Source organism: Peromyscus leucopus, chromosome 7 (genome assembly GCF_004664715.2).
Source record: "Peromyscus leucopus breed LL Stock chromosome 7, UCI_PerLeu_2.1, whole genome shotgun sequence".
In the NCBI taxonomy this organism is placed as follows: Eukaryota; Metazoa; Chordata; class Mammalia; order Rodentia; family Cricetidae; genus Peromyscus; species Peromyscus leucopus.
In genome coordinates, this window is record NC_051069.1 from 32714231 (window position 1) to 33290946 (window position 576716).

Sequence of the window (576716 nt, forward strand, 5' to 3'; positions counted from 1 at the left end):
CACACACAGTCACAGATACACATACATACAACACATAAAAATTAATAAAAAAAAAATCAAGAGGCAGGTGGATCTTTGTGAGTTAGAGGCTAGCCTGGTCTGCAGAGAGAGTTCCAGGACAGTCAGAGGTACACAGAGAAACCCTGTCTCAAAAATCAAGAAACCCACCAAACCAAAACACAAAAAAATCAAGACATTTATAAACCCCAGTGTAACCAATGGTTTCCTGAGCTGGCTGTGGTCAAACTGAAGTCTAGACTGCCATTTACTAAGATCCATCGTTGACTGAAGCCTGTTTAATAAGTGCCAATGAACAGAAGAGCGTGGCTGTCATAAAATTAAGAACACTGTTTGAAGCACAGAGCATTGTATTCATACAAAACAACTTCTTGACTTATAATAGGACTGTATTTCTGATAAATTATCAATTAACTGAAAACATTAGAAATTTCTAGTGCATTTGCATCTAACCTACAGAACACGAGAGCATAGTAACGTAGTAGACTAGAGAGGGGGAGCTGTTTTTTATCACAGTTGTGTGGCTGATTGGGACCGGGGCTCCCTGCAACACCTCAGAGTCATGACAGAGGACAGGTCATCTTTTCCGAAGTCCTGGGGAAAGAACAGGTGCAAAGTAGGATTTCTACTGAGTTTGTGTTGCCAAAGTCAAAAACCCTAAGATGATCCATTGTTGAGTTATAGACCAACTGTACACCTTAACTATTCTGTGAAAGAGTGGCAAGGAAAAAAAAACAAAAACAAAAACAAAAAACGGAGACCTGGACATGGTGGCACATGCCTATAATGTCAGCACTTAGGAGGTGAAGCAGGAGAATCAGTTCACGGTCATTCTTGGTTACTTAATGAGTTTGAGGCCAAGGTGAGTGAGCTGCATAAGACTCTGTTTGTGGTGCGTGGGGGAGGAAAGAAAGAATTACAGCGTTTTTGGATGTAGCTCAACAGTAGAATGATTGCCTACCAAAGCCCTGAGTTCAAGTCCCTCCCTGTACCACCACAACCATACACACATACAAAACTGCAAAATTAAGGCAGTGAGATATCTCAACGGGTATAGGTCTGGAGTCCTGAGTTCAAGCCATCCCTGGAAACTACATAAAGGTATAAGGAGACAACCAGTTCTACAGAATTGTCCTCTGACCTGCATGTGTGTGACATGGCATTCATTTGGATATATACACACACTCATATAATAAATAAATAATAAATAAATAAATAAATACATTTTAAAATTTATTTTTTATATTTATTGGGGTTTTGCCTGCATGTATGTCTGTGTGATGGTGCCAGATCCCCTGGCACTGGAGTTACAGACAGTTGTGAGCTGCCATGGGGGTGCTGGGAATCAAACCCAGGTCCTTTGGAAGAGCAGCCAGTACTCTTAACCACTGAGCCACCTGTCCAGCCTCTTCAGACAAATACATTTTAAAAAAGAAGCAGGGAGCCAGGACGGTGGTGGTGCATGCCTTTAATCCCAGCACTGGGGAAGCAGAGCCAGGTGGATCTCTGTGAGTTCGAGGCCAGCCTGGTCTATAGAGCGAGATCTAGGACAGGCACCAATACTACACAGAGAAACCGTGTCTCACAAAACCAAAAACCAAGCCAAACCAAAGCAAGCAAGCAAGCAAGCAAATAAACAAACAAAACCCAACCCAAATCAACCAACCAACAAACAGAAAGTGCAGGGTTGAACCCAGGTGCTGGGCACAGCTTCTGTTAGCGCTAATAGCGAGTTATGATTTCCAAGTCTTTAGGTCAATTCTTCACCCAGGCCCACTTTGTGGGTGCACAGGATCCCTATTAAGGACTCAAAATGAATGGTTACTGACAAAGGAAAGCTATTTGGGGTCCACATAGAGGTAGCTAGTTCCTAAATGACAGTTTCCACAATATTTCCTAATTCTCTGACTCCCTAGGTCATAATTACTTACTAACGCAATCCTAGAGCTCTTTGGGTAACCGGGGAAATAACGTTTTTGGAAAGATGAGACGTTTCCGGTGACTTCGTTGGAGGATGGACAGGATGTTATGACTAGAAATCTGGCTGGAAGGTAGCACAGCGCCAGACCTGTGTGGTGACAAACTTTTCCCTTGACTGAGCCGTGGTCAGAACCTTCCAAGTCCTCCTTTTGTTTCTTCTCAACCTTGGGTGCTGGGTTGGCTCACTTACTTCAACAAGAATCTTCCCGAGTCACTTCAGTGACCCAGCCCACTCTGGATCTCATTATCCATCCTACCACTCTGGTCTACTCTTAAGAAATACCCTGTCCGTCAGTTTTAGCAAAGAATTGGGCCATTCTTAGTGTTTCCACCCCCCGGCCTCCCCTCCCTGCTTCGTGGCTGTGAATCCTTGCTTTCCTTCTTGTATTGGTAGTTGATTTCCATCTCTCTCCTCTCCTACAAAACCCCATCGTAATGACCACCGATAGGGCTTTAGGACATACTGCTGTCCACTTAGGCACATTGACTATTTTAAGCTGAAATGATGTAAAGAAAAAGCCCAAGGCCCCCATGATCTTCCCCTGCGGCAGGTCCTGAGAGAGTTGTCCTCCCTAACCAGAGGAGAAAGGATTAGGGGATCAGTCGCAGCCAACAGCCTCACTCAGCCTGACCTTCCAGTTCACTCCCTCCTCCCCAAGACTTTCCACTCCTCATTAAGTCCACTGTAAAAACACTCGGGGTTGAATCATTTCTTCGAGTCTTCATTTCCTTACCAATGTTCTGATGTCAGAGAAGACATTAAATTTATATGCTTTTCTCTCGATCATCTGTCTTTTGTTACAGGGACCTGACCTGGCTGGAAACCTGGAGGGGTAGAAGGAAAGCTTTTTGTCGTCTTCTCCTCTTTCTTTGAAGAGTCATCCTTTCCACCTCCAACAAGGGTTACGAATGACTTTTTTCTTTTGCAATAACATGCTGAGGGGATTAGGTCATTCTTGGTACCCAGGCCAAGGGGAGCCAGTGGGGTTTAAAGCAGGAGTGCTTTATGTTTCAGTTTGAAAAGCCAGCATGTGTGCTGTTAGTGGTGTCACAGATGCTACCCAGGGCAGGTCTGGTGTCTTGGAGACCAGCTGCAATATATCCAAGGGTGACAAGGAACAGTGAACAGTTTTTGAGCCTATTAAATTTTCTTTGTGTCTTAATTATCTCAACAACAATAGAAGACCTGGGAAGATGATCAAACACGTTTGCAATGTTCATATAGATATTCTAAAAAATAAGTTATGCCTGGGGCTGGAGACATGGCTCGTTGGGCAGGAGCACTTGCTTCTCTGGCAGAGGACAGTTCCTAGCACCCACTTTGGGTGGTTCACCATCACCTGTGACCACATAACCAGGGCTCCAAAGGCTTCTCCTGGTTTTTGTGGGCACCTGTACTCCTATGCATGTGTATACACACACACACACACACACTTAAAAATAACATGAACCTTCAAAAAATTTTTTCGTTATCCCTGTAAAAATGCCAACCCTGCTTTACAAATGCCTCCTTACTATAGGTGTTATGGTCAAGGCTAAAGACCCCAGTGAATGTCCCTGGCTCCTCGCTAAGCATGTTTTTCCTGTTTCTTAGCCAGCCCCCTCCATACTAGACCAAATCCTGAACATGCTTTCTCCAACATCCTGAGCTTTCTCACTTTCTCTGTTTTCCATTCCTAACTTAAAAGGCTTTTTCTTGATCTCCCCTCCTCCCTTTCAGCTTACCTGCCTTGTTTTCTCTCTCAAGATTTAATAAAATTGTCCTCGAGCTTCCTTCTGAGTCCGTTTTAAAATTCTTTTATTAATGAGACTAAGAACGCAAAGGGAGACCTCGGTTTCCCAGGCAACAGATACTTTAGGCCCGCAGACCAGGTATGGGATTGTGAAAGAAGATGATTGCCTGCAGTAGATTTCTACTTCCAGCGTAACATTCCCCGGCTGCAGCCCAGGTGACTGCTTTCAAGAAATAATGTGTGCAACCGAAGCCCAAAGGGTTATTTTAGTAACTCACAGTAAATGGACCCGGTTTACAGGCTGGTGAACAGCATTTGGCTCCTAGGGTGACAGGCGGCCAACGTGGGGCTGTCAGGCTTTGTCCTCCTCCCAAACCGAGTAAGCCAACCGTCAGTGTCCACCTCCCGGAGCCCCATGTGCGTTTCTATTCAAACCCTTCTCTAGAAAACCAAGCTAGAAAGCTCACTTTGCATAGTTCACAAAATTGTACCCCACTCAGAGGAAGGAACGGAGAGAGGGCCCGGGTGATAGACAGGCTAGGGTATCCTCGGAGGCTGGGGAGATGGCCATCTGCTAAGAACCAGCCGTCTCTCCAGGGACCCGCTAGGGTCATCTGCTGGGTGTTTGCTTTGGCCAGCATCTGCCAAGAGGGAGCAGGGTCGGCTCTCCCCGGAGACCCAGAGCACAGCAGCCCGGCTTCCCCCACGCTGCCTGTAGCCTGCGGCTCCGGGCTGCCTGGCCACCGCTGCAGTTTTATAGACCAGCAAGGCGGAGCCCAGAGCCACCCGCGAGGGCGGCCACCCGGGCTGGGCTAGGCTCCTCCCAAACAAAGAAGTCGCAGAGCTGCAGGGCTTCTGCGCGGGCGGAAGGCGCCAGGCTGGGTGATTGAAACCACATGTGCCGGAGGTCTGCGACAGCTGGGGGCAGACACCAGGGACTGGCGGCGGGCTGCTGCTGATGTGGCCTCTTGCATTTCTTTTGTCCCTTGGGTTTCTAGCTAGACCCGCTGAGAGCACTAGATAGACCACAAGCATTCTGGCAGGAACTCCTTCCCCATAACAAAATGATTAGAAACCCCCAAGGCCCGGGGTCTCTGATTCCAAGAAGCTGTGAAAGAGGCCCTAATTCTCCTCCCAGGACACAGCAAAGGGGATGAATTTTACTTGTGGTTCTGAAATAAATTAATCGACGTTAGCCACTCACACACTCACGCACGTTCACACACACACACACACACACACACACGCACGCACGCACGCACGCACGCACGCACGCACGCACGCACGCGCGCGCGCGCACGTTAAGCCTTTTTGAAGGTTTCAAACTCATTGGACAAATGCATTGTTGTTGTTGTTGTTGTTGTTGTTGTTGTTGTTGTTGTTATAACACTTAGAGGCCTTCCTTGACCAACTCCCTTCAAGCCTCTCAAATAAGTGTAGCCTTGGCTGCCCTGGAACTCTCTGTAGACCAGACTGGCCTCAAACTCAGAAATCTGCCCGTCTCTGCTTCTCGGAGAACTGGAATTTAAGGCGTGAACCACCACCGCCTGGCAATTCTTTTTTAGATTTTATGTGTATGAGTGTTTTGCCTGCATGTATATCTGTGCACCACATTTGTGCTTGGTGCCCAAGGAGGTGGTAAGCCTCCATGTGGGATCTGGGAATTGAACTCGGGTCCTATGCAACAAGAAGTGCTCTTAACCACTGAGCCAACTCTCCAGCCCGTAACTGTTATTACTTTTATAAATACTTTCTACACTTTTTCTGTATGGTCACTATTAGGTTTCAAACCTGGGACAAGTGCCTATTTACCAAAGTGCACACTGGCCCCCAGGTTCTCCCTGCATCCCTCAGTCCCTACCAGTTATGCCTCCTGGAATGCCTGGAGCTGGCATATCCCACCCTCTACTATACTCCCCCTTCCTCTTCCCCTCTCCTCATGGCTTAGGGTCATGTCCACTCTGGACTCTCCCAGACGTCCCTGCCTCTGGCTCTGCTCTCCCATATATCCACGCTACACTTTTCTCCTCCACCATACCTAGGAGTAGTCATGATTCTTTCTTTTTCCTTCTCTTTTCTTCATTCAGTCACACGTTCCTATGTATGTACTCAGATGAAAGCAAGCCTGTACATTTAACTAAACAGGCATCAGTAAGTGTGCTGTTTGCAGTCCACACCAATTCATAGTAAATTTTAAAAGTATTTATTTTTATTTTTGCCTGTATGTGTACATGCACATGTATCATGTGCGTGCCTCTGGGAAGTCAGAAGAGGGGGTCAAGGGTCCTGCATTTGGAGTTACAGATGGTCATGAGCACCCCGAGGGTGCTGAGAACTGACCCTGGGTCCTCTGCAAGAGCAGCAAATGCTGTTATAACCATGGAGACTTCTCTCCAGCCCCAGAATCTTGAGAGATTCTGAACGCTTTTCCACACTGTAATGAAGACTTTCAACTCTGTGATGGGGTTTCTCATTTATCATGAGAAGGAGGGGCAGATGGGATAGAGGGATGAGCTATGGGGTCTCTATGGGACCAAAATAGCAATATCTCTTTCCACCAGCCTCACTCAGAAGGAATCACCTCAGGGAAGAGGTTCAAAAAGTGATTGTACTATCAGATGTCAAAAATAAAAGAATGCGGGCTGACAGTAACTTAGAGGGCCTAGGTCCTACAGTTGGCTTTGCTATTTGGCAACTTGTACAGTCTTGCTGTCAATTCTCCCTTATGGGGAATCGATTTCCACATCTGCCGTTCAGAGGGAGTGGGTACAATCTCCAGGCAAGCTTCCAGAACCCTGGGAATCCTGAGTAAACCAGGTAGGAACAGCTGGGGAAGATGGTCTTGAAAAGATGGATTTTCTTTTCTTTTCTTTTTTTCTTTGTTTTTTTTCGAGACAGGGTTTCTCTGTGTAGCTTTGCGCCTTTTCCTGGAGCTCACTTGGTAGTCCAGGCTGGCCTCGAACTCACAGAGATCCGCCTGGCTCTGCCTCCCGAGTGCTGGGATTAAAGGCGTGCACCGCCACCACCGCCCGGCGAAAAGATGGATTTTCTTTTCTCTCTTTTTTTTTCTTTTATTCTTTTCTCCTCTCATCTCTTCTTTGAAGAGCATGTCATCATAGCCTAGGCTATCCTCAAACTTACTATATAGTTGAGGATAGCACTGAACCCTCATGGATCTCTTTTTTAAAACAAGCTGTGCTGGCTAGTTTTACGTCAACTTGACACAAGCCAGCGGGGAGCCTCAGTTGAGAAAAATTCCTCCATTAGATTGGGCTGCAGGCAAGTTTGTAGAACATTTTCTTAATTAGCGATTGATGTGGGAGGGTCTAGATGTGAGAGGGCCCAGCCCATGGTGGGTGATGCCATCCCTGGGCTGGTGGTTCTAGGTTATATAAGAAAGCAGGCTGAACAAGCCATGGGGAGCAAGCCAGTAAATAGCACCCCTTCATGGCCTCTGTATCAGCTCCTGCCTCAGGTTTCTGACCTGTTTGAGTTCCTTCTCTGGCTTCTTCCCCTGATGGACTATGACGTGGAAATATAAGCCAAATAAACCCTTTCTTCCCCATCTTGCTTTGGGTCATGGTGTTTCATCACAGCAATCGCAATCCTGCATGAGACCCAGCACCAGCAGCTTACTGTTGCACATGTATCCATGATTTCCTTTCCCCACCTGTGCCTCTGCATGGGTGCAGGGGAGACACATCAAGAACCAAGTGGAGGGGCTGGAGAGATGGATAAGTGATTGAGAGTATCAGATCTCTGCTGTGAATATGTGTCCCTCTCATTGGTTGATACATAAAGCTGTTTTGGCCAATAGGCAGGGCACATCTATGCATGCAGGTGAAACACTCATACACATACAATAAAAATAAGTCTGCTAAAGCCACTGGTGCTCTTCACGGTCCCTTCTGTGAGCCCGGCCTCTCACCTAGGTGGGCTCTGCAGGGTTCCAGCACTTCTAACCCCCACTCCCTAGTTTTTAAGCAAGCTGCCCAAGGCCAAGATCCACATCTCACTGTCATTATGTGGTGGAAGGACATTGGTTGTAGACTCAAAGCACATGGACCTCAGTCCTGATTGTCCCCCCTGCGAGATGAGAAAATATGGCCAGTCTTTTTCCCCGACCCCCACTGTCCACCTTTGTTAAGCAGTAGAAACAGTTCCCTTTCTACCTCATCACTCTGATGGTTCAAGGTTTGTCTCCATCACACAGTCTGACTATAGTCCCGTGCCCAAGCTTTCCAGGGCTGGAGCTCCTAGGACTAAGCCGCTTGTGGCTAGTAAGCACTTGAAATGTGGCCACCTGAATTGAGAGACACCATAAAAATAAAATAGACGCAATAAGAAAAGTAGTATAAGAGATCCTGTTATTATGAGTTGAAATATCTTCAACACTTAAAGTTAGAAGATGTAGGATTAAGTTAATACACCTGTTGATTAGCAGCTTTTCATTTTCCCAGCCCATCAGTTCCTTGCACTCACCATTCTCTGCTTCTGAGTCTGACTATTTTAGAATCCTTATGTAAGTAATATAAGCATAGTCACTGATGTTGTCGTTTAATGACAGACAGGTTTATTCCACTTACCATCACATCTGCAAGTTCATTCTGCATATTTTATATTTTTATGTCTGAATGATATTCTGTACAAAAGAATCATGTAAGCTATGTGTGGTCTATCTATAATCTTAGCACTTAGGTGAGGCAGGTATATTAGGAGTTCAAGGCTTGTCTCAGTTATACAGTGAGATTGAGGACAGCCTGGGCTATGAGAGCTCCCTCTCCCAACACACACACACACACACACACACACACACACACACACATGGATCATGCACTAATAGCATGGTTATGGAGAATAAATGAGATTCCCCAAGAAAAGTGCTTAGTGCTTGACCAATGTGTGCACTCAGTCGATGCTGGCTCTTGTATTTTCTTATTCCTCTATATTAAGAGCCTTAAGTTTTTGAAAAGCAGACACAGGCCACACACAAATATGCTCTCAGCTCACAAGGAGTAGGCCTACCCACTCTTTACACCTACTCTCCCTCAAATCTCCATCAGTTCTTTTTTTCTCATGGACGTGAACCATGAAGATTGGTTCCAGATCCCGTTTTCCTCCACACTTAGCCTGATGTTTCATCATCTCCATGCACACGGATGCTGATAACTTCCTAATCTACTCTACCATGCAGACCTCTTTCCTGTTAGAGCCGGGACATCCAGCTAGAGCATCTCTCTCGGAATATCTCAGGCACCTCACACTGGTGCTGTGCCACCTGCATTCTGAACCTGATGGAAGGTATCTGTTCTGACTCTAGTACCACCCACTTGGTCCGTTTTCTGACCTGGTTTCCTGAGTCAGAACTAGGGACTAATGCTTGACTCATTTCTTCCTTTCTTTCAGTCCTGGCCCTGGTCCTGCAGATTCTGTATCCTGGACACCTCTGACTCTCACCTTTCTCCACCCCATTGCCCTGCTGATTGCAGACTTAGATCTGTTGAGTTACCTCTAGTTAGACTTGGTTCTATATTTTCCATCCATTTCACTCATGTATTATAAAATGCTTCTTTTCAGCTGGGCAGTGGTGGCACACGCCTTTAATCCCAGCACTCGGAAGGCAGAGGCAGGAGGATCTCTGTGAGTTTGTAGGCCAGCCTGGTCTATAGAGTAAGTTCCAGGACAACCAGGGATACACAGAGAAACCCTGTCTCGAAAAACCAAAACCAAATAAATGATAAAAAATAAAAAGAAATAAAATGCCTTTTTTCTTTCAGGTTTCAGCTTTAACCCAGTTCCTGTGTTAGTTTCCCTGGCTGCTTACTCTCATTCATTTATTCATGAATTCCAAAGGTGTTTTTTGAACATCTAACTTTTGAAGCACTTTACTAGCTATGAGGTGTACAAGGATAAATAATATACTGTCACCTTCCTAGTTGAGAAATACGTACTACTATAGGACAGATAGATGAATCCACAATTACAGTATAATACATCAAGTGCCTATAAGAGGTATAATGGATACAGAGCTGATCTTCTTTCTCCTGGCCCTACCTACCAAAGTGGGGGGAGAATCTTGTTAATTAAGTTATACCCAGATAGAGAAGTCTATCGGGAACCAAATGTGTAACCCTGCCCATGGCCACTTTTGCTTACTTCATGGACTCTTCATTTCTAGCGTGTTTATTAATGAACAGCAACTGTAGCATATCTTTTGTCTGCTGGAAGTTTTCTAACTTTAGTACCACCCGCTTTGCCCCTTTTCTCAGCTCACTCCTGATTTAAGTGTAAATAGCTTTCTCCTGCCTCTTCCCCTTCCAGAATGTTCTTCCTAATTAATGCCCAGCAGATTGCTTCGCCTATAATACCACCCTGATGGTAGCCCTTAAAAGTCTGCTGATTGAGGCATTTAAATCCCTTCCAGTTCAATTTCAAATTATAACCACCATATAATGGTTGGAATGAGGCCCTGATGACTTCATTGAATATCAGAGCCCTGAAAATGAGATAATGTTATGAAAAATATTAATAATTGCACGGGGCTGTAAGTACACATTATTGTTTTTTTTTTTTTTTTGTCTCTTTTTTTTTCTTTTTCAGAGCTGAGGATCGAACCCAGGGCCTTGTGCTTGCTAGGCAAGCGCTCTACCACTGAGCTAAATCCCCAACCCCCACATTATTGTTTTTGTTTTACTGTAACCCCAGCTTTGAAGAGAAAGTCTGTCTGCAGCCCAGCTCTCTATTCTTTGGTTTATCATTTTCTCAACGGTTCTCTTATTCAAAGCGAACGCTCCAATCTTACAAAGTTACTTTACTCAACCTCTGAACATGTCTTCTTAGAGGCAGATCTAACATTTTCTGGGCCCGTCCTTCCACCTAGAATGCTCTTGGCTCCCACTTCCTCTCTCTACGCTCATGCAAACTTGACACACCTCTCTAGCTAACACAGTCCCACTGGTCGGCAAAGCCTTCTTCAGACCACACCAGCGACTGGCAGTTTTCCCATCTGACTTCACCCCAGTAGCCCTGCAATACAAAACACGAGGCACAGACGCTCTATTGATAGATCTGCATCGCTTTTCACGTGCAGGGATTGCACTGTGTGCTCTCAGGGTCCTTACATTGGAGTCTTAACTTCCGAATGTGGCTGCATGTATCGACAATCTCTTGCTATTATTACTATTTTGAGACAGGTGAGCCTAGAACTGGCTGCACTCCTAATGTTTCAGCCTGAGTTCTGGGATTGGTTGCAAGCACTATATCCTGGTGATTTCTTTCAGATATAAGCTCTTTTAATATGAGGTTATTAGGGTGGTATTCTAGTCATGAAAACAAGGTAATGTTTATGAAACTCTTAATTACAGCACAGGCCTGGATGTGCTCACTATCGTTATTTGTTTCACTACCTGGCTCGGAAGAGAAAGTCTGTCTGCAGCGCAGCCCTCTGCCCTTATGATTTCCATTCACTTTCTCAAGCTCTTCTCTTCCACAGAGGGAATGCTCCAGTGTCACAGACAAATACATAGAACTGATTGGGACACCAAAAGGTGCAGAGAAGATCATGCAAAGACCTGAAAGAAGGCGCATACAGACTGTGGGAGAAACCATCCTAACACTTGGATCCCACACTTGAAGCTTCCACGACTGTGAGAATCTAAACTTCTGTTCTTTAAGTCACTCAGTCAAGGCCACTTTGATATGACAACCCAGACAAATGTACCCCCTCGAGGTCATCTAATTCTGATTCGCTTTATAGCTCAGATTAGGAAAACATTTGCCAAGTACCTGGTCTTCTTTTCCTTTGAACTCCATATTGCCTCCTGTATATGTTCATGTTGCCTGTAACGTATGCCCCAGCCAAACTCTGCAGGAAAAGATCTTAAGCACAGAGGTTGTGTAAGAAATGCCTGATGGGGAGACATGTTGAAAGATGTTTTAGTCACTGGGCCAATATGAAGTACCCTCAAAAACAGTTCATTATTATTTTTGTAAAGGTTTCTTTCTTCCTTCCCTCCCTTTCTCCCTCCCTCCTCTCTCCCTTCTTCCTCCCTTCCTTCCTTCCTTTCTTCCTTCCTTCCTTCCTTCCTTCCTTCCTTCCTTCCTTCCTTCCTTCCTTCCTTCCTTCCTTCCTTTCCTCTTCCTAGGAATCATGATCTCTTGCCATGAACCATATCTGGCTGAGAGACTACAGTGCATTGACATTGAGTGTAATTGACATTAAGCATCACTCTGGACTGCCTTCCATGGTGCTCCCAAGGTTTCAGGGCTTGCGTGGCAGTGAGCAATGACATTCAAGCTTGCCAGTCATCTGGAACACTGAACTCTCCTCTCCCCGGGCACAAACAGCCTGCAGGGTTGGAGCAAATCAGAGTTTCAGATGTGTCTCTGTGGGATAGGCCCAAGCGAAACTTTTATCTGATCTTTTTCTCTGAACTTCCTTTTCTCCCCTATCAGCAGCTCTGAGCCCTGTTACCAGGACCGTATCCACCCCCAGGGATATACCTCTCTCACTTAATATTTGGGCCACAAATAGAAAATACAAAATCCTCATTCCCTGTGCCCTTTAATAAAACTAAGGCAGACTGGAGCATATATGGGAAATTTTACTATGAACTGATTGGGGACCCCCCCCACACACACACACAGAGAGAGAGAGAGAGAGAGAGAGAGAGAGAGAGAGAGAGAGAGAGAGAGAGCATAAAACTAATTATGACGTATTGACTTTTAAATAACTAGTCCACTTAACTTGCTTGTTAAACACCAATGTTTTGCATTTGCAGGCTGGAGAGATTTTGCTTTGATTCTCTGGCTTTTCTTTCTTTGGTTCTTTTCTGACCCTTTTGGAGAAGCAATGGCATTAGACACCTATCACAATGCTGACCTTCCCACCCAAACCTGAAGCTGAAGGCCAGTCCAAGATAAACAAGGAGCCTTCACTTCTCAGCCCTTGTTCCCCGTGGCAAAGCAGGAGGTATGCAAATTTTGGCCCTCACAGCCTCCTCCACCAAGGAGGGCTCCTTAGGATGGCTTTTTTTCACCCCATCCTTACAGCACTTTTTTTTTTTTTTGGGTGTGGTTTTTTGAGACAGGGTTTCTCTGTGTAGTTTCGGTGCCTGTCCTGGAGTTTGCTCTGTAGACCAGGATGGCCTCGAACTCACAGAGATACGCCTGCCTCTGCCTCCCGAGGGCTGGGATTAAAGGCGTGTGCCGCCGCCGCCGCCGCCGCCGCCGCCGCCGCCGCCGCCGCCGCCGCCGCCGCCACCACCACCACCACCACCCGGCCATCTCTCTATTATAATAAACTCTCCACATGGATGCATCTGCCCAGCCTGCTGCAGCATGTGTCCCTGCACACGAGGGATACCCTCGGGGGTGTTCCTTCCCCCCGTAAGTTTTTTTTTTAACACCCCCATAGTCCTCTCGGCCACGGCCGCTGCAGCAATCCAAATCAGACTGAATTAGACTGGTTGAATGAGAAAAAGCCCAGGTTTAATGGGTAAAGCATTCCTGGGTGATTCTCCAGCCCCCCCTTCCCTCCCAGAGGAGACAGGGACGAGAGACAGGAAAACCAAGGTTCTGTTTTCTGGGATGCAGCTTAAATACCCTGTGGGAGTGGTCTTGAGCCTCTCTGGGGGAGGAGCTGTGTTTAGAGGGCTTTGAAGGGGCAGGTTTGGGCAAAGAGATGGGAGAGGGGAGTTGAGGTGGCTCTTCCACCAGAATATTCCAGACTCTTTGGATATAGGATGCCAGGGTGGCAGGGGTTGAGGTGGAGCTCCCACCCAAACACTACCCCCGCTCCCCTCCCCCCAATAATTCATAACAATGGACACTTAGAATTAAGGGATGGTTATGGCTTTGGAATCAGGGGGATCAGGTTAGAGCTCCAATTCTATTACAAGCTAACCTGTGTAAATGAAATCTTTCCACCTTTCTGGTTCTCTTAATCACTTAATTTTTCACTAGAAGACTCCCAACTCATCGTTGGAAGCACTAGAGATCACTGACAGGAATTTCTGACAAGCTGTGATAGACGCTTACATAGAGAGAATGGGAGAGATGAGTATGTAATTGCTATATTTGTTTGGTGGTGAAAAGTATTTAAAAAAATATGGGACTTCTTGGAAACAAATAACAGAAAAAGACTTGATCGTTAAAAAAAATGTGTAAAAAATGTGTTGAGTATTAGATTAACTAATATTTAAGTCCTTTCTAACTGACCCTCCAGAATCCCTGTGCTGTCGTTATATGAGAACGGGTCGTGAAGTCAGAGCAGACAGGGCTAGTGATGGGTGAGACAAGTTTGGAGGAGGAAAAGGGTATTTACCTGATGGCGACTGTTTGTGACATGCCGTCTGTTTTCTCATTTATTACTTAACAGCCCTTTAAACTGAAGTCATCAGTGTCCTGACAATGGGGAACTCAGCTCAGAGAGGCAGTTTTCCACAGCTTAGAACCGACAGAACTAGAATCTTGTTGTATTTCTGGGTCTGCTGCTCGCGATCTTTCACAGTGGTGTGGGAGCTGGCCTCCAAGATGGCTTCCTGGCATTCACGACTGTCTGTAACTACTTCCTCCACCAAGGAAGCCCGGCCCGTTTAGTCAGTAGTACTTCTTTCTTCAGAAATGATGGTGTTGAACTTCCAAAGCTGGGTCATATAACACATGGTGGCCTCTACCCTGTTCTTTTGGACTGTTCCTTTTGTGGGGAGTCAGACATCCCAGCACAAAGAAAACAAACCCGTCACGGAGAGTCTCACGTACCTCCTGCATAAATGAGCGAGCATTCTTTGGGAAGCAGCAGACTGAGGAGGGTTTAAGTTCCCTGCCCCAGTTCACCCGCTGAAGTCGCAGTCCCAACTGTAACTATATTTGAAAATGGAGCCTCTAAGGAAGTAACTGAGGGGTAAATGAAATCCTAAGGAGGGAGCTTGTCCCAGTCAAACAAATGCCTGTATAAGAAGAGCAGACGAGGAGCTCTCTCTCCCGGCATCATGGAAGAGGTGAGAGAACACAGAGGGAAGGCAGTTGTCTACAAGCTGGAGGGCGGGCTCTCACCACACAGCAAATTTGCTAGCACCTTGATATCAACATAGAGCTTATAGAACTCTGGGAAAACAAGTGTCTGTTCTTTAAGCCACCTAGCCTGGGGTGCTTTGCTGTGACAGTCTGAGCAGACTAATACCCAAGCAGACCCTTTAGTCCCAAACAAGCTTCCAGATGAACGGCGGCACCTGACCTTGACCACACCCTCAGATGATCCTAAGCCAGAACCCACTCAGCTAAGCCCCTTCTGAGTTTCCGATCCACAGAAACTGCGACCTGATCAGTGTTTGCTGGTTTAAACCACTGTCTTGGGGTGTAACTTTTATATGCAGCAATATTTAACTGATGGAGGAAATGAGGGAGGGACATTTACCACAAGAAAGAAAACCAGAAAAGGCACGGCTTATAGCTTGAAGACATCACTCAAAATGTTTCTCAGACATGCTCTATCCCATGGATAGAGAGACTGACAAACAATGCTTCCTATTGGCTATGTGTTAGAGAAACGCCCAGGTATACTACTCCCTCTCACAGATGAAAAACCAATAAATGATATTCCTTTTCTCCCAAAAAGTTTTGTGAAGAATCCCCAACAGCATGAATGGGACCAAAGGGAAAGTCTCCTTGGATATCTCGCTCAGATAGTTTCATCCTGGGACTTCGGTTTTCTACTCTGCTAATACATTTTTATTGAGATTTCTATTAAGTGGCTGAGGCTCATGACCAGCTTTCGGAGAGGAAACCCTCAAGGACGCATCTATTCATGGGGGAATGGAGGGGTTACAATGTTCTGTGGCTGGCATGAATTCATTAGCTGGCTCTGGCTCCCAAAAATAAAATTCAGAAGAACCTGGGGAGATAACTTGTCACAGAGTATTCATAGCAGAGTGGGGTGTTCTGAACATCCCCAGGACATCACTTCAAATAATTCAAGTCCAAGAGAATCCCAGAATGTCAAACCTAGAACCCATTTTCAACCACCTCTTTATAGGGAATAAAGGATTAGGCCGAGAAGCTATGCTGTTCTCCCACATGTTTATGGTCTAAAATAATAAAGTACAGTGGACAGTGGTGGCGCTCGCCTTTAATCCCAGCATTCGGGAGGCAGAGCCAGGCGGACCTCTGTGAGTTCAAGGCCAACCTGGGCTACCAAGTGAGTTCCAGGAAAGGCGCAAAGGTACACAAGAGAAACCCTGTCTTGAAAAACCAAAAAAAGAAAAGAAAAAGAAAAAGAAAAAGAAAAGAAAGAGAGAGAGAAAGGAAGAAAGAAAGGAAGAAAGAAAGAAAGAAAGAAAGAAAGAAAGAAAGAAAGAAAGAAAGAAAGAAAGAAAGAAAGAAAGAAAGAAAGAAAGAAACCCTGTCAAGCCGGGCGGTGGTAGCACACACCTTTAATCCCAGCACTTGGGAGGCAGAGCCAGGCAGATCTCTGTGACTTCAAGGCCAGCCTGTTTTACATAGTGAGATCCAGGACAGGCACTAAAACAATACAGAGAAACCCTGTCTAAGAAAGGAAGAAGGAGAAGGAGAAGGAGAAACTCTGTCTTGAAAATAAAATGAAAGCACAGCCTAGGACTCTCATTATTTATGTTCTTTTTGCTGGTTGTCTGATGGCTTTCATCTTTTTTTTATATTTTACTCCCCCATCCCAACGCGTGCGTGCATGCGTGTGTGTGTGTGTGTGTGTGTGTGTGTGTGTGTGTGTGCGCGCGCGCATGCTGGAGTGTAGATGTGTCGGAGGATAACTTGGGGGAGTCCATTCTTTCCTTCCACCGTGTGAACTCCAGTGATCGCACACAGATCATTAAGTCTGGCGGCAAGGGCTTTATCCACTGAGCCACCTCTCACTGTCCTTGTGTGCTTTTGTGAGTAGGGAATCTCACTATGTAGCGCAGACTGGCCTTGAACTTTGTGTGGCCCCGGCTTAATATCCTCTTGCCTTAGCCTCTCAAGTGCTGGTGTTATGGACATGTGCCTCTCCACTGGGCTTGGTTGTCTGGTCTTTGTATTTCAGAGCATTCTGTTACCCTCTGGTGGAGGAGGATGGTGAGGGGCATTTTCTGCCGGGACCCAGCAGTTCTGCTCAACCGCCCTTCCTAGTTAAGTGCCTTGGTCTCTACTTCTTCCTACTTGGTCTCTTTTGCACAAATCTCCCAGGTCTGCTCTCTCAGGCTTTCGCATAGATCACTCAGCCTGCATTCAAAGTACACTGCTTGGTTCCAGTACTGATGTCCAGCCAGCTTTTGGCAGGACAGGAAGAAGGTGTAATGGAAAGTACCACAGCCGGCAGGGTTAGAGTGGGACTCTCGCATCAGCCATCGGGCCACTGTGGGATCGTAGGCAAGTCACGTAGTGCTTCCCAGCCTCTAAGTGCCCTTCCAATTATAGCCTGCTGTCTCATCAATCAAAGAAAGCAATCCCTTCTAATGAGTTAGCTAGCTACTGTTCAGGGTGCCTAGATAATACAATGCTGCAGTCTTGGTAAAACGCTTCTCTCTTAGACAAATGCTTAAGAGCAATAACAATGGTAGAGACTTCAGGCTCTGGAGGTGCAGGTTTACATGTGTGTGTATGTATGTATGCTACTGGGGATTGAATGGGGGCGGTGGTGGTGGGATCTCCTGGATGCGAGGCACATGCTGTGCCATTGAGCTACATGCTCAGCATTATCACATACATTCCTTTTAAAAACTATTGTCTTTAATCAGTATACAGACAAAAGGTTTTGTTCTGGCATTTTCATCCATATATGTCTTTGTGCTTTGCTCCTGGTTTATCCCCTCCCCCACGGCCCCCTCCTCGTCCTCTGTCCATCTCTTTCTGTTTCTTCCCCTCAAATAGCCCCCCCCCCTTTCTACTTTCATGTCACCTGTACTCCAATGGTCTTTATTTCTTTGGATCTCCCCCACTTTAAGACCTCTTCTAACACTCCCTGGGCCTGCTTTTCATTTTCAAAAACCTGAACGGCCCATGTCAACATACATGAGAGAGCAGAGAGTACTTATCCGGATCTGCTTCAGCCTTTAAAAACATAATTTGAGGTCGTGTCTCATAATCCATCTGCCTGAGCTTTCCTAGCATCTGAATTAAAGGTGGCTGTGGAAGACTTGTCTGTCGCTTTCCGCTTCTAGAAACTAGACTTGGCCCCAGAGCATTCTGTCTTGGTCTGAGGGCTTTGTAGCTCTGGTGGAGCCATCTCTTGCTGAGGCCTCACTGCTCTTCTCCTCCTCCTCCTCCTCCTCCTCCTCTTCTTCTTCTTCTTTTTTTTTTTTTTTTTTTTTTTTTTTGAGACAGGGTGTCTCTGTGTAGCTTTGTGCCTTTCCTGGAACTCACTCTGTAGCCCAGGCTGGCCTCGAACTCACGGAGATCCACCTGGCTCTGCCTCTCCTGAGTGCTGGGATTAAAGGAGTGCGCCACCACCGCCCAGCCTCACTGCCTTCTCTTAAAAGAACTCTTCACTTGTTTCTCACGTGCATCTTGCTGTTGGGTGAACAGCTCTAAATTCGCAATAAATCATGAAGCCAAGAGCCAAAACGGATATTTACAGCCCCTCGATTCAATTGTTCTTCTCATATTTTGCTCAATGAAGCGCAGGGGATTTGGTATGAGGCAGATCTGGTTCTGAAATCTGCCTTATCCCTTCCAGTTGTTAGAACCCAGCAAGTGGCTTCATCCCTCCTACCCCAGGGCGAGTCCTTACATGGTGTTAGCAATACAGAGGTAGCATCAGCATTAAAGAAGATGGTACACCAAGGGCCTTACACTGTGAGTATTAGTGGTGACTATCAGAGGTCCGTGACTAATTCACTGAGCCTCCTTGTAGGAGCCCAGATATCCTGTGAGGAGCCGGGATAGAAATAAAAGACAGTCTGCAGAAGTTTGTGAAGCAGTTGCTTTGCAGGCTTAGTTCTAAGACATTTGGAAAAGGCGGGGAGGACTCAACATCCACCAAAATGTTAAAGAGAGGAATTCGTTTCAATTTGGATGTGCACGCGTGCTATTAAAATAATGATCAAAACAGTTTCTGGGTGGTCTTTCCAAAACCCATTCTCCCAGAGAATTAGATCTTTACCTTCCACGCAAAGGCATCAGCGTGTGGCTTCTCCCAGAATCTGTGCAGACCAGATTACCAAAGAACAGCATGAGAGCCTACAGGCCACCGGGAAGTGGGAGCCCCAGACTGTCAAGAAGAGAGCTTGCACCTGACACTAAGGGGAGCTAGGAAAATGGAGGCAGGGGTTTGAGAAGGGTAAATGCTGTCCCCGTGGATCACTGTGCTGTAGGAGTCATGATGGCCTCCAGGCAGGTGTGGGAAGCGTCTACATGAGTTTCACATCCAAATGAGAACAGATCCCTTGTTGGGATGACGTCAACAGATGCATCAGTCAGAGTGCTACATCGGTTTTAAATCATGTTGACTCTTCTTCACAGCTTCGATCTGGAGATAATTTCCTCACACTTAACAGAATAGGGGACCAGTGACCAACAATGACAAGGTGCTGAGGTAAGTGTTGGCTGAGATGGTGGTGAGATGCCCAGGTGTGCAGGGAGCACACAAGAGGGCGGTTTCAGAGCACAGCTGTGATGTCATGAGTCTGCAAGGCTGCGATGTCTTCCTTTGCCACACACTCAGCCTGTCGGTGGTAATGGCTGCTTTCAAATTTGTTCTTTGGTGTCTAGCTCAAAAGGATGAATTTGCCAGTCTTTCTTACATCTACCAGATTTGTGATAAGATCTCCTTCCTGATGGGGATGAACTTAATTTTGCAAAGGGAACACTTTTCTATATTGTTATTATTGTTAGGAATTCTTTTTTAAATGTTTGGAGAACTGGATTGACAGCTGGGGAGCCTGCATGGGACCACACTAGGTCTTCTGAATGTGGGTGAAAGTTATGTGGCTTGATGTGTTTGTGGGTCCCCTGGCAATGGGACCAGGACCTATCCCGGGTACAGGAACTGACTTTTTAGAGCCCATTCCCTATGGTGCCATGCCTTACTCAGCCTTGATGCAGGGGGGAGGGGCTAGGTCCGGCCCCACCTTGGTATGCCAGCCTGTTGACTACCCAAGGGAGGCCTTACCCTCTAAGTGGAGGGGATGGGATGGAATGGGAGTAGGTGGTGGGGGGAGTGGGAGAAGAGGAAGGAGGGGAACAGGGGTTGGTACATAAAAGGAAAGAAAATTTTTTAAAAATAAAAAATTATAAAAGAAAAAAAGAAAAAAAATGTTTGGAGAACTAAGAGGTAGAAATTGATGCAAAGAATTTTTTTTTTGCAATAATCCAATTATACTCCATGAATTTAGTGCCTTTCCTAGGGAGGTAAATTATTGATGAGGAGAGGTCATTTTGTTGCATGTTTTTGCTACACTTTTTGTGACTTCCCAGAGGTCAGCTCCCATGACCACCGTGGATTTCATGAGAAAATCAGAGTGCACAGCCGCAGCGTAACTTGGGAGCAGAGGCTGAATGATGTGGAATGATTCTGCACAGTTCACGTCAGAGGAACGTCTTTGACTTATTGATTTCCTAAGGTGAGTAGAGCGTCTTGATCCTGTTTCATGCCTCTTCTTTTTGACCCCCCCTACCCCCCTCCTCTTACTCTACCAAACAGTTGAGGTTAAGTTTCCTTTCCTCCACTAGCAACACCACACAAGGGTCAAGGGGAGGCAGTTACAGAGTTCAGGTGAAAGGCTCCACTGGCATTTGCAAAAACTGCGCTCTAAATCTCCGATTGCGAATGACTTATCATCTGTCTGGGGAGATACCACTAAGATAGGTGGAACAAGTAATTTAACCCATTAAATATTTATCATACCTTTGCCATGTGCCAGACTCCTCGTGCTCAGCCTGCATGTAAGACACTGATTTCTTTCTTTCTATCTGTCTTTCTTATACCAAATGGCTGGATCTCATTCTTCAGCGCAGCTGGCTTCCGAAAGCGGTTTTCAGAGTACAGATCATCCGGAAACTCATTCTGCATGTGAACTGTTGGCTTCAGTCTTGCTAGGAACGGGTGTCAGCAGCCTGTGACCCTGTAGGCGCTAGGATGTCTGCAAGGTCACGTCTGGGAGTGAAGTGCCGCGCAAGGAGGGGGTTTTGGCACCTGAATGCTCCCAAAGCTGTGCAGAATGTGTGGCTATGGAGCCGGGGTGGGGAGCCGTTGTGCTGGCAAATTGAGAGTTGCAAAGAACAGGGACCCTGATGCGGAGAGGCTCACAGTTTAGTGGGACGATAGTAATCCAGGTGCCACTGGATGCCACAGGACAGCTCTACCCAGGAGGAAGTTTGCAGAGGAAGCTAGGGCTCCCACTAGAGTTGAGCAGGATTCCAGAGAGTTCTGGGAGAAACCACACAGAAGGAAAGATGAACAAAAGGGCCAGAGGCAGGGAAGGGCAAGAAGAGCAGACAACAGCCTGCTCTTCACACGGGCTTGAAGGTATTCAAGTATTCATTCAACAAACATTTCCCCAGTGTCCGCTTTTACAGCTGATCATTGATGATTTATAGTTCAGTGACTTCCAAGGAAGGATTTGGGGCGGTTTAAAACACATCCCAAACAGGAAGATAAGTAATGTAAATAGAACATAGAGCCATTAAGAGGTTCTGGGGAATAGTTTCTCAGGCACCTGGGATGAATTAATTGAAAGCTGGCTGGGAGCAAGGTACTGCAGAGGTGCTGGGGGTTTTATTGAGTGAGAGGAAGTAGCTTAAGAGCCCACAGGGAGAACGGAAGTGTACATAAGTAACCGCATGTAGGCAAAGAGCTTTGGAACTTTCCAGATAGGCAAGATCGGTCTGAGCCATGGAGAGCAGAACCAGGGCCGGGAGGGGAGAAAGTTTGAGTTCAGAAGGAAGAAGAGGTCGGCGTGGCAGTTGAAGCAGGAAGGAGTATCAGTGGGATAAAAAAACGGCCCTAAAGTTCTCAAGGCAAAGCAGCAAGCCAGATGAAGGGTAGACCCAGTCAGTGGGAATAGAGTGAATTCTTGATGAAAAAAGCCACAGCCATCCTGAGAGGGCCTTACCTCCAGTTGTAGGAATTTCAGTCCAGCTCGATAGTTAGCAAAGCTCACTGTGGGTGTTTTGGTGGGGGTGGAGGGTGGGGTAGGGGAAAACAAGGGAAAATTACAATATAGGGAGATTCATTTCGCAGACACACCTAGGATGAAGTGGAAAGAGAGGTGTGTAGGGAGACCTCTTAGGACACTGAGACTGGTCTGGACACTCGGAGAGAAAGAAGCATGGTCTGAGCAGGATACAGCAGGAACAGGAGAACGGAAGACAGCTGGGACAGACACTTTGTGTTGTCGTCTACAGCTTGCTACTTCAAGTGTGGTATTACAACCCGAAGCACAAGCCTCGTCTGGGAGCGTGTGAGACTGCAGAGCCTCTGGCACCGTGCAGACTCAGCTGAATTTGAACCTGCATTTTTACTGAAGCCCTAGGTGATGCAGAGGAGAGTACACAGTCCCCTCTGGCCACTGGGGACTGACAGCCTACTGTGCGTGCAAGGAGCAGGGGAGAGCATCCCCTGCCGCCAAGTGTAGGTGTAAGGGCTTGGTGGGCGTCAGGACAGTTTGTACTGGGAAGGCAGACTAATGGCTGACTGATGAGTTCCGAGACCAATAATAGCTGGAAGGGATAAGGGTATTTATGCTTAATTTTGTATCTTTATGCCAAACTACTGCTCAGTAAAGCCATGTCAGTCACATTGTATGGCATACAGAATTCTGTCAGAGAAATGACAATTTTGTCCAAAACTTACATTTCTTTTCTATTTTTTTTTTTTTTTTTTGATTTTTCAAGACTGGGTTTCACTGTGTAGCTCTGTAGCCCAGGATGGCCTTGAACTCACAGAGATCTGCCTGCCTCTGCCTCCCAAATGCTGGGATTAAAGGTGTGCGCCGCCGCCGCCGCCGCCGCCGCCGCCGCCGCCGCCGCCGCTCGGCCAAAGCTTACACGTCTAACAATAAAATCCAAATCGTCCTATCCGTTGTTTCTTTGCTAACACTGACAGTGATGTGGTAACACATTCTGCCCTGTTTTCATGTTTGCTCTGAAATAATTCCAGGCAAACAAATATTAAAGTGCCAATTAAGAACTGTGCTTGAGCTGAGGGTGGAGTTCAGGTGGTAGCTATGGCATTTCCTAGCATATATGAAGGCCTGCGTTTGATCCCTACCATAATAACCAAGCTCCGAGGTGGGCACTCAGGAGCTGGAAGCAGGAGGAGTCAGAGTTCAAGGTCACTCACAGCTACGTGTTGAAGTCCAGGCCAACGGGAATACCTGAAACTCTATCCCAAAATTCTGTGTTTACATGTGTGCTTAACTGCAATTGATAACTTGCTTCCTCTGGCCATTTCAGTTGTTTGTTCGCTGTCCTCCACCGACTCCCCTAGGTTTCAGTATCTCAGTTAAGACGTTAAAGTTAGAAGTAACTCACTGATTTCATTTTTCATGAACAAAAAGCTGATCTGGATAAGAGTACATCTCAGCACTACCCTTGGAGCATTGACTCTTTGATTCCTCACGTCATTCTTGCTTGGACATCTGTCTCTTCTGAGAAGAGAAGACTTTATTTTCCTGTTCCCAGGATCAAACACAGTGTCAGCTATTTAATATAATAACTGCACAATAAATCTGGATGACTAAATGAAGTCATATTTGCAATAACGGGCTTTTAAAACATGATAATAAATTCCTTAAAAGTTAATAAAAGTGACCTCAGGATCCTTGGACTTGGAAGCCAACCAGGGAATTTTTTCGAATGATTTATTTACTTTTATTTTATGTGAGTTGGTGTTTTTCCTGCATGTATGTCTGTGTGAGGGTGTTGGATCCCCTGGAGCTAGAGTTACAGGCAGCTGTGAGCTGCCATGTGGTTGCTGAGAATTGAACCCAGGTCCTCTGGAAGAGCAGCCAGTGCTCTCAATCACTGAGCCATCTCTCCAGCCCCAACCAGGGAATTTTGTGACATGAATATATTATCATTTGGCTGAGAAAGAGAGGATGTCATAACAGAAGGGTCATGACTGCTGCAAAGTTCTAGAAAAAGCAACTATAAAAATGTGATGTTGACAACATCGCTCAATGCTGTGCATGAGACAGGGTGTACTAACAAAAACCAACACCTCCTCAAAAATAGAGGCAGCTTCTCTCTTTTTTACTAATCTGATGAGAGGACCGCCCAAAGTTCCCAGAGCAACTTCTGGTCTGTCACCAGCCTCTGGAGGACATGACATCTTCCAGGAGGGCATGACCTAAGCAAGGATCTAACCTTGGTATAAACAGGCTGCTAAAAACAGCTGGACTGTAGCAAGTTGTCTGCAGCCCAGCTCTGTGTATGACAAATCTGAAACCTTGAGCAGGCCAGTTTTCTCTCAGAGCCTTAGTTTATTCACCTGTAAACTAAGAATAAAACTCACCTAACTTCTCATCCTTATAAAGCCCCCTCGATGTGTGCAAACACAACATCTGGTACCTTACCCACCCCTGCCTTTCACTATACCTCACCCTAGTCCTAGATGTGCTGCTCATCAATAACAAAGCGCTGACTGTTATTCTGTGTTCTAGCAGGTGCCCAGAGGTCCACAGCAGTGTCCATGGTGATAATCTGGAAGTCCTGATTCCCTGTGGCCTCCGCAGCCAGCAAGTCTTTCTCCTTTTAGTAGCATTATTTGATGTTTCCTACCTTGTTAGAAATCCAGACATCCACCGTTGTGGGTAATGTTTTATTTCTCTTATTCAACAGTGATTTGTTGTTTTTGTTTTCAGCACTGGGGATCAAACCCAGGGCTTTGCCGGTGGCCAGCAAGCACTCCACCCCTGGATCATCCCCAGTCCTTATTTCCCGAAACAGGATCTCAGGATGTAGTCAGTACAGGATAGGCTGACTCTCCCCGACCTCGTGTACCTCTAAATGCCAAGTGCTGGAATCACAGGTGTGTACCACCACCACTACCCAGTTTCCTCTTTTTACTCAACCTCGGGCCTCTGGGGATTTTAAAACTCTCCCCTTAGTCTTTTGTCATCCTAGAAACCCATGAGCACAGACTCTACCTAGATCCCATGCTACCTGGTGCTCTCAAATCCATGGAAATGGAGGAGATGCGAAGGGTAGAACATGCTCCCAGCCGATGCTCACACTGGACTGTTTAACACTGCTTAGCTGTCTTTCTGCTTTCCAGGCTCTGCTACAGCTTTGCTACTCCCTATATGCATCAAAGGGTCTTGAATTACATTTAGGGAGAAATGGAAGAAGCCATTAAGAGGCATGAAGTCTGACTTCCTTACCACAAACCCGTATGTTATTTGCTACACGCCCAGATTCTGATAGAACATCTTGCCTAGTCCCAGGCCAGTGGGAAGCTGCTGCTGCTGCTGTTTTACTAAATTAGCACGATGTGCCCATCAAACCACCACCACCGCCTCCTCCTCCTCCTTCTTTAGACTTATTCATTTTACTTTATGTGTGTTTTGCCTATGTGTATGTATGTGTACCACATGAGTGCTTGGTGCCCTCAAAGGTCAGAAGATGGCATCAGATTCTGGGTCACTGCAGTTATTAGTGGTTGTAAACCATCATGTGGGTGTTAGGAATTGAACTGGGGTCCCTTGCAGGGACAACAGGTGTTTTTAACTCCAGAGCCACATTTCCTGTCCCTCAAAATGCCTTCTAATAATTTATGTATTTTTTTATCTTATGTACATTAGTGTTTTGCCTGCATGTATGTCTGTGTGAGGGTGTTGGATTCCACGGAACAGGAGTTACAGACAATTGTGAGCTGCTATGTGGGTGCTGGGCATTGAACCCAGGTCCTCTGGAAGGGCAGCGGTGCTCTCAACCACTGAGCCATCTCTGCAGCTCCAAACTGCCTTCTGAAGAGCTATGTTCATACCTGCAGAATGGCACTGCTGTTGGCTTTGCTTAGAGAAGCTTCTTGTCGTGGTCACTGGAGAGGCTCCTAACTGGCCAACATGTTAAGAAACAGTAACTACTGAACGCATAGCCACAAGCAGGACATCAATGTCACTGCCTCCGAGGCTTAGGGAACACTGTGGAGGAAGGAGCAGAAAGAAGGCAAGAGCTGAGAGGAGGTGGCATGTGTGGAATGAAGTGATGACTTCCAGCCACGGCATGGCTGTTGTGCCCGTGAACCTACAGTGGCTCTGATTCTGACACAAGATCTGAACAGGACTGGTCTCCCTACCACTGTTTGTGGAAGAGTGGAGAGCTCACGGGGGCCTACAGTGTGTAAATCTACTACTGTGTATTAATCTACTCCTACTATGTGTAAATCGCACTGAGGATTTATGTACAGTTAGTGGTGGATGAGGGAGAAGGAGAGACACTTTCTTCAGTGGTATAGCCTCTGATAAGTTGCCCGTGTTCCTGTAAGCAACTCCTCAATTCTAAGCAATTGTCTTAGCTGCTGTTCTATTGTTGTGAGGAGACTCCATGAACAAGGCAACTTGGAAGAGAAAGCATAATTAATTGGGATCTCCTTATAGTTTCCGAGGTTAGTCCATGATCATCATGTCAGGAACTATGGCAGCAGGCAGGCAGATGTGGGGCTGGTGCAGTAGCTGAGAGCTCACATCTGATCTGCAAGTTGCAGGCAGAAAGAGAGAGAGAGAGACTGGTCTTGGCTTGGGCTTTTCCATGTTCAAAGCCCACTCCCGGTGACACACCTTCTCCAACAGGGCCATACTACTCCACAAATGCCATACCTCCTAATCCTCCCTGAACACTTCTGCTAACTGGGAACCAAACATTCAATGGGACCATTCCCATTCAAACCATCACAGCAACTCTAAACACACACACACACACACACACACACACACACACACACACACACAAGAAGGGTTAATTGCGAAGAGGAAAGTGATTAGTGGGAAGAGGACAAGAGGGATGGATATGATGAAAGTATGTTATGTACATGTAAGAAAATGCCACAATGAAACCCATTATTATGTATAATTAATATATGCTAATATTATTTGTAAGTGTGACCCTTCCATTCGTCCCACTTTCCAGCTTCCTGTCATGCTTTGGACCCTGACTGCAATGACATCAACAGGCCAGGCAAGATGTGCCTCCTTGTGCAAAAACACCGAGTCTGCAAATGGCTTGTTCTTGCCTTGAGGGCCCGAAGGGGGAGCAGCTGGGCCCACATTCTGCAAAATAGGTTTTTGGATATAAGAAGGTTTTTCAGAGTTACTGCCCGCCTCCCCAGGCACCAGGTGCCTCTTCTCCAACTTCGTCTCTTTGCCCAATGCCAGGGTTCCACTCTCTTCAGCGGGGTTGACTATAAATGGTCATCAAGGGGAGGCAGCCAGAATGCCAAGAGCTATGAGCCTGACAGAACTTGTGTATCAGCCTGACAGCTTCAATAGCCCAGAGTCTGCGAGGAATCCCAAATAGCCATGGTTCCTTCCTCCTCAACCACAGGCTGCCTGCCTGCCTCCTGGCCTTGTTTAAACAGGACAAGAGCAGGCTGTGTTTGCACTCAGAGGCCAGTGACCTTTCCCCAGTGTGGGAGAACAGGTCAGGAAGACTAGCTTGCTGCTTTCCTGCTTTTAGGTCTGACTTTCAGAAACGGGACGGTAGGGTTTCCTTATCTGCTAAGTCAGACCTGTTCCCGGCTGAGAGGGACGCCTGGGTCCGAGGGCAGTGATCATTACATCTCACATTACTGTGTGCCAGGCTTGGTGCTAAGCACTTGGGGGATAATGGCATATAGCATTTAGCCTAGTACTTGGTACACAGGAAGTACTCAATAAATGATAGCTACTGTCATCAATAATATTTTTAAACATCTTTTTAAATTATTTAATTTAGATTTATTTATTTAATTGTTTTATGTGTCTGAGTATTTTGCCTGCATATATGTATGTATGTATGTATGTATGTATGTATGTGTACCATAGATGGTCCTATTGCCTGTGGAAGTCAGAATTGGGGGTCAGGTGTCGGGTGTTCAATTCCCTGGAACTGGAGTTAGAGTTGTCAACCGCTGTATGAGTCCTGTGGAAGAGCAGCCTGCGCTTGTAGCCACTGAACCATCTCCCCAGTCCATCAACAATCTTTTTAAAAATTTAAAAATTACATTATTATGCATATATGTGTGTGCGCTTGCACACTTGTGTGCCATGGTACACACGGAGGTCAGAGGACAACCTGTGGGAGGTGGTTCTCTCCTTCCACCATGTGGGTCCTGGGGCTCAAACTCAGGTTGCCAGGCTTGGTGGCAAGGACCTTACCCATTGAACTATCTTGCAACCCTCAATATTTATTAAATTTTAACTTAATTAATTATGGGTTTCTTTTTTGTTTTTTGTTTTTTTTTTTTGAGACAGGGTCTAACTATGTAGACCTAGGTGGTCTGAAAATCAGAGATCTGTGTGTTTCTACCTCCCATGTGCTAATTTAAAGGCAGACGCCAGTATGCCTGCCTGGTTCCCTCATCAATTACCTTACAGATCATTCAATGAGATATTTTTATCCTTGTTTTGTTGCCTTTTTTTTTTTTTTTTTTCCAAGACAGGGTTTCTCTGTGTAGTTTTTGGTGCCTGTCCTGGATCTCACTCTGTAGACCAGGCTGGCCTTGAACCCACAGAAGTCCAGCTAGCTCTGCCTCCCAAGTGCTGGGATTAAAGGCGTGCGCCACCAGCACCAGGCATCCCTTTATTTTTGACAGCTGATAAAAACACGATGCTCTGAAAGCAGAAGCATATAAACCCTTCATACCTATAGTTTATTTTATTTTTAATTATATGTATATGTGTGTCTATGCACATGTATGTATGCATGCACACACCTACAGTGTCCAGAAGAGGGCATCAGATTCCCTGGAGCTGGGGCTGAAGGCAATTGTGTACAATGTGGATGCTGGGGTCTGAACTCAGGTCTTTTGCAAAAGCAGTGTGTGATTTCAACTGCTGAGCCATCTCTCCAGCTCCAGAAAGTTCTTTTTAAAACTGATAGCAGGCTGCCAACTTGCTGAGGTCAGCAACGAAATCGGGGCTGGGGAAACCTTCTCCTTCAGCAGCGCCAGCTCTGAAAAACAGTTTGGCTGAAAACTTCGGCCCTCCCATGGCTCCTTCCTCCGCCCCGCCCCCACCCCACCCTATGCCATGCCCGCTGTGTGTTTTGTGCACTTTCCTTAGAAAGCACACAATATAGAGGGAGGTCCACAATATGGCTCAGACAGTGCTGTAACTTCATACTGACATTGGGGCCAGGGTACCTTGGCCTCAGTAGACAGCACCCAGGGGCAGCCATCAGATGGACCCTCTCCATCTACAGTGGATTTGGATGTCTTCTTTCAGGAGTTTTCTCTGAGACTCTTTCTTTCCAGAAGTGGAAATAAATCATGGAGCTGGTTGAGCTACTTGGCTCAGAGGCAGGGCTGTTGGAATCTGGAACTTGGGGGCTGACTCAGCTGCCCTGCACTGCCCTGGTAGGTACGACAGCTGGCCATCTGTTAGTAGTCAGTACCCTCCAAAGTCCACTCCTTCTCTCCAAGTACTCCTCTTCCAGGGAGCCTTCTGGGATGAGCTCAGGTCCAGGGATACTTCCTTCCGGTCCTGCCCCACCTCTGTGAAATTTACAAGGTTCACAAACTGCTAACTGTGCTCCCATTTACAATTTTTTGGTGCTGATGCTGTGCCACACTTTTTAACATTGTGTTCCCCTCTGATTTGTGTGTCCCATTGGACCTGGAGTCTTTTAAGAACATAAAGTCCTGGGTCTCTTCATCGCCCCAAACCCCAATCCCTGCCCTGCCCCTCCCCTGCCCCTCCCCTGCCCCTCCCTTGCCCCTCCCCTGCCCTCCCCTGCTCCTGCACTTGTTAGGTTGAACAGAATCTACTGTGGGCTATGCTTCCTCCATGCATCCTCCAGGACCAGGCATACGAGATGGTAATGGGGAACTCCCTGGTCTTCAGAGACCTTTACTGTGAAGGCCCACCACAAGAAAGGGATGGGCAGCATGGAAGTCTGGCTGCCCAAAAGATCATGTGTCTAATGTTTGCACTCTGAAAATGAGCTGCTGGACCCCTGCTGGGGAATATCCGTACAGCCCTGGGGCTCCCGGGGCACAGCTGGACTTCAGAGGTCCAGGGGGAGGTACAAAGTGAATATATTCTCTTTGGCTATGAGGGACTCCGGGACCCCCAGGGGAACCCACTGGCCTCATATATATTTATGTGAACTTAAGATGCTAATGAGTGCTGCGGAGCCAAGCGCCCCACTGGGTTTTGTGAGCAATTGGGTCTACTCTTCACATCAGCTTCTTTGTGTGCAGGGCTGTAGGTTCAAATTGCAGATCTGAGCTTGGAAGCGCAGCTGACATGGACACCTGCCAGGCCTAAGAGTGGAGTCAGAGGGGCTCCAGCAGGAAGCAGAGCCAAATGCACCGCAACGATGGCCTGGCTGAGATCAGCGTGTCCATCTCCCAGGGTCCAAGAGGCAGTGCCTGACATCTATTAGATAGGGAGTTTGGACCCCATTGCTAGGGGATCCCCGCCCCCTCATCCTTTCCAACCATTGAACCCTGTGGAAGCCCCTCCCTAACAGGCCAGTTTTGCTAACCTCGAAGCCTTGTTTTTCTTGTTCTCTGACATGGGGCCCGAAAGATCAGTACACGGTCACCTCAGAGACCATCTCCCTAGTGCAGCCTGATGCCACCCTCGTTCCAGGTCAGCGGTCAATTCCAGTCTGTTCATCATCAGACAGAGACTCTGTGCCAGGCACCAGGCAAAGTGAGACGAATGAGTCAAACTTTCTCCTCCCAAATATATGGTGTGGGGACATTCACTAGTTACGGTGTTTGCTGAAATAGAGCGATGAGCCAGAGTCTTCTTTAGGAAAGAAGCACAGCAAACAGCAACCACCCTGCTTGGGAATGACGAGTAAGGTTTCCCAGGAGGCCTAACTCCCGAGCTTGGCCCCAGAGGTCAACTAATCATCTTCTAGGTATAAAAAGAGGGGGAAGGAAGCTTGGGAGATGACTCAATTAGTGTCTGCTGTGCGAGGATAAGAACCTGAGTTCCAATCCCCAATAACCACATAAAAAGCTGAGCATGATGGTGTGTGCCGTAAATCCCAGTCCTGGGGAAGCAGGAAAACAGGATCTGGAAGCTCACTGGTTAGCTACTCCAGCTGAATTGGTGAGCTCCAGGTTCAGGGAGAGACTATGTCTCAAAACAGAAGACCCAGAGCAACCGAAGAAGACATTGACATCAACCTCTGAACTATATGCAAGTGCCTGCGTGTGTGTGTGTGTGTGTGTGTGTGTGTGTGTGTGTGTGTGTGTGTGTATACATGCACCCCCCCCACGCACACACAGAGGCAGGCACACATGCATGCACATATGCACGCACGCATGCATGCACGCACGCACTCATATATGTAAAAGAGTGGGCAGAGGGATTAAAGAGCATTCTCAGCAGAGGGGAGAACATGCTTGAGGACCAGACTTGAAAGGGTCTGGCTTGTGTGGTGGACAGCAAGTACTGACTGAGTAAGCCAGAACTGTACCTCCAACTCTGGAGGCAACAAGTAGTCAAGGTCTGCACCGAGACCATGGGCAGCCTGATCACTGAGCCGAGAGGACTTGGGCCCAGGGCACGGAGAGTGGTTGTGGACTCTTGGACTAAGTCAAGTGAAAGAAAGAGCTATTTAAGGAGGGGAGGCACGTGGCCACAGCAACTACTAAACAACTTGGATAATAAGGCCAAAATAATAAACAAAATAATAATCAACTACATCCACTCTTAACTTTTTACTACACATATCCTTCCAGCCTTTAAATTTAAAAAAATATTTTATTTCTCATATGAAATAACAGGTTTCCTTCATCCCTTTCAGCATTGTTAAGATAGAGAGAGATACTGGACCTCTAGTCCTGAGGTCTTCTTATTAATCAGCATTGGATCACGAGTAGTTATCCAAGTCGCAATATTTCTCTTTTAGTTGTTTTCCTGGAAGCACAGGGGTCAGGACTAGCTGTCCCTGAACCGCTTTCCTATCTGGGGGTTTTCAGTTCACGCTGGGTATTTTGTTTTGCTGCTTTTTGTATATAAGCTTTTGGGTCATGTAAGGCTTTCTCTGTGATTTTTTTTCTTTTATCAATGCTGTAGATCCTCATACATGATTGGTAAGTTTCTTCCCCTACTACACCTCCAGCCTAGTGACATTAAGTAAGATCATGTCCTTCGCATAAGTTTCTAGCAATGGAATCAATGGGCCAAAATTATGTTTTTTAAATTGCCAAATCAGACTTTTAAACTTTAAAAAGGTTTGACATCTCTCCCCTCAGTGAATAAATGCATCCATATTCCCGGAGTGCCAGTCCAAAGGGCCATGTCTCCTCACCATTTTGCATGTCAGTTCTTCAGGGAGCATGATCAATGTGTCCCCTCACCCTCCCACCCCCCGGATCTGGGCCAGGAGCTTCAAAGTTCACTGTGTTTCCCTAAAACTTCTCTAGAATAATTATCAATAAGGCAGGCATGATTTACTTTTCCCTACGGAGACAGAGTGGTAGGTTTTCACCACTCAAGAATAAACCCCACGTCTCTCTATGGAGGACACCTAGTGTCTTTCTGTGGGGCACAGGTTAGTGTCAGTTGCAGACTGCTTCATGCTGGGGGACATCACATAACAACCCAGCTTCTCTGGGGGAAATCCATGGTTCTAGCCTGCTCTTCTTTCTTTCTTCTTTTATTTTATTTTAAACTTTTAGTTAGGGGGTAGGGTGGTCGTGTGCACATCGTTTTACCTGAAGAGGCCAGAGGTGTGAGATCCCTCTGGAGCTGGAGTTATGGGTGGTTGTATGTGACTTGACGTGGGTGCTGGGAATCGAACTCAGGGCCTCTGGAAGCACAACACATGCTCTTCACAGTTGAGCCATCTCTTTAGTCCCTTCAGCCTACTCTTGATGTGTCTTTATGGGAGCCAGACTGTAACAGTGATGCTAGTAGTTTTATGTGAACGTGTTCACACACATAAGTACACGTGGAATGACCTTTCTTTCATACATGCCAGATGGGAGGCTGTGCATACTAACCACAAGGGAACCATCGCATGCCTGGCTGGTTACATGTTATTGTGTGATCTCATTTGGAGACTTGAGTGACTAAGGGGAAGCGCATAGGCTTGGCGCAGTCTGATGTATGGTAGTTTGAGACCGGTCAAGCTGTGTGACTGCTCAGAGCCTCGGCTTCCACCTGTGTTACACCGGAAAACACATACTTGTTTCCCAGACACAAACACTGAGGCTCAGGGACACGACACCTGCCCAAGACCACAGAGCTAACACACAAATGGCGCCATCCTTCCCCTCCCGCCCCAACATACTAAATTCCAAGCTTAGAATCTAAGCCTTCCTCCTCCTCCCTTCTTTTTGGTTTCTTCTGTACTGAATGCTGAGCCTGCATTCATACATGCGAGGCAAGCGCTCTGTCGCTGACCTACACCCCCAGCCCAGCATGTAAACATGTATGAAGCTTCAGCTTTTCACCTGAAGTAGCGCCCGAAGCCCCGCCCTCTGCACATTCTCCTTGCACGTATTCGAGTGCTCCCTCCCCCACATTTGCCACCTCACATGACCTTCTTCTTGTCCCACTCCAGGGACGGGAAGTAGACGGACATCACTTTTGTCATAGTACGCACAATAGGAAATTGTGATTGTTTCCATCTTTTCTACTAGCAGAGATAAGATGGCCAACCGGAAGGGATGACATGGGCCAAGATGGTCGGGACAAGCCGCATTCATTCCTCTGTGAATATGGCTCCTTTTCCATCTGTATGCAACAGCACTGTCTCCTGAAATGCGATATTTCACATCCCTGACATTGGGTCTCCTTGAGCTGTTTTGGTAAGCACTGAGAAAATAAACATGATCTCCCCCTTGCTGCCTCCTCCGGAAGAGGTGTGTGGTCTCTGGGGAGACGGCACAGTGCACAGTCTCATCCTTGTGCTTACTTCTTCTGAAGAATGCCCTCTGGCTACAGGCAGCACCCAAAGCCCTTTGGAGTCTCATTCTGTTGAAGGCCCCTGAGAGTCGCCTTTAATCTGGAAATTAGGGACAAGTTTAGGATTTTTTTAAAAACTGGCTCCCGAGAGTTATTTAATTCAGACCTCCTTACTCAATCCCACATTCCCCCCCTTGGCTGGAGCCATCTGGTTTGTGTTCATTGTGAAAGACGATCGCAGGACGTTACCCTTTTGAGAGTGCAGGCAGGGGAAGAGGGCACAGGGTTCTTTCTGTACTGCAGTAGCTTTTCCTTTGGCTTCCATGCCGCGCAAAGGTGGATGGAAATGTTTTCACTTTGGCTGGATTCCGATTTGCTTGGGGGCACTGCATTTGTCAACAAAGACTGCAAGCCTGCAAGTCTTCTGGGAGCAGAACTTGATGGGCCACATACATCAAAGAGAACTTCAAAGGGAGCCGTTTGTCATCTGGATCCAGAGTAAGTCACTCTGAAGGGTCACATCCTGGTTTCTGTCTTCAGGTGGAAAATTTAAGGTTCATAAAATTTTTGGCTCCACCAGCAGTGAGTTACCTAAGAAAGATCATTTAGTGATCCTGACAGTAGGGTATAAATGGGTGCAGCTGGTCCAGGGTGAAATAGCATCACATGGCAGCATCACATAGTCTCATAGTGTCACGGGGAAGAAAAATATGCCATGCGTGTGCATGGAAAAATGGAAGAATATCAGTAAAATCCTTAGAATGGTGCCTGGCGCACAATGCACACTTAATAAATGCTAGCTGTTATACACAAAAAACTATTCATACATGGCCTGCTGCCTTCCTATGCTGGTTGAAACGGCAGTCTTTTGAAGAATGAATTTAATAAAAGAAATGCTGATGTGCCATTTTGTTTACATCAATAGCTAGCAATATTTTAACAGCGAGTTTCTGATTTTGTGCCCACATTTTACATTTTATTTATTTATTTATTTATTTATTTATTTATTTATTTATTTATTTATTTATTTTGAGACAGGGTTTCTCTGTGTAGCCCTGGATGTCCTGGAACTCACACTGTAGACCAGGTTGACCTCAAACTTAGAGGTCTGCCTGCTTGCCTCCAGAGTGTTGGGATTAAAGGTGTGCACCACTACACACAGCCTTCTGCCCTGAAATATAAGTCTGAGAAACACTAACCCAGGCATGACTCTACTTCAAATAAAATTTTATTTAGTCAGTAACTAGATTCCTTTTTGAACAATGGAAGACCAGGTGGGTTTTTCCACAGGTATTCGCAAGGAATAGATGAGTCTGGGAGGTGAAAGAGACACTGATGGTCAGCAAACTAGATGTTCTGTGGAGTTCTGTCCAAGGCCAAGACAGAACTACTGGAATCCCAGCTGCTGAGACTACCCCCGACCCCCATCTCCCTGAGAAGTATCTACTCTCATTCACAATGTCTGTTCTCTCTTGCCCCCTCAGCTCCTGCAGGGATGGAGAGAATTGGAAGCCGCATCTCCCCCAGGGCAGCTCCACAGTAGCAGCCAGGCGCATGAATGGACTAAACAGCATTTGGGAGAAGACAGCGTAAGCGCCTTCTTGGCTCTGTATCACACACACGAGAATCACCGTGCTGGGTGTCATTCGGATGCTTCCTCTGTGGCAAGGTTGTGAGACCCCCTAAGGTCAAGCCCTTCCTCGAGGCTGAGGACGAGTGAGTGGGTCATTCACTTGTTCCTCGTCCAGTGAGCTTGAAGTGTCAGACCCTTGGAGGATACAGAGAGATGGCCCTGAGCCTTCAGAGAGCTCCCAGCCCAGCAGGTGAAAAAAGCCATGTTTGTGAATAGCTACATTTGCAATGAGGGAGTTTAGTCAGCTATCTTTGGCAGAGCGGGGAGAGGGAGCCCCCGGGGAAAGACGGCATTCAGGCTAGTTAGGCTGTCTTAGAGCAAGCCCGGGCTTTGAATTCAGAGCCCTCTCTTGAAAGCCTCAGCGCTTTGGGGGTGTTTTTCCTTCTTTTGGTGCAGCACATATTTGGGGTTTGAAGTGACGGAACGGAGCCTGTGGGAGGGCGAGAAGGGGACATCACCACAGTACCCTCTATGTTGTCAAAAGCTGTCTGCAGCACATATACCACGACTGTGGCCATCTTCACCAGAACAACGGTGACGACCCTCGGGAGGCCCACACAAGATTCAGTCTACGGACACCCCTTCATAGAAGGGGGGAGGGGCGGTATCGGAGCTCCTCAGGACTCCAGCCACTCTCGCTCCTCCCAGCTGTCTGCAATTCTGCCCCAGCTGCATGTGGTCTGGAAGGTGCTAGAGGACACAGAATGTGGAAAGTGAACTGAAAGGGAAGATCCCATCTACGCCGTTTTAAGCGGGGAGGTCCTCCCTTATGCTGGGGTGGGACTTTTCAGTGTTTGGGGATCACCTACATTCCTGCATGTCACCCTCCACCCACATGCCTCTAAGCAAGTCCTGTAATCTCATTGGCTCACTCAGCTGGACTTGGGTGACATCTTTTCTTTGGTCTGGCATTGGTGCCATATCTCAGGAGAATGGACATTTGTTCACATCTCCCTAGGACAAGTGAAGCGGTGTCCTGTTACCTGGGTGTCTGCTGGGAGGCCCTGGTGTGACATCCTGCCTCCCCTGAGTGAGGATCCTGAAAGAGGAGAATGGGAGCTAGGGCACTAGCCTCCTTGGGCTACATTCTCCTTAACCTTGGTCCTAAGAACTTGGTAAATTTATCCTTGAACTGAGATGAAAGGTTCATGGGGGATCCAAGGAAGTCAAGGGAGACTGGAAATGTGGTCTGTGGCCCTGCGATGAAAATAAAACAGAAGCCCAGTCTCAACCCTAAAGGAAGGGCTGGAGAGATGGCTCAGCAGTTAAGAGTTCTTGCTGCCCTGCGAAAGACCTAGGTTCTATTCTCAGTACCCACGTGACAGCTTACAACCATCTATAACTCCAGTTCCTGGGGATCAGGTACCCTCTTTCGGCTTCCATAAATACTATACACACACATGCCGCACATATATCCATGTAAACACCCATACACATAAAGCAACAGCAAGAGAGGCTGACAGGTGCTACAAAACCAGGACTATAGCTGAGCCTCAGTTTACCTTTCCCCAAGGCTCAGGCAGGATCAGAGATAGGCTTTCACCCACCTTCCTGAATGGTTTCTCATCCTTCTCATGAATATGAGAACCTCAGTGAACATGTTGGTGCACACCTTTGATCCCAGCACTTGGGAGTCAGAGGCTGGTAGATCTGAATTCAAGACCAGCCTGGTTTACATGATGAGTTCCAGGACAGCCAGAACTACATAGTGAGATCTTCTCTCAAAAAGACTTCAAACCCCAAAACTAAAAAGATGAGAAACCAACCAACCAACCAACCAACCAATTAAACAAACAGAAAAAGACAAGAACCTCAAAAATCCATTCCTCAGATGCCATGCTTTTTGGATGAATGTGTTTACAACAACTCCATTGTGGTGATGGTTTCGTGGATGTATACACACATCCAAACTTATCCAACTGTGTATTTGAAATACAAGAAGTATATCATATGCCTATTATATCTCCATGAAGCTGTTTTACAAAACCACTGAATTATTATCAAATGTCTTCCACAGATGGATACCCTAAGTGATTCTGCTACACATTAGGCTCCAGAGAAGAACCCTCATTTCTAAGTCACTCTTTGAAGGAGGCCAAACATGCCAGTGTGATAAAGATGCTTGAACACTGGACATCCAAGTCTGCACTTTCTCCCTCGAGGATTCCCACTGCCCCTCATTCCTTCACTCGAGCGCTTTTCTCGTTTCACTCAGAGAGACCCAAGCTCATGCCTAGCTTTCTGTCCCTAACCGAGCACACCCAGAAAAATGGCTTCTCTGAGCTTCACCAGTTGCTCTTCTGAAAAATGCTGCTACTTCAGAATTCTGAATGACATTAACTCGGTCTGCATTTCGGGTGCTGGCATATAACATGACCCGCATTAATGACGGCTAGCACTATGTTGTGAAAACCAGGGAGAAAAGGGTCAAGGAGAATGAAAGGAGAGGGAAGAAGACAGACATAAAAAAGTCTTCTTTAGCTATTTAAGGGCTTTCCGACTTGGGAGGCAAAGGCAGGTGGATCTCTGAGTTTGAGGGCACTCTGGTCTACACAGGGAGTTCCAGGACAGCCAGAGCTACTTAGTGAGTCTGGGAAAACAAACAAACAAACTTCAAGGGTTCCTGGGTAGGACGGGGATGGGAGGCCATGAGGAAACAGAAAGAATGTGAGCTTCTGAAGCTTCCCAGCCTTGTGTCACTGGGCAAGTCACTCAAGCTACTCCGTGCCTCAGTTTCCATATTTTGTCAAAGGTCCATGGATACTACACACTTCAGGAAGAAGTTATTTTACACGAGGTGACACACACATGAACATGGCAGGCACAGGGCCTGTCATAGATAAAGGGTTAAAATCCCTCTTAACTTGCAAAGTGATGAACGTGTGTGTCCTCAGTGGCAGTTGCGGGAAAGGAGACTCCCACACGGAGAAGGAAGTCATTCCTCATGCTGAGAGCTGTCTTAAGGACTGTTGGCAAGTCCCTAGATCGTTCTTGTGTGCTCAAACGGAGGACAGAGCAGTCTCTGAAAGAGACTTCTGTTGGGTAGAAGGTGGGACAGGCAGTCTTGGAAGAGTTCTCAGCAAGGCTTCCTTTGACACACATCGGTGAGGTAGATGGCCTGGTCCCTGTCCCCGACATGACATCTCTACCACTTCTCAAGGACTAACCCTGTGGTACAGCAGCTTTGACTCTGACTCTCAGGTGGGATCCCTCCCGATGGTACCTACTGGAGAGACGCGCTCTAAGGATCAAGTGAAATCGTACGTTGAGAGCTTTGTGGTCTCGTCTGATGACTTCAGCTCTGAATCATAGTGCTATGAGCCATGTGGCCAGAGCACCTGTGTTCCCACCATGTATACATAGAGTATTTCTGTCAGCCATTGCCTTAGGCCAGGGGTGTAGAGGAAAAGATAGAAATGAAGTCAACTCTGTGGTAGAAACTGACACTAAGGGGTTGGGGATTTAGCTCAGTGGTAGAGCGCTTGCTTAGCAAGTATAAGACCCTGGGTTCGGTCCCCAGCTCCTGAAAAAAAAAAAAAAAAGATTGACACTAGACAAAAGTGCCTTACTGTAGACATGTTTGTGAGGGTCTCCCTCTCCACTGGAGTTCCCGTGTTGAAATCTCAGCTCTGTGTGTGATGATTTGGGGCAAGATCCTTGGAAGGTAATTATGTCCTGAGGGGTGCAGTGCCTTCTTTCCACCATGTGAGTGAGAGCACGCGCACACACACACACACACACACACACACACACACACACACACACACACCCCAGCAACTGTCAGTCCACAAGACGGCCCCCCCCAGACACTGAATCTGCCAGGAACTTGATCTTGGATTTCTCAGCCTGTAAAACACCGAGAAAAACATTTTTGTTCTTTATGAGCTACCAATCTACGGCAGTTTGTTACAGCAGCCAGAATGGGCTAAGACACACATGGACAGGCGCGGAAAAAAGACATTCGGGAGTGTGGTAAATGTCAGGGAGAAAATACAGCAGGGCGAAGTGGCGGCGGTGTCTAAGCAAGAGGCGTCCTGGTTAGAGTGCAGAGGGAGTTCAGGGAAGGTCTCAGTGAGGCAATATGTGCCCTCAAACCCGAAAGGCAGAGAGCCAGCCTTGGAGCCATCTGGGGGAAGAACATTCTTGAAGGGGCGGGGTGTGGAGAGACCCTGAGGCAGGAGCCGCTGTGGCGTCTTGGGGTCAGAGGTCTTGGGGCGGGGACCACACAGGTCGGGGGCACCTGGGAGATGGGTTAGTCTCTATGGGGGGTCTCAGAGAGTAAAGGCAGGGCAGAGGCAGGGATGCTACCAGCACCCAGGTGAGGACGGGCTGTGGCTCCAACCTCAACAGCGAGAGCCCTGGCTCTCACCTGGAGTGGAAAGAAGCCATTGGGCTGTGGCTCTGCTGTAAAAGAACACTCGAGGGCTCTGAAGCTGCAGTGTGGGAAGGGACCTCGCAATTCCCCCTTCCCGTCTTTCCTCCCTCAGGACGGGCACAAAAACCCAGAATGAGAGTCCCTTCTGGCGTAGTCAGTTTGCATTGCTATAACAAAACAGTAATGCTGGTTAGTACGTAAACAAAGGAAGTTTGTTTATAAGTGAATAATATCCTGTAAGTCCAAGCTTGAGCAGCTCCTCGGGTTATGGTCTCATGACAGGTTGTATCTTTGTGGGAGTGAGTGTGTGTGTGTGTGTGTGTGTGTGTGTGTGAGAGAGAGAGAGAGAGAGAGAGAGAGAGAGAGAGAGAGAGAGAGAGAGAGAGAGAGCTCTTAGCTAGGCAGGAAGCAGGGTCACTCTAATAACACGTCTCTACTTCAGGAATCAGCCAGCATCCTTCAACAACTACCTTCTTCCCTTCCAAGGACAGCAGCCATTTAAAAGTCCCATCACCTCTGAACATCGACCAAGCATCTAGCACCCCAACCTTTGGGGGAAAACCACATTGATGGCACAGTGTCTCCCAACGTTCCCCAACGTGGCCTGAGGTGCCCCTGGCCCCAGTCTGTGAACTACAAATGTGTACTATTTCCAGAGCGAGACCAGGATGTCACAACAGCCTCCACTCCCACAGAGTCCTCCCCTCTACCCTCTGCTCCAGGCTCTCTGATGCGCCACCCCCACCCTGCACCCCCCCCACCCTGCACCACCCCCGTGCAGTGCCCTGACGACATGCCTGTGCTCCCCCTCACACTACTCACTCTCCCTCCACTGCTAGCAAAGGAACCTTCTGTCTTCTTAACTGTCCTTTTGCAAAACCCCTAGTCCCGTCCTTGTCTGTTCCGAACATTTTAGCTCTGTCTGGCACTGTTCAACGTTTTTTATTTTCCTCTGTCAACCTGGTCCCCTGACCCCACTAAAATGAGCAGAGTCTTGAGTCACGTGTGATTCCGTATCCACCCGTAGGACCCAACACAGAGAGTCACTACCTGATTGAAAAAAAAAAAAAAAAATGTCTCCTCTTAGAAGATTCACCTCCGGCCAAAGGCAAAAACATGCATGGAAAAAGTTGTCATGCAAACCACAGCGAGGTCAGTGACATTCTCCCTCCTCTGAGAGAGGTGACAGCTTGACTTCTTGGTGTCAGGATGCATATCATTGCAAACATCAGCTTGGTCTCAAGCAGCTCTGACTGAGCGATGAACACATCTGTCTCGGAGCCTGCCAGTCACCCCCCCTCCCCCCTCCCGCTCCCCAAGGCTGTCCTCCTTTCTAGCTGCCCACTGGGCATGTGACTTGGAACCAGAGAGGAAGTTGACAAACGTGAGTTATTGCTTGTTTCAGTCCAAGTCAGCTCTGCAATAGGAGAACACAAAGACTTTTCCCCACCTTTGGTCAGTACCTGTTCTGCTCACATGGGATGGTCAAACTAGATTTCGGAGCGCAGTAAAAGGAAAGATGACCAGGGGCCAGTGAGAGGGCTCAGTAGGTAAAGGTACTTGCAGGAAAGCCTGAAGACCCACGTTCCATCCCAGGACCCACCTGGTAGACAGAGAGAACCAACCCCTGCAGGCTGTCCTCAGACCTCACACTGTTCTCTCTAGTGTGCCCCATGGCGTATATACACAGTAAGTTCATAAATGGTTTTGTTTCTTTTAAGATAAACAGAAGATGACACCCACTGTCACTGTGGAGACTTGAACAACTATTCTGATCCATGTTTGGTCAGAACCCAGAGAAATTATTGAAGTCCTTATTATTGGAATCCAATTCTGTTACCTCTGCTTATACCCAAGACAGGCTGGGTCATTGTTGATAGCTTGTTTCTTGTTATAATTTAGCCAGATGTGCAGTAAAGGGGAACACGTGTAGGCTTGGGTAGCTCTTCCAGAGCCTCATCACTCCATCAATTAATAACGGCTGGCATCCACTGGGTCCCAAGCATGGTTGCTATGGATGCTTTTCATTCCATGTTTTTCTTCCCATCTCTATGCCTGCTGTATATATGGCTTATCTGCTGTCAGCTGTCATGGTCCAGCCTCTACCCACATCCAAGGATATAGGCTTGGGGGCCAAGGAACTGTAACACTTTTCAAAGACCAGCATGCTTTCAAAGTAAGAGTAGAAAAAAACGTAACCATTGCTCACTTCACCTCCCACAACACTAGGGATCCCGAGCATTTCTTTCCAACTGGGTCAAATGGGGGACTCCTTCCTTCCTCTGTTTGTGGACCTATGGTCTTGGTTTTATGGCCACCGAAATGCTCATATAATCTCCATGTGCACCTCTAGTTCCTCAGTGCTCATTACAGGTGCTGTGAGTATTTCTCTAGAACTTCTCAGATGTCTTTTTTTTTTCTTTCCTCTCTTTTCCTTTTTTTTGGGGGGGGTGGTGGGTGGAGACAGGGTTTCCCTGTGTAGCTTTGGAGCCTTTCCTGGAACTCACTCTGTAGCGCAGGCTGGCCTCGAACTCACAGAGATCTGCCTGCCTCTGCCTCCTGAATGCTGGGATTAAAGGCTTGCACCACCAACGCCCAGCCTTTTTTCTTTTTTAAACTTCGTGGGAAACTTGAGAAAATGCAGATCCTTGATGCAGGCGAAGCATGTGTTGGTCTTCATGTCGATCAAGTTTGCTTGGAGAACCAGTCCTGCAGTTTGAGGCCCCCTCATTCTGAGCGGCTTTCTCAAGGCTGTCCAGGTTGGAGTCCTGAAAATACCACACCCTACCTCCTGAGAACTCCCATAGTCCTAAGCAGACTGGAGAAGCTGATGACTCTCTACCCATTAAACAGGAGGCCTGTGGGAAGCAGCGGGGAAGCCTGAAGCTTGCCTTTCGAAGGAAGCTCTCTGAAGGGCAGGGAAGCCTGAAGCTTGCCTTTCGAAGGAAGCTCTCTGAAGGGCCCTTTGACGCGCTGGGGTGGAGAGGAGACATCGGAAGACGGGAGCAGCTGCCCATGGTCTTGTGAAGCAGCTGCCACACAATGATCCGGGAGCTGGGAGATTTAGCTTCTTGTTTTGATTCCACCGCTCACTGTGTATTGCATCAGGACAACTGATGACAACTGACCTCGCCGATCCATCTCTGCAAAATGGGTGCTGACGCTATCTGCCTCACAGTCACAAGGATCACAGGAGTGACCGAAGGAATGTACACATTCTTAAAGCCCACCCCTGCTTTTGACGATCACCGCCTGACTTGTGTGTCTTCTGCTTGCTCTGCCTCAGTGAAACCCTGGTAGGGTTAGTGACAAGTGAGGAGGAGGACTATGGGGGAGGAAGGGGCTGGGGAGATGGCTAAGTGAGCAAAGGGCTTGTTGGGCAGCCATGAGGCTCTGAGTGTGGAGTTCCATCACCCAGGTGGAAGCTGGATGTTGCCACGGGTATCTGTATTCCCTGCACGGGTATCTGTAATCCCTGTGCTGGGGGATGGAGACAGGTAGAGTGAAGGGGCTGTCTAGTATTATAAGTACAGGGTATGTGACCTTCACAGATCTCTCCCCCACCCCAGCCCCGCTTCATCTCTCCTTGCCTGGTACCCCATCCCCCACCCCCATCCCTAAGAGCAGTGGATCATTTGGATCCTGGAGAGAGGAAAGGGACAAGAAGATGATTAGGCTACCATGTCAGTGTTCAGGGGACAGTCACTCGGATTCCTTGGGGCTGGGGAATTTCAGAGCTCTGGGAACAGGGTGTGAGAGGCAGTGGGGCAGAGAAGGTGGCCTGGTTTCTGGCCTCTTCTCGGTGGAGAGTGGAGGGAGGCAGGGCAGAGCCTGCTGCTCCCGGCTGTTGGCTGCAGGATGGAAGATAGAACTCCCCCAGAGGAAAGCAGATGGGGACCAGGCCTCAGAGAACAACCCAGACTCCACCAGCCTGGCTCCAGAATGCGTTCTGAGTGGGAACTCTAGGCCTGTGGGAATCTGGGACACCAGCCTAGTTGTCTTTTGTAGGGAGAAAAAAAAAACATCACACTTGCTGTTTGGGTCAGTGGCAAAAAAGCAGGTTTTTCTTCTCACCTTGCGGTTTTCTTGTCATTGTCTCCCCCCACCCCCCTGCACCCCGCAACTTAAAAAAGGAAGTATAATTCAACACGTCTTGGGTCTGAGTGTTGGGCTCTTTGGAGTCTAATTTTGGTGAGTCCATGACCAGCTGACAACAAAGGAACTGTGTGTGGCTTTGTGTGAGGCCGGACCCCAGACTGTGTACCCGTCAGTGGTACCACTATGTAAGGATGCAGACGACGACGGTGGGTGATACAATGATGATCCAAAGACCATATCTCCGAGCCGTCTCGTTTGTACAAGTGCAATGTCTGGTGTTTAACCAGAGACAGAATTGCCCGTCCTTATGCAGCACACTACCCAAGCTGTCTCCTCGTTCTTTTCTTCCTATCTTGAATTGTTTGCGTGTGGTGGGAGGCAGACACGCACACGTGTGTGAAGGCCAGGCACCAACCTCAGATGTCTTTCTCGAACACCTTCTGCCTTACTTTTTGAGACGTGGTCTGCCAGTGAGTTCACTGTTGGGGCTGGCTGGCTGGCAAGCCCTGAGGCTCCCCCTGCCTCCGCCTCCCAGCCCCGGAGTTAGAGACGCACTGCCTGCCACACCGGCTTTGGCATGGGTGCTGGGAGTCCACACCAAGCTTCCTCATGCTTGCAGCGCAAGCACTTCCCCTCCTGAGTCATCTTCCCAGCCTCTTTGTGCTGTGGGATGGTCTGTATGTCAAATTGCTCTGACTGGTCAATAAATAAAACACTGATTGGCCCATGGCCAGGCAGGAAGTATAGGTGGGACTAACAGAGAGGAGAAAGGAGGGAACAGGAAGACAGAGGGAGTCACTGCCAGCTGCTGCCATGACAAGCAGCATGTGAAGATGCCGGTAAGCCACGAGCCACGTGGCAAGGTATAGATTTATGGAAATGGGTTAATTTATGATATAAGAACAGTTAGCAAGAAGCCTGCCACGGCCATACAGTTTGTAAGCAATGTTAAGTCTCTGTGTTTACTTGGTTGGGTCTGAGCGGCTGTGGGACTGGCGGGTGACAAAGATTTGTCCTGACTGTGGGCAAGGCAGGAAAACTAGCTACATCTTTGTTCTTGTCCTTCCGAATCAACAATCGGAAGCAGAAAGCACGCTACCACCACGTGTACTCAATCAACAGTCCAGTGTAACCTGCAAATGTAACCTGCACATCTCGCTTTCTAACTGCAAAGAATAACCACCTCAGAGGTTGTTATACAGTCGACTACCTGCGTGCATCCCTAATACCATGGCTGGAGACAGCAGTTTCTCAATAAAGCTTTACCTGATGCTGAAAACAGAAACGAACCAACTAGTAGCTGGACCAGTCCACACAGACAGACACTATGGAACACGCAGTAGAGCTTATGGGAAAAGAAGATTTTTAGGCCATGCATGCTACTGCTTCAGAGACCTGCAGGCAGGAAGCTAAACGGCCAAGGAAGGGCCATCTTGACCACAGCTACGTAACACACAAAATTATTCTCCCAGAGAAACAGCAGACAGATGGGGCACAGATGGGTCTATGAGCCTTGTGAGGTCCTAGAGCAGGACGATATCCCCTAAAGGACACTAAGGGACTTGCCAGCGGGATAAGGGAAGAGCAGTGGCCGCTATAGGCTGGCTCTAATGGCCTGGTGTCAACTGACTTCAAGCAGGCCACCCACCAAATATCGCATGGGCTGACACTCCTTGAGCAAAGACAGTCATGATAATGACAACAGACATTCATTAACTGCTGATTATGTAGCAGGCAGGGAGCTAAAACTCGAAATGCATTACTTCATTTAGTTTTCAGACACACACACACACATGCAAAATGCTATGACATTGTCACTACATGCAATGGCTGCTGAGAAAACTGAGGTTAGGGAGGTGAAGTAATTTGCTCAAAGTCATACAATTATGAAGTGCTCCTGGTCAGCATCAAGCGACGATCTGGGACCCCAAGGGTCCGGCTCTCACAGCAGTTGTTCCATGGCTGGTCCACGTGGAAGCTTTATGTGCCTTCCCTCTGCTCTTCCCTTGAAGAGTGATTGCAAATAATTGGAATTGTCATCGGAAGTAATGAGAAGCGACAGGGGATGGGTTAGAAGGCACAGGGCTCCAAGTCTGAACGATCCCCCTCAAACCCAAGCCTAAATTTAAACAATGAAGTCACAAAACAATTTCCCTCTTAGGGATTTGATTTTTTTTTTCCTGCTCCCTTCCATCACCCAGAAGAGAAATCAGAATATGCCAGTGGCTGAAGCTCTGTTCTGTACAATGGATAAGTTTGAGAACAGAAAATTCCTTCTTGGCTTAATCCTGTTTGTTTTCCATGTAGAGGAAATCACCTGTGAACCTAGCTGAGGAGTCCACCAATCTCAATGGACACAGTCCAGTTTACTGATACCTTTCTTCTTCATGTTTCTTTATTTAACATCCCGTGAGGGATGAGGCGATGGAGGTGGCAGGTAGGGATGAAGAATGACGCCATACGTTTCAGTAGGCAAGGACACAGAGGATGCTGGGAAATTCAATCCCTCCAGGAAGCACCTGGCAGGATGCCAAGGACACACACTGATTAATCCAGCCTTTCTGATGTGGATGGGTCACCCTACCAGCCTGCCAGCTGCCTTTTTAGCACCAACCTTGACAATGTGGAAATGTAGTGGGAGACTGGAGATCATCGGGTCCCTGAAGGTACAAGAGGAGACCCTGCCTCCCACACAGACACAATCAGATGACTTCTCAGAACTCCTAGGGGCCCCCTCATATTCCCCATGCTCACTCTCTCCTACGTATTTCTGAATGTCTCCCCCACTGCTCAGTGCTTAGGTGGTAGAAACTGGCCTTCCATATTATAGGAATCTCGGAGCCCAGCTCAGGGATGGTACTCAATTCTGTAATTGTCTGTGAAGGAGGGGATATGAATAAAGAAGGCTCTGTGATGGATGTGAGTATCAAAGATGCCAAAAGGAAACTGATGGGCTCCTATCGCCATCCTTGAGGACAGTGTTCAGAGAGACCCTCTGCTGACATCAGGTCAGTTTAGCTGTTCACTCCGCTGTTTCTAAGCTCCTCCTCCCTTCTCCCCTCCTCCCCCCTCCATCCTCATCCTCTTTCTTCTCTTCAGTTAGCTTTCCTGACCCGACCTCTTTAGACCCGCTTTGCCATCCTTTCAGAAAAGCCTCCAGGAACGGAGGAACTATTCTGAGGAGAACAGTTCCATTTTCTCCTCCCAGGAGGGGCCCAAAGGAAAGCTTTCTTCCCTGGCTTCTCCTGAGACAAAGCAGTTTTCAGCCTTATCACAGCCAGACGTTGGCTGGGGCTGCACAGGCTGATCCAACCGTCTGCCACTCACAAAATAAAGGTTCATTTCATCATCCGTCCCCATTTTGGTCTGTAGGGTGCCAAAGGAAATAAACTTTTATGTTTTCAGAATCCAGACAGTTGGAGTTCAGAGAACCAAACCTTTTTTTTTTTTTCTTTCTTTCTGGAAGGGAGTTAAGGGTCTGCATTCTTTCTTTAGGAGACAAGAAAGTCAGAACTGCTAAAAGCAGGATTTAACTAGAAAGTGCACCACACAAGCAGGTCATACAATTCCCAAACCTTCACACCTATAGCCACAGGATCTTGTGTTAATATAGGAGGCTCCTGTGCCTGACCCAAAGTGGGGCACACACCTCACCGAGAAGCCTCCAAGGAGTTGGGAAGAGGATGCAATGGGATGCACACAGGATGTGTACAGCAACTCACTTATAAACAATAGTTGGTAATCCAAACAAACCATTTGAACAGGGCAGGGAGAGGGGGTGGGTGATACATGGCCCACCACCTAGACCCTCTCATTTGGTAGTGCTAAGCCTTGTAGAATCGCTCAGTGTCTCCCGGTAAAAGGGAAGCTCACCCACCGCCTTGGGAATCTCCAGTCCCCGGTCCGTGTCTCTGTTCATCTGTTTCCTAGGGGTATTCATGCAAGTTCATTTTGACTTCTCAGAGCCTTGGTTTATTTATTGTAAGATACAGGCATCAGACATTTACTATCAAAGAACAAGAGGATGGCATATGGCATGAAAGCAGACTTTGCATGAGCCCTTGTACTTGTCCCTTTAAGATACTGGTCACTTTGAGTGGCCAGACCCCATATAGCCTGAAGAAATCAGGCCACTTCCCCCTGCAGCTCTCTCTTTGGGACAGAGAAACCATGTGCTGATGGAGGGTTTAGCAACCCTTCATTTATGGTCTTGCCTGTACCTGGCTCTTCTATGCTCCTTGCTCTGTAGGGTGCGCCAGACTAAATCATGTGGTATGAGGCTTCCTGTTAAGGCTGATGGGGGCATTTCTCCAAAGCTCTCCTCTGGGCCTCCGCTCATCACTGACCTCTCTCTCTCTCTCTCTCTCTCTCTCTCTCTCTCTCTCTCTCTCTCTCTCTCTTAGGTTAAGCTATCCCTCCAGTGGTGCCTCTCTTCTCTGAGTTTGAAAGGGAAGCCCCTCTCACCTTTAAGTCACTTCTCTGACCCAGTGCACTGTCCCATTCTAGCCACTTCCCACCTCGGGGCCCAGTGATGGCTCTCGTGGCTGGGAGACTTCTGTTGAGTTCATTCCTGAAGGATAACTTCACATCAGCTCTTTCCCTGAACCCACCCACCAACTGCCACTGCCCTCTTCTTCCCAACCTGTCAGAAACTCCCAAGCCTTGTCCAGATGTTGGGAACTGAGCCAAGGGTGGTGGCTCACACCTGTAACCCAGCACCCGAGAGGCTCCCGAAGGATGGTTGTAAGTTTGAGGCCAGACTGGGCTACGCAGGTAAGGCCTTGTCTCAAAGGAACAACCACCAAAAAAAAAAAAAAAAAAATTTGGAATTCCAACTAGTATTATGACTTATGGAATCCTCTCTCAATTGTAGCACAAGTAGACTAATAATAGAGTATTACATTAGCAAACACAAACACAAATTCTAATCTAGGCAAGGAACCCATTGCGCTCTACACCTTCCTGGCAGAGCTTTATTTACACTTTATTATGTATAAACCATGGATAAAGAAAAAAAAGTGGGGGCAGGAAAGAAGTGAACAAGACAGCGTGGGGTAAAAGAACTTGCCACCAAGCCAAGCCTGATGCCCTGAGTTCAACCCCTGAAACCCATATGGTAGATGGAGCAAACCAACTCTTGTGGCCTGTCCTGTGAGCTCTGCATGCTCACCATGGTCACCCACATTCTCTCTCTCTCTCTCTCTCTCTCTCTCTCTCTCTCTCTCTCTCTCTCTCTCACACACACACACACACACACACACACACACACACACATGCTGTTGTTTTTTAAGCAGAGGGGTTTAATGCTTATAAGTAATTTTGTACAATAAACCCTCAAAACTGGTCTTTCCTGGGTGCTCCTTCTTTGGGTTGTTTGTAGGCAATGCTGTTTAGGATGAAGTCCTTTTGGTAAGTATTTGGGTTGTGAAGTCCCCAGGCACAAGGATCTGGTCACCACTCTGACCTTGAAAGACATTCTCTGGCTCACAGAACTTCAGGGCAATTGTGGGATGAATGTCTCAGACTGCTTTGTCCCTGGTACTTAATTGACTCTTAAAGGTATTTAATCATGGCCACCAATTGCTACACAAGGGCAGTACCTGAGAACAAAACAAAAAACCAAGCAAGTGTGGTGGTAAAGCCACATCCTTTCCAGAATTAAAAACCTCGGAGAATAGTAGGGAATAGTCCTGTGTGAAAACCCAGGGATGAGCTGAGTCTAACGTTTTTGTTTTAGAGCAATGTGAGGAGGAAACTGAAGACTTGTGTGTGTTTGTGTGTGTGTGTGTGTGTGTGTGTGTGTGTGTGTAAAACAAGCCTGGAATAACACAGCAAACTTAAGAAGGAATGGGAGTCACTGACATCCCTTCCTGTTCCTTGTGTGCACACAACCACATGTTTGGAACTTCAGACGTGAATTCTTCCTTTTCTGAACACATTAAACACGACACTTAAAGTTTCCAAGATTCCAGTTATGACGGCTAAATTGAAATGTTTCGACATCTGCCCTATTTTTCAAGCAGTTTCTCAACCCAAAAAGCCATGCCAATTACTCAGCATTTAGCTCATCTGACGGAGACACTGGGAGGCCAACTGTGATCTTGAAGCTTTAACGGCACAAGATGAAAGAGGAGGAAAGACATTTTCTACCTCTCAGACATGTGACAGGACACATCATGGTGTCTGGGTTCTGGTGCTGCCTCTTCTACTAAGCTAGTTAGTTGGGTAACCTTAGCCAACTCTCTCTGAACTTCAGTCCCCTCTTCATCATAAAAGACCAGGTAGATTTAGATAAAGGATGAATTTGGATTCCAAGGAAGGCTACCCGGAAGTCAATGATCCCCTAGATCATTGGAAAATCTGATGTATGTACATGTATCTTCCTCTAAGTCAGCGTTTCTCAACCTTCCTAATGATGCAACCCTTTAATACAGGTCCTCATGTTGTGGTGACCCCCAACCATAAAATTACTTTTGTTTCTACTATGTAACAGTAATTTGGCTACTGTTATGATTCATAATGTAAATGTCTGATATGTGGGATACAAAGGGGTCATGACCCACAGATTGAGAACTGCTGCTCTAAGAAATGGTTTTCTTAGATTCTCTGAGGAGTCTGAGCTCAAACTTTGTTTTCATTTGTTTCGAGACAGGGTTTCTTTGTGTAGCTTTGGAGCCTATCCTGGATCTCCCTCTGTAGACCAGGCTGGCCTCGAACTCACAGAGATCTGCCTGCCTCTGCCTCCCAAGTACTGGGATTAAAAGTGTGCACCACCACTGCCCAGCCTGAGTTCAAACTTTTAAGAATCAGGAATTTGGGTAGTAGCTTAGATTCCCCCCCCCCCACACACACATAGCTGTGACAATCTTTGTGTCTATGTTTTAAGACACCTGTCCGATAGTTCACCATCATTAGGTACTTTGATGAAATCCATCCATCCATGTGTTGCACAGCCGAGCATAAGCCATAAATAAGTTAGGACAAGACACGAGTCCACTGGGATCATAGCGCTATTGTGACCACCATCACTAATGCAGGAAGAGGAGGGAAAGACGTGTGGTCCCACTCAGATCTGTCATTGCACTACACACCCATGAAGGCTTACATGCTTGCGAGCCTTCCTCAAGTTCCTTGCTGGAGAACCCAGCTCCTCCCCTGTCCTCTCTGAATGAAGTGTTTGTGCTCAGCATCAAAAGCAATGGGCACTGGGCTAAGGATGTAGCTCAGTAGGAAGAGAGCTCGCCTAACATACGCTGCGTGTACACACACACACACACACACACACACACACACACACACACACAGAGACAGAGACAGAGACAGAGACAGAGACAGAGACAGAGCATGCAACCACAATGGCTCTTTTACATGCTAACCTAAAAGTTAAGTTTTTAAAATGACAAGAAAAACAAATGAGAACTACTAAAGACTTAGAGGCAACAAAAGGTCAGAGAATCATAGGAAAAAAAATTGAACTAGAGGGGCTGGAGAGATGGCTCAGAGGTTAAGAGCACCGACTGCTCTTCCAGAGGTCCTGAGTTCAATTCCCAGCAACCACATGGTGGCTCACAACCATCCGTAATGAGATCTGGTGCCCTCTTCTGGTGTGCCGACATACAAACAGAACACTGTATACATAATAAATAAATAAATCTTAAAAAAAAGTTGAATTAGAGACCCTCCATCCCACTTCTCTTTTTACACATAAGAGGGATGGAGCCAGAACCCAGAGAGCTCGCCACTTCCTGATCCAGACTCTTTGCACAGCAGAGTGTAGGATGGGAGATGTGGATCACGTGGGATCCAAACATGACCACTATTACAACAAAGCCAGGTGAGACATGAAGGGGGAAAAACCAAAACAAACCAGACTTGAATAGCAAGAGATGGCTCGGGATGGTATCAGAGGGCCCAGGGCCTCTCTTCTCCGCTCCTTAGAGATCACTGCCTATTCGTATATTCACATCGAAGAGGTGGGGTACCTGGCCTCACTCACTAGCGGGGTTCAAAGAAAGCAAGAATTCAACTGGCCCACCCTTGCTCAGACTATTAAAGTCTCCCATCCCGCCCAGCTCTCCTGCTTTTTGGTGCATTTTCTACAAAAAAGAGATTCTAATGCAGCCACCCATGAGAGGAAACAGCATGAACCCACCCCCCTTTTAAAGAACCAGTAGGATAAGAGAGGTGTGTTTTTTGTTTTTTTGTTTTTTCAGGCAAGTCTGGATTTTAATTTTGGCTTTGGTGAAGAGTCCTCCACACCCCCAGGCTCAAAGCCATTTTGCAAAGCGGAGCGGATCCATCCAGCACACCGGCTTTCCTCCTGTGCCCCCGATATCATTTGGAGAGGGGTTCCCTTCAAATCACTCCCTTTTGATGCCTGTCTCCGACCTGAGTAGTTTAAGCAACTTAGATCCAGGACATCCTGAGTCTGAGTTTGCTAACAGCCAGATGAGGCAAAGGGCAGGTATAGAAGAAGATTCGGTAGTGAGAATTCCAAGTCAGTCTTCCTCCTATCTCTTCCCCCTGGCCTTTACTGTGCAAGATGAACTCAAGAAAGAAGTCCAGTGGGGAATCAGCTCAGCAGCTTATTTTCCTCGCTAAAGATGCGATCACACCTAGTAAGAGCTCAACAAAGAAGGAACAAAGACTGGAGGAATGGCCCGGAGGCTGAGAGCACTTGTTGCTCTTGCAGAGGTCTGGGCTGGGTTCCCAGCACCCATGTGGCAGCTCACATCACTCCAGCTCCAGGGGATCAGAAGCCCTCTTCTGACCTCCATGGGCACCAGGTACATACATGGTACACACATACACATGCAGGCAAAACACTCATACACACACACACCATGAGTAATCTAAAGTACTATTTAAAAGCAAAAAAAGAAGAAACAGTAAATAGGTCATCATATCCTCGGATCTCTGTCTCAGTCAGACCCTCCTTCCTCAGCCGCCTCCGGCCACTTGAACCACGTCCCTCCTCACTTTGCGTGGCACACCACGCACAACAGCCTGCCTTCAAATCCCACCTCTGCTCATTATGAACTCGTGGCTCTGACGGAGTTAACCGGACCTCCGCACACCTTGATTTCGTCTGCAACGTGAGTTTAGGCCTAACGGGTGTCCAGTAGGGCTGGCGTGGAGAACAGAGGCATTAACAAAAATCACCCACAGTAAAGTGCTCAGGATATAAAGGACTCGAATGGTGAGTTGGCTCTCACAAGGCAACTCTGAGTTTGACTCCATTGCACCTCTGAGGATTGGTGGCCTGGAGGTGTGACTCTGGAAGGCTGACAAAGGTGCCACCTAGCTATGCCAGCTGTGCTGCAACAATTGGCCAGTATCTCAAAGAGCTTCGAGAAGAGCCCCTCCCCTCTCCTCCTCGGGCCTCAGCTCTCCTCTGCCTATACCTTAGTGCGTCCAGCCTGGGGGCGGTACATAGGCATGCCAACCAGTGTGTAAGTTTTCAGAGAATGTTGCAAGCTCTGCTCACCATGCCAGGGGGCTCTCTAGATCTCCCTCACCTCTGCTGGCTCTTCTGGGCTCCAGCCTCTGTCCAACTCCCGGAGATACTGGCCCTGGAGCTTGGAAACACCCTAAAAAACCATCTCATTTTCTTGGGGGAGAGCTAAGGAAACAAAGCCCTAGGCAGTAAACTGCCCAGGGTCACCTGGCTAGTCAGTTCAGGCCCACTGTTAGTTCCCCTCCACCCTGGGGTCCGGCACACCTGGCCTACTCTTCAGATTTCTGAACTCCTGTTAACTTTGGGTTTGAACTCCAGGTGGACAAGATCCTCGCTTCCTGACACACGCCTGGACTTCGTTCACTTGTCATGCTGTCTTCCCGGCCCGGTCCCTCCCAGGTTCACAGACCCCCTCCAGCTCTTTCCACACATCCCTTCTGTGCCCTGGCCCCCAAAGCTGTCTGAGTCCAGCCCAGGCATACCAGCCTGTGCCTTAGGGCATCCCTGCCTCAGGAGACCCGCCTGGTAGCCACCGCCTAAGTAAAGACCACCCAGCCAGGCCCTTTCTGCCCAGGAGCCAGGTTCAGGAGGGGCCAGTCTGCTCTTTCCTTCGGTCGCCTCCTTTGCTGCATCGGTTTCAAGGACTCCAGGCTCCCTTCGCCCAGGCTCGACTTCACATTCCTGTCCTCCCTTTGCTCTGCTTCTCTGGCTTTTCCTTTCTCTCCTTCCCGGGGTCGCATTCAGCCTGCATCTCCCGGGGTCACCTGGCTTCTTGGTGTTCCTTGCACCCTGCCCTGTTTCCCTCTCTACCCTTTCTCCTTCCATCTCTCCTCCCTCTCCTTCCCTCTTCCCCTTCAACACATCTGTTTCTAATCTGAGCGCTCAGAGGCGCCTGTTTGAAACAAAAAGCTCCCCCCACCCTCAAAACCTGGCACAGAAAACCCTGGATGAACCTTTCCTCCCCAGCTCTCCACTTTCCCCTGGTACTCCTGAAACCAAACCACGCGCTGAAAAGTACCCTCCACACCAAACGGTTCTCCGCCAAACTCCACCAGGAAACGCCCCCACCCCGTAGCTGGCTGGAGGGCCCAGATGTGTGAGACATTTCGATGGCCGACTGGGCGGTCCTCCGCTGCCAGATGCGCCCCTCGGTGGCGCGGAGGCAGGGCGGCACTCCGGGACTGCAGGGACCACGGTGCTGAAGGCGGGTCTCCACCCAAACGCAGGGTGGCGTTTGCCCAGGGCCATCCAAACTCCCGCCCTCCCCAAGGCACTCACCTAGCCAGAGGAAGAAGAGGGACATCCCGATCCCCGGACACGGGCGCTTCCCGGCTCAGCGCTGCCCGGCTGCAGGGAGACCGAGCGCAGCCGACGGACCTTCTGCTAGCAGGGCGCGGCGCCTCGGGGTGCGCGCGGGGGGCTGCAGCCATGTGCGGGCGCCGGCCCCGCGCCCGGGTCCCTTGCGCTCTGCGCTCCCGGGGCACCGAGGGCTTCTAGCCCTGGCTCCAGCAGCTGGCGCCGGGACGGGGGCCGGGCCCAGGGTCAGGGAGGAGAAGGCGAGGCGGCAAGGCGCTACCGCTTCGTGGAACACTTTTCCCTGTTTGGAAAGAAAACCGACTGGAGAAAGAGAAAAAAAAAATTGAGCTGGAACCACACGGCTGCCTCCTACCGCAGCCCCTCCCTCCATCCCTCCCCTCGCCCTCCCTTCCCTTCGCTCCCGCCCTCCCTCTCTGCGTTTGGGGTTAGCTGCTGGGGCTGCTTTACCTCCCACCCGGGAGGGAGGGCCGCGGCCCGGGGTGATCGAGGGGGGCGCTCGGTGCCAATTGATGCGGTACAGGAGAGAAGCTGCAGCAGTTCGGCCAAGAGCCGGTGGATGCGGCCTTCTCAATTCTGTCTTTTCTCTCCTACATCTCTCTACTCTTTTGTATATTTTTCTCCCTCACAATGCTCTATGCGCTCTCTCTCTCTCTCTCTCTCTCTCTCTCTCTCTCTCTCTCTCTCTCTCTCTCTCTCACACACACACACACACACACACACATACACACACACCACACACATTTACATTTTTAGCGGGGGGCGGGGCGGGGGGGGGGGGACAAGGTCTCACTATATAGCTCTTTGTTGGCCTGGAAGTCTATCTATGTAGACCAGGGTGGCCTCGAACTCACAATGCTAAGAAAGAGCTATCTGCCTCTGAGCACACCACCATACCAGGTTTAGTTCACATTCTTGCTTCTCCCAGTTTCCTCCTTGCGTCCTCTCCCTTCAGGTTTCCCCAGCCTCTCATTTCTCCTCTCCTATCCCTCCCAGGTCTGGTTAGGTTGGTGTGACGTCACCAGGGTCACCATGTAAATAGTGGGTTTGTGCAATACTGGGTCATTAAAACAGTTTTTCTGGCCTTCCTGTTTGGACCCTTTGCCGCCACATAATGGCCCTTGTCTTTGCTATTTACAGTCACCTGCTGTTAAGTCTGCACAGGGCTGAGCCAGCCATTCTCCCAGAGAAGTGGGAGTGTGGGGTTCAGGGAAAGGGTGGTGTTTTAAGAAGCATCATGGTGCCGGGCAGTGGTGGCGCACGCCTTCAATCCGAGCACTCGGGAGGCAGAGCCAGGTGGATCTTTGTGAGTTCGAGGCCAGCCTGGTCTACAGAGCGAGATCCAGGAAAGGCGCAAAGCTACACAGAGAAACCCTGTCTCAAAAAACCAAAAAAAAAAAAAAAAAAAAAAAAAAAAGAAGAAGAAGCATGGTGATGCAGACCTATATCCTAGCACTTAGGAGGCTGAGGCAGGAGGATAGCCAAGAGTTCACATCCACCCTGGGCTATTTAGTGAGTTTCCCAGCCAGCCTGAACTAGGTGTAACTAGCCTTGCGGGGATAAAGAAATGACAGACACGTGAATCCTGCAAACTGGTGGTCAGGCTATTAAAACAATGAATCCCCAAAAGCTGGAATTCCCCCAGGAATCTCATGTTGGGAGAAGAAAAAAGTCTAATGCCTAGGACAGCGGGAGAGAAAACTTTTCTCCTGGAAAGGAATTTATTATTTGTCAGACCACCCGACTGGAGACCCAGAAACGCAGTGATGGGCAGGCCCACACCTTTGATGGGAACTGCTTAGATATGAACAACTCAGGCTCTGTTAAGTATCAGCTCCAGAACACAGACGATGGATGGGGGCCGAGTGCCACTGTGTCTCTGTCCCTCTCTCTTCCCAGTGAGATTGCACCGAGTAAAGTCTCCCTTTCTGTCCCAGGATCACTGCATCGGAGGTGGGCAGAGGGCAAGAGGACCAGAGAAGGAAAGGGTGGAGGAGGCTGCTGCTCCCCTCTCCAGGGCTCAGAGCTCTTCCCTGCCACTTTACTTTTTGCTGAAAACCCTGGACCAGTTCGCTCTAGTTCCAGCCCATTCACGTCCCTGGAGAACTGGCCGAGGGTGCTGCCACTCACCTTCCGTTCCACCATGGGGCCAGAGCCTAAGCAGCACTCAGCTGAGCAATGGGCGTGCCCCGCTGCGGGCTGCCAGGCTGCCCCTTTTCCATCCCTCCTTTCTGGCTCCCTTAGGCCCCTAGGACCGGCTTAGCTCTTGGCAGTTGTACTGAAAGCCAGCCCCACTTCACAGATGAGGAAAGCGGAGTCCAGGAGAGACCGCACAACTTACTTAGAAACGTTGTCAAAAGCCTGGGTTCTTCTTGGGGTTTGGGGATATTAGCCCCAAGCCTTCCTTCCCCGTGACCCCACCCCCTTCTTCTCCTTTCCCACATTCTGTCCTGAGAATCCAAGCCAGGCTCCATGTGTGGACATTTTTATTCTGTTTTAGAGGTTAGAAAACCATTTCTTGGGAGGATAAAATATCCACCCCTAGCTTGGAAAATGCTAAAACCCCTCCATTCCAAAAATCGATAACTTAAATATATTACTTTTCTAACAATTTTTTTTATTGATTCTTTGGGAATTTCACATCATGCGCTCCAGTACCACTCATTTCCTAGTCCCTCCCATAGCTACCCCTCACCCCTCCATGGCACCCCCATGAAAGAAAATTTAAAAAGTTCAAACCAAACCAAAACAAACGAAAAGCCCCACTTCGCCTCTCCATCTTTCCCACCTCTTCAGCGTTTCTTCATCCATCTGAGCGGCACCAGGAGCAGCGGTGTGTCACGCAGTAGACTCTTTGGTCCTCTCAGCTTTTACTTGTAAATGTTCATTGCAGCGAGTTGTGGGTCTGGTTTCAAGGCTCTGGCTTCTGGCACATCATCAATACTGGACCCTCACCAGAACTCTATTCAGATGTCTGTTGTCCTGAGCCACGGAGCTCCTGTGGCTATGGTTCCGCAGGACCGGTCCCTTCACACACTCCAGCAGGTCATAGATGGGGTAGATGTTTTGGTGGGCCCTGGATTTGGGTCTGGGTGGTTGTTCATTTGGTCAGTCTGGGGCCACTGGGACTGTCTACCTCTGTCAAGGGCAAGAGCCAGCTCTTCTACCCCCAAGCCATCAGGGCCAGCCTTCCCATGCCTGTGGTGAGAGGTGGGGCCATCTCTCCTGAGTGTGGGGCCAGCTCTCCTGTGAGGGGCAGAGTAATCTCTTCTGCTCCAGTGGCCAGTGAGGGGCAAGGCCAGCTTTCCCAGGGCCAGCAAAGTGTGGTGCCGGCTCAGAACAGCCCTCGGATTTCAACACACATGGTTCCTATGGTCCCCTGCGGTGACGTGGGCCACGGAGATCAACACAGACCCCAGCTGCAGGAGAACCATGGGTCTTCAGCAGCAGATGGGCCCGGATACCACCATGGCCCCTGTGGCAGTGCAGACCACCAAGATCAGTATGGTCCCTGAAGCAGCATGGCTCTAGGACACCAATGTGGTCTCAGGTGGCTGACCAGACCTCAGGTATCCACATAGCCTTTGGGGATAACAGGAGCCATGGACATCAACTGAGACCCTGGATGCTGTAGAACCATGGACCCAGACATGACCCTGGGCAGCAGCTTAGGCATAGATGTCACCATGGCCCCAGGGGGCAGCACAGTCCACTCAGATCGGAATGGCCCCAGTGGCAGTCTGGCTCTTGGACACCAACATGGCCCCAGGTGGCAGCCCAGGACCTGGTCATCCACATGACCTTTGATGGTAACAGCAGCCATGGACATCAGCACAGACCCTTGCTGTTGTAGGGTCATGGACTCAGACTTGGTTTTTGGCTGCAGCTTGGGGCCCCAATGTCACCATGGCCCAGGGTGGCAGCACAGGCCACTTAAATCAGTACGGCTCTGGTGGCAGTATGGCCCTCAGACACCAACATGGTCTCAGATGGCTGACCAGACCCTGGGCATTTATGTGGCCTTCGGTGGTAACTGGAGCCACGGAGCCATGGACATTATGAAATATTTAAAAGGTTTCTTTGATTCTGGTGGTGGTGTCTGAGACAGAGTCTGACTGGATGATAGCCTTAGTTGGCCTGGAACTCACAATGTAGTCCAGGCTGGCCTCAAATTCGTAGACAGCCCCTGCATTTGCCTCCAGAGTGCTGGGATTAAAGGTATATGGCACCATAGCAGGCAAATTTTTCGTTTTTAACCATTTATCTAATAGGGTATATCCACAACTATAACTGCATATGAATGTGTTGAAAAGTGAATTCTTTATGAAGGCTGGGGCAGGCAGGAAGGAGATGATAGGAAAGACACTTCCTTGTTATTTCTGATTCACAGTTTTTAAAAATGCTTGACATTATTTCAGACACACCAAAAAGTAGTAAAAACAGCACAAAAGTCCCTGGGTGCCCTTTACTCGACTCCTCCTCTTTATTGCCTTTTAGGAAAGGTGCATTTTGTATGCTTCTAAAGCACCATTTCTGTTCCACTGCCACCCTTCTCGTGGCTGCTGCTCTGGGCGGAGGGATGTGTACCTGAGGACAGACATGTGTAAGTCTAGCAGATGTGTGTGTAGATCCACATCACCCAAGCTGGGGGCATCAAGATGCCTTGGGCCCTCAGTTGTTAGTCATCGGCTGGGATAATTAGATCATACTGAGATGTGATCTTAAACACTCCCTTTTCCCCGGGTCTGAATCTTGTGGCTGCTAGGAAGCTGATGCATCTTTCTTGGGTGGGGATCTTCCACTCCAGGATATGACTGTCCTAAATCCAAAGTAGAACTTCTGGGAACGGTTTATAATAGTTTTCCGCTGCCTACCTATGCTAGGTCCTTTGGGCGAATGCAAGGTTGCATGTGACACTCTTACCTTTAGTGGACCGTCAAGTCCCGTGGGAGAGACTACTTCACCATGAGAAATGGTTCAACAACAACACAAGGAAGTAATGCCGTTAAGGTTCCAAGTTAACTCTGACAACGAAAATAAATGTTGGGCATTCCCAGAAAGGCAAGCATGTTATGGAGTAGGGTGGCTGGAGAACGATGCCTCCGTCTCAAGGACGACTAGAACTGAGATAGAGAGGACCTGGCGAGGACCCTGGGTGGGCATTCCTGCTCAAACACGTGGAGCCTACATATTTAGGACACACTGATTGAAAAGAAAAAATGAAAACGAAAATTACACGTTGAAGGAAAACGCCTAGGACCGTGGGACTGAAGTAAGATTATGAATGCCTCTGACTGTGAAGGGTCCTGGAATACGTTCAGCACCTTCTCATCAAAACCATGTTAACAGGAAATACCTTGAGGACCACAAGGTTGGTGAGCAATGGAGAACCTTAGCATCTCCCTCATGACCATCCATTTTCCCACTCCAGGTTTTCATGTGAACATTAGACATTGTCTCAGTGTTTTGGTTTTCTGTTTGTTTGTTTGTTTGTTTGTTTGTTTGGTTGGTTTTGATTTTGTTTCTTTTGAGTCAGAGTCACATGCAGCTCAGGCTGGCCTTAAACTTGATACATAGCTAGGAAGATTTTCAGCTTCTGACCTTCTTGCCTTCACTTCCTGAGTGCTTATATTACAAGTATGCACTCTCACAGCCCAGCTGTCTCTAGATTTTGTAAAGAGATATGAGTATACAGCTTCAAGAGTCGATTAGCTGGAGATATGTCTCCTGCAAGAATCCCAGGGATCAATCCACCATTCCACATGAAGCAGGCATGGTGGTCCACACCTGCAATCCCAGCTCCAGGAGCAAGAGACAGGATTAGAAGTTCAAGATCATCCTCAGCTGCATAACAAGTTTGAGGCCAGTGTGGGCTACATGAGATCCTGCCCTCTAAGAAGAAGGAGGAAGAGAAAGAGGGAAGGAGGAGGAAGAAGATGGAAGGAGGAGGAAAACAAAGAAGAAGGAAGAAAAGAAGGATAAAAACAAAGGAGGGACACACATATTGTTTAGCTGTTGGTGGTGGCATGTGCTTGTAATCTCTGTATGGAGGAGATTGCTGTGAGTTCAAGGCTGGGCTACAGAGTGAGACCCTACCTTAAAACAAAGCAGAGACACACGTATTTTACTCTTATTCTTGCTCTCTGGGACGTCAGAGAGTTCCATCCTACCTCTTCTCTAGGAAAGTCCTGGATCCTGAATGGGGATGGGGGTGCGTGATGCCTTGGAGGTGACCCTGGAGCTAGTTAGAACGTATTGCATGTAAAGCATGATAGTGGGAACACAGGAGAACAAACAGAAGGTACGTGGAAGAAAGATTGGACAGGACCAAGTGTCTAACAGTCACCGTGGATGAGAGAGAATGGGGAAGACAGAAGAGGCATCCAAAGTGACGGGAGGGGATCTAATACAGTGTTCTATATGCCAAGCGTGTTTCGTTTGGAGACAGGGTCTTGCTGCATGGTCCTGGCTGGTTCAGAATATGTTATATCACACAGGGTGGCTTTAAACTCATGGCAGTCCTCCTTTCTCTGCCTCCCGTGTGCTGGGATTGCAGGTGTCAGCCACCATCCCAGGCTTTCTATGTGTAAGATAAATGGCAGCCATCTATGGGCTTCACACTATCACACTACAGTGAGGAGGCTGGGATTGGAGAATGAAGCCAACTGTACTGCATGCCATGGGCAGTAAACAATTAATTAAGGCAAGATGTAAAGTCAGGAGAGCCAAGCCTCTTAGACCCCACTGCCTTTGAATTGGACCTGACAAACTGGGGAAGTTGAGTAAGTCAACTTGTCAGGCTAAAAAAGATAAATGACTCAATTACTTCGAGAGATGATAACGTTGAAGGACGACAGTCATCATCAGTCCATCTGTCATCTATGTTCTGTTTTCTTTTTCAATCAATAATTCAGAGTTGAAGGTATAACTCCATGGCAAAACATATGCCCACGGAAAACAAAATAACAACAGCAACCTCCCCTCCCAGCAAATCCATTAGGTACCTAGTATGGGTCCAAGCACTAAAAATCAATGGTGACCAAAGCAAAGTGGTCCTTGCTCTGAAGAGTTTGGAGTGAATTAAGGGAGATGATGCAAAAAAAAAAAAAAAAAAAAAAAACAAAAAACAAAAAACAAAAAACAAACAAACAAACAAACAAAAAAAAACAATCCATGGAATGAGAGAGTGGAGCTCACTGTGGAGCTCACAGCTCACTTAGTACATGGATGCCAAGGACAAAAGTCTGGGACAAAAGCCTGTAAATTCCTTTCCATCCACAGAAGCCACCAGGCGAACTGAGCTGAGTGCATACGAGTGCCTCCGGAAGTCATGCAGGAAGAAGCAGTCTGCCTCCAGGAGCTTTCTTTTATGGGTCCCCTGCGGGCAGCACCGTTAGCTCTCTGGGATCCACAGCCCTGCACACGCCACCCAGCAGGATAAAGTACACAGGCTGGGATACAAAACCAAGCAAGGTTATGCCATGTACAGGACTCTTGTGCACTGTGGTGTCAATTCCTATGGGTACCACTCAAGGTTGGCCTGTCTGCCACGGTGCCAACTGGCTAGGTAAACTTTGCCTGAAGCCTTCATTCGATCTGTTGTGGAGGAATTAGCTGGATGGGGCTTTGCGAGTCTTGAATTCTTACTCGGTTTGGTAAAGATCCTCATACAAATTATTTGAGGTTATCCTCATTGATTTATTCCATAAAGATACCTGGAAGAAATCCTGATACCCTAGTGGATCACCAAATGCATCCACAAACCCAGAGAAGTGTGGACTGCTATTTACAAGTTGTCAGAGTTGAAAGGTATCACACTATTGATAACTCTCATTGGGCCGGTTTGGAGAAGGCACAGTACTTTTAAGCTCCACCGTTATTACTAATATAGTGATGTTTGTAAAATTCATACCTGATAAACGATTTAGGCTGATTGAAAAAAAAAGAAAGAAAGAAAAGAATGTCTACAAACCGAGGGGGAGAGGAACACAGTGGAAAGTCAAAAACCTCTGATTTTTCCCATCCTGCTGTGAACTGGGGACCACGTTCCTCCCGCCCAGTACTGAGGACGACACTCAGAGCATTGCACATGCCGGACCAATGGGCTGCAGCTGAGATGTCTGCAGCACAAATGTATCTTTCAGTGCCGTTGGGCTCCTGGATCCACCTGGGTGGTGTCCTCACAGACGAGGTCCAAGCTCCTGAGGATGTTTGGGGGGATGGAGCTGCATGTGATGGGAAGGATTCTGGGCTGCAGGTTTGGTAGTCATGAGTCGGCCCCTGATCCGCCGCACCTTCCCGTCCCCTGCCTGGCATCGCCGTAATGACTTTGCGGTGAAGGCGCCTGCTGCAGTGTCTAACACATGCGGGACTTGGTAAATATTTGTTCCAACTAAAGCTGGAGTGGAGTTCATAGAATTCCATTCTGTGCAGTAAAAAGAGCCAATTTCTGTCTCATTTCCTTTTTCTACTCAAACAAGTTATCTTTATATATTCTTTCCTGTCCTACGAAGATGCTTCCTCGACTTGGCTGTTCAGTGTGTTTCTTTTTATGGCTGGACAGTAAGAGGCCCCAGCTGGCTTTTAAGGTTCTTCCAGGATAACTTTAATGGAGGCTGTGCCTGAGGGCCCCGTGTGCTAAGGGAAGCTAAGTAACGAAGTGTTCTCCTCACCTTGGGAGAGAAAGTGGCTGTTTTCTCCCTGAAGGGCCAGGACAAGGAAGAGGTAAGAGTGTCTGGATCGAGTTCTAGCCCCACAACTCGTGGAGGAAGTCCCAACCTCCCACCTGTGGGGTCAACTGAAGAGGTAGGAACTTGGCGGGGCTGCTGTTTCTTGGAGGATATTTGCCCACGAATAAAAGATCTTAACCCATCTCTGCAGCGACACCCAGGATTCAAGGTCTGTCCCTCTACCTGGTGGGGCTTTGAGGGGGGTGTGGGCTACTCAAGAGGAGCAGATTCACAGCTGGAGCCCTTGCAATCTGCTCCTCCTTCTTCCCTGGGAGCAGTGTGCTCTGGGGCTTTCCAGAATTTCCATCCTTCCTCTTTTAGTTCTTCGGGAACTGAAGGCGCTTCTGATGGTCCAAAGTGCATCTGAGAGTTGTCTTCATTATCGGTACGACTGGATTGGGATCACTATGGAAACACACCTCTGGGTTTGTTTGAGACTGTCTTTCCCTAAAGGTTAACCTGAAGATGAAAGACTTCCCTGAACGTGGGTATCACCATCTAATAAACTGAGGCCCCAGGCTGAATAAAAGGGAGACTGTTAGCTGAGTACCAGTATTCTCTTTCTGCTTCCAATGACCTGACTCATGCTCCTTCCAACATGCCTTCCCTGCCGTGATGGAGTCTACCCTCAATCTGTGAGCCAAAGCAAACCTTTCCTTAGCTGCTTTCGGCAGGGATTTCATAACAGTAGTGAGAAAAGCGTCTATTCTATGGGTTCTCAACCTGTGGGGTGCGGCCCCTTTGGGGTCAAACGACCCTTTCAGAGGGGTCACGTATCAGATATCCTGCGTATCAGATGTTTACATTCCAATTCATAACAGTTGCAAAATCACAGTGATGAAGTAGCAGCGAAATAATTTTATGGGTGGGAGTCACTGCACCGTGAGAAACTGTATTAAAGGGTTGCAGTGTCAGGAAGGTTGAGAACCATGGCTCTGATTCATTGTCCCGAACTGGAGTTCCTACCTGCATGATTTCATAGCAGCGTTTCTCATCTGGCTGTTGAGAAGACTGCTAGAGTCTATGTGGAGGTGTCCCAGCACGGGCATCTTGGTGCTCAGGTTAGCTCCCTTCTTTCTTCCTCCACAGAAGTGCAGCAGTCTCCGTCCTGACTGCGGCTCCTGCTAGCTGAGGGTCCTTTCACGTCTCAGAAAAGAGGATGGCACCTCCTCCTTACTTTACAAACGGGTAGAGTCTGGTGACTCCTAAGAGACACACAGCAAAAGGGATAGAAAAGAATATTCCTAAACAAGGCATGGTGGTGCATTCTATAATCCCTGGAGGCTCATGAGTTCAAGGCTAGCCTGGGCTACAAAGAGAAATCCAATCTTAAAAATAATTATTTATTTTTTAAAAAGTGTTTGCCTGTCCTGGATCTCACTCTATAGACCAGGCTGGCCTTGAACTCTCAGAGATCCACCTGCCTCTGCCTCCCGAGTGCTGGGATCAAAGGCGTGAGCCACTGCCACCCGGCTTTAAAAAGTGTTTTAGGGCTGGAGAGATGGCTCAGCGGTTAAGAGCACTGGCTGCTCTTCCAGAAAACCTGGGTTCAATTTCCAGCACCCCCATGGCAGCTCACAATTGTCTGTAACTCCAGTTCCAGAGGATCCAACACCCTCACACAGACATACATACAGGCAAAACACCAATGCATGTGAAATTAAAAATGAATAAATAAATAAAAAATTTAAAAAGTGTTTTGAAAGAATATCCTGATGTTTCTTTTCTTCTCATTGTTCTCCATCTTGGAGCTGACAGTAAAGGGAAAGGAAGGGTTCATTCCAGCTGAGCGTGCTCAGAATTGCCCCCAGGACGTCGCGGGAGAGAGAGCACTGGGGGTCAGATTCTGAGGGTGACGGGAATATCAGCGAGACCTGACCTACCGCCCTGACGTCGCTGTGAAGGACAGTAGCTCAGAGGGGACAGCTGCAGTCCCAGGGCCACACAGCTAGCTGGCAGCGTGGAGGCACCGAGAACCTTTGACTCCTAACTGCATGCTCTTGCCACCGTCCCCCACTGACCTGCTGTGCATTCCGAGTGGCATCTCCTCCAAGGCAAAGGCCACCTGGAGGGTGAGCGGAACCATGCCCACCCTCATTCTGTCACTGAACTGTGACCCGGTTGACTTTCCCTCCGCCAAGAGTCTAACATCATTTCCCTCTGTTGCTATGGAGGCACCTGGCAGAGAACAAAAATGACCAAACCAGGAGACAGAAAAGGTCTTTCTCTTCCCAGCTGTGGCGGGGAAGATCAGTGAGGTTCCTGCCAGCATGAGGGCCTGAAAAATGAGTTCCAGCCGGAATCCGCAGTCCCTCTACGGCCATGCAGCTGTTCAGCTGGCTGGCCTAGGAGTGCTTTTCCATCTTTCCATCCAACTTCCTCATTTTTAGCTGGAGAGCCACCCAAGGGAAGTTCTAGCTCAGGATTAGGGTCCAGTCGGAGGCACAGCCAAGTCTGCAATCAAGCTGCCTAGTCATGAGTCCTTTTCTCTTCCTGGAGTGTGGACAGATATCTCATGGAATGGCTCCATCTTTTCCCAGTGGACCAGGAATGAGAATAGAAAACTAGCTGGTGGCCACTGGCAGAATCAGGTGTGATAGAGGACCTGGGTTGTTTTCTTTTTTCTCTCCCTGGTAATGGATGAGCCTTAACTGAAACCATCCAACGAGACTCAGGAGAACACAGCCCATGCAGAGCCTGGATAGGTCTTGGTGTCCAGCCTGTGAGGAGCTCATGGTTTGTGGCTGAGATGCTCTGAGCTGTCAGCAGCTGCTTGCAGCTGCTCACTGACAAGACTGATGTGTGCGGTGGCCACGCTCAGGAGGTGGGAGATGGGGAGGAACATTTCCCAAGCCCAGCAAGCGGGGAGACTCGTGACTCAGAACCAGGCTCTTGCATCTTCCCCAGCAATTCCAGGAGGTGGGGGAAGGTGAGTGACAGCTGTGGCCCAAGCCAACAGTGTTCCACGGACAGCCGATGGTGGTGGGTGGACGTCAGCCAGCCGAAATGGGCGCTTCCAGGCATCACCCTCACTGAGCCAGCTTGAACAAATTATGAGTCTCTGTGTCTCACTTACCTCTCCGAGGAAAATAAGGAAGCTACGGCCTTGTAAACCTCAGTTCTTTATGAAAGTGAGCTAAACATGCCAAGGAGCCCGCACGGAACCTAGATGGGGGCCACCGTTCTTTCTCGTGTTACTCAGCTGCAGTAGAGAATCACTCAGCCCACAAGCATTTGATGTGGACCTGTGATAGACACAGCAGATCAACAGAGAAAACGGAGCCAGGGTTCAGGACTCAGAGCTGACCTCTCCTCCTACCCAGGGGCTGCACACGCAGATGCAGATAGACACTATTTACTGGCTATGGTGGGACTTGAACTAGGCAAGGTTGGGAGAGTTTCCAGGCTCACCTTAAGAGCCCAAGCCTTCCCACTATTCCAAAACACGTTGTGGGAATTTAAATGTCTGGCCAGGTGGCACAATTACAGCTCTAGAGACAATCGGATGTAATTACGTCTTAGCTCACAGAGTACTTCTGACGTCTTTTAAAGATCCAATCTGAATTGTCTCTCTGAAGCTAAGGAAGAAGGACTCTCCACAGACTTCCTTCATTCTACAACTCTACTGTTTGGAAAGGGCACCTCTCTCTCCCCCAGGGCCAGCTCAACCCTCCCACAACTCTCCAAATTCATCTTCATTCACACAGACTCACAGCTTACCTATGTGCACATGTGTGGTTCCCCAGAGGCATGGGGAGGTGTGGTCTTATCTGTGCAGTGAATTCACGCTCGTCGTGAAGCCATGAACCTTCTGGAGGAAATTCTGTGCTTTGGATTCATTGTTCCTCAGCACACTTATGCTGCTTTCCTTGGGAACCAGTGGATCTTTGGAGGTTTCTGGACGGACTCAGCGTTGGTAGGTCAAGAGGCTTCATTGAGGTCATTTTCTAAGCCACGCAGTGGCGGCACATGCCTTTAATCCCAGCACTTGGCAGGCAGATCTCTGAGAGTTCAAGGCCAGTCTGGTCTACAAGAGTTCCAGGACAGCTAGGGGTGTTACACAGAGAAACTCTGTCTCAACAAAACAAAATAAAACAAAACAAAACAAAAAGAAGTCCATTTTCTAAACCCTATGAATAAGTCAACCTGAATAATTATGAATTTTGAAAAATCATCCATCTGTATCCTCATTAAGATCACACACACACACACACACACACACACACACACACGTGATAAACAGGTGTTGGCATAATTAAGACCCACATGTACTATTGGTGAGAATGTAAAATGGTACAGCCATTATGGAAGAAAATATTGAATTTCCTTTAAAAATTGAAAATGGATTTCTAAATTTATTCCTCCAATAACTGAAAAATGGGATTTCAAAGAGATATTTCCATATCCATGTTCAAAACAGCACTGCTTACAATAGCCCCAAAGCAGAAGTAATTCAAATGTCTATCAACTGATGAATGGATTCACAAAATGTGTTTAACTATATAATGGAATAAATGTATTTTAAATGTCCTGGGGATTGGGGATTTAGCTCAGTGGTAGAGCGCTTGCTAGGCTCTGGGTTCCAGTCCTCAGCTCCAGGAAAATAAACAAACAAACAAACAAATAAATGGAAACAATGTCCTGTTACTAGTTATCATTGTAGCTCTGGTGGTTGAACCCAGGGCTGCTTGCATGTCGGGAAGCACTCTAGTAACACTGAGCCCCATACATCCCATCCTAACAACACCCCAGTTGTTACAATAGAACATTATTCAGCATTACAAAGGAAGAAAGGTCTGAGGCATGTGGCAACATGGATGAACCTTGAAGTCATTATGTCAAAGGATATAAGCCATTCCCCAAAGGATGAGTGCTATACGATTCCATTTCTAAGAAGCACGGAGAATAATTGTGAGGGATAGAGAGCAGAATGCTGGCTTCTGGAGACTGAGCTGCAGAGACTTCGGGGTTCTTGTCTATGATGGTTACCCTCAATTGTCAGCTTGATGGGATTAGAATCACCATGGAAACACACCTCTGGTTGTGTCTGTGAGGGCATTTCCAGAAAGGTTCAACTGGGAAGAAAAGACCCACTGTGAATGTGGGCAGCAGCATCCAGTGCAGACAGGGAGCTGTGCCAATTGTCATCCCTTTCCCGTGTGGCAGTGTGACCAGCTGCCTTCCATCTCTGATCCCATGCTTTCCTCACCATGGTGGACTGTTTCCCTTCTTAATCTGTGAGCCAAGATAAAACCTTTCTCCCCCGACTTGCTTCTTGTCAGGATTTTGCTCACGGTAATGAGGAAGTAACGAATACAATGTTTAGGAGGCACAGAGTTTCCGTTCAGAAAAAAGAAAGTTCTGGCAAATGATGATAGTGACCATCGCACAAAAATACGAAGGTGCTTACTGTCATTGAATCACAAGCTTATTTAGTTTGGGCTAAGGGTCTGACAGTGGTAGAGGGTATGTCTGAGACTCTGAGGTCAGTCCTCAACTGCCACAAAAAAGAAAAATCTCAACTGGAAATTTTTGTGTATTTTGTATACCACAATAAGAAGCCACAATCTAAGCTTGGCATGGCAGGTCACAGCTGTGATCACAGCATGTGAGAGGTGGAGGTCATCCTTAACTACACAGTGAATTTGAAACCAGTTTGAGTTACACCAGATGCCATTTTAGAACACTATGCTGACAGGAGCAACCACAGCCCCCCAAATGTATCTACACTGCATTCTTGAAAAAACCAGAACCCTGCTTCTAAACCATCCAGGCCAGATAGGCATCATGAAGGTCAGGCTGGTCTACTGCTTTCTATGTAGCCAAGGATGATATTGATCTTCTAACCCTCCATGATTCTGCCTCCCCCTTTCCCAGTCTTTTTGTTTGTTTGTTTGTTTGTTTTGTTTTTCAAGACAGAGTTTCTCTTCATAGTTTTGGTGCCTGTCCTGGATCTCGCTCTGTAGACCAGGCTGGCCTTGAACTCACAGAGATCCTCCTGGCTCTGCCTCCCGAGTGCTGGGATTAAAGGCGTGTGCCACCACCGCCCGACCCCTCCCCAGTTTTGAGATGTCAGTCCTGCACCATCATGCCCAGTGTGTGTGATACCAGAAGTGGGTCCCAGGGCTTCATGTGTGGTAAGCAAGCAGTCTACAAACTGAGCTAATCCCCAGCCTATATTATGGTAGAATTGAAAGAGCAAGATGTCAAGTCGGAAGAGCCAGATTCAAGTCTTTTTCCTTCTGCTTGTTAGTGGTTCAATCTTGTTCTTACTGGATTTAATTTTCCTTGTCAGTTGGCTGAGTATTATATTATCTACATAGATATCGTCACCCAGCAGATGCAAAAATCCAACTAGACAGTTCTTGTGGATGTGCTTAGCAAACCACAGTCCACTCACTAGATACAGAAGGTTCTTTGAGAAAATGATGAGGTTCTCTCTGGGACTTTCTGTCATCGTTTCCGACTTCTCTTGCCAAGCAGTCTCTCCTATCACACCTACATCCCATCTTACAAGGTTTCGGTTATTTCAGATTGAAATAACCTTTCTGCTGGGAGGTTTCCAGGTCCCAGATTTAGCCAGCCCTCCATCTGGTAGGTATCAAAGGGGACAGCAGGAACCCTCAGCAAACAGTGTGGAAACACAAACTTTTGGGGCCAAGGACAGAATTCTTTTCCAGGTCTGCTTTGGTTTGCAAATTCCTGGCTGTCATAGCAACCCCAAAAGCAAAGGAGGGCTGTTCAGTGTCGCCTTTGACTGCAGCCTGGCCTTGGGTGTGCTCAGGTTGGCTGTCTTGTACAATGATGATCACGCTAGGCCTCTAGATTCTTTCAGGCTGCTCGTTTCCTGGGCCTGGTGTTGCTCATCGTCCCATCTGCCAGATCACCAGAGGGGAGGGAGTCTCCAAGGGGCCTCTGAGAGATGCCATTAGCTCCTACCAGTGGACACAAATGCTTGCTTCCATTGTGCAGATGTGCGAAGATGGCTTGGGGAGTGGGTGGCTGACAGCATTTCCATGGTAACCTTAAGTATCCTCATGCAGTCATCAGCTGGGCTCTGCTGACCTAGTGAAACCCTGGCAACCAGTACTGTTTATCCCCTTGGGTGAGACACCGAGACGCATAGAAGAAGACCTCATCAGTTTCACAATGAAGACATGCCTGTGAAATTGCAGTGAGTGCTCAGCTAATTAACAAGCATATCTACAAAGGTGTGCAGTATCATTTTGATTAATTGCTACATTAGTGATTAGGAGAATTTTTTTTAACATATCGGAGAAAAATTTACAGGTAAGTTTTCCCTTTTTGCAAGAAGTCCTGATTTCATACAATGATTACCAATCAATTATTCTTGGATCAAATTTCAATGATAATGATAATGATTGCAATATTTCTCAGCAAAGGGATTTTTTTTTTTTTTTTGGACAAGGTTTCTCTGTGTAGCCCCGGCTGTCCCGCAACTCACTCTGTAGACCAGGCTGGCCTCAAATTCACAGAAACCTGCTTGCTTCTGCCTCCCAAGTGCTGGCATTAAAAGTGTGTGCCACTTTTGTCCAGCTTAAAGGCATGTTTTATTTATTGTTTGTGACAGTCTCGCTGTTTAGCCCAGGCTGGCCTGTTCCTTGCCATTCTCCAGACTTAGACTCCTGAGTACTGAACTTACAGCCGGCAGACTATCTCAGTCTGTTAACTGTGACGTGGAATGGAGCCTCGGGCGGCTTCTGAAGTCCTTAGAATGTTCCTGCTCACTGCATATGCGTTTTTTCTTCCTCCTCCCTCTCTTGCATTTCCTTCCTTCCTTTTCTGTCTCCCTTCTCCTCAGTCCTTTTTCCTCTTCCCATCCATCCCTCTGTCCTTGTTACTCCGCCCGCCCTCTTCTCCTTCCTTCGTCTCTAGCTCCTTGTTTAACTGGCCATTCCTTCTTCTTTCTCCCTGTCTTCCTCTTTGTTTCTGTCCATGGGACCCCCTCCCACGCCTGCCTGCCTGCCTTCCTTTCTTCTCTTTCCGCCAAGGGGTGCATTGCTGATTGACACCGAGGCAGCATGACGTCATCGAGAAGCTGTGTGAACTAAGGTGGCCTGTGTTCTTGTTGTAGGAGCCTGGACACATTGCTAACTGTCTGGTCCCTGGATTGTAAAATGAGGTAATACCATTTGTTTCCAAGGGTTCTTAGGAAATTAAAGTCTATTAGTATAAAAGCATAACATCAAATGCTGGCCGTTATTGTTTCTGCTAATAGCAGTTTCTCTCCTCACTCCAGGAGGTTTCACATGAGAGCGTTTGCCACCACGTCCCATCACTGCGGCGTTTCTACCGAAAGTGTGCCAGAGTGACGCCTATAGTTCTAGCTCTTTCCAAAAGTTCATATTTAATTCGTGAAGAACTTGTGTGTGTGTGTGTGTGTGTGTGTGTGTGTGTGTGTGGTGTTTGTGTGTGTGTGGTGTGGTGTAGTGTGTGTATATGTGGAGTGTGTGTGGTGTGGTGTGTGTGTGGTGTGGTGTGTGTGTGGTGTGGTGTGTGTGTGGTGTGTGTGTGGTGTGTGTGTGGTGTTTGTGTGTGTGTGGTGTGGTGTAGTGTGTGTATGTGTGGAGTGTGTGTGGTGTGGTGTGTGTGTGTGGTGTGTGTGTATGTGTGTGTGGTGTGTGGTGTGTGTGTGGTCTGTGTATGGTGTGTGTATGTGTGTGTGTGGTCTGTGTGTGGAGTGTGTGTATGTGTGTGTGTATGTATGTGGTGTGGTGGGGGGGGTCTGTGTGTAGAGTGTGTGTGTAGTGTGGTGTGTGGTATGATGTCTTGCTTGGTGTCTTCCTCTACCACTCTCCTACTCGTTCCCTTGAGAGAAGGTCTCTCACTGAACCTGAAATTCAGTTTCATCTGATTCGTTGGCCACTGCACTCCTAGAATCTGCCTGTGTCCAGATATATGCAGTTATGCCTGGATCTTACCACTGAGCCATCTCCCCAGACCTCCTACATTTGAGTTCTATTGATCATCATTATTATTAATCTGGGAATTGTTTTTGTGACAGGGTCTCATGTAGCTATGGCTGGTCTCAAACATTCTATGTTGCTAAGGCTGGCCTTGAACTCCCGATTCTCTTGCTTCCACCTCCCAAGCACTAGGTTTACAGGCAAGTATCACCCACAACTGGCTTATATTTGAAATTTATGGATCGTTTATTAGGGTCAAAGATGAAAACAATCTAAAGAATATTCTCCTGGAAAACTTTTCCTAGAAAATAAAAAAGAGAGGCAGGGAAGTCAAAGCCCTTTCACAACCACAGACGTGACAGTCAAGTCTCTCCCCGCGGATGAGCCAGGGACAGGGTCGGTGGGCTGTGGTACAAACCATGCTCCGGACCTCCTGCTCCCAGCAGCCCTTTCCTGCCCCCAGCAGCCCTTTCCTGCTCCCAGCAGCCCTTTCCTGCTCCCAGCAGCCCTTTCCTGCCACGAAGGTTCTTCTACCTCTGCAGGTTTCCAGTGTCCTGCATGTGTCAGGGTTTCCAGCTGCCTGAAGCAGCTGCTTCCCACTTCATCCATCCATTGCTCTCTCTCCCACTTCTTGTTTCCTCCCCTCCCCTCCCCTCCCCTCCCCTCCCCTCCCTCCCCTCCCCTCCCCTCCCCTCCCCTCCCCTCCCTTCTCCATCTGTCCCCTCCTTTCTCTTCTCTTTCCTTTTCCTCCTTCTCTTCTTTCTTTGATTTTTCCAGACAGGGTTTCTCTGTGTAACAGCTCTGGCTGTCCTGGAACTCGCTCTGTACACCAGGCTGACCTCAAACTCAGAGATCCACTTGCCTCTGCTTCTGTGCGCCACCACCACCTGGCTACCCATTTCTTTTCTTTTGTTCTTTTGATAATTTTTACTGTACTTTTTTTTTAAATCACCTTTTATTATCTGGCATGTTTATGTAAATAGGTTAATTTTTTTATTTTATTGAAAATAGATATTTTTCATACAATATATTCTAAATATGGTTTCTTCTCCCCAACTCCTCATATTTCCTCCCCGCCTCCCCTTCTGTCTACCCAGTCCCTTTCTGTCCCTCCTTAGAAAACAAACAGGCATCTAAGGGATAATAATAAAAAGAGATAAAATATAATAAGATAAAATGAAAACAGACCGATCGGATTAGGACAAAACAAGCAAATGGAAGGAGAAGAGCCAGAGGAAGAGCGTAAGAAACACACGTGGACACACAGACATCTGCACCCACAGGAGTCCCATACAAACACAAAGCTGGAAACCATACTGCGTGCACAAGGGACCTGTGAGGTTAAAAAAACAAAAAGAAAACAAACAAACAAAACCACCAAACCCTGACACAACATTAGGAGACGACTAACCTCCAAAGATGCTTCTGACTTTGTTTTCCGTTGAACATCTGCTGTTGGGCATGAGGCCCACCGTTAAGAATACTTTGTTTCCCTAGTGAGACTCCCTTGTAGAAAACAATTTTTTAAACAATTGATTTATTTTTATTTTATGTGCATTGGTGTTTTGCCTGTGTGTATGTCTCTGTGAGGGTCTCCTGGAACTGGAGTTACAGACAGTTGTGAGCTGCCATGTGGGTGCTGGGAATTGAACCCCGGTCCTCTGGAAGAGCAGTCAGTGCCCTTAACCCCTAAGCCCCAGAAAACTAAATTTTTCATTTGTAAGTGGTTATCAACTGGAGATAGCTTTTGTGTTAGGGATGGAGGCATGTGTCCACTTCTCTTCTCAGCTCTAGGACCCCGTCTGCTGCAGACCCACGCAGACACGGGGTATGCTGCCCTAGTCTCTGTGTGTTCGTATGTGTGCCAGCCCTGTTGGATCTAGAAGGTCTTGATTCCTTGATGTCTTCTGTCTCCTCTTTCTACCTCCTTTTTGCAGTTTCCTGAGGCCTGAGGGGAGGGATTTGATCCCATTTAGGGATGAGTGTTCCAAGGTCTGTTACTCTCTACACAATGTCTGGCTGTGAGTCTCTGTATTTGTTCCCATCTGCTAAAGGAGGAAGCTTCTCTGACAATGGCTGAGCAAGGCGCTGTTCTATGAGTACAACAGAATGTTGTCGTTAGGAGTCATTCATGGCTACATTCCTTTGACAGAACAGTAGTATTTGCTTTCCCCCTGGATCTCTGGCCTATCTCGTCTCAGGTTCTTGGCTACCCAAGGAGTGTTGGGGATGGGTTCCATCTTGTGGAGGGGGCCTTAAATCCAGTCAGATACTGGACGGTTACCCCCACACCCATTTCGTCTTAATCCCATGAGTTCTGCACCAGGCAGGGCCTTCCATTTAGGAAATTCTCGACTGTGGCAAGACTGCCATGGAACAATTTCTGCTCCTTCCACTTCTTGTTTTCTTCTTGTTTTCCTTCCTGTCTTTCAGTTTTTATCCACCCTGCTCTTCCATCTAATCTTTCTGGACAGCTGTCACCAGAGTGGAGGTCAACACCATGCCGACATTTCCCTCAGCTCGCACTGCTAATAAACTTTTAAATGCCAGAGACATTATCCTCTAGACTTCCCCGGGAGAATGTGTCACAAAGGGGAGCTTCATTTGGGTCTTCCTGGCTGCATGTAAGCTCGAAGGCAGTCTAGACGGTACCATTACTTTGTCTAGTCTCTGAAGCCATGGTGGTGCTGAAGGCAGGTAGATTTTCCGATAAGTCTATGAGTCAATCAGGACTTGAGTGCCCCCAGCTCCTTGCTCTGCTCCTTGAGGTTGTCTATCACTGTGGCCCACGGTGCTGCCCGTGGATCTGGGGCTGCATCCTGGACTATGATCACATCAGCTGCAGGATGGGCACAGAGTTTCAGTACTTGGCTTGAGATTGTTCATTCCCATGGCTGATGGTCAACATTGCTGTGTCAATGAACTCCGGACACCTTGGCTGTGTCGGCATCACCTCTATAGTGGTAGAATTACATAAGAGGGTGGGGCTCTCGGAGCTTGAGGGGACCTGGGAGCCCAGGACAGGAGATGCTGGAGATGCTTACATTTACTAACGAGAATGGATGTACAACTGCACAGTCATCTTCCTTTCTCCCATATAACCTATTTTTTCATTTATTTAGTTCACCAACACTTGAATTTTTAAAAATATTTATTATGTATACAGTATTCTGCCTGCATATGTCCCTGCAGGCCATAAGAGGGCACCAGATCTCATTACAAGTGGTTGTGAGCCACCATGTGGTTTCTGGGAATTGAACTCAGGACCTCTGGAAGAGCAGTCAGTCCTCTTAACCACTGGAGCCATCTCTCCAGCCCAACACTTGAATTTTAAAACAGCTCCTTTGTCCAAAATGTAAGGCTAGAAGATTTAAGGTAGAGTAAGAAAGATAGCCTAAATCATTCCCAGTCTAATAATCCGAGACATAGAAGTAGCCTTAGTAGGAAGGGCACATATGAAATGTCCTAAGAAAAGGACACTCAGGCTGGAAATGTGGCTCAGAGGATGAAATGCTTGCCATCACACACACACACACACACACACACACACACACACACACACACACCACTCAACAACATCAACAATAACAACCAACTAAGCAGAATTGAAAGAAATAGGGAGAGGGAGGGAGGGAAGAAGGAAAGGACAGAAGGAAGGAGGTGCTTGGGTCAGGAGTGCGGTTAACAGAATTTTCCCCAGGGCCTGCCCCGAGAAGATTCCTCCCAGAGTCCTGGAGAAGACATTACATCCAGCATGGGGTTATCTGAGAGAAAAGAATCTATGTAAACCATGCTCTTTCATCTGTTTACTTTATTTCTCTAAGACAAAATTCTACCTACACAGCTTCAGCTCTGTCCTCACATCCAGCTCCTCTCTGTACCTACTGCCCTGTCTTCTCATGGTCCTAACTAAACTCCTATGCTTTTGACCTCATCTTCATCCTCTGTTCCTTCATCCTCCGTCTTTCCTTCCTTGCTCCTTACTCCTGACCCTGAGAAACTCTGCCTTCTTCTCTTCTTCTTGGCCATGCAGCTCTGCCTACCACCTACAGAAATTCTCCTTGATCTCTTCTCTCTGGCCAGTGGCTCTGCCTGTCTCTGGAATCCCACTCCAGTCCTTACTGCACCTGGTTATGCGAAAAGCTCTATTGTCCTGAGTCAACAGCTCTTCCATGCTACTAGGCCTGAAGGCAAGGGGATGGTCTGAGCTTCATTTGCACAAGAGACAAAGCTATGAATCTACAGCCTGCCTATCTCCTAGGCTCTGCAGCAGTGTTAGTTACCTAGTGGATCAGCAGTAGGTCTGAGAAGCTTAGCTGCTTGCCAATATGGCCTACTAGTATATGGGCACACAAGAATTTCATAGCAGAAGACTATATATATATATATATATATATATATATATATATATATATATATGCTGAATAATACCAAATATTCGTTGATAAATGGCTTCCTCTTGAAGGACACCTTGGTTGGTCAAGGTATAGTTTATTATACACAGCTAAATCTCTATAATATATCCTTGCAGCTTGCTGCATGTAGTATCATGTTTGGCTAGAGTCATCATTGAAGTCTTCATGGAGAGGGTGACTCAAGAAGGGGCCTTAAAGGATGGGGGCAATTTTAGTGCAAGAATGAGAAGTGGTAGATGTCCGGAGACATGAAATGTCAAGGACAGAGACTCGGAGGATAGGAATGGAAGGTAATGAATGGTAATGTATGGGAGATCATAAAAAAAACAGGTGGGTATGAACCCAGTAGAGTGAGTTTGAGGAAAAGGGCTGGCGACTGTATGTGAGCTCTGCTCAGTGGGTCAAGGGAGCTATGATAGTTGTTTGACCTGGGGAGGACCTCAGTGTTGTGAAATAATCTTTTTGTACACAGAAGGTACCCTAAGGGGCCTTCTGATTGGTTAATAAAGAGTTAAATGGCCAAAGTCCTAGGCAGGAGAGAATAGGTGGGACTTCCAGGGAAAGAGAGGACTCTGGGGAGAAGAGAAACAAAGAGGAAGTCTGAGGTACAGAATTAAAGATAGGTAAAAAGCCACATAACAGAATGTAAATTGATGAAAACAGGTTAATTTAAGTTATAAGAGCTAGTGGAACAAGTCTAAGCTAAAGGCCAAACTTTCATAATTAATAAGAAGTCTCCATGTTGTTATTTGGGAGCTGGTGATCCAAAGATAGCCCAACAAGAAAGCTTGCTACACCTCAGTGTGTAGAAAGGCTGAGGTTTTCTCAAAATGCCAAAGGACAGGGTGGAAGTGGGAAAGAAAATGGTAGGAGAAACAGGTGCTAAACAGCTTTAAATGTTCTGGGTTAGAGCCAAGAAAGCACAGCCCAGAGACTGTGCCTGCAATGAAGAGATGAGTGGATATTCTTTTGAGGATATATAAAGAAATTCATTAATGATTACTCACCCAAGTAAAGAGATTTGTTGATTGATTACAGAGCCACTTGGAGCACAGGACAGATAGAAAGTCCATCTTAGCTTTGATTTCAAGCAAAGTTGCCAAAAAGTAACTCCTTATTCTAGCATTAAGATTGCAAGCCAAAAGCCAGGTGGTGGTGGTACACACCTTTAATCCCAGCACTTGGGAAGCAGAGGCAGAGGCAGGCAGATCTCTGTGAGTTCGAGGCCAGCCTGGTCTACAGAGTGAGTTCCAGGACAGGCTCCAAAGCTACACAGAGAAACCCTGTCTCAGAAAATCAAGATAAACAAACACCAAGATTGTAAACCAGTCTGAGTTCAAGGCCAGCCAACTCTACAGAGTGAGTTCCAGGACAGCCAGGGCTACACAGGGCTACTGTCTCAAAAAACAGAAAACAAAAATAAAACAACAACAAAAGATTATGCCCGTCTTTCAAGGCCTGTTCTAGAGTTAGCTTCTCCCTGAAGGCTTCCATGGTGACTCTAGTCAGACAAAATAGAGAAACCAGAAGAGAAAAGCATTGTGGCTTTGTGTTAGAAATGTGGTAGGGAGGGGGCCAAGCTGCACAGTGCTGTATCAGTTTGAACTTGGATAGTTAGCTGTCTACATTAGGTACCGGAAGCCAGGTGAACCCACGGCTCACCCTAGAACAAGAAACAGAAAACTCAGGAGTGAGCTGGACTCAGGAAAATGGGTGTGACCGTCAATGTGATGGAGTCAGATCTCTGAGGGTCAGGGCTTCCGGATAGACTCATTGAGATGGGAAGACTTGGCCTAAATGTGGATTGGCACCAGCCTACCAGATGGGTCTTTAGACTGAATAAAAAGGAGGAAGCCTATTGAACAGCATCATTTATTTCTCTCTGCTTCTTGACTGGGGATACGATGTAAGAAGCTGCCACATGCTCTTCCCGCCATGACTTCCCTGCCATGATGGATGGACGGACTGTATCCTGCAATGGTGAGCAAAGGAAATCTTCCCTCCCTCCCTCCCTCCCTCCCTCCCTCCCTTCCTTCCTTCCATCAGATTTTTTTTTTCAGCAACCAGAAAAGTAACTAATACACAGGATCACCAGATACCAGTAGGAACCAGTAAGGCATGGGGATGGGCTTCTGGAAGGAACATCAGTGTCTTAGGCTTTTATTGCTGTGCAGAGACACCATGACCAGGGCAACTCTTATAAAGGAAACCAGTTCACTGGGGCTGGCTTAGAGTTTCAGAGGCTTAGTTCATTATCCTCATGGCAGGACACGGTGGTAGGCAGGCATGGTGCTGGAGAAGGAGCTAAGGATCTTACATCTTGATCCATAAGCAGCAGAAGGAAAAACTATGTCATACTGGCCAGAATTTAGCTTACAAGACCTCAGAGCCTGCCTCCACAGTAACACATTTCCTCCAACAAGGCCACACCTCCTAATAGTGCCTATGGGCCAAGTACTCACATACAAGAGTCTGTGGGGGCCATTCCTATTCAAACCACCATAACCAGCTACACCAAATTTTAGAGCCAAAATGTTCTTCTAGCCAGATGTGGTGGTGCACATCTTTAAGCCCAGAATTCCAGAGGCAGAGGCAGGCAAATCTCTTAAGCCAGCCTCGTCTACAAAGCTAGTTCTAGGCTAGCTAGGGATATACACTGAGACTCTATCTCAAATAAAATAAAATAAAATAAACAAAAATTAAATTGACTTGAATTAAAAACACAAAACATTCTTCTTGGTCATTCAACTTGCTGAGTCTGAGCCTGACCGGAATTCTCACCCAGGGGCTCTGGGACCTGACCCTAGTTGTTATGTCTGAGGTAGGCCTGGGAATTTCTGCTGCTGCTTTTTGTTTTCTGTCCCATTCAGGTTCTCAGCCACTAGTTTGGAGGTACACAGCACTATCACCTGCTCAGAACTGGTCCTATGGCTATGGGCAGATGAGAGCCTAGCTTTCTTTTTCTGAAATCAGAGAAGAGACAGAAACGTAAAGAGCTGACCCCAGACCATCGAGAGTTAGCTCAGAGGGGAAGCCAGGGTCTGGCCACAGAGCCTTCCACAGCGAGGCCAAAACAATCCCACTGTCTCAGCATGGTGCCACCATGCTGCTGTGCCACTGAGCTACACGCCAGCCTGGTCTCTTTTTATGGAAAACATAAACTCTACAAGGGCAGGAGTTGGTTTGGAATCTTGGACGTTTTCAAATGTAGACAAACTGTAGAAAGGATTGTGTAACAGGCCCCCAGGTTCCCATCACCCTACTTTGAATCATTGGCTGCATCAGGCAGGTCTGTGTCTGCTTCATCCTCCTGGCTTCCCCTCCCCAGTTCCCATCATTCTCAGGCAAGGGCCAGCCAATCAACCCATCCTCGCCCTGTGGTCTTTTCATACTCTAGTAGCCCCTTAGCAGGTAATAAAACAAGTTCCAAAGATAAGACTGGCTCAAGGAAGACTCCCCTCTGCTTCCCATTTTGACTGTTGAAGGGCAGATCTCTTCAAGTTGCTTCTTCAAATTGCACCGTTTCCTTACCACCCCCCCCCCCCACACACACCTTTGTCGTTTTGAGACAGGTATTGCTATGTAAATCAGGCCGGTCCAGAACATGTGATCTTCCTGCACTACTTTACGGGAGCTGGAATTACCGGAGTACACCACCATCCCAAGTTTGGTCGCTAAGTTTTTGAGGTACACATGGAGAATCTAATCTAGGGCAGTGCATAGAGAGCTAGTTCCTAGGTCTGTAGCGAAGGGAAGGACTTCACGTGTTGGCTCAGGAGAACACACCCTACCTTCACCAGCCTATCACGTGCCCCGAGAGGCCGAGTACAATACGTGAGAGCTGCCACTAGCACTGAGCCTGGGGGATCCTTAGGTCACACATTAGGGGGGCGGCTCTTTGGTCTCGAACCCTGCCTTCTGGCAGTCTATCTGCCTTGAAACCACACTCCCGTGCACTGCCCCCCTCCCTCCCAAGCTCCACTCCCACATCCAATCATGGAGCAGAAACACAAGAGTGGCAAAAGAATTTGCGTTAGAAAAACTCAAGGAGTCGTGAATGCTCCTAAGCCAGGCTGAAGGCACTTGGTGGGGCATGTGCACGAGGAAGGGCTGGGAACGACCAGCACTGGAATAGAATTTCTATGCAGGGAACACCCTCCTGTGGTCCCCATCCCCCAGAGCCTTGCTCCTGAAGTCGTGAGAGGGTCTCTGTAGAGTGCAGGGTCTTCTGTGCAGTGGCCTTTGTCATCAAGATGGCGGAAGTCATTTTCTACTGAGGTGCTAAGCTTGCTACGCTTTTTACCTTTGCATATGTAATTAAGCCTGTGGGTTAGGGGGACCACAGGAAAAAATATAGAATGTCTTGATGGAATTCAGTTTACCGAAGAATCTATTCTTTTTCATTTGAGGGAGAAATCATTACTTTGTATGTGATAAAGTAAGATGCATTTTTTTTGTGGGTTTATAAAGATAAACACAAGAGTTTTAAAAACTGTCCTAAAGGTAATGGCCTAGTTTCTTTCTACAGCCATGTGGGGGGTTGGGTGAGATTTGACAGGTGATGTCCCGATGGTCCATGGGGCAGGTGAAATGCTCATGGTTTTGAAGTCTCGCCTCACCTGACTTGTCAGCTCTTAGTTCTGACAGCCTGAGAAGTCAGCACTTCCCCGCTCTCTTGAGATGGACTCACCTTTTCCTCTCTTCAGGACTTTGTCCAAACTGTCATTTATGCCTGGGACAATGGCTTACCTCCTGACAAACACATCCTATGTCTTCTTCTCATGATGCAATTCAAGGTCGTTTCCTCAGGAAGTTTCCTCTGAGAAAGGGAACCAGTTCTCATCGAGAACCTGGCTGGGGAGCGAGGGTGCAGTGCATGCCTGTGGGAAGTAGAGGCAGGTAGCTCAGAAGTTCAAGGTTATCCTTGGTTGTGTAGCAAGTTCAAGGTTAGCCTGGGCTACACAGGACCCTGTCTCATAAGCCCCTCTTCTGAGAGAGAGAGAGAGAGAGAGAGAGAGAGAGAGAGAGAGAGAGAGAGAGAGAGAGTCAGTCTGAATTTCAGAATCCAATCCCCAAACCACATTGCAACAATAAATATTTGCTCAGTATTGTATAGGATTTGACAGTGTATAAAACTGTCAGACACACCACTTATGAAGTGATCTTTGCAACCCCATGAACTAAATAGAGCAAGGGTTATTTATGATTCTCATCTACTAACCTGGTGACAAAACCTTACAGAAGTTAAATAACCTCCAACCACACAACTAGGAAGTGGTTCTTCTGCCTGTAAAATACAGTTTTCCAAGACGTGGAAAGGAAGCAGGAGGAAGATCGGTGTTCTCTCATTGTCCTACCAAAAACCTTCCTCTAAAACTGTTCTAAAGGACCAGCGATAGAGCTCAGCAGGGAAAGGCATCTGCCACCAAGCCCGATAACATGAGCTTGATCCTGGTGCCCACATGGTGGAAGGAGAGAACCAACTCCTGCAGGTTCTCCTCTGACCTCCACCTTGGTGTCCTGGCATCTGCCCCCTCCCCAAACATTAGGTATTGTGAAAGCCTGTAATCTCAGCGCTGGGGAGGCAGACAGGAGGATCCCAGGCTCCCTGCCCAGCCAGTCTAGTTTACCTGGCAAGTTCCAGACCAGTGAGAAATTATCTCAAGAGACCAAATCGAACCAAACAAAAAAAGTATACAGACCGGGCATGGTGGTACCCTATGCACTTTAATCCCAGTACTTGGGAGGCAAAGGCAGGTGGATCTTCTTGAATTCCAGGTTACATGAATCTATGTAGTGAGTCTCTATTTCAAAAACAAAACGAACACACAAACCAAAACCAAAATGAAAACCGAAGTGGTCTTGAACTTCTGATTCCCTTGTCTCCAGTTCCCAAAAGCTGGGATTACAGATATATGCCACCATGCCTGGCCCTAAATGGGATTATAGAAGAACTCTTCTGGGTCTTTTTTCTTTCTTTCTTTTTTTTTTTTGGGGGGGGGTGGTTCAAGACAGGGTTTCTCTGTGTAGTTTTGGTGCCTGTCCTGGATCTTGCTCTGTAGACCAGACTGGGCTCGAACTCACAAGATCCGCTTGCCTTTGCCTCCCAAGTGCTGGGATTAAAGGCGTGTGCCACCACCACCCAGCCTCTTTTGGGTTTTTAATGGTAAGTTTTAGTCTCATGTTTCATATACAAACATAGACTTAGTATCTCATAAAGCTAGTACCTTCATAATGCTCATGCATGCAGACACATGCATTCCACGTTGCATGTATGGAGGTCAGAGGATAACTTTTGTGAGATGGTTCTCTCCTTCTACTGTGGGTGGATTCTAGGGGCTAAACTCAGATGGCCAGCTTGTCAGTGTGTTTATGTGCTGAGGTATCTCAACAGCCCTTATTATGTTTCTTTTGAAACATTTCTAGAATATTCATGCTCTATAATCAGCTGGATGAATTAAAAAGTCAATGTTGGTATTTCATTGGGAAGGTCTTACATTTATAAATGTGCTGGGGAGACAGATTTCATAATAATTCATTGTCTTCATGGTATGTTTTTCCATTCGGTGAAGGTTTCCATTCCATTTAGTTTTAGCATTTTAAAATTTTATTCACTTTACATAGTTCTTAAGTTTATTGCCAGGTATCTATTATTGATTTTATAAAATGGTTATTTATATCTTCTCTGTGTTGTTTACACCATGACATTTACTGAGTTCTACTCCTAACCATGTCTGAGGAAGCTGAGTGTTCTTATCCTCTTCTACTAACAGCTCACCTCAGCCTGAAGTAGTTAGCTTATCAAGAATTTGTACTCTCGGGCTGGAGAGATGGCTCAGCAGTTAAGGGCACTGGCTGTTCTTCCAGAGGTCCTGAGTTCAATTCTCAGCAACCACATGGTGGCTCACAACCATTCGTAATGAGATCTGGCGCCCTCTTCTGGCCTGCAGGCATACATGCAGGCAGAACACTGTATACATAATAAATAAATCTTTTAAAAAAAAAGAATAAATCTTTTTTTTTTTTTTTTTTTTTAAAGAATTTGTATTCTCTGAACTTTCCAATCACAGTAGTTTGTGAAGTCAAGTTCCCACCAACGGGATGAGCTGCAGTCCTCACCTGCGGCAGAGATAAAAGACCGGAGCAGTTGGCCCTGGTGTGCTTGCTAGCTGGGTTGAGTCTTGGCACACACTTTGCACGAAGAACTACCTAGCTGAGCTACTCTGAGCTGCTTGCACTGTGTGTGTGTGCTCTGTGTGGGCACCGAGATAATTCATTGTTGGTTTCTAACACGAGCGCCGGAGAGACCTAAATGCTAACAAGTGACCTTCCTGTGCCTTCTTGGGGGTTGGGGCTTATTGTGTACCAAGGGGATTAGTAACACTCTGCTCTGGGTGTTTCTGTGACAGTTTCCAGAGATGGTAAACGTCACAGGACTGTGACCTGATGAATGGACTGATCCTTGATGGATTCACGATATAATGGCCTAATTGGGGGGGGGGTTCTTTAGTATTTCCCTTGTTCTGCTTTGGCCCTGCTCCCACGCTCCCTCCCCTCCCCACCATGATGAGCTAATACACCTCTGAAACAGAAACTAAGTGAATACCACTTTCCATGCAGTTCTTGAAGATACTGTATGCACAGAGGTGAGGAAGCCAACTAATACAGGTCTTCAGGTGCCTAACAGTTGGTGCCTGGGTACAAGAGAAGGCTGATTTTATTTATCTTTCACTGGTGGGCTAGATCATTACTAATTTGAGGGAGACAGGGGCTTATTGGAAAGTTGGCTTTTAATGCCAAAGTTAAGGTAAACAACCCACTGAGACCGCTCTGGAAGGAAGCAGAAGGGATTCATTTCTTTTTTGAAAATCTGAAAAAAAAAAATTCTCTTGAGAGAGACCAAGCAAGGAAGGTCATCCTTGACTAATGAGGCTTGCAGCACAAATGTGAGGAGAGACTGAAAAATGGGAGAAGGAGAAACCTTCAGCAGCAGTTTTGAAACTTGATGGAAACTGCACAGTCAAGTGTCTTTTTGTTGTTGGTTTTGTTTGTTTGTTATTTTTGTTTTGTTTTTGGTGCTGGAAGTTGAATCTAGCAACTCATGCATGGTAGGCAAGCCTGCTGTCACTGAGCCCTGCTTTTCTCTTGCTTGGAAAAAAATCTTTTTCTCTTTTGAAGAAAAAAATACATTAAATTACTCAGATTAACCTTTGGTTCACTGTAGTGCAGGCAGGACTTTAATGTGTGACCCTCTTCCATCAGTCTCCTGAATGGCTGAGATTCCAGGCCAGAGCCACCAAGTCAAACTAGCAAGGATCTTTTACAGTGTCCTTGCAAAACAAACAAACAAACAAACACAACAAACAAACAAACAAACAAACAAACAAAACCACAGTTCTTACCTGAAAAGAATAAGAGATAGCTTATTCTGAAGCCATTTTGTGTGACCGTGGCCCAGGTTTATAGTTTTACAGAACAAAGAACGTCATAAATCAAAACAAGTTTAAAATATATTGGTGATTACTGGGGCTGGAGAGATGGCTCAGAGGTTAAGAGCACAGGCTGCTCTTCCAGAGTGACCCAGGTTCAATTTCCAGGACCCATATGATGGCTCACATCTCCAGTTCCAGGGGACACACACCAATGAAAAAAAATTAAATTAAAAAAATATATTGGTGATTACATCAGAGAGGGAGGGAGGGAGGGAGTGAGAAGAAAAGAAGAAGAAGAAGAAGGAGGAGGAGGAGGAGGAAAAGAAGAAGAAGAGAGAGAGAGAGGACACAGCTAGGTGGCATTTTCTTTCTGTCTCTGTTGTGAACTAGAATTGCTGGTAAGAAGCTGTGTCTACAAAGACTGATGGATTAAAACTGCAGTGAGGTGGACAGGTTGGAATCTTGCAGGTCCAGAGGCTAATCTTGGGCTGGCTTTAGCCCCCTGACTAGCCAGCTGTTTCTTGCCCACCTCTGTGTTAGAAGGAACTAACCCCCTGTGACTGATAGGTAAAAACTTCTTGGAATCTAGTTACTAGGCAGACACTCCCCCTCCCCCATTACTCTAAGGTTCTAGGAAAGAAAGGTTTATGTCAATTTTAGGGCCTCCGTTTAGCACCATCTGAATTGGGCTAGAATCATTCATTCATTCATTCATTCATTCATTCATTCATTCATTCACAGACTCATAGAGCCAAGCTGGCCACAAATTGGCTATGCAACTGAGAAAGTCCCTGAGCCTCTGATCTCCCCTACCTGATCTGGAGCACCTGGTTTTATAGGGTATGGGGGAATCGAACCCGGGTCTTTGCACGTGTTAGCGAAGCACTCTACCAACTGAGCTACCTCTACTGTTAGGCTAGAATTTTAAAGAGTTAAACAGACATAGTAGCATTTGACCTGAATGCCCACCGAGTGGCTTCTCTCTGGCAATATTTAACACCTTAAAATGAAAATGCATCAGCTCCTGGGGTTGCTGGGAGAGGGCACAGCAGTTCTTGACACTGTTTTTTTGCCGACAAGGTAACAGTTTAATTTGAGCCTTTCTCACCAGGAAAGTGGGGTTGGAAGAGATTCTAGTGCTTCTGCTCTGTCTGTGTCCTTGCTGGGGACCAGCCTGACAAGACACAAGGGTGGTTGCATGGGCCCATCCTTTCCTCAACGCTGCTTAAGAAATGGCTCCAGGGGCGCTGTCAGGGGTAAAGATGAGTGGAAAGGTCTCTGTCGCCTCTCTGACCTTTCTTCTTTATTAAAAGTCTAGCTAAGGAAAAAAAATAAAGGCCAAGTTCCAAAGTTCAGGCACAAATCTCTTAAGTCTGTAACCTGATTTCCTACGGCTCGTATTTTGTTAGGCTCTGGATGTAAAATTTCTAATTCATCCTCTTCACAACCTGTATCCCAAGTCAGGTCCAGCCACCCAAGGTCAATAAGGCAACTTTAACAAGCCAAATTAAAAGTGGAAAGCAGAGAAAGGCAATTTATTTAATGTGACCACATTGGGAAGAGAGTCAGAGACCCAGTGACCGCCTGAGCCCTGAAGAGAGGTCAAAGTTGAAACAGAGGTCAAGGATATGCACATCTGAGCAGTCCGGGCAGGCAAGGTGTGGTCATCACTGTCTGGACTTCAGCCTCATCCTATGAGGTGGGCAGATTAGTCGTTACAACTGTGTGAAATCTCTCCCCGGGAGGCAGGCTCCCCTCTAACATCCCCCCCGGGGGGGGGGCCCTTCCCTTGACCCAGTGCTGGATTCCGGGGGAACTCCTATTTCTTTGGGCTCCCTGTTTCACTAGTCTGATAATCAGGTGGCCTCTCTCCAGCGCATTTTCATTTCAGCCAGGCTGGGGCCAGCTTCTTGAGTCACAGCGTTGTCGGGAAAGGTCATGTTTTCACCACCGGACAGGTGCTTGCTTGGGTGGGCCACTCTTACCACGGGGGACAACATGGTCCAATCTTCTGAGCAAGGATTTCTGACTTGATTTTCCATTTTCGTCTTTTCTTTTTCTGCCCCTATGCTCTGAGACATCCAAGTCTTGTCTTCCTGTTTCTACTCTTCTTGCCCCAAATCTTAGCACGTGAAGGCAGGAAGAAGGAAGGAAGCCAGCTGGAGCAGCTGTCCGCTCAGCAGAATCGCTGACCTAAGGACAAGGACTCTGTAGACACACTTTCAGCTCCTCAGAGGCCCCTGGCTGTTGTCTTAGACCTTGTGTGGTATGACCCACTTACTCCTGACCCACTAAGAGCCCCATCCCACCCCCTGTCCTCCATTCCTCCTCCCCAATGTCAGCTCTGACCCCAGCCAATCCCAGTGTGACTGGACAAGTGTACCTTGATCCTCAGAGCCGAACCCCAGAAGCCTGTTGGTGTGCACTGTAGATATGTCACAGCTGCCCACAAGGTCCTGGGTGGTGGAGAGACAAAGGATTAAGATATATGCACCTTGGCCTTGAGCAAGCCTCAGCCACTTCACTTAGCGTGAACTCAAGTGCGGAATCCCATCTTTGAAGGAACTTACTAAATAATCAAAGATGCCCAGAAAAGAGAAAGAAATATGCCTGGTAGCTGAAGAAGCAGGCTGCATAGAGAAGGGGTAGAAGTCCTAGACAGACTTAGTTGACAAGAAGGTTCCCAAAGGAGAATTAACTGCTTCATTTCCTACCTTCTCTATCCAATATATAATCCACCGCACTTTTTCCCTGATTTTCGTGTACGGTTCTACATGCACGGTTTTAAAGAGAACTTGGATGCTGTGCTGTGTTGAAAAGAGTCAGGGGTAAGGGGAAGGGATGGCTCCTTCTGATCCAAACCATCAGTTTGCTGAATGGCCTTGGGTGAACGCCTCATTTGTCCTACGGCATTGATCTCCTTAGGAATTGCTCATTAGGACATTGCTAAAGAACAAAACAAGACTGCACACACTTTTACTCTATATGGCTGTGCATAGATGTCCACATGTGTAAATATAGAAATATATATACATATAGCAAGATCTATTCTAAGATACATACATTGAAAATTTCATAAGTTGTTATCAGTCATTGAAAACCACACAAACCTCTTATACCTAAGTCTTATAATGTTCTTGAAAGGTGGGCGATAGCGACCTCCTCTGCCCCAGACACACCCACTACCATCATGACTATTTACAGAAGAAAACCCGGAGGCTTAGAGAGGCCGGAAAACTCACCCAAGCCCACACAGGCTGTTTCTGTAGTCTAGTGACCAGCACGGTAGAGGCACAGGAACGGTGCTTTCAGTGGTGATAACAACGCTTGCCTAGTCAAATACTTCCTTTGTCTTTTAGTACCTGGAATATTGTCTCCAATTGCAACACGGAAAGCTGAGTTCCTAAAGACGTTTGTTCTGTAGTGTGACGCTAACTTACCTGGGGCTTGTTCCTACTTTGTCAGGAGAGTGAGTGTTGAGAAAGACTTAGTGGCGGGTAGGAGAGTATGGGGAGCAGTCTTCTCTCAAGATGCTGTAGGAACTCCTAACAAGGCATTAATTAGGAAATCCTTGCACACATCAGGCTGCAAGAATGCGTAAGACATCTCTCAAGATAATGTGGGTGACATTTCCAGTAGTGACATGTGTGCTAGCTTTAAAAAAAAAAAAATCTGTTGGGAGGTAACCAACAGTTAGAAAACACACAGCAGCCCCTGGTGCCACAGGGCCAGAGACCCAGGAGTCACGACTGGTTGGCTCGGATGACAGTTGATGAGTATGTAAATTAGGGGAATTCTTCCAGGAGCTTGACATCTCTGTCCTGGGCCTCTTTGGGATTGCTTCATCTTCCAGATGGCACAGGCGTTTCCCTCCCCTCTCCACCTTCTTCGTCCCCGACTTTGTGTCCCAGCAAAATGAACTTTGCTCTGTTCCAAGTACACGCCCCAGGCTTTTCCTACTTTCCGCTGCTGCTTCGATTCCTTGCTCCATCTGGAATGGCCTTCTGTTTCCTGCTTTGCCAAGTTTCTAAAGATTCCCGATCCTTATGGCCTTGTACAATGTCCTTCTCGCTGTGAAATCTTCCCTGTCTGACCAGATGGGAACGGTCAAAGGACACTCTTTCTTTTAGGTTGAGCATGTCTTTCTTTGTGTTACAGACACAAGCTTCTGTGTACAGGAGTGATACCGAGGACGGAAGAACCGAACCAAGGACATCAAGCAGGCCAGGGGAGCACTCTGCCGCTGAGCTAAAATCCCCAGCCCTAGAGGTTTGCTCTCTGAAGGTTCAGTTAGTATGTTTCCTTTTCATGTTCCCAGTTGGTAACGAATGACTCTGTCTGCAATAGCAACTTAGTCAATGGGTGAATGGATGAATGAATGCTCGTCTCTTAAACGAACAGCGGAATTGTGTGTAGTGGGAGGTCAAAAGATAATTCAGTTTACTCATTTGTCAAACATATATTAGGATCCAGGGTCTCTGCCAAACTTATGATTCATTCCTTTCTTAGAATCTTTGGTCTCTAACAAACAAACACGAATAACAAAGAAAAGAGTTCACTGTCTCTAAGGGAAAGGAATTAAACCCACATTTTTTTTTTAAATGAACTTAATCAGGGAAATTTGGAAGGGTAATTGTGATCGAGCTTGAGAGGAATGTATTGGCTGGGTGTTTGTGGCACCCCAAATTAATGTTGAAATTTTTCAAGCTGGAGATAAGGCTCAGCTGATAAAGCACTAGCCTAGCACGCACAAGTCCTCAGGTTCAGTCCTCAACACTGAGAAAAGCAGGTATGTTGACTCATCTCTGTAATCCCAGCACTAGAGAGGTAACGGCAGGGACATCAGAAGTTCAAGGTCATCCTTGGCCTGGGATCGGTGGAAAAAAATCCTAACCTTCAAGATGATGATATTAGGAAATGGGATGTCAGAGAGGTGATCTCAGTGTCTGTATGAGAAGCCCAGTGCATGCTTAGGTAGACTTTTCCTACCATATGAGTCCATGCAGAGGACAGCAGGCTGTGACCTGCAGAGAACTAAGCCTGACCAGCTTTCCAGGCTGACCTCAGGCTTCCGCTGCAGAACCAGGCGCAGCCCGTTTTTCTTGCTGACAAGGTTCCCAGTGTCTAGCGCTGTGCTCTAGTAGCTGAGCTGACGGAGACCAAACGAGAGCTGGAATGACTAAGAAAAAGGTTTGGGATGCTGATTGTGACTGTGTCAGCGAGTGTTACACAGAATACACATTTGCTCTCTGTGGTAACTGTATCTGATGGAGCATTACTCAGCCTGTGAACAACTACTGAGAGAGGACCTTGAGCTGGAGGCCGGACTCGTGAAGGTTGCAGTAACTTTGAGGAGCTTGCAGTCTAGTGGGGAGCTCATGCTGGCATCCTACGTTCGGGTGCTCTGGAAGGAGGAGGAGCCTAGAACACCTTTTGGTGGGCAGGAGAATTTCAGGAAGGACATAGCTTTGCTTACGGGCTGATGAAGAAGTGGGGTGGGAAGATCAAAGTAGATAACCTATATTCCAGTAAGATGGAGCAGGAGAGGCAGACTGCTGATACTGGAATCTGAATATACCATTCGTTATGTGTAATTCTGACAAGCCACCCAACCCCAGTCTTCTCCTCTGTAAAATGGGCTAATATCATTACCTGACTAATAGATTCTTGTGAAGAGTAGTGGAGAAACCCTCCAGAGCTCTGGGTAGGACCTACCCCATTCTACCTACACTGACTCTTCACTCCACAGACAGTGAGAGCATCTCCTGGATGGCTCTGCTGGTTTGCCCTTTTACCTGCTTGGCTACGATGGAAGAACTGGCTGGCTAAGCAGATGCACTTTTCCCTACAGAAAAGTTGAGTTAAGTAATTTTGCAGGTTGCTAATCACACATTCCCCAATTGGCATTTACATAAAATAATACCCTACAGATAGAGTGAGCACCCTGAGCCCAAATCAACAGACATTTCCGAGCATGTTATTGGATGGGGAGGAGAAAAGGCATGGGGATCTTTACCGAACTGTGAGAGGCTCCAAATCTAACAGGTTGGTTCTGTGTCTGAGGCTAAGGGATGCCTGAGAGCATTCGTAGCTGTGGCTCTGACTATTGGAGAATGGATGATTTTTTATCTTACATTTTTTTCATGGAGTTGGATGGCCTTCTGTTGCAATGACAGTATCTGGCTGTTTGTTACAGCATTGTCTGTGGGCTAAATGAGCAGCGGACTTTAAAACCAGAGAGAAGATGCACACACACACACACACACACACACACACACACACACACAGAGAGAGAGAGAGAGAGAGAGAGAGAGAGCTTTAACTTCTGTCCTCACCCAAAGTTGCTTTGATATTGACCTGATGATAAGGTCTGAGCATAAACAGATGGGCTGGAAGCAATTAGAGATTATTAAATCTTACTGTTCCTGGAGGGGATAGAATTTTCATTCAACCACTGGCTCCTGCTGCAAAGGAAATTTTTATTCCATTGCTATGGTGAAAGAATGAAAACAGTGATAAGGTTGGGAAAGAAGAGAGAAATGCATTTTTAAAGGATGCCGAGAGGAGGTAGATGGGAAAGATGGCAGGAAGTAGGAAAAGGCTGTAAGAAAGATGAGGAAGGGAAGTAAAAGGAGACAAGAGTGTATGAAAGGCGGCGTGGAGCCTCAGGGTGGCTGCGCTGCCCAGAGCTGAAAAAACAGGATCCTCAGTTTCCATTTCCTTAGAAAACCTTTGTGAGAGAGGCTTCTTCACATACGTATGTGTATATATGTATATATACGTGTGTATGTGTGTATAATTATATATTATATAAGTATATAATTTTATTATTTTATGTGTATATGTGTCTGGCTTTGTATATATCTGGGCACCACATGCATGCCTGGTGCTCTCACTCTCAGACGCCGGAACTGGGTGTCAGGCCTGTTGGAACTGGAGCTACAGAAGGTTGTGAGCAGCTGCGTGGGTGCTGGGAATTGAACCTGGGTCCTCAGGAAGCACAGCTGGTGTCCTGTAATATCTGCAGCATCTCTTCAGGCTGAGACCTTTCCGAGTAATTAGCTTGGTACATCATGTTGCCTACACAGCTTGTACCAGCAGTGAAGTCTGGCGTTTTCTCTAACGGTTTTATAGCGAGTAAATCCTATCTCCCTTGATAGATGGCCCCTGGGTCACTTGCACTGCCTCTAAATTCTTCCTCCTACACTGATGTGATGTGAAGAAGACGCTGGGTCAGCAGAAGGCTCCTACGCGGCCAGCAGTGGCCCCAGGGACGCTGTGAGAAGCCCCTCTGCTGTCAACAGCCCACTCCCCAGAGGAGCCCCGGCCTCTGGTGCAGGGAATGTTCAATCATACTTTTGCTGTGGTTCCTCCTCATTTCCTGGCAAACTTTGGCCGTATCTTCTTTAAATACAAAAAGCACTTTCTCTGGGAAGGCACCCAGGAATCGATACGTGTTAATAAATTTTATAAGCCGTAACTAGCTTATTTTTGATGGCACCTACGGGTTCCTATTGATTTTTATTTGTCCTCTCTCATCAGGCTGTGTGCCCCTGGAAGGCTCACAGGGATGGCTCTATTTATGGGCTGCTTGACATCCTGGTTCCTGAGATGAATGACCTTACAGAAAAGCATCACCACCACGGCAGAGCATCCTCTTCTCCTCTTCTCCCCTTGACCTCTAACCTGCCTGGCTGGCCTTAACCCTCCTCTGCCAACGTGTCAGGAGAGGCTCCCCTTTTTCTTATTTCAAAGCTAATGCCCCACTGGGTTCTTAGCTTCATTCAATAAATGGATTTGTGTGTGTGTGTGTGTGTGTGTGTGTGTGTGTGTGTGTGTGTGTGTGTGTACATGTGCATGCCAATGCCCATGGAGGCCAGAGTGTAGGATCCCCCTAGGACTGGAGTTACAGATGCTTGTGGGTGCCCAGCATAGAGGCTGAGAGCCAACTGAGGGTCTGCACACCCCCTTAGCCGTCAGGCCCCTCTCTCCAGCCCCTCACTGCTTCAGCATTTTTTTTTGGTCTTATTTCTGTTTCCCCCTGAGTATACATATATGTACACAAGCTTGAGTTTCTGCAATCTGAAGCATTCCCTGTACTCCCGGACCCAGGCCTCGCCTCCCAGGCTCTCCTCCCTTCCAAACCAAGCTTTCGTGTCCCCTACTACTTGAACTTTGCCCAAACCATTTACTTCTCCACTGTGCTTATTTGTCCTTGTTTTACTTGTTTATTTCAGAGTCTTTTTTGTTTGTTTGTTTTTTGTTTTTGTTTTTCAAGACATGGTTGTTTTTTTTTTTTTTTTTTTTTTTTTTTTTTTTTTTTTTTTTTGTGAAGCCCTGGCTGTCCTTGAACTTGCTCTGTAGACCAGGCTGGCCTTGAACTCACAGAGATCTGCCTGCCTCTGCCTCCCAGAGTGTTGGGATTAAAGGCGTGCACCAACACTGCCCAGCTGAAATCTGTCTTATTGACTTTTTTCCTGCCCATAAAAACATTGGTTATCACCTAACAGTTCAGACATGGCATAAAAGAAATCAAGCCAGGAATAACCTGAACAAAGCCCCCGGCTTCCCTTGGTTTTAGTTGCTTGGCTTTCAACACAGCTACAGAGGTCTCAGACCTGAGTGGAGCACTTGCTGTCCATGCCACACCAACATTGCTGACCGAAGGGTCACCCTGGGATGTTAACATTGCCTAAGCTGTTTTTCAGGAGCTTGGAGGTAGCTCAAACTGGCTGAGAGCACCAACCTTTCTCTTGATTCTGTGTAAGTATCTTTGACCTCAGAGAACCCAAACTCCACCCTGGGATCATGCTAGTCATGACATTTCTGGTTCTGTGCAAGTTTCTGATGGGTGACCTATGACCTCAGAGAACCCAACTCTTCTCCCATTTTTTCTTTTTTCTGGATAAATGTACTATAAAGAGCCATGAAGTTCCACTACCGTGTGCAGAACTGCCAATCACGGTCCCCTGGCTCCACCCATCTCTCCCCACGTCTCAGACTACACTGTTTCTTTATCCCATAACCGTCCTAACTCCCATCCTCGGAGAGGCAGAAGCTCGTGTGTTGAGTCTCCCATCTCTTCATGTTTGGTTGCTTTGTGAATGTTCTTCCCTGTGAAACCCATCATCTCAGTGACTGCCATAACACACAGTGGCGGAAAACAGGCCTGATGTGGTGGGTCACAAAGGAAAAAATAATCGGTAACCCTAGAATTCAGAAACAAACCGTGCTGGGGCCTGGGGATTAGAATTTCTCTAGTAATTCCATGATAGAAGCCAGAATAAAATAGCTGTAATATGTACTTCATGGCTTGTGTGTCAAAAAAAAAAAAAAAAAATGGTTAAAAATGGAGTATTTAGTCGGGTGGCGGCGGCGGCGGTGGTACACGCCTTTAATCCCAGCACTCGGGAGGCAGAGGCAGGCGGATTTCTGTGAGTTCCAGGCCAGCCTGGTCTCCAAGGCGAGTTTCAGGGAAGGCGCAAAGCTACACAGAGAAACCCTGTCTCGGGGGGAAAAAATGGAGTATTTCCCCTGATTTAGTAAGTTTTTTAAACCTTGGCTAAGACAGCTGGATTTTCCTGTCTGTCTCAGTGTACAATCTTGTTGTGTTGTATACAGGAAGACAGTGTAGCATCACAAAGGATGGGTATTTTCTCTCTTTCAAAAGCCTGATGACTTGCATTTTGTTTCCTAAAGGGAACCGGGGCATTTGTGACTCTGCCTGATAACATGGCATTTTATGATTAACAGACTAGGAACTTAACAAGACGATTTTATCAGTATCTCAGTCCTCAAAAACCAAGCTGTGATTTAGTGCAATCACCTGCCTTTACCGAGGTGATGGGAGCACTTGGAGTTAAAAAAGTGGCTTGCCATGTAACTATCCGGTCATCAGTGGAACTGGACTAAATGTGGCAACCTCAGCATTATGGGGGGTCAGGCCCCAAGGAAAGTGTCAGAGGCTTTTTACATTCGACTTTGCAGGATAACCCTGGGGTTGAAAGTAAAGCTGTGAGGGAAAACTGTCCTTGGTCCTTCGTTCCAAGTCCCATCCCCCTAGGAAGTCCAGGACCAGGGACAAGCAAGAGTGACTGCGCGTGTCTCTTCTTAGCCGAAGAGTGCTGAAATGACAAAGCCCTTGTTCCGATGACTTTATCTGGAGGCGATCTTTTCTGCTAGATTGGCTGCGACATTAAAAATGGATGAGAGCAGGAACACTTCCTACCCAGAGCTCAGTGGTAACTGACACGTGCCGGATCTGAATTTGCTTATTGCAAATCAACGCGTCTGCTTACTCAGAATCCAAAGGCCCCAATCTGGACACAGCCGGTTTGATACGTAGACGAGTGACATAAGGAAAGGAAGGACACAAGATGCCCCGTCAAGAAGGCAACTTGTGCCTGTTCTCACTGAAGCCCAGGCTACTTGTCTGTCTCCCACACTGCCAGCCTCACGCTTAGCGCCTGCTCTGTACACACAGTTGTCTGGAGCGAACAAATGCGATTGGAACAGGAGCCAAGGCTGGGCTCTCCTGTGACCGCCTGATGTGATGGAGAGAAGCTAGCCGCTCAGCACACCTGCTGTGTGTGTGAGCCTCATCTTTCACCTGCTGCGTGCCGTGTGCTCTGGGCTGTGGGACAACAGGATGTATTTTGTCTGTAACACAGGATTGCTATGAGGAGTTGGGAGAGCCTGGGCAGGTTTGCTAGGGGAGTCCTGAGCCAAAAGCAGGTGCTGAGGATGCGTTGGTCTCAGGATGGTGCCCAGGGCAGGGGTCCTGGGAAGAAGACCCTCCGCTTTGTTAAGTCCAGATGGAGTGAGGGGAAGGGCAGGGATGTGGAGTGGCAAAAGGAAGGTGGCTGTGGTGGTATTGTGTTCCCCAAAATATTGTGCACTCTAATAAACTTATCTGGGGTCAGAGAACAGAATAGCCACAATATTAAACATAGAGGTTGGGCAGTGGTAGCACACGCCTTTAATCCTGTCACTTGGGAGACAGAGATCCATCCAGATCTTTGTGAGTTTAAAGCCACACTGGAAACAGCCAGGCATGGTGACTCACGCCTTTAATCCCAGGAAGTGAGGGCAGGAAGCAGAAAGATATATAATGTGTGAAAACCAGGAACTGGCTGGTTAAGCTTTTAGGCTTTTGAGCAGCAGTTCAGCTGAGATTCATTCTGGATGAGGACTCAGAAGCTTCCAGTCTGAGGAAACAGGATCAGCTGAGGAATAGGCAAGGTGAGGTTAGCTGTGGCTTGTTCTGCTTCTCTGATCATTCAGTGTTCACCCCAATACCTGGCTCCGGGTTTGTTTTTTATTAATAAGACCTTCTAAGATTCGTGCTACAGGTGGCTCATTTGAAGCAGATGCACCTGCATGGTAAGTTGGGACAGGCTTTACAGGGTCTCCAATGACAGGCCAGGCACTTGAACTTCATCCCGTGGAAACAGGGAGCCCACAGGAGGCTCTGAGCAGAAGGGACAAATCTAAATAGTGGGGGGAAAAAAACCCACATGACTGCAACTCACTAAAAGCACAGGTACACACTCTAGAGGTGGACTGTGAGGCAGGCTTTCCTGACAGTATTCTCAACAGAAGCCCGGGTACATGCAGCTGAAGTGTGCTTATCACCAGGTCTGTGGTAAGGGTCTGCAGGAGAGCGGATGGAGCCAGGCTGGCTAAGGCTGGGGTAGGGCAAGATGAACTGTGTTAGCTTTTTGGTTTTTTTGACAGAATAGATAGAGCTCAAGGCTCTCGCTGCAATGAAGTTTAAATCCTGGCTGTGGATCTACAGTAGTAGTCTTCAGGGACCCGGAGTAATAAGGATATATTTAGATAGGGTCTCCTGCAGCTCAGGCTGGTCTCAAGTCTGCTATAAAGCTTAAAGCAGCCTTGGACTTCTTTTTATTTAAAATTTAAGAGATTTGTTTTATTTAACGTGTAGGATTGTTTTGCTTGCATGCATGTATGTGCATTGCACGTGTGCCTTGTGCCCATAGAAATCAGAAGAAGGATCCTCTGGAATTGGAATTACCAATGGTTGTCCACCATGTGGGTGATGGAAACCAAACCCGGGTCTTCTGTAAGAGCAACAAGGACTGTTAGCCACAGAGCCGTCCCTCCAGCCTGAAATTCCTATTTCAAATCTCAACTGCTTTTTATTTTATGGGTTTGGATGTTTTATGTCTGTGTACCATGTGCTCGCCTGATGCCTACAGAAGCCAGAAGAAGACACCAGATCCCTGAATGTGGGTGCTGGGAATTGAACTTAGGTCTTCTGGAAAAACAGCCGATGTTCTTAACCACTGAGCCATTGCTCCAGCATAGCCTTGGACTTCTGATCCTCCTGTCTCTGGCTTCCAAGGGCTGGGATTAAAAGCGAGTGCCACATGCCTAGGGTATGCAGTGCTGGAAATGGGACTCGGGGCTTTGCTCACGGGAGGCAGCAGCTCTACCCACTGAGCCATCCCGCTAATCAAGACAACCTTTATACTAACAAAGAGGCAGCAAAGTTCTTTAGCACTAAATAATACTGATGTCAGATAATAATTACAAGGCCCAGACGATGAGGAGAAAAAGGGAGTAGAGAAAGAGGCAGAAATAAGAGGAGGTGGTGGCAAGCAAGGAGCGTGAGGAGGTCACAGTGCCGCTCTTCATCTGCTCAGCAGCACCAAGGCGTCTGGCCTGGCCCAGTTCAGACACTTCAGGTGGTCCGGAATGCCGGCCCAAGAGTAGCGGACGTCATCATTTCAGCTGTGAAGAATTCAGAGGGAAACAGGTTGGACGAGACTGCACTGGCTCTGTGTGGATGGGAGAGGACCACGCATCAGTCTTGGGGGCTTTTCACTTCCGGCCAGTGTCATCCATGTCAGATCCATCTGGACACCCCAGCTTTTTTTTTTTTTCCCATTCTTTTCCAGATGCCTTTGCCAGGAACAATATTTACCACACTGCAGTGCAAGAAACTAGGACATCGAGGGAAGAAACTGAGCACTCGCTTTGACCCGAGTCTTCTCATGATAGTATTGTGTCCATTGAACCATTTACTCCTCATTCATTTCCTTTCTCAACTGTGTCACAGGGTGGTGCATTTCCGGTATCATAAGGGTGCTGGTGGACTTGTCACAAGACCTCTGGTACCACAGAGATGAGGTCACACACAACATAAGGACAGAGAGGTGAGAAGGTACTTTAGCCAGTTACATGCCTACTCTGCAAACTGGAAGACCTTAATTCTCATCCCCCAGCATCCACGTGAAAGCCAAGAAAAGGGGTGTGCATGTGTGATTCCAGTGCTGGGTGGATCTCCGAAGCTGGGCCAGCCACCCTACCTGAGCAGGGGAGCTCGAGGTTCGGTGAGGGATCTTGTCTGAAAACGTAAGACAGAGGACAGTTGAGGAAAACACCCATGGTCAGCCTCTAGCTTTTACATGCACATGTCCACACATATACACACCACATACCAAGTTGGGGGGTGGGGAGGGATGATATGGTGAAACATTTCCTAGTTCCACATCTAATTAAAAAAAAAAAAAGTCCCAAAGCGAAGTTCGCTCCCGTGAGACGCTCCCTACAGCTCCCTGCCACTCTTTACATTTTATACAGATAGCTCCTATCCTCTGGGCTTTAAAGCACTTCTGCTTGGAAGTAGCTTAGGTTAAATAACTTAGGTTAAATTTCTTCAGTAGTCAGACTTCAACCACGGTTTTCAAATGTATCGCATTCTAATGCCGGTGGTCTGTGCCTTTGGGTCCGGTTCAAGTCCCTAGGTTGAAACTCTCATCCCCAAGGGAATGGCACTAGGAGATGGGGGTCCTTAGGTGCTGGTTAGCTGGTGAGATGGTGGGCATGTCTCCCCTCTCTGCCTGATGAAGATACAGAGAGAAGATGGCCATCTACAGCTGAGGAGAGTGACCTCACCAGACCCTGGACCTGCCCATGTGCTGGCGTTGCGCTGCCTACGCCCCTCTGCCTCCCCTCCCCCACCCAGTGGAGAACTAAAGTTCTGTCGTTTAAGCCACTCTGTCTAAAGGCCTCCTCCCTACAGCGGTTAAGACTTGTCGTTATGTCTCATCTGCTCAAGTCGCGCTCCAGTCCTTACTGGGATGAAATCTTTCACCTCCTTTGTCTCTGAAGCCTCTCAAGAATCGAGGGTATCAGACTGGCCTGAAATCCACCGCCTGGAGGGAGCAGGTTCAGGCTGGCCTTGACCCTGGTCCAGAGTGCGTTGACAAGGCAGAGGTTTCCCCTCCCCCACCCGCCTCCCCACCCCCACAGCTAGGTATCTCCCCTGCTGCCCTTGCCTGGGGCTCTGAACTGGAGAACTGCACGGGGACTGTGCCCCTGGCTCCCCCTCTACTAATAAATGTTTGATTGATTCTAAATGAGCTGTCACCATGTCTTGGAGTGAGAATCACAAGCAGGGCCATAAGCAGATTGTAAAGTGACAGTCACGTGACCCAGGCTGCGGCTCTGACAACAGCGGAGGAGGAAGATGATTTAATTACAGGGAAGGAGGAGGGAGACCACCGGTTCTGGGAGGGGGTTGGGTCCCTGATAATCAACTCTTCAGAATCAAGAAGACTGTCTTTGTTCTGCGTTTTTCACGGCCTTTCAAGGTTTAAATAAAATCTCTGTATTATACCTAAAAACTGCATTGGTTTTGTGTCTCTATTTCTCTTGGGAAAACAGTGACAAGGAGTGAATGTCTGTCATCTGTAGAAGCCTGACTCCTGAGGAGCTTGGCTCAACTCTCCAAGCAGAGAACATTTCAGTGGGTCTTTTACTTTTAATTTCAGGGTTTTTGTTGATGTTGTTGTTGTTGTTGTGTGTGTGTGTGTGTGTGTGTGTGTGTGTGTGTGCACATTCACAGCGAGGCCAGGGGCTCTTTCAGGCTGGCGGGGTTGCAAGCTCCAGGGGTTCACCTGTGTCTGACTCCCCAGCACTGAGAGGACAACAGCATGCCACCCACTATGCCCAGCTTCTTAAGCGCGTGCCAGGGACTCAGCTCAGGTCCTCAGGCCCGAGTGGCAGGCACTTCAACTGAGCCATGGCCCAGCCCTGTGCCTTCTTTTCCATTTTGCTTCTGGTGGCTGTCTTGGGGTTGTCTCACTAAATTAAATTTCTGACGACCATTAATGCTTGCACTTTGCCTAACACATCACTGCAGGAGAGAGGGGAGCGCCCATGGCCAGCCTTTGGAAGGCAGCATCAGAGGCTGGCTACCTTCCTGGCATTCTGTGTAGGGGGTTTTCCACTCACCAGCTCTAAGGCCTTCGTCCAGTGATTTAATCTCCCTGCATTCTGTTAGCCTCGTTTGAAGAAAATGATAAGGTTTTGCTATGTGTGCATCCAGCTGCTTCCGGACCCACAGCACCTCTGACGGGTGCTTCCTTTTAGGATCGTGGGCCAATGTGCTGATGTAAAAAGATGCCCCTGGATTGTGGAGAGATGGCTCAGTGGTTAAGAGCCTTTGCTGCTCTTCCAGGGGACTTCAGCATGGTTTCCAGCACCTACACCACAACTCACAGCATTCTGTAACTCCAGTTCCAGAGAGTCAGATGCCCGGCTCACACCAGCCTGGGCACTAGTCAAGAACTTGGTGCACACACATACATGCAGGCAAGACACCCACACTCATAACATAAAATAAATAAATCTACATCTCTCTACCTATTTAGAGACAGGGTTTCTCTGTATATCCCTGGCTGTCCTGGTCACGTTGTAGACCTCAAATTCACAGAGATGCACCTGCCTCTGCCTGGGATTAAAAGCCTGCACCACTACTAATATATATATAAAGCTGTGTGGACAAAGCAGGGCTGGAGGTCAGCTTCCCCATACCTGGGGCAGGGGGCCTCCACACAGGTCATCCGCCACAGCCTTCCTGCCCCTGCTGATGATTATAACACGATTTGTAACATTAAACAGTATCAGTCACCATATGGCCAGTACTGCTTGAAGAAACAGAGGAGGTCTAAGAAGGACTAAGGCTTCATATTATTACCGGAAAAAAAAAAAAAAAAAAAAAAAAAAAAAGGGCCCTGCTACCTCAGCTGTACCTGGCTTCTGGGAGGACAGGGAGGACCATGTTATTCCTGAAGGCTGGGTTGGGAATAAGAGGGGTGGGAGGTGAGTTTAATCCAAACACCTGGGGGCAAGGGGACATCATCCTCAGGCAACATTCTGGAATGTTCCAGGTGTGCTCTGGGAGGCAGTTATGTGTGGTAATTTCAGATCTGGAGTTAGGAAAAAAAAAAAACCAAAAAGGTTCCAGTTCAGATTTCTCAGCATATTTGTCCTAGGCAGGAGTGGGGAAGGGGTGGAGAGTGAGGGTGGGAGGTGGGGGGTGGAGGGGAGGTGTCAGGGTTGGTCTTTAACTTTCTCAATTTCTTCAATGACAAATTTTGAATTTTGGTCACGTCCTCCCCCACCTTTTTTTTTTTTTTTTGAAACAAAATCCAGGTTGCAGCCTAAGCTGCTTCCACTGGGTTTTTCTGCCTCCTAGTGCCGGAGTTATAGGTGTTCAGTAGCACGTCCTGTTTAATGATCCCTTTGTAAGCACATTACAGGGTTTTTCGTATCAAACAGGGTCATTTATAGTAAGGTACTATGAATTTTACAAGGCACGATATATGCAGAAATTGTCGCTTGCTTTTTCTCTCAATGCACCTGTTAGATCCTGGAGGTAGGTTTTTGAGTGAGCATCCTGGGAATAAGGACTTCAACTATGTCTTCTGTCTCTAGAGTGGGGCTGGCAGGGTGCCAAGAGATTTTGACCACCACCTCGTGGACATACATGGAACTGCAGAATCAGGGCATACATGTTGGGATTGAGTCCCTTAGCCTTGCAGCTAATAGCTCCAACAGTGTGTTCTGGAACATTCTTTGCTGTTCGTGGGTGAAAAATATCTCTGCATTTCTTGTTCTGACAAAAGAATTATATTTGTCGAAACTCATAAAGAGTTTGTCATTACATACCCGGCATCTGTGCGTGATGTGAATGACCAAGGCCGACCAAATTGAAAAACTGGCCTGGACTCTTATGACCCGCTGTTTTCCACACTAGCACACTCACGTGCTCACCATCCCCTGAAGGAAGTATAACACCCGAGTCTCACCGCCTAGTAGTTAACCGTGGTAAAGTGCCTGAGAATCTACGCCCTCACCTTTTGCTCTCTGATGCACTCCTTAGCCGCATGGCTGGACACAGCTCCTCTGGGAAACCAGACGAATCAGAACAGAGCTCGAATTTACAACTCAAAGTAACTTCAGCCTTGATTTGTCCTTCCTCTTTTTTCCCCTTTAAGCGATCACTTTATTTTTCATAAATCTGTGGACTGTATATCATTTGTGGTTGAGCCTACACAGTCTTCCTGTAAAGCAAGAAAAGAACAAAGGTCTTCTTTTTAAGCCCGAAGGCTGGAGCACTTACACGATTTTAGGAAGATCCCAAAGGATACAAATTTCAAATATGTGTGCCCGTGAAACGTGTGGGTCAGTAGGTGACTTTGGAAGACAGCAAGTGGACCTTCAGACCCACCACCCTGGGTGCCCTGATCTCATCAATCTCAGAAGCTAAAGTCTGGTTAGTACTCAGAAGGCAGGAGTCACAAAATACTGATTTTTTTTTTCCTTCACTGCCTGAGCCTTCTGGAACCAATGGACTTGGGTTGATGAAGCCAGGGGGTGCTAAGACATGTAAACGGCCAGTTGCTGTAAGAGCTGGATTTGGCTGTACGTGAAGTGAAGTGATTCCCTATGGCGATGACAGTCACTCCTGGGAGACGCCCAGGACAGAGAAGCCCCCATGCAGCCTTGACCTCCGTGGCAATTCAGCTAGGAGACCTGGGCTGTCAAATTCCTGTGCGTCAGCAATATTGAAGAGGGCTGTGTGGGAGGGAGTTCTTAGCAAGTTCAAGAGACAAATTTGGTGTCACTGTACCGTTTTTGGAGCTGTTAAAATAAGATGCTTGTATGACCTCAGACAGACTTGTAAATGGCGGCATGCAACATCTGCTTCTGTGGTGGAGTCATTCTTGTGGGTTTTCTAATCAGGGAACCATTAGAAGCTGCCTCATGAATAAATGCCCTGCCTGACTCAGCTCTGTGAGTCTCAGCTCCCCTCACAGTCAGACTGTGTCTATTGCTTCTAACATCCTGCAAATTGACAGGGCATCTCTCACATAGTAGGTCTTGGCGCAAATGGAATCTGGCGACAGTGTGGTATCACCAGTTCCTCCTGCAACCCAGCAGCCAGGTCAGAATCTGTCTTAGGTAGGGTTCTGATTGCTGTGATCACACCCTGAGCAAAAGCAATCTGAAGAAGGGACCAGGCTGGCCTCAGGCTCGCAGAGATCTGCCTGCCTCTGCCTCCCAAGTGCTGGGATTAAAGATGTGTGAATCGTTAATCTAACTAATCTTATTAATAAAAAACCAGGAATCAGATATTAAGGTAAAAACCTGAAAGATCAGAGAAGCAGGAGAGCAGCCACAGTCGCTTCCTACCTCTACCATTCCTCTGTCCAAAAGGGCCAAGACCCTCCTCAGCCCCGCCTTACTACTTCCTGTCTCCTCTGTGTCTATAGTCCTCCAACCCTCTATGGTCAGCTAGTGGCTAGCTCTACCCTCTGACTCCAAGCAAGCTTCATTTGTCAGGACACAATGAAAACATCACACAACAGATGTGTGCCACCACACCTACCTAATTTGACATCCTTTAGTCCATCATCCAGGAAAGTCAGGACCGGAACTCAAGGCAGGATCCTGGAAGCAGGAACTGATGCAGAGGCCATGGAAGAGTGCTCCTGGCTTGTGCTCCTGGCTTGCTCCTTGTGGCTTACCCAGTCTGCTTTCTTATAGAATCCAGAACCATCCCCCAGGGGTGACATCGCCCATGATAAGTTGGACCCTGCCACATCAATCATCAATAAAAGCCAAAAACACCCCACAGGCTTGCCCGCCGGCCAGTGTGGTAGGAACATCTTATCAAATTGAGGTTCCCTCTTCTCCAATGACTCTACCTTGTGTCAAGTTGGCATAAAACTAGCCAGCATAGTGGCCTCCTGCCTGGCCTAGAAATTGGTCTCCTTAGAGGTCTCCAGTTAGAACCCAAACCATCTGGAACAGGAGAGATTTTTCCACGTGTCATAAAAGGAGAAACCCAGGCAAAGGCAGCCCAAGCTGAAAGTGATTTGCACCTACCCCTCAGTATAGATAGCATGCAGTGGTGGGTTTCATTCGGACATCTTCAGACACGTGTACAGTGTATATCGGTCATTTTCACCCTGCATTAGTTACTTTCCTGTTGCTGTGATAAAACTCCATAGTCAAGGAAACTTAAAGAAGGGTCTGTTTGGCTTACCGTTCCTGAGGGATGAGAGACCATCATGGCGGAGGAGGCATGGCAGTAAGCAGCAGGCGTGGCGGCAGGAAAACAAAGCTGAGAGGTCACACCTTTAACAGCAAGCACAAAGTAGAGAGGGCGCTGGAAGTGGGGGGCAAAGCGGTTCAACTGTAAAAGCTCACCCCCGAGACACACTTCCTCCAGCAAGGCCCCGCCTCCTGAACCTGAGCCTCTGGGGGACATTGCCCATTCAAACCACCACGTGTCCCAGTTAACCACTCTTGTCCCTCTTCTGGTGCTGAACCTCTTCTTGACTCACGTCCTCTTCTACTTTAATGTCTCTCCCCCCCTTTTCTCTCTCTCCCTTTTGTGGTAGCCCAGCGGGCTTTATCCAGGGTGCTTACAGGAGTGGATTGGCATTTTCATGTGCCATCTCATGGCGTTTTCTGTAATGGTACCACTACGAAACACCTGCGGCCATACTAAACTTGAACTCTTTAAAATACTGTCGTGTTACACAGTCAGAAGAATGTAATTTAGCACGAACTGCACTGCTGTTGCAATTATATTCAAATTTCTGTATGCATTAGTCATGCTTCCAGAACAGACATTATCTTAGACTTCTCTTGTCTCCTCCAAAATCCTGGCACCCAGCTCATTACACCTGACTCAGTTCCTACCTATCAGTCAAGTCCTACCCGAGACTTGCCTGGTTTGGCTGGCTTTGTGTTTCGTGAGGGTTGTGTGAGGCCAATGTCAGGATGGGTCCTGATGCAGGTAGCTGAGCCTGGGGTGACAGCATATCCCTGCTCACTGTGGATGTTTATGTGCCCTTTCCTGAGAATGTGGATGTCCACCACTGCCTGAAGCTAGCTTGCTTGGAGTTTTCTTCCCATTACCTGTTCCCTAACTGTGCCCTGTTCTTACTTGAAGATGTGAGTCTGACTCTACCATGTCTGTGAAAACTTCCTGACATACTCACAAGAGTTTCCCTTTCTCTGTGCCCTCGCTCTGCATTCCTGGGTAGCAGAATCATGGCTCTTTTCTCATTTCTGTAGTTACTTCTCCTCTTTTTTTTTTTTTTTTTAAAGATTTATTTATTTATTTATTCATGTATTTTATGTATATGAGTGCTCTGTCTTCATGTTCACCAGAAGAAGGAATCTGATTCCATTACAGATGGTTGTAAGCCACCATGTAGTTGCTGGGAATTGAACTCAGGACCTCTGTAAGAACAAGCAGTGCTCTTAACGGCTGAGCCATCTCTTCAGCCCTCCAGTTACTTCTCCTCTTTAATTAAATTGTCTTATGTTATGTAATGGAGACAAAATACCTCACAGAGGTAACTTACAGGTGAAGAGCTTTATTTGGTACAGTCCCTTCGGGCAGGAAGTCATTGGCAGCAGGAACTTGAGAATGCAGTTGTCAAGAAGCAGAGAGCAATGGATGCTGCTGTTTCCTCCTTTTCATGCAGTGTAGGACCTGAGCCAAGTGTGGCTACTCCCATCTCAGTGAACCTGCTCAAGACAATCTCCCACAGGCCTGTCCAGAGGATGACCTATCTAAATAATCCTTCACAGATGTGCCTGCAGGCTTATCTCTGAGATGATTTCAGATCTTGTCAAGTTGACAGTATTAACCATCACATAAGTTATATATCCTCTTTTTGAGCAGATGCTTGCAAAAGCACTTTGTAGGCCATGGCTTATGTACAGAGTAGATAGTACCAATGTATATACAGTGTATAAGAAGTGTGTATTTGTAGATCAGTAAGATTGACACTCATCAATCAGGGACACATTCCTGAGAGAAGGAGACCAATGTCATGGCCATCTCACCCTTCCTCAAATCTGCGTTTGTCATTTGATTACAACCAGGATCTCTTAGTTGTTGTTGTTGTTGTTTTTAATTTTATGTGTATGAGTGTTTTTGTAGTAGTACCTGCGGTGGCCAGAAGATGGTTCAGAGACCCTTGGACTGGAGTTACAGGTAGTTGGGAGCTGCCACATGATGCTGGGAACTGAGCCTGGGTCCTCCAGAAGAAGAATGGTGAGTGCTCTTAAGCACTGAGCCATTATTCCTGCCCCCATGGATCTCTTTATTCTTCACCTTTTATAATACTCATCAGAGATGGTGCAAACCCTCAAGAGACCTCCAAACCCTAAGTATAGCCCTCTATCCTCTGCAAAAGATGCCAGTTAATGTGAAGCATCTCTCTGCAGTCTTTTGAGCTATCGCGATGTTTATCTGAATTTAGTTCAGTTGCAGGAGATAGACTGCAGCAAGAACGCCATTAAACACACCTGGGAGAACTGTGTCCCTTAAACAGGTCATCATTAGCATTGGCTCTGTGTGGTGGCAGCTCGAGACTCTGGCTCTAAGGAACTTTCATCTATTGAACACACACACACACACACACACACACACACACACACACACACAGGAGTTTAAATAATTCAAGGCACGATGTATGGTACATAAATGTCACTAAGTGCTACAAATTCTAAGCAAGGAGCTGTCTCTGAAGAGCAGAGGAAGAGGTTTTGAGCAGAATGAGAGCTGTTCTGGGTCTTGAGATAGCGGTGAAATGGAGCAGAGAAGACACATGGTGAGCAGGGGGATAAGGTGGAAAGGGCTGACTTAAAGCTTTAGAGTCACTGAGAATCTGACGCGATGTTTTCTCGGGTTTCTGAAACTCCTTCCTTACTGGAGGTGGACCTGTGGTATCGCCACGGAGAGCGAATGAACAGAATATGCTGACGTGGAGCCTGGTACCCGGTAGATGAGGACTAATTGTTGTTTCACGGGAACTGTCAAAGCCATGCACACAAGATACAGGTGGAGAGAGGATGTTGCTAGCGATGGGCGGGAGGGGTATTCCCTCCATTTGCCTGTTGGAAGGCTCGCCAGTCCGAGGGGCTTCAACACAGAGGGCAGCACTAAGGCACTAATGAGGCTTCAGCCCTTTCCCAGAGTTTCTCCTTTGAAGAGCCACATGCTGAGGCACCGGAAGGAGTGGCAGGAGAGGGTGGAAGGTTGCGCCAAGTCTCAGCTCCACTAATTACACCCACTGAGATTTTTGACTCCAATGATTTGAGAAGTACTTGCATTAAAAAAAAAAAAAAAAGTAAGACTTCCAAAACCAGGACACCCAGAAATGACAAAATACTGACGTGAATCTAAACATCTAAAATCGACAGTACTGAAGGCCCATGAGGACTTGCCTCCACCAGACTGCCCAGGGCCAGCAGTTCCTAGCAGTTCCCCGTCCCAAGCCTCTCCACTGCTCTGTGTCCAGAATCCCGGGATGCCAAGTTAGAAACCACTCACAGGGGGATGTGCTGATGGACAGGTTTGTGTGGCTAATGAGCTCCTATTAAAATATGAGGAGAATGCTAATTTTATCGTCGTTTCAAGAGATTAAAAAACACAATACAATCTTTTCTATATACAGCTGTTACAGGATGGTTGGGGAGAGGGACTGACGATAGAGTGAGCCAATGGTGTTCTTAATTAAGCAATATTTTTCTTAACAGATTGGAAAGGCTAATAAGCTATTTTGGTAAGAGGAAGGACTGAGAGACACAGCTTACAAATCATATATATTCTGCTATTTGAATCTATAACCAATACTAAACAATATTAAAAAAACGTGCTTATAAATCAGAGCAGAGTATGTGACTATCTTTCAACTTGTAAATACACACAAATATAAGCATACACACATACACACATGCACACATATACATATATTCAAGTAGCGGGACAGATCAAGAGCCAAAGAGGAATAAACTTCCCAGTAGAAAGATGCGTCCTGAAGTCTGTTTAGGACTGCTAATTAGCAGAGCTGTCAGGAGCGAAGCTTCGCACGCCAGTTGGTTAAAGCCTTCTCACATACTTCTACCCCATGCCGCTGCTGTGATTCCCAGCTCGCCCCCCTTCGTAGAAGGCAAGGCTTTTGAACCTGAGAAATAATTAGAGAGAACATGAGAGGCTGCTTCTCCTGGTGGGATGTTCTTCGGTGACACATTCATTTTGAAAGACCAGGCAAATAGTCTATCAGGGAACTAATGGGTCCACTGAACTCTCAAATATACTGTATGTCACTCTTAAGGGTTCCCGTTCACTTCTGCACTCTCAAGTCTCTGTGGATGGACTTAACTGTGGATTGCTGTCCACAGGGCTCGAGATGTTGAGTGAAAACCCAGTCAGGGTGAACTGGGCTTACTGAGGGTTCACTATGTACCCAGCTACTGTTGCCCACTGACCACCTGAAGGCAGCTAGCACACAGTTTTTAGTCTTAAAATCACAGTGGGGTAGACAAAACAAAGTCTATCCTATCTCAGGATATCACAGCCCAAACCCTGCTGGAGGGGCAGAGTCAGGACTGGAGTGTAAGTGGGAAGGTGTGCAGGGTGCTTGAAGCCATCGGATGTCAGTTGGATGGAAGCTGGATTGTGGGGTCGTGCTCATCATGCTGATGGGGTGGTTTCCAGCTGAACTGTGGAGGACACTGACAAGGACTAGCTTTGCAAGTAACCGAAAGGACCTGGAGCTTGGACATCCAGCATGCCTTTGAGCTGGGAAGGTGAGCTTGGTTGCAGTGTGTTGGACGAGTCAGGGTTGGGGGCAGCACATTCACTAGGAGACTTGGAGGACTTAAGTGATAGACTGGGGACACACAACAGACTAAAGGTTGGGAGAGACTTGTGAGATGATGGGCTCGGAAGCAGGAGGTAGTTCTTAGTCCTCCTAGCTGGGTCATGGCTGCTATAATTACTAGTCTATCTGTCCTGCTTTTCAGATGAAGTTCCTCCCTTCCTCCCTTCCTCCCTCCCTTCCTCCTTCAACAGGGTCTTGCTGCCAGCTCAGGTGATCCTCTGACTTGCTGTCCTTCTGTCTCCGCCTCCCCAGTGACAAGACTGCAGGTGTGCCATCCGGCCCAGTGTGAATGACAAGTCTCTTGAAGGTAATGCTTGAATTGCACACAGAAAGGTCTGTAGATTGAGTTAAATCCTGTGTAATGGAATGCATCAGAATTGGATTTTTTTTCATGTTGACCCTTGCTAATAAGGAAAGTCTGCTATTACCGATATGACATGACCGATACACATCTATTTTGGATATCGAGATTATTTTACACAAAAGCTAGATTTCCTGGTCATGCCCTGCTGTTTATAGAACCCTCTCCTGTCCACACACACCAAACTCAAACCTCAGAACCCAAATGTCCACTGTTTGACTAATAAAAAGGTACCGTTTTCATTTAGAGGCAGAAATCTAAATACCATGAAATGTGTTAATCAGTTTCCCGGGCACTTAAACATCTGTTTTTCCACTTTTTGGATTCATCATTTAAAGGAGAGATAGCTTGGGGAATTCTGATCTGCTAAAAGCTTAAAAACAAAATAAAAAACAAACCCAACAACCTTTGCCATAAATACTCTTTTCTTCAGAATGCAAAAATAGAAAGGACGTTCTGGTCTAAATAATGCATAGTGTTCTATTCTGTGAGGCAGGTCAGGACTCTAGCAGCTACATCATCTCAAATGCCCGCTGGGCTCTGCTTGACACGGAGGTCTCTTCAGGAGCTATGCATTTCCTATTACACCAGGGCAGCCTCCTGCGTGCCAGGGCAGCCTCCCGTGTGCCTCTGATCCTGATTGTCATTACCAAGCTTTCCTACAGCGCTTGCCTTTACACTTTCGCTGAAAAATCACTTACGTTTGCATGTTCTCTCTCCTTATTTCAGTCAATCAGCTTCTTTACCCTGGAGCTAGAATGTCCAGCAGGAACTTTGACCAAGTTTCACCAGCCTTTTGGAGATTTTTGTTTTCCTATTTGGAAATGGAAGTAAGGATGCCTACTTCCTGGGAGTTACAAGGATTAAGTACGGATATCAGGAATTATCCTTAGGGTGGACTCTCTTCACTTGAGTTTCTTCTTCAGCCTCGAGGGAGGTTTATTTCTGAAGATGCCAAAGCTAATGAGAAAGTAGGAAATAGACACACAAGTCCTATACCATCATCAACATAATCCCACTGTCCACCAAACAGCACCAGCACCTCCCAGAACACAGAAGTGCCAGGTCTCAGGCTCGCTTGCTTCCAGCCCTACTGCAGACACTCTGCGGGGAAGGGCACCCGATCTGAATTGACCCCTGCTGGTAACTCCCAAAGCCTCAGAATCAGAACCCCAATTCTACAAGTGCAGTGCGTGTCTGTGTGTAGATGTCAGTTACACACCAGGGAAAAGGGGTGCCCACGTGTTCATATTGGAGTGATAATCTTTTATTTCCCTTGGGGTCATTCATTTTCTTTCCTGCTCAAGCTGACAATTTGGGAGCTGGGATTTAGGAGGAGGTCCGGACACCTTCCTGATTTGTTCAGATCGGATAATTTGAAGATGCCCCGACTCTCAGCTTCAGAAATAACAGCCTAGTGTCCTTTCCTGGAGGGACCTTTGCCTGGGGGCAGGACTTTTCTGTCTTTAGGGATGACCTGGAAGGACTGAGCTGGTAGTGTGGTAGAGGGTTTTCTGGTTTAGAGAAATCTTACCACTTCTGTTTATTTTTGCTTGTTTGGTTGTTTCCTAAGAGTCAAGGTCTCCTGTAGCCCAGGCTGACCTTGAATTCTGACCTCTGTCACTCAACTTCCTTCAGCTACTGGGCTGAGGATTGGCTAGATACCGCCCCCTTGTGGACAACTAGTCTCCCTGGCTCCTGATGGCAGAAGTCCTTGGGTTGTTGCCAAAATGGCTACAGCTTGCTTCTCTGTTTTTCTACTTTCCTGGCTCTCTCTCAGCAAGCGACTCTCTTCATCAACCCCATGTTAATATGGCGTGGTGCAGACATTTTACAAGCATTATTCACTGTAGCTGAGTGAACCAGGGGTGTACAGCATTTGATACGCAGGATTCTGTTCCACCATTGAGTTTTGTTTTTCACTGTTCAAAAATGATTCAGGTAATGCGTTGATTTTAGAAAAACATACAAATGACATCTGCAATCCTGTCATTTACCAAGTAAATACTTTACTAGTTGTGTGTCATTTTGTAAACCATTTCTATTTGGGCACTTTCTTCTTTCCTGTTTTTGCTTTATTTCTGCTCACACTGTTACAGGGCCCCAGACCTTAGCACAACTGACTCCAGGATGGAAGTGTCATTCAGGCTGTAAAACTCAGCTTGTAGACAGCACCACCTGCCAAAAATAAAAACAAAGGCCTATTCCATCCAAGTCCATAGTTCTGGGAAAGTCTCTAAATGTACTAATATTGTTTTTTGGCTTCTGTAGTTCTGCTTCTGGCTAACTATTCTTGTTACCTGAGATATGCCATCCCAGGACATGGTTTTGTGCTTAAAGCTCATCGTGAGGGAGGCTCAGGGCTACACTGGGATCCTGAACACACAGTGTAGTCACTGACTGGCTAGTAAAGACTTCCTTAAACCCATGTCCAAGCAGTCTTCTCTGGTAAGTACCCCACAACAACATAGTTAAGAACAAAAATACAGACCAAATAGGGTATGATGGTACACATCTTGAATCCTGGTACCTGGGAGGCAGAGGCAGGTGGATCTCTGAGTTCAAGGCCAGCCTGGTCTATAGAGTGAGTTCCAGCCCAGCCAGGGCTACGTAATGAGACTCTGACTCAAAAGAGGAGGAGGAGGAGAAAGAGGAGGAAGAAGACAAAATGGGGGGAGGGGAAGGGAAGCTTTGTGTGACCCTGAACACTGCTGACTTAGTCCTTGGACTTGGTGCCCTGAGGTCTCTTGCAGCTGTCCTTGGTAACGTGACCCATCTCCTTCCGAGGTCAACCTGGCCATTTAAAAGCCGCCTGACCCACCTCTCTCCTCCTCACCACTTTTTTGCCTCTTTGCCCTTCAGTCATATCTGCAGGCTCTGATGCCCTGTCCTTTTCACTTTTAACATCTTTCTTCATTTTCCCTGGAAGAAAAAACAAGAAAAAGAAACCCAGTGTCTATTCTTGTCTGGGCTCAGTATGTTTTCTTGGCTCTTGGCTGGGAGTCTGCAGCTCAGCATTTTAAGGTCATATTTTACTTGATCAATAATGCTTGTCTATATTAGAATTATTAACCCTGAGCCTGCCACTGAAATTAAAATATTTTTTCTATTCATTCAGTATTCTGTCCACACTTCCATTCATCCACTCAGCTATCATTCATCACTTGAGGTGTGTCCATGAGGTTTCTGTTCTTGGCCCTGGAGAGTTCAAAGGGGCTTAAGCGGAGAGGGAAGGCAATTAGTTTTAGATTTTCCTGTGGGCTTTGGAACAAGACAGCGAGGTGATGGGGAGACTGATAGCTTTCTTGACTCTGCAGGGAAAGGCTGTCCTGAATAGCTGGCCATTCGCATGGGAACTAAATAATGAGAAGGAGCCAGCAGCTTGTCAGCCTGGAGAAGAGCCTCTGGGCAGCAGGGTTAGCAAGTACACATGTCCTGGGTGGGAATCGGCCTCTGTAGGAGCTGCGTGGGACCGCAGAAGTCACAGCAAGACGGCAGGAGGGAAGAGGGAGGGCGGGCTTAGAGAACAGAGGCTGTGGTAAATCCAGCTCCTTCGCCTCCCCCTCTCTCCTCTCCCTCTTTTGTGGGGCTGAGGATTGAACTAGGGAAGTGTTCTACCCCTGAACTACATCCCCAACTTCAGACCTTGTCCTAGCTGTGAGTAGGGGGACTCTTCTCTTAACAAGATCTCACATAAATTCAAAGGTCATGCTGGCTGGTGTCAGTCAAATGCGTTATAAGGGAACAGAGCAGATAGTACAGTCAGGAATGAAGATTTTATTTATTTCTTCTTGCTTGAGATGGTCTCGCCATGTAGTCTAGGCTGGCCTTGAGCTCAGGGATCCTACTGCCTCAACTTCCTAAGTGCTGGGATTACAGGAACTCGCCAGTTTCCTTCCCCATGTTCACCAGCTTTCCAAAGTGCAGGGGTCGGGGCAGGGTGGCTGAGATGATTTTAGGAAGAGGAAAGATTGATTGGCAGTCCATGGTCATCTGGCCCTGTTACCTTGGTGGCTGTGTTACTCTGTGGTGACAATAATGCACCAAGGACATCACGGTGGAACGTGTGGTAGAGGACAAAGCGGAGAGGGACAGGAAAAGGCTGGGACCCCAGTAGCCCTTCAGAGTCACACTTTTTCCCATTAGGCCCCTCCTAAAGGGTCTATCACCTGTTCATATCACCACGGAGGCTGTTTCAATGACGTACTTTTATAAGACAGATAATTAGGACACAGACACATGGGGAGAACACTGAGATGATAGGACTATCTATGGACCGCCAAACACTGCTGGCCACCACCCAAAGCTAGAGAGAGAGGCAGGAGGTAGGATTTTCTGTTACCCAGTTCAGAGAGAGTGTCCAGGGTTTTTTGGACTATTGGCTTCAAGAACCACGAGGAATGATGACAAGCAGCTTGTGGTGGCACTTTGTGACCATGGACATAGACATGGTGAGTAAAGCCTACGCCATTGGCAATATGATACCAGGAAGCAAACCCACGTTCAAGGGCATCACTAGGATTAGGGATTCTGAAAAGACAGGGAAAAGTTGCAGCATCCTTCCCATGGACCATTGCGTTCACTCCTGAGAAGTAAGCTCGACAGGATTTCAACAAGAATTTCCAGCCTGGGAGGACAGCCTAGGAGCTGATGCGTTGGTACGTAGGCTTTGGGAGCCTTGCAGGTGTAGCTCACAGGACCGCTATTCATACATCCAGCCATCCATTCGCATAAAGGTATGCCACGGCCCAGGTTCTTATTCCACAGGCAAATCACTCATCTTCAGTCAGGTTGGTCTCTGGAGGCCCAGGTCTGTTGGTGTCTCTGTTTCATTTAATGACCCCCACAGTGCAGCATCTCCACGCCCAACATTTCCCTGCCTCCCCATTTCTGCTGCTTCCCCTGCATCCTGTCTCAGCGGAGCACCTCTTTTTCATTTGCTTTCAAACCATACTGTGGGGGTCCAGCCCTTTTGTGGGCCCTGGAGGGCCCTGAGGGCAGAGTCTTGGCCAGCTCTCCAGCTCTCCGGTTCTGCTAACAGTGGACCCCCACAGGGGTGGGCAGATGGCCCTGCTCTTGCCTTTCCCTCCCATGGGAGAACAAGACTAACTTTTCAGTTTGTCTTAAAGTAATTCTCTCTGTCCCATCAAGACTCAGTCGTGTGAACAGCGTGGATTTGGGAGAATACTTAAGAAATCAGAGCCGTGCGGTAGACGGTGTGCTTGCTCACTTTTAAATTTTGCATGTACGTGTGTGACAGAGTATGTCCATGTGTTTATGAGTATGATGTGTGGTGTATGCACACATGTATGTGGATGCTCACATCTGTGTGTGTGTGTGTGTGTGTGTGTAGAAGACAGAAGAGGATATTGGTGTATTATTCTTTCACTCTTCACCCCTCTCTTCCAAGACAGTTTCTTTTTCTTTCTTTCTTTCTTTCTTTCTTTCTTTCTTTCTTTCTTTCTTTCTTTCTTTCTTTCTTTCTTTCTTTCCTTCCTTCCTTCCTTCCTTCCTTCCTTCTTTCTTTCTTTCTTTCTTTCTTTCTTAAATAATTTGTTTTCATTTTATGCGCATTGATGTTTTGCCTACATATATATATATATATATATATCTGTGTGAGGGTGTCGGATCCTCTGGAACTAGAGTTATAGACAGTTGTGAGCTGTCATGTGGTTGCTGGGAATTGAACTCGGGTCCTCTGGAAGAGCAGCCAGTGCTCCAAACCCCTGAGCCATCTCCCCAGCACCCCGCCCCCCCCCCCCAAGACAGTTTCTTACTGAACCTGGAGCTGGGCTGGCAGTCAGCAAGCCCCACGTCACCCTCTTGCTTCTGGCCACCCCTACAGTGCTGGGTGAGAATTTTATACAGGGGTTCTGGGGATTGGCACTCAGCCCCCCCCCCCTTGTTGGCGTAGCTGAGGCTCTTGCCAGGGAGTCGTCTCCCCAGTCCCACGTGTGTTTTTCCTAAAGCAAAAACTCGAGGCAGAAATAGTTGGTCCCGGGAGAGGGCGTTGGCTCATCGTCCTCGAACACGTAGTCTGAAGATAGACCTGGCGTGGGGCACGGCCCTCCCCTCGCAAGCTGCGGCAGAAAATCGGGTGCACAGAATAATGGACGGCAGCCGTTCCGGTCCTTACTTCAGGCTTTAAAGCAATGACAATTACTTCTGCTTCCACCCCTCTCCCTCTCTTTCTGTTATGGACTGGATAATGGTGTCACTCAGAATTCAGATGTTGGAAACACCTCGCCCCTAAGGTGATAGTGGAGTCTTGGAAAAAGCAATTAAGTTCATGTGAGGTCAGTGGAGGGGCTCCATGACAGATAACTCTCCCGACAGAAGAGGAAGAGGGGCCAGAGCTCCCTCTGCCGCCACGGGAGGACATGGGAAGACAGCTGTCTCTACACTGGCGAAAGAATCTTGCTGAGGAATTTGACCTTCCGCACTTTGGTCCGGCCTCCAGAGAGTCACGAATGGTGCGGAGTGGATGAAATCCTGAATGAATGTGTATTGTTGACATGGGCCTGGCAAGATCAAGGACCCAGTGTCCCAGAACCCTGAGGTTTGGCAAAGCCTTCCCCTGGTCAGGCTCAGGGAATTGGCCAAGACTTTGGTTCACGCTCTGATGTCGACAGTGTGTGCAGAAGCTGGCAGCCACAGCTTCCTGGTCATCCGAACCCTGAGACGGCCCCATACAGAGACCTCCCACAAAGACCAGCTGACCCCACCTTCTTTTGCTGAGTTTCTGGGTTGTGGGTAGTAGGTGCCCTCTGTCAGAGTGAGCACAACCCACCGGATCCCAGCTTCTCCGTTTATGTGTCTGTTGTTTATTCCTGAGTCACCCCAGTCAGGTTTCTAGGATTTAGCCATGCAGGACACTGTGACTACTCATTTCCTGTTGTTTATAAGCCGAGCAGTACCTGGTGTTTTGTTATATCAGCCCAAATGGATTAAGTCTCCTCCCCTCCCCTCCCCCCTCCTCTCCACTCTTCTCCCCTCCTCTCTGCTCCCTTCCCCCTCTCCCCCTCTTTCTTTCTCTTTCCTTTCCATCCCCTCCCACTTTCTCTTCTCTTCTCTTCTCTTCTCTTCTCTTCTCTTCTCTTCTCTCTCTCTCTCTCTCTCTCTCTCTCTCTCTCTCTCTCTCTCTCCTCTCCCTCCCTGTCTTCTTCCTCCTCCCTTCTCCTTCATCCCATCACAACCTCTTTCTTGATTTAATGGGCTTCCAAGAGACATCTGTAGTATTTAAGTTATCCAAGGAGCTCAGATTTCACAAATGTAGGTGTTGTGCAAAGCTATCCTTTGAAGACAGCCCAGGTCTGCATCAGAGCAGCTGTGGCTACTTGTAAGAGGCCCCTGGGATCAGGCCTGTGGACTGTTGACATTCCCTCACATAAGGAGAGGGCGGGGAGAGTTATTGAGAGATTCTGGTCCCTCCCTCCAGCATCTCCCGGCCAATTATATCTAATTCTGCCCTGGTGGCACATGGTCTTGGGAGGTACTGGAGTACAAAGTGCTGTGGACAATTCACAGAAAAGGGGGGCTGATAAATTTCAAACCCAGGACAATACGCTGAGGTGCGTATTTAGCATATGAAAGCTGGACCTGGCCACCAGGTTCTCCCAGCATCCTTCAGTTCCTACCCTTTACAGGGTATGGCTGGCACACCCCAACCCCCTACCCTGAACTCTCCCGCCCAGGGGCTGAGCTGCCCTTCCCCCGGAGGCTCTTCCTTGTATAATCCAGACATTTTGGTTACCCTCCCCTTTTTGGACCTTTGGCCTCCTGGCTGCTGCACCTGGTCCCTCCTTCTCTCTTCCCCTCCCCCCTCATACGGTCTAGCTCAGCCTGGGCAGGTCCACAGATGTCTCCCAGATGTTCCTGCCACTGACTATGCCCTCCTATATATCTACCTACAATAAACTTTCTCCTCCACACCACCCCCTCCCCCGCCCCTGCAGTCCCACAGCCCACTTATAAAACAATCATTCAGAAGCTTACATTACTTATAAACTGTATACCCATGGCAGGCTTCTTGCTATCTAGTTCTTATATCTTAAATTAACCCATTTCTATTAATCTATAAGTTGTCACATGGCTCATGGCTTACCAGTATCTTAACATCTGATTCTCATGGCAGCGGCTGGCAGGTATCCCTGCCTCAGCCTTCCCCTTCCCAGAATTCTCTTCTCTCTTTGTCCCGCCTACACTTCCTGCCTGGCTACTGGCCAATCAGCACTTTATTTATTAACCAATCAGAGCAACACATTCACAGCACAGAGAACATCCCACAGTAGTCTTGTTCTTTCCTTTTTATTCCTTCTCCCCCCCCCCCCCCATTCAGGTGCCAGCTACGCAGCTGTGAGAGGTAGTTATCCAAGCTGAGGTGAGATTTTTCAACAGTGCAGCTTCTTTGGGGGGGGTCACCCCTTCCCACCATGTAACCCCTCACCCACCCTCACTTGCTCTGTAAGTAGGCCCAATAAACTCATTGATTACCTAACTTGGGTGGAGTTATACTTTGGATTTCGTTGGTTCCTATGGCAGTTTGAATGTAATTGGTCCTCATAAACTCACAGGGATTGGCACTATTAGGAGGTGTGGCTTTCTTGGAGTAGGTGTGGCCCTGTTGGAAGGAGTATGTCACTGTGGAGGTGGGCTTTGAGGTCTCCTTTGCTTAAGCTTCACTCAGTGTGACACTCAGACCACTTCCTGTTGCTTACTGGTCAAGCTGTAAGAACACTCAGCTCCTTCTCCAGCACCATGTCTGCCTGCATGCTACCTTGCTTCACACCCTGATGATAATGGACAAAGCCTCCAAACTGTAAGCCAGCCCCAGTGAAATGTTTTCCTTTATAAGAGTTGCCATGGTCATGATGTCTCTTCACAGCAATAGAAACCCTAACTAAGACAGCTCCCTTTAAAAGAGGGGTTTGACATCTGTTTATATCACCCTTGGGAAAGAGTTCCCTCAACAACAGCGCAAATGATGGATTTTTTGTTTTTGTTTTTGTTTTTTTTTTTTGATATGGAGACTCACCCATCAGACCAAGGCTGGCTTATTCTTCAACCATCTTGTTCCTTTATTGTGTACATCTTGGGTATATCCCGGTTTTCATCCTTGTGGCAAAGAAAACAAACAACAAAACTCTGTGTGTGTGTGTGTGTGTGTGTGTGTGTGTGTGTGTGTGTGCTTGCCCTTGCCCATTCCCGCATGCGCACACCTGGAAAGCTGAAGCAGAAGGCAACTGGGTGTGGGCAGAGCTTTCTTGATGGTCAGGATCGACTTGGGCAGGGACGTTTCCACAAGCGGAAGGCAGAATGACATGATGAGGGAACCTGATGTTTGGAAACGGACCTGGGTTTGAATCCCAGGCCTACCATTTGACAACCCCTCTCCAGCAGTCATGTGTCTGCAAAACAGAGCTATGGTAACTATCTTACTTAGTTGTTATGAGGACGGAGTGAATAACCAGATAGGAAAGGATAAAGCGGTGGTACCGGCCCCAAATGTGGGAGTGCTCCTCCACTCCCCCCCCCCCCAGTGCTGGGGACTGAACCCAGGACATTCTAGGAAATATTTCACCACAGAGCTGTATCCCCAACTCTTGGCTTTAGAGATAGTCTCACTATGTCACCCAGGCTGGCACTAACATTCTCCTGCTTCCACCCCATTTCCTCGGCAGCATTTCACTGGAGATGGCTCCTGCCCCTCCCCCAGATCTGCATTCATTCCCTTTTCCTATGTTGTCTTCCAAACAATACTTTGAGAGTAGATATTATTTCATTTGCTTTGGTGGAACTGGTGCCTCATTTAGGGAAAAGAACCTATAAAGATCTCAAGACAGGTTTGTGGAACAGTTAAATGCACAAATGAATGTCCCCATGCTAAGGGTCAAGCAGAGACTGCTTCTCTTTGTCTGGATTATATTGGTGATGTCACTTATCTTTCAGTGTTTCCCAAAGGTCTCCCATCCTATCTAGTTCTGGTTCTTGCATCCTAGTTCTCTCACTTGCATTCATGACTGAGAATATACACATGTAGAGAATATGCCTTAGACCTGAGCTCCTTTGAGACCCCATTTTGACTTCCCAGCAAGTCACTTGCTCAGATAATCATTGCAATTGCAAAGATGTAAGAATCAACCGTCAAATTAACTGCTTTCATACCAAGTGTCAGGAAATTTCAAACAGGTGAGCGTGAATCTCATGCAATCACCATGGCAACAGCAGCAGGTGGATGCAGTGTTCTCATCTCTCCCATGCTCCTCCAGCCCCAACAGTGATACCCTTCACTCAGGGCATCCACATCTATTCTTTCATGGTCTTAGGATAAAGACCTAGGAGTTGAGAGATTCTTCCCACTGGGCTTAGAGATAATAGGGTATATATCAGTAACCCTTCTGTTACCAAAACAAACAACTGACATGATTTATAAAGACCAAATGTTTGCTTTGCTTCTAGATTTAGGAGACCCAGCCCCCAGGCAGTGGACCCATTGCCTTTAGGCCTGTGGTAAGGCATCATATCCAGTGGGTGTATGCACAGGAGCGAAACTGCTTACTTCACGGTTGGCAGCAGAGAAGAGAGAGAGAAGAAGCCGGGGTCCCACAATCTCCTTCAAAGACACACCCAAAGACGCTAGGCCTCACCTTGTTGGGTTTGTTTTATTTTTCTCCAGACAGGATCTTACTATGCAGTCTTAGCTGGTCTGGAGCTCTATTGTAGATCAGGCTGGTCTCAAACTCACAGGGAACCATTTGTCTCTGCCTCCATAGTGATGGGATTAAAGGCTTGAACCACCACAAGTAGGCCTCACCTCTTAAAGGCCTATTACCTCCCAGTAGCATCAAGTTGGAGAACAAGCCTTTAGGACATAACCAGTACACAGAGGATGCAAACGTGGCGTAGGCCAAAGGTTATAGCCTTCTGAATGGAACAGGCTCCTTTCACTGCCACAAGAGGGGAGAGTCTGGTAAGAACCTACCAAGACTTGTGCTTTACAAAACTTTGTTTGGCAAGGAGACGGGGATATTGATAGTTTTTGTTTTCCTGAATTCCTAAGGTCACTGAAGACTTTCTTCACCACAAGCTGCCATTCCAGCCTACTGGCTCCCCAGTTTCTGGAACAAATGTGTATCTAGTTGGAGTTACCCACAGACTCAGGCTTGCCTGGACTTGGCTGGAATAAATTTCTTTGATCCTTCTGTGTCACTTTAAATCCGACGTTTTTTTAAATAAAATTGAAAGGACCAAGCAGATGCCATAACAGGCTGCTCAGTCTTCTCTCAGAGATCAGGCCTCATTTTCAGTTTCCTGATACTTGAGCAAGCAGTTTCTGGGAGGGCCATGAACAAATGACATAGTCCTTGCAGTAGCTCCCTTTCTGCATGTACTCTAACTGCTCAAAGTTCAGCCAGATGTTTGCTGTCTGGGGCCCCTCACCAACTTAGAGTTATGTGCATGATGTGCCAGGCCAGCCAGCCCCCATGGCAGCTCAAGGACAAAGCCTGGGACTTGTGCTGGACTGCTCCCAAAGTGATAATTGTAACCACAAACCAGTAAATTCAAAGGTTACATACCCTCACCCAATTAAAAGAGAACAGAAATAAAAATAAACCAATCCAAGTTGCACCTGTGCAAACCCCCCCAACCGCCCTGAAGGGCTTGCGGTTTTTGCCTCTAAAAAGCCAGCCTCACAAAGAAAGAGCAACTCCTCCCTGCCTCACTCTATTGGGTGTAGGAATGAGTTCCCTGTCTAGACTTGTATCTACAGAATAAACCTTGCTGTTGCATTCTGGACATCCACGGTCTTCAGTGGTCTCTTTGGGGTCACAATCTAGGCATAACAAATTTTTTTTTTTTTTTTTTTTTTTTTTTTTTTTTTTTTTGGTTTTTCGAGACAGGGTTTCTCTGTGTAGCTTTGCGCCTTTCCTGGAACTCACTTGGTAGCCCAGGCTGGCCTCGAACTCACAGAGATCCGCCCGCCTCTGCCTCCCGAGTGCTGGGATTAAAGGCGTGTGCCACCACCGCCCGGCAAAAATTTTTATTTAAAATATTTATTTATTTTTATTTGTGTGCATAAGTGTTTTGCATGCATATGTGTATATGTGTATGTGTTCATGCCTGATGTCTGAGGAGGTCAGTGAGGGCACGGAATACCCTGGAGCTGGAATTACATAGGATTGTAAGCTGCCATATGGGTACAGGTGCTGGGATTTGAACTTCCGTCCTCTGGAAGAACAACCAGTGCTTTTAACCATTGAGCCATCTCTCCAGCCCAGGTCTGACTATCCTAAATTCTCTCCATGCTCATTAAAAACAAATTTGGCTATCTTTGTGTGCTACATTTAATAGTTAGAACAAAAGGTAAACTATTGAAGCAATATGATGTATTTTCTTTTCTCTTTTCATTTTAAAACAAGATTTGTTTTTATTTTATGCGTGTGGGTATTTTGCCTACATATGCATCTGTGTATCATGTGGATGCCTAGTCTGTGGAGGCCAGAGGAGGGCATTAGATCCCCTGGAACTGGAGCTGTAGATGGTTGTGAGCCACCTGGTCAGGGCTGGGAACTGAACTCGGGTCCTCTGGAAGAGTAACAAATGCTCTTAACTGTTGAGGCATCCATCACCTTTCCAGCTCTGATGGATTCCTCATAACATTTTCACAGTGATGGCCTCAGCAAGTCCTCACTAAAATCCTACGTGGCAAAGGAACAAAAGGACACATTAGCGATAGAGAGACTCAAAGTGGACTCACCTGAGATCCCCAGGCAGATGGGAAAGCATTCTCTATCGTGCTGGACAGTGTTCCTAACACTTCGCTGGTACAGCTCATTGTTAGTGGCTGTAGCTATCATCGCGGCCAGCTTCCTTTTATAGATGCAGGGATAAATCTCAGTGGGTAAGTAGCTTGCCAGAGGCCAGGCCATTGTAAATAGCTATTCAAATTGCAATCCATTCTGGCATTAACTACCTGGGGTTAGGACAGAGCTCACAACTTAAAGATAGTGTCCCCATGGAGTTTCCCCTCTTAGTAGATGGAGATGGGATCTATAGATCACTTATTCTCTGACAAAATGACCACAAATCTGGGTCGAGTGATTCCCACAATCCCCCTCAATTTTGATTAAGTTGCAAGAATAACTCACAGAACTCAAGGAAGTTCTGAATTTAGGATTTTATTTTAAAGGATACAATCAGGACCAACCAAAGGAAGAGACATAGTGCAGAGTCTGGAGGCTGCTTTCTCATGACCCATCAGTCCTCTTCTTATGAATGCATTTGCCAACCAATAAGCTCAATGAGCTAATGACCAGACCTCCTTGGTAATGTAGCCGCTGACTCCCCATCCACTCTGGCCTCAGTCTCATGGGAGGCCTACTTGGGAACTAGGGGCTATCCAGAGCCAGCTCGTTATCATAAACTTAGGTGAGGTCTGGGGCTTCTAGCACTTGGGAAATTGCAAGGGTTTTAGATGCTTCCTTCCAGAAACCTGGAGCAAAGACCAGATAAGTCATTATACCACAACAGCAGAGCCAGGCAGCATCTGGGTCTGCAGATTCCAAGCCAGCTGCTTTTCCTGCCACCAAACTCCAGTCCAGAGAAACTGGCTCTCACCTGGATTTCTGACTATGAGTTAAAGCAAGAACTCAAGATCTAGTCTGACCGCCTGGATATCTACAGAGGTTTCCTGTCCTTCCAAACCACACCCTGTCCTTCCATTTTTCCGCACTTGAAACCAGACCTCACCCAGGATCCAGTTTCCCCAGGGTGGAGGTAATGAAGCCACAGCAGGAATAATGCGGACCCTCTCTACCCTAGCACAGCGTTTGTCTTGGGGAATGTGAGGCTCCTGAAATTGGGTCACATGGGCAAGGCCAGCTCAGGATGCAGAGGTCTGCATTGATCCTTAATCTGCATTTTTAAACATCCTCTTCCCCCATCCCACACAGCATCTCTCCTCTGTTCTAAGACTTGCAAGGTGAAGTGGTGGATGGGAAATAATTTCAAAGGAATGGAACCCTGGGAATGCAGTCTGCACAGGGGTACTGCAGACGCCCATTTTAATTATTGATTCGAAAGCCTGTCACTGGGGAGTAGGGGAGGGTTTTTTTTTTATTATTTATTATTTTTTCATTGCACACTTCCTATACACGGTGATCAGTACTTGGAAGCCACGTACTGTTTAACCCTTACCATCCTATGGATTGTGCTCCGGATCCTTTTCTAACTGGTCCTCTGCGAGATTGAAGAATTAATCCGGCACCAAGCTGCCTCCGGTCGCTGGTAATAGCCAGATGATGTTGCCAGTGTGTTTGTTTGCTCTGTGCTTTATTAAATATTATTCTGTATGATTATGTAATTAAGCTGTGATCCTCTGAAACCTGCCATTTCGAAAGCGCAGGGCAGCTGAACAAAGCTAATCAACGAAAGGCTTCATTTACATTAATCCTGCTGGGAGACGGCTCAGGTCATTTCTCTGAATAGCCGGGTGACCTTGCTTAGCTTAGTGTAAACATTAGGCTGCTTTCCGTTATTAAACCTCTGCTAATTCAGGTCCCCGATGCAGAGCAAACGCGCTATTAATGATAAACTCTGCAATCACATAAAAGGCTCGCCATGGGATTATAAGTGCAGCCGGATTCAAGCTCGAGCGTCCAGTGTACCTCAGTATCGCTGGCCTAGGTTGATGAAAGAGATGGGGGTTTTTGAAAGTATGGATGTGGAGCTCTGACCTCTGAATCAGCTCCGTACTAGTGCCATCTAGTGGCCATTCAGGAACAAGCGGGTCCTTCATATTTCTAAGGGGCGGGGCTCTGGGGCTCCACCTTCCTCCGCTTCTTAAACTGGTGGGTTTTTTTTTTTTTTTTTTTAAATTTGTTTCTTTGTTTTTTTGTTTGTTTTGCAAAGGTACTGGAACTACTTGTGTGAGAGGAGGAGAATGAGGCAGTCATTTACTTCAAATTACTGCAAAATTTTAAGTGCCTGAGATGGTGAATTTGGGGCCTTGGATCATTTTAGTATAGCCTCCAAATGCTGTGCCTCCTGCTTCTTTTCGATCCCCGGCTTCCCTGACTCCTGGGGAACCCCATGGTGCACACACATGTCACTCTTGTTCCACATCTTCCCAGGACAGTGTCCTCAGCTGACACCACAGTCCAGAAGGAAAATGAGAAAGGCCAGGCGTTCTCCAAAACAGTCAGTCAATGGATTTTATGTTCTCTCTCCAGGTGTTTCTCAGCCGCATGCCTGGCAGAGGTTGTTCAGAAACAGTTTCTCAGTGCTGCTCCTGAACGATGCGGAGCATCTGCAGTGTGCCGTGCCGGCGTGAGTGTCGAGAATACTAAGTTGGTTAGCCATCCTTCCCAACTCGGAGAAAGACAAAAATGTCTAAGTAGGGAGACAGACTCCTCCTGCGACAATAACACCAAGTGAGACGGCCATGATGGAAGGACAGCTGGAGTCAGGTCAGGATCGATCCCGGTTTCAATCCTGGATCTGTCTCTTGTATAGCGGAAAAACGATTTGGCCTCAGCCTGATCAGGAGTGAAAAAGGGAGAAGCCTTTAAGGCTACCCCTTTTCAATGTTGCTGGCCCTGGGGAGCTGGAGGAGGGTCAGAGGCAGGGCATCTTATGTGTTTGGTTTGGGGGAACATGTTTGGATTTCACTGATTGGTTTCGAATAGGAAACTGTAGTGAAGGATATGGAAGCTGCTGGTCAGTGAGTACTGTGGGATTATTCCTGCAGAAACTGTAATGTGATCTCTGCATCATCTGGGCTGGTGCTGCAGGGCTTCCGAGTTGTCACGCATGGTCTGGCCATAATAAGACTTTTAGAATGCATTCCAGGCTAGGCACGGGGTGTGAGATATGCACAGATACTCAGTAAGTAATCATTATTATTACAGTACACTATGATAAGAGATGACTCATAAACAGTAATGGAATCAGACCTTAGAGGAAGCTCCCTGCTTCCATTTTGTGTTGCTAGAAAACCCGAGGCTGTGTGTGTAATATATGGAAAAAGAAGTTTGGTTGGCTCAGGATTCTGGCCGATAATGTACAGATAGCATGGTGCTCACATCTGGAAAGGCCCCCACACCCCACCCCGTTTGGTCACATCGTGGCAGAGAAGTTAAAATTTAAATAGAGATGCCCCTTGGTGAGACAGAAGCAGGAGAGTAGAAAGGGGCAGTCTTGCTCTTTTAAAATAAATTGCTCATGGAAATCACCGGGTCCCATAAAGAATGCATTAATCGGGATGCCCCATTACCTAGTCTACCAAGCCCCACCTTTTAAAGACCCCACTACCCTGTAACCTCATTATTTAATTTCACTGCCCAAAGATCAAGTCTCTAGTATACTGAAAGACATGTTCAGAGTGTGGCCAAACCTAAGCACCTCCCAACAGTGTTGTTCAGGTTCAAGTCAGGAAACTGGACACAGTGCCAGTTATATGCATTTGTGTATGTCTGTGATATGTACGAATGGTGCTTGTACATGGAAGTCTGAGTACACGTGACCACCAGTGTGCATTTGGGGCTAGAGCAGGACATAAGGGGCCTTCCCCTACAGCTGTTGGCCTAGTTGACTTGAGTCAGGGTCTTTCACTGAATTAGAAGCTCACTATTTTGCCTAGCCAACCAGTTCTCAGGATCTTCTTAACACTGTCCCCTAATGTGAAATTTACAGGCATTCGTAGCCAGGCCTAGTTTTCTATGCAGGTGCTGGGGATTTGAACTCGGGGCCTCATGCTTGCAGAGCAAGTGCTCTTACCCACTGAGCCATCTCCCTAGCCCACGTACCAGGGATGTTAACAGAGATAATATCCTGGGGAAATGGGTTGTAGGGATTTGGAGACTGGGAAAGCAGAAGGTGGCTATAAGGGAAGTTGCAGGAGGAAGCCCTGCTATTCTTAGGGGAAGAAATGGAGGAGACTAGAAAACACTGCAGCCCAGAATTAGAGCTTCCGGTGTGACCCAGACCTCCCAGGAGAGTGGCGGTGCTGGGATGGCGCTGGTGGCCCCTGAGTTTGGAGGAGGCTCTGCAAGTCTGGAGACCAGAGCAGTATGTTGGAATGTTTGCTCACTGTGCTGATAAAATACCAGACAAAGAGATTTCGGGAAGAGGGGGGTCTCCTCGGGCTCGCAGATGGAGGGTACAGTCCGTCACGGTGAGGAAGTCACGGTGCTAGGAGCTCAAGGCAGCTGAGTGCATCGCATCTGAAGTCTGGGAAGCAGAGCATGATGAATTCTGGTGCTCAGCTCACTCTCCTTCTCCTGCAGCCTGGGGCCATGGCCTGTGGAGGGGTGCTGCCCACACATAGTGTGGTCTTCCTACATCAATTAACCCACTATTGAAACTCCCTTACAGACGTGCCCAGAGGTTTGACTTCTAGGTGACTAACTAATCATAAGCAGGCACATCCTTTCCCTCCAGGTAGTTTCATTTTAGTTTACCAAATGGCGACATAAGACTTTTTTAATATGCAGGAAATATGAATATATTTGGGTTAATATAACCCGAGAACAGTTACTCCTACTGTAAGACAAGAGTGATGTTATACACATTCCTTTCCTTATATTTAAGAAGTTGTATCAGTGTCAGTAGTGAATTCTTATAAGTCTGGTTTCAGAAATTATTATGGACCAGGCTTAATAATCTTCCTCCCAGGGAAGGGCCCAGAAGAGAAGCTATGAATGGCATGAATTATTTTTGGGAAAAGAATCTAAGTACACTGAGCTCTTTAGTTCATTGATTTTATTCTTCTGAGTCAGTTCTCTCTAACACAGCTTCTATTCTGCTCTCATGCCTAGCTCCTTTCTTGCCGAATTTTTCTTTACATTTATCTGCTAACCTTTCTAAGACTTTCTTAATTCCTTCATCTTAGTTCCACCCCATCTAGGTTCTCATTTATCTAGTTCCTTCCCATCTTAGCTCCTCTCCCATCTCCTTCCTCATCTTGTTCTTCCCCATCCGGCTCTTCCTCATCTTCCATCTCGTCCCTCTAGTCCTCTCTTCTATCCCTTCAATCTAGTTCTTCCCCATCCCAGTTTGTTCCTCTCCAGTTCTTACCTGTCTAGTTCCTCCATTCTCTTTTCTCTTCTCAGTCTGGTCCTCCCAAGTCTCTGAGGTTTACAGTTATATACCTATGCAATAGCAATGCTCTGGTTAAAGCGAGGTCACCAGGCTTGAATTCCCTCAGGGTCAAAAGGAGAGGCAATGAGATCCACACAAAGGAGCAGTAATTGCCAGCCATCATCTGCAACCCAAAAGGGAAGTGACTAATGGGGAATAGAATCAACTGAGGGCTAAATTCGGTTAATTTCTGAGCAAGGGGGATTTTATGTGCCCAACTATATTCTTAGAAGTGGTTAGTTAAAGTGCTAGGAGTCTATCAGTGACGAGTGAAAATAAAGCTGCCTTATTTTCCTGTGGCCCCTTATCTGTCCAAGCTGCCTTGACTACTGCTTTCTGGCAGGGGGGCCGTGTACTTGGTGGCTGGGCAGCCTGAGTCAGCTTGATGTACCTGTAAGTAGAAACCCTTTAGCTCTGAGTTAATAGTTAAAGCTAGAGATAAGACTTTGGAAAGGGGAACATTAAGCTTAATTAGCACATCCACCAGGCCTTCTCAAACAGATAGTCTGGATGCTTAAGTCTGTTCTTAGAGAGTGCAGAGGTATCTCTGATAAGGTACTTTCATCTGTCTGGGGATGGTCCTGGCCGGATGCTGCTAATGACGATAATGACAGAAAGGCCTGAAATTAGGGATCCTGGCTGCGTTGCTGCACAGAAGGTTATCTAAATATTGCTTAGTAGAGGGGAAATGGTGCCCAATGAATGATGGAAAGGCTTCAATAGCACACGAGAAATTCATAGCATATCATCTGATTCTGATAATCAGAAGCCAATATCGCCAAGATCCCTTGAGCCTCAGCTTGACCTCTGGAAGGCCCTTGGCTTCTTCCAGGTATGATTAGCTTGTCATAACCAGCTGAAGTCCTACTTCATCTATTTTTGTGGCTTGCAGCAATCTGGGGGCCTATAGAAAAGCATACCAATCAAACTTCACCCCTAAGTCCGGGTGGGGGTGCCCAGATTTCCAGATCATGATAAACCACTTTATGCCTGAATAAAACTGAGGCTGTGTGAATGAATGAAGAATGCTGGTTAACAGCTGTTGCCTGTCTTCAGCACATATGGCGTTCTGGATTCTGCCTTGTGACATTGAATCTGGGGCTCATTCCTCTACCGCTCCCTTTGATACAGGGACACTGATTGGAGAAGTCAAGGGGAGGGACTTAGCACCTTCCCATTCTTGGTGCCCGTTATTCCCATCTGTGTTGCTGCAATAGGATTCTTCACCCAGCAGCAGCAGCAGCAGCAGCAGCAGCAGCAGCAGCAGCTCATTCCAGCGTCGCCCACACTCCCTGCACCAGCCTCCAGGGGCCTCTGCTGAAAGACGCACCTGCTGTATGCATACACTGTAGTCCTTAGGAAGCTGTGGCCCTACACTCCCCAAATCCAGCCTCTCACTGCTCCAGCCCTGCTTTCCCTTTTGATTCTGTATTTTTATGTGAAGGACCAGGTAATACCATTCATTAAATATGTTGGAGGGTTTTGCCTTTTGAAAGTAGTCAAACAGTTAATAACTGCAAGTTTTTTTTAAAATGACATCTATTTATTACATGAGCATGTATGTGTATGTGTGTGCATGTGTCACAGGTTACATGTAGAGGCCAGAGGATAAATTATGGGAGTGGGTTCTTACCTTGCACTGTGTGGGTCCTGAGAATTGAACTCGGGTCATTGGGCTTGCTGGTTAAGCATCTTTACAGTGAGCCTTCCTGCTGGTCCAGTAAACTACAAGTGTTGGTAGCTTCCTGGACACTCATCTCTTGCTCCAGTTGTTCTCCTAAATCTGGAAACACAGAAATGTGGAGAAAAGCTCCAAACCTCTTCTTGATTTGTACACTCTGATCCAAGAGGTCCCTAGAGAACATTCCAGCCCTTTCCCTTAATGGCACTAGGGGTGGGAAGGGCAGGAGTCTACTTGCATTTCCAGTTAGAACCTCCTCCTCCTCCTCTTCTTCTTTTAGTTGTATTTATTTATTATGTATACAGTGTTCTGTTTGTATGTATGTCTGCACACCAGAAGAGGGCACCAGATCTCATTATAGATGGTTGTGAGCCACCATGTGGTTGCTGGGAATTGAACTCAGGACCTCTGGAAGAGCAGCCAGTGCTCTTAACCTCTGAGCCATCTCTCCAGCCCAGAACCTCCTCTTCTATCTAGATTGCCTCTCTCCTGCAAGACTGTGGGACTGAAGGTTTGGCCCATCCCGTTGAGGGAGGAAAAGCTCTTGTTTACATCCTTCCAGAAGTAACCGCAAAGGACAAAACCAGGCATTTGGCAAACCAAGCAGATCAAACATGGTCCCTGCCTTAGAGCAGGCTGTGTCTAGGAGGGGCACATCAGTGTAACAGTGTAAGCCTAAACCTAAATACTCTCAAAATGCAATCAATCATTGGTGCTTAATGCCATTGTAGAGGTCTCAGGGGGCTGCCTGGGTGAATATATAACAAGCAAGTGATACCCCAGACACGTCAGCCCATGCGGTATGGCACAACGGTGCCTGAGAAAATTTGTGTTTAGGGGCCTGTAGAGAGGTATATAAAGCCAGGGCAGAGGGTGGGATGCACAGGGTCACTGGGATAGAGCACCGAGGTGATGAACTTCACGGGGAGAGAGAGACTGGCTCTCCTACAGGACCCGGGATGACACCCTACAGAGACCACGGGAGCTGGCGGGGATGAGACCCATCTGCACACAGGCAGCTCACGCCAGCAGTTGTGTGAGAGAGTTGGCAAGATCCGAGGCAGGAAAGTGGCTACTAGGCTGTGTCATAATACTAGCTGGTGGCTCCGAAGATGTGTAAGAGATGTTCCGCTGCTCTCTGAGCCAAAACAGTGATTCAAAGCAGTGGGTACGACTGAATAAAGCTGGTGCCCAAGCTTCTTCTTGGAATAGCTCATCCAGCAGAGACACTGGGTTTAACCTGAGAAGACATTGCTAGGAGAGCTGAAGGATCCAGGGGACCGGGATAGGAAGGGCCAATGGACATCAAGGCTGGGGGTGGTGGTGGTTCACAGTTTGGAGTGGGCCGCATACCAGTGTCTGGGTGCCATTCGGTGGCTACTGAAAACTGGTGTCCATCTGGAGGCTGATGAACGACGTGGTGTGAGGCTGTGTGTCAGGAAGTCTATTCTGGGAGTTGTGTGGAGGAGGCACCAGAGGAGGAAGGGAGTTGTATCCGTTACTTTTCTTGTTGCTCTGACAAACACTTGATGAGAAACATCATAAGAAAGGAAGGGCTTACAGTCGAAGGGGATACAGTTCATCAAGGCTGGGGGGGGGAGGTCTTGTGGCAGGACCATGAGACGGGGGTCACAGAGCAGATGTAAAACGTTAAGGCCCACCCACAGTGACGCACTTCCTCCAATGCGGCTCTACCCCGCTAAGGGTTCTGTGACCTTCTGAAAAGCACCACCAGCTGGGGACCAAGAGTTCAAACACGCGACCCCCGTGGGAACATTTTGTGGCACAACAGGAGTCCCGCGGCAAAACTAGCACATTGGCAAGTGATGGCAAGGGTCAGAAGCAGCATGTTGGCATGAAAAGTGGGCGTGGGCGACTGAACAGGGAGTGAGAGACTTCAGAGCCCTCAGCCCTCCATGGGATATCTTTACCAAACTCCTCCCCTCAAAGCTCAGGGATCTGAGCAGAAGGGTGTGTGTGTGTGAGGGGTGATTGTAAGAGCCAGCGGTGGTGGGTGAGTCTAAGGAAACAGTCTTCAGACACCAACAGAGCTGATACACATGTGACCCACAGAGACTGTGACAGCACACACAGAACCAGGTTCAGGTCAGATGGGGCCCCGGTACTAGGAGCGGGACATGGGCTGAGGGTCCCACTCCTACCAAAGAAGCAATCTGGAACCGATGCCTCCTGTCAAAGGGAAATTCAGTTTCCACCAGCGGAGTCTCACTGTGTATATCCACCACACTGCAGGGTATATCCACCACACTGCAGGGTATATCCACCACACTGCAGGGTATATCCACCACACTGCAGGGTATATCCACCACACTGCAGGGCAGGCCCTGTGCTTAGGAACACAAAATGAAACCAATGATGGTTTGTGGATTTTTGTTTCATTTTGCTTTGTTTTGGCTTTTTTTTGTTTTGTCTTCTGCTCGTTTGTCTTGATTTTGGTTTTGTTTCTTTATTTTCATTGTTTAAGGTTTTTTTTTTTTTTAAATATATATTTAAAAGACAGAGAAACAGAACATAAAGTTGGGTGGGTTGGGAGGTGGGATGGATCTTGGAGGAGCTGGCTGAGGGAAAAACAAGATTGAAATATATATTGTATGAAAAGAAAGTTTCAATTGAAAAAAAAAGGTGGGTGTGGGGCATCATATTTGGAAGGAAGACTGTTGAAGTGGAGGCCAATGATGTGGAAGTGTTGAGGGGCAGGAGTCAAAATTCCACGGGAATTTGTTAATCGAAGCAAGAAGGATGTAGAAATTGAGAAAGACTAATTTTAGTGTTATTAGCCAGTAGCTGAAGGACGCACCTTTCCCAGTTTGCTTCTCCATGATATGTCCTGTAAGGCATACAAAATCAGCCCCTGATTTCCGAGGAGACACTGAAGCAGGTGGGAAGGGACGAAGGAGTGCGGGGTGGCTCTCCATGACAATGTGATGCTGGCAGCGACTCACATTTCACCACAGTCATAACCGTAACAGCGCTCCATTTATTCTGCATTTCTGTTTGAAAGGGCTCCACTAGGCAAATTTCACAGAGTAATCAATGAAATTAGCTTACAAATTAGCTTCTGGTAGCACTCTATATATTAGTACAATATTCTGAAAAGCAATACAAGAGTGGCAAATCCCACTCCCAGGAATTTCTCCTGAGGAAATGCGTAGTTTTAAAAGCCAACACTGGAGGCTTTTAGTTCATTTTAGTGTTATTCGTGCTAACCGGAAATAGAGAGGACACAAAACACCAGTGGAAGGAAATTGTAGATGATGCCATGAGGCTTCAGTGAATCTATTAATATGCCAATTATCATTAAGTGTCTGGGGGAGAAACATGGAGAATGTTTGATAGGGTAAGTGAGAATGGGGGAGCAGAGTATATTTGCTTTGCATGCTTCCGTATAACTGTTAAGTACATGCATGCATTGGGTAAAACTTGGATGGTGATGTGAAAAAAATGAAGGCAGATGTTGTGGCCAGTCACTTGGGCTCAGGGGTCAGGATGCTGTCCTCAAACTCTGTGATGTACTGGCTCGTGACCATGCATAGTGTTTTTCAACTTCTTTTAACTTCTGCTTCTTACCTATAAAACAGGGGCAACACATGGGGGCCATTTAAAATCCATTCAGTGAAAGCACCTGCCACAAAGAGCTGTGAATATCTCAATGATTCACAAACGCATTCACAGCAGTGTTTGACTAATGATACCCACTGTTCCTGGCAGATTTCAGATTTATTTATTTGTTTGTTTTTATGTGTATGATTGTTTTGCCTCTCTCTCTCTCTGTGTGTGTGTGTGTGTGTGTGTGTGTGTGTGTGTCTGTTTGTCTGTCTGCACATATTCATGCAGTATCTGTGGAGGTAGGAAGAGGGTGTAGGATCCCCTGGAACTGGGATTGCAAAAGATTGTAAACCACGTGTGGTTGCTGGGACCCTAGCCCAGAGTTCTCTGTAAAACCATGAAGCCATCTCTCCATGTCCCATTTTCTTTCTTTCTTTTTTATTTATAGATTTATTTATTTATGCACTTTATGTATATGAGAGTTTTGTCTACATGTACATCTGCACACAAGAACATGGCATCAGATCTCATTATAGGTGGTTGTGAGCCACTATGTGAGTGCTGGGAATTGAACTCAGGACCTCTGGATGAGCAGCCAGTATTCTTAACTGTTGAGCCATCTCTCCAGCCCCACTTTCTATTTTTCTATTACAGCTTCCTCAATGATTTTTTTTCCTAATGCATAGGGATGTAGTTCTTTTTAATGGAATTAAGGAGAGCCAAGCAGAGGTACTCAAAACATTGAGACAGAAATGTCAGGTACAGGGCTCACTCTTTTGCCTTTGTGGTTTTGTTTCTGGTTTATTGTGTTTTCAATTTACTGGACAGCTGATGACTGTAGGGCTGAAATAAATACAATGCCAAAAGAAAAAAACAGAAAAAAGAGAACAGAAAATCTTGACTCCATGTCTTTTTGGCCTTAAGCTTCTTTCCTGTCTCAACTCTCTGAAGCATAGATACAAATAATGTAATGTCATGTGCTTTCTTTTCCACATGGCAGGGGCTTTGAGGACTAGACACAGGTGTCAAGAGGACACTGTGGGGGGCGGGGTTCAGGCCAGGAGGGAGGGCTGTGAACTCTGATCAATTGCCATGAAAGGTTTGTACTACTGGCCAAGGGAGGAAGGGAGAATGTCAGTCCTTCCTGCATGGTCCCCAGGTCCACATCCTACCTGAGATGTGGGTGATGATGATTTTGTTACTCCCGCTCATTGTCTCTGTCCTGTTTATTCCGTGTAGGGAGGATGGTCACTGGTGCATGCGATGGTCAGAAGACACAAAGCTGACATGTGATCATTCTCTTCACACTCAGCTTCAGAGGAAAGGGAAGGAGAGGCTTCTGCTCAGTGCCAGGCTTTCACCACAAAGGATATGGACGCCCTGCAGAGCAGACCCTGGCTCATCAGCACCTTTGCTTCTTTCTGCTTGGAGCATTCTCTTGGAACCAGTCCAGCGCTCTGCTTTGCTGACCTGGTGTGTGGTCTGCACTCTGAATGCAAAGGTTGATGATGTTCCAAGCATCAGCTTAAGGGGAGACTGGGTTGGACCAGTTCCCAGGGCACTGGGTCTGCGCAGGAGCTCCGGTACCTGCTGTTCCCTGTATGCTTCAGAGAACAGTGGGACTTATAGTGTGCATCCAGCAATGACACCTGTAGGAGCCAGTCTTCAAAACACCACTGGTGTTCATAGAGGCACTCACAGTTGGGTTGCTCATTGTAGTGTTCTTTTAGTAACAAAGGACTGAAAAGAATCCAAGGGTCCACAAATAGCAAGTGGTCTAAATAAACTGAGGCACACTAATAAAAATGCATGAAGTGAGTTCCCAGCAAGCTTAGGGGCAAAGATGGTTGTTCCACGAATGTAGGTTAGTTTTCAAAGGCTGGTGTTTCTATTGTAAGCATGTATAGTGAAAGGTGATGTAAGGACTGGTAGATGGCTCAGTGCAGTAAGAATGCTTGCTCTAAAAGCAAGAAGATCTGAGTTCTGATCTCCAGTATTGACATGAAATCAAAGCATGGCTGCCATTGTTACAGCTTCAGCATTGGGAGGCAAAGATAAGGGGATCCTTGGAGGTTGCTGGCCAGTCAGTCCAACCAAAAAGGGCAGCTTTAGGTTCAGAGAGTGACCCTGCTTAAAAAATAAGGTGGAGAGGAACAGAAAAACACTGAACAGCCTCTTCTGGCCTTGACATGAGCACACAAACAAGTACACCACCACCACCACCACCACCACCACCACCACCACCACCACCACCACCACACACACACACACACACACACACACACACACACAGAGGCTGAGGGTGGGGAATTGATTTATCCTGCAGGCTCAGTGTTCAGGGATGAATTAGTGAGAGGAAGTCAGAAACCACACAAAGGAAGGGAGCAGAACATCCCCGAGAACAAGTAAAACATTGCACAGGATGAGGACAAAGGCGGGGCTACACAGACGATGATTGAGCATTGTGATGCAATCTGCATTCCGTTGGACTATCAGCCGAAGGAAAAAGAGGGTGGGAACGGACACGCATAGGTCGGCAGGTACGCCGGGAAGCAAATCTCATTTTTCATGGTAGGAGTCAAGTGGAAAACACTTGAGGTTGAACATGGAATAAAAACACAAGTAAGAGCCGCATGGTGGTGGCACAAGCCTTTAATCTCAGTCCTTGAGAGGCATAAGCAGGTGGATCTCTGTGATGGAGGTCAGCCTGGTCTACAGAGTGAGTTCTAGAATAGCCAGGGCTACAGAGAGAAACCCTGTCTTGAAAACAAAACAAACCAACAAAACATAAGCAAGTTAACTAAGGAAGAGGTGACTCGGCTGTTGAGATCACTTGTTATTCTTCCAAAGGACCTGAGTTCGGTTCCCAGTACCCACATCAGGTGGCTCACAACCTTCTGTAACTACAGCACTAGGGCATTCAATGTCTTTGGATTTCAAAGGCACTCGAACTCATGTACAAGCCCCCCCCACCCCACACACACATAATTACTGAAAATATAAAGAACTGAGACAATCAGGACAGTGAGGTGGCCCACAGGTGGAAAGAGGGAACTGGGTCATGCAAGTTGCCCTTTGACATGTATGTTGCAGCATGTATAACACCAGCACACATAAATAAAATTTTAGAATAAATTAATAAAAAGAACTAAGGAAACCAAATGAATAAAACAACCTTAATTGGTGCCTTTGGGAACAGCTATTCACAAGCCTTGTAGAAAAGTTTCAGGTTTTAGCTATAAATATTAATACCTCACACACATTTTTAAAAATTTGATTAAGTAGTAATAAAATATTTTGAAACATAATTAAACAATACAATAAAAACCTTTGTGCATTTTTATACCACTTTACAAATCAGTTGTTCATAGTTAACATCTTCATGGAGATGGTATAAGCCATTTAATATGGATATATGGGAGTGTTTATGTTATCTATATGTAGAGAGATTGATGGATGGATGACCAGGAAATGCAATAGAAAAAAAACATCACCTTAAACCCATGGCCTCCAGGCTCTTCATGGTGGAGAACTCAGCTGGCTGGCCTCAGGCATGCCTTCTGTAGCAGGAGTGTCTGTTTTGTCTAAAACCCTGTAGTTAATTTTATACTCAGAAAAAATACATGACTTAAATCAGAGTTCTAGGCAAGAGTGCTCACCTGCCTCCTCCTCACCTACAAGCCCGCTAACTGGGGCTTTTATGCAGCACTGGGCACAGAACTCAGAGCCTTATGCACGCTCGGCAGACACTCTACCACCTGAACTGCACCCACCATGCACTGGGGCTTTTCCACCCAGGAATGCGTGAATCAAGCAAGCCTGCATGCATGTCTTCTCAACTGCACTCACTGCCTCAGTCTGGCAAAGGACAGAGGAAGTGACAGCCATCTTACCTGCTGGCCCTCTTCCCTAACTCAGCAAGCACTCAAGACATACTCAGGGAATTCTTTCACTCTCCTCATTTTTACTAGAGCCTAATTCTGGTTGGACCTGAAAACACATTAGCTTCTGTTTCTCACCCCCGGCTTACTAAATAAAACAAGTCTTCGGAGTCATTAAATCTAAGCAGATATTTATGTCTAAATGTCAATCCCTCTGCAGTTAAAATGATTGCTGCAGAGGGTGTTGCTAAAGGGAAGAGCTGGCTGCTGAAGGTTCTAGAATCAACCTGGGAGGGGAAAGATGTGGGCGCATAAGGAGGAAAATGGGTGCTGAAAATGACATAAAAATGCCCTAGAGATAAATGCAGTCTTTTTTTTAAAATAAGCTCTGATAAGAATAGATTTTCTTAAATTTAATACTGCCTGCCTACGTGTGTGTGTGTGTGTGTGTGTGTGTGTGTGTGTGTGTGTGTGTGTGTGTTATACATCCAAGTGGGCACGTGTGTACATCTGGGCTTACTCAGGAGAGAGCGGGACCTCGGTCGTCTTCCTGTGGCTCTCTGTCTTATCGCTCTGAGATGGAATCTGCCACTGAATCTGAAGCTTGCCCTTTTGGCTAGGCTGCCGAGCCAGTGAGCTCTTGGGAGCCTCTCGTCCGCCTCCCAGTGCTGGGGCTGTGGGAAAGCACAGCCATGCCTGGCTTTTCATGTGGGCGTTGGGGATTTGAACTCAGGGTCTCATGCTTGCAGAGCACATGCTTATCCACTCCTCCATCTAATTTGAAAGCCCGTCTGCTTATTGAGGTATTTCTAAGCCAGAGTTGTCCTAATATCAAGGCTGTTCCATGGTACACACACTACCATTACAGTGGCCCCAGATAAATAGAATTTTTAATCACAGAGACTTACAGCTATTGTTGGTCAACAACAGGAAGTACTTTTTATTTCCAAATGTAATTTGTAACCATCACAGAAATGTGTGCTTTAGGTAAGATCATCAGTGATTGTTTACGTCGTGGGAAGAATAATCTCAGGGGACAGCTGTTCACACGGTCTCCAGGCATCCTGTCACAGATCAGTTATTGAGACAAAAAGGATGCTTGTGAAATGGGTTGTCCAATTATTGGTAATGTCGAGTTTGGTAATAGGACAAGTTACATATAATTTGCCTACTGGGGCCGTCCAAGAGAACACAACACTGCCTATGTAGCATCCTTTAAAAACTGTATGCTGGGGCCAGTGAAATGGCTCAGCAGATAAAAATGTTTGCTGCCAAGCCTGTGGGCCCCAAGTTCCTGTTCATTGGCACCCTGGTGGTAGAAGGAGAGCACTGAGGACATGTCCTGTGGTAGTTCTCTGAGTACATGTCCTGTGATCTTCACATACACGCTGCAGCATGCACTGACAAATTGCACTTCAAAATAAATGTTAAAGAAACCCTGCCGCAGTTTGGATCTTAAAGGCTTGGTCATTAGCCTGTGGAGCTGGTGTGAGGGGGTAGAACTTTTAAGAGCCATGGCCATGTCTCAGGGGTAGGGGTGGGGAGTGAGCGTTAGTTGGTTAGGTCATAGGAGTGTGTGCTTGAAGGGGATTCTGGGCCTTGGACCCCTTCCAATCTCTATTTTTGCTTTCTTGCCATCTTGAGGTATCTTTGTTCCACTGCATTCTGTCCGCAGTGAAGTTGTTTCACCTCGGGCCCAAAGACTAGGGCTCCCTTACCTTGACCTCTAAAACTGTCAGCGCCAAGGACTATTTCTTCTCTGAGATTGGTTTCCTCATTTAATTTGTCACAGTGACGGAGAACTGACTTACCCAGTGTCAATCTCTCTCTCTCTCTCTCTCTCTCTCTCTCTCTCTCTCTCTCTCTTCCTTCCTTCTTTTCTCTCTCTCTCTCTCTCTCTCTCTCTCTCTCTCTCTCTCTCTCTCTCTTTCTTTCTTTTCTTTCTTTCCTCCTTTCCTCCCTCCCTCCCTCCCTTCCTTTCTTTCTTTTCTGAGATGGACTTTCTCTGGGTAGCCTCAGCTGTGCTGGAACTTGCTCCATAGACCAGGCTGGCCTAGAACTCATAGAGGTCCTTATGCCTCTTGCTCCTGAGTGCTGGGATTAAAGGTTCACCACTACCGCCTTGGCTTCACAATGTAGATTTCTTGAGGGTGATGATCTTAACAGAGTTGCATAGGAAAGCGCCTTTAGATCTTAGGAGGTGTTTGTTCAAATATTTGTGGAGAAAATGCATTACATGAATATTTTCTTCTATGCTTTGAAAACAAGCATGTAGAATAAAAAGTATAATGAATTCAATATTATGCAGCGATGGTACAGTGAGCAGCTGTTATGCTCTGAGTACTTCCCCCGGCACTAGGGTACCAACAGGGAGCAAGCAAACCAGATGCTTGTCTTCATCAGTCTGCATTGTTCTAGGAGGGAGAAAAATGCATCTCCCTGTACTGAGTGATAGAAGCTACCCAGCTTCTTCATCAGGACCAAGGCACTTACTGCCTATAACGTCTATTTCACATTCTTTCTCTGGAATGCCCTTGGCTGCCAGGAAATGTCTGGCCCACCATTACAAGTTTCCCCACTGGGGGATGCCAACATGCTGTGATATGGTCCATAGAGTGTTACAGATGCCTAAGCTCTCATTCCAATATGGGATAGCCCTGAAGGGCCATCCTGACTACAGTCCCCTTTAGCTACCTACCAGTGCAACTGTGTGGCAGCCAAGCATCTCCCCAGCTCAGATCTATTCCTCTTTCTCCCCTGAAGGTGTCTCTAAAATTTGCCCCAATTAACCCCCAGCATTTAGACCTTCCCTTCTCAGAATCCATTTCCAATGGAACCTGGCCTAGAGCTAGGGTCAGAGGTTGTTGTTTTCCCAGCATAGATAATACCTCAGATTTCATCCCCAGTGTGTATACACACACACATTCTGCCCTAAAGTGTTGTGCAATTGTAGGGCTCTGGCTAGATTTGACTACCACCATCTTGAGTAGAAATGTTGTTTTTAGTAGGTGACACAGGCACACATTCCAAGTCCTACAGGATAAACAGTCATTAAGATTGTCAGCTGAGCATTTCTGCATGGTGCCCAAACTGGTGCTTGACTGATATCTGACAGGTTAATAGGTACACTCTGGTGGATTGCCTTATAAACATCTTCCTCCGACTGTGGGGTGCAGGGACTCTCCCAAGAGGCACTTTGGTCCATAAGACACAAACAAAATTGCACTTTGTGCAATTCTGCATTTGTCTGCTCTCCTGACACCTGCCGTTGGCAGCTGGTGCTCATGTACAGGAACTAGATTTGTCTGCAATAGCAATACAGTGAGCACGAGGTTACATATACGTGATTCACAGGGACAGTGAAAGATCGGCAAGCTGAGTTCTCAGTAAATGTGGGCAAATCCCTGGTGCAGCCTGGGGACTAGAAACAAGTCCCCCAGAGAAAACAAAAGTATGGTCCAAGTTTGGTTTGTGTTGCTATGATAAAACACTACCCCCAAACTTGGGAAGTAAATGGTTTATTTGTCTTATACTTCCAGATTACAGTCCATCACTGAGGGAAGCCAAAACAGGAACCCGAAGACTGAAGCAGAGATGATGGGATTTCTGGCCTGCACTCTTTGGATCATGTCCAGCTATCTTCTTGATACCTCCCAGGACTGCCTGTCCAGGGGTGGCCACACCCACAGTGGGCTGGGCCCTCCTACATCATCCAACAGTCTAAGAAAATACCACACAGACATGTCTACAGGCCAGGCTGATGGAGGTGTCTCCTCATTAAAGTCTTCTCTCCTCAGGTTGTACAGTGATTTTTGTAATGGTGTGTGTGTGTGTGTGTGTGTGTGTGTGTGTGTGTGTGTGTGTGTTGCATATGTATATGCAAGCTCACATGTGTGTGTAGGTGCATGTACATCTGTGTGGGGGCCTGACGTTAACATCCAGTGTCTTCCTTGACCACCCTTTTTTTTTTTCATTTTTAAATTGGGTTGTTCTTTATTTATTTATTTACTTGTTTATTGATTCTTTGGAAGTTTCACATTATGCACCCCAATTCTGTTCACCTCCCAGTCCCCCCATATCCTCCCTTCATCCCGGCCACCCCCCACATAAGGAAACAAATCAAAGTATGGAAGCAAGCAAACAAAAGCAAAAACAAAAACAACAAACCAAAACCAAAACCACTTCAACAGAAAGATCTCTTTGCCTCTCCTTCTTTCCTGCTTCTCTGACACCTCTTCACTCATCCTGGTGGCACTGGAGGCCTCAGAGTGCCATATAGTAGATCTCTTTGTCCCATCAGTTTATTGCAATGAGTCACTGTTCTGGTTCAAGGCCTCTGGTTCCTGGTACACCATCATCACTGGATCCTCACCAGAACTCCTCTGGGATATCCTGTGGCCACCCCAAGTCTTGGAGATCTTGTGGTTATAGCAAGTCCCTACACTAGCTCCAGCAGGTCCTAAAAGGGGTAGACACTAGGGTGGGTCAACACAAGGCCCAGCTGTGGGCCTGGGTGGTAGCCAAGCTGGTCAGTCTGGGCCTCTGGGGCCACCCACCGCAGGCGAAGGGGTGGAGTCAACTCCCCTATAGGCATTTCTTCAGGGTTGGTTCACCCTTGTGTATAGTGAGGGGTGAGGGCTTTCTCTCTAGCATGCAGGGGCCAGCTCTCTTGCTGTAGTGTCCAGTGAGAGGCAAGGCCAGCTTTCCAAGGGCCAGCAAAGGGTGTGGCCAGCTCAGTATGGCCCTCTGATTTCATCTCACATGGTTCCTAAGACCTCCTGAGGTGACACGGGCCACAGACATCCACACAGAACCAGCTGTAGCTGGATCACAGTCCTAGACATGGTCCTCAGCAGCAGCTTGGGCCCGGTTGACATCCTGGCTCTGGATAGAGGGACTGGACACTCAGGTGGGAATGGTTGTGGCCCTAACTTTAGGCCTCTAAGTGACCTTTGGTGGCCATGTAGGACCCAGACTTTGGCTGGCACAGACCCCAGCTGCAGTAGAACCATGGACCCCAACATGATCTTTGACAGTGGCTCGGTCTGGATGTCACCACTGCCCCAGACACCAACATGGCCCTCGACCTTGGGTGTCTGCACGTCCTTTGATGGTAACAGGTGCATCAGATATCAGCACAGACGCTGGCTGCAGTAGGGCCATGGCCCCTGACATGGCCCTCAGCTGTAGCTCTGGCCTGGGTCACCATGGCATTGAGTAGCAGTATAGGCCACTCAGATCTGGATGCATCCTGGCCCTCAGATGCATCCTGAATGGCCACTCAGGTGGCTGATCAGACCCTGGACATCCTCATGGTATTTGGTGGCAACAGGAGCCATATACATGAATCCGGACCCTGGCTGCTATAGGGTCACAGACCCAGACATGGCCCTTGGCAGCATCCTGGACCCAGATGACACCATGGTCCTGGGTGGTAGCACAGGCCACCCATATCTGTATGGCCCCTGCTGTGGCATGGCCCTCAGACTCCAACCAAGTTGCAGGCTCCCGCCCAGATCCCAGGCCTCTGTATTGGCCCTAGTGGCAACCTGGGCCACAGACTTCAACACAGACCCCAGCTGCAGCTGGGCCATGAACCCAAACATGGCCTCAGGCAGCCACTCAGCTTGGTCAACATCCTAGTTCCAAGTGGTAACCGTGGCAACTAAGATCAGGATGGCTCTGGTAGCAGTATGGTCCCTGGATATCAACAAGGCTACAGGCTATGGATCAGACTTCATGTGGCCTGGCTTCATGTGGCCTTTGGTGGCACCATGGGACATGGGCGTCACCTTAGACCTTGGCTGTGGTAGGACCATGAACCCAGACATAGTCCTCGGCAGCAAACTAGGCCTGGTTGTCACCATGGCCCTGGGTGGCAGCAAAGGCCGCCTGGATCAGTATGGACCAAGTAGCAGTGTGGATCGTGGACCCAAACATGGACTCAAGAGGTGGTCCAGGCCACTGGAATCAGTATGACACTCGATGGCAACAGGAGGCATGGACTTCAACACAGACCCTGGCTACCACAGGACCAGGGACCCCAAGATGGTCCTTGGCAGCAGCCGGGCCATCATCATGGCACCGGGTGATAAGCAGACCTGCCCTTCTATCTACTACTCACCACCATCACCATGGTTCCAGGTGGCAAGCAGGCCTCCAACGTGTGTCTACTCCTCACTATTTTCATTTCTTCCTTTTTGTGTCTTTCCACAGCACATGAACCATTTTGTTTCATTTTTCCACCACATATTTCCTCAATGAAGTAAGGACCACATGGCCGGCATGCAAGTGCCTGGCGGGCCTCTGGTTGTCTTCCCCCCAGCCTGGACCTGGAGGACCTCCAGGTTGGCTGTCTTCCCGGGGGCATCGAGGACCAATCACACTTTCTTTACTGAGGCAGGTTTTCTCACTGAAGCTTGACAATTCTTGCTAGTCTGGGTGTTGGGATCCCAGGCAGATGCCACACCTGCCCAGCTTTTATGTAAGTTCTGGAGATCTGAACTCCAGTCTTCAAGCTGTACAGCAAGGGCTTTATCCACTGAGCCACCTCTCGGGGCCCCCAGTTACAGTCCTGCCTATATCCTAATCCAGCTTCTTCATAGTTTTCACATTAAAAATTTGTTTTGAGATAGACTCTCAAGTGTTCTAGGATGGCTTGAAACTTCAACCTTCAGAGTGCTGGGATTAGATACGTGAGCAGCCGCAGCTGGTATGTGGTGCTGAACGTAAGCTCAGGACTTCCCACATGGCAGGCAAGTTCTCCACCCCAGCTGAACTGGGTAGCCAGTCTCAGGCTGAAAACTTTTGTTAAAGTCTTTGGGCAATATTTTACTTCACTTGTAACTTTTTTCTTTCTTTTGCTTAGTGGGAAAGATAAAGCCTGCGGCAAAATCTCTCAGATAGGAGAAGGAGAGGAGAAGCAAGATATTTTAACCCTATTCTTCTCCTTCCAGCTCATCCCCTCCTCCTTCTTTTCCTCTTTCTCTTTTTAATAAATGCATAAAGCAGGACAGCCTTGGCAAGCGGTTATGGATAATGGGTCGGCAGAAGCCACCCACCTACCTGCCCTCCATTTGCGAGAGCCCGGAAACAGCGAGGACTGAATTCTGGCCTCTGTCGCTTACTCCATCTCCATAATGACCATGCCTGCGGCACCTGAGAGAGTGGAGAAGTGCTCGCAGGAGAAGACTCTCTGATCATTGCAAGGTTACGATGCTTCCTGACAGTTGTGGGTGGGAGAAAATGATGAGGCTGAGAGCTGTGCGATCATTTGGTCTTCCTCGTTAGAGCACAGCCAGGTGCCAGCAGTGGCCTCCCAATAGCTGTTCATGCTGGTGGAGGGCAATCTGAGATTGGTACCCTCATGTTGATTCTCCATCCCCTGGCTGTGTTTACCTTCCATGTTGATCAGATCAGGTCGGGCAGAGAAGGACAGCAGCATTCTAGTTCGGTTCGTTTAGTAACAGTTGTCTCTGTGGGCAAAAATCAAGATCCCATCTAATGCTTATCAGAGGCCAGAGTTTCCTCACAGAGTGCCTCGTTTGCTTTCTCGATTTCCTCTTGGGACCATGCCCTTAACCTTAATGCCCATGAGCTTGGCCCCCGGTGTCATCTGTACTGTTAGAGGATAGAGTTTTCAAATGGTTTATCAGGTTTACTTTGTCAAATTGGCAAAGAAAATACACAGCCATATAGATTAAGCTGATATGTGTTGTAAATTTTCTTTATATTGCTGTGGTAGTGTTTATCGTAACCTAGAACAACTTTGGGAGGAAAGGATTTACTTCATCTTACACCTTACAGTCCTTCATCTAGGGAAGGGGCAAGAACTCAAGGCAGGAGCTTGAAGCAGAGACCACAGAGGAACGCTGCTTACTGGCTTGCTGTTGGCTTATTTCCAGCTTCCTTCCATTTTTCCTTCCTTCCTTCCTTCCTTCCTTCCTTCCTTCCTTCCTTCCTTCCTTCCTTCCTTCCTTCCTCCCTTCCTTCCCTCCCTTCCTAGTAGTTAATTAATTAATTTTACATCCTGAGTACAGCCTCCCCTCCCTTCCCTTCTCTCCTTACCCTCTACCCCGCCTCCATCTCCACGTTCACTCAGAAAGGGACTGGAGAGATGGCTCAGCTGTTAAAGGCTAGGCTCACAACCAAAAATTAGCTACCTTTCTTGTGCTGCCCAGGCCCACCTACCTAGGGATGGCACTGCCCCAGGGGGCTGGTCCTTTCTACATCAATTAGCAATCAAGAAAATATGCCACAGACATGGCCATGGGCCGACCTGATGGAGGCAGTTCTTGATTTCAGGGTCCCTCTTCTCAGGCATGTCAAGTCGGCAATCAAGGTTACATCATCACAATGTTCTAGTTCCGATCTCACCTCCTGTACAGCTGACTTCTCCCAGAGAAACCTAAGAGGTAGAGGAAGTGTCCAAGAAGGAAGCCATAGTCTTTTTATAATCTAATACACGAGTTCCACGTGACTCCTATTTGTGACTTGTGAGTCATTAGCCTATCCTCCACTAGAGTAGTGAGACTCCAATGAAGGCATGAAAAACAAGAGGTGGGGACTGCCGAGGGCCAGTTTAAAAGCAACGGCTTCAATTACTATATCCCGCAAGGCATTCCTATAGACCCTGTGCTGCTTATAAGGGTATAATGCAGAAGAATTTTAGATTCATTGATGTTAAATAACCTGCCTAGATCACATAGATATACATAAAAATTATATAACCAACTAAAAATAATTTAAAATACCATAATAACAAATAACATTGTAGACAAGATTTCATAAAGAAAATTTAGGCCCCAGATTTTCTTTTTGTTGCCATGACAGTTTTTTACAGATTACTGTGTATTTATAATGTGACATTTTCTACAGTCATTACTGTAGATTGAGTATCTGTGTCCTAAAACTCATTTGTTGCAACCTAGTCCTCCCTAAGACACTACACAGAGGTGGAGGTTTGGGAAACGATTAGGATGTGACAGTGGAGCCATGAATAGAGCTGGTGTTTCTATAAAAGAAAGCCCCAAGAACATACTCTGTCATGTGAGGACATATGAAAAGACCTCTATGAACTAAGAACTAGGGCCTGACTGGACATTAGATATGAGTGGTACACACACACCTTTTATCCCAGAACTGGTGAGGCAGAGGCAGGAGGATCTCTGTAATAGCAAGACCAACTTGATCTACATAGTGAGTTTCAGGCCAGCCAGGGTGCCATAGTGAGACCCTGTCCTAAAAGACAAAAAAAGTAAAATAATTAAAAAAACATTGATTTCTTACTCTGTACTGATTACTTTGACCTGAAGGCAACCAAGAATGAAGACGTACAGGAAGAATTCTCACCTGTCTCTTGTTCATCTCGGAGCAGAGCATAACTGTCCTTTTGTAAAAGTGGGGTAAATCTCTACAATGCATACACCACTCTCTCCTTGCATTGAAAAGAGAACAGTTCATTTCTAGAGTTAGAGAATGTGGCTGTTTAAATGACAATGACCCCTATGGGCTCATATGTTTGAATACTTGGTGCCTAGTTGGTGGAACTGTTTGGGAAGGATTAGGGGGTGTGGCCTTATTAGAGGAGGTGTGTCACTGGGAGCAGGCTGCCCAAGCCATTCTCAGTCAGCTTTCTCTGCATCTTTCTTGGTGATCAAGATGTAAGCTCTCAGGTATTGCTTCAGAGCCATGCCTGCCTACGACAATGCTCCTTGATATGATGGTCGTGGACTCTAACACACTGCAAACCACACACCCCCATATTGAACTCTTTCTTCTATAAGTTGCCTCAGTCATGATGTCTTATCACAGCTATAGAAAAGTAACTAAGCCAGAGTCCCATTGAAATGTGTCTGCATAACCAGACCTTGCTAAAGCAATTTTGTTTTTGTTTTTGTTTTTGTTTTTGTTTTTGTTTTTGAAGACAGGGTTTCTCCGTGTAGTTTTGGAGCCTGTCCTGGAACTTACTCTGTAGCCTAGGCTGGCCTCGAACTCCCAGAGATCCGCCTGGCTCTGCCTCCTGAGTGCTGGGATTAAAGGCTGCACTAGCACCCTGCTGCTAAATCAATCTTAATCCTCTGTTAGTGTCTCTTTGTGCCTTCCTAGCCTCAGCCTCACAGTTTAACAGCAGCTCAAGTTCCCAGTCTACCCAGTGCGCTGAGCTTCATTTCTTCTCTGCGAATGCAAATATTATTGAAAACTGTGCAGAGCTGTCTCCTGCCAGGCTTTCCCCCTCGTCCCCGTATCCGCTTGTTCATCATTCTCACGTTCCTGAAGCAAACAAAGCAACAACAACAAAAAGATAAATAAAGAGACCCTGGGCGCAGATGAACTCTCTTTGGCGGTGTCTTTTGAACTCTCTCTGATCACAGAGGTTCGCTGCAGCTCCCATTTTTGTCTGGTTTTATGGGTCTGGATATATTTTATGGATGTGAAAAATCAAGCATGCCCTGGTTCCAGCAGTCCCAGAATGTTAAGACTAGAATTTACCAGAGACCAATCAACCGGCCGCCAGCTCTCTTGCAAAGATGTTCTCACTTTTCCAAAGCATTAGCAAGAACAGAAGGTCCCACTGCACGTCAATGTTTCTATGTAGCTACTGAAGTTGAGCGATGATGGACACTCAAGGCTGAACTAGTATTCAATTTTAATTGGAAAGGAAGACACAACTTTTCTGTAATGATCAGTTGTCATCGGGCTCCCAATCTTAAGTGTGAAAATACGGTTCTATTTACAGACACTGACTCAGCTTGTCTGCCTCCATCCCTTCCTCCACTCCATCCTACTGCTGCTGATTCCTCTTCCTCCATGGTTCGCCCTCTTCCCCCCAGCTGAAAACGCCTCAGTTCAGATGGGATACACTCCTCCAAACCCACTCTTCACCGCAGCTAATATGAGCACGGAGCATCATCCTTTCTTAATTTAACTTACACCGTGTTGTCTGCCAAAGATGGGCCTGACTTTTATCTACTTACCACAATCAAACCCTTCCGTGTTCACATGGCTCTTCCGGTCTCTGGGTTTCATACAGGAGCGTAGTGAAGTGAACTTCTACCGAAAGCCCCAGGGGTGATTGTTTTTATGGTTGTGCTCAGTTTCCCTAATGAAGTAATCTGTTTTATAAAAGGCACAAGTCGTGTAGTCGTGCACCACACTCTGGATGACTTGTGCTTTGTGGGCTTAAGAGGATTTTGTTGATAATAAAAAGTAGAGTCAGGAACTAGAGAGATGGCTCAGTGGTTAAGAGTATGCACTGCTCTTGCAGAGGACTGTGGCTCAGTTCCCAGCACCCATTTCAGGTAACTTACAATTGCCTGTAACTTCCAACTCTAGGGAGATGTCTCTAGTGTCCATGGGCATCTATGTACATCATTAAAAATAAATCTTTTTCAAAAGTAGATTCACGTGAAACTCTTTTTAAAAATGTTTTTAGAGTTATTGTTTTACGTGTGTGAGTGATTTGCCTGTGTGTATGTCTGTGTACCATGTGTGAGCATGCTCAGGTCAGAAGAGGGTATCAGATCCTCTGGGACTAGCGTTACAAAGAGTTGTGAGCCACCATGTGAGTGCTGGAAATCTGACCTGGGTCCTTTACAAGAGCAATAAGTACTCTTAATGGCTGAGACAATTCTCCAGCCCTAGATACAACTCTTGTCTATTGTATAATTAATGGTTTGTGTGCATGCATATTTAAGTTACATAAACAGGGGGCAAAAGACAAACAAACAAACAAACAAAAAAAAACAATGTAACCGTGATGAAAATCAGCGCTCAGCACCTGGTCAGAAATCATGGGTTTGCCCAGGCTATCCTACTAGCCTGTGCTTGTCAGTACTCTCTGGCATCATCATCAGATAAGACAGCCTCACTGCAGCCCTCCATTAACGCAGCCTGTCTCTGTGAGGCTACACTTCCAACCACCAAGTGTGGCAAAGAGTTTGATGCCTATTGTGCTGATTACCTTAACTATGGGTTGTTGCTCTGACCTGATGATTATTGATATTATGTCTTAGGTCTGATTGACATCAACATCATCTTCCTTGTCATCGTGCTAGAGATGGCAGAGTCACCCTTCTCTCCCTCCATAGGGTGAGCATCCTCACCACGTGTGGGAAGCTTTGCTTCAGGTTTGATGCCTACTGAGAGTGATTTTCCATTTTGGGTCTCCTATAATCCCTGCTGTTCCCCACCCACTGCCTTTCTAGGTTAGATCTTTAATCCCACAAGCTCAGCATTAAACCCTGACGGCAGCAGGTCAGAGCTTAGCTGCTTGAAATGGGCTATCATGGCATAGTCTCCTAAGCATGAAACCGATGCACAGGGGGACCTCGGAATGATACATAACCACGTAGGTACTAACCTGATGGGATGATTTGCACCAGGATAGGGAAGACCAGAGGATTGAGTGACAACCCAATATAGGAGGAAACAACAACAACAACAAACTCCAAAAGGAGCGTCCTCGAAAAGAGGACTTGGTTGCCTATCAAAAGTGAACACCAATAAAAGCCTGCCAAGACACATACATTGTGGCATCCTCTGAAAGGCTTAAAGACTGGCCACAGCACGTCAATAGTGTGCCCGTGGACTAATCTGTGGTTCACTTATAGAACTAATCATCAAGCAATTGTTTTCAAAAAATGAAAATTCTACACTTCACTTTGGAATCGTTTCCAATGACTATTTTAATTGAAAATATCAAGGTCCAGAAGAACGCGTACAATGGGCTAAGTAGATGAGAGAAATAGTTGCATATTTACATGCCTTTATTTGTTTTTAAAGATAGTGTCTCCTGTAGCCCAGGCTGACCTCAACTTCTTTATGTAGCTGAGGCTGCCTTTGAACTCCCGATCCTTTTGATTCCACCTCCAGAGTGCTAGGGTTACAGGCACCAACTGCCATAGCTGGTGTACATGGTGCTGGTGACTAAACCCAGGGCTTTGTGTATTTGAGGCAAGGATTCTACCAACTGAGCTACATCCCAGGCTCATATTTATTTATGTTTAAAGTTAAAAGTAGCAGCAGGGAAACCTAACAAAAATGGGGTAACCTAAAGAGGATGGAGGAGGCAAAAACGGAAGCTAAACTTACCTGGAAGTGGCTATGTTAGTTACCTGTGGGCCACATAACAGGTCACTCCAAAAGCATAGAGGCCTTGAACGGCAACCATGCTATCTACAAGTTCTGAGGGCCAGGAATAGGTTCTAACTTTGGGTTTCTTTTATGAGAGTATGGTCAAGTTGTTGACTTGACCACAGTTCTAGTCATATAATGATTTCATTGTGGCCTAGAAAATTCACCCCATAGGTTTTAAATTTATTTATTTTATGTGTATGAGTGTTCTGCCTGCTTGTATGTATGTGCAGCACATGTGTGCCTGGTGCCCGCAGAGGTCAGAAGAGGGCATCAGATTTCCCGGGACTGGAGTTATGGATGACTGTGAGGCACTATGCTCGTGCTGGGAATTGAACCCAGGTCCTCTGCAAGATTAATAAACAAGTGCTTTGAGCTGCTGAGACACCACTCCGGCACCCTCACTATGGTTTTTAGCAGGATGGTGTGTTTTCTTACCACATGTTCTTTCTCTACATAGGGTGACTTGAGCATCGTCATCGTCCGGAAGTTGTCTTTTCCAAGAGCAAGCAAAGGGCTGAGAGAGCGGCAGGGCCTTGCAGGCCTTGTCTCAGAAGTGTAGCTTTGCGCCTTTCCTGGAACTCACTTGGTAGCCCAGGCTGGTCTCGAACTCACAGAGATCCACCTGGCTCTGCCTCCCGAGTGCTGGGATTAAAGGCGTGCGCCACCCCCGCCCCAGCTTAAAGGCATACTAAAGAATTTTTGTTTATAAAATTTTTGTTTATAAAAAATTTGTGAACCTATTTTAAAGCTCTGTAGAACCCTGTTTCATATATTTGCACATGGAACCACATTGCTGTTTAATGTAATTATACAATCAGTAAAAATAAAAATAAACTCAAACCTTAAACATCAAAAGCAAAATCAAATTAGCCTTTTTTAGCTTTTTAAACATTCAGCTGTAATTATGTGTGTGTGGGGGGGAGGGGAGAGCACCGGCGTGTGAGTGCAGACCCTGCAGAAGGCTTTGATGCTGCCTTCCCAAGGGGCTGGCGCGTCACAGCGGGTTGTGAGCTACCTGATGTGGGTGCTGGAAACCAAACCCAAGACCTCTACACGAGCAGTACATGCTCTGTGCTCTTAACCTCTGCACCATCTCTCTAGGCCCCAAAGCCCCAAAGTAAATTAATCTAAACATACACCAAATTGATGGTTTCACAGATGGGGTTTCTTTTTCCTGATTTTTATTGTAGTAAGACCAGTTGACATGAGATTTATACTCTCAACATATTTTTAGTGCACATTCACGACTGTTGATCGTAGGAGCAGTGTTATCCAGCAGCTCTCCTGAGTTTACTCATCTTGTTGGACATTCCTGTTAAGTAAAGAAGCTCTCTGTTAGTATCCATCCATCAGTAACTCTCTATTCTTTCTCTCCCTCAGTCCCTGGCAACTGTCGCCCGTTCTATGCTTTAATTGTATGAAGCTGATTCTTTTAGGTACTTCATGTAACTGTAGAGCACTTAGCTTTTTTGTGATTGGCTTATTTTACTTAGCTCAATGTTGTCAAGGCTGACTGCATTGTTACACACAGCAGGATTGTCTTCTTCTTCTTCTTCTTCTTCTTCTTCTTCTTCTTCTTCTTCTTCTTCTTCTTCTTCTTCTTTTTGGTTTTTCCAGACAGGGTTTCTCTGTGTAGCTTTGTGCCTTTCCTGGAACTCACTTCGTAGCCCAGGCTGGCCTCGAACTCACAGAGATCCACCTGGCTCTGCCTCCCGAGTGCTGGGATTAAAGGCGTGCGTCACCACCGCTCAGCTTGGATTGTCTTCTTTATACATTCCACGGTATGTGTGTGCAGCCTCTTTGCTCATTTAACTGTTGATGGGCACTTTTTTTTAAAAAAAAAAATCTTGATTATTGTAAATAGTCCTGTGGTCAACACAAAGGGGCTAATATCGCTTCACAATCTGCTTTTGAGGTTTTCTGGATGAGTACCTCAAAGAGGGATTGCTGGGTCAAAGTCAGTTCTGTTTGCATTCTTCAGGAGCAGTCTCAGTTCCTAACTGACAGTGTCATTTGCATTTTCACTAGCATTAGCAAGGTGGTGGAGGCACATGCCTTAAATTCCAGTGTAGCTGATGTTTCCTGTGTCCAGGCCTGCTGGTGGTCAGGACAGTTCTCTCCCACGAGCATCCCCCAAGCGAGCACACAGAGGCTTATATTATTTAAACTGTTTGGCCCACTGGCTCAGGCTTCTTGCTAGATCCTACATCTTAAATTAACCCATTTCTATAAAACTATATCATGCCACGTGGCTTGTGGCTTACTGGTATCTTACATGTGGCTTCCCATGGTGGTAGCTGGCAGCATCTCCTGCCTCAGCCTTCCTGTCCCCAGAATTCTCCTCTCTGCTTATCCCGCCTATCCTATACTTCCTGTCTGGCTACTGGTCAATCAGCTTTTTATTTATCACTCAATAATAGCAACACATTTTCACAGCATACAGAACATCCCACAGCATCCCAACACTCAGGAGGCAGAGGGAGGCGGATCTCCTAGTTTGAAGCCAGCTTGGTCTATAGAGAGAGTTCCAGAACAGCCAGGGCTACATAGAGAAACTCTGTCTTGAAAAACAAAACAAAACAAAATTGTAGAGAAATCTTAAATTGTTTTCAATAATTAAACTATTAGTAGTATTATCCTGAAATTAGCAATTAAAATTATTTCTCTGTGTAGGAAATCCTATATACTTATTGTGTGGGCTAGTTTTATGTCAACTTGACACAAGCTAGAATCATCAGAGAGGTGGAATCTTCAATTGAGAAAATGCCTCCAAAAGATCCAGCTGTAAGACATTTTCTTTATTAGTGATTGATGGAGGAGGGCCCTGCCCATTGTGGGTTTTATCCCTGGGCTGGTGGTCCTGGGTTCTATAAGAGAGCAGGCCAAGCAAGCCTTAGGAAGCAAGTCAGTAAGCAGCATTCCTCCATGGCCTCTGCATCAGCTCCTGCTTCCATGTTCCTGCCCTGCTTGAGTTCCTGCCCTCACTACTTTTGATGATGAACTGTTATAGTGAACTGTGAGTGAAATAAACCCTTTCCTCCCCAAGTTGCTTTTGGTCATGGTGTTTTATCACAGTAATAGTAAGTGATTCTAATTAAGATTCTTATGTCATATTAATACTATAACATATTACTAGGTACATATGTAAATTTTATTCTGAAACTAATTACATATGTGTATATATATCTCAAATAAATAATTTTGTTACTGTATTAAGGACTTGAATCTTTAAGCAGAAGAGGAGAGATTAAAAATATAGAATTGAATGAGTCAAATAGAAAACTCTGTAGTTTTAAATATGATTTAAAAATTAATACTAATTAACATCATATTTTCTTTTAAAATAAACATGCTACTTCAGTGTAATGGTGTGCAACTGTAATAATCCCAGCACCCAGGAGACTGAGGCAGGTGGATTTAAAGTTTGAGGCCAGCCTGGAGTAGAGTGCCCTTACCTCAAGGGGAAAAAAGAGCTTAAGGACCTGAGTTTAGTCCCTAGAATCCATGTATGCGATGAAGCCGAGGGTGGTAGTATGTGCTTGTAATCCCAGTGCTGGGGAGGCAACCACGAACAGCTGGCCTAGCCTAACTGGCAACTTGAGGCCCAAGAAGAGACCTTATCAGGGTAGATGGTACCTGAGGAACCACACTGAGGTTGACTTTAGACCTCCATGTGTACTCTCATACATGTGCATATACACTCCCACACAGATGTACATATGTGTGAGTACACACACACGTGCACACACAATACACACACAAATAAATGAACACAGCTGTTTTTCTGTTCACCATGAAGCTCTAAAAGCCACAGATAGCTCCAAAAATTATGAGCATTCCTCCACCCAGTATTTACTGTATATAGAATTTTCAACTGAAAAGAGGCAGGCCTCCTTGGAGAAATGCTAGCTCAAGGCTGGGACAGAAAGTGTAAAAGGGAGCTTGGAACCTTTTGCTTTACTAAAAAGTTTATTAAGAGCATCCAGGGGCCACTTGAATGGCAGCCATCAGCCAGCATGGGACAGCATGAACCCAACCCTGACATAACAATGATAGTAACAACAGCTTCTTCTTTTTCTTTTCTTTTTTTGAGACAAGGTTTCTTTGTTTAACAGTCCTGACTGTCCTGGAATTTGCTTTGAATACCAGGCTGACCTCAAACTCAGAGTTCTACCTGCCTCTGCCCCCAAAGTGCAAGATGTGCACCATTACTGCCCAGCTCAACAACAGCCTTTTGACCTATCAGATAAAATACAGTGCATGAGTAGCTAGTGACCACACACACACACACACACACACACACACACACACACACACACACACACCCAAAAAACAAAAACAAAACACCAAGTAAATAAAACTAAATGAACACCCCTGGGTGATGCTAAGGGAACTGTTCATCATTATGAAACTTGATGGAGAAAACAGAAGGGGAGGAAAGAGGAAGACTCATCTGGTTTTTCTTGTTGAGATTGTGGCTCATTAATGCTGTAACCACGCTGCAACAGCTGCTTGAGGAGCCTGAAGCCCTCAGCTTGAGTGGTTGGAGGGGAGATGGATGCAATCGTGAAAGAGCGAGAACAAACAGGAGTCCACGAAGACGGGCTGGAAGCCATGATAGCTCCCCCATGCTGGTCTCACACTGTCTTGCAGAAGCCTTTGCTAGGGATCTAAGCATATGCTTCACTTAGTGGGCAGCGCTGGAGGAGCATGCAGGGGAAAAGGGAACAGTTGGAGGTCGGTTGCTGCCTCATGTCTGTGAGATGAGGCAACAGACAAGTCCCCAATTGGTGAGCTTTGCTTCCACCCTTCAGATCTCTCAAGGACACCCCACCACCACTACAACACAATGGCTTGTCCTGGATAGAAACATACAGGAAAAAGGAATTCTGGGAAATACAGCCCAGAGCCACCTGACACAGTGTAAAACCTGTAGCTGTGAAACACACCTAGGACTGTGAGGAACCACGGGCAAACACAGAGTGTTGGCTTCTCTGGGCACACAGGCAATCTGTAGATGAAACCTTTGAAACATCATGTGCCTTATGCCTATCCTGTGATGCTGTTGGGAATATTTATGCAGCCCACAAAGTCTTCCTCTCACACATCGAACTTGAATGTGATCTAGCCTCAAGCCCCCCCCCCCACTATGAATTTATGGGAAATACAAAGGAAGAAGGAAAATTCTAAAGAACAGCACAGACAGGAACTCAGCCTGATCTAAAATATGGGAGATTACACAGAACTCCTCTGCTTGGTTTCTTGAACGTGTAAATCACAAAGAGCAAACATTGCAGAGAAGACAGAGGTGCTTGTGAACCCTGGGTTTTTAAACATTGCTCAAAAGAACTTGCAACTATCCCAGTGTGAAATGCATTTGCTATACCCACCAGCCCAACATCTAGCTTAGTATCATTGTACCTGGTAGCGTATCGGTTGCTTCCCCTCGGAATTGTGTGATGTGGAGCTGTGACTCATCGTTACTGCCCAGCATCAGGAGATAATAGGCTCATGGAAATTCTCAGAAGAGGGGGTGGGAAGACTATAAGAGCTAGTAGACCAGGATGTTTGCTCGAGATGGTATCTCCTATAGATGACCGGGGAACCGTACCTATGAACTCTCAACAAGATGGCCACTTGAACAAAACCAGAATAATGAGACCATCAGCTGACATACCAATGTAGACAGGGGAAATTCCACATGGCCCCACCCCTGGATGAAGAGTTACAAGGAGGTCGATGGCTGCAGAGAGAGAGAGAGAGAGAGAGAGAGAGAGAAAGAGAGAGAGAGAGAGAGAGAGAGAGAGAGAGAGAGAGAGAGAGAGAGAGAGAGAGAGAGAACCGGTTTTACAAAGATTGTCCAATTCCAAGTGGTCATCCCTGGATACGTGAACATGTGAGCAAACCTAAGTGGATTCAGTTTGCATGCATGCATATGTATCCATATATGTATACTTATGTATATGCATATAACAATAATAATTAAGGAAGAGTTCATGAGTTTGGGAAGGAAATATGGGAGGAGCTGGAGCGGGAGGGAGGCAGGGGCAAGAGTGATGTGGATGCAGAGAGTATGAGGTTCTCAAAAAATAAAAGTATTCAATAAAAAAAAGAGAGATAATAAGCACATCATAAGCCCATCAAAGATCAGAATTCAAAACTCATAGAAAGTTGGTGTATCAGTTGGTGTTTTGGCCATCAGAAAGCCAAAACATTGTTGGGTCATTTTGGCCTGACAGTCACGTGTGTGTACATATATCCCATGCACAGACCACTGGGAAAGTCATCCTGGAGGTCAGCAATAAGGCAGTGCCATCCATACAAAACCTTGCATTTCCACATTAGCATTTATAAGTGTGTCCTTGTGGTGGCTGCCCTGAAGCTCTGACATGAAGCCGCGGGTGGGGAAACTGATGTCAGACATGGAATGGTTTGTCTTATCTGCTATGTGGGCTGAACTGGCATTGGACCCATGTGACTTCAGGAGTCCACAGAGTCAGGAAGGCTGGGACCTCACTGACTTGTGTGGCCATAATAGGACACAACCGGAAACACCTGCATAGGATAGCTACAAGCTGAGAAAAGGTTTGAATACTAAGGATTAGTTTAAATTAGTGGCAAGAATTGGGTCAGCTTTCTAGTCATACAATCATTACCCCCTCCACACAAACATAGAAAATAACTTGTTTTTCATTTAGCCCATTTAAAATGCTCAATTTCTCTGCTTTTAAAAATCAAATATGACACCGGGCTTGGTGGCGCACGCCTTTAATCCCAGCACTCAGGAGGCAGAGCCAGGAAGATCTCTGTGAGTTCAAGGTCTGCCTGGTCTACAGAGGGAGATCCAGGACAGCCAGGGCTGTTACACTAGAAACCCCATCTCTAAAAACAAACAAACAAACAAACAATAGCAAAAACAACAAATCCAAAAACTCAAAACAAACAAACAAACAAAAATAAAAATGAATGCCGGGCGTAGTGGCGCACACCTTTAACCCCAGCACTTGGGAGGTAGAGGCAGGAGGATCTCTGAGTTCCAGGCCAGTCTGGTCTATAGCGTGAGTTCCAGGACAGCCAGAGCTATGTAGTTGAGGCCCTGTCTTAAAAAAACCAACAGGAAGCTAGGCAGTAGTGGCACTCACCTTTAATCCAAAAACTTGGGAGGCAGAGCCAGGCAGAACTCTGTGAGTTTGAGGCCAGCCTGGTCTACAAAGCGAGTTCCAGGACAGCCAGGGCTGCTCAGAGAAATCCTGTCTCCAAAAAACCAACCAACCAACCAACCAACCAAACAAACAAACAAAGAAACAAACAAACAAAAAAACCCCAAACAAATGAAAAGACCAAACAAAAATTCAAAAATGATATTATGAAATTATACCTAAAAACATTCATCAGCATGGGGCTGGACAGATGGCTCAACTGTTCAGAGCACTGGCTAATAATCTTCCTGAGGGTCCATACTCAATTCACAGCGCTGACATGGCTGCTCACAACTGGGACCGGCGCCTTTGGGGGCACCAGGCACAGACATGCTGCACCGACATCCACACAGGCAAAACACCATCCACGTTAAATAAAAATAAATATTTTTTAAAAAAATCCCCTGACACAAAGCCCCATTTCAATAGTGTGTTTCATCGGAGGAAGACATGGGTGCAGGGAGTGGGGGTGGGATGGACAGGGCAAGACAAGGGGAGGCAGGGAGAGAGGCAGAGAAGGAGATTATTAGGAGAGCCAAAAAAATATTCTGACAAGAGGATTAGTGATTATACACTGCCCTGGTTTCATTATTGCTATTCACTCGTGCCCCAGGCTGCAAAGTGAATTTTCCCCTATTATTTCTGTTCTTTGGAAAGCTGACGAGCTGCCTGTACTGTTCGTTCTTAGGAGACAGATACCCAGTGTGAAGGAAGAGAGCAGGTTGCAGGGCTGGCCAAGAGGTAGAGCGCAGGCAGAGCGTTAAGAGAGAGCACAGAGGAGCCCAGGCCACCTTCTGTTTGATCGGCTGCTAGGCTGGTACTAATCTCCCCCGGAAGACTAGCCCCCAGGCGGTAATTTATCCACTGGGGAAAAGCACAGAGGCCCAGGTTCTCAGACCCCCTAGCAGGGGGCCTGGCCCCAAGAGCTATCACAGGGGTGGGGGTGGGGGTGGGGGTTCAGTAGAGAATTGGGCTCCTTGGATGGCAGGGCTTTCTTGACTAAGAGCTATGCAGCTCAAAGTTCCAGAAGAAACACACACACACACACACACACACACACACACACACACACACACACACACACCACACGGATAGCAAGGTCCTAGAGTTTAAGTGCTGGAAAAATAAGTCCCCAAACTGGGAAGTTCAGTATTTAACATTATTGCCTTTTAAAATTTGTAATCTAGGGGTGTTAGACCTTAAATTAATGTTTAGTCCCCACCTGCCCAAGGACCGAATAACTTCCTGGGATTCTGGGAGTTGGAGTTCTTGGAAACTAACAATAAAGTCTCATGGGAAAGTATGGTGGCCTATGGGTTTTACCCTACAAACTCTGCCAACACGTGTCTTGGGGCCACTTACCTGGAAAATTTCCAGGTGATGGTCCTGACCAAAATTCCAGCTTGGTCAGTATTTAATATTTTTAATAAAAGCTTGCTTGAATTCGGCCAAAATGGTGGAACTGGTTTTTCTGGCGAATTTTAGGCTTTATAGGGGCTGGAGAGATAGTTCAGTGGTTAAGAGTACTTGCTCCTCCTGTGGAGGACTAGAGTTTGGTTCCCAATACCCACATGGTGGATCACAACCGTTTGTAACTCTAGTTACAGGGGATCTGACACCCTTTTCCGACCTCCTTGGGCACCAGGCCTGTACGTGATACACAGATACACACACATACAGGCAAATACCCATACATGTAAAATAATAAACGTTAAAAAATTGTAATCTAATGATACTTTTTAAGGATTTGTATATTGGAGGCAGCAGTAAGTCTAGGTAATTGTGATCCCAAAGCAGTAATTATAGTTTATAATCTAGTTATCAATTTAGCAACTAGATTATTTTGATGTTTTGTTTTGTCTTTTGAATATAATTTTAAGTTAAAAAAATGGGGGCAGGGGCAGAGAGACCACTCAGTGGGTGGAGACACTTGCTGCCGAGATTGACAACCTGAATTCAGTTCCTGGAACCCACACGGTGGAAGGCGAGAATTGATCCCTGAAACCTGTCCTCTGGCTTCCACACCCATGCCGGAGCACATGCCCTCCCCTCCCCCTCACAAAGAAGTAAATGCAATTTTAAAATGTCTCCGCTGTATTAGCATCGGGCACAGACAACAGATAGCTAATCAAAACAGCGAAGCAAATCAACCACCAGCCACTCGGCAAGATGCTTCCTCCTCTGTTTTGAATAAAAAACACTGACATGATGGAACTGGATTTTTTTTTTTTTTAATACCTCAAAGCTTTTATGTTTTATGACCTTGTTTAGGGCGGAGAAAAGATGAGCCATCATGCCATACAACTTGCCTGATGGACTCCAGTCCCCAGCAGTGATCAAGAACTTCACGAGGTCCTTTTGGATCTAGAAGGGAGGAGGGAAGGACTCTGTTACTTAATAACATCTGGTGAACTTAATGTCTAGGGAGACGGAAGGCAAGGCGATCACGTGGTTAGTCAAGGGTCTCAGAATTAGAAAATGATGTTGTGGAACCTCTTTTCTACGGCAACTGTATTGACCGGAAAAGAATAGAACTTTCCAGGCATCGAACGGGCATTTTATTGATTGAATTTGTAACGATTCCTAGGGATGAGGCTAGCCTCTGGGATGAAGACAATGAGACAGACACAGCTCTCGGGAGAAGCAAAGAAGTCAACAAGGGGTGGGAAGACTCCAGCTCAGGGTCAGGCAAAGGTCAGGCAAGGATCGAAGGGATTTTGGGAAGCTGAGAGGGTTGAAAGTGGACCCCTGGAGGAGCACACAAGGCAGTTTTGGCATTGGGCGATGTGGTCAAGAAAAGGTAACTGAAGAATCAGCACAGAGTGGATGAGGTGGACTTTGCACTCAGGAAAGTACCTTGGGAGAGACCTGTGAACACAGTCCCGGGAGTGGAACCTGACACCTGTAATAAAGGAGACCAAAAGACACTGAGATTAAAGTTGAAGCTAGGTGATCAGTGACGAAGCTTGACTGCCTTCATGTGAGGACCCAGGAAGTGGGGGGTAGGGGGCACCCAAACTATGCCCCATCCCTGACCCAGGCAGATGAAGCCAGAAGATCATCAGGTGAGCTGTCCTGGCCAATGTTCTTGTTCATCTTGGTGTATTTCCCATACTGAGAACACTTCAACACCCTCCAATCCCATCATGCATTGCACTTGCTCTGACTTCATCTCACCAAGTGGTCCGTGGTCATTCTTCGTATAGGTTTTCATAAGGAATGAGAACAAGCTGATTGACAAGTGTGATTGGCAACCACTTAGGAGCAGCAGATTTGACTGTAAAATTACAAATTATATTCTGCCTAATTAATTTTCTAATGAACCTGATGGACATGAGTCAGTTAAGCTGAGAGGGAACCAATCAACAATAGTTCCTGGAACCGAGGGTTTCAAGACCAGACATGGAGTTTTCCAAAGGAACCCAGGGCCCATGTGTGGGCTGTGGGGCCAGGTAGTGGGTCATGCTGCTTCTGCTCCTGATGTCCAGTAGGACAGTCAGACCCTGAGAGGCTGCTGAGTACCATGCTTGCACCCCGGGGACTTTGCTGTGGTGTCTTCCCTTGCAGGAACTAAAAGGATTCTACATGGAGGCCGGGCTGGTGGATGATGTACTTATTCCTCAGCCCAAACAGAGCTATAATTACAGAGATGGAGTGGATGAGCCAGGCCTTGCTGAAGGTGGGCACAGAGGATTCTGGGAACCTAGCCCAAGTCACCATATTCAGAATCGATGGAAGAACATTCTCTTGAGGCTGGCATCATGGCACAAAGAAGACTGTGCCCAGTGAACACCTGGTAGTTTCTCACTCACCTGCGGGAGTGAGAACTGCAGCCCGCAGACACTGGGATGGAGAGGGAGAAAGCCAATTGACACCCAGGTGCCTGGTCTCAAGCTCTTCTGTAGGGACTCACTGGGTATGGAGACTCAGCCACACTTCCTCTCAAAATTTACAGAAGCTCAAGTGAAGTGGGCAAGACTTGAAGACAACCGCAATGCAGGCCCGCCTTCTTTCCCTCCTCCCCACAGGGCACTGGCCTCAGCTTAGAAGTGGCAGCTGCACCATCCAACCGAGCCGACCTTTCAAATCCATTTGTATCTCAACCACTAGGCTGGTCACCACCGGGTTTCGAACCCCCGGGTCAGCTTAAGGCACATTGAAAGGAGTAGCAGTGGCTGGAAAAGGTCTTCTGAGGAGTGACTCGGCAGCCAGATGCACTTCGGGAAGGAGCGTAAGGGATATACCTGATCCCAAGGGGTGGCGTGGGAGTGGAGTTAGCAATCTATGAGTCCCACCTGCCTCAGAGAAGATGACAGCAGCTTCAATAGCACTTGGCTACTGGGGGAAAGTGCTGTCCCTTCCTTTCTACCTCCCAATTACTAGACTTTGAAGGAATGCAAATTTTTATTAGCACATGTTCAATCCAAGTCTGCAAACATTTACAAGGTGCAAGCTAACTAGTTTTTTTGTCAACTTGGCCTAAGCTGTAGTCCTCGAGGAAGAGGGAATGTCTGTTGAGAAACTGCATGTATCAGATGGCCTATAGACAATCAGTGGTGGCATTTTCTTGATTAACGATTGACATGGATGGGCCCCGCCCACGGTGGGTGGTGCCACCCCCGGGCAGGTGGTCCTGACTCACATAAGAAGGCAGGCTGAGCAAGCCAGTAAGCAGCATTCCTCCTCGTTTATCTTCGTGGTCAGACCTATGTGTCTAAACTCCAGCAAAGTGGGATGGTTCTCAAAGACAGGGACAGACCCTTACAAGGCTCTGTACGTACCAGTCAGTGCCCGGTGACAGGCAGCTGCTGATGAACATCCCGGTGAGTACTTGGAGGGCTGCTTCGGAGACTGATTACACTGTGACGGCGACAGCAGGCTGGCTTCTGTTCTCATCTCCCATTTCCTTCGGTGTCTTCCTGTGTCTGCTGCACTCCACTGCCCCTGTTCCTCTACCGGGCAGCTCGTGGTAAACGCCTTCCTCCCTAAGAGTTCCTGAAGCTGTGCTCCACCTTAGGACGAACTCCTCCCTGCCACAGCCTACACAGTAGAGGCCTGCACCTGCAGTGGAAGGGATGGAGAGGAGCAGCAAGGTGGAAGGTCATAGGAAGGAACTATATCGAGGTGGCCAGTCTGAGATGTCTCCAGATCTCATGCACTGGAAGCTGGATTCTCGGTGCAGAGGTGGGGCTTGGTGGAAGATGATAGAATCACGAGGACCCTGAGGACTCTGAACCCATGGACGGATGATCCTATTGGTGGCTCATAATTCGATGGCATTAGTGGACGCTGTGGGAGGAGGGGTCTAGTTGGAGGACATAGGAAACTGGACACTTCCTCTCTCTCTCTGCCTCCTGTCCTTTATGGCATAAGCCACCTTGGTTCACCACATGTGTCTTTCCATTTTCTTCTGCTTCAGCGCAGGGGCCAAAGCCAAGGAGCCAAGGGACCCTGGACAGAGACCTCTGAAAACACGAGTCAGGATAAACCTGTTCTCCTTCAGGTTGACTCATCCAGGCACTTTGTTACACCGACAGAGAGCAGACTAATACTACTCCAGCTGTCTTCAAGAAGCTGCCGGCCATCTTAGGTAGTTTGAACTGTGTGGATGGGAGAAAGGGAGCTGTTTTGATCTGGGGGAGGTTTCTCAGTTGTCAATTTGCCCACTTCAAGGACAACCCAGCCTAGAGAAGTTGAGGGAGTGGGAAGGTGAAGATGCCTAGGCATTGTCATACAAAGATCTGATGTGGGTCTAAGCCTTGGTTCCCACGTGTGTGGTCTTTGGCTGGTTTCTAGTCTAAAATAAGAAAGATCCTAGCCGGGCGGCAGCGGCAACGACCGCGCGCCTTTAATCCCAGCACTTGGGAGGCAGAGGCAGGCGGATCTCTGTGAGTTCGAGGCCAGCCTTGTCTCCAAAGCGAGTTCCAGGAAAGGCACAAAGCTACACATGGAAACCCTGTCTCAAAAAAACCAAAAAAAAAAAAAAAAAAAAAAAAAAAAAAAAAGAAAGAAAGAACGATCCTGCTGTTATTGCTCAGGCATGTGTGAAGCAAGCCATTGTATATTCTACATGCACTCATGTGCTCCCTCGTGTGTGTGTGTGTGTGTGTGTGTGTGTGTGTGTGCGCGCGCGCGTGTGCACCTATGTGTCTGTGGGGTTGTGTCTATTCTACTCTCCTTTGTATCATTATGTAGACGTTTATTGTAAGTTCTTGACTTGAATGGACAAATGGTGGAACTGGATCCACTAGGTCTGTGATTGCCAAGCTTTAGGGAGCATTAGGATCATCTGAACTGCTTGTGGAGACGCAGTGATCAGGATCACCCTTTGCTTTTGGCGCATTATGTCTGGGGTGGAGCCCGAGCACCTGCATCTTCAACAAGTTCCCAGGTGAGGTTGAGGCAGTGGTCGAGGGCTGCAGCACAAGAACCACCAGCAGATGGCGGCATCAGTGAACCTAGGGCTCCCTGGGAGCTCAGGGAAATAGGTCAGCTTGGGGTTCTGCCATCAGAAACACTGGTTTTCTTAAGCAGAGCCTGATCAGTGTATCCGAGGAAAGGAGCGGAGCCAGGGAGTAGCTGGTGCCGGGCAGTAATCAGAACTCTTTCACCGCGCATGTCTTTGCCCCGCGGGTGCCCTCACAGAAGACCGCACCCCGCATTCCGGGAGCGCTTGTATTCTGCCTGCAGAAGCAAAACCACACATGGGTCATAGCGAGGCATCAGTCTTATCCCTTGGAAAATATTCCTGAAGGATCCTTTTCAGTGATTCCACTTGGGGACTGAACCCTGATGAGTAAAAGAATCGCTCTTAAAGTTTAATCAAAGCATGAAAGGTGGCGACAAAGCCACCTTCTTCATGAAGTCTTAGCATGCTTCCTCTACCTACCTTCTGTGTCCCCCGACCATCCTTAGTCAACATTCTGAGTGGAAAGGACCGGAATACCGGCCCCAAGATCTGAGTTTGATGCTCCTCTCACATTTTGCCTGCTGGGGAGAGCTCCCGGAAGGAAAACAGAAGAGCACCAGTGGAAAGACACTTCAGCAACAGGACCCAGCAGAGATTAAGAAAGAGGGAGGAGAAAATGCCTCTTGGGGAAGATGCTGGTACAGGGTTATCTATGTGCTGTCCTGCAGAACCTTCCGCTGTCCATGCTGTCCTGGACACTGGTCACCAGCAGCAGGTGGCCGCTGAGCACTAAAATGAGCTGGGAATTTTGAAGACGTGAACTGAAAACTTTAGTGTGTGTGTGTGTGTGTGTGTGTGTGTGTGTGTGTGTGTGTGTGTGTGTTTTCAGGTGCAGGTGTGTGGGCAGGTGTGTGGGCAGGTATGTGGGCAGGTGTGTGGGCAGGTGTGTGTGTTTTCAGGGGCAGGTGTGTGGGCAGGTGTGTGGGCAGGTGTAGACGCAGGCCACTAGTCAACCGTGGCTGTCATTCTTCTGATGCTCTTGTCCCCATCCCCATTGACTCCTTGGCCACCTTTTTATTTTTCTTTGAGACAGTGTTCTTCACTAGCCTAGGACTCTTGAATATACTGTGCTGGCTACGTGGCCAGTGAACACCAGGGATCCTCCTGTCTCTGCTTCCCCAGCCATGGGATTATAAACCGCACCCAGCTTTTTAATAATCTGGGTTCTGGGATCAAGATCAGGTCCCTATGCTTGCCTTCAGGTCCTTTCCCTGCAGAGCTCACTCCCCAGGCTGGCCCCCACAGATCCCACTTTCATATATTGAGTTTGGAACCATATTACTGTTTAATGTAATTATAAAAATAAAATTAAAAAGAAAATGCAATCCTTAAACACCTTACCAACCGAACTGTCTCCCTAGCGCTCTAAAACTTTGGTTTTAATTAGTTCATTAAAGTAGGCCTGTGAAGGGGGGTCTTCTGGTTCTTAAGGTATTTTAGGGAATGGGCAAAACGCACTTAAGCTGTTCTGCCTAATAACGTATGGGACCTCTAGGAGAAGGGTATTCTAACTAGGAAAGAGAGCAGGAGAGGTTGAGGGAGCAAGAGTCTAGAAATACTGTAAAGGGTAAGTGTTTTAGTTAGGATTTCTGTTGCTCTAACGAGACACCATGACTATAGCAACTTTGTTTGTTTGTTTGTTTGTTTTGAGACAAGGTTTCTCTGTGTAACCGTCAAGTTCCCTGGCTGTCCTGAAACTTGCTCTGTAGACCAGGCTGGCCTCGAACTCACAGAACTCCAACCACAACAACTCTTATAGAGGAAAGCATTTAATTGGGGCTGGCTTACAGTTCAGAGGTGTAGTCCATTATCATCATGGCAGGAAGTATGGCAGCATGCTGACAGACATGATGCTGGAGAGGTAACTGAGAGTTCTACATCTAGGGCAGCAGGCAGCAGGAAGAGAGACACTGGGCTTGACTTGAGCATCTGGAACCTCAGAGCCCACTCCCAGTGACACACTTCCTCCAACAAGGCCACACCCACCCCAACAAGGCCACACCCACCCCAACAAGGCCACACCCACTCCAACAAGGCCACACCTACCCCAACAAGGCCACACCCACTCCAACAAGGCCACACCTACCCCAACAAGGCCACACCTACCCCAACAAGGCCACACCGCCTAATAGTGCCACTCCCTATGAGCCTATGGGGGCCATTTTCATTCAGCCCACCACAGAAAGTGACCCAAAAAGTGGGAGGAATTCTCAGTGGAACTCCTCTGGTGCCAGAAAGGGCTCAAGAGTATTTAAAATTGTTTAAATTCAGGGGTGTGGGGAACAGGAGAAGGGAAGAGAATGGTATAAGTGATTTGATCAGGGAAATGGGGAAAGGGGGCTCTAATGAGGGAATGGGAGGGAGATAAATGTAGAAGAAAATGGTGAAATAACAATATGGATACCTGAAAAAAATCATAAGGGATCATGAAATTAACTATTGACCTAAAAAGCCCTATAATGCACACAAGTCTGCATATACATATACATACAGAGTTTAAATGAAATGTTCTCATTTGGGCTGACATCTAACAAAAACTCCAACACTAGGCATGAGAAACCCTCTTTTGAGCTGTTGATTGGGGTTGTCTAAGAGACTCCCAAAACATACAGACTGTTGATGTTGCCCTTGGTTGCCCACCCCTAGAAGTGAAAGGTACGTCCCTGTTTCTGAAGACACCATGAACTTCAGAGAGTTTGCTGTCATTCTTTGTCTCCTAGTAATGTCACAAGCTACACTCATAAAGTTTCACCATCATGGCTGCCCAAATGTGAGCTAAACAAGAACCACGATAAAGGACATGCCAAGTGGGCAGCAGAAAGCCCAAGAGGCCTCAGCCTACACCAAGAACTCCAGGCGATTGATGACTGCCGAGAGTTGGAGAAAGAGCCTTCCTCAGGGAGGAGCACACCCACTGGTCATCTGATAGTAAATGGTCAGCCCTGGAAACACACATGCAAGTAACATTATACAGACCGAGCAGGTTATATTTAGGAACATATATGTGCACGCATATATATGCACACATGTAACAACAATCAACCAAAAAAGAGGCCATGAATTTAAAGGAGAGTAAGGTGGAGTAGGTGGGAGTGTTTGAAGGAGGAAAGGGGAGGAAGAAATGATCTAATTACATTATAATTTCAACAATAATTTTTAAAAATTACCTTTGTTTATTTAATGGGTTTGTGTGAGCACATACATGGTGCGTATGTGGAGGTCAGAAGACAGCTTTCTGGGGTCAGTTCTCTCCCACCACATAGGTCCTGAGAATAGAACTCTGGGTTTTAGCCTTGGCAGGAAGCACCTACTGAGCCGTATTTCTGGCCCTCAAGGGGATGTTTGAATCTGGAATGCCTAATATTCAGTCGTAAGTTGTTCTGTAAGCTGTGTGTTAGTCTCTTCTTCCTGCTACTTGATCTCAACAGAAGTGTCTGCTCAACACAGGGCCTGGGGGTGGCAGCCACTGGGGAAAGAAGATCTAGGGTTGTCCAGCAGGGGTGTGTGTGTGTGTGTGTGTGTGTGTGTGTGTGTGTGTGTGTGTCCCTATTAGGAAATGTGTGATAGCATGCACTGGAGCAGTGTTTCTCAACCTACCTAAGGCTGTGACCCTTTAATACAGTTTCTCATGTCGTGGTGACCCCCCAACCATAAAGTTATTCATTGCTATAACACAACTGTAATCTTGCTACTGTTATGAATTGTAATGTAATGTTAATAGCTGGTGTGTGACCCCTGAAGAGGTTGCGATCCACAGGCTGAGAACCACTGCTCTGGTGGGAAGCGGAGGAAAGAACTACAATTAGCACAAGCAGGTACCCCAGCTGAGGGGCTCTTGGGTAGTGCTGGAAGGATGCTGCTGGCTCTCCTATGCAGGAGGGTGGGGAGCCAGATTCAATTCTAAGTGAATCTTGAAGGCAGACAGACCAACTCTAGTCGTGGGAGGCCTTGAACATCCAGGCTGCTTGTTCAGGGCATTTTTCTAACCCACGCTTCCTGAGCCTCAGATAGCTTCATAGACGGCCACATGTGACCAGGGACATCAGGTGTGGGTGAGAAAGGAGAGATGGCTCCAGCTGTAACTACCCAGGCAGACAGAGAGAGGAGACATTAGTGTCTTGTTAAATTATACAGCGTTACATAATTTCTTTCTGGACCTTTATATCTCCCTGTGATGTTTAGAAACAAGGACCCTATGTCCACCTGCTCCCAATTTATCGTGTGTGTGTGTGTGTGTGTGTGTGTGTGTGTGTGTGTGTGTGTGTGTGCAAGCAAAGGGAGATGCAGTTCTCGTGACAGGCATGATTCGTGTGCTAAAAACAGCCTCCCAGTCATTATCCACCATGCAGTCTTGGAAGATGACTTCCGACTGTCATCAATGTGGAATAAACATCCTTCTGCAATTGAGTCCACAGCGAATGCTCAGATGAGGTAGTGTCAGCTACCCCTTCCCTGCCTGGAAACCAGCAGGAAATCAAACATTACTGCTTAGCAGCCACCTGTGACTCCACCACCTGAGCTGCCTGTGTGACCTGGAAGGCTGCGGGTGGAAAAAAAGGGAAGGGAGACTAGGCAGGTTTTGTGCTAATAGGGACATCTGTGTCTACCTGGTCCCTCTGACTTATCCAAGCAAGTCCAGCTGTCCAACTCCAACACGATAACGTACTTGATCTAGCCTGTGCCCACACCATCTCCCAACTGCTCCTTACTGCTTCCCTTACCTTTAACCCCGTTCTATATTAATCTCCCGACCCTCCTGGCCTTCCCCATGTGATCATTCAAGCTTCCATCAGAGCCGTTGCTGGGGCAACTCTCAGTCGAGGTGGAGCAAGCAGGTTATCTCTAGTGTGATCTGAGAGTGGCTTATTCTTTCCAGAAAGCTCCTATTAAAATAATTATATTACCTGGGGGGAGGGGTGGAGATGAGGGAGAGAAGAGAATAGCAAATTCAGCCTGAAAAATCGGCCAGAAATATTCCATTGGTTAACTAATGCAAATGTTGCTAGTCCAGGAAGGGAAGCTGCAGGTCCTGGGAAGATGTGATGGAGGAGAGTGTGTATTAAAAGGGATGGGGTGATGCAGGAGATGGGCAGGGGGAGGGCTCAGAAGGAACCAGAAAAACAAAAAAGGGTGATAAGATTGGAGAGGAGCCAGACAAGACGTAACAGAAAACAGTGTCTTTGTGTGGGAGAGAGAAAAGAATGCATCCTGGATTTGGGAAACGGGATCATTTGGATTCATTCATTTAATTAATTTATTTACTTACTGCTCTTTTGTTTGTTTGTTCATTTTTGAGGCAGGGCCTCACATGTAGCCTTACACGATCTCCAACTTGCTATGTAGCGTAGACTGACCGCAAACTCATTATTTCCTCTCCTGCCAGCTGAACACTTGGACTACAGGCACACACAACTAGGCTCGGCTTTCTAGTGGGTTTTCTTTTTTCCTTTTCTCTCTGTGTGTGTTTGTATGCACATGGGCATATGTGTATGAGGGTGCATTTGCCTGCATGCAGGTGCGTGCGCATATGTGTGTGTGTGTGTGTGTGTGTGTGTGTGTGTGTGTGTGTGTGTAGTTGCCTGATTATGTGGAGGTCAGAGGTTGATGTTGGGAATCATCCCAAAAAGCACTTCCATCTTATTCCTTTAGGCAGGCTCTCTCAATCAAACTCAGAGCTCACCGATATGGCTAGTCTCCCTAATCAACTGGCTTTGGAGATCCCATCTCTGCCTTTAGAGGCTGGGACTACAGGTCAGCCACCCTGCCTACTTGTTATTTATGTGGGTTCTGGGGATCTGATAAATAGTCCTCATGCTTTTGGGGTAAATGCTTTAAGCACTGAGACCCTTCCATAGTCCCTCAAGTGGATCCCCCACCCCTGATTTTACAAAAGTGGATTTTAAATGTGGCTCGGCCACTGTGATTGTGACCCACTCTCAGGAGGTTTATTTTCCCCAAGGTAAAGATGATTGTGAGGGTCACAAAATATTATGTATCTGAGTCCCACACTTCAGAAAGCATGTGTGTGCACCCACTATGAGCATGCTTATACACACACACACACACACACACACACACACACACACACACACATCCCTACATCTATCCACCCCACTTTTGTCTAAGGTTAACCATCCTTCCAGCCTTAGCAAAAGGCAAGCATCGTTACAGTGTGCCTTTCTACACTCTTTCTGCTGTGTGGATCACTCTCCTGTAGGCTCATCAAGACTGACCCAGTTTTGACAATCCTAAGAGAAATCTCTAGCAATGTCTCTGTTTACAGGAGGGAGGGTCACGGGGCCAAGAGTTCACTCAATGCAACAGAATTTCAGCCCTTAGCCATGAAGGCTCTTGTGATCACCCAGACCCCATGTTGAACCCGAAATGTTCAGGACAGCTAATTAGTTGGGCGCAGAGTCGCACACATCAGAAAGACTGATGGTGCGACATTAATTAGGACTCATCTGAGTGTGTGGTGTCTGTGCTGCATCATAAGAGGCCAGAGTCTGCAGCCGTTTGGGGAAGGCAGCAGTTGACATGGCTGCTTTCTCACTGTGCCAGGCCAGCAAGGCGGGGCTCTGCCAGGTTATAGGGGACATGGGGACCCAGCTCCTCTGATGAAGACGCAGCCACCTGACATACATTGATGAAGAGGCACACAGGTGGGTGCTGGCTGGTGGTGGCACATGCCTTTAATCTCAGGTAGAGGCAGGAGGATCTCTGAGTTTGAGGCCAGCCTGGTCTACATAGTGAGTTTCAGGACAGCCAGGGCTACACAGAGATACCTTGTCTCAAACAAATAAACATACAAACAAACAAAAGAGACACACAGGTGTGATGGTATTGTGTTCCCCAAAATATTGTGCACCCTAATAAACTTATCTGGGGTCAGAGACAGAACAGCCACTAGATACAAAGGCCAGAAAATGGTGGCACTCACACCTTTAATCCTAGCATTCCAGAGGCAGAAATCCCTCTGGATCTCTGGGAGTTCAAGGCCACACTGGAAACAGCTAGGCATGGGACACGCCTTTAAGCCCAGAAAGTGAGCCCTTAATCCCAGGGAGTGAGGCAGAAAGCAGAAAGGTATATAAGGCGTGAGGACCAGAAACTAGAAGCATTTGGCTGGTTAAGCTTTTAGGCTTTCGAGCAGCAGTTGAGCTGAGACCCATTCTGGATGAGGACTCAGAGGCTTCCAGTCTGAGGAAACAGGATCGATCAGCTGAGAAGTTGACCAGGTGAGGTTAGCTGTGGCTTGTTCTGGTTCTCTGACCTTCTAGTTCACCCCAATACCTGGCTCAGGTTTGATTTTATTAATAAGAACTTTTTAAGATTCCTGCTACACACAGGTAAATTTTCATTGGGGTCTGTTGGCATGAACTGTGCTTCAAGTTGGGTGCGCAGATCAGAACAGACACTTGTGCTCCAGCAGCAGGTGAGGAAAGGGTGTCCTGGAGAGGGAGGATGCTGCCCCTTTAGTCCCTTCAATTAAAGCTCCCACCATGATTTGTTGAACAGTTACTGTGCTGAGAATTTTTCAAACTTGTTCCCTTTAAGTCATCACAACTACTCTACCAGAAACCATTTTCTTACCTCATTTGCCGATGAAGAAATCAAAGCTCTGTCAGCAAGGTCGAATAACTGGCTAACAGGTAGGTGTCTATAATGGGTGCCAGGCAATCATTTGAGTCCTAGGATTTCTACACTCAGGTCATTTACTCTTTAATACCTGCATAGCATAATCTCTGAATAACTTGATCACCATGTTGCTGGACAAGAAGGAAGAAGTCTGTGGCATGAATTTTGTCGGTAGGACTGCACTTAGCTGACGGAAAAGGGCAGGTCAATGCCCAGTGTTCCTAACATCATTGCAAGGGACCAAGATCATACTGTATTTCCTTCTCAAACTGTGCTCTATCCCACTACATAGACACAAGTCCGCAAGATCAGTTAGTAGCTAGATTCTTATGTCCTGGGTCCTAAAAGCAATTGACTACTGGACATTTTAATGGGGCCATGGCGAGAAGAACGGCTCCCCCTGGGATAATGGCACTGTGTGTGGTGGTCTGAAAGAAAAAAGTCCCCAGAAGGCAGCAGCACCATCAGGAGGGGGGCTTTGTTGGAGTAGGTGTGGCCTCCTTGAAGGAAGTGTGTCACTGTGGGCGTGGCCTTTGAGGACTCCTTTGCTCAAGCTGCAGCAAGTGCGGCACACAGTTCACTTCCTGCTGCCTGCAGATCAAGATGCAGAACTTTCAGCTCCTCCAGCACCATGTCTGCCTGAATGCTGCAATGTGACGATAGTAGACTAAGCCTCTTAAACTGTAAGCCAGCCCCAAACAAATGTTTTCCTTTATAAGAGTTGCCACAGTCATGGTGTCTCTTCACAGAAACCCTAACACACCGGGAGTCAAAGATCATGAATGCCATTAGCTCAGAACCATATATGTCTCACATGGGCCTGATGGTAACCCCAGGAGGTAGGTCTGATTGCATCCATTTACCTACAGCAAAGCTGACACTCAGAGAGTATGGTGCATATAACATGCTGCCGCTGGGATTCATGAACATGAAGCTGAGCTTAGCCTATTATCTAGGATGCTCTACAGTCACTTTGTTAGGCAAGGGAGAGTTGATTTGAAAATTACCTTCTTCTCCCCGCTTGGTTGATTTGTGGGCCCCCAGTCACCACAGATACTCCGTGAGAGCATGAGAAACACCCAAGGAGAGAGGCTGGACCAGGTCGTCCAGTCTGCTTTCCTTACCTTTAACTGTACATGGAGCTAATAAAACTGAAAGCATAACATTGAATCAAAGCAAAGGCTTCATTTCATTCGCTCGGGTGGGTCCTACAAGTATTTAATAAGTTTGGTGGAGAGATAAATAAAGACCCTAAGGCAGCTGATCAGAATAATGTTTCTTGCCAGAGAGAAACTCAGTGGTGTCGATGGTCGGTGAAATACGGTTTGTTCTTCTGGAGAGAAGGAGAATGAAGAGGTGTTTGGATGAGAACAAGCCAGACATCAACAAAGGAGTGAGTGGGAGATGCTGGGAGTGAGGAGGCGCATCGCAGGGAAAGAAACCGAGACGGCATGACAAGGAGACCCGTATCCCAGGGCAGCCTTGGAAATAATTACAGCTCATAGAAAAATCAATCAGCAAGCTTCTGCTGAACACTGGGAGCACAGAGTGAGGTAAAAGCAGAGGACCAGGCTCCTCTGCAGTACACTATACTGGGGAAGATAAAAATAGCATGCCTGAAACAATTAGAGAGCAATTAATGCCAACCCGTCTGGTTCTGACTCAAGTACAACAAGAATCAGAGTGGAGGAGGTCTGGGGAGCTGGAATAATCCATCAGGCCCTTGTAGGAAATGGCTCCTGGTGCCCAGAGTTCTTGGACATCTGATGTTTGAGGGAAGGGTTTATTCTTATAGATGCTCTGCTTATGCAATACAGCACAACCCACACTAACCACATTCCTGCCATTCCATAAGTTTCTGATTACAAAAGAGAATGCAGTGCTTGATTTGTGACATTTTGACTTGTGAGTAAATGAACGATCTGGGTTCTAGAACTTCTCAGTGTCACTCAAGGAGTGGATGGCAGGTAAAGCATGGTTATAGAATGGTACCTGAACTACACATACTGTTTGCAGGCAGGAACTATCTCTACTCCATTTCTATTAAGACCTCATATTGGGGGCTGGAGAGAAGGTTCAGCAGTTAAGAGTACTGGTTGCTCTTCTAGAATACCCTGATTCTATTCCTAGCACCCACATGGTGGCTCATAACCTCCTGTAACTCCAGGTGCAGGGGATCCTCCTTGGATACCTGGCACACACATGATCCACAGATATATATATTCAGGCAAAACAGCAAAGCACCCATACATAAAAGTAAATATAATTTTTAAAAATATGAACTCATTGATACTATGACAGCATGCACAAGACCTTCACAGGTTCAAGCCAGACAGGATCCCTGCACTGAGAGGGGGAAGTAGACAGGGGGTCCCACCCCTAACCAAGAAGCTATTTGCAGTTGGTACCTGGTGGCAAAGGGAAAATTGGTTTTCTCCAATGGAATGCCACTGGGTATATCAACCACACTCAGGTCAATCCCCACGCCCAGGAGTAGTTGGCCAAGACAAAAGAGCTCCATGGTTTTGTTGTTGTTTGTTTTTGTTTTTGTAAGCATTTTGTTTTGTTTCAACATTTTTCTTTTTTGGTTTTACTGGTCTTTTTCTTGTTTGTTTTGAATTTTGTTTTTGTGTTTTTCTAGTATTTTTGGAAAGAGAAAGAGCATAAAATTGGATGAGTGAGGAGGTGAGGAAGATCTGAGAGGAGCTGGGAGAGGGGAAACATGATCAAAAGATATTGTATGGAGAAAAGTATTTTTTTTAATTAAAAAAAAGAAAACAATGTTGGGATAGATGGTCTGGGATGATGCTAATATAGTCTACTGGTTTCAAAGCACTGTGGTGATATATTGTGTCCTCCAAAATATTGTACACCCTAATAAAGTTTATCTGAGGATCAGAGGAAAAAGCCAGCCACTATATTAAACATAGAAGTCAGGCAATGGTAGCACACACCTTTAATCCTATCACTTGGGAGGCAGGAATCCCATCTGGATCTCTGTGAGTTGAAGGCCACACTGGGAATGGAGCCAGCCATGGTGGCATATGCCTTAAATTCCAACACTAGTTAACCATAAAGGTCTGGAGGTCTGTATAGACAGACAGGAAGTGAGATGCAGAACAGAAAGGTATATAAGTGTGGGTATACAGGAAGTAGGTCTCTTTGGCTAAGGGTCTCCAAGTGGTGAGAATGTGGCTGGCTTCTTTCTGCTTTTCTGATCTTTTAGTTTTAACCCCAATATCTGGCTCCATTTTTTTTTTAATAAGACCATTTAGCAATTTGTCTTACAAAACACCTCATGGCAGAGACTTTTCTTGGAACCTAGAACTTGATTATTCGCACCATGCTGTAGGTGATCTTTTTCTAAACTGGATACTCTTTTCCTAAACGCACATCTTTTAAGTCTACAAATAGATTACATAGACCATATAGTATTATAGAGTGCTCTAGGTACTAGATGTCAGCACTGAGAGTGAGGGTTTTTTTCCCCCTCTAAAAACAGTTACTTTCAGGTGGGGAGATTAAATATACGCATTTAGTGTGGTGTGTAGTTGCTTTCGGGGCATACTGTGCAGACCAGGAGGAGAGCAGGAGAGAAAGGCCCCTAAACAGTCCAGAGAAGTGGAAGCTGACCCCAAAGAAGAGCTGACACTGGATTCTGGAATGTGCTCTGTCAGGGGTAGGGTGTCGTGAGTGGGAAAAATCTGTGGGCAGGTGGAAAGGGATATGCAAAAGCTGGAAGCGTGAGGATATAGCAACATGTTCTGAGAGCTGTAAATAAGAGGTGTTACTAGAGGAAAATTCCAAAGGAGGAGGGTGAGCGATGACGTCGAACAGACCAGCAGCAGGAGCCTTCTTAGGAATGCCTGTGTAAGTCATCCCAGTGGGACAGACTGTGCTTTGAAATGGTTGAGGGATCATCAAGAAATGTTGAGTGGCAGAGCAACATGGTCAAACATGTGGATTAAAAAGGAATGAAGTGGGTACTGAGAGGTAGAGAAGAATAACCAAGGCAAGAAACAGAGCATATTTAGGAGGCCGTTGCAGGATGCACACTAGAAACATTGAAAGCTATGTGTGGGGATGCAAGGATGGACAGAGCCTAGAGGGCTATTTACAGACTAAAGGCTGTAGGCCTTGTCTGCCAGCTGGGGGTGTGGTTGGAGATGGTGAGACCTCCAAAGGTTGACCGTGATGACAGATGACAGGGATGGACATTTCAAGCATGACCAGTGCTTGGACTCTCCCCATTTTGGGCTCCTTCCAGTCTGGAACCCTGGAACAGTATACTCCAAAGCAAATTCCCCCCAGCTCTTCAGCTCTTCTTGGAATCCTGCCCAGTTGGTTTGACCTGCACCCTGCCCTCACCCAGAGAAGCTTCACCCGCTTTGTGTCCTCTGCAGCAGGCTGTTCTCTTACATCCCAGGTACCAGCCAGCAGGGAGCCCCAACTCCCAATAGTGCTTGTGAGTACTAATGCGAACACTGCTCCTTTTAGAAGCACATCCTCCTGAGACATTTAAATATATATATATATATAGATTTCATTTGCTTTTTTTGAGGGAGACTCTATTGGTACCAGACAACCCCAGATTCTCCTCACCCCAAGACCTTCATGGTCCTGAAATTCCCCTGTATCAGGATGGTGTGATGAGTGAGCTTCTGGGTGACGGTCACTTCCAGCCCACTTCAGCCGTTCACACCCATGACCACGCTCCAGGTTTTGCCGTCTCTTGGAGTGGTTTCGTCTCTGAACATTGCACACGGTGTTCGCCTTCTGACTGTATCATACCCTTCCATTTCCTCACCTGTTTGACTGTATCGCACCTCGGAGACAAGTTCTCTGGCTGTTGTTGTGGCTGTCCCCACAAAATGCTTATGTGTTAAAGGTTTGATGGCCACTCGATGGACTTTGGGAGTGACTTGATAATGTGGGCTGTGATACAGTCAGTGGATCAGTTCTCTATGGGTTCATAGCCTTAGAGCATCACTGGGAGGTGTGAAACTCTGCAAAGTAGGACCTCATTAGAGGAATTGGCTCACAAGGGATGTGTTCTTGGGGACTGTATATTTTCCCAAGCCCTTCTTCTCCGTTTTCTCTGCTTTCTGGCTGCAGGAAGTGAGAAGCCCTGCTCAGCCATGTGCTCCCTGCCATGATGGTCCTGCCTCACAGATCCTGGAACAATGAGACTAACTGACCATGAACTAAAACCTATAAACCTCTTCTGTCCTTATGTTGGCTCCTTCCTTCCTTCCTTCCTTCCTTCCTTCCTTCCTTCCTTCCTTCCTCCCTCCCTCCCTCCCTTCCATCCTTTCTTCTTTTTCTTTTGCTCCCACATAATTTGTTGACACAATGAAAAGTCTGACCAAGACAGGTCCCCTCCTCCTGTTCCACCTTGTTAATCTTACTGTCTGAAGCTTGGGAACTAGCATTCAAAGCCATCCGAGCTACGCTCATCACATCTTTTCAACCAGGGTGGTGGCTCTAAATTATGAATATAATGTTGTCCATCGCTTTTGTATTTATAATATTTCACTGGCTCTCCAAACTCTTCTGTGTAACACATAGGCCCCACTGTGATGGACCTGTCTACCTCACCAGATCCCACTTTTTTTATTCTGTCCTGAATTTTATTGTAGCAGGCCCCCAGGCCTTAATAGGCCCCCAGACCTTAGCACACCTGACACCATGATGAAAGTACCATTTAGACCAGGGAACCCAGCACATAGGTAGCAACACCTACCAAAGGAACAAAGACATAATCCATAGTTCTGGGAAATTCCCTAAATGTACTAACCTTGCCTTTTGCCTTCTGTAGTTCTGCTTCTGAGGAACTGTTTTTGTTAACTGAGGTATGTCAATCCAGGGTGCTGTGAACTTTTATATATATATATATATATATATATATATATATATATATATATATATAAATATATATATTACTTTTGTTAGTTAATAAATAAGTGACTGGCTGGTAGCCAGGCAGGAAGTATAGGCAGGACAGCCAAACTGAGAATACTGGGAAGAAGAATGGCAGGGTCAGAGGAGTTGCCAGGAGATGCAGAGGGAACAAGGCATGCTGGAGGACAGGCAAAGCCACAAGCCACATGGCAAAGCCTAGATAAGAAATATGGGTTAAATTAAAATGTAAGAGTTAGCTAGTAACAAGCCTGAGCTGTTGGCTTAGCTTTTATAATTAATATTAAGCCCCTGTGTGGTTACCTGGGAAGCAGCTGCAGGAAGGGAAACTCTACCTACACCAGGATGTGTCTTTTACACTTAAAAGCTCACCCTGAGAAAGGTGTGGGACTGCTCTGGAGTCCAGCAGCTAATAAAGACTTTTTTTAATGGCTTTATCCCGTGTCTGAATAATTTTCTGTGGTGGGTACCTCACAACATTATCTCTTTCATTCTGTCATAATGTAAATCAGCTATAGTGTCCACAGCATCTTGTGTTCTTACCCTTTCCTGCATACTCTTCCCCCTGCCTAAAACCATGGCCTCTTCATTATTTACCTACTTACATCCTTCAGAATGCATCTGGAACCCGGAACATTTGCTCCTTAGCATATGCTCAGGTCATGCTGTTTTAACATGACACATCTGACGTTCATTCCACGTCCTTCAGTTCTTGAAATACTTTCTCCTTCTAGATGACCCTGGAGAGTCTCCACTATTATGACTTTCCTATTTTGTTACAGCATACATGATTGGCCGGGCAGAGATCGGAGCCTTGTCCTCTATATCGGACTATCCTGTTCTTTCAGTCTTCCATTACTGCTGTGTGCTGAGGACTTCTCAAGTGCCAGAGACAATGTCTGCTCTTCACACTCTGGCTCCTGAAGCACTTGTTCTCCTAATGAAGCCCCCCGCCCCGCCCCCACCATGCCTCTCAGTGCTGTGAAATGAAAGCTGCTAGGCCCGACTGTTCCCGTCGCAGGCTTCCTCATCAGGAAGTCAGAGGACTTGAGAGGACAGTCAAGAGAGAGGGGTGTGTAATGTGAGTTCTTTGAAGGACCAAACCCAGTGGCTTCCTTGAAATATCCCTTTCAGTGCTGATGAAAGGGCTCCCCAGACTCTGGAGGCTGGAATCTGCAAAGACAATCACAACTTCTCTGCCACGTCTTCGTTTCTCTCTTTGCTGTGTTGTCCATGCAATCAACAGACCCAATGATCATTTCTGTGGAGGCCCACAGAGGTTTCCTAGTGAGATTGGAGCTTGCTTTACCCAGCAGAGCTGCATTAGAGGATGGCTTGACCACCTTTGTGGTTTCTAGGTGATTGGAAGGGTCTGCACTTGGCTGAGCTGGGGGAGGTCTTTTGCTCCACCCCTTGGCATTCCTATAAATAGCCCTTTAGAAGAGACAGAAGGGGTCAGTGGATAAGGATCCAGGCCCTCCCGAGGCTACCCTGTGTTTCTGTTTCTCTCCCCTCTGTCCTTCTATCTAAATCTCTTATCCCTTACTCCTTCAGAGTACCCTGGGGTAAAATATGGGAGCCGGTCTCCCAGCTGGCCTCCCACACATTTCCCCTTTTCTTTTCTTTCCTTCCCCCATTTCCTTTCCTTTCCTTTCCTTTCCTTTCCTTTCCTTTCCTTTCCTTTCCTTTCCTTTCCTTTCCTTTCCTTTCCTTTCCTTTCCTTTCCTTTCCTTTCCTTTCCTTTCCTTTCCTTTCCTTTCCTTTTCTTATTTGTTTGAGACAGGGTCTCATAGAACCAAGGCTAGCCACAACTCCTGATCCTCCTGCCTCTGTCTTCCAAGTGCTGGGCTAATGATCTTTTTATTTTCCTGTCAGGGCTGGGGGTTACACCTGGGACCCCATGTGTATCAGGCGATGTGTTTCACTCCTGGTCCCAGGCAGCAGACAGAATACTTTAAGATATAGACATCGTCAGGCTGTCCATCTGCCACAAAGCCCTTAGCGCCGCTCACTGCTGAGCCTTTTTTTTTTTTTTTTTTTCTCAATCTGTTTTCCGAGACTATCAGAATACCTGGGATTGGACAATTTACCAAGGGAAGTAGTTTATTTAGTTCATAGTTCTAGTAGTTGGAAGCCCAGACGAGGTGGCTTTATATGGTAAGGGGTTCAGGCTATATACATCTATCATGACAGAAAACAGAGGAGTATGCAATGGCCTGGGAAGGAGATGAGATGCCAGTAGCTGCCTTGCTTTATAATGACTAGTTCACATAGCAACTAATCCAGTCCCAGGAGACCTATATTAATTCCTCTTAAAGACCCAGCTGCTTCTTGATGTTTCCTCTTAGTACTGCGACAATATCAATTAAGTTTCAAAATGAGTTTTAGTGGGCACAAATCATGTCCAACCCATGTCATGAGAGGCATAGCAGTCTTCTTTCCTGGGCTGGATGCCCTTCCTACCCTATGGTAGGCCTGTGTGTGGCTTACGTATTCTGAATAAGACTGGAGCCTCCTCATTGCCATACCTCTCCATTTGCTCCAGATGACACATTCTAGTCTTACATCTAGCCTCTGGACAGCTCTATGGTGCACTCTTCTTCTGTAGAGAGGATACTTTCCCTTGTTTTCCCCATGACTGCTCAGCATGAATGGAAGGGCTCACTCTTCTATGCTTTCCCCAAGGGTTCCTCATGCTACACCAAGAGACTTTATCATTCAGAAATGATCCCCACACACTCCTATGTTAGTCACAGAGGACCAGAGCAGTTACTTGTGAGAAATGACGTATGTAGCTATCTATAGGAAGGGGACACACATGGACCTGTAGAACCCATTATGTCTATAATAATAAGATAGGTTTCCTTGGGATTGACTTGGCTTCTGGAGAAAAGGCCATTGATATTGGAGTCAAATAGACACCAGCTCATCTTTACTCGTTGCATTTAGTCTCTCAGCCTCATTTTCCTTATCTGTGTACTGGGAATGGAAATACAGATTTTGGAGACTTTTAACAGAGATTAAGGGCAATGGTAAACCATGGATAAGCTTGAGTTGATATTAGACATTTGGCGGTGATGCTTAGAATAATACTGATTCTTTGCTGTTTCTACCTTGTAGACCTTCAACCTCTGTCCTTGAAAATATATTGATAACATCCTTTTATGCAAGCTCCATCCTCACCCATCCTTCTCTTCAAATCTTTATGTTCTTAATACTGTTGCCATCTCTGTTTCCTCTGGGGCATTTGACCTTTGAGCTTCCTTTTCAAACCACCATGATCCTTCATGGGTAGAAGGTTTTAAAGTCAGGTGGTACTGGTGGGCACTCTAGAACAGTGAATGAGAAATAATACTGAGTACTTACTCAGGGCCCACTTCCTTGCTTAGCTCTGAATGTGCAGCAGACGCTCAGCACTTGGGATGTGGGCACATTGTTTCCACACCACAGATGGGGAGACTGAGTTTAGAGCATTAATTGAGCCAGATGGATAGCAAGTGGTGAAGCCCAGCGGAAGTCCTTGCTCTCAACTCGTACCTTGTCCCTATATTCCTTGGGGACTCTCCCTAGCTGATGGATTGCTGTATTCAGGACAGGGATGGGCTGTATGGAGGGGTGTCTGCAAAGACTTACTAATGTCTGTTTTGGCATTAGGGCACCATAGACTAGTGTTCACCTTACTAGCCCTATCTAGAAGATTCCCCAGAGACTAGGAGAGTCCGGGCGTCTCCCTCCTTCTCTTGGAAGCACACACACATCAGTATGGATACACACTTTCAACAGAGAGCTTCTTCTCTCTGCCCCGGGAAGATGTGCTGGATCAGCTCTCAGAAATAAAGGAGTCTGAAGGAAGGCAGGACTTAACAACATGAAGGGGATGCTGCTGTTCGTGGAATGAGCAGTTCCGCACCGGAGGCTTCCTTCAACTCCTGCCAGCTCTGGAGAACATTTAGTACCTGGAATTCTTGCCAAAGATCCCACTTGGGGGTTGTCCCAGTTTCCCAGCCATCCTTCTCCGGGGCTCCCTGTCACTTCTGCTTCCTCATAGCTGTCCCCAGCACTGTGCTTCACTCATTCGGTTCCTGCCGTTTCTTCCCCATGGCTCTGATCTGCTGGGAGCTCTTGCCGCTTGCTTCTTCCTCCCCTTCCTTTTTCCTCCAGCCCCATGGCCCCGGTGAGCTGTTCACGTGTCGGCAGCTCCATGCCTGAGGTCCATTCTGGTGGAACATTCATTCCTGGCCTCTACATGGATGCTTCCCCATTCCCAGGTTGTCTTCAGAGACTATTTCCCTGATCACGCGGGCTGGTCACCTTCCAGCCCTACTCACTTCTAGGTTACTCAGTTTTATTTTATCAAGACAGTTCCAGGTCCTAAAACCCCCATCTTTCTTTCTTAATTTAGCGGTCATCATGGCACTTGCCCTGCTAGGACACGAGATTCCTCAGGATACAGTTCCCCTCTCTGCTGGATGCTACATCTCTAGTTCCAAAAACAGTTCCAGGGACACAGGGGAGTCTCTGGACACATTTCAACTAACCAAATGTGATCCCCACGTGATTCTCCATAGTGGCACGGAGTGCATGAACTATGCACCAAAATCATCTGAGTTCAAATCCTACTGGGTGAGCTTGGACAAGCATCTTAGCCCCTCTGTGTCTCACCTCCCCCTCTATAAAATTTGGAGAGAAAAAATTCTGCCTGCCTCGTAGTGAGGGTCAAGCGAGTCGGTGCATATGCAGTGCACAGAACCCCACAAGAGTACACTGTTATTAGTAATGTGTTCTACTGCAGCCAGAGGCGGAACATTCCCACACAAATGCGCTTCATGTCAGATCTGCCTAGCGCCACCTCTTTCCCCATATTGTGTCCCAGGAAGAACTGACCTTGTTTGTGTCCCTCCAGGGGTCAAACTCAGTTGATAGTGATAGGCACAGTGCCAGGCATTGGCTACTCCCTAAGAATAGACCTATAAATCGGGCCACCGGTTACTTCTGGACACAAAACAATCCGTCCCCAGATAATCCTGTCTGTTTCTGGCATAATTTCTCTCATTAACTGGTTATTTTGGTCCACCAAGACCTCTTTGGGTAGTGAAGGGGAAAGTTTAGGTGAATTCAATTCACAGGAATAGTACCACTGAGCAGCCAGGCACAGTCGCTGATAGTTGAAAACACTGAAGCTTTCTGCTGCCAAAAGATAGTACTTGATGCTCAGAGGCTTTCGTCCAATCCGCAGAGGGCTGCCCACTGATCTAGCTATTACTGTCTTCCTTGGGAAAGGTTTATGTAGCTGTTCCCCACACTCTCTGTTCAGTTTTACAGTTTCCCCAAAAACCTTCCCCTTCCTGCCCGAGTTGGAATGAATTTATTCACCATCTTCTGCGTGCACATTTTGTCTTCCTTTCTAAAGCAGCTGTGGCATGATGCCCTTCTGATGTTGGTGGGCTGTAGCTGCTTGGTGTCATGAGTTATCTTTTTCTTGTCTGTGTGCCGTCATTCACCATCCCTCACACACACTGTGCCCAACATGTTGGCTGTAGGCTTCTTCATACTCTGAGTCCAAGTCTTCCCTGAGACTCAGACACATCTCTCTTCAGTAGGTATCCCTTCCATCCTTAAGGTACCAGAGGAGCTGGTGTGGTGGCCCATGCCTTTAGTCCCAGCACTCAGGAGGTAGAAGCAGGTGGATCTGAGTTCAAGGCCAGCCTTGTCTACAAAGGGAGTTCCAGGACAGCCAGGGCTATTATGCAGAGAAATCCTGTCTCAAAAAAAAAAAAACAAAAAACAAAAACAAAAAACCCCAAAACTAAACAAACAAACAAACAAACTAGGCACTGTATTTAGTGGGGATTCTGAAATGCTAAAATAAATTAAGAAATCTCAAGTTAGAGAACTCTGGCAATTTGACCAAGTCTTTGAATTAACATGAATCCCAGAAATCTGCCTACTGAATTTCAGCTATGTCTTTGTCAGGGTTTCTGTTGCTGCAATAAAACACCTTGACCAGAACGCAAGTTGGGGAGGAAAGGGTTGATTTGGTTTACACTTCCACAGCACTGTTCATTATTGAAGGAAGTCAGGACAGAAACTCAAACAGGGCAGGAACCTGGAGGCAGGAGCTGATACAGAGGCCATGAAGGGGTGCTGCTTACTGGCTTGCTCCCTATGACTTATTCAACTTTCTTATAAAACCCAGGACCACTAGCCCAGAGAGGCACCATCTAAAATGGGTTGGGCCCTCCCCCATCAATCACTAACTAAGAAAATGCCTTACTGCTGGATCTTATGGAGGCATTTTCTCAACTGAGATTTCTCCTTTCAGATAACTCTAGTTCGTGTGTTACGTTGACGCAAAACCGGCCAGCACAAGTTACGTCAAACTATCATGTAGCAAGCTTTCTTGTTAGACTATCTTTCAATCGCCAGCCCCCAAATAAGGACATGGAGACTTATTCCTAATTATGAAAGCTTGGCCATTAACTTAGGCTTGTCCCACTAGCTCTTATAACTTAAATTAACCTGCTTTTATTAATCTATGTTCTTCCACGTGGCTTGGTTACCTCTACTCTGTACTGTATGTCTGACCTCTTCAGTGCCTCCCTGGCATCTGCCTGCCTTTCTTCTTCCCAGGGTTCCCCCCTATTCTCTCCTGCCTAGCTACAGGCCATTCAGCTCTTTATTCACAGTGACACATCTTCACACGGCGTAAACAAATATTCCGCAACACTACCATGAGTGGAACACCCCCTCAGAGCCTGCAGAGAGGTTCAGAGCTCAGCAGGGCCATGTGTGCAGGTATACTCTAGACTTGGTGCTTGCCCCATTTGGGGATGGTTGGATCCATTGATATTTTTTATTAGCCACTGATCGGTTATAACCTATGTTCCTAAGTTAGACTGTCAGCTTATACACTAACCAAGGCTGCTGAGGGACTCAAGTGTGGAGGTAGCCTCAGGTCAAAGTTAGTTTAACTGAACGATATTAAGAGTGAAAGGAGGAATAAGAATTAAACAGACAATTGGGATGGTGGTGGGGAAGAGTGCTGGTATACACCATGACTGTGACGGGACACTTGTCCATTCCAGAGAATAAGGCCTATAGCATCCGGCGGGAACTCAGAGAGGATGCAAAAATCAGCTCCGTCTAAGACTTAAGTGTCTGGGGGCTGGAGAGATGGCTCAGAGGTTAAGAACACTGGCTGTTCTTCCAGAGGTCCTGAGTTCAATTTCCAGCACCCATATGGTGGCTCACAACCATCTGTAATGAGATCTGGCGCCCTCTTCTGGCCTGCAGGGATACATGCAGACAGAATACTGTATACGTAATAAATCTTTAAAAAAAAAAAAAAGACTTAAATGTCTGTGCAGGAGCCAGACTGTGCAAGGATCAAGCAGGCCAAAACAGGACAGCTGGTCTTTATCCTTCCGTGGTGGGAGGTTGTTCAGGGTTCTGAGTCAGGACTGGATACCATCAGACACAGAGTATGGGAGGATAGCCCGGCTGCTGCGTGGGGAATGGAGTAAGATGTGGGGAAAACTAAAGGAAGGAAGGAGGACACCGGTTAGCAGGTTGGGCTGTATAGTCAAGTGCTAAGCGATGGTGGGTTTGTTACAGTGAGGAAGAGGGAGGAGAGGGTTGAAGAAAACGTGAATGTGAAAATCAACCAGATTGGTGAGAGACTGAGTTAAAACTTCTGTGTTGTTTCCAGTTGTTTCTGCTCTTGTCCCTACCACTATGGGCTTCCGGAACAGCAGCTAGGCCTATACTGTCTCTGAGCTAGTGACCAGTAAGGATACAGTGAACAGTGTCTTGTCTTGAGGTGTCTCCACCCATGAGATTCTCTTGAGATAGGACTACCAGAGGCAAAGCCAGCTCTCACGTGCCGACACAGACAGTGTGTGGGTACAGGCTGAATGGGGTCCGTGAAGTCTCGAGGATTCCTGAAGGTGAACTTTCCAGATGTTCTCCAGATAGCTAAGCGCAGCCAATTAATATGCTTGTTGTTTGCTGGGAGATGAGAAGCCCTTGTCTTGATTGAAAACAAATATTAATGTGTTCATTTTCACTAGTGTATTCACTCACCTATTCACCAGGTTTGTGTTGAGCACAAATGATACTCGAGAGTGTCTGTGTTGGACGATGTAGGTGACGGAAGTAGGTCTCAGAGTAAGGTTTAAGCCACATTTGAAGTCTAAAATAAGAGTATTTGAGGTCCAGAGTATTATATAGATTTCTTTTTTTAAATTATAGTAAAATATAGGTTGGGGATGTAGCTCAGTTGGTAGAGTGTTTACCTAGCATCCACAAAGCCCCGGGTTGATTTCCACACCACAGAAACTGGGCAGGATGACTTATTCCTGTAATCCCCCCACTTAAGAGGCAGAGGCAAGCGGATCAGAAACTCAGCCATTCTCAGCCACATTCTGAGTATGAGGCTACCCTAGGCCACATAAGACCCTGTCTCAACAAAATCATGGTAAAAAATACATAACACATATATGCAGTGTATATCACACAAAATATGCCATTTTAACCTTTTAAAAGAGTGCCATTTTGAAGCATTAAGTGCAACCACATTGCTGTGGGACATCATCCATCACCACAGCATTTCCATATTCCCAGCTTCCCCCTTCCTCCAGCGCCTGGCAACCACCAGTTCCTCTCAGTGACTGTATGAACACAACCACTCTAGAAACGTCACGTAAGAGGAATCATATAGTAGTCGTGCCTCTGTGACAGATTCATTTCCCTTTGGGGGTGTCCTCAAGGTTCGTCTCTGCTTTAGCATGCATTAGAATCTCCTTCCTTATTAAGGCTAATAGAATTCATTGTGTGTGTATGTATGTGTACTGGCTGCGAAATTTTATTGGTTCATTCATCTGTAAACGGACAGGTAGTTTGAGCCTATCTTTTGGCTATTATGAATATGCATATAGCTCTTTTGATATCTGTTGTTGTTCTGGTGACCATTCTGTTTCACTTTTTTATAAACTTGACACAAGGTAGGGAAGAGGAACCGCAATTGAGACAATGCCTCCATCAGATTACCCTGTAGGCACATCTGTGAGGGCATTTCCTTGACTAATGGTTGATGTGGGAGGGCCCAGACACCGTGGGTGGTGCTCTCCCTGAACAGGTGGCCCTGAGTGGTATAAGAAAGCAGACTGAGTGTGCCATGAGGAACCAGCCAGTGAGGCTCTCTCTTCAAATGGCATTTGCTCCAGTTTCTGACTCCAGGTTCCTGCTATGAGTTCCTCCTGTCTTGACTTCCCTGAACGATGCATTTCGACATGGAAGGACAAGCCAGATAAACCCACCCCTCCATGAGCAGCATTTGGTCATGGTGTTTATGACAGCATCACAAAGCTCACTAGGGGGCTGATCTATAACAGGAAGTAGAACTGCAGGACCGTGCGCTAACATCTGGAGGGATGACCATGTTGTTTGCCATAGTGGCTTTAGCATTTCACATCCCTCTATCAACACACACGTTTCCAGCTTTTTTCATATCGTTGCTAACACCTGTTGCTTTATAGGTTCTTTTTGTGGGTGAGTCCTGTAGTGGAAACAGGGTTTTGTGTAACCCATGATGGCCTCAAACCCTATAGTCCTGAGGATGGCTTTGTACTTCTGATATTCCTGTCTTTTTTTACCTCTCAAGTACTGGGATGTTTGTTTTCTGATAACAGCCATGCTAGCTGTTACGGAAATGTACCTCATTGTAGCACTGATTTGCATTTTCTTAAATACTAGAGACAAGGTCTTTTCAGGTACATATTTGCTATTTGTATGTTTTCCTTGGATCTGGTTCTTGTTGTGTTGTTTGTGTTCCCTTTGATTACACCCACCCAAACTGTCTTAATCTGTTCAATATGCCACAAACTGGGTCACTTTCAAACAATAGAAATTTATTTTTCACAGTGCCAGAGGGTGGGGCATCTAGTCAGATTTATTGTTTAGTGAGATCCTACTTTCTAGCTTATAGATGGTAACTTGTTGGGTCCTCACATGGTACAGATGGCAAGAGAGCTCTTTGGGCTTTTTTAAAAGAAGGGTGTCAATCCCATTGGGAGCCTTTTGCTTTATCATTTTGTCATCTGCTGTTCTGGCTTGGATTTGACTTGAATGCGTCTTTCCAGAGTTCCTATGTTGAAAGCTTGGCCCTTAATGTGGTGATGAGGTGGTGGAGCCTTTTAAGAGGTGGGTCTTGCTGGAATGCTGCTGTTGGAAGAGATGAAGGCTGTTCTCAGGAGACCCAGAATTAGTTCTCTTGTATCAGGCAGCATTCTCTAGAGGAATATGAATAATGGAATGCACATAATTGTAAGAAGGAATTTATTAGATTGGCTCACATGATCAGGGGCCCTGAGAGTCCCATAATGGCCATCCTCAGGCTGGAGAGTGGAGAAAACTAGAAGCCGCTTAGCCTAAGAAACCAGACGCTCTAGAACAGGAGGGATGGATGATGTAGCTCATCCAGGAGCTCTCTTCAGTGAGGCTGGTATGGATCATCAGATGGGGAGGAGGCTGGTGTCTGACGCCATCTGCCATGAGGTCCTTAGCAGAGCTGACATGATGCTGATGTGGGTTCCACTTCAGCCTCCATGGCTGTGAGCTACATGGTCTGTTTTCAAATATGTGACTCAACTTCCAGCACTTCCTTAAAACAATGGACAACAAACCAACAACTCCTTCCCCCAAAGTCTTCATGTTGGAGGTGAGGCTTTACTCTGAATTTTGGGGTGACCCACAGATTCATGCCACAGCGGAAGTCAGACTGGCTAACACTGCGATGATTCAGTTTACGCGTCCGCATCGGCTGTAGCTGCAGTTCCAGCATCCGGCAGCACGACTTCATAACACAGCAGTGTCATGGCCTGAGCCGGAGAACCCAGCCTCCGAGACAGAGGAGGGCTGAAAAAAAGCAGAAACGGAACAGACAGCAGATTAGTCATTTCAAAGTTGCTTTCCCTGTAAAGCAGGAATGGGGAAGACAAAACAAGAGGAAAGACGTGGAGCGATTGGCTTTTGTAAGGATTAAAGGATAGAATTAAAGAGGATGAGCTCTCCTTTCATGCCAATGCAGGCTGGCTGCCTCGGGAGTTTTGGCTGATCTCTCTTTCTCTCCCATTTCTCAGGAGCTCAGATAAGAACTTTGATTAGGTCTGAAGACAGAAAACGTTGGAGTAGTTGACTCCACTTTGGCTTTGGTGTCTGTTACTCTGAAATAAAGGCCTTTGGTAATTTTTGTTTAACGTAAGTGGCTGTATGTGCTCAGGACAAAAGTTTTACGGAGAGTAAAGACATTGGGAAAGGGGATGGGTGGGGCCTGTGAGTGTGGGGTGTGCACAGGAGTTCCCATTACTGCCCATCATGCCACAGGCCCCCAGACCTTAACATAAGTGACAGCATGTTAGAGGGACCATCTTGACCTTAAAACCCAGCACAAAGGCCCCAACACTTGCCAAAACATGAACAAAGGCCTAAACCACCCAAGTCCTGGGCCATAGTTCTAGGATGCAATGGAATATTTTTGTTTGTTTGTTTGTTTTCCAGACAAGGTCTCTCTGTGTAGTTTTGGTGCCTGTCCTGGATCTTGTTCTGTAGACCAGGATGGTCTCAAACTCACAGAGATCCGCCTGACTCTGCCTCCTGGGTGCTAGGATTAAAGGCGTGCGCCACCACCGCCCAGCTGTAGTAGAACATTTTAAGGTCTGTTACTTTTGTTTATGTTGCACTTCTTGAACTCTGTGAAGCTGTGTTACTGTGCCTGTCTAAAACACCTGGTGGTCTAATAAAGAGCTGGCAAGGCAGGAGAAAGGACAGGAGGGGCTGGCAGGCAGAGAGAAGATATAGAGGGAGAAATCTGGAAAGGGAGATCTAGAAGGAGCCAGAGAAGAGGGGGACATCAGGGGCCGACCAGCCAGCCACACAACCAGAAAGCCACAGAGCATGAGTGATTTACAGAAGTAAGAGCATGGAAAACGCCCAGAGCAAAAGATCGATGGGATAAGTTAAGTAAAGCTGGCTAGAAACTAAAACAAGCTAAGTCCGGGTCTTCATAAGCAACAATAATCCTCCATGTGTGAATGTATTTGGGAGCTGGATAGTGGGCCCCCCCCCCAAAAGAGTAAAAAACCACCACCACCACCAAGATCCAGGAAAGTCTCTCAATGTACTAAGCTTGCTTTTTGGCTTCTGTAGTGCTGCTTCTGACTGAAGTGTGACAACCAGGGTGTGGTATTTGTGTACTAAAGATGAACCACTGTGAGGACAGGGGCTGCATGATTTGGGAAAATCCCCCCTGCAGCCATTGGCCAGCGATAAAAACTTTCCTGTTCGCGCTGAGTGTCCGTGTATGTTCTCTGGTGGACTTACGTCGTAACGCGAGAGCAGTGCTGGATTAGCACCTGGGGAATCTGAGGTCACTCGGGAGTTCTGTACTTTCTGGGAGACAGACATAGACAGGATGATAGATATAACAAGGTAAGCACTATGGTGGTGGCAGGTCTGTGAGTGTCGGAAGGATGAGAGGGTCTTTCTAGAAGCAGGCAGAATTTTGAGGGTCACCAGGGCAGGGTAGTCTTATGTAGGCCTAGGTAGCACTTCCCACATTTTTTTTTTAAATCAAGAGAAGCCTCTGAAAAAATGCAGAGGCTAGCCTTATCCAGGGTCAACTTAACCCAAGAAGAAAGTTCAGCTGCCCACATCTCAAACCAATCACTGAGGTCCAGACAATCAGAACTCTGATTGAACAGGTCTGAGTCACATTCCCACAGGATCGACCTCACCCAAACTACAGAGGAAAAGGGGGTGGTGTCCTGGAAGAAAATGAAATCCCTGAATTCAGAAGATAGACTCTGTGTGCTAGAAGCTCAGAAGAGCAGAAACCCTGGAGACCCAGTTCCACACACTGTAGCTGTTCGATTTTGGGGAAGTTACATCACATCTTCTCTGATTTTGCTTCTTCACCTAGTTGAAAACTCCAAAGGGAGTGGACAGTGTAGCCACAACCACACAACGGCGGTGTGTGCGGCTTCCCAATGCCTTCATGAAGGCCACAACCACACAACGGCGGTGTGCACGGCTTCCCAATGCCTTCATGAACAGCAGGAATGGTCAACTCACATTTCCTGACTTGCTGAGGAGGCTCGCACAGGTGAGGAAGCAGGCAGAGCTCGCTCTAATCCAAGAGCTCACAGCCTCACTCAACAGGGCAATTTCATTCTCTGTGGCAAATTGTTGGCCTCCAGAGAAGCCCACTGGGGGGAATGGTCCAGATGTTTTCAATAGAAACTGGTAATCTGGAATTTCATATGTATCTCTCTCCACTTCTTTTTTTCCCCTATTTTATAACTTTCTTTTTATTTATTCTTTGTGTCTTTTACATCCTGCATCTCAATCCCATTCATCTCCCCCTCCCTTCGTATCTACCCTCTGCCCTTTCACCCTCGCTGACAAAATAAAATAACATTTAAGAGAAAAAAAAGAGGGAAAAATCTCCTCATGGAAGCTGTAGTGTGACACAGTGAGTCACAAAGCCTTTTGTCCATATGTCTTTATTTGTAAGTGTTCATTGCAGAGTCATGGGTCTGGTTCAAGGCCTCTGGTTTCTGCTATACTGTCAATGCTGGGCCCTCAGTGGGGCTCCTCTTGGAGATCCTGTTATTGCCCTCTTATGACCTCAGGGCCAGATGTCCCAACTTCCACGTGTGCAGAGGGGTGAGGGATGGGGAAGGGGCGGGGGTTGGGAGGACATCTTTCCCTTGCCAACAGTACCATATGGCATATGAGTCTCCCCACTTCTTAAAAAAAGACGTTGGGAATTCCACATACATATACATACATACATATACATTATATATATATATATGTATATATTGTGTATGTATACACCATATGGAAGTCAAAGGACAAATTGCATGAATCACTTCCCTCCATCTACCATGTGAGTCTTGAGGGTGGAACCCAAATTGTCAGACTCGGTGGCAGACCCCTTTACTAACTAACCCAACTTACCAGTCCATGGATTCTTTTTAATGCTGGAAACTGCTTCGATTTTTAAAACCAAACAAACCAACCAAATACAAAAACACTGTGTGAACCAAGCAAAGTACACATACAGTCCATTTTCTTCCTGCATATACGGTCCATTTTCTCTCTCTCTGAGCTCATCTACCAGTTGGAGGCCTTAGATTCAGGGCTCCTTCTAAGAATTTGAGCCCAGAGGTCTTCTTGGCCCCGTCTCTTAGAATTGCTTTACTTCTCCTCTATTATCCGTTCTTCATACTGAAACTAGCTGTGCTCACTACAGGGTGAGGGAGCTTGGATCTAACCTCAGCTGTGCGGACTCGGCCAATTTGCTTCAATCATTAGGACACGTCATCACCTTTGTAAATGAGGGGTGAGGAACTGGATGCTCTGTAACTTCGCACCAGCGCTATCATTTTTATGATCTAGAATTTTAAGACCTCAAGCCCTGGGTAAAGAAGCACTTACCTGTAGTCCTTGGTCTAGGGAGGCTGAAGCAGAGGATAGGAAGTTCAGGGCTAGCCTGGGCTGCACAGTTAGACTCCACTTCAAAGCCAAACCACTTTCAAGAGACAAAAAAAAGTAAGACACGAGTCTTTCTTAGGGGATGGAAAATTCATTTCCAGCTGGGTGACCATGAGTGCTTCACCTAAGAAATGGCCTTGAGGAAAGTATACTGCTTGCATGGGTAGAGATTTTGTAGCGAGTAGGAAAAATAGAAATGGAAAAATTTAAATATAATTATCATATTTTGAAAAATTACCATATTTTTGGCACCGTGCTAATTTCCTTATACATATTATTTTCTTCAGTTCCCACAATTCTGAAATATAAAACCTTACCCTGATTTCACAGTACAGAAATATTTATAGAAAGATAAAATTTCTTCTTGAACTTCATCCAATTTGTTTGTGACAGAATTGTGATGCCAACCTAGACATTCCAGTTCCAAAGCCCAGGCTCTCACCGCAGAGTGCAGGGAACAGTAGGAGGAAGGGAGTGAGGTGGGGAGCAGCCAGCTCCTTTGTAGGTGCTACATTTGTCTCTTGGTGCATTTCCCACTCCTTGGGTATTGTGTTAGGCAATATGAGAAACATAAAATGAACGCCAACAAGGGTTTGAATTTGGGGAGATAATCCACTGAAAAATACAGACATATTTAAAATTCACCATGACCAATGGCTCTGAGAGACATACAAGAGTCAAAGAGTCCTTTGAGATGTGGCTGTGACATCTCATCAAGAGGCAGTTTTCTGCTTTCCTGGACTCCAGGTTTGCCCTGTGACTTGCTTTGGTCAACAGATTGCAGTAGAGGTGACATTGTGTGACTTTTGGGTCTGATCCTTTGAAAGGTTTGCTGTCATTTTGTTTTCTTTTGTGGCAGGGGAATCATATAGCCAGGCTGTCCTTGAACTCCCTGTATATTAAGCTGAGACTAACCTAGAAATCCTGGTTTTCCTACCTCCACCTCCCAAGTAAGAGGTCTTCCAGTTTTTTTTTCTTCTCTCTTAGAAGCCAGCCACATCAACACAGACAACCAGTTTGAGCCAAACTCAAGCTAGTCCAACCTCTTTTGCTGGGGAATAAGATGTAAACAGATTATTTTGGGTCTCTTTGTTCAAGACAAGTTGCTCCTATCACTACCATGGGCACCAGAAACAAACTGTTCCTGAAGATACCTGCCTGAATTGCAGGCTATTGAGCCCCCCAAATGTACGCTTTTGTCTTAAATCACCAAATTTTGTGTCACTTATTACTACTATGCCTTGTAAGCATATAGTGTTTATAGCTAGAGTTTTTCTCTCTGGGTCCCGCCAAGTCCTGGCAGTCCCATAGCCCATTTATAAAATAAACATATTTTATATTACTTAAACTGCTGAGAAACATTAGGTGACTGTCTAGGCTGCCAGCTGTCTCTGTCTACTCTTGCAAGATTCCCGAAAGTTGCTTGCATACATCTTCCATTTCTCAGGTACCATTATATTCCTTCTCAGGTCTTTGATGGGATTGAAGACTAGCAGTTATAGTTACAACTTTATATATATATATATATATATATATATATATATATATATATATATATATATATTCTTAGATAGAACATATTAAGTATTAGATTCAGATTCTTTAGGATAGGACACCTTTTGGAATGATCTTTATAGCATGCCATTTACCTACGCTCTAGACTTCTCTGGATTTTAGTATGTGTTTCTTGCTTGATATTGTTTGCATTGGTTATAGTTCCATCTTATCTAGGTCATTATCCCTCATTACTCCTGGACAATATTTGATAACCATTCCTTTGTATATAGTCTTGTATTAGGTTAGAACCTTCTTAATTAGACAAAAGGGGGAGATGTAGTGGGTAGCCATCTCAGCTTTGATCTGGAAGTTCCAACCCCCATTGAGGCTTCGGTAACTGTCACGCCTACAAGGCGGGCCCGAGAGAGGACTCTGAAGACCCGAGATCTGGATGTGCCAGCTCTCTTGTTTCCTGGACCCTGGACACTGGAGGTAAACTGAGCAGAGTTCTCCAGAGAACACCGCTGGACTGCGCTACACCTTTCCCAGACCCTGTAACCTATCCCTTCACTTGTAAGTTATCCCACAAAATAAACCTCCCTTTTAACTATGTGGAGTGGCCTTAATAATTTCACCAATAAGTGTTTCAGAAGGCAAGAATCAGACACCTCTGAGGAAAGGATTGTTGAGAATGAGTAAGAGGAGTGGATGTGGGAACCAGGGGTCACATCAAGCTTCAAAACCTCCCCTTTAGTAAATACCCTGAAAGGAATTCTGTCTGCTGGAAGCAAGGCCATGCCCTCTTACTTAATGGAGAAGTCTCACTTGCTCTTGATCTCTTTGCCGGTTCTTGCCCCATATCTACTTGCTACTCTGTTCTGACATTTGCTTTACCTCTCTGTGAGTCTATGGTACGTGGGGATAAGAAGCACTAAGCTTCAAGTCAGTCAGGCTTGAGTTTGTATTCCAGTGATATTTCTGACTCGTTATATAACACTGGACCTCTGGGACCTCTAAACCTGCACGTCTTCATCTAGTAAAACAATGCCAATATCACCCATCCCACAGGGTTGCTGGTGCTCATTCACTCTACTAGAAGCTACTCCTTGTTTGTCTCACTAAATGCTAGGCCTCATGTCTTAGAACTGCCAACTAGAGACCACAGATTTTTCCATTCTTCGTATCCCTAGATCTGTCAGTTAATACTTGACCGGGAACACACAATAATCAAGCCTAGTTGTATTCTCCAAGTCCACTTTTGCCTGTATGAGTTGTTTGGATGAGTGGTTTCTGATGCCCCTAGTTTTTCGTTTATTAAAAGATTTCCAGGGAAGGTGAATTCTGAGTTAGTTTTTGAAAGACAAAATAGAGAAGGTCAAGTTGCAGAAAGTTCAGAATAAGGCAGAATTGCTATGTTATGAGGACTGGCAGAAAAAAATGTTAAGCACTGATTTTGCATAGAAGGTTATGAAGACTTACTCAGGAGTTTTAGTTTCCTGGTCTTACTCCTGCTCCAGGAAGCCGTTGATATTTCACATGGAAGAATAACATCATAAGTTCTGATCTTGTGAGATTTACTGGTGACAGGGCAAGTGTGTGTGAAGAAGGGGAGAGTTTGGGGACAGAAGAAAGATTAGGAATCTATTGGCATAATTTGGGTGAGAGGGTAAAGACTTGGTAAGGACATGGGCACTCAGGCTGCGAAGATGGTAGATCTGGGAGACACTGTAGAGTAGAAAAGACAGGGCTCAGTGGATTCCTGTTGTTGGGAATGACAAGGAGGAAAGACCCAAAGACAGCATCATGGGCTGAGAAGATGTGCCACAGACGCTGTGCCACAGATGCTGTGCCACAGGTTTGGGGGCTTTAGGATAAGGGGATGTTATGCTGGCCATTGAGTCCATCTCTAAAATTCCACTTTTCCTGCATTCAGCAGTTTCCTTGGCTCAAAAGAAATGAACATGAAGCCTACTGATTCTGCAGAATTCACTCTGAAAGGTCCCAAATCCAGAGAAACCACAGTATGGAAGGTGCTGAACAAGTCATTGCAAAATGATCTTCCTCTCCTCAAAGCAGGAAGACCAGAGAGAACCCCAAACTGCCTCAACACTTCATTGGGGGTTGCTACTTTCAGGGGGTGCTGAAAGACTGTGATGATTTCCCACATGAGTCACAGCTCCCTGCATCATCTGACTCCCCTGAGGACTTGGACACATATTCTGCAGACAGCCTACCTCTTCCTCCACCTCCTCTCTCCTTCCACAAATCTAGATCAGACCCAAGGATCTAGGGCACTGCTTGATTTTTAAGAATGACATCTTCTTTTTCTCCTATTTAATATCCCTCTTCTGCATCACCTGTCTAATCCCACCCAGGCCATTCAGTCAAGTAACCAACTTTTCATAAGCACTTTCATTATTCATTCAACAATTACTCTTTTGAAGTATCTACTAGGTTCCAGACATACTGGCAGTATACAAGCAAATAAAGTGATTTTTCAACTGTGACTTGTGGTTTCCTAGGAGCAGAATATTCACACATACATATGTTAAAATGAATAACACAGGACAAATGATCAATATATTTGGGGGAGTTCAGGAAATGAAAGGATGCTCTGTCAGCTTCTGAGGACTAAAAATGTTCAGGAAAATAGATAATTTCAGGTTCCAATAACAGAGGAGGCACCATTAAAGAGGACATGTTTAGTTAAGTTTTTGAAGAGAAAGAGAATTTGGTGCTCAACTGAAGAGACGGCTCAGTGGACAAAGTGCTTGATATTTAAGCATGAAGACCCGAGTTCAAATCCCCAGCGCCCACATAAAAAGCTGGGTATGGCTGCATGTGCCTGTAACCCACCACTGAGAGGCAGAGACCGGTGTATTCTGGGAGCTCAGTGGAAAGCCAGTCTACCAAAATGGTGAGTTCCAGTACAGAGACGAACTCTCTCTCAAGGCAATAAAATGGAGAGCAGTAGAGGAAGACTCCCCACATGCTTCTCTGGTCTCCCCACATGGACAACCCCCCCCCATACGAGAGAGAGAGAGAGAGAGAGAGAGAGAGAGAGAGAGAGAGAGAGAGAGAGAGAGAGGGGGGGGGGGGGAGGAAGGAAGGAAGGAAGGAGGAGGAACAGAGGGGAAAGAAGATGAAGAGGATCTTTTTAAGGGGAACAGCATGATAGTGTACACAGAGTTGATGGTGAATGGACATTGTATGTCTGAGAAATAAAACTAAAACCAGGCAACTCAAGAGATGGGTGTGTGAGTGGAACACAGAATAGAATTGAATGAATTGATTAGGAAAAGTCTTTATAAACAGATCAGGCAAACCTGGATATGATTCTGTAACAATGAGGAAGATACTGAGAGCATGTGCTAGGAAGGACCGTGGAAGCGTGGACAGTGCTGGACCCTTTGCAGAGCAGTACAGAGTTGGATCTCAAACGTGGGGCATGGTTGTACCTTCTCCCTGGCCCTTCTCAGGATAGCCCTGGAGTATGGATTCTGTGGTAGTTTGAACGTAATTGGTCCCCACAATATGAGGAAGTGTGGCTTGTTGGAGTGGGTATGGCCTTGTTGGAGGAAATGTGTCACTGTGTGGGTAGGCTTTGAGGTTTCCTATGCTCAGGATACCACCCAGTGTCTGAGTCTTCTTCCTGTTGCCTGCAAGATGTAGGACTCTCAGCTACTCCAGCACCACATCTGCCTGCACGCTGCCACGCTCCCCGACATGATGATAATGGACTGAACCTCTGAACTGTAAGCAAGCCACCCCCAATTAAACGTTTTCCTTGTAAGAGTTGCCATGGTTATGGTGTCAGCAGTAGAAACCTTAACGAAGACAGATTGCCTTCTGCGGTGGGGTGAGACTACAGGACAAAAATCCAGCTCATTCAGAGAGCGCGTCTGAGATAGTAAGGACTTACAACAAAGTAATGGGTAGAAGTTAAAGGACTCGGGACTTGAGGGACAAAACCGAACATGTATAGGATTTAGAGGCTTAGGTTGGTTCTGAATTGGTAGAACTAGTACCAACCACACCAGGAGACCCATTTGGGCTTCCTATGCATCAGACCCATCTTCAGGACCCAGCACAGGTGTTGTGAACATGGCACAAATAGTAGCTGGGCCACTGGAGTCACTCCGGGCAGAAATATTTCAAACATGAATGTCCCAATTCAAGTTTATGTTCCCAGGCAGTGGATACACAAAGAACCACACCAGGTATTTAAACCACCATTTCACAAAACAAGCCTTGGTCTGGGACCCACAGTGTTGATCTCAGACCTAATTTACTGGAAGACAATCTGTGCTTCTCTAGCACAGTGTGCCACTAAAATACAGGGTACTGGCTCAGTTCATAGGGTGGATGTGCTGAGCACAGACATCATAATAAAAAAAGAGACTGGTTAGCAAAGTGTGTTTTGTCCATTTTGTTTTGTTTTTGGACAGAGAGCCCATTTTTTATCACCAAAGGGGAGACAGAGAAGACAGGAAGAAAGGAAATTTATAATGTGGTTCTAAGTGGTTTTTATCACATATTTGATTAGCTCTCTGGGGGAAAGATAAAAGCTTAATCGGATCATTTAAAAAGGCGCACACACAGAAAGAAGCCTTGCTTAACTAATAATTACAAAGTGTATCTGAGATGGAAAGTCTCCTCGTTGCCTTGAGTAGGGTGATAAGTACTATTATTATGGGGAAACTCACATTATTACCAAGTCCATAATGGTAACGTGACTATGATTTGCAAAGCACTCCTCATTTTCAGCCGTTAAATTCTTGGAAGCTTAATTCACCAAATGTATACAATCCCTATGCAGCAATTCTATTCACACGTCAGCCTTTTCATAAATACAGTAAGGGACTCAGGGGCAGGAAAGTCTTCCAAGCACCCAGCTGATGAGCAGTGCGTACTCTCTCATCCCTTTGTTTCTTAATCCTCCGTAGCTCAACTTCAATTTCATCCCCAAAGGTTGTCACAGATGTTTTAATCACTAAATCCAGTGATTTTTTTTTCTGTGTCAGTTTTTATTTCTCTCCCTTTGGGACATACCACATCACTATTTTGTTGAAATTTTACGGCTTTTTATTTGGCTTTTGGATTACTACATCCTTCTCCTCCTTTGTTTTTGGCACCAAAAATCTTTTATTTATTCTTTGACAATTTCATATATGTAAACAATACATGTTTACGGCGGGGGCGTGTGTGTGTGTGTGTGTGTGTGTGTGTGTGTGTGTGTGTGTGTGTGTCTGTAAAGATCATGGCCAGCGGTGTAACAACACTCAGAAGGCAATTCAGTTCAACATGACGAAGTAGCTGGCCCTGGTTCAAACTTTGGGAGTTTGACCCTGAGTAGTTTATTTTAGGAATATTTAAGTATGGCATAATTTGGTGAAAACTTTGCTGGTGATAATGAACTCAATCTATTGTGTACAATAAAGCATATGTAAATCTCCTTGAGGAGCAAAGTAAGCTAAATAAAGCTCAGATGTGACTACATCGGAACTCTTTGTAAAGTACATGTAGCACCTTCCAGAAAGATAGGTTTTATAGATTGACTGAGAAAAACAAGTTTAGGATAAGGGTTTGGGGGAGAATCCAATGTGGTCTCTAGATATGCAGATAGCATACAGGTCACCAAGCTAGAATGCACGTCCACTTCCAGCCCGATGGGCAGATAGCGGGTTATGCATTTCCTCCCTTGAAGGAATACCCTGTGTGCTGACATCCTAGGTTCCCCTAGTGGTTATGTGTGAGCACAAGGACCTCTGTGCCTCCTATACATCTTGATTATATGCACCCCAACTCTTCTCACTCCTCTCAGACCCCTAATTCCTTCCTCCCACTTCCCTAGACATCCCAATATGTCCTTCTCCCCACTTCATGTCCTCTTATTTTTGTTCTTGTTAATAACCCACTGAACCCCGTTAGTGTTGCCTGTTAGAATGCTGACTGATCTTGTTGAGTTGATCTTGTGCAGGTCAGCATTGCTACAGTGAATGCATGGGTGTGATAGCCATGCCATGTGTGGTGGTTTGAATGAGAATGGTCCCATACATCTACATGTTTGAACACTTGTTCCCCAGTTGGTCAAACTTTGGGAAGGATTAAGAGGTATGGCCTTTCAGAGGAGGTGGTCACTGGGGCTGAGCTTTGAGGTTTCAAAGACGTTCCCAGTTTGCTCTCTGCTCATGCTCATGGAGCAAGATGTAAGCTATCAGTTTAAATCTCCAGAGCCATGCCTGCCTGCCTGTTGCCATGCTTCTTGACATGATGGTCATGGGCTCACCCTCTGAAACGTTAAGCCCCAATACACTCTTTCTTCTGTAAATTGCCTTGGTCAGAGTGTCTCTTCACAGCAATGGAAAAGTCCCTAAGACACCGTATCTGAGAGCCACCATTTCCCAGCACTGTTCCTCATCCTCTGACTCTTTCATTCTTCCCACTCTCTTCCATGATGTTCCCTGGGTCTTTAGGGTAGGGGTGAATATAGTTGTACTATTTAGACCAGAGTACTCAATAGACAGTTATTCCCAGCGCTTTGACCAGTTATACTTCTCTGCCTGGACCGCTGATGACTGCAAAGGGAAGCTTCTCTGGCCAGGTTGAGCACAGCACTAATCAATGGGTATACGTATTTAGAAGGCTCTTTGACAACATATTTAGCAAGACAACACTAGTATGTTCCTCTTTAGGGCCAAGTCTTGGGCTTTTAACCAGGTTTACAGTACCAGTTCTCAATTCCTGTCCATAGAGCATGCCTTCAGCCCAATCCCGCTACAACTGGTTATTGATAGGATGTTCTTGCCACTACTATCCAGTGGCTGCAGCTTGCTTGGCGGGTCAGTATTGCAGCATTCTGAGTTGGCTTTTCTCTCCCCACAGCCTGCACAGCACCTTCTTGCTCTATGAAAGTGCCCCCATTCTTCTGATTCTCCTTTTAATCCTCCCAGGACTTCCCTTCTCTGTGCATTATAAGGATTGGTTCCCACTCTGACTCTCTGTTCTTTGTCCTTTTTTGATCTCACTCATCATGTACATCTTTAACTAACACCCCTGGGTACATGATTCCCTGGAGAAAAGAGCATCTGCTTTATTTATTTCTGGAACTTTTACACTCAAACACATCCCATACATACGGTTGGATCCAAAAGATTTGATGACCTCCCATGCCTATGTGCACAGCCCTAATTTGTGTTTCATTCAGATCTCCAATTCTCACTGCTCATTTCAACCTGGATCTTTTCAACCTCCAGATTTCTAACATCGATTTAATCATCTTTAATAAGCTCTCTTGTCAGAAAGCTGCACTCTTGTAATTACCTTCCAGCCGGGAGAAAAATCACTTGTCTCCATTTTCCGACTTCCTTATTTCTCTTATACCCAGAGATTTAAATACACTTTGGACTTACTTGACCCTCCAGTCGTTGTACTGATTCTACAGATTTTTCTCTAATTCCTTTTCCTTCTTTTAAAACCTTTTCTACTGTTTGTTATTGCCCTACTTCAACACTTATTTCCAAAGGCTGGAATTACAATGATTCTTCTAAAAAAAATATTCTCCCTAGAAAGACAATTAAATGAAGACAAATTGCTCTTCTGCTTTAATGCACTTGCTTGCGGTTGCCAGTTTAGTCCTGAAATAATACCTTTTCCATATAGTGTCTTAGTTTCTTTTCTATCGCCTTGATAAAACACTATGGCCAAAGCAACTTCTAGAAGGTAGAGTTTATTTGGGGCTTACAATTTCAGAGCGTAGATTACATTATTATCATGGTGGGAAGTATGGCGGCAGGCAAGCAGGCATGGTGCTGGAGGAGCAGCTGAGAGCTTACATCTTGATCTAGAAACAGGAAGCAGAGAGAACTAAGTTGAAATGGCATCAGTCTTTTGAAACCTCAAAGCCTTCCCCCAGTGACCCATCTTCAACAAGGCTACATGTCCTAGTCCTTCCCAAACAGTTACACCAACAGGGACCAGGGTTCAAACATAATGAGCTTATAGAGGCCATTCTCATTCATACAATCACATATACCAATCCAGGTTCTCAAGTTTTTAAATATTTCATATTTCTAAGAATATAACATAACAATAACAGCATAACAAAATACACTCCAATACCTTGACTAGTCTTCTGAGCTACAATGTCAATGCCTCCACAGTCAAGCCAGAGTTATCTGATCCCAATCCTCTTTAGCACTCTGGGCATAACATCTGTGGGTACACTTTCTATCTTTGAAATACCATATCCCTAGTCAATGTTTTTCTTTTCCAGTACTGGGAATGGGACCCAGGCCCTCATGCATCCTAGACTAGCGCTCTGCCACTGAGCAATAACTGCAACCACATAATTAATATTTGCTGTCCACTCTGAGCCTTTGGGTTTCTTTTCTTTTCTCCTTCCTTCCTTCCTTCCTTCCTTCCTTCCTTCCTTCCTTCCTTCCTTCCTTCCTTCCTTCCTCCCTCCCTCCCTTCCTTCTTTCTTTTGAGACAGGGTTTCTCTGTGTAGCTTTGTGCCTTTCCTGGAACTCACTCTGTAGCCCAGGCTGGCCTCAAACTCACAGAGATCCGCTTGCCTCTGCCTCCTGAGTGCTGGGATTAAAGGCCTGTGCCACCACCACCCAGTGCCTTTGGAGTTCTGTGAATGCTTTCTAGAAATGCTTTCCCAGTCATGTTTCTTTCAGATGATGTCCTGAAATTTCTGCACATTTTGTCTCAATGATTCCCCTTTTCTTTTGTTTCTTTCTATCTTACCTATAATTCTGGAAATCCATTCTAGGGAGGAGCCAATATTTTTAGCACATTGATTAGCCCTGGAATAACTAGCATGTTACTCTGCAAGCAGCCTATGCAGAAATGCTCACCTTTTAGAGTTTATTATTCTGCAGGTTCCAACTAACTCCAAGATCCAGGAGAATATACCCCCTCTTGCTGGGTTGTATGGGATTAGATCTTTCCATATCATGGCAATGTAGGTTGTGGAATAAAAAGAGAAGGAAAGAGTCCATGACTTGATCAACCACTGATGAACCATTCCCCAGCCCTGTTCTACCTCTGGACTTTCTGTTATATGTGAGACTAAATGTCTTATTTTAGAGTTATCTGTGACCCACACAGTAAGAATGAACATGGAGTTTCAGAAGTCCTTCTGATTTTCATTTTTCTAGCATTTTCCTTGTTCTGTCCTCAGAAACACACACACACACACACACACACACACACACACACACACACACACACAAAGAGGTTTTATTAATGTTGATGAATATTGAATGAATAAGAAAAAGTACAGCTTATAGAATGTGTATTTATCTGTGAGAAAAATTTTGACAAACAACATTAAAACCCCCGAAATTTTGTACCATTTGTACACATTTTCTCAATTTGTGAGGAATTTTGCATATTTTATCTTACCTAAGACAACCCTGCCAAGCTGGTTAGTAATTACCTCTATTGAGTAAGTGATTAGATTGATGTTTGCAAAGACAAGAGGTCAACAATCAGGGAGTGTCAAAGGGAAGGTTGAATAATTAAAAAAAAAAGCATCAGAGTTGGGACAGAATATTTTGATCCAACTAATATCCCAGAGACAAAGGAGGATTACCTAGAAACTGTCTCCAGGCCTCTGCGTTCCCAGCACACCGAGTGGCACAGTTAAGTGTGCTTAGAGTAAAAACTCATATATCTGGTTTGTAGACTTTTATCTGCTACCCAAAATGTTGAATTATCGGGGGACATTTATTTAATTTTCCTGGGGCCTGAAGAATTTTTCAAGGTGATCTCCAAGGTTCCTTCCTGCTTTAAAACTCTAACTAGTAGCAGTTACAGGGTCAGCAGTTTAGAGAAACAAAATGCATTTTAGGCATTTCTGCTACAATCCCATTCTGCAGCTTTAGGTTGAGACAGACAGAAGATCACAATTCTGGCTTTGAGAATGGAAGAAACACTCAGAAAGGAAGGCAACAAATAATTCTCATGCTGCAGATAACGCTGTCTATTGCCATTTGTCCAAATCTGAGACAAATTTCCAGAGCTTTTCTGGGAATGAAATGAAGTCTCGTTCCCTCTATTATGAAGTAAAACGTTGGTGACTCCTCCCTTCTGTTATTTCCTTCAGAAAAGTGGAAGAAATTGATTTGGTAACCTTGATCAAAGCAGACACGTGCTTCCTTACCCCCAGGTTCATAGAGAAAACCAGAGAAAAATGGGCTTTGAAATCTGCTTTTCAGAGTACCCTATATTGCATTTTAATTTAATTTGTTAGGATTTCACCTTTTGCCTTTGCTGGGCTGATTGGATAAAATTAAATTCCATCTGGAGGATCTGTGTTACAGAGACGTCTTAATCCTCCTTCTGTAGAACTCTCGGGGCTGCCTGTCCTTGGTAACTTCCCCGATTACCTCCTACTGTGACAGAGTCGGAGGTCTTGTGTCTCTGATGTATAAATAGACCAAGGGCTTTCTTAATAGCAGGCTTTCTAGTCTGCCTGCCACTGTTTCTGAACTGTGTGCATTTGGACAGTGGAGACCGGTCTGATCACTCCAGTCTTTTCAGCTGGCCATTCAAATCAGAAAGTTGCCCAAATCATGGGACTTCATGCAGAGTTTGCAGCCTAATAGGTCCCAACAAAAATTTGCTGACCCAGCTGATCTAGTCTAGCCTCCTTCCTGAGGCAAACTTCCCTCCCACAGGCCCTTGAGGGACCATTGAGCTTCTGATCAATTACTGACAATGGACACTATGAGACTCCTACCTACTTTTCCTCCATGGGCCCATAGGTTGCCTCCCTGCTCCCATTATCTTCAGGTTTGGAATCAGCAGCAGCTAAAACAGCTCCTGTTAGCCAAGCACTGGCTCTACCTGACACCTGCCTTTTTACAATAAAATAAAATAGCGTGTGTGGGCTCCCCTCTGCCTTCTGTCTATAGCTGCAGGATGGAGTTCGTTGCAGACCTGAATGCTCATCCCTGGTCTTATTCTTCTCATTCCCAAGACCTAGATGAGAGTTAAATGTAGGCTTCCAACTATCTATCTCAGTGTTTAAAAATGATAGGATAAGCGAACGAACAACTATGTAAAATGTATCACAACACTGCTTTCTGAATGTCATAAATGAAAAAGATATGCAAAGCCATGGTTTTGTATCATCCAAAGTTGGACAAATATCTAATACAATTGAATTTACTTTACTTGAAGAACCAACAATATCCAAGTAAAATGTGTATCTTATAAATCACTATTTTACCAAAATGTATTTATTTTTCATTCTAGCACGATCAAAATTATGTTATAGTGAATATTTGCACATAATTTATATTCTCTTGGTAATTATCTAAAGCAGGGATCAGCAAATTTTATTCGTAAAGGACAAGACAGAAGTATGGTATCCTCTCATACGGTCTCTGTGACTCCTCCACTCTGCTGCTGCTCTAAGAAAGCAAGTCTACAGCACATATAAATCCATGAATGAGGCTGTGTGCTAACAACTTCATTATGTAAACAGGCGGCCAGCTGTAGGCTGCAGTTTGCATAGCTTGCTAATTCTCATCCAAATGAATAAAACAAAATGTGATTGTAATAAAAGAATACATAAAGCTTGAGTGTATATTCATAAAATATAAATAGTACATATAAAATGTAAGATTCCTTTATGTGGCTTTCAAAGGTGTTAATTTTTCCTCTAAAATGCTCATAGTGATGTTAGAATCAACACGCCAAACATAAATTCCAATTTTGAACTAAAGTTATTTCAGCATGTTGGGAAATATACAAAAAGCTTCTTAGCATTCTTAAAAATATAAAAATATTTATAACGCAAGTGTTCAGTGATCCTCTGGTTTCATAGGTGAAGAATCAGGGCAGTGCTGGGGAGGCAGTTAGTATGAGCTGGTTGGTAGAGTGTTTTCCTGGCAACACTCTGGGTGTGAGCCTCACTGCATAGCCTGGGAGTAGTGGTACATGCCTGTAATCCAGCATTTGGGAAGTGGAGGTAGGAGGATCATGAGTTCAAAGTCATCCTCAGCTATGAATGAGGCTCAGGATACATGAGACCCTCAGAAAGAAAGAAAGGAAAGAAAGAAAGAGAGAGAGAGAGAGAAAGAAAGAAAGAAAGAAAGAAAGAAAGAAAGAAAGAAAGAAAGAAAGAAAGAAAGAAAGTTGAGGGAAAGGGAGGGAGAAAGGAAGGGAGGGAGGGAGGGAGGGACACATATAGAGCAAGCAGCCATCTTCCATGGTCTCTGCCTCAGTTTTTGCCTTGACATCCTTTGATGATGGGCTGTAAAGTTTAAGGTGAAATAAACCCTTTGCTCTCCAAGTTGCTTTTGGTCAGTGTTTTATAACAGCAGCAGACAGCAAACCAGGACACCAAGTCTACTAGGGTTAAGTAGCAAGACTGAATCTCAAAAACAAAAGAGAAAGGGCAGGGCCAGATAGGGAGAGAGAGAGAGAGAGAGGGAGGATCAAGAGTGCATTTTAAGCATGGTACATTTATATTTATAGCTATACCTAAGTATATATAAATGTGTGAGAGTGGCATAAATTATTTAACATTGTAAAATATTTCCTAGCTCTAGTCTCGAATTTGTAATTATGGAGCTAACTTACAAGCACCCGTGGAATCATAAAGTGAAATATCGAGAGAAATAAAATGGGTAATTAGGGCTGGAGAGACGCCTCCGTCGTAAAGTGCCCACTGCACAAACATGAATACCTGAGCACCCACGTTCAGACTGCAGCGCCCTCATAAAAGCCAGATGGCCTGCACCTGTAACCCTAGTGCCAGAAAGACAGAGACAAAAAGGACCACAGGGCTTGCTGGCCCACCACTCTAGCTTTGTGTGTGGGCTCACAGGCATGTGGGTGCACATGCATGTGTATGTAGAGGACAACGGTCAGCACCGAGCGTCTTCCTCCATCATCCTCCACATTGTGAGTTCAAGACGAGGCCGGCCAATTAGTGTTGTCCATCCCATTGGATTAAGGAAGAGATTCAAGGTTAGGAGGGAGAGGAAGTGGAACAACAATAGCATTTGTCACTTGGATTTCTGCCATTTCCATCCAACGACATTCTAATTAATGCCTACATTCTATACACTGGGATCCATTTGTGCGGTGGATCCCTGGTCTCCTCTGCCTTTGAGGAATTCCTAAAAGTTAAGCACAACCCTTTGTCCACACAGTATCCACACTTGACGCTCTCCTCTTGATTTTCTTAGATCTTACCAAAGCAAAGACTGTCTGAAAAGCTTCACTATTCTACCATCAAGTGTGACTGGTTGTGGGAGAAGGTAGTGAGACTATGGTGTTCCTTGCTGTCGTCCATACTAACTAGCTCCTTGGCTCTAACCACTAATGATTGTATTGACACACCAATTATCATGGCTCCTGCTCCCACACCCTTTGTCATGTGACTCTGCAGCATTCTCCTCCTCTGATCCTGGCTTTCAACATGATTTTGACCAATGAGCGTGTTAGGAAATGTCTTTCCAAAGCCTTGAAAACTACTCTTGCCTTCTGATACTATCTCGAGAAGATGTTGACCTGGCTAGAGGGTATCAGACATTAGAAGAGAGTTGATTTAGGGCTGGTCTCAACTACTGTAGATCAGCCATCACCCAGCTGATGGCATGCAAGAGTTAAGCCTAGCTCAGATAAGAATGACTGCAGACAGGTAAGGTCAGGTAAGGTCAACCCCACAGGCCCAGGATCGGGAGAGACAGACATTTAATGCTGTTTGCTATTGAGGTTTGGGGGCTGTCACATCCTATAACAACACTATGTGGCTGACACAGTAGCACAGAACTGATACACCTGACACTCGAGCATCACTTGCTGAAATAGTATTTTAGTCCAAAATATGTCCTTGTAAACACTTTTCTAGAACTATGACCAAAGTTTCTGTTTTGTCAAAAAGCTAAATATAAATGAAATGCCCCCAATTCATGAAATTCTGCCAGCTTTGCTATAATCACAGCTTTGGTTTTTCAGATGATGAACAGGGGAGACTTGGAATATCACCTCTCTGAACTTCCAAGGAGTCTGCAAAAACACATGATTTATGCTAAATTGGATCAAAAGTGCTTATGTTTTTGAGCCAGGCTGAACTATGAACCCAACTGATTTGTGGTCTTTCAGTCCCCCAAGTGCTGGGATTATAGACTTGTGTCCTCACATCTAGTTTCTAAGAGTGTTCTGGAAGAAATAAGACTTTTATTAGTTGGCATTATTATACATATAGAAATTTGATGGAATTTACAAAAAGTAATACCCCAAGGCACAAAACAATCACCACAACTGCTTAGAACTAGGAAGGCAAGAAATAAGGTTGGCAGGATGCTAATGTATAACTAGCAGCTGAATTGATGTTTATTAATAATCAACATTTGTAAATTGAAATAATAAGATGTTTCATTTATAACCTCATTTTAAAATGAAACAAGTATAAACAGGATCCCCAAATGTGCAAGACCCTGCACTGTTAAAACTATAAGACGTTTTTGAAGGAATTTAGGGAATACCTAGACACAGAGATGTGCTGTGCCCAAGGGTCAGAGGACAAAGTACTGTGGAGACATTAAGCCTGCCCTTTGACTAATACATCAGTATGACCTCAATAAAAACCAGAGCAGAATTTTCTTTCAGAGGGGATTCCAAATTTTATTTAGAAATACAAAGGAATCAGAACAAAGCCCTGGTGGGGGGGGGGGAACAAATGTGTAAGACTAACATTACATGACTTCAAGGCTTGTTCACAGCTATACTAATTAAAACAGTAATTAGATACCCATATGCAAAAAAGTACTTCAACCCATACTTTATCTCACATTCACATAACAAAAAAACAAAACAAAAAAACCCAAAACCAAACAAACCGAAAACCTCACAGTGAAAAACAGACCTAAGTATAAAAACATAAAACTATAAAATGTGTAAAGAAAAACTTGACAGAAAATCTTAGGCGGGAGGTGTGTGTGTGTGTGTGTGTGTGTGTGTGTGTGTGTGTGTGTGTGGCGGTGGTGATGGTGGTGGTGGTGGCGGCGGCGGCGGCGGCGGCGGCGGCGGCGGCGGCGGCGGCGGCACACGCCTTTAATCCTAGCACTGGGGAGGCAGAGGCAGGTGGATCTCTGTGAGTTTGAGGCCAGCCTGGTCTATAGAGCGAGTTCCAGGACAGCCAGGTATACACAAAGAAACCCTGTCTCAGAAAACAAAACAAAAAAAGCAAATGGTGCACCCCTTTAATCCCAGCACTCAGGGGATCTCTGTGAGTGTGAGGCCAGCCTGGTCTACAGAGTGAGTTCCAGGATAGTTGTGGCTATGTAGAGAGACACTGTCTCAAAATACCCAAATCAAGAAAAACAAATAAAAAAGAAAATGGAATGTCAATTCTGAGACTGGAAGAACATATTTACAAAGCATAAATCTGGTAAAAGACTTGTACCTAACAAAGATCTATCTATCTATCTATCTATCTATCTATCTATCTATCTATCTATCTATCTATCTATCCATCATCCTAAGTCTCCTCGGGCTATTGTAACAAAGCACCAGATACTGAATAGCTTACATAACAGAAATATCTTTCTTGTAGTTCTGGAAGCTGGACATATGAGACCAAGCTGCTGACATAGTGGCTCTTCTTATAGGCACAGATAGAGACCTGGAGGCCCCCACTAGATTATTTCTGGTTCTTGTGTCCAGGAATAAATAATTGTACCAGGGACACATGAATGATGGTAGAAATAGGGACGGTTTACTAAGAGAGCATTTCAGAGCATGGAAATAGGCCAGAGATCTGGGAACTTTAGACACTCATAGGTTCTGGGCCAGTGGATCCTCTAGGGGTCATTTACATAGGCCCTGCCTCCTCCTGCTTCTCCCTCCCAGGAGTTGAGGTTACAGATGCATGTCATCACATCCAACCTTTTTTTCTCTCTTACTTTGTGAGCCTGCTGATCTCTGAAATCCTGTTTCCCATCAGGCTATTCTGCTCTTAGCAGGAATGTGTTGGAACACACATTCCCTATTGCCAAAAATTTCTCTTGTCACCTTTCACTGGTGTTTGTGGCCTCTAGATCCATACACAGAGGCCCCATCCACAGGGATACAGGCCTCAGTTGCAGAAACCAGGCCCCGTGGCAAGGAAAAAAATACTAATAGCTCAGTCTTCCCACCTGGCAAGACTTGGATTAGGAAGTATTTCTCAAAAGAGGCCAATGCCTGGTGGTTGGCTAAGTACAGTCAGCATGCTACCCCTGATGGGCCTCTGAGCCTTTTGGACTCTTCATTTGGCTTTAAGCCTCATAATGGGGTTCTTGGGTGCTGGCCTTGGCTTTCATGTGCTGTCCCACAGTCTATCTGGGACCCTGCAAAACGCCCCGGGATAGTTTACAGTTAGTATGCTGCCCTCAAAGCCTGCCTACTAGAGAAAGATTCTTACAATACCTAGCTCTTGCCAACTCCCTCCCCTTGAAGATGTAATTCTAATCCTTGTTGCTCCCAATTATTCCTAGAAATTAACACATCTCTTAGAATCATAATGAGGCTTGTTTTTTCCTCAATATTCCTACCTGACTCTCCAGAATTTCCTTCTTATGTGTTGACTCAACAGGATGAATTACATCTATTTCCTTCCCTTTTCCTCCCCTCCCTTCCTCCCTCCCTCTCTTCCTTCCTTTCTGTCTGTCATACATAGATGCTGCATGCCATGGGCCCAAGACCTCCCAGGTGTTCTTAAATGTGCAGTGCCTATAGGTTCAACAGTCTGCCAGACTCCTGTTACTGCTCCCTACCTCACCCCTAACTCTCAAGACACACACTTGAACATCTCAGCACATACATCTGAGCACCGAGCTTCTAGCTCAAGAATGGTGGGGAACCAGTCAAGTCACACCATCATCCTGGTCTCATCCTTCTCATCTGGATGCTGTCCCTATGTAAAACCTGTGACCACCTCCCCTCATCCCACCCCCACCACACACTTTTCCTTCACAGAGGCATCCATTGTAAGCTTTCTTACTTTCCCATAACTGAACTCCAAACAGATTGAGTAATCGATATGAAGAAAAAGGGTTCACTTAGTTCATGGTTCTCTGGAGGCTGCAAGTCTAATGTGTATAGGCTGGCACCTCACAAGGAGCTTCTTCCCATGTCATAACGTGGTGAAAGGCATCACACAGTGACAGAGCAGGGAGGCCAGCTTGGAACTCTCCATTCCCTTCTTATAAAGCCTCCAATGCCATCATGGATTTGCCACTGCTGTGGTCTCATCTAATCACACAGTCTCCCAAAGGCCCACTTCTAAATACAATTAACATATATGTTTTGACATTGAGTTTTCAACATGTGAACTTTGGGGGGAACACATTGAAACCCCAGCAATATCCCTGACGGTTCTCTTCTCTTCAATGAGATGGTTTTCAAACCCTCCCAGTCCTTTTATTCAATATCTTTCATCCTTCTCTAATCCTGTACTCGCCCAGCGTCACCAGACTACAGATTCCTTCAGGGGCCTCCCTCTCCCAGAAAAATCTCAAGGCGTGTTGTCAACAAGTACAATTGAATGCAAACAAAAACAGTTCCCTTTCTTTATCATTGTTCTCATAATCACGTTCCTCGTCCAGGGCAGGACAAGCTTCAGTGAACACAAATACAATGATTAAGACCTTCCTAGAAGGCAGGTCTGCTTTCCCTCTGGAGCAGGCAGTGTTGGGTTAAGAGAAAACTGAGAAGGAAATAGGCTCTGGGACAGGGAGACTTGGGGAATGCAAAGAGAGAGGCCATTGTGTCTGCACTGCAAGCAGCCGTCTGCAGCATACTAAATGGCAGTCATAAAGAAGGGCCAGACACTCCGGCTTTGACACCTGTAACTAAAGGATGCTTTTGCAGCCTGGCCAAGGAGTTCCATTATCATCCCCTTTATTATGAAGCAGCTGGTGCTCTAGAGCAGTCCCGAGCTTTTACTTCCTTTTAGCTCTCTTAGCAGGGATATTTATTATTGCTGTTCCCTCCCATTTGTCTGCTGGAATGGTTGTCTCCCATTATATTGACCATGACTCTATGTCTCCAGAGCAAAAAGATCCTTTGGGGACCATAAAATGTGCCAGATCCTCAACGAGAAAAATTGGCCTAAGTGCAGAGCCAGTCATTAATGCTTTAAAGAGACTAGAAGTTAATCTCTCAGTGTAACCCTGGAAACTTCTATATCCTTAAGATTTCAAAATTTATCTTTTCCAGGTTAAAACTCTCGTTCAAAAGGCATATTAAAAGGAGAAGGTACACCCCAGAATCCTCTAAGAAACCCCCCTTTTTTTCTCACTCCATTGAGTGGCTCCACTCTGCACAGAACTAAGGATAGCCAAATATTCTGTGCCCAGTTAATGAAGGACCCACATGCATCTCTGCTGCTTTTGTGGGTAGTAGGGAAAAAAAATGCTGTCTCCAAATAGAACAGTCTTGGAAGGAGGAGGCTCAACAAAGCTGTGGCTCAGAGGCCATGGGAATGACCAAGAAACCCAGTAAGACTTCATGCATGATAATGTAGCCAGAGACTCATGAGGCCTTACCTCGTACTACGGTCCCCACCTGGTTATGTACCAGGTGATGGCTGATGTTCTGTTTCTGTGACCCCCACCACTCTGGCCAGCTATGCTTACATCACTGCTTCCCTTTCCATCAGAGCTGCTTGAATAGGCAATCCACAGCCACAGGAGCCAGACTCAGCCTGTTCTTGGGATAGCTACAAGGAGAGACTTCATAACCGGAAGATTCTGAATGCTTATGTCTGTTTTGCCGAGATTCACATGTTGAGAGACCAACCCAAAGGTAATGGTTGTTAGGCAGTAATTAGGCCATGGGTATGGAGACCTTGTGAATAAGATTAGTGCTCTTTGAAGAGGCCCCAGAGAAATGCTTTGCCTCTTCCGCCATGTGAGGTCACATCTAGAAGCTTCTATCTGTGAACCAGAAATCAGGCCTTCTCCAGACACCGAAGCTGCTCACCCTTCATCTTAGACCTCCCAGCCGTTAAAGCCATGAAAACACATCCCTGTCACTCATAAAGCTGCCCCTCTTGTTACAGCAGCCCGCATCAACCAACGCAGCCATCACCCCTGGTTGAGGTATACGGTACCACACAGGAAACTGGCCAAACACAAAACTCCAGCACCATGCCTTGAGAATACAGCATCAGAGAACTTCAGGCTCATTAAACACATTTAAATGTGAAATACCTGTCTCCACCTCCGGAGAGCTGAGATTACAAGCCGGTATGACCATGGATGGCTTTTTTTTTAATGTGGTTTCTGGGGACCAAGCACAGTAGCTGAGCCATCTTCCAGCCCCAACCTGTGTCTCTAAGCCTTATCTTATTCCTTTTAGGCCAGAGGGAATTAGAGCCAGGGAAAGGCTCTTAAAACATGCTGCAGGGGAAGCAACTTTTAGACCAGTTGCTGTTCTCAGTAGCCCCTGCCTAGCAGGGCTGGAACCAGCTGCGGGCTGGGGTCTGGTACATTTGCTCTGGGAAATATTTCATGGGGCAGAACTTAGTAACCACATTTGATGAGCGAAATTACCTGACATTCCGTAAGACCCCACTGTTTTCTGATGTATTTAGGTTCCTTCCTTTGTCCTGCTCAAAAGGTGAAAGCCAAGTCAGAGAGCAGAGGAAGACCCACCCCCTGGCTTGAGGTGTGTGTCGCTCACTAGCCTGCAAAGTCCTAACCCAAAGGTTGGAAGCCAGTTCAGCTCAGCTGATTGACTATGACTCCAGGACAGGATACTTCTTAGAACCTGGAGTCCAAGCACTCACCATGTTAAGTGAAAAAGGAGCTTTGGGGTCCCCAGGGCCAGAGAATTTGACACAGAAACCTCTGAAGTTTTGTGGCCACGGTGTCATGTCAGTAGGTAGAGAGGCTTCGGGAATGAGAGAGAGCTCTGAAGAGCAGAGGGCTCTTTACCAATTCTCTCTCTCTCTCTCACACACACACACACACCCCGGGGGGTGGGGGGGGAATGTCCAGCTGAGGAGTCTTTTCTGACTCAAACAAAACGAACTGGACTCCTGAGGGCCCATTCAACCAAATCTCCCACGTTAGAGGTCACAACAAGGGGCCTCGGGGAGGGAAGTGGGATCATAGTGAGAAAGGGACCTTGAGCCCGCCAGCTTCAGGCCTGTATTTACCCCCTGCCTCGGGCCGCATCTTTTCCCATCACCTACTTAGTTTCTATTTCTTCAGCTGTGGGCCAAGGCAGCCAGTGGGGAAAGAGAGGAGAAAAGAAACCATACCACCCCCCACTCCCCAACTCCACCCCTGGTGATGTGTCCCTCTCTGGCTGGGCCTCTGACAGGGATTTCTGTGAAAGCACACAGTATCTCCTGCTCAGAATCAGGGAAGCTGCCCCTGATTGGATTAACAGGCATGGTTCCTGGGACTGACTCCCATTCCCCTCACTTGAAAGCAGGCTTTTCAAAGCACAAAAAGCTGGTGATCCGGGCCAGATGGGAGCTCCCAGGAGGAGGGGGAAGGGAACAGAAGTTCCCTACTTGGCAAGAGGGACCAGCAGTCCCCCTGCCCTTCCCCCAGCCAATCTGGCCTCCCTTTGTGCTGGGCTGACAAGGGGCAGCTGGTGATGCTGGCAGAGAGGTGGGCAGAGGGAAAGAGCCAAGGCCTGGGTAAGAGCCAGTTTTGGGGTGGGAATGATCCTAGAGTATCACTCTCTCAGATACAGGTACTGACCCAGAGCCTCCATGGTTCATTCTGGAAGGTGCTCCAAGGACCTTCCTATCAGAGCTACTGATATCTCGGCCAGCCTTGAGTGAGCACTTCTGGCCCTAGACTAAATCCCAGCTCTGTCCTCAGCAGCTCTGTCCATCACATTGGACAAATGATTTCACCTCTTTGAGCCTCATTTCCTCACGTACAAAATGGAGGTGATGACTTCCCCATCGTGACTCATGTCTAAGCAAGTAAATTAAACACAAAGCACTTCCAACGGTGCCGAGTTCTCAGTGTTGAATTAAGTGTGTACCGCTGTTACCATCATTATTTTAACCTTTCTGTGTGCTTCTGTACAGGGAAAACCGACGCGTGAGAGAGACAGTGCAGAGGGAACTGAGCTTTTTGGAAATCCCGCCTGGTGTCTGGAAACCCCCTGAGTTCCTGGGATCCTTTTGGGGCTTTGACCTTTCAGGTGATTGGCTTGGCATGGTAAGTTTTCAGTGGCATCCCCTAAGGAGCGAGGTGTCTTCTGATTGTTGAGAGTACCACTCATCCACAATCTAAGAAGTGCCTATTTGCTTCTGACAGACTCATACAACAGACGCGGGATCCAAGACAGCACTGTTGTTTTCTCTGTGTTTGACCTTGTGGAGATTGCACCGAGCTGGTTTGTGCCTGTTTCCTCAGGTAAAAGTCGGAAGTGTTTGCTCGAGTTCCAAGGCTGTTTGCTGATGAGCTTGTGTTTGACATGCTGCATGCAAACCGGCAGGGTCTTTGGAAGTATTATTGTCACGTATGGCAGAACCAATTCCCATATTTTATACTTACTGTACGGCTCTGAACAATCTACTTAACCTTTGTTAAGACACCAAATTCTCTTCTGCTTTATGGGGGATAAGTAAGCTAATCTTACAGGATGATTGTAAAGACTGTGAAAAGCCTTGTGTTGATAACACTTGATATAACATCTTACACATTATGATTGTTTTCAAGGTTAGGGTGGGCAAGATGGCTCAGCAGATAAAGGCTGCCAAGCTTGCTGCCCTGAGTTGGATGTCTGGGACTCTGTTGTTGGTTGTTTTTTGACTCTTTTGACTCTTTGCTCTTTCGGGGGGCCCCCCGCCACTCAGCTTCCAAATAAATCATACAAGGAGGCTTAGTCTTATTTATAAATGCCCTGCCTTAGCTTGGCTTGTTTCTTGCCAGATTTTCTTAACTTTAAATTATTCCAACTGCCTTTTGCCTCTGGGCTTTTACCTTTCTCTATTTCTGTATATCTTTTGTTTGATTCTTGTTCTGTGTCTGGCTATAGTCCTCCCAAATTTCTCCTTTTGTTTATCTTCTCTGTCTGCCAGCCCTGCTGCCTATCCTTTCTCCTGCCTTGCTATTTGCTATTTAGCTCTTTATTAGACCAATCAGGTGTTTAGATAGGCAAAGTAACATAGTTTCACAGAGTTAAACAATTGTAACATGAAAGAATGCAACACATCTTTGCATCATTAAACAAATGTTCTATGGCATAAACAAATGTAACACATCTTCAAATAATATTCTACAACAGGACCCACAGGGTAGACAAATTATCCTCTTACCTCCACCTATATGCCATGGTGTGTGTCCTCGCTTGTGTGCAGATGTATGTGCATATGTGTGTGCATGTACACACACACACACACACACACACACACACACACACACACACTTACCCCTACCAAATAAATGTACTAAAAAATAAAATAAAAAGTTGGTGTTTTACCCACCTCCACTCCAACTCCTTACAAATCTGCAACTGGATCCACAATACAGATGTTTCTGAGCAAGAGCCACAGGAACTCCTCCAGTGACCAGCAGTACACACTTGAGTGGTTTTGTCCAGTCATCAATCTCAACTACTCAGGTGTCATTTTTTAATCACACAGGTTCCTTGCTTTATCTTGCCTGGGGAAATAACACAGCTTTCATCTCTTTCTGTCTCTCTCTCTCTGTCTCTCTCTCTCTTTTATTCATCTTGCTTTTTCCCCTGTTACCTAGGTTCTCTCAAAATCTCTATAGGAAAAGAAAATAGCCTGGTTGTGTTTCATGGCAGGAGTTGGGGTTGTCCGTGGCTGCCTTTGGGGTTCCAACAGCCAGCCCTGTTCTCATCCAGGGGCTATGAGAGGCCACAGGGAAAGGGCACAGGATGAAGAGACAGCCATTAATCACAGGGAAGCATTCTCCTTCCTGGAGTCACCTTTTTACAAGTGTGGCTTCTTCCCTGGGGATGGAAGGCAGGGGAATGAGGGGGAACCTAGGGGGATATTTGTGGTGAAAGTGGGGGTGCGGATTTACTGTTCAGATTCCGCACACCTGGGTAGAAGCTGGAAGAAAATTATGCTTTTACTTCTCTATGTATACAAATTCGTTTCTCCTGGATGCAGAGCTCCAGTAGGGTGCTTGCCTAGTCTATGTCAGGCCCCAGGGTTAACTTTAATTCTACAAAACCCAACAACCTTTTTTGTCATTTAATAGATGCTCCGTTTCTTGTTCATAGGTCAATGGGAGTGCTAGGTGGCCAGACTGGATCTAGTCAGTGGTGCCTAGGGGGAGACCATTGAGAAGGTAATTTTCTTGGCTCTGCTTCTTATGTAATTGGGCATTGATTAACATCTGATCCAAATGACCTCAGTAAGACAGTGATGTTTCCAGTACCTACCACATCCCATAGAGTGAGTTTGAGTATGTGACCGACCTACTCTTCCCTCACACTGAAATGACTACAGTGAGACAGACAGATGCTAATTTCATTCTTGGATTGATTTGGTCTCAGTTCAGAAACGTTCTGAAGTTTAGTGTTTAAAGTTTTGATAATGAGGGTATGGATACCTTCTTCTATAAGTACCGGTGAGGAGAAAGGGAGCTGGGAGAGGGTTCAGTGAGTACCAGCACTTGCTGTGCCAGCCTGAAGACCCCACTTAGAATCTCCCGAACCCACATAAAAAGCTAGGTATGGCTGCATGTGCCTCAAACCTCCCAGGTAGTAGGCAGAGGCAGACAGATCCTGGGAGCTTGCCGGCTAGCGAGCCCAATCAAAGCTACAAGCTCTTGGTTCAGTGAGAGACCCTGTCTCAAGGAAATAAGGCAGAGAGTCACAAGGGAAGACACTCGACATCCTCCCCAGTCCCTGTGTATGTACCCATGGACCTGTGTAGTCACATATCCACAGGCATGCTTCACACATATATGCCACACACACTCAGGTGTGCAAGTGCCCACATACACACACATCCCACATACCCATATGCTCCCCAAATTAAACAAAACAAAACATTTAAAAAAGATTGTAGATAGATTCAGACATAGGTGGACAATGAACACCAATCACTTAGAACAGTGCCAGTACTTAGGGGCTGCTCAGTTAAACAAAGTATTAGTATTTAAATGATTAACATTCTCCTTGCTCATTTTTTTGGGGTGTATGCAGAAATACGCACTACCAGAGATTCTTCTGAGCTTACTCAAATGGTTACTCATTTCCTACCAGCACTGGAGAGCACAGCAGTCCTTGGAAGTCTGAGACAGGCTTCCAACAGCATGAGAGAGCAAAGAGAAGGAAGGATTTTCTACATTCCAAGTCCTAGGAGCTTTAGGATTGGAAAGCTCAGCATCATCATGGAGTTTTGTGTGCTTAGCTGTGTGCTACAGCGATTCTACTATTACTGCTGTCACTCTTCACAAGCCTACTAGAGGCTTAAAATTATTTATTTATTTATTTATTTTTGCATGTATATGAAGGTTTGGCCTGCAAGTACATATGTGTGCCATATGTGTACAGTGCTCATGGAGGGCAGAAAAGGGCATTGGATCTCCTGGAACTGGAGTAACTGTTAGAAGCAGTCATCTGGGTGCTTGCAACCAAACCTGGGCCCTTTGCAAGAGCATGAGTGCTCTTGACTGCTGAGCCATCCCTCCAGCCCCGTGACTGCTAGAGTTTTGGAGTGTTTACTCAGCGTTAGGGATTTGAGACAAATAATATTTCTATCCAGTGTAATCATGTTGATTTTACAAATGAAAGGACTGAAGCTTAAGAGGTTAAGCAGCTTGTCCAATATCCTGCAGCTACTGAGAAATGGAGATGAGATAACACTTAGCGAGGGCTGACCCTATAGTCCATGCTTCTAATCACAATCCTCTACAGCCCAAGCCCTCTGAGACTGGCCCTGGGTCAAAGCAGGGGAAGACTAAAGTGTGCTTACCTCGTTATTTCCCAATCAGTTGTAGCACCCTTTGTTTGAGCACCTTCCATTAATACTGGAAAGAACTAGCTCGAACAGATGTCAAGAAATATTTTGCTCTGTGCAAAGATACAGAAACAAGGCACCACTGGTACTCCAGCTTTATCAATGTGTGCAAGTCTGCCCCGGGCTGTAAAATAAGGAAACTGACTTCCACAATTTCTAGACCTCCTTCTAGCTCAACAGTCTAGGACTAGGACTGCATCCACAGGATGTGATGAGAGATCAAATCATGGAAAATGCATGCCTAGGTTTAGGGAATTCAAAATTAGATAAAATAGATGCAAGCGTATTGGGACAGGAGCACCATGCCTGCCTAGAATGGGTGGGATAGGGCTGGGGACATAGCTCACCCAACATGTGTGAGGCTCTAAGTTAGATCCCTAGCACCATAAGAAAACAACAAGGGGCTGGGGATTTAGATCAGTGGTAGAGCGCTTGCCTAGCAAGCGCAAGAAGGCCCTGGGTTCGGTCCTCAGCTCCAGAAAAAAAAAAAAAAAAAAAAAAGACAAGAAAACAACAACAAAACAAGTGTCTAATTCATTTTTTTGAGAAATGAAATGTATAAAACATGCAAATCCATTTAAACGAACCACATTAATATAACAAGATCTTAAGTGGAAGATGAACAAGACCATGGGTGGTTGGGCTGAGGTGGGGATGCCTCTACAGGAGAGAGATTTGGGGAAGTTTAGATAGAGAAGGAAGGGAAATGAAATGTATTCTTCATCTGCTATGTGCCAGATGACCTACAGTTGTTATATTAACCTTCTCAATCCTATGAGACTTGGCAAAGCCAAGGAGTTTGTGCAGGGTGGTGCATCTGGTAACCTGCAACAAAGAGGTTAAAAGAAACATACAATTTCCAATGTTTTCCTTTTAAAGTCCCAGAACTGACACATATGTTCACCCATGTTTTGATCTCCTCTCCTCTCGTATCCTTTAGACACAGCCACAGCCATAAACTAATTGAGCTGGGAGACGGGGAGGGGGAGGGCAGGTTGGGTTCCTGTAGATCCTTCCAAAGCTTCAAGTTCGATCTCCTATCCTGTGTCCTGCATCTTAAAGGCACCGGCAATAGTGGCATGGCATGGCTCTTGTGTATAGTGTAACTCCAGGGGAGGTGTCCATAGCCAATGAGTTTTCTCAGTGTTCATAGTAGTGGAACAAGCGTCAAACCTTCTCCAAAGAGATCAACCCCATGACTGGGTGCATAGCATCAGAATCCATGCTCAGGGGCCCAGATACCACAGACCAGAGGAGCATTTCAGAGGGAGTTGAGATTAAGGCCCCAGAGGGATTTTATGAGAGAGATTGGTTTCTGCTTGAGCTAACAGCATCTTCCAAGAAACAGAAATTGATGCTGCCGCCCTAGGGGGTTCCAACGAGAAAGCCCTTTGATGTATGAGCCCACACTGCCAGGAAGCACTTTAGTATAGGTGTCAGAAGCAAACGGGGTACACTCCCTTTTGTGGGTAACGTGAAAATATCTGTGTTAGAGAGTGGCCAGGATGACATGAGGGGAGGAGGGGACGGTAGAAAATAACAAGAGGAAAATGTAGGTTTTCTGAAGCAGATCTTGTCAGTTGGGTGTCTGGAGGCCTGCAATGGAAAGGGATTTGTCATTTCATCTTTCCAGTCGCTTCACCTTTGGTTTCTGTCATCCTTCGGGGTCTTCCTGGAAGAAGGGGTAGAGGTGACTTAGAAATGGTTTTGGTGAGAGGCCATGTTAACTCGTCAACCACTGATTGTCCCTTCCATATAGGTTCAGACAGGTCACAGAGGATCGACTTTGCATGGGTGCCTCTGGGGTCACATCCACACTCAACCCCACACAAACCCACACGTTTTTTCAGGTGTGGGAACTGGGGTGCTCCCAACAATGGTAGAACTCGGGTTGGACTTTTCTAGCTAGCTGTGTGTTCCTGGCATTCAGTGACGCTCTCTGAGCTTCCAATGTGTTCATTGAGAACTTTGACTCCAGCAACTCCTTGGCTTTATTTAACACCTTGATTTTAATACTAGTCATTCCGGATGCCTCATGGTTCTGAAGATCCTGCGGGTCACCTGTGGACTCACGCCATGCCTCTTCGCAGCACCCTTTCCCACAGCTTCCTGTAAAATCTGGTTTTCCAGCAGAGGCTGCTACCTCTTCCTAACCGCAGGGCAGAGGAGCTTCTGGCATTGGTTTCCGCACTAACTTGGTGCTCTGATGTGAACCGAGCAGTGGGTTTTAAAGGAACCGCCTGGCTGTGTGTCGAGTTCCACTGCAGTGTTAAGTGTCGGGAGTGAGGCAATACCGGGAGAACCCAGACTTCTCCCGGAGGGGGAGTGCAAGGGGAGGAGAAAGAAGAGAGCGGGAGAAGAGCCGAGAGGGACAGAGGCGGGAGGCGCGAGCAGCGGAAACCATCCAGGTGCAGTTGGGGACGACACCGAGCCACCGCGCAGCGCGCAGGGAGGGGGCCGTGGATATATATAGAAAGAGGGATCGCGCTGCGGTAACACCTTGTCACCCAGACGGCGGGAGCCGAGAGCGCGCCCTGGCAGGGGAGTTCCACTAGCTCGTGCAGCGCGTCCCCGCCCTCGTCGTGCCCGAGGCTGTCCCAGGGAGGAGGGGGACTCTGAACCCGCCACTGGGCTCACCTGCCGGAGGTGCCTCCGATTGGACCAAACGCTTGAGTTGGCGAGTCCAAAGGCTGCGCGCCCAGCTCCCCTGTTCCTGATGGGACTGGCTCTCCTGTTTGCAAAGCCAGGCCCCGCAGGGAGATGTACTGAACATTAGCCAGCCGCTGGTGTGTCTCCGAAGCTGCTGACCGCCCAGCCCTGGGGTCCGTCCACATGAACAGCTTTCCCAGCAGACCTAGGTAAGAACTTCATGACCTACTGGAGTCCCAGGAGGAACGCACCTGGGTGCCAGGCTGAGGACAAGGGAGTCCTCTGGAACTGGGGAAATATTGGGGTGGAGGTGGGGAGGGTGTCGATTCCCAGCTTTCTTAGCACAGCATCAAAGTTGCCAGAGGGCACAGTAAAGCTATTAACATGGATTGTGGCCTGGCTGTGATGTCCAAACACCCAGAGTTGGTGTCCCCAGGAAACCACTGAGATAGGTCTCCTCCATCAATTTCCGGAGGTGGCCAGCTGGCTTATTTCTTCGTTCAGTGCTGGGGAAATGCACAGAGCAAGTGGAGAGAGGAAGGTTGGGGTGTGGAGATTGTGTCTGTTTCTCCCCGCCTTTCTGGCAAAGTTTTGAACTTGGGGACACTGGCTTTCCTTGTTCTGGGCAGAGCCTATTTCATCCGGCTGCCCCATCCGTCTTACACTCATCGTACCAACACAGTCCAAGTTCAAGACTTGGCAGGAAGACAAAGTACCCACCAAGGGGTAGCTGCTAAGACTAGGGAGAGGAGCTTTTCTAATTCCTCCATGGGATGGAGGTGGAAGGCTTAACAGTTGAAGGGTTCCTTGATTTAGACCCAGGAATTTATGAAATCCCTACTCCTTCCAGGAAAAGCCTGACTTTGGCTTGGGCAGATGGAGAGGGAAGGTGTGGACATTAGAACGAAGTTATCAGGGCCCAGACACATTTGAACCCATCAGCCAGCCAGGTGCCTAGAGAAACTTCTTCCTCCCCCAGCTCCTCAAGAGAGGGCCTGTGTCTTCAAGATAACATAGAACCAAACCGTTAATTGCACACACCCAGGTTGTGATTTGGGGTGCATTTGTAATAGCTCAACCCCAGGCCTAGCCCTGTACATATCATATGCTTGGAAGAACCTCTACATTTTTTCCCCAAGTAAATCATTTTTTGAAGGCTTGTAAAAAAATAAAATCAAATGTTTTCATGACAGCAGCAGATGCAAAACTCCCACCACTCCAGGCAAAAAAAAAAAAAAAACAAAAAAAAAAACAACCAACAAAGAGATTGGTGCAGGGGGCTGAGCTATCTCTTTTGCCAACACCTACATGATTACATTCCTGCACTGGCACTTTCCAGGAGGCGCCGATCTCAGCTGGAGCCCCCCCACCATGTAAATTCAGGACAATTGAATACTGGACACAAATGGAAAACACTACATTTCTACCTCCTCCTCCAGGGCCCTCTTTGGCTCTTATCTGATATCGATGCTCATTGGGAAGCACCATAGTATAAAAATACCTCCTACGCAGCATTTATAAGAGTGGATGGCAAAGCATAGGCCTGTGGATTCTTACTGAGCAATCTAGTCTTGTTCTTTGGTTGAGGGGATCACTCATTCCCTTTTTCCAACTGCGCCTCCCACCTGTGTTCCTCACTTGAAGATCTTGTCTCTAATGTACACTTCATATCCTATCCATGCCAGCTTCATGGCTTCCCAGAACTTTTTGTTGGTTGCTTTTGCTGATGTATGGGAGGTCATCAGTGAGTCTTCTCTGGACTCAACTAGTGACCTTCTTTTAAGTTCTTCCTCAACCTGCAACTTGGGTGGATGGTTCTGCTAGAATCACAGTGATTCAGGGGGTCTCAAAAAGGCATATGAAAATTCTGGTTTCCTCACCATCTTAAAAAAAAAAGTTGTATGGGTCTATAGATTTTAGACTGAGTATTGGAGTTACTGTTGAAATTAAAGTATTATGAGCAACTAACTGATCAAAATGTGGCCAAACTGGATGCCACTGTAGTCTCTCAGTTTGACTTTGACACCCCACCCCACCCCCTGTGCTTGCCAAATAATGACTGCTTGCTCAGGGGTCTTCAGTGACCACAGATCTTGCATGAAGTCACATCTTTATAAGGAGATATGGCCAGTCCCTGCTGCTATCTTCCAGCCTTCGCTCTTGGACTGTAGCTATCACACAATGTCCCCCAAAGATCAGCCTGGTGTACAGAGACTCCCATCTCGCACATCTGGCATCTGTAGACTTAAAGCTGAAATCCTCAGCCCCCAGGGCAGCAGCTAGACTCCAGCTGCACGCCTCTGTTCCCATTGGCTCTGCTTTTGCACAGGTGGCATGTAGTTTTCAGCTGTTGGTGGCTCTGGGCTTCTGTCCACAGTTCTGCTACAAATGAGCACCCGCGGCACCCGCCCTGGTGAAGGAAGTACTTACTGGTGGGGGTCTGTTGCAGTTCATGCTCTTCTTGTTTTAGTTTCCCAGCATCTTCCTGCTTAATTGGAATCTTTCCTCGCCTCTGCTCCTTTCTCCCGTTTGCACCTGTAGATTGGTGTACTAGGGACCACATTCACCACAATCGTAGTTGTTCTTGAAATGATAATAAAGTCGCTAAATTCTCCACTTGATTTAACACCTCAGTATACATAACGCAGAGACAATGCATTCGTCTTTCGACTGCTACATTTCATGTGCCCTTTATTTTGGTATGTACGGCGCTGGAATCTAAAGCACTGGGAGCCCATCTCCTTGGTAGCTGTTGAGTGAGTCCGACACAATCACAATGAATAGATGTTGCTAAAGCGATGAGAGATAGGAAAACAATGTTACAGCCAGGAGAGGAACAGGCATGGCTTGGGAAATGGGACCTGGAGAAGCACATGCTCTTCGGAGGGTCATCTTAATGTGCTGACAAATCAGTTAGTGCACATGTGTGAAAATAGAATTTACTAGATGGAGGAAATATCTGCCAGGAAATTGATGTATCGATCTGTAAGATAGCTTCCAAACCCCAAGAACTGAAGTCCTAGGGAGCTGGTTTTGCTGAACCAAAGAGTTAGTGGTCTGCTAGCCAGCCTTTCCCTTAGACTCTCCCCAACTCAACAGAGAGTTCTGTCCTTAAGGGAAAAGGCCTCCAGAGACCTACATTAGCAGAGAACAATGCCACCTGTTGCTCATTGGTACCATCAGCGAAGACCTGGTTCTAGGCATGCTGAAGGAGCCACAAGATGAGTTTATCTCACCAGCTGTAACAACAGGCTTGAACAACTCGATTCCATCATTTTGAAACCTGGTCAGATGGCAGGACCTCCCCGAGGCATCAAAGGCACAAAGCAGGCAGCATCTCCCCTCTCGGCCCCCTTGTGGGGCTTTTATGGAGCTATGAGGCTTCTGGGGGAAGGTGCAGTCTCTCTTTCCTGAGCCAGGATAACAACAGGACTAATTTGGAGATGGGGGTGGACTTCAGGGCTCAGAGTCAGGGAGTGCAACTTGAGCCTTTAGTTTGTTAAAAGCCTTCAGAAAAATCGATTTTTGTTCGGAACACAAGACTAATGATGTACCACCTGCCTGTTCCCCTCCCACCATGCACCGCTACACTCGTTGAATGCGGAACATGTTTAGCTAGAGGAGGGAGTAGGAAAAGACAGCTCCTGCAGCTCATCCGCCATTCCAGCTCCGAAGTGGCACCTTTCTCGGCATCTTGAGAGTCGGGGCTTGGAGGCAGGCGTGAGGAATGAGTCCAAGGATAGAGGTCAGGGAGGGCAATTCTAAGAGAAGTTTGTGAGACCCAGCACATCTGGAGATAGGCTGCTCCAGAAGACCAGAGCGAGCCAGATGAGGGTGCTGGAGGCATAGGAGGAGAAGGGGAAGAAAATATGGCATATAGAAATGATGAAAGGAGGGAGAGAGGGAAGGAGGAAGGGAGGGAAGCAAGTCACCATGGAAGGAAGAAGAGGAAACAGATGGGATGGTGCGGAAAGGCTGTGCAAGGAAAAACCAGAGGAGTGAAAAGAGCAGAGATAAAGAGAACAGCACCTCGCTGTCAGGTCTTCTCGCTCCACTTTTTCCTCTGGCAGAGGGAGGGAGCAAGCGCGCCAGCAGAACAGCATGGCTTTTGTGACTGGGAGGCTGGGCACTGGAGCTGTCAAGCCTCAACCCCTCACGGCAGCTCGTTCTATTTTTACATTTTGCAGAATTGAAATTAAACAAATGACCCCGTGAAGGCATTGTTCATGAAGATTTTATCCCGCACACCCACACAGCCAGGGCTGGTGGCTGAGTATTTAGCATAATATTCTATCTAATCAGATAAGAAGGCATGCTCCGGAGGGTGGCAGGCTCGAAGTCTGCGCTTTGATAAGAAAGACCTGCTTTGATGACGGTGGGCTAAGCGAGAAAGGAAACCTTGTTCTCTGGGTTGCCGCGGATAGCTTTAGCGTTTCCCTTCCCTGAATTAGATCTCTGACTTGGTGAGACTCTTGGCCAGGTTCTCCTTGGAGGCTTCATTGGTGGTGGCGTGGGGGAGGGGAGTGGCTCTCTTTGGCTGAAGCTGCCTTGAGTGGAGTAAACCCTGCTTAGAGTCCAGGCACTCACTCACTCGCCCACCCACCCGCTCACCCACTCACCCTATTTGTTGGCCAGAAAACTCATCTCTGCTGGAGTAACAATGCTTAGGCAGCAAGGAGCACATTGAGACTGCGGCCATTCATTTCATACTCAGCATGATCCACAACAGATAACATTTTTTTTTTCTGATTTGGACATGAGTTTGTGCCTTAAGCCATAGAAGATCTAATAGCAATTAAACACACACCCCTTGGCATTTAGTCAGAAATACACGTTAACATACCAGTCAATAAGGCCAGATTGGTTGGTTAGACGCTCCATTAGAAGACTGTTCAAAAACTTGTCATTGCCAAGCATGTATTTACAATTAACAGGGTATGCATGGGCCCCTTTTCCTTATGCGTTGAAGGTTTATACAGTTCCTCCTCTAGTGCCTTTAAAATACTGTTTTTGACAAGTCCGGTGTCTAGACCAGATAATGATGAGGACTGCTATTGAATCCATCCTGACTTCAAAGGGAGCCATGGATAGAATAGTTTGACTCAGAAAGCAATGTTTCTTCCTGCAGGCTAGCGTGGCAGGGCCTGCTCTTTCCCTTCAGGACCCCAAAGGCTTATTAGCCAGAGAATATTCCCTGAGGTGACTATAAAAAGGTATCTCCACGTGTGACTCATTGAAACACGGAGAGTACTGACAGGAGTCATATGGATTGTCTTCAAAGACCCTATGAAGGATTGATAGTCCATTAAGCAGAAGCCAACCTCCCCCCCACACCCACACCCACACACTTTAATCTTGGCATTCTTTCTTCTTGGTTATCTGTTTCTCACAGTGTGTCTGGTATGGCTTTGAGACCATGGAACGCTTCTATGAATCTTGTGGGGAAAGTCAGCATTTCCTTTATTAATAACAGCTTCAGAGTCTGACTTCCCAGGCCTGGAGGCCCCATGCCACAGAGCCCTCGGTTCAGAAGTATTCAGGGTTGAGACAGGATTCTAAGGGTTGGGCTCTCAAGCTACTGGAGCAGAACATGGCTGTTCCATGTTTTCTTGTCAAACCATTTCCTTAGATTTTTTACACGTGGATCTGAGTCTGTTCATGCTCAAGTTGACCAATCTGCAAAAACAAGTTCCTCGGTTTGGTTGGAAGTAGAGAGTGTGTGCGAAGTCTTTACCCCTCAGTTTCCATTTTCCAGATGAGTCTGGTTTAATTAGCCCTCTCCAGGATATATGGCCAGTAAAGCACCCTGATCTCATTTTTATTGTTGCATTGTAAGTTCAGTGTTTTTTATGAAAACACATTGAATTGTCCTTATTGTTGCTTGTTTTGTTTGGGTTTGATCTTGGGCTATTTGCAGATATATAAGAAGATATATTGGGGATAGGAAACTCATTTCAGACATACCATTTGTACACACAGCATGGTGATTAATTACAATGTTTTGAATGTGTCTGTGTTTGTTTGGGCTGTGACCTATCATGTGATATCAGGTATGTGGAATTTTTCACTTGTAGTATAATTTTGATAGTTAAAAAGTTTTAGATAGTGACCATTTCAAGTTTTGAATTTTCAAGTTAGGGATGCTTCTCCTGTACTGAGAAGTCATTTCCATCCTAGTTTATCCCTTACAAAGCTCCTGTGCAGAGTAAATGATTAGCAACAACATTTTACAGTTGCAGAAAGTAAGACATAAAGACCAGATGCATAGCCAAGCATGGAGGTATATGCCTATAACCCCAGCACTTGGGAGGCTAAGACAAGAGGACTATTGTGAGTTTGAAGTCAGCCTGGGCTATATAGTAAGTTCAAGGCTACCAGAGGATGCACAACAAAAACTTATGTTAAAAAAAAATCCAAGATACGTGGACAGTAATTATAGCTGGGACTTATAGCAGCACTGTGATTTTCTGCATGGGTGCTTTCATTGTAGATTTCTCTTTAAATTTTCATTTCATCCCTTTCTTGTCATCTACCACTAATTAGTGCTCGCCATCGGCAGATACACACACACACACACACACACACACACACACACACACACACACCTGCTTGGAGCTGTACTAATCCCAAACATCCCCTAAAATACAAATGCCTATGAGAACATAGTTAAAGGGATTTGGAACTGAAGAGGGGAGGTAAATAAACAACATCAATGTTCTTGAGACTGACTGCTTTTTTTTTTCTTCTTCCAGTTTTTGGCGTGTTCATCACTGCCAAGTTGCCTTGACATTTAAATCACAGAAAATACGGGGTAAAAGTTGGCACTATACTGTGTAACTGTTATGCCTTCTTTTCTTGCACACCAGCCTTAAAGGGAAATCCTATCTCATGGCCTGCTTCTGCTGAAACCAGTGTTACATAAATTTCTGTAACACAAAGAGGTTATAGTAGATTTTGGGATAGCATGACTTCAACAAGAGAGCCGAGACGAGTCCCTTGGGACTCAAGGGTTTCTATAAATGGGCTTCTTTAAGATCTCACTTCATCTTGGCTGGGTCCAATGCTTCCTTTGAACTCAGTTGGCAACAGGCAATAGAGAATGTTAATTTCTGGTCTCGGCTGGTCTTTTGCATGCATGGGCTTCCTGCTATTTGTCTGAGAAAAGAACAAACCCAGGTGAATTAGGCTGTGCTGGTGGCTTTATTTAGCAGTTAGACTGACCCAAGTGGAATAATATATTTTGGCTTGTCACAAAGCAGGAACAATTAGTAGAACTAGCGAGGCTATTCTCCTAGAATGCATGCTTAGCCGTGATGAGACTAGAGGGTGTACACAATGGGGTTAAAAGAATTTGATCTATTCCTGTTCCTTCTTCCCAAATACGATGCTTCTCAAGACATCCATATACCAAAGATGTAAGTACATCATGCCAAGGCTAGGCTTTGACTCTCCTGTGTAAAGCCTGATATCTCTTAGCAACACCCAGATTTAATTTAGACACCATGCCAAAAGGCTACTTTGTATACCTGTAGTAAAATGATGAGACCGTGATCAAATGTGATCAACTGATCTTAGAAGAGGATTAAAAGGTGGCACCAAAACTAGTCTGAGATGAGAGAGAAGAGTGCAGATCTTTGCACGTTCTATGGCACGTTCTTTTCTTCCGTTGTGAGTAATGGAAAATGAATTAAAGGATGAGAATGCAGGCTTTTATGAGTACTTGAGAAGTGCTCTTAGCTCCTCTTCTTATCTGCGTGAGTACTTACCTCTAGGAACTGTGGATAGGACAGAATGTGTCCTTTCCCCAGGTTTATTCTGTTCCTGCTTATTTTTAAAACCACATCCTCCATTTATATCCCCCTGGCAAGCATTTATTAATCAAGAAATGAGGCGGGTAATGAAGATAAGAGCTGAAGAAGATGCCTTTCTTTCTTGGGAGAACTCATGATCTAGTAAGGAAGGTAGTAAAGAAGAGTAAAAAATACCATGGTAATGACCCCGAGGAAGTGAAAAACCGGCACGATAGGGATGCCCAACCCAGCACCGTGAGCAGAATAGCCTGGGGGACTCCACGAAGGCTTCTTCAGGAGAGCTCATATTTGAGCTCCCTTTGAAAGAGCTGAGTAGGTGTGCTGTAGATGGAAAAACATGGAAGAAGTCATCTTTCAGGCAGAGGGGACAGTGTGAACAAACACGTGGAGTGATGACGTATTTGATGTGTTTGTGGCCTGTGGGTCAGGAGTGCTGTGAGAGGCAAGGTTGGTGGAGCAGCCATTCCAGAGTGACACTTTGAAGGCCCAAGCATACACTTTGCATTAAACTGAGGCGGCAGATTATTTTTCAGCAAGAGACTAAACACAGGTTCCTTTTCTAAAAGAAAGATAACACTGATCATCACACTATGAAGGTTAAGTCCAAACCATGGGAGGTCCAATGTTAGGGTCAGGATCCATAGGCAAGGATGCTGGGGTGTCCAGATGAGACCTCCTGTGGTAAAGAAAGTTAGAGCATGCCATCCACATGTGAGAGAAAGTTCAAAAGTCATCAGAGTTTGTTGTTGGATAGATGGTGGAAGCTGAGGGAAGGTAGGGAATCACAGAATGAACAAATGCTCTATTTCATGGTCTGTGCTAGATCAGCGGCCATGACTCGAGATTATAACACTCAGGAATGATGAGGAATTGGAAGGTAAGGTGACCACATAAGAGTCTGAGGAGGCTAAGGATAAAAAGGGGCCTTAGAATGGAGATGTGGTGGGCCATTTGTAAACTCGTCAAATCCAACAAAGTTGTTCAGAAAGACAGAAGGAAGACGAGAGTAGAGTTGCTCAGAGTCCAGGTGGGGACTTGGAGGCTACTACTGTTAATGTTTGAAAGAGAGGAAGAAATGGAATGACAACTATGTAAGAATAGGGAATGAGAAATGTTTCCAAAGAGAGAATTGTGGCCAGGCTTGGCAGAGGCAGGTGGATCTCTGTGAGTATGGGGCTGGAGAGAGTGAGAGAGTGAGATATATAGATGTAGTTGGTTGTTTTTACTTTTTGGGGGCCTACCACCCAGCTCCCAAATAAATACACAGAGGCTTATTCTTACTTATAAATGATTGGCCTTAGCTTGGCTTGTTTCTAGCCAGCTTTTCTAATTTATATTATCCCATTTCTCTTTAACTATGTTTGCCTCTGGGCTTTTCACCTTTCTTTATTCTATATATTTTTCTTTCCTTCTTACTCCATGGCTGGCTGTGTGGCTGTGTGGCTGGCCTCTGGTATCCTCCTCTTCTTCTCCTTTTCTTACTCCTCACTCTTCTCCTGAGCCTAAATTTCTCTTCCTATTTATTCTCTCTGCCTGGCAGCCCTACCTATCCCTCTCCTGACCAGCTATTGGCTGTTTGGCTTTTTATTAGACCAATCAGTTGTTTTAGGCAGGCAAAGTAACACAGCTTCACAGAGTTAAACAAAAGCAACATAAAAGAATGAATCACATCTTTGCATCATTAAACCAATGTTCCACAGAATAAACAAATGTAACACATCTTAAACTAATATTCCACAACAGATAAATGATAGCTAGACAGATAGGTAGGTAGGTAGATAGATAGGTAGATAGATAGATAGATAGATAGATAGATAGATAGATAGATAGATGATAATTGTTTTAATGTGTTTATAATCGAGAAAAGCCACGTTGTAAGGGGAGTGGTTGAAGATACAGGAAAGAAGAGAGACAAGAGACAGAGAGTACAGTCTATGCCAGTTCATAACAGAACTAGTGAACAAAGTGAAATCAGAAAGACTAGGTGTACAGAGGGAAGAATGAAGGAGAGCTAGTATTTATGGCCCATGGAGAAATACAATAAGAATTTCATATTTTTTACTTCATTTTTATTAAAACATGTATAAGAAAACAAACAATTACTTTTTTTTTTTTTTTGAGAAAGTGGGAAACTTTCCAAGAGTGAGTGCCACATTTTAGGAGTGTGGATGTGGAGGACCATCAGGGGATGACTTTTCCTTCCTCTATGAAGAAGGTTTTTCATCTTCCCGAAGAAGAATAGGGAATGACATGGAGAGTTCCAGAAGAGTGGGAAGAGTCCTGATGAGTTAAAACCATCACATGATGCTGAGTAAGAACAACTCCACACAGTGTTCATACCTGTAGCAGTCGGAAGCTCTCCGTCCTGACAGTGCTGGAGAGTCAAATTAGTAGTTATTTCAAAGAGTTTCTAAAACATTGCAAACTTTTTCTACCTTGGATTTGGAAGGCCTTGTCCACCAGGTTCTTTCTTCCGTGGACTGCACCATTTTAATTTTATGTCAGGCTGCTTTAGAATGCATGTGTTCCAAGACCACAGTTCCTAGTTCTTATTTCACAAAATTTCAAGCTCACGAAGTAAATTTTCTAGGCCATTCCCCACACTTCAACTCTAGCCAGGTAATAAAATGGCTTCCATGTTTGTCTGGCATATTCTGTGGCGTTGATTTGCCACCCCGAAGTCATGCGCTTTCTGCAAGTTTTGACATCAGAAGCCAGGCATATGACAGACCTGCTGAGAGAGACAAACCCCTTCCTGTCATTTGGGGAACGGCGCCATGTGGGAGAATTGCCTGTCAGACTCGTCTCTTAGGGTTCCCTGTGGTTCGTCCATCCTTTCAGTCTGAAGCCACCTCGGTGTCGTGGGGTTCATAGCATCTGCAGCCTGACACAGTTGCAGCTCTATCCCACACAGAAACAGCAGAAAACAAAAAACAAAAAACAAAAAACAAAAAACCAGGACTCCAGGTATCTGCGAACAATCGGCAGCATTCAGAAAGAACTTTATAAAACCAGAAGGGGGAAACCAAATCTCAGCTGTGTTTTTTCTGCCGGTTTATTTGCTCACAGCGCACCAAGCAAGGTTTTAGGATGGCCTTTCTGTGTCATTCTGTCACCCTTTCATACAGGTGGCTCTGATTTCCTCCCCTGCTATTAAAGGAAAAGACTAAATGTAATTGCCCAGGGCTTTAATTTACATGTCAAACACAATTACACAGGAACCAATCCGCCAGAGTGTGTCCTTCTCAAGGGTCAAGACAAAGGTTGATGGTGAATTCTAGACAGGAAATCCTAAAAGTTCAGCTATCATTGGCCCTTTGTAGAATTCTCTTTGTATACTCCTGGTTAGTTAGGAGCCCAGCGTCATTTCATGTGACCTTGTGCTGGTGCAGAAAAGGAGGCTCTTAGTCAAGTTCACAAATCTGCTGGTAGTAGACACGGGACAGACTCCCCTTCCACCTCCCAACATAATATATAGTGCTCCCAACTCTCTGCGGAAGCTCTTCACCCCCCAGTTGCTGGAGAAGGGTAATTTGAGGTGACGTGGAGTGGTGTTGCCATTTAGGTGGCTGATTGCAGGGCACCACAATATTCTTGTCCTCAGTTTGTCCCATGTGCAGATTATTCTGACTTTCTATCCTGTACCCTTAGAATCGGAATCTTTCTTCTCTTCCCCTCATTATTTAGTGGCTGTGTGCTTAAGGGAGAGCAATTTGAGCAAATAGATTTTGTTTTTACCACCATACATTTCAAAAGCTTGTGCATACTAATAATAGATTAGAAATTATTGTTTTGAGGGGCTGGGGAGATGGTTCAATGGTTAGGTGCTAGCTATACAAGGATCTGAGTTCAGATCCTCAGTACCTGTGCAAAAAGCTGGGCATGACAGCACAAATCTGTAACTGCTGGTTGGGGAAGGCAGACTCAGACTGACCACCAGAGCTTGCTGTCCAGTCAGTCTAGCCAGTTCAATGGGCTTCAGTTTCAGTGAGAGATTCTGCCTAAAAAATAAACTGGAGCCGGGCGGTGGTGGCGCACGCCTTTAATCCCAGCACTCAGGAGGCAGAGCCAGGCGGATCTCTGTGAGTTCGAGGTCAGCCTGGGCTACCAAGTGAGTTCCAGGAAAGGCGCAAAGCTACACAGAGAAACCCTGTCTCGAAAAACCAAAAAAAAAAAAAAAAAAAAAAAAAAAAATAAGCTGGAGAGTAATAGGGAAAGGTGCTCTAGATCAACCCCTGGCCTCCACAGGCATGCACACACACATGCATGTACATTTGCACATGCACATGCACACACACACACACACACACACACACACACACACACACACCACAAATAAATTAGTAACTTTTAAGTCAGTCTTTTGATTTTTGGAGGGTAGGGGTCAAGCTCAAGGCTTGCATATGCTAAGCAAATGCTCTATCACTAAGCTACAGGCCCAGCCCATCTTTGGATTATTTGTAACATGTCATCATCTATTAACAGGCAGATACCAACCCCTTCTAAGGCATCAGTGGCCTCTTACAACAGTTGGGATGGCAGAACCATGTAGAGCTGTCTATAGCAACTGTCTGGTCTCCTGGCTGGACGGTTTTGGGGTATAGGTGATCTTTAGATGGCACAGACATGGTTTTTCATGACTGAAAGTCACTTATCCAACAGGCTTCTGCCATGCTAAGGGATGGCTCAGAGTCTGGTCTATTCTAGCAAGGGAGTCTGAATGACTATGGTACAGCTCTGGTTTCCTCTTTCAGAACAGGTAGACATTCTACAGAGTCGCTGTTGAGATAATGTTGGCCAGGTTGGTGGTGTACATGCTGTTTGCTACAGAAACAGGCACTAAGCAAATGTCTCTAGTTCTGGGATTTTTTTGTTTGTTTGTTTTTGGTCACCCTGTGGGAATACTGGGAAAGTCTAAAGTACATTTAAGAGGAAATCCCCAAAGTGCTTCTCTTACACACATAGGCAGGATAATTTGATGGTGGACAAGAACATGCCTGGGAACCAGGTGAACCTCTCATAAGAAAAACACATCCTGCTGGGCGGTGGTGGCGCACGCCTTTAATCCCAGCACTCGGGAGGTAGAGCCAGGCGGATCTCTGTGAGTTCGAGGCCAGCCTGGGCTACCAAGGGAGTTCTAGGAGAGGCGCAAAGCTACACAGAGAAACCCTGTCTCGGAAAAAAAAAAAAAAAAAGAAAAGAAAAGAAAAACACATCCTGAACTGGAGGGATGGCTTGGTGGTTAAGAGCACTTGCTGCTCTTGCAGAAGACCTGGGTTCATTGCCTAGCACCCACACGGCAACTCACAACCATCTGTGACTCCAGCTCCAGGGGATTCAGTGCCCTCTTCTGATCCGTGCAGGTAGAAGGCACACATGTGATACACATGTGTATATGCCTATTCATAAAATAAACAAATCTAAGTTAAAAGGAAAACAAAGCCCCCTGAAGAGTTTCGTCTTTGCCTCCTTAAACACAAAGAAAATGTAACACGAAGGAATACTTGAAGAACTCAGATCATCTTTCCCCAAAGCTTGAAGTCCTTGAAAGCGTAGCTTAGAGATTGCTCAGTTATTTTGGAAAATGGTTCTGTACTTGCAGATTTCTTTTTTTTTTTTTTTTGTGCTCTCTGATATTTCCTTCCCCAGAGAAACTCTCATGTGGACAAACTGTGAGTTAACAGCCGCGTAGACATCCATGTTAATAGCTTTACTGCATAGGTGCTCAGACCTGCTAGTGATGATGAGGAGTGGGTGTGTACTGGGACCTTCCATGTATCACTGGTATCCATGCTTCCACTATTTTCCTGGTCCATTCAATGCTATGAACTGCTTCCAAAATGTTAAAAAATGATGTGTTCATAGTCTGGATTGTTTTTTTCTGTTATCCGTGTTAGTGTGTCTGTCTGTTCTTAAATAGCTCATTGAATAATGTGGTGTTTGGTCTGACCACTCTCCCTCTCCCACAGTCGAACCTAGTCTAGCTCTCTAAGAGACATTATTTTGCTGCTGAGTCTTGGGGACAGAAACTGGTACTCACAATAGTCATTACTCCCCCATGTAAGTCTCCTATAATTAGCCTTTGTTTCTGTTCAGGCTTCAGATGAAGCCACGGTCCAGGGTTTCAAGGGGGCTTCCCTCAAACATGAGTATCATTAAGGTGCAGAAATGTCCAGCCACAGATTTACTAGCTTTCGATTAAAAGCCTGAGAACAGAGTAACTCATTTCTCTAATGCAGGAAGGGCAAGTTGAAAACAGCTTGACGTCCTCAAGACCACTGGCCTGCGAGTGTCACAGCCTTCCAGTGTTCTCCTGATAAAAGCCTCCAAGTGTGCTTGTCCGTGTTTGGTTAAATTATTGCAAAGCAATACACAGCAACTCTCTGCTTTTATTTCCAGATCACCCCAGTGTAGGGCTAATGGACTCTTGCTCTGGCTGAGTGCTTGGGTGATGAGCTGATAGATGGAGGGGAAGTCATCCTTGGAAGGAGCTATGTTAAAACATTACTTAAAACTTGGCTGCTGAGTGGCCATCGCCGGTGTTTGTCTCCCCCAGTGTCACATGGAGCAAAGAAGCCAAAGGGTTTCAGTGAAATATTCATTTGACCTTGGCATTGACAGATGTCTAATCTGTGTCTGAAGAATCACATTCATCTTTATCACTGATGTCAATAACGGCGTTTTTTTCCCTGGGCTAAGCACCTAGGTAACCAGCATACATTCATGGTCTCACTTAATTCCCTTCACAGAAATGAGTCAGTCTTATTAATTTCTCAACTTTTCAAAATTTGGGAACCTAGAAGACTTCTTTGGGGTTACAGGGGTAACACGTATATTTGGGGTTCCAATTTGGGTCTAATTTCAGGGCCTGAATTTCCAACAGGGTTGTGTCACACAAAACAAAGCAATCAGAAATTGCCAGACATCTCTTCTTTCTAAGGTATGATACTAGATTTATGGGGTGAAGGTGAAAAGTAGCATAAGTCACCTGTTTCCAAACAGCTTAAAAATTGTCACTCAAGAAGCCATTTAAAAACAGCTAACAAGAAGCTGTCAAGATGGCCCAGTGGGCCCTTCCCACCCATGTGGATGATCTGAATTCAATTCCCAAAACATCAGAAGGGGAGAACCATGTCCTGCAAATTGTCCTCTGGTCTACATGTATGAGCTGTGACATATGCATGCCTTTACCCTCACAAACATGCACACACACACACACACACACACACACACACACACACACACACACACTAAATAAATGAATGTATTGTTTTAAAAAAATAAGAAGCTAGCTATGGCAGTACAAGCCTGTAGTTAAAATACTTTGGAAGCTGAGACAGAATGTTTGGGAGTTTGAGGCTAGCCTGGGCTATGTAGCAAGATTCTTTCTCAAACAAGACAAAAACAATAACTGAGTAATTAGCAATGCAAATACTCAATGTGTGAAATATGTTATGTTCATAAAGACATGGCGGAAGGGGTGAGGCTGACACCAGGCTTTGAAGAATGGGCGAGGTTTGCACAGACCGAAAACAAACAGGGAAAGCATTCATACAAAGTGGGTGGTGAGAAGAGCAAGCTGAAGGTGAGAAGGTGGGAAGCATTGGGTGGGGAACGGTTCCCAGTGGCTGGAGTGGGGGAGACAGTGAGCTCCTCAGGAAGGAAGCATCCGTGTTATGACTTGTTGGTCCAGCAGATTTCCACTGATGCCTGCTTTGTGGAGGTGTTTCCCCAGAGGGAGACAGGAAAATGACGGTGAGCCTCCGTGGTGACCAAGTTCAGAACATGGGACTTTATCTTGTAGACCAGAAGCCCCCACAGTCAGGACTCTGAAACGTTTAAAATGGATTCAAACCCTTCTCTGAAAACTCTCCAAATGGATTGTTTATCATGTTCTCCATCCCCAAATTTTTTTGTGGACTTCACACTGGAGCAGAACATTCCTCTGACTAACCATCCATTTATCCACACAGAGCATGCCCGTGTTCAGGTGATGGTAGTGGCCGGGTGGGAAGGAAACCTATTAAAACATCAGAGAAAGATAGTGAGGAGTTCAGCTACTGTCATGTCAGAAGAACTGAAAATAAAAGAGTTTGCAAGAAGTGTAGTCAAGGATGCCAAGATGGCAGAGGTTGGCAGATGTGACAAAGAGAAGGCAAGGCAATTACAGATCCAGAGGATACACGGGAACGTGGATATTGTTCTACTAGTGATTCTGAAGAACATATTTCTATTCCAGTATCTTTGTGTATAGAGGTGGGGGTAGGGTGCGTCAGTAGTCTTACTGGAGAATATTCGATAGTAAATGACAGATGACAGTTGGTCATTTAGTCCAGCCTGCTCATTTTACCAGCTCAGTGGACAAAAAAGGGGGAAATGAAGATAATAAGCAGTAGCATTAATACAGAAATGAACCAATGTTTTATTTCTTAAAATGGGCGAGACTAATGCCTACCCATCTATAAAGGACTCATTCAAGAAACTGAAGCAATTAGAAGCAAAATATCATGCCGGGCGGTGGTGGCGCACACCTTTAGTCCCAGCACTCAGGAGGCAGAGCCAGGCGGATCTCTGTGAGTTCAAGGCCAGCCTGGTCTCCAAAGCGAGTTCCAGGAACAGCACAAAACTGCACAGAGAAACCCTGTCTCGAAAAAACAAAACAAAAAACAAACAAACAAAAACAACAACAAAAAGAAGCAAAATATCTATGGGTTGGGGTATAGTTCAGTTGTTAGAGCACTTGTTTAGTATGTACAGTGCCCCAGATTCAGTCCCCAGCACTACATGAAACTGGATGTGGTATGCATCCTTATAATCCCAGAACTCAGGAGGACAGGGTAGCAGTCTCAGTAGTTCATCCATCCACAACTAAACAGAGTTCTAGGCCATCCTGGGCCACACTAGACCCCGTCTTAAAAATAAATAATGAAAAGTAAGAGGGAAATTTGCCTGTTCCACTAGGATCCTTGTCACTCTGATGGTAACCGGATGGGTACACCTTCTCAAGACTGACAGCTCCCTTGACACAGTGCCCACTCATCATGACCCCACTCAGGCCCTTGCCTCCACACCACGGGTCCAGAGCCTCCCTAAACCCACCCATCACTAAGTTGCTATCTTAAGAGTTAGGGGTGCAAAGATGAGTAAAGATGCTGGCGCCATGGTCAGAGAAATCCACCTTTTGGGGGCCTAGTCAGATTCACAAACAAACATATTCCAGCTTGATCGCTAAAAAGGTAGAAATACTTCTATGTGCTATGCTAATAGGATCAGTAAAACGGTAGAAATACCTCTATGTGCTATGGTAATAGAGAAAAAAGGCCATTAGCCTCTCCTGGGAGTATGGGAAAAGTTGCCCAGAGGAGATGATCCTCAGTGTTTATATTTGTAGGACATGCAAAAAAAAAAAAAAAAAAAAAAAAAAAAAAAAAAAAAAAAAGCAGGCAAGGATTGCTGGGAAGAGAATTTTAAGAGAGAAAACAACACAGTCAACTCACAGGGGCCAAACAGAGTGTGATTTTTACAGAAAACATCATTGTTTTGCAATTACCATCATGTGAAGAAAAAAGATGCTTTGAACGTGAGTCTGGATAGGTGCATGAGACGAGGGTATCAGGAACCAAGATCCTTCAGATTGTGCACGAGGAGCTGGGGAACTGCTGAGGAATTTAAATGGCACTATGTCATATGTGTGTGCAGATGTATGCTGCTTATAAATAAATGATCCCAAGAGAGTGATTCAGTCAGCAATGTCTTTGGCTTTGATTTACCCAACACCCAATTCACAGCAGCTCAAGCAACTGAAGGGTGATATTTTTCACTCAGGAAGTCCAGAGAAAGGAGGCTCCTACCCCAGTTTAGAAAACCAACAGGGCAATCAGGAGCTGTTGCTTTTGATCCTCAATGGTGTTACTTAATGGTTCCCTGAAGGCAATTGCTGCTCAGGGATCATTTGTGGTGGGAGAAAGTGGCCAGGATTATCTTTTCTGAAGGAAGCCCAGGATTTCCCAGAGCTTCATAGTACACTTTTTTCATATTTCATTGTCCAGACTTTGAAAGAACCACCTTATTTGAAAAGATGGCGCTAACAAAAAATTCTCCACAGTTTCCATAATCAAGGAGGACAAGGAAAAGGAGTGTTTGAAATGAATGTGTAGATAGCCAACCAACGGGTATCTGCTACTGAGATTGCTCTGTATCAGAGGCTTGGAGATTGTATAGCTTATTAATAGACAGGACCCTGTACCAGGCATCAGAGATGGGACCTGGCACAAAGAAAAACATTGGGCACATGTTTTAATTGGATGGACAAGGCCGTGGAAGGAAGGGTACTGGGGCTTGGTTACCATTAGCACACGATACATTCTGAAATCGTAAGGACTTTCTGCAGCATCTGTAGACTTTTGATGTGTTCAGGTTAATGGTTAAAAACAGACAACATCCAGCTTTCTGCCTTAGTACTGAATCTGCCTTTCCCTTTTGCATACTTTGCTAGTATGATCCATACTATATCATACATAATGATCCAGTGACCATTAATTCCAGAGCTAAAATTATGCTAGGCCCCGTGGAGAATAAACAGGGTGGAGATCAGGAGGTAAAATCAGGAGGGTAAGAGCCATGCTAGTCTATACATAGCTTATGTTTTATAGAGCGCAACTGAAAAATAGTGTAAGAAAAACAGAACGGTTTGTTTGTAGCTTGGTTCGCACCTGGATATCAACAACCCAGCCACAGGCCACAAGTCCTGCAAGAGTTGGGTTTTATTTGTTTGCTTGCTTATTTATTTATTATTTATTTATCTATTTTTGCAGCGCTGGGGATTCAACTCAGGGCCTTGTTCTTGCTAGGCCAGTGTCTACCACTGAGTCACACCTCTATTCCATGAGTTGGATTCTGGTGGTTCAAGGATAGATCCAACCCCTGTTCCTCTCCCCGTACCATTTTACAGAGCCGTCTGACTGCCTGGTTCATGGAGGCCTGTTGGAGGAATCCATGTTCATTCAGCAGCCCCCTCTAGCCTCCACAGGTAGACACACATTTGCAAGAGTGTGCCTTGTGTCCTTTGTCTTCTCTCCTCTGGCCAACCTGTCAGAAGGAATGACAGGAACTCTGGGGACTCGACCTTGTTTATTTCTAAATACAGAAAAAATAAAACCCAAGGCCATTGAGAGCGTTCTAGAAATGTTTCAAGGATGTGGACAATTCCCGAGACTTTGAGCTCTCTGGAATAGCTAAGGTGTGATCTCTTTTAGATTTTTAACATGGAAATGATACCTTTCCCCATTGCACTTCTTGCCAGATGACATATACAGCTTTGCAGCTTTCCTTTATTTACAGAGTTAGAGCTCATAAAGCATGCTGAGTTGGTCTGGGATATCCTTAATCTGTAAGATGCTTGCTGTGCATGAAGAGGCCGAGACAGGGGAATCTCAGAGACTCGCTGACCAGCTAGTCTTGTGAAATTGGTGAGTTTAGATTTAGTGAGAGACCCCCATCTCAAAAATAAGGTAAGGGGTGACAGAGGAAGACCTCTAGTTTCCACACACACATACACATGTACATATGCACACTTGCACCCCCACACATGTATACATACATGTCCAGTATGTTGAGGAGATGAATGCTGATGCATAGCTATTGTGTTAGGAGCAAAGAGCACTGCCCTTTTCTTATTGCTAATACAATAGTTTTAATACCTCTGGACACAGAGGCAATGAAGGATTTGAATTATGATCCTGAAATATTCTCCTTTGTCTGCCCTGGTCAAGGAATAGGGACTTGCTTGGTAAAAGGACTTGAGGAAACTTGGATTAAGTCCTTAGAGCTTGGGCTCTTTCCTCCACAGGACTGAACTCTGTTTTGCTCACTCTGGGATCCAAATAGCGACTATGTTATTGCCATGGGATTCTGAACACTCAGTAACTGACTAAAGGTACATACACGAGAACTGCTTCATAGTTCATTTTTATGAGTCTTAGACCCTAAGAAGTTCACAGACTTCCACCTACATTAACTTGCATTATCTTTCTCCCTCCCACTCATTTCTGCCTTCTTGAATTCTTCTAAAGAAGTATCTTGAAAGAACATGAGTGTCTATTTTGACAAACAAACCACACCTCCCTTCAGACACTCCAGTGCTCAATTTCTGAAATCCCCAAAGAGTCTGATAAACAGTCCCAGAAGACAGAAATGCTGCATTTGCTTTAGGCAGCTTTATCTCTCGGTCTTGTTTGTACACCCCAGCCTAGGATGGTAACTGCTGCATAAAAACCACCAGAAATGTCTGCAAACAGCAGCAGTCAAGTTAACCCCAGACTTTACCCTGCTAATGTGAACTAAACTGAATGATAAGTTTTCCAATTGGCTGATATGTTCTGGGTCTGGTTGGATGCTCTGGGCAGACAAAGCATTAGAACAAAGAGGAGGGGGTGGGATGTGTGCTGAGTTCAGGGGAAAAGGAATGTTCTTTGGAGGGGTGAAGTCAAATCGTTAAAACGACAGGAAGTCCATCAAAGAAGAGGACAAGGGGAGCATGTCACACAGGAAGCTAGAAGCAGGTGTGGGACACACCTAAGACAGCAGTTGGTGAGATGAGGAAGCGAGCCATTAGGGAACAGGCAATGCATCATTAGCAACACACCTCAAAACCTTCTCTATAGAGTACTGGAAGAAATTCATATCAACAATGAGAAAGGGGTGGTAGACTTCACTTCTACAAAGACTATTAATATTCCATAATGTTGTATGTGCACACATGCGTGTAGGATACATGTGTGTGTCTGTGTGTGGAGGCTGAACTCATTTTCTCATTCCTGCCCACCATTTAGTGCTCTGTTATATGGAGAGACTGGTCTGGGTTTGGGCATCCTCAATATCCCTCAAATTTTCTGCACTAATTATTAAAATTTGGTTTGTCTGCTTCTGGTTTTTTATTAAGCATTCACAAGGACAAGTCTCTGCCCTGGACATGCCCCTGGTCCTCTGCTTTCAAGGACCACTGAGAACTGGAATACAACATACATGTAGATGTTCCAGTGGTTCTGTGCTTGTTATCTTCTATATGGAAAGACCTTAAGAGAAAGCGTAGGTATCTAAGGAGAAATCTTACAAAAGGATGCTGCACTTCAGTACTGCAGATGGCTTTGCATGGCCGCATGTTCATTCCTGTAGACATCGTGTGAACGGGAGTGTTTCTGGCACTTTTTATGTAACTCGACAGTGTTTTACTATGAGGACAGAAAAATGCTTAGCAAGTGGCAAGCACTCAGTATTTGTTTTGTGCCCCCTGTCCACCAAAACAGATGTATTTCTTTTCCCATAAGGCACAAGACCAAACCCCAATGTATTGTAGTAATCAGAGTATGGGGCCTGGTGATAGCTCTCAGGATTCCTGTTGATGGACCATTCACTCGAGGACAGGAACATGGCTGAAGATGTTGTCTTTCATACTGACTCCTGAAGACACTGAAGCCTGGAGACACTGGCCAGCTTGCCAGCGTCACAGCCTTTCTAAGACAAAGACCTGCAGTGGAGCCCAGGGTCATCAGATTCTACACTTGCATTGTCACTCACTAGTTTTGAATCTCTCTTTGCCATCTCTATAGATGAGCATTTTTTTTTTTTTACCCCTGCCCTCCATCTATTATTCTGTCAGATGGAGGGACTGAGCTACTTTTGGTCATCCTTTATAGCTCTCAGGTTCTCTGCATTGCCCAATCCTTAATCTTAAACAGGACATTCGTGAGGACAATCACAATCAGCCTAGGGTGTAGGGGGAAAGTGTGAGACAAAGCGTATCTTCATTTAATTACTGTCCTCTGAGAACATTCTTGAAGGGACCAAAGCTGTGCGACCTGTTGGAACTTACTAGTAAATTCGGGGAAATGCGCGCAGAAAGCAAAGCATACGTGGACATTTGCAGAGACGACTCACGTGAGCCCACAGAATGACAGCCTGTGTTGCAGAACAAACAAGCAATAGTGACGTAATAACGAAACATAGGAAACATGACGTGCCAGCTGGCTTCAGCACTCAGGGGGGGTGCGGGAAGGGTGTGAGAACCTGGCCTGTGTTATCCTCAAGAAGCACAAAGGAAATGTGGGCAAAGGAGAGAGGGAAGGGGGAGTCCAGAGCAGGGATGGATTGAGACAAAGGCACCCGGTGATAGCGTAAGAATGCCTCCTGAACACATCTACTGTAGCACACCGTGTGAAAGGCTGGCAGGAAAGGAGACAACAAGCCCAATTTCCTACCATCTCTAATTTGGAAAGAACCCAAGAAGGCAGGTGGTCTAGCTTCATCTAAGTGAGTAAACCCCATCTGTAGCCTCTCTCTGGCCTCACCAGGCAGGCCACTGGATTGTGGAACCGCTTGGGCTGTGAGGAGGGACGCTTTACTTGCTGACGCCGATGTCATTTGGGTTTTCAAGTAACCTCTTCTGGCTTCGATTCTGCTCCCTTAAGTTATATGTAGCTGACGTAACATACTTCTCCCTTTTGATTCTTTCAACTATTTAAAAGTCACCACCAGGTTTCTTATATGGATTGACAACTTTACACTGAAGACCCTGTCCATTTGTTGCAGGAGTACCTATACTTGTGTGTGATCGTGTTTGTGGAGGCCAGAGGTCAACATTAAATGTCTTCCTCCATTGACATCCAACTTGGTTTTTGAGACAAGGTCTCTCACAGAGCCTGGAGCTTAACGATTGAGTTAGATTAGCTGGCCAGCAAGCCCCTGGGATCCTCCTGACCCTGCCTTTCTGGTGCTGGAATTACACATGAACATTGCCACAGCATGAGTGCCAGAGATCAGAACTCTTCTTCTTACGCTTGCGTGGCAAGGACTTTACTCTCCTCAGCCCCTCTGCTTCCTTTCAACTCTTAGAAAAAGTGTTTTAAAAGGGTGTGGTGGCTCATGTCTATAATCTCAGCCTCCAGCTGAAGCAGTAGGATTGCCATGAGTTTGAGGTGAGACTGGACTGCATTGAGTTTCAGGTCAGGTTGGGATATATAGTGAGACCTTGTGTCCCCAAACAAGAGTGTTTTATGATCTATTGAGTTAGTGGTTGATCTCGACTGTCCCGTGAGAGGATTTTGTTTAGCTGATGTCCCTTAAGGGAGGGCTCTCAAGACCTGATCATGGTCCCAGGGGGACTGTCCAGCAGACCTGTTTCAGACACTTGGGTGTAGATGGAGCCCAAGAGCAACTTAGAACTTGTTGCAACTATTCTGAGCACCATATACTTTGGTACATGTGTGTACCATCAATCAAATTGCTATGGGTTTTCCTTATATAAAAAACCTTTTGCTGACATTCATGTTTATAATGACATACAGATACTTCTGGATACAGTGCTGAAATACACTATGTCTGGCATTTCCCCAATTTCTTCTCATTCATTTGCCATTCCTTGGGTTCCATACAACCTTCCTGACTGCTATTGGTAACAGCTTTGCTTTTGAAATGCTTCACAATCCCATGTTGTAAAACTATATAATTTTTCTAAAGATCCATTTCATACTCACTGGTCTTAAATTTGTAGAATATGCTTTTTCTTTTTCCTCATTTTTAAAAAACATTGGGACAATTGCCCACTTCTTAGTTTTACATGATCTTCCTTATTCTTCATAATTATAATGCACACACACACACACACACACACACACACACACACACACACACATTCTCCAAACCAGTGGGAAAATGTGCACAATGGAGTAGGAGCACTGTGTCTGGAGAGTTCATGGTAAGCCATGTGATTGACAACTGAGATAAGCACAGAAGAGGGGCAACCTGAGGAAGTGAAGGAAGAGCTACCATCTACCTCTGCATCAAGGATGGCTCTTTAGCTTGTCACAACTGTGATCATCAGCTCCTATTTTTGCAACATACCTGAGATAATCAGAGCATTAAGAAGACACATGGTGACAGGTGGTGGTGGTGGCGGTGGCGGCGGCGGCGGCGGCGGCGGCGGCGGCGGCGCACACCTTTACTCCCAGCACTCAGGAGGCAGAGGCAGGCGGATCTCTGTGAGTTTGAGGCCAGCCTGGGCTACAGCATGAGTTCCAGGACAGGCTCCAAAGCTACAGAGAAACCCTGTCTTGAAAAAAAAAAAGAAAGAAAAAAAAGAAAAGAAAAGAAAGACACATGGCAGAGACAGACGACTGACCTGAGCTTGTGGGGGCTCATGGACTCTAGACTGACAGCTAGAGAGCCTGCATGGTACCAACCTAGGCCCTCTGCATGTGGGTGACAGTTGTGTAGCTTGATCTTTTTGTGGGGCCCCTAGCAATGGGACCAGGATCTGTCCCTGATGCATGAGCTGGCTTTTTGGAACCTATTCCCTATGGTGGGATGCCTAGCTCAGCCTTGATGCAGTAGGAAGGAGCTTAGTCCTGCCTCAACTTAATGTGCCATGCTTCGTAGACTCCCATGGGAGGCCTGTTCCTTTCTGAGGAGTGAATCGGGGGGAGGAGGGGAGATAGAGGGATGGGGAGGAAAGGAGGGAGGGGAAACTGTGGTTGGTATGTAAAAGCAATTTTTTAAAAATTTAATAATAATAAAAAAAGACACATGGTTTGCTTTGGCTCATGGTTTTAACACCTTCAGTTCACTGTCAATTCTCCACGTTGGTTCTGCGCCTGTGGTGAGGCAGTAAGTACACCATAGCACACGTGTGTGGCAGAGTGAGACTGTTGACTTCAGGACTGGCAGGTCAAAGAGAGGAAGAGGAAGTAGATAGGATCCACCATCCCCTTTGAGAGCATTCCTACTAGACTATGTCTCAAGAAGTTTCCTCATTCCCCAAAAGCACCCAGATAAAGACTAATGATTTAACTCATGGCCCTTTGGGGGAACAGTCCAGATCCAACCATAGCAGTGTGTTACTGCATTTCAGGGCCAGAACTGGGGAGACCAAAGAGGAGGCCCTTACCATAGGTGAAAATTGTGAAGAGATTGCCCCACACTCTGTGATCCTGTATGTGTGTGTGTGTGTGTGCAAGCATGCAGCATATGCCTAAACATCATGCAGAAGCTACAATGCAAAAGTCAGAATGTTATCTAGAGGCCGTATCAGCATGCTGAGGTTTTGTGTGGTCTGTTTCTCTCAGTTACAGCTCTCCTGAACTGTGTTTCACAAGCCATACAATTTGCCCACTTTGAAGTGTACAACCCAGTGATTTTTATTTATTAGCATATTCACAGAGTTGTACAATCATCATCTCAATCATTTCCAGACTATTTCACACCCCAAAATAAGTCCTGTGCACTTTAACAGTTTTTCATAGTCCCCTATCTTGACAACCTTGAGCCGTCATTGGTCTGCATTATGTCTTGATGGATTTGCTTTCTCCCTACTATCTTTTATGAATGAAATCATATACTGTATGCTTTTTGTGTGTTTACTTAGCACAGTGCTTTTTAAAGCTCACCTATATTCAAGCATACAAATCAGTAATGTGTTCCTTTCAGGGCTGAATGATAGATACCCCTCTGTGTATATGGACCACCTAGTTAGTTATCAGTTGATGCACATTTGAGCTCTTCTTATCTTTTTTCCATTATGAATAATGCCAGCATGAATACAAGGTTTTTTGTGGATATCAGCATTCATTTTTCTTGGTAAATAACTGAGTATGGAATTTCTGGTCATATGATAACAGTTTTAAGTCTTTGTGTTAGACTATCTTGCAAAGTGACTATCTTATGTATGGGGATTGCAAATTCTCTCTATCCTCATCAACGCTATTTTTATATTAGTTTTTTCCCTCTTTGCTTAAGAAGCAACTTGAGGAAAGAAAGATTTGTTTTTGCTTCATGGTTTAAGAAGGGATAGCGTCCATCATGGTGGGAGGGCAGCGGGAGCCTACGGCAGCTGGTTATATCGCTTCCTCAGCCAGGAAGCAGAGAGGGGTGTGTAGTGGGTAGCTAGCTGGTGCTGAGCTAGCTAGCTTCTCCTCTTCTCTTTTTCTTTCTTTCTTTCTCTCTTTCTTTCTTTCTTTCTCTCTTTCTTTCTTTCCTTCCTTCCTTCCTTCCTTCCTTCCTTCCTTCCTTCCTTCCTTCCTTCCTTCTTTCTTTCTTTCTTTCTTTCTTTCTTTGTTTCTTTCTTTTGTTTTTTTGAGGCAGGGTTTCTCTGTGTAGCTTTGTGTCTTTCCTAGAACTCACTCTGTAGCCCAGGCTGGCCTCAAACTCACAGAGATCTGCCTGCCTCTTCCTCCCGAGTGCTGGGATTAAAGGTGTGCGTCACCACCACCAGGCCTGTTCTCTTTTTTTTATCCTGACTCTGTGGGTTCAGGATGAATCTTCCTTCCTCAGATACACCTCTCTAGAAATACCCTTTTGGAAATGCCCAGAGATATGTCTCCTAGGTAACTCTAAATCGGATCAAATTGACAGTGAAGATTAACCGTCATAGCCATCACCTGCTTTTTGTAGTATAATCATCCTGGAGGCTGTGCAGTGCATCTCACTGTGGTTTGGACTCTTATTTCCCAATGACTAAGGATGTTCACTATCTTTTAGCGTGTTTATTGGCCATCCGCCTTCTTCAGAGAAACTCCCATTCAGATCTTCTATGCACTTTCACTGTTTTTGTCTTTTTATTGTGTACCTCTAGGGGTTGTTCTTTTTGTTGTTGTTATTTTATTTTACTTTGTTGTTACTGTTGTCTTAAACAAGATTAGGAAAGGGAGTCTAGAAGAGTTCTTTCTTGCAGTTGACCCAAATAGTTGCAGTTTGACAAGACAAAGATGTCTTAGGTATCTCCAGGGACTTTATCACTCAGTTGTGGCCTGATTTTTGAAGGGCTTGAATCTAGAAATGGATGGGTAGACTTCTCTGCTGTTTGTGGTTGACTTAAGGTGATGTAGAATTCCTTTTTGGACACAACCACCAGCTCTGCTCTTGGCCCACTCTTTTGCCCATCATTCCGTAGTCTTTTGACCTGAGATCCTTTTAGGAGATGACTCTTGATCATCTTTTGCTCTGCTAGCTGCAAATGTGTGCTGGTGCTTTCTGGCACCTCTCACCTGCCTGCCTACCCAACCTCTCTCTGGACTCAGTGCCGAGCATCAGTATGATTTCCACATGGCCTTTTATGGGTCACGGTAATGATGGGGCTCTTGTTCTCTTCCTGTGGACCCTGTCTCTCTCTCCTGCCTGCCTTAAGGCAAATTCACAAATACTTCAGGATGCTTCATATGTTTTATTTTTTCCCTCATCCTATAATAGACCTTCTGAGCCCCTGGTCCACAGGTAGGGGATTCTTGAGCTGAGGTGAGATGAGCAAGCTTTGCTCATTCTGGGGGACTCTAAGAGTATGTCGTCCACTCTTCTTCCCACTCTCTTTTCAATCCTTTCCAGGGCAGTTCTTAGATCAGTTTCTGGAGACCCGGAATCTTGTGTCTTGGAACTGAACAGAGGTGATGACTGTGGCCCCGAGAGCCACAGCATTATGAAAAGAATGCTGCTGGCTAGGCTGTCTGGCCGTTTCATGAAATCTCAAATCTGGTGGGTGTCATAGAAAAGGGCAGTCCTCAGGGCCCAGTCATGTTTCTGTTTTTGTTATGAGGCAAGTTCTGGTTAGAAGAGTTGCAACCCAGGCTGGGCAGTGGTGGCACCTGCCTTTAATCCCAGCACTCGGGAGGCAGAGGCAGGCGGATCTCTGTGAGTTCGAGGCCAGCCTGGTCTACAGAGTTAGTTCCAGGACAGCTAGGAATGTTGTATAGAGAAACCCTGTCTCAAAAAACAAAACAAAACAAAACAAAAAAAAGGTGCATCCCCAGTTATCACCCCACCATGGTCTTCATCTTCCTTGAATGACTTGGAAAGTCCTGGACATCATCCCAGCTGCACTTTTCTTGGTGGAACTGAATTTAATCCAATGCTTTAGTGACTCCAGATGCCTTTCTGCTACGCTGGGATATTGCACAAAATTAGTCCCAAAACCTTAAGAGACGTGTGGAGCTTTGGAGATGAGCCCAGATTCATCCTACCTTGAACCATGATAGGAACTGAAACCCTGATACCTGACAAGAAGCCACTCAGGAAGGAGGCAGGTGGGCAGGCTTGCTTGGGTCCACAGTTTGAGGGGTCCAGTTCATCATTGTGGGGGAAAGCACAGTGCCAAGGGCGTGAGGCAGATGCTTCTATTGTGTCCATGGCAAGGAATCAGAAAGAGAGGGCCGCTGGTGTTCTCTCTGCTCACTTCCTCTTCATCAGTCAGGCTACCCCCCCCCCCCCCCCGGCATGTTTCTGCCCACATTCAGGATGGGTCTTCCTTCTCTAGGTAAACATTTCTGTAAACACTCATGGACACAACGTGTGTCCAAATCTAGCTGAGATGATAGCAAGGGTTAACAATCAAAGTCCAATATTATAGGTTGTTGTTTTTCTTTTGGAAATGAGATATATTTTGAGTGAAGGCCATTTGGGAAAATCGTTTTGAGTGTCCACAGACCTTCAAAGCCTAGAATAAATCTGGGGATGGGTTTGTGAGCTAGGCTTGTGATAGGGGGCTCCCTCAAAGCCCTTACCTAGAAAATAAGTGCAGTGTTTCATCTAAAATTTCTGACTGACCCAGAAACTCAGAACTAAACTTTGACTACATCTAAGGTGCAGGGTGGGGAAAACTTGACCTCTGATCCTGGTGTAGATTTGATCTGACTCTAAATAGAGACTTACATTCCTGAGATTTCAGGCCATTCTTTGTAATGCTCTGGGCCAACCCAAGGGGGTGGGAGCAAAACTGAGAGTCTTGAATGCCAGGTCTATGTATGGTTGGCAGGCTTCATGCATGCGCATTGAAATCTTGAAAAAGTCAGCGCGTTCAGACTGGAATGGAATATTGTAGTCTAGAGTGCTAACGTGGGTTGAGGGGTCTTGTGGGGGCTGTAATGCCACAGCAAAGACACTAGGAAATGAGATGCATGCATGGAGCACTACCTGTGTACCACCCCCCCCCAAAAAAAAACCATATCTTGGCACTATGCTCTTTGTGTGTGTGTGTGTGTGTGTGTGTGTGTGTGTGTGAGAGAGAGAGAGAGAGAGAGAGAGAGAGAGAGAGAGAGAGATCAAACAAATAAAAACCCCTTGTACTAGAAAAATACAGAATCTGCTGCATTTTTGTGAATTTGTTGTGTTAAAAATGAAGAGAATGAAGGTCAGATAAAAGGAAAGAAGAAGGTGGCCATGGGGTTGCAGACACTCAGCTAGGCCTGGAGGCTTTTGGAAAGATAAATATTGGCACCAGCTCCCACTGCTCTGTGCCCACATGGTGGGAGGTACTGTCCGAGGGCAGAGATCCATCCTCTGGCCCCTGTCCTGAGCTGCTTGCTAGAGCATGAGGAAGACATTACACATTAAAATAAAACTTAGGCGGTTTCACCTTCGGAAAAGAAATGAATGGCATTGTGGAATGGTGGAAAAGCAGAGTATGTGGGGGAGTGGGAAAGAGGCGGGGAGGGAGAAGAGGAGACCGTGGTTCAGAGGACTTCGTTTCCTCCACTGTCCTTTTGAAAAGCAAATTAATATTTTAAATTAGGTTCCTATCTCAGTGTTTGAATCATAGCAGAAAGACGGACTAGCCTCCCTTTCAAGACCAGAACTGGGAAGAGCTTTGAACTTGAACTTAATTGTAACTTCAGATCTGCTCCCTTTCCTTCTACTTCTGGACCTATGTCAGCTAAGCTTAGGATTTGTTTCTTTAGGGAATTTGAGAAAATCTAAGAATACTGAGTTCCATGGTTAGACCTTGCTGGTTCATATATTATTTTGATTATGAGCTTTAAAGTGTCATTGAACTCCAAGGTTCAGCTTTAAAGTTTTTATATCAGTGTTTGTGTTCCGAAGACCTTGCAGTAGGTTATCTGGGTGTGTGATGTACATACGTGGAAAAGTGGGTGAAGGTTGAGAATGTGATGTATATTATGAAAAACCACGTGGGAACATATGATCATGTGGCCTGGCAGGCCAGAGATGGCACACTTGGAGTAATGGCGGAGAGTGACTAGAAGGACTCTTTTCAAAGGTGTAGCTGAAGTGAAGAGACATTCCAGGGTACAGTAAGTTCTCATATCGGCCACAGAGGCTGTGGCTGCTATAGGGGTTGCCTGCCTCAAGCTGCTGCCTTTGGTACAAAGCTGCAGTGAAAACGTGGAGAGAGATGCTATTGGAAGATGAAGAGCAAATCTCTGTCTCCATTCTCCCTCCCTCCTCCTGTCTCCAACCAGCACCTCGCTTTGCATGACCTAGACAGAAGCCAGAGGGCAAGAGAGCTGGCTCTGTAGCTTTTGAGAGTCAGCCTTCTGGATCAAAGAGCAAGGTGGAAACAAGTGTGTGGCAAGAAACAGCTCTTCCTGGCACAGTGTGTGGGTAAGGGATGGGCATACTCAGCACAGCAGGTGTCCACCCGGGCTCACTCGGATTTAAGAACTCTTCCGTACTTTCATCTTTTTCTCTCTACCAGTTTTACTCTTCTTCCCTCTAGCCCACTATACTTCTGAAGTGTGACATCTTGATTAAGTGGTGGGTACATGTCTTCTCAAGATAAACAATATTAACTCGAATCCGAAGCTCTGCTGCTCTTAAACATGGGTTTGGGGCAAGTTACCAACCTCCAAAGCTCCAGCTTCCTCATCTATGAAATGTATGTGATGTTAAACTCTTCATGGTTGAGAATTAAAGACTGTCTTTCTCTATACATCTGTGAGAGCACTGTTCTCCCTAGTTTTAAGGTTAGCTCATTTTAAAGGATTCCATGAGTGCTATTTTCTTCCTAAGTGTTTTACCTAGGATCAGTAGGCATCCACCATGCTTGCTGATTTAATTCCTCCTCTTCTAAACCTTTAGTCTCCTGCTTTCTGGTGGGTCTTTCTTTCCTGGGGTTCCCTTTCCCCATTCTGTTTAAAAAGAAACACTCACATGCCTATCCCTCCCTCCCTTCCTTCCTTCTTTCAAGACAGGGTCTCACTCTGGAGCCCTGGCTGGTTTGGAACTTGATATGTAGTCCAAGCTGACTTCTGACCTTGAACAAACAGAAATGCCCCTACCTCTGCCTCCTGAGCACTGAAATTAAACGCACAAGTTACCATGCCCAGCTATAGTTTGCCTTGGTTACTTCACATAACATGATAACTTCTGAGAGGAGAGAGTTGGCTCAGTGGTTAAGAGCATTGACTGATGTTCTAGGAGACCTGGGTTCAATTCCCAGGCTGTCTGGTGTCTGATCATGCCACATGCCAGGATATATATATATATATAAAGGAAGGAACCATGATAACTTGTAAGTCTGTCCAGTTCTCATGAGAATTTTCCTGTGGCAAAGTCCAGATCCACTGCTTCATTCCTAAAGGTCTCCCAGGCCGGACTGAGCCACGTCATGTGTTGCTGACTATTTACCCTCTTCCTCTACCACCAGACTTCTTAATGGGGAGACCATAGCCTGATAATCTCCAAAGACTGAAATTTATCTTTCAGGCACATTTTGTGAACTTGAGTTGCATATTTAACTAGAGAAGTCTTTCCTAGGACTGTGGGATGAGTGACACTATATGGTAAGACCAGAGTCCTTGACCTTGTATCTGTTGATGTTTAGTGCACACTAATGCATGTGTGATTGTATCTCTTTGTATCTGTCTCTTGGTTCTCTTCTTAGTCTTCAGTGTTATGCTTGTAGATAGTAATAGACTTGATTTGGAATTCAAAATTTTGACCTGACTACACAATATTAAACTCCTTCACATCCAGATTCTCCTATATAGTAGGACCCCAATATCAACTTTACAGGACTGTCAAGACGAATAAATTCAGGTTTGCATATATAGTTTTCCTTTGACACACACACACATACATATATACATACATACACACATAAATATATATTTTTAACTAATGTCACAGATCTGGGGACTGATTTGTAGGGATGGCTTCTTCAAAGAGGCTCCAGGGTAGAGTACAAGGGACAAATGTCCCTGGGAATTCCTTCTCTCAATCCTTAAAAAGAAACACTTATAATCTTATCCATTCCTTGGGGTTTGCTTTAATTGTGGCTTCCAAACTACTACTGTCTTAAAGAGAAGAATGTTGTCAGCCTTCTGGGCCTGGCTCTGCATTGTTCAGCAGATACTAGGTCCTGCCAGACTTGCCCTTAAGGGGAGGGAAGTGACGTCACCCTTGATCTGGATTTTGCATAAGGAAAGAATGTGTAGTTGTTTCTGGAGTGCTTGCTGGACTGGGACTCCAGCCTTGCATGAAGGCAGGAAGCGCTCGGAGAGCTTTGAGCAGGTGTTTTGTGTTAGCGCTCCTGTCAAGGAACGGTGGAGTGGCTGGAGGAAGTCTCTGAGCTTCCAAGTTTGGTGGATACAAAGCTGTTAGAGACTCAGATGCTGGCATTTTGAGGATCGTCTGGTTCCACGAGTAACAGTAATGAAGTATCCCTGGAAAGGACCGCTTTGGCACAGTTTTCCTTAGAGTCACGGCTTGCAGGAGATAGCCATGTACTCCAGAAAGGCAGAGTGTTTGCTGACACATGTGCCTACACACATGTGCATGAGGCCCAGTGTTTACCATCACTGACAGCCTGTATTTAGAAGCAAAGTTGGAAGTGAGAAAACCTCCGAAAAGTCACGGAAGCAGCATTCTTTGGGTGGCAGATGAATGGTAGGCACTCCAGGGAGCAAGACCTTTTGTGCCCGGGGAGATGATTCTAAGGCTTCTCAAAGGATAGCAGCCATGTCCAGCCTCTGCTTTGTGCTCACATTTCTGTAAAGCAAGAGGTGTATGTAATGGATTCCTTTACCTCTTGGGAGTAGGCTTTGATTTTACCACCGGTCCCAGAATTGTGTTCTCTGTTTCTCATCACACATACAAACAATCATCAAAACCACTCATAACCTTTAACCACTATATTTGACCCAAAAATGTACATTTTTTTTTCATTTAAATAACCAGATCTGCCATGTGCAGATACAGCCGGATGTGACCCTCACCCGAGTCTGATCATGCTGGAACCCTGAGCTTGGAGTTTTCACCTCTAAAACTGTGAGAAATTTTTGAATTTTTCAAAAGCTATACAGCTGAGGAGATGCTCAGCAGGGGAAGGCACCTGCCTCCAAACCTGATGACCTGAGTTCAGTCCTTAGGGCTCATATTGTAGAGAGAACCAACTCTCAGGGGCTGACCTCTTACCCTCTTCTCTCTCCAAGAGTGCTGAAGCATGTACACGTGTACACACACACACACACACACACACACACACACACACACACGGGGGAGGGGGGGAGAAATAAATAAAAATGTAATTAAAATAAAATAAAGGTATCCACTTTGGTGTATGTTGTGATAACAGCCTTGAATAGACTACAATTTCAATCAAGGTGTCAAAGTAGATATCAACAATAAGTCATATGACTTTGGGGGAGTAACTCAGTGGTAGAGCACTTGACCAGCATGCATAAGGTCCTACGTTCAATCCCAAATTGTAAAAACAAACAAACAAACAAACCAAAAAAACAAATGAACAAACAACAAACCAATCCAAATCAGAAAAGCCAGTATGACAGGTGGTAATATGTTTTCTGGGTCTGCTGTGTTGAGAATAACACTTTGCCTATGTGGTTTTCCTCCACCCAAACTTAACCACAGTCTAATCGTGAAAAAAAAAAATCACAAATGAGGGACATTTGGCAAGATTCCTGATAAGGACCCTTCTAAATCACCAAAGTCATGAAAAAAGAAGCGGAGTCTAAGGGACTGCCAGTCAAGTGCCACCTAAAGAGACGACATGGTGAAAAGATGGGCAACTAGCAAGTCAAACAGAGTGTTATGTGTGCTTTAGAGAATAATATTGCAAGAATACTCGTTCCATAATTGCGAATGTTTGTTTGTTTGCTTGTTTGTTTGAAACAGGATCTCTTGTAGCTCAGGCTGGCCTTGGCTCCTGAACCTTCTGCCTCTACCTCCCAAGTACTTGCATTACAGGTGTTCATCATCATGCCCAGTTTCAGCTGTGACAAATATATCCTACTAGTGTGCTATAATAATAAGGCAAAGTGGGCGCACCATACACAAGAGCCTGTGCAATTCACTTTGTAACGTTTCCATAAATCAGAAACTGTTCTAAAATAAGATTATCTAAAAGAAAAAAAAAAAGCAATAGTAACTACCATATGCTCAACTCAGTTCATCAAAAGGAAAAAATAGAGGCCTGCTGGCTTGCAAACACCCTTAAGGTCATCTAAAGATTTCTGATATTTATATCTTTACATAAAATACTATGATAATATCAACCAGCAGTCTAATTGTATTGAATGAGTTCAGACTCTCTGGCTGGTGAGAGGTGGTGCTCCTCTCTCTTCTCCATAGGGTCTCTTCCTCCTGTTTGCCTCCAGGCTCCTCTGAGGAGCGTCTGTTCCCAGAAGGCACCATCCTACTCCTCCAGCCCCCATAACATCCCAATATGTCCTCGAATATCTCTGAAAGCGCATTTTCCCTTTCCTAAAGAGAGCTTTTGATATTTCTATGGATTCTGACAACTGCCATGACTTTGACATTCTCTGTGTGATGTTGGATCCAGTCTATTTACAATGCTTATTTAATAGCCACAAATCCATACGGTTTTGTCATGGTCATTCTTTTCCTTTTTCCTCTGCCCCATCTCCATTACTCACTTCTTGGATAGGATAACTATTCTTTATGCCTGTAATAAAGAGTGTGCTTCTGTCCTCTACCCTGGACCAGTGTGCTGACTGCTCTAGACAAGGTCTATAGGCTTCTCCATCCCATGAGCCTTTACTGCAGCCAACTCTTCCTGCCAACTCGCATGCCCATTGCCTCTTTACCAAACACATGGAGTCCAACCTCAGACCCATGATGCTGTCCTCCTTTGTTTCCTAGGCTGCCCAGTGCTGCTGAAAGACGTCCCAGGAGCATGCGGATTAGTGCTTCACTAAAGATGTGATTTCTAACCCGAACTTGGCCTTTCTTGTTGTATATCTGACTTCTCTCCCTACGGAGTGTTTTATTTATTTTTTCTTTCTTTAGCGACAGAGTCTCACTCTGTAGCCTGGCTGGCTTGGAACTCACAGAGATCCACCTGCCTCTGTTTCCCAAGTGCAGGTATTAAAGGAGTGTGCCACCACACCCTGATGACCTTACTCAGGCTGGAGAGGTGTATAGTTAAGTGGTAGCGCACTCACCTTGCATGGGGAGAGCCTGGGACTCGGGTGCCAGCACACGGCAACAATAACAACACACTTTCAAATACGCCCTTCTTCCCCCCAACTCCCAATCCCACCACTCGCAGGAATTCATCTCACTGGGTAATTCTTCAGTATTCTTTAAAGAATGAAACTGGGGTGAGACCGGCAGAAGTGGTGGGTCACTCCTGTGATTCTGGCGGAGATAGGATGGGCACGAGTTTGAAGGCAGCCTGGGCTACACACCGAGGTCCAGGTGAGCATGAGCTGACTCAAGAGAGGCTCCCATTGTGAGATGAGGAGGCCTTTGGCTTCTTAGCACCCCACCTAGTCGGGCTAACTAACAACGCACTAACCAACCGTGCCCTCCTCCTCTGCGCCTACCAGGAGTGTTGAGGTGCCATGATCTCCTGCCTTCTCAGACCTGGTTTAATCTATTGCCACTCATATATCCAGTTTTCTCCCTGAAATTACTAACTTCTTTTCATTGCCAAGTTTAAAACTTAATTTTGTTTTTCTTTTTCTCCTTCTTTGGGGGAGTGGGGTCGGTGGGTTTTTGGATAAAGGGTTTCTCTGTACATAGCCTTGGCTGTCTTGGCTCTGTAGGCCAGGCTGATCTTGAACTCATGGAGATCTGCCTGCCTGTTACTCCCAAATGCTGAGATTAAAGGTGTACACCACCATCACCCAGCTAAAACTTAATTTTCAAACAAAGAAATAAAAAGTATTATCTCAAAGCAGGGTGGTGGTGGTGCATGCCTTTAATCCCAGCACTCGGGAGACAGAGTCAGGTGGATCTCTGTGAGTTCAAGGCCAGCCTGGTCTACATAGTGAGTTCCAGGACAGCCAGAACTGTTTCACAGAGAAACCTTGTCTCAAAAAAAAAAAAAGTGTTATCTCAATGAATATACAAGATACAGAACACAGCAATAAAAATGATCACTTTCACAAGGCATGGAGCTGACTTTGGGTATATCCGCTAAGTCCTGTGGTCTTGTGCTCAAGAGTACCCAGCCCAGCAATTTCTCAAAACTCACAGGCATAACCCTGCTCTATAAAGAGGCATTCTGAAAACCCAAGCTTATGTCAAAGATGACGAAAGTTACAAAAAGACATCTGTGACCAAAACACAGGATGCAAGCCACAGAAAGCATGAAATTACTCTTATCAAGATTACCAAGTCCTCTTTAACATCACATTTACTTAATTTCTTCATCAAATGCTTTTATTTGAGTTTTTATTTAGCTGAACATTTAACATGTACCACTGTACCACATGATGTAGTGTGGACATACCACTGAGAAATAGGGAGAGTCACTGCTGTGTGTGTGTGGCAGGAATAGTAAGGAACGCATAAATTTATAATCTATTGTGGGATTGCTGACAAGTGCTGGGAGAAGTGAATCAGGACAAAATGGAGCTCCCTGAGGAGGTAGCCCCTGAGCTGAGAACTGAGCAGTATAGACTTGAACTCTTCATGGATCTGAGGGCAGGGCATGTCAACTCATGAGAACAGCAAAGACGATGATCCAGAGCAAGGATGCTGTAAAGTATAATTGAGAAGCACTCAGACGACCTCTTCGTGCTGGGTGTTGTGGCACATGCCCATAATCCCAGTGCTTGAGAGGTAGCAGCTGAAGGATTAATTTAAGGTCACCTTCCTTCGCTACAAAGGGGGTTTGAGAACAGCCTGGGCTATAGAAGACCCTATCTCAGAAACAAACAACCACACAGATAAAGCAGACAAATCGTCAGGTTGGAGGCAGAAGGCAGGGCAGGCAGCAGAGGAGATGGAAAGAGTGCATGGTGTGTCTTTGACTTCTGGTAGTGCTTTCCGGGCTTAATCCATGGATTTTCTCCTCTTCCCTGGCTGCTTCTACCCACCTCCACCCCACTTTTGAAAATTCTCTTCTGCTTGTCCTTTGTACATGGCTGTTTGGTGAGAGTCCAGCCTAAGCCACCCTCTCTTTGCTCTGGCCATCTTCTCCCTGCCAGGGCACAGAGAAGCCACTCAATCAAGGCTGATTGATTCTATTTTCAGGTCCACAGTTACTCTGTCAACTTGCCTCGAACCCAAACTGCGGTCCCACGTTTATCTGTGATCTGACCAAGCAAAGGTTAAAATGGCATTCTGTGCTCCCTGATTGAGGATCTTTCATTATATCACTGTAGCCTGAGTCTGTGTGTGGGTCACTGAGATCATCCTCAGGGTTAGCAAATTTAGGTGACTACATAATCAACCTGTGAATTCCATTAAGAAAGGCAAGAGTTAGTCCTTGCCACCTGGTTCACACTGTTGACCAAGAGTAAATGTTCCCCTGTTCTCAGAAAGTTCTCAGAAAGATAACAAGGAGGCCCAAAGAGGGATGCATACATTTCCCTGGGAAGGGGATATAGAAGAGATCTCCTGGGTAAACTGATGGGGTTGAGGGTAAGCAGGGATGGAGGAATGGGAACTTGAGGGAGTGGGCTGGGTGGGCTGGGTGCCGGAGGTCGGTTGGGGGAGGGGCTGAAGGGAGAAGAGTGAAAGAAACTTCTTGATGGGAGAGCGTTTTGGGGTTAGGGAAAAACCTGGTGCCAGGGAAACTCCCGGAAATCCACAAGGATGACCCCAGCTAAGACTCCTAGCAATAGCGGAGAGGATGTTTGAACTAACTGGCCATCTACTGTAGTCAGATTGGTGACTACCCTAATTGTCATCAGAGATACTCTATCTAGTAAGTCATGGAAGCAGATACAGAGATCCACAGCCAAGCCCTGGGCTGAGCTCCAGGAATCTTGCTGAAGAAAGGGAGGAGGAATTGTATGAGCCAGGGGGTCATGACAGGAACCCACAGACACAGCTGACCTGAGCTCCGGCCTCTGGACCAACAGTTAGGGAGCCTGCATGGGACTGACCTGGGCCCTCTGCATGTGTGTGACAGTTTTGTAGCTTGGTATCTTTGTAAGGCCCTAGCAGTAAGATCAGGACCTGTCCTTGGCGCTTAGCTGGCTTTTGGGAATCTATTCCCCATGCTGGATTTACCTTGCCTAGCTTTGATGGGGGGGTGGGGGTGGCGCAGCAGCGGTCAGGGACAGGATGGAATGGGACCTCGGTCCTATCTCAACTTGATGTGCCACGCTTTGTTCAAGCCCATGGAAGGCCTGCCCCTTTCTGAATGTTGATGGAGGAGTAGGGGTGGGGGTGTCAGATGTCTAGGGGGGGGGAGGGAGAAGAGAGGAGGGAGGGGAAACTGCAGTCGATATGTAAAATAAATAAAAAATGTTATTTTAATTAAAAAAAAAAAGAATTCACACGAAAGGTTTTCAAACTCCACAAGCTGTCTAGTGGTCTTTGCTTACATTTCATCTTGAAGTGTTTGGCACCTTGTCCCACAGTTTCCAGGGTTTTAGGATCTTCATCAGCCACCATGGTGGTTTTGCTTCTGGGTTTCTTACTGTCTTGGATTTTGACAAGGAAGCCCTTTGTAGCTGATAAAATTGCTGAAAGAGAATGAGGCCAGAGACATGCCCAGCCCCCCAGATAATTCGATAATTTCTAAACCTGCTCTGTGACTAATAAGCACACTCAGTATAATGGAATCATTTAATCTGGATGCTAGCAAGGACATGAAGATCTTAGTCAGGTGGGCGGGTTTTACAGATGAAAAGACACAGGTATATGAGGTCATTCCCCCTCCATCCCCGGCCCCAACAGTTTGAGGAGGAGGAACTATGAGGATAATTCACACGCTGGTTACTCTAGGTTGATCTATGAAATTTATCTGTGCCTCTCCTTTTTGTCTCTCTGATTTATTGTATGTTGACATATAACAAACCATGCTATCCAACCCTAGGATGGTAAAACATGGAAATGGAGGACCAGGGAGACGGCTTGGTGGTTAAGGTCCTGGGTGAGCGCAGGACCTGAGTTTTCACCCCCAAACACCCATGTACAAGCTGGACATGGTGGTGTGCACCTGTAACCAGTGCTGCGGGGTGGAGTCAAGAACATTCTGGAAGCTCACTAGCTAGCCGATCTCACTGAAATAGAGACTACCAGGGTCAGTGAGAAGCCCTTTCAAGAAACGGTGTGGAGATCAATAGAGGTGGATATACTCACATCAAACTCTGGCCTCCACATGTGCCTGCATAGGCGAGGGCCCACTCACATGTGCATACAACACACATACATACATTACACACATTGCACAAATGGGTTTTAGAGCCTCCCGAAATCCAGGGTGGGTAGGAGTTGTAAGTTTAGGGTCTTTCATGAAGCTCTGCTTCATGTGGCTGGTGTCATCTGAGGCACTGACTGGGGCCAGAGTGTCCAGTTGCAAACTCACATGGCCGACACCTAGGACTGGCAGCAACAGGTCTCATTCTGCACCACGTGGACCTTTCCACAAGGCTGTCTGAGGCCCTAATAACATGATAGAAGTAGGCGGGGGAGGAGTTCTTAGAGCCTTACCTTAGAGTAAGGACTGCCTTATTTCCACTACCTCTGGTTAGTTACAGAGGTCAACTCCATTTGTTGTGGGAAAGGACCTAAATATACACAGGAGTTGAATATCAGGAGGGCAGGGCCTCTGTCCAGCGGCCTAACACACTGGCAAGCACCACAGCCAAGACTCTTTCTGCCTTTGCCTAGGGTAGATCTATATAACCTCTGAATACTTCTCATCTTCATCTAGTTCTTTCCCTTTCCAGTATAAACTCCATGCAACGGCCGGAAGCATCCTGGGAAAACTTGGTTCTGATGAGTTCATCCTTATTGCTCTGTCCTCTGATGTTTTATAGAGAGTTTAGGTTTCTTCTTGTTAAGATGATCATAAATTTATAACACAAACAAGAACAAGGCCAAGAATGAAATGAGCTTCTTTTTAGCAGTTACTCATAAATCAGAGATGTAAAGTAATACTGTCTCAAGGAAACCAGGAATTATGATCTTTCTGGCTATTGGTGAAGAATTCAAATGTTTTTCTCTCTGTTGGTGTTTTAAATGCTAACAAATACTTCCTCTATTACAATATTCTGTCTTACTATCAACATTGATAGCCCTTCTGTTTCATACAATGCCACCATGTTGTGTTTCCTAAACATGGCCAAACTTTCATCTGTTCTTGGTTTGCATAGGCTGTTTTCATCAGATGGAGTAGCTTCTCCACGCCATAGCTTGTGTTCTTCACAGCTGTATCACCAAAAATTCCACTCCAGCATAAGTGACAATTCAAAAAAGCTCCCTGACTTGCAGACAGCTCCACCAAAAGACTCTCTTCTCCTCCAGCAATTGTTTACTTATACAATCCAGGGGAGAGGAGAGACCTTGTAAATTCTGAGTTTCCTGAGTCATGTAAATTTCATGAGCTTTGTGATCCTCATGAGTTTCCTTAGTTTCTGAGTCTTTCTTGTCTTTCCAGAAGGAATAATTCAATTCAGAGGGAATAACTACACAAAATGGAAACATATTTCTTATGGTTCTGGAAGCTAAGAAGATAAAGATCAAGGTGGCCACAGGTTTTATGCCTGACAGGGTCCCGTTTTGGTTTTTAAGATACTGTTCTGGTTGTGTTGCTTTCTGGTAAAGTCATGTAATTGGTAACTGTGGAGTCTGGGCTGAGATGAACCATGATTCTGGTGAGACAGGAGCCTAATCAGAGCCATGGCCATAATAAGATTTTATAGACATGAAGCGTGTGAAGCCTCAAACAAAGCAATTCAAAGTCTACCCAAATCTACCTCCAATAGTAACTGTTGCAGAGGTTTGAACCCACAGTGACACAGTGGATAATGTTGATATTAGTATAAGCCCCTTTGCCATAAAGAAGAAATAAGACATGCTCATCAAGGAACTGTACTCTGAAATCTGATGGAAGGGGAGTTTCCTTATATGGCAGCCAAAACCAGTGACACTAAAGATTTACTAGAAGGTCAAGTTAGAAAACAAAGGAAATGTATGACCAATTTTAAGTTCATGTTAGTTTTTATAGTTGCATGTCAATGTTTTATAATAAAATGCCTCAGAGCTGCAATGTGTAAAAATGATTCAGTACAAACCAAATCAATGCTTTGGCATATTTTCTTGTTTAAATTTGAGGACTTTAAAATTTGACTGTAGTATTTGGAAATGAATACTCAGTAGTGACAGATAGATGTACCTACCATGAGGACCAGCCTCCAGCAGTGCAGGGCTCAAAGGAGACCCACAGAGTGAGTGTACTAAGACTTTTTTTATCTGAGGGGTTAAGGCCAAAGTCTCTCTCTCTTTCTCTCTCTCTCTCTTTCTCTCTCTCTCTCTCTCTCTCTCTCTCTCTCTCTCTCTCTCTCTCTCTCTCTCTCTCTGGTTTCCTTCTTAATGTATTCTTCCTCCAACTTTATTTTTCCTCTACAGCTTATTTATCCCAACAAAATCTTTCAGGCAATATAAAAATTGCAATGTGGTTACGTTCTGTTTTTCAAAGTGAATGATTATAATGAATACAGGTAAAAAAAAAAAACATGTTTACCATTTCCCTTACATGATTAATTATTTTATGTATTACAGGTGAAAAACAAGTTGTCCCAAAACCCCATATATATTCACATCCAAGCAACTTGTTATAGATTAACAGAGTGTAAGCAAGCAGGGTATTTTTCTCAGTCAGTTCTTTTACTGGCAGGCTGTATATTGCATTCATAAAGAATCAATCACTTTACCTCGAAAGGTAATCTTATAAGAAATCTTAGAATTACAAATCTAAACTTTTATATGTGAAAAGACAGTCATATCTACTTTAAATCATCAGGGTGCATACCCACTCATCAACAGTTTATATATCAGGAAGCTGAGGGAGAAATGGGCACAAGGAATTAATCATCAGCTTTGGTCACCAACCCATCCTAGCAAGAAAGGCACGTCAGCTAATGATAATTGGGCTGCTTTGTTCTTGTTCCCTGACCCTAACAAGTCCCTCACTCAACTATGTGCCTTTCTAAAACTTTAGATTGTCTTCTTGGATTTTTCACCTCAAAGCTATTTGACATCAACATCTTAGTCTAACCTTAAGTTATTTTCAAAGCTTTGAAACCTGTGAACACATCTCTTAACATTAAGATTAAAAGACTTTAAGCCAGCTGAGCTACTGGGACTCAGTTGTTTTTCTTAGTCATTAACTTAAGCCACAGCCTACATGGCTCCTCAATAGAAACTCAGGTGTTTTGGCTTCCTTGTTTTATTTTTTTATCCTCTACAGCTTCTGCTTTTTCAGGGGCAGGGGCAACATTTTATCCTACCTTCACCTGTGTTAATTTTTCCACTAAAATAACCTCAATCATAATTTCTTACTCTATTTATTAAAAACCCACAATCATCAAAATCCTCTTTAAACTAACACGATTATTGTGTAAAATCCTTGCTTCAGTTAAACAGTACAGCTAAGAAAAAACCATCTTCATAACAATTCACAGGTAAAAATGCCCAGGAGAACGGGATAGTTCTAAGAGATGACCACACTGCATTAAGAGCAATGGGGTTCTCATTCACACTATGCCCACCCACACCATGCCAGATACCAGAGAAAAACCGCAGTGGCAAACATGCAAAGACCCAGCAGTAACAAGAAACACTCTGGGGCTGGGACTCTTGGGGCTCTGCCTATCCAAGATTCACCCATCAGGGTTGTGTTTCCCGGTGGGCCGATCCCCTGGAGTCAATCTCCATCTGCGGCTCCTTGGACATGGCCACTGGCATGTACCTGTTCAAATGTTAGCATGGCTGACTACTCATTTAGCAAATGGTTGCTGAGGATCAAACCCAGAGCTGCACGTATACCAGGCAAGGTCTCTACCACTGAGCCACAACATTAGAGCAAAGAGATGATATTTGCATGTGCTTGTTGTGGTAACCAAAAGAGTCCTAGCATGCTAATGCAGTGGTTCTCAACTTGTGGGTCACAACCCCTTGGGGCCAAGTGACCCTTTTACAGGGATCGCAAATTGGATATCCTGCATATCAAATATTTACTTCACGGTTCATAACAGTAGCAAAATTACAGTTATGAAATAGCAACGAAAATGATTTTATGGTTGGGAGGTCACCACAACGTGAAGAACTGTCTTGAAGAGTCACGGTGCTAGGAAGGTTGAGAACCACTGATTTAATGAAGGACACATAGATGGAAATTAAATATATATGGTGAGTACATGATGGAATTTGCACAAGCTGCTCAGCAGGGATTCTTCCCAAGTACAACCTCGGCTGCTTGGAACGCTGTAATTAAAACGGAGGCGGTGAGATGGTTCAGGGGGTAAAGGCACATGCCACCAAACCTGATGATCTGAGTTCGATTCTGGGAAACGGCACAGTAGAAGGAGAGAACCAACTCCCACAAGTTATTCTGTGACCTCTACACCTATGCTGTGACGTACACACACACACACACACAAATAAATAAATATAAAAAAACTCTAGCTGCAACTTTGACCTATGGAATTACATATATAAGAACACGGGGGGCTGGGGATTTAGCTCAGTGGTAGAGCGCTTGCTAGGCCCTGGGTTCAGTCCTCAGCTCTGGAAAAAAAAAGAAAGGAAAAAAAAAGAGGACACTGTACTGGAGGGGAAAAACTCTGCTATCACAGGCAGATGAGTGGAAGAACCAGACCCAAAGGCTGAGCAGTTTCTGAAGTTTCCTTTTTATACTGGCACTGGTGCCACCCATGAGATCTAACCCTTTTCAAAAGTGTCTATCTTACTGCTATTACTATGGCAGTTAAGTTTCAACATGAACTTAGGGGGAAAACCAGTCAAATCACACAACCCTCCCTAGAAGTTTGTAACCTTTTGAAAACAGAACTGTATCATACCCAATTAGTGAGAATCTTGGTGAGAGGCCCATATCCACCAAACAGTGTAGTAGGTCTTTAGGAAAGTTTAGCTTAATAAAATGGAATGGATTCTGGGAATTTTCCCATAAAGAACTTACTGATTTCCATATAAGGAAGGGCTCTTCTATTAAAGGTGGTTTTCTTTCTTTGCTAACACACAAAATCAAATAATGAAATTTTAGAAATGCATAGAGGACAATAAGGAACCTTCTTGTCCTTGGAAATAAGTAAAGAAGAGTAACAAATGTAATCACAGTAATAATTATAATCAACTTGTATGGAGCCAGCCTGCTCTGAGACCAGAGTAGCATGTGTCTCATTTAGCTGTCACCACAGGCAGGAACTATGATCAGCTCCACTTGCTAGATGAGGAAAAATGGATTGGAACAGCTGGATTTCCTCTGTCACAGCATGGAGGTGGCGGAGTGGAGACTCCCAGCCCTGCGTAGCCTGGCTCTGCCCTCCAGAACAACACAGGGTTTTGTTTGTTTGTTTTTTTTTTTTTTTGCTCCCTTTGTAAATCTTACAATTACAATGGCTGGCATTTTCCAGATTTAGAATTTCAGAATGCCAACATTCAGCTCTTTGAAGAAAAAAGTTGCCTTTTCTACTCTAGCTCTTTCATTGAATGTATTTAAGGCATACAACCTCTGAGTGAGTGCGTGCGTGCGTGCATGCATGCATGTGTGTTCGTGTGTTTTGTGACCAACCCCATAGCTTCACACCTACTAAGAAAATGCTCTAACACTGAGTTACACCCCCAGTCCACCTCAGTCACCTTTTAAAGCCTTCCTTTTGTGAAATAAAATGCAGACACAGGAAATGACACAGGAGAAACAGAGTGGCCAGCCGTGTCTGTCAGAAGCCGCCGGAAACCTGTCCCAGTCACAGCTTCCATCCTCCACAAAAGGATGGTTCTCTTTGCCAAGTAATGATTTCCGTATTTTCCTTTATCACCTACTGTGACGGTCGACATTCTTGTGTGGTCTTTTCCTTTAAATCGAAAATCGACACATCCCATCAGCCTCTTGTACTCTGGGTCCTCTTGCAGCCTTCTCTTGGAGTTACACAAGCCAGGGTAGCACGTTCCGTGCGGTGTCTCACAGTGTGGACGTGGACGCCGCAGGTTACGCGGAAGGAAGTGGAAGGTGGATCTTCTCAGCTGGCTTGTGGGAGGATGCTGTGTCCTCTCATCAGGAAGCGCACCCTTTCTGCTTGTCCCTCGGTTTTGTGAGGCGAGTGGTCTTTGGAACTCAGTGTCTTGATTAGTCAGCTCACTGGATGCTACAAAATGATGATAGTCCATAGAACACCTTTCAAAGGAGATGTTTTTCCTCAGCTACTATCGACCATGTACAGTCAGTACAAGAAAGCAATTAGGTTTTTTTTTCAATTAATTGATTTTAAAAAAAAAACTTTTTGTTTCATTTGTAGTAGTTTTGGTCTGTAACCCACGCTGTCCTCAAACTCCAAGTCCCCCTTCTCAGCTTCTTGAGTGCCAGGTGCCAACACCCAGCTTAATTGTTATGTTTTAAAGCCTAGTCCTACATCTCACCCTAAAATGCAATAAACGGAGAGCCAGAGAAGTTAAGTCACAGACTCTAAGTCACACAGCCCTGCGAGTCACAGAAGTTCATTCACTAACCCATGGTCACAGGGTACATTGGTAGCAGAGGTAGAGTTAGCCTGGTGTTCTCCTGTCTTCCACACTCACTTGAATCTTTCAGGAGCAGAACCCCAGGTTTGGAACCCAACAGCTGAGAAAAAGCAGCAGCAAATCCATCTGGGAAGCATGGTTCCCCCTCCCCTGTCCCAGCTCCTCCTTTGCGCTTCTCTGCCTGGCAGCCTGGCTGGACTCATTGGTAAGGGATGGACAGCCTGCAGGGTCCGCACTGCTCCGAGACTGCGGTGGGCTGCCAATGCTGGATGCTCTCTCTGCTTGGGGTCAGGGAGGAAGGGCGCTGTACTCGGTGGCTGTGCGGTTAGGCTCTGGCCACCACAAGGCACCCTCCGGCCAAGTTCTGTCTTGCTGAGTCGCAGCAGAAAAGTAGGAGCTCGACTCAAAGCGGAAAGCTCCAACCTCTCGGCTAGATGAGAGAAAGCCAAGAAACCACTCTCCATAGAGGGTTTCAAAACCAGGAGGGGCGGGGTTTGACAGAAGAAACTGGGTAAGAGATAATAATAGAGAAAATGACAAGGTGGTAAGGGAAAGAGGAAAATGTCTTGTAGCCTTCTAAATGCTCGAACTGGTATGGGGAGCGGTGAAGACGGAGGGAGGGAGGGAGGGAGGAAGGGAGAGAGAGAGAGCAAGCCAGTTTTAGATCACTCAGCAGTCCATCTGTTCGTACACACTCACTCACATGACCAATGACCTCAGAGTCATTTCCTCTTCCCGTCCCTTCTCTGCTCTTCTTTCAGGCGGCCCTGCTCTTCCTCCCCACAAGGCTTTTTTGATCAGAGGCAGAAAGGCCTGTGGGAGACAAGAACATGCTATTATTTTGCATAGGGATGCAAAGCCCAACCAACGTGTGTGTTTCAGAGCCTCAAGGACAGTGACAGGGCTGCTGCGGTGACTCTGGTCAGTGTTTGGAACACACTGTTGTGATTACAGTGGAGGGTAAGGATGGTTGCTTGGACAGGACTCTTAGGAGGGAAATGAATCTTTAAAGGAGCGATACTGCTCATATCACCAGGTCAAAAAAGCAGTATCTTTGAGCTTAGAGACCTCAAGGGGCTGATCACCCTAGTGCTTCCTTACTGTCAGAGAGTCTGAAAGACTTTATCTTTGGACAGGCATAGAATATTGTAGGCAGGACACTATAGTATAGTTTTTGGTAACTTATGATTGTAAAGTTGATTTAGCAAATAGTGACCACAATAACATAGAGACAAAATAGAATAGAATACACAACAAGCCAGGATAGATTAAATGGGAAAGTGAGTGTTTCACTAAATTCTTTGGGTGGTGTGTGCGTGTGCGTGTGCATGCATGCGTGCGTGCGTGCGTGCGTGCGTGTGTGCGTGCATGTGTGCGTGCGTGCACAGCAGCAGCAGCAGGACATATACTAATACATTATACTAATATAATAAAAAATGAAACAGCATTGCTCTGTAGGAGGTCTGATGGGCACAGATGATGAGATGGTTCAACAGGTAAAGGCTTGCCATCAAGTCTGGGGACGTGAGTTTAGTCTGATCTACACACACACAAACACACGCACAAAGAAATAAATGTAATAACAATGAAGTTCTAGGGATAAAGACCTGGACTTCCTGTGGGCTGTGCTGGTAGGTGACTCAGCCTGACAGAGCCTTACTTTCCTCCGTGAATGAACGGAATCAGATGAGTGCAGAATGATGAGTTAATAAGTTCCTTCTAGACCCCCGATTCCATAATGTTTAAGATGAGTGAGAACTCATCCTTCCCCAAAGGGTTTTAAATGGAAGAGATGATGCTGTCTCCAAAGTAAAGGCTCACCATATATTGCCATGCTTGTACCATTTCCCAAATATTTCTCTTTAAAAGTATGTTTTCCTTAGGGCTCAACTCACTCATTCATCAAGTGTACAGTGATGTGGCAGACCCTGGTCCTGAGGCTGGGGAGTCACTGCAGAACCTGTGAGGTGTCTCCCTAGCAGCTTTCTGCTGTAGTGCCTCCCCCTGACCCCAATATATTCAAAGGAAAAGAAATCCAGAAACATCCCTACAGACACAGGAGGAGAGTTATCATTTTTTCCAACCCCTGGCTTGTGTTCTCAGTTTCCAACTCCAGGCAGCGGGGATACATCCATGGAATGCCAACGATGTGAGGCTTCAAGCAGTCTATTGTATTCAGAGGAGTGACTGACCCGAAAATTCAGTCTCTCTGTCCACCCATAGGAGATCTTGAAAGCACAGACCTGTCCCTGGAAAAGCAGTTCACATTCACTTTACAAGTGTCCATTTTTAGCTTCTTGATATATAAATCTACTGTCAGAAAAAGGGGATGAGAAGCACCCCCTGAGGACTTTGGGGACAGGGTAGCATCTTCCTGGCCTGAAGATCCGGGAGTCTTGTGTGGAAGAGGGGATGGCCTGTGAAATCTGCACTTGGCTTTGGGGTGCTCAAACTGAACTCAGGAAGAACCATGAGTGCAGAAGCATCTGGAGTCATCCTGGCCAGCAGAGGGCAGTAAGAACCCGTTCTCCAGCACATCAGATCTGGCTCTTTCAGTCACAGCTGGGTAGTGGTCAATCTTTTCCACACATGCTGGGATAGATCAGAGCTCCCAGAATGACAAGGAAGTGAGCATAAATTGGCATGAGCTCCTCTTTCTCAGGTTTTGAAATTAGACATGCAGGTGTGTTTTATTTAAATGATGTTGAAGGAACACCAATGGGCCAAGTTCTGAACTGAACTCTGAACAGGACCTCTACAAGGCAGAACCTTCGCTTTCTGGAGACTTAGAGTCTGGATGCATCTACAGGCAACAGACAAATGGCTTGTTGTCCCCTAAGGTGGCTCCGTGTGGCTCTGAATGATGAGGGTGTGCCATGAGGTAAAAGCTCTGGAAGTTACGATTGTTATCTTGACAATTTCAGGTGGGACACCGTAGAGCTCTGTGGATGGAATTCAGGTGTCACAGCTGCAAGAAATATCAAATCTGAGTCTTTCCTATCAAATACTATAAAACGTGTGTTTAGGACAAGGAATTAGAATCCTTTTGTCTCCTCTACCTCGTAAGACTCGAAAATGTTTTAATCCTCCCTAGCCAGTAAAACCTTTGTTAATTCAAGAGGCCACTACTCTGTTCTGATGGCCTGAGCTTTTTCTCCTTGGAACAGTGAGTCATTTTCCCTTCCTCCATTTCCTATTTGCTAATTCTGTGAGCTGGCTGGGGAGGTGAGGTGGGGTGGGAGACACAGTTACCACCTTCCTTAGACTAGAAACCAAGTGCACTTCCTGTCTTAGGTAGCCTGTGCTTGCTCTTCCGGAGCACACCCTCTTGATCAAGAGTCAAGTTTGCCTTGTCCAGAGACCACAGTTGAAATGGTGGTCTCTTTGCGACCCTGAATTTTGTGATCCTGAATTTATTTCTAATACAGCGAAACTTTGGGAAAGCAGCAGGGAGTGATGCTGTGGCTTCCTGGGGGAACCCTGACCCAGGGGTCTCTGTTCTCCCAGATCAGCTTACAGGAATAGGTCTGCCATTGTAAACCCAAGTTTTCCCAGTGTCTCTTTGATACTAAGACTGCACCTTCCACAACACCAGATGAAATGGAAAGGAATAATAATGTGGAGCATTAAAACAGTGCAGAGGCCGGGCAGTGGTGGCGCACGCCTTTAATCCCAGCACTTGGGAGGCAGAGGCAGGCGGATCTCTGTGAGTTCAAGGCCAGCCTGGGCTACCAACTGAGTTCCAGGAAAGGCGCAAAGCTACACAGAGAAACCCTGTCTCGAAAAACCAAAAAACAACCAACCAAACAAACAAAAAGCAAAACAAAACAAAACAAAAACCAAACCATACACATTAGCTGGGCGGTGGTGATGCACGCCTTTAATCCCATCACTCAGGAGGCAGAGGCAGGTGGATCTCTGTGAGTTTGAGGCCAGCCTGGTCTACAAAGTGAGTTCCAGGAGAGGCGTAAAGCTACACAGAGAAACCCTGTCTCGGGGGGGAAAAGAAAAGAAATGAAAAGAAAAGAAAAGAAAAGAAAAGAAAAACCACAGGGGGGGGGGAGACAGACAGACAGACAGTGCAGAAAACAATTGGGAGTGTGTGTGTATTTACAGCTAGTTGTTTGTATGGACCAACTGTCATCATTTGTGTAGACTGAGGTCTAGGCTATGCTAAAATCAGTATTGCACTTTTCAACAAGATGATACCTATGAAAGCTATGATGAAAGGCAGCCACAGACATACTAAAACTCTACCTTACGCCACTGCCCTCTGCAACCCAGAGAGACTGCGGAGCTCCAGGAGAAGCCCAAATGCCCTTGGAAGAGTGCATCAGAAGAAACAAACTTGGCCGACCTGCTGACCTTGAGTCCTGGCCACCCTGTGTGTCATACAGGAGATAGAAGACAACAGCATACTTTGTTTATTTTGAAGATCAAGGCCAACAAGCAAGACTGCCCAGTTGTAAGACTCAAGTTCCAGGACTCTGATGCATCCAAAGTCAAGGACCCAATCAAGCCCAAAGGGCAGAAGAAGGCGTATGTTCCACAGGCTCTTAACTATGATGCTTCAGATTTGACAATAAAATTAGGAGCTTCTGAATTGAATTGGCTGACTAATTCTCAATACCCATTTTTCACTAGTGAAAGAGTGTTGGATCCTTGACATGAAAGATTTCCAACCAAGAGAGAATTCTATCTTGTTGGTTTTGCTTTCTACAAAAACTTGGAGTAGTTGGTGTGTGAAAGAATGTCTCGTATCTCACTGCTTTTGAAGGAAAGAGCAGAAGGTGGAAACCCTCTTCTTTGCACCCCCAGATCCCAGAGGTGTCACCGCAAGACAGGTTGGGTTTGGTGAGACTACCTATGAGCTCCAACAATGGAGTCTGTGGGCAACTGAGCATGACTGAGGTCCTCCTGGACACGAAAGACTCAGGGACAATGACGCCAACGATCTTTGTTTGCTCTGTATTCGTTTTCCCTCTTGACTATTATGGACCCAACCTGTCAATCTTTAGGTTTTTATGTTTTCATAAGTCAGACCTCTGAGACTGAAGCCCTCCAGCTACTAACAGTAGAAGCTCCTTCTGCCCTCCAGATAAAGTGCAATATTTATGGTTTCAGAAAATATATGTAATACGGCAAGGACTGCACGGGTCTGTACAGCTGGTCTTCCTTTGATTTTATTGGTGTTTGCCCATGGGCTGTATTGGTTGGTGTTTTCATTACCAAGAACCAGAAGAAAAGAAATGTGATTGCCTAGCTTGTTGTTTAGGCACTTTTAAGGCAAGAAACCCTTTAGAACTGGAAGTAAAGTCTGGATTCCCAAGCCATCATCATTTTGCCTCATAATGGCTAGTGAAGTACCTTGGATAATAATATAGTGATTTCAGAAGGGCACACCTATCTGAGTGTGGGGGACCAGCCCCCACCTTTACCTGGATACTCTCGAGAAGTAAGGGATAAGAGATTTAGATAGAAAGATAGAGGGGAGAGAGAAAGAAACACAGGGTAGCCTTGGAAGGGCCTGGATCCTTATCCACTGGCCCAGAACTTTATTCAAAAGGGCTTTTTATAACAATGCCAAGGGGTGAGGCAAGAGACCTCCCCTTGCTAGATACAACCAAGTGCAGACCCTTCCAAACATCTGGTACCCAGGCCCGTTCTCCAATCATCCCCTTATGCAGCCCTGCTGGTAAAGCAAGCTCAGATCTCACTAGGAACCCTCTGTGGGCTCCCACACCTGAGAATCCGGTCTTTCCTCTTACTAAGGGACCAATACCAGCTACATGATTTCTTGATGTGTTTTCATTGTTATAAACTAACATCACAAGTCTCCTACTTTACCAAGTGATATAAAAATCACAACAGAAATGCCTCTATCACTATTTTAATTCCAAAAGGATGGGGAACTGGGGGTGGGTGGATATATAGATGATAGATATGGATGGATAGATGGATGGATGGATGGATGGATGCATGGATGCATGGATGCATGGATGGATGTGTGTGTGTTTATTTCAGGAGCTGTGTCTTGCTGGGCTCAGCTGATCCTAATGTGTCTCATTCTCACTCCCCAGTACTTACATTTCTCTGCAGAAGCACTTCTGATTTTATCTATTTTGCCTGCATATTTTACCCTAACACTCAGACAGGGGTTTCTAAGAACTGCCACGTCTTTATTTGCTTTTTTTTTTTTTTTTTTTTTTCTTAAGAAGCTCATTGCCCAGCTACCAACACACAGACTAATTCAGGAGACACACCTGCTTGGATCTCTGGGACCTTTGCCTACAGCAAGCAATGCTTCCTGAGATTCTGAGCCCATAAATGTAGTAAGTAGGGATGAGCCTTCCTAGACCAGTTGTGGGCACCTGAGAACAGCATTCAACAAAACAGAATAGGCAGGGCTGCAGTTCGGTGGTACAGAGCTTGGCTCTATAGCACACAAAAGGCCTTGAAGTCAATTCCCGGCACCATAAAAACAAGCAAAAAGACAGACAAACAAACGTAGCAAGCAGCCCCAAGCAAGAGTCTTTAAAGCATTTCCAATGTTCTCCCACTGCAGGTGTAGAGTGGTTCTGTACATTTAAATAGCTAAGAGTCACTGTCCTAAGATACAATTCAGAAAGCTTTCACCCTCACTGCCCCACGACCTTTTCCCTCTAAACCCAGCCAGGTTTAGATCCTAATCAGCTCTGGGAGATGATAGCTGGCAGGATTATGAAGTCAGGGACCAGACCCTAGGTACCCAGAGATAGGTTTGAGGATAAGGGGAAAGGAGCTTATAGAAGCAGGGAAAAAAAGGTGTGTGTGTGTGTGTGTGTGTGTGTGTGTGTGTGTGTGTGTGTGTGTGTGTGGTCTTACTGAGCAGAAGTGAGGAGAAAGAAATGAAGGTGTTAAAAAAGAAGTGACCGCGCCAGGGAGGGCAGAAGAAGAAGAGGTAGTCTGGCCACCCAGAGAGGCTCTGCAGACTCAAATAACTTGCCCCAACATCGCTGTGCCCAGATTTCCCACCAGTGCTCTACCTGGGAACTCTAACCAGAGAGCTCTGGCCCCAGGGGAGCCCCAGGCCCAGCCTGCTGCTCTAGATCACGGAGGCTGTAGCCTACATCAGTGCAGCTGCCCTTCCTTTGCTTCAAAGCCAGAAGAGCTTGTGCTTACTTGGGTTGGAGGAAAGGGGGGGCGGGTCTAGGAAGAAGATGCTGGCAAAGACCACTTCCGGATTCTACTCTGCTGAAGGAGGCAGTGGTGACAGAATGGGGATAGAGGGCCTATCCTTAGACCCCAATGTCCTTGCTCTGCTCTGTAGTTGCTGAGAGGCTTCCAGGCAAGGTTTAACTTTTTTTTTTTGGTTTTTCGAGACAGGGTTTCTCTGCGTAGCTTTGCGCCTTTCCTGGAGCTCACTTGGTAGCCCAGGCTGGCCTCGAACTCACAGAGATCCGCCTGGCTCTGCCTCCCGAGTGCTGGGATTAAAGGCGTGTGCCACCACCGCCCGGCTAAGGTTTAACTTTTCTACCCATAAGAACCTATCCCATTCGTCCCAGTCTTCATGTCCGCTTCACAGTTTTTTTTTTTTTTTTTTTTTTTTTTTTTTTTTTTTTTTTTTGAGAAAATGAATGGCCCCCACATAGTGCTGATTGGACCTCTTCTGTATCCTGCTGTCCAATGTTTAAATAAACTTGAATAGCCTATCTCTTTTATGTGGTCACTGAAGGCCCAGCACCTCGCCTGGTGTGTGGCAGGTATAACAAACATCTGCAGCCAGTGTATAATAACTCAACCATGAGGAAGATGATCGTTTTCAGGGTCTGGATTTGCTGCCTAGGTTTGTGGTGACAGGTGTGAGTTTGTTGTTGTTGACTTAACGTATATCCCTCCAGAGACTCAGAAATACTCAGGGGACCATGTGCACGTCCTTAATTTATCATTTTTCAGGTAAGGAATGAATTTGATTTGGATATTTTGTAGGATAAGTGTTCTATTATTTTAAGAACAATTATGAACCAATGAAACCAACAATACTGCTTAATGTAACATAGAAAATTATTTTTTTTTGTAGACAGGTACATATACATTTTCATGTTTAAACATATACCTGCATGCCATATACACATATTCATTACATCTTCATAGCGGGAACTGCATTTTTCCATGTTTCCTTCCAAAAGCTTTGTGCTGTTACATAAAACCTAGCTCTTGGAACATGCCATTTTCTTCCAAACTCTGTCTGATTTCATTTTTAAAGCCAAGAACCTCCAAGGACCCGCATAGCGTCTTTATTACATTGTAAGCGCTGTTTTTAGAAGTGAGGCCATCTTGCCCTTTAGCACTGTCTCCCCGGAATGGAGGCTGGGTGATATCACAGTCTCACTTGAAATCGCTTAGTCCTGGTCCCCCACTTTTATTGGAAACGGGGGCATATATGTCAAAGCATCAAAGGAAAGAACTTTCTCTCCTTCCCCCTACAATTCCCTTCCTTTCTCTGAAAAATGTCAGGAAGCATTTTCTATCCGGATAGTAAGAGGCCCTGGTCGTCTCTGAACCTCCTGTGTGCCTCCCATTTTATTAATGGCAGTGCCAGGTAAGGTGTCTTTAATAATCAACAAATATACAGAGACATAATTGCAGAAAAGAGAGAGACACTGGGACATTTCCTCAGCAATGCAGAGACTATTCACCCATCCCTTTTCTTCTGAAATTCAGGAATGAATGTAGTTTTCTGCTAAGTTTGTGGGGAGGGATGAAAGCAGCAGACAAGGCCCACCTCTGCTAGTTCCCCTCTGAAGTCCTTCGGAACACACAGGAGGAGTGAGTCCTGTGGATTCTTCGCTTCCCCTGAAGAGTATATGTTCCCTAAAGAGAAGAATTTTCAAAGGCCATCCATGGCCCCCAGCCCACTCTTGTCATAGCTCCCAAGAGGAGGCTGTGTAGGGCAGGCATCAGCAGATGACTCACACTTCTCATTGACGCATTCGGTAGCCTTTTGCTCAGTTGACCATGGAAGACGAGTGTGCCGATAGGCCTGTGTCCTCGGATTATGTGTGAGGGCAGTGATGGCTCTGAGAAGACAGGCCTCAAGTCAGCATTGCTCAACTTCAAGGTCATCCCGTAAAAACAAATGACTGTTCTCAGCACACCAGATGAGTTCAGAGAGGCTTGCAAGAAAGTGCCAGTGGTCAGAGGAATTTGTCATCACCGTCCATTGTCATCGTTGTAATTATGATTGCACTTATGAAACTCTTACTGTATTCCAGGCACAGCATTAATGACACTCCACAGCATCCTTCACTGAACTCTTCCGACATTTTTTAAAAGATAATAATGCAGTGATTATGCGTTTGTGGATAGATTCTAACTCTCTTGCCTTTTGCCGTGCTTTGTTCAAGTATGACTTTCTTCTGGATAGTTCGCCTTACTCCTACCTCTCCGGTGTTTTCATGGCCCCGCCACTGTGAACATACTTTCTCATTTACTTTCTGTTTGTCCCTTAACCTCCCCCACTCCTGACGTGAACGCCCGCTCTTTGAGGAGAAAGGTTCCGGTGTGTCAGGCTCGTGGCCGCTACTTCATACACTTGAATGAGAAGTGACTAAAATGACAGATGAAGATGGAGACACTGAGCCCATCTCTTAAAATCGCAGAGGGAGTGAGTGACGGAGTAAGGCCGGGGCTCTTCTCCATCCCAGAATCTTGATGTTTAGAATACGGCAAAATAGGGTCGAGGAGGTGGCTCAGCGGGTAAGAGCACTGGCTGTGCAAGCGTGGGGACCTGAATTAGGACCCCAGCCACACCCATATAAATATGAGCCTGCCTGTGCATTTCTACGAAGACACAGGTAGATTCTCAGAGGCCCTGGGCAGCTAGCTAGCCTAGCCCAAACCATGAGCTCCCAAGAAAGTGAGAAACCCATCCTTGAAAGAATAAAGCGGAGAGTGATAATGGAAGCCACCAGACTCTCAGTGTCCTCTTCTGGTCTCCACATGTGTGTACCCACACCTGTAAACCCGTGTGCACATCCCACACTCCATACAGATACACACCCAAACAAGACAAAACAAAAGCACTTCAAAATTGCTGCTCTTTCAAAAAGAGTCTGCACACCCATCCAAAGGTATCCCATTGCTAAAACTCATCCAGTGCTGAGGCCGGAGGACCATGAGCTCCAGGCCAGTCTGGACTATTCTGTCTCCCAAAACAAAACAAGCTGGGTACGGTGGTTCACATCTGTAATCACAGTATTTAAGAGGCTGAGGCAGGATGGTCACAGCAAGTCTAAGTCCAGACTGCCTTGGTATTAGAGAGGTACATTCAGATGCAAAGCTCCTTGGATAACTTTGTTCCCCGCTAATGCCAGACATCCTCAAATAAGGCAGCAAGAAGAGCAAGTTGGGTCTATGCATGTGGTCGCATCTCCTGTGATACCCACCCATTTATTTGGAATTCTTTTTTTTTTTCTTTTTCTTTTTTCTTTTTTTCTTGGTTTTTCGAGACAGGGTTTCTCTGTGTAGCTTTGCGCCTTTCCTGGGACTCACTTGGTAGACCAGGCTGGCCTCGAACTCACAGAGATCCGCCTGGCTCTGCCTCCCGAGTGCTGGGATTAAAGGCGTGCGCCACCACTGCCCGGCTTATTTGGAATTCTTGAGGCTTGCTCAGTTCCCATCGATGACTCTGTGTCTTTTCAGTCAGTGTGCAGCTGAGCTGGGGCCTACTTGGTCTTGGAAGGGAACTGTGTATTAGCAGTGTGCTTCAGGGCCAATCGTTGATGAGGCAAAGGCGTTATCTTTGTGGGATGGGCTCCCATCATTTGCTCTTTTCCATGATTCTTTTGAGGTAAATAAATGTCATTCCATTCTTAGATACTCTTTCTAAAGCATGTAATTTTTTTTTCTTTTTACAATTCCTTGGGTATTGAAAATATTTTAATGGGATGGAGGTAAATAGTACAGCATTTGCGCAGTACATAGAAAACCTGGATTTAATTTCCACCCCCTCACCCCACACAAACACACACACACACACACACACACACACACACACACACACACACACACACAGAGAGAGAGAGAGAGAGAGAGAGAGAGAGAGAGAGAGAGAGAGAGAGAGAGAGCACTCTCACTCTAGCATGTCCTCAAGCATACCAGTAAGAAGACCACATTGAATCTGTGTCTATGGAGGTATCCCCTCTGATTCCAGGGGAAGAAAAAAAGGCTGTGAATCTGCCTATGGCAGACCCAGAAGAAACACACCTCGGCCATAGAGGAGGATCGGCAACCTAAGGCAGTCTCTCCCAAGTTCCTGGGTTGTAACTGTAAGCGGTCAAAAAAGCCACGTCCTCTGCAAGTATACAAATGAGTAGAGGCGTGGTCCAGATGATCGATTAAGAAGTGCTCAGCAAATGTGCAGCCCAAGCCCCACCTGTAAGAAAGTTTGCCAATGCACACTTTGTAATAATAATAATAATAATAAGCCACCATTATACATATAAAATGCTTTTGAACTATAGGGTTTAAAATGGCACACAGAAGCCGGGCGGTGGTGGCGCACGCCTTTAATCCCAGCACTCGGGAGGCAGAGCCAGGCGGATCTCTGTGAGTTCGAGGCCAGCCTGGGCTACAGAGTGAGTTCCAGGAAAGGCGCAAAGCTACACAGAGAAACCCTGTCTCGAAAAACCAAAAAAAAAAAAAAAAAAAAAAAAAAAAAAAATGGCACACAGATGGAACTGCATGGGTATGATTAGCAAAAGGATTTATTAATGGCTTTCCTGTTAGTTGCTGCTTAATTGACTAATTTTTGTTGTGTTTCGTTGGCAAATCAGTGTCTTTGAGGCATGCTTTCGGTACAGTCGACTGAAATAGCCATGCTACTCTTGGCCCCCAGGGCATCACGGGAGATCAAGATATTATGCACACATGGTTAGCCTTTGTGTAAAACCTAACTGTCTGCTATTACTGTACTCAGCCAAGGGCTAAATTGGGTATCTTAATATTGAGGTTTGTTTGCCTTGCTGCATCAGGTTCTTGTAAGTACTAGACATAAATAAAAAATAGTTTAGTTCTGGTTCGAAGAGACTTTCCCCTAGAACTGGTTTTACTGTAATATACATCTTCCTATGAAACTCAGAATCCAGTGAGTCTTCCAAGTGGATTAGGGTTGCTGTGCTGGGGCCATCTCCGGGGCATTAGTTACAGTACATTGCCCTAGCTTTACCAGTTGCTTCTCCTGTAACGAAAGGCAGAGAAAGGTCACCCGCTTGAACAGAAGAGCAGAATGCCATCTTTTAACTTCCGTTGAGTGCGATGGAGACGCTAATTGAATGGCAAAGGCACCCCCATTGGAGGGGAGCGATGGAGCGTCCTCCGTTCCTTTAGGAAAGGCAAGGGGTGCAATCTGAGAGGCTGACCAGCCCTGGGGCTCCATTCCAGCCACTGATGGCAATAATGGCAACGGCGATGATCACATTTCTCCCAGTGGTTGTCATTCGCCACCTCCTCCTTTCCCACCTTGCCTGGAGATAAATTAACCCGCGTTTGAACCTGTTGACTGGACTGTGGTCTTTAGCCATGTTCTGTGTGTGGTTCTGTGAGCGCAAACCTACCAACCCTGAATCTCGGATAAGCAGCCTGTGGGGGGGGGCACTGTGTGTGGGGAAGGTGGATTCTTAGAGGGTTCTCTGATGTGTGTTTTATGTGTCTTTGTAAGCAGACATACTGTGTTTCCTGTCAGTGAGGGAATAAATGAATACTGTGAGCTTACTATGACTGGAAAGTGCCTGTAAGCGTGGAGGATTTGCATCAACACCTGCCAGTCTCAGAAATGCACATGTCTGGGATATATGTCTACACGTGCCAAGTTTACATTTATCTCAGACAGGCCATGCTGATGAATAGTAAAAAATCATCTAGTACCTTATACAGGTGTATACAGTGTTTGTACTGTACAGGAGCACAGGAGGAGTACCTGCATGCCTTTAACTCCCACTACATGTGATGAACGCTGTAACTGAATGAACAAAAGCCCTCTCATTGTAAGGGAACAATAATTTGCACATTTTAGGACTGAGAGGCTGATGTAAAAGAACAAAATGACCCCAAGCTGGAGAAGGCAGCTGGGCATCAAGGGGCCAAAACTCTGGAATCAGATTATCTGGACTGAACCCCGGCCCAGCTGCTGAATGGTCTTCTGTCTTTGATGACCATTCTGAGCCTCAGTTTTTGTCAGTTGAAAATGCAAAGAGCTGCAGAGTGATGGCGGCGCACGTCTTTAATCCTAGCACTTGGGAGGCAGAGGCAGGCGGATCTCTGAGTTCAAGGCCAGCCTGGTCTACAAAACAAATTCCAGGACAGCCAGGGCTACAGAGAGAAACCCTGTCTCAAGAAAACCAACCAACCAACCAACCAAACAACCAGCCAAACAACAAAACAAAACAACAACAAAAAAAAAAAGAAAATGGAAAGAACCATTAACAATGGCACCTGGGCTGATTATAGAATGAGCTGAGATGGTACTCATTCATAGTAAGTGTACAGGAAATGCCAGCTAGTCTTTCTGTGACTACATTTGTTTTTATTTTTATGTGCTAGGATATAACACAATGGATTTCAGGCCAGGCTTGGTGGTTCACACCTTTAGTTCCAATGCTCCAAAGGCAGAGGCAAGCAGATCTCTATGAGTATGAGTTAAAGGCCAGAGGCCAGCCTTGTCTACATAGTTGGTTCTAAGACAGCCAGGACTATATAGTGAGATCCTACCTTTTAAAAAAAAGCAATAGATTTCTCTATTTTTTTCAAATGATTTATTTATTTTTATTTTATGTGCATTGATTGGTGTTTTGCCTGCATGTGTGTCTGTGTGAGGGTGTTGGATCCCCTAGAACTTCATGGAGTTACAAACAGTTGTGAGCTGCCATGTGGGTGCTGGGAATTGAACCTGGGTCATCTAGGAGAACAGTCAATACTCTTAACCATTGAGCCATATCTCCAGCCCAAGTTTTCTTTAATTCTTAAATCTTAATCTCTCTCCCTCTCCCCCCCCCCACATACAGAGGGAGAGAGAAAGATATATGTACATGAACGATGTGTGTGTTCATTTTTGTGAGTGAGAGTACAAGTGTGCATGCCATAGCGTGTGTGTGTGTGTGTGTGTGTGTGTGTGTGTGTGTGTGTGTGTGTGTGTGTGTGTGATGGTCAAAGGATGACCTTGGGTATTAGCCCTGGCCACTGCACACTCAGCAGCTGGATGATGAGAGTTCATTGAGTCTCCTCTCTCTCTCTCTGACTCTCATCTTGCTGTAGGAAGTACCCAGCTTCACCTGCGTTCTGGTGCTGGTGAGTCAAAGCCAGTTCTTCCTACTTGCACAGGAAGGACGTTAGTCACTGAGCCATCTCCCCCCAGCCCAAAGTAATGGGTCTTGCGGTGACATTTTCATGCATGTATTTCATCATAGTTTGTTGTTGTTTGTCCCCCTCCCACGACCACTGTTCACCCCCCACTTCCACTTCCTGGTCCCCTTATTCCCCCAGACAGCCCCTCTTTCTGTGTCCATGCAACTTGTATTGTTACTGCTCTGGCTTCCTCCCCTGCCTCTAGGTCCCCTAGTATAGTCTCCCTTCTGCTTTCCCATCCTGCTTTTTGTGTGCTATTCAAAATAAAATGGGGTTTCCGCCCTCACTGGAGAACTGTCTACTCATGTTCTTCTTCGTGATATTATCCTCAGAAAACGAGCCAGTTGTTCCCCACATCTGCACCAAGCCACGCTGGGCACTTTGTTTCAGTGAAGTGGGAAGCCAGTTACTTTGACAATGGCTGTCCTCCTGCTATGGGACGTGAGGGGTTCTGTCAGTGAACCAGAAGCAGGGAGGGTGAAGAAGTTTGGCTTTTAAAAGCACATAACTTCTGTAAATCTAAGACTATATTAAGATGAAATTTGTGTATATTCTGGAAGGCATGTGGCACTGTGTTTCAGGGCATAGCTTGATCATTCCCAGATGAACCCCATCTTTGTATGAAGTAACAAAGCAGCCTAGGAGTCAGCACCCAGAGACCTGCCTTATCTATAAAATGTGGAGCCTGGGCTCTTTGAAGGCACTTGGCTATTTGGAGACTCCAGTCGAGCAAACAAAGACTTAGGGAGACGCCAATGGTGGTTAATGTACGCCTGAGGGTCAGGGCCAGCAGGCCTCCTCGGCATCAGGAACTGGGGAGAAGATGGTGGTGTCTGGGAGGCTGGCCAGCATCACATCTCCTTGACTTCCCAGCGGGGATGTTGGGATAGTTACTTCTCTGGAGACACTGGGATGAAATCCCATCTCTCAGCCACGATAAGCTGGGGCCCTTATCACTAAGAGAAGGCAACGGCAGAACCAGAACGTTAGTTCAGGAAGTTTCCTTAAGAGTTGAGAAACAGGCAGCTGCTTCCTAGCACATTCCATTCCTCCCTTTAATTGCTCCCCAAGGATCCATAGTCCAAACACCCTTACCTGAGAAACTTGTGCTTTTAGTTAATCAGAAATGAGTGTTCTGGGCAAAGACCATTATGGTCTGAGGTCTCTCCTCCTGAGACCTCCTACGTGGTGGAGGCTGAGTGAGGCAATGCAATCCAAAAGAAACTGTGACCATAGTCAGAGCTGCTCCTGGAGAAACTGCAGGGCCCCGGCAGGTGATATATTCTGTTTTCCTCTCCCCGAAAAGACTTTGCAATATAGCAGCACTCTCTAGAGGGTCTGAGGCGGGGAAACAACAACTCTGGGCACTTCTTGAATTCTCCCAACTTCGCTTCCCATCCCCCTTGCAGACCCCACCGCCATTTCTTCATCATGCTCGGGTGGAAGCAGTGATCCCTTCCATCACAGATTAAGAAACAAATGGGACTCAGATCCTGCTTGTGTGACTGACAGGTATAGAGGTGGGAAGAGCACAGCAGAACTCTGATACGGAGCCGGAGGTGACACAGCTCTGAGGGCCGTGCTTTCTGTGGGACGAGGCTGTGGGGTGGATACCATACAACAATAATAACCATGACGCAAGGTAGATAATGGCGGAGTGAGATGAGGTGTTACCTGATTGCTTTGAGATTATTTTTTGCTATGGTGATAGATTCCAGTGGTTACGGAAGATGTTCTCCAAACAGAAATGATGAGGCATTACAGGACAGCTGGAGGAACAAGGACAGGCAGGGACTTATGACGGCACCTCCTGACCTGTGGAATGCTGTCGAACCTTAGGCCTGAAAAGTGACCCAGAGGTCACCGGGCACAACCCTATAATGAGACAGTTCCCAGCATGTTCCCTCTGCACCCCACCATCTCTGTGGGTGGGATCTCACTATGTTTCACTTAAAACATCTGGTTCCTGAAGGAAGGAGGGGAATTTTTCCATCTGGATGGTAAAGGCAGAATGGAAGGAAGCAAGATGTGAGCCTGTGTAGTGAGCATCTCGGTGAGCCTGATACCCATGCTGTGAGCCTGGGTAGTGAGCATCGAGGTGAGCCCGATGCCCATACGGTATGGCTGAGTGCTGACTAGTTGTTCTTGGAGTCCAACTGGGAGATCTCATTATAGTGGGGATTGGAAACTGATGTCCAGGTTCCGGGATCCAAGGTCCAATGTCCGGTCAGCAAAGAAGTCACACTTGGAGGGAATGAGATCACGTGAGCAAGCTTTTAAGAAAGGAGACTTTGCTCTGACTATTAAGATTTAAACCACCGCCTGACCACATCCCGGAAAAAAGGTTATCTACCTGTGGAGGCCAGATCAGAGCTAAGATCATGGGGAGGCTCTGTTTAAAGGTCTTCTAGTGTTTACTAAACGACTCCAGCGGAAGCTAGCAAGCTTCATTTAAAAAGAAGATTTCTCCTTTCTGCATTCGGAGTCCTTTCGTGGGAGCGTCCAGTTGGCAAGCCTTTCGATAGCAGAGGCCTTGAAGTGCAGGACTCACCCAGTCCTGCTGCCTTGCTGAGACCTATGGGTAGACTCTTTAACAGGTAAGAAAGAGGTGTCAGAGACACATTTAAGGCTACATTTACATTATTAACAGCAAACGGAGCTGTTTGTGCAGTCTGAACATGGCCTAAGAATTACTTCTTGCTGCTGGGAAGTTCTGCTGGGAGTTTGGGCAAGGGAGCTCTGCTGGCTTTTAGGGGCTGTACTTCTTTTTAAAAAAATTTAGAATTCAATATGAATGCCTGGAGAGAGATTAGTATTAAGTTTGTGGTCTGTTTTATTGAAGGAACTAATAGAAGCTGACTAAATTAAACAAGAGAACAACACGTATCCATTTGTGAAATTACAGCTCTAAACATTAATTTGTTTACCAAGCTGGAAATCAAATAAAAGTGCTCACAAAAATGAATGGCAGAGAGAATCGGTTTGTACAGCACCTAGGACTTCATATATATTTTTCATATTTCATATATGTATTTCTTATTTCATAGCACTGAGATAGGTCGAGGACACAGTGAAGAAGACACTGGTTGGGTCGAGAATACTTAGGTTTGAATCATATCTTGATACCTAGAGATCTTAATTTCCCTAGGCCTCAGTTTCCTTATCCTGAAATGAGGTAGAGAAATGACATTTAACTCATAGGTTTGTTATAAGGCTCAAGTGAGACTATACAGTGCTTGGCTCAAGAAGCCTTAAGTGAATCTAAATATTTTAGGATATTGAACTACTTTTGAACTACATCTGGTGGACTTTAGTGACTTTTATTAAGTAAGTAGTGTTGTTCCTAAAAAGTTGTATAATATTTAATATAAATAAACATGGTGATGGTATATTATCCACTAATATTTAAAATGCATTAGCTGGGACAGAGAGAGGGCTCGGTAAGTAAAGGCATTTACCGACTGACTTCAGAACTCACATGTGCTTGGAAGAGAGAATTCATTCTCTGACCTTTGACCCTTTAATGCATGCTGTGGCATGTGCACAGCCCCTGCGAGCACAAAACAAAAACCAAAACAAACAAATCAAAACATTAAAAAATTAAAATGCAGTAGGGGAATTTCCTACATAAAAAAAGAAAGAGCAAAGAAAGAGCCTTCTCGGAAGCAGAAAGCCATCCTGTTAGAGCTTTTGTGCAAAGTTAAACATTTGCACGTTGGGATTAGCTCTCTCCCAGTGTTTGGTGTACGCCTTGCTCTGTGTGGGCTTATGGGGGAATTAGATGTATATGTATAAAGACAACGTGACTGTTAGGGACTCTGCTGTACCATTTGTTTTAAAATTATTTTTGAAGTCAAAATGCTACTTCAGAAATCAGTATTGGAAGTTACTAAGGTAGAGTTCGACTCAGAGATGTTTGATCAACACACCGGAGTTTCCAGCTTCAGCCTTGTGGTCCCTGGTTAAGATATACCCTGCCAGTGCCTCCATGTCTCATCATGAATCTGTGAGATAGGGTTGAAGGTAGGCGAGCATCACATTAAATAATGTTCCTTTTAAGCCTATAATTCTATCACCTAAGGAATATTCATTAAAATGTCCAACTGTGCTGGATGCGGTGATTTTCATCTTTAATCCCAGCACTCAGGTGGCAGGAGCAGGTAGATTTCTGTGAATCCCAGACCAGCCTGGTCTACATAGTGAGTTCTTTCTGGGCCAGCCAGGGCTTCATAATGAGACATGTCTCAAACACAAAATGAAGAAAAAAAAATCCAACTATTAGACAGAATTAATGTTTCCCAAAGGTACCTCTTTCATTCAGGGAGTGGCTAAGGGAATAGGAAGATAGGCTTTCTTTATCCTGAATACATACCCAGAAGTTCAGTGCGCATTCAGTGATGTATACTGAAAGTTCACAGTGTGGACATTCTGTTATTTAATAGAGTCCTTCAAAAGACCTGTGCCTTGTTCAAGTTGTTAAATGAAAATTTTACCTATTGAAATAAACAATTTAATGAATTGTCTTTTTTTTGTAAAACATTTTTTGTATTAAAAAGATAATTTTTAATACAGCTTCTTTTGCGGTAGTGGGAATTGAACCCAGGGCTGCCTTGTCCATACCTGACAAGCAATCTCCCTCTGAATTTTCTCCCAATGAAGATTATGTTCTTAAATCTGTCTTGCTTGTTCTTTTCTTTTCATGTTTTTATTTTGGTTTACTTTTGGTTTGGTTTTTTTCTGTTGCCCAGACTGACCTCAAACTTCTACCCCGAGGTGATCCTCTGGGACTGCTCCTGACTTAAATCTGAATTTTCACACACCACTCTTGCTTTAAGCAATTCTTTGCCATTTGGAGATTCTGAGATCTACAGCAGAAACTTCAGCATTGACCCTTCCCAAGTCCCAGTTGCAGACTGTGTAAAATCCTGCACGGTCTCTGGCACCGAAGGAGCAAGGGAGGCAAGCCTTGGGGACAGCTCTGGGGCAGAGGGTTGCCAAGGTGGATGCATATGGAGTATTCCTGAAAAGTAGAAACAGCTGACAGACAGAAGGCCACAGCCAATGCAGACCTGCGGAGGGATGAACTATTTACAGATACTCCCTCTAGCTAGCTGTGCGGCTTGCAGAAAGAGAAATGACTCACAGTGCAGTGGGATTGAGTCTAGGGCTGGGTTACAAAAGCCAATGGTGAAAATCATCTCTTGAGCCCTGCTCTCTTCAATGTCTTCCTGTGTTGTGTACAAAGTGATTTAATTTTTTTGCTTGGCCTTAGTATGTAAAGACTAATATCCCTGGTGCTCAACAAATGCAGCATCATACCCAAGCAGAACAAGTCAGGCACCTGTCTCCAGACTTGTCTGATTGCAGTGTTCTATCTCAGGATAAAACGTTGTGAGAGTTCTATTGAACTCTACAAGTGGTTGGAGCATGGCGATCAAGTGGTCCCAGGTATTGGCTTGCTGATCTGTGAGGAGTGGCTACTATTTTCTGATTTAGGGGGTGGAGAACAGCTGGAATGTCCATTAAAACTAAAACAAACAAAAACATGGTTGGCTGCTCACTTGCTGAAAAGGAATCGTTAAGCTGTAATCCTACAGCTTAAGAGCCTTCTCCTGAAAGAGTTCACCTTGTAGCTCTGACCTCTAACTTCAAGAGGCATGCAGAACCCTCTATGTGCAAAGCTTAGCCTCGTCCCTATGTTTTAGTAGAACATCTCTCTGTACCTTGGTTTACCTTGGATGATGAAGTGGTGGTTGAACCAGATCACTGAAACCTCCTCTCCACTGTCCTGGGAGTCTGTGATCAGGAGGTTTTTTTTTTTTTTTTAAAAAAGCCCAAACTCCTCTCTGAGCTTCTTCAATACTCAACCGTCACCAAGGTGAAAAATCACCAGACTCAATGAAAGTGTTCTTTTAGCGGATCTAGACCATGCCCTACTCTTCTGTCTGCCTCTATGTCGTCTTTGCTGGAAGCACACCCCAGTTCCATTTACCTGGAAATCTCCTCTGCAGCCCTGCAGCCCTGGACTACATAGTCGCCTCTATGACATTCTTTGGATTGGGAGCTTTCTGCTGCCGTGTGTTCACACTACATTTGGCACATATTTCTATCCAAGTAGATTCTCCTTTCAATTTGGACTTTTGAGACTAGCTTTTTGCCCCTTCCTCCCCTCCTCCAGATTTGAAGCACCTGAAGCCAGAGTCATCTGTGATGAGCTTTCAAAAGCAATCGTTTTAGGAAGAAATGAGTACTTCTACACAAAGTTCTTAAAAAACTCTTTATAGTACCTACTATTAGATGTGCTGAGAGTCTGGGGCTATTAAATGCTTTTTTGATTGATTTGTTAGATTACCAGGTACACCACCAGGCTTCAATTTTCTTAGCAGGTATAAGCAGAACTCCATTTTGAGTGGCATAATCATGCAGTCACATTTTGTTCTTTGGAAACATAACATCTCTCAACAATAAAGCACACACACAAATTAAAAGGGAAGCGACAGCAAGACACAAACCATTATTGCCCCCACCCCTACACACACACACACACACACACACACACACACACACACACACACACACACAGCTTCTCGCAATGTAACTCCAGGCCCTAGAAGAGGTTAAAGCAGGAGGGTGTAAGCTCAGGGCCAGCTACACAGCAAGATCTTTTCACAAACAAACAAACAAACTTTCAAAAAAAGATTTGAAAATGAATGAGTGTCTTCTACTCATTACTGGAAAGAACAATCTAGTTAGGCAGTCTAGCCACTTATCCCCTGTATTTACTCTCTAACCCGTAGTGATATCACTTCTTCTCTTGCCGCTCCATTGAAATTGTTGCCTCAGAGGTCATGAGAGACCTAATTATCAAATGTAAGGGAATGGTCTCTGTCTCTTGGGAATAAAAAGCATGAGCTATAGAGAGACCCCAACTTAAATTTATTCCCATCTCCCACTTGCAAGTCACGCGAACTTGTGCAGGTAACACGGTACAATCCTCTCAGTATTCTGATTTGGGGCTTTCGAGAGCAGTTTGCCAGGGTTGGTGGGAGCGTCACCCCGGGATTTGAGCAGGAAATGCTTCTCGTGGTGTCTCGCTTGCTGTAGCCAGGCAGGCAATGTTGATTCCTTACTTTACTGGACCTCCAAGCCATGGCTCATTTTATTTTCCATTCCGTGTCTCTGAACAAATCTTCCACACGGGTTCCATTTTCCTCACTCAGCTTCTCTCATTCATCTATTTTCCTGCCCTGTTTAGATTTTCACCCATATTTTTTAACTGTTTGCTATTCAGAAATTCAATACTCCCAAACATTTACCAACTGACAGTCTCCTAATCGGTCCCTTGCTTCTCTAATATGTATTTCAAAGTGTTACCAGAGTTAATATTCTCCCAAATACAGGTCAGTAGTAAGTCACTAATGTCATTTTATCCACCAAAAAAATGAAAGCCAAAAAAAAAAAAATCACCAAAAAAGAAAAAAAAAAACCCAACAAAACCTATTTAAAGTGTATCCTTTTGTTAAAAGAATGAAATCTAACATCAACACTCACCACAATGAATCTGTCTTCCTAGGACACCTTTTCATCTGCTCCAACCTGTCCCCTTACTTTATAAAACACCATTTTCATTTCTCTCTGGCTTCATTACTCAAACTCTATCTTATTTTTCTTTACTTATTTTATTCTTGAGCCTTTTTTTTTTCTAAGACAAAGTCTCACCCTGTAGCCCAAGTTGGCTCAGAAGTCACTAGCTCAAGTTGGCCTTGAACTCAGAGCAATTCTTCCTCAGCCTTCTGAGCGCCATGATCATGGTCGATCCATGCCCTACTTCCTGAGTCTTAAATACCATTTCCTTCAGGGGACCTGTCTGCACCACCTATTTCCTCCTAGTTAGAATATTTTCTACCTACGTCTCATCTGCCGATGATTCACCCCCAACTTGCTGGTCAGTGTGCCCCAGTGCACAAACTACATCCGATTTCTCTTGCACTGTCTCCAGCACTCAGCAAGGAGTTTGTGCCTTGCTCTGATTTCACAGTAAACCGAATGGACGATCAACATGAAAAGTCCTGTTTCCTAATAAGGGTATGATAAACGCAACCAGACATGATAGAGGCTAGGGTAATAGAATGCTTCTTATGTGCCAAGCTGTGTTCTAAGTGGTTGCTGTGGTTCCAGAGTTCATGAGCATGCCAGGAGAAAGCTGCTGGTCCAGAACCTGAGCGCACAGATGGGAAGTGGCCTCATCCAATCTGATAGTGGGGGACAGAAAGGGACCCGGGGCTCCACTAGCATGATTGTAATCAGTGCTCCAGAGAGGATGTTCTGTGCTGCTTCTGAGGAATGCAGCTGGATTACCTAGAGCATGGCATGACCAGCCAAGGGTAAGATGGGGTGACCTTAGGAAGTTGTTGCCAGCCCTGGTTTGCACAAAGATTGTCCTTGCAAGACTAAAGAGACAAGAGGGGACGGCATTTGCCTGTACTTTCATATTACGGCGTCACCGAGAAGGGCAGCCAAATGTTATGCAAAATGTTCGCTGAAGAGCTGTGGAACCAGAGGGCTTATCTCGTGGTTGCCCTTCTCCTAGGATGACCAGGTGACGTTAGAGATCACCCTAGCTGCTGTGAAGGCTGATAGAAGCAAGCCTCTGCCAAATTTGTGCATTGCCCAAGGCTGAGAGCACTCTCCAGGCTCTGTTCCCAGGAAGAGACTCTCCAGCAAGGTTTGTAAGCACCTTCTTTCTCCTCAGGAGAGTCGGATGTGGTGGCTGGTCAGCTGTGGTTTATTTAGATTATGTTTAGCAAGAACTGGCTTCCTACTCTACCCTGCTTCCCCAGACATACAAATTTAGCATGGTTCTTTCTAACTTAAAAAAAAAAAAAATACAAATAGCCGGGCAGTGGTGGCACACGCCTTTAATCCCAGCATTTGGGAGGCAGAGCCAGGGGGATCTCTTGAGTTCGAGACCAGCTTGGTCTACAGAGCGAGATTCGGGACATCACCAAAGCTACACAGAGAAACCTTGTTTCGAAAAAACAAAAACAAAAAACCCAAACAAACAGAAATTGTTTATTTACTTGTATGTGTGCGAGTGCTTGCATACTTTTTGTGCACATGGATGTCAGAAGACAGCTTGCAGGAGTCAGTTCTCTCGTACCATGTAGGTCTCAGGGATAGAACGCCGGTGGTCAGGTCTGCTGACCTGCGGCTTTACACACTGGGCCATCATCCCATCAGCTCTCTTCTTACGGTCCTAAGTGGTGAGCTCCTCTAAAGGGTGCAGGGTGTAAAAGGGAAATTCAGAAAATACATGGGAAAGGCCGATTTAAGTGACTCTCTCCATATGTTTCTAGTTTTCTGTACTAGGTGGTGAAGCAGTTTGCAGACCACAGGAAGGTCAGCGATCAAAATGCCTGCAGCCAAGGACAGTCATTTCAGACCAATTTGTGTTTGGGGAATAAGCCAACTTATTTCAATTAATTAATTAATTAATAATTCTTGAGATAGGGCCTTGCTATTTAGCTCAGACTGGACCTGAATTTTGAATCCTCCTGTCTCAGCTTTCCCAGGGCTGAGATTACAGGAATGAGCCAAGTGCCTGACAAATTGCTTTTGTTTTAAAGTGGAAAACCTGAGTCTTAGATCCTCACACTGGTAGGACAGATATGGGCCTTTAAAAGATAATCTCTTTTCTTCCACTGCCCTAACTAGGCTCCAGTTACCTTTTAAAGGTCTGAGGAGAAAGCCACTAGGCTTGGCCCTGCATGCCAGTTGTTAACCGGCCTTAACCTTGGGTAAATGCTTGTCATTGAACACGAGTCCCCACACTGCCCAAACTACTCAGTCATAAAACAAGAGAGTAGAGGGGAACATCTGCCCACTGCTGTCGCAGCATCCGCTACTTTCTGTCCCCATCTCCAGCTTTCCATCAAGCCACAAACTCCGTTCGAGTTTTCTTCGTTTGCTCTTGCCGGTGCGCTTCGGAGGATGCTGTGTGGAACAGTCTCTGTCCATTGGGTTGGTGCACGGCTGCACCTTTTCCTGACATGCTCATCTAAGTGTGTACTCAGGAGACATCTAGCCTCAAAACTGTTAGTTAAGTTTTCTGGATAATAGACTATGCTATTACAGGTCTCCAGAAGTAGTAGACAGGTGCTGGGTGTCTTGTGTCGACAGGAAAGGAGAGCCTGTACAGCTGAGAATAAACAACAGTCACTTGGTAATATGAGAGCCATTCATTTAAAGTTGGAGGCCTAGATGTGGGGTTGGAGGTTGGGAGTTGGGACATTCTGGACACCACCTGTCTGCAACAACTGCCTCCCCAGCCCCCACACACAGATGAGGTCAGTTTCCCAGAGAACTGAGGCAGTGTTTAGAGCCAATAGGAGAGAGAGGAAATGTGGGAAGAGAGGGTGCAAGTATGAAAGGGAATTGTGGGTACTTTTTGGCCATGACACCCTCCATCAGCTGCTTTGGGAAACTGCCCTCCCAGCCCCCCCGCCCCCCCCCCTGATTTGTGCTTCTTTTTGCCTGCTTGTAAAACACTGTTGGAACTGAACAGCTACAGTCTGGAACTACCAGGGCACTGCTTTCTTGAGTTGCTGCCCATTCTATGATTTTGCTGACCTCTACATTGGTTTCCGAAGGCCTGATTCTGGCCTTGTTACATTAGTCACTGTCGTTCATGGGAGTCCTTGGACAGGTTTCTGTAGCCCGCACTGCTTTCATTATTGCAAGAAGAGGATAGTAACTTCTGTTACCTCAGTCCTAAGGTCACTAGGAAGATGCACTGTGATGTATGAGAACCCTTTTACAAAGTCTAAAGGTCACATACAAATAAGAAATATGTTGGAAAGGTTCAAAGGAAGAAATATTTGGCTCTTTCTAGGGAGCTTAGAGGGAATAACTACTGATAGTTGCAACTATCTGTGTTCCAAAGTAAACAGAGACAGTTACAGTGGCTGGGGGTGTGGGGTCTGATTTTTTTTTTTGTTGTTGTTAGTTTGTTTTGTTTTGTGATAAGTTCCTTCTAGCTGAGGCTGGCCTCAAACCCACTTTGTACATGAGGATGAACGTGAACTCCTAATTTTGACTAGGGATTTGATGGGTGAAAAGGATAAAGCTTTAAGAAAAGAAGAGGCTGCAGATGGAAGTGGGTGGAGGACAAGGTCAGGGACAAGGGATGCTTTGGGTATCTGCTTCTTTGCAAGTGAGAAATTTTGGATTTAGTCTGGCAAAGGTTTTCTCTTGGGCCAAGTGAAACGAAAGCAGTCATTCTCAACCACTGCTGTGCCCAAAGCTTAAATGAAATCTCAGGGTATTTGAGGTCCAGACTCTTTTGTGGGATACCTTGCTGAAGTGCACGAGAGGAAGAAGTTGGTGACTTTTCTTCATTTTGAGAGCTATGCATTCAAATTCAGAAGGCCCGTGACAAGTGCGTGCGTGCGTGTGTGTGTGTGTGTGTGTGTGTGTGTGTGTGTGTGTGTGGTACCCTTTCTTTCTTCAAATTATCTGTCGAATTTTTTGGTCTCCAAATGAATGGTAGTGCCCTGCTTCCCCTTAAGCACAGAGACTCAGTTCTTGTTTATCAGCTCAAACAGGCAGGTTCTTTGAGTTGGGAAGCTGTCGGATCACCTACAAAGCGTTTCTCCATGGAGGAGATCCAAGACAGCCAACAAACTATGTAGATCCTTGGTTGATTCCAAAGGGTCACAGTCCAGGCTCGTGCTCTGAGCCGGAAGAGCTTGCCTGCTCTCTGCCAGGTCTGACACCTGATGGAAAGGGCTTTCTCCTTTTTTCTGTCCTGAGCAGGAGTTAAAATAGAGTGATACCAAATGATGCCCGTGCAAGCCAGCAGCCGGATGTGAAGGGTCAGAAAAGGGACTGATACTCCGGAATCACTTACGGGTGGACCTGGCCTCGGCTATTCAGCCAGATGCACTTCCTATTTCTCATAGCCTCAAGGAGATTGTGTAATGTCAGGATGTCTCAAGCTCCCCCATATGTCATTTCAGGACATGATGATCTGACACGTGGCCAGCTGTTGCCTCAGATGTCTCACTGACCTGTAGGGATGTATTCTACTTTGCAGTGAATTCTGTGATCTTTAGGGATGTGATTTTTATTCTCCCAAAGGGAAACTGGACTAACAAATGGCAGCTAAGAGAATGGGGCAAACTGGAGACCTTGTAGTGGGGTCTTTGTTGTTCCTTATGATCTATCTGCCAATGAAGAGGCAAACTCCTTGCTTGGGGGTGGGGTCATTAAGTGTTAAGCCTGTACCCCAGCAGGTTGATGCTCAGTCCAACAAAGAATGTCTTCCCAGAGCAACTCACTTCTACCTCTACCTCTCACGTCTTAGGGTACACCTGCCTCTGGGTGTAGCACACAGATATACTAGAGGGATTACTTCTCAGTTCAGAGGCCTAGGGCCACAGTAGATTTTGTGACAGAGCCCATGCTCCCAGCAGACTGAAGGAGCACCAGACAGTCTCAGAATGTCCAGGGATGCACTTGACTCGGGTTTCCGAGTGCCCTGACTTCCTTCACTCACCCTCCATTCCTTTCATGCTTTGCTTAGAATGGGGCTATGGTTTTGGCAGGGTCACACACCATGTACAGGGGCAGACTCTTTTCCTCAGTGGTCCTGTGTGTCCTGTGTCTTTCCATCCAACCGTCTGTCTCTCCTTTGTGTCATGTCTAGTGTCTCCCAGCTTGCCATTTTGGAAGCAGCTTCCAGGAATCGCCCTTTCTCCTTCTGACTGTGCCCAGTCTTCCCGGTCAGCACTCCAAGCAACTCAAAGAATACACGTTTCTTAGGAGAAGAGAGAGAGAGACTCGGCTGAAAAGTCCCCTAGCTTTCTCTCAATCCTGTATCTTGGGTGGTCTGAGAGTGTGGGCTGAATCCATTGATTCCCCTCCCCCGCGGGAAAAAGCAGGGAGTTCACTAACCAGAACTGCTGGGCCAATCATTGCCCTGAGAAAGTTTGGATCGTGCTCCTATTTCCTTAGGCTGATTGGAGCAGCCTTGACTCTGAGGTAGAGTCCCTCCCCAAGGGATTCCGTGTACAGTTACACGGCTGTCGCTGCCTGTGCGTGTCCTTTCAGGAGAGCAACCCACTCCCTCCTCAACCCCCAGCTCCACCTCCTCCACCTTTTTTGCTTTTATCTAGTGTCTCCCTTGCTCTTTCTCTCTCTCTTTCCTCTTTCCTCTCGCTCCTACCACTGCCTCTTCTTCCAGCTCTCCACGCTCCTGCAGCGCCTAGCCGGCTCTCCAACGCAGTCTGCTGAACGCAAACCACTGAGAGTTTGCTGTGCAGCCCCTAGGGGCCCGGGGCCGCCCGAGTCCCGCTAAGGCAGAGACGCCGGCAGAGCCAGCGAGCGCAGCGGAAGACAAACACGCGGCGGGCGCGAGAGCGAGGGGAGCCCCAAGAGGGAAGCCGGGTAGCAAGGCTTGGCAGGCGACTGTCCCCACGTCCGGGGTCGCCTCTCCCGCGGCGGACTGTGCGAGGAAGCGCGCTCCGAAAAGTTCTCGACCGCAGGAGGCGGCGTCCCCACCAGTCCCCTCCTCGCGGCGCTCCAGGAAAAGGAACTTGATCTACTGGCAGGCTCGAGCTGCTCGCTGAACGTGAGAGCGGATAGTGCCACCGGCCCCGGGGTGGGGAGCCGCGAGGGGGAGCCGCGAGCCAGGCTGCAGGTGGAGGGCACCGGGCAGCGGCCAGGGACCCCGATGCCGGCGGCCAACATGATGGAGAACCTGCAGCTGCCCGCCCTGCAGGTGCCCGAGCCGCAGGGCGCGCCCGAGGGCAGCGCGGTGTGGTCCAGCTCGTCCACCCCCACGCTCCGCCGCCGGCGCTTTAAGATGCGCCGGATGAAGAATGTGCAAGAGCAGAGCCTGGAGGCCGGGCTGGTAGCCCCAGACCTACCCGGCGTCCTGGCCCCGGGCAAGGAGTTCCTGCAGCTGCCGTCCATTGAGATTACGCCCTCCAGCGACGAGGACACCCCGTGGTCCAACTGCTCCACACCCAGCGCGTCCCCGCGCCGAAAGCGCTTCCTGCTCCGCAAGTGGCTGAGGGTGAGGGAGCGGAAGGAGTGCAGTGAGAGCAGGTAGGTCCCCGTTTTTCTCCAGCAGTCTCTTCCCCTGCACCTCCCGCCCCTCCCCAGAGCCGTCCAGGGCCCCAGGGCATTCTGGTGGAAACTTCCGGGACCAAAGCTGGAGCTTCTCGCGTCACCAAGGCGTCTTCAGGAGCTGCCAGGGCACCAGGGCTAGAGAGGATTTGTCTCCACAGCCTAGGACTAGGGACTTTATATCACTTGATAGGTTGGCTGCGTTTCATCTCTTGATCCTCACAGCAAAAAAAAAAAAGGACAATAAAATGGTGTCAGTAGTAACTGTTGAGCCCCTACTGTGTGCAGACTACTGTAGTGAGTGTTTCTCCCTGTCTCCAAATTCCATCCTCAAGGAAACTCTAAGGTAGATAGTGCTATGATTCCACTGTACAGGTGGAGATGGCGGAAGGCCAGTGAGAGAAGTTTAAGTGGCGCCTCCACGTGGATTTACAAATTCCATTTTACCTTTTTTTTTTTTTTTTGTAAATTTTCCCTACACTAAGATGCCGAGGTAGATGCCATACAGGTCTACATGCTTAAGTATTAACCACATATTCTACCACGTCAGAGGTGCATCTCTCCATCACCATGCCCGCTCCAGTTTTGCTAAGTAGGTGTTTGCTGTCCACATCCAAGAACTGGTGTGATGCTCTCAGGGAAGTTACACAAACCTTGGTGGGGTACTCCTTTAGGAAGTTGTCCATGGCGGCATGGAGTCCCCACTACTCGTGGATACCATGCCCCACTCCCCATTTGCTTTTGGGTTCAGGGGCAATGACTGTTGGCAGGTGTTTGTGCTTTTGGGTGGGGGGCATTGTTGTTGTGGCTGCTGGTGGTGGTGGTAACTAAGTTATCAACCACTTTAATGGGGATCATTTACCCTATTTGTTCACTTTCGTTTGTTTTCACTTAGGAAGCATTTATGGAGTGGGTCTCAAGGGCTCCAGTGTGGCACCAGTTAGTAGTGGTGGTGATGTTGAGCAGGGTTTCCAGGATGTGACGGGATGTGGAAGCTAAGCACGGTAGGACACTAATACAAAAAAAAAAAAAATGTGCCTAACACACAGGCACCTCCAGCACCTCCAAAACAAACAAACAGACAGACAAACAAACAAACAAACAAATAATAAAGCTGTGTGGCACCTGCTTGTAATTTTAGAATTTGAGAAGTAGAAGCAGGAGGATCCTTGGAGTCTGAGATATGCACAGGTTACCCAAACCTAAATGAAACAAAACAAAAATAAACCAACACATCATATAACAAAAAGAAGTTGGGACATGCAAGTTTCGTTCACATTGAAGAGATGGAGCCACCAGAAGATTTATACTGTATATCACCTGTAGTGGTTGTACAAGAAAAGAGAAGCTTGGAGATGTAGGAGAAGGCCTGGGAGGGAGAGGCTCAAACCATGACAAGTGCAGGTAGGAAAAGGAAAAAAGTGAGACACATATGAGGTCAGGTGCTTAAGATGGACTACGGGAACAATACGGTAAAAATCAAAAGAAACGCGGGTGTGTGATGTGCCTTCTTGGTGCGGAAGGCTAAGGTTGGGCTATGCAGGAGATGACCCTTCTGAATCTTGGTGGCTTCTGAATCTGAATCTCCCATTGATTCACCATGAAATGTCTCTCCTGTTTGCAATGACTGTACAGTGTCTCCCAGTTATGGGCCTTGGGGGCAACAGGTCTTTCTTTTCCGGTATTCCACCCGTTTGCCTTTTCCACAGAGTAGAGGGAAGTGAGGATTGATGTGGGCTAATCTCAAACTAGACCATCTATCTTGTTGTGACTCAGGTACTTTTCCCCTCACATGTGAGAGACCCAAAAAGAGTCATTGACATGTTGCCACATCTACTGAAGACAAAACACAGAGGAGAGAGTCATTCATTGCTGGCTAATGTAGCAGGTGGAGCTGAGTAAATGTAAGGAAAATGGTTCTGGTTTTGAGTTATTTAAGGGTATGGTAGAATATTATTTTTTTTATTGAAGTAGGGAGGATAGCCTTAAAAATAGGAAGGTTGTTTTACCTCCTAGGTATAACTTAAAACAGTTTGCTTTTATGTTCTGGCTTATGGAGTTGGAAGAAAATGTTTATCTTCTTATCCTTTGGTATCCATGGAGGTTGGTTCCACATCTTTTTGTAGTCACCAAGTTTCTTATATAAAGTGGCATAGTAGTTGCATATAACTCATACATATTTTCCCATAGATGTAACTTTTCACTGTGTGTGTGTTTTATATGTATTCACGTACATGTGGGGGTCATAGGATAACCTTCAGAAATTGGTTCTCTCCTCATGCCAGGAGGATTCCAGGAACTGAACTCAGGTCTCCAGACTTAGTGGGAACTGTCTTTTCCCACCAATCCATTTTGACAGCCTGTTTTCCCATACACTTTAAATCCTGTCTGGGTACCTTCTAATACCTAACACTATGTAAATGCTGTCTAAAGAATGGCTTTACTGTACTATTTACAGAACAAGGATAGGAAACAAAGTCTGTTTTGTAGGTGCGTGGAGGTGCACGCCAGTAATCTGACCAAGCATTAGGGAGGCTGGAGCAGGATGATTGGTAATTCAAGGCCAGCCTGGACTATGTAGTGAGATCTAGTCTAAAACAAAGGCTACACATGTTCAGTATAGCCACGTTTTTTTCTGAATTCTTTGTATCTCTAATTGGTTGGGTCGGTTGATACAGAACTTGGAGATACGAAAGGCCAACTGCGTAACTAGAAAAAGGCAGGCTGAGCTGCGGATGCATCATCCTTGGCTATATAGTGGATCTGAGACCAGCCCTGAGCTAAATGAGGCAAATACACAATCAGAGCTAAACTCAAACCATGCAGCACAGCAAGGAATACTCCTCCATCCTAGTCCATCCTCGTCCATTCTGCTTTCACCGCCTAGTACCTGCCCCCTGGTGGTGACCAATAGATGTTCACTGATGAGACCTCAAAAAGCAAGTCTCTTTCCTCTTTCTGAAGTGAAAGTCTTCTTATTCACAAGTATGAGAAATTCTCAGAGGTGGCGGAGATGAGTCTAGAGCTGAGGTTTTTTTTAAGAACAGAATTATTGAAATATGATTTAGAACAGCTGGGTGTGGTGACACACACCTTTAATCCCAGCACCCGGGCGGCAGAGGCAGGTGGATCTCTGTGAGTTTGAAGCCAGCCTGGTCTACAGAGTGAGTTCCAGGACAGCCAGGGCTGTTCCACAGAGAAACTCTGTCTTGAAAAATAATAAATAAATAAATAAATAAATAAATAAATAAATAAATAAATAAGTAAATAAATAAATAAATAAATACATACATACATACAATTTAGATACCACACAGTAAATCTTCAAATCTTGCTGGATTTGAAGCTGGGAGTCTTGCTCAATAGTAGAGTTCTTGCAGAACATGCACAGGACCCTGGGGGAAGAAGTATTAATGTATTAATGCCAGACTGGAAAAAGTATTTAGTCCAATGTCTATATTGATAAATGTGTATATATATCCCCACAGTTAATTTTAAAACATGCTTTGTCAACGTACACACATATACACACAGCCACACCCCCTCAAGCCCCCAACGTCCCATCTGGATCACCAGCTTCAGATACCCACTAATCTGCTTTTTATAGAGAGCTGAATTTTAAAAGACCAAAATGTCCATTGAAGATGGAAGTGGATGATTATCCTACTGTTTTCTGTTGCTATAACAAAATCCTTGAGACTAGATAATTTTATTTTTTTTATTTATTCATTCATTTATTTATTTATCAAGTCAGGGTCTCAAGTATCCAAGCTTGGCCTTGAATTAGTGATCCTCCTGCCTCTACTTCCAAATGTTGAGATTACAAGTGTGTATCATGCCTGGCTTTAGTGTCTTCATATGCGAAGTGGAATCATCTCAATGAGAGCCAGTGCAGGTTCTGAACAATGACTGACTCAATGGGACAAGCACTTAGAATAAGTACTGTCCCCAAACAACAACAATAAAATACCAAGAAAATAATTAATGCCTGCATATGTTCCCAAATCTCTTGGTCAACAATGACTGTGGTGATCCTTTGAAACCCAAATCGAGCATCAGTGTCCCCTGGGAGGACACTGATTCTGGGAGAAAAATCAGAAATCGGGCAAAGCTGTGTCTCCCAGGATGCATCTTATGAGAGAAGGAATTGGTGAAGGGACAGGTGAATTGGGCAGTGGCAGCTGTAAGCTGTCTTTCTGGAGAACACAAAAGAACGTCTTTTTTTCTCCCCTGGGGACCTCCTAGCTCTCACCTTTTACACCAGCTCTCACTCAGCCATCCCCATCCCTTCCTGTAGGACATTCCTACCCTCTAACAGCTGCTCACCATCTAGCAGGCTAGCTGCTAGAGAGACATCTAGGCTCCATCTGACCTTTGGTAATGGTACCCGCCAGTTCTGCCCGATCTGGTATGTTAGGCAATGTCTGTGGTGCTAGGATGATAGCTGTTTGGTTGTTCGCAGGGAGATAGCGTTGATAGGTCTGTCTTGATTCTCCACCACTTCCTCTGAGAGTTGGAGGAAGATTTGCTTCCAGCTTCCGGCACCTTGCAGGGAGCAGGGTGAATTTGTGCGTCCAGACACTCTACTCTGTCAGACTCTGCTTGGTTATAGTTTGTTTAAAAACCAGCTATTCAGTGTGTGCCCTGCTCTGTGTGGTAGAGAAAAAGAAACTCACATCTCTCCTAACACAAAGCAACAAATCCATGTACAGGAGACTGTGAACGGTTGGCATACAGAGGAAGCAGCCAACGCAGGATAGGGTTAAGGAGCAGAGACTTCTACCAGTCCCATAATTCCTTGAGGCGGAGACTAAGTCTTATTTCGTGCCAAGTTTCCTATTAAGTGTCTTAACTTCATGATGACTGTTAATCCTCACAACAGCCCCCTGAGGTAGGCTTCACAGGGGAAGAACCTGCGGTTGAAGAGATTAACTTGTTCCTCATCTACCAGGAGGAGCAAGGCTGGGTTGTGAATGGTGTACTCATTCCAATGCCGGGTTCTGCACAATTCTGTGCTGCTGACCTCGTGTGCTTGAGAAGGTGTAGGTGTGGAGGAGCTGCTTATGAGGCAAGATGGGAATTCTCCGGGCAGGGGAAGCTGCTGAGCGAGTTTGGGGGGTTGGGGGGGTGATGTGTGGGAAGCACAGCTGTGTGTGGGTGAGGATGATGGTTTAGGCGCACTACCCCAGGAGAGGCAACCTGCCTTTGCCTGTAGATGTGGTTTCTAGATTAAAATAGTTTGTGGAAACTGAGACGTGGAGATGGAGTTCTGTGGGCTGATGCACGCTGGCCAGGTTCCTCTGTGGGAGCTGGTATTTCGAGAGTTTCCATGTGGTTATGTGCTCAGCCAATTACAGGAGACCAGATCCCCCTCTCTTGGTTAGCTCCTCCTAAGCATTGTGTATCCCCCAGTTGCCATGCTAGTGGCTGATGATTGCTTCTGGCGTACTCAGTTTTCATTAAGGCGCCTGAATGGCTAAGCTGCCAGTGGGGAATTTTCTTCCTGACCCCGGTGAGTAAGCTGCCAACTCTGGAGCAGGTGTTTAGATGCTGGACATGGTTGCCGGGCTGCTGTGTGTACATGAGCTTCCAGGAGACTGAGGGTTTTCCTGGCTTCCTGGCACCTTCACCTTCTTGGGATCTTTTTTCCTTCCTTGCATAGCCCAAAGCTGTGTGTGACTTACCAAGGGGCTATTAACCTGGTGTGAAGGAGAATGTGTTTAATTATGTTGGGACCCAACAACATTACAGATGGAGTAGGTTTCCTTCTCTCAGGGGAGAAAGGATTAGAACCTCTTCAGGCAGGTAACCTACGCGTTTGATCCCAGCACTCAGGAGGAGTTGGAGGCCAGCCTGGTCTACAGAGTGAGTTCCTGTACAGTCAAGGGTACACAGAGAAACTCTGTCCTTGAAACAAACAACTAAACAAACAAAAAAAAAAACAAAAACAACCCCCCTAAAACAAAACAAAACAAAACAAAACAAAACAAAACACACCACCAACAACTAAAAGAAACCCTCTCTCAGGAATACAGAATGAAAATGAAACCTGGACTTTCAAGTGGGAGAAATGAGACAGGATGGGGATGCTTTGACCTGATGGAAAGAGAGATCGGACAAACGGCCACCCCGATGCTCCCAATGGCAGCCACGTGTCCTCTAGAGACAGTATTGAGCTGGTGGTGTAGCCCAGTGATAGAGGGCCTGACAGGAGGTCCTAGGATCAACCCCTTATACCACAAAATATAATAAAAAAAATAAACAACAACAATAATAAATAGTGAGGTAGTATTGATTTGAGATATTCCTGTTTTCAGTTGTGTTTCTGGATTTTTGAGTTATGTTACATAGTTTAAAATGCTAAAAAAAAAATGTCCATGTAGACCTAAGGCTGTTGGTAGAAGACGGCAGTGATTAAAAAAAGACCTTGGGGTGTTTCCCTGGGGACCGCAAAAGAGTTTTTGTTTTTAGTTAGATGGTGTGAGGTTTTCTCTGCTTCCTGTGCATTCTCTGACTGGTCCAAGACTCAGATGGTTCTGACCTGATCCGCAGGTGAGATAAAGAAATGAGGTGACCAGGCAAAGCATGGTGACTTGCTAGCTGAGACTCAGACCTGTGACCTGAAATCTTGGTCAGTCCCTACCTGGCTCTGGCATCTCTGGAGCACCAGGCTCTTTTTCAGGCCTCTCTCTGATGATCCACATCACTGGAGTCAAGCCTGTCCCTGACCTGGAGCCTCTGCCTTGAGGTCTGACCGTAGCTGTTTGCTGTCTTCCTGCTCTGGTTGGGAGTTTCGCCATGAAATGACAGGGCTGAGGAAAGGAATGAGAAAAATAACCTCTTTCTTCACCTCTCTCTTTCAACTATGGTAAAAGAATTTGTCAGATGGCCTAGTTTGGGTATGGTCCATTGAGGTACCCAGGATTGAATAAGGTCACTACCACAGAGCCCCCATGACTGAATCTTGGTGGCTTTATCAGGAGAGGCACAAAACAGAGACATAGTCTTGGTATTTGCTACCTTTGGATTCTGCTGCATGTGAGCCCTTGAACCTTAAGAAATGTGAGCTAAATAGACTTCAAAAAAATAATGTTAGTCTGCCTCGAGTAGTTTGTTACAGCAATGAAAAAGTGAGTAAAATAGTGCCATAATATTATTTGTTCCAATAATGAGGAAAATACAGAAAGACAATGGATGGTTAGTCTAATGACACTTTTCTGAAACAAACCTGTAGCCTAGGCTAGCCTTAAAGATGCTATGGAGCTGAGGATGACTGTGAACTTCTGATACATCTCCATTCACCTCCCAAGTTCGAGGATTACAGGATGTACCATCATGCCAGGCGATCTATCTATCTATCTATCTATCTATCTATCTATCTATCTATCTATCTATCTATCTACCTATCTACCTACCTATCATCTACAGTCTTGTTTTGTAACCCATGATGACCTAGACTATGCAATTCACACTGTTCTCACATTCACAGCCCTTCTGCCTCAGCCTAGAAAGTGCTATACTACAGATGTTTATCACTTTACCCAGCTTAGTGGCATCTTTTTTCAAAGTTCTCCAAGGGTCTTCCAGCCTGTTGTTTTAAAAGAAGTCACTTTTAATACTATTTAAAGTCAACAAACATAACTAGTCTAATAGAATAACTAGCTAATTGTAAAACTTAGGGTAGTAGGAAAGAGGAAAACAGTTTATAATCTTGACCCCGAGTGTTGTATTTGCTGTATTATTTTCTAGTATTCTTCTCTTGTTCAGTCTTTCCTTCCAATTGAGGGGCTTTGGAGTTATAAATGACTCACTATAATAAATTCAGGTGTATCAAAGGAGCACATGATCTGTAAAAGACACTCTTTCCACTGTCAATTCTGTGGATTTTAGGAACTCTTTGACTGGAACCTGGAACAAAAGTCACACATACTCTGTAATATACCCCAGGCCATCCCTTGAGTTTGCATGATGGGTCTCTTGTAACAGTGTTATAGCAGTTCAGAGTCAATAGCACATTTCTAGAATCCCATTCAGCTATTAGCGACTAGTCACTAGTTAGTTCATCATTGCGTCATGTGGAGACATCTCCCAGTGAAGGCCACTCAAGTTTGCAGTTTCCCCTTTGAACTTGACAGGTTCCAAGGGCAGAAGTGGCCTTAGCAAGGTAAGCCTTTGCCTTGTCAGTATCTGACATGAGTGAACTGAGCACAGATGTTGCATCTTCTCATGAGCCTCTGTTAGGTGGCTGGTGCAGAACTGAATCTGACACCATCATATAGCTCCATCATCCATTTTCACTCTCTGGCCATGTCCCGTCTTCTCAATATGTATCCAAATACCTTTAGAAGGAACACTGGGTTCAGTCACTGTCTTGGTCCAGACTTCTGGCTACAGTGCCAGTCAAGAGGTTCTTCTCCCAGTGTCCCCCATTTGTAGGAAGTAGGGTAACTAGGGACCATCTTGAACAACAGGCAATACAGCTGCATTTGTTGTTGTGTGAGCCAGTGTATCCCGGGCTGGCTTTGAACTCACTATGTCACTGAGAATAATCCTGAACTTCTGATCCTCTTGTCTTAGTCTTCCCACTAGGTCCTATTTTTTCGTGGTACTTAGATAGAACCCAGGGCTGCCTGGATTGGAGACCCACTGGGCTACATCCTCAGCCCGGGATGAATTAACATCCCCCTCCGCCGCGCGCCGCCCCCCCCCCCCATGTATGTGTGATAGAGAGAGAGTGTTTATGCACAAGCATATATGGACACCTGTAATCAGATGCCTGCAGAACCCAGAAGAGGGCATTGCATATCCTGGAACTGGAGTTACAGTTGGTTGTGGGCTCTATGATGTGGGTGCTGGCAACCAGATTCTGGTCTCTGCAAGAGCAGTAAGCTGGCTTAACCACTGAGCCATCTTTCTAGCCCCAGCTGCTTGAATCCTAACCTCAGTTATCCTGATAAGGAAACACAATGTGCCTCACGAGGTCTGTAGGAATTCTGACAATGGTTCTAAAATATAGTTACGGTTTCTTTGGAATTAGCCATGCTTCCAGCACTTGAAGCCCCAGTCCTGATCATGTGACTACTACTCCTCTTCTTCCCCTTCCTCCTCCTTTGTGACAGGTTCTTTCTATTACCTAGCTCTAAGCTGTCTGGGAACTCACTATGTAGATCAGGTTGGCCTTGAACTCACAGAGATCCACCTGCCTCTCTGCCTTCCAAGTGCTGGGATAAAGGTGTGCGCCAGCACACCCTGCTCCATGTGACTTCTATATCAGGTAGAGAAGAGAAAGTTGAGACTGTATAAGGAAAGAAAGAAGAATGATAAAAGGAGAACAAAAAAAAGTAGATAGATCTATGGGCAAGTTGCTCAGGGTTTGGTGTGATTATCGGGCCTGGGTTTAGCTCCTAGCACCAAAGATATCTGCTAAGGTTTGACTGTGAATGCCAAGAATACATGTATTAAACTTGATCCCCCAAATTCAAGTGTGAATTAATTGGGGGTTCCAACCGACAGAGGGCAATTATCAAGCAAAGATGTCACAAGGGTAGAGCCTCCATGATGCTATTAACTGCTTTATATGAAGAGGAGGAGACACCAGAGCTGGGTTGCTCACTGTCTCACCCTGTGGCGCCCCTCCCACCCGAGAGGATGCACCAAGAAGGCACCCATGGCTTGTGCTGCCATGATGCCCCTAGAGCCAGAGCCCAAATCATCCTCTATTCTTCAGAATTACCCACGCTTGTGTATCTGTTCTGGCACTAAAAAGCAAATTATCAAGCGGGCATTATCCCCCACCCCCTGCTTTTCTTTTCAATGTCTGCCACAAAAGAGCATAATCTTCCTTGTGGGAACTCTCCCTTCGTTCCTGTTCTGTTGATTGCAAGCACAGCTTCGCGATCCATTTCTCTATCCGAATCTCCCCTTCTAACTGCTGGGCACTATGGGCTGTTAGGTTGTGTTCCCTGTTTTGAAGAAACGGTGGTTGGACTTCCAAATTGGTACAGGGCGTTCTGTTTCAGTTGGTTTGTGGCGCCCTGGGTATTTGTATCTCCCAGCAGTTACGTGCTCCAGAGTCAAAGGCAGTGCCTGTTCCTGATGAGACCCATTAGTAGCCCCCTACGGCTGTCAGCATCAACCAGCCTTGCCAATGACGTGCAACATCCTTCTCCAGAGGAGCCTGCTCCATAACCATCTGCTGTCTCTGTCTCTGTTGTTCACATTACGGGCCTCATAATACGTCCAGGCTCAGCCTGTCTCTCTACTGTTGCAATATTGCCATGTCTACTTTCTTCATGGATCCCGGTGGCTGCCACAGTTGAGCACACACATTACTTGTTGGTTCTAGGCGCCATCTGAACCTGGATGGGGCTTCTTCCGGTGGCATCAAAGTATCCTGCTTTAATAAACCTCGAAACTCCCATAGTGAGTGCCATAGTTTTGTGACCTGTATGATCATCCTTCTCTTGATCAGGTCAGGTTCCACTGCCTTTACACTTGACCAGGGGCCAGGCCATTGGCCACTACCCTGGAGAGAGTAAACAACCCAATCCCAGGAGATATATCACTGCTAAGTTCTTTGACTATTGCTAAAACCAGCGTGTAATCCAGCCCATGCAGCTGATCTCCTTTTTCTTCTTCCATCAAGAGTGGCATCCTTCCAAACAGGATGTTTTCTGTTCTTCTTGGAACTGCCATGCACAGTGGCAGGCAGCAGGTCTTTGTTGATAGGGTGAGAGCCATTTATAGGGCACTGTCTGAGTGGTGACAGGTCGAGCAGTGCTTCATGCCGCTCTAGAGTCTGTCTGGGGGAAAAAGAGGCTCCCTGCTCACGGCTCCTCCTGGAGTCCCCGGACAGCCTGATCTTGAATAAACCATTTGAGTTCTGTAGCCTCATGTCCCAGGAGTTGTTGCTTCCTTTGCTCAGGCCTTTGCAGAAGTCCAGTCTAGGGTCAGCACAGAGCTGCCCTGAAGGGAATGTGTCCGTACTAACACTCCCATGTTGTGTGAGCTTGGACAGTCTGGATCCAATTCATAATGCTCCAAGGCCAGAGTCCCCTGCCTTATGCTCTATAGCATGAGGTGTGAAAAGCCTTATCCAGTCTTCATGAGGTCCATGCCTATACTACAATCAGGTAAAACAGGTCAACTACTTCACTTAAAGCCTGTCTGTAGCAATTCCCCGTACAGGTTTTCAGCCTAATACCATCAATCCTTACATACCAACTATAGCTGCCGTTGGAATTTTAACAACTTGTTTGGTTTTTTAACAGTGTTCAGCAGGGCAAGTGTTTCCCAACCAGACAATTTCTGTCTGCTTAAAACAGGTAAAAGAGCCGTAGCATTTCTTTCTGTCTCCTTTCACGAAGCCTCTTTATACATTCCAGCCTTTAAAAAAGATGATTAACCCTTCCAAGCTGAGGTTCCCTCATCGGAGTTTCACCAGTGGGTTTGGTGCCACAGTGCATGGTACTCCTGGATCAGAGCCACAAGAACCTCCCATCTCCACTTCCTGGGTATTTAATCCTTTATTAAACAACAACCTTGAGGCTTCCAGGGGGCTTGGCTAAGGGACCCTGCTATCTTTGCCTTCATTAACATGGCTGTCTGTTCTCCTGGGCCTCTTTTGAGATGTTCGTGTGATATCAGACCACCTTTATCATGTAACATTTGCTTTTTTCCTTCCGGTGGTCATCTTTCCTTCTCCATTTCTGTCCAGACTATGCTGTCATTGGAAGGACTTTTAGCTCAACCCTGTCCTGGTCTAGACTGCTCTCATGTAGATCTTATACCTGACTATGGCCCAAGGCAATCTCAGATCAGAGTTCTAAATTTTTTCCAAAGTTTTAAAAAAAATGTTTAGGGTTGGGGATTTAGCCCAGTGGTAGAGCACTTGCCTATCAAGCACAAGGCCCTGGGTTCAGCCCTCAGTGTAGAAGAGCTTTCTTTTATTGACTCAACCTTTGATAATTCTATAGTCAGACTGTTGCTTCAGTCTCCTTTGTGCCTATTTGGTTCCTTTCTTTTCTTCGCATCCCTCTAAGCACTTACATCCCACTGAAACAATCACTGGGGTTCTTCCCTTTCCTTTTCTTCTTTGTTTCACTCTTACTTCTACTTCTAATGCTAATTCCAAGTCAGGCTACCTATTCGGACCCAACAGCTATAAGCTGGGCTCCCATCCCCCACCATGGGTTCGCAGAACTCAGAGATGTACCTAACTTACGTTGTTGATTGTAAATGATGTAGATAAAGAGGTATACAGAGGAAGGTGTGGGGTGGAAACCCATGAGGCGAGGCGTGGATGGAGGGTTTCCCATATTCTTTTTGGGTGCAACACCCTTCCAGAACCTCTGTAAATTCAGTAACCTGCCAGGAAGTTCAGTGAGCTGTGTTGTGTAAGAGGTGTTACAGACTTTGGTCTTTAGCCTCATCCCATCCTCCACTTCTTTTCTGAAAGTAAGTAGGTTGAAGTAAGATTCTACCTCTCCAACTGGGTGGTGGTGGTGGCGGCAGCAGTATTTGCCTTTAATCCCAGCACTTGGGAGGCAGAGGCAGGTGGATCTCTGAGTTCGAGGCTAGCCTGGTCTACAGAGCTAGTTCCAGGACAGCCAGGGCTACACAGAGGAACCCTGTGCCAAAACAAAACAAAGCAAAATTCTACCTCTCCAATATTTTTTCCCTTTGCAGTCTCTTCCCACCCATTTTTTTTTTTTTTTTAATTGAGACAAGTTCTCATGTAGCCCAGCCTGGCCTCAAACTCATGGTTGAGGATGAGACTGAAGTTCTATTCTTTTGTCTCCAACTCCAGAGCACTAAGATTATGGAAACTGTGTCCAGTTTATGTGGTACTGGAGCTCAAACCCAGGGCTTCTTCATGCTAAACAAGCACTCTACCAGTCTGCATCTCTGTGACTTTTAATCACTCAGGTTCAGGAAAGAATGGCCCAATGCTGAGACTATGCTGGTTACCATCACCTCTGAAGTTATCTGGGGGAATCGTTATCAATAGCAAATGACCCATCTCTCTAGAGAATCCAGGGGTTTTAAGAGGTTTTAAGGAGGGAACACAGATGAAGACTGACTACTTTAAAGATTATAGTCCAGGCAGCCTGTGAAAAAAGGATAAAGATCCTGTGTAGCACAGTGTCTTGAGATGCCGGGGAGGATGAAGAGCTTTACCAAAGCAGTCAGAAGAGCCCTGCCAAGTGTTTACAACATTTAGCCTCTGTTGTGGTTTCCGGCCCAAGCATGTCAGCTAGTGCCAGGCTGACCCCCCAGCAACCTCCTTGGTCTAGCCAACATTGTTCCAGACTGGGTCATTGCAGTCTGAGGATCTTTTTGACCTTTTTGTTGAGTCTCAGGCTTGGATTGAATGGCAGCAATAAAGGTTATTCTGAGCAGGTGGAACTTGTCCACAAAGCAGCCCTGAGCTCAAGTGTTGACATGCTCTCGGCACCTGGGTCCATGGTGACCCATGTCTCCCTGACATGGGAAAATCGCACCAAAAAAAAAAAAAAAGAAAAAAAAAGAAAAAGACTGTACTACCTCTCTTGGTTATTTCCATGTTTTCACCTATACTTTTGAGAAAGTCTGACCTAAGACCTAGATAAAACCTTCCAAGGTACATTTTTCTACTTTTCTGGGGTGCTCCCTCAGTGGAGATGGAGGAGTACTAGCCCCTCATCACCCTTGATATTCTTTTGGAGACTTATTCTTAGTAACTAGGGCCATTTCTTCTAGATTATTAGGAAAGTCTTGGCTTTGTACTACCAGGTGATGAATCTGTTTTTCTAGGGAGGTCTTGGGGCCTTGCAGACCTCTTAGAGGAATTTTCAGCTATCCAGGGGGAAGTGACTTGTCCATTCATGAATACCGATCTTTTCTCTCCAGTGTCTTCTCCATCTCCGTCACTTCCTCAGTGCCTCCGCTGATGGTCAGATCTTTTGTTTCACTGTCAGAGAGATTTGTTTTAAAGTGTTGATTAGATAACTCAAGAGAGGTGACTCTTCCAGTTCAACAAGCACCTATTGGACGTTTACAGGCATTGGCCTTGGGCTATGTGTGTGGAACTGAGGTAGAGACCAGCGGTCCTTCCGTGGAGGAGGTCACAGTCTGTAAGAGACAATCCCTCCCAGGAGACTACAGTATTCAGACTAAAGGAAGGAAACAAAGTAGGTCTAAGGAAAGGGTCTGTTGGGTGGGAGAGGAGAGGAGGGTTATAGTGCCCTGATTTTCCCCACTGTGCCTCGCTTCACTCACATTAGTTAGTTAGTGCCCCCGTTAGTGCCTGCCGTTTCCTCTCCAGGTGTGGGGCTGGAGATGTAGCTCAGTTGATAGAGTTCTTGCCCAGCCTCCATGAAGGCTGGGGTTGAATCCCTAAGACCATATAAAATCAGGTATTGTGACACACCCCTGTTACCCCAGGGCTCAGGAGGTCCTTGGCTACATAGGGAGTTGGAAGCCAGCCTGGGCTACATGAGACTGTCTCAAAGAGAGAGAGAGAGAGACAGAGACAGAGAGACAGACAGAGACAGAGAGAGACAGAGACAGAGAGAGAGAGAGAATATGAATATTTAGACTTTATGGCAGATAGATTGATGAGGTGTTCATTTCAACTGTGGGGAAACCGCAAGGTCTGAAGCCACACAGCTGGTCGGTGACTGAGATGGATAGAATTCAGATCTCTTGTAGCCCAAGTGTGCTGTCCTCTATTTCTTGAGGTCCCATATGAATTAATTACTTTTCTGTTGCTATGATCAAATACCATAACCAAAAGCAATTGCAGGAAGACAGTTTATTTTGCCGTGGGCTTCCCGAGGGATGGAGACCATCATGACGGGGAAGTCATAACAGGCAGGGAAGCAGGGCAGGGGCTGGCTGATCTCAGTTGTATTCACACACGGGAAGGAGAGAGAACAGGAAGTAAAACGAGGCTATTAACTCATAGCATCTCCCTCCATCCACCCAGTGACACACTCCTCTAGCAAGGCTCTGCTCCCAAAGCGTCCATAAGCTCTCCAAACACCACCAGCTGGTGACCAAGTGTTCAAATACATGGGACTGTGGGAGACAACATTTCTCTTCCAAGCCACCACACCTGTTGCCAGGATGGAGTTGTCCCGTCAGTCATACAGCCGGCGATGTTCAGGCAGCCTCCTTTCTCTTCCGGGGCAGGTAGGTAATTTTTCCTGTGATAAGTCCTCAGCATCCGTCTTTAGAGGCCAGCAGGGGCAATGTGGAGGGGAGACCCTGGTTCTGTTGACTGGTTCTCTCTGTGGTCCCGGGTAGGTTGTTTAAGGCCCTCAAGTCTCAGTGAGATTGTGAAAGGGGGTCTTTTGAGACGACTTAGTGGGAAGCCATTTTCCCGGAGCCTGATGACCTGATCTCTGTCCCAGTCTGCACATAATGGGAGAAGAGAACTGACTCCTTCGAGTTATCCTTTCATCTCCATGTATTTGCTATGGCACATGCATGCAAGTAAAAAATACACACACACACACACACACACACACAATGTCAAATCTTTTTTTAAAAAAGCAATTGAAACAGAGAATATATGTATCTTTTTCATTTTTTTAAAAGACAAATTGACAAAGCAAAGGCGTTTGTGGCATCCCATGGGCCTCAGAATCTGCCGCTCTGGTTAATGTAAGCTGGAACAGTAGTCTGCCGTTGCTTCGACTATCTCTGAGCTGCTAGTTTTTGATCTGTTGGTGCAATCTGAAAAACTACTTGTCAACCTCATTTTTAGAACTCAGCGACTGTGCTCTCCATCTGCCACCGTAGTGATGGCCCATGCGAGGTTCTGGCTTCTTGTTTCCACTCCCCCCCCCCCCCCCCCCCCCCCCCCCCCCCCCCCCCCCCCCCCCCCCCCCCCCGTCTCACACTTTTCCTCCTCAAGCTTGTGTACTAACTCCGGTACAGTTTATCCACTCTTGGCTTTAGGGATTCTTTCTGTGAATGACAATCTTAATTCATTTTCTAGGGCTATAACAGACTCTCCGAGGATGGGTAATTTATAAAGACAGAAGTTCGTTTGCCCAGAGTTCTGGAGGCTGAGAAGTTCAGGATCAAGCTTTCTGAACTGTGTCCTCTAGAGGGAAGGAATGCTGTGTCCGCACACAGTGGAAGAGCCAAGAGGGGCCGGCAATGCCCTGTTGTGATGGCTTCGATCTACTTTCATGGTCCTCTCTCTTTCTAAAGCCCCCACCTCCTAATACTACCACCACCTCTCTCTCTCTGTCTGTCTCTCTCTGTCTGTCTCTCTCTGTCTGTCTCTCTCTGTCTCTCTCTCTCTGTGTCTCTCTCTGTCTCTCTCTCTCTGTCTCTCTGTCTCTCTCTCTCTCTCTCTCTCTCTCTCTCTCACACACACACACACACACACACACACACACACAATTTTACACAAATTTTGAAGGGAACAAACATTCCAACTCTAGCCATGAGTTTTTTTCCCTTTCTCTGAAACTCCCTCCGTTTTACAGTTTTTTTTGCCTCATACTCCCACTGGCTACCTCACATTTTCTGTGGGCTCTTCCCAGCTTGCCTGTCCACCTCAGAACCCATCTATCGTCCTTTCTCTCTAAACCGGTTCCTCCCTCTCCATGCTTAGACTGGGGATTGCTGCCCTCCACTGTGGGGAGGTTCCCTTCCTCGGCACAGGTGGTTCCTCAGATCGGAGTCCTCGCCTCCATGCACTGCCAGCTTCGTGCATGTATCCCCTTTCACGCCTGGCCTCCATTGCAGCCCTCTATCCTGCTCTCCGCAGAGGACAGGGCTGAACTCTCCCTCTGCCTCCCTTTCTGTGTCATGTGTTGCTGCTCCCTGACCTCTGTCTCCACCCACGGTGGTCAGGTTCAGTTCCTTTGATACGGTAGTCATTTACTTCCAAGTCTTTGTAGACATTGTTCCTTCTCATGGGATTGCTCTTTCAGGACGCTGCGCTATTGGACCAGCTAAGGCCTTTTCCTTTGGCATCGTTAGACCTTTCTCCAGGGCATATTTCCTCACTCAAGTGTCCCCTATAGGGCTGCTGAAGCACCTTGTGTGGAGGGGGGGTTACATGTCCTCACTCTGTCCTTCCCCAGAGTCTGAGCTATGCAAGCTCAGTTTACATTATTCACCAAAGAAGCCTTTTGCCTGGCACAGAGCAGGAGCTTGGTGAATATGTATTTCAGGAATGAACGGATAATGAAATGATGAAAGCACACAGGAAATTCGATTTTCATGGAATTCGAATATAAATCATCGTGTAGACAAGGCATGCTCCTAAATCAGAATAATCACCCCATATGCCACTTATGCAAATGTGGGCTGTTCTGTTGCTTTGCTTGCCTGTTAGCTTCCTTTGTTTTCCATTTATTTGGTCCGCATCCTCCAAAGAGCAGGGGCTACAGTTCTTTTAAAGGTGGGCTTTATTCACAGAAACCAGGTTTTGGTGTAGTCAGGAGGTAAGTGACGTAGTTCCCTAAGATGGAGATCTGGCAAGCAGGATAATGTTAGCGCCAATATTTTGTCTGCTGTTTGACCTGAGGCCCTGGGTGCAATCCGCAAATGTCTGTTAGTACCCGCCTCTCTCTCAGACACACACACAAGCTGGTGGGAGCTTGGAAGGGTATTTATTTTTGGAGCTGTGGTTGCCACGGTAACAACACTTTTTACCATCTTCCACTTCCAGGTCAGGACATCAGTTGCTCCTCTGGAAGAGGAGCAGGATGTTGGAGTAGATGCTTTCTTCCACCGTCACCCTCCCCACAGTTGGTCCAGCCACTGTTTGTTAAATGCATACTATGTGCTGGCTAGTGTTCTTCCCATCAGACACTTGTGACAGCTATCACGTTTGTCCTCCAGTAGATTGGACACCCCAGGGCATAGAGATGTAGCAAATTAACCCAACAGTGCTAGTTCCCATTCATTCATTCATTCATTCATTCATTCATTCATTCATTTGTTTGTTTCTTAGCCATTTGAGGCAGAGACTTGCTCCACTGCCCAGGCTGACCTCAGATGCACCATCTGCTTGCTTTAACTCCCAGGCATTGGGATTACAGGAACAGGCCACCAACCACACCTGCTTCTGCCTCTTTGTTTTAAAAGCAAGTTGTTTGGGAACATTACCCGGAGAGGGTTAGTTTCTTTTCAAAATCCAGCACTTAAGCATTGTAAGAATCAGAGAGTCTGCTACAAAGACAGATGTAAAGTTGGGGAGGAGCTGGCACCTGACTGTGGGAAGCAGACGTCTTTCCCATTGATATTGGGACTTCATCTGATTAACTTAATTGGGGGGTGAGCATTTGGAATGCAGACACATTTGTTGCTTTGACCTTGTCCGAGACCTTGGGAGAAGACGGGATTACGCCTGATCTGTCACTGCAGCTGTCCGATGTCAGAACACTTGTTGTGCTGGGGTTGGAGAGCCTCTTGGCCCTCCAAGAGGAGCCAGGAGCCAAAGTTGCCAAGAAAAACTGCCCTTTATTACCTAGTGCAATGACAGGGTTGGGGAATGGCAGTGAATGGATTTATAGAGCCTCTGTGGAGTGAGAAACCCAAAACTGGGTGCAAGGGAGGAGAAAAGAGGAAGGGGGAAACTCTCCACCTGCTATTGGGGGCTCTGTTCGGAGTGGCAGAGGATGGCACCCACATGACACGGGTGAACGCAGTGTGGACAGTAGCAATTCATTACAGCGTCTTGGTTTGAGCAGTACGTTGTCCTTTCAAAGCTCTTCACCAGGAAGGGCAAGGACAGACTACAGTGATCCTTGGTGTCTGCCCCCACATTTACCTCAGTGTCTGGTACAACAGGCCTCCTCCCGACAATCCATTACATCATCGTTCCTGCATCCTGTGGGGCAGATATAATGAGTGTGCCCACTTAAGCCCTAAGGAATTGAAACTCTCTCAGACAGCCCTAGCTGCATGCCACTAAGTGACGGCAGAAAACAGGCTCCAGAAAGGAGGTGCTGGCATGTCTCATTTAAATCTCTCTTTTTAGATTTATTTGTTTACTTAATGTGCATGAGTGTTTTGACTGCACGTATGTGTGTCTGCCATGTGTGTGTGCCTGGTGCCTAAGGAGGTCAGAAGAAGACACTAGATTCCCTGGAACTGGAGTTATAAATCTTGTGAGACATAATGTGGGTGCTAGGAACTGAACCTGGGTCCTCTGCAAAGGGCACTGTATTCCCTTAATTGCTGGATCATTTATCCAGCCCTGGCATACCACATTTAATTCATTCCTATATTGTTCAGGGCACACACACACACACACACACACACACACACACACACACACACGGTTCAAGCGTGCCTCTTCTCTTTCAAAGCTAAAGCTCTGGTGGGAAGCTTTGACTGGATTCTGCCTCCCCCCACTTTCCATTTCCATTTGCAGAGACACATGAAACTTGTGAGCTGCCACACAATGGGGAGTCCAGCTCTGTTGCTTGGTTGCTTGTGTGTGCTGGCCACTGGGCACTGGCAGGCCTCTGCTCTTCACCGAAACAGTCATTTGTTTTATTGGTCATTTGTACTTTTGTTCCACCACAGGTTGTCATTGATTATTTACTTGGCATTCATTGAAAAATATCATGAACCAGTCTAAAAGTTTAAGATGTACAACCACTAATCACTGTTTATAGAAGCTCCAACATGATTGACACAAAGCGGGAGAGGTTTGTTTGGGGTCCTGGTTTCATAGATTTCTGTCCAGGCTTGCCATTTCTAACCTTTTAGATCCAGCGTGATGCCAAACACCAGAGTAGGCAAGATACGGCAAAATACAACTGTTTGCCTCTTGGCAATCAAGAAACAGAGAAGAAAAGAGACTGGTGTCCCAAATACCCCGCAGACACGTTCCCCAGAAGTTTACTTTCTCCATGTAGGCCCCAGCTCTTCATCTCCATTCCTTCCCCCAACAATAATGCCATAAAACTGTGAATCTTTCAATGGACTAAGCCATTGAGAAGTCAGAGCCCTTGTGATTCAGTGACTCAGTCATTTCCCCAAAGCCCTATCAGCTGGTCACCTTTAACAAAAGGAGCCTCCGGGGAATGTTTCAGAGTTAAATCCTAACCCAGCCAAGTGCGTCTAGGGAGAAGACAGCTGTGTTAGGTAATCCTGATGGTCGGCCTGATCTTGTGAAGGAAATCCTCCAGGACATGCTGTTCCTTAGTGAACTGTCTTGTATGGAAGTATCGTCTTGGGGAAGCAGAAAAGTCTGCTCTCACTGCCATTCACTTCTCAGGATAGGTGAGGCGGAGGTGCCTTATTGACTGGGGGGCTCTGGCCGTTAGTTGACATAGAATAACCCACACCTTTGTCTCCTGTCTTCCTTTTGTGATGTCTGCAAGGCTATCAGACTTCCCTTTGCTTCCTCCAGCAGTGAGCAGGAAAGGCAGAGAAGAGTTCTCTTTTGTGCTCCAAAAGCACCATGAATATAAAGATTCAAAAGTTAATTTTTTTTGGATTGTCCACCTGTTTCTGATCTTGCCCCTCACAGCTATGGGGCCCATAGAGCCCCAGAGCATCTTCACACGGACGGACGGACCAGGAATTCAAAGGCCCTTTGAGAATTAATAAGGATTTGCTGACACTGTGTAAATAATTGTGTACCCATCCGTCCATGTTAGATTGTCTAGTACAGATCACACTCATATACCTGCCTAAAAATTTAAAAATAAGTATGTGTATTTAATATATATCTATGTAGATTTGCATATATAAGCATATACATATATATGTATATACCCTTTTCTTTTTAACAGTGCTGAGGATGAAACTCAGGCCCTCAAATGTATCAGACAAGCACTCTACCATTGAACTGCATATTAAAGTTGGCTGTCCATCCCCTGAGGAGGCTGGGTGCTTTTTGGTCATGGAACAGTGACTCAAATTCTCCTCACGAGGAGGGTGGGAAATTGAATTTGCCTGTTGAATCTGATACTTGTCTTAATGTCAGCATTTGGTTTCACATCCATCTACTTCTTGGAGAGTTTTGGACTTTCTGTCTTATTACAGATGAAAGTAAGACAAACCCTTCTAAGGCTACATCCCAGAGCATCTGGGTCACAGGACACTGCTTCTTGCAAAAGCAAAAAACAAAAGTGTGTCTGAGCACAGTGGAGAGACAGAATGGGCTCTATTCTTAATAAAAGCCCCTGCCCACCCTGTTCCTCACTAGTCCCTGTTGATGCTTCTCAGTAGCTGGGTTTGACTTTTATTCTGGTAGCAATCTCTAGCCTGCTTCCTTAGTGTAAAATTCCACCCCAGGACAGATTTTCTTCCCTCAGGCCGCTTTGCATCACCAGTTTCCTCCTCCTTAAGTAGGTGACTAGGATCATCCCCTCTCTTGCAGACAGATTGGAAGGTGAAAAAGTAAAGAGAAGCTGTTCTTCAAGGATCCTGGTCCCTGGTAGGTGTTCACATTCTGACGACTTCCCTTCTCCCCCTCCACGTCCCCCAGTTGAGGGAAGGATGGACTTTCATGTTGGCGTCATTTAGTTCCGAGACTGTCTGATCTGAAGGCCAGGCCCTGGAGTTTGTGGTCATTTGTCATTGCTAGACTTCTGTGTTGAGCCGTTTGAGGTTGGCCAATCTGGAACAGGGCTGAGAGAGTGGGTAGTGCTGTGTGTGTGCTCAGCCAGGGCGGCCTCTATTGTGGTGGCATTTCCTGTTGTACTTCTGGAACCGGAACTCCTTCCTAACACAGGTGACGGTAAGTGACCAGCCATGGTGATGCCATACACATTCAGCCTGGCCTCTGATTTCCTGTAACATGGCTTCGTGTTCCGTGTCAGGGTAAGCGGTGTGGGCATCAGGTTTTGTGGAGAGCACTGGCTGGAGGGAGGGCAGAGCTTTGGGTTTAAGTTGAGTGACATTCTTTGATATGGGGCATAATTAGGAGAGATGTTCTTGGTGCCTGGGAGAAGAAAAAGTGGGAGAACCTTTAGGAAAACGAGAAGTTGTAATGGAGAGCCAAGGTAAGGCTTAAAGACATTCTCTAAAGCCATGTGCAGACCATGTGTTTGTGAAGTGGGTTTGTGGTTTCATGTGTCCCTGGAAATGCTTTTACCACCTCTCATAAGATGGTATTTGCGAGACTATACACACGTAACTACTAGGTTTTGAGAAATGCTCCTATTTGCCATATCTGAATGGGTTCTGGTGAGCAGTACTTAGTTTTATACTCTAGTTAATTCTGTGATGTTTTATTTTCATCAACTTTAACTGTAAATATTGTTAGATTGCACCGTGTATAAGTGCATAGAGAGAAAATGTTTATGTCCATTTTTTTTCCACCCGGTTGGACTCGGCATGAAGCTCATTTGACAGAGGGCACAGCATGTACAAAGCTCTGGGTTCCGTCCTTTGCACTGTATAGACTGGAGAGTTGGAGACAGGAAGATAAGATGTTCAAGGTATATAGGGAGTTCTAGGCTAGCCTAGGGTATATGAGACCCTATCTCAAAACAATGGGAAAAAAATCCTTTGTTTTTCTCCCAGTAGGTAAAGGATGAAAGGAAAAATCTTTGGTTAAATTATGTGTTTCTCTCGTGACTAGTTAGAGACTCATTATGATGAACTAAAATCAGCACAGATTTCACTGGAGTCTGCTTTTGATTTCTTTTCCAAATTAAAAATACGCTGGGACCCCTTCTGCCCATTTGAATTCACATTAGATCCATCGTTCCTTCTGTGTTTGCTACGCAAACCGCTGTGCTTGTCACTCAACACAAGGTGGTTGCCAAAGACTCCAGCTCCAGAGCCATCTTCGCAGACCCAAGTCCAGGCTCCGCCCCTCATTGCCAGGCGACTGGAGTATGCTTTCTTTCCTTTGTCATTTCTGGCTCCCATCTCTGCCTTTCTGCCGTAAGCCTACAAGAATTTGAGGCCCATAGATACGGGCAAGAATCTAGTCAGTTCTGGATATTCCTGTGTTCCAAGTGGTCCAGATTGTAAACCCTCAGTCACAGCCCTGGCCACATCCACTCTGTGAGTAGTGAGCCAGGTTATGAACATTGCAGGGTTTGGAGGAGAAGCTCAACAGACTTCCTTTACTGTCTGGTCATTGACTTCCTTGTACCCTGGGCTCAGCACAGGAGGAGTTCCGAGAATCTCAGACTGAAGTTTTAGTCTTTGGAGTGTTGTCAGGTATCTGTGTGACTTTATACCTGTCTCTTAAACTTTTCTGGCCATTGGTTTTGTGGTGGTTTGAATGAAAATGGCTACCAAAGGTTCACTGGGAGCGGCACTAATTGGAGGCGTGGCCTTGTTGGAGGCAGTGTGTCACTGGGGGCAAGTTTGAGGTTTCAAATGCTCAAGCCGGGCTCAATGTCTCTCTCTTTCTTCCTGCTGCCTGCTGATCCAGATGTAGATCTCTCAGCTCCCTCTCCAGCACCATGTCTGCCTGCATGCCGCCATGCTTCGCATCATAATGATAATGGGCTAAACCTCTGAATTGTGAGCCAGCCTCAGTTGAATGGTTTCCTTTACGAGCGTTGTCATGGTGTCTCTTCACAGCAATAAAACCCCAACTAAGACAGGTTACCTGTTCCCACATGGAAAGAATTAGAGGAGCCTGGCTCAGTGGTTGAGAGCATTTGCTGTTTTCCCAGAGGATCTGAGTTTGATTCCCAGGCCCTCCTGTTGGCCCACCGCGGTCTATCACTCCAGCTGCAGCATCGGATGCCCTCTTCTGCCTTCTGCAGGCACTGCATGCGTGTGGTGCCCATGCATGCAGACATACACACCTACACATAATTAAAAATAATGAAGCTAAATCTCTAAAAAGGAACATGAAATGAACAAGTCCAGTCATCCTTTATGCTCCTTCCCACTGACAAGTTGTCCATGGTCGTGTTAGCTGAAGGATAGACTGTTCTCAATTGACAGTTAAAGAAAACAGGAATCAGAGAGAGAACACAGGAAGTGAGCCAGCAAGCTGCAGGTCGGTCTGTGGGCCCGTGTGTTACCTCGCTGGCCTCTGAACCACATTTGCTCACCAGCTGCCCCTCTCCTCTCATCCCTGCCTGGCCGTTGCCCCCCTCCCCTCTTGGTTTCTTCATACCTGTTGAGTAGATTGCTACTCCTGCCTCCTCCTATTTCTGTGCCTTACACTTGGATTTGAAAACACTCCCTAAAGATTTCTTCACTTAGCTGGGTGGTGGTGGCACGTGCTGCCTTTAATCCAAGTACTCGGGCACGTAGACGCAGGTGGATCTCTGTGAGTTCGAGGCCAGCCTGATCTACAGAGCAAGTTCCAGGAGAGCCAGGGCCACACAGAGACACTCTGTCTGAACCACCCCCCCCCCAAATTCTTCACTTAGTTTCACTGCTCTTTTAAGGCCAGAAGGGCCCTACTTGTTCATCTGTCACTGATGGGTCACCTGGGGTTAGGCATGGGGTGTGCTTGCTTTACGCTCCGCAGACCGGATGACAGAGTCTGGGTGGGCGCGGCTCTGAACCTGGCCCTGCTGTTGCCCCCCTGTACTTTACTGTTTCTATATTTTGTTTTAGTCGATGAGTGTTACCGTTCGCGAGACTCGAGACGTGTGCATGTGTTTGCTACAGAGAGACTGGTGAGAAGTCCCTGGGATCTTTCCTTGACCCGTTTTAGCATGCTTCTTGCTCTTAATTCCAAGGTACAGTGCTCGCTGGGGACTTGCTGGAGATGTCCCTGGTAATTGATGAAGATGGTGGGAATTAGCCAGCCCTTAGGTATTAACTGCTTGCCTGACTACATTCGTTTTGTGTTGTGCTCAGGTGGGACGAGCAAAGGAGACAGCAATGTCCCAGCAGAGGAAACAGGGCATCCTGGGTTTCCTTCTTTTAGTCAAATGTTGACAATTGTATACATACATGTATCGTGATTATATTCACCCCATTCCCCTTTCTTATCCCTCTCACTCCTGCTGACTACGCTTTTCTTCCCAACTAGTCCCCCTTCTTACTCCAGTGTGTACGTGCATGCGTGCATGCGTGCATGCGTGTGTGTGTGTGTGTGTGTGTGTGTGTGTGTGTGTGTGCTCGTGAGCACGCGCGCCCGCACATGCACGTGCTCTTGTGCAGGTAGCCACAGCTGCAGTGTGTTTGTGGTTGCATTGGCCGTGCCGTAGCAGGTGTTAGCATTCGTAGCACGCCTCTTTGCTCTCCAGCCCCTACAGTCTCTGCCCTATTCTCCTTGCACCGTTCCCACCTCAGCCTTCATCTCCAGCCACGTGGAGCTGTGATGCTTGACTGAGCCTGAACCTTCTTCAGGCTTCCACCTTGGCCAAGTGACAGTCCCTGTTTGGAATGTGGTTTGCCTAGTGGAAATGCAGTCGACTTTGAAATGTCAGTCAAACGCTTCCTCCTTTGTGGAGCCCTGTCTGTTTCCTCCTGCGGCTCTTAGGCATCCTTTCCCTCATACGGTGTTGAGCTTCGCTGATACGCTTCTCAACCCTACCCCGCACACAGCAGTGTGGGCATTGTGTGTATCAGCGAATGGCTTTCTTCACCAGAGAGCAAACTACTAAATGAAAGAATATATGTTTCATTGTTTTTGTACAGTGTGTGTGTGTGTGTGTGTGTGTGCGCGCGCGCGCGCGCGCGCGCGTGCGTGAGCATATGTTGCTGAATTTCAAACCAGCCTTATGCATTTTAATTAAGCATTCTGCTGCTGAACTACATCCCTATCCTCCACTCTATTTAAATGTTTTTCTTTTTTCTTTTTGACTCTTTGAGACAAAGTCTTTCTCTGAAACCCAACTAGCCTCGAACTCTCTCAGCAATCTACCTGTCTCAGTCCCCTAAGCGCTGGAATGGGAGGCATGAATCATTATGCCCCACTTCTGTTTAAATGTTTGTGTTCTTTCCTATGGCACCTGGCACAGAGGGGAACCACCGTAAGTGGTTATTAAATACATGATGAGAATTCATTAGGCACCATTGAAATTTCACTGAGGGTGAAATACTTGTTTTTGTTGTTGGTGTTATTTCTCCTAGTGCAGAAGTCATTTTAAATGCTGTAGACGCGTCAGAAAGAATTAGGATAGGAGGCTGTTAGGCCATTGTCTTCGACACAGTAACACTGTGTGTCAAGCAATAGGGGTGGGGGCTTGATCGCAGAGAAGGAAGAAGAGGAGAGGAAATAGACGCAGCGGAGTGGAATCACTCACTAGTCACAGGAACAAGGTCAGAAGAGGAAAACGGAAAAGGTGATGACTTCAATGCATGAAGGATGCTGAGATGGAAAAACAGTCGTGAGCCCACCACATAAATATTCACACTCCCAAAGCACCTGCTCACTACAGAATCTACTGGTCCATTCCAAGTAAGATTCTCCTTCAGCCAGGCAGAAACAGACAGGGCCTATTGCGTTGCTGTTCATGACCTTCCAACTGCGGCCACCATGAGAAGCAACTACACAGACAGGGCTGAGGACATTTATTGCTGGTGGAGAGCACTTCCCTAGGTTGCAAGGCTTTGACTCCAGGTCCTGGCACTGCCAAGGTAGATAATAAATACTTTGAAAAAGGATGAAATAATAAATAGAAAAAGATTTTTACCTTGATCGCCCAGCCAAGTATACATTCTGCATTCCCTTTGTCAATTACATTGAATTTTATAAAACATGTGTATCATGATGTCACGGTTTCATTAGCCACCGTCATTCGGTCGATGAATACTTACTGTATGCCTAGCATGTGTTATTAAGAGACAGGAGTTTTATTCGGATTAATAAATGGACAGAAACCCCCCTCCCCCCCCCAAAAAAAAAGAGAAAAAGGATGAAAGAAGACTTGAGGATTTGGAGGAGGATGTGGTGTGCATGTCTGAGGCATTAGAACAGAGAGTTCAAAGCCAGCCAAGGGCTACATAGCAAGATTCTATCTTAAGGAAGAATGAGTTGGAAGCAGATCACCTTTTTTTTTTTTTTTTTTTTTTTTTTTTAATCTTCAGGAGATCTGACCCATGGATAAAGGAAAGTTCCAAGAGCACACGGGTCAAGTGTCAGAAGAGTATCCTCCCCAGACACCATTTCCCAACCAGAAGTACCTATGTACAGCTTAGACTACCCTGCCTCTGCAGACATGTCCACAGCGGAGAGTGGAGCACATCCCTGTCATTCAAAGGATCAAGATGTTCCCTTTTTTCTGCTGGCCACTCAGCCTGGGAAGTGTAAAAAACATCAGGAAATTTCTCATTATTATTATGACAGGGATGTGCCCTACTCTCCGCTGTGGGCATGTCTGCAGAGGCGGGGTAGTCTAAGGTACTTCTGGATGTGTGGTACTTCTTGGAACTTTCCTTTATCCATGGGTCAGATCTCCGTAGTCAGTGAGTGTGGGAAGGAACCTCAACGTTCTCAGCATGGCAGGCTTAACACGGAGTGTTTTGGTAACACTGCGTGTTGGGTTTGGTTTGAGTACCACCGTGCAGCTGCCCACCTTGTACGTGGAAAGACCTGAGCAGGAGATGCTGGATGAGGAAGGCGGGGAAGTTACATTCATCGAAGACCATTTGCATTAAGAAAGACTGGAGTGTTTGTTTGGCTATAGGATTCTTAGTGAAAAGAAATCACGGAAAAAAATAGAAATTGAATCTGAATAAGAGAATTCTTTTCCTCAAGGAATGACTTTGGGCCTGGTGTGGTGGCACAAGTCTGGAATTTCAACATTTGAGAGGTGTAGGCTGGAGAACCAGGAGTTCAAGGCTAGTAGATTTGAGGCTAGCCTAGACAACATGAAACTCCATCTCAAAAAGCCAAAACAGCAACAAAACCAACCTACCCTCCTAACCCGTGACTTTTCAATGAAATTCTATGTGAAAAATTATTATGGTAGGCACTCAGTCTATGTTACTTTCTCCTTCCTGCGGGACATGAACTTTTAGGGTTTTTTTTTTTTTCATAGTTATCTTCTAGATTTGAATTCCTTTTTAAAAAAATTATGGTTGTTTTTGAGACGGAGTCTCACTTTGTAGCCTGGGCTGGCCTAATTTCTGCCTCCTCTTTCTGGGCCGAGACTTCAAGTCTGAGCCACCAGAACCAGCGTCGTGTGTTCAGGTTTAGACCCGGAGGGCAGCCTCTTCGGACTGTGTCTTTGACTTTTGCCCAACTTCCGGCCCACCCCATGCTTGTGTCTCATCCTTCCTCTGAGTGCAGGCCATCATGCAAAAAGTGTGGCTTTTTTTGTGTGTGTGGAGGGGGCAGGGAAAGAGCCATAATCACCAAAATTAGGGGCGGAGGCAGGACTGGAGGGATTTGAAATTTAGTTTACAAAGTGGGTCGCAGGGCAGCCTGAGCTACAGTGAAGCCAGTCTCAAAAATGCGAAGGAGGAGAAAGGGTTAGTTGGATGTGTGGTAGGAGTGTGATATTGTATGTGTGTGTGTGTCACTAAATCATTCAAACCCCAAATAAAAGATTTGTGGTGACTCAACTTGTCTTTGCTTTGTTCAGTCTTCCAAGTTTTTCAATACCTGCCACCTCTGTGTTAGTAACATGCATGATATAAATGGCTTATTAGAAAGTTGTCACAGTGGGGCCATTAAGATGGATGTAGCCTGAGTGCACGCCTCGCCACACACACACACACTTAAAATGTAATAAGTTTGTTTATTTATTTATTGATTGAGAGAGAGAGAGAGAGAGAGAGAGAGAGAGAGAGAGAGAGAGAGAGTTTTCAAAGTGATCCAAGGATGGTGATACACATTTATAATCCCAGTCTTTGGAAGGTGGAGGCAGGAGGATCAGGAATTCAGAGACAGTATCATCTACATAGTGAGTCCAAGTCCAGCTTGTGGTACATATGGAGACCCTTTTTCAAGACAAAACAAAACAAAAAATAAAACACAAGAAAATGGAAGTTGTCAGAATGCTTGACTGGAGCAGGATGTGGCGAGGCAAGACTGTAACCCCACACCGAGAGTCTGAGGTATGGGGCTCATGAGTTCTAGACCAGCCAGTGTAGATGTAACCAATCGTCTTTTTAAAATAAAAAACACAGAGCCAATGTAAAAGAGAAAGCCGAGAGGTCAGAGCTCAGAGATAAAATCTTACCTCCTGCAGTGCTCCTAACTTCCCCGCGAGAGAGAGCTACTTCCTGTTTGTCTGTGTTTAAATAGTCTTTCTGTTCTGCCTTCTCATTGGTTGTAAACCCAACCACATGACTGCCTCATCACTGCCTGTAAGTACCGCCCTCCGGGTCTTAAAGGCATATGTCTCCAATACTGGCTGTATCCCTGAACACACAGAAATCTACCTAGCTCTTCTACCCACCACGCTCTTGCTATGGCTCTAATAGCTCTGACCCCAGGGCAACTTTATTTATTAACATAAAATTAAAATTACATTTCAGTACAAATAAAATATCACCATGAGCCAGGGTCTGGAATAATCTACCGCAGTTGCTACCACCACCAAACTCCCAAATGCTTCACAAGGCGTCTATGCCATCCAGTGTTGTGTGGAAAGTGGCAGAGAGGACAAGTCAGCCATGACTCTCTTCCTCCTGCCTGCAGGTCCGTTCCATGGTGCTCTTTCTTTCCTGGCCCTGAGGCCCCATGTCAGTTAGAACATGATCAGAGTTTGTGGTTAGGACCGTTTTTATTTCTTCCAATTGAAAAACAAGGTAACAGTTTTCCTATAATCCAGTTTTGTTTGTTTGTTTTTTGTTTTTGTTTTTTTCCTGGTGCTAAGGGCAAATGAAGTTGGGCTGAGTCGGAAAGAGTGGGTCAGAAAGGGGAAGCAGGGAACTGAGGGGTTTCTTTCTGGAATGTAGAAAAGCTTGCAGGCTGTTTGTCCCCGAGGCTGGTGGTCCCCGGAACAATTAGTCTGTGACATGTCGCCCTCCTACTTTCTTGTCCTCTAGGTCCCAAGAACTGGCCCTTCTTTATAGATGCTTCAGCAGGGGCCTCTTTTGGGTTCCTCCGTCCTTGGCTTTCTGAGGCAGGGCTCAAAGCTTTACAATCTTTCAGACCTTGTGACCTTTCATGATTCACATATATTCAGGCTGGGCATGTGTGTATTGCATGTGCAATATATGTGTTCCTGTGTGCTGGTCCACGTGTGGGTGCATGTAGAGGCCACAGGTTAATGTCACGTATCTTCCTCAATGATGCTTCACCCTTTTGTCCCTCTTCAGACAGAGTCTGTCACCGAACCTGACACTGATCAGACTAGACGTGCCGAGCCCTCGGGATCCTCATGTCTCTGCCTCCTCGGTGCAGGGATTCCCCAGCTTTTATGTGGGTGCTGGGGACCTGAACTCAGTTTCTCATGCTTGCCCCAAAGCACTTGGTTGACTGACTCACCTCCCCAGCCCCATATTTGAAGCCTTTTCCGAAGTTAAAACCAGAGAGGCGCCTGCAGTGGGTGACAAGGTTAATGCTGAGAAGTCGTAGCAACAAAGGGGAAAACGTGTATTGTTAACAGTTTGGTCTATTGAGAGTGCTCTTGGGGCTCGGGCATCTGCTAGAATGCTCCTGTGGTAGTTCAGTGTTGTTCTGGGGCAATCAGCTGCCCATCTCCTCCAAGCTGACTCCTGAGTCAAGCTCCTGAGTCTTGCTGACGGTGGAACGAAGCTGGCACTGGGCTGGGACAGTTCCCTGGGCTTGTTTTGTGAAGAGGTCAGCCAGCAGGGCACAAGAATTCTGCAGCTGTCCTGGCTCCTGTGAGTCCTGCCCTCATGCCTCACTGGACTGATACTGGCCTCTGTGGTCTCCAGACTTCTTTTGGGGCTGTAGGCCAACCCTTCACTGGCCTCCTAGAAGTCACTGGAGCCCTGGATCTCCTGCTCTGGCCTCTGTCTCATTATTCTTCCTTATTTGGCTTGCCCGTAGGCTGTGTCGTCCCCCCCCCCCATCCCAGCTGGTTGGTGAGCTACATCTGCTCTTAAGTACGAGATTTTCTTCGCCTGTGATCTAGTGACCTCCGTGGTGATATCACCTAGCAAACTGTCTTGCAGTGGTCACTGAGGGTTCTTGTTACTTCTGTGTCAAGTCCTCTGCTGTTTTGGACTCCGAGATGATCTTGCATCTTCTGCCTCGATCAACGCAGCAAAATGAATGTCCAAGCTCTTTGGAGTCCCCCGTCCTTAACCAGAGATCAGATCTGTCCCCAGTTTAATCAGTGAGGTCATTTCTGAGGCCCACTTCTTGAGGTTCCATGTGGACACTGGGGTTCAATATTGTAGTTAGCTCAAGGCAAAAGGACAGAAAATTCAGGGGCAGAAGCCTTGGATTGAAACCCTTACTTTCTAGCTCATGCATAGTTTAATCTTAGACATGTCCTGCATCCCCTAAAGTCTTTTTTTTTTCTTAAAATGCAGACCAGCATATATTTTTTTTCACTTTTTAAAAATTAATGTTGGGTCAAGCATGACAGCACATACTTGAAACCCCGACACTTGGGAGGCAGAGGTAGTGGGATCTAGAGTCTAAGGATATCCTTTGCTACCTAGGACCTTTAAGGTATTGTGTCTCAAAAAACAAGGTGGGGGGGGGGGCTGGAGAGATTGCTTAGTGGTTAAGCACAACTACTGTTCTCGCAGAGGACCTGAGTTCGGTTCCCAGCACTTTCATTAGGTGGCTCCAAACTGCCTATAACTCCAGCTCCAGGGGAATCCAATGCCTCTGGCCTCCAAGGGCACCTGAACTCATATAAACAACTCCCCTCAACATGTATATGATTAAAAATAAAATAAACCTACTCTCCCCAAAGAAAGAAAGACAGAAAAGGAAAAACAAACCAAGACACTATATATTGTTTTAAAATACAACATATAATATGTTTATGTGTATTAATATTTCCATACGTGCAAATAGCTTGTGTTAATCACAGACAGCCTCCCTTGGGCTGCTGAGATGGCTCAGACCCTTGCTCTCATACTTGATGACCTGAGTTCTATCCCTGGGCTCACTCCTGCAAGTCCACAAGTCTTCTGACCTCCACTTGTCTGCTACACAAAAGTGTTTTATGACATATACAAAATCAATAAAAATATAATTTAAAAGATGATATGAGCCTGGAAAGAGGAATGTCTAAAGTTGCCTTATTGTTTGTTTGTTTGTTTTTCAAGACAGGATCTCTCTATGTAGCTCTGGCTGTCCTGGAACTCACTATGTAGACCAGGCTGGCCTTGAAGTCTGAGTCAAGATCCCCTCCGAGTTCTGAGATTATAGGCATGCGTCACTACATCTGGCATATTTGTTTGTTTTTAAAAGCCGCTTTGGAAGGTTATAGGAAATAGTCTGGGCATATTCATGTTTTGTGGTGGGCTAATGTCAGCTATCAAAAGTTGATTGTGCTTTTCATTTCCCAATACTGATTTCAGTGACATGAGAAACCAACCATGGTGGAAGTGTTTACACCACAGAAATTAGCAGATGATTCAAATCAGTGGATCCAGTCTGGTTTGCAAACATTTATAAGTCGTTAAGGAAGTGAAAGGTCCCTCCCAATAGAGTGAGAATCAGTCATGTGCAGACCCGAGATTTGCCTCTTCAAAACCCTTCCCTGAAAAAAAAAAAAAAAAAAAAATCAAAACCAAATTGCCAAAACCCAAACCAAAACAGCAATAAAACACCCCATTCAGGCCGTACTTGGGATCCCTTGGGTCAGAATCCAGGAGATAGGAACCTATTTATGAAAGAGTCTTGAAGTGATGCAGCCATGTGGCTGGTCCTTGGACTGGCGTGTTAGGGACACAGAAGAGAGGATGGGTGGAAAGGCAGATCAGAGGTAGGAGGAACTTAACGGTGACAGATTGGAGGTGACGGTGTTTCTGAGTTCCCTCGTTTGGACCACTGAGTTGATGGAGGAGGATGAAGGTGCCTGGCCTTAAGCAGGCTGCTATGAGCTGCTTAGGAGAAGGGATGGTGAAGGGCAGTGTTTTGTACATGTTGCTGGAGGAGCCCGGGAAGGCAGGTTTTGGTGACAGAACAGCCGGCTACTGGGAACCAGAGCTGGGGATTACAGGTTAGGGAGTGAGCAGTTGTATGTTTGGGCGAGACGGATAGACTGGATGCGTGATGTGGGAGGAGGAAGAGACGGGGAAGAACTCAGCTCTTCAGAAGCAGGTAAAAGATGAGAAACCATGGGGAGATCAAGCTAATAGCAAATTGTATATTGGTTATGACGTTGGTTTCTGGAGGGAGGGCTCTCCAGTCGTTTATATTTCCAGAGCCTGACTGCAACCACACAAATGTTCTTGTACAACAAGAGCTATTCGTTACTTCGGGTGTCATAGCAGAGAAACTTCTGTCAAAACTCAAGGGACCACTGTGGGGTGGTTCAGTGGGCAAAGGTGCTTGCCACACAAGCCTGGAGACTTGAATTTGAATGTTGGGACCCATGTAAAGACAGAAGGAGAGAGTGAACTTCACACAGTTGTCTTTTGATCTGCACATGCATGTCACACACGCATGACCTCACATGTGTCATACACACCCCATGGCATGCACGCCCCCACACTGATCATAGACATGCCAAACACATACAATAATAACAATTTTTTAAAAGCTTAACAATTCAAAGATTTATTTAAATTCATGGTTCTAGAGGATTCAGCGTATGGTAAATGGACTCTGTATTTCTGACCCAGAGTGAGGCTGAACACCTTGGCAGCAGGAGCATGTGGCAGACACTGTCCACATTATCGTAGACCTGCAGCCAAGAAGACAACAGGAAGTGATCAGGAACATACAGCCTCCAGGTACCTGCCTTTACCTGCTTCCTCTCTCTAAGTCTCTCTCTCTCTCTCTCTCTCTCTCTCTCTCTCTCTCTCTCTCTCTCTCTCTCTTTCTCTCTTTCTCTTTTGGTTTTTCCAGACAGGGTTTCTTTGTGTAACTTTGCGCCTTTCCTGGAACTCACTTGGTAGTCCAGGCTGGCCTAGAACAAGTCTCTTGTCCTAAAGTACCCACAACCTCCCCAAATAGTGCTAATGGCTGGTAACTTAGTGTTCAAAACATGAGGAACATCTCGTATGTTAACCACAGCACACAACAACCCAGGTTAGGTTTCTTTGCATTTTCTCAACCCGTGTGTGAAGGCATGCTCTTTGATGCTGCCCTTGAGTTTCTAGATGGTAGTTAGGTATCCTTGACTAGAAACACAGCATGTATGCAAATTAATTAGAACCAAATAACACTTAGTTAGGTGTGTCTTCCCGAACATGGCAGCTGGGGATACAGTCTAAGGATTTTTTTTGTTTTTCGAGACAGGGTTTCTCTGTGTAGCTTTACCCCTTTCCTGGAACTCACTTGGTAGCTCAGGCTGGCCTCGGACTCACAGAGATCTGCCTGGCTTTGCCTCCCGAGTGCTGGGATTAAAGGCATGCGCCACCACCGCCGGGCCAGTCTAAGGATTTTTGATGTGGAGAAGCTAGGGTGTTGTAGCTAACAGACACAGCGCTTGTGTGTTGTGTCTCACTCCCGTAACAGGAACCGAATGGAAAAGCAGCTTGAACTCCTTTTTTATGTTAGGGAGCCGGGGGATCAGAGTCTCAGAGGAAGGTTGTGAGGAGTCTGTGCCCACCGTGGCTCCCACTTGCTTCGGTTTTGAGCCGTTCGTTCCTGCCACATTTCTGCAGTGTCTTCCTCCCATGACAGGACTTGTCCGGGCTTAGGGAAACAAGGGCTTTGCTGAAGCCAGGGACGGGGGCCCAGGATGTTAAGAGCAGGAAGGGGAGAGACATCTGTGGGGGCAAGAAGGTTTATGAGGCCCGCTGTCCAGAGGCTTGACCAATCCTCACAGACTTCAAGTTCTGAGAAAGGACTTGGTTGACCGCATTACTTCCTGAGTGAAAGATTTACCTCTGAGTGACCTGGTTTATTTGCATTCCCTCTTTCGAGAGAGTACCTAAGATTCACTGTGAAGCTAAGTAGTGACTGAGGCCAAAGTGGCAGCTAGGACGTTGGAAACCAGGGGGGGAGGCCACGTGCTGCTTCAGCTAAGAGCAGCTGGAGGGAGTCGGAGCTGAGACTAATTCACTTGCCCGGTTCTCAGAACCCATTCCAGGAATGTAATGGGGTAAGTATAATTCTTTTAATTGTGTGGGGCCAGAGGTCTAGAATTTTATTGTGGCTGAAGAGTTCTTTACTCTTCATTAAAAAAATAACATAGAACAAGGCATTGGGTAGAATAGTTATTGTTTCCCTGGCCATAGTGTAATTATCTGTGTTTGTGACAACCTAAGACTGGCATGGAGATTTGACACTCATAATTCTGTCAGAGAAGCTAACAGTAGGAGTCTCAGCCCACTGCCAACTTTTGCTCACAGTGGGTACTTGAAGAACCTCAGTCTTTCTTGCCCATCTTGGGATGAAAGCTGTTTTAAGCCTGAAATACAGCTCCTCACCTTTAATGACTGAGAGAGAAATCATGTCTCTGGGATGTGGGTAGGACAGAAGAGGGTTGGCATTAGGAGGTAGCTGGTGGTTTTGTTGTGATGCCCTTTTAATTTGGGGGGTGTGGTGGGGGCACAAACGTCTGTCTCGTTCTAGTTGGTATCTCCAGATCTCAGGGTCAGGGCTTCCATTCTTGAAGCAAAGGTCATGGATGACCCCTTCCATGTCCTGGAATGGTGACTGGGGTCCTTTCAACACTGGCATTTGGAAAATGTTGAGAACAAGAAGGGAAGTACACAATCTGCTGATTTGAGAGCTCTCAAATCGGAGTCTTTTTTTGGACTGGCTAGTGGGATAAGAGCCCTTTAGAAGTGCAAGAGAGAAAAGTCACTCATTCAGGTCTTTGACATAATTGTACACCTACTATGTGCTAGGCACTTGGAAAGGAAAGAAATTACAATTAAAATGGGACCTTTAATTTCAAATAATTTCTAGTTACAGGTAGAAAATCCAGTCAAGTGAAATTATTGTCATATAGGTTTGAGACAAGGTCTTGCTATGTAGCCCTAGCTATCCTCAAACTCAATCTCTTCTTACCTCGGCCTCCCAAGTGCTGGAATTACCTGTGTGTGACACCATGCTGACTGCGAAGCAAATTACTCATTAGAATCCATCCAAGTGTGACAAATACGGAAAAAGGTCATTTCATGCTGATGCATGCTAGAGTGTAGGTGATAGCCATCAGGAAGACTTCCTTCCTGAAGACACTAATTTTGAATAATGGAGACAGAATCTACAGACATAGTATGTCTACTTAGTGCCAGCATATCTCGGGAATTTTAACTCCTATAACATCGCAATAATGCAGAAGTTACTTTATAATGTGGAATGTCTTATGAGGGTTGAAACTGAGTGCCCTGAGCAGAAGAGTTAAGATTTTAATACAGGCCATATGGTGTTGGCAGCTGTCTTTAATCCCAGCACTCAGAAGGCAGAGGCAGGAGGATCTTTGTGAGTTCAGGCTAGCCTAGTCTACAAAGTGAATTCCAAGACAGCCAAGGCTACATAGAGAAAGCCTGTCCTGAACCTCCCCACCTAAAAACCAAATATCTGAATACAGGCAGTAAACACTAGAGTCTGAGTCTCAATCCTTAGGCCATTTATGCCCCAGGGCAGGGATTACTGGGTTTACTTGGTGAAAGAAAGAAGTAGAGAGAGGATATGACAGGCCAGAGAAGGAGTAGATTCAAAGGCAGACAAGATGCATGGCTGGAGTGGAGCTAGCTGTAGATGAGGGAGCTGGGAAGTGAGACAGCATCGGGCTGGGAGGCTTTTCTTGTTAAAATAAGAGTGTGAAAAAAAATAAAGAGTGTGAACTTTGCTCCAAAATTATGGGAAACCCCAAGGATGTGTGTGTGTGTGTGTGTGTGTGTGTGTGTGTGTGTGTTTGTGTAAGTGTGCATGTGTGTGTGTGCTCCTCCTGGGCTTCTTGGAATCAAACCCAGAGCCCAGAGCATACTGTGCAAGCTCTCTAACCAGTGAACTATGTCCCTGGGCTAGCCCCATGATTTTAAGGCAGGGAGTGACCTGAAGTAACGGAATCACCCCGTCCGGGAGATCACTGTGCCATTGTGGAGGGTGGACTGGAGAGGGGCCCAGACTGGCAACAGGAAAGGCAGTTGGGAGCCCATTCAATAATCTGGGTGTGGAGTGATGAGAGAGGGATCTGAGCAGCCAGAGGAGGGACGAGTGGGCAATGGGGATCTGGGAGGCCGAAGGGAGTGGCGTCTGTCAGCCTTGGTGTAGAGCGAGGGGAGGCAGGTGTACTTCCAGTTTATGTGAGTCTCATAGTGACACCCAAAGAGAGGGAAAGGACACTGAAGTCAGAAATGGACCTGCTGCTCACCGTGAGAGTCCTGCTGGATGTTAGGAGCTCAGTACTGTACCATAATAAATACAAGCGTTGTGGCCATTTGTTGGATGTTTATTTACTGATTGCCAATCCTTTGGTTAAATGCTTATGTTAACCAGGTGACTCAGTCTTTGTAAGGAGTCTTATTAACTTACATCTGAACAGGCAGGGCGATGGGAACACAGAGAGAACTTAGGTTTGCTCCTCTGTGTTGCTCAGAACCCATTCATTCATTCGTTTGGGTTTTATGTTTGGTTTTGGCCAGGGTCTCACTTTTTAAACGATTTATTTATTTTTGTTTTGTATGTCTGGGTATTTTGCCTGCACATATACCTCTGTACCACATGAAGTAGGCCAGAAGGAGGGTGTCAGATCCCCTGAAACTGGAGTTACAGATGGTTGTGAGCACCCTGTGGGTGCTGGGAATTGAACCTGGGTTCCCTGGAAGAGCATCCAGTGCTTTTAACAGCATCTCTCCAGCCCTAGTCAAGGCCTCACTGTTTAGCCCAGGCTGACCTAGAACACACGGCAATTCTTTTGCCTTAGTTTCCCGGGACGAGGGTTACAAGTGCAAGGTACCACAGCAGGCTCACTGCAGATGACTTTGTACTAGTCACGGCTGATTTGAGAATCTGATGAGAGCTATAACCTCTCTGGGGAATGTACAGTGCTGTTGTAACAACGTCAGAGGTCCCTGAAGGGTAGGTTCCCTGGTTGGAAGTAACCTGATATCGCATGTTACCTCTTTGAGAGCAGGGCCTTCCGGTGTTTTGTTTACCATTGACACCAGTGTCTGGATTCCAGAATGATGTTTACTATGTAGTTGATCCTTGATAATTTATTGAGGGAGTGAGTGGCTAAAAGAGTCCTGGGTAACACTTTAGGATCAACCAGAAGAGCTTATGAAACTCCCAAGAAAAACAGAAGAGCAGAAGTGTGGCAGAGGGAAGCCCCAGGAGTCACAGAAGTCAGGAAGGAGGCCCCTTCCAAACCCTGGATCACTCTCCATGTCAGACCTGCTTGGGCAGTCCGATAGGATTAGGATTCTAGTTTGTCTGCTTTGGTGTTCGAGACAGGTCTCACTCTGTAGCCCAGGCTATAACTCAATATATAGCCCAGCTGGCCTTGAACTCATGATCTTCTTCAGCCTCTCCAAGTGCTGGGACCACAGCTGTATGTCACCACTTCTAGTTTGAAAGTAGGATTAACCATTGTCCCAGGGAGCAAAACCAGAGTGCTGGGTGTGGGTTTAGATTTCAGTGGATTAACTCACAAATCCAGGGGTGGGTCTTCCATCCTGCCCCACCCTGCCGACATTGGGAAACTTTGAAAAAATACTCAGTAGCTCAGCAGTAGATTGCTTGCCTGGCATGTGTAGGCCCTGGGTTGGATGCCCCCAAATGACCGCCTAGATCAACAGCTTCCGACTTTGGCTTAGATAGGCGGCATGATAAAGCACCAGTTTATTATGTTTTGACAAAGATTTAACAGTCACTGGGCAGTGTGTTACCAGTGGCCATAAAGAAAAGGAAAAACAGGGCTGGGCGGTGGTGTCACAGGACTTTAATCCCAGCGCTCGGCAGGCAGAGCCAAGCGGATCTCTGTGAGTTCAAGGCCAGCCTGGTCTACAGCAAGAGATCCAGGACAGGTACCAAAACTACACAGAGAAACCCTGCCTCGAAAAACAAACAAACAAACAAAAACAAAAATTCCAGACGGCGTAGTCTACAGAACAACTCCAGGTCTCAAACAACAAGGCAAACCAGAACCAAAGGAAGCACAGACACAGGCTTGTTTAGAGGTGAAAGAAGTCTTCAACAGAAAAGCATTTGTGGGTTTGGATGAGTGAGGAAAATACTGAGCTGCATTCTGAACCCCAAAGTCTTTGTCCAGCTACCGCTCTTGTGGCAGACTCCCACGGGAGCTAGCTGTGAAGCAGAACTGAGTCTCCTCCGAGCCCTGTAGGCAGACTGGCAGTTCGCTCCCAGCCCGGGATTTTCTAAGTCCTCTCTGAGACTATCAGGTGTGTCGTGTAGGAAGCTGGCAGTCCTTCACAGTGTCCCAATCACATCTGTGTACTTACTTCTATTATTAGACTTTCCCAGACAAGCTTGCCAGGTGACAAACAGAAACCACCTTTCTTTATTCTCTGCTACCTCCTTTCTCCTTCTGAATGTGCCTTTCCTACTCAAACCGAAAGTGTAAACACTAGAGTCAATTTATCTTATTTTATTTTACCTTTGGGCTTTTCGAGACAGGGTTTTTTCTGTGTAGTCCTGGCTGTCCTGGATCTCGCTCTGTAGACCAGGCTGGCCTCGAACTCACAGAGATCTGCCTGCCTCTGCCTCCCGAGTGCTGGGAATAAGGACGTTCCCCCCCCCCCCACCGCCACCACTGGGTTTAAATTTATTTTATATTCGGAAATAATTCAGCATGGAAATGTGGTTTTCTCTCTCAGTTTTGATGATGTGGCTCTATTTTTCAAGCCAGTGGCTCATGACGTTTTTCTCATTCATCATTTTTCTTGGGGCTGAGTAAGATGACTCAATGGGTAAGTTAAGGTGCCTCCCACCAACGCTGAGAACCCGAGCTTAATCCCAGGGGCGCACATGGTAGAAGGACAGAACCGATTCCTATAAAATGTTCTCCGACTTCCACACATATGCTGTGACATGTGTATACCCTTCTACTCAAAAGAAAATAAAAAAGAATTTCCGCCAGGCAGTGGTGGTGCACGCCTTTAATCTCAGCACTCGGGAGGCAGAGCCAGGCGGATCTCTGTGAGTTCGAGGCCAGCCTGGTCTACAGAGTGAGTTCCAGGACAGGCACCAAAACTACACAGAGAAACCCTGTCTTGAAAGAAAACAAAACAAAACAAAGCAAAGCATTTCCTTTGTGTGTCTATGCCAGCTCAACAGTAGAGTGCTTGCCTAGCATGCTTGAGGCCCTAGGTTTAACACCCGGTACTGCAAAGACACCAACACATCAAAACCAAGAACAAACAACCAAAGCCTTAAGAATCTCCTCCGTTCCTACCCTGTGGTTCCTTGGCAGTTTCAAAGTATCTATCAGGCAAGCTACCTGTGGCTATTTGGAACAATTGGTTGTTCACCACCTGCCACGATCTCTACCATTTCTAAACCTCATTTCACTCTTTTAGGCCACGTGTTGTTATGCACATCTGACCTTTGGGGGGGGGGGAGTAAATCTCCCCCTCCCCCATGGTTAAGTGGCAGAGTCAAGACTAGAACTTGAGTTTCTGTGATTTGGGGCATGATGATCGGATTCCTTGCAATTTAATCCCCAGCTCCATAAATTGAGGATTAGTGACTAAACACAGTAAGTCTCCATTTCTTGAGGAATTAGGCTAAGAGAGGATTAAGTGAGCTGGCCCGGGGTTATAAGGCCAATAAGAAGTAAAGCCAGGGAAAACTCAGTTCATCTGTTCCTACCACATCCACAGCCTGAGAGAATTTATTTCTCCTTGTTTATTAATCAAAGACAGCTGTAACTGTCACTGGCTGTGTTTTGAAACTCCCAATTAGCATGAGATAATTGTTGCTAATGCAGCAGTCTGCAGAGTATTGCCAAAAGCAGAGAAATGGGTGCTTGGGTCTCTGCAGCCTTGGTGTGGGTGGCTCCCATCAAGCTTGGGGAATAGTGAATCCCATCTTTCAAGTCTCATGGCAGCATGAGTCCACCTAAGTCTCAAACCTCTCTCCCGGCTTGAGAGAGCAGTGCCTCATTGATAGCCTGGGAGAGGAAGAGCTGATTGTGTTCAGGAAATGCCCTTTCAGAAAGGGGGCTGGGCAGGATGTGGTGGTACACTCCTGGAATCTGAGCTACTGGGGAAACTGAAGCTGGAGGAAAGTTCAAGCCTGGGACTCCATACTGAGTTCAAGGTCAACCCGGGAAACTTAGTGAGACACTGTCTCCAAATAAAAGCAAAAGCAAGCTGATGTTTCGGTGGTAGAGCACTTTTTTTTTTTTAAGCACATGAAAAACCCTGGGCTCTATCCCTGGTCCTGCAAAAATAAGATGCTAAATTAAATAAAAATATCCAAAAGATGCCGGGTCCTATCTTCCCAGTCGTCGAACTGCGCCTTCAGAGGGCACAAGGGTACCTGCTTGTGGTTTGTGAGGTTAGCTTGCACTTTCTGCATGGGTCTGTTCCTTGGGGTCGGGAGGAGGATGGTAGTTCAGTGGAGTCAAGGGAATTTGTCCAGCATGCATTGCAAAGCTTCCCAACCAGGGCCTGCCTTCTGGAGCATGCTTTCTGAATTACCATGGATTTTCCCCCAGCCCTTCCCGGTGTTGAGAGTATTAATGGGACCATCTAGGGTAAACTTCTGCAGCAGTAGGCATGTGGGGAACAAAACCAGGAGTCTGCTGGCTCCCTCTGGGATGTTCAAGAATTGTGCGCGCACGCCATAGACAACTTTTGGCAGGTGGTTCTTTCCTTCCTCAGTACGAACTCTGGGATAGCACTCGGGTTGCAGGTCTCAGGGATTGGAGGCAAGCGTCTTCACCCACTGAGCCATTTTGTTGGCCTTCAGTGAGTATTGATTAGTTTCTTGGAACAAATACACATTGTGAAGGCCACCAGTTGTTTTTATTTCCTGTACACTGAACTTTCCAAACCATGGGAAGACCAGAAGGGGGCGCCCCAAAGTCGACTCATTCTGATGACTGTGGTGCTGGTGCGGTTGTGATTTGGGAAACAGTGCCATCTAGTGGGATAGCCAGCTAATAACAGGTCAAAATTACTTTTTCAGAAACTGGTATATTGATAATCATTTTGGTCTAGAATCTCTTATAATTAGCTTAATTTTAAGTTTTGGTTGCCAGAAGAAGGGTAAGGCGAGCAGGAAGTACCAGCTGTTATGGCCAAAGTAGATCAAAACCAGCCTATTCCTCAGAGAGGCTGTGATGCACATCATGGTCTTTTGGGTTAGTTGAGCCTGTTGACTATTATAAAGGGCATAAATCCTGAACTTTAGACACTCCTCTTCAGCTTTTCCTGCCAAGTGCTTTCTGTGGAGTACACTCTTGAGGCTTGCCTCTGGAGCTGTGTGACTTGGAATTTCTTCTCCAGTTTGTACCCCCACGTGGTACTTGACAAGAATATGAAATTACATGGATCAGCAACCCTGGAGCAAAATTCTATTAAAATAGTTTTAAGTATATTTACATGTATAGAATTCTACTATTTTTTGTTTGTTCGTTTGCTTGTGGTTTTTTTGGGACAGGGCTTCTCTGTGTAGCCCTGGCTGACCTGGAGTATGCAGTGTAGACCAGGTGGACCTCAAACTCCATCTGCCTCTGCCTCCCAAGCACATGGATTAAAGCTGTGCGCCACCACACCCAGCTTCAGAACTCTGCTTTTGAATTGAGCTTTGTATTCCTCCAGCCCACAGAATAGGATGATCGATCAGGGATTTTTGCCCCTTTCTTCTCTTACTCTCAGCCCTCCCTGGGGGCAGGACAGGGGGCCTAGTAGGTGGTGCAGAACCCTTCAAGTCTCTGCCTTCTGGCAGTTTCCCTCCCTCAAACCTTACAAGCCCCACCCTTTCCTATCTGCACCAGCTCCTTGGGGGCTTGGGTGGGTTGAGGAAGATTGGATCGCTGTCCCATCAGAGATCTTAAACAACCAAGTTGGGAGCTGTCAGTGCTTGTTTACAGAGGCATACGTACCTAGAGACCTGGGTAGTAATAGATCAGGCTCTTCCTGCTCCAGTCTGGACAGCCGCAGAGATGCCTTGGATGTCAGATTGACTTCAGCCGGTTAGTGTCTTCTCAGCTCACACCCCCACTTCCACTCTGGAAGCACCGTCTCTACTTTCTCTTGATTTTGTAACCCCGTGTCTTTGTACAGCCCCAGGGTTGAGAAAGCAGGAGAAGTTTTAACGGTTCACATCCTGTGTCTTTCCTCAGCAGCCAACAGAGCAGCCAACAGAGCAGCCACGACGATGATTCCAGCAGGTTCCTGAGTCCGCGAGTGCGCCAAGAAAGGTGAGTTCAAAGTCACGGGAGTGATGTGAGGCGCGTGGAGAAAAATGGCTGAGAATGGGGTGAAGCGCCTCCGTTGCTTCTGCTGTGTGTGAGCGCTCTGGGAAGTAGAAGAGGGGGTGCATTGTCCTTGGAGAATGGTTGCAAAGATGAGCTGTTGCCCCAGAAACCAGAGGGAGCAGCATTATTGCTGCTCCTGAAGGCAGGGGGCTGGCTCTCCAAGGGAGGAGCCAACTGCAGACCAAAAGCTCTAGGCAAACTTCCGGTTTAGGATTTGAACCGTGCATTCATTTGCTGTGTTTTGTTCTGTTTTGTGACAGGGTTTCTCTGTAGTCCTGGCTGTCCTGGAACTCGCTTTGCAGACCAGGCTGGGGCCCGAACTCACAGAGATCTGCCTGCCTCTGCCTTTCAAGTGATGGGATTAAAGGCGTGTGCCACCATGCTGGCTGTAGGATTTGAGTCATACTTCACACGTTGAGTGTAGCATGGCTCATATAGGGAAAAGGAATTTTGTTTCATTTTTGTCTGGGGTAAAGCATTTTGTACCTGAGGAATTTGTGTGTCCTGGGATGGGCACCTGTGGTCCCTGAAGGCTGAACCTTTTGGAATGGAGCAGATTGTGTGTGGTGGGGGTTACTGGAGAAGAGGCTGATGTAGAGGGTGTAAGGGGGGGGGGTGAATGTGGAGGCTCCTAGATGCTGGGTTGAGGAATTGAGAGTCTGTCGGTTCTGCACTAGGGATGTGAGGACTGGCCAGGATCTGTTTCATTAGTACTGTGAGTTTAGATAGTGGTTGCTGGTCATGAGTTAAGTTTCTTTTTTATGTAAGCCAAAGAAAGGTGATTTGATGTGAAGTGCTGGACCTTGACCCCCGAGCTTCTAGCATGCTGAGCACACATTCTGAAATCACACCTGGAGAGAGCAGGGCAGCCGGTGGGGAACTGAAAGAAAGACTCAGCTGGCCTGCCGGAGGGGCTCTGGGTTTTGCTTATTTGGGGACAGCCTCTTGCTATGTAGCTTAGGCTGGCCCTAGCTTGAGATCCTCCTGACTCAGTGTCTTCAAGTACTAGGATTCTAGGGGTATGCCACTGTACTTGACTTGAGATATGTATTTCAAAGGAGGAAATCAATTGTGTGCTAGGAAAGATTCATTTACTTAAAAAGTTACATATAATTACATTATAGCTTATCTACACTGTGTGTGTGTATGTGTGTGTTTGTGTGTGTGTATGTGTGTGTTTGTGTGTGTGTGTGGGGGGCACATAGAGATTAGAGGAGACCATTTTCAGGAGTCTGTTCTACCTTGTGGGCTGTAGGGATTGAACTTGGGTTCTCAGGTGTGATGGCAAGCCCCTTTACCTGCTAAGCCATCTTGCCTACTCAAGATTCATTTCTTTTGGGCTTGGCAGCTTATGCCTATAAGCTAGCACTCTTATGGAGTCAGGCATAGGAAGATCCCTGAAAGCACAAAGCTAGCCTGGTCTACATAGCTGCAGGCCTGCCCAGTTTACATATGGAGACCCTGTTTCAAAAACAAACAAACAAACAAACAAACAAACTTATTTATAAGTCTACTATTGACTAACTTGAAAGGATCTCCTATGAAAAAGAACATGGTGATTTTACTTTTCAGCTACAAAAGGCCAAAACATAACACAATCACATGGCTTCCCCCTTTCTTTTGAGACAAGATCTCCTTCGGCTCAGCCTGTCCTTGAACTCCTGACCCTTCTGCCTGAATCTCAAGTGCTAGGAATACAGGACGGCCCTACCACACTCTTCTTCAGATGGTCTTTGAAGAGGGTGTGCATAATTGAGATCTGTGTGAATTTGAGCAGATCTAGTGTGTTATCACCAGTCTTTTTCACAGAGATGTTAGAATCAAGAGAATGGTTTTGAGGCTCTATCATTCTAACAGCTGACTGAGAGCTGGGAGTGGAGGTAGAGGCAGGCAGATCTCTGTGTTCAAGGCCAGCCTGGTCTACAAAGTGAGTTCCAGGATAGCCAGGGCTACACAAAAAGAAACCCTGTCTCAAAAACAAACCAACCAACCAGCCAACAAACAAACAGAAAATAAGAGCTGGTTGACAGAAACTAGGGAAGACTAGGAAAGAGAATGTTTAGGGTAAGTCCGATAGCATTCAGTTTTGAGGCAACGTCTGCCTCACTGTCGCTCTGGCTGGCCTTCTGGGTTGCTGGGTACACAGTTGCTGGCCGCCATTCCCAGGGTGACAGCACTTTATATATACAAAATCCTACAAAATAGAACTAGAGGGGCATAAATTGTAAACGAGAAGGATTCAGCTCAGGTTAGGAGGAACTTTTTGTTTGTTTGTTTGTTTTTGTTTTTGTTTTTTTTTTTTTTTTTTCTTTGAGACAGGCTGTTTTGTGTAACAGCCCTGGAATTGTCCTAGAACTTGTAGGCCAGGCTGTCCTCAAATTCACAGAGATCCACTGTCTCTGCCTCCCGAGTATTGGGATTGAAGGGATGTGCCACCACAGCCCAGTTTAGGATGAACTTTGCATGGCAAACAGGTCTCACAAAGTAATGAACTTCCCCCTCACAGGAGAAGTCAAGCCAAAGCTAGGTAGTGTGTCAAAAGAGATTCTGTCCCGGGCCAGTGTGGCAAGGTCTCTCTAAACGTTATTTTTGTTTCTCAAAGTCTTTTAAATTCTGTCCCATTTCTCAGTTTTATGCCCCTCATTAGCCCAAATGAGTGGTTTGATTCAGTCTAGATGGAGTCAGTATAAAGATGTGGGCCCCCCAAAAGACTAATTAGTCAAAGGACTATAGCTGGAGTTTTTCTGGTCCTGCCTGGCTCACAATCAGGACAAATCTCTCTCACCTGCCAGTCCCACAGCCACACATACCCAACCAAGTAAACACACAAAGACTTATATTATTTAAACTGTTTGGCCTAATGGCCCAGGCTTCTTGCTATCTAGTTCTTACATCTTAAATTAACCCATTTCTATAAGTCTATACCTTGCCACATGGCTCGTGGCTTACCAGTATCTTACATGTTGGTACTCATGGCGGCAGCTGGCAGCATCTCTCTGCCTCAGCCTTCCACTTCCCAGAATTCTCTTCTCTGCTTGTCCCACCTATACTTCCTGCCTGGCTACTGGCCAATCAGCATTTTATTTATACAGAGTGATATCCACAGCAAAGAACTTCAGTGTTGATCTGAGGATAGCTCTTTTGGTTCCCAGAGTAGCCTACACATCTCTCTATGGATGTCCAGATTTTTAGCATGTACACACTTAAAATAAATGGCACAGAGGTCCCTGAGGAAGCTCTGCTGTGCACTGAGTATCTGAGGACGATACTGTCTAGCTTTCAGTGTGATGTCCTCAGCCACGCTTCACCTTTTGGATCTGATTGCCAACTCCTCTCTTCCCTCCATGTTTTCTCTGTTGCTTGGCCCATTCCAGGGGGAGAGAATGAAGTACTGAATTACATGTAACCCTGACAACACCCTCCCCAGGATACCCTGTCTCTTGGATGCTACCTAGACAGACAGGCTTTTGGTGGGCTGCTTAGTAATGGATGCTAATAAAAAAAATTTATTTAACCTCCTCATCTGACCATGAGTGCCTGCATAAAGGGGTTCTCTTCTAGACTTACAACCTCTAGAAAAACCCCCTGAGTTTCTTTCCCATTCAGAACCTGCTGTGGTTGTCTAAAAGAAAATGGCCCCCAGATGGAGTGGCATTTCTAGGGGGTGTGGCCTCGTTGGAGGAAGTGTGCCATTGTGGGGATGGGCGTTGAGGTCTCTTTTGCTCCAGCTCCCCTCAGTAGGACTGTAGTTGACTTCCTCTTGCCTGCAATTGTAACACTCTGTTCCAGCGCCATGTCTGCCTGCACAGCCGCCATGCTCCCTGACGTGATGATCATGGACTGAACCTCTGAAACTGTGGACAAGCCACCCCAATTAACGTTTTCTTCGTAAGAGTTGCCGTGGTCATGGCGTCTCTTCGAAGCAACAGAAAACAGTAACTAAGACACCTGCTGAGTTCCCTAAGCTCCTCATGGTGGATGTGGACATCATTTGCCCCGGCTTGCTTGGCATTTGTGGTGTGGCATATGTCCGAAGTGTGCTTTGGATGGCAGAGCCTGTGTGCACTCAATCTGAGATACCCAGAGCCACCGCCCGCCCTGTGTTTGCCGTGGCCGCTCTCAGTGAAGTCTTCCTGTCTTGGGTTCCTCCTACTGGTGAGAACGAGTTTCCAGGGTCATACTGTTAGGATTCTGCCACTCCTCCAGCTGCAGGACCACACATGTACAGTTCAGTAGCCAAGCAAGGGGTCTTGTATCTCACATCATCCGTGCACAGCGTGGCATAGCTCCGTAAGCCCACATACGCCTGTGCAGGGAAATCCTTAAAAAACCGGTCACAGACTCCTCCCCTCTCTTCTGCTCTCTCCCTGTACGCATCTTCCACAAGCCTGGTCACTCTCTTCTGCCCCCTCCCCCCCAATAAAGCTCTGACACTGGGTTTTGTCGTGCCTCAGAGTAAAAGCGCCACATTTAAAACCAACACATACTGTGTACTTGATTCTTCCTTTAATACATTTTAGAGTCTTGCTTTGAGAACATTGGGCTGTGATGGACTGAGATTTGAGTCTGAAAAGATTTTCTGTAGTAGTGAGGATGTGGCCTGTGTGTCTGACTTTGAGCTCTCTCTCTTTCTCTCTCTCTCTCTCTCTCTCTCTCTCTCTCTCTCTCTCTCTCTCTCTCTCTCTCTGTGTGTGTGTGTGTGTGTGTGTGTGTGTGTACGTGTGTTTAGAGGGTCAGGTGGTGCTGGTAGAGGTTAGAGGTCAGTGTTTCTTCAGGTGCTGTCCTGTCTCTGTCTCTGTCTCTGTCTCTGTCTCTGTCTCTCTCTCTTTCTTCAGAGTCGAGGAGAGGCAAGGCCTCTCATTGGCTTGTAACTCATTAATTAAACTAGGAGTGAGCCTCGGGGATCCATTTGTCTTTGCCTCCCCCCTGCTGGCTGTGATTATAAGCTCAGGGCTTCTGGAGCTGGAACTCCTGCTTATGTCAGCAAGCAAGCGCTGTACTGACTGCGCCCTGGCCCCAGCTCTTTCTTCACTCTGGTCCTTTGGAAGACTGTGCACCATCTCATTAACGGCCACGTTTCCTGCACTGTGAGTCTCTGCTGTAATGTTGCCATTCCTCTGGGTGGACAAATGCAGCAGGGACTGTCACAGACTGAGAGTGGCCAAGAGTGAGGCATTCATTCTGTGACTGCTTCTAATACTCCAGATCATAAAGGCTGGCTTCACAAAACAGGCGGAATTAATATTGGTTTCTTTAAAATTCTCTAAATTCTTTTAAATTACAGGCCCTTTTTTTTTTTTTTTTTTTTTTTTTTTTTTTTGTAAAAGATGCTCTTTTGGCTGGTTTAATAATACACTGATTCTTTTCAGCTCTGCACAAAGTTCAGGATGAACATAATATTTAGAGACAGGATTAGTCCAGCCATGTGCCACTTGGCAGTCAGATAGTCACCATGTGATTTTCTCATTGTGTAGATGTCATGGGATAACCCACATAACTGAGATGGCTGTGAGCATCTCTAGGAATCTAATCTTACTGGACTTCCATTGTTGACCAAAGTGTGCTTATGTATCCAGTGGCTGTCTTAACAGCCAGAAATGAAAAGTCTCTTATCTGGTCAAACAGGGCAGCAGTGATTTCCGAGACAGCTGTGACGTCAGGGAGAAAGGTTGATTTTATGTAGAGAATCCATTTACTAGGAAATGGGGGAGGGTTTGGAGGGAGGGCTGTCTTAGGACTAGGACACGACTACACTCCTGCCAGGTTTCTAGTAAACAGGAAAAGAGATAACTTCCTCAGGCTTGTGTGTCGCGTGCGTGCGTGCGTGCGTGCGTGCGTGCGTGCGTGTGACATTAATCCACTTTTCTTGCTTCATGGTGAAGCCAGTGACACGATGAAACAGTAGTCTCCAGGTTCCCCCTAAACTAGACCAATTATTAAAGTTTCTCAGGTACCCAGAACTTTATTCAGTTCATTTCCCCTAGTGGCGGGGACGTGTAAACAAAGCATGGATTGTAGGAAAAGGAGCACTTTTACTAAGGACCCTTTGTGGGCAGCAGGTGAGTTTCAGTAGAATGTGGTCTCAGCTGATCCGGGTGCCTTTCAGTAGCAGGAAAGTTGAGACCTGGAATGAGGGTGAGTATATGTGAGTACCAAGTGGGGCTGCAGCAGGGACCAGAGTGTGCATGCATGTAGACACCCCTGCATGCAGGCATGCATGCCACGAGCCTTTCTAAAATATCCATAGGAGACTGGAGAGCTGCTAGAGGCCAGCTGCAGGATGGGTGGAGATGCTCTGGCTGTTGATGTGGGTAAGAGCACGCACCCGGCAGTCGGGCCCATTGTGTTTGTGATGCTTTCTTAACTCTGCTTTTTGTCTTGTTTTTGAAGCAAGCCACTCTGGCCTTAAACTAGTTGTATAACTGAGGATCACACTGAAATCTTGTTCCTCCTACAGTTTTCAAGTGCTGGTATTAATGGTTTGGGCCACACCTGACTTTTTTATTTCTTCTTAAATGTACATTTTTATTCTGCTTTTTTTTTTTTTTTTGAGACAGGGTTTCTCTGTGTAGCCCTGGCTGTCCTGGATCTCACTCTGTAGACCAGGCTGACCTTGAACTCAGAGAGATCCACCTGCTCTGCCTCCCAAGTGCTGGGATTAAAGGCGTGTGCCACCACAACCTGGCTGTACTTTTTTCTGAGGTGCTGGAAGTCAAATCCAGGGCTTTTTCACATGACAGGCAAGCTCTTTCCCACTGAGTTACATCCCCAGCTCTGACTGCTTTTTTGGTTGTCATTCCTTTGAGATAATGTCTCACTCTGTGTAGCTATGTAGCCCTGGCTGGCCTAGAGCTCATGATGTAGTTGTGCCAGTTGTGACAGAACTTGTGACAGTTCTGCCTGTGCCTCATGAGGCCTGGCATTACAGGCATGTATCATCATGCTTGGTGGTAACTGTGCATGTTATTATGTATTTATTTATCTCCTTATTTATTTGTTGGTTTGTTTATTTGAGACACAGTCCTCTTGTGTAGCTCTGGCTGGCCTGGCACTTGCTATATATAGACCAGGCTGGCTTTGAACTCACGGAGATCTCTCTGCCTTTGCCTCCCAAATGCTGGGATTAAAGGCATGCCATCGTGTCCAGCTATAACTGCATTTGAAAGAGTAATGTCCTTGACTTTTCTCAACTTCAGTCTTTTCATTTGTAAAGGTCTATTGTTTATCACATCCAGTGAGGAATAGCTAAACTATTGTATGTAAAGTGCTAGGTATTTAATAGGTGCTAAAGAAACTAGACACAGTAGATGTTAAATCAACTAAATGCATAGTAGGTGTTAAATAAACAGTAGGTACTGACTCCCAATGAGACTTGACTCTTCCTGAGAAGAGCTATGCTCTTCTGACCTAAAGGTGGGGAAGGGGCGCATGAGGCCTGACCCAGCTGAGGATGATTGGCAGTTGATAGCTGCTGGGGGGCGGAGGGTTGCCCATGCTCCAGTGGGTGGTGCCACGCCCTTGTGCCTAGGGCAGCACTAATTTTGACTCCGTGGGCTATAAAATAACAACCATAAAGAGGAGTGGACATGAAGTTGGGAGGGGGCTGTGGGAGGAGGGTTCATGGAGGAGTGGGTAGTAGATAGGATCAAAATACATAGTATATGTGAACTTCTCAGAGAATAAATATAAAATATTATATATCTAAGGGATCACCCAGATAGAGAGTGTAGGTGGAATTTGGAGCACCTGCAAATGCAAAGTACAGACACTGGTAGATAAACAGACTATGCTGTGACATCACCCCTCAAGAATCTTGTTGTTAATGGTGAGGCATACTTGCAAATGAAGGTACAATGTCATTATGGATGTGGAATTAGGCATTCAGTAACAAAACAAAATCCTTACGAGGTGCCAAGCTGTGCAGTGAATCCTCGACATATTATCTTAACATGTCCCTCTTTCTGTGGTCCTATCAAGCTGATGCTGCTTTTCCAGAGTTTAGGAGATTGGAGGCCCTGTGAAGTTAAGAACCTGCCCAGGAGTGGCTTACTAGTCGGGTGGTGGCTGGGGGGTGCATCCATGAAGGATGGTGGGTTATGCTTATGGAGGGTGATGCTTCGCCCGAGAGCTTCTGGATGAGTGGGAGTGTCACAAGCACAGCATTCCCAGGGAAGGAACAGGATGTACACAAGCACGGGGGTGTGAGAGAGCGGGGGGGGGGGGGGGGGGAAGCAGGGAGAGCTCAGGAACCACAGAGACTTAAGTCTGCTGCAGCGTCGTGACCTAGGAGTGGGCCTCTAACAAGAGGCCACCAAAGATTATTCAATCTGGTGGATAGATCTTTTGGTGCCATGTAAGCAGTGTGCCCCCTACTCCCAAGGCAGGGTTTCTCACTGTGTGTGTAGCCCTGGCTGTCCTAGAACTCGTTCTGGAGACCAGGCTGGCCTCGAACTGGGAGATCTGGAGATCTGCCTACCTCTGCCTAAGTGCTAGGGTTAAAGGTATGCACCACCACCACCTGGCAGGAGCATTTTTATTTATTTATTTATTTATTTATTTATTTATTTATTTATTTATTTATTATGTATACAGAAGAGGGCGCCAGATCTCATTACAGATGGTTGTGAGCCACCATGTGGCTGCTGGGAATTGAACTCAGGACCTCTGGAAGAGCACTCAGTGCTCTTAACCTCTGAGCTATCTCTCCAGCCCCATGCAGGAGCATTCTTCATTGACAGGAACCCTGGGTGGGGGGGATCCTGAGAGAGATAGAGTACCCTGTGTCTACCTGAGCAGGGTCTCAGGTTGCTCAGGCTGGCCCTGAACTTGCTTTGTAGCATAGACTGGCCCTGAATGCTTGGTTCTTCCTGCCTCTACCTTTTAAATTACAGGCGTTTATTCATGGAATTTCTGGAGACTGGGAAGCCTAAGATTAATGTACTTGCAGAGTTAGTGTTTTAATGGAATCTGCTTTTTCTTTTCTTCATCTTCCTTCTTTTTTTTTTTTTTTTTTTTTTTTGGTTTTTTCGAGACAGGGTTTCTCTGCGTAGTTTTGCGCCTTTCCTGGAGCTCACTTGATAGCCCAGGCTGGCCTCGAACTCGCAGCGATCCGCCTGGCTCTGCCTCCCGAGTTCATCTTCCTTCTTAAAGGTTGAAAAGATTTAGACTAGCCAAAATAATCTTTTTTTAAAAAATGCCCTATTGAGTTTAATTTGAGTTGTTTACAGGATTGATGAGGGTTTGTTTACAGGTGTATGAGCCACTTTCTAGTTGAAGAAATATCTTTCCCTCCCCCAGCAACCATTAACTGCCTATAAATCCTCAGGGAAAGGTGAGGCCTAAGGGGTCCTCATCCTTATGTGTTTGTTTGCATGTGCATGGGTACAGAAACATGTGTTTGTCAGGAGCCAGAGATCAACCCCGAGCCTTGAGTGTCCTTGTTAAGATGAAGCCCATTTTGCTGCACCAGCACTGGAATTACAGATGTGCTCTGCCATACTGGAGCCTTTTGTGTGTGTGTGTATGTGTGTGTGTGTGTGTGTGTGTGTGTGTGTGTGTGTGTGTCTGCCAGAGACTGAACCCAGGTCCTCATCCTTCTGGCAAGCACTTTCTCAACTGTGTGGTGAAAACTGGCCTCCAACTCACAATTCTCCTGCCTCAGCTTCCCAAATGATGGGGTGTGTGCCAATATGTCTAGTTTGAAGCCTGTGTGCAGCCATCTTTCTGTGTCCTGATAGGAAAAAAAGCTCCAGTCTCTACTTTAGATCCTGGGCTGCCCTTTTATTGCTTTCTATTAACCCCCCGAGAAGGCCCGCCTCTTAACTCCATTATGTTGGAGGCTAGCATTTCAGCATGAATTTGAGTATGGGAAGTTCATTCAGTCTATAGCACCAAGTCACTACTGTTCTTGTTTAAAGGACTTTTCAAAATACGTTCATCATCATGAGCATACACACATGGCTGTAGAGAACAGAAGACAACTGGAGGGAACTGGTTGACTCCTGCCGTGGGGCTTCAGAAGCCCGAATTCAGACTGCCAGCCTGGCAGCAACGACCTTTGCCCACTGAGCCAGCCCCGCTCCCAGCTATTCTTGTGAGAAAAATCACACCGATCCCATGGAGAAACATGGCTTTGAGAAGCAAACACTTAGAGTGCAAACAGATAACAATACACCCAGTTCAGTCTCTGAAATAGTTATTGAGTACATACCGTACGGCATCCGCTCGAGGCATTATATACAGCTATGATTAAGACATCAGCTTTGATGCTTGCTGTTCAGTGAGAGGAAACAGACACCCCACAAGGAAGCTACCACGTAGTAAGAAATGCTCTGGAGAAAATGAAAGTGGGTGGCAGGGACTGAGGTGGCCAGGGAGGCATTTCTGCCATGGCAACATTGGGATTGAGACCAGATGGTATCTTTCTGAATGGCGGTAGTGAGGACGAAAAAAGAGGAACCAATTAAAAATGTGAGAAATGGAGCCTACAGGAGGGACATCCAAGTTGGAAGGCCGTCCAGGATGAACCTCAGTTTTCTGGCTTGTGCAGCAGAAAAAGGCAGCACGACCTAGAGGCTAAGCAGCTCCATCTCTGTAATTGTGGCTCTAGCACATGCCATGTGACATTTATGCCATGTGACATTGGGGGAAGTCACTAGACATTTGTAATAGGTTTTCTGCCCTCCCCAGCCCCTTTAATAGGCTTCTCTGCTGATACAGCAGGCCAGATCAAGCAGAATTGAAAAAGTATTATAGCAGTTTTGTTTGAGTACAGCAACTCCCAGGCGAGTTCTCCAGACCCAGAGATTGAGGCTGGAGAAGCCTTGCACCCACCAACAAAAGTAGGGAGACTTTATAGGTTGTAGGAGAGGGGTGATGATATGTCTGCCACAAGCTGGGTTTGTGCCCAAGTATGGTCAAAAGCTGAGTGCTTTAGGTGGGTGTAGCTAGAGTTTTTCTCTCCAAGCCCACTTATAAAATAAACATACAGATGCTTATATTATTTAAACTCCTTGGCCATTAGCTCAGGCCTACCATTGTCTAGCTCTTACTCTTATACTCAGCCCATTTCTGTTAATCTATATGTCGCCACGTGTTCCGTGGCTTTACCTGCTGCCTTTACACGCTGCTCCCTGGATGGTAGGCTGGCGTCTCCTCCAGACTTCCACCTCCCAGCCTCTCCTCTCTGTTTGTCTCGCCTATCCTATGTATACTTCCTGCCTGGCTACTGGCCAATCAGCATTTTATTTATTCACAACATACAGGACATCCCACAGCAGGTGGGGACTTGGGGGGCTGCAACTTTAGGGGAGGAGGCTTCAGGAGCTGACAAGAATGTAGAACTGGGCTTTTTGGTGCCTTTTCTTTATTTGGAGACTCTCTGAGAGTCTCCTCTTCAAAGAGGAGAAAGAGAGAGAGAGAGAGAGAGAGAGAGAGAGAGAGAGAGGACTTTCTGGGTCATGCAGGAGCAAGCTGGATGTTTCAACCGAACAATTTGTGTGCCTCATTATTCTCCTTTGTAAAATGGGTGTATTGAGTGATTCATTGTATGGGTGACGGTTTATAAGGATATGCCTGGTCCATGGCTAGCGTTTTGTATGTGCTTGCATTAATTATTAGTAATATACTGTTTATGTTTGGAAGAATTTGAAGCACAACCATGATGAGTGAGTTTTAATTTTAGCATACGGAGTGTAAAGTACTCATGGTGTGTGCAAATGGAGAGGCAGGCTGTGCAGGGGCTGTGAAGTTCGTTCGGACAGCAGATCTTAAAAAGGACCTGTTCGGAGCTGTGCGTGCCGGTAGCTTAGTGCAGAAGCACTTGCCCTTGTGTGCTGGAGGTCCCAGATCATCCCCAGAACTGCAAACAAACAGACAAAGATCTGGCTGAGGCCACAAGGAATTCGATGTATAGCACATGGGTGTTGGGGGAGGGACGGTCCTCAGCGCTGAGTCTGGATCCCAGCCTGCTCTGCTGGACTGTGCCCCTATTAAAATGTAAGGATGCCGGGCGGTGGTGGCACACACCTTTAATCCCAGCACTCGGAAGGCAGAGGCAGGCGGATCTCTGTGAGTTCGAGGGAGGCCAAGCCTGGTCTACAGAGTGCGTTCCAGGAAAGGCGCAAAGCTACACAGAGAAACCCTGTCTCGAAAAAAAGAAAAAGAAAAAGAAATGTAAGGAAGGCAGCTGTCAGGGAAACCAGGAGGAGAGACCCAGAGGGCGGGAAAAGGAATGCTCCCAGATGGGGCATGCGAGTGGGCTGCAATCATAGGTGATGGGGGAGGCGGGGAAGACGGCAACTTAAGGAGTGACATCCCTGAGGTGGGTGCGAACAGTCTACAGGCTGGGTATTTGCTTTACATTATTTATTTATTTAAACTTTAAAATCCAATGTATTTATTGTGGACTAGGCACCTCAGCCATTTGCCTCAGGACTGGAGACTTAACATCATCAACTGTAGAATTTGGAGCCAAATATGTTGGGTGCCAGAAGCCAGCACAGGCAAGTGATCTGCACCCAGGAGGCCAACACTGGCAGTTTGGTTCTGCTCGGAGAGGCCAAAGGCCTTGGAAGGGGAGCTAATTAAAGCCCCTCTCGGGTTTCAAACACCAGATGAATGAAAAGAAATAAAAAGGAAAGGACATGACTGCGTCTAGGTATGGTGGAGGAGAAACTTTATTGTAGATAAAAGGGAGAGCATAGCCAGAGGCAGAGACATCTAGGTGAGTCCAGGGTGAACAGGACCCTGAGTCATGTGAGGACTGAGGATTGGGGTTGGTGGATGTGGAAAGGCCCCCAAACAGGTTGACCACACAGCCGCCATGACAGTCTTAGGGGCCCAGACACAGCTTCTGTGACAGGCTTACTGGCAGGCAACAGCCAAATCAAGGAAAAGCCTTAAACTGACACCACCCAGAGATCCACCCAGGGATAAAGTACCTGACATCCCAAACATTCCAACCATTAGATAAGGTGGTCAGATGTCCCTGAGTCTAGCACACACCTGTGTTTGTTTTACAAATACCCCTAGACAATTGTCAGCCTATCAGGGTTGTGGACCCTGGAAATCCCCTCACCCCAACCTCTGCTATGATAAAAACCCCACCCTGCCTGGGCTTGGGGCTCTCTGCTCTCACCTGTTGCTGCGTTGGACAGACAGATGGACCAAGCTTGGAGCTTGAAGAGAATAAAGGCTCTTTGCTTTTACATGTGGGATTCGGTCTCCGTGGTCGTCTTTTGGGCGTCCCCGCGATCTGGGCATAAGAGTGGAGGGGAACCAGGTGCAGCAGCCAGGAAGGCAAAGGTCCAAAAGGGAAGGGTAACCAAAATGTCTGGATTATATAGGGAAGAGCCTGTGGGGGAAGGGCAGCCCTGCCCCTGGGCTGGAGAATTCAGGGTAGTGGGCAGGGTATACCAGCCATACCCTGTAACAGGTAGACACTGAGGGATGCTGGGAGAACCTGGAGGCCAAATCTGCTTTGATATGTTAAATAGGTACCTCGGCCATTTCTCCCAGGGCTTGAGACTTAACATTGAGTCACTTCTTTCCTTCCATGTGGGTTTTAGGGATGGAACTCAGGTTCTCAGTCTCAGAGGCAAGCGCCTTTGTCTGCTGAGGGTCCAAAAATATAATATTGTGCATGTGCCTGGGCAGGACTACCACAGCATGTGTGTGAGACCAGACGATGCTTTGTAAAATTTGTCCTCTCCTCCTCCTCTCTGGTTCCAGGATTTGAACTTTGCTCTCCAGGTTTGTTTAGCTGAGCCATTTTGCTGACCTCTTAATCTAGGTTTAAAGAAAAACAACAGCTGGGCAGGGGTGGTGCAAGCCTTTAATCCTAGCACTCTAGAGGCAAAGCAGGCAGATCTCTGAGTTCGAGGCCAGTGTGGTCAACATAGTGAGTTCCAGGATAGCCAGGGCTACACAAAGAAACCCTGTCTCAAAAAAACAACACAATCACCCATTGGGATGCCTGAGAGGGAGCGTAATGGATAAAGTGCTCACCTTGCAAGCTTGAGGATTAGAGGTCTTGTCTTCCCAGCATCCACATAAAAGCAGGGGAGATGGCCCATCTATAATCCCGGCACTTGGGAAGAGGAGATAGGGTTGTTGTTTGTTTGAGACAGGGTTTCTCTGTGTAAAAGTCCTGATTGTCCTGGCATCTGCTTTGTAGACCAGGCTGGCCTTGAACTCACAGAGATCTGCCTGCCTCTGCCTCCTGAATGCTGGGACTAAAGGTGTGCACTACCACTGCCCAGCAAGATAGGGTATTCTTGTGGGCAGGCTAGTTAGCTGGGCTAGTTGAGTCATTTTCAGGTTCAGTGAGCCTTTGTTTCAAGTAAAGTACAGAGAGAGCAAGGGAGACCCCTGAAATCAACCTCTTGCTTCTGTACATGAGTACACACACACACACACACACACACACACACACACACACACACACACACACACACACAGCACCTGCTCTTCCCTTGAGCTGCCTTAGCGTCCCTTGGTGATGGAATCTAACCCGTAAGATACAACAAACCCTTTCCCCTTCAAATTGCCTTTGGTCATGGCGTTTTTTCACAGCAACAGAAAGCAAACTAAAACAGCTGCCATGTCCTGCTAGGAGAGGTACCTTCAGTTCTGCTGAGTCTGGCCTGGAACTTGTTCCCCCATCGCGGATTTCTGCAGCTCTCTAGCTCCATCTACCTGTCCAGTCACTGAACTCTCCATGGCCCTGGTTTACTCAGGTGATCTTTACCTTAAAGACGGAGCCAAGAAGCAATCCCGCTGGGAGCAGTGCCCGCTGCTGCCCCTCCCTCCCTTCCAGCGCCAGCAGCTGACACCACATGCAGGTACACCTCCATCCTCCCTGTCTGAGGACAGAGGGGGCAGAAGCTTGCCAAATACCAGAGCACCACCAGATGTGGAAGGATGGAGGCGAGTTCTGCATGGAGCCGTGGCTCAACCAGAAGGCCAGGGAGACTGTGAGAGCATAGAACGCCAGGCTCTCCCGCCCTGGGCCCTTCACCTTCCCGCGTCTTGCACGGGACAGCAGAGCGTGGAGATTGTGTGTGTGTAGGAGCTCACTGTCAACTGCTGGGGCAGCTGCAGAGGCAGCAAGTCCATGTGCCTCCAAAGTGAGCCCGCAGCCCTCAAGGTCCTGGCTGCCATGTGGCCAGCCCTCCCCTGAGCCCGGCATGGTGCAGAATCTGCGCTCGGAGACTGTTTCCTGCAGCGGATCTGTCCGGCAGACTTGCTACTACCATGTCTCCTATCTGAGGAAGAAGTTGGCCTTTCTGAGAGCCAAGTAAGTGGCAGGGGCCCTGGGCATTAGGATTGCGATGGCCTGGGTCTCTTCATGGAGGCAGAAATACTTTGGGGCTTGCTTCCCTGCTGAGTGACAGGTAGGTTAGAGGGAGACAGATGTGTTGCAGGAAGCGGGCAGCTGGCGGGGTGTAAGCTGGGAGATTTATTCTCTGCCTCACTGTGTGATTCCTAAGAGGTGACTTGCCTCTCTCTGCTCTTCATAAGTATCCAGCTAGATGGCAGCTTATGTATCTTTCTTGGAGCACCAGTCAGTAAAGAATTTGAAGGGCTCAGGAGAAAGGTGCCGTCGGAAGCTGAGTGTTCTGTGTGGCTTGGTCTTCTTGGGTGCTGAGGATTGTTTTGACTGATAGGGATCTGAGACCGACGTGTCTGGGGATGTTGCATTCATGTGGTCACCGATTGTGCCCCTTTGCTCCGGGACTGGGCTTTAACACTAGACCTGCCTGTGCAGATGGACATGGAGGTGTGAGTACAATCCAGATGTGGGACCCAGGCCCCCGGTCTGGCAGACCCGTGCTGCCGTGGCTCTCCTCGCCGACCATGCTGGACCTTGGCTGCTGTGGCAAGCAGAGAGGAGGCAGCTTGCCGGGAGGAAGAGGTCCGAGGGTTGAGTCAGAGTTCAGTTCAAAGCCTTCGCAATGGCTCTAGGGGCATGTAGACTTGTGCAAGTTGTGTGTGGGGGGCCGGGTGCTGGAGGAGCGTCTCTTCTCTTTCGTGTGAAAACAAAGGTTAATGTTAGAAGAAGAGAAAATAGGACAAAGTGTGAGGAAAAGAAAAGGAGTGAGTCAGAGGTGAAATGGATTTCAAAGCAGGTAGGGATCAGGGGATGGCTGATGTGATCTCAGTGCTCTGTATCTTTGTCTATCTGTCTGTCTCTGCTGCCCCCCCACCCCCACCACACACTGCACACACAGGAGGCACGGTTCCCTCCCCAGGGTTTCTCATGGCCAGAGGTTCGGTGGTTGGTGTGCTGGGCCGAGTCTCCTCCTGAGAGGCTACCTCAGGTACTGCCTGCACAGTAGGCCTGGAGCAGACGATGTCAGACAGAGAGTTCTTTACACAATACCGTGCTGGTGGCCAAGGATCATTCTTCCTGTAGTGAATCTCTCCCCCTCACGTTCTTCTCTTTTGTTTGCGTGAGACAGGGTGTTGCTCTGTGGCCCAGGCTGATCTGCAGCTTCTGCCTCAGCCTCCCCAGTGCTGGGATTACAAGCATATGACACCCTCCAGGAATGCTTTGAGGAGACTGGTGTTTAAATTCAGGCTCCAATGGGATACATCTGTAAAATCATGTTATGCCTCCGACTCATCCTCCTGTGGGGGAAATGCAGAAAGAATGAAACCTACTTTGTAAAGATTGTGGGAACCAAACTCATATAAAATGGGGGCGGGGGGAAGCTTTTAATGCAGTGTCTGGCACGTGGCAAACACTCAGCAAGGCTGGCTTTTCGTTCCTATTATCAGCAAACCATGGGCTTAGGCTAAGCCTGGAGGTTGCCGGGGAAGTGAGCTTTAGCGAGAACCTGGAGGCTTGGAAACTTAAGGTGATCCACAAACTAGTGTACAAGACGGTGTGGGCTTGCTAGTTGTAGCCTGAAGCCGGTACAGAAAACACTTGGTGCTTGCTGTTCCCACAAGTGACATTTGCCTTGAGTGGGTGAGGAGCCAAGAGGGGCTGGCGGGTGACAGGCTTCCTAACCGGCAGGCATCTAGCCAGACTCTGTATGGCGCTCAGCCTAGCCCAACAGATTCAGAAGATGGCTCTGGGTCAGCCCGTGCTCACTTTGATCTGATGTTGCAGTAGTCATGACCCTAGATAACTCCAAAAGGGACCCTGCAGGTCCTTGTCAGGCCTCACAGAGAGTAGCATGCAGGAGACAATGGGGTGCAGGGGCATACCCAAGTTTTCACTCCCATCAGATCTTCCCACCCAAACTACCAGTGCCTCGGTTTCTTCCTGGGAGCTGGTACAGGCTCAGGGCACCTCTCACCACCCTGTCCAAGTATGGAGTTTCTCCTCCTTACTTCTTTCTTCTCTCCTTTTTCTGCGTGGGACAGAGTGTTGCCCTGTGGCCCAAGCTGATCTATAACTCAAAGTGATGCTTCTGCCTCAGCCTCTCAAGTGCCGGAAGTGCAAGCGTATGACACCACAACCGGCCTTCTTTTCTATCTTAGCACTAAGTGCTAACCCCAAGTTACAGTTGTGTGTGTTTATTGCATTATTTGTTCTCTCCGCCGTTAGTCCTTAAACCTTATGAGAGTAGGCATTGCTTCTCTTTGATTTAGTGTATTGCCAATGCCTAGCTCTGCCCAGCACCTGATAGGCACTCAGAAAATCTACTGAGTGAATCTGAACCAGTGAATGACTAAGGTTCTTGTTTTTCTTTCTTTCTTTTCTTTTTTCTTTTTTTTTAAAGCTGAGACAAGGTCTTCTGCTATAACTCCCAACGTTTTGTGATCACAAGATTCAGTGATGCTGTCCTAAGGAGAAGGGTGTTACTACTCTTTGGGCTTTTCATGATCGTGGAAATGGTTTGCTCTGTGACCACCCACCATGTGTCCCTTTTTGACTGACCCCTATGCTTCGGGGGAACTCTTGACTTGGTCTTGTGGAAGATGGCACATATGGGCTGTGGATAATAGAGAACAGAACTTTTTAGGTCTGGAGGCAGAGCAGGGAGGCTCCTGGAAGCCTCTGCTGTCCCTCTCAGTATTTCCGGCTTATCGCTCTCCGCGCCGGCAGCTCTGGATGCTTCTGTAGATGTCAGCAGAACTGTCTGCAGGTGTAACCATCACCTGCCCTGTGTTTCTCCTACTCCAGCACTTCTCTGCCTGAGAAAGGGGGCTGTTAATTATAGCTCAGCCGAGTGCCCTCTCTCTGCTGACACCGTAATTGGGATTTTAGCTTTGGACAACTGGCAGGGTGGATGGTAAGTTTCCTTCCCCAGCTTTCCAGCTTCCTGCTGGGAGAATCGCATCGTCCTACCAGTTACAATAAAGAATGTGAGTGGGAGACAACCTGGGCTCTCAATGCAGAGAATCCAACCGCAGGCTTGGCCTACTCCCTGCTGCGGTCTTCACTACCTTCCCACACCAAGGTTGAGATGGGGAACCGAAGGCCAGAGTCCTCCTCTCAGTCACTAATTAACACTGGAAGCTCAGAGCTGCCCTCTGCAGCTTCCCCATCTAAGCACTACAATTATTGGACTAGAGGGTGATCATATCAGCATGGTTGCAAGGCCATATTCAGTATGTACGAACAGTGCATTGCGGATGTGCACCAGTGTGTAGTATGTATGATGATGTAGAGATTTTTAAGTACAAGATAAAAATGTACTTACAAATTCAAGTTGTAACATTTCCCATACACACATGGGTTAGTGTCCATACCCTCTGGATAATGAGTGATCAGTTATAGCTCCGAGGCTGTGGTTCTCAGGCCTGTATATGTTTGAAACTTATAAGCAGAGCTTGTTCAACATGCAGATCCCCAGGCTTTGATTTTAACTTCATGTATACCTGGGCAGGCTCAGAAAATTTCTAGTTGATTGGTATCACAGGACCTTCTGATGCAAGTTGTCATAGATCTTGCTTAGAGAAATGTATCCCAAGCCTCCAGCCTCCTGTGATGTGACCCTGTTCTAAGCATTAATTAATTTAATAGAACTGTACCTGACTAGCCTAGGCACACAGCTTCTGGTTTCTCAACATCTGTCTGGTGCATAGCTCAGGAACCAGTACCATCTATAGTAAAGATGAAGGTGGTGGCCTGGGGGTGTGTGCTGAAACCAATCATTCCATCTCATCTGTCACCAGCTTTTTAGGTGACTTGGTGTTTCTTTTTGCCTTATCCTCAGGCACGTGATCCATATGCAGTGAACTGCCTGGCTCCCTCCTTCTCTCTGTCATCCCTTCTTAGTGTGAAGGACAATGTCTTCCTTGGAGATGGAGAGAAACCCCATTGTGACCCCCCACCCCCCCACCCACCCCACCCACCGCCCCCCCCCGCTTCAAAATGGTCCAGGGACTGGGGAGAGAGGTGGGAGGAGCAGAGGATGTTTGTATGCACCTATTCCTGCCCCCAGGAATGCACCAACACAGTAGCTCCCTTGGGTCCTCCTTTATGTGACAGTGATGGGTGAGTTAGTAAATGGAATTCAAGTTAAACTCTTGAAACAGCTAGATAATTGGTTGATGTTTGAAATTCCATGACACATGTGCCGAAGGTTCTGCCATGGGGGTGACTTTACCTGCTTGGTTCCTGTTCTTCTAGAAATAAAATAGACCTGTTACCCGAGCCTCCCTTTTCTGGGCATCCTCAATTACAGGTGGGTTCTCATCTGCCAGAGCACTGTCCTTGTGAATAAGGTGTAGAACATGTGTCAGCAGATGGGGCTTTTCAGCAGGGATTTAAGAGACTGTACGTTCTGTATTCTGTCCTGGCCCATGAATTCTTTCAATCCCCACTCAAGTGGCTCTGCGAAAAACTTCCACAATGAGAAGTTTGCAAAGAAAATTGAGGACATTTTCAGCAAAACAGCAACTCAGAAGTATAGGGAAATGTCACTAATGTGGGTGTGGAAGCAGCACACCTCAGGTGATACAGAGTGTGTGCTGAAGTTCTGAGGTGTTCCTTATTAATGAGACTCACTGCTTTGCACTTGGTTTTGGGGTCAGATGGGACTAGGCTGGTGCTGTGTTTTCCCTTTGTTCTGATTTATTTGTAACAGCGAATTCAGAAGGGAAATGACTCGAACATATTTTTCTAGATGTGGGTTAGATTGATCCCTGACAGAGCTCATTAGTGAGAGATGGGATCTGACTCCAGAGCTCAGATGTGTATGTGTGACATGGGGGTGTCCTCTGTAGGAACAGCAGTGATTCTAAGGGAGTTTGGGTGCCTAGGCAAACCTGCTTTCCTTGGATTCCATGGACCTTGAAATCTTTGGAGGTGTGTGAGAAAGTCTGTTCTTGAAGATTATCTCCTGAAAAACTTCAGAACCAGACTGAATAAGAAAATACACATTGACCAAGACAGAATAGATCGGGTTGGGGATTTAGCTCAGTGGTAGAGCGCTTGCCTAGCAAGTGCAAGGCCCTGGGTTTGGTCCTCAGCTGAAGGGGCGCGGGGGGAGACAGAATAGATCGCGGTGAAGCTTAATGGTCCAGCTGAACATTACATAGGACCCAGGGCTCTTGGCTCTTCATCTTCATCATCATTTTCTTCATGATCGTGGCATCAGCATCAGCAGCATCAGCATCTTTATTTTAGTTTTCTAGAAATGTGTGTTTCTGGAGTCTCGCTGGTTCTAGCAGCGCCTGTGGACTCTAACAAGTATCATGTAGAAGCTGCAGGGCATCTCTGTCTCACAGCATCCTTTGATGCTTGCTCTGGGTTTCACTACTGTCTGGAGTGGAACAAAGCTTGCAGTCTTCACCTCTCCGCAGGTAGTGGCTGAAGCCTTTGTGGGTTTTTGTGGGGGCCCTCCCTTCTTCTCCAGTTTGCCAGCACTCCCAGAACCTCGCCAACACTTCTCCAATAGGAGTCCTGAGGAGGCTGCTTCTTCTTCCAGAACTGTCTGGGATCTGTGACTGTGGTCTGTCTGCCGTTTTCCCTGCTTCCTCTCAGCTTCAGCAGTAGTCAGAATCTCTTCTAGTGGCCTGTACCCGGTGCACTGCAGGCATCCTCAATCCCAGCTCCATCCTGACCCGGCACCTTCCTCCTTTGTCTGCAGGGGAGTGGTTTGTCAGGACACCAGAAGCGCATTGAAGGTCAGGCAGCATCGCTGAGCCCTGGGCTCACCCCTTCCTGATCACGGGGCTCAGTTGATCCCAGCTTCCCTATATCTGTTCACACCCGGAACCAAAGTGTATCAGCAGTATCCTCTGCAGCCTGCTGGGGAGGGCTTGTGTAAAATGTGGGCCAGGCACAGAAGTAAATGTTCAAGGCAGGGAAAGCCAGCTGTTTTAGGCATCTATGAGCTTTTCCTTGGCGTGTGTGTGTGTGTGTGTGTGTGTGTGTGTGTGTGTGATTTGCACATCTGAAAGCTTAAGGCTGAGATGCTGGTGTGGTGTGATCTTGTTTCTTGTTTCGAGATGGTAGATGAGTAGAGAAATTGCATAGGCACCAAGGCAGGATGGCGGGGAGGAATGGGAAAGCTCATGGAACACCCAGGGGTGCCCCAAGATAGGAATTATAAAGAAGTCACTTCAGTTAACATTTACCAAGAATGTCTGCTGGTTGTCAGTCATTGTGGTCATTTACATTTCGTCCCCCCCCCTTTTTTTTCTCAATGAAATGAACAGGTTAACATCTCTATGTTGAACATCTGGAATCCAAATGCTTGCTGAAGCTTAACGTTTTTAGTACTAATGGATACTGCAAATGGAAAATTCCACATCTGTCCTCATGTGATAGGTCACAGGCCAACTGTAGGTATACCAAAAATAGTACATTAAATTAGTTTCAGGCCAGTATACAAGGTATCTTAAATGTAAATTAATTCTGTGTTTCAGCTTGGGTCTCATCTTCAAGATGCTGCATTATGCTTACGCAAACATTCCAAAATCCAAACCCAACACACTTGGGCCCAATGCATTTTGTATAAGGGATACTCCATGTGTATTATGGTTTTTCATTTTGTACATAAGAGCACTGGGGTATAGAGAGGTCTTGTAATTATATGTACGATGGCACAGCTATTAAATAATGGGGTAGAATGTGAACCAGGCAATTGGACTTTAGGTTTTAAGTATGCTAGTCTCTGTTAAGTTCTACAGGCCGAGGTGAGGTAATATCATTTATTTCATTCATATTGTCCATAAGGTCTCGGGAATTGCTAGCAGCTAAGGGAGGTGGGTCTCCCCTTTGCTAATTTTATTATTTTCCCAGGGGGATTTCAGGTACAAGGTATGTCTGAGAGAAGCACAGGTCCATAGTCCTCCCAAAAGTGCTCTAGAGACAGGTAACCTGGCTTTCCCCTTCCCCTGGCCAGCAGCACCTGCACTGAGATATCCCTATCGTTTTCTCTGGCTGCCTCCCTCACAGCGCACAGAGAGTGCACTGATCTAGGTGAAGTTTCTAAGGCCAGCTCCTTTTAACATGCCCCTTTTCACTGCCCCTGCCCCTTCTTTATCTAAACTTCTTGAGAAACTCTTCCACCCCGAGCCCTGCCAACACCCCCACTTATCCAGAGAGCAGCTCAGGTTTGCAAGACGGTCAGATTTGTAACTGACCTGTGCAGGGGTGGCTCCCCAGTCTCTGGCGTCCCCCATGCTGGCCAGCTTGTCTCCATCCACAGCTCTCTGGTGCTCAGTCTCGCCCTGGCTCTGATCACTTAGTCTTTGTTTCCCTCCATGCTCAACTAGATCCACTTCTCTGATTGCCTTGTGGACGGTGGCGTTTTGTTTTGAGAGGGGCGGAGGTGGTCTCATGTGGCCTCGGCTGGCCTCCGACTCATTACGCAGCCAAGGATGACCTGTAACTTCTGATCCTTCTGCCTCTGCCTTCCAAGTGCTGTTATCACAAGCAACTGCTACCATGCAGGGTTTCGTGCATCAGACTCAGGCTTCATGCATTTAAGGCAAGCACTCTTCTCAACTAAGTCTCATCTTTGGACTTTTTTTTTTTTTTTGAGGGAAGGTCTTGCTAGGTAACCCTGGCTGGCCTTGAACTCCCAACCACCCCATGCCAGCCTCCTGAGTGATGGGATTACAGACCTGTGTCGTCATGCCCATCTTATGGCCTCCTTCTGTTGATCCCAGGTCTGCCTCCCCGCTTAGTGTCTAGCACCATTGGTAGGTGTCCTGTGGCATCCTTGGTACCGATTCTCGCCCCTGGCCTTAGTTTAGTGACTGTTTCCGTTTGCCCAGCTGCTTCTTTAATGTCTCTGTTTACCTCAAACAGCAGGTAGGGTTCTCCAGGAGAGACTTAAAATGGACACCCTGGAGCCAGGGGTTAGACAGGCAGTCTACCACTGAATAACAAGCAAGCACACAGCGAACTCTGATAGTATCTGTTGTATGTCCAAGCCCTTTACAGAGTTTTCTGACTTCATTCGTGCTTCTGGGTTTTGTGATATCCCTGTCTTAACAGATACGGAAATGGGGACACAGCCAGGTTAAGTAATTTGCACAAGGTTACACAGAGGTAAGTGGCTGAGTCAGAATTCAAGACTCAGCGCTTCCTTATGCTCAGTGCTTTGCTGAAGGTTGATGGTTAACAAGCAAAAGCTGAAAAAGTCACTCATGCAGACACACACCTGCCAGGGAACACCCAGGGTCCTTTTTCTCTTCCTCTTCCCCCTTTCTAAGAACCTGTCTTCTCTAGAAGCAGAGAGAATGCACGAGAGACCTCTTAGGCTCTCCCCCTTTTCAAGTTCCCTCCTGTTCTGTGAATCTCTCTCACTCTCGTTGCTGTCTTTTAGTTTACCATCAGCCCCCGGACTCTAGAGAGAAGGGATTTCAGCTTTTGGGAAAAGGCATCTGACTGTAGATTTGCAATCTTGCTATGAGAAGAAAGATGCAGCGGCATACTCTTAAAGCAGTGCAAGCATGGCTGCCAAATGCTTGCTGCTCAGAACTACAACTCCCAAAATGCAGTGCCAGGAAAGATTAGCTGACCATGGTTTGAAAACAATCTCATTGGCTTCCCGTAGTCCAACCACACAAGCGGCTGCTGCCATGAAGGCTCTTCTAAGAGCAGCAGGTGCAGTGTTCTGCCTCAGATCTGTGCTCAGGGAGCTGGAGACTCGACTTCCCACACCCCCTTGCACCCTGCTGTCAAAACCCGGTCTTCTCAAAGGCTTCTGGGGCTTTATCATTTCCTCTCCTCAACTTAGTGCCTAAGTGCAGTGATTAAGCAGTCAGAAAGTATTGCCTAGGGTAGAGTGATTAGTAAGAATAATTGCCCTAGACAGCGAATGTTATAAAGGAGTGTCTTTTTCTCACCCTTTCCCTAAATAGTAATTAAAATGAAATGGGTTGGAGAACAGGGAGATTTGGGTTCCTTTTTTTTTTTTTTTTTTTGGTTTTTTCAGACAGGGTTTCTCTGTGTAGCTTTGGCGCCTTTCCTGGAACTCACTCTGTAGTCCAGGCTGGCCTCGAACTCACAGAGATCTTCCTGTCTCTGCCTCCTGAGTGTTGGGATTAAAGGCTGGGTTCCTATTTTTAAAAGCAAGTGCATAGGCTAGAGGGGTTATTTCATAAGGAATTATAGCAAGTCCTTCCTGCTAAGTAGAAGACATATGGATCCAGTAGCCTCTTACATGCTCTGTACCAGTTTCTCCTCTTTTAAATATAATTTTCAGTCGTCCCCCCCCCTCAGAGTTTATATGCCTCCCCCACCATTGAAACCTGATACCACCTTCTCCCTTCCATGCTGCCATGCCTTCCAGGTTGTCTGTTCAGTACCAAATAACGCTCTTCCTGATGCTGGAGGTTCAAGGCCTGAGCTGCCTTTTGAAACACACCGGTGATTTCTCAACACTGTCAACACATGTTCGCCTTCCAGGGATGCATGGAAAGGTGTGGTTGTCGCGGTTGTTATTTGAGTGATTGAGGCAGAGTTTACTAAGTAGTCCTAGTTAGCCTGGAACTCACTCTGTCGACTAGCTGGCCTCAGATCTTGTGGGGTTCCTCTTGCTCCCGCCTTGAGAGTACTGGGATTAGAGGTGTGCACCACTGTATCGGGTAATAGCTCTTTAAAGAGCCGAGTAGGTAGATAGATGACTTGGGTCATTGGAGAAACTAGGCAGACTTCGATGATCACAGAGTTGGTTTCCGTGTGGTTTTGATGAAACAGAATGTCCTCCTTTGTAGGTACCGGCTTTCTGTTCTCCATCTACATATTTGATTGCCAGCCCAGGTACAGAGAGGATTGGCCACACAATAGCCAGAAAGGGCTTGTCAGGCTTCTGAGCAGAGAAGATGATTTATGAGGGGGGGACATGGCCCCCATGCTGTTGGATTTTTAAGGAGTCTAGTAAGGGTACCCCTCACTGAGTAGGAGAAAGGACTTTTCCCCTCTGCCCCCCACCAGAAGATTCAACTATGACCATAGAGGGAGGGCTTATGAAAAGTTAAGCAGAGTTTCAGAAAAATATTCATTGACCTAAATTCTACTCCTGGGTGAGGATTTTGGTTTTAGATATTTTGAATTAGAATGATTCAGCTGAGAAAGCCTAAAAAAAAAAAGTCTTTTAAAAAAAGACACATTTTCCAGATACATAACAATTCTGATCCCAAACAGTTCAGATACAAAAGACACACCATGTGCTTTTATCTCACAGAATGCACGCATTATGTGTCTGTGGTGGCAGGAGAAAACGGATCCCCAGGTTCCAAGATATGTATTTCTCCCCGGTGACAATTTTAACTTGTGTTGTTGAAATGAGCTTTCATAAGGTACTTTGATCTCCTTTTCTGCCTAAAGTGGACATGAATAAATCGATGATTCTTTTTTAATCTAAAAAGCAGTCTTCCTAGAAATTCTTCCCAGTCTGGATTCAAACTTCTCCTGAGTGCTGGGATTAGTCACCATACCAGGACCAGGAGACTTCTAGGTTTTTTGTTTGTTTGTTTCATTTTTGTTTTGTTTTCAAGACATGGTTTCTCTCTGTAGCCCTGGCTGTCCTGGAACTCTCTCTGTAGAACAGGCTGGCCTCAAACTCAGAGATCTGCCTACCTCTGTCTTCCTAGTGCTGGGTTTAAAGATGTGTGCCACCACCACCCGGCTACAGGAGACTTCTTTAAATGTGCACGCTAACTTTTTTGATAATCTCAAGCTGCCCCCCCCATCAGTTTTTGATTACATTTTATCTCATAATTTACCATCTTCAAAAAAAAAAATCAATGGTAATTATAGATCAAGTGCCACTTTATGTATTTTTAAAATTAAAAAGTGTATTTCATTTATCATTATTATTATTATGTGCTTTCGTGATGTGTTTATATGTGAGTGCTGATACATACGTACATGCCACAGTACACATGGAAATCAGAGGACAGTTTTCAGGAGTTGGTTCCCTCCTTACACTATGGTTCTGGGGATTGAACTTGACCCATCTGTCTTTTGTGGTAAGTACCTTTTATCTGCTGAGCCATCTTGCTCTTTATTTATTCATTGCTTTAGTCTCTCTTGGCTGTAAATTAGAATTAGTTTTTGCTGTTATTTGGGGGAGGCAGGGCTATGTTGCTCAGGCTGGCTTCAAACTTGCTATGTAGCCAAGGATGACCTTGAACTTGTGACCCTCTTGTCTCCAGCTCCTAAATGCTGGGATTGCCGCATGTATCTATTACTATGTCCTGTTTATGAGGTGCTAGGGATTGAACCTGGGGCTTCATGCATGGTACACAAACACTCCACCAACTGAGCTACATTCTCTGCCTCTCACTTGGCCTTAAGTGATATTTTCTATTCTCTAAGTCTTCAGTAAGTGGGAGCAGACTGAGGAGGTACAGAGAAGTGGTGGGGAATTGGGATTAGGAGGTTTGTGGAGAAAGGTGTGCACCCAATTCATATGAGGTGGACTCCAGTTTCCAGTTGCTTACCATGTGACCTTAGGCTCAGATTAATCATCTTTGTGTCAAGCATCTATAGGGTATACAAGGAGATGATGGATTTGGAGCCACAGATTATTGAGTCCTGTGAAAATGGAGAGTGGACAGTTTTATTGCTGTGGTCATTAAGCCAAACCCATAGGCATTGATGAATACTGGGAATGGTGTTTGTGTGGTGATGTTTTGAGAAAGAAAATTGAGTCATTTTCTCTTTAATGAAATGGTAATAACTCAAAACATTAAAAAAAAAAAAAAAAAAAAGAGTTGTTCCCTTTAAGGGCTATGCTTGCCACGATTGATTCAACCAACCATGACCAAAGGCAGTGCTGAGATTAGAGTCCAAAAATGGGGTATGGAGTTTAGACTTCATGGCTCATAGACTGACTTGTTTTGTTCTATGGCTCACAGACTGACATGCTTTGTTACTGAGTCTCCCTCACAGGCTAGTGGACAGCAAAGGAGACACCCAGAGATCTGCATGCAGGCCAGATTGCAGTTGCTGGGTTATGAACACTTTGATGTGTTCCCTGATGGTGATTCGGTGTCAGGAGTACTTGCCATCAGGCAAAGAGAGCAGGCTGAGCTAAACAAGCCTGCTGTGTCCTGTCGGGTCAGACTTTCCCCCCCAGCGTATAGACACGGTCTTCCTGCTCATCCAGGTAATATTGGTGAAACATGGTGGCTCTCGGGCAGAAGCATCAGATCCGCCTGCAGCCAGCCTGGAGTCCTGGTGCTGTGGGTGGAGCTCTGTGCTCACTTGCACTCATGGTGTAGAGTTGGGCTGGACCTAAGGAAGGTAATAAAAAAGAACAAAGAGAAGTTGGGGAGGAAGTGGACAAGTGGCCGTCCAGTTCATGGCTTCTTTCTCACTCGACATCTGATCCTCTGCCTTCCTGGGTTTTTCTCTGGTCTGGGGGCTGGATTTTGAGCAAGGTCTAGGGAGGAAGGGAGGAGTTTGGAAAAAAAAAAAAAAGACAGATCATTTCTCCAAGAACCGTAGCTTTTTCCGGGGTGGGGGTAGTTATATCTTTAAAATTACATTTATTAGTTTATTTGTGTATGTGCTTGCTCACACAGGGCACAGCACTCAGTGTAGAGGTCAGAGGACAGTGTGTGGAAGTTCACTCCATGATGTATGTCCTTGGGACTGAACCCAGTTTTTTTAGGTTTGGCAATTAACGCCTTACCCACTGAACCATCTCCTTGACCCAACAGGAGATTCCTTGAAGTAAAAGCCTATGTGGAGATGACCTCCACTAACTTGTTTTCTGGGATTTGGATCCATAATTTGTAAAGTGTATATCTGTAAGCTTCCATTCTTTAAAAAATTCTATTTATTTATTTATTTATTTATTTATTTATTTATATGTTTATTTATTGGCAGCTCGCTATGGGCTTGGAATGCTGGACACAAGGGAATCCATGTTCTTACAGCTAGGTCAGGTGAGCCTTGCTCACGGGGAGGAAATGACCACAGTGGCGTTACTGAAGCATGCTTGAGGAGCACTTGGATCTGTTTTTCCCACATCTTATTTTCTGTGGGGAAGTACACTTTACGACAGCTGCAGGATGCTCAGCACCTTCACCCAAAGTGTCCTCTCAGGAATGGTGCTCTCTTCTGCCGGAGCTGGCTCCGGCAGACAGGACGCGTATGGTGGATGCTGCCATGGTGCTTTGAGTGCCCCGTTCTTAGCAGTGTGAGGAGCCTGCCTCACTCTTCCCTGAGGCCGGGAGTATTCTGGCCAGTTCCCTTCGCCTAGTGGCCCTCTGACAGATAGAGCCTATCCCAAGCTGCTTTCTCTACCGGCGGCGGCGGCGGGCGGGAGAGGAAGCCAGTAGTTGCTGCAAGCTGAGCTGACTGTCCCTGCTGGGCAGAAAACCTAGAGTGATGAATGGGGCTGGATGAAGTCATCCTGCTCCGCCAATCAGGCTGCTCCAACGGAGCTAGGGGCCTCTGCAGATCCAGCCCGGCTGCCTGCTGCTCTCAAGTACCTTTTAGACAGAGGCTGTGAGTCTCTGCGAGTGGAGTTGCGGGGTGGGTGGGTGTGAACCGCCCGCCCCTGGCTTCTGTGTAGGCCTCAGTCAGTCTGAATGTTATTGCCAGGTGAGTGGCTTCACCGGGGACGTTCCTTTCCCTTCGCCTTCTCCACTTGGCTGTGCCACTCAGCTCCGTGCCTCCAGCTCCTCCTTGCACAGCACCTTACCTGCTTCCATTTGAGTGCCCGCACCTTCACACCTGTCCCCAACCAGCCCACGCCTTTGCCCTTCCTTCTACCCCAGCCCTGGTCCGGCGCCTTCCAGCAGCGTCTGCCCACATGGGCTCCTGGTCCTGATTTGTGGGTACCAGCTGGCAGTGATGCGGGGGACAGGGCCTCTACTCTGCATCCTCTCCCCCAGCAGGGGGAGCCTTGGGAGACCCACACTGGCCTTCTGAGACCAAGGACCAGGGGAGGGGAAATGGACTGACTTGGGGGCTCATAGGCATGTGTGGGGTTACAGACGGCCCGCTTCCCCAGCTGGCTGGGAAGCCCAGGATGCTTTCCTCCATTACCAACAGCGGAGGTACCAGGGGGCGCCTCTGGAGAATGGAAGTAGGTCTCATTCTCCTGGCCTCCCTTCCAGAGGGGTGGTGTCCTCTTTCTGGGTGGACATTTGTGACTCTGCCTTTTCTCCCCGGATGGTGCTGCTGCTCCCTAGGCCAAGCCGGGATCATGGATCCGGCCGACATGGCGACCGCAAAGGTAGGATGGAAATGCTGCCGGCCGCACTGTGCGTAAGTGGTTTCGCTCGGCGAGTTCCGCCTTTGGTTCACTCTCTCTCCCCTCCTCTCCCTCAGCTCAGCACTCAGGAGCAGGCAGGGCTGTGCCAGGAGAGGGAAATGACCTCAGGAGAGGGGAGGGTGTGCCTGGTGCTACCACAGCACCCTGGCTACCTGCTATGTCCACACACCAGAGCTTGTGGATGGTGGAGGTCGGGAGGGTGGTCGTGCCTAGGGCATTTGCTGGCCTCCCTCGCCAGGCCTGTCTTTTTCTTGGGCTATTCTTCAGTGTTCTGTTTTTTATCTTTGTCCTGCCTCCTTTTGGCTCTCCTGTTCTCGGTCTTCTTCCTCTGCCTCTTCCAGTCTCTCTTGCTCCATGAGTTTGGACACTGTCAACCTCTGGGCTCCTCCCTCTCTTGCTGTTGAGTGGGCTGGGAGGAGTCGTGAACTTGAGGGGCTCAGGAGCAGAGACACCTTGTCCTGCAGCAGACACTGGCCTTGGGCTCGGTGAGGCCTTGGTGCCTGAGTGGCAGGTGCTGTGCTGTTCCCTCCCCAAGCTCCTGGGAGCCCCCATGCCAGGCTGGTCTGAGCCTCCATAGGGGAAGTGGCCGGGTGCTGCGCCTGTGGTCCTGGACACACTAGGGGGCGTTGTTGAGTAGTGTCCTTGGTCTGTTGGCTGCTGCTGGCAATTGGACATTTTTTTTTTTTTTTTTTTGTTTTTTGTTTTTTTTTTTTTTTTTTTTTTTCTGTGTATTTTTCCAAACACAGAGCCGGAGCCATTGAGAGTGGATGGGGCATTTTGGGAGGCGAGTCTCAACAGCCCCTCCCCAAGCCCTGTGTGCCAGGAGACACCTGTACCCTGGCCTTTGCAGCTTTGGCCAGATGGCGGGGTCTCCCTTCTCCCAGAGGTGGAAGACTCAGAGAGGCTCAGACTTCTGGAGCAGGTTGGGTCCCCTGTGATGTGTATGGAAGAGAGTATGGGAAAGGAGGCCCGAGTAGCCTGAGTGCCGCAAGCAGAACGGTCTGAATAGGTCTCTTGGAATCATAGATCTTAGTGATTCTTCCATTCCTATGTGCTGTGTGATTGGAACCAAGTTACTTAACCTCTCTGATCTTTCATCTTTTAGCCTATACCAAGGTAAAAATGACATTTGTCTGTTGTTTATATCGGATGAGATCTATCATACTCTTGAAGAGGAGCTAGGGGAAAGAGCTGAATGAGAACAGAGCTCCCAGGACTGCGTCTCTCCTTCCCTACTTTCACAAATATTTAAATGCCCACTCCGTACGTGGGACGGCACAAGGTGCTGTGCCCCCGTCCCCGTTGGCAGCGTGCATTGGCAGTTGCGAGAGCAGGCACTGGGGCTGTGTTTGGTCTGCTCTGTGCAGTTCGCCGGGTTGGAATGCTGCCGTCCCCGATGCGTGTGGTGCTGAGGCCAGTGACCAAGCTCTTGAAGCTGTAAGAGGTTTGTTATCAGTCTGCTGGCTCTTGGGCCGTGATAGTAGGATAGAGTCTGGGTAGGTGTGGCCTCGGGCGCACCGGGGCGTCCTGGAGTTGGTTTGGAGAGATGCGGCTGTGTTGTGTTGTTTGCATGCGGAGGTAGAAGCACACATAGCTGTTGTTTTTAGGCCTTTTCATGCCTCGGTGTAGATCTCAGGTCATCAGGTGTAAACCAGAACTCAGCTGGATCATTCATTCCTGAGGTTAGCATTTGCACTCAGGTTCCGGACTACAGAGTTGCCGGAAATGAGACGCTTCAACCTGGGAACTTCTTTTAGCCTTCTCTGATTCAAGCTCTTTGGAACAGTTATTGCAGGCATCTTCCATCTTGGCTTGTGAACCACCAAGCCACGGATGAGCTTTAAAGTAGAGGGCCCATGAACCTCCTGTGCTTTTAGGCAGAACTTTACACAGTACAACTTACATGGTTTATAAAGGCACCACCCATGGTGTCCATCAGTTCTGCACAAGGCTTATAAAACTCAAAGTCAAACCATCTTGAACTGATCCAAGATGCTTCCATAAGGAGCTCAGTTGTGTAGGCCCGGGAGAAGGCCTGCAGCCCCCAGACAGAGGCACTATGGTATGGCTGGATTCCCTGGACCCGTGAGAATGTATAAAAGCCTGCAAATAGCTGAATAAAAATTCATATTATGACTCACAGGCCTAAATACATGTAAATGCACCCTCTTACCTTAGCCTTCCCTGTTTTATTTCTGAGGTTCAGCTTTCAGAATTCCTCCCAGCTCCAACACACTGAGCTAAATTACTACAGAATGAAATAGCTTTTGGATGGAGGTGTGGCCAGTTCTGATGACAACATCCTTGTTTCATTTCTGTTCATTTCCTGGAGGAGGGCTTGGAGGAGTGACGTCACTTCCAGGAGTCTGGATTCTGAGACTGCCTTTTCATGACTCTGTCTGCTTTGTTTCTTTAAGATATATATATATATATATATATATTGTGTTCAGACAGTTTTTAATCTCTTGAGAAGAGAGACTAGAGGCATTAATGAATCCTTCAGTGAAAGTGTAGGAAATGCTGCTTTTATGGCAGCAGAGTCAGGTGTAGGGTTTTAGAGAAGAACTGCACATGGCTACCATTCTGGTAGAAGCTCACCTCAAACCCCCTCCCCCATCTCTCTCTCCCCAAACCCTGCCTCATCTCAGAAAGCCTGCCAAACATGGCTCCTCCCCCAGAGAGGCTCAAGACCACTCTCACAGGATGTTTAAACCACTCCCCAGAAAACAGACATATGCTTTTTCAGTCTCTCTTCCCCATCTCCTCTCTGGGGGCCAGAAAATCATCCGGGAGTGTTTTGCCCATTAAACCTGGGCTTTTTTTTTTTTTTTTTTTTTTTGATTTGGTCTGATTTGGATTTCTGTGTCTGCTTAGAGGCTTAATATTGGGGTGCAGAAACTTTTGATCTACTGTGAGTGGGTGCTTACCAGTTTTGGGGAGAGGCAGACAGGCAAACAAATTATGGCAGTAGAAAATAATGAGGGTCAGCTGGGCATGGTGGCATACATCTTTAATCCCAGTACTTGGGAAGCAGAGGCAGGCGGATCTCTGTGAGTTTGGGGCTGGTCTTGCCTACATAGAGAATTCCAGAACAGCTAGAGCGGCATAATAGAGAAATCCTGTCTCAAAAAAGCTAAAACAACCATCACAACAAAGAAAAACAAAACAAAAAAGCAAAGTAAGGAGCAGAAGAGAAACGGCTGTCCCTGGGGAAGCGCAGAAGTACTTCTTGACTGGGCAAGCTGGAAGGAGGCTGGTCAGGAAAGTGGCTATGGGGTAGATCACTGAGGGAAATGGACTAGCTGTGACTGGAGGTGGATGTCTCTGAGTTCATCAGATTCCAGCATGTTCATCATCTGTTTCTGTGAGCTTCAGTGAGTTACCTTGGCCTTTGCTGGTCTGTCTCTTTGTGAATAAGGGTGTCCACATCAAAGAGCCACTATGGAGATTCAAGGACATTGCTAAGTTGAGTTGAATGCTCACTGAATGACAGCTGCTTACATGGAGGCCTTCTAGACAGCAGAGGGAGCCAGCAAGCAGGTGTCTCCGTGGTTGGGGTTCAGCCTTGTGTAGGAGACAAGGCTGAAGATGTAATGAGAAATACAGGCACAGAATAGAAATGTTCTGAAGCCTCATAATGTCCTGAGATAGCCGAAATACTGCAGACAAGGACTCTGAGATACCGTCAGCTCTGAAGACCTTCCTGCTCCCCAGTAGATGAATATGATAGTTTCCTCATTTTGCTCCAGCTTTGGTATTTTATTTATCAATGGACTGCTCTTTTGAGGTATTCAAAAGGATAGCCCAGGCTATCCTGAAACTCGCTGTGTCAGACTGGCCTTAAATTCAAAATAATCTCTCTGCCTTAGTTTACCCATTGCTAGGATTATAGGCATGATCTACCATGCCTGGCTCATTTTATTTTATTTTTTTACATGTTGGCTTTTCTCTATTTTATAAGGAACTCCAGGCTTTATTATTTTATTTTATTTTTTTGCTCTACAGAAACGGTGGAATCTTCTACTTCCCCTGGCATAAGATAGACTGAACAATGTTTATTGAATTAAAAAGACAAGTAGGGAGGAGTGCATCTGCAGACAGAAAGATGAGGACTGATGGGTAAAAACAATGCTGGCCCAAGATAAACTTTATCCATAGTTTGGAGCTAAGATTGATTGACTTCTTACCTAATTAAAATGGTAGGTGAGAGGGAAGGCATCTAAGGTGAGTTCTCTGTCTCTGAATAGGTGACCTGATCACTATGGTGCTGTTCATTGAGGTATTACAGCAGATCAGTCAGGAGGTATAGATCTGTGCTTAGATAAATTGGAATGCCTGAGGCATCTTGGTGCCCTTGTTCAGGAACAATGGGAATCTGTGGCTGAGGTTAAGGGAGTTGTAGATGCCCATATAAACTTGGGTGCCACCAACATATCTTCAAGGCATTGTTAATGCATTCACATCTCATTAGGAACCTCTGTGACCCAGATGGCATTTGTCTTAGTTAGGGTCTCTATTGCTGTGAAGAGACACCATGACCATGGCAAATCTTATAAGGAAAATATTTAAATGGGGTGGATCGCTTATAATTTCAGTGCTTCTGTCCATCTTGCTTGCAGATAGTTAACTCCTTACTTTTCAGAGGTTTAGTCCATTATCATCATGGCAGGAAGTATGGTGGTGTGCATGGTGCTGGCTACATCTTGATCAGAAGGCAACAGGAAATGAACTGTGACACTGAGCGAAGCTTAAGCAAAAGAGACCTTAAAACCGACCCCTACAGTTACACATTTCCATCAACAAGGTCACACCTCCTAATGGTGCCACTCCCTATGAGTTTATGGGAGGCCAATTAAGTTCAAACCACCATAGCATTGAATGATAGAGGATCTCAGAAGACCCTATCTCTGTTCTCAGTCTCCTATAGTAGATCACGAACTCTTAGAATCATAATAGCCTTCTTCCAGATGGAGACATTTCCAGATATTTATTGGATCCATGAAAGGTAACCAAATCAGGATATAAAACTGCTACTGCCCCTACTTACATTTAAGGAATAGTTTAACACAAAATTTAAAAGGAGGTACTATTGAAAATTAAATAGTTGAATATATTGATCCCTTTAAAACTCACTGTGTTACTCTGACTATTCCCAAGCTCACCATGGATCCATGTACAAGCTTTATCATGGGGGCCAGGTGTGGGGTACATGCCTTTAATCTTAGCACTTGGGAAGCAGAGGCAGGAGGATTTCTTGAGTCTAAGGCTAGCAATAATAGTGAGTTCTAAGACAGCCAAGGCTACATTGTGAGACTGTTCTTCAACCAAACCAAAGCAATCCTTTATCATGAGCCATACCAGCATTGGGTGCCCCATAGTCCCATAACTATGAAATATGACCAGTGGCATAATTTAAAAGGTTGTAGGTATATTTATTAAGAGTGTTAGTATCAAGACAAAAGACGCTGAGCTATTAGGCTGGTCTAATGTCTGTTGTGTAGCTGGAGAGCTTCTCTCTGGGTCCTGCCAAGCCTTCTGCAGTCCCACAGCCCACTTATAAAATAAACACAGAGATGCTTGTATTATTTAAACCATTGGGCCATTAGCTCAGGCCTACCATTGTTTAGCTCTTACACTTATATACTCATCCCATTTCTGTTAATCTATATGTTGCCACGTGTTCTGTGGCTTTACCTGCTGTCTTTACATGTTGTTCCCTGTACGGCAGGCTAACGTCTCCTCTTCTCCACCTTCCTGTTCCCCCAATTCTCCTCTCTGCTAGTCCCGCCTATACTTCCTGCCTGGCTACTGGCCAATCAGTGTTTTATTTATCAATAAATCATAGCAGCACTGTCGGGATGTTGAAAGAATGCATCTGGTATCAGAACCTTTAGGTGATTCTAGCCCCTGACCCTCCACCCCACACCTGCTCTGCTGCTTTGTCAATCCTATGCAGAAATAAGAAAATATCCTGCTGGTGGAATGTGAGAAATCCAAAATCCATGCTCATTCAATTCAGCCTGCTGTATCCCAAAAAGCCTGTATTCATTGGCAGTGACGGAAGCAGAACATATAACAGCACTATTTCTGGACCTGCCATGCAAGGAGGAAGTTCCTGTGTCAGTAAAGGATGACAACAGATACTGGATACCTTCTCTGGCCAGTGCTTTCACATGAAGAGCAGACTAATCAAGAAAAATTTATCGCAAACTGACTTAGTGTAGGTTAGCTGAGCATCTCACCATGACTTGTCAGCTGATAAATTAGCATAATGGTTACAAACTGTGTTCATTTTGAAAGACAGAGGTAATATGTCTTGATAAGATATGCCTTTCCCTATGAACTACTGATTTGTATTTAGTTAATGCCACTTATCCTTTTTAAAGTTAGAGGCCAAGGGGTTCATCGGGCCTGTCTTTGCAATGTTGTTATCCTGGACCTGGGTCAGGAACATAGTACCCACTCAGTGAATACTGACCCAGAAAGTATCACACACCCAAAAGACACAAAAGGTCTCTAGGTTGTCTGTAATACTTAATTCTGTGGAAGTTCTATGTAAATTGTTGTTCTGCTGTATTGTTTAGGCAATACAGGTATAGGTCCCTAACAATAGTGCAATAGGAAAAACTTGGAAAAGGTGGAGAAAACCTATGCCAGGAAGGATAGCTGAGGAGCAGGTGGGCTCTTCTAGAGTATGGTGGTGGATCAGGGAACACTGGTTTAGAAATCCCCAGAGATGTTGGAATGCATTGAGCCCTTGCTTGCTCTCTATATGTCATGGACCCCTGACAACCTGGGCATGCTCTCATCACTGCCTTTTTGAGTAAGTGATGGAGCTGAGGCTTAGAGAATTTAGTAGACTTTCTTAAGGCCACATGGCTGCGAAGTGTGGATTTTTGAATTGAACCTGGATTCTGGATACTGGATGCTAATCCATAGTATATTTCCCTGGGACTAATGTGAGTCAGGGGCCTCACCCCCCCACCCCCACAATGTGTCTCCTCTAGGCTCATTTTAGGAACAAGCCCCTTCCTTGCCAACAAAAGATTCTTTCGCCATCTCTTTGGCCAGGAGCCTTTGACTGTGAAAATGGGTAACACTCAATTCATCTGTCATTTCCGCCCCCCACCCCCACCCCGCCTGCCCCATGGCAGTACTCACATAGCTTTCTGGAAAAGGAGAAATCCTCACATTGGTAGGAGAGCTGGCAGCTGTTGGCTGTGGACGGATAGGTATTCCCTCCTCAGGGAATCAGAGTCTGCGAGGCCCTTCCTGGCTTCTAACACTGACTCACCTGGAGGTTCTCCTGAGCCTAGAAGAGCAGGCTATTGGAAATCTGCCTGCCGGGGCTGGAGAGATGGCTCAGAGGTTAAGAGCACTGCTTGTTCTTCCAAAGGTCCTGAGTTCAATTCCCAGCAACCACATGGTGGCTCACAACCATCTATAATGAGATCTGGTGTCCTCTTCTGGCCTGCAGGGATACATGCCGGCAGAACACTGTATACATAGTAAATAAATAAATCTTAAAAAAAAAATAAATCTGCCTGCCCTTTCCCTTTCCTTCTAGCAGGGGATAGGTGTGTCTCTGCTGTGTGTGAAGTTAGAAGGCTGGAGGGAGGCCAGTGTCTCCTTTCTCTGGTGGTGGGGTGGGGTTTCTGTGTCCAGTCTGATGAGCAGGCTCTGTCCTCGGAGCTGCCCTTCTGTCTATGGGCAGAAGAAGTCTTATGAGCCAAGATGTGGGCATTGTTTGGCATGCAGATAAACCAACCCTGAGGCAAGCAGGTGGGCCTTTGGAAAGTGGGAATCATTTTTGGAGGGGATGAGAAATGGAGGCCTGAGGGTCCTCTTTGAAAGCTTCTCTGATAGAACCAAGGACATTTTTGTGTTCATCAAGACAGTTTCCTTAGAAGGGGGTTGCTAAGTTGGATGTCATGGTGTAAGTACCTCCGTATTTGGGAGGCAGAGGTAGGAAGATCACCTCCAGTTCAAGGCCAGCCTTGAAGGCTATAGAATGAGACCTTCCTTGTCTTAAAAAAGCATATCAAGGGGCTGGAGAGATGGCTCAGAGGCTAAGAGCACTGACTGCTCTTCCAGAGGTCCTGAGTTCAATTCCCAGCAACCACATGGTGGCTCACAACCATCTGTAGTGAGATCTGGCGCCCTCTTCTGGCCTGCAGTCATGCATGCTGTATACATAATAAATAAATCTTAAAAAGAAAAATTAAAAAAAAAAAGCATATCAAGAACATAGAAAAGAAAGAGAAGCTTAGCTGAGTTCTCAGACAGCATGAGTGTAGTGGATCATCTATGTGTTATCTGGCCATAGAGGTTCCCAGGCTAGAGAGTACAGTGGTCTTGTGGTTCTAAGTATCCCTTTATCTTTTAGATTTTCCCATTTTTACTAATGACTTCTGCCTTAGTTACCTTTCTACTGCTGTGAAGAGACACCATGGCCAAAGCAACTTCTAAATAAAGAGTTTATTGGGAGCTTGCTTACATTTTCAGAGGGTTAAAGTCTATGATCATCATGGAGGGGAGCATGGTAGCAGGCAGGCATGGTGTTGGAGCGGCAACTAAGATCTTTTACGTTTGATACTCAGGCAAGAGGCAGAGCAAGAGAGCTAACTGGGAATGGTGTAGGCTGTTGAAACCTCAAAGCCCACCCCCATTGACACACCTCTTCTAACAAGGCCACACCTCCTAATCCTTCCCAAACAGTTCTACCAACTGGGGACCAAGTATTCAAATATATGAGCCTATGAGGGCCATTCTCATTTAAACCTTCACAACAGCATTCCTTGGACTTACTCAGGTTCCTGGTCCCATGATACTCTGCTTTTCAAATCTACTAATGTCCAAGTATTTTCTGTAAAGTGGCATGTTTGTATATAATATGTATTCATATTAAATCATCTGTAGGCTGCTTAGAGTACCAAATGCAATGTGAACACTAAGTAATTGGTTGTTATATTGTATTATTTGAGGGATGAAAAGTGAACTCTGAGCATGTTCTGTAAACAGGCAGCTTTTTCTAGGAATACGTTGTATCCAAGGTTAGGATCCTGTTCGCAGGACCTGTGAGGGCAGAGGGCCTGATGTACCTACTCACCCTGGAACTAGTGGTAGCTGGTAGTGTTGGGAAAAGAACTGGACATCACCAAACCCTGGTTTCTTCCTTAAGCCAACGTTAACTCTTTCCTGTTTAATTATTTAGTGTTTAACCTTGTACTGGGTCGCTGTGAGGTTCACGAGACACCATGTATGCACCCCCACTTAACATTCTGGAGTGACGTGTTGTCTGTCCTTGGCAGCCCTGGTCCTGCTTTCCCTTTCCTGGGGACAGGATGGAAGCTAGAGTTGATTGGAGTCTGGTTTTGGCTTTGCTCCTGCTGTTGTTGCCTGAAGGAGCATTCTGGATTAACAGATTGTGAAGGGGGAGCGGAGAAGGCTGGGGAAGAGGAAGTGATTTTGTCTTTTTTTTTTTTTTTTTTTTTTTTTTTTTTTTTTTTTTAATTTCAACTTCAAGACCTTAAGTGAATCCCTGGGGTCACAGAGGCAGAAGGAAATACTCTAGACACAAAAAGCCTGGCTTAATTTGCCCACAGGTCTGTCAGCCTCTCCCAGCTTTCCTGCACAGCACTGGCTCTCTGGGATGCAGGGCTAGAGGGCTGGGGTGTGTACCAAGGGTATTAAGGACAAGCGGGGTGCTCAGGAGGCTCCAGGCTGGGAGCTGACACAGATGAACAGACCAGAAGGCAAGGCCAATGCCTACAGCCCACACTGTCACCCCAGAGCCTGTGACTAATAGTGGCAGAGTGTGGGGAGTGGTGAGTGCAGAGGCAGGGAGGAGGAGGGAGGGGGAGGAAGGGGGAGGAACAGGGAAGTGGTAGGGAGCACCTGATCAGTGCAGCCCTGGCCATCTGCCGGCCCCTCACACAGCCTCTATTGACTGCAATTTGGAGTTTGGAAGAGGATTCTGGCTAGGGGATGAGGAGGAGGCTTGTTGTTGAAATGGAGTGTTTGGGAGGCTGTGCCCTCCCCCACCGCTCTTGCTCCTCTCTAGCTTGCTTCCTGACCTCCAAAATGCTCCTTAAATATAACACTCTCTGCGCCTGATGACTCTCCTGCTGGAGCTTGGAGCTTTGATTCCCCAGCGTGTGACTGCAGCACCGCTCTGCCCCAGTTTTGCCAGCAACTAGAGGCATGCCGCGCCGCCGCAGCTAGCTCCGCTGCCCTGGAGAAGGAATGGGCAGAAGGACTGTGGCCAGAGTCTGAGAACTGGAGATACAAGGAGAGCCTCGGGGATCTCGCCATCCATTTTCTGCTCCAGATACAGAAGAACTATTTGCTTGGAGTGACTTAGCAAGGTCAGGAGGCAGCCCAGCCCTCTGCTGTTGGGGAAGAACTCTCACGAGGAGATGAAGTCAAAAGTCTTGAGTTCACCCTTGAGTTCTTCTAGTTGTCCAAATCTGTCCATGGCCTCTGACTGTTGATACACAGTTTCTGGGTTTGGCTTTGGCCAAGAGTCTTGGGTGTGTGGAGGTGGCATGCTCCCGCTGAATGGTGACCTGTTACCTTTCCAGTCCCTTTCTGGGAATGAAAACCTCAGTCACTGCTTTTGTTGAGTTAGACAGGAAACAGCAGCAGGGTGCTGGAAATCTTAAGGCTTGGAGGAGGCCAAGACAAAAATACACAAAAACAAGACAAGGCAGATAAAATAAAAATGAACATTTTTCTACCTTTGACTCAGTAAATTTTGGAAAAGCCACCCTAAGAGGTTTAGAATAGCACAAACCCAACTTTATGTTAATCAAATGGGGGTCTATGAGCTACAGCCCCAAACAAGTTTTGAAACATGAATAATATAAAACACCCTCATGGTCAGACCTCACCCTATATCAAAGAAGATGGATGTGGGAGTGGTTTCCGATTGCTCTGTTATCCTCAACGTGTTATCCTCATAAGCCTTGAGCAGATATTTACAAGACATATAAAATATTCTGACAAACTTGTCAACAGGGAAACACTTTTAATTTGTCATATTCTGATTCTGGGAGAAAGGGGAAAGACAAAATGCAAATTGGGCATAAAGCATTAAGAAGAGAAAACGAACTTCTCCCAGTTAACACCCTTCTCTTGACCAATTTTCTGAAGGACTTGTTAGTCTCTTTGTTGCTTGCTCCTTTGTTCAACGTCAAGGTTTAGGATTAGTTTTTTGTTGTGTGGATATAGATTAGATGTGTGAATTTTATTTGTTCTTTGTATGTCTGCAGAAGAACATGTAAGATCGTCCTTGACTCCTGTTTTGGGTCCAGTGTAGGGTTTCTGAGAGTCTCTGTTGTATAGTCCAGTACTGCGCATGTTCAGGGCTGTGCAACATTCTGCGTGAAAATACTGTAGATACCCTTGTTTTTCACAGAGGTCTTCATTATCACATGCTGAGTACTGTACTGAGTTTCTTGTGTGTGCACTCTCATGTAATTTACTTTCATCGGTATAGCAGAATGGCCCATACAGAGTATTGATGGGGTGGGGATGTACTTGTTCATCTCTTTCATAAATTCATTAGTTGAGTCAATAGCCCTTCCACTACTTCTTTCTCAATACTTAATATTGTTGGATTTAAAAATTTTGGCCAATCAGGTGGGTCTGAAGTGGTATCATATTAGTTTTCTGAATTTGTATTTTCCTGAGTCCTTATAAAGGTGTGGACCTGTTCAGATGTTTATTACTTCCCCTTCTGAAAGCCCTTATTCAAAGCTTTTGCTAATTTTCCTTATGCTTATTTCTCATAGACTTATAGGAATTTTAAATAAACATCCCACCAGTCCTTTTCTCAATATACAGTGCATGTATTTCCCCCCAGCAAAACCTTTGTGCCCTCCTTCCCCTGACTTTTCTTTGAAGTTGGTTATTTAAAATTTATCCTTCTTTTCTTTTGCAGGTGTGTGTGTGTGTGTGTGTGTGTGTGTGTGTGTGTGTGTGTGTGTGTGTGTGTGAGAGAGAGAGAGAGAGAGAGAGAGAGAGAGAGAGAGAGAGAGAGAGAGAGAGAAAGATTTGTTAGGAAACCCTTACACTCTAATCACTGAGTTGATAGGAAGATCAGTTTGAGGATCATTTGTTTTGTACATTGTTGCAGGACAAGGTTTAGGACTGGCCGGACTCCTTTCAAGTTCATCATTAGGGTGAGATGTGGCCACACAAGGACCTGGGGGGATCTGCTGCACCAGAAAAGTGAGGTGAAGCCAAGCAGGGGCCCATCTGGGCAATGCCACTGTTTACAAAATCTCCTTTTAAACCCCACCACTAGTGGACTCTGTGCTTTGAGGCCATGGAAACCAAAGCCTAGGTTCATTTGTTTCTGTTAGTACTAAATGTTTATATATTTATATATTCCCTAACTTTTTGGGTTTTGCCCGTACCCCAAGGCATTTTAAAATAATTTCCTTTTGGCTTTCTGTTTTCTAGTCTGTGTGGTTATCTTGCCAGATAAGGAATGCTTCGGCATCTAGTTTTCTCTAAAATCATTTGTGCCCTTCCCGAAACGTGACTATTATGGAGCAGCCAGCCCATGGAGAGTCAAGTAGCATCAGAAGAAGGCACACACTCATTCTTAGAACTTATGCCAGTGTGCTCCATTTTCCAGAGAGGGAACTGCTCTGGGTGTGCCGAATGCTGCCCATGAGAAGCATTTGTCTGTCTCTCATGGTCTCCATCATTAATTTATATCAGGGATGTGGAGTGGTCTGTGTCTTATCAGCCACGTGTGGATCCTATTTGGAGGTTTTTCATTATGGACTGAAAAACATGGCATTGATTTCCAGAGTACTAGGGAAAGTTCTTGATCCACAGGCAAAGGGAATCTGTGGACTTTGATTGCTACCTGTCCCACCAGGCCTCTGTGTCACACGCACTGGTACTCAGCACGCACAAGCCCATGCACATATGTGTTCATGCACATTCAAGCCAAAGGTTGATGGTGAGTATCTTCTGTCATTTTCTACTTTAGTTTTGAGACAGAGCCTCTCATTGGTCCTGGAGCTCACTCATTTTTGGTCAGTAAACCCAGGGGTCTGCTTGTCTCCGTTCTCTACCCCCCCTCACCCCCACTCCCCAGCACTGGGGTTCCGATGTGAACTTATATGCCTACTGTAACACTGCTGCTGGGGATTGGAACACTGGTCCTTCTGGTTGGGCCCGAAGCCATCTTTATCCCTTGCCCTGAGACATTTTTAAAAATTTAATAAACATATATAGGTGTTGAGTTTGGAGTTTGGTATGACTACGTTCATAACCCAACCTTGCCTCTCCCTGCTTGTGTGGTGTTACGTATATCAAGACACTGCCCTTGTCACTGCTCAGTTGTAGTGTCTGAGACACAGCTCTGGCAAACACCATGTGTGTGCAAGATCACAAGTGCGTACCCACCCTGCCTAGCTCAGCAGCTGACTCCACAGCCCCTGAGTGTACTCTTGTTAGCAGTGGCAGAAGAACGTTTCTATGGAGTTTCCCAAAGAAGCTGATGGCCAAAGGCCAAAGAATTTAACTTTTCCAGAAATGTGTTTTGGAGTAATGCTTGGGGGTGCTCTGGGCTGGTGTTGAAGTGTTCTCCATGACTGGAGAAATGTGGCCAAAGAGAACATTGACCTCTATATAGAGGGCTGGATCATGGGATTTGGGAGCTTCCCAGTGATCAGATTACCCAGGCATGGAGAGCAATTCTGTGCCCTTTGGAATCTGGTATACCTTGTCAATTCCTGTGCTGAATGTATGGCCTGGATAGAGGCCCAAGGAGCCTTAAAAACACAGTTGGGGCCAGGCAGTGGTGGCGCAAGCCTTTAATCCCAGCACTCGGGAGGCAGAGCCAGGCGAATCTCTGTGAGTTCGAGGACAGCCCGGTCTACAGAGCGAGATCCAGGACAGGAACCAAAGCTACACAGAGAAACCCTGTATCAAAAAACAAACAAACAAAAACAATAACAAAAAACAAAAACAAACAAACAAACAAAAGACCCCACAATTGGGGATGTGTTCGGAAGTCCTGGAGACATTGAACATCACCTGGCAAGGAGTTATGGATGGAGAGGAATTCTACCAGTCATGATTGTTTGGCTGGTGTATCCCTGAAAGTTCAGGGTCCTGGAGAGTGTTCCTTCTGTCTGGTAAAGGCTGGAGGGAGAGAGCAATGAACTGGTTGTTTGCTAACATCATCTTACTAACAGGACCCCTCCCACCAAAAAAGCCTCCTATCCAGGGTGATGTTACACTGGGTGGGAGGAGATGCCCGTTCCCTGCCTTCCTGGGGGTACCCAATAGAAAGAAGGAGGCAGGTGATAAGAGGTACATGCCCATTGACTGTTCCCAGTGGTATCTGCTGGTCTGTCGGTGTTTATCAAGAAGAGCATTACCTTAGAGAGTCAAGTTTGGGTGATGTGTAGTTAGCGCAGGCATGGCTGTAGATTGTTTCAGGCCAGTTTTGGTGGAAAGGCTTATTATGGTTCAGCTGAAGGTTGCTATTTCATAATTAATCTCCTCTTTGTTCTTTTCCACCCATCCGCATTACTGACCCAGATAGTGGATAATATGGGGAAGGCCAGAGAGGAGTGAGTGGTACAATCAGAGAAGCGGTGGGTATGGGAACCTCCAACCTAGAGTTGGTTTGGGGAGTGGTGGGCATTTCCCCCACTTCAAGAAGTTCAAAGTCCGCATTTTTTTTTTTTTTTCACTTAGTTTTCCTGGTATAAGTCTGCTTGCCGCTTGTGTTGCTGCTGATGTGTTGATTAAGTCCTAAGTCAGGCCAGACTGTTGCAGCCACTTGAAAGGATTCCTGACTTGATGTTACCTACTGGCTGCTTTTACCACTCAGAGGTGCTTACCACATGCCCTGGTAATCTGGGCAATGTCCCCAGCAGGAGAAGGGAACTATGAGTTCTCTGTGCTCAGAACTAACTGCTTGGGAGCTCAGAGCCTGCTGGCTACCTCAGCTCGCTTCCCTAGGAACTGACAGTTCTGCTTAAGGTGGTCTTGAGCAGCCTTCCCGGGGACCATAGGCAGTAGCTAGGATTTTCAGGTCTGCTCTGTTAAGAAATCCTGAGGTTGTCTAGGACCCCTTCCCTGCCAAGGGTGTGACCTATTAACTCACCTGGTTAATAGTGTTGGGTGCCTGTGAGTATCCCTCTCCAGAGCTTTTTGCCTCTTCCCTCTTCCCTCCTGGTACCACATTCCTCCGTGCCGCACGTTGATCCCCGGCATCCCTGGTAATCTGTCCCATTCTGGGACAAAACATGTGCTGTGTCTTTAAATGGGCGGAAGTGACTGGCGGTGCTTTGCTTGGGTACTGCATTGATTAGGAGATTACATGGAGCTGCCGCCTGGGGGAGGAGAGTGCAGGTTCTGCTAGGTCGGTGCTCTGATCCTCAAGGCCCTCCTGGCTTTTCCTCCCTGAGGCTGCTCATGGCCGGTAGGAGGTGAGGGTGGGTGGCTGGCGGCCAGCCTGACTGGATGCAACTCCAGGGCTCGCTCAGCTCAGGCTTGCCAGAGTACCCATCCTCATCAGAGACTGGCAGTGGCAGCAACAGCCAGGGCAGCCGGCTCCAGCCTGGGGCTGGATTTGCCCAAGCTGCCCTTGGCCTCTGAGCCCAGCTGAGAGCTGGGAGAGGGGCAGTGGGAGCAGCAGCAGCAGCAGCACTTCTCTCTCTCTCTCTCTCTCTCTCTCTCTCTCTCTCTCTCTCTCTCTCTCTCTCTCTTTCTCTCTCTCTCTCTCTCCCCTTCCTCCTTCCTCTCCTTCTCTCTGTTCTCTGTGTTTAAGTCACATTATATGGGATTCTGTTCTTTGGGGGACTTCGTCATCTTTTCCACTATGTCCTGGGACCTCCGGAGCTCTGACAGGGATGCTAAGGACACGGTCAGTGGATTCTCGTGACTGTACTAATGAAAGGATTCAAGCTCTCCTGGTAAGTGAAGGATGGATAAGGTGCATCCTTCTCCATCTCCCTTCACCTGTGTGTTCTGCCAGCATCCTTGTCCCCTTCAGAGGTCTCCTGGAGACAGGCCTGTCTCACTGGGTGGGCATCAAAGTGTCAAGACAGGGGTGACAAACCCTAAAAAAAAAACCCCAAAAAACAGGGTTGGAGTCCTCTCCCTGGCTCAGCTAGCACCTACATCGCTGTGGTATTTTCTCCCAGCATGCCCACAGTGTCAGGGGTCTGTCGAAGTCGAGAGGCTGTAGAAAGAAGCTAGTAGAAACCGAAAAGAGTCTCCCACTTTGAGGGTTTGTGGTGGTTGTACACAGAGAGGGAACTTTACGCAAAGACGTCCTTTCCCGTGTCTTGCAGTTGTTCTGGGCTGAGGTCTTGACTAGCTCCCTTTTCCCTGGCACTTAGGGTTAGCCACAGCTGAGGCAGCCTCTGCCCTCTCTGGGAGGCGGCTCCCTCAACAGAGTGTTAGGGACCAGGCTCCATCTTCTAGGATCCCCTTGCAGGGAGCGTGGGCATGCGCCTTGAGGCTTGCAAGTGTCTGACTCTTTCTGGGCTTCAGATTAGGACAGAAAAAGAACTTCTGGTTTGGAGTGTGTGGGGATAGTTATATTCTAGCTGCAGCGGCAGGCAGAATATTTTTTACCTTCTGTTTTAAAAATTAAAAAAAAAAAAAACCCTTACTGTTCCTCTGTTCCTTCTTCTCCTTTGATCCACTGAGGACCAGATTTGGTGGGGGGAGGGAGACTGTCTTTTTTGTCTGCTTGAGAAACTACAGATTTTGCTTGGAAAACTTTGTCTTACCAGGAATCTGGAACCCCTGCAGGGCAGCCGGTGCAGCTAGCTGCCCAGGAGGAGAAAGGCTCCCAGGGTTAGGGAGGGGGGGGGTGCTTTAACTCCTTGAAGAGGGTGGAGGTAGGAGGAGGAGGAGGAGAAGAATAGCTTGGGGCAGCTCTCTGCAGGGATGCGGCCAGCCCACCTTCATTGTGGACCTGCTGTCCAAGCTGGGCCCCCGGGGTAGGGGGAGGGCATTCCTGTGGGTGGCGGGGTGATATTCAGAATCAGGGATGCGATCAAGCAGGTTAGGCAAGGAGTCTTAGCCTGGCTGCAGGCCACTTCTGGGTTTCTAGAAGCCCCTACCCAAACCCCTCAACCCCCACCCCCCAGCTCCAGCAAAGTCTAGCACTCCCGGTTGTAAGCACCAGTGTTCTTTAGAGGGACTTGAGAAGGGCAAAGAGTGGAGCGGAGTTCTGCAAGATTAACTCATAAGAACTGCAAGCTCCCAAGCGTGGTGAGATCTGGTGACTGCTTAGCCTTGAGCTGCTTCTCCTCAGGAGAAGGGATCACTCCGTGGGGTGCTGAGTCCTTGTGTGGAAGCCTCTCCTTCTGGTTTGGGACAAGGAGTCACACGCCCTCCACCCATCCCTGCTCTTGCTTCCTTGGGGGCTTGCCTATCGCCCTGTGTTGCAACACTGTCAACCTGGGTCTCTTGTCATCAGTGATTCCAGGCCCACATGGGTGGTCAGAGCTGTTTTCACTCCTCCGTGGAGCAAACCCAGGCATCCCAGAAAAGCGCAGGTGCTTCTGGGAGCCCAAAGACCCTGGGCTCAGCATCATAATCACTCAGCATCCTTCTCCCGCAGTCAGCATCCTCAGCTTGGGACCTAGGTAGCCTGGCTGTCATTCAGATGAGACATCACTTTAACACAGGAGCTTCTTGGCTCAGCCTGGCTCAGGTCCCACAGGGACATGTAGAGATGTTTGCCTTTGAAATCTGTCGTGAGTATCTCTTGACGCATTTCAACAAGGAGAGCAGTGCTCAGCTGGGAGCTGTAATTGGCCAACCTTGTCTTCTTCAGATAAACAAAATCGGGGGATAGTTCTGTCATTTCTGTCAGTCTGGATGCTGTTAGGACCCTCTGTCTCACGAACGGTAGATACTCTAGCCTGCTGTGTCCCCTCTTTGCGGTTGTGTTGTGGCTGTATTGTGTGCCAAGTGGCCGGCTTCCTTTGGCATTCCACAGAAGGTGTGCTCGACTCCCAAGAAGTGAGATGATGTTGGCTATCTTATCCTGGGTGATACTGCATATGGGAAAGGATGGGGTTAGTAAGCTTTCTAATGTTTGAAATCATCTCTAGGAACACTTCTAGGATGCCTCCTATGTAGAGGCGGCATAAAAATGGTGGTACTTGTGTTCACAGTAAAAGCAGGTAGCGGTCTACCCCTTTTTGAGATTTACTTTGTGTCAAGCTACATTAAGTACTTTGCATGTATCAGCATGAGCCATGCAGTTCTACAATTATGGCCCCTCGTTTTACAGACTGTGGAACTGAGGCAGAGGCTAAGGCACACGCAAAGAAGTCAGGCTTTGGGTTTGCTGCGGGGCCATATTGCAGCATTCCACCTGTTCTTGGTTACTCTTGCACATCACTTTCTCTGTGTGTGAGACAATATTGTATACTGCCCCTTTCCCTGCTCTGATGTCCCGTTAGATCCCTTAACTAGACTTTGAAAATTGTAGAAAAGTCATCTCATTTGATTCTCACTATATCCCAATGAAGTATCTGTTCTGTGTTGACGATATGTCTATTCTGCGATGGAGCTGGGAAAACTGAGGCCTAGAGTCATAAACTGTTTAGGTTAAATTTATACAGCTAGTCCATGAAAGGGTGCAGTCTGGCTTACTTCACTGTTATATGCACATGAGTTCAAGCATGTGCTTGTGTGTATGTCTGTGTATATGTCTGTATGCTCTGTATGTGCCTGTGGAGGCCAAATTTGGGTCAGCATCTTGGTGCCTTCCTCAAATGCTTTCTACCTTATTCTTTGAGAGCAGGTCTCTTTACTGAATCTGGAGCTGAAATTTGGGTTAGGCTGCCTGGCCAGTGACCTCCAGGGGATTTCTGTCTTTGCTCTGCTACACTGGACCTACGTATGTGTGAGGACTACTTCCAACCTTTGACATGGATGCTGGGGATCCAGACTCAGGTCCTTAGGCTTTTATGGCAAGGACTTTACCCACTGCACCATTTCCCCAGCCCCTCATAACCAGGAAAATCATAATAAAAGCAAGATGTATCTATGTTGCACCAACATTTCCCCAGACAAGGTTCAGGGTCTGTAAGTCTGTATACTCATCCATCCCTTCATTTTACAAATGTTGATCAAGCTTTCATTATTTTGTAGCCCTTTGCCTGGGAATGTGGGAGTTTAAAATGTGTAAAAGGTCATGTGTTACATTAGCTTTCTAGAGACTAGACCTCTCTCCCAGGCAGACTGAGCCCCCCCTTCCCTCTATACGGGGCACAAGCTAGTCAGTGCCAAAGGCCAGGCAAGTGCAGTGAACACCTCTAGAAACTGGTTTCAGCTGATGGAGCAACAGAGTGAGCGTGTTCTTAGGGTTAGGAGACAAATGAGGACTCTTGGATCTGAGCGGTTAGTTAAATCAAGTTTTGCTTTACACCACAACTTCGCCATAGCGCGCAGAGTTTCAACCTTATAGGGGATGCTCTAGGTCACAGGCTGCAGATGTGTGTGACTGGCCAGGAGCTGCCTTATGAGAGAAATCCCCCACCTTCTTTCTCCTTTATCAGGGAGGAACTTAATTAAGTCCACCTCAAGAGTTGTTGCGGTCATCCCATCTGCTGGTAAATCTCTGAGTACAGTAAGGGCTGCAGTCGGAGAAGCTGGAAGGAAGTGTGGTGAGCAAGTCCGGGAGGGAAATGTCACATTTTTACTTTGGAAGGCGATGTTCCTTTGTCTCCACATGGCTGCTCTCCCCCACTCACTCTTTTTGTGATGTCAAGTTATCTCCAATTCCCTCAGAGCCTCAGAACGGAGTTTGCTGTTGTGAGGCCACTCCCTCCAGATTGCTGTCCCCCCCACACAGGCCCTGGCAGACTGTGCAACATCTGTCTGGATTCCCTCTGCTCCTTTTCCTGCTCTTCACATCTGCTGGGTTTGGTTGGTGGTACAGGCGACACAGAGCCCGAGGCTGCCATAGACCTTCAGGAAAGTCAGTACGGGGGAGAAGCTGATGATGGGAAAAGATTACAGAAACCAGAGTGAAGGGAGCAGCCATGATCTGACACGACAGGCAAGCCCTTCTGTGGTGAGAGCTCAGCCTTCTCTAGGTGCTGTTAGATAGGCAGATAGTAAGTCTCAAACCCCGGACAAATGGCGAACCGAGGTGCCTACTTCACAGGTGTGGAGACAGGGGAGCTTCCATGCTGCGTTCCCACTCCCGCTTCAGGATTGAGAGTGCCTCCCCATCCTGCTCTCTCATCTCCTTCCCAGGTGACTGGATAGTCAGCTGACTGGCTTTTGTCCTCATTTTCCTGACGTTAAGGGCCAGCCATGTTTTATTGACGCCGAAGGTCAATTGTCCATTGTTTTCTTCTTCTTTCAGATCTGTTCATGAAGGATGCCCTGTTCCTTCCCCATCTCTTGTCTAGACCACACTCTGTCTTCTGAGGTTCTTCCTGAGAGAGTTGTGCTGTGAACATGGGGGAGCCCAGGAGGCCACTACACACCCCCTGTAGAGCCTGACCTCACAGCTTCCTGAAGAGGCCTCCCTGAAGGGAGGGAACAGAAGGCTGCGGTCTCTCAGTGGCCTGAGAGAGGACTCACATATGGCAATCTTGTCGCTACCTGTTAGCCTGCCGTGGGCCTGGGTAGGGGCCTTCTGTTTACCTTGGGTGGTGGTATTTTTGAAAGTGGGATTAAATGCCAGTCCTGGGTAGATGAGTTATCTCTCAGCTTTTCTTTTTACTAATGGTCTAGAAAAAGGCCACAGTCCTTATAGCGTGGTAGCATGTGCTGTAGACGGTTGGAGTGCATCTTTAGCCAGCAGGGGATAGTGAAAGAGAAACGTTCATTTGAGAATATTAAATATTCATTTACAAACGCCGCACCGCAGGTATGCCCTCCATGAACACTGAGATTTATTTTATCACTCATGGTATAGAGTTAAGTTTCCACATTCATTTCAGAGTCCTGCATGCTGATCGTCTAAGATTAAAGTCTCTCGGGAGCCAGACAGCCCAGGGTGATGAGCCAATCTGATGCTGTAGATTTCTTAAGATGACATACTCTTCACACATGTCACTCAGGCTTCTACAGTGGGCCGGCAATGGACGTTCCTTGCTTTTCTGTGTCGTTGTGACCACCATCATTCTTTTTAGAAGAAGACATTTGCTGTCTTATGGTGTAAACGTAAGGGTGAGACAAATTAGATGCCCAAGTTATCAAAGCTCTTGGCTTGGAACCTTTTCTCTGGTTACTATAAGATTATGTCTAGAAAAGATGATTCTGTGTTTTTGGTGAAGGAACTTGAAGACAAAATACCTCTGGTCTCATTGGATTGTCCATAAGGCTGGGCATTTTTCCTTAAGTGACCTTGTAAACGAAGCCAGGTAATGCTAGGTGACTTTGCACTCATTTAGAATTTTTTTTTTATTATATTCATTTATTTATGTGTGCACATGGAGGTCAGCTGTATTCTCTCAGTTCTCTGCTTCCACTGTGTGTATTCTGGGGATTGAAGTCAGGTTAGACCAGCAAACCCCTTTAACTGCTGAGTCGTCCTTCAAGCCCTGTTTATTCATTCTTATCTGTCTATCACCCCCCCACACCTCTAATGTGTGTGTGTGTGGTGTATGTATGTGTGGGTTACACATTTGTATGCTGGTGAGCTCACCCATGTAGTAACATATGGAGGCCAGAGGTCAACATCAGGCCTTTCCTCAGTAGCTCTTCCACCTTCCTGTGAGAAAGGGCCTCTCACAGAAACTGAATCTCACGGTTTGAGCTGGACTGACTGGCCAGCAACTCCAGGATCTACCTATGTCTGGCTTCTCAGAGCTGGAATTATAGGCAGCTGTGCCCATTTCTCACCAGGTAGGTTCTAGAGTTCAGGTCCTCCTGCTCATGACGCAAGTATTTCACCCACCCAGCCAAGTCCCAGCCCCGGTGATCCAATCTCAACACTGTTCTATGGCTTATGCTTGCAGAGAACATTGTGTTAAACAGAGGAGAGCAGGTTTGGCCATGACAACCACCATCAGTTATTTCACGGCTGGCTCCTAAATACATTTTATGATCACTCCAAGTCCCTCAGGTTCTGGGACAGCTCTCCCAGGGAACTGCCCTGTGCGGTGGTTTGGCAATACAGGCTGTTGACTCTCACGGTATCTCCTCCATGGTCACCATGGCAAGGAGGGACAGCTTGGGTCTTCTCTCCTCCCCACTGCACCTGTCACACAATGGCCAGAGCCAGTCACGTGAGCCTGGCTGACTGCAGGGCAAAGCAGTTGAGTGCCTACCGTAACTGATTTCTCTGGGAATGAGCGCCATACAGTGAGATGTTGGATGGAGGATAGCTTGTGTGACCCTAGACATGATCTACCCAGGGTACATTCAGTTTGCAGCCCATTTTTTTTTTTATATAGTTTGCAAGCCAAGATTGTCCCAGGGCATGTGGTTTTTGCTTTCAAAAATACTTTATTTATTCTTTGACACATTCATGCTCTAGTAATTTTTTCATTTTGTTGCTTTATGATACTAGGGATTGAACCAAAGACTCACAAATGCTGGAGAAGCACTGGACCACTGAGTGATGTTCACAGCTTTCTTATTAGTTTTCTTTCTTTCTTTCTTTCTTTCTTTCTTTCTTCCTTCCTTCCTTCCTTCCTTCCTTCCTTCCTTCCTTCCTTCCTTCCTTCCTTCCAGATTTCTGTGCATTTAAAAATGATGCAAGAAATCCAAGAAGGGCAAAATGGCATGTAAAAAAATCAGATAACATTTCATTCACTTTTATGAGGCCATGACACAACCATTTGCTCAAAGACTGTCCATGGCTACTTGTATACTCTAACACAGAATATTGACAGAAACCTGTGTCCTGCAAACCTGGCCCTGTGTTATAAAAAGGTTGCTGCTCCAAGATTAGGTAAAAATAGTTTTCAAGAGCCAGCACAGTGCTATGTTTCTGCTGGATTCTTTCTAGTTAGGAGTATAGAGGCTTTATACTTGTAGCAGTGACAATAAGGACAATAACAACAATAGGTAATACTTGAAAATTTGCTGCATGACTTATTTGTTTTACTTTATATTTTGAGACAGGGCCTTGCCACATCTTTCTGGTCTTTCTAGGTTGCTAGCTTTGCATTCTCAACCTTGCTTTGAACTCTTAATCTTCTGCTCAAGATCATAGGGCCTAAAATTCCTTGAGGTAAGCAGTCTGGCCTAGAATCCAGGCTCTTCTCTTTTTCTTTTGTTCTGTTTTGTTTTAACTGATAGGGTCTCGAAAAATATATACACCAGGCTGGCCCAGAACTCCTTGGTGTTGCCTCACCTGGCCTGAGCCATTGGAGGGCAGAGCAAAGCCATTGGAGGGCAGGCATTTGCCTCTGAGAGAAAACTGAGAAATGCTGTGGAGTGATTTACGAGGACAGTGTTTGATGATGTGAATTATGTTGCCAACGATGGGATAGAGCAGAAAGGGGTATAATAACAACCGTCAGGATTGAGGAGGGGTGCATGGGGCAGACGGCACGTTGGCTGGTTCTTGAAGAATGAAGGCCATGGACATTTCAAGAGACCAGCAAACCTCTGAGGTAGGAAAAAAACAAAAAAGCAAGAACAGCCAGCGAAACCAGAACAAGTGCCTCCTGGAAGGGAGAGATGAGCAGCCCCATAGAACCAAGGGATGCTTGCAGGCACTGGGGTAGGCATTTACGTGACAAAGCAAGGTTCAGGAAGAGATATCTCAGAAGATATCCAGAGCGCCCAGGGCCTGCTGCGCTCAGCAGGAGAGCACCCACAGGCTCAGGATGACCAAGAAGCACCCATATGCGCTTTCCATTTCAGTGGGTATGATGCTTGAGGCAAGAGCTTGATGCTTGTAATGTTGGTAGCATCTGTGAAAAAGAGCTTTGAAAAAGTAACAGGGCTGAGAAGGGGACTGGACATGTGTGCATGTGGGGGTCAGCTCCGAAGGACCGGCTTTCAGTTCTCAGAGCATGCCTTTTCTCTCTCTCTCTCTCTCTCTCCCTCTCCATAACCCCGTTAGAAGGGTGATATTTAATTTGCCCCGTATCATGGTCTGAGATCCACATGGTGAGTGACGGAGTAAGAGAAAAGGTTAACAAAGCTGAGCTCCACCCAGGGTGTGAACTCTTGACAGCACCTCCTCTCTGACACTGTGTGGACCTGGCCAAATCTGGAGCTTTCAACTTCACCTGAGTTAAGGAATGCGGCTGGGGCCACACCCTCGTGGGTGTTGGGGATTTCTTCACCCGTGGATGCAATAGTTGTAGCGTCTCCAGTATGTTGAAGTATCCGCAGGAAGCCCGGATCCTACTCACCTCTGACTTAGTAGCTGTCCCTTCAAGGCTAGGCTAGGAGGTTTTTAAAACAGAGGTGAGGGCTGGTGAGGCGGTCAGCCCATAAGGATGCTTACTGACAAGCATGAAGTTTCGAGTTTGATCCTTGGATCCTACATGCTAAAAGGAGAGAACCAACTCCTGCAAAGTGCCCTCTGACCTCTGCACACAAACTATAGCATGTACACACACACAGACACAGACACACACACACACAAACAAGACAAAATTTTTTTTTAAGATGAAAGAGCTCAAACATAGAAGATTGTACCTAATATATCTACAGTTCTTAGAGAAGACCATCATATTTCTCTGTTAACCAGGTCCAGTTAAACCTTAGAATAGTATGTGGGAAGTTATTCTTTTAGACCGATGACAACCTTCAAAGGCCCCAGAGTGCAAGCCTCAGAGAATGCCGATGTGTTCAGGACTGCACATTCACTGGGTTCCAGATATGGTCTTGTCTCTTATCTACAGGAGGTGGGTGATAATACTTCAGCTTGCACGTAGTTGTAATGCTGTCCTAAGAGACTGCTTCATTAAGGTAGGGTTCCCTTCCTAAGCTGTGCCCCGGACCTCTAGGGAAATATGCAAATGGCTCATTTCTTCACCAGTTGTATGATTATGAAAAGTCCCTTACTGTCCCCAATTCTTGATTTGCTCATGTAAAAAAATAGTAACAGCCACATTTGCCTCAGAGGGCTGCCGTAAGTATGGTCTGTTTTAAATGAGACATGACAGTTCATGGAACACACAGAGGACAACGCCAGACACTCACAGCTACTCTGTGAAGGCTCTTAGGATACTGTCCTATGTTTGACGTTGTTTGGAGAATGTGGTCACAGTCCTTGCCTTCCACCCCATTCTAAGCTGGAGAACTGTCATCCTTATCTCCCTTGCCTTCGCCTTCTTAGGACACAAGGTCACTCACAGTCAGCTTTATCCTTCTTTCAAGTGAGCCACCTTTCCAGCTCTGTTTTGGTCCTGTTGCTGGAACTTTTTTCTGTCTTGTCTCACATGGGCATGGTCACTTGAGCACCTCACTGGAGGCTGGAGCTTGCTCTGGCGTGTCTAATCATGAGAAAGAGTTGTGACCTTAGCAAGAGTCCTCCTCATCCCTAAGATGATAGGCACCATGACACCCACAGAACTGACTTCTTTTGAGCCCCCTTTGGGCTAATGAGCCTCAGAGTGGAGTGCTCCTACTGTTCTCACTATGTTCTGCTTTAGGTCAACTACTCATTCCTTCACTCAGCTGAATTCTCGAGCATCCGTGGAGCTTAGCTTTAGGAATAAAACTCATTAGTAAAAACTGGTCTCTGCCCTGGGTGGGAATGGGGAGAAGGTGCTTGCAGAGGAACCAGAACCAGACCCCCTTTTCAGGCAGTATTAGACAGGAAAATCCCACTGGAGGGATTGGATGCTTCCTCTGCAGTAGTACACGTAGATTCAATCTTTTAGTTCAGATCTTTTTTTGGACCCTTTCTCCAGAGACTGGGAGCCTCTTCGTTTCATAATAGCTTCCCTACAGCGACCTCAACTTTTATCCTTCCTGATGGTCATAGTTTTTTACATGGGGGTAGGGGCCATCAGGACGTGGCATGCAAAACTCCTTTGTTCTTCAGAGTCTTAATTTGACAGACATGAAATATGCAAAGATGGGAAGTGACCATTTGGCTTTTGAAGGTGATTTGCTTTGCAGAGCAATCCCCCTGCCCCCTCCCTTCTGCATTTATTTTACATCTGTTAACTCTAGTGTGACCAAAAGATTGCTTTTAAACTTCCAAATTCACTTCTGGCAGGCTTCTATTTCATGTTCTTGCTTTCTTTGATATAAATAAAATAGCATTCCGAGGAGGCCCATTGGTAAGAGGAGCCAACCACAGGCCCCTTGCTAGCAAGGAGTCTTAGGCTAACCCAAGACGTTTGTGGCAGTAATGATAGCACCCCTCCTGATGAACGTGTACTGGTAGTGGTTAAGCACAAGCTCTGTAAATGCTGGGAGAAGACTGTGTAGCCGGGGGCTGCCTTTTCTTTTTTCTTTTCCTTTTCCTTTTTTTTTTTTTTTTTTTTTTTTTTTGAGACAGGGTTTCTCTGTGTAGCTTTGCGCCTTTCCTGGAACTCACTTTGGAGACCAGGCTGGCCTCGAACTCACAGAGATCTGCCTGGCTCTGCCTCCCGAGTGCTGGGATTAAAGGCGTGTGCCACCACTGCCCGGCTGGGGGCTGCCTTTTCTTACCTTCCACTGTCTTCTTCTGACTAGCTCTCCTGAGTATATTCCTAGGCATAAGGTAGAACCACTTCGGGCTGATCGGGAGCCCCAAAGGCAGCGCCTAACTGTTTTTGGCACCAGTCACTAGACACCCCTCGCCGTCGTTGTCAGGAAACGGATTCTAAATTAACGCCGCACACTGCTCTCTGCTCCTTCTTGACGTCCCTGCATGGGAACTGAATGCTAGTCTCCTGCCCAAATCCTTCACATCGTCCCCCAGTCATTCCTGCTGTTGTTGTTGTGACACGGTCCCATTCTGTAGTCTTGCCTCAGGCTCGGGATGCTGGGATGATCAGGCATGTGTCGCCATGCTTGGCTTCTCCCAGTCATTTATACTGGAAACTCCCCCACCAGTCTTTATTTGTCCTTCCTCACTCCATATGGTTGCTTTTTTCTTTGTAGCATTTCTGGGTCCACTGTTCCCCCCATTTTCATGACCTTTGCCATTGTCTTTTTTTTTTTTTTTTAAACTTCAAGTCTCGTGTTGGAGGGTGGGTAGTATTGGGTGTACAAGCCAGGCTGTGGACATGCCAGATAAGTGATCCTTTCCCAAACACTTACGTCCTGGGTCACCAGCCCCATTGTCTTTATTTTATAATCTCCTTAGTATCTGGCTTGGTGTGTTACAACAGCCACACAATTGATGTCTTTTAAAAAAAACCACTTTACTGTGATGCGATTCACTTGCTATAAAATTCGTTCAAAGTGCACAAGTCAGTGGCTTTCAGTGGTCACAAATATTTGTAGCCTTCACTACATCCAACTTCAGAACATTTCATCATCTCTAGAAGAAACCCTGTGCCCTCAGCTACCATCTCCATCACCTTCCCTACCCCACCCAGTGTGGGCAACCCTTTCTGCCTCTCGAGGTTCCCCCATTCTGGACTTCAATCTGAATGGAGTCATAGAGGCTTTCCTGTCTATTCTCTGGAAAGCACAGAGACGCCTTGCTGTATGTCTGATCTCCAGTCCGGCTGTGTCCTTACTATCTATCCTGACTCATTACCCATTCCAGCCTGCCATAAGCCTCTATCTCAGCCTGGCACACGGTGTTCCCAGAGTATGCTGGATGCCATGTTTTTTTATCATGGAAATCTTTGATTTTGTTCTCTGCCTCTGCCTGTGCAGATCATCGTCGCCATTCAGACTTAGCTTCATTACCACATGCTTGAAAAGGATCATTCCTGTTTACCCTCACCTCCAGTAGGAGTTAACCTTCTCCCATTCTCTGAGCACATTGCTGGGAAGCCCATCATTTTGTTATCCTTGTTCTTGTCTTCTTTACTATCTTCTTTCAGAGTTGTTTTTTGAAAACCAGAATTAAATGAATGTTTGAGGAAAACGTATCAGTAGTCAGACTTTTTTGTCACACAATTTTCTTTCCGTTGGCATGGTTGAAAAATTAGAAAATATAAAGAGTTGAAAGAAAGAGCTATCCATCATAATTTCATTCCTCAGAGATAATCAGTTAGGCTAATATTCTTGAAACTATTATATGTCTATTATAGCCAGACAGATGTATTTATAATTCATTCAATATAACTAGCAGTATATTCTTTTTCTAAATGCTAAGTACTGATTTGTGTGTATGTGTGCGTGCACATACATGCAGAGGTAAAGGCAGACATCTGGTACCTTATTCTGTTACTCTCTACCTTATTTCTTTGAGAACAGGAGAGAAAGCACCTCTCACTGAACCTGCAGCTACATTAGTGGCTAGCAAGTCCCAGAGATCCTCTGCCTCTGGGTCCCCTGTACCACCTGCCAGAGCCCTGGGGTTACAGGTGTATGTAATCATTCCCGGTTTTTACATGGATTCTGGGGATTTGAACTCAGGTCCTCAAACTTGTATACAAGTGGTCTTACCCATTAAGCCATCTCCCCAGCCCCTTGCAATTTTTTTAAAATTAATTAAACATTCAAATGTTATGTATGTCATAGACAGGGTTGCCCTCTGTCACTAAGGCTGGTATGAAACTTGCAATCCTCTTGCCTCAGCCTTTCTAGTGTTCAGATACATAAGCATGGACCTTCAGACCTGGTGACAGTCACTTGTGTTGAGAGCATTACAAGCATGTATCGCTGTCGTCTGATCCATTTTTTATTTAACACTTCGGTTATTTTAACTTTTCAGCTTTAAAATAATGTCATGACTAATATTCTTCAGATAAAAATCTAGAAGCCAAATTTCTGGGTCCAAGTCTCTCATTCAGAATCCACGTTGCTACTGAAAGGTCGTTCTAACTTCGATAGCTGCCTGCAGCTGATGAGAATGCCCACTTGGTGTTGGCATTCTTTACAGCCCTTGCCAGCCTGGTTTTTCAAAACTGGTGTCTCCGAGTTGCATGGATTTGCAGTTCTCCGATCTTTAGTGACGTGGTTTCAGTTTCCGTTCTTCTGACTCAGGATTCTTCTGTGAACTACCTGCTTGGTCCTCGGCCAGCTTTTCTGCTGGTGCGTCTGTCCTCTCATTGCTATCTGCCCTCTTCACCACTATAGGCATCAACGCTTACGCAGACAGGCTGCTAGGACTTCTGCAGTGTCTCCTGTGCTTAAACTTCAGGTAGCTTTTGATAGGCTGCAATTTTGCTTTAATGGGACCGCATCCACCAGTCTTCTCTTTGTGGTTTCTATGTTTGGAAGTATTCACAGAAAGTTTTCCCTCAACCTTGAGTATAGCTGCCTATGCCTCCTCTACTGCCGCCTGTGATTTAACTTGTAAATGAATACATCCGGGCCAACGAGACGGCTTAGTGGGTAAAGGCCATTGCTGCAAGTTGGTCTCTCACCTCCACATGTGTGTTGTGGTGTGTGCAAACTTATACACGCACACACGCACGCACGCACGCACGCACGCACGCACGCACGCACGCACGTGTAATTAGATATATACATGCAATTAAAAATAAATGAGTACATTAGTCTTGTGCAGAGGAAGAGGCATGGTGTTATTTTAACGCAGGGCCTGGCCTTGAACTTGCTGCACAGCCTTGGTTACTTTGATTCCCCCTATCCTCCTGTCTTCATCTGGCAATTACTAGAATTAAAGGCATGTTTCATCCTGCTTTGATATAAAATAATACATACCATCATGAAACTCAGCTGACATTTGGAATCATGTAGTTTATATGGACAAGGGACAATCTTTAGTTATGTGGTGAGAAGGGTCCGTGACAGTCATGCATTTTTTTTCCCTCTAGCACAGGCTATCTGATTGGGTATGAACTACTCCTTTACAAAGTGTTAAGGCCCACCACTTTGCATCAGCTGCTCCTAGTCTACTATCCATCATCCTTTTTGAAGTTCTCTTTTTCCCTGTGGATGAGCTGTCTAGTAATGCCAGTCTCAGGGAGTTGGATGTAGCACCCAAGAATTCCATACAGGTTTGAGAGAGTGGATAAGCTAATGAGTGGAAGCAGGAACAGTGCTGGGAGGTCAGATACCGGGAGAGAGCAGCAGCTCTTCGAGCAAAGCAGTCTTTTTCATGTAAAGCCTATGGAGAGTGCTCACCTATCTTAGGATCCTTGGGGAAATGGAAGAAGGAAAATGCAGCTACGGATTCTGAGAAGGCAGCAGGCTCGGGACTAGGACCCAGCGAATAGGTATTCCTAGAGCATGTATAAGGGACGTTAGTGGAAGTGAACTGTACTGGAGAATTCCAAAGGATGCTAGAGAATTAAATTGGGCAGGGGAATTTTTGTCAGGGAATTCTCCTTAGGCAAGAAGAGTTAAAGCAGATCTTGAAGCAGAGCTGGGTTATGAAGGGTGGATTCATAGCTTGTGGTCATTCTGTGTGGAAAGAATAATGTGAGCCAAGTTTTAAAAGTTTTGAAAATTGATGTTTTTTTTCACTTTCTTTTCTGTCTTATTTGCTTTAGATATAAAAGTTGTTTGTACAGTTAAGAAAGTCATTTTCAGTGTGTGAGCTCCTGGGTGGGAAACCACCTGGGAGCTAGAAATAATAACCACGAGAAAGGCCAAAAAAAAAAAAAAAAAAGGTTCCATTCATTGCTGCCCCTCTGCCAACTTTCTAACTCTACTCATGGTGGAAGTGAAATGGTCGTTTTCTAAGATTTAACTGGAGCCTTGTAGGCATCCTTACTAGAATGCGTCAATGAATTATCAATGTGCATGGATTCTCTACTGAAGAGTAGATTGGCTGGGTCCAATCTGTTGGGATGTGGGCATCTAGCTAGGAGATGGATACTCCGCTATGAAGAATGTTGAGGAAGACATCTTGAGAGGTGCTCTTTCAACCCTTAAGTCAGCTGAAGGAGTTCTCTCTGATTTTTGAGAAATCTCAATGTCGCAACGGGCAGTAATGAGTCCTTTGAGGTAGATGGATGGATGGATGGATGGATGGATGGATGAATGGATGGATGGATGGATGGGAGGGTGTTACAGCAGAGAGAGCATGTACAAATGCTGAACATAATTGCTGAAGAAGCCAGCAGAGAGAAATCACTGAAACCTTGGTGTGGTGGTAGCCACTTGTCATCTCTTTGGAGCCTGAGGCAGGATGATGAGAAATTCAAGACCAGTGTGGCTGTATAGTAAGACAAGCTCTCAGACTGAAAGAAGTCTTTGCAGTCGATTGGTATTGCCAATAACTTGGCTTGACCATCAGCTAATTGGCTCGCAGTTAAAATACTGGTCCCAAGGTAGAAGAGCAAACAATAGGCATTGCCTTCCTATCTTCGGTCCAATCTCCCATCATTTCCCCTGTCAATGTCATCTTTTCTCTCAGGAATCAGACATCTTCAGCTTGATGTCTGTTTAATAAATTTATACTGCGACACGGCCACATCTCTCATTTAGGTGTTTCCTATGCTCCCCCCATAACAATGGAGTATATTAATTATGACAGAGTTTGTATAGTCTTCAAAGCCTGAAATATTTATCTATTCTTTTACAGAAAATACTTGCAAGTATAGACAATGGATGGCTGATTCTGAGCTAGCTGTTTTAACATGAAAATCATGGCTTGTATCGGGCCATACAGTTTTCTTAATGAAGGCCCCCTTTTCTTTTGGGACTTATTTGTGGGATGATGGTGTGGGAATAGGCCTCCTGAAGACATACTCTGACCATCTAAACTGCCCTAACAATATTAGTGCCAGAATTATATTAGTTTCTGATATTTTCTTTTTGCTCCCTGTGTGCCCATATTAATTATAGAGAACTCAAGCCTTATGGGGAATCAAGAAAGGCATCTAAAGTCATATAACATGGCGGGGCTTGAACTGTCTATGTGGGATAAAGGCCCTTGTCCTAAAGACTCCTGTGCATGCGCTGCAGAGGCCGACAACCACTCTTCACTCCCAATGACCTCTTTTCTACTCTTCCCCCTCTCCTCTGTGACTTCTGGATCTATCATCAGCCACCCTTTGCTCTTCTGATGGTAATTTTGTTTCTCTTGGAGCGTTCATGCTCTGGCCAGTTTTCTTTCGGGGCACTACCCTCTCCTCCCAGCAACAGTGCTCTTTCTCTTCTTGGAGGAAGGATTTTGAGACACACATGAGCTCCTGGGCTCCTGCTCTGTCGCTGCCCCATGCCTGGGTGGAAGCGGCCACCCAGGTGGTCTCTGCCTTGAGATGATAACCACTGCCCCATTAATCATCAGGGAGGGGGAGCAGAACACAGGGCCCAGAGTGGTCTGGGAGGCAGCCTCTGGGCGCCTGAGCTGGCATCTCTGACCTTTGTGGAGAGAGGGCGTTCTTAAAGCGACAGCAGGCTCTTTTTTTCTTTCCTGGTGGCTGATGGCCAGTTCAGATGCCAGGGATTTGAAGAGGCCATTGTTCTGGTGCTGAGAGACGGGCCCAGACTGCCTAGTCTCTTTCTTTTCCCATTTTCATCTGCATGTTCCCCTCTGCTGTGCAGCATGTCAAGTGTGGAAAGACGGTGAGCTGTCTTGGGTCACACACACCCTCCCCTGTCCCGCCCGACCCGTGCCTTCTAAGACAGCCTTGTCTTCAGCAGAGCCTGCCACCGGCTTCCCTCGCGAGGGTGGTTGTTCCTAGGAGGGAAATAAGGCTCTCTAGACTCCAGCTTGTCCCCAGTGTGCTGTTTATTTGCCCCAGGTAGTGGGGTTGGTGAAGAATACAAGTGGCTTTTCTCCAGGTGTCTCTCGAGCGCCACCTGTGCTGAACACCCGAGAAGCTTGTTAAACTACAGGTGCTGGGCTGTAGTTCTAGAACTCCTGGGCCCCCAGAATCTGAGTATCACTAGGCAAAGCAAAGCTTGCCGATGACTGACCTGGCTAGGTATGGGAACCACGTGGAGACCTAAGGCATTCAGGCCCCTAAATCTGAGCCAGGGTGCTGGTTATGAATGGGTACCCTGAAAACAGTCCCCAGGGTTTCGACTCCTGATTGCACTGTTTCTCAGTCAATCTCTGCCTCTGTTTTTCAACCGTAAAATGGGGATGAAGTTGATATTTATGTGATATGGATGGCGTTCGTCAGGGTTGGCACCTGGGTACAGAGTATTGCATGCATCTTGAGATCACCATTTGAATAACCTTCCTGTGGCTAAGCAGGCTTTAGATAGGGAAGCATTCCTTGCTTTGGTAATTCTCTTGTTGAGTCAATCAGCCCCCATTCAGTCAGTGTGGCTTGTTCTCTGGAGTGTGGGCCTACCATTTGGCCTCCCAGACTCTTGGGTGAGAGAAATCCCTCCGGGATGCCCACCTCTGGGCATTGCTAGCAGCATTGGAAAGGTTGTCCCAGGAAGGCCTCGAGAACCACATCTATAACACTGTCTGACCTCTTTGGAGGGAACTGAAGGAAGAGAAAACAAGCTACAGGCCAGAAATAGCTAGACATAAATACAAGGTATTATAATTACTATCCACACCCAGCTCAGTCCCCAGAGTTAGATTTAACCCTCTACACAGCCTTCCTAAGCCCAGATAAGCAGCATGGTCCAGGGGTGGGTGTCTGAGAGGGAAGTGGGGGTGCCCTGAGGAGAAGTAGCTCATAACTGAGGCTACATATGAGACTTGACTCTGCAGGGCCACTGTAGATCCCGAGTGGTGCTTTCTCTTCCATATACCCATTATAGCTATTTCTGTTACAGCTTCTTGGTTTTGCCCAACCATTACTTTTCTGAACACGAGCCTTGTCAGATTTCCCCCACACTTGGCACCTAGCTCAAGGCTTCTTTTTTATCCTGTTCTCTATAATTTTATTTTACATCAATTACTCAGTAGTTACATCTGTGCCGACGCTTACGGACATGCGAGCCAGAGGAGGAGTTTGGAGACACAGACTTAGCCTAGACTTGTTCGGTTTTGCTTTGTGTTTTCTCAGGACTAGGACAAGGTCATTGCTCAGATAAGAAATCTAATGCTGTTTGTGTAGTCGGGGAGTGTGGACTGAGAATCCACAATCTGAAACCCCAGTTTAAAACTTTGGGCATTGACGTGACGACATTGGTGAAAAATGGCATACCTGACTTCATGTGATGGATTACATGTACAGGTGTATGAAGAAAATTATGTCAGGTTAACGGTAAGCTATATGCATTCATTTAAAGGAAATAAAAAAAGAACTGTGTATTTAGACTTGGGTCCTGCTATCTAAATACCCACTCACAAAAACATTTCAAAATGGACAGAAACTTGAAGTGAAAACCGATTCTGTCCCGGAGAGTTTTTGTTTTTGTTTTTCCTTTTTGTCAGGACTGGGGATGTTACCTAGGGCCATGTGTGTGTGTGTGTGTGTGTGTGTGTGTGTGTGTGTGTGTGTGTGTGTGTGTGTGTGAAGCGCTCTGAGGAGGCACAGCAACAGCCTTCAAACATTTTGCACAAGGCATACTCCAACTGCGTTTTATAGATCTTGATTTCAGGGGTTTGGTGAGTCAAGAAGAAAGTTATTCAGAAGAAAACAAGCCAGTCCTCCAGAGCATGTCTCATGGATATTTTCCATCCTGATTACAAATGTCAGCATGCAGAGACCCAGCAGTGGGCAGAGTTTGCTTAGCCTCTCTTCCCTCCCACGTGAACATATTTTATAAGACTTCCAGGAAGCTGCACAGGGCCATTTCTGTTCTTGGTGGGGGTTTAGATACCACTGACTGCTCTGAGACCCGCAGGGACGGGTGGGGCATCGCTGATAGACACAGTGTGTCCACCTGCTTTGGGAGAGGGATGCTGCTACCCTTACTCCTCCCATTTGTTAAGAATATTCAGTCCTCTGCAGATGAGTAGACCAGACACCATTAGTGTTGTTCCTTTCCTTCTTCTATGAACTCCTCTTTGGAGGAAGCTTCACAGAAGATAACTGCCCTGGGTTGGAATTGTGTTGAGAGATCGAAAGGCTTTTCCAATGTAGAGGTTTGTGGCTGTGTTTCTTGACAAGGCAGGGAGGCACCCAGGTCTCGGTCCAGAGCAGGAACATCTACAGAACCGAAGCAGTTAGTAGTTTTCAATACAGGAATTGGAAGGTCCTGGGTTTATTCCTATTCTGCAGACTTATTAGGTGCCTTCGACTGCTGGGCACTATGCAGCCACATGTGATGTTAGGAGGTTTTGTGGAAGTCATTTGGTTACCAAAATGAGGACTTGAAGCCTGCTTTTGAACCAGGAGTTTCCACTGCCCCCTCCTCCTGCGAGGTCTGGCTGCCGAAACTCTTGTGGCATTCCTGTTACTCAAATCCTGACATGCCATCTCTAATCATTTCCTCTGAAGAATTAAAAAAGCTAGAGTCTTTCTCCTCTCTCTCTGCTTCCTCTCACACACTTGAAAACCAGTTTCCTTTAAGACATCAGTTCTCAGCCTGTGGATCATGAATGACCCCTTTCGGGGGGGGGGGATATCAGATATCAGATATCCTGAGTATCAGATATTTACAATTCATAACAATAGCGAAATTACATTATGAAGTAGCAACGAAATTATTTTATGGTTGGGGGTCACTACAACATGAGGAGTGGTATTAAAAGGGTTGGAGCATTAAGAAGCTTGAGAACCATTGCTTTAAGGCATCCCCTTAGCCTAAACATCTGTAGTTTGCTGTTTTGTGGTTTGTAGGGTTTCCAGACCCCTACTATCCTGCCTATCTTCTGCAAGCAGTATGATATCTTCTGGGCATGCTCCTGGTAATGTTGGTGGTGGGATTGCTAGATTCCCTCACTGGCTTCAGGTAATGGGGCTCAAGCTGTGAGGTATTGTCACATGTTATGCTTCTGGTCCACATGGACCATTGGGATCTTGTCGTCCATGGAAATTAGACTTCCACATTCCTTCCTGAATTGGAGAGGAATGTGTCATCAAAGGTCCGGGTCTTACTCTACCTTGATGCCAGGCCAGCTTGCGAGTCAGTGTTCCCAGCCTGCTACCTCACTACCAATCTATCCACTTAGGTCTCTTCTGTCCCTACTTGTCCCTTTCCAGTCCCTGTTAGGTTGGACTAGAAGAGCCAAGCATTTGGAGCTCCTCCCCAGGCGCCCACCACAGCCATCACAACGGCATTTCATCTGTTCTCCCTGGAGAGACAGAATGTGGAGAGACAGGTAGAGACGATGTGTTCAGAGGAGAGGAATCAGGAGGAGCAGGGCTCAGCAGCACTGTCTGGGTTACTGTCAAGTCAGCTGTGGTCAGTGTGGCCGCCTTCTGCCTCCCATTCCATGGCCACACAGCTCATGTTTAAGTGCTTCTTATTACTTGAAAAGGTTAAAAAGTAAAGCATGAATATGGGGCTTTAGAGGAAAATGACCCAGGTGATGGGTAGGGTCAGCTCTTCTAGTCCCTCAGTCCTTTCTTGTAATAGATAAACCAAGGCCCAGAGTAAGGGCAGGATACGCCACCTTCAAAGGTAGAAGTTGTCTTACAAGGTGAATGCTGGGTTGTGACTCGTACCCCCTCCCTCAGCCTGAATCATCCTCATTAGAGTCAAGTCCATACTGTGTTCCTAGCGGGAAGCCTACCTTGAGACAATAATCTGAGCGTCCAAGGTGCCATCTTTAGGGAGAGTGACTGAGCAGACTAACAACTGTAGGTGCACATGTGTGTGAAAGGTACACACTAAGAAAACACATCTGTAGATAGGGACCTTTTACAGTGGTGGCCAACCCAGCCCAACACACCCACCCATGGACATCAGACACACGGCAGGCAGCACTTCCCAACTCTGTGCTGGAGAATCTGGAGAATTCTCTCTGTATTGCAACGTGACAGCCCTCTTGGGTACTCTTCAAATACCCTACTAGACCGAATGGGAGCTGGGTAAGGATACTTGGCAGTGGTTTCTGGTCCTTTGCTTTCTACTGGCTGACCCCATCAAGCAACCTTCCGAGACATGTTAGTTGGCATGTCAGATGGCACACAGAAGTCCATAGCTGGCGGCTGGGTTATATCGTTGACCAGGATTCCTTCTTAAGTCATCCTGAAACTACCTTTAACATGCATGTGCACAGCTACGTATGTGCACACATAGACTCCCCCAACTTGGTTGCTGAGACAGTGCAGGGGCCAACCGATACTATTTTCACGGTGTATTTTCAGTAGCTCTGTTAGCTACTGAAGCTGGTAGGGGTTCTTCAGTCTTAAGTGCAAGTGGGCTTGGAGCAGAGGAAGAGGGAAGAAACGGACCTATTGCTTCAGCCCTGGGCCGGTGGCAGGAGGGACTCAAGGCCTGTTCTTCGGCACGTGTCAGCATCTTAACTGGGACACCCAGCAAGCAGCCTTCCCTGGTTAAGACCTTAATCTGCTATTAAGAAGAGGTCAGTTACCTCTGCAAAGAGGTGATTTGGAAAGGGGCTTAGTATCTCCTAATATCCTGAAGTGGGCAGAGCAGCGGAAGCCACAGCATGGTCATCTGCCCACCCCAGGGAACTGGGACTTCAGAAATTGTAAAGGAGAACCAAAAGCCTTTGGATTTGATCCTTTCCTTCTTCCAAATTTTAAAGCTCTCCATCCCTGTTCTTGGTTCATGGCTTTCCTGCTTGGACAATTACAATCACCTATACAGGAAACAACCTGCTCTAGGATGCTCCCCATTAAGTGAAACTGAGTCCTGCCCTTGAGCTCCCCAATCCCAAATGCCACCTTTCCTACTCGGTACTCTTCATATCTCTATGTTGCTCTGCAGCGCCTGGGTTCTACAAAGCTCTGCCTTGTTGAGGGAGTTTCCTGTAGAATCATGACCACAAGATCTTTCATCTTAGCTGTATGCTCTCAGTCTCACTTTCTTTTTCTCTCTAGGTGTGACCTAATGCCTCTTGTGGTCCTTTCCTTACACTAGGCATAATGATCGGAACCCAGGTAGGACCCAGTGCTTTCTCTCAGGATTAGAACATTTTGAGTGCCTGTCACTTGATGTCGCTGAATGAGAAAAGGCCCTTCCTAGTCATTTTCAAAACATTTCTGGACATCACTAAACTTAGCCACAGCAAATTTTAAAACCCAAAGGAGTGAATAGGTTTGAATTGAGATAAAAACCTGAAGGTCAGAGAGTGATGACACTAGGATTGGACATTTTAAATTTCAGCCTTTAGACCTCGATTCGATAGTGACACCTCAGTGTACTTACTGAACACACAGAAGTGCTCTGGATCTGGTTGACTCAATTTTCTCTGCTGTGAAATTGAAATAATAAGATTAAATGGGATATAACCAGGTATGTCCTTCATTAAGTTCCCAGACAAGGGCTGGCCCATCACCTTCTCGTGTTCTCTCTGCTTCTGTGGAACATCATTAAAAAGGAAAACGTCATAGATTTTTAAAATTTTTTTTTTACTTCAAGATAGAGATTTGAAGAAATTTTATACAGTCCTAGCAGATCAGGTTAGAACTGTTTAGATCAACGATTCCCGAACCGTGTCACAGTGTGACCCCCTGGTTGACCTTGGAGTTGACTGATGCCTGTGTCCCCTCCCCCAGCATTCTGGCTTAACTGGAGTGGGAGAAGACCCAGGCAGGGGCCCAGACCTCCCAGCTGATTCTAATGGAGGAAATGGAAAGTACAAGTTTACACCGGGCCGTGGATTTGACGTTGATCCTGACTGAGAATGTGGAAGTAGTGGTTATGAATATCTAGAAATTATAAGGCAGTTGTACAGGCACCATGAATTTTGTTTGGAGAAGGCTCTAAAATAATTGTGGTGAGTGTATTCACAGCAGAGCAGGATTTAACTGATAAATGTGTCTGTATAGACACTATGCAACCTCTGTTCCCAGTGGGCTAGAATTAGGCAGGGATCACTCCTCAGTATCTACTTCGGTATATCTGGTCCTGGGGAGAGCTTCTATACGTCCATATCCCTGTGTCCATGGTGAAGTTTTTATTCTACAGACGGACACCTGACTGAGTGGCAGTGTTGATGTGTAGCCGAGCGAGCACTGTAATAAAACCACATGGATCTCCAGCATCTTCTCCCTGCATCCTTTGAGACATTTCTTGCTTCATGTCTTTATTATGTAGACACACTCATGTGAAAGATGCAGCATTCACAAGAGGCTCTGGCTGCAGCTAGGTTAGAGTCTGTGAGTGTACTCATTTGGACATTTCCAATTCAGTTCTTGTGGAAGGAAGTCCATGTTGAGCTCATGGAGCTCCCGAGTGGAGACTTAAGGCCATTAGTTTTCCTGCGTTAGTAGTTATAAAACCTGCAATATTCGGAATCGAGTACCAGATGGCCAGAGCAGCCACTGCTTTTTTCACTACGAAGAATGAACTTAAGATCAGTGGGCCCCGATCAGCACACAGAAACCATGCCAATGATTTGAACAGTGGGGCAGTTAGTGTTAAGAATCATTAACACGTATTTTTTAAAGGCAAAGAGAAAAAAAAATAAGTCACAGGACTAAAAGTCACAGATAGAGTGGAAGCACCCGCCCCCTCCAGTTAGAAGCAGAACACTAGCTGAATAGCCTTGTAAGAGGGCCCTAGCCCAAAGCTTAGATTTAGCGTTCCTCCAAGAGGGTGTATGTGGTTTAGCCTCACTGTATGTAGAAGGTTCTTGAGATGCTGCAAGGCCCTTGATTGGGAGACCGCCCATTGGATTCCTGTCAGGGACATTCTACTTGTAGCATCTCTCCAGCGCCCTCTACTGGCAAGACCTAACCTTGTGTCCGCTTTCAAAGGGGAAATGCTTCTGGGAGCAGTTTCAACCAAGGCAGGGCAAAGCAGGGTGAATTTAGAGCCAAGGGGCAAAAACCTGACAACTGGCCAAAGTAGGGACAACGAGACAAATCTTTCAAGATGTTTTGTGCTGTGGAATACTATAACAAATTACATCATCAAATGCCTTTTTTCTTGAGTGGGTATTTATGGAAGTAGCAAAGAATGGTAGGAAAGCTGATTTGGAGTGAGGCCAAGCTTGTGATACTCAACTTTCTCATGAGTTTGAAGAAATAGTTTTATAATTTATAGCAAATTTTGTAAAATTCTCATCCCTGTCTCTAGCATTTGAAAGATTCTTTGTAAATATGAGATCTTTCTCTTCCTTCTTTGACATATTCCCACATACTTCAGGTATCCTCTTAGATGGCTGTCTACACTTTACAAATGCCCTCATGATTGCGATGATGAGATAAGACAATTGGGTTCATTTTTGCCCATGATCCTACATCATTCCACAAAATCAGGTCCAATTAAAATGTCTGAGTGCTCCCTCTGGAAAGGATTCATTGTGATGCAAATAAGATTCATAGATATAATAAGACTTATCCTGTGATCACAGCTTCCCATTCTTGTCAACAACAATTAAGCATTTGAGGTGAACAGCAGACTGTGGACAGCAGCCTTCTTTACATAAAACAGCTGAACATTGCTGAGTTCGGGGAGACTGTTATTTGGGTCAAGAGGATTTGCCGACACACCTTTTTTTTTTTTTTCCCCTTTCTCCAGAGTGCTGTCTGGAATGTGCTCTCAGTACTGCGCAGGACTCTGCGGAACCTCATTTTCATTGGGAACTCGAGGCTGTTGTTTGCCAGTTCTCTGGGAAGGTTTACTTCAGGAAAGGCTATCAACTTCACCACAGTTTCCTAAATTAATTTTCAGGAGAGCAGTTTGGGCACTTAGGTAACGATAGCTTAGCTGTTGACGTGTGGAGATTGGATCAGAGACCATCTCTCACCTGTGGAAGTCTCTCTAGTTAACCGTGAGGTGACTCAATGTGATTGACAGATGCTGTGAGTAAGTGGCCCGGGCCTTGGGAGAGGTCAGCAGTTGCTTCTTTTCCTGTAGTGTGATGAGGAGGGAGTCCAGGGAAGGCAGGTTGGATGTGCTCAGATGCATGACTTGCTGTTCAGTTACCATAACTACAGCAAAGTCACAGGACCATTTCCGTTCACCATCTGAAGGATGGGGATTGCGAGCACCCATCTTTGATGTTGTTGGTAGGATTACACGAAATCATTTGCTTAGCAAATTCCATTACTCTTATCCTAAATGAGGAGCTCCCACAAAGAAAGGAAAGCTGCCTTCCATAACACAGTAGAATAGAATTCTTGAATGACTTGCTATGTGAGTTTCTGAATGATGTTCAGGCTGTTTCCTTCTTGGGCAGAGCAGTCAAAGAATATGTTGGTAATTTGTTGTTTTTTGATGACTGTATTAAACACCAAAACATCTGAAGCTTCATGTGGTCAGCTTCATATAAAACATACAGATAGTACTCAACAAAACCCATTTGAAAATTATACTTGTCTTATCCCAGACCTTTTAACTATTGTTATCAGTATAAACCATAAACATGATAATAGTTGGGGCATACAAGTGAAAAGATGAATCTATGTATTTATAATAGAGGTGGGAGAGGCCCTGAAAAGCCAGCACCATGTGTTCAGAGTCACTGAGGAACTGGGCAAGGTAGGAGGAGGACTTGGTCATCTGACTCACCAACATCTTGCTCACTAGCCTGATGGAGCTTTACCCAGTGTGAAAGTACTGACTAATCATTCTCAGTACTCCTGTGTGCTGGAGAGACAAGAAGGAAATAGCCTAGAACTTTCCTAGGGAGGTAAAACCAGCAGAAAGAACACAAGAGTTTGCATTTGAGTAAGAGTTCTGTACTTCAGCTTGTAAGGAGCACAGTGGGAGATGCACCCAACTCTGTGTGATGCTTTCATGTGCCTTTATTTGCTTCACCATCTTTTAAGTGATACATGTGTTAGCATATGTGTGTGTGTGTATGTGTGTATGTATATATATTTATACACACATATATGTATATACACACAAATACATATATATATATTCCCAGATAGGGGTGGTAGAGTGACCTATTAAAGATTGCAGATGCAAACAGCCAGATGTAATTTTGGACTCAGATTTGACCAAAGTTCAAGGCCATTCAAGAGCTCACGACAGAAGGAAGATGAGTTGAGACAGTATATGTTGCTAGTTTGCCTTTCTTTGGAACTGAGACTCCTCTAAGCAACTGAAGTGGAAGCAGATAGTCCAAACCCATCTGCTTCTTTGATCCCACAAACCAGTTATTCTAGCAACGGGATGCAGAAAGAAATGGTCCTGAAAAGACCTGTCATGATGAAGGCTGCAAGGTCAGGGACTTAGAGAATGAGCCCCACCCCCACCCCGCCCCTGGCCCCCAGATGCTCAAGAAGTATTAGTGCTCAGCATGAGTTTAATGAGCAGGACACAGGTGGTGCCAGTGGATCATAGTGATTATCCACCGTCAACATGATCTCCTAGACACTGAGGGCAGAGAGTCAAGTACCATCTCCTAGGAAGACCCAAAGAGTGAGAATGGACCTGTCAGCCCTTCGGCACTCACTTTGTCTAAGGGACAAAGCGCAAGCACTAGAAAGACCGACACAGTATTCTCATGGGGCCACTAAATCAGAATCTCAAGGGACTAAAGTTTGGGATGACGTCGGCATCCTTCATGTTTTAATCCCTTTCGACATCCCTCAACAGATGATAGTTCTCCAAATATTACAAGTACACCTTGGGCTTTGGGCAGTGCTACTGTCGTTTGGATCTGGAATGTCCCCCAAAAGTCCACACAGTGAAGAAATGCCCAACCTGTGGTGCTTTGGGGGAGGTGAGGACTTGGTGAAGAAGTATGATTACTGACGGCAATTTCAGGGCCTCAGCCCCTTCCTTTGTCTTTGCTTATTGACACCCATGAGGTTTCTTATTCCTCACACTTTGCCATGATGTACCACGATAGTACCAGTGATCATGAAGTAAAATCTCTGAAACCGAGCCAAAGAAAACCTCTCCTCTCTGAAGTTACTCACCTCAGGTATTTTATTGCAGCAAGGGAACATTAACCCAGGCAGCTGATGATGGTCTTGAGGTATGGTAGTTTGTAATTGGCTCCTATAAGCTCATAGGAAGTAGCACTGTTGGGAGGTATGGCCTTGTTGAAGTAGGTGCAGTCTTGTCGAAGGAAGTGTGTCACTGTGGGGGCGGGCTTTGAGGTCTCTTTTGCTTAAGCTTCACTCAGAGTCACAGTCCACTTCCTGTTGCCTTCTGATCAAGATGTAGCCAGCACCACGTATGCCTGCATGCTGCCATGCTCCCCTTCATGATGATAATGAACTGAACCTCTGAACTGGAAGTTGCCATCCCAGTGAAATGTTTTCCTTTATAGGAGTTTCTGTGGTCATAGTGTCTCTTCACAGCGATAGAAACCCTCACTAAGACATGAGGTCAGAGTCAGGTGACCTGGATTTCCAATTCAGCCTCTGCATTACTTACTTCTCCTATACTCTGAGTGAAACTGTGACATTAAGTAACTTAAGGGAGCTCAGATTTTTCTCTGGCCTGCAGTTTGAGGGGACATAGTCCATCGTGGCAGGGAGGGTATGGCGGTGGGCAGCTCCATGGCAGTGAGAGCATTTGATAGCCTGTTCATAGTTGGTGAACCAGGAAGCGAAGACCTCAAGCCAGAAGTGGAGCCAGCCTATAACTTTTGGCACTGTGGCCCTATGTCTGCCCATTAGGCTCCATGCCTAGAAGGTTCTCTGTTCTTCCAAACCAGAGCCAACAGCTGGGAATCAGCATTCAAACACAAGACTGCCTGTGAGGGACATTTCTCATTGAGACACCAGCCTCCTCTGGCCTTCACTTTTTCTAGGGCTCGGTGTCTTCATCTGTTAGGTAGGCTGCATAAGCCTGTTCAGGTGGCTGTATGGAGCACTGAAGGACTTCATGTGAACACGTGCTTTGCAGATGATGAATGGTTTGAAAGGCATTTGTTAGCACAGCGACTGAATAGGCTAGCAGACAGACACTCTCCGGGGGCATGTGTGAGGTCTGATACTGCAGCTCAGTAAATGGATGAAGAGACTATAGCTTTAAGAGGTGCCGCTTAAGAATGTGGAAACTCAGATGACCCCACTTTGTCACGAGGGCAAGTGCCCTCATGTGGTTGTTACTCTTCGGGCTGTGAAGTCTCCTCTGCCCAAGAAGCTACCATTGCTGTCTCTTGCCTCACAAGTCAGTGAGGTGCTGTCCCAAATAGGTCCTCAGCCATTTTCTTGGGCGGATGATGGCCTTCAGTACTGTCTTCCTTCTCCCTGATCCCAGGGCGCAGGCAGGGAGAGCAGCTGTCATCCTGGGAAAGATGCAAGCCTCTATTTGGAGGGCAGCCCCTGTGCTTTTATTTAGTGTCACCTCCTTGATGCAAGCTGACCTAATCGGCAACACCTGGGAAATCATCGGTGACAGTCAAGGGAGCAGAGGCTCCCAGGAGCATCATCTTGTGTTTTGCAGGATTTGGGGACGAGGAGGAAATAACGCCCCGCAGCCCCAGTAGGCTCTGCCCTCCGAGCTGGCATGAATAATTGAGAGCTGGCAAGCTGACTGCACCAAAGAGTTGCATTATGTAAACCGGCAGGCGGCGTGTGTGTGTGTGTGTGTGTGTGTGTGTGTGTGTGTGTGTGTGTGTTCCTGCTTGAGAGGGTGTGTGTCTGCTGCCTGTGCGCCTGCGTGCCTGAGCTTAGAACAGCTGTCTGTGAGGGAGTCGGAGTCAGAGAGGGAGGGAGGGGAGAAAAGAGAGAGAGAGAGAGAGAGAGAGAGAGAGAGAGAGAGAGAGAGAGAGAGAGAGAGAACGCAAAGGGACTTTTGTACCGCTGCATGGCCACACCAAATAACAGCCACTGAGGGAGGTGGGGCGGGGGGAATAAAGGGGGCCATGCTTAAAATTCCAGAGCAGTACGAAACAGCAGAGCAGAAGAGCGCCCCCAGCCTATGTAAGCTGTGTCCCCAGTCCCCTCCCCAGTAGACACAGGGCTTTTGGATGGGCATGGAGGTGAGTGCCCTCCGACCTCCTCAGGGCCCCTGCTCCCCGCCCCCACCCCTACTGCCCAATGCATGAATGAATGAGTTTTCCGCACTGCACTCTGCTCCGTCCTAATGGCTTCCAGGTTAGTGCTACTTCATGCTGACGCTCGTGTGTGTATGTGTCAGTCTATCTTTGTCTCCTTGTGGGAATTTTGGGAAGTGGGCAGTTATGTCCTGGAGTCGGGTGGGGGCTCTGGGGGCCTGGAGCATGGACCTGTCTGTCTGGTTGTTACGCTTTCCCCAAGTGAAGCGCTGGCTGCTCAGGGCTGCCAAGAACACAGACCTTCAGAGGCAGAGTAAATCTGGAGTCCATGTTGCTTGCTTCTGTTCTCTGTTCGGGGATCTAGAAAGCAGCCAGTGTGACATCATGCTGCTGCGGAGGGAGATGCCACATTCTTTTCCCTCCCACCTCTCCCCAGGAGCACTACCTGGGCTAACCTGAGTGGTCCAGCACTGAGAGGTAGCTCTGGGGCAGACTGGCACTGATGGGGTCCCCTTTGCCAGCAAGACTTAAGAGCAGCGCTCTGACTTGAGATAGGTGGTCAGGAGATGGAATTAATGGTGCGTCATAGAGGTGGCCAGGGGCTGCTGGGGGAGGCTGGACAGGCCATGTGCTCCTGTTCCCCACCCACTGACTTCCTGTGGGTAGGAGGTGACAAGAGCAGGGACCAGGAAGATGCTTATCCCAAAGGGAGAGGACCAAGCAACATATGGTTCTGGCCAACCGAAGGAGAGGATGAAAGGGATGCAGGCAGCTTGCGGCTGGGAAATAAAGGACTTGGTTTTTTTTCTGTGACTTAGCTGGTACTTGGTTCAGAGATTCTCCATATGTTTTGAGAAGATAGACACCCAGTGTCTGCCTCTTAATCCTCCACACGTCCCTGCGTTGTTTGTTAGTTATTTACTTGCTTTAGAGAAGAGGTGGGGGGGGGGGTCGAGGAGCTCAGTCATTCCCCCCTCTGGCCTCAGCAAAGAGTTCGGCCAGGGCTGGGGGAAGCAATCTCTGTTCCTCTGACATTTGCTGGAAAACGGTTGGGGTCCTTGCTTCATCTCACTTCTTCTGATCTTGGATGGTGGGTAGCACTACCCAGCTTAGAGAAGTCTGGGATCAGCATGAGAAAAGCTGGCCTTGGAAGGAGAGACAGACAGAGAAAGGGGTGCTGTGCTGAGCTGCCTGGGGCAGGAGAGTGACAGTGTCAAGGCCACGAATGGGAAGGAATAGCCGAAGATCTTGTCAGTGGGTGATGAGCGGAGAATCTGCTGGTGTGGTTAACTCGGTGACATTGAGTGATTTGAATGATTTGACTTGATGTGAAGTGAGGATAGGTGAAGGGTAGGGGTTCTTGTCTGTCATCCTTCCCTTCTCCCTACTCTTCTGGCCCTAAAAATTTCTGCTGCCACAGAGCCGCACACAGCTGCTCTTCCCAATGCTGTGTGGTATTCCTGTCAAGCACAGGTTCCTTGTTTGGGGACGCAGGAAAAACAGACCCACAGAAAAGTTTTTTTTTACAAGATGCACAATGTTAGAGCAGACTGGCAAACTCTTTCTGTAAATATTTAGGCTTTGTGGGCCCCATGGTCTCTATCAGAGGTCCCCGAGTCTGTCTTAGATAGTGGGAGTCACTCTGAGTAAAGGAGCATGGGTGTGTTCACAGTAAAATATTTCTCTGGACCCCTGAAAGTTTAACATGCTGCAAAATCTTTTTGATTTGTTCAACTATTTAAAGGTATATAATCTATGAATTCATCCAGGTAAGAATTTAAGGTCCATGGTTTTGCATCTAGTTTAGAGATATAGCCCTATCAGCAACTGAGAATAAGAACTGGGTGACATCATCATCACACCGGAACTCAGGACCAGGCTAGTGAGGGGAAGTGGTGAGTGGGTGTGCTCCTTGTAGGGATGCACATCAGTATGTAACACGTGTAGACACCCCTACCCTCAGCAAGGATGAGGTAAAAGCAAGAACCCGGAGGCCCAAAAGAGAAAATGACTAATTCTAGATTTCCCTGGTTCAGAAGATGGTTCCAAAAATAGGTTTGTGCTCTGATTTCTAAAGTACATGGAGGGGGGGGGGGAGGTGGTGATCATTCCTCTCTATTCTGAGTCTGTTGGACCACTTCTGAGGTTTACAGCCGAAGTGTGTGGGCTCACCAGTATATTGGGGCCCTGATCAATTAGATTTAGATTTTAATTTAGAGGACAGTGATCCCTCAGCCAGTGAGGGATCCACTGTCAGGTTATTGTAAGGGATCAGCATGTGACATGGGAGCTGTCTGAAAATAATACTCAGAAAAAAAAAATTAGATTTATATTATGGTTCCTTGGGGGTAGAACTTTGGTAGGAAGCTACAGAAAATAGTTTGAGCTTTACCTGAGTTATTCAAAGGAGAAATGATCTGCATGCCAACTGATGGCTTTCATTGCTTGATTTGTTAAGAGTGCCACGTGAACAGAGATTGCCGCTAGGAAATGCAGCTCAGCGGTGGAGTGCCTGATTCGAACATGCTGGGTGCTGGGTTTGGTCCCCAGCACCGCAAATACAAGATAGTACATAAACAAAATTTGTATGAAATGATGTTGGGGGAAGTGAGAGAGAGAGAGAGAGAGAGAGAGAGAGAGAGAGAGAGAGAGAGAGAGAGAGACAGAGAGAGACAGAGAGAGACAGAGAGAGACAGAGACAGAGAGAGAGACAGAGGGAGGGAGAGGGAGAGGGAGAGAAGTTTTTAATTTCTGAGAATAGGTTTGAGGAAGTAAATTTCACTTTAATGAAAGAGGTGAGGCATGAAGAAGTTACAACCTAGGACCTGACTTCAAGTTTGGGAAAGCTGTAAAGAAAAGAAAGTGGTATTAATTGTAACGTATTTTAAAAAATACCTGGTGTGGTGGTGCACACCTTTAATCCCAGTACTCGGGAAGCAGAGGCAGGTGGAGCTCCATGAGTTTGAGGCTGGCCTGGTCTGCACAGTGAGTAGCCAAGGCTGCATAGTTAGGCCCTATCTCTAGCAAACAAACAAATTGACAATCAAGCGCTTCCTGGAGGTAGGAAGAAAGCTCTGGGGTTTTGTTCCTTGAATGTATTTTAAACTGGGCAGATGAACCACCCCCTCCCCCTATAGACATGAGAGACCAGAGGAAGATTTGAGGAGTCTTCTGCTATCATCACCCACCTTACTTTTTTTGAGACAGAGTCTCTCACTGAACCAGAAGCTTACCCATTTTAACCTAGGTCAAGTGATCATCAAGCTCCAGGGTTCCACCTATGTCCAGCCTCCAATAACGAGGTTCAGGTGTGTGCACCTCCAACTAGCTTTTTATGGGTAACTCAGACCTTCTCACTTTCATGCTCTAACCCATTGGGCCCTCTCTCCCCTTGGCAGAATTTTGTTGGGTCATTGACAGAAAAGAAATGAGAGCTGGGTTTGAATGTGAGGGAGCCACAAAGGATTAGCAGGCGTCTCCACCAATGCGGTGAGAGCTGTGAGAGAAATAGCCCAGGACGCTGCCCGCTGTTCCTCCAGCTGCTGGCACAACTGTCCATGTAGACTCTTTCATCTGACTCGGTCCAGTGGTACCCTCCGCTGCAGATGCGATCCTGACCAGAGAGAAAGTGAGCTGTGATGCTCAGCTGACTGTGGACTCAGCCTGCCTGCATCTTGTTTCTGCTTGCTTTGCCCAATTTAGATCTGAGCCCTTCTGTCCCAGCGATGCTGAGGCTCTCAGTGCTTTGCAATGTGTTCTTTCCCACCCTCCTCTCACATCTTTGTGGGGGTGAGGAGAATGAACACTCCTTTTTTCCCCCCAACAATTAAAGTTGAAGCTCAGAGTAGAGGGGTTCGCCATGGCACCGTACACAGGGAAGGCCCTGAGTCAGAAAGGCCACCTAATTTCTGATGTGCAGTTCCCCGTGCTTCTTCAGCTTGGCTGCCTTGACATGTGGTGATGAGAGATGTTTCGATGAAATCTAAGTAGTTCCTGTTAGATGGTGTTAGTGAATTGCACATTGGTCTCCTCCTCCAGATTGGAAATCCTTAGTCAGAGATGGTACTCCTCATGTCAAGACATGATCTGATATAGGACATGTTTCCAGTGATGGGTGGGACAGGATGGGATGGATGGGTTGAACGGATGTATGTTTGCGTGTAGAGTCCAGAGGATAGCATCTCTGGTGTCATCCTCAAGGTCTTTCATGGGCCTAGAATTCACCCATTAGGCTAGCCTAGCTAGCTGTTTAGCTCTAGGGATCCTCCTGCTTCTGCCTCTCCTGGGGGAAAATCAAAATCCGATCCTTACGCTTGGGAGGCAAGCACTTTATTGATGTGAGCTAGCCTCCTCCCCTCACCCTCTCCCTGAGCCACATCTATTTTGCTGAGGCTGGGGGAGGGGCCCTCGATGAGCAGACTCAGAAGGAGCTGGAGATTCTATTCAGTTGAACTCCTCCTTGCCTTATTTGACTAGCTGGTGGTCTCTCTGTGGACTGAAAATCTTTTCCAAGGGGCTTTCTGGGATAGCTTAGCATCCACGTTTTACAAGGTCCCGTACTCCAGAGCCTTGAAGATTCCGAAATGTTTTGGGTAGAGTTGTGCTTAGATTTGGCAGAGACTGCTAGAGCCAAGGTTAAAAACTATTAACTCCCTACTCTGTGCCCAGTGTCGTGTTTGATGTGTATGGATACAAAGAACCATGACCTAGTCTCTGCCCAGTGGGGGCCCTGAGAGTGAGTTTGTGTTACATAGTTAGAGGAGCTTAGAAAGTACTTGCTTGGTGATGTTAACTGAGTGAGATTAGCTTTATTTTAAAAGAAAAATTCAGAGGGACGGGGAGGGAGGGAGAGCAGGAGAGAGAGGGAGAGCAGGAGAGAGAGGGAGAGAGAGAGAGAGAGAGAGAGAGAGAGAGAGAGAGAGAGAGAGAGATCATTAATATAGTCTCTTAAGAGACATCCTACCTGCCTGCATTGGCCTATGAATGGTCTGTTATTGAAACTTGCATGCAGAGGTCCCCAGACTGTGGTCAGCACTGTTTAAGGCGGACTTCCTGCATTGAGTGGAAGTGTGACCATTAAGGCCCCTTCCAAAGTAGGCTATTAGAGACCATGCAGCCAGCCCAGCAGAACTGTACCCCAGGCCTTCAGTACTTGCTCTGTTGAGAGCACTCTTGGGGGACAAGATTGTAACACACCAGCAGGTTCTGTCTCTGATTTCAGGGTCTTCTGCTTCGTTTTGTGGAGTCTCTGCCCTATGGAATTAGGGAGTCAGGATAGTGAGTGTGTTCTCCCTTGCCCTTGGTCTGGCAGAGGCACAGGATTTAGGAACAAGATGCAGGTTCCTCACTGGGAATTTGCATTAAACTTTAAACCCCTTTTCACTCCATGGGCAATTACAGGAACCCCTCTCCATTTGGGATGCCCTGTCCAGGTCTATTCCTTTTAAGACTCTCATTCAGGTAAGGCAGCTCATAACCTTTTAACAGCCAAGGAACACAGGTTCACAGAAAGATTTCTCAGGGGCACCAAAGAGCTCAGAATTTTAAACCCAGGTACTCTGATGTCTAGACAAAATGACAAGGCCAGCCAGGAGTTTGGAAGTGATGTCATATTTCAGTTTTTATCGACTAAGAAGTCAGAATAAAGACTAAGAACTGGAGTTATAAAGAAGGCAGACTTGACCAGCTTCACAAAGGTATGTCTAAGAGAGTGCTTGAACCCAGCAGAATGGATAGCCTTGTAGTCATTCAGTGCATGCCTGTGATCCCCGCATGTGGTAGTGGTTCCCCTAGAGCAATTGGGGAACTTCTCGAGAGACAAGGCACTGCCCCCAATAGTGTTCATTCTCAAAAGCGAAAGCACAAAAGTATGACCATTCAGCTCCTGTAAGGTTAACAAAGTGAAGGGAGCCAAGGAGTGGTGATTCTGGGGGACATCAAGGCCACTCCAGGAAACCATTCCAGAGAGGTAGGTAGCACTTGACTTTTGATGCAGTCATGGGAAAGGAACCAATATGTAAAACTTCAGAAGAAGAACACAGAGCCCAAGTAGGAACCCTCAGGCAGAGGTGAACTTAGGTTTGAGGAAAAGAATGGCCCAGGGAGGCTGGAAAAACACAGGGATAAAGTGATACATGATGAGGTAAGGAAGGCGGCCTGGTGCCCTCTGGGTTAGGGCTAGGGGTAGGGTTAGGGTTAGGGTTGGTCATTAAGCACTTGCCACAGAGGAGTCTTTCTCTGCAGAAAGTGGACAAGAAAGCAGTGTGGACTGGGGATAGACTGTGACTGTGTGACCTGCTGCTGTCTCCTCTCTGGCTGCTTCTGTAGCATGCTCAGTGTTATTCGTGGTGACTAGAATTTGTTTCTCTTTGAACTATCCACGAAGATATCGGCAGCCCTGGCTTCTCGTGTGCCCTGAAAGGACCCAAACAAACTTATTTTGTTTTTGCAGGAGGAGGGGGAAAATGGGTCAGGCTGTTTTGGCATTTCAGGCATAGAGCCCCGGTTCCATTGCAGGCTCTGGTCTCCATGGCAATGAAAAATAGCGTTTGTCATGTCTGTTCCTGGTTTGAATTCCAAACTCTGGGCTCACCAAGCTGCAGGAAGGCCAGGCAGTGGGGAGTGGGGTAGATGGAGGCTCCAACCATTGTGAAGAAGGGTCCTTCTCATTGGCTCGAGCCTGAAAAGGCCTTTGCCCTGACCGGCCCTCTCTTTCCCCATCACTTCTCTGGACCATGAATGCCAGTGTCAGGGCAACTGAAGTTCTGCTTTTCTCTCCTTGGCCCAAGACTTCACATGGACTGTGCCCTTGTGTCAATTATTCAGCTAATTCATCAGCAGCTGAAGTCATCGCTAAGACTCCCAGCAAGTATGTACCCAGTGGGAATAGGGCTAGACAGCCTGGCAGTCACCTGGCTGCAAGGGTTTAGTGGGCAGTGTTACCTTTCAATTACTTCATAAGGTTTTTTTTTTTTTTAAAACAATTTTAAACATCCCTTGTTTTATTTTTTCAGTTGTGTCTGTTTGTGTGCACAGATACATGTGGAGTCCAGAGGTCAATATCAGAGGTTTTCCTTGATCATTCTCCACCTTAGTTTTCTTTGAGATAAGGTCTTTCACGGAACTGGGAATGCCCTCATTTGCCTCCCCAGGGCTGGGATTATAGGAACACATTGCTGTATCCAGTTTGTGGGCACTAGAGATGGAACGTAGGGCCCTTAGGGCTGCGCGGTGAGCACTTTGCCAATGGAAGCGTCTCCCCAGCCCATGCTCCTTGGATTAGAATCGAGAAAGAAGAACTAGTGAGTGAAGCCTGCTGACCACTGGAAGCACCCTGAATTATTGACCCTGGGCCCACAGAGGTGTCATCAAGTCATTTGGAAAGGGTGGAGGGAGCAGGATGTGCCTCCCAGTCCCTATTTCTTGAAGCAGTTTGGGAGGCCCATTCGGTGTCAGGAGGAGCCAGCCTCTGTGTCCCAGGGGGGGAAGTGTATCTCCGTCAGGCTGCCTGTCTCCATCACCCACCTACCCCAGGTGATCACAGCTGCCCCACCAGATGTAATTGGGCATTCTTCCCTGGAGGGAACTGGCTCCAGGGTGGAATCCTTCGAGGATTAGACTTCAGGTTATAGGTATCCAGTGAACAGGTTCCATCTGTGACCATAGGGAGCTAGCATGAATACAGCCATACTTTTCCCATCCTTCCAGCCTCAACTCCAACCAGCAGTCTAAAAAAATGTATGTTGGTGCTAAGTTGCTGAGATGTGTCCTTGTATTGACTGGGGAAGACCGATTTTTAAAAGTAGCGATTGATTCCTCTCTAGGAAGGAGATGTCATAGGAACTGTAAACCCAGCTGGGATCGTATGATTTATGCCATTTGCTCCCATCTATGAAGTCCTCGTGGCTCTGCCCATCCCCCGTCCTGTGCTGTGTTTTTTGGTGGGTGCAGACATTAAATTCAGAAACTGTTAATGGACAAGCCAGAACGCAAGGAGGAATAACAATCGTCAGTAGTCCTCCATAGACTGGGTTTGGAACTGGTGTCAGCGGACGGGCTTACTGACAGAGGCATTTGCAAGCATCATGTAAACTCTCTGCAGAGTGTTACATACCTACACCTGTGGCCTTCCTATCTCAGACACATGAACACAGGCTGTGAGGAAATTCAAAGGAGGGTGGCTAATTCACATGGATATTTGGTGGACTTACGGAGAACTAAGGAAGATTATTGATGAGACTGGAGGATCAGCATTGAGACGGGTCATCTGTGGATCGGTACAAGCATCAGCTTTTGCCTGATGCTCTGAGTGACAGGGAAGGCCGAGGGGCCTGTGAGTGCTAGTGATAATTAGCAGGGGACCCCAAGCAAGGGGTGGTCCCCTTAGGTGCCGTCCTCCTCTACCACCATTCTCCTGCCTAGGCTTCATCAGTTCTGCTTCAGCTTTCTATACTAGCAGGTCACACAATGAGTTCAAAGTGATTTTTACCAGTCCAGTGCATCCATCTACCTGTGGCATTATAATGAAGGCTCTGTGACCAAGGGCATACAGGCATATCAATTATTTCTCAGTCCTTCAAAGGCTGCTCCTTGGGCATAGTGGTGCTGCAGCTTTAGAATGGTACTTCTTTAGGATGCAGATTCTGAAAACGATGCTCTGAAAACCAGCTAGCGATGGTATGGGGGGGACAAGATGAACATTCTGTACTTTTAGGAATCACACTTTGTGTTGCTGACACCCTCCCCCTCCCCACCACACACAGCCTACTTGTGGTGTCCAGCAACATTTACATCCTTTACACCTAACCCAACAGACACCAACAGGCCCCAGAGACTGAGGAAAGAGGCCGAGAGAGTTTAGTACCCATTTTGGTGGCTCGGCTGTTTATAAGGACTGGTGATGCACCAGGCGTTATTCTAAGTATCTTCAAATGAGAAAAATGAGGCTCAAGAACCAAGATAACACAGAAAGCAAATGGCTAAGTGGGCTTTCCAGTTGGACTTGCTCTCATGACACATTGGCATTTTACCCTACCTTGCAGCTTTGAGGTACAATGCCCAGATTGCAAATTTAGTGCTCTCCTGGTGCCAGTGCCCGGGACTCTATCAGAGAGTCATTTTTAAAAGTTACCAGTGCTCCTCGGCAGGGAGAGGGTTGTAGCCAGGCACTCGGTCATGAAGAGAACTTTAGGGCTGGGACTGGGAATCTGATGGCGAATGAGCTAGGGCTGTGGTGCAGGTGGGACCACATGATCACAAGGAACGGAGGCCTCAATCCAAAAAGATAAAGGCACAGGGCGTCCAGAGTGGCAGGTATATACTTTGCAGTATCTGGAGCAGAAACAATCTTTCATAAAGACAAACACATAAACTTGAATAAAGAACACCAGCTGACCATTGTGCTGGGCTCAGAGTTCCGAAAAAATGCACGGGTGGCTGATCAGGGAGCTGGCGTGCTGACAAGGTCTGCCTGTGCCCGCGGGACCTCACTAGGAATGAGGATGGAGAAGGCAAGCCAAGAAAAGGGGTGCAGTTGCCAGGGTGTGTGAGGTGCAGGTCGGAGAACCTGTCAAGAGGGTTACTTTGTAGAAAGAAAAGCTTTGTTCTCCCGCTGTATTTCCCTGTTGCTCAAGGACTGCAACCAGACCCAAGTATAGGGAGTAGGCCCTGACCACACATGGCATGAGATGCTGTGGTCAAGCTTCAGGATGTACTTTCTGTCACAAGGTAGCTGGGACAGGAGCGAAATAGTCTTTGTTGCCAGTCTTACACACAGGAGAGGTGGGGAATGCCTGAGTATCTTCCTGGGTTAGGGGTGGCCAGCAGGGTCTTAGTGGACCAGGGAGACGGGATGATGATAGGACTCCCTTGAGCGTCAGTCAGTTCAAAACTGTTCCATGTGCAGCTTCTTGTCACTCTGTGTCACATGCTATTCAAGACTTTCATTCTCTTCATGCTGATTTTTCTTTTTCTTTTCTTTTCTATATTCCAATGAGAGGAGGTTATGTCTAGCTCCGCCTCACTATAAATGTCCTAAGCACAAAGCTCTTTTCTTTTTTTTTTTTTTTTTTTTTTTTTGGTTTTTCGAGACAGGGTTTCTCTGTGTAGCTTTGTGCCTCTCCTGGAACTCACTTGGTAGCCCAGGCTGGCCTCGAACTCACAGAGATCCACCTGGCTCTGCCTCCCAAGTGCTGGGATTAAAGGCGTGCGCCACCACCGCCCGGCTTTTTTTTTTTTTTTTTTTTTTTTCAAAGCTCTTTTCTTATTCACCTGTGTGAACTTGAGTGTTTAGCATTGTACCAGGTGGCCAATAAATATTTGTGGCACTATAGTGCTATGCACACAGTCGTAACATCGTGGCCAGGTACTTACTCTCCTGTTACTCAGGTTTCTGTATAGTGTTTTGTCTGCATATATTCCTACACGCCAGAAGAGGGCACTACATTCTCATTATAGATGGTTGTGAGCCATCATGTTGCTGCTGGGAATTGAACTCAGGACCTCTGGGTGAGCTGCCAGTGCTCTTAACCTCTGTGCCATCTCTTCAGCCCCTACTCAGGTTTCTTAAAAGCCAACAGTTACAGAACTCTTCCTGAATTCATGTCAATGGTCTTGTCTGTTGACCCAATACTGGTCTTGCCCCCTACAGTATATGTAAGGTCCTTTTGAGCACATCCCCAAGTGTAATGTCAATTGTATTAATAGTGCTTGTAGGATCAGGTTAAGGAAACACAATAGAGTTTGGAAGGTAGACTGCTATATAAAATGTGTAGGAATTGGTTTTATTTGCTTAGCAGCATGTCCAAATCTACAGGACAATGGCTGATCTTTTAATCTGTTTAGCAATGTAGCAATGCCTCTGCTATGGCACAGAACTATATTTCTTCTTGTATAGACAAGGTCTGCAGCAGAGGCCAAGCATGGAAGGGTCGATGACCTCTTATTATTCTCAGTGTTTTTCAGGAACCACTCAAATAATAGCTAAAGTTATTGGACAAGTCCAGATGAGGCACGTTGAGAATCTGAGGTAGAACTCCAGGACAGGAAAGGAAAGATGGGATAATGAGCCTTTGGAAACAGAATGAGTGGGATGCAGTGAGATGTGATGGGATAAATGCCACTTCTGAGCAATGATGTTGTCTTTGGGAAAAGGCCAGGAATGGGCAGAGATCTGGGAGGAAGATGGCCAGATATTTGGGAGCCGAGACACTCAGGAGACATCTATCTGGAGGAAATATTTACTGGGCACAATATTGTTGGGCCAGATTGGCAAGTGTGTGTAGGGCTGGTGGCAGAGGACACTCGTCCAATGACAGGTTGGAGTCAGAGAGTAGTGGCCACAGAGGTGAAGAACACATTTGGAGAAGAACTAAATTCTAGTTTAGGTAACATGAGAAGATCTGAAGGACCAGAGAGATGGCTCAGTGGGCAAAGGTGCTTGCCACCAAGCCTGAAGACCTGAGTTCGACCCCTGGGACCCACATGATGGAAAGAGAGAACTGACTTCCTAAAGTTGTCCTCTAATCTCCACGTGTGCACTGTGGTATGTGCACATACATGTAGAAGAGCTCATGTGGAGAGGTCAGCGAACAACTTGCAGAGGGTCAGTTCTCTCCTTCCACCCTGTGGATCCTGGGGATTATACTTGGGTCATCAGCTTGGTGCAAGAGCTACGCCATTTCACTCATTCCATTCATGTTGTTCATCGTGTACTACGTCTGGAATCAGCTTTTGTTTTTATACCTTTGATTTTGTTTGTTTATTTTACCTGCTCTTGACTTGAATTTGCCCCCGCCCCCCCAGCAGCCACTTAGGAGCAGGCCCTTGTGGTCTAGAATCAGACTGTATGAAAATGGCCTTTGTTTCAGGAAGGTGGGCAAGGTCTTTTGTGTTTGTGATGGGCAGGTGTTCCCTCTTTTTTTTTTTGGAGGGTGGTGGGTGAGTGGGTGGGAAGATTGCTCCTGAATACTTGGTCATAGGCTAGAGTTGTCCCAAGATAAAGGAGCCTTTCTTGAATGGGTGAGCACCTGGCCCTCCCTTCCCCACGCTCTCCCAGAGGGCTGGGGTGTCTGATTCCCTCAGACTCATGGTGGCTCAGCTTCTTGAATTGAAGAAAAGGAATATAACTTCCTTTCCCCAGGGTTCATAGAACTGAATGGGGTTAGAGAGTCAGAAGAAAAAGGATGGAGTTGCATGGGGAGAAAAGTTGGACAATTCTCTCTGAAGAGACATTTTAGGCTTCTTCAAATCATTGGCAGACAAGACTTTAAATGAGCTCTGTGTGTTCAGATGAAGCAAAACCATGGGCCTTTCTGGTTCCATTTGTTTTTCTCCTTTTCCTTGATCTTTCTTTCTCAGCTTCTCTAAGAAGGTTCAATACTGATCCTTACCCTCCTTTCTCCCCTCCCCAGTGGTTGCACATGTGGACTCTCTCTCTCTCTCTCCTATATTGAGTTTATCCAGGTGGTGGGGTATGGTAATCATTGCAAATGTCTCCAGTGGGGCATCTGAGGTTACAGGCAGATCTTCATGCAAATGTCACTGTCCTCCACCCTGCCCTCTACTTCCTGAGGCAAGGCCAGAATGTGGTTTCCTGGCTTATCCAGTCGGGCTGCTGAGCAGGTGGGCAGGATCCTGCCCCCTCCCACCGCCTTGCTCTGCGGCTGTGCCGCCGTCTCACACATCATCCCTTCCCATCCCCCTGCCTCTTTCTGAGTCGGCCTCCCCTTTTGCCCATCTCTTTCATTTCTCTGTCCTTCCAAAGCATAGCAAAATGAATTCAGTTTTTTTCCCTCTCCGTTTTCAATTCTTTACCTCTTCTACTCTATTGAAAACGCAAGCCAAGTTTCAATTCTTACTGTATTAACAGATGGTATGCCTAGGTGTGGCTGGATTTGGTTCCGTGGGAAATGCAAGGAACTTTTTAGAGATGAATTTGGGGTGGGGTGGGGGCCATGAGAATAAGACTTTGCCCCAGTGGAACAGCGGCATAACTCAATAGAGTGGTGTGAATGACTTACATCTGAAGCAAATTTTTTAGTCTCTCCTTTGATCACTTACTTCTGTCTGAGGCATTTGTCTTCATTTTTAAACTTCAGGATAATGGCACTTGCCATTATTAGCTTGGTTGAATGCCTTAAGACACATGGTATGTGGGCTGGTGAGATGGCTCGGGAGACAAAAGCACTCACTGCCAATCAAGTGGCCTGAGTTCATTCCCCGGACTCTCATCGTGGAAGTGGGGGGGGGGGGGACAGACTCCAGCAAGTTGCTCTCTGACCTCCAGGGGCATGCTGTGGTGCATGCATGCCCCCCCACCACAGACAAAAGAAAGTAATGTAATGATTTTTAAAAAGACATGTGAATGCTTTTAGAAGTGAGATTATTATCATGGACAAAAGCGTTGAAACATCGTGTTTATAAGATGAGTTGGTGGTATTGAGTGATTGCCAATGATTGTTTCAGGGTCTAAATTATTTTCCCTAATAGCTTTTCTGCCCATAGTAAAAGCTCAAGCTGGATTGGATGGGGGAGATTGCGGGATGGGTGGGTGAATATTTAAATACCTACCTGCGGGTTTCTAGTCATTTCCCTTTTGACACTGGCACTACTGCCCCATGCTGGCCAGTAGCAGCATTACAGTATGGCGAGTTCCGTAGCTGGGCCCCTCTCTCTGGGTTTTCTCCTCAGCTGGTTGCCTGGGCTCCCTGAGCTGGGTCCTTTGCATGGGTCTCTGGCCTGCCATCACGGACAGCCTTCCTTCCTTCCTCCTCCCTCTCACCTCGTTTCCCATCTCCATCTGCCCCTGCAGTACTGCCAGTAACTCCAACCGCAGCACGCCGGCCTGCTCCCCCATCCTCCGGAAGCGGTCCCGCTCGCCAACACCACAGAACCAGGACGGAGACACCATGGTGGAGAAAGGCTCAGACCACTCCTCGGACAAGTCCCCATCCACCCCGGAGCAGGGTGTGCAACGCAGTTGCTCCTCACAGTCTGGTCGGAGTGGCGGTAAAAATTCCAAGGTGAGCAGAGCATGATGGAGACCCAGGACCCCTTGTTAACTAGCTGCAGGAAGGTACTGGGTACTCGTGTGACTGAACAGCCCCTGTGTCGGTCAGGCCAGGTCAGGTCAGGTCAGGTCAGGGCCGGCAAGGGAGACCTTAGTCTAGGCACGCAGGGAGGGTCCTGAGCCACGTGACCCTCCTCTACCCCACTTCCCATCTCTCTGTAGGAGCTAAGGAGCTTCATGACCCTTGAGATTTAGAGGGGTCTGTGGGGATCAGGAGGGTTCATCTGCTTAATCCTTCTTTAAATTAGGTCCCTTAAACTGGTAAAGGGACATTATTTGGGATAACTGTATTGCCAGAAAGAGAGGGCTTCAGGGAACCTTCCAGAGTGCTGTTTTTAACCTCCTCCTTGGCCATCACCCTGCCTTCCCTTTGTACCAACCTATTCATCAGGCAGCGAGGACAGCCCCAGGGCCCTTCCATCCCTCTTGAGCCGGTCCTTCCCGCACCTGCACACCCGAGCACTCAGGCTCCTGGTCCAAGGGTTAGCATAGAGCCTCACGTGGTGGTTGTGGGTCCTCAGGGTTCTCCTTCCATTCCCAGGCCTCTGACCACCAAGAGGCCCGCCCCCCTGCCCAGGTGCTCCCAAACCACCAGACTCACAGCGCATAAGAAAGGGGACCCCCGGGGAGGCGGCTTGGGAGCTGGTTTCCCCCTCGAATTTGTCTTTTGATTTCTTGTTCTTCCTCTTCTCCCCACCGTTCCCCAAAAACCTTCTCTGCATGCACGGTCTTAGTCTCACAAGCGCCTCTCAAAAGTAAGCCATCTTTTGTCTCTGTCTTTTACGCTCCCCCCTCTAGTACCGAATTGTCTGTAGTGCTCAGCATTCCCTCCCTCCCCCCCCCCCCCCCCCCGCCGATTCTGCCCATATGTCCTGCTTGGTCCCTTTCCCGGAAGGGCCGACCCCACTGTGCCCCACCCCCATCCCTTGGCAGGCTGGCTTGGAAGTCACAGAGGGACCACTCCCACTGCCCCTGATGTCAGGAAACAGACCCTGCCCCTGGCCGCCCTCCCCCCACGCCCCCCAGCACCCCGTGTCTGCCTGCTTGTGAAACACCACCACTCGTGGGAATGTGTTTCCCTCCTGGCGTGGCACTTTCCAAAAGCAGAGTCCTGCAGGGGGTCGTTCCATTCAGTCATAACGTTGTTTCTTGTGGCCCTTTCGTGGGTAAGTCTGGCTTCCCTGGCAGGAAGTGATGAGAGTCTGTCAGGAAGGACCCTTGACAGGGGGTCCGTGATGACCTTGCCAAGGCCTCACGGGATCTGTCCAGTTCATCTTTCCCTCCGCCCTCGAGAGCTACTTGGCCAGGGCACCCCTTACTACTTGCTTGTACCACTCTGGAATCACTTCATGGTTTGCTCAGAGCCCTGGGTTGTTTTTTTTTGTTTTTTTTTTTTTTTTTTTTTTTTTTTTTTTTGATCAAAGGGAGTGTAGTGTCAGCACCTGGAGGTTGATGAATGTGACAAGACCCGCCAGGCTCTGGATGTGTGATTGCAGGAGGGAGATGTGCCAGACTCTATCTACCCAGGGACAGAGGATCTCTGAGGTCCGAGGGGAAGCTGGAGGGAGTAAATGGCGAGCAATTGGCACTAAGACGGTGGTGCCCAGGGAATCAATTGTGGGGAAGGAGAACCCGAGGGAAGACTTACAACGGTGTCTGCAAGTGTCCTCGGGGAGGAAGGCAATGCATTGTTCATTCCTGATGGAAGAACACGCCCGCTGTGCCCTTCAGACTCAAAGCACTCTCAGGATTTTAAGTGGCTATTGCCAGTTGAGGACAGCCTGGAGTGAGGAAGCCAGCAGGGGTCCTCTCTGGGTGGAGGAGGCTGGGCAGGTTCAGGCTGGCCCGATATCTGGGGACAGGAGTTAATAGACTTTCTTTGTCCTCACCCCTCGGCTGCCTTAGTTGAAAGGTGTACTAGAGGAGGGCTCGCAGGCTCATCTGGAAGAGGGGGAGGAGCTGGCTGGATGTGGGCACCAGGTCATTCCTTCTCTCCACGTCTTCTCTGCGTCTTTAGTCTTTCCAGTCCTCAGGTGAAGTGTACCGCTCTTATTCATTCAGTGAGCAGCACAGCTCTTACCTTATTCAATGCTTGCTGACCACCGATGTGGGGAGGACCACATGGCACAAGCGCACTGGGGGGGGGGGCACTGTGGTCAACCCGTAGCATGCATGTGCAAGACACAGCGACTGCAGAAGACTGATACCAGAGCCATCATGGGAAGAGGAGGGTTCAATGCAGGTCCAGCTGTTGGACGGCAGGGAAGTGCTGCTGGGATAAGGCCGAAGCTCTTAAGGCTGCCTCCCCGGGGAGCATCCTTTCAAGGTGGCCAGGCAGACTGTGGCTGTGCAGAGGATCTGTGAGCTAGGGACGTTTTTGCCCTCGTCGTAGCTGAGCCACCCCTGACCATCTCCCGCAAAGAGGCCACCCTGTGTGTTTTTGAAGCAGGCTGCAAGGTGCCTCCCTCCTTCTTCACAGAGGAAGGGACAGATGCAGTCAGTGTCTCTCCCCCCCTTTCTGGCCTCCGTCTCTTCATTTGTTAGATCCAGGGTTGGGACAGGGGAATCACCAAGTCTTCACCTTCCCCATCACCACCATCATCATCATTACCTCAGTGGTTGAGGCTGATTCTTGTTTCTGCTCAGGACCACGGGGCTGGCTGACTCTCCCTCTCAGAAACCCCTGTGTTTTTGGGGCCACAATCGAGTTGCACTCGGTAGTGATGGCCAGTGGCCACTAGAGGGAGCCAGGGCATGCTCTCCTGCCCCGACCGGCTCGAGAATGCCACCAGCCCTTGCAGGCCTGCCCGGTAGATAGGGCCGCTCAGTCCTTCCTTGGCTTGTGCCTTGCAGCTTTAGCGCTCCGTTGGTGCTTGGCAATGCCCAGTGCTGTGACACTGGCGCTGCTGTGACCTTTCACCTTTTGGTTTGTTTGTTTCGAATTCTAATTTTTGTGGTTTTCTTTTCAGTATGACAAACTTAATCTGATCAAAGTAAGACGTTGTTTTTTGACACCTACCCCCTTCCTCCCCCCCTTCAACTTATGCTTAACGTAGAGCTCCTGGCCCCCTTCTCCCTTCACCCCCTACCTCAGCCCACTCTTCAGACTCCTTGAGCCTTTGCTCTGGGAGAAGATGCTTTTGGATGCGAGGGCAGGAAACTGCTATGAGGTAGTTGGAGTATGTTTCCAGGAGCCTCGCATTCCATCTAGTCCTTGCTTGTCTGACTCCCTGTAGGAAATTCCAGAGAAGCCCAGAACAAGCCCTCCGAGCCCTCTTCCACCTCCAGCTCTAACCCTGCCTCCGACAGGGTCTTGGTACTCCCTTCCTTCCCCGCTTAACCATCTATTATGCCCTCAGAGCCTGGCTTCCCTGGTTCAGTGCCTTCTTGCCTTCTAGCCCTATCCAGGCAGAGGCATAGCAGTGGATTTACAGTGGTAGGCAGTCTCTCTGACCTGCCTGTCTGTGCCCCTGTTACCCTCCTGGAGATTAAACTTCCCCAAGGCCTTCATTCACAGGAGGTCTCTTCAGCACTCTGCCCAGGAATGTGGAGCCATGAGGATGTAATTCTTCCCCAGGAGGCAAGTCAAAGATTAGGAACTCCTTCCTGCTGGGCAGTCTTGAGGGCTAATGTGGAAGTCACTGGAAATGTCAGGCTATGGGAGGCACCTTCAGTACTGGCAGATAAGAAACTGTGTAGCTAGCTCTGTGGTCAGGGGCAGGGCCTCCAAAGTCCATGGGCCCTAGAGGGCACCTTCCTCATCTCCTTTAGTTCGTAGACGTCTTTCCTTGCTCTCACTTTATAAGATAATAAATACTAGACATAAAGGTATCACAGAGCTAGAGATGGGACAGATGTTTCTAACTGGAGCTCTTGGGACCCTGAAGCTGTGTGTTTCAAGTGCTTTCTTAAGGGAACAACATCTTGATAGTGTATACAGAGAGATCTACTTCTGTCTGCATGGGCAGGAGGAGGGCAGATCCATATCTGAGGATCTCAAAGGATCCTGTTCCCATCGCCCCCTTTCCTCCTTGGGTTGCATACAAAAGTTAGAAGGAATGAAGTGCTTGGGTGCGGTTGAGAGATTCCTCATCTGTGGTGCAGGTGACCCGGATTGGGTCAGGACCAGTGTATCCCAGGATAACTGTGGAGACCTGGGGCGGTGGCTGCAAGGGGACACCTGCTGTCATTGTGATGTGCAGTTAGCCAACATTTCTTGTGGTCCTACAGTCAGCTGTCACTGTGGACATTCAAAAAGTCTGTAGAAATGCAGGTCCCGTTAGATACAACCTTCTCACTCCATCCACCCTCCTCCAGGCATGTATGGCCTTAGCTGTATGATGGGAATGTTCAAGTCCAGAGTTCTTTCCTGCAAAGTAGCAGTTCCCTTGGATATGTGGGTTTGGCCTTCAGCTTCTGGATTGGAGGAGCCAGTGGCACTCTGGTAAAAGACTGTGCTTTCTAGATCAGACCGCAGTGACAGCCTTTTGAGACATGACCACAGAGAGACCCTAGAAGAGGGGGACCGAGTGTCTGCCTTGCTACCTGCTGCCCTGGCCAAGCTGGCCAGTGAATCTGTGTGAGGGAGAAGCATAGTCATGTCTGGTCCCCATCCACTGCTTGTCTCCGGCCACCAGAGTAGAGGGTCAAAGGTGTCGGGCAGACTTCTGGTCAAAAGGAAGAACTGGCTGAGGGGAGATCACATGAGCATCTGGTCATCGTTGTGGTCACAGTCCTTCACACTCTGGTTCACAGTCACCTCTACCCTGTGCCACACACACACACACACACACACACACACACACACACACACACACAGCTTACCAGCTGACACAGTGGCTGCCCAGTTCTACATTCATGACACAAGCTCCATCTCTCTGGTACCACTGAGGCTTTGACCTGTTGGTGAAGTTTCTTACATCCACATAGAATGTCTACAAGTAGAGGTTGGAAACATGGCACATTCCAGCCATTCCTCTTCTTCTACTAGAAAGTTTCAGATCCCTTGGGGGAGATCAGAATGAGAATTCCCCGATAGGAGAGCTGGGACAGAAGGTGGCTTTGTGAATACCAAGTTGTCACACCATGGGTTGGGAGAAGCCTTTCGAGATGGCACGCCGAACCCCAGCCACCCCTCTGCCGTTTGCGGTCAGGAGGTCAGCCAGTTGTTGGGATAGGGAAAATCCACTCACCTGCCAGCTGGAAGCACGGTGTGACTTTAGGCAGTCCCTTCTTCCCCTGTCACCAAAACGCCCCCCCACCCCCAACCCCCGCCTTTGCCAGAGATGACCCGGAGCAGAAGGCTGTACTGGGCTCCATCTGTACTTGGCTTCTAGTCCAAACCCACTTGGGGACTAGGCTTTGGATGCCGACCACACATCCCACACCCCCATCCGAAGAACCTGGCGATGGGGCTCCGGCTCCCTTCCGGTTGAGCGCTAGCTTAGTGCTGCCACTGCCTGCGTCTGAACCGCCCCAGCTGTGGTGGAGCTTCCAGCATGGACTGCTCCCTGGGCCTCCTTTCCGGGGCTGTCTTGCGAAAGGAGGACCCTCCTGAGCATCCACATGGGAAGCATTCAGCTGTATTGGGACTCCTTCGCCCTGGCCGCCCTCTGCTGTCCTCTGTCACCTTCACCCAGGGGGACGGAATACTCTGGCCACTTGCCGCATCTCTGCCCTGACTAATTTCCTTCTCTCTCTTTTTATTGTGTCTTTTCAGAAAAGCCAGAGTTGGTACAATGTAAGTATTTCTGTTTTTCTTCTTGTTGGGTAATAGTAAAATGGGTGTGTGGTGGTGGTGGTGGTGGGGGTACGAGGTGGGCAGAGGGAGGTGGGCAGAGGGAGGTGGGCAGAGGGAGGTGGGCAGAGGGCGGTGGGCAGAGGGAGGTGGGTAGAGGGAGGGGAAAGTGTCAAGTACAGCTTGGGTCCTCTGAGTTCTTGCCCTTGTCAACCCAAAATAGATACAGTAGTTCCCATCTGCAGCAGGCTGATTAAGCCTTGGGGAGCAGGATTTGATCTGGGGACATGAAGAAAGGTCCTACCTCTTTGCTTTCCTCATCTAGTGCCCTATATGAAGTCAGGGAGCAACCATGTCTGGAGAGTGGCTGTTTCAAGGCCAGACAGAATTCAGGGGTCAGGGGGAGCCAGGGGAGCCAAAGTTCGCATCTGCTAGCCAGGACATCTTGGGGGAAGTGGAGTTGAGAGACTGTGCCGTGTGATGGAATTTGTCGCTGACATCCAGTGTCCTCCAGAGCATGTGCCTGATGAAGGGCTTGGCTGCTTCCGGTCTGTAAAGCAGAATCTTCTTAGGTCACCCCAGTGGGCCGTTCCTCCAGCTCTGGACCCTGAAAATGCTTTGTGGCGTTAAGCGGTCCCTGCAAAGGCCCCGTTCTCCCTGCCACGTAGACCAGGTTGTGAGGCCCCGACCTCCTCCCTGGAGGAACAGCCAGCGAAAGTCTCTCAGCCTGCCCTGGTCACATGTTCAGGGCCTTCAGGAGGACTGCCCAGTGGAAGCGCTGGTGTGTCCGGCGGTCTGCCTTCAGACCCTGGTCTCTCCTTCTTGGAGCCGGTCTGTGCTGAGAATACCATTCTTCCTCCCCAACTCACCTCCTCTTGTTCCTGCTTCTGCTCCAGTGGGAGCTAAGGCTTGGAGCAGCCATCATCGGGATGGTGGAATGACAGGGTGGGAGGGAGCAGCAGACGGGCTTCAGGAGCGGCTCGTGTTTAACGTGGGGCTGGGGGGTCCCAATCATCCCTCTGTCTGCAACGTGGTAGTAAGTAGTTCCTCAAGGTAGACACACGTCAGCTAGCACTCTGGCTTCCCACAAGCTCCTCTGGGCCTGCCTATCCCAGGTGCTTTGTATGGATCTACCATCCACACCCCCACTGAGCACCCCAAATGGCCAGAGACGCTGAGCTCTGCCTCCTCTTGCCTGTTCCTTCACCCCGACTCACCAAGAGGCCTCTGGCCTCCTCTGGCTGATGGCTGCTCCTATCTTAGAGCGAGGAGCTCTCTCTACGTGGGAGCGAGCCATCCTGGCCCAGCTGTGGCAAATACCCCAGCATCCTCTACCCAGTAATCTCCTTTTGAGCGGCATTGTATAAATTAGTGTCACCTACGGGAGACAGAAAACACATGGCCGCAGTGTTATCGGGCAATTAAAACATCCAAATTTGGACAGGCAGATCCTGTCTTTGCTGCGGCTTTGGCTCTTCTCGCCCCCTTTCTCCTCGCATGGCTTTTGGCGCAGCTGCTTCTGTTTTGCCTCGCTTTCTCCAGTTCCGTGTACGGCTCCCCGCTCCGTGCTCTCTGGCCCGCACCCGCCATCCTTTTCTTCCCCCTCTGTGCTCTTCTCTGTTCTCTGCTTCCCAGTCACCCAGCTGATGACTCTGTTTCTTCCCGATTGCTACGAGTTCTAAGCTGGGCCACCCCTCCACCACTTCCATCTCCACGCCCTCCCTCAGCCTGTGACATCTGGGTACTCCCTGTAATGACAGGCTGGGAGACCATGCCCCCCCCACCCCCTTGCTTGGCTGGAGCATGGGGGTGGGTCATCTGTCTGCAGCTGAACTTGACAGGTGCCTTTGAACTTGTACGTCCTCCAGCCTGACCACCCACACATCCCTTTCTCCCTGCTCTGGGCCGCTGCCTATGGGTGCGGGAAGTAGAAAGGATTGAAAGTGGAGGAGGAGATAGAAATAAATGGCGGGTGAACATCGGGACGCCAGAAACAGAGTTTCCAGTTGCCCTAGCTGCAGGTACTAAGAGGTGTGCATGGGAACTGCATAATCTGTAGCCCCTGCTTTCGCTTCTTCCTGTATCTCCTGGACAAGAGGTAGCTCCTGAAGAGCTTGATCCGTAACTGCAGCCGTGGAGAGGCAGGTTGGCTGTGGTACCCAAACAGGCTAGTTGGATGGGATCCTCCCGCCCTTACTGATGAAACAGATGCCCCGGTTCAGTTTTCCAGAGCCACTTATTAGTGTAGTTAGCCTGTCTGTTTGACACTGCGGAAGTCTCCCCCGGGTTCTCTCTGACCCCGCTGGTACATTTACCCCGGACGTTGGCACAACTACTTTGGCTGACCCTGGAATCTATGACCTGGGTTCTCCGAGAGCCACCTGCTGGGTAGGGTTTTATAGCCCTTGCTGGGCCCTGGCTGGCTAAGTACCCTTTTCTCCCTGAGTGCTGTGGCTCTGCCTTCTACACTTGTGTTCAGATACATCAAGGCGGGGGGGGGGGGGGGGGGGGGGGGGGGGGGGGACGACGACGACGACTTCCGTCGACCCCTCCCTCAGCACTACCCCTTCATAGTCTACATGGGAGGCTCTCAGCCTACCCTTGTTGTTATGACCTGCTTTCTTTTAGACCTACCTTTCACCTCTGTTGTTCCCTGCTGGCCGGCTGGCTGGAATCTGACCCTCAGAGAGCATCCTGGTGTCCTGTTCCTGTGGCTCTACACAGCGCCTTTTCCCTTTTCCCCAGCCAGGGTCAGCTCGCCAGCTACGATGATGCCTCAGGTTCTATCCCCGGCACTAGGAGTCCTTCAGGTAGATGCAGGCTTTCCAATCCCCTGCCCCGGGGGCCAGGCTCGAGTCAGGGCCCTGCAGAGCGCTGACAGCTCCAGGAGTCCCCGAGACCTGTTCAAGGGGCCTGGATGGAATTTAAGAGGAAGCCATCCTGCCCCGCCGTCACCACCACCAGCCTGCAGAGGAGAAGAGTGACTAACTCATTGTCCTGCAACTAGCCAAGGGAAGCAAAATAACAGACTAACCTGAGCTGAAGGGTGGGTCCTAAGAAAGGAAGTGGCTGGACCCTAGTGACGTGGGCAAAGGGTCCGTGGAGGGTGAACGTCAGGGTCAGGGTGGAGTGTGAAGACCTTGTCTTGTGCAACTGCCCTGGGGCCCTTCTCGCCCTTCACCACCACAACTGACCAGCTCATTTCACTGAGCAGGGCCTCCAGCCTGGGAGTACAAAGGTGCAGCCCCAGTGGTCAGGAGCTTAAGGGGTCAGGTGACAGGGCATTGGAACTGTAGTCAGAAGTAAGGGTGGTCAGAGGGGTACCATGTGCCTTTCAAATATGCTCCTTCCCGGTCCCGGTAGGCACGGGTCTTCCCGAGCTCCAGGTGGGCAGATAGACCCTTCTGCCTTATGTCTCATTCCTGGGGTGTTAGTGTTTCCATAGCAACTTAGGGACAAAGCCTAGAATAGGGCAGCTGCTGGTGACGGCACCCACATTGTCTGACACTGTCCTCTGCTAGGAAAGCTGGCTTTAAGGAAGGGAAGCAGAGATGGAGCCAATCCCGGGAGTGACACACAGGTCTGGCTGGCATCGGTTTGGGAGCAGTAGGGCAGAGCTTTCTAGGAGGGGGGATGCAGGTATTGGGGTAGCAGAGATGACACACCCAGTGCCTGGTATTTCCTCCAAGGGCTGTCCTTCCTCATCGTCTGTCTGTCCCCCACCTATGATTTTCCCCGTGACTTCTAAGAATCTTCCTGACGGGTACCCTCACGACAGTCAGCCCCATCCTTCACTCCCCGGTGGTGGTATGACCTCTCCAGATGAGACCCCCCCCCTCCCAATCCTAACCCCTTCCCCACCCTTCTGCGTTGCACCCGTGCCCACCCCGTGTTTAGTCACGATCCCTTGTCCTTGTCCCACCCACCTCTGGCTTCTGCTTACCGGATTTGGCCGAAGCACCAGGATTTCCTCTGTGGATCTTAACTGGTTTCTCCCTAGGTGAGGTCAATGCTGAACCAATTTTTTTTTTTTTTTAAATCTGGGCTCTCTCACCCCCTCCTTCCTGCTGAACCTGAACCTGGAGAAAGGGTACCAGTTGGTCCCAGCACCCAGTGTTTGCCATAGAGTTAATGTTTAGCTAAGAGCCAATTCCGGCTCCCGGAGTTCTGGCCCTGCCCTGCCCAGCCCTTGGTGAGGGGGTGGAGACAAGACCAAATGCAGACTGAGACTCATCTCCTACGACAGTGTCTCTCAGGGTGTAAACTGTCCCTGTCTTGTTCAAACAGCCACCATCTCACCTTTTCTGTGTCTCTGGCCTGGATACCAGTATTTCCAGGGAGAATTTCTGTTTAAGTATCTGGGGCCTCCTGGAACTGTCCACACTGCCTGTATCTTGGGTGCGGTGTGGTCCTGAAGAGATGGGTTGTGATCACCCTGGAAAATAGAATTGCTGGATTCACCTGCCACAAAATTTGAGGACCACTGACACATAGGGCAGGGAGAACTCGATCTTAGGATAGAGTCAGGGCAGGGACTACGCTCCAAGAAGCCAGGCTTGTGGTTTAGGGATGTGTGTGTGTGTGTGTGTGTGTGTGTGTGTGCGTGTGTGTGTGTGTGTGTGCGTGTGTGTGTGTTGATATGCCAATAGAGCGATAGGGAATACATTCATGTGGTAGATAATTTTTACACAATATATGAAATACTAAGTTCTAGAGAAGATTAAATTGAAGGGTGGCTCATTCCTGGGGAAGCTGGCATCCAATGGAGTGCGGTTTACCTTAGGTTAGGTGAAGGCAAGTGTCCTTCAAGATGGAAAGGGGAGGGAGTTAGAAGATGCCTTGGGCGAGGATTCTTTCCCCTCTGTTTACCCTACCAATGGCTGTCATGTTCCTCTTGACTGGAGTCTTCGGGTCTGAGACCCAAGAATCCGTATTCTTTGGCTTCATTTTTAAAGTTTAAGCATAGGAAATTACTAAGGTTTATAAGACAAAGGAACATTACCCATAATGCAACAGCCCGAGACCTTCCTGGTAGGGTAGGCTGTCTGGGTAGAACAAGGGAGCTGCCGCGATTATCTCTAGGATCTTGGGAGTCCACGCCCTCCCGGTCCCCATGCTGCCTACTCCTCCTCTCCCTGCCTAGAGCCGTGGTTCTCAACCCTCCTAATGCTGCGACCCTTTCATACAGCTCCTCACGCTGTGGTGACCCCCAACTGTAAAATTATTTTTGTTGCTACTTCATGACTGTAATTTTGCTGCTGTCATGAGCCATGAGGTACATATCCGATATGCAGCCCCAGTGAAAGGGTCATTCATTCCCCAAGGGGTCATGGACCACAGGTTGAGAACCCACGTGTAGAGCCCGTTCTGCCTTCACGGCCCGGCTGCCGTCTCTCTTTTACCATCTCCCTCCTTCTCGTCAGGGCCCCTAGGTCTGCTCTTATGTTGCTGTTTCCCCTCAAGGTCTCAGCAGCCACCCGTGATTCTGCTTGGCTTTGCCCCGAGGCCTCCGTGTATGGAAGGCGGGACTCAGTCCTTGGGCAAGCACCTCGGGCCGACCTCATCTTCTCCAGGCTGTCTGTCTGACCTCTCTGTGACCAGCACAAATTGGAGATTCCCATGTTTGCTGCTGTTGCATCAGAGGAGTTTGCCCAATAGACGGGCTCCTTAAAGGAGAGCTGTTTCTTAAGAGACCCCCTCCTCTATTCAGTCTCAGATTTCAGATTTCACCAGAACTGTGATGCCCTGGGCACCTCCCCTTCTCTTCCTCCGCCGAGAGCCCTGGCCAGCAACTTTCCATTGCAGGAAACATCTGCTGGTTGAGGCCAGGCTAGGCCTGGGGTTACTGCAGGACATTGGCCAGGCCCATCACCCGGATCCTGTAACTTGAAGCATGTGCGGGGCTCTGGCCTTGCCCGCCCACCAGCCCTGCCTCCCTCCCTCAGGCCCCAGTGACTCTTAACAAAGAAGTCATTCGCTGGCCAGCTGAAAGGAGTGCCTTCTGGAGGCAAAAGGGGTGTGTGTAGGGGTGGGGATGAGAGCAGGCTCCGTGCTGTGCCGCTAAGTGGTGGCCCGTTCTGCCTGGGTGAGAGATGTGAGTCACAGCAGTCCTGGTCTGATGGAGGGGGGGATAGAAAAGTACACTGAACAGGTCAGTCCTTGGGGGCAGATCTGGACTAAGGATCTGGGCCATCATGGGCCTCTCTGGAGCGTCCGAAGAGTCACTTGTGAGTCACTCTGAGTGTGAGTAGCTAGTGGAAAGAGACCTCTGGACCCAGCTGTGGCTCATCCTGCTCTGCAGAGTTTGCCCGTTCACGCGGGGCTGCCCTTCCGCAACTCCCAGCCTGTGTTGTGTACCAGCTGTATCTATGCCTACGGGCCTCGCCTGGACTCTTGAGTGGCTGCACCCACCAGGTAGTATTGCCTGACCACACCCCCAGAGTGTGGCTGCCCCCAGACTGAAGACGAGGGAAGGATGACGCGGAGTCCAGCTGTGAGATACCACCGGCCAGCCAGCCCGCTCTGAGAACCATGCGTATTCCACCTTTTCATTTGTGAGAGTTTGCACAGGGAGAGCACGGCTCTGAGAGAGGAAGAGACAACAGCCAGGGTTATAGAGACCCTCTGTGCAGAAGCCAGGGACCACCTTGTGTTCAGTCCAGGCGAGACTTACCGTGTTCATTCCGAGGGGACCCGAGAATCAGCATAAGGACTTGGGGGCCCTTGCCTGGGACATTTGTTGGGGGCGATGGAATCTCTGACAGAGTCTGGGGTCCTCTGGAGCCTCCTGCTGGAACTGGACAGCCAGTCTCTGCTGTGGTACTTGAAGAGGCTTGCTGATGGTGTGGAATGCTACTGTGGGCATGGATCTGAGAAAATCCCAGCCGTGAGTGTGTACCCCGCATTCTCGGGGGGCTCTGTGACTGTTCTGTGTACTCTCTCATGCCGCACTTGGCCCTGCTGAGAGAGAGCCTCAGACTTGACAACCCTTGAGCCAGAATTTTTTTGGCCATTTTATAGAGGTGAGCCTTGCCTCACCTTTGGGAGAGAATGTTTAAGAGTACATAGGAAGTGGGGGTAGGGGCTTAGGTTCCCCAGCATCGAAGGGGCATAGGATTGAAAGCCAAGTATTCCCATCCAGTGTGTCTTTGTACTGTAGTACAAAGAGGCTGGCCGACCATCTGCATCAACAGACAGTAGAATAAGGACAGCTAGGTACAAATGTGGAGTAAGGAGGCCTTCCCTCCTCTTCCCCCACTGCTCTAAACACAAAAGATGGATGTCTTTTCCTGCATGTTTTTGGGGAGATTGTACCTAGACCTCCTGTGCATCCATCTCTGTGGGCCCTGGAATTCTCTCATTGACTATGATAGAAGCCCAAGGAAGATGACACTGGATGAATGAAATATTGGAACTGGGAGGACTCTAGGTGTCGGGTTACTAGATACCCAGTTTCCCTTGAAGTGGATTGGGGGCCCCCTGGTAGGCTGTTTCTCATGAGAAGCTAGTGGGAGCCCCAAAGCCGGCGAGTATCTTCTCCCATGAGTGTGCTGTTGCGGGGAAGCCCTGTGGTTTTCTTTTTAGTGGTTGGATAAGACTCATGTTCCATTCCCACTGGGTCTCCACATTCCTCAGGCAAGCTGCTTAACCTCTGCCTCATTTCCCACAAGTATGACGTGGGTAATGAAATCTACCCCATGGTGAGGTGCGGGGATGTATGTGGAGGACATATGCTTGCTCTTGCTGTGGGGTGTTTACAGTTGTCTAGAAGGTGAGATATAATGAGGACTATATGAGCTGTCAGCTTGTCAAGCAAGGGTTTCCTGTGTGCGAATTCTCTTCTAGAGGGTGGGACATTTGCATAGTATCTAGTGATTCTTGGAGGACTCTTGTATCCGAGGTCTTTGTTTGTTTGGGTTTTTTGTTTTGTTTTGTTTTGTTTTTCTGAAACAGGGTTTCCACTCTGTAGCCTTGGCTGTTGGGGCACTCACTCTGTAAACCAGGCCTCAAACTTAGAGATCTGCCTGAGATTAAAGGTGTATGCCACAACCGCCCAACCTGAGGTCTTTTCTAGCACTAGAAATTATAGGATAGATAGGCTTCTAGATGGCTTCCTCTAGTGGTCTGGACACCTGGTTCACGCTCACATAGGTGACTTGGGAAGTTAGACATCATATGATGAGAGTGTGGTATACTTTGGAGAAGGTTACTGGGCCTTTCACATTACACATGTAAGTAAGTCAAGAACAAAAGCTTGAAATTCAAATTATAAACCGATTGATGAGAGGTTCCTTTTCCTCAGCTCTTCTCTGGTTTCTCCCTCTTGGAGTTTCAACCCAAACTGAGCTCACACAGTTTTCTCTCTCTCCAACTCCCTTCACGTTCCTCTTCCTCTAGTCAGGGCAACAGGCTGTCACGGAGGCGGGCAGCTCTGGGTTCAGACGTGATCACTCCCTGACTTTGTTTCCATGTGGGTCATTTAGCTTTATAGAAAGTTGAAACGTGAATGGTTGAAGGGTCCGTCCCCTACCAGCTGTGTGCCTGTGGATTCCCAGGGAAGTGGGTGAGGGGGTAAGAGGCCAGGAACTACATGTCACTGCCAGCAGGACAATCTGTCCCTCAGGCATGTGTCTCTGGCAGAGGGTCAGTAGCCTAGTGTGTGTGTATTAAGTAGGTCAGCACATGGTCGGGTAGAATGCAAATGTGCCTTTGTCCTCATGTGTGGCTCTCCCTAGGTTGTCTTCTTTTTATATCATCCTCGAGTGGCCTTCATCTATGGACACCCATCTTTTTTATTTCCATTCATTTTTGTAAAAAGCTTTCAAACTGTATGCCTTGAAAGGGCAGAATTCCTAACTATTCTACTGGCTGGTGGGATTTCCAGGGAAGATTTGCCAAATTATTCTATGGGAATGACCAGGCACGGGATGCATAACTGTTTTTTTAGGATCTGGTTCTCTATACTGTGCACATCGCTGGTCCTCTCCTGGCTTCTGTGGCTTATGGAGAATGGACTCTCATCCTGGAGTCTGCCACTGTATAACAGTTGGGTGCCCTTAGGCATGCGACTTTTCTCTTGCTTCAGTTTCCTCATAGTACTTGGATTTGGTAGATTATTTGGTAAGAACAGGGAGGGAGGTGTCATGCCTGTGTGCCAAAAGGATTTTTAACTTTACAACTTGTGTTTCCCTTTTCTTTTCTTTCTGTTACTGGAGATTATATCTATATCTATATCTATATCTATATCGATATAGATATAGATATATATAGATATATATATAGATATATATAGATATAGATATTATTTTCCTTAGTGCCATGTTTTATGATTTAAAAAAAAAAGTCATGTCTTTAGCTCACTGTGTTGGTCACAACAAACTTCAAGAGGTACGCAGTGTCCAACCCTCTTCCAAGTCCTGCTGAGATCTCGGTTGGCCCTCAGGTCTTTTCCACTGCCAAGGTAGAGCTGGCAGGAAGCAGGGCAGTGATAGCTGGCATCTTAGGCCCTGGGAAGACCTTTGAAGGTTTCCTTCCTTGCTTTCTCTTCTTGGGACATCTGTGGGCCCCATATTTCTCACTGACCGACGCTGCGTGAAGGGTTTTTCAGGACTGGTTCCTCTGTGCTATTTCTCCGCGCCAAGGCCCCTTTCTTAACCTGGCCTCTCAGGGGCTACGGCAAGAGAGCTTCATCTCTCTGCTTTTCTGGCGCCTAAGCGTTCCCCTCCTTCACCCCAGCGTCCACCTCTAACCCTACAGCGTGCGGACACCTCGTGCTAACCTTGGCTGTTGTCGTGCAGGTGTTAAGCCCCACTTACAAGCAGAGAAATGAAGACTTCAGGAAACTCTTTAAGCAACTTCCAGACACGGAGCGCCTCATTGTCGGTGAGCTAGTAACCTGGGAGGGGGCCAAGCAGGAAGTCGTCTGGGAGTTCCAGAGAGAGCACTCAGGCTGCCTCTGCCAGAGACTGGGAGCCAACACAAGCAAGCAGGTTGAGCTGGCAACAGGCAACATCTTACGTCCCAGATCTTAGGATCAAGCACCGTGCCTGTGGCATGCATCCTTGAGAGGCCACCCCGGAGGGATTCAGAGGCACACTTGGCTCTGCAAATGGCCACTCCATAGAGCCAGTTGCTGCCGTGGTAGTAAGAGGATGGAAGTTAACTGAACAGCACGGGCCTTTTTCATTGTTCTAAGTCCGGCCCATTATTGGCTATCATACTCATTCACTATCCATCTCCTTGGTGTTTTTTTATCATGCGATGTTAGAGACTCCCTTGGCTGCTAAATCAAGTGGCTTGTACACCTAGTCAGCAGCAGATGACTAGACTCCCCCCAGTGCTGGAGGGATGGGTGGCGCACTCAGTCTACACTGGTTTGCTGAAAATGTCCCCTGCCTCTGAGCTTCCATATCCTGCTTCCTACACAGATTACTCATGTGCACTCCAAAGAGACATTCTTCTTCAGGGCCGACTCTACCTCTCAGAAAACTGGATCTGCTTCTACAGCAACATCTTCCGATGGGAAACTTTGGTAAAGACCTTGAACTTGGGTTGGTGCGGGACTGTGGGTGATGCAGGTGTTGTATCTTAGTGGCTATATGCTTACCGCTTACCCAGCATGTACAGGCTTCTCTGTGCTTGGTCCCCAGCATTGCAAAAAGAAAAGAAGGGAAAGACCCAGACTTATCCCTTTGGACATGGTCTTGGCCATGACCGAGCAAGCTGCTTTCATTTTTTTTCATTTACTGACTTTATGTTCTTCCCAAGCCTTTATAGTGTGTCCCCTCCACCCCTACCCCTGAGACAGGGTTTCTCTGTGTAGCCTTGGCTGGCCTTGAACTCAGAAATCCTTCTGCCTCTGCCTTCTGAGTGCTGGGACTAAAGGCATGCGTCACCACCCCGGCTCTGCCTTTTTATTGTTAACACCAACCCAGGCCTGAACACTGGAGGATACCCAATTTTGAATCACAGTCATGCCATCTCTTATGCCATGTACTTCTTTCCCATCTCTTGGGTGTGGAGGACAGTACACAAAAATGTTTTCCTTTGGCAAACGCACATAGCTATCTGGTATGAGTTGTGGCAGAGCAAGGCACAGTAAAGTGGGCAGGGCATTGGCTGAAGGGCTCAGAAGAACTGACTTGCTCACTTTCTGGGTTCTGCATTTTATTAATTGTGATCTTAATTTTTTTTTAATTTGCCTTTATTCCCTCATCTTTTAAAAATCAGATGGAGAAAAGTTACTTAGATGATTTTATAAGCCCTCCCAGCACCAGTGTTCTGTGTTTTCGTCAGTAGCAAAAATGGCAGCTCCTCTGCCCATATATTGGGTTGTAGAACCTAGGTACCATGGCCAGAGATGGTTCCTTAGTACATGGCCTCTGTGGCATAAGGTGCAAACTGTATCATCTCCAAGTTGGTCCCTTCCAGGGCCAGAGTCATGAGAAGAGCAGTTTGATTTTTGTCTGGCAACTTCTAGTGTCCCATGAACACTTTTCGCCTGACTGTGCTAATGCCCTCTTTTTGCTTGCTGCTCTGTCACCATGATGATGCCAGCTGACAGTCCGTTTGAAAGATATCTGTTCCATGACTAAAGAGAAAACAGCTCGCCTCATTCCCAATGCCATCCAAGTCTGTACCGATTCAGAAAAGGTGAGTGTTGTCGAGTTCTGACCTTTCTACCCGTGCACCCCCACACCCCACTCCCCATCTCCCCACTCCTGCATTCTTACCCTTAACTCACCTTGATCTTTAGACTGATGGGTTTGGAGTGGCAGGCAGTAAGCAGGGTACAAGTTCTAGAAAACACTCCCTGGGTGAGCAGGGTGGTTGAGGGCTGAGCAGGGGCTTAGGGTCGCATGTCAGAACTTTGAGCGAAAACACCCAGTTTTGAGTACTGTGACTATAGACTATGCATATTTAGATTTCGCTGAAGGTTGATGGGTCAATAGGTTTGTCTCATCCTCTTTATGCTGCATCCCAGCTCACCTCTTGCCCAGTTCCAGTTGGTGAGCAAAGAACATTTTTATTTTTGAAGACACAGTTTAGAACTAGAGTAAAAACCACAGAAGAAAGTCTGGGTAAAATATTGAAGGGCTTAGTTCTCATTGGGACTTGGAGATTTCAGGTCCCCAGGGTGCTGATGATTTTGGGTAACTGACAGTCAATAGCATTTGAGACTGAATATTTTGAATAAAAGAATTTTTTTATTGAATGTGTTTCTCGTCACTATGTTAAAAGTTTTCACAGATGTTTCTCTGCATCTTCTGCTTCCATCTAGCACTTTTTTACTTCATTTGGGGCCCGGGATAGGACATACATGATGATGTTCCGGCTCTGGCAGAATGCTCTCCTTGAAAAGGTAAATACTGAAGGGTGTAAAATCCCTCTGTTAGTAGATATATGGATGGATAGATAGACAGACAGATAGACAGGAGGGATGGACTCTGTCCTTCAGCCTGGGAAGGCCATCCATGCATAATGTTCTTCTCACTTGGATATTATTGGATATTATCCTAGTTGGGAAGCGTGCTTTTATTGTGGTAAGGCTGGCTCTTAGTGAGCCCATGTCTCTGGAAATCTTCCACTAGTAATCTTGACCTGAGTCCTGAACAGAGTTAGCTTTTTTTTTTTTTTTTTTATGAGAATGCTCCAGCACTGTCAGGAGTCAGGCACCTATGATTTGGGGCACTTTAGTCCCACTGTTTTATACTTCTCCAGGGCTTGGGTTAACCAAGTAGAATGAAGCAGGTAGCCATAGACATGGCTGCTGTGAAGGAAGTCGGTTTCCTATCCACAGGTTCTCCAGAAATTAGGCATGCCATGCAGGTCATGCCAGGCCACATTGAAAAGCACTGGGGCTACTCAGGAGGTGAAGGGGGTAGAAGAATGGGCAAGAGCCTTTACTGTGGTCTCCTGGGATCAGCTGGGGAGGTGAGGAGGAGCAGGTCATGTAGGTCAATAAAGAAAATAAGAAAACTCAGTCAGGTTAGCCACCAACTGATGGCTGGTGAGTTAGGTTGGAAGGAGACACAGATGGAATATTACAGCCCATGTCCATAGAGAGTTCCCATTTTGAAGCTGTCAGGTGTTGGGGGAACTCTCCAGGCCAGAGAAACAAATGTAAGGGGAAAAAAATCCCTATATAAATAATATGTACTTCTAACTAGGTTACCATATAATTGACATGATTGTATTTATCTTGACTCTAGCCTGAGCGAATTACTATCTGGAGAAACCTAACTAAATTAATTTTTATCTATAGTTTTTTTAATGTGAGCCTCTAGGGCCCTGGTCTAAACCTTTGTAGCTTTTTGAGCTGAGATCTCCTGACCTTATCAGGCATCGGTAATGGTAAAGTGATAATGGGCCTGCATATTTACTGGCAAGTTCGATTTTTCAGTTCACATCTGTTGTCATTTCTGAATAAGGCACAGAGCCATGCACTTGGCATCTAAATGTCTTCCAAAATGACTTTATTAATTTTATCTAACGAGAGTCTGCTAACTGCTCTTGTCCTGACCATGTGGACTCTAGCTGAGCCAGGCAGAACTGGTCAGGGAAAGCAGTACAGGGAAGGTGAACGGTGAGGAGGCTAGGACGGAGTTGGACAGAAGGCAGGTATGTCCCAGGAGGGAAGAAGGGTGTCCACGCGTAGGCTAGAGACAGGTAAGAGAGGAAAGGCTTATTCTCCTGGTCATCACTGAAAGCCAGCGCTCAACACCCACTGGTCCAGAAACAGGCCCCAACTGTCCTGCTAAGTCAGAAAACTGGAAGGCTGACTTAAGGGATTCTTCCAGATGCCCGAACCGTTCCTTCAACGTGTGGGTCTGGAGACCTCTCGTATTATCTGGAAAGTCTGTTAGTGTCAGGACTCCTGAGTTTCCACTTATTATTTATTTCTCGTTATTGGTTGCATCTCTTTTCCTTATGCTCTTTTGTCACGTACGTGTCACGACCACTTTCTCCCTTCTTTTTAGTCTGTGACTCAATAACGGTTCCACCCATGATCCTGGTTTCTTTGACATTCATTTGCTTCCCTCTGGAAATTGTGCCCTATGAAAACTAGTTTTTCCTTTTTCTAATTTAAATTTTTCATTTCATTCTCCTCTTTCCCCCACCCTCACCCCACCTCCCTCCCACTCCTCAGAGGGGGTAAGGCCTTCCTTGGGGAGTCAACAAAGTCTGGCATTCCAAGTTGAGGCAGGACCAAGCCCCTCCTCCCTGTATCAAGGCTGAGTAAGCCATCCCTCCATAGGGAATGGGCTCCAAAAAGCCAGTTCATGCTTCCGGGATAAGTCTTGGTCCCACTGCCAGGGGCCCCCAAAACAGATCAAACCACACAACTATCACCCACATGCAGAGGGCCTAGGTCAGTCCCATGCAGGTTCCTCAGCTGTCAGTCCAGAGTCCACAAGCTCCCATTAGCTCAGGTCAGCTGTCTCTGTGGGTTTCCCCATCATGATTTTGACCCCTTTGCTCATATGATCCCTCCTCCCCCTCTCCAACTGAACTCCAGAAGCTTAGCCCAGTGCTTGGCTGTGGATCTCTATATTGGCTTCCATTAGTTACTGGTTGTAGGTTCTATGATGACAATTAGGGTAGTCACTAATCTGATTATGGGGGAAGGCCAGTTCAGGCACCCTCTCCACTATTGCTAGGAGTCTTAGCTGGAATCATCCTTGTGGATTCTTGGGAATTTCCCTACCACCAGGTTTCACCAGGTTCCTTCCTAACCCCGTAATGTCTCTCTCTATCAAGATATCTCTTTCATTGCTCTCTCTCTCTGTCCCTCCCCCAACTCAGCCATTTCAATTCCTCCTGGAAAACTAGCTTTTCTTAGGACAGTATTTTTAAAGAGGACAAATAGACGCCTCCTCAATAAGCAAACACTGGGAACTAGACATAGGATTGTACACAAATTGATTGCCCTTCAGAATGAAGAAGGAAATATTCTGGTTGTCAGGAGAGAGCTGGGGAGATGACCTTTCATTTCTGTGGTGTTGCAAGACTGAGTCAGGGCACCTGTGGATATTCAGAGATAACTGTGGCCCTAGATTAACATGGGTGTAGGAGGCGGGGTGCTTCCCATCTCCAGAAGGCCTGTTAATCCCATTCTGCAAAGCTCTGTTGAAGGGGCAGGCAAGGAAGGTCGACATCCTTGGTTTTGTTGGAATCTACATTTTCAGATGGGAGACTGGCATCTGACTGGGATATCTGAGGTGGGTGGCATTGTCATAGAGGTGTCCTCTCTATTCAGTTGGGAAGAGGGTCCTTTGCCTTCTTTCCCCCCAATGGGGCCAGCCTGGCTTAGCGCTTCTGTGCAGAATGGCAGGGCCTGAGGGAGGGCGATCCAAGTCACTCTCTTCTCTCTTGCAGCCACTGTGCCCCAAGGAGCTCTGGCACTTTGTCCACCAGTGCTATGGGAATGAGCTGGGTCTCACTAGTGATGACGAGGACTACGTGCCCCCGGACGATGACTTCAACACCATGGGGTGAGTGTGGGCTTGGGTGAGCCTCCCAGAAGATATCAATGAGGAGATCATCTGGAAAATGGTATCTGGGTATCACCTTGCAGGAAACTATGGAGGGAACCAGTGCTTCAGGCAGAAGGAACAGTAACAGTAATATAGAAATGGTCAGAGATGGAGCCAGGAGGTCAAGGGAACAGGGACTAGCAGTAGCCCTTTGGCCAATGTGACAGTTGGCTTTTAGGCAGAAAGGGATGGGGAGGTTTGTAATAGACAGTTGATAAGTTCTGACTTAACATCTAGACAAGACTAGTTGGAAATACACTCAAGTGGAGACAAGGGGGACTTGTTCCAAGGTTGTTAGATGATAATTTAGAGGACACGTGGTGGTGGTGGTTTGGACCAGGGAGGTTACAGTAGCTCTGATGGTAATTAGTTCCTCAATGTATTTTGAAGGATTTGCTCATGGCTCAGAAACAAATCCCAGGTTTGATTTAAAGTTTGTTGGTTTAACTCTTTGGAAGAATGGAGTGGTTCCAAACAAAGATGGGGACTATTGTTGACGGACTTTGAGATTAGAAGGTTGGTTTTAGGCAAACAGGGATGCCCACTAGCCAAGCAGAGAGATCAAGTAGGCTTTTGAGGATGGCTGTTTGGTTCATGCGGAAGTTTGGGCCAGGGCTATAAAGCTGGGAGTCACTCGTGGATAACCATGGGGTTAGCTCAGTCCTCCAAGTGAGTGAACATAAAAAAGTAAAATCACATTCAAGGGCTAGGCTTGGAAGCACTCAGCAAGAGTGGGAAGCAGAGAAAGAATGTCCAGCAAGGAACGAGTGTCTCACACACTAGAAGCCAGGAACAGGGAGTTAGGGATGGGGCCTCTCACTGTATGACGTGCTGCAGGTAGGAAGATGAGGAGAGTGAGTGGCTGACAGGGATTAGGTGTGTGGAGACTAAATGTTGTGTGAGAAGCTAGTAAAATAAGAAGCAAGGGAAGAGCACAGTGCTCAGACCTTGGCTTGGAGCAATATTAATGTTGCTTTCACATTGGCTCTGTCCAACCCTATTTGCTGATGTCTAAAATGCACATCATGATTTACTGGGTGCGGTAATACATCCAGATGCTACTAAATGGGCCAGTCAGATGTTAATGTCAGCAATGACTGTGAGGATAATGACTACTCCAGTGGCACTCTTGAAGTGTCTCTAGCACGACACCTGACTTCCTTCGGGATGTACAAGGAAGAGACGGTTGTTAGTTATGATCTGTGATTTGGGCAGTACTACTGAGAGAGTACTGTATTCAGAGTCCAGTCTTCTTAGTAGTTGATGTTTGAGAAAGGAAATGTGTGATTAGAACCCAGATGTTAGATTCAGATGATCGGCATGTGATGGGACCCAACAGAAAAGCGTAAGATGAGGTATGGTTATGTTTGGGTAGACAGACATCTAAGGAGGCTATCTAGAAAAGGTGAGTTTTCAGATAGACGTTTCTGGGTAGGGAGAAGTGGAATAAGAAGGGAATGAGGCTTTGGGAGAGCAACGAGAGGGCAGCTTTTTGGTTGGCACAAAATGACATACAAAGAAAAGCAGCCAGAAAGCCCATAGTTTCAGATGGAGAGACAGGCCTAAGTCCTTAGACTAAGGACACAGAGACCAACCTGAGCTCATGGGGGGTGGGGTCTTCTCCAGCTACTGTGAAGAGATCCCTGTAGAAGAGAATGAAGTGAACGACAGCTCATCCAAAAGCAGCATAGAGACCAAGCCTGATGCCAGCCCCCAGCTGCCCAAGAAGTCCATCACCAACAGCACACTGACCTCTACGGGAAGCAGTGAAGCCCCTGTCTCGGTATGGGTCAGAAGCTCTGGGCAAATCCCTGCCCTGATGAGTGGCCATTTTCTCCTAGTTCAGTTAACCCCTCATGAGCCCCACTGGGAGCAGGGAAGTAGGAAGGGGTTCCATGTGGTCACCGTAACTATGGGAACATCTTAGAACTCATGAGCTCTTAGTGCCGAGAGTATATTCCAGAGGCCAAGAGCTAGATTCTCAGCACCTTGTTTACATGACTTGGTTTGACATATGCGAAGATTAAAAAGTATTCCAAGTCTTCTCAGAGTAGAGCAGTTGGTGGACTACTCCAGACAGCCTTTATCTGGATACCTTTCCTGGGTCTTTTTTCCCCCTTCCCTGCCTTGATCCAAAGTCAAATTCACACAGGAATATAGAACCATAGGACAGCTCATTGCTTACCCACGTCATGAATGTTGCTTGAGTTCCTTTGCAGTTTATTTTCCTACTATGCTGAAGTTTATGGAGGCTAGATAAATGTCTGTGAGGACCTTTCTCCTCAGGAACACTGTTGCAGAGAAGCCAGAACTTTGCGGAAGGATTAGGGCATGTGTAGGCAAGAAGGGGCTGGGTTCCTCAAGGACTCTCAGAAAAGAGAATGTTTTATTCCACATTCGGTGGTCAGGCTAACCTGCCTTAGGATGAAAATGTCGTTGGTGCCTCGCCTTCATTTTCTATTTGTGAGATTAGCTTTAAAATAGAATCAATTCCCTTCTGGTGCCAATGAGAGAATGGAGCCCCAGACATGCCCGTGAAGCCCTCTATGATCCTGAGGAAAAGGGTATTGTTCACAGGCAGACCGGCATTGTAGCCGCATGGTGGGACTATAGTTCCAGAAAGGGCCTAGGATGAGAGTGCCACTGGTAGACCAGTGTGCCCTTTGAATGGCACGAAAAGGTCAATGAGTGCTTGGTTCTATGCTGCCTCTTCTGGGCAGCTCAGCACAGTCCTAGCACCTGCCCTCCGCCCTGCTCCTGAGCAGCTGTGCTGGGGACGGGGTGACTTCTAAAGCTGGGTTCCTAGTCTCCCCTTTGAAGAGTGGATCCACAGAGAGGGACCCTGGTGGCTGACTCTTGATCTCCACTGCAGTTTGATGGCTTGCCGCTGGAGGAAGAGGTGATGGAGGGTGATGGGTCCTTGGAGAAGGAGCTTGCCATCGACAACATCATGGGAGAGAAGATTGAGATCATTGCGCCCGTGACCTCCCCTTCACTGGACTTCAATGACAATGAGGATATCCCCACCGAGCTCAGTGATTCTTCAGATACCCACGATGAAGGTGAGCCTCTGAACATGTGTCTGGAGCATCCCGTCACCTCTCCATTGCGCAGCATGAAAGGAAGCTGAGATCCCAGAGGAGGGAAGTGATGCAGGCGAAGGCACTAACAGTGTGCCCAGGAGCCCAGCCACCCTTCCCTTGGTGGTAGCGCCCACATTAGCCAGAGACGTCAGTGCCCCAGGGACGTCAGCCCAGCCTCCTGCCCTCCTCGTCACTGTCTTCTTCATCCTCTCTTCTGCACAGGAGAGGTCCAGGCCTTCTACGAGGACCTGAGTGGAAGACAGTACGTGAACGAGGTCTTCAACTTCAGCGTGGACAAACTCTATGACCTGTTGTTCACCAACTCACCCTTCCTTCGGGACTTCATGGAGCAGCGGCGCTTCTCTGGTCTGACCTGCGGGCTAGCCCCTCCCTGACTGTCCATCCCTTTTCTCCACCATACTTCCTCCTCCTCCTCCTTCTTTTTTCCTACCTCTTACCAGATACCATCCTTTCCCCAATGTCACAGGCTCCTCTTTCTGGCCTTACGTGGTGCCAAAGATCCCCTAGGGTACTCTGGCCCTGTCTGTCACTAGCACTGCAGGTTTTCATCTGCCCTCTGTCCTCCAGACTCCAAAGACTGCACAGTGAGCAGGCCCTGCCAGCTCTTGGTCCCCGCAGGGCTCTGTGTCTACTCCAGGGCAGCCGTGGCGCTGCTTGGGAGGAACCCGCTGTGCTGAGTGTGCTGCCTCGGCTCATTCAGTCCTCAGCTGTGCCGTGGGTGGGCCCTGGGGTTCCTGGCACTAGGGTGTTGGCAATCTGCACCCCAGGCTGTTCTTTATCTGCCTGCAGTCTAGAAGGGCTGAGTGAGGATTCGTATCTGGTACCCTGGGGGCTCATGTTCTCACTCTCTCACTCAGCCAGCGCCGCCCCCCCCCCCCCCCCCCCCCCCCCCCCCCCCCCGCAGCACAGATGTTAACACTGCCTCTCAGAGATGCCAATCATCCCCTCTGAGCAAAAGCTCTAGGCAACAGGGCACCCTCTGCAAGGAGAGGCACCTTGAGGCCACGGGGTGGCCACACTCCCTGGGGATCTGATGCCCTTACCACAGTAACTCCAATGTTGCCCGCACCCCCGCAGGTGGCCCCGGGACCTCCTGCCCCAGCCTTGGAACAATCAGCATTCTGGAGCTCCCTGTAGAATTTCAACAATGCCACAATGGGCCTCTTTCTGCCCCAACTCCACCTCCTCTTCACCACCTCCTCCAGCTTTCAAACTCCTATTGGCTTCCAGGGGAGGGGGTGGCTGTCCTGTAGCCGGCATGGGGCAAGGAGTTCATTGGCGGAGAGATTCAGATGAGTGGAGTTGCGCTGTTCCCCACCCCCCTCACGCTAGGGCTCTTCTCTGCCCTCAGATATCATCTTCCATCCGTGGAAAAAGGAGGAAAATGGAAACCAGAGCCGAGTGATCCTCTACACCATCACCCTTACTAACCCCCTGGCTCCCAAAACCGCCACCGTCCGGGAGACACAGGTGAGCAGGCAGAGGAAAGAATCAAGGGAGGGCGTGTTCGGAAGTACTGTCACATCACGAAGGATGAAAGCTGGACTTGGGAGATGCCTCTGGATCTAGGCTTGGTTTAGTCCGGAGGCAGCAGCATCCAATGAGCTCAGAGCTCAGATGCTGCCAGGTCAAAGTGGTGCCACACTTTCTACCCAGGAGTCCAGGGGCAGGGGCGCTGGGAAAGGCGCTGTTCCGATCTGGCTTCTCCTCAGTGTTGGTCAATGGTGCTTCCCCTACCCACAGACCATGTACAAAGCAAGCCAGGAGAGTGAATGCTACGTGATAGATGCTGAAGTCCTTACCCACGATGTGCCATACCATGACTACTTCTACACCATCAATCGCTACACGCTCACCCGCGTGGCCCGGAACAAGAGTCGACTCAGGTGTGCTGTGTGAAGGCTTGTGTGGGTGTGGGTGTCGGAAGGTGTTCACTGCCCCTTGGCTCACTGGGGCGAAGTGGGGCTGGCCTACTCTCACTGTGTGACCTCCCTGGATCCTGAGACGCCTCCCCTTCCAGCCCTGACTTCATTATTCTTGTGTCCCATGGAGTGCTTTGCATCTTCTTTGGAAGATCTTCACCATTGCCTACTGTTCGTTTTGTATGGTTTCTATGGAACTATGTAGGTACTTAAACTACATCTGTTGGGCTCTTTAGAATAACCCAAGGAGATGAGTTACCCTTGTTTATCAGAAGAGTAACTTGGTCAGGAATCAATCGCGCCCCAATTCATACCGAAGCTTAGTTTTTAGCAATCGGACCCCCATGCCTAACTTAGCTCTGCGTCCTGTGTGGTAGGATTCCTATTGTTTCCACTGTTGACCAGTGAGAGCTCCTAGAGACCTGTCCTAATCCTGACCTAACACAACCAGCTCTCTGCGCTCAGCCTACCGGCTCATATCACAGTCAGATGAAGTTAGCGCTGGATACTGTGATGCCCACTCAGAGGAAGGGAGAAATATAGACCGTGACCCTGGAAGAAATATGCCATCTAATTATAAAATCAGCACACATACCCGTTTGAAAATCGTTATGGTTGATGCCGGCTAGACATTCTCAGGAGGAGCTAGTCCATTCTCTATGCAGAAGACAGATGTTGGGTGGGAATGTAAGAAGACTCCAAGCATGGCCGTGTTCCCGTTAGGTCCGGGGGGAGGTATCACCCCTGGAGAGGCAGCGAATCAGGATAAACAGCCTTGATGTGTGTGTGTGGGGGATTATGATTTACTGACAGGTGCTCATACACCTAAGGAAGAGGCAGACAGCAAGGCTTTGACATGGGAGGGTAGAGAGCGACGCTGCTGCATGGGTGATGGGCGATGGTGCGGGCAGCGGCTGGCAGAGGGAACTTTCAGAAGGGCTTGGGTGTAGCCTAGAGCCAGGCAGGTGAGAAGACACTCAGAGCTGCAAATGATGGGGCACTGGAATCCCTACTTGGATTGAAAAGGGTTTGACTTTCATTTCTAAACGTTCTCTTGATTGGCTAGGGGGCTGCAGAGCCTATATTGCATCCCCCCCCCCACTCCCTATACATATATACCACTAGCCTCTCATCTTCTATGTTTTAAAACCCGTTTTCTCAATATGAATGGCTGATCCTGTTTCTAACGGCCTGCTCCTCAGGGTCTCCACAGAGCTCCGCTATCGAAAACAGCCCTGGGGGTTTGTAAAAACTTTCATCGAGAAGAACTTCTGGAGTGGACTGGAGGACTACTTCCGCCATCTAGGTGGGTGCCACAGACCTCATGTCATCTAGCCTGAACCTTTCCTTGCTGGCTTCTGTTCCGGGGGGGAACGGGAAACCTGGAGAACATGGGGGTCTCTGAGACCATAAATTGGTTTCATAGGGTGCCTAATTCTGCCCCTGAAATGAGCATCAAGTTTGTTATGTCTGGGGATGTATGTATCTTCCTAGAGACTGCATCTGTAGCTTTGAGACCAATAAGGAGGGGCTGTGATTTTCACCTACTCTCAAGTGAACCTCAGACACTGGTATTGAGTCATCTTATTATAGGAGAGATCTAAGGGCATCTATTTAGGAAATGTGTGATATGTCATAAATTATATATACATGGAGGTGCGAAGGTTGGGAACATGGTCCTCTAAGCAAGATTTGGCCTCAAAAATCCTTGGCATGGCCATCTCTGAGGGTCGTCTTCCCACTGGGCCAGCTTCCCAGGTATGTCTGTAGGAATATGGTCCTAGTAGAGAGCTGCTTCTGGTGGACATTATGTTGGGTTGAAGCTATAGGTCTCTGACATGGCCCTTTTGTGTCTGACAGAGTCTGAGCTAACCAAAACAGAGAGTACCTACCTGGCTGAAATGCACAGACAGTCCCCTAAAGAGAAGGCCAATAAGTCTTCAGCAGTACGGAGGAGGAAGCGTCCCCATGCCCACCTGCGGGTTCCTCACCTGGAAGAGGTCATGAGCCCTGTCACCACACCCACTGATGAAGATGTGGGCCACAGGATCAAGCACGTGGCAGGTATGTTTGTTCCAGATGAGAATGGTTGTGTAGATTGGTACCATGGGGAGGAGCTGTATGCCTCTGTCGTGACACATAGATGCACACCCGGTTTGCACCATGAGCAGAATTTGTCACTCGCCCCTCACAGACCCACCAAGTGCCTGCCTGCCTGGGCTGTGGACTCCTCTTATATTTCTTCCTCTTCTCATCCATCCTTTCAATCATTATATTGTCTGTCATGGAAACCTGGGTCTCTCCAAGGGACCTAGAGACCACGATTCCAGTGTTTGACGAATCATGCTTTGCACACGCTTGTGAGTTTTTCCGAGCTGTGTGAGGACTGGAGAAGACCACTATTTCCCATGCGCTCCTCATTCCAGCCTCAACTAGAGCACACCATTTGTGCTTTAGTTATGTGTTTCAGATATAACATTTGTGATGAATGTCACATTTAAGTAGACTGACTGAGAGAAGTTACATGTCTTGCCCTGATGTCACGTAGCTGATTATGAAGCCAGGGTTGGGAGCCCGCTGCCTCTAGCCTGTCTTCATCAGCCAGTCACATCTCTATATCCTAGTTACATAGCTACGTTTTCTCCTTCGTTCAGTAATTATCTGACCCAAGCCTTGGCTTTGCAGATTTTACCTCCTCATGTTGTAGGGCGAGGTGTGAGCACAAGGCCACTGAAAGCATGATGCACTGTTCTCTGGTACCCTGTCAGCAGTGTGTGGACTTGTGGACCGTGAAGATGATGATGATGATGATGATGATGATGATGATGATGATGATGGCCTGTTTATTCTCCCACAGGTTCTACGCAGACGCGGCATATCCCCGAGGACACTCCCAACGGTTTTCACCTACAAAGTGTGTCCAAGCTGCTGCTGGTTATCAGCTGTGTGTAAGAGACTCCAGGTCCTCCTCCCCTGGCTCCAACATCTCCCTGCTCCTGCCTGGTGCCGGAGAATCATCCTCATCTCTCCAGCATATGCTCCCCTTTACTTTTACCCCTCTCTCCTCTTGGTTCCTGTGTCTTTGCGTCTTCTCAATACTTCTTGTGTGTTAGCCTTCTAAGGGGAAAATGGTGTATTCAGTATCTATGCCAAGTGGGTGAGAGAGGCAGAACGCTTAGGATCCCTCCTCACGATAAAGGCTGACTGACATAGGGATGCTTCAGGACATCTTAAGAGTCCATTAATTTATAAGAGGTCCTCTTGAGTGTCTGCTCTGTGCCCAGCATGAGAGCCATACACAGAGTCCTTGCAGGCAGGGTAGCCAGACAAAATCAATGCTTCCAGTCCAGGGAGAGCAGATGCTTATTACAATGTAGGTGACTTATAATTAGCACAGCATTATAAAACCGTAGATTCGATATCTTGCGCAGTAAGTTGAATTAGGGAGATGAGAAGCCAAAAGACCTGAAGGCATAAGATAGGAGAACACAGCTGTCTGGTGTGTGAGTCCTTGTCTGTCATCAATGCCCAGGACATGCTAAACCATTTGAATGAAAGGCCTTTGGAGCAGCCGAGGACAGCTTTTCTGCTTGGCTTGGCCTGCAGCCTGGCATCCCATTGCTCTGGATTGGGGATGAGCCGTTAGCATGGAGATGGCCCAGGTGGATGAGAGGCATGGCAAAGACCCACATGGCCTGCTCTATCTTCCGTACACCGGGCACCAGACCACCTCGGGGTCAGTTTTGCCCCTGTGACCCTCCTGTACTTCTCCCTGAAGCATCCTCAGAGGGATGTGAGGGGACATCCTCACTCTCAGGATACTCTGGGGGAAGCTCACAGGTGGCACAGTGAGACCAGCACTCTGTCGGTTCGGGGGATGGATTAACACAAAGACTGGAAGCAGTGTGGGTGCTTCCGGTGACGTGCATCAGAGGGGTCACCAGATGAGAGGACCGCGTGGTTAGGAGAGGCCACGGATGGAAGGGCTCAGTAACCCTTCGGTCATGTCTCAGAGGAAGACCTGCTGCCACCAGGGACTACAGGGGCTGGTGTCCACGGAAATTTGGAATTTAATTGAAAGTGGTCAGAGAAGACATGCCAAAGCCCCAAACTGTCTGAGCTGCAATGGGTTATCTGGTTGAGGAGGACAGGCCTTTGCTGCTGTCCCTGGGCCTGGCCCTTAGGAGACAGAGTGAAGCTATTGGTATCAATGAGGCCATCCATGCAGAGGGTGACTGAAGTGGGGCCGGGGACTGCCCTGTGACTCCCGAGAGGAGAAAAGCCTCTAAATGGAAAAAATAAGAAGGGTTCTGGCTACTCCTGAAGGCACAGCATGCAAGCATATGTAAGTTCTTCAGAGGATAGCGTGAGAAACCATGACATGACAGCAATAAGGACAGAGACAACTATAAAACTCATCCTTCAAACACCAATGTAATGGGATTCATGTCACTGTTAAAGCCAGGTGATGGATACTGGTAAATAAGAGACTAGAAGCTTGGTTAGTTCTATATTTGTGTTCTCTCTGCATTTCAGTTTTATTTAAAGAGAGAAGGCCCGCCCACTCAAGGGGGCCAGTCCCTTAAGTATGGGCTAACTCTGTGCCTTTGTAAGTTTAGGATAGTCGAGCCTTCTGACTCAACACCGTGCACTCCAGGCTGGCGTTCTAATAGCCTGTGTTTAGAACACACTGACACAGCACAGCTTACCCATGTCTGGCAGGCTCTTGCCATCATCCACCCTCAGTGTGGTGACTCAACCTCCCACAAACCTCTTTGTCTCTGTTTGGCACACTGGGGAGTCTTCCCTCAGACAGCCCATGACCTTTCCTTAAAACACCCGGGATTGTATACCCAAACCCAAATGTAAGGTGGTATGCGGCACATGCTGAGGAGGTGGGCGCTCAGATGATTCAGCGTGTGCTCACATAGTTAGATGCCGGTGTCGCAGCTCCACGCAAAAGCGGGATGTTCTCACGGAGAACGTAGGCTAGCCCCCGGGACCTGCAGCTGACAGAAGAGGAACACTAGCAAGACGTCCGTCGGGCGCTGCTTTTAGACAAACGCTGTGTCCTGAGGCACAGTCTAAGTCGCCTATGATTTCTTTCCACTGTTGGCCCCTTTTCCACTTACGACTTGCCTTCCCAGCTTGGCCAGCTGCTCTCTTCCTGTGTCTACCTGTCCTTCCCGAATCCTTTCACGTTAAGAACCAGCTCTGCCGGGCGGTGGTGGCGCACGCCTTTAATCCCAGCACTCGGGAGGCAGAGGCAGGCGGATCTCTGTGAGTTCGAGGCCAGCCTGGGCTAGCAAGTGAGTGCCAGGAAAGGCGCAAAGCTACACAGAGAAACCCTGTCTCGAAAAACCAAAAAAAAAAAAAAAAAAGGACCAGCTCTTAAGGTGGTCCTACTGCTGGAGGTTATGTTCCTCTCCACCCACAGAACAACCCCCGCAGGTTAGGACCGATGTCCCTGGTGAGAAAACAGTTCCAGGGGAAACTTACGGAAGTTCAGAAAGATTTCTAAGTTACGCACTAAGATTCACCCCCAATTCTGCCTGACTCGGGATCTCCTCCGCATCCCTGCCTTTGTCTCTCTCCCGTGAGCTTCTGTCACAGAACGGCCTAGGCAGCCACTGAGGTAGAGAGAAGGGAATTTTCCCCAGCCTCCTCCCTGGTATCTCCCCCCCTCCACTTCCCACCCTTGTTATCCTTCATCTCTCTGCTTCTGATCCCTGCAAGACAGTTGGTCAGCACAGGGAGAAGACACTGCAGCCTCAGGGAGGTACCAGTACCCATAAGGCATAGCAGTTGCTCCTTTAGTCCAGCCCTTCCGGTATGGCGTGACTTGGGGTTGATGGAAGAGTCTCTCGATTTAGCACCCACGGAAAACTACGAGTCTGCCACTACCTCCCCCCCCCCATCCTTCCTTGCCTGGCCTCCTCGTCCATCGTGCCTTTGCCTCTCGTGTTTTTTTCTCGTCGATGTTCACTTGCTCTTGGCTCTATTGAAGTGCATTTCCTCCTCCCCCACACCCCCGTTTCTAACCTCTGCCTCCTCCTCATTTTTCTTCCTTGCTCCCATTAGGATCTGTTTCAGGTACCAGCTCTACGATTGTTCCCTTTACCTCATCCCTCTTCCTCTCCACCTACGCCCTTTTCCCTCAGGCACCCAGATTCGGGTGCCCGTCCCCTCCACCCCCGACCAGTGCCTTCAATACCTTTGCTTATCTCCCTCTCCATGGCTCTCCTGCTCTGTCACTGACCCAGTAGACTAGGCTGCTTCTCTATCTCTGACCATTGCTACACTCTTTCAACTTCCTCACCCCATCTCTGGAATGCTTGGGTTGGCCCAGCAGGCAGGCACATGGTCTCATGGGTAGGCGGGAAGATTGCTGGCCCGGATTCTATCTCACTGTCCTTGGCTTTTCCCCGTGTCTGTCTCCCTAGTCTGGTGCTGCTGGTCATCCTTAACATGATGCTCTTTTACAAGCTGTGGATGCTGGAATACACCACACAGACCCTCACTGCCTGGCAGGGTCTCAGGCTCCAGGAAAGGTAATATCGACCTTACTTCTTTGTCCCCATCTTAACCCTACCCAGCTGTCTGGGACTGCTCCATTGCCTGTGCTCAAGGGACACCCCTTTGAGATGAGTCTGTAGTTCAGTTCTACAAGTCTGTCCTTAGAGTTTCAGCCTAAGTTTGAGGGCAGTGGGGACCCCGGGGCATTGAGCAGAAGAGAAAGCACCCTGATGTGACTATCCTTTGGGAGCACAGGCCAGCCCACTGAGCATAACTCCAGCTGTTGGGGACCCCCCCTTCTTCTACTCCACAGGTTACCCCAGTCTCAGACAGAATGGGCCCAGCTATTAGAATCTCAACAAAAGTACCATGATACCGAGCTCCAGAAGTGGAGGGAGATCATCAAATCCTCAGTGATGCTCCTTGACCAGGTGAGATGCTCACAGTCCCTCATCTTTTTTTTTTTTTTTTTTTTTTTTCTCCTCGAGACAAGGTTTTTCTGTGTAGCTTTGGAGCCTGTCCTGGAACTCACTCTGTAGCCCAGGCTGGCCTCGAACTCAGAGATCTGCCTGGCTCTGCCTCCCAAGTGCTGGGAATAAAGGCGTGCGCCATCACTGCCCGGCAGTCCCTCATCTTTAGGATGCTGAACTGCTTTCCTCCTGTACTGAGAAGTGTCACCATGTTCCCTCGCCACCCTTCTGATGTCCTCTTCCTCTTTATTATTATGCTGGGCCATCCTTTGGTTTGCTTTTAATGCTATTCCTTAATGAAATATTAGAAACATAAGAAACAATAACAAAGTAAGAGATAGATTAATAGCCAGAGGGTTGTAGGACAGACTTGGTTTTTTTTTTTTTTTAAATAGAGAAATGCTGTATAGTAATTTGTCTTCCCAGAGGATGTGTATTTAATAATTTGAGGAGCCGGTGAGATGGTTCAGCTGTTAAAGGTGCTTGCCACCAAACCTGGCAACCCGAGTTTTATCTCCAGGTAGAAGGAGAGACTCCTGCAAGTTGTCCTCCGACCTCCACATGTACCCTCCTCATGCACAGAACAGAAATGGACCCCTTCCCCCACCTGACGAGCTGATTTAGAAGAACCAGAGAGACCAAAGCAGTAGACGATGCCGAGAGACCAGGAGCTATCCCATGTCATTGTAACAGAGTAGCTTACTCAGACAGCATTTCCACGGGCTGCTATGTGATGGACCATTTGAAGTCTCCAGCCGGAGCTGCCCCTTTTGGACCTCATCCCATGACCCCAGAATATTAATTTCCTGCTATGGAGCTGGTCAAGAACCTGCCTCCCCTCTGCTTGACACCCTCTGTGTATGCCTGCAAAGGGCCGGATGGTTTTAGTTCCAAGAAACGTGAAGTGAAACAGCTCGTGATGAGGCAGCCACGAGACCCTGTGTGTCTGACAGGCTGGGAGGCAAAGGAGCACTGTGACCATAGAAAGTTTGTGTTGTTTCTGGTCCTTTCCAGCTTGGTGAAATTGGCGCAGGGAAACTGGAAAGCATCCCAGGCCAGGAGAAAGATAGGCAGAAGGTATATTCAGGATCAGAGTTGATGGTCAAGAAAGTGGTAGTGTAAGATGGCTCCTCAGAGTGATTGGAGACTGGTAATTCATTGATAAAAAGAGTTGCAAATAACCAAGCCCAAGGGATTTCCAGTGCTGGACTGGCTGAGCCCTTCCTGCCATAGGTCGAGGCTCCTGGGAGCCACCTTTGCAGACCTAGTATCTGTTGGCTCTGTGGCACGGTCAGGGGTGGGCCACAGATGGATGTGGGAGCTGCAGCTTTGTGGACATTCACGGAGAGCACACTGTCTTACAGATGAAGGATTCACTCATCAACCTTCAGAACGGCATCAGGTCCCGAGACTACACATCGGAAAGCGACGAGAAGAGGAACCGCTATCATTGACAAGGCAGGACCAGGGGTGGCTGCAAGAGGCCTGTGCAATACATGTACATAGACCCTATAAATATATATAAATATATATATATATACAGAATATAAATATATATTATATACAGATTTTAAAAAAAGAGATAATGCCTATGTACCAGGGAGAAGGAGCGGGAACTCCCGCCCCCTGTGCCGGCCAGAGCAGCGTTTTCCCTCTACTGTGGAGGGACTGAGGAGGGCAGGGACCACCTCTCAGCACCAACCTCCCCTGATCCTCCTCCTCCTCCCATCTTCTGTTCCTCACCCCTTCCCTTGCTGGCCATTCTTGGCCCTTAGAAGGGAAATGTGGCTGAGCCAAAGTTAATGCCTGTGAAGACCCTTGGGTCTTCAAAAACGTTTCAAGAGGGCATTGCTTAAGGTGCTTCATTCCCTAACCCTCTTTTGATTTGTCTCTAGAATAAAAGAGAACCTGTTCTTCCCCCCCCCCAGTGCTTCCCCAGGCCTTCTCTTGGGAACAGGAAGAACGGAGAGGGCAGGAGCCCCATCCAAAGTCCCCCAGGAGACCATTGGTTAGGACCACACTGAAAGCCAGGTGGCGAGGACTGTGACAGAGGCTGCGTTGGTGGGGCCTGGGCTGTGGGGCTGCAGGCTCCTGAGCTCTGGCATCTGAAGGGAATTCTCCTCAGCCACCCCCACACCTTCTTCTGACCCGAGTAGGGTGTGGACCCCACAAGGGCTGGGAATTTCTCATTCTCCCACTCCCTTTCTCTCTGGTCTTCTCCCAGGCTGGATCTGGGGGAAGTGTCACTTTTTAGTGCCTAAAGTCCTCTTGTTTCTCTGTGCCCTAAGAGCACATTGTTTCTTAGCCAGGGTGGAGCCTTTTTGACCTTGTTTAAAAAAACAAAAAACAAAAAACAAAAACCTCTTTTCGTGGTTATAAACCAGTCAGGTCTGTGGCTCTAATCTTTCCCTTTGAGCTGTGAGTTTGATGTCCAGGGTAAGTCAGGGTATCCTAGTCCCGTCCCCCCCCAGGCTTTAGGAGACAGAGAACAGTCTAGAAACATGGATGGCAGGGCTTGCCCAGAATCCCGTATGAGTAGTGAGCACAGTAGCCAAGCCGCTCAGACGGCTAACAGCATCATTTACTCCTGGTAAAGAACCAGCATTAGCAACAGAGGCAGCCGGGTGCCACTGTGTGTGGGAAAACGTATGAGCCACCAGAGGGAGGATTTGGAGCAGATGTGTATGTTTGGTCAGAGAGAGGCCAAGGGAAACCTGACCCCCCGAGAGCCACCTCAGTTCTATGTCTCTCAGGTTTAGGAGTGGGGGTTCTCTGCAAGGTGTGTGTGTGTGTGTGTGTGTGTGTGTGTGTGTGCAAATCTCTTCCTAGTGTCTGGCCCCAGTGAGTATAAAGTCACCAAGAAATAAGAGGAAGATGCTACGTCAGGAACTTGAACCAGCCAGGGCCTTCTTAATGTTAGCCCATCAGGACTCAGGCTTTTATATGATCTCAAGGGGCCCTTCTGGGCGGATTGATCATCCTCCCTTACAGTATCTACTGCTCTTCCATCTAATGGCTCAAGGAATCCTGCCAGCCCCAGGCAGAGCTCATGGAGATCCATAGTAGTAAAGAATTGTTGCCAGGTTGGTGCAAACGCTTCTCGAAGCTTGCCGTTTCTCCTGGGCTTCTCAAGGTGAGAGGAAGAAGGAACACCAGATTTCCCAGAGCATCAGTACAAAGCAGGCAAGACAGTGCTGGTTATCTATGCCAAACAGAACGTCACTTTCTCCTCTTAGAATTGTCTGAGCATTCTAAGGGCAGTGAAAGGAAGGCATTGATGTTGCAGTGTCCTGGAGAAATAGGGCCTGGTATTTCTTGAAGGGCAGAATCAGACAACTGGATATATCCCCACATCGTTCTCTGATGAAGGGAAAGGCAGGCTCAGTGCTTAGCTAGCATTACTAGCACTCTTCTGGGAAAAGCAAGGGTGAGGAAATGGATTTATCTGTTCTTCTAGAGCGGACAAGGCCCAAAGACCAGTTGTTCAGGGTTTTGAGAGATTTGCTGGTGACAGTCAAGACCCACGAGCCCTGAGACGAAGAAGAAAGAATGGTACCATTTGAAATGCTAGGCAGTTTCCTCTTGGAATAGCCAGAAGCCAAAAGAATTCCCAGAAACTTTTTGGAAGCAAAATTGGAAATTCTCAAATCTATCGCATATGCAGTTATTTACTTAAGCTGAATTGTTAAAGTAGCTGTGGATCCTTTCGGATGATTTCAAAGAGTTCATTGCGGGTGAGGGGGCCAGGAAAGTAACAGAAGTAGCCCTGCCACAGAGAGCTGCTTTTCTTTGGCCTGCAGTATCCTTTAGGGAGGAGAACACCTAATTTGTCATCGAGAGCCTCCTGCTTTCGGATGAGCCCAGATGCTATGTACTCATAAGGAATAGCCCCTAGGAATCACAGCTTTCTTTTGAGTTCCTTTCGTGTTAGCATTAGCTCGGGCATTCGCTTTTAAACCAGGAAGAAACTAACAACTCAGTTTATTCCCACACAAAGTCCTCTCCCCACCCTCAATCAATACTTCGTGAAAGAGAAGGGAACTCACCCTTGCAACAAAAACAGGTACCCTGGCCAATAGCCTGGTAAGTGGCTGTCTGTCTGCAGAAGGTCATGGAAGCTGGCATGCCTTGGGTGACTTCATCCAGCTGGCAGGTTTTGTCTATTTATTTATCGTAGATACATATTGATCTTTCTATATGGATTTGTTTGTCAATGTAGTTTCACTGGACTAAGAGTGGAGCGGCCTGGACTTGAGTTCTGACGGTGTTGTTGAAAAATTGTGTGGCCTTGCTTGGTTAAGTCCCTGTCACTGAGCTTCAGGATCCACTTGGAACAGGCGAGGGTCAGAAATTACCTGTAATGTGGGTTCTAGGTTTGACCTTGACTCAGAGATTAGGCCAGAGACTAGTGAGATTTGGACTTTCCAATTTTGGAAGATGTTTCGCCAGGACAGACGAGCTTTGCTCTTGGCTAGGAGGTCGAGGGGACCCCAGTGACAGGGATAGCCTTGCTCAGTGTTAACCCAGGAGAATGTTCCTTCCTCCTTTGGCCTAGTTTTTGTTTGGAATTGGTTTGTGCTGAAAGGAGGATCGCAGCAAGAAGAGTATCATTTTGGACAGAGTCCATCTTCCATCTCCAGGCACTGTGAATCCTTTCTACTACTGTCCACACTGTCCATGCTCCTTCCTCAGTGATGGAGGACACAATGGGAAGAAGCCATTCCCAGTTTCTAGAACTTCTGTTTTGCTCAGCCAAAACCCTGTTGTGGTTTGGATAAATTAGGAAACTCTTGCTAAAATCCTCGGCTTGCCTTAGGGCACAGGACTGGCATCAAGGAGTGGGGAGCACCAGGGAACCTCACGAGGAATTTGCCACAGATGGATTCTCTACTTGTCCATAGCCCCTCACCTATGCTGGGACTGGCCTGTTATTATCACAGACAGCATCTGTAGGGTGAGGTGTTGGGGAAACAACTGGCTAGGGGAAGACTCTCTCTGGGCGATTCGTGCTCCCAGAAGGGTCCTTCCTGTGCCGTACCATGCCACTTCGTTAGCTCTGCGGGACAGCCAAAGCCAGCCCTTCTCAGGAGGGCCTAGGAGAAATAGCAACTCTTCTCTCCTCCCCCAGGTGGCAGGGCTGTGGTGGCCCTTCCTACACACCTGGACTCTGCCTGCCCTCTCCAGGACTCTCTCCCTCACCCCAACCCCGTCCCTGTCTCTAAGCTAGGGGGCAGTCACTCCTGTTTTCCCTTGGCCATTCTCAATCCTCGTCCCCCCACCCCACCCCACCCCCACCCCCACTCCAGCAGGCTGACCCCACTCCTTTCCATCTCCAAGTCTTCTTCCAGAAGATGCATTTGGGTCTCAGAGGAGTGTTTTCTGGAAGGCCATCTTTCAACATCCCTGCATTCCTGACATGAATCAGGAATTGGTACTTGGTGTAGAGAGCTAGCTCCCTCTCCCACCTCTCTGCCCAGCCTTGTTACCTCACTCCTGCTCCAGCCATTGTGATGGGCTCAGCCAGCTCCCTGTTCTGATGTGCCCTGCAACAGCTCAGGGGTCTTGTGACTTGGAGGTCCTCAGCAGGCCTGGGAGCCCGGATTGGAGCCTTGGCTGCCGGTGAGAAGCATTTACCTGCCAAGATTTGCTGATGCCAGACGATCTCCCCAGCATGTGAATGCTTAATGGACATTGTCATCTCTGCCCTTTGGTCCTCCTTGCTTCTCTCAACACAATAAGACACCTCAGAAGCAAAATGGCGGCCCTTGCTCCAGGCAGGACATCAGGCTGTCTGGGGAGTTGGCCCCGGGCTTCTGTGTTGTGTGCAAAGACTGCACAGTACAACAGTCACTTTTGCCAACAAGAATGTGTGGCACCCCACGTCCCCTTACCTTGCACTCTAGGGCCAGACCACTCTCTGCATGGACCAGACCATCTTCCCAAACCCATGGTGCTTTTCCCCCCCCTCACTCAACCTAGACTCTGAGGTGGGGAGGGATGGATCAGAGGCCATAGTGGCCCCATGGATAATCCTGACCAATGGGGTGGAGTAGGGTGAGGCAGAGGGAGCAGCACCCAGCACCTGCACTGGGCCACAAGCGGGAACGAACACAGGTTGGTTGCAGTCGAGTTGTCTGGCCGTCTGTATTCGGATCTATAACTGTACTTTGCCTGGCGCTGTGCGCAAGGTCTGAAAACTTACTGCTAGTCCCTAGACACATACAAGGCTACCCAGCCAAATCTTAATGTAAAGTACTAGAGCCATGGAAGTCCAGTAGGAATTAAAGGAAAAAAAAAAAGTATTGAAGTACAAATAACAAATGGTGTGTGTGTTTATTGCTTGGTCCTTCGGTAGTCCGCATCCCCGGTGCTTCTGATGTCCCTAAATAATGCTCACAGCAAAGTCGTGGAAGCATGTGTGTACTGGCATATTGCCCACATACGGGCCTCCATCTCAGGAAGGGAAGCAGCCTGATTGAATGGAATGGCTCGGGTTTTGAATTTTTTTTATCATTTATTTAGCTCATGTTCATTATTTCTTATTTTTTGACAAGTTCATACAGACTTATAAAATGTATTGTGATCTTATCCATCTCCGTTACCCTCTCCTATCCCCCTCCCACCCTCCTGTCTTTTTGTAACTCACTGGGTTTAACGAGGTTGCTTGTATAAGCGTGGGTAGGGGCGCTGCCTCCTGAAGCCCGAGCAACTCGTCAGTGGCTACACCAGCGAAGAAAACTCCGCTCTCTCCCCAGTAGATCCTCAGGGAGGGGTAGGGCCTCGTGAGCTCCTACCCCATCCACGATGGAATGAAAGGCCCAGTCTTGTTCAGGTCTTCCGCAGCTGCTGTGTGATCATGACCAGTGGTCAGCTAGCACTCAGTTCTCTCTGGGTCCTACAGTTGTTCCACTCCTTCAGTATGTCAAGAGCCTTGGAGGGGAAGAGTTTGAACTGTCACGCCTGAGTGCACACTAAGTGTCACTAGTAACCAGTAGTGTGGCCATGGGCCCATCTGTCATTCCAATCCTCAGTGTGTAGGGATAATGTCTTTCATAAAGAAATGCATGCGTATCTCTTAGTATGGTAGCTGGAACTGTACTACAATAATTTTAATCTTTACATATTTTTAAAAGCTTTAATTATGTGTATATGTTCGTGTCTGTGTTCTTATATGAGTATAGGTGCCTTCGGATGACATGAGAGGGTGTCAGATCCCCTGGAGCTGGAGTTACAGGTGGTTGTGAGCCACCTGACATGGATACTGGAAACTAGACTGGGGTCCTCCAGAAGAGCCACAAGCACCCTTAACCACTATGCTATCTCTCCAACCCCAATTTTCGTCTTTTTGTTTGTTTGTTTGTTTTTCGAGACAGGGTTTCTCTGTGTAGCTTTGCGCCTTTCCTGGAACTCGCTTTGTAGACCAGGCTGGCCTCGAACTCACAGAGATCTGCCTGCCTCTGCCTCGTGAGTGCTGGGATTAAAGGCATGAGCCACCACTGCCCGGCTCCCAAATTTAGTCTTAATCAGCATTCTTGTAAGAGTTGTGGTAGAGCCGGGTGTGATGGTGTATACCTTTAATCCCAGCACTTGAGAGGCAGACAGATCTCTGAGTTTGAGGCTAGCCTGCTGTACAGAGCAAGTTCCAGGACTGCCAGGGTTACACAGAGAAACCTTTGCCTCAACCCACCCTCCTACCACACCCCCAGGAAGCAAGATCCTGGAGACAGCTTTGCCTTTATGCTCCCCACAGAGAAGCCACCTGAGTCTTCCTTATATTAGACCTCCCTTGAAGTTAGCATCTCCCCACCTGGTTAGGAAATGTGCACATTTCTTTTGTGTTTGTGTGGAGGATAGGAAGGACTGAAAGGCATGTTTAGCTCTAGACTTTGGAGTATTTTCATTCTCTAGGGTTAGTCTCCTGGGTGCACGAAGTGGGGGCAGCAGCCGCGTGTGGTAAGCAGAGCAAACCCAGCGTGTGTGGTCTTCAGAGACACTTTATTGACATGAACAGAGACTTTCCTGGAATCATGGGCCTATGCCCAAGTGTATGCGGCGCGCGCGCACACACACACACACACACACACACACACACACACACACACACACATTTTTATAGACCTAAGATCCTGGGGTCGTCTATTGAGAGCCTAACCTAGTATTTGACACAGTGTGTTAATGTAGTGAGTCGATGATCCTATTGATGAGCAAGCACACTTAGTTAGATACATTTGCAGTGACTGGGTGAATTCACAGAACTAGGGCTTTCTCATTTATAAAACAGATGTGAGAGGAAGGTGTGTGTGTGTGCATGTGTGTGTGCATGCGCACGCATGTCTATGCATGTATACATATGGGCCTTAACTAGAGTGCATGTACATGTGCAGGCCAGAAGTCAACCTTGGGTATCATTCCTCAGGCACTGCCCACTTTGTTGGTTTTTTTGTTTTTGAGACGGGATCTCTCCCCTGCCTGGAGCTCACCAAGTAAGCTAGGCCAGGTGACCTGGTTAGTGAGGCCTACCTACAGACCTTCCTGTCTCTTCCTCCCTGACACAGGGAGCACTAGAGTGTGCCACAATGCCTGGCTGTTTACGTGGGTTCTGGAGGCCACACGTGGGTTCTCACATTTGTGTGGCGAGCACATTACCTTGTGAGCTATCTCTTCAGCCCTGTCCCTTTTCTTAACCCCATTGCTGTCTTTCCCAGCACAATCTTATTCTGAAAACTTCCTCTTGTACTGATAATTCCAGTTTGATATCTAGAGCAATCCCAGAAACTCAAAAAGAAAGCTCGTATGTACAGTTATTTGAGGGTGGAGAAACCAAAGAATAAGGAAGGCTCTTAAATGGACTGAAAGTGAAGCCTGAGATAGGAGCAAGCACTGGGTATTTCCACTCAGGAATTGGGGCTTGATTCAAGACCCAGCGGACAGTAAAAGTCACAGGGCAAGATGCTTTCTGGACCAACTGAGTTGAGTAGCTAAGTTCACAGCCTTTAGGCAGCAAGGAAGGGAAAATCAGACTCAGCCTAGTGTGACCTTCAGTGAATGACTGAGGATCAGTCCTAGGAAATACCCAGCACCAAGACAAACGATGGGGTTTCTAAATGATCATAGCCCTTGAGAACTCTTCTAAGCCCTTTAGTAAGCAGTAGTACACCAGAAAACACTCCAGAGCTGCACACATCTAGTCTAGGATTCTAAGTCAAAATTCGGGAAGACATGGAGCTAGTAATGATTTTAAGTAGGCTGGTGTGTGCCGTTCCTTGTAGGTTATAGTCCTGCTCTTCCATAAGGAAGTTCAGTTGTGATTCTGGATAAACCACCCTGTACAAACACACTAGACACAAATAGAATGGGATGGACTCCCAAAGCAAGTGTCTGGCGTCCACCAAGAAGCTGAAGAGTAGGACAGTTGAGAGAAGAAAGAGCTGGACAGGAGTGAGGGAGGGAAAGGTAAGGAGACGGGGGAGAGGGAAGACGCAGTGATGGTATAACTGGGGAGTGAAGAGAGGGAAGACTGGCATTCTCCCTCTCTGAGTACAGCAGGCTAGGTGACCTGATGATTTGGTAAAGCTATTCGGTGTCAGAAGACCTCAGTTTCTTCATTGTAACGCTGAGCATTAACAGCATTCATATCGCTGGAGTAGTGGTGGAGGAGAGAGAAAAGAATCAGAGTCAAATGCTTTTCAAGCCTTATAGGTGTTCAAAAAAAGAAAAAAAGAAAAAAAAAAGTTACCAAGGATGAGAAGACGTGCGATTGTAGAAAAGAAAACAGGGAAGAGAAACTATCTTGTAAGGGACATATGATGGGTGTCATTCAGCTTCATTATAAACACTCAGAATCCTGATAGCTAGGCTGGAATTCTGTTTAGGAAGAGAAGAGTGAAGGAGAAAGGTGACACATACCGCCTCGTCAGGAGTTAGATGCATGGTTGAGCAGACAGCAGAGTAGAGGAAGCAGCTTGCTACCACCACAAGGTCTGGACTAAGCAGCCCATGGCTGTGTATCTGCTGCATTAATTCAAGTCTGTTTCCCTAGTTGTAGAGTATAAAAACAAAATGTTCTGTTGTCTCTTTTGTTCCAGAAGCATGGGGTGGAAAATTAACTGGTGAGAAGAAGGGTCTTGAATTTATTGCGAATATTTTCTCCAACAAAAGTAGACTCTTTTCATAGATGTTGAGGGTCTTGTTTCAAGTATGCCCCAGTGATGAAGGGGGTGAAAAAGCGAGTTTGTTATACAAACCCCCGTGGGAGTGGAGAATGGTCTTTCTTAGAGATCTCTCCAGATCTGAGGGACATTCTCTTATTGACTCCCACTTCCATCTTTTTATATCCCTTAAGGCCTCCTGCCCTTGCTATCTGTAGGGGCTAAAGAATATTGCACTTAGAACAGTCATTATAATGAGATCATGAGATGTTGACCAAGATCTTCTCACTTTTTGTCTGCTCTCCTGGGTCGGGGGTGGGGAGGTGGGGGCGGGGTACACAAACACCAGATACCAAACATTACAGGTTACAGGCGAGGTATTTAGAAGCTACACACCCATCTTTGTCACTTTGTCCACCATCATCCGTCTCAGACTAAAACATCTTAGTTTATATAGATATCACCCTCAGAGGCTGTGTCTCCTGGAGGATGCTTCAGATTCATAAATCTTTGTGGGAAATTCTGCAGGTCTATCTCATGCCCTCTGTGTTTTCTTGCGTGGTTTCCAGTTCCCTGAATCAATCCTAGTTAGCCTCTGCTGGGCAAGTTGCATGGCTATAGCCAAGCTGGATGTCAGTATCTTCAAAAACATCGCTCATTTCAGGGAATGTGAGGTTGGTAGCATTGAAATCTCATCTCTAGGCCACTTTAATCCCCTACCTGTCCCATTCAACCCTGTGTGAGTCTCAGCTGCCTCTTGTAAAATGAGGGATAATACTGATCCACAGACACTGAGAAAAGAGCAACTGAGCAATTTCAACCCAGAAAGGACACACAGCCATGTTTCCAATATCAAGAGTGTGTTATATCACTTTCAAGAACTAGTGAAATTACCCTGGATCCTTCCTTGCCTTCTTAGAAGTTCTGGGTTTGCTCCAGGCCTTTGGAATTATGGAGATCTAGCCCTGAAACACTAAGCTCCGGAAAGCAGACCAGTCCACATGGAAGATGTTCCTGGAAACCCTGGAGGGGCATGCTGCTTTCTGGTGCTCTGCAAAGCAGGCCATGGACTTAGGAAAAACTGACTTCAGTGAATCTAAGTGCACAGCATGCTTCGGCTTTAACCCAAACTGACCAATGCTTCCTTCTGGTATACATCATTCATTTCGTAGCAGTGGAGAACGACCCAATTGCAGACAGTTTGGGCAGAGGGAACACTACTCTCCAGTACTTATCTAAAGTCATTTGGAGCATAGGGGACAACTTTAGTGGAGTTGGGAGCTGCTTGCTTGAAAGCAAGGACAGAGTGAGGTTTAGTCCATGTCGGAGATGTTGGCTCTTCAGTTCAGGCAAGATGTGTAGAGTTCCAATAGAGCTTGGAAGTCAGGTAAAATCTCACAGTTGGGTGGGTGGTTGATGAATAGATAGACAGATGCACTGGGACTCCTGGGGGCACCTTGCTGATGCTGCTGACATCACTGAACTGGGAATATCCAGTCCCTCAGTGCTCAGATCACCTACCAACAACAGAAGAACTTACTGAGAAAGTCCAGCCCAGCCCTTCCCAAATACATTTGGACCAAAGAGGGAATGAGAGAATTATTATGCCTTTGTTATCACGAGCAAGGGGATTGGGTTGCACCACATTCAGGCCAAAGTCAATTCAGCTTCTGAAGGGTTTGACATAATGGAGGGCATTGTGACTTAAGTACCCAGAGGGTGGGACTGCTATGCAGAGTGGAAAAGACCAAATTGAATGTCACTTCAATTGTGGACATCAAACATTTGTATGGCATGCCATCCACACCCACCTTACCCTCCCCAAACCCTGTACATCACCTCAAGTCACACCACATTATTCCTCCACAGGGACCACCGAGTTCTCCTTGTTCTCTGAAGGGATAGCAAGGTAGTCAGACCTGCAAAGGTGTGGGCCGGGGAAAGAGGCAGTGCTTTAGTAAGTCACTGGTGAACGTGTAGGAAACAGGAAGGCATGTGACCCAGGGACAAGGCTGTGTACAGAATAGCTCTGTATTTCCTTATGGCTGGGCTTCCCAAGACAAATCTCCAGTTAGCCACTAAGCAGATATAGCAATAACCCCTCCCATATTTGCATATGAACACGTCTACCAGCAGTTTCTCGCCTGCTTGCCTGTCTCCAATAACCCAGCAGCTGCTTCCCAAATAATTGGCTTAATTTGTAGACAGAGATGTTTCTCTATCTCTGCAGGTCCTGCAGCTGTTTATAGTGTCTCATTCTTATCATCTTCAGGATATAGACTGATATTTTAACTAAACTGAATGGTTATGAATTTGTATTTCATAGTTGCTTTATACTGCTGTTTGCAAGCTGTCTTGTTTTCTACTTCTATAATCTCGTTTTTCTCCTGAAATATTTAATTATTTTTTGTTGTTTCATGTTTGGAAAATTTGTCCCAATCTGTTGTTAATAAGTTTTCCTATAACTTCTTATCATGAACAATCGATGTTTTACAGGTAATGTAGTGAAAATTACCTTTTTTCTCCATCTTTGATTTGCACTTTTGGTATTTATTGAAGAATTTTCTCTGCAAAACATGATGCTACAAATATAAATTCTTATTCAACTACAATAAAAGAGAATTTTCTCTGTTTACACATAATTTTTTTTCTACTCTGTTAGTGCAATTTTCAAGTTTTATGTTCCACTTTTAAAATTTACCCCCAATTTATTTTGGCTTGTGGAGAGATGGGTAATCTAACTTTAGTATTATAAATTTGTCTCTGCTAGTCTCACATGCAGCTTTAGTCAATAAGCAGAGAAGCAACTCTCTGATATCCTTATGAGCAATCTTTACAGCCCATAATACAAATCCTACCACCACCATCTTCCAGATGTGCTGTTTTCTTCTTTGAACTGACTCAGGTCAGTGGTGGGCAAACTTCTGACCCACAAGTATAGTTACCTGTGTAAAGCACTGTACACAGAAAAAGCCAGAGGGATACTCTAACAGAAGTCCCGTGTAGCTTTGCAAAACCTAAAATAATCAAGCTGTGCTTCAGATTAAAGTTTTGTTGGCTCTTTTCTCTTCTGTGTGATCTTTAAGATAAATTTATCAGATTCCCTGAGAAATCCAATAGAGGTTTTTTTTGGAATTTCATTGACTTTGAAGATTATTTCGGGCAAGAACTACATTGAAGAGTGAGATTTCATCCTCTATCCATTTGCTTTTTCTCATGTTTTTCAGCAAGGTTCTGTAATTTTCTCCTTAGAGGTCTTTCACATCTTTCGTTGTCTTTATTCCCAGGTACTGGTGAACATTTGTTATGTATTGCAATTAAAAATTTTTTAAAGATTTTTTTTTAAATGTGTAATGAATGTTTTGCCTGCATGTATGTATGTGTACCATGTTTGTTCTTGGTGCCGGTGGAGGTCAGAAGAGGGCGCTGAATCCCCTGCAACTGGGATGACAGCCAGTTGTGAGCCACTGTAGGTACCAGAAATGGAACCCAGGTCCTCTGCAAGAGCAGCAAGTGCTCTTAATTGCTGAGCCATCTTCTCAGCCCTTACTGCAGTTCATTATTTTTTTCTAACTTAAGGATTTAAAAGTGCTTCTACATTTGTTGCCGAGACATAGTCAATGTTTTGGAGATTCTTGCTTTGCTCTCCCTCAGAGACATCTTTTGAGAGCTGACTTATGAGATGATCTTGTCCTTGTGTGAACATCATAAAGTATAAGTGCACAAACAAAGCTGTCATTCAGTGATGTGATTTTATGAAGTCACTATGGTACATGTGGTCTGTGATTGAATGATACATGACTGAAGTTGGATTTGTATCAGCGACCTTATAGAATATACTTAACTAGGTTGCTTAAGGAAGTTTTATGTAGATAATGATTATTTTGGGTGTAAGTAATGATAATATACTTTCCTTCTTTGTAAATTCTATTCTGCTTTTCTTTATATTTGTGATGATTAGTATCAATTGTCAGGAGGCAAGTCTCTGGGCACATGTGAGAAATTGTGTAGATTCAGGTTAGCCTCTAAAAATGTGAAGGATTGTTTTGATTACATTGACCAATACAGGACGTCCCATCTTAATTGTGGGTGGTACCATCCCCTAGGCTGGGATCCTAGGCGGTATAAAAGGAATCAAGCTGGGCATTATCATGCATACATTCACTGCTGTCTGTCCTTGACTGTGGATGAAATGTGACCAGTCCTCTCAAGCTCCCATTACTGTGACTTGCCTGGGCTGTAACCTGAACTGTGAGCCAAATAAACCCCTGTACTCATAAGTTGCTTCTGTCAGAGTATTTTATCAAAGCAACAGGACAAAAAATGAAGTGCATTTCTTAGTATTTTACCCAAGGTTTAAAATATAGTAAGTATTAAATAGGAACAGGAAGAGATAGCATCCTTGTCATATTTATGATATTAGAAGTATTTCTTTCAAAGTTTCATCTCAAATGATGCTGATGTAGAATACCCAGGTAGCTGCCATTTATCTGTTTAAAGGAAATTTGTGTTTAGGTATAGCTTTATGTATTCACCCTACTCAGGACATAAGACACTCCTTAACTTAGAGGGTCATGTCCTGATAATACAATACATTTAACATACCAACCTTACCGACAATCACAGCTTACTTAGCAAACACGTGTGTGCCTCTTGCTGACTGGAGGCTGAGGTTCACAGTGACTGCTCGGTATCAGGAGCGAGCAAATGTATTGCTAGTCTGGGTAGATATCAGAATCCAACCCCTGAAGTAATATCTGCTGAACATATATTGCTTTCACATCATTATAATCTAAAATACTCTTAGAATGAGGCATCCTATATAGAGGACCATGACCATTAGCCTTCTGGTTAGGGAATGTGTTCCTTTCTGGCCTGTCTCTGAGCACGTGTAATTCTCCCACATTTGCTGTCTTCTATAATGTATCATCTCATTCCCCCTTCTTGTTTCTTTGTTATACTTCACCTTTTCTATATCTGCGCAATATTCTATGTAACTTTTTCAAATTTACCTTCTGGTCACCGGTACATAATCTTCTGTTGAACTAATTCACTGAGTAGTTTATTGTCTTTTTTTTTCCCCTCAGAAAAAATATTTTGTTTTGTTTTCTAATTAATTAACTCTGATTAATCTTTCTTAGCAAATTGTTTGCTCTTTGGCTTTGTGGGGTTTTTTCTAATTTTTTTTTTCTTCCTGTATTATATTTTGTTCATTTTTGTGTGGTGCTGGGAATTGAACTCAGGGCCTCTCACAGGCAAGGCATATGCTTTCCTCCTGAGCCTCACCCTGCTCTATTTTAAACAAGCTTATCTTCTATGCTTTACTTTCATAGAAGTATGTCTGAGTCTCTTGGGACTTAATCTTGCTGTCTGTAACATCTCTTGCTCAGCTCAATTTCTGTCTTCAGTGAGCTTTATTTTGGAATGAGATGATGGAGGAGATATAGCCTCAGTTGCCTGGGGCATCTTCTGAGGCCTTGGCTGAGAGTGGGCCCCTTTGCAATGTTTTTTTTTTTCCTCTTATTTCTATAGCTTTGAATCAAATTTCTCATATTAAGTTTCCTTGATCATGTGCATAGGATCTATTTAAATCCCAAATACTGTGACAGCAAGCTTGTCATTACTTACTTCCAAGAATCTTTTCTGGTTTTTCTTGGAGTCAGACCAGCATAAATAACCTTGGATTTTCTCAAAGCTGGCTGCCATCTGGTCTACCCTTTGTAACCCTCCTGGGATTCTGGCTGTACTAGAGAGTCTTAGTTCCTACTCTGTTTCTTGTGTGAGCCAAAGTTGGAGGTTCATCATCATGTCCAAGCCTCAGTGTCCTCTATTCAACCCTGAGTACTGTCTTTACACATAACTGGTTGTAATTTTTATTTCTCTGAGATCATGGGTATCACAAAATGAGTCAATTTAAATTTTATCAAAAGCGTCTAGGCAATAATGGCCTTGGCATTTAGCAGTGTCACCGGACGTCTGTGGACTTTTTTCATACATACACCTCCATTTTCTTTTCCCAAGCAACAGGCCAATAGGGTTTCTGAGCCCCTTTGTCTTTACCGACTCCAGCATTTCTCACAGGTGCTCACTCTTGTGTGACAGTCTTTGGAGAAAGTGAGGAAAGAAGAGGTGGGACACTAGGGGATTAGATCCCCTGCTTGAGGTATTCAACTGCTACCAAGTCTTAAAGGGAAGGGCATGCTTTGTGGCACTCCTTAGCTAAAGGCAGTGCCCAGGTGGGTTGACGTGCTCCAGAATGCAGAGAGAGAACAGCTAGATATGACAGAAAGAGCACAGATATTAAGGCTAGAAGGCCTGGGTTCAATTCTCCGCTTCCCCATTCTCCTCAGCAATGTGCTTGCCTTCTGTGAGGCAGCCTCAACTCAACATTTACGAACTGGTTATGATAATATATAACCTTATGAGGCAGCTGCATGTCTATTCCATAGTGGTTTAATATGCAGGCCAATAGACAGCTGGCCTGAATTCAAATCTTGATTTGTCTCTGTGATGGCTAATGTTTTGTCAACTCAACACAAGCTAGGAAAAGTAACCTCAATAGAAAAAAAAAAATGCCCCTGCCAAACTGGTTTGTGGACAAGCCTATGGGGCATTTTCTTGATTGATGATTGATGTTGGAAGAACCATCTCACTGTGGGTGGTCCCGAGTAAGCCATGAGAAGTGAAAATTTCCTCCACGGCCTCTGCTTTGGTTCTTGCTTTTAGGTTCCTGGCCTGACTTTCTCTAAGGATGGACAGTGATGTGGATGTATAAATGAAGTGAACCCTCCCTGCCCCCAGTTGCTTTTTGTTATTTTTTTTCCCCACAGCAATAATAACTAAGACAGTCTGTGACTTACAATGGCCTTAACAGAACCCCTTCTAGGCTTATTATTTTTATCTGTAGAATATATATAATAATGTATCCATTATAGATTTTTTAAGGGGAGCGTTGAGACAGGGTGTCTCTGTGTAACAGCCCTGGCTGTCCTGAAACTCTTTGTAGACCAGGCTGGCCTTGAACTCACAGAGATCTACCTGTCTTTGCCTCAGAGTGCTGGGATTGAAGGCATGCAGCACTGCTGCCCATTTCTGGGAGAGTTCTTATTAGATTGTTAAGAGGAATGTAGACAAGGTATATGAGATGCCTAATCCCTCACCACTGACAGCGCACATTCTGAATGTGTGAGCTGTTATTATTTATGCATCTTTGGACTTACGCATTTTCCTGGGCTGCCTCTTCAGCCTTGGAGACCTTTCTGTAGCAGTAGATCATCTCAATGAACAGCCACAAGGTGAGGAAGACCAGGAGGATGTACATCATGATTTCTGAGACCACAGAGGTGAAGTCTTCTCCCGCTACAAGGAGAATGAGGTTCAGAATACATGTGTCTCACAGACCCAGAGCTGTCACTGGACTCATAGATATGCGAAGCCTATTTTTAAATATAGCTCAAATAAACACCAAGTCTAAAGGAACTTATGAGGATATCAAAGGAATCCACATTGCCTGACTCCCTATCAGATTTCCCACTTGACCAGTCAGCTTTTCTGGACATAAGGATGGGGGGAATGATAGAGTCAGAATGTGTGTGCATTGCAGATACTGTGTGTTAGTACACACACACACACACACACACAAACAATCAGTTGCATCCAAGTTATATTATATAAATACTCATTTTTTTTTCTTTATTTTTTGAGGAGGGTTTCTCTGTGTAATAATCGTGGCTGGAACTCACTCTGTAGACTAGGCTGGCCTTGAACTCACAGAGATCCGCTTGCCTCTGCCGCCTGAGTGCTGGGTTTAAAGGCGTGCGCCACCACCGCCTGACTAAATATTCATTTTTTTTTTTTTTTTTTTTTTTTGGTTTTTCGAGACAGGGTTTCTCTGTGTAGCTTTGCACCTTTCCTGGAACTCAGTTGGTAGCCCAGGCTGACCTCGAACTCACAGAGATCCGCCTGCCTCTGCCTCCCGAGTGCTGGGATTAAAGGAGTGCGCCACCACCGCCCGGCTAATATTCATTTCTTTTGAGTCTCAGTTTCTTAATTTGTAAAATAAGGATAATAATTCACAGTAGTCTGGATTATTGTAAATGTTACATTACTCAGTATATTTGAGGGTCTCATATGATAGCTGTGATGAACTCAGGGAGTGCACAATTGCAAAACACTTAGCTCATACGCCCAGCACTACACAACAAATAAACACAACATCAAAATGGCCCAGCTATCTTGTCAGGTGTGAAACTCCACATGGATATAAGGAACATGGCTTGTTCTAGCCACATATGATCCCTGAGCCACAGGTAGTAGCAGACCCAGAGAGAAGGGTCATTTAGGGCTACCATAGTCAGCCCACCCAGTGGTAGAAGCATGTTCTCCATGGGTCTAGAAGGAGAAATGAGGGCCTTCCAGGTGGTGCTGGAAGGTTCAGTCCTGGAGGGTTCAGTAAACTTATGGGAACTCTTCCCAGTTCTGCTCCTGAAACAAATGCATTCTTCCATTTCTCTGTTTAAATCCTTCCACGTTCCCTCGCACTCCATGATAAAGCCTGTCTCTACTGACATGATGTGTATGGATGGCCCTTTGTAGTCCATCCTTTCTCACTTCCTTCCCATTTGCCTCGCCATAACCTCTCTTATGTACTGGTGTTCTCAACTATCTGGTTTTATCTCTTACCTCGTTCTACAATGTATGCCCCACCCTTGACCACCTCTGTCCTGGGACCCTGTCCTGCCTTTCAGCCTCCCGAGAATGACCCTAGATTCTGCCGAAAGCCCCTCCAGGGGTAACTTCTTTTAGGGTCTTGGGGAGGATTGTCACATCCATGTACAGTTTTCACCCAGCCAGTAAAATCACTCCCGGGAGGAACTGGGCTGTGTTTCTTTTCTACTGACTGTGGAATGTATTTCTGAAGTGCGAGCCTGCTTCTCAAATCTAGATACATAGACATTCAGCTTGCTTTCTCCTGCTGGAGCTGGGGCTCATGGGTGAAGCTGGGAGTGTGCGAATAGGAACGCATCCCTCACCTGTCTTCTGCTATGACCTGGTCCATGTGTGTGATAGGCATGCCTTAAAGTGTGGTATTTCCATTTTAGTGCAGTAGCCCTGGGGTAGTAACAGGAAGGTTCCCTTTGTATTTCTGTCACCTGTAGGAGAAGAGGCCACAGCTTCCGGTCTTAGAATGAGAATAGAGAGACTAAGCCTGGAAAAAGCCAACAAGGAGAACCAGGCAGATTCCCTGGGGCCCCAGGAGTGGGGCAAACAAACGTCCGTCACGTGTACCTGTGAGTGATATGAGGGTGGGGAGGGCTGCCAGGGGGGCTCCAAGGGAAAAACCAGAAACAGAGGGAAAGCATCTCGGGGAGGAGATGGCGATAGAAGAAAAGATGCAGTCGGGAGGGTTAACTTGGTACTGGAAAGAGGCGGACGTTAGTCCTGATGCTCATGCCACTTCGTGGTCCCAAGCAAGCCTGTCGCTCCCCAGAGCACTCTCACCCCACTTAGACCCTCCGTGAACCCAAGGGGAGCCACATGCACACATACTGGACCTTAAGCTACTGAAGTCATACCTGCCAGGGTGACGTGGAGGCACCCCAATTAAATACTATCCACACTCTTTCCCGGCCCTACCACTGCACAGCTCTGGCCTTCTAATGATGCATTTGTGTTTTTTTTTTTTTTTTTTCCCCTCTCTTCTTGCTGGAGGACTGCTCTGGTGACAAACAGGCAGGCTAGCACAGTGGTGCCACACTTGCCCACTGACTGTGTCCCCAGCATCTCTAGAGGGCAAAGCACCTGCCTGCGGGCGGGCGGGCGGGTGGGCGGGCACCAGCCAACAGTTCCTGGTGGTGAACACAAGATGGCACCAGGCTCCCTTCCCCCGGGGAGGAGAGTCTGCATAAACAAAGGCGGGTAATGGAACATTTGAACGGAGTTATACCTCAGAGAGCTTCCTGTTCAACCCCTCTGCTTCCTCTCCAGCGGACACAGCTGGGAGAGTAGAATCAACAAGTTTTCATTCAGGTGGCCTGAGCCTGCTGCGACACTTTCAGAGCCAGATCTACCCTCCACTCTAGTCAGTGTGTTTCAGTGTCATTCACTCGCAAGACCCCGAAGCTGTCACTCTCTAGATTTTATAACAATGACACTTTTTTGATTTTAAATCAGCCGGTGGCCCAGAGGCTGTGGCCACTCTACTCCCTTGCCTAGGGCAAGCCCTGTCTGTACTTGACTTTGATTTCATGGCCCGCACCACTGCCCGTTCACCAGCCTGTGTCTTAGGGCAGCAGTAAGAACGTGCGGGAAATGTAACTGTCTGAGAGGGTGTGAGAATGGCATGGTGGCTTAGCCCTGGTAAGGAAACACAAAGGGAGGTCCGGAGTTCACATTCGGACTTGGGAAGAAGCATTTGCCAGGGCCACGAACCGCAGTTCTTTGAGTCTCCTGTTGGTGCAGAAGCAGTTTGTGGGGTTCCCCCACAATTCTGGGCTCAGATCGCAAGGGACATATAACACAAGTTAGTTATTGACAGACCTTCCCACCTGCCACCAATGAACTCAATGACTGTCGACTTTAAAGACTGTTGACTTTAAAGAGCTATCAACTTGTTTCCACTCCTGGCTGAGGATAGATGCATGTAGAGCTACTACAGAGGGAGAAGAGCCAGCAAGATGCATCATCAGGTAAAAGTGCCTGCTACCAAGCCTGATGAACTGAGTTCAGTCCTGTTACCACATAGTAGGAGGACAGGACCAGCTCCCATGAGTTGTCCTCTGAACTCCACACATATACCATGGCACATGTGTGTGAATGCAAAGAGACTTGCATGCAGAGATGTGTGTGTGTGTGTGTGTGTGTGCATGCACACACACAGAGAGACAGGGAGACAGGGGAGAGAGAGAGAGAGAGAGAGAGAGAGAGAGAGAGAGAGAGAGAGAGAGAGAGAGAGAGAGAAGAAATGTAAACTTAAAAATTTAAAACTGAGGAGACTAAATTTTGAAAGCAACTTGTTTGGAGATACATATGATGCAAAACAGGAGAAGAGATGATGTTTACCTATAAATTAGAGACTCAACACTAGCCAGAGAAAAGGGCCTGGATTGTTAGCTGTAGACCTGTGGGGGCTGTCCTTTTTCTCTAGGGGACCAGGGAAGGTATCCTAACATCTTGTTTTAGCCTGTCTGCTTTGAAGGAAGAGACTCTGATGAGGCAGGCTGTAGGAAGGGGGCCATGCAGGGAAGGCAGGTCTGCATGCATCAGCTTATGTGCTCTCTAAGGATCACGTGTGGAGAAAGCCACTGTCCTCCACCCCCAACCCCACTTGAAGAGACTCCAGGCCTCGGTCTTACCCTCTTCAGTGACTCTCAAGGGTATTAGTCTCGTGGTCTTCACAAAGGGCCTGTGTGCCTCAAATTCGAACTCCCTGGACACATTGCACGTGTAGAGGCCAGAGTCGTTCAGAGTGACATTGAGCACGGTGATGGACACATCCTGGAGGTCTTTGCTCCCATTCCACTGCAGACGACCTTGGAAGGGGCTCTCCACCTCCTGGTGGCCATTTCGATACTCATATATCTGCAGAGAGAGGAGCAGAAGCAGATGGTGGCAAGAGAGCCTGGTAGGGACAGGGTGGAAGGAGGAACAGGAGTTTCCATGGGCAGGAAAGCTAAGGGATGATGCTCCCAGAAGACCCAGAGCATGGTGGGGGGTGGGCGGTAAAGAGGCACAGAGGAAGCCATGGGAGAAAGTGGAGACAGCAAAGCGGGCAGAGGCAAACAGATGTCTGGACATGTGGACATGGTGATGGGAGAGGCAACATGGAGGAGTCAGAAAGAATCCTGGGAGGAAAAAAAAAAGAATGGGGTGGAGAAGAAAGGAGGGTGGTTGATACACAAAGGAGACTAGGAACAAGAAAAGGAAAGGTTGGGGACAGAAAGAGGGTAAGGAAGGACAGTGAGATATGTGATGAGGAGGCCAGCAAGGGAGCAGGATATAGAGACCAACAAGACAGCTGTGTTAGCAGGGAAGATACCTGACAGCCTTGAGCTTAACACCTGACTCTCTGAGCCGGCATCCATCATGGTGGTTGTGGCCAGGCCACAGGTGGGAATCTATAATGTGGAAGGATGGTCAGTGAGCAGAGAACTCACAATTGAGGGACACGCAGAGCTTTTGCTTTGGGCTGAATTAGAACCAGAGTCAGCTCTTTCCAACTTCTTTCTCACACACCTCCACTCTCTGACACAACACCTTCTCCATCTAACCACTAACCATGGGTGTTGACTAAAATTCAAGCTCATATTCCTAGACATTAACTGCAGTTTAGTTCCTCAGTTGCACCCTGTAGTTTGGGACAGGCATGTGAGCAGTGAATGCAGCTAGCATGTGACCAGGTCTGAAGCCCATGGGCCCTTCACATCTGGCCAAGACCTCTGGCTTCCTAGCAATGGGCACTTGTACCTTCCCTGGTGTGTGACTCGGGCTTAAGTAAGACTCTAAGAAGTCGCTGCTGGTCCTTGCCTTGGCACCAGGTTGGAGCCAAACTAGATTCCAATACCACGCAGTACCTAGAATCAGGAATGAATAGACCTTGGGGGAAGAAAGAATGAACAAGTGAAAGTCGATTTCACTGTGTTGTTTTCTCCAGTAGGTCTTGTGGAAGAGACCCAGGAGAGCAAGGTAGAGCTCTATTTAGAAAGAGCCTTGGATCTGCTGACAGACCACCATGTACAAATCTAAACGGTGTGTGTGTATGTGTGTGTATGTATGTATGCGTGTGTGCACGTGCGTGTGTGTGTGTGTGTGTGTGTGTGTGTGTGTGTGTGTGTGTGTGTGTGTATGTTCAAATGTAGACTCTCCTCTGAGCTTCAGTTTCCCTAACAAACACATTGTATTTCAAGGGTTATTTAAAATGAATTAAAAATCAGAGCTCATGAGTCCTGCTACCAATCCCCTAATGAAGCTTTTGTTTTCATTCTCACTTCAAAGGAAAAAAAAAAAACTGGAAGCATAAAGAGGTGGAATATGTCTAAGGGCATGGAGCTAAACAGTGTGAAGAACAGAATGCAACCCAGGCAGCCTGGCTCCAGAATCAATGAAAGGATTGGCAGTGATTTAAATGAATCACAACCTCATGAGCACTGTCCCAAACCAACCGGAACTGACATTGACCCTGATCCTGGCACAGAATTTTGAGGGCTTCTTGCCCTGACAGGGGTGAATCTGTGGTGTCTAGATCATTGGGAGGTTTAGGGTTCCTCCTTGGGAGAATGACAACATGACCACCTGGGATACAGAGCATGGCAAGAACTAATTAAACAGTTTACCCACAGAGGTGGCTGTCTGGGGCATATCAGTTGATATAAGCTCTGGTCATCCCAGTTGTTTCTACTCCACTGGGACTGTGAAGAGTTGAAAGAGCTCACCTACGCTACTTTACATAAAGCTGCCTTGCGTTCTTTCTTTCAAGTCCATTAAATCCATTTCATAGGACGGTGTAGAAGATGAACACACCTATAAGAGGTCTACCAGGGTGCCTAGCTAACACAGGCTCTCTCAACACATTTACCTCCTTGTACCCCTTCTTCTGCTTGTAACCAGGGCTGCTCACAGCTGACCAAGTGGCCTGTCTTGCAAAGACCCTGGGTTCCTATAAGGCTGTCAGTTATCTGCCAAGGTGACGTTAGTGCTCAGGAGAGGAGTGAATGTCATATCAGGGCATCATCTCCCAGACTGTTGGGGACCAGGCATACAACAGCATAGACCAGCAAAAGAAAGGCCAGAGGCAGCATCTGACATACAAGGAAATCTTTACCGCCCTCAGGCCTGTAGAACCATTCCACCACAGTGGTGGCCTCCACCTCCTCCCTCTTCATACAGGAGATGCAGCGCAGCTTCATGGGATTGCCCTGCACGGCTTCCGTCTCCGAGGGTACTTCCACACACACAGGGAAGCAGACTCTGACTGGAGAGAGGATGGGTGACCGGAAGGGGACAGCCAGAGTGGGCATTGGGGAATGAGGGGAGAGGGAGGAGAGACAGAGAAAAAAGAATCATGAGACACTTGAAAAATAACGAGACCCATGTGTGCACCTGTTGCTGGGGCTCCTTGAGTGCGTATGATCAGAACGGGTCTAGAGTAAGACGGTGTGGAGGTGGATCCTCCAACACTGACTGGGAGGTTTTGGAAGCCATGAAGATGCAGCATAGGATGGACTTAGAGTCTAGTGGGAGACAGACCATGCTCCCATCTGTCAACTGTCCATCCACTTGATCACTCATCCAGCAGTCTTGAGAATCCATTCTTTGCCAGGTCTGATGCTAGAGACCCAAGAATGAACAAAACACTAGCCATGCTCTCCATGCATCTATAACCTAACAGAGGATACATTTCTCGTGCTGATTCAACCAGAACACACAAGAGTTCATGTTAGTAATGTGCCCAGTTCCCATAGAGGGGCAAGTAGTTACTTGTGCTTTGGCTGGGGAGAAGAAAGGGCTGCTGGGATCTGAGATAGAAAGGCAAATAAGACCCATGCTGGAAAGACCTGCATGTGCTTTGTGGTATAATAAATCCAGGGCTCTATAGCCAAGGGGAGAGAGAATTAGACCTGTGTTTGGGGACCCATGGAGGATGGTGCAGCATCAGTGTGAAATGGTGAATAGACCATTTCATCTGGAGCAAGCTCTGGGCAGATAGAGAGACAAAATTCAAATGCTGGAGGGGTCAGATGACCAGACACCTTGTATGGCACATGGAGGTTTAGGCTTTTGGTGCCTGCCCTCTAGAAACTCCCAAGTCCAAAGAGAAAAGGTGACTATGTCAGATTGCAAATTTAGAGTGAATCAAAAGCAGGACACAGAAGCCAAGAAAGCAAGAACAAATGTGGGATGCATTAACAGATGTACAGTGTGCAGAGGGAAGTAGGGTAATTCTGCAATGTTCAGAACAAATCCGGATGGTATGTTCAGCTCAACATGTCACATTTAACAAAAGGAGGCCATTCAGTGAGTGCTGACCCAAAGGTGAGCAGGAAGGCCCATCAACAAGACCTGCCAAGGAACAAATGTGGGAACGCGGGGTGCTCAACTTGGACACAGAATATGCTTGTCTTCAAACATTTCAGGCCGACAAATGGAAAAGAAATTCAATTATACTCAACTTTAAAAGTTACAAAAAAATCAATTTAGTGCAGCTAATTTGTTTTTCTTTTGGTGTTTTGAGACAGGGTCTTACTGTGTTGCCCAGGCTAACCTTGAACTCACAGCCCTCCCGCTTCAGTCTCCGAGTTGAGATTACAGGCATGTGTCATCACATCTAACTTTAGAAAAATCTCTCTTAGCCCAGATTGCTGCCAGTGTGAGGACAGTGTGGGCTACTGAGAACAACCCTGTATCCAATAAACAATAACAAATGTTGGTTTGGGGATGTAGTTCAGTTGGTAGAGTGCTTGTCTAATGTGCACGAGGTTCCAACCCTGAGTAAGTCAGGTGTGGTGGTACATGCCTGCAGTCCCAGCCCTCAGGATGTTAAGGCGGGAGGATCAGAAATTCAGGGTCTTCCTCGCTACTTACTGCATTTGAGGCCAGCCTAAGTTACATAAGACTCTGTCTCAAAATAAATAAAACTTAAAAAAAATAAAATATATTTTCAGATACTGCAGCTGTTCATAAATACAAAAAAAAAAGCTGTTAGGTAAGAGATTTTATACCTAATTATTTGGAAGATTCAAAAGTATAACAACCACCAACAGTCCTTGTATCGGGACTTTGAAGGATCCTCTGATCCCCCTCCATGAATTAATGATAAACACAGACTCTCCAAGATGAAACAATACACACTGATATTTTAAAACTAGCTCAATGTCAGCATATTTAATTTTAAACTTGGAATTTAGAGCCTGTTGGCACTATAATTAAAGTTTTAAAATGTTCTAAATGAAAAAAAATTAATTGGCTTTTAAACCCTCAATGGAAGTGGGCTAGCCTTATCCAGCAGTCTGCAGAAGATGGGTTTCATTCTTTTAATGAAGAAGGGTCCACATCTTGGGGGAAACGATTAGAAACATTTTGGGTATGGGGTAAACTTATAGTCTTCATTACAGACTCACTTTCAAGGCAACTAAAAAGCATCGTTGTGTAAACGTATATGCAGCAAGAACTCCATGTAACATAGATCCTCATATCTAATCAGAGGTAACAAAGATAAACCAGATCAATATGGATGGCCTCAGAGGCATGAAAGGAAACGTCCCAAGGAACGCTCAACTACAGCTATAGAAGCAATGTGTATTTAACTAACTACCTAACTTCTCTGAGACTCAGTTTATTCAATAATTTTTTTGTTTGTTTTTGTTTTTCAAGACAGGGTTTCTCTGTGTAGCTTTGGAGCCTGTCCTGGAACTCACTCTGTAGCCCAGGCTGGCCTCGAACTCACAGAGATCCGTCTGCCTCTGCCTCTTGAGTGCTGGGATTAAAGGCATGCATGTGCCACTACCGCCCAGCTCAATATATATATATATATATTAATAAAACGCCCAGTGGATAGGTCATGAAAATCCTATGGATTAATTCACATGAATGTGCTTTGAATAAATATCATTAATACTGGTTTTTATCTTCCATTTATTTGGTGAATGTATTGAGTACCCACTGTTCAGCCAATACTGTTCTAGGCACCCAGAACCAAACAAAACCATCCCAGTTCTCTTGGAGCCTGAATTCCAATGTGGATGGTACAAGCAGGTTACAGAACAACATAAAACAGTAGAGAAGGGAGAGAAGGAATAGGGAGAGGGGAGAGAGGGAGGAGAGATGGGGAGGGGAGACAAGGCAAGGAGAGGAGAAGATCATATTATCAGGGTCAGCCTCACTAAGAATGGAACACTGGCATTGGGAAGTCATTGAAGGAAAAAGAAGAAACCACAGGGATGTGTGTGTGTGTGTGTGTGTGTGTGTGTGTGTGTAAGGTCATGACTACCAAGAGAAAACAGCCACTCCAGGGTTCAAATGAGTGTGCCTGCCATATTTGAGGAACAGCAAAGCCCAGTGTGGAAAACCAGCCAACAGAGCTGAGAGATGGGACAGGTGAGGGAGGGAAAGGTCCCATCTCGCTGGTCTTATAGGCCACAGTTCCAGCTTTGACTTTCGCACAGCAAGAACTAGGGAATCCTTAGTGCATGAGCTGGCTGTTTGGAACCTGGGGCCTATGCAGGGACACTTTGCTCAGCCTGGGAGGAGGGGACTGGACCTGCCTTGGACTGAATCTACCAGGCTGAGCTGAATCCCCAGGGGAGTCCTGCCCTGGAGGAGATGGGAATGGGGGATGGGCTGAGGGGAGACGAGGGGGGGGGGAAGGGGTGAGGACAGGGGAATCCATGGCTGATATGTAAAATTAAATTAAAAATTAAAAAAGAAAAAAAGAACTAGGGAACCTTGAAGGTTCTGAGTTGAAAAATTCTTGCGACTACGTAGCATGGTCAGTATGCCAAGGGGAGAATAAATTGGCAGGTGAAAAGCATTCAAAGGTAAAAGCAGAAAAAGTGATTAAGAGGTTGGTACAGGGGCTGGCAAGATGGCGCAGACAATAAAGCCACTTGCAGCCAAGCTGAACAAATCTGAGTTTGTTTAGCCCCACATGATAGAAGGAAAGAACCGACTCACCTAAGTTCTCTTCTGACCTCTATACGTGCTCAGTGGCATGTACTCTCCCCACACAAGAAATATCACAGAGATCCATCTGCCTCTGCCTCCCGAGTGCTGGGATTAAAGGCGTGCGCCACCACCGCCTGGCTTAACATTTTTTTTTAAGAAATAAATTCAATAAAAACTTTTTAGGCAGCCAAAGAGATGGCTCAATGGCTAAGGGTACTTGCTGTTCTTGTAGAGGACTTGAATTTGGTTCCCAGCACCCATCTGTAACTTCAGCTCTAGGGGATCTAACACCCACTTCTGGCTTCTAGGGCATCCATACACATGTAGACATACCTCCACACCAACACACACACACACACACACACACACACACACACACACACACACACACTTTTTTTAAATTTAAACAAGTTTTACAGTGGTGAGATTGGATTTCTTTGGTCTAGGAGATAGCAGAGCTGGCTTAACAATGTTGGGTAGACTGGGGGCTGTGTTCTCGCGATCACATAGACTGGACTGCAGAAGAGGAGCACAGTCACTCACTGTAGTGAAGACAGGAAACACACTGCACAGTCTGGGTGGTCGGTGGCAGTGTATGCAGTGTAACTGCCCTCTTTAGCATGTCCTGGGAGAGCATACCCACTGTGAACCTTCTCCTGGCCAAAGCCCAGTTTTCAGGCAAGAGAACTCTGCTCCTGCAGTCCTGGACAGTACATTGTCAAATGGCCGCAAAATTCTCTCACCTCATTTGCTTGCACCCTGCAATAGGACCTCCTGCTCCCTCCATCAACAGTGAAGTCAGTTTCTCCACCAGGCCACTGCCTTTTTTTTTTTTTTTTCTGTGACATTATCTAGGTACCCTCAAAAGATGGAACACATGGAAGAAGCTATAGACTATAATCTCTTGGAACAATGTGGGCTGCATCACTCACCTTGGAATGCACCTTCATTTCTAAAGTAATAATGAAGACAATCATGAGAAAAAATTGTGTTGAATTAAGGATGATAGACTAAAACAAAACAAAACAAAACAAAACAAAAACCCTCCTCTGCTTCTTCCAGATCTTTCTCTTTTTTACCCTTCCTGGGCTTTCTCTAGAATGCTTCCTCTACAGTAAGATAATGAAGGCTTTAATTATAATGTAAATAATGTGCATGAATAAAGTTATTTTTAGACATTAACATCCTGAAACAATTTGGTCTATCAGATTAGCAGAGTCTTGAAGGAATGAGATCCAGTAAGGACTGTCAGAGGAAGAATAATACTCCCCCAGTACAAGGGACCCTTGGGAGAGCAAAAGCAGAGAAGGCACTGGGGGTAAAGGATGGATGAAGCCCTAGGAAAGGTGGTGGTGTCGGGGGATGAGAGCGAGGCTCAAAGGAGAACTTCCAGGACTAATGTCCAGCTGACAATTTCACACAACATCACGTGTCTACAGGGGGTGCTGGAAGATGGAGATCCGGTGACAGCAGCACTCTAGCAAGCCCTCTGTCCTTTATGAACTCACATTCTCCTACCTAAAGTGGAAATAACTCTCATGTCGTTCCCTCATAATGTGCCCACCAAAAGACCTAATGGATATAAGAATTATATGCAAATAAAGTAAAATTGCACTCATGAGTGAGGCTCTTTCCCCTACACAAACAACCAGGCATTCTGAAACCCTTTCAGTGAACCCATGTTTGGATTACAAAATTGTGAAATGAGCGAGGATAGATGTGCCCTGTATCATTAGCTGTCCCAAAGATTTTTGAGGGTGTAGGGAGAACGGGCCTTTGTACATTCTAGTAATATTCGGTAAATATTCCCTTCTGATTGAGTTTGTGTGCTGAAAGGGTGTTCTATGTGATCTGTAACAACTTCCAAACTTCACATTCATCAGACATCCTGAGGTTTTTCCCTAATAAAAAACCAAGTCGTAGAACTGATAGAGCCGAGATGCAAACCAGAGTTTTGTGGATCCTCATCAAAAACTGATGAGGCTGCATGCAGAATCCTCCCAGCCCCCCAACCCCCCCACTTCCTTCCCCTTCCCACTGGAATTCAGGAAGGAACCTTAGGACTTTAGAGTTTGGAAAAGATTCTCTACAGACCTCTTTCAACCCTTCTCTACAGCTTGAGCCTCACCCACACCTTCTCTGATCCTGCCAGACTCACCTCTTCTAAGCCTCCCTGCCCCTAGCATTTCCCTGGAGCAAACAGCAGCCTTGATCTTCCGGACAGGTGAGCTCACCGGCGGCGGTGTGCACATTATGTCAGCTCCCTCTCCAAGCGTGCTGGAGTCTCCAGGGAATGGGTTGTGGTGAGTCTGCCCTTGGGGTTGGCGTGATTTTCTTCCTTTTCCTTCCTATTCTTGTTTCATTGGGCATTTTGTTCAACAGGAAACTGGGCTCTTCCCCTGGTCACATGCAAAATCCAAACAATACATGCAGCTACAGTTCGTATCCAAGGCTTGACAAAGTGACGCTAAGGCAAAGAGGGCATGCCTGCCACTGCCCAGGAAGAATGGGAGCCAAGGCCAGCACAGGAACATAATTCCCCAAGCCTACTTTCTGTAAGGGAGGTGGGCATAATCCATTATGGCTTTTGTTGTTGTTGTACTTTTGAGTTTGGAGGAAGGTAAACAAATGAATGTAAACTGATTTATGAACTGAAGAGCACCTATACTTGATCTGAGGGCCGGGTCAGAGACATGAAAGCAAAGATGTCAGAAGAACACACACACACACACACACACACACACACACACACACACACACACACTGCTGGGTCTCACTAGTTCATTTAATTACTCATAATAATAGGCTCAGATACATGCTAGTGCACACACTTATAAACAGAGACATACAGTAAAATGTATCACAGTATTTCATTAACACCTAGATGCCCATTCCCTTAGCACTCATTCAGGTCCCCTGTTGTAAGCTGTGCCGGAAGCTGCTTAGCCCAGCATTATTGCCACAAATCCCTTATCTGGAGGGGCAATGTCGTCTCAGTTTCTCACAGCTGACAACCAAGAGGAAAAACAACAATAACAAAAACTCCAGCAAAAACAAACAAACAAATAAAACAATCCAGCTCACCAAATACCAAAGCACCTCAGCTCCAAAGGTTCCTGCAAACTAAATGCACTTCCCATTTATTAATACACACCAGCAAATGGCTGGAGCTACTATCTCACCGATTCCTTGTTAAAAATCTAACAGATGGATGAACTACAGTGTTTTCTCCCTCAAAAAAGCATGCATCCAGTTTTTGGGCTTTTATTTTTTTTTAAAGTAGAGAGAAATGAGCCCCCAAACCCACTGAGATGTTCAAAACTGACTCTTCACTGAATAATGCAATGTTAACGCAAGCAAGAATTTTAAAATAATAAGCATGATACATTCCTTTTCCGCAAAGGGAAAGGCTAGGGGAGAAAACAGGAATAATTAAGAAGGGAGGGAGGCTGGGAGAAGCACCAAAGAAGGTTAGGGGGGAAAAAATCAAGCCACAGGGCAGTGGGGGAGGTGCCTTTGCAATCTCCAAAGACAGCTCTCTGGGAGCACATGTGGACACCCATGTCTGGCAGACATGCACAGAAGGAAGCCAAGCGAGCTTCTTTTTGTCACCAGCGACATCAATCAAGTATTATTATTGTTACCATGATGCCTGTTGTCTGCATATTACAGGGCAGGGTGCTGTACTTACCCCAGTAGATGAGCAAGAGAGAAGCTAGGGGAAGCAATCTGTTGAAGGCAGGCATCTTTTTTCGTGAGTGGTTTCTGGAGCTAAACAGAAAGAATCTCTATCAAGGACTGCGCCCTCTGATTCTTTCGAGGAAACCCTTAGAGATCAACTGCCCCTAAAGGAGCGACCTTCGCGTGGGAGGAGGAAGAAAAGGTCATGCGCCCTGCCTGGGGGGTCTGCGGGATCCGGAGCCCAGTGTGGGTGTCAGCTCAGGCCACCTCGTGCTCTCTTGCCAGAGCGAGTCCCCGGGCTTGGCTCAGCACCACGGACAGTAGCCTCCCCGCCCACCCCGATCTTGGAATTCCAATCTCTCCCCAGCTTCTAGCTTTTGCAACCAGAGCAAAGTGGGCTGGGAAGGGAAGCGCGCAACCGGCGCGGGGATGTTGGGCTGTCGAAGGAGTCATGTTGATTCACCTCTCGCCTCCCCTAGGGACAGCTACACTCCGACTTAGATCCACCGAGACTCAGGAGCTCCAGCAGGCTTCTCGGGCTGGGCGTGTCCCCACTCCAGCCGTCGTCTGGGCTACAGAATTTGTTCCACCTCAGACTTGTACACCGGGGCCCGGGCTCCCGGGAGGTCCTCCGGGGGCTGGAAAAGAGGCGGGAGCTCCCGTAGGGTTGGTGATCTCAGAGGTGGAGGGTGGTAGAGGGAAGGAAACCCTTCCGTGTAGCGCGCCCCTGGATCCTGTGGAGCCCCGACGCGGGGATGATTGGGTGATCAAGCCGCCCCTCTCCAGGGCCGCCCCCTTGCCCAGTGTGTTGCTAGCCTTGACATGCGCAAGCGGCTCTCCACTGCCACGGTCGCTACGGACCCTCCCCCTTAGACACACATTTCCCTCCCCTAAACCTGCGTGCCCCTCCCAGGGCTGGCACGCTGAGAAGAGGGGCGGAGTCGGGCGCAGCGCAAACACATCTAGCGGAGGTGGCTTCTTGTCTGGCTAGCTGGCTGTCACCCGGGTCTCCTACTGTCTGGACGTCCCTCCGGGTTACAGACACTCACCAATTCACCCACTCCAGTCAACCCTACTCCTGCTGCCTCTCAAATATGCTTGCCCATAGCTCTGGGAAAGGGAGAAACACATCTCTTTGAAGCAATGATGTCATCTATAATGTTCACAGTGCTAGGCTGGCTCCTGGCTGGCTTCTTTTCGCCCTCCACCTCATCTCCTCCGGTCCTGTCTGCCTAGCCTTTGTCTTAGCTTGATTAATTGGTTCCCAACACAAGGGGCACAGCACGACGGTTTCTGCTGATGGCAAATGGGGTGAGGTGTGGCACACCTGTTCCCACCTCATCGCTCAGCCTGGATCCAAATGACGGCTTGAGAGAAGCTTTGGGGTGGGGATAAAGAAGGACGATTTTCCGCTTCCTAAGTTCTTTGCGGTCCCCCTCGTAACCATTTGTAAAAGGCAGATAGATGGTGTTTGAGGCGTTTTCCAACTCTTAGCCACTCCCTAGTCCTAGCAGCTGCTGAGTGTCCCCGCCCTATTTCTGGAAGGGAAACCTGAACCTTCACACTCAGTTATAAACTCGAGTTGATTTAACGGATTAGGCATGCCTGGAATCGAAGAGAAAGCCGGGCCCCAGCCCCGGCCCTCTTCTCTTCTCCTCTCTCGCTGAAAGGGGCAACTTAACGCTGATATTTGGAAAGGGAATGCAGAGTGACAGCTGACTGTAAATGAACAGGACACAGGAAATGCTCCATACTAAGATGTCACACTCGGAGTCACAGAAGATTCCCAGTCAGGTTTCTTCCTGGGCAGAGAGCCATAGGGTCATAAACGCCATCTTGTGTTGAGTATCAGACCTTGAGGTTCTCAGAATGGACTTTAGCAACAATTTTTTTTCTTTTTCTTTTTTCTTTTTCTTTTTCTTTTTCTTTTTTCTTTCTTTTTTTTTTTTTTTTTTTTTTTTTTTTTTGCAACTCACGAACCAGTGAGGAACATTCCCGATGAGTGAGTTTGGACTTTCTTGTTGTGACAGCCGACTCTTCACAACTTAGCCTCCTCTGATGTTCAAGGATGTTCTTTGGACTTGTTTGAATTCTGTACTACTCCCCAAACTTCGTTAAATGTTTTTCATACACTTTCCTTAATAAGGGAATTATTTCCTCCATGTCCCAACACAGGAACTTTTTGTTTGGGACTCAGCTTCCTTAGCGTACAAAATTTTCTAGTCAATTCCAACCTTAGGCCACCCTGGCCACTTTCTTGTAGGATTTTTAATTCATCAGCGTGATTCTTTAGTAACATCATGAATAGGAGCTAATGTTTTCTGTGTGGTCTTTGCAGAACAAATCTGGTGAAATCAGAACACAATTACTTAGGAAGGAAAATTGATTAAAATACATCTGAACAGCTCATCCATCATAATGAGCTTATGTTCCGTTAAAATCTGAAGTGTTTTTCACCTGACTTGTTGCAGAGTCATTTTGTACTTGTGCATAGAATTTGGGGAATGTTGTTATGAAACTTGTAATTACTGTTAAAATTTATTAGTTCCAGGCATCAAATTCTGTTAATATTTTTTATCGAATTTCAGTTCAGCCATGAAATATATCTTCCTGGTTAAGTTTGGTTTCATCTGTAGACATGAAAATCACTTAATTTGAACACCACAGAAGAGGAAGAGGAAGGATTGTAGGAACCAGCAGAGTAGAGGACACCATGAAAACATGGCCCACAGAATCAACTAAGCAGGCCTCACAAGGGCTCACAGAGACTGAAGTGAAAAACACAGACCCTGTGTGGATCTGAGCTAGGTCCTCTGCATGTACCTTATGGGTGTGTAGCTTGGTGTTCTTGTGGGACTCCCAATAGTGGGAGTGGGGGCTGTCTCTGACTCTTTTGCTGGTGATTGAGACCCTTTTCTTCCTACCAGGTTGCCTCAACCAGCCTTGATAAAAGGGTTTGTGACTAGTCTTATTGTAACTTGTTAGGTCATATCCTTGGTTGATATCCCTGGGGAAGCCTGCTTTTTTTCTTTTCTTTTTGAAGGGAAATAGAGGAGGAATGGATCTGGGGGAGAGGGGACGTGGGGGATGGACAAGGAGGAGTGGAGGGAGAGGAAACTGCAATGGGGATGTAATGTATGAGAGGAGAATAAAGGGAGAAAAAGGAAAATCAATTGACAGACAGAGTTTTTAGCAAATGAACAGATAAAAGCAAAACAGACAGTAGCCTGACATGCTCCTAAGACAGCACACTAACTTAATTGTTCCTTTTTAAGTACAGTAGCTTAGTCACAGAGACCAAAACACATTTTCCCATTTGCACATATATAGCATGATACATTTTGAAAATTTAGAATAAAAGGTAATAACTAGATTTATAATAATGTATAGGAAAGAAGCAGGATCAATGCTTCACATTAAAATTTGATTACAATGTGTTTATTTGTTTTGTGTGTGCCTGTATGCATGTATGTGGGCAGATGTGTGTCCCAGCATGTGTATGGAGGTCCAAAGGCAGCTTGTGGGAGTTGGTTCTCTCCTTCCACCACATGGATCCTGTGTATGGAACTCAGGTCATCTGGCTTGGTGCAAGGGCCTTTATTCTACGAGCATCTTGCCAGTCCTGTTCTGACGACTCACTAGCAGCATTTTAAGGGTTCCTTCGGTAAGTCTTGAGGCTTTGAAAAATGTACTTGCTTTCAGTTCTCACAAGCCACTTCCCCGTCTCCTCTGTTGAAAATCAGAGCGTTTGGTCTCTTTGTTCTTCCGCTGGTTCCTTCTGGCAGGAGCTGTCTGCCACATTTGTGAGTACCTTAAGTTCCCTGCAGTACATCTGGTCTTGTTCTGAGATGTCCTTTTAAATTCAAATTTTATTTTTATGTGTATGGCTGTTTGGCCTGCATGTGCATCTGCGCACTGTGTGTATGCAGTGCCTGGGGAAGCCTGAAGAGGGTGTCAGATCCCTTGGAACTGGAGTTACACGGATGGTCATGAGCCGCCAAGTAGGTGCTGAGAGTCAAACCTAGGTCCTCTGGACAAGTAACAACTGCACCTAACTGCTGACCCACCTCTCTAGCCCTTGTCCTGAGAACTTTAAACTCAGTTAACACAGTAAGTACCCCTTCCTCTTTGTGACCCATATGGACCTGTCTTGCTGGTAATAGCTTGGTCTTTCCCATATAGTAATCATTGTGCTCTTATGGCTGATGTGTGAGGCCATGGGTGATGACAGATCTTGACAGCCAGCCTGCTTGGACTGAGGACCTAGGAGATTAGAAAGGCACACTCTGGCTGTATCTGTAAGGGCCTTCCCCAAGGGGCTTATCTAAGGAGGACAAAACCACCTGAATATGGGAGACACCATCAGATGGGCAGGGGCTGGATGGACTAAAAGAGAAAGGAGAAAGCTTCATAGTGCTGGTATCTGTCTTTTACCTTCATGACCAACACAGGTGAGTTCTGCTCTGCCTCACCCTCCTGCCGTAATATTACAACACCTCTACAACCATGAGTCAAGTCAGCCCATTTCTTCCTTAACTTGCCCATGTCGGGTATTTTGTGGCAGTATTGAAAAACTGACCAATACACCATGTAATCAGTTTTCTAAGCAGTTGACATAGCAGTCTATCTTTTACAAAGTCATATGTATTTGTGTTTTGGTGTCCACAGGGCCTTGGCTTCAGGAACTACAGATACTCAACTCTGTAGATGCACACATCCATTCCATAAAGTGGAGTTGAGTTCGTACATAATCTGTCTCCCCTCACACTTTAAATTATCTATAGGTTACTTACAATAACTAATGCAATGTATGCACATAGTTGCTATACTGTATTGTTTGGAGAGTAGCAAGAAAAAAGTTAGGCCACCCATGTGGATCAGTGGACTTGATGCCAAGGCTGATGGCCAGAACTCACATAGTGGAAGGAGAGAATAGACTCCAAATGCTGTCCTTTGATCTCCACATGCAAGGTGTGACACGAGCACACACATACACACACACACACACACACACACACACACACACACAAACACACACACAAATGAATAAATACAATAATTAAAAAAAGAAACTATGTACATTTTATTAAACACATTGTGCTTTTCTGAGTATTCTCAGCCTGTGACTGGAGGAATCCGTTCACTCAGTGCCTGTGTACATGTCTGTGCTTTCCTCACTCCATCCCTCCCAGGTCATCTGAGTGTCCTGAAACACAATCTAGAATCCTACTCGTGGTGTAGCAAGTTGGCCCTAAGCCTTGGCTGTCTTCTTATAGATGTTGAGAAATCTCTGCCTTGTCCACAATGTCCCAGCTACATGTAATTAGAAAACAAAAACCGCCAAGCTCAGCAAGCACCCATTATTGGTATTATTACAACCCTTGGACCCAACATGGCATGCCCTTATCCTGAAGTGTTTTCCATTCCGTGCCTTGATGCTTATTACTTCAGCCTTGTCTCAAATGTCCTCACCTTGGAGCGGCATGCCCTGGTCCCTCTTCTAAGCCAGCTCCTACCCACCTTCTTTGCTCGGAGCTTCTTAGCCTCATTTCCAGTTCTTTTTTCACATCTTCCTTCATGAACCCAAATTATTTGATTTTCAGTTTAAGTCCTTGCTCCTGCTCTGACTCCTTTCGCCAGGATGCTTCTCCACGACAGCAACCTTCTTTGTCCTGTTCCTTGCTGTGTTCCTGGGTAAGAAACTGGTGCAGGCAGGCACTGGGTCCTCTACAGAGAGGACTCAAACCAACGATAACGAATGGGTGAGAGAGTAAGAGTAGCATGAAGGGGAACAGACGACTCCAGAATCAGTCCTGGGATCATCATGATAAACAAGAGAAGGCTCAGTGAGGTGCAGGGCCGTGATAGTGAAGGGTAAGGACACAGGATCAGAGGTGTTCCAATTTTTGAATAATGGTGGTAAAAGGGTAGAAATGGAGGATAAATGGCCTCTGTGATATACAGAGAGAAGTTGATCTTTATTTATTTTTTTTCTGAGACAGGGTTTCTCTGTGTAGCTTTGCGCCTTTCCTGGATCTCACTCTGTAGACCAGGCTGGCCTCGAACTCACAGAGATCTGCCTGCCTCTGCCTCCCTAGTGCTGGGATTAAAGGCATGCGACACCACTGCCTGGCTATCTTTTTTAAAAAAATATCATTTCACCAAGATTACCAGGGGTGGGTGTGTTGGTTAGAGATGTGCCAGTGTTAGGGAAAAAAAAAAAAAGATTAAGATTCACATAGCGATTTAGAGAGAGCAGGAACCCAAACGATCCCTGGAGTTGAGTGGTGGAGAAGCACAGGGGATCATGGGCCTGGCGGGGGTGGGGGTGGTGATCTGAATTCCTGCCCTCCCCCCCCCCCGCCCCAATCATAAGAGAACTTCAGGAGAACCATTTATGATCAGAATGTGTCTGAACCAAGAGTCGTGGTACAGGAATCAATCTGTTCTAGGTGAGTCAAGTGACTCGTTTTTGCCCCTCTAAGTAGATTTTGAAATAGAGTGTACACATTCTGGGACAAGGAGAAGGAGGAATCATACTTATTTTTAAACTGTGGTCATAGAGCGCAGGTGAGACTTCGTGACACCGGGCTCCTGAAATCATTCCCTCATCCTGCCCGCCAGCTGCGGGCAATTGTCACCAGCCGAGGAAGTGTGGGATTAGAGCAGGAAGCAGTGGCATTATGATTAGACCACGCAATCCCTTCCTGGATTTGCACATGGCAGAGAGCCTGATGGATAAGATGGCACCAAACGTATTTGTTGAAATGCATTGAATTTCATTCACTGAGAAAGTTTAACCAACATGCTTCTCCTCTCCCCCTCTGCCTTTTGTTTTCCACAAGAGAAGCAGCTACTTGGCCTGATCTAATGAATTAGTTTTAGTTTAAGAAGCATAACATTCTTTCATGAGGCCCACAAGGTACCCAGAAAGATGGGAGAAACTAATTGTCTACTTTAAAGATGGAAAAAGCTGGTGTCTGAGAGATGGAATGATTTGTATGTTACATCTTTTTCATTATTCAGGAAACTTTCTTCAGTTTCTGTTCCATGCCCAGCCCTGCATGACTCTGGCTTTTTCTTTCATAAACACTGAGATACTGCAGTCAGTGTTGGAAACTGGAGCCATAGACGGAAAGTACTGGGGAAGTCTTGAAAAAGGAGATACTTGCAAATAGAACTAGTAGACTTCCCCAAAAGCAAAGGATGGCAGTTTGGGGGTTAGTAGGTGCAGTTGCCATTCTTGTGGTTTTTAATCCAAAGCACTTTGCACAGAATGACTGCTATGACAACATGCTGGTGTCTGGACACCTGCTCCCCAGCTAACGATATTGCTTAGGCAGGCTGTGGGTCTGGTTGGCTCAGGTCTTTGGAATATTGCCTTTAAGAGTTATGGTAGCTCGGAGGGGTTGAGAAAATAGTTCAGTCAGTAAAGTTCTTGCCATGAAAGCAAAAGGACCTAAGTTAGGTCAATAGCATCCGTGTAAACCCCGGCCATAGGGCCGTGAATCTGTATTCTCAAAACTGAGGAAATGGAGCCAGAAGTCTAGCTGAATCAGCTAGTGCTGGGTCCTAGTGAAGGAACCTGGCTCAAAAAACATAGGCCCTAAGGAAGAACCGAATGCTGTTACTCTGCTAAATATACATAGTAATAAACTACCTCCTTAATTTCTTATCTTTGTACCCAGAGAGGAGTGCATCTCTCAACCCTCATCAGAGACATTTTCTAAATAGTAACGGGTGATTAATTCAGAGACCCACAACTGCTCAACGTGTAGAGACTGTGGAGAGCTCAGCTCCAAATGCGAAAGCTATATCACACTCCCTGATCCCAAGGCCCAGGGATCATTGCAGAAGAGGGAGAAAAGATTGTAAGAGCCAAAGGTAGCAAGTGTCGGTAACAAAACCATATTTGTGGGGCAGGACAGGGTCACTGGACACATGAACTCAGTGTGTCTATGAACTCAGTGTGTCTACGTGCTCAAGACCTGCCCAAGACCAAGGCTGCCAAAATCCCAGCATGGACTGGGGAGGGGCTCAAGAACTCCTCCCACCCCTGGCTGAGGAGCTATGGGTAGTTGATGACCATCGGGAGAGGGAGAGTCGGTTTTATTTGGGGATGCAGCCCCTAAGAGACTACCTGTGCTCAAGCAGATGGTTCTACACCTTTGCACATACAGGGAACACTAAGTGGATGTAGTGGGGGAGTTTCTTTTTTAAGAGAACATGAGGTTGGGAAGGAAAAGTGGTGGAGGTTATAGGGGAGGGATGGAAAGGGAGTGCATTTGATCAAATGCATTACGCACATGTATGAAACTCTTAAATAATTGAAAAATAAAATGAACAGTGCCTGAAGAACAAGAGCTAAGATTGACCACTGGCTACCACACTCACATGCATACATATATACAGTTGCTCTCTCTGTCTCTGCCTCTCTCTCAGAGTTAGAGCCCACCTTCTTCCCCTTTCTGAGTCTGATTTCTGTTTTCTAACCACTCCCATGATGAAGTCATGTGCTCCCCATCAAGATGGATGGAAACTCTCAAAAACTGTGAATGAAAACAAATCCTCCTTCCAGTTGCTTCCATAGGTGCCTTGTCACAGCAAGGAGAAGGGTAACAGAACAACATCGTCCTTTCCAAGTAGGGATGTGACTGGAGCAGTCACTTGTAGTTCCAGAGAAGACTGATTGCTTCCAGGGATCCTCCTGTGACTTCTGAACCTTGGGCAGGGTTACTGGACTCATCTGAGCCTCAGTTTCTCTAGACACAAAGTCACCATGATAATGCTACCATTTCATAGCTATTTACTAGAATAAAGAGAATTAAACACATGCATATGGGGCTGGAGAGATGGCTCAGCGGTTAAGAGTACTGACTGTTCTTCCAGAGGACCTGGGTTCAATTCCCAGCACCCACATGGCTGCTCACAACTATCTGTAACTCCAGTTTTAGGGTACTAAAACACCAATGTACATAAATAAACAAACAGACAAACAAATAAATAATAAATAATTAAAAACATATGCACATGACTGATCCTTAATAGAATTTTAATAATTAATGTTTCATTCTCCTGGAGTCAACATCATTGCTATCCTTACTTGTTTTTCAGGAAACTAGATTCAGTAGAGGTTATATGAATTTAACACTTAACTTATATACAAGATCATCAGTCTTTGTCTCCTGTCTGTTTGCTTCTTTAATTTCTCTCAATCACACTGGTTTTTAAAAACATATTTGTTGTTATTTTAAATTATGTGTGTGTGTGTGTGTGTGTGTGTGTGTGTGTGTGTGTGTGTATGTGTACACGAGTGTACAGATGCCTGTGGAAGCCAGAAGTTTTGGATTCCCCTGGAGCTGAGGTGACATGGGTTCTGGGATCTGAACTTGAGCATTCTGTGGGAGCAGTCTACACTCTTGACAGCTGCGCCACCTCTCCAGCCCCAGTCCCCTCAAGTTTTGTCGGTCCGACACAAACTACAATCACATGTCTAGATTAGGATGGTCTGTAGGCATGCCTATGAATGGTTTCCTATTTTAATTAAATTAAAAAATTTTCAATTTAAATATAACTACAGCACTTTTGCGACAGCACTTTTGCGTTTCCCCTTTCCTCCACACAACCCCTCTAAGCCTCTCCCTCCAGCTCTGTCCATGTCCTCCTGCAACTCCCAACTGATAGTTTCTTCTTCCTTGATTATTATTTATAATATTTTTGCATATATATGTATATATATGCACAAATATATAAATACAACCCACTGAATCTGTGTTTGCTGTTTGTGTGTACATGATTTCAGGGCTTATCTATGCTGTATTGAATGTGTTAGGGAGCTCATCCTTGGTAGAGGCTAACTCTCTCTCTCTCAGTAGTCATCAGTTACCTGTGGTTACTTGTCCAGGGGTGGGACCTAGTGAGATTTTTCCCCCCTTCCTTGTTAGCCTTGTTAATGATATTGCCATTGGTCTGGTCTTGTTTACACAGCCATTTCTAGGAGAAACTTTTACATTAGACTTCTTGGTATTCTGGCTCTTATAATCATTCTGTCCTCTTCTGAGATGTTCTGTGAGCCATAGGTAGAAGAACTGTGATGTCAGTGTATCCAGTGGGTCTGGGCTCCCTACAATCCGGTGGTCTCTTCATTAAGTCCGATTGTGGTTTTCAGTGATGGTCTCCATTTGCTGTAATAAGGAGCTTCTTTGATGAGGGTGATAGCTACACTTATCTGACAATGGTGGATCATGAGCCATGAACTATTTTCTTAATTGGGCTAACTGAGGTGGAAAGACCCACCCTGAATGTGGGAAGCACTATTTCATGGGCTGGTCCTTAGACTGAATGAAAGGGATAGGGCCAAGTGAGCACTGACGTGCATCAATTCACTGCTTTGGGTCTTGACGGTGGGTGCAAAGTAACCAGTCCTCTCAAGCTCCGAGGACTGTGATTCCCCTCCTACAATGGGCTGTGATTCCTCTGCTACAATGGGCTGTGCTTCCTCTGCTACAATGGGCTGTGATTCCTCTGCTACAATGGGCTGTGATTCCTCTCCTACAATGGGCTGTGATTCCTCTGCTACAATGGGCTGTGATTCCCCTGCTACAGTGGGATGTGATAATCTGGAACTGTGAGCCAAATAAACCCTTTCCCCATCTAAGTTTCTTTTGTCAGGCTGTTCTATCACAGCAATAGAAAGATATAAGACACCACAGTGAGCCCAGATGTCCCCAACAGCTGTGTGGCCAGCATGGTCCAACACAACTCTAAGCCTGAAAGGAGACAAAGGGAGGAGTTTGTTTCCAGGCCTTTTGAGACCATAGCAACATTTTCTGCAAGTTTTGCATTTCTGAAAGTACTTAAGAGAATGTGACTATGTTTGATATTCTGCAGAGGCACAGTGATAGACAAATGATATCGAACTGAGGGCCCCTGATGTGTGTAGCTGTTAATCCCTTCCTCCTGGCTCAGACCCATTTTTCCTGTTACTACATCATGATGGCCACACTTCTCACAGTTCCAATTACACACATTTCCATTTTTTCCAGACTGCCTCATAACTGGGTGTCTATATCTACTATTCATCTGTGGTATGCTCTCAGAAGCAAAGATTTGCCTTTGGATTCCCACAAGAAGACTTGAGAACTCATTTCCCTGTTCCCCACCCCACACAGTGTTAGGTAGAGACAGCCTCACTTTCTCTATGTCTGCATCCCCGAGGAACTGGCACTGGGGACTCACTCACCTTCTGAATGAGGGAAGAACAGAGATGAGAAACTTAACTACTGTTTTCCTCTGGATGAGGAAGCACTGGATTAAAAAAAAAGAAAGAAAGAAGAAACAGGGCAATTTTCATTCATCTTTGAATCTGTAGACTCTAGTAAAATACTTGAAAAATAGAATTAAAGATGTTTATAGCCTACAGCGAGGAAAGACATCAGCAGTGAGAAGGTGAAATATTCATCAACAATTATGATGCCAAATAGATTAAGCAGAAGATACGTGGGACCAGGAATCAGGAAGGTTACACCCTAAACAGGAAAAGATGTATAAAGAGGAACATTCAAAACATATCCTAAAACAAAGGAAGGCTTTCAACAGGAAGTGTGATCCTAAAACATGATGCTGTTTGCAGGAAAGCAGCATAAGCGGATAGCACAGCGTGGACATTGGGTCTGAGAGGGAGAGAGTGAGTGATTTATCTGAACACTGTGTATACAATGGGAAAAATAAAGATGGGCAATGTTGGCAAAGGAACTGCCTATCGATGCCCATTTTGAGGAATTTGGAGTGTGTTTGCTGGTTAACTGGGAATTGGAAGGTGATATGACTAAACGTATTTAGGAAAGTTGATCTGGAGGAATAGGAAAAGTAGAACAGGAGGAATGGAAATGATTGCAGTAGAAATAGTGAGTGGGAAGTTGGGGGCTGGGAGAAATTTGATTTTGGAGGAATCGTGAGACTATTGTTCATTGAATATGATCATTGACAAGATGTGAGGTAAAGGAGGAAGAGTCCTTCTCATCATGGCACATGCTGAGAACTTTCCATACTGACGATAGAGGACTTTAGTCCATCATATACGTGGGCCTGATCAAGATGACAGCTGGAGTGGGGGTCTGGGGAGAAAAGCGACAGGTCTTGGGGTACTCTTTGGCAAGGTTTAGGTACCCTGCTCACAGTGATAACTGAAGTAATGGAAATAGTATTTAAAGGACGAAGATTAGAAGAGCAGATCTAATTTAGTGGGGTAGAGGAAGATGTGGAGACTGATCAAAGTGATTGGAGATCAGAGCAGTATCACATGAGAGAAGGCTCCCTGTCAACAGATAGTGCCGTAGCAAGAGGTGATACCAGGGAGGTTGGCTGTGACCTTAGGAGGGGTTGAGAAGGAGAAGCAGGAAGGAAGTACACATTAGAGGTTAAGTGAGAAGTGCTGGTGGGTACCAATGGTTCTTTTCTACTTTCCAAACATTTGATAGCGAGAATGATAAAAGACAAGGAACGGATTAGATTTTAGGAGAAGTAAGTCGTGGCTGTGCGGGGAAAATACTGCGACCTAATGGAGAGGGAGAGATGGAAGGTTCAAGGAGAGAGCTATTGGAGGGGCACAATACAGGGCAAGGGGATTGAATCAAGAGCACCAACTGAGGGGTCAGACTCAGATTTAGGGGTGGAGGAGGATCAGGAGGCAGAAGAAGGATACACAGAGGGAGGAAAAGAAGAGTTTGAAGTTGCTCAGACGACAGAGAAAATACAGCTATGAAGCAGGTAATAAGACCATCTGTCCTGAGTAGGGAGCAGGACAGAACTTGAGAATGAGAATAAATGGGAAGCATCTCAGAGAAGGAAGAGGATATACTGATGAAAGGCAAATGAAGGTAGATATGAGTATCCATAGACTCAGCAAGGAATGGGTTTGAGACAGATCTAGACAAATGGCTCCAGGGGATCATCACCAGCACTCAGGCACCACCCCTGAAGGCCAGGGCAAGCCAAGTGGAACACAACTTCAAAGTGTTGAGATAACCCAGGGTATTAGTAACTGTATTTGTGAAGTAGCTAATGGAATCCAGCTCAGCGGAGATGGTAGAAAAGGAGACTAGTTGGCCGAGTAGATGGCTTAGGGGATAAAACACTTACTGTACAATTATGAGGACCTGAGTTCAGAGTCTCAACACCCACACAAGAAGCTGGATGTGGTGGCTCGTGCTTGCAATCTGGGCAGTGGCAGGAGGAGGCAGAAGGGTCTCAGTGGCTCATCGACCAGCTATTTTTTTTGTCAGTTGGCAGATTCCAGGTTCAGTGAGCAATTCTGTTTCAAAATAATAATGATGATGATGACGAAGATGACGATGATGGTGATACAGTGGAGACTGACAGAGGAACACACCTCTGTCACAGTTGCATCAGAAAGTGTGTGATACAAGAACAGTGAAGCTTCCATGAGGAATCTGTATGCTCTTGCTCGTCCATGCATGCATAGGACAGAGGTGGATGCTGCCTGTCTCCCTCAGCCACTTCTCTGCCTTACCTTTTGAAGTAGAGTCTCTCACTGAACCTGGAGTTCAGCATTTTGGCTAGACTGGATGGCCAATGAGCCTTGGGAATTTTTAGTTTTAGGGTTTTTTTTTTTTTTGTAATCATATCATTTCCCTTTCTCTTTCCTCCCTCCAAACATTCCCATATACCCATACTCTTTTTCAAATTCATAGCCTAATTTTTTCATTAATGGTTGTTACAACGTGTGGGAGCATGCACGTGCATGCACACACCTCCTCCCCCACACCTACACACACATTCCTAAATATGTTAAGTACAGCCTGCTCAGTCTCTGTATAATGTTACATGTGTGTATGTTTTCAGGGCTGATTATTTGGTGTTGGACACCAAAAAGCAATACAATTCCAGGCTGGGGAGATAGCTCAGTCAGTAATGGGCAGAGACAGACAGATTCCTGGGGTGTGCTGGCCAGCAGGCCTAACCTACTAGGCATGTTCCAGGCCAATGAGACACTATCTTAAAAAAAAAAAAAAACTAAAGGGACAGCTCCTGAGGCCTGACATCTGAGGCTGTCTGTTCTCTAAACTCCTTGAGTCCCTGCATGCACACACATGTACACTTACACACACGAATATGTACACACACACACCATTAAGAACATGAGGATTGTTGTGAGCTAGGGGCAGCCTGTGCTCCATGGTGAACAAAAACCAGCCTGGGCTACAGAGCAAGAACTTGTCACAAGGAGACAAAACCAACCAAACAAATAAGTTAATAAACAAAATTTTAAAAAGAACAAAGCAGTACAAGACCCACAAAACTGTGGTATTTGAAAGGCGAGAACAGAGGGGTTAGTCCCAGGTTTTCAGTCAGTCAACAGTTGCTTGAGGGACTCGGTGTACGTGCTGCTGGATTAGAGAGAAAGCTGGTGGATTTCTGGCAGGTCTCGGAATCAACGGGGGAGAACGCGAAGTCAGATTATCTTTAGCAGCACAGATGACTCGCGTTTGGCTGACAGTGGGGATGTAGAGAGGGGCAGCTGCTGGGAAAGACGGGAGGACACAAGGAGACCGAGGGAACGGCGGGGAAGATGCTGGAACACTGAAAAACTTGGATGAACTCTGGAGGGCAGAGCAGGCCTGGCCACATGGCCACATGGCCACATGGCCACAAGGCCAGATCATGGCTGTGGGCAATGATGCTTGCCGTCCTGGGGAGGGCGAGGAAGTGGAGTCTATGCCCTCCTTTCAGAGGCTTAGATGGTATTTTGCTAAGAGCTGGGACTGAGGTAAGAAAAGGCTTAGTGCAGAGAAACAAAAGACAGAAATGTTAAACTTGGGGCGTTTATTTGTAGATGGACAATGCCATTTTGTTTTGTTGTTGTTGTTTTTCAAAACAGGGTTTCTCTCTGTATCCACCCTGGCTATCCTGGAACTCACTCTGTAGACCAGGCTGGCCTCGAACTCACAGAGATCCACCTGCCTCTGCTTCCTGAGTGCTGGGATTCAAGGCATGTGCCTCTACCATCCGGCTAGAGTCTTAACAGCATCAAGATCTCTTAGCAATAGTCACTTTTGGCATGTAAGTGTTATCCACATAAACACGAATTGCGTTATTATCTGCAGTCCTGAGGGGCACTGAAGGCCTGGAGGGTGGAAGCTTCTCTCAGAGGGAGGCAAAAATGCCCCTGGCTTTAATGCAGGAAGCAAGAGACAGACTTGAGTCCTGCTTGTGCAGCCAAAGTGGAAACCTGAAGGAAGGCTGTGCCGAGGTCAGCATCTTGGATCCACTGTAGGCTCTGAATGGTAGGAGACAAGAAAATTCCAGAATGTTTCTGCCACTGACTGAGTAGAGGAGGATACTTTGAGTTTAAGTCAGCTGACAAAAGATCTCAGATTCCTTTAAATTGTGCTTCTAATGATCGGGAAGTGACTAAAACCCAACCTAAACTGTGCATACAGAGACCCCAAAGACTGCAGTTGTAAAATGTGTCTGTGATGATCTCAGTATGAGGAGGTGGAGGCAGAAGGGTTAGAAACCCAAGGCCATGCTTGGATACAAAACGAGTTCAAAGCCAGCCTGGGTTATAGGACACTGTCTCAAACAAACAAACAAACAAGAATATGACTAAGGATTAATTCACTTAAAGACTCCATTACAAGACAGGCGGGGTGCCTTAGTGGGTAAAGGCGCTTGCTGCCAAGCCTGTTGACCTGAGTTCGATCCCTGGGACCTACATAGTGAGAGACCTGACTCCTACAAGTTGTCCTAAGACCTCCACACAGATGCCAGCGCCATGTCGTCCTGCAACGTAAAATAAAGACAAGAGGAAAACACCTAAAAACCAAGTTCTATTATAGAGCCAAGTACAAATGCATACAACTCAGTGTTTGCTCTTAATATGACATTGCAGTCACAGCATGTAGAGAGAGCTCTTTCTGTGTGGCTTTGATCTTTTCTTCCTTTCTGCCTTCCCTCCCCCCCTCCCCTCTCCTTCCCCCCCTCCCTTTCCTCCTCCTCCTCCTTCCTTGCTGGCAGGAAGGAGGTAGAAAAGCAGCTAGAAGTCTCTTCCAAGTGATGTCATCTAGTTCTCCTCCTTCACAGCCTGTTGTTGATAAGCTCTGGCTTCCACTTCTCAACAGCCTGGCTCAGCTGCCTGGAAACCCCAAGTGGAGGGAGCAGTTCACCGACGGCTTGCCTGGAGTTTCCTGTCCAGGCAGCCTGAGGCTCGTTCCAGTGTGGTGAGGTCAGACGAGCATCCTGACAACTATCAAGCTGGAGGGCTTCGTTTAGATCCCCTCTCCCTGGTCTCAATCCACAGGAGTTGTCTTGTTTCAACAAGTCAAGGCTCCAGGCTGGCACACACTGTGGAACCAAAGCCACTGGCTGAAGCCCCCTTTGTTTCCCGAACTCATAACCTGCAGTGACAAGACCCCAGGACCCTGTCCTCCAGTGTGACTGTTCCCCGGGAGGCTGTTAGCAAGACCTGGACATCCACTGCCTGTTTGATTTGGGTCAGCTCTAGGTTCACATTCTCCCGTACACCCTCGTCCGTGATGCCATCTTGACCCTGAGCTGGGCATTGCTGTGGTTGGCAGCCATAGAGGGAGGCAACTCCTTCTGGCGTCTGGGATGGGAAAGAGTCAGGGTTGGCAGATGACTATTACGTTCAAAGGCAGGAACAGTTGGTCACCAAATTTTTGTGTTTATGTATACCAAAGCAAGAAGAAATAGATATAAACTGTAAGCGTGTTTTAGGTCAGATGCAATATAGGAGCATTTGACTGAGAGCATTTAAAAAAGTTCAGCTGTATGTGTCTTGTGTGAATGAAAGATCCTAAGGGGCAAGTTTCAAGGAACTTCTTTCTTCTAGCTTTTTTTTGTAATTAAAAAATACTTTTTAATTTTCTATATAAAGAGACCATATTTCATAAAATTAGGAAAAAAATACAATGAGGACAGACAAAAATAAAGAGAACCTGAGAACTTTGCAACCTGTCAGATTATACTCCAAAAACATGCTGTACACCTAAGCCTCCAGGCCTCAGTTCCCCAGGGAGCAGCCAGCTTTGGGCGGCTGTGATAAGATCAAAGCGCTGAGGAGGGAGAAAGGGTGTATTAATTAATGTTCTCATCTCTGTGAAAATATATGGCAAAAGAAACTTAAGGAAGGAGGGGCTCATTTCACCTCGCAGCTCAAGGATGCAGTTTGCCTTGGGGGGCAAGGCATGGAGGAAGGGCGCGTGGCTCTGGTGACATTGCATCCATAGTCAGGATGCAGAGAGCGATGTGATTATCCTCAGTCAGTGTGCTCTCGCTCTCTCTCCTAAAAAGATTTGTTTTTATTCGCGTGTACGCATGTGAATCCCTGTGAGTTTATGTCACATATGTGTGAATGCCAGAAGGGGCCAGCAGAGGGCATTAGATCCCTTGGAGATGAAGTTACAAGTGTTTATGAATCGCCTAACATGGGTCCTAGGAATAGAACTCAGTTCGTTTGCAAGAACAGTAAGCATACTTAACTGCTGAGCCATCTCTCCAGCTCTATTTTCTAGTTTGACTGGGATGGTGTCTCCCTTTTCACTAACCCAGTCTAGACAATCCTTCACAGACATGCCCAGAGCTTGGTGATTCTAGATTCTGTCAAATTGGCATCACAGAAGGTATGGACACTGCATTGTGGCATCCTGCATACTTCTCTTCACTCAAGTTCCTAGGGAAAGTCTCTGTCAGAATTGTGTGTTGGGGAAGGAAGCTTTTATTTCCTGGAAGTGTAGACTTGAAGAGACAAGTACAGTAGGGTTTTCCTGTCATGTCTGGTCTAAACTTAAGAATAAATCTTCTTATGATCAGAATAAAAATTAAAATATTAAGCATTACAATAACATTTACCAAATGCTAATTACTTTCTGGCCAATGAGAATTACATTATTTAACTTTTTTTGTGAGTGGTCTGAGGACGTTGTTATGCCCATTGTTCAGATGAGAAAGCTGAGGGCTTATAGGTTTGTATAATTTGCCCCATGTCCCACAGTTACTAAGACTCAAAGCTCAGTCCCTGTCTGATGAAGTGAATTACACAGTCCATGCTTTCAGACTCTTCATTATTTGCTGTGATATTCATCTCCTCAGGAATAAAGGAGGCTTGTCGCTCCTTTGTGATAGTTGTATTGTTTCCAAAATATTCCTAAATATAGTTTTGAGTTGACTCCCTGAATACACAGGTGAGCCATGCATCATCAAGTCACTTAAATGAGTTAATAGAAAGCAGTGGTAAACCTTTCACAAATAAAAATTTTAAGTCAATCCTTTGTGGCTTAATTAATTAGGATCCATCATATATCTTTTGTCCTGGACACTTACTAACCACATTTCAGTAGTCAGGAATGTAAACAGCACTGGCCATCACCATGGCTAGTGAAATAGTTATATATAAACTATGTGTTCTATGTTCTCAAAGAACTTATAAAGGGCAACCTTTAACCTATTGCTTCTCAGATGCCACCTATCCTTTTAAAGGCTATTTTTAATTTATTCATTGACAATTTCATGCAGGTAGATAATATATCTTGAACATATCCATCCTCACCTCCCCTTGGGTTACCCCTTCTACCTTCATGTTTTCTTCTGTTTGCAAAATTTTTATACCCCCCTAAGACCAATTAGCGATGCCTGAATGCACATGGTTGTAGGGTTATTCACTAGTGCATAGGTAACCAGTGAGCAGGATATGCCTGAGCAAAAATCTCCCTCTTCTTCCGAAGTCATCAATTGCCAATAACAGCTAAGGGTGGAGCTTCATAAGCTCTTCCCACATCCATGGTAGATTGTTGACTGGCTTGATCTTGTTCAAGTCTTGTGCATGTAACCATAGCTGCTGTGAGTTCATGAATGCACTGGCCACAGCTGTCCTCTCCACCTTCCAATTCTTACATTATTTGGACACCTTTTCAGTCTTGTTTGTCGAACTTTGAAGGCTTCCATTGAGGATTGTCTCATGTAAGGTTGAGCATTCAACAGTCACTTCCCAACACTTCGACCCATTATGAGTTTGTGTATTGGCTGTTGCCCACTGTGATAAGATGCTTCTCTGAGCAAGATTGAGAGCAGCATTAATATATGAGTATGAACACAAATATTTAGAAGAAGACAGTTCGAAAACATGCCCATTTAGCAAAACAATAGCAGTACATTTCCGTTTAGGGCCCATGGCCTTCTTAGCCATGGACTTGTAATTGGGTTTAGAGCACCTAGTATGAATCCCCTCCTATGGCATAGGCCTGAAAGCCAATCAGAAAGAGATTGTTTACCCCAATAACCATCATGCCACTCTTGTACCAGTAGGTACATTTCCTTGTACATCAGGGCCCAGGAGTGGCTAAGTCCATTGAAGACTTTTCTCCCATAGCAGATTGCATAGCACCTTCCAGCCTATGATAGGTAGCCATCAGGGAGGAAGTTTCCAGTTCATTTTAGTTTGATTTTTCTATCTCCTGCAACCAAAGTGTGTTGTATCTTCAGCAATATGGACTTACTATTTAGTTATTCTGGGCATCCAAGAGCAATGGAAACAGGTTTTATTCTTTTGGAGTCCTCTGGGCATCTCTGACCAGCAACTCATAGGGGGTAGCACACTCCTGTCATTGAGTTTTTCATTTAATTATCCATGTCTTCCTGGAGAAGTATTGTCTACTTATGCAGGCACCTCTCTTCAAACCATTGCTACTATGTCTTTGTCTTTCTGCTAAGTTATATTTTTAAGTGAGCTTAAAAAAAGTAGGTTTCCAGAAGGCTTTTTTTCATACATCCTTAGTTCTGTATATATACTGCATATATCCTTATCCCTGCTCCCTCATCCTATCCACTTGTTTTTATGAAAGAGCATCTCTCACTGGCCTGTGACTTGCCAAGAAGGATGGACTGGCTGGCCAGCAAGCCAAAGATTTGCCTCTCTCTGCCTTCTTGAGACATCATGCTCATTTTTTAAGCTGTGGGTTCTGAGTATTCCAACTCAGGCCATTCTGTTTTGCAAGGCAAGCCCATTACTGATTGAATGGTCTTCACAGGCCCGCCCCTGTTTTTCTGTCCACCAGTGTGGTGATCCTGCACAGGACAATCGGGAAGTTCCAGAGAATTACTCAGAGCATAGAGATTTATTAATGAGGAGCCCAGCTTCCTGGCCTCCTGGGTGCCTGTTCTGTTTGTATTGTGTCTCAGAGTTGCCATGGAGATTGAGATGCAAGTGCCCCAAGTGCCCCAGAGATGACTTGTTCAACACACCTTTTACTGGCTTTGTTTACTCCAGTATCTATAAATAAATTATGGGTTCTAAAACTTGTTACAGGATTTGCTTTTGTGGGAACCCAAAACACATCACACGGCCCACAGTGTCTGGATTGTGCCAACTTCCCCAACTTTAATTGGCGCCATGCCCTTCTTGCCCATTAGGCTCTAGTCCTGTTGTTCTCTGTGAGAGCTATTTTTTTCTTCTGTACAGGATTAGCTCTTTCTGATCTTTCATGCTCATGCTTAAATGTCATTCCAAAGAGATTATCTTTCACCCCGCCACTAAGACTCAGTCTTCCATGTTGTATCCTGGCTTTGCATTCTTGGCATGTATTATCATGCAACTATCTCTGTGTTTAATGACATGTGGTCTACTGCCTACAGGACTGTAAGCCCTATGAGATAAGGAACACAATAGTTGATAATTTTTCATGACGTTTAGTGTAGCATATAATATATAGTTTGTAGTCACTTAATATATAGTGAATTGAATGAAGATGATTGAAATATGAAACTATTCAAGAACAGTCTCTGAATAGATTTTGGTAGAGTGAAACTGGCAAAAAAAAAAATGAGAGAGGTTAGGGAAGGATTTGTGTGGAACAGTCTTCAGCCATGAGGAATCCCCAGGATTTATAGATGAAACAAGGCATCCGTGGAGCTCTTGTTATTTACCTGGCTTTGCTCCAGGCATTCTAGGGATGCACACTGCATAATGCAATGTCTGCAGTCTTGCAAGCTTGCAAAAATGCTTCTGCTTTTTAAACATTGGAAGCACTATAAACCCTAGGTAGATTAAATACTGTTCTTGTAGCCACAAAGTTAGTGATTGATGTAGGTGTTCTTCAGATCTAAATCTTACTTTTACTAAAATACGTTCTCTATTCAGCAGGACCTCAAAATGTATGTGTTGCACACAGAAATTGTCAGGTAATGCGGTCTGAACGAAGTGTAGTAAACCGTTGTGACTTTTCAGAAATTCACCTTCTGACCCAGAAGCTACAATGGGCTGTGTATTTTCTGTTACATCATACTTGATGAGCTGAAAGATCCCTGAGGACAGCATGCTATTTAAAAACCCCAGAGACTACATTTCTGCATCCACAAACAGTAATTACGACATTTGCCTTATTTACTTCGTTAGCTTGCTTAAGACTCAAATATGAAAACCTATCTGAAGGTGCTTTATGAACTTCAAAATTCCTTGCAGACACAACTAGTTACCATTTCTTTTTATCTTTGAGTGCGGCTCATAACATCACCCTGTATGCATATATATGAAGAAACAGCAGTGTAGAAGTTCCCTGCCTTGAGTAACATCATAGTTCAGGCATGGAAGGGTCAGTGACAACTTCATCTACTCGATACTATCATTTTTAGGAAGACCTACTAAAGATCATCCCAGAAAGGCAATGCTAAGAGAACACTGTAATAAACTATATGAAGAAAATGTCTTAATACTAAATGAGTTTACAGTAAAAACAACCATGGGATTTCATAGACAACAAAGACTGATGAAGTTAATGACTATTTCTCCTAGGAGAAGTTTCTTTGGGGGATCATCTGAGTCATGACTTTCATTTTTCTTAAATTTTTGATGAATAAATATCTAAAATACAGTGTAGGGAAACAGCTTGCCTATCTACAAGTCCGTGAACGTAAAAAGGAAAGAAAGTGACACCTCTCTTTCCCTCAGTTCCCAGTTTTACACATCTCTCAGCATCAGCACCACAGGCCACACACAGCTGATCACAGTACAACTGACATGTCATGATTTGTTTATTTCCTTGTCTCTGAGCAGGTCTTATGGTTCTCTGTGTATCTTCACTCTCTTATGTGGGTTTGAATGTAACATCCTTGCTTGCCCCTGCACACAGCTAGAAGGTATGTTAGGCAGTGCTTAGAGAACTTGCTCGGTGTGGGAACTTTATTTTCCAGCATTCCTAACCCTGTGTGGGAATTAGTCTTGTCCAAAAGAACTTGCATAAATTGCAGAGATCAAGGGATGGTCATTGCACTAAGAAAAGCATCAGAGTCGGAAATGTCAGCGAGGGAGAGGAAGGTGCCCCGGGATCTCAGCTGGTTCTTCCTTACCTCTGACTGACCTGCATCCACTTTATTTTTAGACTCCTGACTCTGTTTAACAGTGGTAGCTCGCTGCAGTGGCCGGTGTGCTATGTGTCACCGAACTCCTTCACAAGTCTCTTCTGTGGACGGTTGGGCTTTCATCTGGATGGGATTGCTTCCCAGAATTCCCTGCAATCTTCGACCTCCTCTGCTAGCATGTTGAGGTACCTCCTGTGCCATCTCCTTCCTTTAACAGCTTTTTTTTTTTTTTTTTTTACTTTTGATTCCTCAAACCCTCCTTCTGACGCTACAGGTTTTATATTTTAAAGTATTTTCTGTTCAGTTAGCGCCAGTTTATGGGTTTGAAACACTCTGTACACGTGATAATCACCATGATCAAATGGACACATCCTCTAACACCGGTATATTGGATCTGTGTTTTAGATCCTCAGGACCTGCTCACTCATACAGAAAGCCTGGACCCTTCGATCATCTTCTCATGTACCCAATGCCCAGGGCCTTGGGACACTTTTCAAGTGACTTCCCTGTTTCCCTCCATCTCTCCACCCCTCTCCCTCTCTTTCCCTCCTCCCCCTTTCCTTCCTCCTTTGTGCTCCATTTCTCCTTCCTCCTTCACACTCATGACTGAATTCGAGGCTTTACATGATCCTGCTCATCTACACTCTCAGCTCCATTTTACTTGATGAATTCTTTTCTGAAGAGAATGTTTATTGTATTAGTATTTTGACAATTTCATACATAAGTATGAAAATATTTACATCATTTCCTCTCTATCCTCTCCCCCCTCCAACTCCTCCCATGTCACCCTCAAAGTCACGGCCTCTTGTTTATTATTGCTACACACACACACATGCATACACACAAACACACACACATATGCATGAATGCACACACGTACATACACATGCACACACTTAAAAAATCCTGCTAAGTTCATTTAGTGGTGTGTGTGTGTGTGTGTGTGTGTGTGTGTGTGTGTGATTGGGTAACCTATTAGAAGGTTTGTTTCTGGAGAAGAATGATTGTCCTTCTCTTAACAGCCATGTAGCCCTTCAACAAAGTTAGGGTGGGTGAGGGCCCTGCTGGTTTAGGACTTCTCCGAGGTCCTAATGTACCACCAGCCAGGTGGTGGTGGTGCACACCTTTAATCCCAGCACTTGGGAGGCAGAGGCAGGTGGATCTCTGTGAGTTCGAGGCCAGCCTGGTCTACAGAGTGAGTTCCAGGACAGGCTCCAAAGCTACACAGAGACACCCTGACTGGAAAAACAACAACAACAACAATAAAAGGTGTGTGCCACTATGTGCTGTTGGTGTTATACTTCTTAGTTTACATGATTACAGGAGTTGTTAGCTTGTGTAAGACCTCCTGATCTCAAAGTTCTCTATTTTCTTTATTTTTCATCCCCTGGTCATTTCTCTCTCTCTCTCTCTCTCTCTCTCTCTCTCTCTCTCTCTCTCTCTCTCTTTCTCTCTCTCTCTCTCTCACTCACCTGTTACTCAAGAATAACCTATTGTTTCAGGTCAGTGGTGCCTTGTGAGATGTCCCCCATCTATTTTGGGATGGTAGCTAGTATTGTTATTGTACAGATCTTGTTTAGGTGGCCATATTATTAAGATTTTAAGGGTATAACTTTCTTTCATATATTGAAGACATTATTTCACAGTAGATGTGCTGGTCCTCTGGCTTTTACAAATTTTCCTGTCCCTCTTTCATGATGTTCCCTTAGCCTTAGGTCTAGGAATTGTGATGTAGATTTACCAGTTGGGGCTGGACACCCATAGTCAGTTGTTCTTTGCATTTTGACCATGTGTGGCTTTCTGTAATGATCTCCACCTGCTGCTGCTACTGCAAAAAAAGAGCTTCCTCGATGAAAGTTGAGAGCTACGCTTACTGTGGGTATAAGGATAAGTATTTAGAATTTAGTCAGGCATTATTCTGGTTTTGGAAAGTGGCAGTAGTAGGTTCTTTTCTAGGGTCTCTCCTCACAGGTAGTTAGCTAAGTTTACAGTATCAGGCACAGATTCTCTCCTGTTGAGGATGACTTAGGCTCAGTTAGGTGGCTGTTGGTTACCACCAAGATAAAGGTGCCACTACTGCACCTTTAGGAATCTTGTGGTAGTCATATTGTTCTGGGTTTTGATCATCATTGAACATAAGTCTGAGGGTTATATAGGGAATAGTCAGATCATAATGGGTTTACTGAGAGAGTATATAGAATTGAGATGCCAATCAATTGGCTGCAGCAGCTTCCACAGTTTGCTTTGGTGGTTGGATTTCTTTTTTTTTTTTTTTTTGTTTGTTTTTTGAGACAGGGTTTCTCTGTGCAGCTTTGCGCCTTTCCTGGAACTCACTCTGTAGCCCAGGCTGGCCTCAAACTCACAGAGATCTGCCTGCCTCTGCCTCCCGAGTGCTGGGATTAAAGGTGTGCACCACCCCTGCCCGGTGGTGGTTGGATTTCTACAGACAGCAGATGAGTCTTTAGGAATGATCATGTGTCATTGTAAACTGGTGATAATATCACTTTCAGGCCCAATTTCAGATGTGGTTTATTTATAGGAGCATATCAACCCATCATCTAGGACCTGTTCAGCTATTGATTTAGCAAATGCTTTTCTTCCCTTTACAAGCTAGTAAAAACAACTAACAGCATGTGACCATTTGACAAGCCAACAATGAGCTGAGTGCACATTATTCCATACTTTTTATGTTTTCATTTTATGTTATGAAGAAAGGAGAGGGAGGAGGAGGTGGTAATTATGATAGTGAAGAAGAAAGAGGAAGAGAAGGAAGAAAAGGAGAAAAAAGAGCCTTGGAGTAGATCACAAAGGAGGTGGGGAGCAAGAGGGAGCCAAACACCTAGTGAAACACCATGGTTTTAGTTGTCATTGCTATGAAAAGACATCATGACTGAAAACAACTTGAGGAAGGAAGGGTTTGGTTTGCTTATAAACTTCCACATTCCATCATCAAAGGACAAAAACTCAAGACAGGAACCTGCAGGCAGGAACTGAAGCAGAGCCATGGAGGAATGCTGCATACTGGATTGCTCCTCATTAGATCGCTCAGCTTGTCTTCATATGCAACCCAGGACCACCAGCCCAGGGATGGAACCAGTCACAGTGAGCTGGACCCTGCCAAATCAGTCACCAATCAAAAAAAAAAAAAAATGCTGCACAGGCCAATCTGATGGGTACATTTTCTCAATTAGGGTTCCTTCTTCTCAAATGACTCTAGCTTGCATCAAGTTGACACAAAACTGATTGGCACACACTATAGAGGAATACTGATACCTATGAGGGTGATCTAAAAAAAATCTAGTAATGTTTTTCATCTTTAAATGCTGTGTCCTTCCTGAACATCCAGGATCTTCATGAGACTTGCAACCTCATAGTAAGTGTTTGTAAGAAAATTACTCAAGCTTTATGGGGAAGGGTCCTATCTTGTTCCAGGTGTAGGGAAGAAAGAGATGGGAGAGAGAGAGAGAGAGAGAGAGAGAGAGAGAGAGAGAGAGAGAGAAGAAGAAGAAGAAGAAGAAGAAGAAGAAGAAGAAGAAGAAGAAGAAGAAGAGGAAGAAGAGGAAGGTGGGAGGGAGGATGGAGGAAAAGAAGAAGGATGATAGGAGAGAGGAAATGAAGCCAAGAGGGCACTGCTCTAATGGAAAGACCCTGCACTTCCCTCAGAGCTATATTTGATTGTAACAGCATCACATTTTTAGGGACGGCAGAAACACTCAAAATGGAGTTCACTGTGGTAAAAGCACCTTACATAATAAGATGACAGAGAATGACTCTTAGCTATAAACCAAAAGACTATGGCCACAAATCAAATGCAGCATTTGCCATGGTCCTGGGAATTTGGAACTAGGTGACACTGGCTGAGTATAAAAAGCCAGAGGTGAATTTCTATCAATTCCCTCCCATTGACAGGTTTTGTATACTTGGGATAGTGATTACCACTTTTGGGGCTGACATTTTCTTCTGATGGCTGTCACTATTTTATATGATGTTTTGATTCGTCCAGTTCAAATGTTCATTGAGCTAATAAATCAATCACTAAACATCTATCGAGCACTTGCTGCATACTCTTCTTGGCTCAAATGATAAAGCAATGTGTGTGATGATCTGCTCTCTCTGAGGTGTGATGGTGTACACCTACGACCAACACTCAGGAAGCAGGGGTAGAAAGATTGCAAGTTTGAGGCCAGCCTACACTACATGGCAAAACCTGACCTTACTCCTGCTCTTAAAAAATATGAGTAAATAAATAAATAAATAAAAATTGCTTTTGTTATCAGAGACACACCCTAATGAGGATAGTATGTAAGCTTTAAATCCCTCCCAGTCTTAATAATGTAAATGCTTCAGGGACTGTACAAGTTATATGAGACCTGTGTTCTAGTCTCAGTTGAAAATCTGAATTCTTGCATTTCTTTTGTATTCAGTGATACATACAACCCAGGAATAGTTGAAAGACAATATATTCCAAATCAGACACTGAATACTGGAGAAAAAGAACTACCTCAAAAGTGAGCTGCCCCCCCCCCAAAAGCTTTAATCTGTAGAATTTACGTGTGTGTGTGTGTGTGTGTGTGTGTGTGTGTGTGTGTGTGCGCGCGCGCGCGTTGAAAACGTTCCCAGCAGGGCTCATTTTAAGCCTGGAGTGTGCCATCTCTGAACTTAGACTTGGGAAGAAATGCACATGTTGGTCTCGTGAAGCAGTTCAATCCAGCACAGACACATCACACAGCGTTACTTCTACTGGTACCCCTTGCTATAACCGGGCCTCCAGGCCATGCCCAAGAAAGCATCAATGAAGACCAGGCTTTGGGAGCCAAAAGAGGTTTAGTTTTGTGTATTCAGACCTCAATCTGTTTGGGGAACACTTCACATTTGTGGGATAGAGGAAATCTTGGAGGACGGGAGGGATAATGCTTTGTTTGGTCTGTGCACCCCGTTCTCATCTTGGAGTGTCTGGTCTGTTTTAGCCCTTTCTTGCAGTCACAACATTATAAAGGGAGGCACTCTTTCTCCTGAAAGAGTTTCCATGGCAACCTCACCCAGCAGGCAAAGAACAGCTCTCTAAGCTTCAGCTCAAAGGTTGAGAGATAAAAATATATTCTCATTAATCTAGGACCCATGTAGGGCTAAGACAGGAATCACCTGAAAACGTCAAACCAGCCAGGGTGAATTCTGCTATTTTCTTCTTTTCTCAAGACATACACCGCCCACCAGGGAAAGAGCAGGTGCTCTCCCTACCTTCAGCCCAGCTCTGTGGAAAGCAATGCTGCTTCCACAAGGCTGGATTTTGCTGTTAGCTTTTCTCTCTGAAGGTCGTGTCGTCCCCGTGTCCCCCCCCCCCCCCCCCCCCCCCCCCCCCCCCCCCCCCCCCCCCCCCCCCCCCCGCACTTCAGATTGCAAAAGATCCTGTGGCTTGGGAGACAACATGGCTGAACAGGAAAGCGTGGAGTACAGTTGGTAGTTCAGAGCTGATTACCATACCCTCACAACCTGAAATTAGCCATTTAGTCCCAAGCTTCATGATACCACATTTCTATTTTTTTTTTTTTTTAATTTTAAAAATCTACCTTCTCTGATGAATGTTCAAGTCAACAGCAAGGCTTAATGAGGTCATAAATATGGAACATTTTTTGGGAGGCAGGGAAGCGTCTGTGCAAATGTGTGCTGTGATGATGATGACTGGGATTAATGTGCTTTGAACCTGGCGAGGGAAGATGCATGGGTATAGGCGGTGCGGCTCTTCTGGGTGGGAGGGGCTGCAGGTCTCCATCAGCAAAGGGCTATTCCCTCTCTACCCAGCCATGCTCCCGAGGCAGGACCGCCACCTGCACCACCCCACCACCAGAGGTGCAGACTCGTTCTGCCTTCAATCCAGAAGAATTTTCCTCTTCCCTCCACCCACCCGCACAGAGGCGTTCTCTACTTCCCACTTGGCAGGCGCAGGTCTGCCCCAGCCCGTGTGCAATGGCTTTGTACGGGGTCTCTGTCCCTGCAAGGGCATCACTTCATTCCTCTTCAGCTCCGAGGTTCACTTTCTTAGTGAAGCAGTGTTAGTTTTCTCTAGCTGGCTCCAGGGCTGTGGTCTCTTTCCCTCTGCTGCTGCCCCTGCTGTCTGCTTGGTGCATGGATTCCTTGTTCACACCCAACCTCAGCGCATTACAAAGGCCCTTGACTGTGACTAAGAACTCTTTACTATCTTGGGGAGACACCTTAGTTTACAATTTTTTTTTTTTTTTTTTTTTTTTTTAAATCTCAGACTGTTGAGATGGTTCAGTGGGCAAAAGCTCGCCAAGGAAGCCTGACCACCTGAGTTCAATCCTGGGAGCTCATGGTGGAAGCAGGAAATCAACTCTTGAAAGTTGTTCTCTGACTTCCACACACATAGTGTGCACACTCACTCATGCGCATCATTCATACACAATGAGATAACAACTAATACACTTTACAAATCTCTCTTAATTTGGCTTTTAGTTTCCCTAGTCTTTTACAAACAATCATAAGTTAGAGGACGTCACAAGAATGTTGAGTCTGTGCGGTTTTCGTCTGACTCATAGTGGGAGCATTTTGTAGACTCAGAAGGTTGCCCTTGGTACCAGCGCGAACTACTTACTCTGTGGATCTCACTCACTTTCTTCATTTCTTCTTTCAGTGCTGAGAAATGAACCTGGGTGCTCAGCCATGCTGGACAATATGTAGAGAAATCTTGCCATGGTTTTAAGTGACTAATGGCTAAGAGTGTTGACCCTCTTTTCATGTGCTTTTCCATCTGTATCTCCTTGATGAAGTGTCTGATTGCCTCTTCTGCAGATTTCATAAGTGTTCTCTCTCTCTCTCTCTCTCTCTCTCTCTCTCTCTCTCTCTCTCTCTCTCTCTCTCTCTCTCTCTGTGTGTGTGTGTGTGTGTGTGTGTGTGCGCGCGCGCACATGCGTTTGCATGCCCATTCAGAGGGCTGAAGGTCAGGATTGGGTGTCTTTCTTGATCACTTTCCAACTTATTTTTTGAGGCAAATTCTCTCACTGACCCCGGAGCTCACTGGTTTGGTTATACTGGCTGGCTGGGCAAGCCTCTGGGATCCTCCTGTCTTAGCTTCCCAGTGCTATGAGTACAGGCTTATGCCTGGCTGTTTACATGGGATTGGGGGTGTTAACTCAGGTCCCCATGCCTGCATGGCAAGCACTTTACCAACTGAGCCATCTCTCTAGCCCCTCCTTTACCTGTTCACGTAAGTTTTGTAATGAGTTCATTGATACCTTTACTTTATTGAGTCTTACAATCATGAACATTTTATGCTTCTCTAAGTACTCGGCTCTTGACTTCTCCATCAGTGATTTATGTTTGTGCATATTGACTATGTATGCTTTGTTAGATTTATTCTTAGGTACTTCATTTTGGGAATGTAATTACAAGTGGCATCATTTATACACCCCCCACCCCACGTTTGTTGCTAGTATATGGTATGCACTGATTTCCGTATGTTGGTTTTGTGTCCTCCTACCCATTAACTGGTTCTGTGAACTTTTCTGTTGGAGTTCCTTATGTAGATAATGTCATGAGAAAACTCAAACAATTTGTCTATCCCTTTCCTATGGTTTTCTTGCTTGCTTGCTCTGATTGGGACTTCCTTTACTCCGTGAAATAAAAGTTCTCAGAGTGGGCATCTTCATGGAGTTCCTAAACTTAGGAGGGGAACATTCAGCATCAGTTAACTATGACATTAGCTATAGCTGTAGATTTAAACGTTGTGTACTGTTTAGTATTATTATCATTGTTGTGTGTGTGTGTGTGTGGGCATGCATGTGCTACATACAGTAGGCATATGGAGGTCAGAAGACAACTTTCAGGTTCTGAAGATCATCTCACAGGCCCAGCTACAGATTTTTATAGAAGTTCCTCAGAAAGTTGACGAAATTTCACTGTATTTCTGAGTCTGTGAACGGTGTTTTGTTGTTGTTGTTTGTAACAACTGGATGTTGAAGGTGGTTAACTTGCATTTCTGTGTTTGTTGATCCATGGCAAATGCTGAACGGCCCCTTGGTCTGCTCTTATGCTCCTGGATATGCTAGATAATTCCTATGGTATCTCTGAATTCAGTTGTCTAGCACTCTCCCTTTTAGGATTTTAGCTTTTAAGTCTATGAGAAATATTAGTCTGTGGTTTTAATTTTGATTATGCTTGCCTAGTTTGTATTAAGGGGCATGTGACTCGTAAGACACACTGGGAAGCGCTTTCTCCTCTTCCAGATACAGCTTGGCCTGCAGCTGTTTTTTGTCTGCCCTATTTGTCCTCATGAAGTTATAACTTCATCTCCCATATTATAGGGAATATAGGTAAACTCACTTTTAATTCACTATATAACACAGTGTCCCCAAGATGATACTTATAAGTTGCTGCCCATGTTCAAGATCAAACAGCTTCATCAGTGGAAAATCTGATGTGGCTTCACTCACTGGAGATATATATATATATATATATATATATATATATATATATATATATATATATATATATACCATCTCAGTAGCTCTGAAACACACTGGTGCCTGATCTCTATTGCTGCTTGATAGTCAAAATCTCAGGGGACATGCACAGAAAGTGACATGTGCCTCTGATATGTGGCCAGGATTGCAGATCAATAGTGTGGTGGTATCTTAGTCCATTTGTGCTGTAAGTGCAGGGCAATTTGTGAAGAGCAGACATCTATTTCTCACAGCTCTGGAAGCTGGAAAATGTAAGGTCAAGGTGTTTTCTTGTTTGGTGAGAGCTGATCTGTTTCCAAGACTGTACCTTGCTGCATTTTCCAGAGGAGAGCAGTGTTACAACTTTTAGGGAGACAGGTGAAGGCCAAGCAAGCCAGATGCAAAGGGTTCTAAGGGGGAGATCTTCAACATAATCATTTCTTAAAGGCCTCTCCTCCTCCTCCTCCTCCTCCTCCTCCTCCTCCTCATCCTTCTCCTCCTCCTCCTTCACACACACACACACACACACACACACACACACACACACACACACACAGTGAGCACATCAAGAAGGCAGCCATTAGAAACCCTAAAAAGAAAGCTTTGACAGAAACCAGCCACATTGGTACCTTAATCTTGGATTTCTATCTTCAAAAACAGTAAGAGAATACATTCCTGGTTTTTACCGAAGCTTCAGTTTTCGATTATTTTACGGCTGGCTAAGGCCAGTGACTTCACCATGACTTTCTTCCTTGAACTTGTCCGGTGCCTACTCTACCAGTGGTGACAAATGGAGCCTGCCGTTTAGTCGCAATCCTGCCAGGTTCTGAAGGCCGAGCAGCAGAGGACCAGGATAAAAGGCTGTCGTCAATAATAAATGACTTCAGATGAATCAAAGCGGGAACAAGTGGAGCAGTAGGCAGAGCTAAGTCTCAGGACTGGGGTTTGGGAAGGAAGGTTTCTGAGAACGCTGGGAGCTTAATGCGAGTGATGGCCACGGCACCCGCTCTAGAGAGAGCAAGCCGGTGATTTCACATGTCTCAACCCAGTCGATTTCTGAGCTCTCCTTCCCACTCTCCCAGAACAGATTCTGTAATTGTCTTTAAGACGTGAAGGAGATTCGAAGGTGGCTTTACCATACCATTACTGTCTTTAAATTTAGCCTTTGCCCACATGCTTCGAAGAAAACCATCCCTTTACTTGTGTGTGTGGAGGGAGAAATGGATCTGTGGAGCTGGCTGTTCTCTGCTCACCCCTGGAAACTTTCCCCATTTAGATGAGCCAAGGGAGGGAGGAAATATCGTATTTCACTGGCTTATATTGATTTCCTGGTCATGCCTCATGTGCCTGTGCATAGGCTTAATGGCGGCAGACACACAAGGCTTAGCTAGCAGAAGAGAGGCTGGCTAAAAAAGAAGTACCTGAAGATGCATTATCTGTCTGAGCCCAAGACAAAAACAAATGTGGCTTTTAGGAATGCAATTTATTGTGACCCAGCCAGGCTAGGCACTGGAGAGAACTCTAATTCTGGTCACTTGACTCCTGATTGGTGAATAAATGGCTTTGGGAGGTGTGTGGGGACTGGTAGGAACAGGATGCTGCTCCTGCTACCACGTGGGGTGCACTGGAGGCTGCAGTAGATAAAGTCAGTCTGTCTCCTTTTGGGGCCTTCTTTAACACTGGGATATTGGACTTGAAGCAGATGGTGAGCAGAAACTGTTCGGATCACATCCTGGTTATTATTCTTTGTGGCTTTCATCGTGTAATAAATGGTGCAACTCTGTCGTTGCCCCAGGTGCACTGCCTTGCATTCCCTTTTCTATATTCTGTCTGCCAATCAGCCTGGGATCATTTTGCATTCAGGTACCAGGTCTTGTGCTCCCACGCTCTCCTCAGAAATGCCGTTTGCACTTGCAGGGCTAGGTGTGGGCTGCTTAAGAGCAGAAGAGGACAGAAAATGTAGACAATAGCATGGTATGAGAATCCACCCCCCCGGGACTGTGGAAGGGACCGAGGGGACCGAGGGGACAAGAAAGTGGCATACCATTAACAAGACAGCACATTCTATGGACAGCTATGCATTAATTCGTTTTCAGTGGGGGAACTGAACAAGAATAACAGGCAGGTCTTCCTTAGGCAGGTATCACGAAGCAATGGGGAAACTCCAATTAGTCATATTCAGGATTGAGGCAAACAAAAAGCAGAATTGGATACATCTGCATTCACAACAGGTGCCCTAATGACTGAAGGATGGACTCTAGGTCAGGGATTTGGGGTTTGACAGCCTAGGAGGAGGGAGTGGTTGTTAGATGTGTGAGCTCTGCAATGAAATTCCTTGGCTTTGTATCCCTTTATTCTCTGTGTTACCCGGGAGCATTTACTAAACTTCCAGGTGCTTCGGTTTCTTTAGTTGCTGGGAAGAGATGGTGATGGCGATGGCACACCTCAGAGGGGTGTGGATATTAGGCGAAGTAATGAATGAATCCATGTAGCTAACACATAGAGCCACTCAATGAATGTTAGATAACATTCTTGCGTTTCACAAAATCACTGTTACTAAGGCTGAACTGTTATATACGCGATTGCTGATATTTAAACTTTTGATGAAGAAAAATCAATAATTTCTCGTGGTAACACTAACCATGCCACCCCAAAGCCGTCAAGCACAAGGGTGAGAATAAGATCACCATTTCTTCAATGGTGCTTAGATTAATCCTCTCAGCAATGACACCTGTGGTTAAATCCATTTGAATGTGGAGAAGAATGAGGCTCCGAGAATTAACCAGGTCTGCTTCTCCCTAGAGACACGTTATACCGCCAGCCCTGAGCTGTGGAAGAAGCAGGAGGTCTTGCAAAGCAACCAGGCTGTCCGAATTACCCAGAATCAGCTGTGTAGCAAGAGGGTGGGCCCAGAAAGTCTGGGATCTGGGTCCCAGCTCTGGCTTTGTCACAGACTAAGATCGAATCAGCTCATCTTCTTAGGCTCAGATCCTTTCCCCCACAAAGTGCAAGTTGCTGCTGCTGCTGCTGCTGCTGCTGTTACCACCTCCCAGATCTTCTGAGACAGACTGGTCACAGTGCAGTGCTAAACCTGCTGCAGAATGCTGAGTGTAGCAGCCATTACTCTCCCCTCTCTGTCCTCCCCATTCTGTCACAAAGGTTGACTAAAGGTATTTATGCTAGTCCTGTTCTGTGGTGGGGTAGAGCATTCAGTGCTAATTATATGTCTAAGATATACTCATTATCTATATTAATTTAGCTTTACTAGGGATTGAACCTAGGGCTTCCCCCATACTAGGAAAGCACTGTACTACCAGGCTATAGCACATGCGCTACTTTTGTTTCTTTGATACAGGTCTTGTCATTTAGACCTGGCTGGCCTTGATCTCATGATCCTTCCACTTCTTGAGTAACAGAATTACAAGCATGTGCTATCCATCCAGCTTAGTTTATTTTAATTCTATGCATAAGGCAATGGATGCCCAGTAAGTGGCTCATGAAGAATCCTGGTACGATTTAGGCATGAAGTGTCCCCTCAAAACTCCATGTGCTGAGGTGCTAGTCCTTAATACAGTGACCAAAAGTGGGGTTTAAGAAGGTGATTAGTGAAGGCTCTGACCTAATCAATGGATTCATAATTGATGGATTCATAATCTGATGGCGTTATTGGGACATGGTAGACTCTAGGAGGTGGAGCCTAATAGGTCACTAAGGACATGACTTTAAGGATCGTATCTTGTCCCCAGGCTGTTCTGTTGCTCTCTCAGGTTCCCTTCTGGTATGAGGTGAGCGGCCTTCCTTGTCGCATCCTCCCGTCACCAATGGTCTGCCTCACCACAAAGCCATTAGCAATGGAGCCAGCAGCTATGGATTGAAGCCTTTGAAACCATGAACCAAAATAACTCTCTTCCTTTAAGTCGGCTTGCTCAGGCATTATGTCAGAGCAAGGAAAAGTGATCGACGCAAATAGATAGAAGCAGTCACTGGAAATTCAAGTTGAAGTTTGTCTCTGAAATGCCATTTGCTGATGAATATTAAACTCTTTCTGCATGTGAGTTTTTTACTGGCCACAGAGCAAATACTGATTTCTTTGGAGGGTAATGAGGTGCCTAAAGTGGAAGATGCTGTGTTTGAGCTTGTGCTCTGTGGGGGCTCATGGTGCCTATCAAATATAGCTTTTCTGCTAAAAACTTGCAGAGAATCCCAATTGGTAGCTTTTCATTTTAATGTCTAGCATTTACACGACAGAGTGGTTGCCCATCCTGCCCCCACACACTCATGCACACATCACAGGCACTCACTCATTGGCTCTGCTTTCTTAGCGTTTGCTGCCTGGTGGCCACACTGCCCACGTCCCCGGAAGGCTGGTCAGAAAGCTGAGATGGGGGTGGCTGCAGTCCCTCCCCCTGCAGATCTAACACTGGGTTAGAGCAAGCGGAGGTGTTCAAGCTGAGGCGAAAGTACCGCTAGCTATATTTATTCGGGATTGTGGTTGGGAGAATAGAGAAAGGTCCCCTCGAAGAGCTTTTCTTTTAAATCCTCACCACCCACAACTTGGAATCTGTCAATCACTCACTCATTCACTTATTCATTCAACAATATTTAGCATGTTCCTGTTCTGTGTCAAGTGCAGGTGATTAGAAGTCCAGGGCTGTACAAAATGGCACTGTTCCTGCTCTCTGGAAATGAATGTGATAGTGGGGAGAATTACTTAGACAATAAGTCATTTGATGTGTAATATATAAACCAATGTTGGGTATTAAAGTCTTAAGAGAGTGTCAGAAAGACTATTTTAAGTGATGTGTCAAGAAGAGGTCTCTCTGAGGAAGTGATAGTCATACAGACACTTTGAGGAGCTCAAAGGATTATCTGAGGAAACTTCTGGGGAAGTGAGTCCTGGAGAGAGAAGAGAAGGTGCTAGGTTGTGAGACAGGGGTATGGAACTGAATGAGCAGTAGGAAACCCCTGGATGGTGGGGAGCAATCGCAGAAGGACAAGGAAGACACAGGAGTAGACATCTGTCACATTTTGTCTTAAATGTGATGGGAAGCCATTGCATGCTTGGGAAAGAAGATGACCAAAGGGGAGTAGCGTTTCAATGCTCTTCCAGCCCTATCAGTTGGAAGGGGGAAGGGGAATTGGTTAGAAACCCTGTAACAGCCTAAGAGTGAGCCTGACGTGGACCAGGTGGTAGATCAAGGCATGCAAACAGCTGGAGAATGTGGGATTTGCAAAGATAGGATCAGTACTGTTTGCTGGAAGGTTTGATGGGAGAAAGAGATAAGTTAAGGGAGGTTGAATCGTGTATAAGCTAGGCAAGTGCTTTTCCCTCAGAGTTCTACCACTGGGGGTTTGTTTAGATCTAGGATATGAACACTGACAGGTGGGTCGATGGGCTCTCCAGTGATCAAAACTCGATCCCTAGAAATAGTGACCATTACCATGTTTGGAGAAAGAGAGGATTATACTTTATATGATAATGTATGCTACTAATCATCCAGATTACCTGGGATTATCCAGGTGGTCCTAAATGCCGTCAAGTGTCCCTGTGACCAAGGGACAGGGACAGGACTCATAGCAAACAGCCAAGACATGTGAAAGTGCAGGCTAAGGCCAGTGATGTCACAAGTCCAGGGTGCCAGGAAGACAGATCCCAAACTGGAAAGGGGCTAGGAATGGATTCTCTTCCGGTTCCCCAGAAGATGTGTAGCCATGCTAATTCCTGGACTTTAGCTCAGTGGAACCAGTTTGGGGCACCAAGTCTCCAGAACTATGAGGAAGGAAATTCCAGATGTTTAAAGCCACCAGGTTCCTAAAAGTTGTTGCAGCTGCTGTAATAACTCATACAAATGCAAGACAAGACTGGACCAGGGCAGGTGTCAAGATCAGGAACATCAGCACATTAGACAACTGATGGATGGAATGGAAGATTGACAGGTGACCTAGGACATGCACAGGTTTCAGGAGAGTCTAGGAAGTATGTCTGCAGGGGAAGAAGGAGAGGCAGATAGGGGAAAGCGGATGTCTCTGGGCGGTGGCGCCTGGACCAGATAAGCATCTTACCCCAGTGCTGAGACAGGCCTACCAAGTCGATCCAAATTGGATTTTTCATGCTTTAATTGGACTTTGCTGAAACCATGCTTTTCTTTTTCCACGTCTAATTTCAAGCCTTGAAACGATCCCTTGGTTTAAATTAGGTGGTTTTCCAATGCTGTTTTCTTTCTGTTCAAACAAAGTTGACTTTGATTGACTCTCAATTCCCAATTAGCTATCCAATTTGTTCTTGTTTGTGCTGAACCAATGTGGCAAGTACGTCAGTCCCTCCCCCCTCCCTGCCCCCCACCGCTGCCTCCCCCCACTCACCTCATCCATCCCTGTGGTGCCTACCCTACAGCACCCCCCCCCCTCACCTCATTCTGCCCTGCGGTGCCTGCAGCACCCCATCCCCACCCACTCACCTCATTCTGCCCTGCGGTGCCTGCATCCTGGGTCTAAGGGTGCAATGGTGCTTATTACAAATGATCTTCACTTTTTCTGTGCATAGCCACTTAACCCATTCAAACAGCAGCATTCTCTGATCTTAAAGTATGTATTCTCCCGAACTTCCTGTGATCTCATTATGGTCTCTGGTTCTTTAAGAAAAAGGGAACCCACCCTGGAGTGATAGCACACACCTGTGACCCTCACACTCTGGTGGCTGAAGCATACCAAAGGATCATGAGTTTGAGGCTAGCCTGGGATATAGATTATGACTCTAATTTATTCACACACTGTATTATTGATGGGTAAGTGAGTGCTTTCAGTATTTTGCTATTATGTATAATTTTCCATGAACGTGTTTATGTAGGTTTTGGGTGTGCATAAACACTTATTTCTACAGATAAGCACTCAGAAGAGAACTGGGTGACAAGTATCTGTAATTTGCTTTTAGCAACCACTATAAAGAGATTCTTCAAATGTTTGCATCAGTTGCCACTCTCTAGAGTGGATGAGAGTCCAGCTGCTCCCCAGAGCAACCATCACTAGGATTCTGTGAAGGGACACTGGCCAACTAGAGCATGTGACTCTGACAGGCCTCTCCACCCCGCCCCCCCCCCATTCCCTCTGCCTTGCTAAAAACTGTTAGATCACCTTCCTAAAGCTAGCCACCAACGTCTATTCCTTTATTTGGCCACTTCCTCCTCCTGAGGCTGATTACCAAAATCCAGCAATCACAAGCCTCCTTTGGTTCACCTAATTAACATGCCCAATTAAAATTAAACACATAATCCTAACATAGGATTTTCCCTTTTCTCTTTATAAACCACCATTTGCCTATGTGTCAGAACTGTCTCCTCTATCCAGAGGCAGTCCCCTGTCCCTCCGGGACAAATACCCCTGCCCCCTTTCCCTTGTCCTCTTCCCTTCTCCCTCATCCCCTATCTCTTTTACCACAGCATCCTAGCCCATCTGAACACAGACCTCCCCTTTCTTGTCTTCTTAAAATGACACCTGCAAGGTCATTTGCTGCTGTTTTTCTCCCTGAGACAGAGACCAGCCACTTTAACTTCTCTTCCCTGCTTAATAAAGGATCTCTCTGTGAAAACTGGTGTTTGGGTGTGGTTTGTACCTGATCCGGGGTCTGGGAGGGAGCCCCCCTGTGTGGGAGTCCCCTTCATTCTGAGTCCTTCTCACTGGAGTTATTCTGTGGGGATACAGCAATACCTCACTGACCCGATAGTTGAAAATTTCCTGCTGACAGTAGTACTCATTCTTCCTTGTGCTTTGTGTCCATTTGCCTATCCTCCCATATAACATGTCTGTTTGAATCTTTGCTCCCAGAAGATGTTACACTTTTGTGTCATTATTGTGCTTCTACATTATTCACATAACTCTCCAATCACATAGATAGAGCATAGCTCTGCACACCTATGCACTATTCATTTATGATTTCCTAGTGCACAGCTTAAGCCTCCTACTGTACAGTTATTGAATAAACATAACAGATGTCTGGGACTCAGTCCATGATAAAATGTCGCCACCTGGTGTCTAGAGTGAATGAGGCAGGAGGATGCAAAGTCAAATTGGCTTATTCCTTGAGCTCTTTCTTAAGAGCTCTCTCTCTCTCTCTCTCTCTCTCTCTCTCTCTCTCTCTCTCTCTCTCTCTCTCTCTGTGTGTGTGTGTGTGTGTGTTTGTGTTTTGAGACAAGGTCTTACTCTGGAGTGCAAGCAGCCCTAGAATTTACTATGTAGTCCAACCTGGTCTTGAACTCACAGCAATCCTCTTGCCTTTGTCTTCTGAGTGTTGGAATAACAGGCACAGACCCCCACACCTTGCTTTGAGCTTTCTCTTACAAACGATGTTTTAAAAAATTTACATTGCATATTATACCACACACTTGATTCTTTTCTTTAAATTTTTATTCTTATTTTCATTTTCCTTGGAATCCATTTAAAGTTTAAGTTTGTGTGACTTACACTACTTGAGCAGTTGTTTATACTTTTTAAAAATTAAATGCTATGTTCTTAGGTAAACCATCCAGTCAGTGTTAGTTATAGTCATAGTTTCTAACTGTGTGGTAGGTGTTGAATACACTCCGAGGTATATTCAAAAACATCTGACATTCTCAGAAGCTAAAAAGTAGAATCATTCAAAAATCAGAATGAAATATTATAATGAAAAGGCCTGAAAGATGGTGTCTACTAATTCCTTTATCAATCCATGATTCAGCATATACTGTAGAGCATTTGCTATGTGCCAGACACTACAACATGTGTTTAAAAGCCACAGGCGTGTGTTCTAAACCCTGGCTGCTCCAAGGAAGCCTACAGTAAAAACAGAGTTGTTTGCCTCAATTTCTGGACTTAGATGTGATTTTGCCTAACTAGAAATCTCTGCAGAGTGGGACTGCGGAGAGGCAGACCTTTCCAGGGAGGCGCAGCCCTGGGTTTACTCACCCCAGAAAGGGAGTCCACAATGTATCCAAGTACCAATTGCAACAGTGTCCAATTTGGTGAACCAGTGAGGGTTTGTTTTTTGTTGTTTTTTTGTTTTGTCGAGACAGGGTTTCTCTGTGTAGTTTTGGTGCCTGTCCTGGATCTCACTCTGTAGACCAGGCTGGCCTCGAACTCACAGAGATCCGCCTGGCTCTGCCTCCAAGTGCTGGGATTAAAGGCGTGTGCAGCTGCCGCTGCCACCACCACCTGGTGAGCCACGGATTCCAGTGAGTTTTTTTTTTTTTTTTTAATTGATTTGCTAGCAGGAATGCAGTGAAAAAGCGGCAGGGATGACTCAGAAGCAGGGCCTTCACAAGAAAGTGTCCCTTTTCCCCCAGGACAAAACACCGCACCCTTTGCAGCCTGACCTTCCCAAGCTCCCTTTGCTCAGTGTGGCTGCTCAGTCTCCACCCTCAGCAACTGTTTACTCTTTTTGTAGATTGCTAAGGGGCCCCTAAGACTCAAATTTCTGTTTTCTCCTCCTGTTTACCTCCTGAGGCTCAGGATCCTCCTGGTGCTTCCTGAGGCAAATGTTTCCATTCGAAGGGAGTGATGTAATAGGAAAACAAATGCCTTATAAACTGGCCATGGGAGACCCAGATTCACCTTGGATTACAAACAGAACAAGATAGAAGGGAGGTGACAGACTTAACTGGTCCTCTCAATGCTTTCTCCCTCCTACCCACTCATCAGCGAGGCATGAGGATGAAAGGCAAGAGCGGACTGATCAGGCTTAGACATCACGTGTGAAGGGACACAGCCCACTTGAACATGTGGCTCTGGCAGGCCTTGCCCTCCTCCCCAGTTCCCTGGCCTTTCAAAAAACTGTTAGGTTACACTCCTAAAGCTAGCCCCCAAGGTCTATTTCCTTTCTTGGCCACTTCCTCCTCCTGAGGCTGACTACCAAGGTCCAGCTATCAAAGGCCCTCTTTGGATTACCTAATTAACATGCCCAATTAAAATTAAACATCTCATCCTAACACAGGATTTCCCCCTTTACCTTTAATAAACTGCTATTTTTCTATGTGCCATGCCTGTCCCCTTTCTATCCAGAGACAGTCCCCTGTCCCTCCGGGACAAATACCCCTGCCCCCCCTTCCCTTGTCCCCTTCCCTTCTCCCTCATCCCCTATCTCTTTTACCACAGCATCCTAGCCCATCCGAACCCAGATCTCCCTTTCTTGTCTTCTTAAAATGACACCTGCAAGGTCATTTGCTGCTGTTTTTCTCCCCGAGTCAGAGACCAGCCACTTTAACTTCTCTTCCCAGCTTAATAAAGGATCTCTCTGTGAACACTGGTGTTTGGGTGTGGATTGTGCCTGATCCGGGGTCTGTGAGGGAGCCCCCGCTGTGCGGGAGGCCTCTTCAATGTGTGCCTAATGTGTGTGGGTAAAATCTATGTCCCGGTTATAGGCTAATGGTCACATGGGTGTGGCCTTGGTATCAGTGGGGCATAGTCAGGGACCGTTCCTTTCTGACAAAGATCACTGGGGTGTGCCTCAGATCTGTTACCGTCTGAGTACTGGGATTTATAACCTACCCCATCTCTTGTAGCTGGCAGGAGCAGATGTATTCTGGAACTTTTTCACACCAGACTGGTAAGAGCTTAGCCTTAGATTTGGGTTGGGAGTGAAAGTAGAATGTGGTGGTAGTGAGCTAGACCAAGCGCTGTGGTCAGTGTTGGGGCCAGTGTCTCAACTGTTTTACTTTCTTCTCTGCATCCTTTCTCTTTAAAATGTGTGTGTGTGTGTGTGTGTGTGTGTATGTGTGTGTGTATGATTTTTTTTTTTTTTAAAGAGAGGGTTTCTCTGTGTAGCACTGGCTGTCCCAGAACTCAGTTTGTAGACCAGGGTGGCCTCGAACTCACAGAGCTGCCTGCCTCTGCCTCCAGAGCACTGGATTAAAGGCGTGTGCCACCATTGCCCAGTTGTGTGTGTGAATTTACGTGCACCATGCTCATGCATGTACCTGTGGAGACCAGATAGCATCAGATTCCCTGGAGCTGGAGCTGTGAGCCACCTGATATGTGTACTGGGAACCAAATAAACCCAGGTTCCCAGGAAGAGCAGCAAACAGTTTTAACCACAGAGCCATCTTTCCAGCCCCTCTGCATCCCCCCTCCCTCTCTCTCTCTGCTCCTTGGTGGTGACTGCTCAGAGGAAATACTTGCTTGTCCTCTCCCAAATACTTCATTAAATTTGTGAATAAGGTGTCTTACTTCTATCTTCCACCATATCATCTTACAAACAGTGCCTGTAGCCATCCAATGACAATCACACAGACTCCTGGAGATTTTTAGACATAAAATGACTATTTAGCAACCATGAATGATTTTCTAACATGAACCAAAATTGTGCTTCATACTGGAAAAAATGAACGATAGTTTCTCTATGTGAAAAGGTAACATGATTATGATACGCAAAGGGCTGTGATGGAAGTCAATGAAAGGAACCTGAAGGATTTCGTCTTGGGGGAAGTGAAGGATAAATTGAGTCTTAAAATTAGAGCAGAACTGGCAAGTGAGTGTGGGAAAGGGCAGGGGGTGGACAGAGACACTGCCTAAGGGAAGATCCTGCGAGCAAAGGCCAGGCATCCACACCCCGCCTGCAGAACCATCGACGACGATGACGACATCTATCCTGAGAAGTAATAGGACACAATTCAACATTTAACAAGCTCACCGGCAATTACATAACGAGTGAGTTATAACCTGGCACCTCTGAATGCAGTCGAGCCTGTTAGGATGCCTTTGTGATCATTCACATGGTGGCAGTGAGCAGGGAGAAGAGAGACAGGCGTAGATGTGGGTCCTTGAGAAGAATTCAAAAGTAGTACCATGGACAGATACTCAGAGAAGGAAAAAGGAGCTGTTACAAATCATAGCCTTGCCTTGGGGAGATGGTGGCTAGCCAATCTCGGAAGAATGGACTGGCAGCTTGGTGAGGATGCAGTCCCTCTGATTTCGTGCTGCTTCTAAGGAGGACTGAAGGAGTTCCCATGTTGAATGTGGTGCTGTGCTCTCTGCTGAAATCCTGCAGCGCTCTGACGACTTTGATTTACCTATTTAGAGTGTCAGGTCAGAGTCACGAGGAAAGATATTACCTAAGGGTTTAGTTGCATGTGAGAGGTCTGGGTCCAGAGATCTAACTGGTCATAAACAGACAGGCTTTGTATGTGTGTCTCTTGCAAATTGGAGCTGGCAGTAGGATGCTTTCTGATATTTAGGATCCCAGACATTTCCCTAACCCTAAAGCAGGATTTTGCTGACCTGGAGTCCCTTAACACTGAGTTGGGCCTGCATTGGGAGCTTCCCTCTAGTGGTAATATTTCAAATTGCAGATAGGAACTGCAAGTGGGCTGGTGAGAATTTCCTTGCTGGGAATGGACTTCATCTTCTATGAGAAAGGATGCTCAGAGTTTAGGCCTTGATGAGGAGGGCTCATTAAAACTTGTTGGCCTTGTAGTGTGTTATTAATATCCACATTGTATTTATTTTCAAGTAGATTAACTTATACACTGTAGTTCACACTTAGAAAATTTGCTGATGAAAGGAGAATTTGAATTTAGTCCAAAGGCCCATTTGTCTCTTAAACACTCCCCTCACCTGCCTCTAGTCATCTGAATCTCTCCAAGAAAAGGTGGCAATCCATTTTCTGTCTAATACAGCCCACTGAGTGTTTAGTGTTGCTTATATGAATATATCGACTTCAGGGTTGGCCATTTGGCATTGGGTAACTAACTTGGGGAGGTCATCTCTGGGGGAAGACTAAGTTTCCTTCTCTCAGCAGCCCTTAGTTGCCTGGAGTTCTCTGTCTAGGGGTGGGGCCCCATGAGATTTCTTCCTTCCGCATTAGCTGGTCTATTAATACTGTCATTGTCCAGATCATGTCTAGGCAGCCGTATTGCTGAGTGTAGCCTCCCTGTCATTTCTAGGGGACACAGTCCCACAGCCAAGTTCCTAGACCTCTGACTTAACAGTCTTTCTGTCTCCTCTTCTGTGTTGCTCCCTGAGCTTCAGGCACAGGAGTTGTGTTGTAGAAGTATCCATTGGGGCTGGGCACCCCGTGATGAATTGTTTTCTGCATTTTGACCAGTTGTGTGATGGTCTCTGCCTGCTGCAAACAGAAGCTTCTTTGGTGAGGTATGAGAGCTTCACCTATCTGTGGGGATGAAGATCATTATTTACAGCACAGTTAGGAATTATGCTGGCCTAGTAAAGTGGTGGTAGTCGGTTCTTCTCCAAGACCCAAGACTTCACTAGCCCCAAGCAGTTGACTAGGTTTCCAGTAACAGGCATGTTTTCCTTCCTTTTGAGCAGGCCTTAACTCCAACTAGAGAGCTGTTGGTTACCACCTAGATGTAAGTATCACTACCGCACCTTTAGAAGAATCTTTTTTTCCCCTTCCAAGACAGGGTTTCTCTGTGTAGCTCTGGCTGTCCTGGAACTCACTTTGTAGACCAGGCTGGCCTCAAACTCAGATATCTGCCTGCCTCCGTCTCCTGAGTGCTAGGATTAAAGGTGTGCACCACTGTACCTGGCTAGGAGAATCTTGCAGAGCTAGTGATTATCATGTTTCATGGGCATCACAGATGGGCGGGACTATTGATTGCTTCCCTCCTCTGGATGCTTGTTATACATGGTACTATGAGGATTTCTGGGTACTATAAAACCTAGTCTTTATGGCAGAAGCTTTCAGGTCAGACCTGGATCAAATCTTATGAATCCTGTACCCAAAGTGCACAGTGTCACCAGCAATAGGAACCTACCTTCAACTCACAGAGGCATCTAAGGGCAGCACAAATAGCCTATATTGTTTAGAGGTGTCTCTTGGACTCTTCTGACCAACAACTTGAAAAGAGGGCTTCTTATGCTTGGTGCTGGGTTTTTTATTAGATGGTCTGAGGCTCTTGGAGAAAGCATTGGCAGCCCAAGTAATATAACTTCATTAAAGCTATATATATATCACATGTATATGTATTATAATACATTTTTAGGTAAATATAAAATGTTTCCTTAAAGCCCTTTCAAACTTCCTTAATGTGATTTTCCCCTCCTTCTTTCCTCTCCTTCTGTATTGACCTCCCTTCCCCTTCCCAATTAAAACTCCCCTCCTCTTCTTTTCCATTTACCCCTTCATATCATTTGTGTCTTGATATTTTTTCTCTCTAGCCACCCTCACTTTATGGTTTCTTTTTACTTTCCTGCTTTTCATATTACTCTAGGTTTTATATTCATACTTGAAGATTTAGAGCTAGGAACCACAGATGAGAGAGAGAACATACAGTGTTTGTCTTTCTGGGTCTCACTCAATATATAATCTTTTCTAGCTCTACCCATTTGCCTGAAAATTTCATAATTTCATCTTTTCTTTTTCTGTCAATTCTTTTAACTTTTATTGATTCTTTGTGGATTTCATATTATGCATCCTGATCTCATTTATCATCTATCTCCTGGAATCTGCCCTCTGCCCTTGCAACCTCCGCCCAAAAACAAAACAAAATTTAAAAGAAAAAACAAAAACCAAATCAACCAACCAGACAAGAAACAAAAACAAAAAAAAAAAAAAAAAAGAGAAGAATCTCATTGTGGAAGCTGTAGTGTGGCCTGCTGAGTCACACAGTTCACCCTTTAGTCCTTTCATCTTTACTTGTAAGTGTCATTCATTGCTATGAGTCATTGGTTTGGCGCGAGGTCTCTGGTTCTGCTACACCACCGACAATGGGTTATCACTGGGGCCCATTTTGGACATCCTGTTGTCCTGTGTCATGAAGATCTGCTATTTTGGATCTGTAGATTCATCCCCTTCACATACTCCAGCAGTTCAGAGATGAGATGGATATTGGGGTGGGCTAACTCACAGCCCTGCTTCTGGGTCTGGGTGGTGGCTGGGTTGGTCAGCCCGCCTGCCTGCTTTCCTCATCATCACTACCCAGGCAGACACCCCAGCACTCACCCAATGCAGCCTGCAGCAAGGATGGGGATTTCATTTCTCTTTACAGCATAATAGCATTCCATCGTGTATGTGCACCACATCTTCATTACCCACTTGTGGTCGAAGGACATTAGATTGTTTCGGTTTCCTGTGGTAGAGCTTAGCATTTAGCCTTTATCCCGGCATCTCAGACTTCCGTCCAGGGGATTCTTATATCTGCTATCTTGATCATATTGCAGGGTTCTTGGCTATTGTGCTCTTTCTCGCTTACTTTTCTTTCTGCTTAATTGATCTTCGAGTGTAGCATTTCTTCTCTGAAGTTTGGCTGTAGTATCCTTCCATCCCTGACACTATTCTGTTCAGTCTTTTGGTGCTGCTTTGCCTGGTGGTTTGGATGTGACTCAGTGAAGAATTTCATTTCCAACACTACATATTCAAAATCTCAGCTTCCTTCCTGAAATTACCCTCTGTGTCGTAGACGTCCATGGTGCTTATTTTCTCACTTGTTTTGGTGACTTTTCCCCTCTGTTGTTGACCCCCACCCCATCCTGAATTGAACTAATTTGCTTGTTTGTGTTTTCTTTGAGGTCACTCATCATTTTATTAGGAATCTTTAGCAATATTCGTCTGGCTTTTTGCCTATTTCAGTTTTTTTTTTTTATTCAATAGTTGAGGAATTTTTTTTTTTGGAGGACAGTATCAACTAGCTTTTCCTTTTCACTGTTTCTTATGTTCCCATGTTACAATTGTGCATCCATTGGTCTGCATGTCTCCTCCAGTTCTATTCATGGAATCTTCTTATTAAGCATCCTCCTTTTGAGCACCCAATCCCCTGTATCACTCAGATAGGAAAAAACAGCAACTAAAGTAGCAACAAAAGCATTCATATTGGACCAAGTACAGAATTATACTTAAAATTGGTTAAAGCCCACTAACGTATCATCAATGATTATAAAATAGAAACATCAGTATGAATGTAGAATGTTTTAACAAAATAAAAAACATTAGGGTAAATGTGAAAACAACAAGTGAATGTGATAATGAATGGAGACAAAGAAAGGGGAAGAGTGGGTTAAAGACGTGAAGGGGAAAGAGGAACAGCGAAGAAGAATGCGATCAAGGAGAGAAAAAAGAGCAAGGGCTAAAAAAAAAAGCAAAAATCCGGGCAGCAGTGGCGCACACCTTTAATCCCAGCGCTCAGGAGGCAGAGCCAAGCAGATCTCTGTGAGTTCGAGGCCAGCCTAGTCTACAGAGTGAGATCCAGGACAGGCACTAATACTATGCAGAGAAACCCTGTCTCAAAAAAACAAACAAACAAACAAACAAACCAAACAAAAACAAAAAAAAGCAAAAATCCAGAAAAATATTTCTCAATAGTTAGAAAATTCAAAAGTAAAATAGATACATGTAAAAAAAAAAAAGAACGAAAGACAAAACTAATGTCAAAGTACTACAAAAGTAGAGCGGAAAGGAAAAAAGGGGGAGTACTAGGAGGAAGGGGAAGAGATTTAAAAAAAAAAAAAAAAGAGAAAAACGGGCTGAGGATGTGGCTTAGTAAAGTGTTTGCTGTGCAAACATGAGCCCAAGTTTAGGCCCAGATTCATGGACAAAGCAGGGTCAGCAATACATGCCTGTAAGCGTCTCTTCAGAAAGTTCTTCCTTCCAAATGAGAGTGCATCATGATTTTACATCACTCCAGTCAGAATGGCTCCTGTGAAAAATTAAACGAGAGGTGAGGAGGAAGGCGAATACTTACACACTGGCGGTGGGGATATGAACTAGTGCAGCCACTGGGCAAGCCAGGTGCCTGTTCCTCAAAGGGGTAAAAATGGGATTCAAATGTCCCACTTCTGAGTTTATACGTGAGTTTGCCATGGAGATAGTTACATGTCTATGTTTACCATGGCACTGCACACAATATTCTAGACAAGGAATTATTCTAGATGTCTTCCAACAAATAAACGGATAAAGAAAGTATGGTACATAGAAACTATGGAGTTTAAAATATTTTTTGAAATTAAAATATAATTATATTTATTTCCCCCTTCCCTAGCCTCACTCCAACCCCTTATATACAGTCCCTTGCTCTCTCTCAAGTTCTTGAACTCCTTTTCTTTCATTCAGACATAAAAGGAATGGAATTAGGTCCTTTTCAAGAAAATGAATCTGGCATCAGGTTAAACAAAGTAGATCAGGCTCAGAAAGACAAATATTCTATGTCTTCTCTCAACTGTATGACCTAGATTATATATGTAAACATGGAATTTCATGGCAGAAGGCAGGATTCTAAAGGGAGTGTGATGGTGAGGAACCCAGGGATGGTAATGGGGGTAACGGTGGGGGAGAGAAAGATAATTATTTCATGCTTTTTGTTACATGCAGAAACATGGCATGAAAGCACAAATGAGTTGTTTGGAGGCAGGAGGTGACCGTGGCAGGTGGTGGTGGTGTCAGAGGGTACTAGAGGTGAATACGAGAAAGTACAATGCTACAAATGAATGGAAATGTTATAGTGCAAACCCGTATTTGGTATACGAAAACATTTTTTAAAGTTAATTCTTTTTAAGCTGCGTTTTCATATGTTCTTTGGGAATTCATACAGATGTGCAATGCATTTGATTCAGCCCGTCCTCCACTGACTCCCTGTAACTCCTCCCCAATTGCTCCACGTCTTTCACCTTCACGCTCTCTTTCTAGCCCACTGAGAGTAATTTGTCCTTCCCGTGTTTGCATGGGCGTAGGGCCTCCATCTGGAGTGTGGGCATTAGAGGAAATCTTTTTATTCCAAATGCGTTAACTCAAAGTTTTGCTGATTGGTATAATTTTATGAGTTATTTCCCAGGTTTGTTTAAATACTGTGGAATCTCTTCTTTTTATTCTTTCAACTTCTGGATTTACTGGTTCACTGAATAGGACATGTTTGATCCTTTCCTAGTTCTTATTTGTTTCTCTCTCTCTCTCTCTCTCTCTCTCTCTCTCTCAATTTATTCTTTCCTGACCTCTCCTATTTGTGACTCTTCTTCCTCTTTGTTTAGGGTTTCTTCAAGTATCACCTGCAATGCTCATCAATTGTTTAATTTGTGCTTATTTTGCAAACGTTATTTCCCCCATCAACTTTGAAGGATAACTTTGCCGAATCTACTGATTCTTGCTCACAGCTGTTTACTTCCGAGGCTTGACTTACCCCACTCCCTGCTTTCCTGGATGTTTGTTTTGGCCAGGTTGTCTGAAATTATTCTGATGGTTTGGCCATTGCACACAAGTTGACATTTTCCTTTTACAGCTTTTTGTATTGTTTCTTTGTTGTACTGTCTTGGCACTTTAACCATAATGTCACGTGGTGAGGTTCTTTTATGAGTAAGTCAATTTGGAATTCTAAATGCCTCCTGTTCTTGAGTGTCCCTATCAATTCTTACTTACATTCTATAAACTCTATAATCAGAAACCACAGAAACTATTTTAGTGAGCCATTTAAGTTTATCTCTCCCAGTTCTTGATAGGTCAAAATGAAAATAAAGAAGGTACATATTTACATAACACAATGTAATGACTTATGTGCAATAAAGATCCATTTCTTTGAATTTTATAATACGTACTGCTCCCATGAAGACATGGAACATTTAAGATAAGCCAGGCATGGGAGCTCAAACCTGAGAGCCCAGCACTCAGGAGGCAGAGGCAATAGGACTGCCATGAGTTTGAGGCCAGCCTGGGCTACATAGTGAATTTCAGACCAGCATCAACTACTGAGTGACAAAGAAAGAGATCATTTAAAATGATGGCTAATACATGGGGCAATAAATTCTTGATGTATCAAAGGATGAATATATTACGGCCTTCTCTAACATTTTATGTGAAAGTCAACAACCATTATCACGTGTTTAGAGATTCTGAAGTTCTCTTATAAATAATCCATGAATTAAAAAGAAATAGTAATAAAATTTTACTAACGCAACTGCAGTGAAATGTAAATACCACCCATGAGAATTTGTAGGATACACTGAAGACAGTGCTGAAGAGGATTAGAAAGTAGAAAAAAATTAAAAATTTAGTGAGTGTAAATGTTCACTCAATAAATTTAAATAACAATAAACTAAATATAGAAAGTAATGACAAAAATAAAGTATGGTAACAAACCAAAACACTTGGGTCTTCGAAAGGATTCTTAAACCATCTGTCAATACTGATCACAATGTGGAACACAGTGAGCATTGAGCCACAGAATGGTAAATATTTTGATAATTACATCAGGGTTGATTATATGAAGCAAACATAATGTCTCATGAAAAATACATGCCAACAATAATAACACTTGAGATGGAGAGAACAGATGAAATTTAAATGCTTGCAGCTTAGGCATTACTGAAGAGGAGGTGAAAGACTATTCTGATTTTTAAGACTTAGAATCGGTGGTATGTATTGCAATGTCTAGGGTAACCACTAAGACAGTGTTTTTAAAGTACAAATGACAAGTTAACAAAGGGAAAATAATGAAGTAGTAAAATTATTAATGTGTGCCTGACTAGCATATGGCTTGGCCTCCAGAGCTGCCTCCCTGACTCATGTTCTCTGCTTCTAGCAGGACTAGGGACTTTGGTCCCAGGTGCAGGGCACACTCAGATTTAAGAATCTTCTCATTCTTTACGGTGGTTGAACATTTGGCTGGGATCTCAAAGCAATGAATGTGGCAGGCAGGTAGTGGTTTGGGTTTCTTCATTTCTTTGTCACATTTTGAAACTTTTACTCATCTCCCTTTCTTACTGTATTTTTAGTATTTTTAACCCATTTGTATTATTTTTCTTAATTAACTTATTTACATAATTTTATTTATTGTAGAATCACATTTTAATCTCTTGCTGCTTTCTCTCTTTCTCACATTTTTCTATGTATTTTTATTTAATTCCTTTCCCCTTTCCCTGTGCCATTACTTTATTTACTTGATTTATTATTATGATTACTATTATGATAGGGAGTTTTTAACTTCAGAGCTTACACTACACTCTTTTGCATTTTCTTCTGTGGGTGCTGAACTAATGGGCTTTAACTGATCCTCATTATATTTCTGTATCTGGCTTGGGTTACTATTGTTGCTGTTATTGTAGTTTGTATTCTTCTCCCTCGGTGACTGAGTTCAGAGGACAACTTGTAGAAGTCAGTTCTCTACTTTCATCATGTGGGCCTTGGGAATTGATCTTAGGTCATCAGGTTTGGTGGCAGGTGCCATTTTTGAATGATCTTAATGGTCCACTTTCCTTACTCTTTATTTTTACTTTTCTGTCTCCCAAAGAATAGAGGTAAATGGAAGGAGCTGGAAACAATCATTCTGATTGAGAAAACTTAGACACAGAAAGACAATGTATTTTCTGTCATTTGTGAATGTTAGCTTGGAATCTTCAGAGATGTATATTTCATTTTGAGTATCCATAGAAGTCAGGGAATTAGTAAAGCTCTAATGAGAAGGGGCGAGGCTTTCAAGGAAGAGGAGGTGGAACATGGTGGTATAAGAGGGTAACGGGGGGCCGGGCGGTCGTGGTGCATGCCTTTAAACCCAGCACTTGGGAAGCAGAGCCAGGCGGATCTCTGTGAGTTCGAGGCCAGCCTGGTCTACAGAGGGAGATCGAGGACAGGTACCAAAACTACACAGAGAATCCTGTGTTGAAAAAAAAAGAGGGTAAAGGGGAATGATGGATAAGAATGATTAAATGGGATGGTAAATGTAAGAACAGTGTGAAAGAGGGGAACTGGGAGGGATGAATACTCCTAAAGACTTTTCAAAAGAGTCATATGAAAACCGACTCCTATAAACATTCCCTAAAATATGTACAGACATATATATCAAAAGAGTTTAAAGGAGTTACTCTATAATGTGGTGACACTGTCTCTACTACAGGCAAATAGAAGTCCAGAGCTAGGAATGGATTACCTCTTTGGCAGTTGTTGGCTAGGGACATCCTATAGACCCCAAATATTACAGAATATTGTCAGTGCTCTTGATTTCCCTCCAAAATGTGACAGTAGACATGATTGCTGAAGATACAACAAACCTGAGCCAAAGAACATGGGGAGATCGAGCTGGTACTGACATGGAGGCTTTATCTCTACTGGCTAGTTTTCATAGTGCTGGAAGGTTATATGTATTCAACAGAAAAAAATCACCAGTCTTACCCAGCTTTGCATCCTGAGAGCTACAATAAGAACTGACTTGGTGAGACATGCCTCCTGGTGCAGTAGTGACACAGACATCATCGGATTAATTAACCACTTCCTTTCCAGAATTGAGCCAACTCCACCAGGTGAAACCCATACTTGGAACCCACCATTACTGGGGTCAAGAACCTAGGGCTGGACAGGTCGCAGGCCCTAGAGGAGAACTTACTGCTATTACTCTGCTAAATGGACCACACTATTAAACCAACTCCCAATGACTTATACCCCCAGATTAGTATGTATCTTAACCCTGATCAGAGAATCTTCTTTTTGCTGTAGATGGTTATTAACACACTTACTAACACAGTTGGTCAACATGTGGAGAATTAGCAGAGTGTGGAATGGCCAGCCCCAAGTGGGACATCTTTATCACAATTCTCTTCCTAAGTCTCAGGGATCATTTCAGAAAAGGGCATGACAATATTATAAGAGCTGGAGGAAGTGGATGACAAGAAAACAGTGTTTTCTGGCCTCATCAGGGAAATTATACAGTGGTTGTGACAGCATGTATAAGACTTGCCCAAGGTCAAGTGAGATAAATCCCTGTATGTAGAGAGAAGGTGTGCATGAAGTCCCACTCTCAGTTGAGAAGCTACTGGCAATTGATGGTGGTTGGAAGAGGGAGAGCCAATTCTCTTTAAGGGTGTGGCCCCTGGTAGGTCAACCACATTCAAGTTTATGGCCACATACTCAAGCATATGGGTAGTGTAAATTGGACTTGTTGGGTTTAAAGGAAACACTCACATACACAAATTTGTGTGCGTAGGTAAGGTAAGGGTGGGTCTGGGAGGAGTTTGAATATATAAAATACATCGGATGAAATCATCAAAGACCTAATAAAAATTATTAAAAAAATCTCAATATCTTGCATGCAAATTTTAAGAACATGTTAAAAAGATCATTGTTCATGATCAGGTTGATCTCATTCTATATCTTCAGGAATGGTTTAACATAGGCAAGTCACTAAATACATCACACAAATAGACTCAGGGACAGAAACCACATGACCACCAAAGAAAAGGCTTTGACAAAATCCAACAGATCTGAAAATGTTATGAATGGAGGTCATATATCTAAACATAATAAAGGTTATATATGGCAAGCCTACAACCAGCACCATGCTAGCAGATAAAAATGAAAACATCTACACTAAGATCAGGAATAAGACAAGAGTATCCATTCTCTTGGCTTTTATTCAGTATAGTGTTGAAGTCTTAGCTAGAACAATAAAACAAGAGACAGAAATAAAAGGAATACAAATAGGACAAGATCAAAATATCCTTATTTGCAGATGATATGAGTTTGTATACAACATGCCCTGAAACGCCACTAGTAAACTCTTAGAGCTGATGAACATTTTCAACATGGCAGGCTATAAAATTAGCATACAAAAATCAGCAGTCATCTTGTTTACCAACCAGAAACATCTGAGAAAGAAATCAGGGAAGACAATCTCATTCACAATAACCTCAAAAAGTCTGTTGGAATAAACACAAGCAAAGAAGTTAAAGACTTCTATAACAGCAACTTTAAAATACCAAAGAGGGAAATTGATGAAGACACAAGAAGATGGAAAGACCTCCCATGCTCGTGGGTTGGAAGAATTAGCATTGTGAAAATGGCCATCCTACCAAAACCAGTCTACAGATTCAGTGAACTCCCCACCAAATATCCAATGCCATTGTTTACAGGAACAGAAAGATCATTGTAAAATTCATGTGGAAGCCCCAAAAGCAAGGATAGGAAAAAAGAATCCTGAACAAAAGGAACACTGCTAGAGGCATCACCATGTGTGACTTAAAGTTATTCTACAGAGCCATAGTGACAAACACAGCATGATACTGACACCCAAACAGAAATGCAGAGCAGTGGAATAGAATGGAAGTCCCAAATGTAAGGCTAGGCAGCTTCAGTCACATGATTTTTTAAAATAAATCTGCATGTGAGAAAAGCCAGTATCTCAAACACATGTTGCCGGGAAACTTAGCTCTTACCTTGCATAAAAATCAACCCTAAGTTGGTTAAAAACTTTAATATAAGACATCTGAAATTGTGAAACTGCTAGAGCAATGAGTAGAGAGAACACTTCAAGACATACATATAGGCAGAAGTTTTCTGAATAGGACTGTAGTAGCTCAGGAAATATGGCCAACGATGGACAATGTTGACAACCACATAACTACAAGCTTCTATACAGTAATGGGGACTGTTGATTGGAGAGATACCCTCCAGAATTAGAGGAAATCTTTGCCAACTGTACATCTGACAGAGTATTAGTACATAGAATATACAAATATATATACCTCAAAATATGAAACAAGAAGAAAATAATCTAATCAGATGTGCCAAGGAACTGAACAGGGCTCTTAAAATAATACTATGATTAACAAATGTCTTAAAATGTTCAATGTCCTTACCCATTAGAGAAATGCAAATTAAAACTACTTTGGGGGGTAGGCTGGAGAGATGGCTCACTGGCTAAGAACACTTGCTCACTGGCTAAGAACACTTGCTACTCTTGCAAAGAATTTCACTTTGGTTCCCAGAATCTGTCACCTGGCTTAAAATCACCCACTCACACTAGATCTAGGGGACCTGATACCCTCTTCAGGTCACTGCAGGCACACACACACACACACACACACACACACACACACACACACACACACACAGAGAGAGAGAGAGAGAGAGAGACAGAGAGACAGAGAGAGAGACAGAGACAGAGAGAGAGACAGAGAGAGACAGATATTCATATACATAAATAAACATACATCTTAAGCAAACTACTTTGAGGTTCTAGCTCACCCCAGACACAATGGCTATCACTGAGAAAACAAACATTGGTGAGGACATGAAGAAAGGAGAGCCCTTGTACACTGCTCCCGGGAGTGTAAACTGGAATGGCTCCTATGGGACTCAACGTTGAAGTTTCTCAAAAATATAACTAACAGTGCACCTTCCACATGATCCAGCTACACCACTCCTAGGCGTATGCCCCCAAACTTGCTATCCTACTAGATAATGCCTGTCCAGTAGCAGTTCATTGATGCTCTATTCACAATAGCAAGGTCATGGGGTTATTTTAGATGTCAATCAGCTGATGAATGGATAGTGGAAAATGTACATAGACACACAGAATTATATTTGGTTCTAAGGAATTTGTAGGAAAATAGATGAAATTCTAAAGTATTAAGTATAATCCATGCTCAGAAAAAATAAATGCTGCATGTTCTCTCTCTTTTATGTGTGTATTTTTATGTGGGAATAAAAGTGTATAGAATCTAGGAAGGTAAAAAGGGAAGAGAAGACTCTAAGGTGAGAGAGAGTAGTGGAACCACGTGTCACTGGAAAGTGGAATGTTGGGCAGGAGAGCTTGACACAGGGAAGGTGGGGGTAAGGAGATGTGGAGAGGAGGTGGTAGGGAACGTAAATCAAACATAACAATGTGTGAAAAGGTCATGAGGAAATCTGATACTTGATAGGTAAACAAAAATATAATATAAAATAAAAACCCAAAGGAGTTTGAATGTGGGTCCTAGATGCCATAGATTATTATTTTATGTGTTTGAGTGTTTCGCCTGTATGTATGTGTACCACATGTGTGTATGGTGCCCAATGAGGCCAGAAGAGGGCACCAGATCCTCTGGGACTGGAGTTTAGATGGTTATGACCAGCCATGTGGTCATAATCTAGAATTCAAACCTGGGTTCTCTGTAACAGCAGCCAGTACTCTTAAGTGCTGGGCCATCTCTCCAGACCCAAACTGTAAGTTATTATATAAAAATCTTTCAGGTGTAAGGTACCTTACTATGTGTTATTGGTCAGGAAGATCCCTATGCCTCCCAACTTCTGTTGGTTGCCAACGAGGCTGGAAAAGTTCTTCCTGCTGGCTAGCCTCTTAGTGCCAGAAGATGCTATGCAGGCTACATGGGGAGAATTGTCACTAACAGTCTTAACTGATCTGTGGACCTGTATACAATGATACTCAACAGGCAGAACGAGCCTACTGGTACAGTAGTGTCAATCTGTTATAGGAGTAACTAACCACTTTCTGGTTGGATCTGATGTCTATTCCACAGGAAGGAATTCAAGTCTGGTACCATAAACTCAATAAAAAAAACCTGTGTCTGATGAGGTCATAGGCCCTACTGGAGAAGCTTTTGCTTTCTTTTTGTTTTTCTAGATGTATATGATGTGCCTGCCAAATTGCCTTCTAAATGTGCAAATGTTAATGCTGTGGTCAGTTGTGATCAGAGAAGCTTCTTTTTGCAGTGGCCAGAGGTTAGTACAAACTCGTATCTGATCAAGTACAGAGAATTCAATGCCTGTTGAATGCCACTCATAAATGGTACATCTCCACCTTACTTCCACGGCTCGGGGCATCACCAAAGGGCAGAATAAGTCTATATACCAAGGACTGGCGGCAGCAGTTTGGAAAACTGACCTCCTGGCATGAATGCCTGTTGCACTCCACTCTTAAACTCACAGCATGTGACTACGTTCACAAGCTTGGTGACACAAGCTATCAACACTTGCGTGGAATGGGAGAGCGAATCACGGGCTCCCACCCCTTTCTGTTTATCTACAGTTAATGATTGATGAGGCAGAGACGCTTCCTTCAGTGGTACAGCCACTGGTAAGACACTCATGTTCCTACAAGCCACACTGATGAAACTCATTGAGTAGCCCCTCCGAGACACGGAAGTAAAATGGGGGCTGAGAAGAGCCAAGGATTAGCAGGAGTGGGAGGGAACAAGAAAGGGTAATACACATTAATATGATCAAAATATATCACATTCATGAATGACAGTGTCACAATGAAACTGTTTAGTATGTTTATGTGCTAAACATATAATATTGGTGTGGAAGGCTGTGGAATTATTAACCTGCAAAGCAGGCCACCAGTTGCTATTTCTGCCTTGCTTTCGTCCCACAAAGCCATCACGGGGCCCCATTAACTCTCATTTGGATTGTCATGTCTGGAAGCCTGGTTAATGAAAACACTCTCGAAATGCACCTAAGAAATATTTTGCTTTCTCATGCCATGGGGTAATCTAGGGGCTGCTCTTTCCTAGCCGAAAGGTCTGGAACAGATGATCTCTGCCAGCTTCAGAAGAATCACTAGGCACATTTGTGTTTTTTCAGATACTGGAAATAATACACCATTTTATTAAATCTATCACCTGACTTGGAGTCTGGAGGCAGTAAGACTTTATGAAGGTTTTGGCTCTAATGGCTTGATGCTAATTCAATTTTCAAAAACTTCCATGCAGTTCATATGAATTCACCAGTTCCTAATTTGGAGCATATTTCCTTTGCTCTCTTGGTACTTTGTGATTGTAAGGTTGAATGATTATTGGTTATTTCTAATCTAGTTGTATCTTTACATCACTCCCCAGCTGCAATAAGCTGGACATTCTGTTTAGTTTAGCGGACTATAGCTTTCTTCATATACTGTTAAAAACCTGTCTATTTATCCTTACAAAAGACACCAGGATTTCACTAATTCTAGAAGCAGACCCTTGGCAATGAGCATCTTGTGCTCGGTCCTAGGGTCAGTGGAAATGCTGTTGCCTCATCTGAGGTACCATCACTGGCTCTGATGCTCCACTGTGGCTGTGTTCAGCCTTGGGAGCTTGAGCATCTCTCCAGGAGTCTACAAATGGGACCAGAGACCCACTGTCAGCACAGGAAACTCTGCAGAGACAACAGCAGTAGACATGCTGTTTCACCCAACCCCATCAGTTCCGGTTGTTCCTTCCGGAGAACTGTCTTGACAGATTTTTTTTACTTACTAAAATCAAGCAGACAATTTCTTTTCCAGTGTATTCTATGTTCCTTAAGAGATTAGTATGAAAGTACTAATATAAAAGTATTAGACTATCCTTTGAGTGACATTTCTCATAGGACAAAATCTGCTTACACTTTAGATACGTGGTTGAAAAATGGTAGAATATTAGTCTCTTTGTGCAAACTCCAGGCTTCACCCTATGTGTACACATTCTACCCAGAGCTATGCTAGTCACTTCAGGCCCTTACTATTGTGGGAAACAACTTTGTCCTTCCAAATCTAGTTAAAGCAGAAATAGCCTTCAGAGGCATCAGAAACCTGAAGCTCTAGGAAGTGATTAGGCAAATTGTACATTGGGGGCACTTGGCTACAAGTATCACTTCATTTATTTCATATGCATGTCCATGACATCAGCTGACTGGCATTAAAACTGAACTAGTCCATCTCAAGAGAATTTCCCCATTGAGATGTTAGGGCTGGGAAGATGTGTTGCTAATCCACCATATTCCTCTGTGATTGTGAAATAAGCAAGAAGCAAGCAGGCACACAAGTCTATCGCCTTCTCATGCTTTAATCCCACACCCTGTACTCCATTTCTGGAGCATCTCTCCCCAGTCCTTTCCAGATGGCCAGACACACAAGGTTCAGAGTTTTTTGGCCTCCAGGGGACCTCGAACAGGTCAAAGACCCTGGGGCTACCAGGAGATACTACTTTTTAGTTCACAGTTACATGAAAATGAACTTATATATTAAAAAAAAAAAAAACCCAAATAACACAGACACATAAAAATCCCTTTACTTCTGGTGAATTCTCAGGGTCCAAAGTACTAGGGTTGGTAATCTTCCCTGACATTGGAGAACTGAGGCAGGGACACTAAGGACTCGGTGTCACAATAGTCCTAATAGTTCTGGCCAGCAGCAAGAGCTGTTTCATATTTTCCAAAGTGGTTTTTACATCTTCTCTAGTTTCCCTTCTGTGAAGGAAGTGACCCAGTCAGTTGTGATTCTGCACTGGTTATGGTACCTTTCTATGCTCACAGTGCTCCACACTCCCTCTCACAACCCAAAGGAAGGAAGACAGGCTTACACACAGGTGGGAGTGGACTGGATTTCCCCATGACTTAATTCTGCTTTACTGAATTCTTCAGCACTCCAGCACTATATCTTCTTGCAGTAGGCATGTAAGGGACAAAAGTGACAGGAGCTGAATAGTGGAAAAGCTAACGACAGGAGGATTTAGACAGGGGATGGTGCACCCCAGGGGCTTTGGATTAGGCCCCCTTTTGTGCAGGGTATGGCACTTGGTGTCATTCTGACAGTGGGGAAGGGAGCAGCTTGCCAAAACCCTTGTGAAGCAGCCTTAAGGACTTGTCTTTTAACACTCTCCCCCGTGTCTCCAGCATCAAAGGAAAGGTACAGTGGAGAGGTGAGATTGTGAGGACCTGCAGCTAGCCCATCAGTGTGTGACAAGCTCTTAGGACACAAACCTCCTGTCTTGAGTTTAGGGCTGTGTGCTTTATGGATTGAGCCCAGTAAGGACAGACCCCTTTAGGTTGGTCCCTTATCAGACCTAAGTATTTATCCTTGACCACACTGAAGTTGAGCCTGGTAAGTAGTCTTCAGGATACAGAATAGCCTAGGTTTCTCAAAATATAATAAACAAAATTTCTTAATGTCCCAAATCTCCTACTTCACACCCATGAGGTAGAGGCAGGAGCATGCCAGTGAAGGAGAAACCTCAACTGAGAAAATTTGATAAGTTCTGGGCAGGGCTTTTGTTTGGTTGTTGGAAGAGATGACATAAGGTATGGGCAGGTCAAAGAGATGCCTCAGAAAAGGTCTTCTAAGGTTGACCACAGAGCCCAGCCCATCCCAGTTGAGGGCCGAATAAAGTTCTCCACACATGGCACATAGCTAGGTCTTTCTTGTGTGGGTTCTCTGGTGCCTGATTAAATGATATCCTCTGCTGAAGCTTTTCCCACAGGTGGTGCAGGTAAAAGGCTTTTCTCCAGTGTGTGTTCGCTGATGTCTGACGAGGTGATCCCTCCTGCTGAAGCTTTTACCACATTCATCACACCGGCAGTTCCTCACTGAAGCATGGCCTTTCAGGTGCTTGGCAAATGCTGCACTATGGCTGAAGGAGCGCCCACATTGACTGCAGAAATAGAGCTCCTCAGTCACGTGTGTCTTCCGGTGTGTCAGATACTGTTTGTGGTCACTGAAGTCCTCTCCACAGTCTCCACAGGAGTAGGGCTTGCCTCCAACATGGATTCTTTGGTGTGTTGTTAACACAGATTTCTGACTGAAGCTTTTCCCACAAATAGTACAGAAGAAAGGTTTTTCTCCTGTATGTGTCCTCTGGTGCCTGACCAGGTCTGAAGTCCAACGGAAATGCTTTCCACAATCATCACAGGTATATGGTTTCTCCACACGGGTATTTCCCTCAGACTGGGTCAGAGGGGCACCTACATTCTTCCGGTTTGGAGGCTGTTTATGAGGAGTGTTCGTCTTATGGACTTTCTGGTGCCTGGCAAGGTGTGAGCTCCGTGTGTAACTTTTCCCACACTCCAGACATTTATAGGGTTTTTCCCCTGTGTGAGTTCTCAAGTGCCTAATAAGGTGAGAATTACATGTGAAGCTTTTTGCACACAGAGGGCAGGTATGTTGCCTACCTGTCAGGGAGTGGCCAGGAACAGTTTCCCTAGTATTTGTGGAACTATTAACTTGAGAAATATTTGTACCAAATCTTCTGTCATTAAGTCCACTTGTATTATCCTCAAAGACTATTTCCCAATCTGGAGTCTGGTGAATTTCTGGGTCTGCCAGAATAGACCTGTGTGTATCTTCTTGCTCAACACATTCTTCCTCGTCTTCGCTCACGTCTCCTACAGAAGGGGCAAAAACAGAAAAGGAAAAGCTATAGTAACAAAACTGCCTTCTCTCACGAGAGGATTTCTAATGGCTTTTCTAACGAATGACAGAGAGAGTACAGAAGAGGCTAAGGGCAGAAGGGTCTGGCTTTTAGAGAAAGACATTAGTGATGGATGGCATATAGGAAGAACCAGGACGTGGGTACGGGGTATGGCCACTGGGCTACAAAATGAGGCTGTAACAGAAAGTAAAAGACAAAATAATGAAAGAGACCCAATGAGAAAGGCCCTTGGAGGAAAGAGGTGCACTGCCTAGAGGGAACTGTCCAATGTGGTCAGAGCCGTCGGCTACTCCTCACCTGTATAGGTAAAACTCAGGATTTCTGGTTCTGCAGGCTCTGGAGATTCATGGGCATCTGGGAACTGAGGCTCTTCTTCTCTAATCTGAGAGGTATCATCTAGTCTGGGAATTGGAAATGCTGCTCAAGAGATGGGAAAAAAGGACATCACGATTGGCTCAATAGTTTCCCGAGTTAAGAGCAGATCGTTATGGACTGGTAGGTGGCAGAGCAAATATGTAAGTTAAATGGTCAGATATTACTAGTCTTTAGCGTGGCACCTCTAAGTACTGCCCATCTCATACATTTCTTGTGCCTTCACCTGAGTCTCAGTAACTAGATCTGTACTGTGAGCCTTGCTCCTTCCCTCTTGTTGAGGAAAGCAGATTACCTTTCTTTTTCCTGCTTCAAAACTCCTAGGTTTACTTCCAAGTTAACTATTAAAGCTCAAAAGATGCTAACTGTATGCTCTGTATTAACGGTTTCCATTCCTTTTTTTCCAAGCATCTTTATTTCTTCCTGTCAGCTGGAAGGAGAGCATCTTCTTCAGCTAACTGATCTTTAATCTCATTGTGAGGTAGGCATGCATAAGTGAGACTTTAGTTCACGTAGTCCACGGTCTTTGATTCCCTATTCTCCGATAGGAAAAAGATGTTTGTGGCTAGAATGCCCTGGAAATACATGCAACTCCTTACACAAAGAGACCACAATTCCACAATCTTCTTCCAAGACATATTCTCCATAGAATTCTTTTTGTGTTGGATCCAGATCACTCCACTGATCCTGTGAGAAGCACAGAGCCACATCCTTGAATGTGACCAATCCCTGAAATGACACAAGGATCCAATCAGGATGAGACGCTTCAGGCAGCCTATTGTGTTTTGGGGTAGAGTCAATCCACAGACAAAGGGAATGCCAATCCACAGACAAAGGGAATGCTAACAGGCTTCCTTTGGGGAGCCTGCTTGCCACTGCGCCTGCTTCTGAACCTTCAGCACTGGAGGCAAGCACCGACCTTGCTTCTGCTCCTCCAACCCATTGTGTTTCTTCAGGCCAGATTACATTCCTCTTCAGGGTATTGTTTAAAACAGAGCTTAAAGCATTCATCTCTCTGTTTGGTGTTTTAATGGGATGTCTCTGTAAAAACCATCTTTTCTAGGAATCTTTCCCAAAGGACCCCATCTATTAGCATCTATAGTCAGAACGAGGAGGACATTCTTTTCTTCAGCTAGACTACAATTCCAAACCAGGAGTGAATTCTATCCCTTTTTCTCAGTCACCTAATTTCAGAACAAGAAAGGATCTGAAGCTATCAAGCTATCACGCTATCATAAATATCACAGCAGTCATATTAGCTGTTTTTACAAATGATTAACAAATCCACCCAACTTCAAAATTGTACTAAATATTGCCAAATGATCCCAATTAGTCCCTTTAGTTAGTACCTCTGACAAGTAAAGAGACTATGCAGACTGGAGTTGAAAGCAATTATTTAATTTCACAGTTTCTTCCCTGATCCTGCACACCCACAGAACCGAAGACGTGCACTTGAAGCATGCACACTTGTATCCTTGATTTGTTCACTAACATTTGTTAGCATATGGCTAACACCCAACAGACCTTCAAATACGTATTCTGAATAGGATTTACCTGAGAGAGAGCAGCGAGAAGAGCAACCATCTCTGGGTCTCCAGACCTTGGTTCTGCAGGAAGGTCTGGATCCTGGGGCACTGGAACCTCTAAAGGAAAAAAAAAAAGAAAAAAAAAAAGGAGACAGAGATCAGTAACACAAGTGCAAGAGGCTAAGCACCCTCTATTCTAGTGAACAGAGTGGCCTTAACTTCTGTTAAGAGAGTCAAGAAACCAGTCTAAGGTGAATTATCCTATCCACCATTAGCCATAACCCCATTGGAATGCTGGGAGCACTCAGGAACACCACTACTTAGACTTGGCCCCATATTGAGGCAGGTTCTAGATGGTTCTTTCTGCTCCCAACATCAAGATTCTGGGCTTTCTTTCAATTACAATTTTCTAGCCTGTTGGTACAGGAGAACCCCCCCCCCCATTTCCAGTTCATTTTGCCCAAATCTCTGCTTCCTGCTGAGGCTTCTTCCTACCACTTTCCTGCAGAGGCTGGTGCTCCCCTTCATGCTGCGAGCTCTCTTCTTCCGGTGTCCCCAGATCTGTGCTCTGCAGGACTTCCTCACAGGGCTGCTCAGGGGTCAAGGTCTGTGTTGGATCTTGTTGCTCACTGGAAGACTCCGGCTCCACCCCTCCGTGTAGTGTCTCCTCTGACAGGACTTCTTGGCCCTGAACATGGACGGTTACCTGGGAATAATTTTAACTTCCAGTCACCATGGAGTCAGGAGGAAATTCTTGGTTGTCATCAGGGGTTATTTTAGGAGGAACACCCCCAGAGGGAATCGGATGAGGAAGGGAAACTCAAGTTGCACAGGTCTATAAAGAAGCAGTTATCTTTGCAAAGACAAGGCAGAGGATATACTAGTACTATTCTACTTTGATTTCAGTCATCTGGGGTCCTGAGGTTTCCGTTCTTCCTTCTTTCAGGTCTTCTATTACTGTTTGCTCCCCCAGATTACCATCCTAGGAAAGGGATTTTTGAGGAAGTCTAATAGTTGCTTTCTGAGGACCCCAAGGTTCCACATCCAAAGAATCTAAAGACCCCAACCTTCAGGTGGCACAGGCAGGTGATTCAAACCCTAGAAAGTCACACTCATACACACATACGTCCCTGCCCTGTTGGGGCTCATGGATCTAGACATAACCCAAAGATAAGTTATGGGGTCCTCATACTCTTTCCCACATCCAGTCTTTCCGGAAACAGGCCCCCTCCACATCACACAGATCAGGACTCCCCCTCCTCACCCACCGCCTTGGTCTCCTGGGTCGTTTCTGCAAACCCTCCACCAGCGTCACTGCCTCCTCGCCACTCTCGGGCCGCTGGCCGCGCACCCAGCTCTGCAGTTCTCCAGGCAGGACAGTGAGGAACTGCTCCAGCACGAGCAGCTCGAGGATCTGCTCCTTTGTCCTCCTCTCTGGCCTCAGCCATTGATGACAAAGCTCTCGAAGTCTGCTGAGGGCTTCTCGAGGACTGGATGCTTCCTGGTAGCGAAACCGTCGGAAGTTCTGGTGAGAGGTCTCCAGTACCGGGTCATCGCCCTGCAAGGCAGACTCTGGCCCGCAGGGGAAATCGTCCTCCAGTTTCACCATCATGACTCCCTCCTCTTCCCAAAGATCTTGGTCCTCTGGTTCCAAGGCTGTGGCCATTTCCTGGTTCTTGGGTGTTATCACACCATTTAGGCCTCACACTGGCATTAACGCATTTCAGACTGGGTACCTCAAGAGGCTCCTCCCAAGGGACCTAGGATAGAGAAGTAAAGATGAAAGAGAATAGATGCCTGTCGTTATACAGAGACAACAGTTCTGAAATCCTTCACACACTTCTTAAATAAGTACCACCTTGTCTCCCTAACTGTATGTTGCAATGAAATCCACTTAGCCTAGCAAGCTCCTCTACCCTCATTTGCCTCACTTCCTAGGCAAGGCTCCTAGCCCAGAGGAAAGCAGTACATTGCTATACCCTTAATACTGTAGTTTTACCTCCTGATAGCTTTCTTGCACTTCCTTTCTGCTGACTTCTTTAGTCTGGCTTCATTGTTTCCTGTCTAGACTCTAGCCAGCACATTCTGAGCTACCCATTGTTGTAGAATTTTATTTTAAGTAGGCAAAGATGTGTTACATTTGTTTATGCTGCGCAATATTACTTTAACTACTGTGTAAAGGTGTACTATTTTTGTTTATGCGGCGTTTGTTTAACAATGTAACGATGTGTGTTTAATTATGTAAAGACATGTTGTATTTGTTTCACCTTGCCTGCCTAGGGTATCTAATTGGTCTGATAAAAAGCAGAACGGCCAATAGCTAGGCAGGAAAAAGGATAGTGGAGCTGGCAGGGAGAGAGAATAAATAGGAGAAATCTAGGCTCGAGAGGGGAGGAGAGAAGAAGAGAGGAAAGAAAGAGAGAGACACACTGGAGGAAGAAGCCAGCAGACATGAGAAGCAATGAAAGTAAGATATACAGAAAGAAGGTAAAAAGGTAAGATAAAAGGCAAAAAGTAGATAAAGAGAAACAGGTTAATTTAAGTTAAAAGAGCTAGCCAGAAACGAGCCTAAGCTAGGCTGAGCAATCAAAACTAACAGTAAGTCTCCGTGTCATGATTTGGGAGCTGGTGGGTGGCCTAAGAGAAAAAGCCTGGTACCTAAATGGCTCAAAGAAAGGATGCTTGCTCATAATGCCTACTAACAAATTTCCCAGTGGTCATGGTTTGTTTCACAGGCACATAACATGTATAACCTGAGATATCAACAGGGTGGGTGCAGTTTATGTAAGGCTGCATCACACACATTAACCTTTGTAAAATGGAAACTCTTGGAGATTTAAGAACTTCAAAAACAGCAGTGAAGAAAGACTAACATGAGTAGCACTCCAAAAAGCCTGTCTTCATCTTGGTAAAACATCTTTACCTGAATGACTTAGTGATCCTCAAATTCACAAAGGACACTCATTTATTCTGGTCATGCTTGCAAGCTTACCTTCTTCATGCCTTGGCAGGGACCAATTCTTAAGAACACACTCAATTTAGTAATCCTTGGATTCAACTTTCTTTCTCACTGTTTAAAATGTATTAAGCCAACCCTATTTCTTAAATTTCTAAATGTTTACTCTTCTTCCTCCCTGTTACTTCAGTGTGGTCCTTACCACCTTGACTGAACTACAGCCATGAGTTCCTAAGTGTGCTCCCTGCAGTACTCAACCACGAGTAAAATATAGTTAAGTCAGTTGTGAAGTTTTGCTGTGTATTACTCTCCAAAAGGCATTCTGATCCAGTACATCCAGACAGTTATGTCTTTAGAAATGCTACTTGACATTCTGTTGAGATTCCTGGTTGGGTACTATCAAGGGAAGTAAGGGGAGATAAGAGTGCCTATATCTGCCTGCTATCACTTAGCAGGTATGGGACATGAGTGCGGCCCAGTGACAAGTTTTTTCTGGAAATGACGTTTCTCATCAAGAGAATGGAAATGATATTTTCTGTTAGTGTAAATTTGAGATTAAATGTCTTACTGTTTGTTATGTTTACAAGGGAGATAGAACTTCAATGTTAACTATTAACTTTCTAAAGTATACTTCCAATGACATTACTCAGTATTATAAAAAGTAGTTGTTTAAAATGTTAGTAACATCATCTGAAACCCTATGCAGGGCACACAAAGTTCTTTACAGTCTATCTTACCCACTCTCTGTACCACCAGCTCTAGTGACTGCACTGCGGGCCAACAGCAGGGCTTTTTGAAGACTGTACCTATTGCAAACACTCTCCACTCTGTCCTCTTTTGACTGCTACAAGGTGTATGGCTATTTCTTTTGTTTGTTTGTTTGTTTGGTTTTTTGAGACAGGGTTTCTCTGTGTAGCTTTGGCGCCTTTCCTGGAACTCACTCTGCAGCCTAGGCTGGCCTCGAACTCACAGAGATCCGCCTGCCTCTGCCTCCCAAAAGCTGGGATTAAAGGCGTGTGCCATCAAGCCTCGTGTGTATGGCTATTTCTTAGCAGTTTTCCTTTCTCACTTCCTTGCTTCCGGGAGTTGCTATCTTCAAGTCACCATTCTTTGGCAGGTACGTCTATGCAGCCTGTGGGCCACACATTTTCCAGGATAACTATTAATATAATCAATTTATTTGTAGATACATTGATTTTGCAATGTCAAAAGTTTGGACACCCTGATCCAGTGTTACCAGTGTTAGCTGTCACAGTGAATCTTGAGATGTTCTTCCCCTAGTGATGATCCTTCAACCATTCCTGCTTTTTTCTTAAGTGAAGGAGCTTCTCTAAGCATATCACACTCTAGCTGGCCTTAATCTTGTTATTCACTTTGCTATCTTTTATAGCCATGCCCGCCATTCCTGAACTGGATGCATACAGTATTTACACATGTGCCATGCACTTTAGCCTTTTAATATGAATTGTTAAGATTTCTTCCCAGGAGAAACATAAGCAATAGCTACACCTTGTCCTAAATTCCTAACAACAAATGGACGCATGATCCCATCAAACTTCACTTTGGGGAGTGAAAGTGTTTTTTTAGGCAACCTTATGGAGAACAGGTGAGGGGTTACTTAGAGGGATGTGGTCACTCCTCCCGCAGAGAGACACACCTAGAAAGCTTTACCCAGAGGGATGTAATGCTTTCCTAATAGCTGCAAAGATGGAGGCCCTGCTCTAGTCTTCTCTGGTATGTTTGTGTGTGTATTCTGGACCCTCCCCCAGGGAATGTGCTGAGTTGACAGACCCTAGGGAGCAGTTGGATGGATGGGGGAGAACTATAAACAAGCCCAGCTGGGATCATTTGCAAGGGGCACAGCTGAATGCTCCAAGATGGCAATTGGTTGGCTTGGAGGAAAGTCATACACTACTTGTGGTGGTATTGTGTTCCCCAAAATACTGTGTACCTTAATAAACTTATCTGGGGTCAGAGAACAGAAAAGCCACTAGTTAGGCAGTGATAGCACACGCCTTTAATCCTAGCATTCCAGAGACAGAAATCCCTCTGGATCTCTGTGAGTTCAAGGCCACATTGGAAACAGCCAAGTATGGTGACACACGCCTTTAATCCCAGAAAGCCAGCCTTTAATCCCAGAGAGTGGTGGTAGAAAGCAGAAAGATATATAAGGCATGAGGACCAGAAACTAGCAGCATTTGGCTGGTTAAGCATGTGGCTGGTTAAGCTTCAGGCTTTCGAGCAGCACAGTTCAGCTGAGATTCATTCTGGATGAGGACACAGAAGCTTCCAGTCTGAGGAAACAGGACCAGCTGAGGAATTGGTAAGGTGAGATAGCTGTGGCTTGTTCTGTCTCTCTGATCTACCAGCATTGACCCCAATAACTGGCCTCAGGTTTGATTTTATTAATAACAACTTTTAAGATTCCTGCTACATCTGGCGCCCAACGTTCGTGTTACGAATTCATGAAAAAGCTGTTTGACTGTGGCCTTGTGAGCCCCAGCTCAGGCCCAAGCTACACTCAGCCGGTTGTGGTGGCACACGCCGGTAGGATTTGCTGAAGGAGACAGAGGCAGGAGGATCCCGAGTTTGAGGCCGGCCTAGGAGGCTTGGGAGAAGCTTTGGCCTGGACTGAACCACAAACAGTGGTGGGACCATGGAAGCAGTGGCTACTGCTCCACGTTGCCAGCTCCTTCTCATCGTGTTGGTGACTGCGGTGATGCTGCTACCTGGGACGAAGGGTTTACTGCTGCTGGTTCAGAGAAGAATTGCCAGGACCATCGTGTTATAAGAAAGCATCGGCAAAGGTCAGTTAAAAGTTTGGCAAGACAAATGGTGGGGAAAAATTATTGTGAAGATTTTCTGTTCTAGGGAAGAACGTTCATGGTTCCGAGAGAGAGACATTTATCAGACTGTGATTGCTCCAAACCACAGAGGAGGCAAAAAAAAAAAAAAAAGTCTGCATGGAACCATGACCACAGCAACTTTGAAATCTTCAAAAGGACTATGATAAAGCCATTAAGCTGATTAACACCATGGAAAGATCTGCTTTGGACTACAAACTGCTTAGGACAATTTTGAGATGGCTAGCTGAAATGATCCAGCCTGACAGACTACTTGAACAAAGACTTGAAACAAGCCCTGAACTTTCCTTTTATGCAGAGACTGGACAAATGATACAGGACTTGACAATTAACCCAAAAAATTTCTTTTCAAGATTCCCTAAAGATACTTCACCCCTAGAAACAAAAAGAAAAAGAGAAAATAGATATGAGATAGATCATCGAATCTACTCTGAGAAAAAAGATAAAGAAATAATAGGATAAATAGGTGGATCATTGAATCTACACTGAAGAAGGGGAAGATATAAAAATGACAAAAGGTAGACTACTGAATCTATTATGAAAAGAAAAAAGAGAGGATATGGATATGATAAGATAAAAAGGAAAATTATGGAAATTACTTTTAAAAAGGAACTACTTGTTTTAAATAAGTAATGAAATTTTTTTTGGTCTGAGTTTATCAGATGTTACTGGACTGGACATTGTTAATATATATAATGGAGTTTTCATCTGAATCTGTCAAATGTTAATGGACTAGACATCATTAATGTTAAGTTTTGACTGTATATATTGTATATACTTATTGGATAGTTTTTCTTGTATTAGTTACAAGCTTTCTTTAATTTTAGACAAAAAGAGAGGAAATGTGGTGGTATTGTGTTCCCCAAAATATCGGTACCTTAATAAACTTATTTGGGGTCAGATAAGCTACTAGTTAGGCAGTGATAGCACATGCCTTTAATCCTAGCATTCCAGAGACAGAAATCCCCCTGGATCTTTGTGAGTTCAAGGCCACATTGGAAATAGCCAAGCATGGTGACACACGCCTTTAATCCCAGAAAGCCAGCCTTTAATCCCAGAGAGTGGTGGTAGAAAGCAGAAAGATATATAAGGCATGAGGACCAGAAACTAGCAGCATTTGGCTGGTTAAGCATGTGGCTGGTTAAGCTTCAGGCTTTCGAGCAGCACAGTTCAGCTGAGATTCATTCTGGATGAGGACACAGAAGCTTCCAGTCTGAGGAAACAGGACCAGCTGAGGAATTGGTAAGGTGAGATAGCTGTGGCTTGTTCTGTCTCTCTGATCTACCAGCATTGACCCCAATAACTGGCCTCAGGTTTGATTTTATTAATAACAACTTTTAAGATTCCTGCTACATCTGGCGCCCAACGTTCGTGTTACGAATTCATGAAAAAGCTGTTTGACTGTGGCCTTGTGAGCCCCAGCTCAGGCCCAAGCTACACTCAGCCGGTTGTGGTGGCACACGCCGGTAGGATTTGCTGAAGGAGACAGAGGCAGGAGGATCCCGAGTTTGAGGCCGGCCTAGGAGGCTTGGGAGAAGCTTTGGCCTGGACTGAACCACAAACAGTGGTGGGACCATGGAAGCAGTGGCTACTGCTCCACGTTGCCAGCTCCTTCTCATCGTGTTGGTGACTGCGGTGATGCTGCTACCTGGGACGAAGGGTTTACTGCTGCTGGTTCAGAGAAGAATTGCCAGGACCATCGTGTTATAAGAAAGCATCGGCAAAGGTCAGTTAAAAGTTTGGCAAGACAAATGGTGGGGAAAAATTATTGTGAAGATTTTCTGTTCTAGGGAAGAATGTTCATGGTTCCGAGAGACAGACATTTATCAGACTGTGATTGCTCCAAACCACAGAGGAGGCAAAAAAAAAAAAAAGTCTGCATGGAACCATGACCACAGCAACTTTGAAATCTTCAAAAGGACTATGATAAAGCCATTAAGCTGATTAACACCATGGAAAGATCTGCTTTGGACTACAAACTGCTTAGGACAATTTTGAGATGGCTAGCTGAGAAGATCCAGCCTGACAGACTACTTGAACAAAGACTTGAAACAAGCCCTGAACTTTCCTTTTATGCAAAGACTGGACAAATGATACAGGACTTGACAATTAACCCAAAAAATTTCTTTTCAAGATTCCCTAAAGATACTTCACCCCTAGAAACAAAAAGAAAAAGAGAAAATAGATATGAGATAGATCATCGAATCTACTCTGAGAAAAAAGATAAAGAAATAATAGGATAAATAGGTGGATCATTGAATCTACACTGAAGAAGGGGAAGATATAAAAATGACAAAAGGTAGACTACTGAATCTATTATGAAAAGAAAAAAGAGAGGATATGGATATGATAAGATAAAAAGGAAAATTATGGAAATTACTTTTAAAAAGGAACTACTTGTTTTAAATAAGTAATGAAATTTTTTTTGGTCTGAGTTTATCAGATGTTACTGGACTGGACATTGTTAATATATATAATGGAGTTTTCATCTGAATCTGTCAAATGTTAATGGACTAGACATCATTAATGTTAAGTTTTGACTGTATATATTGTATATACTTATTGGATAGTTTTTCTTGTATTAGTTACAAGCTTTCTTTAATTTTAGACAAAAAGAGAGGAAATGTGGTGGTATTGTGTTCCCCAAAATATCGGTACCTTAATAAACTTATCTGGGGTCAGATAAGCTACTAGTTAGGCAGTGATAGCACATGCCTTTAATCCTAGCATTCCAGAGACAGAAATCCCCCTGGATCTTTGTGAGTTCAAGGCCACATTGGAAATAGCCAAGCATGGTGACACACGCCTTTAATCCCAGAAAGCCAGCCTTTAATCCCAGAGAGTGGTGGTAGAAAGCAGAAAGGCATGAGGACCAGAAACTAGCAGCATTTGGCTGGTTAAGCATGTGGCTGGTTAAGCTTCAGGCTTTCGAGCAGCACAGTTCAGCTGAGATTCATTCTGGATGAGGACACAGAAGCTTCCAGTCTGAGGAAACAGGACCAGCTGAGGAATTGGTAAGGTGAGATAGCTGTGGCTTGTTCTGTCTCTCTGATCTACCAGCATTGACCCCAATAACTGGCCTTGGGTTTGATTTTATTAATAACAACTTTTAAGATTCCTGCTACAACTACTCTTCCTACCTGTGACCTTTAGTTAGGCTAAACTTTACTTATCTTTTAAGACATAGCTTAGGTTTTGTTCTTCTGAGACATTTCCTTAGATACTATTCTCTCTACCCTTACACATGGTTGGAAATCACCTAAGTGGGTCAAAAGCAACCTGGGTCCACCTCTGTCATTACCTATTTATTTTCCTTGTAAAATTTCTTGATGTTAGTGTTAGGATCCTGCCCTCACTCCTGCACATGTGCAGCTCAGGGTCTTGTGTCTTATGTCATCAGTGGGCGCTGGTGACTATGTATGTGCCTTAAAAGTCGGATGCTGACACCATGCTCCCTCTTCTCCCTGCTCTGCTCTGGTCCCTCCCCTACCACCTTTCTCTCTCTCCAGGCCTGAACCCTCTCTCTCCCCATTTCCCCTCCTAATAAAGCTCTGAACACTGGGTTCTGTCGTGACCGTGACCTTTCCACACCTCAACCAGTGCCGCCACCAGCGCCATTTACCTTTCACTTCTGCATCCTTTCAGTTAGGAACTGTGAATTTTACTCTCTAAAGCCCATTACCAACAACACAATAAATGCACTTAAAATGAATGAATCTCCACTCTCATGTTTTTTTCCTACCTTAGCAGCCAACACATCTTTCCATATCTATACTCATATTTTCCTAGTTCATTTAGTCTTGTTAATTCTAACAAAATGTCTTCAAATGCATCACATCTTCATCTGCATTAAACTCTCTAGTTGAGCACAACATACTACCATATTTGAATGTCTAGTCTCAACCCTGGAAAAAGCACTGGCCTCTGTCAGGTACTGTGTGCTGAGGGAACCACTTGAGCTCAAGCTTTACAACTGTTTTTGGCTCTGTCCTCTTCCAGACAAGAATGTTATCCATCCCAGGGACTCCTTATTTGTCAATCATTTTGTTCTGCACTGCAGTTGCCTGCAACCAACCCTCAAGGTTAGCACTTGACCAGCCGGCTGCACCTTGACTGCTGCTGCACTTTGTATGACCCATGGCCAGTGATCACATGGTTCCCAATTTTCTCTTAATCCAAGTTATTTCGTTATATTGTTTTCAAACATTTGCAATATAGCTTTCATGTTTTTGATAGTTCTGTAATTCTTTTTAAAAACTGTGTGTGAATGTGGCCATGCCATGGTGTACATGTGGAGGTCAGAGGACAACTTGCAGACATTCGTTCTACCAAGTGGATTCTAGGGATCAGGTCACTAAGCTCGGCAGCACCTTTACCCATTAAACAATCTTGCCTAGTTCTAGCATTCCTGTGTCATCTTGTGCTAAATTTCTGTACTTCTTGATAGTCTGCAGTTTTGTTTTGAACTTTATGCCCATCTTTAGTGAAGTTGTATTTTTTTCTTGGTAGAATTAAAAATGGGTAGAATTTCATTTGTTTCTAGCTCATCACTAATGGTTTTAGTAATCTTGGATTGGTTTTACCATTAACTTTTCATGGTATTCCTGAAAAATAATTTTAGTATGCTATTTGGATTTCAAGTGATTTTTTTTTAAAAGATTGATTTTGATTTAATATGTGTATTGGTGCCTAAGGAGGTCAGAAGCTGTTGCATTTCCTGCAGCTGGAATTACAGGTAATTGTGAGCTGCCCGACATTCAGTGCTTGGAACAGAACTTCAGTCTGGGAGAGCAGCAAGTGTACTTAACGAACCCTGCGCCATCTCTCCAGTCCCTCGAGCTTTCTGACTCACCAGAGAATCTCTGATACTCAAGGTTCTCTAAGAGCTGGCTTCCAGGGCCCTCTCTTTTCTACCATGAGTGCCAATTCCAGGAGAGCCATGCTCAAATCACTGTTTTCTATCTCCTGCTTCCCGTTAACAGAATTTTCTCAGCTTCTCTGGGAAACACCTTCACTAAGCCTTCACTTGCCTAACTCCACTCTTCCTTCCAATCTATTTTCTGAATTCCTCCTAACCCCCTCCCAGGTGATGAATAATAAAAGCTTGAGTCTCTCCATTTCACAGGATGCATTGTGTTGTAAAAATTGTTCCTCTGAGCTGGGTGGTGGTGTCTTTAATCCCACCAATCCCAGGACTTGGGGAGGCAGAGGCAGATCTCTATGAATTCAAGGCCAGCCTGGTCTACAGAGGTAGTTCCAGGGACAGCCAGGGCTGTTACACTGAGAAACCCTGTCTCAAAAAGCCAAACAATAACACAACAAAAAACCCTGTTCCTCTGGTGGCAGGATAACTCATGAAACTATACAGGGTCTGAAGGGAGGGGCATGTTGTACCCTGCTCAAAGTCTGGCAAACAGTAAGTACTTGCTTCATAATTGATGAGGGCATACAACATTTCCTGAGTTTTTGTCTCTGGGAAGGATGAAACCATGTCTAGCAAAATGTGTGGTAGATAAGTGAATAAAGACAAATTTATTGTTTGCATTGTAAGTAAACAGGGCATTCTCAGTGGTTTTCAGTGTGATGGAGTAATCTTCAGGTCACTTTGGGGATAATTCAATTCATGACCTGGCCTCTTGAATATACATTGTTAGAGTACACAAAGAATAATTAGGAGAGAGGCATGAGGAAACTAAAACCAAGACCTTTCTACTATTCCTGGATCAGCTTTCTTTGTCCCTTATCTGAAGGTGTCACATAACAGAGCTAGCTCTAACTCAGTTCTCTTGAGCATAGAAAACCACAGGACTTAAAAAAATTCTCAATTTTGTAGCCTAAAAGATATCTTTTCTAGGTACAGGAAAAAGGGTGACCTTTTTACTAGAACATAGTCTTTAGACAATAACTAGCAGTTGGACTTAAATGATTATATTTAGTAGATGTATAGTCATTCCCGAGGGAAGAGTGAAGCTCATTAGGGAGGTGATGAAACAAGGCTTAGGATGTCTACAAAACTTACAAGACTCAGGAAGCTGAGCTATCATACTCATCAAACCTAATACCCAAGGTTATATAAGCAGTAAGCAACTGATGTGGACGGCAGACTCCTTGGCAGCACTGCCTTCAACTTAAGCAGGGAGATCCAGGGAGACAGTTTTCATCAACTGTCACCCATGCTGGGGCAGATCTTTTCTGTGATGTGTGCCTTTGACTCACCCATACTCCTGTAATAAAATCACCAGATCACCGAACTAAACTTGGATAGAATTATTTCTTTTTGGTCTGCCATAATACTTTATTTAGGGGTGAAGAACCGTTTGTTCACAACTCCCCCCAAAAGACATACAGCACAACTGGTAAGTGAACAGGGTCTGAAAGAATCAAACAGAAGCTGGGGAGGAGCAGCTGCAAAGGCACTGTGACAGGTTAAGGCATGCAGCTAAGACTGATCTGAGACCAGAATACCCAGAGGCAATTCTGATGTGATGACCTTTCTGCATGGGATATATACATCCCGTATCACCTTTCTGACATGGAATAGTGTGCTTCCTTTCTGTAGTGGCAACTTCATGTAATGGGTAATAAGACATGCCACCAAGGTGAAGACATGAGAATGGAGTATCCTTTGGGGGAGTGCCAAGTTGACCATCTTATCTACGTGGTATGAGGTCGCATGCCTCCCTAGTGAATTGGGCCTACCATGCAACTGTGGAGGCATTCCTCCAAAAGCTGATGAACTTGAGAATATATACAAATCCTGAAAGTAGAATATATGGGATATGGTCATAACCAGTTTAAGGTAGCAATTATGGCCATTGCTTTGAGTGAAAAGGTAAACAACTGAGCTCAGCTGTCTGTCCAGGAAGAGCTTGTCCATGTAAGGGAGGAATTCTGATAGGAAAGACATGGGAATGCTGTCCTCTAACTTGGCAGAAGGTGGAAAAAAGAGGTAAGATGAGATGGTGGTGTTGGTTTGTCATTTCCTACATTTGGCAGGTGTAAGGGAGACAGTACAAACTAGATCCCTCCTAAAAAGCACTCCATTCCACCACCTCCAATTTAAAAACTGGGATTCCGTGAGAAAGTCAGTCAGTGAAGAGGGCAAAAGTGAAAGAAGATACCCCTTAATTCCAACCTTTAATACAAAGGAAGAGAAAATTCATGATTCAGCATGATGGGGTAGGGGGTGACTAGTGGCCCTGTACAGAATAAGGGAATGCTGTACACATGAAATGTTTTAACTGAACAGATGGTAAAACAAAGTATGAGAGTCTCTCATAGCCTGGTTCATGAGGCTCTAAGACGTGAGGGCAGATGGGATCAATCTAAGTATCAAAGAAGTGGAGACACTGAGACACATAACTACTCATCCCTCCCTGAGACAGAGTACACATAACCTGAAGCAGTTTGAGGAAGACCAGTCTCCCAAGTACAGCTCTTATAAGCCATTAGGGTCATTTGGTTATTGTTGGCTCAGAACTTCCGTCAGGATCATCAGGAACTGGAAAACAGCAAAGGAAGGGTAAGCATTACTGAAGGAACTGGACATGTGATACGTGGTGGTTGACACCCAGCTCACAAGGCTAGACAGGGCTGCTAGGGAAAGTGAAGAGGTTGACTCAGGAGGGACCTTGGTACTCCTAAAAGGCTTTAGTAGCTTTGCTAAGTGAAGAGGTTGACTCAGGAGGGACCTTGGTACTCCTAAAAGGCTTTCGTAGCTTTGCTAAGTCCATGGCAGGGCATGCTCTTTATTGGGTGGAGAAGTTCTGGTGGATCTGAATACTTAGAACAGAATGTATATTGGGTGTTTATGATGCTAAAGTAATCAAAATGAGATCAGGAAAGCATAGAAGGGAGTCTTTCTTGGCCACTGAAAGGCAAATGTGGCAAGATTTAGCATGGGCTGGAGTTCTTGGGAGGGTGTTGATAAAAGGCCAAATGTGTGTTTTTGAGATTATCTAAAGCTTTGAAGTCTGAACAGTTCCATAAACTGGTGAACCAAGACCAGGATGACAAAGCATTACAAGTAAAAAGACTGAGGTTTTCCTAGGAGCAGGCAGCTGTCCTCCAGGGGATGCTGTGAATGTTTCTCCGCAAAAAGGCATACTAAGGCTGATACTCAGCCTACCGCTGCCATCGGCCTCTAACATGGACGGTATACTGAGATCACTTAGCCCAGGGCCATTTAACAGCCATGTGTGGCTGACAGAGGGAGGACGATATCCTGGAGCTTGTTAGAATCAGAGATGACTCTAGTGGCAAGTGCAGTTCGGAAGGTAAGGGCCTGCTTGCCCTTAGCCAAGTGAGCCCATGAGTGCAAGCCGGCCCCATAGAACCCAGTGAGGGAATGCAAAGCGGGTCTTCAGCATGCAGTGGATGGCTTAGGGAGATGACTATGATTAGAGAGTGTACAATACAGTAGTGCCTCCATCTACACAACTGTACCTAACACTGCTCTTTGAGAAAACAAATGATTCAACAATAGGATCTTTTCATGCTGTATTGGGCCTTAATAACAGTTTTATCTCTTAGGTGCCTAGACCAATTGGTATTTACTTGGAATGGATGATTAGCCTTTAGAGACCCTGCCTTCAGTGTAAAAAGGTATCATCCTATAATGTTAATCCACTGAGTGTCTTGCAGACTTAGAAGAGAATCTGCAAGGGCAGTAAAAACAGCAATCAAAATGTCTGCAGAAGTCATCTTATGTGAGTGGGCACTCCCAGGAGTCCTAAGATTGCTGAGTGAAAATCCCACACTATTCCTATGAGCTATTAGCCAAGGAGACCTGAGTTCCCCCCTCACCTCTTACCCCACTTCCATATAAGCTATTGCCACTGCTGCTGGTTTCACATTAGAACTAAATGGTAAGACTCTCTTACGGAAGACATTGCATGCTTTGATTATAGGACACGAGAAATCAATCTGGGACTGAGCTGGAAGCTTCTTACCTGCTGGATGGTTTTCATAGTGCCAGAAGGTGCTATGCAGTCTACTGTGGGAGAAATGTCACCAACGGTCCTGTCCAGATGTAAATTCTGCTCTACACTATGAACATTCTTTAGGAATGATACGCCAGCTGCTGCAATAATGGCAAACTGCTAGTGTGCAACCAGCTGCCTTCTGCTTCGATTTAAAGCCTGCTCTACGGGAGCGACTGACTTAACTTTTGTTAAGCCAAAGCGAATACTTGTGGCTAGGGAGGTCAGGAGGGCCAGGGGTGAGGAAACGACTACTACTACTACAGAAACAGTAGCAGTTTTAATGTGAATGAGACATACCTAACTGCCTTTGAAACAGTTGTTTATACTTACAGATTACTGCTGTTATCGGTCTCTAATACAGAAAGAAAGGCTGCTCCCCCACCTTCCCAAGTGGGTACTACAGAGACTGATACAATCTGTCAAGCTGCTGAGAGTAAATGACTGTTGCTCTGGCACTGTGGCCCCATGCTCACCCAGAAATGGAAGAAAATTCTCAGTCACCTCTTTTACCCTTCAAAGGCTTAGGGAACAACTCGGAAGACAGAGTGGAAAGAACATAAGAGCCACAGGAAGGAGTGAGCGCTGTACAACTATTTCCTCCCAAATGAAATAGCCCCCTTTGGAGAGGTGGTGGGGTGTGGTTCCTAAGCCTCACGAAGCTAATGATCCTTAGGCTCTGGAAGTTCACTGATTCAGGAAGCTCATACAGTTACAAGATTCATGAGGCCTCTCTCCAAGATGATACAAACAGGAAGCAACTAGTGGTGAAGACGCTGAGGGAGCCACTTTCAGACTGAGCAGGGAACTATGGGAGTTGTCCATTTTGGGGTAGACTGTTTGGTGATGCAGGTACCTCTGTGCCTACAAGTAACCCCTTACTTGTTATTAATGTACTCAATGGCTTACCAAACTATATGGGTAGAAGCAATCCTTTGATCTATCTTTTACATCTTATCTGGTGTGGCTATCTGTTCACACCTCTCCAGGAAGTCACACAAATGCCAAATGCAGCCTCATAATTTGGGGCTGTGAACACAACTGCTTAGTGGAGCTTACTAGGGCCTTTTGGCTTTTGTAGAGTAAAAACGATTAATTCCAACTTTTAACTGTTTTCTTCTAAGGCTGCTGCTCTACAAAATTAAAGACTACAACAATATGGCCCTTACACTAGCCAAATTCTCACTCTTATCTCAACTGTTCTATGTACAGATGCACATCCCATTTTCCCATGAAACGGTAACATGGTGCTGGAATCTTGGGTATGTAGCTCTACTTTCATAAGCTACACTGCACAATTTCTCTAACTCTCAGCTTTATCCTTGAAATGTGGTTAACACTACCTATCTCACATGTTCATTTTATGGAGTAAATGAAATAATTTAAAAAAATCTCTTGGAATAGAATCCAGCACAGGGTAGATGCTCAATATGGCTCATACTTTTCTGCTTCAAGCTCTTTTAAATCCTTTTGAGAAATCAAGATTTAAATAATAAGCAAAGGTTTCATTTTATTTCTTCCTAATTATGAAAGAAAAATTAGATCTCACAGGGAAAGGGTTGGTCTGTTTACTGTCTAAGCACAAGTGAAGTGCTAGACTCAACCCAAAAAGCCAACAGTCTTTGCTCTGGAGGCACTATAACCTGAATGAAATGAGTTGTTGAAGACAGATGAGACAGAACCTTGATGACGTGGTCTTTAACTGAAGGTGGAACCAGCAAGGCTTCTACTTACCAGAAGCAAAGACCCTTCCCTTTCTGCAGCTGGCAGGAGGCAATGTGATTCATATCCAGTGAGTATAGCTCAAGTCCTGTGAAAGCTCAGCCCAGAAGGCAAAGAAAATGAAAGCAATGCATTCCCTGGCTTCTGGCCTTCAAACATGTCATGATCAGTGTGCTTTGAACCATGCAGAAAAACTGGTTTGATTTCAGAAGTGTTGGGGTGGAATCCAGAACTCTGCACATTAGGCAAGTGCTCTACCACTGAGCTCTAGCCCCACCTTGAAAACTGTTTTTTTCCCTTTACTTTTTCCTTTATAAAAGTCCTATTTAAATACCAAGAAAATATTAGCTCAAAGCTTCTTACAATAGATTTTAAGAAATAGAATGAGGAATAGAAAAGGAGAAGACAGGAAGAAATGAGAGGTCAATTAAGTAGTGGTTGGTACAGGAAGGTCAGTATGGCTGGGGTTTGATGATCTCCTACACTGAAATTTGACTGCCTTTGTAGTCAGCATTAAGGTTTAAGCAGGATGTAAAAATGTCATCGAGAATAAGGTAAACTGAAAATACAAAAACCAGAGCAATTAAGTCTCTAATAAAATGTTTCTCTGTTGTTACACACACACAGATGTAGGTAGTAATGATAAAAACAGTTCTTCCCTGCTCTAGCCTGCAAAGACCTGGCACCCTGGACCAGTTGTGTCAGCTCATTTTGAAGGAGATGATTTTCCTGTCTAAAGGCAAAGTGGATCATCCTATGAGAAGCTAACTGGATTTTTATAATGATAGGAGGGGCTTCAGAAGGAATAAAGACAAGTACTTTGTTTATTGTTTGGTTCACAATGGATTAGTGAAGGATGATCAAAGAGGTTTACTAAAGAACTGAGATAGGCTGGATTAAATACATATTTTAAGAGGCCAGAATTGCCTATCTGGCCACCCTGACCATGTTCGTTAACTTTCAACATGACATGAAGCTTCCTACATTTAATGGATAGCACCCAGAATTAGTTATTGACCTAAATAATGTGGGTCAATCATTACATACAAATTTAAGACAAAATACCACAAATTAATCTGAAGCTGAAAAAGTAAGGGACATCAAATTTGACACCCACCAGGAAGAAATCAGTATTTATTATTTGGCAGCCAAAGTTCAGCAGACAGACACAATAAATTCCCACAACAAACACAGTCAATGACAATCTCACAACAGGGAAAGGGTAACTACCAAGAATGTAGCCGGAGGATCCCCAGGGGTGGATGTAAGTAACTCAGGACAACTTACTTTCTATGTCTGTCCTATTAATACATCCTGGCTACCCACTACTCAATGCTAGGTGACTTCCTCCTGGCTTGATCTGAGGCTTTCTTGCAGATAGATATGTGATAAAGGTTGCAGTCTCTGTGGTTTGACCAAGAGGAATCTGAGAGAGCAGAAGAAAACCCAGCAGTCATTCTTGGGTTTTCCTTGGTGAGCTAGGTCCCCTAAGCAAGGATATGCTCCTGGGCCTAGCACTTTTCCAGGTAGTTTGTAGAAAGGGAGCTCAATAAATACATGCCCCAACTTAGATGCAGAAGCACTGAAATCAGTGGGTGCCAGGCTTCATGGTAACAAGTCCTTCATGGGGGACAGCTGTAGGCGCTGGTATTAAGTATTTCAAAGTCTGAAAGTCTATCCTGTTTGACTGTTCAATAGAGACAGACTGTGTTAATATCAATGGAGGAAATTTTGAGGGAAGAAGTGCAGAGAGTTGATTCAATCCATAAACACTGAGCCTCAATTTTATATCTCATACTATTTCAGGTGCCGAACAGAAAGGAGGAAGAAAGCAAAGGCTCTGACCTTAAACTTAACAGGCAATCAGGAAGAAGCAGGGACTTCAGCAATATCAGGAATTCACAGCACAAACCTGGAATATACGTGTGGTCTGAGCAGCAAGCACTTTATCAGAGGAATTAAGAAAATCAAGGGAGCTGGGCCTAAGCCTTTACTTCCAACACTCAGAGGCAGAGACAGGCAGACCTCTGTGAGTACTAGGCCAGCCTAGTCTATATAGTGAGCTCCAGGGCAGCCAGGGATACACAGAGAGACTTTGTCTCAAAAAACCAAAATCAAAACCAAAACAATATTAGGGAAAAAAAAACAAAAAACAACAAACAAAACCTCATCAGTATTTCATCTTAACTTGCCATAATGGATGATGGCTTTCTGTCTTCAAGGCATTTAATTTCACAAATAACTCAGACTTGAATGGTAAGATCACCCACCAAAGATGAGGCAACACTACTAGTATTTTCAAGTCTTTGTCCTCAAACCTCTGCAAGGTGGCTGTCATGAGGTCCGGAAAAATCACAGTGGCTCTCGAAGTGATCAATACAGACCACACAGCACCACTTCGGCCTCACACGCAGATTCTGGGCACGAAGTCCCAGCATTCTGTGTTTAATAAGCATTTCATGTGTGCTAAACTCGGTACCCACTACATGGACAAAGGAAGTAAGTGTGAGGTTTTATCCAGAAAGGAACAAATTTATCCAGTGATGTCCACATTCAGGCAAGAAGAAGACAACAAAAGCAGAAAGTCTAGAACCGTTTTATGTCTCTGTCAAGTTGCATAGTCACCTGTATATTCTGTAAGAACAAGAGTCCCTCATAGTGACGCAAATCTTGCAGGGCCCTTGAAATGACTGTCTCCTGCAAGTATACAGAGAGCAAAAGGGTATGTATGTGGAGATGAGAGGGGGAAAGATTAGTGTCTGGTGGTCCTGGGAAGAACAATGTCGCACTTCCCTCCAACTCTGTCCACCCTTCTATGTGAGGCAGTAATGGCAGAAAGTTACTCAAGACAGATGGTACAAAGCAACTACTAAGCTGTCACTTGCTTCTCCTAACAGGCCTTCCATGGCCACCCTGACACCTCTTTAAGGTAGTTTTCTGGATCAAGGTTCAAGGGGCTGCTTGGAAGAAAAGCTGCAAAGAGAGAAGCTTTCTGATTCCAGCGTAGCTTCCCTGGCTCTCACCTACAGAGCGGAGACAGAGAACGAGAAGTATTTCTTAAGGGTAGCCTGTTATCGAAACCCTGGATGTGGTGCTGCTGTCCAAGACCAAGGCAGTTCAAGATCAGCTGGACCCATATGCCTCCCTTTGGGGAGTTCAGCACCGAGAACAGACAGCCACGGCTCAGGGGGAATAAAGTGTGTGTGAGAGGACCAGTGCAGCCATGGAATATAAACTAGCAAACTTTTCAGTCGACTGAGACAAGTCCCGCAGCTGGTGCGGTGAGGTGGAGAAGAGGCCCGTGAACTGGCTGTTAGAGGTAGGAAGAAGAAAGCTGCAAGAGCTGACAGTAGCCTCTAGCTACAGGGAAGTTCTGAGTCTGTCACTACGACAGGTGAAGCGAGCCGGTCTCCAATGCCTGGCATGATCACAGGTGATAAGATCGCCCGTGAAGGGGGCGGGGTTCGCCGCGAAGGAGGGAAGGGAAAGCCAGCGAAAGGGTTCTTCTTGAGCAATGTGAGCGGCAGGGTGTAAAGACTGGCGAAGCGGGGAAGATGGGTGTCAAGGGGCCTAGACCACTCCCCACTGGGTTCTGGGGTCCCGGGAGCAGTTGGCATGGATGCAATCCGAGGGGCACAGTGCGTGTCCGCAGGCCCGAGAGGGGGGCGGAAAGAGGCGGCTGGTCAGAGAAGAAGCCTGGAGCACCACCCGTCTCCGGCTCCGGCCGCCGGGAGGTGACAGGACCACAACGCCCAGGCCGTGGGGACCCCGCCGCCGCCCCTTCCCTAGGCAGCCGCTATCCCCGGGCACCGGGGGGGCGGGGTCTACAGCCCCTCCCCACGCTCCTGCCCCGCCCGGCTCGCACTCCCCGCCCGCTGCGGTGCCCGTTCGCCGGCCAGGTCCCCCGGACACTCACGTCTCCCGCGGCTCCAGCGGCTCCTCCCCTGCCCGGTGCTCCCCCACCCACTCCCGGCCGAAAGAGCTGCTCGGGATCCGAGTCGCGCGGGGCCCAGCGGGTCGGAACACGTGGGGCCTCCGCGCCCGGAAGCGGAAGCGCCCCGGCTCGCCCCGCCTCCGAGCCCGTGCTGGAGTCGGTCTAGGCTGTGGGAGGTTTGGCCGGCTCGGTGTGTTTCTGTGGGTTGAGGCCTGGGGACCCCAGAGAGACCCATGTGGGAAAAGCCTTCCCTGGACCGCTGCCCTCTGCGCCCAGTTCCTTTTGCTACAAATCAATCAACTCCCTGGGTCTGGGATTCATGGCTTACCTCCTACGGGGTTTTGTTTTCATCTTTCACGTTGGTTTTGGTATCTACACCTCCACGAGGGACCCCGCCCCCTCCTTCCCACGCAGTTTTGTTTTCCTCCGAGCGTGGAAGAATAGAAACGGAAAGCGTCGAGTCCGAATGCTGGCTCTTGCGTGCACACTCCGCTGTCGCTGGTCTGCCGGCACGTCTGCCTGTCAACTCTGACCCTCGTGTAAAAAGGGCAGACTAATAAATACTGTTGGTCCTGGGACTAAAAGCTGGAATGTCGTTGGGAGCTCAGAAAGAAGATGGTGGTGTCCTCTGTTTGCCTTCGTGTGTTATTTTGGTGCCTCTTTGCTTTGCGACTGCCTTCCCTGATCCGAGTTCACTTTTGTCCTTGCCACTGACATTTCAATTGTCAGTTATGCCCTGTATGTCCCACGGTGACATGGGCAGGCCTTCTCTTCTCAACCATGTCTTGAAAATCATTTCAGCCCGTGGGACACATTGGTGTAGGCGGCTTAACGTCGTTTGAACTGGAGATGTTCATCGGTTTTGATGGAGAGGTAGTTAGGGTTCTGCAGAAGGGGGAAAGTTGATGTTACAGAACCTTGAATGGAATTTGCCTCTGGCCTGGTGGCCTGGGGGGAGATCTAACACCTAAGAGGTCACCCATCCAGAATGCAGGTTCCCCTAATACCATGGTAAAAGAGATGGGAGTGGAGGAAGTCATCCCTTTAATGAGATAATGTACTTTTTTTTTTTTCCCTCTCAGAAACCTGATCTGTTCAGTTCAGGCAGAGCCACTTCGAGGGCTCTGCAGGTCTGTCTGCCCTTCTGAGTCCTGACTCAGGTTTAATTGTTCCCTTCTCTTCTTTATCTCTTTCTTAGAGCACTGGCCAAAGCCTAAGCATGCTTTTTCTGTTGTTACTTTGAGCCTTCCCATTCTTTTCTGAAGTACCCCTCCCTCCACAACACCCTGCTCCATGTGATTGCTGCTTACAATTGACCTTTTCCTCTCTTCTTCTTGTCCACCTTCCTTCTCTAGACAGGTGCCGAAATTTACAGCTTGAATGTTCAGGGGGTTTCTTTTTAAAGTCTAATAAAATTGTTTTTGTGCTTTCTTCTTAGTCCATTCTTAATTTCTATTGTTAGAGAGACTAAGCACCCTGAGAGGGGTAGCAACTAATGGAGATTTAGTATGAGAGTTTGCTCTTGCAATTATGGAGGCTGAGACGGTGCAGGATCTGTGTTGCCTGCAAAATGGGGAACTGAAAAAAATGTAATCCAGCCTGAGAACAGGTGGGTGAAGCAGGGTGTTGCTGTGGACCATGGCATCAGCAGGGGCAAGAATCAGGTGCTCTGCTATATCAGGATGAAATGGCTGTCTTGGCTCAAAAGAAAGAGTATTTCTGCCTTTTTCTTCTATTCAGTCCTCAACAGATTGACTGAGACCCACTGATTCAAGTGCTAATGTCTTCCACACTCACATGCATGGTGAGTGTGTGTAAGGGACACACAGATTCCTTCTCAGTTATTTGGGCATCTCTTGGCCTGTTGAACCAGACACAGATTTTTTTTTCTATCTATCACATTTGCTCTTTTCTTCTCTTCCTTTTTTCACTGCTACTTTATTCTTTAAAGACTGTTAAACACAACTCTATTTTCTTATTTCAAGACAATTTCAACTATTCTCTAAATGGCCTTGGGTAAAATTCATGGGATTAAGCTCCCATGTTACTTTCAAATGTCCATTTGTCTGATTTGATTATTTCCAATGAGGCTGCTTCTCTTAGAGAAAATTAGGCAGAGCGATTGAGATAATAACATTGAGATAATAATC

At 46.3% G+C, this 576716-nt stretch overlaps 3 protein-coding genes, 2 long non-coding RNA genes and 1 pseudogene across 24 annotated transcripts; 3 read left to right on the forward strand and 3 right to left on the reverse strand.

Moving 5' to 3' along the window:
- Positions 1–211867: 211867 nt before the first annotated feature.
- LOC119088421 lies at positions 211868–216666 on the forward strand. Its single transcript, XR_005092092.1, has 4 exons — positions 211868–212007; positions 214259–214391; positions 214491–214589; positions 216433–216666. It is a non-coding gene; the product is annotated as an uncharacterized LOC119088421 (long non-coding RNA).
- A 3910-nt stretch (positions 216667–220576) lies between these two features.
- On the forward strand, positions 220577–466359 carry Gramd1b (GRAM domain containing 1B). 18 transcript variants are annotated; one of them, XM_028866278.2, is made up of 23 exons: positions 220577–221037; positions 293969–294834; positions 338022–338099; positions 426496–426706; positions 427488–427508; positions 432473–432493; positions 442288–442372; positions 442918–443021; positions 444047–444142; positions 444771–444851; positions 447869–447984; positions 449653–449809; positions 450899–451088; positions 451332–451475; positions 452482–452600; positions 452874–453016; positions 454255–454358; positions 454913–455116; positions 455910–456000; positions 459134–459145; positions 459496–459603; positions 459882–459999; positions 461403–466359. In XM_028866278.2, exons 2-23 carry the CDS (start codon positions 294458–294460, stop codon positions 461490–461492), a joined length of 2670 nt encoding a protein of 889 aa, XP_028722111.1. In that variant the 5' UTR covers positions 220577–221037; positions 293969–294457; the 3' UTR covers positions 461493–466359. The 18 variants fall into 18 exon arrangements, with proteins under 18 accessions (XP_028722111.1, XP_028722113.1, XP_028722114.1 ...); XM_028866280.2 differs by lacking the exon at positions 459134–459145 and having other exon boundaries at positions 220579–221037; XM_028866281.2 differs by lacking the exon at positions 427488–427508 and having other exon boundaries at positions 220580–221037; positions 461403–461958.
- On the reverse strand, positions 365470–365854 carry LOC119088388 (annotated as a pseudogene).
- Positions 466360–470145: 3786 nt separating the features above from the next.
- On the reverse strand, positions 470146–492385 carry Scn3b (sodium voltage-gated channel beta subunit 3). Of its 2 annotated transcripts, XM_028866276.1 has the most exons (7): positions 491989–492385; positions 491536–491615; positions 483992–484155; positions 481541–481766; positions 477407–477545; positions 472026–472105; positions 470146–471703 (listed from the first exon to the last, which is right to left on the reverse strand). In XM_028866276.1, the coding sequence occupies exons 2-6, from the start codon at positions 491588–491590 to the stop codon at positions 472042–472044; spliced, it is 648 nt and encodes a 215-aa protein (XP_028722109.1). In that variant the 5' UTR covers positions 491591–491615; positions 491989–492385; the 3' UTR covers positions 470146–471703; positions 472026–472041. The 2 variants fall into 2 exon arrangements, with proteins under 2 accessions (XP_028722109.1, XP_037063493.1); XM_037207598.1 differs by lacking the exons at positions 491536–491615; positions 491989–492385 and adding an exon at positions 490003–491454.
- On the forward strand, positions 478197–484234 carry LOC119088333. The gene is made up of 2 exons (XR_005091978.1): positions 478197–479476; positions 483180–484234. It is a non-coding gene; the product is annotated as an uncharacterized LOC119088333 (long non-coding RNA).
- Positions 492386–549830: 57445 nt separating the features above from the next.
- On the reverse strand, positions 549831–575170 carry Znf202 (zinc finger protein 202). 2 transcript variants are annotated; one of them, XM_028866272.2, is made up of 7 exons: positions 574549–575170; positions 555374–555869; positions 554605–554815; positions 554138–554226; positions 553183–553312; positions 552509–552628; positions 549831–552164 (listed from the first exon to the last, which is right to left on the reverse strand). In XM_028866272.2, the coding sequence occupies exons 2-7, from the start codon at positions 555773–555775 to the stop codon at positions 551194–551196; spliced, it is 1923 nt and encodes a 640-aa protein (XP_028722105.1). In that variant the 5' UTR covers positions 555776–555869; positions 574549–575170; the 3' UTR covers positions 549831–551193. The 2 variants fall into 2 exon arrangements, with proteins under 2 accessions (XP_028722105.1, XP_028722107.1); XM_028866274.2 differs by having other exon boundaries at positions 555378–555869; positions 574549–575168.
- Between the last annotated feature and the right edge of the window lie 1546 nt (positions 575171–576716).

What these genes read in the sequence shown, in the direction of transcription:
- Znf202 (XM_028866272.2), bottom strand. Translation starts at nt 555,775, where the DNA reads ATGGCCACAGCCTTGGAACCAGAGGACCAAGATCTTTGGGAAGAGGAG. An exon ending in CCAGCCTCTGCAGGAAAGTG is followed by an intron (nt 554,227 to 554,604) that starts GTAGGAAGAAGC and finishes TTTTTCCTTTAG; the next exon opens with AGGTTCCAGTGCCCCAGGAT. An exon ending in CCTGAGTTTTACCTATACAG is followed by an intron (nt 552,165 to 552,508) that starts GTGAGGAGTAGC and finishes CCCCTTCTGTAG; the next exon opens with GAGACGTGAGCGAAGACGAG.
- Gramd1b (XM_028866278.2), top strand. Translation starts at nt 294,458, where the DNA reads ATGCCGGCGGCCAACATGATGGAGAACCTGCAGCTGCCCGCCCTGCAG. An exon ending in AAAGCCAGAGTTGGTACAAT is followed by an intron (nt 432,494 to 442,287) that starts GTAAGTATTTCT and finishes GTTGTCGTGCAG; the next exon opens with GTGTTAAGCCCCACTTACAA. An exon ending in CGGAACAAGAGTCGACTCAG is followed by an intron (nt 453,017 to 454,254) that starts GTGTGCTGTGTG and finishes CCTGCTCCTCAG; the next exon opens with GGTCTCCACAGAGCTCCGCT.
- Scn3b (XM_037207598.1), bottom strand. Translation starts at nt 490,096, where the DNA reads ATGTGCACACCGCCGCCGGTGAGCTCACCTGTCCGGAAGATCAAGGCT. An exon ending in CTTGAGAGTCACTGAAGAGG is followed by an intron (nt 477,546 to 481,540) that starts GTAAGACCGAGG and finishes TTCTCCTTGTAG; the next exon opens with CGGGAGAAGACTTCACCTCT. An exon ending in GAGGCAGCCCAGGAAAATGC is followed by an intron (nt 472,106 to 477,406) that starts GTAAGTCCAAAG and finishes ACACCTTTGCAG; the next exon opens with GTCTGACTACCTTGCTATCC.